Here is a 576,716-nt window from a genome sequence, read left to right on the forward strand (position 1 = left end):
TCCGCCTACCACAACGAAGATCCCGGGTTCACGCCCCGGGCAAAGCAACATCAAAATTTTAGAAACAAGTTTTCTCAATTAGGGGAAAATTGATCTAAGCGGGTTCGCGCCTTGGGAATGTATGGCAAGCACTTCATGTGTATTTCTGCCATGAAGAGCTTCTCAGTGAAAACACATCTGCCTCGCACTGGCCGTTCGGAGTCGGCATAAAACAAGAAGGCCCTCAATTCGTAGGAAAAACAAAAAATCACGCAATTTGGAAAAGAGGCTCGGCCTAAAATCCCTTCGGTCGCTATCGCGCTTTACATATATTTATTTTAATCCTGTTGAACTTTGATATTAAACTTTTATAATAACAACTGTACAAATTTTTATGAGGTACAAAAATATAAAAGTGGGGCGCACATTGCCGGACATAGGTGATGATTATTGGGAAAGTCCATCTATTGCACTTCACTTCAAAGGGACATTTTTCTTCCCTTTTGGTTCATTAATATAAAGGAAGTATTAAAAAATGTTGTATGTTCTTTTTATTTTCTTCTTTTGTTGCATTGTATGTTTCTAGGTCAATGAGTAGTTACTTAAAAATCGATCGCAAATTCCACAATTAATATCACTAAATATCTCGATCCCTCTTTTGGCCTAAATATTACAAACTAATAAAGGCCGAAGTTTCGGTCAAAGTTTCAGTTCTCTGGCTACAGGAAGTTAGCGGTCGCAAGACTCCACATGTTGCAAATGGCCTTTTTACAATCCCTAAATATCTCTATCCATTTCCGATCTTTAAAACCCTTTTATCCACAATATTATAACACTGTAAATCTTGAAGCTATGTTCGAAATTTCCGGTCAATAGGTTATCGGAAAGTTCCTTATTAGTTTGAAGATGTTTTGATTTTTCCTGATCCCTGGACCACAAAGCGAACAATTTTCACTGTCCCATCTAGAAAACTCTTATATCTTAAATATTGCACATAATGGAGCCCAAATCTTCATTCGACGCTTCAGATCTCTGAGTTATCGGGAAGTTTCTTAAAACTCGAAAACAAAATTCTCGGACGTATGTGTGGAAGTTTTAACCACAATCCCTGGACCACCTAGCAAATTTTTTTCCCTAACGTTAAATTGTCACTGAGTTCCAAGCTTCAAGCCTCTCCGAGAAGTTTACTCAAAACCGGTTGCTAGAGCCTCCAATTTTGTATAGAAGTAGGTGGAGAAACGTCAAACGAAACTAACATAAAGGAGGTAAAATATCTTTTACCTTGTTTAATCCTGCACCGAATGTGTGGCTCGAATAAATGATAAGTTTTTTTCTAAATTCCTGTTGTTGTTGGTAAAGGTATGCATCCTATTTAGCTAGCTCATCCAATTTTTCATTCAAAAGTCGTTAAAGGTATTACATTGAAATTTGGCAGAGACACTATCCTTGCCAAATTATATAGACTGAGTGTCGATAACCACGCCTACTTTTCCTAAAGGTCTAACCTTAACAAAGTTTGGAATAAATCTATGGGTTTTAACTGCATTTGACTGATATTCTATCCCAGTAGTGGTATGGTTGAGCTAAGAATAAAACTTAAACAAATTTTGAAATGAAATCAAATTTTTTAACTCTTTCCCGTAATACTTTGAATGCCATAAGTCTCCTAATCCGAACGAAATTTGGCGTACAAATTTTTTTCATAGCTACAATTGTTGGCTCTGCAAATGAACGAAATCGCCTCAAAGCCACCCCTCCCTTTTTGCATAGTAAGGGGGAAACCGCCCTTGACGGACAATAACACTTTTTAGTACAATGGAGCTTGGTGTTTTTATATTTATTGTTCTGTTATATCTTTACTTTAAAATATACAGTTTTTGTAGTGAAATCCCCATATCTGAAGGAAAACTGCATTTTTACCCGTTCAAGCTCATTAGCGGTACAGTATGTATCCTTTTTGCTTCTTTTGAACGAAAATGAGTTCAGAATAGAACCAGAATAGAAAGTCATTTCGCAGCCTTATAACATTATTAACCACACAAAGCAAACAAAAACAGCGTTTCACCCGAACATAGACTTTCTTACTTGTTCAATATAAACTTTTGAAAATTTTAATCGTATTCGTCCTTTTTCATATTGGAATCGTTATGAATTTTGCGATAGTTTTTGAAAACTCTTTAAAATTAATAGTTAATTGAAAGGGAAAAAAATCAGTGAAATAAATTAAACCACAGACCCATAGCTTGAATTTCCTTTGTATCTCATCTGAACATTTTTGTTAAGATACAATACTCTTTCTATTAATTTTGGAATTCAAATTCACAAAAATTTGATAAAAAAAATATTTAGTTTTTCCTTTACATATCTTAAAATATAAAAAGCATGTGTCATAACATTTTTGACCGCGATGGACTCCTAAACCACTGAACCGATTTTGAATTTGTTTTGCACCCCGTGTGTAGTTTGATCTAACTTGAGAGATAGAATAGGGATATATCTCAGTTTATAGTCGCAATATTCAGCCTACAATAAAGAATTAATCATTCCCATGAATTTTTTATTTCCCATGAACAAAAAATTCGTATCGTTAATTTCATGTGAATCAATCCTTATATTCGAATTACGAATATGCTATTGTGAACATCACTCATGTTTTGTTTACAAATTTTTGCAGAAAAAATTGCTGTTGTGTAGTCAAACATTTTTATTTTTGCGTTAAATATTAAAATTGTAATGATTAGTGCTTACTTGCGCCTTTGTTTAATTGAAGACAAAACTAATACCAGTCAGCAATTGGCTGAACGAGTGTCCAGGAGGATATTACGCGACAAGTGTAATCCCCTTGAGTTACCCAATGCAAGGTAAACATGCAAATAATTATACTCGTAAACCAAATAAATAATCGCGTTTTAACTATTTATACATAGCTTTCACCAATTGTATAGAATAAATAAACCGGCGTTCAAATATTTGTTGGATGTATTGCACAGTGGTCTGCCCGTGGCACGTAAACGTTTTGCAATAGACACAGTCGTAAAGCTTTCAGCTGCTCTAAAATTTTTTGAAAAAAATAAAGTACATAAAATTAATTTTTTTTACAAAAACGTTCTAAACATTCTAATTAATGCCTAAGCTTTTCTTTGCAGCTAGTATTTTCAAATTTTGAACCTCGATTTGGCTGTTTATAAGTATGAGTTTACGGTCAACTTCAATTTTTCTGAGCCGTTCAATTTCCGTATTGTGGCGTTTTGTTTCCTTTAGTAAACTGTTTTGAATATTTTGAAAGTTTTCGAGGCCTTGGTTTAATTCCGTTAAGTGGCCTTCTATTTCAGTATAGTGATGACTCTGGATTTCCAAGCCCTTTCTGGCGTTGTCATTCATTTCTTTTTGAACATCTAGTTCAATGTTTAATAGCTCCGAAGGGTTAATTTTTTTGCGAGTTTGCTGGCTGGTTTTTTGTGCAGGCAAAGCACTTTCCTATGCGTGTCACCGGCAGTTTTGGTGCTATTTTCGTCCAAGCTATTGTCCATGCAACTAAGTTCCATTTCAGAGTCCTCACTAGAGCTGTTGTCTTCATCACTACTGTTATTTTCACGTTGCTTACCAGTTGATTTCGTTGCATTCAAACCAAAAGGCTTGCCATCTTCGACACCTTCTGCAGCTGCTACTGACGCAGTTATATCCAAAATTGACTATTCTAATACAGAAAAAACATGTTGCTTGCAAGGTCCTCCACCGGTCTTTTTCCTATTTTTGGTATCTTCGACAGCCTTGTTTCGTACGTATCGTTTTTGATCAATCCAAACCTGTAAGCAATGGCTATATAAATTATGGCACATTCCATAGCCACATTGCATTGATAGTCACCTTTTTCCATTCGGAGATTGATTTTGATGGTGGGCCCATGCTATTGAGGGAATTGTTCAATTTCTTCCAAAAAGCCAGCACTTTATCTTTATTTTTTTTTTTTTTTTGGAAGCCCTTTCCTATTTCAGGAAAGTCAACTGAGTTTTGTTTATAGACATAATGTGATATAAAATAATTCTTAACTAAGTTTAATAATCAATAAACAATCCTTACATTTTATCGAGTGTTGTTCCCCACTTTCAGTTTTGCGAACAAATTCTTTACATTCCCTTGGAAAAAAATTTGTTGACGGTTAGGGTAGTTTTTCGAAAATGGGAAATTTTTCACATGTGAACTTCACAATGAGAACAGAACAAATGTGGGAATTTTTCCATTGGGAATTGCATTCACGCAAAGTTTACAATAAGGCTGATTATTTTATTGCAAATTTGTTTGTTTGTTTATACGTAATAATAAAATATTACGTATACACAGTGGCACTCATATTTTCAGGTGGTGCGGATATACTTCCGTGTAATTGCTTGGTGTTTAATTAAACAACCTGGTTATCAATAAAAAATATTATAGCGAATGATATTAAGTATAGCACATCACCAGGCCCACCGACAGGGTGGGGGTTTCTGAGGGGGCCCCCGATTTAGAGGTACTATGGCATTTTTTTTAATTCAGGAGAGTCTTTAGTGTTGTAGAGGGTAATTTTCATACCCCTGGGTGACTAGGGTTTCGAGATATAGGCCAAATCGTGGGCCAGAGAATGCCTAGACAGTGTTTATACAATATGGATATCAAATGAAAGCTGTTGGTGAGTGCTTTAGTACAGAGTAATATATTATTCAGAGACGAACTCGGACTGGGATTGGGACTAGGACTGGGACTGAGACTCGGAGTGGGACTGGGACTGGGACTGGAATAAAACACATACCACCCTCTGGGACAGGCAATAAGGGATGCAGAAGAAAGAGAAGAAATTGAGAGAAGAGAAAAGAGAGAAAGAGATTGAGAAAGAGATAGAATGAGATGAAGATAGAGATAGATGAAGCGAAAAAGACGGAGGGAGGAGTGAATAAACGGATTAGGAAAAAGTGAAGAGGGGGGAGGGCAGAGTCAGACGGACAAGCTTGTTAAAGTGTATGCAGATAGGCCAAAATTACGGCCGGGTGTTCTAGTGTATAATAAAAAAAGTGCACAAAAATGAAAAGTAATATTTTTCAAAACCGGTTTTCAATAATTAAATTTGAAATTTTTGTCAATATCCGATTTTTTTTATTATACTCAGCGTGCTTTGCACAGGGAGTATATTAACTTTGATTGGATAACGGTTGGTTGTACAGGTATAAAGGAATCGAGATAAATATATACTACCATATATCAAAATCATCAGTATCGAAAAAAAATTGATTGAGCATTGTCCGTCCGTCCGTCTGTTCGTTAACACGATAACTTGAGTAAATTTTGAGGTATCTTGATGAAATTTGATACGTAGTTTCCTGGCCACTCATCTCAGGTCGCTATTTAAAATGAACGATTTCGGACTATAACCACGCCCACTTTTTCGATATCGAAAATTTCGGAAAACCGAAAAAGTGCGATAATTCATTACCAAAGACGGATAAAGCGATTAAACTTGGTAGGTGAGTTGAACTTATGATGCAGAATAGAAAATTAGTAAAATGTTGGACAATGGGCGTGGCACCGCCCACTTTTAAAAGAAGGTAATTTAAAACTTTTGCAAGCTGTAATTTGGCAGTCGTTGAAGATATCATGATGAAATTGGGCAGGAACGTTACTCCTATTACTATACATGTGCTAAATAAAAATTAGCAAAATCGGATAAAGAACACGCCCACTTTAAAAAAAAATGTTTATGTAAAATTTTAACAAAAAATTTAATATCTTTATAGTATACTATCAGATCAGGCAGACGCTGTTCTGCCCTAAATTTGGTCTATCTGCATACATTTTAATAAGTTTTTTCCGTCTAAATCTGCCGTCGGCCCTCTACACTTTTTCCTAATCTTTGTACTCACTCCTCCCTCCATATTTTTCGCTTCATACATATATCTCCATCTTCGTCTCATTCTATCTCTTTCTCAGTCTCCTTCTCTCTTTTCTAAAGTTTTTCTCATTCTTCTTCATATTTTATGGCCAGTCCAGTCTCAGAGGGTGGTATGTATTTTGTTCCAGTCCCATTCCGAGTCTCAGTCCCAGTCCCACTCCGAGTCTCAGTCTCAGTCCCAGTCATAGTCCTAATCCCAGTCCCAGTCCGTCTCTGGTCAATTCCCGGAAAAAGCATCGTAAATACTAATATAGGCAAATTTATATACCAAATTTCAGGCAAATCGAATACGACGTATGTAAATAGATATGCGGGTATTATTAATTCCTGTCTTTATTTCGGCTTCGCAAACATTTTATCAGTTTTTCCAGGTAGATGCGAATAAATCGAATATCACAATAAAAATTACTTTAGAGCTCTCAGCAACAGATTTCATTTGATATCTATAATACACACATATTCTAGGTGTATCCGGGTCCACGTTTTGGCCTATATCTCGAGACCCTGTTCGTCGATCCTGAATTTTCTTTGCAATATACCTCGCGGATCCTGAGACCTTTACAACGAATGCAAAGCCATGGAAATCGGTTGGTGCGTTCTGGAGTTATAGCGTCAGGAAGGAAACCCCGACTTATTTTTATATTATATTTTAAATTTTTTCTAAAAAAAAAATCATAACTCAAGACTGGCTAAACCGATTTGGGATTTCAAAATCAACTAACCATCACCTCTCCTTCCTGTATCTTTCCTAAAAATTTCATGGCAATCTTTTTATCCGTTCTCGAGTTATGGAATGACAATCAAAATATACACTTCTTTTTATATATATAGGTAAGTAAATTATGTCAACATTCAACTCAACTAATAATATGGTGCAACAAATTACAAAAACAAAAGAAAATTTCAAAATGGGCGTGGCTCCGCCCTTTTTCGGTTAATTTTTCTAGATACTTTTAATGCCATAAATCGAACAAAACTTTACCAATCCTTGTGAAATTTGGTAGGGTCATAGATTCTATGACGATAACTGTTTTCTGTGAAAATGGGCGAAGACGGTTGCAGCCACGCCCAGTTTTTATACACACTTGACCGTCTGTCCTTCCGCTCGGCCCTTAACACGATAACGTGCGAAAAATACGATATATCTTTACTTAACTTTGTTCAGGTACTTATCTGAACTCCCTTTATCTTTGTATAAAAAATAGCCGAAATCCGAATATGACCACCCCCGCTTTTGCGATATCGAAAATTTCGAAAAATGGAAAAAAATGCCTTAATTCTATACCAAATATGACATGGTAATTGGATTGGTTTTTTGACCTTGTAAATTGAATTGAATTTTGTACGCATATTCGGTGAAATTTTCTGTTAAAACATTTTATTCTTGTATCTTATTGTATCTTATTTTATATTATTGTATTGCTTTGATTACATTCCGAAGAAGCATGACTGGTGAGCCAATTTTGAAAGTTGATATATGCGCAGGCATTCCTTTTGGTTCTAAGGAGTATAGAAATTCATTTGGATAATTCACAATTTTATCTTCATCTGTAACTGTGTCGATCGATTTATATTTCGTCACTTCACCAGGAAATTGATTTTGAAAGCGATCATTGATTTTGTTAACATGGTCATTTTTGGGAGATAAGATAGTTCTTTCGCATAGCCAAAAAACAAAAACATTTAAATTTAAAATTCTTAATTCTGAAATATGAAAAACTTTCGTCTTGATCGAAGGAACCTCGAGCCAAAATTTGGTGATGATCGAAGTATAGCAAACACGTTTTCATAGGGAACACACACACAGAATTTGATTTTTATAGAAGATGTAGATAGACTGAAACTAAACAATTTTTTTAACAGCGGCAGATTACTAAACGTCTAAAAGGCATAACAGCTAAACTGAACAATGCAGTCAAACTTTAGATGTTAAAATAACTTAAGTGTGTACGGCAGCCATAGTTTTTCCCCATTCCATATTTTCCTGGAGGTTTTATGACTACGTCACATAGCTCCTTACCAATTTTAATTATCCTACCATTACGACATCCAGATATATGCAGTATAATATATTCCATTTGTGTGGGAGGCGCCACGTCCTATTTTTCCCAATTCCATATTTTCTTGGTGGTGTTAAGGATTGACCTCAAATAACTCCTTACTGAATTTCAATGTTCTGGCATGTATACCTTCAAAGTTATGCATTACTAAAGATTCAATTTGTATGGGAGGTGCCACGCCCCTTTTATATATCGAAATTATTTTTAGCTTAAAACCTGCCCGTTGATCGAAGGAACCCATAACCAAAATTTGGTGATGATTGATGTGTGGGAAATACGTTTCCATAGCGAACACACATTCACAGAATTTGATTTATTTCGCCCATTTACAAAGAGTTAACGTCATAAAATCTATGCCCATACCAAATTTCACAAGGATTGGTAAATTTTTGTTCGACTTATAGCATTAAAAGTATCCTAGACAAATTAAATTAAAAAGGGCGGAGCCACGCCCATTTTGAAATTTTCTTTTTTTTTTTGTATTTTGTAGCACCATATCATTACTGGAGTTGAATGTTGACATAATTTACTTATATACTGTAAAGATATTCACTTTTCTTTTAAAATTTCACTTTAAACAAATATTTTTGTTTAAAGTGGGCGTGGTCGTTCTCCGATTTTGCTAATTTTTATTAAGCATACATATAGTAATAAGAGTAACGTTGCTGCCAAATTTCATCATGATATCTTCAACGACTGCCAAAATTACAGCTTGCAAAACTTCTAATTATACCTTCTTTTAAAAGTGGGCGGTGCCACGCCCGTTGTCCAAAATTTTACTAGGTTTCTATTCTGCGTCATAAGTTCAACTCACCTACCAAGTTTCATCGCTTAATCCATATTTGGTAATGAATTATCGCACTTTTTCGATTTTTCGAAATTTTCGATATCGAAAAAGTGGGCGTGGTTATAGTCCGATATCGTTCATTTTAAATAGCGATCTGGGATGAGTGCCCAGGAACCTGCGTACCAAATTTCATCAAGATACCTCAAAATTTACTCAAGTTATCGTGTTAGCGGGCAGACGGGCGGACAGACGGACGGATGGACGGACATGATGGAAGTCTATATCTATCTCGATTCCTTTATACCTGTACAACCAACCGTTATCCAATCAAAGTTAATATACTCTGTGAGCTCTGCTCAACTGAGTGTAATAAAATAGAAAGGCAATACAAAAACAGCTTATCCAACCAATCTTATGAATATCAATGTAATTGGTCAATGGTGCCATACCATAACGCCCTAGCCATAACCATAAACATACCATAAACAACCAATTGATTTTTGGTTGTTCGCCTTATTCATAACCTAAAAATATTTGAGTTGGTGAATTTGTTAAGTTTTTATACTCAGTTGAGCAGAGCTCACAGAGTATATTAAGTGTGATTGGATAACGGTTGGTTGTACATATATAAAGGAATCGAGATAGATATATACTTCCATATATCAAAATAATCAGGATCGAAAAAAAATTTGATTGAGCCATGTCCGTCCGTCCGTCCGTCCGTCCGTTAACACGATAACTTGAGTAAATTTTGAGGTATCTTGATGAAATTTGGTATGTAGGTTTCTGATCGCTCATCTCAGATCGCTATTTAAAATGAACGATATCGGACTATAACCACGCCCACTTTTTCGATATCGAAAATTTCGAAAAACCGAAAAAGTGCGATAATTCATTACAACAGACAGATAAAGCGACGCAACTTGGTAGATGAATTGAACTTATGACGTAGAATAGAAAATTAGGAAAATTTTGGACAATGGGCGTGGCACCGCCCACTTTTAAAAGAAGGTAATTTAAAACTTTTGCAAGCTGTAATTTGGCAGTCGTTGAATATATCATGATGAAATTTGGCAGGAACGTTACTCCTATTACTATATGTACGCTTAATAAAAATTTGCAAAATCGGAGAAGGACCAAGCCCACTTTTAAAAAAAAATTTTTTTTAAAGTAAAATTTTAACAAAAAATTTAATATCTTTACAGTATATAAGTAAATTATGTCAACATTCAACTCAAGTAATGATGTGGTGCAACAAAATACAAAAATAAAAGAAAATTTCAAAATGGGCGTGCCTCCGCCCTTTTTCATTTTATTTGTCTAGGATACTTTTAACGCCATAAGTCGAACAAAAACTAACCAATCCTTTTGAAATTTGGTAGGGGCATAGATTTTATGACGTTCACTGTTTTCTGTGAAAATGGGCGGAATCGGTTGATGCCACGCCCAGTTTTTATACACAGTCGTCCGTCTGTCCTTCCGCATGGCCGTTAATACGATAACTTGAGCAAAAATCGACATATCTTTAATGAACTTAGTTCACGTGCTTACTTGAACTCACTTTATCTTGGTATGAAAAATGAACGAAATCCGACTATGACCACGCCCACTTTTTCGATATCGAAAATTATGAAAAATGAAAAAAATGCCATAATTCTATACCAAATACGAAAAAATGGATGAAACATGGTAAGGTAATTGGATTGTTTTATTGACGCGAAATATAACTTTAGAAAAAACTTTATAAAATGGTTGTGACACCTACCATATTAAGTAGAAGAATATGAAAAAGTTCTGCAGGGCGAAATAAAAAACCCTTAAAATCTTGGCAGGTATTACATATATAAATAAATTAGCGGTATCCAACAGATGATGTTCTGGGTCACCCTGGTCCACATTTTGGTCGATATCTGGAAAACGCCTTCACATATACAAATACCACCACTCCCTTCTAAAACTCTCATTAATGCCTTTAATTTGATACCCATATTGTACAAACAAATTCTAGGGTCACCCCTGCTCCACCTTTATGGCGATATCTCGAAAAGGCGTCCACCTATAGAACTAAGCCCCACGCCCTTTTAAAATACTCATTAACACCTTTCATTTGATACCCATATCGTACAAACAAAGTCTAGAGTCACCCCTGCTCCACCTTTATTGCGATACCTCGAAAAGGCGTCCACCTATAGAACTAGGGCCCACTCCCTTTTAAAATACTCATTAACTCCTTTTTTTTGATACCCAAATTGCACAAACGAATTCTAGAGACACCCCTGGCCCACCTTTATGGCGATATCTCGAAACGGCGTCCACCTATGGAACTAAGGATTACTCCCTTTTAAAAAACTCATTAACACCTTTCTTTTGATACCCATATTGTACAAACAAATTCTAGGGTCACCCCTGCTCCACCTTTATGGCGATATCTCGAAACGGCTTCCACCTATGGAACTAAGGATTACTCCCTTTTAAAATACTCATTAACACCTTTCTTTTGATACCCATATTGTACAAACAAATTCTAGGGTCACCCCTGGTCCACCTTTATGGCGATATCTCGAAAATGAGACTACCTATACAACAACCACCACTCCCTTTTAAAACCCTCATTAATACCTTTAATTTGATACCCATATCGTACAAACACATTCTAGAGTCACCCCTGGTCCACTTTTATGGCGATATTTCGAAACGGCATCCACCTATAGAACTAAGGCCCACTCCCTTTTAAAATACTCATTAACACCATTCGTTTGATGCCCATATTGTACAAACAAATTCTAGGGTCACCCCTGGTCCACCTTTATGGCGATATCCCGAAACGGCGTCCACCTATGGAACTAAGGATTACTCCCTTTTAAAATACTCATTAACACCTTTCATTTGATACCCATATCGTACAAACAAAGTCTAGAGTCACCCCTGCTCCACCTTTATTGCGATACCTCGAAAAGGCGTCCACCTATAGAACTAGGGCCCACTCCCTTTTAAAATACTCATTAACTCCTTTTTTTTGATACCCAAATTGCACAAACGAATTCTAGAGACACCCCTGGCCCACCTTTATGGCGATATCTCGAAACGGCGTCCACCTATGGAACTAAGGATTACTCCCTTTTAAAAAACTCATTAACACCTTTCTTTTGATACCCATATTGTACAAACAAATTCTAGGGTCACCCCTGCTCCACCTTTATGGCGATATCTCGAAACGGCTTCCACCTATGGAACTAAGGATTACTCCCTTTTAAAATACTCATTAACACCTTTCTTTTGATACCCATATTGTACAAACAAATTCTAGGGTCACCCCTGGTCCACCTTTATGGCGATATCTCGAAAATGAGACTACCTATACAACAACCACCACTCCCTTTTAAAACCCTCATTAATACCTTTAATTTGATACCCATATCGTACAAACACATTCTAGAGTCACCCCTGGTCCACTTTTATGGCGATATTTCGAAACGGCATCCACCTATAGAACTAAGGCCCACTCCCTTTTAAAATACTCATTAACACCATTCGTTTGATGCCCATATTGTACAAACGCATTCTAGAGTCACCCCTGGTCCACCTTTATGGCGATATCTCGAAAACGCGACCACCTATACAACAACCACCACTCCCTTTTAAAATCCTCATTAACACCTTTCTCTTGATACTCATATCGTACTAATTCTAGAGTCACCCCTGGTCCATCTTTATGGCGATATCTCGAAAAGGCGTCCATCTATAGAACTAAGGCCCACTCCCTTTTAAAACACTTATTAACACCTTTCGTTTGATACCCATATTATACAAGCGCATTCTAGAGTCAACTCTGGTCCACTTTTATAGCGATATTCCGAAAAGGCGTCCACCTATAGAACTAAGGCCCACTCCCTTTTAAAATACTCATTAACACCTTTCATTCTAGAGTCAACCCTGATCCACCTTTATGGCTATATCCCTAAATGGCGTCCACCTATAGAATTATGGCCCACTCCCTCATAAAATACTCTTTAATGCCTTTCATTTGATACGCATGTCATACAAACACATTCCAGGGTTTCCCTCGGTTCATTTTCCTACATGGTTATTTCCCTTATGTTATCACCATAGCTCTCAACTGAGTATGTAATGTTCGGTTACACTCGAACTTAACCTTCCTTACTTGTTGTAATACTTTTTGACTAAGAGACTTATTATTTGTGAAAATATCTATGTTTGAAATTGTTTGCGTTTTCGTCATTTTTTTGAAAATTTCACGATTTTTAGGTTAAGGCACCTATAACTGACGCCAATTGATATGGATAAGTAAAAATATGGTTATGACTAAAGCATTATGACTATGTCAACTTTTCCAAGGTCTTTAATCACATGGACATTGTTTTATAATTTTAAGTACGTTCAAACACAATTAGAGTTTAGGAAAAGAAAAAAAAATATTTATATAACTTAATTACGGAATAACAGTCACGCGTAAACAACAGAGAGTGTATGTGGGTGTGGAAAGTTTTGAAATGCTACAGAACAAAGACTGTTGGGTCCGCTGGTGCATATATACGTTGATGGCTACTAGGGTGATTGACTCGGTTAATAAAACGGTTTGAAAATAAATTCCGAATATCAAATAACCAAATTTTTTGTCTTCGGTTAACCAATTTTTTGTAGTGATAGTATGCTCCGCCTACCACACCGGGATTTAAGCCCCGGACAAAGTAACATCGAAAATTTATTGAAAAGTTTTTCTAAGCGGAGTCGCCCCTCGGCAATGATTTGGCAAACACTCCGAGTGTATTTCTGCCATGAAAAGCTTCTCGGTGAAAATTCATCTGACTTGTAGATGCCGCTCGGAGTCGACATAATACATGTAGGTCCCGTCCCGCCAATTTTTAAGAAGAACTAAAAAAGGACCATGCTTTTGGAAGTTGACCGAACTACCAAAGAGGATATATTAAAGTTAGAGCCACCAGTATGCTACGAGCGGCGTGAAACTCGATGGCAAACAAAAAATTCATTCCAAATGTTTTCTATGAGAGATTTTTTTCATTGCCCTCTATTAATTCATACAATGCAGTAACCTCTCGCTCTTGTGATTTTTGTAAAGAGAATTAATTAGTTAATTATATACAATCGTTAAAATCAACACCCAAAAAAAAAAAAAAAGCAGCTACTACCTCATAGTGAGGTGCAGTACATGAACTGCTAAAAAAGGACGACGGCGAATTTTCACATAGTAGTGAAGAGTCCCTTGAGGCACTACTTAACCCACACTTCCGATCAGGAAATGATATGATGCGAGAAAGTTATGCAACGACATATACAATCCTAATACGGATGGAGGAGTACCAGGTTTTGAGACAAATACCAAAATTAAATGGACAGTAAAAACTTTGGCTAAGTTTAAATCGCCGGTTCCAGATGGGATATTTCCTGCTATACTGCAGATGTTTTGAGGGTTGCATAAAACTGAACCGCGTCCCGCAGACATCTTGCCGGGATGCTAGGGCTTAGTCGCTGACCACGGGACTATGCCACCCAGTAGGATGCAGGTTCATATGGATCTCCATGACTGCGGTGGTCTAATCCTAGGGTGAGCGATGACCAAGATCTGCTCCCTCCCAATCCAGGGTGTTATGCGGCACCGTGCCCATTGGATGGTTTGCAGCCGGGAGGTTAATCTGGCTGTATTTGTACGGAGCCTCTCTGACACCGGGCCGCCTCAGAGAGTAGAAATAGTCTTACCGCGGTAAGGGGCTCTGCCGCGGCGGACGACACTTTTCCCCTTTTCAACAAGGTGACCGTAAGCTGGCCTCGTCTAGCAAGGGGTCGTACGAACAAGATGAACAAAAAAACAAACAAAAAGAAAAAGATACTTCGTCCTTCTCCACAGGGAGAAGGACAACAGCATTGGCATCCATACGCCCTAGTGAACGAGGGAGGGCTACCAATGATAAAGGGAAGAGCGAATTGGTGGGGGTCGGCACTAGTATGTCCGCGAAGGGAGTTGCGCTGGCAACGGCGAACCCTGACGCACCTGCTGTTGCCGGACACCGACCAAGCGCCGGAACGGCAACCATTTTTCCCACGGCTGTGGCAGGGGTCTCTGGACCTGGCCACTCCGAGCCAAGGGAAAACCGGGCCGCAACAGCTAATTTAACCGGGGGAGCGACTGCGTTGGAAACGACGGGTCGGCTCCCCATGGACGACAAGAGGGCAACCTCAGTTAACACAGTCTTAGGTGATCGGACGGAGGCAAGCACCAGTATGGCGGCGAAGGTAGTTGCGCTGGCAACGTCGCACACTGACGCGCCTGCTGATGCTGGGCGCCCGTCTGACGCCGGTATGGCGACTGTTCTCCCCACGGCTGTTGCAGGGGTCCCACGATCTGGTCACACTGAGCCAAAGGAGAAAGGAGCCATAAGGAAGACATCATCCGGGGGTACGACCGCGAGGGCAACTACGGGTCGGACCCCTTCTCAAGAAGAGTCCCACAAGGGATCGTTCCACAGGAACAAGGGAAAGGCTGCAAAAGTGCTGTCAAGGTATGAGGGCATTCCGCTGGAAACACTGTCAGAGAACGCCAGGAATTCGGTGGAAAGGGCGCGAGCTCTCTGCCAACAAGCGCAACCCCATATAAGCGTCAAAGGTCTGATGAAAAGGCACCAGAATCACCCCGCAGTAGCCAAACCCAGCTTTGCCGAGGTAGCCAAGGGCCGGATCCTTATAGGAATCCTGGACCGAGGGAATGACCGTGGTGCAATCCCTAAAGACCAGTGGCCGTACGTCCGGAATGAAATCGGTAACGCCGTTCTCGACGTGCTGATGGAGTCTCCGGATAGTCCGCCTCGAGGTTATGATGCAGGATGGTACCAGGGCCAAATCAAGGTACTCGCTTGCGAGGACGCAAGTTCTATTGCGCTGAACAAGGCAGCAGCCGCAAAGCTCGGACAAGTCTATCCCGGGGCGATTATCGAGGTCGTCGATTGGAAGGACATTCCGGCTCGGCCAAGGGCCAGGGCATGGGTTCCAGCATTTCCAGCAGAACCTGAGAGAATTCTCAGAATGCTGCAACTGATGAACCCGGCTCTCCCAACGCAGGACTGGAGTGTCATCCAAGTCGAGGACGCTGTAGGACCTAGGAGACAGGCCGTGTTAGCCCTGAATAATGAAGCTCTCGAGCCTCTTAGACGGAGCAAAGGAAGAGTGTTTTACGGCCTCGGCGAGGTCGTAAATCACGTATACCGTGGGGACGCACAGCGCGCATCCCTTTCGAGTGCATCTTTGGACACGTACATTGAGGCACCCGAAGTGGAAGCGGAAATCTCCGACGCTGAAAGCCTGGTTTCCGCCACGTAAAATTGCAATTGGGCAATTTGTCGATGGAGGATGCTCTGCTGGATAGCGACGGAGAGGATCCCAACATCACGGTGATGGAGGCAGGGGAGTCTGAGCAAGCTCATGCTGAGGTTGCTCCAGATAAACCTGCACAAAAGTAAGGCAGCCTCGGCTGCTCTCATCAGTCGCCTTTCTAAAGGCGACGTCGAAGTGGCCCTTATCCAAGAACCCTGGGTGAACAACTCAAGGATTTGCGGATTGGGGGCCATTGGGTTCAAGCTCATCCTGCAGATGAAGGTAAAGTGAGAACATGCATTTTAGTAAAGTCTGAGCTAAATATCTTTCTATTACCTAATTATAGCAATGGTGACGTTACAGCGGCCAGCTTGGCAAGCGGAGGCACCCAATTAACGCTAGCCTCCGTTTATATGCCGTACGACGCAGAGGAACCTCCTCCGCAAAAGACGGTAAAGGATCTGGTGGCCGACTCAAGCAAAGGCCATCTGCTAATCGGGACAGACGCAAACGCCCACCACGTGCAGTGGGGTAGTTCCGACATAAACACTCGTGGTGAGTCACATTTTGAGTACTTTTTAACAACTAACCTTGTAGTTTGCAATGTAGGTAATGAACCAACTTTTATTACTAAAAACCGTAGAGAGGTTATTGACCTCACTATTTGTAGCGAAAGCGTTTATGGGTGGGTTAAAAAATGGCGTGCTCTTGAGGAACATTCCTTTTCAGACCACCGGTATATTGAAGTAATGTTAGAGTTCTTCGTCGATCAGCCCATTGCGAGACGTAACCCACGTAATACAAACTGGGAACTACATAATGAGCTGCTAGCAAGAGAACTACCAGAACTGCCCCACAAAGCCCATCATCAACGATAGAGCTAGAGGTTCTGGTAGAAACCTTCACATCGGCATTCTCAAATGCCTTAGAACAGGCTTGTCCATTGCCAAAACAACGCGGTAAGCGTAAACCTCACTGGTGGTCCCATGATCTGGACCTACTTCGTAAATCCTGTAGAGAACAGTTTAACAAAGCCAAATTCTTTGATAACGGGTCACAATGGCTAGAATACAAGGACAAACTAAGGACCTACAAAAAAGTCCTGAGACAAGCGAAGAGAACTTCATGGAGAAATTTCTGCACTGGAGTCGAAAGTGTCGTTGACACATCCAGGCTACGGTGCGTGCTTTCTAAGACGCAAACAGCTATTAGCTTTCTGCGGAGACCGAATGGTACCTGGACCAGCACCGAAGGGGAAACTCTAGAGCTGCTCCTGGACACACATTTCCCGGGAAATATGACCAATGCACCGGAAGTACCTGCAGCAAACCAAGCTGTGAATGTACCCATCACTGAGGAGAGGGTGAGGTGGGCAGTCAAAAGTTTTAAACCTTTTAAGGCTGCTGGACCAGACGGGATTGTACCCTCTCAACTTATCTACTCTTTGGAGTTATCAGCCAACTGGCTGCGGCACATATATACTGCTTGTTTGGCTATGAACTATATTCCGTGTGCATGGTGGAGCGCCACGGTCATATTCCTTCCTAAGGCAGCAAAGCCTCTCACTACGAGCCGAAGGACTACAGACATATCAGTCTTTCATCCTTCGTACTCAAGACCCTAGAGAGAATAGTTAGCGATTTTCTCACTACAAGCATTGAAAGGAATCTCATTTCGGGCTATCAACACGCGTACACCAAAGGTAAATCTGCGGAGACTGCGCTACACAGCCTAGTCTCTACTATAGAAACATCCTTGTTCGAAAAGGATTATTGTCTTGTGGCCTTCCTAGACATTGAAGGAGCATTCAACAACATAAGTCCAGACGCCGTTAACAATGCTTTAACTGATCTGGACGTAAATAGACCCCTAGTGGGACTGATTGATCAACTGCTCAGGGGAAGGAAAGTGCTTTCCTCACTGGGGAAGGTTGATATAACACGATTTGTCGCAAGGGGCACACCCCAGGGTGGTGTCCTTTCCCCTTTACTATGGAACCTAATGGTAAACTCGTTCTTAGGAGATACTAGTTGGGGGAGCGGGAAGGTCGTGGCATATGCTGATGACCTAGCGATTGTCTACAGAGGCAAGCTCCCTCAAACTTTATGCGACTTGATGCAGGTAGCATTGCGAGAGGTTTCCTTGTGGGCTTCCCGATGTGGACTCAGCGTCAACTCCGATAAAGTAGAGCTTGTCTTATATACCAAACGATACAAAATACCATCGTTGAACCTACCAGAACTAAATAGGGTACGCCTAAGCCTGGCAGATAAAGCCAAATTTCTAGGCGTAGTTCTAGACAAAAAGCTGAACTGGAAGGACAACGTTATTCAGCTACAAAAGAAAGCGTACATTGCATTATATACGTGTAAAAGAGCCATTGGCAAAATATGGGGACTCACCCCTAACATATGCAGATGGATTTATACCGCAATTATCAGACCCATACTGCTGTATGGGGTAGTCGTATGGTGGCCAGCCTTGAGCAAGGCGTCAAACCTAAACTTGTTGGGTAAAGTCCACAGATCCAGCATGATAAGCATAAGCGGAGCTCTAAGAACAACGCCTAGCGAAGCTCTTCAGGTCATTCTTGATATCTTTCCATTGGATCTGGCTGGTCATAGAGCAGCGGCAACGTCAGCCCTGCGTCTAAGGGAGTTGTCGTGTTGGAACAACAAGGACGCCCAAGTATACTAAACAAATACAGTTTTCTCCCTCCTAGCACGGATCGCTGTGAGACCACAACAGTTGCGGAAACCAATTTTAAGATAACATACCCAGCAGGGATGACTGGACGGAGTCGGATAAGTGCCTTGCTATGAGCAACAGCATTTCCATATACACGGACGGCTCCAAGCTAAACGGTAGAGTTGGAAGTGGAGTATACTCAAGGGACCTTGACCTCCAGCTCTCATTCAAACTACCCGACCACTGCAGTGTATTCCAGGCAGAAGTTGAAGCCATAATGGAAGCCGCAGCTAGGATAGGGACATACAATGTCGGCAAAGAAATTTTTATTTTCAGCGACAGCCAAGCTGCCATAAAATCTCTGGGCTCCCACTCGTTCAATTCTGAACTAGCACTAAACTGTCGCCGATCTCTTCAAGAGATCGCTCAACAGAACCTCACATGGGTCTCTGGACATAGGGATATCGAGAGAAACTGCATTGCAGATGAACTCGCTAGGCAGGGTACAACCAAGCAGGTTCTTCCTGGACAAGAACGCTTAGGTATGCCCCTGTCCACATGCAAGCTAATGCTAAAAGAGCACATCTACCGTCAAGCCGACGAAAGGTGTCTACAAACACTGGGGTGTCGAACATCGAAAGAAACCTGGCCTAAATGGGATCCTAAAAGGCCCCGTCACGTGTACAACTTAAGAAGGGATACAATTTCCACACTTCTGGGGGCACTAACGGGTCATTGCCTCATAGGTAGGCATACAGAAAGGCTAGGAGCGCCTTATCGTCGTTGCTGTAGGAGTTGTAAAGAGGATGATGAGGAGGAAACGGTGGTTCACCTCATTTGCAACTGCCCAGCACTAAGCGGAGCACGGCAGCGCTTTCTGGGAGCTCCATTTCTTGATAATATGAGTCAGGTTGTGGAGCATGACGTCAAGGACCTGTTAGCTTTCATCAGGTCCTCAAAATGGTTCGAATAGGAAAGGTAACGGTGTTTTTCGTGGTATCACAACGGGCCTAGTGCTACTGGCCTAAGTGTGCCCTCGGGCAGCCACCCTAACCTAACCTAATATTGGAGAACGGCTCGAGTAGTTCTCATACTTCGGTAAAAGCGGGAAAAGCCAGTCATCTGCACCCGAAAAACTACATGCCTATTAGTTTGAAATCTTTTCTGCTCAAAACCCTAAAGAGATTGATAGCTGTGTATAAGCCCTGAAGCACCAGGAATATGCCCTAGGTGTTTTCTGTACATTGCCGGTGCTTTCAATAATGTCTCGAATGGAGCAATCATATACAGTCTCAACTCGATTGAAGTTCATCCAGCATTAACAAAGTGGATCGATCGGGACCGTGTTATGCTGTATAATGGTCATATCGCAATGGGGTCTATGCGAGGCAACAAAACATGTAAGCAAAGGAATGCTGTAGGGGAGGGTGCTATCACCAATGTTGTGGAGGATGGTTATAAAGTAATTACTTTTGCGGTTCAAACTTACGGCATATGCATGTGACGTTCAGTCACCATAAGCGGAAGATGCCTCACAACAATCAGCTCTCGGATGGATCAGGCACTTCGGAATATACACGCCTGGGCACCAGAAATCCGGTTAACCGCCAACGCAGTAAAAACCGATCTTGTATTACTTACTTGGAAATATGATGGCCTTAATTGGTCTATGCCTAAGCTTTGAGGGGCAACCCTACAAGAAAAATATAGCACAAATTATCTAGAAGTTATACTAGATAGTAAGTTGTCGGTGGAAATTCAATGTGGAAGAGAGGGCAAAGGAAGCCTCCGAGGTACTGCGTGTATGCAAGAGGATGCCTGTCACCTAAAGTCACACAAAAAAGTACGTATACCAAAAAAACCATTGGCCTAATGGTCAAAACATCGCGTTTGCCACTGTAAAAAGACCTCGGGGAATGCAAAGAAGCATTGAAAAAACTTCGCTCAGGTCGGACCATATATCTATACTGGGTTACCGGTCATAAATGGATAGAAGGTAACGAAAAGGCCGATGAGTTGGCAAAGGAGGGTGCAACACTCGCTGAAACAATGATAGGCGTCCCAATCCGTTTAGGAGAAATCAAAAGGAAACAGGAGTTGAATTTGAGCCATGAGGAAAGAGGACTGCAGGCTTTCGATGGACATACTAAGTGGACACTGCCTTCGTCAGTAACAGCAGGTGCGCGAGCGGCAGTAAGAAACGGTTGAGCACGTTCTGTGTTCATGTCCGCTCGCGCTCGCCAGTCCAATGCTCCAGTTATTATGGGCGGTAGAGTTGCCAGGTCTTGAGGCAGCAATTAAGCTAGGTCTTAGAAAACTTCTAGCTTTCGCCAAGAAGACGGAGTTATTCTATAACATAAGTCCTGAAACCTGATTGGGGTGCTTGCGTTTGGTGTGATTGTCCATTATGTTGTTTGTTTTATGTAGAACAACATCACAAAGTGAGGTTTTGACACCAAAATTTCTATGTGTGTAATTTCTTTCACATAAAAAAATGTTTCTGTAAAAAAATCGTTAAGGGGAAAGGTGGGTCAAAAGATGACTATTGCCCGAAAACCTTGGTAAACTTCCTGAAATGAATGGATCCTAAATGGTCTCGAACTTAGGAGTTCGACCTTCGAGTTGTTTGTGAAAATCTTCGTTTTAGAGTCAGAAGTCACATTATCACAACTAGGGTTATGACACCTCATAAGCAGTGACATAATCTCTAATATATCTGCATTGAAACATATTTGTCCACGTTTTCGATTATATGATTGTTTATTCTTTAACAAGACAATGGGCCAAATGATTAAAAAATAAATATTTGTTTTTTATAGCTTTAACCTAAAGTTTTAAGTTTTTTTTCATACAAAATTCTGGAAAGTTGAAGAAAAAACGTTTCCTTTTTTATATTAATTCACACGACACAATGAAAACTTAATTAATTTCTCGTTAGCAATTCTTTTGTGTTCTATTCAGTTCAATAAATAAAGGAAATACTAATTAAAACCCCATGATCGCTAGATAATATTTACTTTTTAATTAAAAAAATATTCCATACAGAGAAGGATTAGCGTGTGACATAAGACTATGCTCACCTGGTTGCTATGGGCTCCAGTAAAATTTTAGGTAATCAATGGCCAATGATCACACAAATCACTTTTTTGCAAATATTTCGCTTTATCAAACTTTCAAACGTTCGTCGTGCAATATCAAGTTGTACGTCTCGAAGGAGTCTTCGCAGATCAATGAAAATTTGCACAAAAGCTTTGTGGTCACCAATTAAGGACACATTTGAAATTTAAAGAAAATTGGACCTAGGAAACACTAACCTCAAACTGGAAACTAAGAGTATCGATTTTATATGAAAAATTGTCTCCTATTCCAACCAAATTTTCTATATGACCATATGATATGATTTGATATGATAGCACTTCTAACACACCTTGGAGACTTCGAAATTAAAGTTAAATCCATTTAAAGCAAATAATATGTTTTTTATTCACTTCGATCATTGTTTTGCAATCTTAAATAAACTGTCTTAACGAATAGACAAACAAATTTCAATATGTTTATATCTTTTCCAAGTAAATTCTTTTGTGCGCAATAAATTTGGAACTATAATTTTTGGTATAAAAGGACTGTTGCTGACAAGTCTTTTACAGTTATAAATTTAACTTTGTATAAGTTTGATTAACATTATCTCTACATAGAAAAATGAAAGCTTTTACTACTTTACTAGCTGCCCTCGTGGCTTTGGTGTTGATTGTGAACGAAGTTTCATCTAACAGTATTGGCGAAGCTGGCCTTGCAAATACTCCTTCTGGGCAACAACAAGATGGTCCCCCTGCTGCTCCTGGTGTGGCTGATCGTGTAGTTACTGATAGAGGTCCTAAAGCTAAACCTGGAGCTAAAGCTGCTAAAGGTAAAGGTGCCGGCGGAGCAGGTGCTAAAGGTAAAGCTTCTGATGTATGTAGTATGCCTAAATCAAAGAAAGGTAGTCCTCCTGGTAGTCCAAAAAAACCAGCCAAAAAGTAATGTCGCAGAGCCAAAAGATTTTGGGAGCTTCACCATACGTTATAAGTACTTCGTTCGAAAAAAATAACGAAATTATGAAATATTAAAATATGTAATGAGTTGTAGAATAAAAATACACTTGCAAAAACAAAAAAAAGGTTAATACTTTCATTTCTTTGAGGTGTTTTCATGAAAATATTAAGTTTTAGCTTAAGCGTAAGGTTCTTAACACAACTTTTATGTTTAGGGAAAGAGTCCCGAAGTGAAATAAGGATTCTATTTCGAAATCAGGACCCGTATTACGTGTTACGATCCGCTCTTAAAAGGTGGATCGGATTAATGGTATATTTGAACTAGCGACAAATAGTACTCGTTAGATCTATTCTTTGTTATTATTTTTAAAAAAACGTTTAACAGTTGCATAGTTATTGCTTGAGTGAAAATGGTTTTCAGTTACTGATCATAACACGTAATACGGGCCCAGTTTAAAATAATTTCCAAAAAAATTTTAAATTATTTCCCAATAATGCTAAAATGGTTCTCGAAATAACTTCGGATTGGTCTTAAAATTCCCTCACTAGGGTAGGTACCTTGTCGTTGGTTGCGCGCGGCTATGAGGCAGAGCGGTTTAGACTGGCATGTACGCCGTTTCACCTCATAGGAGGGCGGCGGGTTGTCGGTGACCAATATGTGCCAACCCCCTAATCCAGTGTTTTATGCGGACCGTACCTGTTGGACGATTTGCAGCCAGGGGATAATTTCGAATATATTCGAATGAAGCTCTCTCGATACCGGGTCACCTCGGGAAGTATTGACGGTCTTACCACAGTACGGGGCGCTGTTGTGGCGGACGGTTCTTTCCCTGCAAGTCAGAGGGAGGACACCAAAAGTGGCGAAGTGACAACTACGGAAGAAGGATATAAGCCAAAGGGAGATAACGCTAATACTCCGGCTTTGTTGGAGGAACTAAAGGGAGGAAACGCTTAGACTCCGGCTTACCCAAAGGGAGATAACACTAAGACTCCGGCTTTTTCCGAGAAGATGGGCGATGTGGCGACGCAGTCACTGTCTGTGGCGCCAATTGATCGTAGCAGTCCTTTCGGACAGATGACTACTGAAAGGTGGAGATATGTAGAAAGGGAACTTAATGCTTAAGATGATGCGGGAACAACCAAGTAAGCCCCTTCAAACCTTTGATTCGGGAGGGCGCTATAATGGTGTGAAGATCATAGCGTGCGACAATATCGCAAGCTTCGGTGGCTGGAGGAAGTGGTTTCAAACCTCCAAAGGCAAGGCACGGTACCAAAAGTTAAGATATGGTTACCATGCCTGAAGAAGTCGGAGGATACATTGCGACTTCTGCAGAATCAGAATCCGAACATGCCGACATAAGACTGGAAGGTACTACTGTATCTCGGCCTACGGAGGAAGGTCAGTTCTGCCTCTTCCTAATAAACAAGCAGTCGGAGGATATATTGTACACGCAGCTTGGCAAAATGTCCTGGGGTACAGGAAAAATCGACATGCGTCTCAGGGAAAGAAGTCCCGAGGACATCGGTGTTAGAAGAGGACCAACAGCCAAATTGTGCTGCGAGTCGCAGAGAGGAACACCCGGCACAGCCTTTAAAACCCGAGAGAAGAAGTCCCGAGCATACCAATAGCAATTTTCAAGAAGTGGGAGAGGCTGAAGGGGGCCTCGAAAACTCTAAACCAAAAGGGAAAGGGGAGAACGAAGACGTCACGACGGAGGGGAAAAAATAGCCCAATAGTGCTGCGTGTCTTACAGAAAAACCTCCAGAACAGTAAAATGGCGTCGAGTGAACTCCTAACTCTTGCGGAGGCTTCAGTTGACGTGGCGCTGATCCCGGAGCCGTGGCTCTCACCGGGAGGAAGGGTTTCTTCACTCAGCGAGCGCGGATTTGGCGTTTACTACGCGCAAATGGAAGGACGGGTGCGAGCTATAGTCATTGTAAGGAAACAGCTGCATTCATATGTGCTGTCTAATTACACTACTAAGGACATCGCAGATGTGACCGTTGAGCAAAAGAATAAGCAGGCATTTATCGTGGCATCCTGCGGAAGTTCCACCGATGGAGTGCAAGAGGCTAGTACAAGACGAAGGGCGCAAAGGGCGGTTGGTCATAGACTCGGATGCAAATTCGCACCACAATGCCTGGGGAGGAGCAGATACGAAGGAGAGATGCGAATCTCTATTTTGTTATATCTGGCAACAGATAGCCAACAGGGGAAATGTCCCTACATATATTGGTCCAACATCCAGCAATGTTCTTGATATTACATTGAGCTCCGAATCTGATATATCAAGACACGATTGGATGGTTCTTGATAGACCATCCTTCTCCGACGGTGCGTATATCAGCTTCAGCATCCCCATAAAGAGGGTAGAGAAAGGAGGAACCTTTAGCAGGTCAACGAACTGGACGAAATTCCAGAAACAGTTAGAAACAAAACTGGGATAACCCAAAGAGGTTGTCAATGTGGAGTAACTAGAGGAGTCTAATGAATTCCTAACAAGCGCACTTATGACTGCGTATAACAGAACTTGCCCTTCAAGAAGATTCAGAGGAAAAGCAAAGCTGCCATGGTGGAGCAATGAGCTGAGTCTTCTAAGAAGACAGGTAAAAGAAATGTTTAAACTAGCAAAGACCGCGGAAACAAAGCTCGGAACGAGTACAGGGATCTACTGAAGATCTACAAGCGTGAACTTTCCAGGGCGAAGGGAATCTCATGGAAAAGTTTCTGTGCGGACATAGAGTGCTCCAGCGAAACAGCACGGTTGAAAAAAGTCCTAGCAAGGGGACCCATTGTCCAGGGACTAATAGATAAAGAGAACGGGGAATCGTTACGTAATAGTGAGGAGTCCCTTGAGGTGCTTTTCGATACTCATTTCCCATCGGAAGATGATTTAGAAGAGCCAGCAGACAGCACTCACACTTCGATCACGGGGCGGGTAGTGCTGGGCTTGGTGACCGATACCAAGATCGAATGTGCAGTGAAAACGTTTTCCAAGATTAAATCGCCGGGCCCAGATGGAATATTCCCGGCCATGCTACAACTTTCAAGTAGAGCGGTCGTGGAATGGCTTAAAATAATATTCGACGGGTGCATAAGACTGAGTCATGTACAGCAGTCGTGGAGAACTTCTCGTGTAGCTTTCCTACCAAAGGCGGGGAAGATCGGTCACGTGTATCCCAAAGACTATAGACCCATTAGCTTAACGTAATTTCTGCTCAAAACCTTTGAGAGGCTGATAGATGTGTACATAAAGTCCAACGTGTATGAAAAGCTGCTCTCCACAACAGAGCATGCGTACACCAAAGGCAAGTCCGTGACACTGCATTGCATATGGTGGTAATAAGCATAGACAAATCCCTCGAATATAAGGAGTATGCTCTAGGAGTCTTCTTGGACATTGTCGTAGCTTTCAATAATGTTGCAAGATGGGCGATTATGGATGGTGTTAATTACATTAAAGTACATCCACCCTTAAACAGATGGATAGGATGCATGCTAAATTGCAGGAAGATTACATCACAGTGGGGATTTACGAGGCACGAAATAAATGGACGGGGGCACGCCGCAGGGAGGGGTGCTATCACCTCTGCCTTGGACGCTGGTCATCAACCAACTGCTCAGGCGATTTGGTGAGGGACCCGTAAATCTTACGCTTACATTGCAATTGTCATAAGTGCCTTCCTACGATTAGCTCTTTGATGGATCGGGCGCTTCGGGATATTCATACCAGGGCATCTAATATGGGGTTGAAAGTCAACTAGAAGAATACGGATATGGCCTTGTTTACAAAAAAGGTACAATGTCCCAAATTGGACCAGGCCTAAGCTAGGAGGGCTGACCCTACAGTAGAAACCTTGCACAAAATATCTTAGAATCATCCTAGACAGTAAGCTGTTATGGAAGCTCAACGTGAATGAGAGGCTGAAGAAGGCTTCAACAGCACTTTATGCATGTAAAAGAATGATGAGTTGTACGTGGGGTTTATCGCCTCTCTTTCTCATTGGGTTTTTACAGCGATTGTAAGCCCTATTCTATACTATGGAGTTCTTGTTTGGTGAAAAGCCACACAAAAAACAACATACCTCAAAAAATTAGAGGAGGTATGCAGACTATCAATGCTTAGCATTACGGGAGCCCTGAAAACAACCCCGACAGCTGCACTGATGCCATTCTGCACATTCCACTTGTAGACCTGGTAGCAAAGAACATAGCGTTAACAACTGCAATCAGGGGCGATGCTTCGGGGCAGCTTGAGCGCCGACCATATGGCCATAGTAGTATAGCGTCATCAATCACAAGACGAACAGATTACTTGATTCCCTATCTGCGCTTCGAGGGCGATCTTAAGGCCACAATAGAGGTGGACGGTTGGCGCAAGGGTGCTCAAATGGCGGACGAGGCGATACATGGGTATACAAATGGTTCCAAAGTAGTGGAAGGAGTAGGGTCTGCGGTATACTCTGCTGATCTGGAAATAAGCAGATCCTACAGGCTACCGGATTACTGTAGCGTTTTCCAAGCGGAAATAGTAGCTGTACCCAAAGCAGTAGAAACCCTGGAAGAAAATAGCCCAATCTGCAATCGTGGTGACTTTTATATTGACAGTCAAGCAGGAATTAAGGAAATAATCTCGCATAGCACAGCATCTACAAGTGTGTTCGAATGTAAGCAGTCTCTGAAAAGAATCGGGACAAGGAGAAGCATACATCTATATTGGGTCCCGGGGCATATGGGAATAGACGGGAATGAAAAAGCGGATGAACTAGCTAAAAAGGGCGCATCCCTTGAAGCTTGCTCCGTAGACGTCCCAGTTATACCTGGGCGAGATTAAGCGAAGGCGAGAGGTGATCGACCAAGCGGGAAGTACGTGGGTTCAAGCGCGGGGCTGTAAAGTGTCGAAGATTATTTGTAGGTCTTACAACCTTAGACTAACAATGTTGCTTCCATCATTAAAAAGAGATGACTGTAGACTCGTGACGGGTATTCTGACTGGACACTGCCTTCTGGCGTCACATGCCTTTAAATTAGGCTTGGTCAGTGATAGAAGATGTAAGAAGTGCGGGTTAGAGGAGGAAACGATCGAGCACATTTTGTGCTCGTGAACTGTGCTTGCATGGCTAAGTATAAAAGATTAAAATGTAATAAAAAGAGTAGTGACCTTAATGAGTGAATTCCGAATGTATGAATCTTTATTCAAATATTTCAGCTTATGTATATTAAATTATTCTAAACATATTCTTACATAAATATTTACATTTAAGCATAGATACTTGCATGCAAATCTACCTTAAGCATACATACTTACATACCTACATACAACTCGACACAAAATATGTACCTACACATCTGTGTTGAGCTGCGACTTCTATGGGAAATGCAAACCTTGCAAATTTCCTGGAATTCAAATTTGTTTGGTTGTGTGTTGTACACACCTGTTTTAATGGCTATGTCAGCATTAATTATCAAATGCATATTTATGTGTTGTTGAACATTTAGACTATTTTTGTAGCAGGGTAGCATATTAGTCTGATTTAATTATTTGGGATTAAATTGTTGGCTGTTTACACTACATCTCCCTTTTTTTTTAGAATGCTTATGCATTTGGAGAATGCATGAGCATTCTATTTTTATAAATTAATTCTACTTTTGTATTTTATGTTTGTAGGTTGAACATTTTCTTATTCTACTAATTTAAGTCTATTTTTGTGTATTTTTATTTTCTTATTATTTATGATATTGCTATTCTCTATGTTACTGAGAAATGTTTGCTTATCCTCATTTCCTATTCTAGATGGGATTAAAGTGTCATTATTTTTATTATTAGTATTTCCTTCTTTATAGGGTCTTAGAGTATAATTATTATATTCATCGATTTCTTCTTCCTTATAGGGAATTAATGTAAAATTGTTGTTTTCATCGATATTTACTACTCTGAAGGATTTAAATGAAAAAATATTTTTCCTATTGATATCTTCTATTCCATTTCTACTAAACAAAGCTTTTCCATTGTTATTAAAATTAAATCGTGTAAAATAAGATGATGGTTACAGTTATCATTTGTTGAAAATTGACATTGATCTAAAAGCGGGATCTTTGAGCGTATGATATACAGTATATTGGGTAGATTCAGTTGCTGCTAGAGCAAGAAGTAGTTATATAGTGATAAGTGCTTAAATCAATGGGTACAGTGGATGCAAAAATGTTTCATATCTTTTCTTATACCATTTTTCATATTTTCCAACAATATTTTTATTAGATCTTATATGTCATGCGATTTTCTGGGTGGCCTTCCCAGATGGGATCGGCATGATATTTATGAAGAATTTCTTTAATTTTTGTCGACATTTGTCACATGCATAACTTCTGGTATTAATGCAAATATTAGATATTTGAGAACTTGGTACCTATTTTTTTTATTCTTAAATATGCTTACTCGAGTGTTCATTATTCTTGACCAATTTGTCTCCTAAGGGACAACTGTCTTTTTCTCTTACAAGTCCTAAATTGCCGGCATTTTTAAGCCTGGTTGAATATTGTCCTAAGTCAATAACTTCCTCAACAATCTGGTTGCTTGTATTACGCTACAATTTTTCTATCCTTTTGGATGAAAACGAGCGTGACATCTCTAATTGCAAATTTTATTTATTAAGCGCTTTATTTATAATAAGGTTCTCTTTGTGACTTTTTATTTTATTCATTCTGGCTGGTTTTGAAGTTTCCGATCTTGTGGTAACTTTAGGTATTTTGCATATTTCCACTTACGTAAGGTGTTATGGAATCGCATCTACGATGGAAGCAGTAAGGAAGGCGGTCGGCATGATGTGGTGGTGCACAGTGGCTAGCCATTGTCGGCTGGGGCGGGTCCTTGCCAACCTTACTGTTCCTGCGCCATAAACAGAAAAAAGTTCCTATCATGCCTATCAAAACTAAGAGCTGTCAAATTCAAAAAAAAACCGACAGAAGCGCAGAGACCGACTCAAAACGCTTATAAATTCAAACTAAAACAACATCCGGCCGAACCGGATGTCACGGACAGACAGTTAACATTCAAATTTAAAAATTCAAAAAAACTACACGCAAAAAAAATTATCGAACCGGACACGACCGGTTACTAACTGCTGAAAATTAAAATAAAAAGCTGAAAATTAAAATGAAAGCAAAAAGAGGTCGAATATATCTTGGGGGCGCCGCGGGTGTTGTTGCGACGCCCGGTGCATATCCCACCCTCAAAATCCATGGCCACCGTCGCACCTAAAATTCCGGTGGCCCCTTACCTGAATGCCTAAGTGCCCTCTAAAAGAATGTAGATGCCAGCATTCCCATTTTAATTACTCTTTATTTATTTATACATCTTTAAATTCAAGGCATTACCTAATATAATATACTGTTTCGAACATAAGTATGTCAGTTCAATAAGGCCACGGAGCTCGTTTTATTTTCTATCCTTATGTTGAAGTATTTAATTTGGTTACAATAAATTCCATTTCATTTCGCTAATACGTAAGAGAATGCAAAGAAAATTGCTCCAGTAGAGTTAGACTGCAGTGTCCTAAATGCGACAACGTTCGCCCGTGTGCTTCAAATTTGTAAGTACACACTATTTATATATATATATATATATATATATATATATATATATATACATAAGGACAATTCCGAATGTAGCAAAACTAGAAGTAAGGGTTACTGAAGCGCAAGTGGAAGGAAAATAAAAGGAACCCTACCCCTTGGAATGCGAAACTTCTTAACTAAATATTTAGGTACAACTAACAAATTTTAGTGGTCTAACCTAATCTTAGAATATTATCTGGAACTTCTATGATTGCATTTAAATTGCATACCATTGTTCTATGTTCTGAATGTAATACATACTTTATCTTTTTGCAAGTACAATTGCATTAAATTCATTTTTATTTGTCTTATTTCGAGTCTATAGAAATTTGATTGCCACACCAATAGATATGGTCGGGCAAAACTCTCGTAACAATTTAATAAGCTTATATAGCTTTAGTCTTAGTTGGTACATACCAACTTGTGCCGTGTGATCATATAGAGATCATGCAGTTTATGAATTTTTAGGTAACGTTTCAGTCGCAACAGTATAGTGGAGCAGTAAAAAAATATTTCAAAAAAAATTATAAAACGAGTTTATTGGTTCATGATCACAAAGACATAAATCCTCTATCCCTTGTTGCGACTAGATTCTAATTTCTCGCGGAAAGGAATATGTCGCTAATGTGTAATGCATTACCCCCATTCACATGGCTTTCGCATGTATATATGTATATATAAACAAGTAAGGAAGGTTAAGTTCGGGTGTAACCGAACATTACATACTCAGTTGAGAGCTATGGTGACAACATAAGGGAAAATAACCATGTAGGAAAATGAACCGAGGGAAACCCTGGAATGTGTTTGTATGACATGTGTATCAAATGAAAGGCATTAAAGGGTATTTCATGAGGGAGTGGGCCATAGTTCTATAGGTGGACGCCATTTAGGGATATAGCCATAAAGGTGGATCAGGGTTGACTCTAGAATGAAAGGTGTTAATGAGTATTTTAAAAGGGAGTGGGCCTTAGTTCTATAGGTGGACGCCTTTTCGGAATATCGCTATAAAAGTGGACCAGGGTTGACTCTAGAATTAGTTTGTACGATACGAGTATCAAGTGAAAGGTGTTAATGAGTATTTTAGGAGGGTGTGGGCCTTAGTTCTATATGTGGACGCCTTTTCGATATATCGCCATAAAGGTGGACCAGAGGTGACTCTAGAATTTGTTTGTACAATGTGGGTATCAAATGAAAGGTGTTAATGAGTATTTTAAAAGAGCGTGGTCCTTAGTTCTATAGGTGGACGCCCTTTCGAGATATCGCCATAAAGGTGGACCAGGGGTGACTCTAGAATTTGTTTGTACGATATGGGTATCAAGTGAAAGGTGTTAATGAGTATTTTAAAAGGGCGTGGGCCTTAGTTCTATAGGTGGACGCCTTTTCGAGATATCGCCATAAAGGTGGACCAGGGGCGACTCTAGAATGCGTTTGTACAATATGGGTATCAAACGAAAGGTGTTAATACGTGTTTTAAAAGGGAGTAGGCCTTCGTTCTATGGGTGGACGCCTTTTCGGGATATCGCCATAAACGTGGACCAGGGGTGACTCTAGAATTTTTTTGTACGATATGGGTATCAAATGAAAGGTGTTAATGAGTATTTTAAAAGGGAGTGGGCATTAGTTCCATATGTGGACGCCTTTTCGAGATATCGCCATAAACGTGGACCAGGGGTGACTCTAGAATGTGTTTGTACGATATGGGTATCAAATTAAAGGTATTAATGAGGGTTTTAAAAGGGAGTGGCCCTTTGTTGTATATGTGAAGGCGTTTTCGAGATATCGACCAAAATGTGGACCGGGGTGATCCAGACCGTCATCGGTCGGGTACCGCTAATTTATTTATATATGTAATACCACGAACAGTATTCCTTCCAAGATTCCAAGGGCTTTTGATTTCGCCCTGCAAAACTTTTTCATTTTCTTCTACTTAATATGGTAGGTGTCACACTCATTTTGCCAAGTTGTTTTTTCTAAAGTTATATTTTGCGTCAATAGACCAATACAATTACCATGTTTCATCCCTTTTTTCGTAGTTGGTATATAATTATGGCATTTTTTTTTTCATTATTCATAATTTTCGATATCGAAGAAGTGAGCGTGGTCATAGTCGGATTTCGGCCATTTTTTACACCAATACAAAGTGAGTTCAGATAAGTACGTGAACTGAGTTTAGTAAAGATATATCGATTTTTGCTCAAGTTTTCGTGTTAACGGCCGGAAGGACAGACGGTCGACTGTGTATAAAAACTGGGCGTGGCTTTAATCGATTTCGCCCTTTTTCACAGAAAACAGTTATCGTCCTAGAATCTAAGCCTCTACCGAATTTCACAAGGATTGGTAAATTTTTGTTCGCCTTATGGCATTAAAATTATCCTAGACAAATTAAATGAAAAAGGGCGGAGCCACGCCCATTTTGAAATTTTCTTTTATTTTTGTTTTTTGTTGCACCATATCATTACAGGAGTTGAATGTTGACATAATTTACTTATATAAGGTAAAGATATTAACTTTTCTTTTAGGATTTGAATTTTAAAAAAAATTATTTTTAAAAAGTGGGCGTGGTCGTTCTCCGATTTTGCTAATTTTTATTAATCAGACATATAGTAATAAGAGTAACGTTCCTGCCAAATTTCATCATTATATCTTCAACGACTGCCAAATTACAGCTTGCAAAACTTCTAAATTACCTTCTTTTAAAAGTGGGCGGTGTCACGCCCATTGTCCAAAATTTTACTAGTTTTCTATTCTGCGTCATAAGTTCAACTCACCTACCAAGTTTCATCACTTAATGCGTATTTGGTAATGAATTATCGCACTTTTTCGATTTTTCGAAATTTTCGATATCGAAAAAGTGGGCGTGGGTTATTGTCCGATATCGTTCATTTTAAATAGCGATCTGAGATGAGTGCCCAGGAACCTACGTACCAAATTTCATCAAGATACCTCAAAATTTACTCAAGTTATCGTGTTAACAGACAGACGGACGGACATGGCTCAATCGAATTTTTTTTCGATACTGATGGTTTTGATATATGGAAGTCTATATCTATCTCGATTCCTTTATACCTGTACAACCAACCGTTATCCAATCAAAGTTAATATACTCTGTGAGCTCTGCTCAACTGAGTATAAAAATAAAGACTTAAAGTGCGAAAAAATTAAGTGATGTGAATAAACAGTTCCATATAAAAACGCAATAAGTGCACTTGGACCTTTTGCCGGGTTTTAATGTTATGATTGTGGAAATATGAAGATTCTAATATTCGGATATTTAATGTTGGGATTCCCATTGAGATCTATGTACGTAATTAATTTGTATTAAATTTGTAAACATTCATATTCATGAAATGGAGATGAATATATATGACCATATCTACCATAAAATATCGTCTGTGAACGATATAATACTAAGATATAGCAAACCAGAATAAATTAGAAAAAAAAGAAAAGAAACAAAAACATTGAAATTATTAACGCAGACATATTTACTAAAATAAAATTGATTTCATAATTTTAAACGACATAAACAAATTAGGATTATGGGACCTAAGCATCCGACTATAAAAAAAAAATATACTGCTTATAACGTAATATACTGCTTATGCAATATTTCGATCTAAAATCGAAAACGTTTTTGGGTCGTTTTTTTCGTTTAATATACAACGTGAATTTTTCCGATTCAATCAAGTTGCATTTAAATAATAATAAACTAAGTTGAAATAGAAGATAATATAATAAAATAAAATAAGAAATATCAAAATAAATTAGCGTAAAAGACAATATACAAATTTTTATGTAATATCTTTGTAGCAAATTTATGTATTTTTTGTTCACTATAAGACGTGCTATATCTAAAATGAGCATAAAATTTGGAAATGCAAAAGACATTTGGGTCAAATTTGCAATTAATTGTTATAAATAAATAAATTTATTGAGTTTGAACAAAAGTTGACTCATTATTTCTAATTTCATTTTTTTTAAAGCACCTAAAATGAAAAACAAACTGTTAAATAAAGACCTATGCTTTTACGTGTAAGTAAAATTTGTCCAAAAAAATAGACCGGTTAAGTTATTACTTCTCTTTAAAGTTGTTTTGTGCGCTAACAATTATTTTAGAACAATTTTTAAAGGTTTTGGTACAAACCAATATAGGTTATTGGCAACAATGGGAAACAATATTTTATTTCAACAGAAAATGAGCGAAGCAGTAGTTCTCTCACCGTTTGGCGTGTACAAATATATACATATGTAGAGATGAAACATTTGAGCAACGGAACAATTGAGAATTTGGAGCTATGTACTCATGGGGGTTTGTGAACATAATGCGTCCTAATGCAATTTTGATAGTTGCACAGATTTTCGAATTTACAAAAAACTTTTTCTATTAATTATAAACAAATAGAGTAATATTTCTTAACAAAAATAGGCCTATGTACTGCGGCTGATCAATACGAATCGATTCATATAACTTTTATATGATTTTACGTATGCTAAGTATGCGAAACAGCCTGTCAATTGATTGTATGGAAATTTTTTTAGCGTATTAATATATAGATAATCTGGAAAAAGCTAGGGAAAACAGTAGGAAGGTACATGCCACCCCATCTACCTCTGGACAGCAAGGTGACGGCAATGACGGGCGGGAAACCTCCGTATGCGGTGCAACACCGGGGAGGACAAGTCAAGCTGACCTCCTCGAGTATGCAGGAGTTGTGCTGCGCAGCATGCAGGCTGCTGCGGCAAAACAGCAAAATGTGTCGATGGACATAAAGAACGGCATGGCACAACTTGAAAAGACACTGATTCGCATGCGCTCTTTATTAGAGGGTAAAAGCGCAGAGTACAGCGAATCGAAAGCGGCTCATGGGAACAAAAGAGCACGAACGAGCTGTGGCTCGCAACCGGGGGCTTCGGAGGCCAAGAAAAAGTGCAATGAGGGTTCTGCGAAGACAATCTCGGGCGAGGCCTGGATGACCGTAAGGAACCGGAAAGCCAAACCACGCCCTGAGAAAGAACAAGGGACACCACCTGGGCAAGCTAAGAAGGCAAAAAGAAAAGGCAAGCCCAGAAACAGACGGGCCGCAACTTTCGTAGTTAGACCAGCGCAGGGAAAGAACTACGCCGAAGTCGTAGGAGCTATCCGGGGCGAGCTTCGGCCTGAAGATACAGGGACCGTCATACGCTCCGTCCGAAAAACCAAATCCGGGAGTGTACTTATCGAATCTGCACGTTGCGGCGATAAATCAGCGTTCATCCAAGCGATAGGAAGCGCTGTTGGAGAAGCGGGCGAAACCAAGCAGCTTTCACGGCGAATGCGGATAGAGGTGCTGGGCATGGACTGTTTGGCAACCGCCGAAGAAGTTGCCGAGTCTGTTAGGAAAGCTGCTGGCGGGGAAATGAGGGGACAGGTCCGTGTGTCTATTTTCTCGGCAAACCAGCGTGAACCAAAGATGTCAGCTATTGAAGTGGACGAAGTTGTTGGCGTCCTTTTACTAGCCAAGGGCAAGATCTTTATCGGCTGGCTGCAATGCAGGCTTAGACAGACGTGCAGCGATGCTTCAGGTGTCTAGGCTACCACCAAAAAGCAGACTGCAAAGGCCCTGATAGAAGCAGTGCTTGCTGGAAGTACGGACAGAGTGGCCACCAGGCCTCGGCCTGCACGGAAACTCCAAAGTGCTTTTTATGCCAGTCAAAGAAGGTCGACCACCTTCCCGGGTCTGGAGCATGCAGCACCTTCAGGGAGGCACTCGCTGCCGCAAAGGCCAAACAGGCGTGCAAGTGACCAGGTTCATCCAAGGCAACCTGAACCGAAGCAGGTTAGCCGATAGTCTGCTGGACCAACTGGTTCTTGAAAACAGAGCCAGCTATGCCATCATCAGCGAACCTTATAGAGTCAGGAGAGACTGCCACGTAGGCTTAACAGTTGCTGCTGCGATCTGGATCCTAAAAAGCTGGCACCCACGTACGAAGCCGTGTTGTCGAAAATGGCTACGTACGCGTAACAGTGGCGCACACCACACTAGTGAGCTGTCCCCAAACGATCCAATTCAAGGGTTTAAAGATAAGCTAGAACTACTCGAAGACGATTTGCGTGATGAAACCGGTAACGTGGTCGTCGCTGGAGATTTCAATGCTAGGCCTGTTGAGTGGGGAATGCCCCAGACTAACTCCAGAGGAAGGCTAGTGCTAGAAATGGCTGCCCGACTTGGATTGGTCATTCTGAATACCGGCACGACCCCGACATATCGGCGACCTGGCTTTGCACACTCTATCCCTGATATTACATTAGTATCGGAAAACCTGCTGTCAAAGGCGGCTGGATGGAGGGTGATGGAGGATAACTACATCACCTTCCATCTTAATGACTCAGGGCTAGGTCGGACAGGGAGAACGCCCCGTATGAAAACAGAATGGGACGCCTCTAAGGTTGACGGTGCAAAGTTCTCCGCTGTTGTACAAGCGAGCGCACGACAGATAGTCGGCAGTGCCGATGCGGCGAACGCTACGGTAGAAGCCACCATGCGTTGCCTGAACCACGCATGCAAGACCTCAATGCCACGAAAAGGGCTTAGGAGAGGTAAAAAACAAGTGCACTGGTGGAGTAGCGAAATCGCCGAACTACGCAGGGTATGCCACAGAAAGCGAAGGCTGGCAACCCGCGCACGCAGCAGGCATGCGGAAGCATACAAAAGAGCAAAAAAGGTTTTCTGTGCCGCCATAAAGCAAAGCAAACTTGATAGCTGGAAAAAGCTTTGCAAAGAAGTTGATCGTGATCCTTGGGACAAGGGTATAAAATAGTAATGGGGAAATTCCGCCCACCGAACCAAACGATGGATGAGGGAAAGATGCGAAGTATAGTAGATGCTCTGTTCCTCACTCGCACAAGCAGAGAGGGTGACCACGTCACCCACCAAGGCCACGACGTGCAGCCGTTCAGTGAATGTGAGCTAAAAGCGGCCCTACACAGAACGAAGACCGGTAAAGCACCAGGACCGGATGGGATACCAGCTGAAGCAATAAGACTGGCTGCTAAGAGCAGTCCTGAGTTGCTCTTGCACATGTATAACAAATGCCTGGAAGCCAGGATCTTTCCTACAAGGTTGAAGACAGCGCACCTCGTGCTAATCCCGAAAGGCAAGGGAGACCCGAACTCCCCGTCGTCTTTTCGACCATTATGCATGCTCGACACGGCCGGGAAAATGATGGAAAGCCTCCTTAAACAACGGCTGATAGCAGCCATTGACGATGGAGGTGGTCTGTCCCATCGGCAGCATGGGTTCCGGAAAGGTCACTCCACAATAGATGCCATAGCCGAGGTTAAAAATGCGGTAAGGAAAGCCGAAACCGCGTGCCACCAAGCTAGGCCGGTTGTCTTACTGGTCACGCTGGACGTGAAAAATGCCTTCAATTCCGTCAGGTGGGACGACATGCCCGATGCGCTGAAACACTTTCCAAGGTACCTCCTTATCTACTAGCCATATTAAGGGACTACATAAAAGATCGCTGGCTCACGTACGAAACAAATCAAGGTCAGAGAAAGGTGAGGATAACAAGCGGGGATCGGTGTTAGGTCCCGATCTCTAAATGCTTCGTATGACAGCCTCCTTCGTTTGCGCATGCCAGAAAGTGCTTTTCTTGTCGCTTTCGCAGACGACGTGGCTGCCGTAATTACAGCACGGAACTGCGAGCTGGCGCAGCTTAAATTAAACCAAGTAAGGCGCAGTGTATATAGATGGATGAGTGACCATGGACTTCAGCTCGCGACAGCGAAAACTGAGATCGTAATCCTTACGAAGAGATGAATTCCCACCATTATGAATATGATGGTTGGAGAACAACAAGTACAAACACGCAGCTCCACGAAATACCTTGGGGTGAGGCTAGATAGCAAACTAACCTTCTCGGAATACTTTCAAGGAGCCTTTGCGAAAACCGCACGGACCACAGGATACTTAAGTCGATTAATGGCAAACACAGGCGGGCCAAGGCCATGTATAAGAAAACTGCTTGCTTCCGCTTCGGATTCTATACTCTTGTACGGTGCAGAAATTTGGGCGGATGCAATGAAATTCCAAAAGTATCGAGCAACTATTACTTCTGTCCAACGCAGAGGAGCGCTACGAATTGCCTCAGCTTACCGCACGATATCCGCAGACGCAGTTCTTGTTATTGCGGGAACCATACCGATACATCTTCTCGCTGAGGAGAGGAAATGAATTAACCACCTCCGAGGAGAAGTACGTAGAGATGTTGCTGCCGCGCAGGCGCGAAAAGATTATATCCGACGCTGGCAACAGCAATGGAGCTGCAGTACTGCAGGCAAGTGGACCAGGGAACTGAGCTGGAGCCATGGTTACAACGGCCACATGGAGAGGTTGACTTCTACCTGACACAGTTTTTAAGTGCCCAAGGCTACTTCCGGGAGTACCTCCACAGGATGGGCAAGGTTGAAAATCCGAATTGCTTATACTGTTGGCTCATAGACGACGTACGCCACACCTTTTTTGAATGCGATCACTTCGCACAGCAACGAAGAAGAGTGGAAGTAACACTAGGCGACCTATCCCCGGGCAGTGTCATCCATAAAATGACCTGCGGAAATGACAGATGGGACATGGTCAGCAGATATGCAAGGAATATTCTCAGATGGTTGCTTAGCCCAATAACGTGAGAGTAGCCAAAAAGCTCACGTAGCGCGCTTCCGTACCCGAAGTTATGCTAAACGCGGTCCCAGGTGCGGAAAATGCGCGGGCCGTGGGAGGTTAGGTTTTAGTGGGTAGCCCATGAAGAAAAAGAAAGGGAGCCCTACACTCGGAGAGGCTCGCTGCTACAGAGAGTAGCACCGAGGCTTAACAACTCGGTTAGTGCATAAAGCATTTCCTCCTTCCACGTAACAAAAAAAAAAAAAAATAATAATAATAATAATGATAATAGTTGCACGATTTTTTTAGTAATGAACAGGGCAACCCAAGGTATACAAAAGCATATTTTTTATGTTGTTGTTGTATTAACGATAAAGACACGCGAAAGTTTTGTCGGATATAGATCCGGTACGTTCCGGTAACAAATCACCATTAAGGTACTTGCCTGACCATCTCGGAAAGGATAACCATGACCACATTAAACCTTCTAGGCCATTCCACCCTAGTTCCTTGAGGAACTTGTGGTCGCCAGAGCCTCCCCGGCTAAATGTGTATATGAAACAATCAGGTTTACGATTGGGTTGCGGAAAGTCTGAAGCTATACAGCTTTGTATTGCGCTTATCAACCCCTCGAATTTCGCATATTTTTTATGTGACTCGTAATCAATGAAGTGTGTTTATAATTCACATAAAAATATGAAGTTTGGGTTAGACTTTATGTAGAAAATATTTGACTATTTTAGCATAAACGCACATTTCTGCATATTTTGCAAAAAAAAACTTGTATTTGTTGTTTATTTGTAGCAGTCAAAGCAAAAATATGAATTTTTGTAATGCAACAATATGACCTTTGTGCATAAGGATAAAGATATGGGTAAAAAGCAATAGAAGATATAGAAAAGTCTGAAATTGGATGAAAATATTTACATTCAATTTTAATTTGAGTCGACGGAAACTTGTATCCTCTTTGCCAAACTGGCATATATAGGGCTCAGTCGCGGATTTTTTGCCTTTATATTTATTACCGAAAAACTTTGACTCTGATCGTGTTATGCGTTCATTTAATCCTTTAAAATTTATTCTATAAAGCCAAGAAAATAACATCGACCAAGTTGTTGCAGCCAGGGTTGATGGCACGTTTTATGGTGATTCTATCACCCTTGCTAGAACTAAGATGTCGGGTGCTATCATTCTTATAGTGTAATTATCTTGAAGACTTCAAGAGTTTGAATGGGACAAGATTATTGTTCATCTCCATTCAAGAAAGATATGAAGTCTTCAGCACAGCTGAAGGCAGGCCCATCCATACTTCTTTTGTATGGACTCACATGATTTTTTATATGTAAGTATGCATGTAATTATGATTATGAAAATAATGGAGATATAACTTCATGAGCGACAAGCGATATTATGAGGTGCAAGTATTATAAATTATCTCGAATTAGAAACACTTTTTTTTATATATTTTTTATATATTTTTAATTTGTTAATTATGTCTTTTTTTTGCTTTTGCATGTCAATTGAAGTCTCGCGTTTTTACGCATGCGCTAACCATTCATTGCACATGGCTTGATAAATTGTATCGTTGGTGTGAAATCGCCCGCAGGTAATGAAATCATTAAAGGCAAAGTTGTTTACTGTGAACGACGTTCGATTGGACAAGTTCAACATCAAAAGTGGGCGCTACTGCACTTAAGTATGTATGTAAGTAAAAGTGGGCTAATATATTGACAAGAGACAAATAGGAAATGCACGGGTAATTGAAAAGGTGAAGCCAAGGTTGTATATATCCAGCTATTTAAATTATTGTTACAATTTTTAGGGACCTCTCATTACTCTGCATTCAGATATTTAGTGCAGCAAAATGTTATTTATTTATAACACTATTATGGTATGCAATCGTGTTAACTTTTATATTGACAGTCAAGCAGCAATTAAGGCAATAATCTCGCATAGCACAGCATCTAAATGCGTGTTTGAGTGTAAGCAATCCCTGGAGAGAATCGGGACAGGGAGATGTATACATCTATATTGGGTCCCAGGGCATATGGGAATAGATGGGAATGAAAAAGCGGATGAACTAGTTAAAAAGGGCGCATCCCTTGACGCTTGCTTCATAGACGTCCCAATTAGACTGGGCGAGATTAAGCGAAGGCGGGAGGTGCACATGATCGACCAAGCAGGAAAGACGTGGGTTCAAGCGCGGGACTGTAAAGTGTCGAAGATTATTTGCAGGTCTTACAACCTTAGACTAACAAAGTTGCTTCTATCATTAAAAAGCGAGGACTGTAGACTCATGACGGGTATTCTGACTGGACACTGCCTTCTGGCGTCACATGCCTTTAAATTAGGCTTGCTCAGTGATACCAGATGTAGGAAGTGCGGGCTGGAGGAGGAAACGATCGAGCGCATTCTGTGCTCATGCTCTAAGCTTTCCAAGCTAAGACTCCAGCTATTAGGAGTGATACAGCTGTCAAATCTAAAAGCAGCAAGTGGCTTAAGTCCTAGGCAGCTTCAAGTATTTGCCAAGAGGACGGGGTTATTTTATAACTTAGGTCCTGGTTTTTGATAGGGGTTTTCAGTTTGGTCGTTAGAACAAACTCATGGTAACACTACGGGCTTATCCAGTCTATGTGAGGTCCTCATGGACCGGCCAGTTCAACCTAAGCTAACCTAGTGTAGTAGCGCTTTATACTTAATTGACTCGCATACTTCACTTATGGCTTGCTAAAATCAAACTGATTGGCTATTTGTCAGCTTGCGCTGCTTTTTGCTCTAAATTACCTGGTTTGCGTATTTACCCTAGGGTCTAGAATTTTCACAAACAGCCCTCTCGAATAGTTTGTTATATATTCCTCGATTCTATATCACATACTTAGATGGTTAGCTGTACACATGTAGATGCGTGAGTAATGTCATCTAAGCACTTAGCTGTTTTGATTACATGATGTTTGACTATTTATCTTTCTCATTCTCTCTTAGCTGCTGACTACATATTTGTAATATACTCTTTTCTCTTAGCTTTGCTGTTTACATATATGTGTGGCTGCTTGCTTTGCTGTAATCAATTACTTACTAGCATCATAGGGACGTATCAAGCTGCTAATATTCCACACAATTTGTATTTAAAGGTAAGAATGTTCTTAGCTACAAGGTGAGTCCTGTTTATGATCCCAAATAGACAACAAGAGAAAATGTATGTGAGAGTACACTTAAAATCAGAAAAAATAAGGGAGGACAATAATGAGCAAGAAAAGAAAAGGAAGGAAAAAGTGGAAAAATAACGAGAATAAAAAGAACATATAGAAAAAAAGAGGAATAATAATGCTGATGATGACAAAGTGAAAGTAGTATGGGGGAAGCATAAGCTTAGTTAAGAGAATCTAATGATTTTGGAACTGAAGTGTTTAATGATTCCAATTCGAAACATCCGGAAAGTGGGTTGGCAAATCCTCCGAACGTAGTTCTGCCATGAATAGCTCCTCGGCGAAAATTCATGTTATTTCAAATGCAGTTCGGAGTCAGCGTAAAACATCTAGGTACAGTACCGCCAATTTGTAGAAAATGTTAAAAAGAAGCATGACCCGAGTTAAAAGGGACACTGCACCCAAACCTCTTCGGAGGTATAACGCGCTTGTTCTTATTATACCTTTCATGAAAATGAAATGGTATATTAATTTCGTCACGAAACCGAAAATTGTAAGTCCTTAAAGGAAAATAGATAGACCCACCATTAAGTATACCGAAATAATCAGGTTGAAGAGCTGAGTTGTTTTAGCCATGTCCGTCTGTCCGTCTGTCCGTCTGTCCGTCTGTCCGTCTGTCCGTCTGTCTGTTTGTATGCAAACTAGTCCCTCAATTTTTGAGATATCTTGATAAAATTTGGTGAGCAGGTGTATTTGGGTGTCCGATTAGACATTTGTCGGAACCGACCGGATCGGACCACTATAGCATATATCCTCCATACAACCGATTTTTCAGAAAAAGAGGATTTTTGTAATATCTTACCCAATTTAACAGATTGAAGCTTCAAACTTCACCATATACTTTCGTATATTGAACATATTGTTGCCTGAAAAAATTTATGAGATCGGTCGTATATATAGTATATATCCCCCACAACCGATTGTTCAGATAAGGAACTTTTCGTAATTACTGCCCTATTTTAAGAGCTAGAGGCTTCAAATTTCAGCGAATGCTTACTTATATAGCATATATTGTTGTCTGAAAAAATCATAAAGATCGGTGGTATATATGGTATATATATGGTGGTATATATAGTATATATATATAGTATATATATATATATTTTCGCAAATTTTAGCCCCATTTTAACAGCTAGAAGCTTCAAATTTCACCGAATATTTACTTATATAGCATATATTGTTGTCTGAAAAAATCATAGAGATCGGTTGTATATATAGTATATATCTCATATAACCGATTTTTCAGATAAGAAACTTTTCGCAATTAAAAAAAAAAAAAAAAAAACTTTTCACAATTTCTACATCATTTTAACAGCTATAAGCTTCAAATTTCACTGATTGCTTACGTATATAGCATATATTGTTGTCTGAAAAAATCATAGAGATCGGTTCTATATATAGTATATATCTCATACAACCGATTGTTCAGATAAGAAACTTTTCGCAATTTCTACCCCATTTTAACAGCTAGAAGCTTCAAATTTCACCAACTGCTTACGTGTATAGCATATATTGATGTCTGAAAAAATCATTGAGATCGGTGATATACATAGTATATATCTCATACAACCGATTGTTCAGATAAGAAACTTTGCGCAATTTCTGCCCCGTTTTAACAGTTAGAAGCTTCAAATTTCACAAAATGCTTTCGTATATAGCATATATTGTTGTCTGAAAAAATCATAGAGATCGGTGGTATATATATTATATACTTCATATAAACTGTCATATTGACCCCTTTTTTACGGCTAGAAGCTTCAAGATTCATCAAATTTCATCAAATAATTACGTTTACGTCATATATTTTTGAAATACGTGATTCGTAGCCATAGTTTTTACATGCAGACCACAAAAAACGTGATGCTTTGCATCCTCACACAGATTACCTACCTATTTTTATACCTTTCATGAAAATGAAATGGTATATTAATTTCGTCACGAAACCGAAAATTGTAAGTCCTTAAAGGAAAATAGATAGACCCACCATTAAGTATACCGAAATAATCAGGTTGAAGAGCTGAGCTGTTTTAGCCATGTCCGTCTGTCCGTCTGTCCGTCTGTCCGTCTGTCTGTTTGTATGCAAACTAGTCCCTCAATTTTTGAGATATCTTGATAAAATTGGTGAGCAGGTGTATTTGATTGTCCGATTAGACATTTGTCGGAACCGACCGGATCGGACCACTATAGCATATATCCTCCATACAACCGATTTTTCAGAAAAAGAGGATTTTTGTAATATCTTACCCCATTTAACAGATTGAAGCTTCAAACTTCACCATATACTTTCGTATATTGAACATATTGTTGCCTGAAAAAATTTATGAGGTCGGTCGTATATATAGTATATATCCCCCACAACCGATTGTTCAGATAAGGAACTTTTCGTAATTACTGCCCTATTTTAAGAGCTAGAGGCTTCAAATTTCAGCGAATGCTTACTTATATAGCATATATTGTTGTCTGAAAAAATCATAAAGATCGGTGGTATATATAGTATATATATGGTGGTATATATAGTATATATATATAGTATATATATATATATTTTCGCAAATTTTAGCCCCATTTTAACAGCTAGAAGCTTCAAATTTCACCGAATATTTACTTATATAGCATATATTGTTGTCTGAAAAAATCATAGAGATCGGTTGTATATATAGTATATATCTCATACAACCGATTTTTCAGATAAGAAACTTTTCGCAATTAAAAAAAAAAAAAAAAACTTTTCACAATTTCTACCCCATTTTAACAGCTATAAGCTTCAAATTTCACTGATTGCTTACGTATATAGCATATATTGTTGTCTGAAAAAATTATAGAGATCGGTTCTATATATAGTATATATCTCATACAACCGATTGTTCAGATAAGAAACTTTTCGCAATTTCTACCCCATTTTAACAGCTAGAAGCTTCAAATTTCACCAACTGCTTACGTGTATAGCATATATTGATGTCTGAAAAAATCATTGAGATCGGTGATATACATAGTATATATCTCATACAACCGATTGTTCAGATAAGAAACTTTGCGCAATTTCTGCCCCGTTTTAACAGTTAGAAGCTTCAAATTTCACAAAATGCTTTCGTATATAGCATATATTGTTGTCTGAAAAAATCATAGAGATCGGTGGTATATATATTATATACTTCATATAAACTGTCATATTGACCCCTTTTTTACGGCTAGAAGCTTCAAGATTCATCAAATTTCATCAAATAATTACGTTTACGTCATATATTTTTGAAATACGTGATTCGTAGCCATAGTTTTTACATGCAGACCACAAAAAACGTGAAGCTTTGCATCCTCACACAGATTACCTACCTATTTTTATACCTTTCATGAAAATGAAATGGTATATTAATTTCGTCACGAAACCGAAAATTGTAAGTCCTTAAAGGAAAATAGATAGACCCACCATTAAGTATACCGAAATAATCAGGTTGAAGAGCTGAGTTGTTTTAGCCATGTCCGTCTGTCCGTCTGTCCGTCTGTCTGTTTGTATGCAAACTAGTCCCTCAATTTTTGAGATATCTTGATAAAATTTGGTGAGCAGGTGTATTTGGGTGTCCGATTAGACATTTGTCGGAACCGACCGGATCGGACCACTATAGCATAAATCCTCCATACAACCGATTTTTCAGAAAAAGAGGATTTTTGTAATATCTTACCCAATTTAACAGATTGAAGCTTCAAACTTCACCATATACTTTCGTATATTGAACATATTGTTGCCTGAAAAAATTTATGAGATCGGTCGTATATATAGTATATATCCCCCACAACCGATTGTTCAGATAAGGAACTTTTCGTAATTACTGCCCTATTTTAAGAGCTAGAGGCTTAAAATTTCAGCGAATGCTTACTTATATAGCATATATTGTTGTCTGAAAAAATCATAAAGATCGGTGGTATATATAGTATATATATGGTGGTATATATAGTATATATATGGTGGTATATATAGTATATATATATAGTATATATATATATATTTTCGCAAATTTTAGCCCCATTTTAACAGCTAGAAGCTTCAAATTTCACCGAATATTTACTTATATAGCATATATTGTTGTCTGAAAAAATCATAGAGATCGGTTGTATATATAGTATATATCTCATACAACCGATTTTTCAGATAAGAAACTTTTCGCAATTAAAAAAAAAAAAAAAAAAAAACTTTTCACAATTTCTACCCCATTTTAACAGCTATAAGCTTCAAATTTCACTGATTGCTTACGTATATAGCATATATTGTTGTCTGAAAAAATCATAGAGATCGGTTCTATATATAGTATATATCTCATACAACCGATTGTTCAGATAAGAAACTTTTCGCAATTTCTACCCCATTTTAACAGCTAGAAGCTTCAAATTTCACCAACTGCTTACGTGTATAGCATATATTGATGTCTGAAAAAATCATTGAGATCGGTGATATACATAGTATATATCTCATACAACCGATTGTTCAGATAAGAAACTTTGCGCAATTTCTGCCCCGTTTTAACAGTTAGAAGCTTCAAATTTCACAAAATGCTTTCGTATATAGCATATATTGTTGTCTGAAAAAATCATAGAGATCGGTGGTATATATATTATATACTTCATATAAACTGTCATATTGACCCCTTTTTTACGGCTAGAAGCTTCAAGATTCATCAAATTTCATCAAATAATTACGTTTACGTCATATATTTTTGAAATACGTGATTCGTAGCCATAGTTTTTACATGCAGACCACAAAAAACGTGAAGCTTTGCATCCTCACACAGATTACCTACCTATTTTTATACCTTTCATGAAAATGAAATGGTATATTAATTTCGTCACGAAACCGAAAATTGTAAGTCCTTAAAGGAAAATAGATAGACCCACCATTAAGTATACCGAAATAATCAGGTTGAAGAGCTGAGTTGTTTTAGCCATGTCCGTCTGTCCGTCTGTCCGTCTGTCCGTCTGTCTGTTTGTATGCAAACTAGTCCCTCAATTTTTGAGATATCTTGATAAAATTTGGTGAGCAGGTGTATTTGGGTGTCCGATTAGACATTTGTCGGAACCGACCGGATCGGACCACTATAGCATATATCCTCCATACAACCGATTTTTCAGAAAAAGAGGATTTTTGTAATATCTTACCCAATTTAACAGATTGAAGCTTCAAACTTCACCATATACTTTCGTATATTGAACATATTGTTGCCTGAAAAAATTTATGAAATCGGTCGTATATATAGTATATATCCCCCACAACCGATTGTTCAGATAAGGAACTTTTCGTAATTACTGCCCTATATTAAGAGCTAGAGGCTTCAAATTTCAGCGAATGCTTACTTATATAGCATATATTGTTGTCTGAGAAAATCATAAAGATCGGTGGTATATATAGTATATATATGGTGGTATATATAGTATATATATATAGTATATATATATATATTTTCGCAAATTTTAGCCCCATTTTAACAGCTAGAAGCTTCAAATTTCACCGAATATTTACTTATATAGCATATATTGTTGTCTGAAAAAATCATAGAGATCGGTTGTATATATAGTATATATCTCATACAACCGATTTTTCAGATAAGAAACTTTTCGCAATTAAAAAAAAAAAAAAAAAAAAAACTTTTCACAATTTCTACCCCATTTTAACAGCTATAAGCTTCAAATTTCACTGATTGCTTACGTATATAGCATATATTGTTGTCTGAAAAAATCATAGAGATCGGTTCTATATATAGTATATATCTCATACAACCGATTGTTCAGATAAGAAACTTTTCGCAATTTCTACCCCATTTTAACAGCTAGAAGCTTCAAATTTCACCAACTGCTTACGTGTATAGCATATATTGATGTCTGAAAAAATCATTGAGATCGGTGATATACATAGTATATATCTCATACAACCGATTGTTCAGATAAGAAACTTTGCGCAATTTCTGCCCCGTTTTAACAGTTAGAAGCTTCAAATTTCACAAAATGCTTTCGTATATAGCATATATTGTTGTCTGAAAAAATCATAGAGATCGGTGGTATATATATTATATACTTCATATAAACTCTCATATTGACCCCTCTTTTACGGCTAGAAGCTTCAAGATTCATCAAGTTTCATAAAATAATTACGTTTACGTCATATATTTTTGAAATACGTGATTCGTAGCCATAGTTTTTACATGCAGACCACAAAAAACGTGAAGCTTTGCATCCTCACACAGATTACCTACCTATTTTTTATTTTATATTTATCTTAAAAATCGTTTAGATATGTTCAAATTTCACCAAATGCTTACGTGTATAGCATATATTGTTGTCTGAGAAAATCATAGATACCGGTGGTATATATAGTATATATCCCATACAACCGATTGTTCAGATAAGAAACTTTGCGCAATTTCTTCCCCATTTTAACAGTTATAAGCTTCAAATTTCACCGATTGCTTACGTATATAGTATGTATTGTTGTGTCAAAAAATCATAGAGATCGGTGATATATATAATATATATATGATGGTATATATAGTATATATATATAGTGTATATATATTTTTTTTACGATTTCGGCCCCATTTTAACAGCTAGAAGCTTCAAATTTCACAAAATGCTTACGTATATAGCATATATTGTTGTCTGAAAAAATCATAGAGATCGGTCGTATATATATTATATACTTCATATAAACTGTCATTTTCACCCCTTTTTTACGGCTAGAATCTTCAAAATTCATCAAATTTCATCAAATAGTTACGTTTTCGTCATATATTTTTGAAATACGTGATTCGTAGTCATAGTTTTTACACGCAGACCACAAAAAACCTGAAACTTTGCATCCTCACACAAAGTACCTACCCGTTTTTTATTTTATATTTATCTTAAAAATCGTTAAGGTATGTAGATCTGTTCACTATATATTTCTTATCTTATACATCCGATTATTCGGAGATTACGAACGGGATAAGATTATTGTTCAGCCCCATTCATGAAAGGTATGAAGTCTTCGGCACAGCCGAAGACAGTCCCGTTCTTACTTGTTTTATTATTAATTTTTTTCAACCACAAACGCACTTTCCGCACTTTAAGGGTGTGTTGCGAATGTTGGGAGTATTCTGCTCGATTCAAGTCTCGCACTAGCCGGTAATAGCACTTTCTGCTACTACCACGACTGCCAAGGGAATAATGTTTTCAACCCAGCGAAATTTCGCTTCTGTGGATTTTTGTTGGAGTAGAAAAGTAATTGGCCCTTCGAGGAGTGGAAAAAAAACTATCCATTATGGAGAGTATTGTTCCTTTGTTATTGAAGCTTCCCTGCATCGAATTGCAATAGTACCGAACTAGCGCACTATTTTGGTTTAAGATTTGCAATAGTTCTAATGCTGTCACTTTGCACTACTTAAAACTGACACAATAAACACTGTGATGTTCTACAAAATGGCAATTACTCCCAATGCAGGCTTCTGAGCGCGTTCCGAACCAGTTCAGTCGCAGGTGGTTTTGAAATAGTCGCTGCTCTTGATTTATTAATGTAAAAACATATAGCTCAGAATCAAGCGCTTTTAGTTCATGTGCGGCAGCCAACTGTCTCGCCTTGCATCCGATTAGCACAAGTTCGGAATTATTCATGAAACCAGTAGCGCAAAACTGCTTTGTGTGACTGTCTTCACTTCCTCTGCTGGGTAATGACCCGACTGACGCAGTTGATCTGGCGTTGCTGAAGCAATAACTTCCACTCCTTTGATAGGATATCTTAAGAGGCAGCCTATTCAGCGAAGTAGCTTTCTAAAAGTATAAAAAACAATTTTGATTTTGAATACCTTTCAGTTTGTCATTATTAAGTGAGGTATTTAACTCTCCTAACTTTTACAGAAATTTATTTTATTCATTTATTTACAATTGTTTTTGTTTTTATCGGCCTATTGATAAATAATTCAACGTTTGTTTCGAGCTCAAGGCCAGAACTATACTTTTTTTCTAATGATAATTACTGTTATTTTTTAATTTTTCTATAATTGAAAAATTGTATTTTGTTTTTGGAATAGTAAGTAGAAAATGTTTCAGACAACGTGCCATATGAATAAATATACATAGTTGGTAAGAAGGAATAGAAGAAGCAATTTATCAGTAAAAAAAAACCAGCGCTGTATAGCTAAATGGTTAGCGCAGCGTGCCTACTGATGATGAAGGCTTAGCACCCTTCGAAATGGATCTATCTACGCAGCTATGGCAGGTTGTCTGAAAAATTTTCTACTTACTATTCCAAAAATAAAATACAATTTTTCAATTATAGAAAAATTAAAAAATAACAATAATTACACAGTGCCACAGTGATTTTGCACTTCTCAAGTGACTTAGTGTACGTTGTAGGCCTTGATGAGTACATCATGATAATTTGTTTCAAAATTGTCAAACAAATTTTCAAGTTATTGTCTAAAAACTGTTTTTCGCCTACTGCGCGCACTCTAAAAATCATAACATCGTCATGTTTAAACCGATTTTCGATCCCTTTACGGTTTTGGAATGAAAAAGAAGATTCAAGCTTTAAGCTGATATATATTTGTTTATACTTTATACAAAAAAAAATTGGGACATTTTCCATTTTTCCCCCTTTTTAACAATTTGACGTCTTTTTTATGTAACATATAAAATAAAATTTTTTTTACATTCATTCTCAAAAAACTATTTATCCAGAGAAAGAAAAGTCATGGTTTATCAAAATCGGTTGATAAATGTTCAAGTTACGACGCTTATTGTAAACAAGATAATAAAAAAAAAACAAAAACGTATTAAAGGTCTGTACTCTGTTAGTTGCTGTGAATCACATGTATACTTACTTACTTAAATGGCGCTTAACCATCTAAACATGTATAAATGGAAAATATGTTTCATACCTTCCTAGATTTATGCGTGACTTAGTTTTGGAAACACGGCTTTCAAGTGCAAAAAAGGCCCGCTGTTTTTGTCAAGTCGTTTGGCAAACTGCTTCATGTTGCCCAAATTGAGGTGTAGCGGTGGCAAAATAACTTTATCGTTCTGAACGAGTGGAATGTTAACGACGTTTTTTTTTCTTCCTATTTAGAGTGTTTTCCTACACGGCCACTCACTGATTTTGAAATTATCTTTTCCTCGACTGTCCCATTCGCACAGATAACAAAGATATTTTGTGTATCCTCCTTGCATTCCGAAAAGAATTGTCAGAACTTTCAAATCAGAAACAATTGGCCATTGATGCTTATCATAAGCTATAATCCGGTGGCAAAATCCTGAGCCAGATAAATAATTTTGTATGTAAATGCAACAACAACGATTTGAGCCAGATAAATCCAGATAGAAGTCTGGTTCAATTTGTGAGACAGATAATTTGTTAATTACTTCTTTTTAGGTTGGCAACGCGGCCTTTAATATACCTACTTTTTCAAAAATAGATGTCGCTGCTTAGCCTTTCGCCGTATGAGTTAAGCTGGAGACATTGGTGCTTTATCGGTAACCGTATCGGTAACCTTTTAACAGCTGATTCGACCAACCTTATGAGAATCAATGCAATCGATTATTGGTGCCGCTAAAGTCGTAACCGTATCGTAGCCAACCAATTGGGTTTTGGTTTACCGTCGTAACGATAAACAGCTGATTACGTTAGGGATACGGATACAGCGATACGACATACGGCACCAATGACTCCAGCTATAAGTGAAAAACAGCGGCGACAACTGCCTATCACATTTCACGTGTGCGAAAATTTCACGACATTTGCTTCTCAAATCTCTCAATGATCCAGAGCATTCCCGTGAGAATTGAGCGTGAGCCGGAGCTATAAAACTCACTGACAAGCCAACCTAATAAAACCGCACTGCGTTTTTTTAGCGCACGCAAACAACCAGCGTTTTGTGCCCTAACCCAAATAAGCCTGCGTTGCGACAATGTAAAGCATGTATGCAAATGTCAAATCTAAATGTCACGCAGAACAAAAATTGGAAATCGAGTTAGGTTTTAACGCAGCAAATTCAATTTGAGTTGCTCTCATCAAGTTGTATGTACGTCAGACATTTTTGACAGAAAATGGCTTGCGTGCGTTTATAATAGGTTGGCTTGTGAAAGACGGCAATAACCTATGAGTGTAAAATTTTCTTCATTGTCACATATGTACGTTTCTTTCATATTGGTAGCGTATGCTATTGGAGCTGATGGAAACTGGTTCTCGTTATGCACTATGACAGCTTTCAAACCTAATGAATTAACAGATCAAAAAAATTTACGTATGTAAACTGTTTTTCAGTTGTAAAGACATTCGATCGATAAAAAACTTACTCTTTCACGAACCGTCCAAAACTAAACCCCACCCTTGGTTGGTGTTCGTGATCAAGACAAACAAAGAGATCATCTATATTTGAACAATAAACAAGTTCATTGTTGACGTCGTCAGCTCCGAATATTTTTTCGAAGGACGAAGGTTGTCATCCCTCGGGAATGTAGCCTTAAAGTTCTTTTCGACAAAATATTCCACTCTTTCAGCCTAGAGCTAAAAATTTTTGTGTGCCTCCAAGACAATCCTAAATCACGCATAATGTCACGAAAATCTTCATTTGAGACTACATGACGTTCCGTTGTTAGAACCCCCCGTCAGAATTTTCTTCTTCAAATTCCAACGCATTTTTCGATTCAAGAGTTGCAACAAGAGTATTCGTTTTTTCTTCCTTTATTGGGCGAGATACGGTTACTATATCAGCATATTTTATGCGGTCACGGGTTTTATAGTGATGTCCAATGGTGTTTGTTTGGCAGAAATAGAAATCGAATTGTTTGTGATTTGAAAGTTCTGACAATTCTTTTCGGAATGCAAGGAGGATACAAAAAATATCCTTGTTATCTGTGCGAATTGGACAGTCGAGGAAAAGATAATTTCAAAATCAGCGAATGGCCGTGTAGGAAAACAATCGAAATAGGAAGAAAAAAAGACGTCCTTATCATTCCACTCGTTCAGAACGATAAAGTTATTTTGCCACCGTTACCCCTCAAGTTGGGCTACATGAAGCAGTTTGTCAAACGACTTGACAAAAACAGCGGGGCTTTTTTGCACTTGAAAGCCGTGTTTCCAAAACTAAGTGACCCATGAATCTAGGAAGTATGAAAATATTTTCCATTTATACATGTGATTCACAGCAACTAACAGAGTACAAACCTTTAATAGAATTTTTTTTTTAATTTTCTTGTTTACAATAAGCGTCGTTACTTGAACATTTATCAACCGATTTTGATAAACCATGACTTTTCTTTCTCTGGATAAATAGTTTTTTGAGAATGAATGTAAAAAATTATTTTTTTTATGATACGAGTATGGTACACAAAAAAGACGTCAAACTTTGAAAAACGGGGAAAAAATGGTAAATCTTAGATAACTTTTGGAAAATGTACCAATTTTTTTGTATAAAGTATAAACAAATATATGTCAGATTAAAGATTGGATCTAATTCTTCCCAAAACCGTAAAGCGATCGAAAATCGGTTACAACATGACGTCGTTATGATTGTTAGAGTGCGCGCAGTAGGCAAAAAACGGGTTTTAGACAATAACTTGAAAATTTGGGGGTGTTAGACAATTTTGAAACACATTATCATGGTGTACTCGTCAAGGCCTACAACGTACACTATGTCACTTGAAAACTGTTTTAAATTTCTTTTTTCTTGTAGCACAGTGTTATCATTATACAAAAATTATTGTTCTGGCCTTGAGCTCGAATCTAACCTTGAATCATTCATTTATTTATTTTGTTTGAAACTTGGCTTGCCTACATTGACTTGACTTCAACAAGCATTTGTGCTCTATTTTCTCTCTATCACTCTTCCACTCTAAAAGCCGAGCAACGCTGTTTTGTGCTTAGACCTTAAAAAAATTCCCAGAAGATTTTGGAAGTGTTACCGATAGGGGCAGAGCTTTGCGGAATTGAATCCTGCTGGCACTAGCTCGACTGTGTCGAGTATGACCAATCTTTGTGACCCCTTGAAACTTCAGGTTTGTTTATTTAAGTTGTTTTATCCGACAGATATGCTCAGCACGAGGGTATTATAAGCCACTTTAATCGCTGGAGGAAGAGCTAGAAGTTTAAGTGTCGCGCTTTGGCATTGGGACCTGGTCCTCAGGTTATTGTTGTTGCTGTTGTGACAATTGATATGCCATTGTGCTCGAACAGTTCATAGTTGGGTGAAGGTCGGCTGATGGTATACCAAAACCAAAAAAGCATAGGAAATACTCTTCTGGGGCGGACTTCTAATGCAGACTTGTGAGCAGCAATCTTGCTAAAAAACAAATATTTTTAAAGAGTGTGCGGATTATTGAAAACTCTTTACGAGCGTAGGCATCTTGTTGATGGTCAAAGTAGAGGTCGAACAAACTATATCTTCTAACTATGAGGATACGTGTTCCACGCTATAGAGAGCGGTAGAACGTCGGTGACCAAGAACCTTTCGTTGTTCAGGGTTGTTATGCGAAACAGCGTTATGATGCTCCGCACAAAAGTCTAGAAGAAGAGTTAAAGCATCTGTTGGATCAAGAGCAGCAAAAAATATAGCTCGTCATTAACGATGTCAAATCTCTAACTATCTGACAAAAATGTATTACTTTTCTATCACAAATCGATAACTTTTGGATAACATATCCATAACTTTTCGATAAATGTTCCATAACTTTTCGATAGCGTATCGATAACTTATTAATAACAAATCAATACATTTTCTATAAGAAAACGATAACTTGTTGATAAAATATCGATACACTTTAGAAGAATACTCGATAAATCGATAATTTTCGAAAAGAAGCTGATAACTCAACGATAAAAATATTGATAACTAAATTTGGTCTATCTGCATACATTTTAATATGCTTTTTCCGTCTAACTCTGCCCTCCTCCCTCTTCACATTTTCATAATCCTTTTATTCACTCCACCCTCCGTCTTTTTCGCTTCATCTGTCTCTATTTTCGTCTCACTCTATCTCTTTCTCAGTCTCCTTCTCCTTCCCTCTTTTCTCTTCTCTCAAGTTCTTCTCATTCTTTTTCATCCATTATCGCCAGTCCCAGAGGGTGGTATGTATTTTGTTCCAGTCCCATTCCGAGTCCCAGCCCCACTCCGAGTCTCAGTCCCAGTCCTAGTCCTAATCCCAGTCCCAGTCCGTCGCTAGCCTACTTACCGGAAAAAAGGATCGTAAATACTAATATAGGCAAATTTATATAACAAATTTCAGGCAAATCGAATAGGACGTATGAGGTATGCGGGTATTATTAATTCATGTCTTTATTTCGGCTTCGCATGCATATTTATCAGTTTTGTCAGGTTGATGCAACTAAATTGAATATCACAATGAAAATTTCTTTAAAGCTCTCAGCAACAGCTTTCATTTGATATCCATATTCTATAAACATATTCTATGGGTCCCCGGGTCCACGTTTTAGCCTATATATCGAGACCCTACTCACCCAGCGGTATAAAAATTACTCTGTACTAAAGCTCTGATCAACAGCTTCTATTTGATACCCATAATGTAAAAACACATCGTAGCGCTACCCTGATCCACGGTTTTGCCTATATCTCGAGACCCTATTCAGAAATAGGTATGAAAATTACCCTGTACTAAAGCACTCATCAACAGCTTTAATTTGTTATCCATATTCTATAAACATATTCTATGGGTCCCGGGTCCACGTTTTCGCCCATATCTCGAGACCCAGGGGTGCGAAAAATACCCCGTATCAAAGTACTCATAAACAGCTTCCATTTGATTACCCAGGCCCACGTTTTGATCTCAAGAGCCTAGCCAGAACGGGTAAAAGTATGTCCGTATCCTGTTTCTAAGCTACCTCCCCAACAACTTTCAGCCAAATTAGTACATCCGTTCTTGAGTTATAAATAGTGTAACTAACACCACTTTCTTTTATATATATACATCACATTAGAAACTTCAAAAATAACAGTATTTCTCCACCATTTAATGAATGTTATTATACACATAAACCTTCGTCTTCAATCACTCTATCTATTAAAAAAAAAAACCGCATCAAAATCCATTTCGTAGTTTTAAAGGTTTAATCATTCAAAGGGACATAGGGACATTGTGAGATGCAGTACAGGGACTGACAAAAAAGGACTACGGGGAAATTTCACATTGTAGTGGAGAGTCCCTTGAGGTCCTACTTAACACACACTTCTCATCAGGAGATGATGCGAACAACTTATGTAACCACGTCTCCAATCCTAATACTGAGCGAGTGGTACCAGGTTTGGAGACAAATACCAAAATCCAATGGACAATAAAAACATTTGCCAAGTTTAAATCGCCAGGTGGGATATTCCTGCTATACTGCAGATGGTTTGAGGGTTGAATAAAACTGAACCATGTCCCGCAATATTGGAGAACAGCTCATGTAGTTCTCATGCCGAAAGCGGGAAAAGCCAGTCATCTGCACCCGAAATACTACATGCCTATTAGTTTGACACTTTTCTGCTCAAAGCCCTAGAGAGATCAATAGTTGTATGTATAATATCAAATTTGAATGACGAATTATTCTCTTCAGTACAATATGCTGATATTAAAAGCAAGTCAGTCGATATTGCATTGCATAGGATGGTCATGAATATGGAGAAAGCACTGAAGCACCAGGAATATTCCCTAGGTGTTTTCTGTACATGGGCGGAGCTTTCAATAATGTCTCGAAATGAGCAATCATATACAGTCTCAACTCGATTGAAGTTCATCGACCTTTAATGAAGTGGATCGATCGGGACCATATTAAGCTGCAGAATGATCACATCGCAATGGGGTCTATGCGAGGCAACAAAGTATGTAAGCAAAGGAACGCTGTAGTGTGGGGTACTATCAGCAATGCTGCGGAGGCTGGTTATAAACTAATTGTTTATGCGGTTCGACAGAGGACCAGTCAAACTTGCGGCATATACATATGACGTTCAGCCACCATAAGCGGCAGATGCCCCACGACAATGAGCTCTCGGATGGATCAGGCACTTCGGGATGTACATGCCTGAGCATCAGAAGTCGGGTTAACCGCCAACGCAGTAAAAACCGATCTAGTATTACTTACTTAGAAATATGGTGTCCTTAATTGGTCTAAGCCTAAGCTTGGAGGGGTAACCCTACAAGCAAAATATAGCCAAAGTATCTAGGAGTTATCGGTGGAAGCTCCATGTGGAAGAGAGAGCAAAGAAATCCTCCGAGCCACTGTATGGATGCAAGAGGATGCCTATCACCAAACTCTCTCATTGGTTATTTACGGCAATTGTCTCACCCATACTTTACTATGCGCTTTGTGTTTGGTGGACAGCCACACAAAAAAGTACATATACCAAAAAAAACCTTAGCCCTAAAAACTACCACGACAGCAGCATTGCATGTCATTAGCGTAATGGCCAAACCATCGCGTTTGCCACTGTAAAAAGGCCTCGGGGAGTGCAGGCCATACCAGTATAGCGCCATCTAATATGGGGCAAACGGAATATATTATATGATCCCGTGCCACAGCTTCGATAGAGATCATGGGGCCACAATTGGTTCGAAGAGTTGGTGCCAGGGTGCATAATTGGCAGAACAGACTATACAGTTGTATACGGAAGGATCCAAATTAATGGAAGGGGTCGCGTCTGCTGTTTACTGTGTCGATTCGGAAATACATCCTTCAGGATGTCAGATTACTTCTGCGTATTTCAGGCGGAAATTATATCCGCGAAGAAAGAAGCAGAAATTCTGGAGGAAACGTGCTTAAGCTGCAGTCACTCCAATATATATATTGATAGCCAGGCGGCGATTAAGGTAATAATATCACACAGAACTTCGTCAAGAACAGTTCTGGAATGCAAAGAAGCATTGCAAAAACTTTGCTCAGGTCGGACCATACATTTGAACTGGGTTCCCGGACATAAATAGATAGAAGGTAAAGAAAAGGCCGATGAGCCGGCAAAGAAGGTTGCAACACTCACTGAAACAACGATAGATGTCCCAATCCGTTCAGGAGAAATCAAAAGGAGACAGGAGTTGCTTATGATCCATGAAGCACAAAACGCTTGGGCAAAAGCGCGTGGCTATAAAACTTTTAAGACCATGCGCAAAGTCTGCGATATTAGACCCACAAAGTAGCATATGACATACTAAGTGGACACTGCCTTCGGCAGTAACAGCAGGTGTGCGCTCGGCAGTAAGAAACGGTTGAGCATGTGCTGTGTTCAAGTCCGCTCGCGCTCGCCAGGTCAAGGCTGCAGTTATTACGGGCGGTAGAGTTGCCAGGTCTCGAGGTAGCAATTAAGCTAGGTCTTAGAAAACTTCTAGTATTTACCACATACAGTCTATGTGAGGGCTTTATGGATCGGCCAGTTCAACCAACCTAAATTCTTCCAGAGCGCTTAATTTCAGCAGTTGGTATAATTTTCTCCAGCATCAAATTAAATAAATCGCACGATAGGGGGTGAACCTGTCTGAAACCTCGTTTTGATTCGAGCGGCTCGGAGAGGTCCCTCCCAATACTGACTGAACTCATGGTGTTGCTCAACGTCATTTTTGCAGCCGCATAAGTTTCTCGTGGAAACAAAATTCAGACATAGCGGCATATAGGCAGTTCCTTTTCGTACTATCGACCAAGAGATGATGGCAATTTTTTTTCACGGGTTTTTTGCAAGATTTGGCGCATTGGGAAAATCTGGTCGGAGGTACACTTACCAGGACTGAGGCCACACTGATAAGGTCCAATCGGCCGGCTCACGGTGAGCTTCAATCTTTCGCACGAAACACTCGATAGGGCCTTATAAGCGATATAAATAAGGCTGACGATTAATTCCACCATAATCGATTGCGTGGTCGAAGTCATCATTCCTGTGCAGTACATCGCTATCTCCATTTAGGAGAACAGAGAATTGTTCCATCCATAATCTAAGTACTCTCTGGACTTCGATATTCGTGCTCACAGGACTTTGCCACGGACTTAAAACCTTCCGCCTGTCACCGAACAAAGCCCTGTACGCAGCGTGTCTTCATTTGGTTGCAACGCGGCATTATACGTTGTACCAAATATTTTCTGTAGTAGCCGGTTATCAATTTTTTGTCGGCGGCAGTACGAAGTGTGTAGTGCGAACGGACATTCCAGATGCATGCCCTCAAATCACAGACCTTTTAACTTTTGCCATAGTCCTCATCAGTTAAAGGTTGTCATCTTATCTAAGGCTTTGTTGAGTTCTTCATTGAAATGTGGTTTGGCGAGGCGGGTACCAAGCCCAGCGCACAACCCGCTCAGCGGAGATGAAAATATTATTTGCACTTTTATATAGCGAGCCGCTTGGTCCAAGACAGACGCCCGCTTGCAGCCACACCTTGTGCTGGACAGACGCTGTTGATGAAACTCCCCCAGCTAGCCCTTATGTCAGAGTGGCCAAGCCAGGATGTCTTCTTCCCACATTAGCTTAACACTAAACGGCTGTTCAGTGGCTACCAAGAGGAATAATAAATAAATTAATTTTTGGTGCAGTTTCAAATTTAGCACCAAAATAGTGCAATGTTAAAGTGTTTGGTGTGATTGTCCATTATTTTGATTTTTTTACGTAGAACAAAACCACAAAGTGCGGTTTTGACACCAAAATTTATATGTGTAATTTCTTCCACATAAAAAAATATTTCTGCTAAAAAATCGTTAAGGCAGAAAGGTGGGTCAAAAGTGACTGTTGCCCGAAAAACTTTGTAAACTTCTTGAAATGAATGGATCCTAGAGGATCTCGAACTTCAGTGTTCCACCTTCGAGTTGTTTATGTAAATCTTCGTTTTAAGCTCAGAAGTCACATCATCCCAATTGGGATTAAGACACCTAATAAGCAGTGACATAATCTCAAGTAAAAAGTTGGAGCTATGCCGTTTGGGATTATGTCATTTATATAACCGCATTGAAAGGTGTTTGTCCACGTTTTAGATTATATGATTGTTTATTCTTTAACAAGACAATGGGCCAAATGATTAAACCATTTGTTTATAGCTTTAACATAAATTTTTAAGTTGTTTCCAGACAAAATGCTGGAAACTTGAAGAAAAAACGTTTCCTTATTTATATTTATTTATTTATATATTTATTTATTTATTTTTATTTTTTTTTTTTTTTATTTCTTCTGTCTTCTTTTCAGTTCAATAAATAATGGAAATACTAATTAAAACCCCATGATCGCTAGATAATATTTACTTTTTATACTCAGTTGAGCAGAGCTCACAGAGTATATTAATTTTGTTCGCATAACGGCACCCCGTAACGGCATAAACTAATCGAGATAGATATAGACTTCTATATATCAAAAGAATCTGGGCGAAAAAAGAAATCGATTTAGCCATGTCCGTCAGTCCGTCTGTCTGTCCGTGAGCACGATAACTTGAGTAAATTTTGAGGTATCTTGATGAAATTTGGTTTGTAAGTTCCCGGGCACTCATCTCAGATCGCTATTTAAAATCGGACTATAAACACGCCCACTTTTTCGATATCGAAAATTTCGAAAAACCGAAAAAGTGCAATAATTCATTACCAAATACGGAAAAAGCGATGAAACTTGATATGTGGGTTGACCTTATGACGCAGAATAAAGAATTTGTAAAATTATGGACAATGGGCGTTGCATCGCCAACTTTTAAAAGAAGGTAATTTAAAAGTTTTACAAGCTGTAATTTGGCAGTCGTTGAAGATATCATGATGAAATTTGGTAGGCACGTTACTCCCATTACTATATATGTGCTAAATAAAAACTAGCGAATTCGGATGACGAACAAACACGCCCACTTTTAAAAAAAATTTTTTTAAGTCAAATTTTAACAAAAAAATTTTATATCTTTACAGTATAAAAGTAAAATGTTGACGTATTCCACTCCAGTAAAGATATGGTATAAAAAAATACAAAAATAAAAGAAAATTTCAAAATGGGCGTGGCTCCGCACTTTTTAATTTAATTTGTCTAGAATACTTTTAATGCCATAAGTCGAACTGGTTTCCTTTGATGTTGTCTCGCTTTTTACTAATATTACGACACTGCTAGCCTCAAAAATAATCACCAAAAAGTGGGATAAAATTGAGAAAGCAACAAACATACCAAAGCGAAAATTCAAAGAAATAATAGATTTTTGTCTAAAAGACAATCATTATTTCATGTACAACGATAAACCTTATACTCAAACGTTTGGAATGCCCATGGGTAACCCGCTCTCTCCTACGATAGCCGACATAGTAAAGAACGATGTATTAAATGACACTACATCGGAGCTGAAACAAAAGTTCAACATTGGCATACAACTGCTGGTTAAATACGTGGATGACATCTTTGCCGTCATAAAAAGAAAAGATTTAGACACCATATTAAACACGCTAAACAAATACCATAACGAACTAAAATTCACTTTTGAAATCGAGCGGGACGGTAACATTCCTTTCCTAGATACACGTATCCACACAATGGACAGAAAATTAGTACTAGATTGCTAAACCTACATCTTCGGGACGCCTTATCAACTTTTTATCAACCCAACCCTTCAAATACAAGGTGAATACCGCGTCGAATATCGTAAATAAAGCTGCAGACATTGGTGCGTTATCGGTAACCGTATCGGTAATCTTATAACAGCTGATTCGACCAACCTTATGGGAATCAATGCAATCGATTATTGGTGCCACTAACGTCGTAACCGTATCGTAGCCAACCAATTGGTTTTGGTTTTCCGTCGTAACGATAAACAGCTGATTACGTTAGGGATACGACTACAGCGATACGACAAACGGCACCAATGACTCCGCTTTAAAGTACTTAGTATCAGCCACAAGCAGTTTTAAAACACTTATTTAAATAAAATCCGGAATATTTTAAAAAACAATAACTACCCGCACACCCTAGTACAAAATATAATCCAACAAAAGGTAGCACATATAGAGAATAGAACTACCAGAATCCCAACAACAAACACTAAAAACCAGCCAAAAAAGTTTTTCAGCGTAACTTATATACCGAAACTAACAGGGAACTTCGGCTCTGAAATAACACACAAAAACAACACATGCTTGGCTTATAAATCGAATCGCACTCTACAAAGCGTGTTCACAAAAACAAAATGCCCTATCCCACATTTACAACAAAACAATATCGTTTACCAAATAGCATGCAAAGGGAATGATAAAGAACAAGTAAGGAAGGCTAAGTTCGGGTGTAACCGAACATTACATACTCAGCTGAGAGCTTTGGAGACAAAATAAGGGAAAATCACCATTTAGCAAAATGAACCTAGGGTAACCCTGGAATGTGTTTGTACGATATGGGTATCAAATTAAAACTATTAATGAGGATTTTAAAAGGGAGTAGCCCTTAGTTGTATATGTGAAGGCGTTTTCGAGATACCGAACAAAATGTGGACCAGGGTGACCCAGAACATCTTCTGTCGGGTACCGCTAATTTATTTATATATGTCATACCTCGAACAGTATTCCTGCCAAGATTCCAAGGGCTTTTGATTTCGCCCTGCAGGACTTTTTCATTTTCTTCTACTTAATATGGTATGTGTCACACCCATTTTACAAAGTTTTTTTCTAAAGTTATATTTTGCGTCAATAAACCAATCCAATTACCATGTTTCATCTCTTTTTTCATATTTGGTACAGAATTATGGCATTTTTTTCATTTTTCGTAATTTTCGATATCGCAAAAGTGGGCGTGGTCATAGTCGGATTTCGGCCATATTTTATACCAAGATAAAGTGACTTCAGATAAGTACGTGAACTGAGTTTAGTAAAGATATATCGATTTTTGCTCAAGTTATCGTGTTAACGGCCGAGCGGAAGGACATACGGTCGACTGTGTATGAAAACTGGGCGTGGCTTCAAACGATTGTGCCCTTTTTCACAGAAAACAGTTATCGTCATAGAATCTATGTCCCTACCAAATTTCACAAGGATTGGTAAATGTTTGTTCGACTTATGGCATTAAAAGTATTCTAGACGAATTAAATGAAAAAGGGCGGAGTTACCCCCATTTTGAAATTTTCTTTTATCTTTGTATTTTGTTTTACCATATCATTACTGGAGTCGAATGTTGACATAATTTACTTTTATACTGTAAAGATATTAAATTTTTTTGTTAAAATTTTACTTAAAAAAAAAAAAAATTTTTTTAAAGTGGGCGTGTTTGATCCTCATCCGATTTCGCAAATTTTTATTTAGCACACATACAGTAATAGGAGTAACGTTTCTGCCAAATTTCATCATGATATCCTCAACGACTGCCAAATTACAGCTTGCAAAACTTTTAAATTACCTTCTTTTAAAAGTTGGCGTTGCCACGCCCATTGTCCAAAATTTTTCCAATTTTCTATTTTGCGACATAAGGTCAATGCACCTACCTAGTTTCATCGCTTTATCCGTCTTTGGTAATGAATTATCGCACTTTTTCGGTTTTTCGAAATTCTCGATATCGAAAAAGTTGGCGTGGTTATAGTCCGATTTCGTTCATTTTAAATAGCGATCTGAAATGAGCGCCCAGGAACCTTCATACCTAATTTCATCAAGATACCTCAAAATTTACTTAAGTTATCGTGTTTACAGACGGACGGACAGACGGACATGGCTAAATGAATTTCTTTTCCACCCAGATTATTTTGATATATAGAAGTCTATATCTATCTCGATTAGTTTATGCCGTTACGGATTACCGTTATGCGAACAAAGTTAATATACTCTGTGAGCTCCGCTCAGCTGAGTATAAAAATGTAACAAAATATATATAGGTACAACTAAACGTACCCTAGGCAGTGCACGGACTTTTAAAAAGAGAATGTTGGTAGACAGAAAATTAAAATAGTGATAGAAGTTGGTAGATTTTTTTTTTTTTCCAAGAAAAAAAAGCTACAGTTTATATTTGTACAAAAGAATTCATGTGCTTTATGTCAGGGAAATAACACTTTTAAAAAAACATGTAAATAAAGCAAAAAAATAAATTTAAATTTGTTTATACATAGCTTATGCATATATGATACTTGCTTGCTGTATTTCGAGCTTGAAATACTGTCGAAAATTTACCGAAACGTCTAATTACAACAACATTTTTTCAATGTACCAAGAATACTGCCAAAAAATAACCGACTTTGGTGTTTACTTAAACCTTTTTTATTTTCGTTTAAAATTATTCACAAAAAACTGATGAAAATAAAAAAATAAATAAATGTAAGGCGCGATAACCTCCGAAGAGATCTAAGGCCGAGCTTCTCTTCCAATTTGCGTCGTGCCCCTCTTGATTTTCCCTACAAATTGGCCGGACGGGACCTACATGTTTTATGCCGACTCCGAACGGCATCTGCAAAGCAGATGAGTTTTCACTGAGAGCTTTTCATGGTAGAAATACACTCGGAGTGCTTACCAAACACTGCCGAGGGGCGACCCCGCTTAGAAAAATTTTCTTCTAATTGAAAAATCTTATTTCTAAAATTTTGATGTTGCTCTGCCCGGGAGTTGAACCCAGGGCATACGGTGTGATAGGCGGAGCACGCTACCATCACACCACGGTGGCCGCCACTGATGAAAATAGCGCAGGGAAATATTTGCGTGCTCATTTACCACATTTATTTCATAAAAAAATTTATTTCTTGTTTGAATTCGCACAAAAACTTTTCAAAATAAATACCGAAATAAATGTAATCTTCGTTTGAAATAGCAATGGCAAAATTATTATATACCTAATGATCGCAGTATTTGGTTTCAATGCGAATGTGTATATTGAAATGTTGGTAGATTTTTGTGCTTTGGTGGTAGAAGTGGTAGAAACTGAAAATGGGCTAAAAAGTGTGATGATCTACCAATAAAGTGGTAAAGTCCGTTCACTGGCCCTAGGTTTTCGGCTCAAAGAGAATGAGTCGGACATTAATAAAAAACAATACAGCCCTCTCTCAGCACACTACCGAAAGCGGGCATTCAGCTGATCTGTGCAATGCGAAAATATTGGATAAAGAAACGAGGGATAAAGTGCGATTCACAACAGAAAGCCTACGTATAATGCAAATGAGAAACAGGACTATCAACAGAAAAGAAGACACAGCTGTCATCTCCGCTGCATACCTATTATGCTTATAATCCATTATTTACCTATTCTCTTTTTTGTACATATATGCCTAGGTACTAACAAACGAATGTAGACGAATCCAAGTTTTTTACGATGCATTGCACAATGTATACAATTTGTAGTAAAAATCTTATTATTTTAACGCCTTGATGTAGCTAGTGCTACACATGTTTAAATATGTAAGTAATGATAATTGTATCCAACAAATTTTCATTGTTGTACCTCATTAGCGCGCTTTTATTAGCTCGGCCAGTATGTAACGGAATCTTTGAGCTTAATTTTCACCGGTTTCTAGAAGTCTGATTAATTTTAAACTTTGCATACGTATCAAGGACCGATGACAATGCATTAATGTGATGGTGTGGTGACATAAGGTCAACGGCCATAAGGTCAATTGGCCTTATTATCACTTTGAATGGCCATAAGTTTGATTGCAACTTTGCACGTGTATCAAGGCTCGATGACAATGCCATTTATTTGAGTTTAACTCTTGTACATATATTTAGAAATTAATATCTTGAGGTTGTAAAAGTGCATTTGAATATCCTCTATATTTAAAAGGAATTAGCAAATTATTAAATAAATAGAATAGTGAACCATTTATAACGTTTTAGAGAAAACATCAAAAAGCTATTTATTTGGTAGAACGAGTGTAGCGAAGAGAGAACCAAGTTTGTTCACTTGACTTGATCGCTAAACGCTAAGAACGTATCCCCAATTCTTGGCGGTGTAAGATTTGGTACTTTGTACCTCCTCGTGAACAGGACAAGCTCGGTTTTATCAGGGTTGACTTCAAAACTTGTGGCGGGTTGTACTCCTGGAGCAGCTACAGGATGTCAGCTAGGTCCGTTGGCGTCACTGGAACCCAGGCTCTAGCCCGGATATACCACCCCTATCAGCGTGACGGCGGCCCTATAGAGGTTTACCGACCTGGCGTCGTCACAGGCAATTAGCTTGACATTGCCCTGGAACCACCCTGAATCGGTGTAAGATGGTGGTGGACCAGGGTTGTCTTTCTTAATCTTAACGGCCACCGTAGCGAGCGCGGCCTCGATCCACTTCCAATGTTGTTTCGGGATCCTGTCATCTTCGCTGATCTCGTCCATAATACCAATGAATTCCAGCGTCCAGCCTCCCTGCGTCTTGGCCCTTTTCGGTGCCGTGGGGTTGGATTCATCCATGGACCACTAGCGTTTCGAGATTTCATCACTCTCGATTAAAACTTTTAAAATTCTCGAACCAAAAATTAAAAATAAATAAAAGTTTAAAAAACACGCTTTTATAGCTAACCGAACTAAAAAATAGAAAATAATTTTAAATTAAAAAGAGTTTATATAACAGTAGTAGAAGGCCAAACAATCGTTTATAGTTAATCACCTCAAAATAAAATTATAATAAAATTTAAGTTATTAACAGAATAATTTAATTCACAGTAAAAGGCGTGGGGTGCTCCATATTGAAAGTTACAATCATTCTGTTGGCAACTATCTGAGAGGAAAGATATGAAATGTAGTCAAATGCACCCCACACTTTTTATTGTGAATTAAATTATTCTGTTAATAACTTAAATTTTATTATAATTTTATTTTGAGGTGATTAACTATAAACGATTGTTTGACATTCTACTTTTTAATTGAAAATTATTTTCTATTTTTTAGTTCGGTTTGGTATAAAAGCGTGTTTTTTAAACTATTATTTATTTTAAATTTTATTTTCATGTTTTCATTGTTGTTGTTTGTGTTAAAAATTACCAAATAAAATATGTAAATTCAGTTTCGCTCCTGAAGAAGCTAAGGTGCTTAGCGAAACGTTGAGCCGATATAGTGGAGTTTTTATTTACTTTGCACTAAAGCAAATTTGTGGTCAGAAAAAGCCTATTTATTTACAAAAATTTACCAATCCATGTGAAATTCGGTGAGTTCATTGCTTCTATGATGATAACTGTTTTCTGTGAAAATGGGCGAAATCGGTTTGAAGCCACGCCCAGTTTTTATACACAGTCGACCGTCTGTCCTTCCACTCGGCCGTTAACACGATAACTTGAATAAAAATCGATATATCTTTACAAAACTTAGTTCACGTACTTATCTGAACTCACTTTATCTTGGTATTAAAAATGGCCGAAATCCGACTATGTCACGCCCACTTTTTCGATATCGAAAATTTCGAAAAATAAAAAAAATACCATAATTATATACCAAATACGAAAAGAGGGATGAAACATGGTGAATTGGATTGTTTTTTTGACGTAAGGTATCATAACTTTAGAAAAAACTTTGTAAAATGGGTATGACACCTACCATATTAAGTAGAAGAAAATGAAAAAGTTCTGCAGGGCGAAATCAAAAGCCCTTGGAATCATGGCAGGAATACTGTTCGTGGTATTACATATATAAATAAATTAGCGGTACCCGACAGATGATGTTCCCGGTCACCCTGGTCCACATTTTGGTAGATATCTCGAAAACGCCTTCACATATACGACTATCCCTTTTAAAACCTCGTTAATACCTTGAATTTGATGCCCATATCGTACAAACGAATTCTAGAGTCACCCCTGGTCCACCTTTATGGCGATATCTCGAAAAGGCGTCCACCTATAGGACTAAGGCCCACACCCTTTTAAAATACTCATTATCACCTTTCGTTTGATACCCATTTCATACAAACACATTCCAGGGTTACCCTAGGTTCATTTTACTACATGGCGATTTTCCCTTATTTTGTCTCCAAAGCTCTTAGCTGAGTATATAATGTTCGGCTACACCCGAACTTAGCCTTCCTTACTTGTTAATCATAAAAAAACATTCCATACAGAGAAGGACTAGCGTGTGACATAAGGCTATGATCACCTGATTGCTATGGGCTCCAGTAAAATTTTAGGTAATCAATGGCCAATGGTCACACAAATCACTTTTTCGCAAATATTTCGCTTTATCGGACTTTAAAACGTTCGTCGTGCAATATCAAGTTGTACGTCTCGAAGGAGTCTTCACAGATCAATGAAAATTTGCACAAAAGCTTTGTGGTCACCAATTAAGGACATGTTTAAAATTTAAACAAAATTGGACATAGGAAACACTAACCTCACCTATAACTGGAAACTAAGAGTACGGATTTTATTTGAAAAATTTTATCCCATTCCGACCAAATTTTATATATGACCAAACTTGATAGCACCTCTAACACACCTTGGAGTCTTCGAAATTAAAGTTAAATCCATTTAAAGCACATACTATGTTTTATATTCACTTCGCTCATTGCTTTGCAATCTTAAATAAACAGTCTTAACGAATAGACAAACAAATTTCAATATGTTTATATTTTTTCCAAGTAAATTCTTTTGTGCGCATGAAATTTGGAATTATAATTTTTGGTATAAAAGGGCTGTTGGTGACAAGTATTTTATAGTTATAAATTTAACTTTGTATAAGTCTGATTAACTTTATCTCTACATAGAAATGAAAGCTTTTACTACTTTACTAGCTGCCCTACTGGCTCTGGCGTTGATTGTGAACGAAGTTGACAAGTGATAGCCAAGCTGACCTTGCAGCAAATGAGCCTTCTCAACGTGGACAACAACAAGATGGTCCTCCTGCTGCTCCTGTTGTCGCTGACCGTGTAATTACTGATAGAGCTGGTGGAGGTAAAGGTAAAGCTAAAGGTACAGGTGGATCAGCAGGTAAAGGTAAAGCTAAAGGTGCAAGTGGATCAGGTGGTGCCGGTGGAGCAGGTGCTAATATATGCACTATTGAAAATCCAAACATAGGAAGAAAGTGATGGAGTCAGTAGACGTATAGTCAATAATGTCGCAGAGCCAAACGATTTTGGGAGTTTAAACATCCGTTATAAGTACTTCTTACAAAAAAAAAATAATGAAATTATGAAGTATTAAAATGTGTAATTAGTTGTAGAATAAAAATGCTCTTGTAAAAAAAAAAGTTTATTACTTTCATTCCTTCAGGTGTTTTCATGAAAATATAAAATTTTAGCTTAAACGTAAGGTTCTTAACAGAAATCTTAAGTTTAGGTAAAGAGTCCCGAAGTGATCCCTTAATAGTCCCAAAATAACGATTCCATTCCGAAATCAGTTTAAAATAATTTCAAAAAAATGTAAAAAATTGTCTCTCAATAATGCTAAAATGTTTCTGGAAATAACTTCAGATTGGTCTTAAAATTCTCTCACTAGGGTAGGCACCTTGTCGTTGGTTGCGCACGGCTATGAGGCAGAACGATTTAGACTGGCATGTACGCCGTTTCACCTCATAGGAGGGCGGCGGGATGTCGGTGACCAAGAAGACCCAACCCCTCAATCCAGGGTCTCATACGGACCGTGCCTATTAGACAATTTGCAGCCAGGGGATAAATTCGGCTGTATTCGAACGGAGCCTTCTCGATACCGGGCCACCTCGAGAAGTATTGATGGCCTTACCACAGTAAGGGGCGCTGCTGTAGCGGCCGGTTCTTTCCCTGCAAGTCAGAGGGAGGACATCAAAAGTGGCGAAGTGCCAACTACGGGAGAAGGATATAAGCCAAAGGAAGATAACGCTAAGACTACGGCTTTGTCGGAGGTGCTAAAGGGAGGAAACCTTAAGACTCCGGCTTTCTCGGAGGTGCCAAAGGGAGATAACACTAAGACTCCGGATTTTCCCGAGAAGTTGAGCGAGGTGGCGAAGCAGTAACTGACTGTGGCGCTGGTTGATCGTAGCAGTCGTTTCGGACAGATGACTGCTGAAAGGTGGAGATATGTAGAAAGGGAACTTATTAGCTTAATGCTTAAGATGATGCGGGAACAACCAAGTAAGCCCCTTCAAAACTTTGATTCCGGAAGACGCTATAATGGTGTGAAGATGATAGCGTGCGACAACATCGCGAGCTTGCGGTGGATAGAGGAAGTGGTTTTAAACCTCCAAAGGCAAGGCACGGTACCAAAAGTTAAGGTATGGGTACCATGCGTGATGAAGTCGGAGGATACATTGCGACTTCTGCATAATCAGAATCCGAACATGCCGACACAGGACTGGAAGTGACTTACTGTATCTCGGCCTACGGAGGAAGGTCAGTTCTGCCTCTTCCAAATAAACAAGAAGGCGTAGGATATATTGTAAACGCAGCTTGGCAAAATGCCCTGGGGTACAGGAAAAATCTACATGCGTCTCAGGGATAGAAGTCCCGACGACAAGGGTGTTAGAAGAGGACCAACAGCCAAGTTGTGCTTCGAGTCGCAGAGAGGAACACCCGGCACAGCATTTACGACCCGAGAGAAAAAGTCCCGAGGATACCAATCGCAATTTGCAAGAAGTGGGAGAGGCTGAAGGGGGCCTCGAAAACTCTAAACCAAAAGGGAAAGGGAAGGACGAATTCGTCACGACGGAGGGGGGAAAATAGCCTGATGGTCCTGCGCGCCTTAGGGAAAAACCTCCAGCACAGTAAAATGGCGTCGAGCGAACTCCTCCTAACCCTAGTGGAGGCTTCAGTTGACGTAGCGCGGATCCAGGAGCTGTAGCTCTATATACATAGACCCTGCTGCGGAAGTTCCACCTATGGAGTGCAAAAGGCTAGTACAGGACGAAGGGCGCAAAGCGCGCTTAGTCATAGGCGCGGATGCAAATGCGCACCACGATGAGTGGGGAGGAGCATATACGAACGAGAGATGCGAATCTCTACTTTGTTACATCCTGCAAACCAATTTGCAGATAGCCAACAGGGGAAGTGTCCCTACATACATTGGTTCAACATACAGCAATTCTCTTGATATTACATTGAGCTTTGAATCTGATATATCAAGATCCGACTGGATGGTTCTGGATAACCATCCCTCTCCGACCCTGCGTTTATCAGCTTCAGCATCCCCATAAAGGGGATAGAGAAGGAAGGAACCTTTAGAAACCCTAGGTCAACGAACTGAACGAAATTCCAGAAACAGTTAGAAACAAAACTGGGACAGCCCAAAGAGCTTGCGTTTATAGAGGAACTGGAGGAATCTAATGAATTCCTAACAAGGGCGCTTATGACTGCATATAACAGAACTTGCCCTCTAAGAAAATTCAGAGGAAAAGCAAAGCCGCCATGTTGGAGCAATGAGCTGAGTCTTCTAAGAAGATAGGTAAAAGAAATGTTTAAGCTCGCAAAGACCGCGGAAATCGCGTGTCGGGACGAGTACAGGGATCTACTGAGGGCGTGAAATTTACAGCGCAAAGGGAACCTCATGGAAAAGTTTATGTGCGGTCATAGAGTTCTCAAGCGAAACAGAAAAGTTGAAAAAAGCTCTAGCAAGGGGAATCATATTCCAGTGACTAAAAAAGAAAGAGAACGGGGAATGGTCACGTAATAGTGAAGATCTCGAGGTGCTTTTCGATACACATCTCCCATCGGAATATGATGTAGAAGAGCTAGCAGACAGCACTCAAACTTCGATCACGGAGTGGGTAGTGCCGGGCTTTGTGACCGATACCAAGATCGAATGGGAGGGGAAGACGTTTTTTAAGTTTAAATAACCCGGCCCAGAAGGTATATTCCCGGCCATGCCACAAGTTTCAAGTAGAGCGGTCGTGAAATGGCTAAAAATAATATTCGATGGGTCCATAAGACTGAATCATGTACCGCACTCTTGGAGAACTGTTCGTGTAGCTTTCCTACCAAAGGCGGGGAAGATCGGTCACGTTTATCGCAAAGACCATAGACCCTTAACTTAACATCATTCGTGCTCAAAACCTTTGAGGGGCTGATAAATATGTAAATAAAATCCAACGTGGATGAAAAGCTGCTCTCCACAACACAGCATGCGTACACGAAAGGCAAGTCGGTAGACACCGCATTGCATAGGGTGTTAATAAGCTTAGAGAAAGCCCTGGAATATAAGGAATACGATCTATGAGTCTTCCTAGACATTGCCGGGACTTTCAACAATGTTTCTAAATGGGCGATTATGGATGGTCTGAATCACATTAAAGTACATCCACCTATACCCAGATGAATCGGCTGCATGTTATATTGCAGGAAGATTACATCACATTAGGGATCGTACGAGGCCACGACTTCAAGGGACAGGGGCACAGGGGCAGGGTGGTATCACCTCTGCTGTGGACGCTGGTCATCAAGCAACTGCTGAGGCGATTCGATGAGGGACCCGTAAAACTTACGACTTACGCAGATGACGTGCAATTGTGATAAGTGGAAAGTGCTTTCCAACGAATAGCTCTTTGATGGATCAGGCGCTTCGGGATATGGAGGAGAGGGTAAAGCAAGCCTGAACGGCACTTTATGCATGTAAAGCAATGCTGGGGTGTACGTGGAGCTTATCGCCCTCTGTTTCTCATTGGGTTTTCACAGCGATTGTAAGCCCTATTCTATACTATGGAGGTCTTGTTTGGTGGAAAGCCACACAAAAAACAACCTACCTCAAAAAATTAGAGGGGGTATGCAGACTGTCAATCCTTAGCATTACGGGAGCCCTGAAAACAACCCCGACAGCTAAACTGTATGCCATTCTGCACATTCCACCTGTAGACCTGCTAGCAAAGAACATAGCGTGAACAACTGCAACCAGGCTCGGTGCTTCGGGGCAGCTTGAGCCCCGACAATACGGACATAGTAGTATAACGTCATCAATCGCAAAACGAACAGACTACCTGATTCCCTATCTGCGCTTCGAGGGAGATCTTATGGCCACAATAGAGGTGGACGGTTGCCGCAAGCGTGCTCAAATGGTGGACGAGGCGATACATGTGTACACAGATGGTTCCAAAGTAGTGGAAGGAGTAGCGTCTGTGATATACTGTGCTGATCCGGAATTGAACAGATTCTGCAAGCTGCGAGATTACTGTAGCGTTTTCCAAGCGGAAATAGTAGCCGTAAACAAAGGAAGAGAATAACTTAAGCTGCTACCGTGTTAACTTTTATATTGAAAGGCAAGCAGCAATTAAGGAAATAATCTCGCAGAGCACTGCATCTAAATGCGTGTTAGAGTGTAAGCATGCATATATGGGAATAGGTGGGAATGAAAAAGCGGACGACCTAGCTGAAAAGGGCGCATCCCTCGAAGCTTTTTCCGTAGACTTCCCAATTACACTGGGGGAGATTAAGCGAAGGCGAAAGGTGCACATGATCGACCAAGCGGAAAAATGCGTGGGTTCAAGCGCGTGTAAGTGTCGAAGTTTATGTGTAGGTTTTACAACCTTAGACTAACAAAGTTGCTTCTATCATTAAAATGAGAGAACTTTATACTCATGACGGGCATTCTGACTGGACACTGCCTTCTGGGGTCACATGCCTTTAAATTAGCCTTGGTCAATGATAGCAGATGTAGGAAGTGCAGGTTGGAGGCGGAAACGATCGAGTGCGTTTTCTGCTCATGCCCTGCGCTTGTCTGGCTAAGACTCCAGTTATTATGAGTGATACAGCTGTCAGATCTAGAAGCAGCAAGTGGCTTAAGTCCTAAAAAGCTTCTAGTATTAGCTAAGAAGACGGAGTTTTTTATATCATAGATCCTGGTTTTGATAGGGTTTTTCAGTTTGGTCGTTAAAATAAACTTCTGGTAACACTACGGACCCATTCAGTCTATGTGAGGTCCTCATGTACCGGTCAGTGCAACTTAACCTAACCTAAGTGTGAATTTGTATCTGCGCCTATTTAGATCAGCGGTGTTCAACCCATATACATTTGTAATACTTTTGTTTTTGTTTTGTCCTGAAACAAAAACAAAAGTATTACAAATGTATATGGGTTGAACACCGCTGATCTAAATGTATTTAAACAAAACAAGTAAGGAAGGCTAAGATCGGGTGTAACCGAATATTACATACTCAGCTGAGAGCTTTGGAGACAAAATAAGTGAAAATAACTATGTAGGAAATGTACCTAGTGTAACCCTGGAGTGTTTTTGTAAAAAATGGGTATCAAATGGAAGGTATTAGAAACTATTTTAGAAGGGAGTGGGCCATCGTTCTATAGGTGGACGGCTTTTCGATATATCGTCATAATGGTGGACCAGGGTGACCCAGAACATCATCTGTCGGGTACCGCTAATTTATTTATATATGTAATACCACGAACAGTATTCCTTCCAAGATTCCAAAGGCTTTCGATTTCGCCCTGCAGAACTTTTTCATTATCTTCTACTTAATATGGTAGGTGTCACACCCATTTTATAAAGTTTTTTTCCAAAGTTATATTTTGCATCAAAAAACCAATACAATATCCATTTTTCATCCCTTTTTCGTATTTGGTATAGAATTATGTTTTTTTTTTCATTTTTCGATATCGAAAAAGTGGGCGTGGTCATAGTCGGATTTCGCCCATTTTTAATACCAAGATAGAGTGACTTCAGATAAGTACGTGAACTAAGTTTAGTAAAGATATATCGGTTTTTGCTCAAGTTATCGTGTTAAGGGCCGAGCGGAAGGACGACTGAGTATAAAAACTGGGCGTGGCTTCAACCGATTTCGCCCATTTTCGCAGAAAACAGCTATCGTCATAGAATCTATGCCTATACCAAATTTCACAGGGATTGGTAAATTTTTGTTCGACTTATGGCCTTAAAAGTATTCTAGACGAATTAAATGAAAAAGGCGGAGCCACTCCCATTTTGAAATTTTCTTTTATTTTTGTATTTTTTTGCACCATATCGTTACTGGAGTTGAATGTTGACTTAATTTACTTACATACTGTAAAGATATTAAATTTTTTGTTAAAATTTTAATTAAAATTTTTTTTTTTTAAAAGTGGGCGTGGTTTTTCTCCGATTTTGCTAATGTTTCTTAAGCGTACATAATTTTTAATTTGACTTAAAACATTTTTTTTTAAGTGGGCGTGTTCGTGATCCGATTTTGCTAATTTTTTTTTAGAACACATACATTAATAAGAGTAACGTTCCTGCCAAATTTCATCTCGATATCTTCAACGACTGCCAAATTACAGCTTGCAAAACTTTTAAATTACTTTCTTTCAAAAGTGGGCGGTGCCACGCCCATTGTCCAAAATTTTACTAATTTTCTATTCTGCGTCATAAGGTCAACCCATCTACCAAGTCTCATCATCCGTCTTTGGTAATTAATTATCGCACTTTTTCGGTTTTTCGAAATTTTCGATATCGAAAAAGTGGGCGTGGTTATAGTCCGATTTCGTTCATTTTGAATAGCGATCTGAGATCAGTGCCCAGGAACTTACGTACCAAATTTCATTAAGATACCTCGAAATTTACTCAAGTTATTAGGTTTACGGACGGACGGATGGACGGACATGGCTAAATGAATTTCTTTTTTCGCCCAGATCATTTTAATATATAGAAATACATATATTTGCCGAGTTTTTATAATTTATTACTTCATATGGATAGCGTATTTTTATAACTTTCATGAAAATGAAATGGTATATTAATTTCGTCACGAAACCCAAAATTGTAAGTCCTTAAGGCAAAATAGATAGACCCGCCATTAAGTATACCGAAATAATGAGGATGAAGAGCTGAGTTGATTTAGCCATGTCCGTCTTTACGTCTGTCTGTTTGTATGCAAACTAGTCCCTCAATTTTTGAGATATCTTGATAAAATTTGATGAGCGGGTGTATTTGGGTGTCCGATTAGACATTTATCGGAACCGGCCGGATCGGACCACTATAGTATATATCCTCCATACAACCGATTTTTCAGAAAAAGAGAATTTTTGTCATATCTTCCTCAATTTAACAAATTGAAGCTTCAAACTTCACCATATAATTTCGTATGTTGCACGTATTGTTGTCTGAAAAAATTGATGAGATCGGTCGTATATATAGTATATATAACCGACTGTTCAGATAAGAAACTTTTCGTAATTACTGCCCTATTTTAAGAGCTAGAGGCTTCAAAATTTCAACGAATGCTTACGTATATAGCTGATATTGTTGTCTGAAAAAATCATAAAGATCGGTGGTATATATAGTATATATATGGAGGTATATATAATATATATATATATATTTTCGCAATTTCAGCCCCATTTTAACAGCTAGAAGCTTCAAATTTCACCGAATGCTAACGTGTATAGCATATATTGTTGTCAGAAAAACCGTAGAGATCGGTGATATATATGATATATATATGATAGTATATATAGTATATATATATTTTTTTTTGCAATTTCAGCCCTATTCTAACAGCTAGAAGCTTCAACTTTCACCAAATTCTTGCGAATGTAGCATATATTGTTGTCTGAAAAAATCATAGAGATCGGTGGTATATATATTATATACCCCATATAAACTGTCATTTTTGCCTCTTTTTTACGGCTACAAGCTTCAAAATTCAACAGATTTCATCAAATAGTTACGTTTACGTTATATATTGTTGAAATACGTGATTCGTAGTCATAGTTTTTACATGCAGACCACAAAAAACCTGAAATTTGCATCCTCACACAAAGTACCTACCTATTTTTTATTTTATATTTATCTTAAAAATCGTTTAGGTATGTACATCTGTTCACTATATATTTCTTATCTTATACATCCGATTATTTGGAGATTACGAACGGGATAAGATTATTGTTCAGCCCCATTCATGAAAGGTATGAAGTCTTCGGCACAGCCGAAGACAGTTCCGTCCTTACTTGTTTTTTTTTTTTGTCCCACCCGTGAAAGTTATAAAACTTATTATAATTTGCATGCATACTAAGGTATTGTGCGCTTTTTACATAAAAGTACTGATTCAGTATAAAGTTTCTCAACCTATCTATTAGAAACTGATATCTTTAGCTGGTTTCGTCCCAATGCACCCACAAAGATGAAATAAGTACTACGTACAAATATCCTACCCATCACAATGGAACGTCGCTTCATCCATATTTGTAATGCGATTCTGTTTGGCTTAGTGACGAACTCGCCGATGGTATTCTCATAAAGGGCCGCAAGTATTCAAACATTAATTTAAATTCTTGTAAAACAAAAAAATCCGTGTTGTGTTTAGTACTTAAAACTAATATTTCAAGGCCTAACATAAAATAAAACATACTTAAAGACAAGATACTTACTATTGTTAAGTAAGTTCATAATTTTATTTTTTTTTGCATTTCCACGCTTCTTTACTGAAGTGAGCGCTCAAGCGCATCACAACTTCACCTGAGATAATACGCTGAAGTATAGATAGGTATATAGTTTGTAATTAACTTAAATTTATAGCTAACAAGTAATGGTGTTTAAGTTCGGGTGTAACCGAACATTATATACTCATCGTGAGCTTCAATTGTACATTTCATTTCAGATAAATGACTTTTCTACATAACACGTGGCAACGCCCGTTTAAAAAAAATGTCTCCCCATTTCCTCTTACAATAAAACTTGATAAGTGAAATATCATTGATTCCAAACTATTTTTTGCTAAGTTATAGCTTATTATTTTCGTGTACGACCCTTTTAAAAATCTTTTATATAAAAGTGGGCGTGGTCTTTAACCGATCTCTTCCATTTTTTCTAGAAATATTTTCTGCTATAAGGAAAATATATGTACACAATTTCATTAAGATATGTTAATTTTCCTTCGAGTTATGGCTCTCGAAACATAGAAAATTAAATAAATAAATAAATGTAAGGTGCGATAACCTCCGAAGAGATCTAACGCCGAGCTTATCTTCCAATTTGCGTCGTGGTCCTCTTGATTTTCCCTAAAAATTGGCCGGACGGGACCTACATCTTTTATGCCGACTCCGAACGGCATCTGCAAGGCAGATGAGTTTTCACTGAGAGCTTTTTCATGGCAGAAATACACCCGGAGCGCTTGCCAAACACTGCCGAGGGGCGACCCCGCTTAGAAAAATTTTCTTCTAATTGAAAAACCTTATTTCTAAAATTTTGATGTTGCTTTGCCCGGTGTGCGAACCCAGAGCATAGGTTTAACGATTTTTGATTTATGATTAATAATATTTGTAAAATTGATTTTATCACAAGTGGCGGTGCCACGCCCATTTTTTTAAATTTTTTCAAATTTTTATCTCAATATCAGTCCACACGTCAAATTCAACATTCTAAGTGTATTATTTACTATATAATCAGGTTTTTTGTGTTTTCCAAAATGTTATATATATATAAAGTGGGCGTGGTTATGATCCGATTTCGCTTATTTTCAATACCAATCTATTCTGGGTACAGATAAGCCCGCGCACCAAATTTGGTGAAGATACCTCAACATTTACTCAAGTTATCGCGTTAACGGCAATCAAATTTTTTTTCTACACTGATGATTTTGCTATATGGAAGGCTATATCTATCTCGATTCCTTTATACCTGTACAACCAACCGTTACCCAATCAAAGTTAATATACTCTGTGTGCAAAGCACTCTGAGTATAATAATATAATATATTTTAGAATAAAACATAACATCAATACAACGAAAAAATTAACCAAAGACAATGCTCAGGGCCGAGGAAGTCATCCACTCAGTGTTGCCAGGAAAAAAATTTCTTTTGAGGCAGAATCTAGGAAAAAAAGAGCTAAATATCTTCAAGAAAATACAAAACCCGCTGCAAAAAGAGCTAAAAGTGTATGTATATTTTTCTTTCACATTTATTTCATATTAAAGTTATAAAAAAGGTAAAATAAAATAAACAAAAACAAAAAAAAATAAGGTACAAAAGAGGTACATAAATAATGCTAGGGGAACTCATTAAAGCATATAAATTTATAAGGTGTAAAATTATATCCATTTACACACGCTGTTATATGAACGCACCTAGTGATATTATTGATAAACCTAATTGTCGATCAACTGTATTATTGCCAAAAAAATGTTTGTTTTGTTATACAAATTAAAAAATGCCAAGATTAAGTGAAAAATCAAAACTAAAACATATTTACTAAGAAATTCTTGTAGATAAATGACTTGCTGATGTCACAGATTTCTGATGAAAAGGACGGAGATTATGTTTGCAAGGTTGCATTCCTTTGAGTTTACCGCGTTTACACCATGAAATGTGCGCGTAAATTAATACAAATTGTGTAAATGATTTTTCATACAAAATTTGACAGTTGGTTTACGCATTAGATAAATTTATATGTTTACACACTTTATACGGCATTTATAAGGTCAAATTAGTCCTCCTACTGTTTTTATACTCAGCTGAGCAGAGCTCACAGAGTATATTAACTTTGTTCGCATAACGCTAATCCGTAAAGGCCTAAACTAATCGAGATAGATATAGACTTCTATATATCAAAATGATCTGGGCGAAAAAAGAAATCCATTTAGCTATGTCCGTCTGTCCGTCCGTCCGTTCGTGCGTCCGTCCGTAAACACGATAACTTGAGTAAATTTTGAGGTATCTTGATGAAATTTGGTTGTAAGTTCCTGGACGCTCATCTCAGATCGCTATTTAAAATGAACGAAGTCGGACTAAAACCACGCCCACTTTTTCGATATCTAAAATTTTGAAAAACCGAAAAAGTGCGATAATTCATTACCAAAGACGGATAAAGCGATGAAACTTGGTAGGTGCGTTGACCTTATGACGCAAAATAGAAAATTATTAAAATTGTGGACAACGGGTTGAGTACTGAGTTGCAACATCATACATAACGAAGCAAATAAAACAAAACGTCACCACATATAAAATACATTACAAATTTTACAATACGTATTGCCGAAATAGATTTGGAGCCAAAAAGGGGCAAACATTTTAAAAAGAGTCAAAAAAAGAGCTAGGAGCTAAAATGAAATTTTTGGAGCTAAACACAAAAAAAAGGGCTAGATCTGGCTCCAAAAGCACCAAAATGGCAACACTGCACCCACTTGTTAACCGTTCTTTTTTTGTCGTGTTATGCTTCTTACTGTAACATGAACTTATTAACAATAAATTTCATTTAGTTGCACGATTTTTTAGTAATAAACAGGACTACCCAAGGTATACAAAAACATATTTTTTATGTTGTTGTTGTATTAACAGTAAAGACACGCGAAAGTTTGGTCGGATCTAGATCCGGTACGTTCCGGTAACAAAGCACCATTAATGTACTTGCCTGACCATCTCAGAAAGGATAACCATGACCAAATTATACCTTCTAGGCCATTCCACCTCCACCCCCTAGTTCCTTGAGGAACTTGTGGTCGCCAGAGCCTCCCCGGCTAAATGTATATATGAAACAATCAGGTTGACAATTGGGTTGCGGAAGCTCTGCAGCTCTAAAGCTTATGAACCCCTCAAATTTCGCATATTTTTTATGTGACTCGTAATCAATGAAGCGTGTTTATATCTCAGAAAAAAAATATGAAGTTTGGGCTAGAACTTATGTAGCAAATATTTACATATTTTAGCATAAATGCACATTTCTCCATATTTTGCAAAAAAAAAAAAACTTGTATTTGATGTTTAATTCTAGCAGTCAAGGCAAAAATACGAATTTTAATAATGCAACAATCACCCTTATCGCGAGTTTTATTTTCACCCGAAAATATTCACAGTTTTTGTTCACCCTGTCGCAGAGGGTGGCGGAAAAATTGTTCATGTTCGAAAAAGATTTCACCTTAACGGCAACTCTTTTTTCGGGCGAAATGAACAGCGGGGGAACCCAAATTTGTTCACTTATATTTTACAGGCGAACGAGAGGAAAACAAAATGTAAGTGATTTTTTGTTTTGAAAATTGATACTCTTATAATTATATGCACTTTTATTATTAGAAATAAATCAATAAATAATGCACAATCGGAAGCTGAGTAAAAAAAACTAAAATTCCTGTATTGCTGTAAATTCTATTTTTTATGACAACGTATCAGTCGGCCAAGTTATCCATTGTGGACAAAGCAACGGTTCCAAAAGGTTGATCACCTCACTGAAACAAGATCGGCTAAGACCCACTTCATGGTCCTTTCCGACGCCTTTTCCCTATGCGAAAAAACGAAGACATGTACTCAATTTTACAATTGGTGGAACTCCAAATTTGTGCTTCAATGGGGTGGCAAGGAGTTGGTAAGAATAACTATCAAATATTAGAATGCCGACTTGTTTAGCCTGTAATATTGGCGAAAGCTAATTGAATAAAATTAACTTGTTATTCAAAAGTGCTGAAAATAGTAATTTATAGCTTACAGTGAATCATTTAGCTCCAAAGGGTTAGAACAGTCCCTTAGTTGCCACCGAATCGCTATCACATTTATATTCTCCTCGGCCTCAATCAATACCAACCTAAGTGCAATACTAAACATTATTTTATTAATTTTTTATTTATATTTTTGTTGTATTTTAAAGAAATATATGCTCGGTTACAAAATGTACACAAGTGTAAGTAAATTATTTGTTCACTGCCAATTCGCAATAGAGCATCAGCTGTTTCGAAGTGAACTTTTGTTCGCCCGAAATTGCCGATAGGCGGAAAAAGTTCACCCGAACAAAAGAAGTGAAAGCGAACACTTTTCCGAGTGAACTTCGCGATAAGGGTGAATATGACCTTTGTGCATAAGGGTAAAGATATGGGTAAAAAGCAATAGAAGATATAGAAAAGTTTGAAATTGGATGAAAATATTTACATTCAATTTTAATTTCAAGTCAACGTAAACCTGTATCCTCTTTGCCAAACTGGCATATATAGAGCTCCGCCGCAGATTTTTTGCCTTTACATTTATTGCCGATAGAATGAGGTGCAAACATTATAAGTTGTATCGAATTGGAAACACCTTTTTTAATATATATTTTTAATTCTTTTTTTGCCTTTGTATGTCAATTGAGGTCTCGCGTTTTTACGCATGCGCTAACCATTCGTTCATTGCACATGGCTTGATAAATTATATCGTTCGTGTGAAATCGGCCGCAGGTAATGAAATCATAAAAGCCAAAGTTTTTTACTGTGAACGACGCTCGATTGGACAAGTTCAGCATCAAAAGTGGGAGCTACTGCAGTTAAGTATGTAAGGAAGTAAAAAGGGGTTAATATTAGACAAGAGACAAATAGGAAATGCAGGGTAATTTAGAAAGGTGAAGCCAAAGTTATATATGTATATGCTGCTACTTAAAATATTTGGATGAGTTTTAGGGACCTCCGATTACTCTACATTCAGATGTTTAGTGTAGCAAAATGTTCTTTATTTATAACAATGCTATTGTAGTAGTACTTAATTGACTCGCATACTACACTTATGGCGAGTTAAAATAAAACTGATTGACTATTTTTTTGCTTGCGCTGCTTTTTGCTCTAAGTTTCCTGGTTTGCCTATTTATCCTAGTGTCTAGAATTTTCACAAAAAGCCCTCTCGAATAGTTGCTTATATATTCCTCGTTTCTATATCACATACATAGATGCTTATTTAGCTGTACACATGTATGTGCTTGAGTAATGTCATCTACGCTCTTAGCTGTTGAGTACATGATGTTTGACTATTTATCTTTCTTAATCGCTCTTAGCTGCTGACTACATATTTGTAATATACTCTCTTCTCTTAGCTTTGCTGTTTACATATATGTGTGGCTGCTTGCTCTGATGTTTACATGTATGTATGGCTGCTTGCTTTGCTGTTAGCAATTATTTACTAGCATCATAGGGACGTATCGAACTGCTAATATTCTCCACAATATGTATTAAAAGGTAAGTATGTACTTAGATACAAGATGAGTGATGTTTATGATCCCAAATAGACAACAAGAGAAAGGTATGTGAGAGTACATTTAAAATCAGAAAAAGGAAGGGAGGACAATAAATAGCAAGACAAGAAATGGAAGGAAAAAGTGGCAAAATAACGCGAAAAAAGTAGATATAGAAAAAAGGAAAATAATAATGCTGATGATGACAAAATGAAAATAGCACGGGCGAAGCACAAGCTTACCCTGCAAAAATCGCGAGTACTCCATGCATGCATGCACAATTCATACAAAAAATATGCTCCAATTAACATTCCGATGTCCTAGGACTGGACCATATACTCCAGCTCTGCATTACATCAGAGTAATCCATGGAGTAGCCAGAGTCCAATAAACATCGTGTAGTGATTACAATCGTTAAAAACGAGCAATGATCGGCTTACAATATGTTCGTGTAGAAATATGAGTTGGTCCATTGCTGCATTACAGTGTAGGATAATGGTAAGCATTCCAGTGGACCACATGATCCAAAGATTTTTGCAGGGTAGTTAAGAGAATCTAATGATTTTGGAACTGTAATGTTTAATGATTCCATTTATAAACTTCCAGAGAGTGGGTTGGCAAACCCTCCGAACGTATTTATGCCATGAATAGCTCGTAAGCGAAAATTCATTTGATTTCAGATGTAGTTCGGAGTCAGCGTCAAACATCTAGGTTCCGTACCGCCAATTTGCAGAAAAAGTTAAAAAGAAGCATCACCGGAGTTAAAAGAGACACTGCACCCAAACCTCTTCGGAGTTACATCGCGCCTTGTGTTTATTTTATTACAAATTTTTTTCACTTATATTGTTGGCGTTTTAGTAACCACACACGCACTTTCCGCACTTTAAGGGTGTGTTGCGGATGTGAGGAGTATTTTGCTCGATTCAAGTCTCGCACTAGCCGCTACTAGCACTTTCTGCTACTACCACGACTGCCAAGAGAATAATGTTTTCGACCCAGCGAAATTTCGGGGCTTTGGATTTGTTGGATTTTTGTTGGGGGTAGAAAGTAATTGGCTCTTCCAGGGGTGGAAAAAAAATCGATCCATTATGGAGAGTAATTTTCTTGTTATTTGTGCCTTTATTGAAGCTTTCCTGCAGCGAATCGCACTAGTATCGGCATGGTCGTGGAGAGGGGGGCAGCCAGGGTAATTGCTCTGGGCCCGGAAGATTTTTGGGGGCCCGGCAAGGCAAAGCAGTATTGACAGTACTCTAATTAGGATTCCATAGACCCTTACATATTTTGTTGCTACAAAAAATTGTTTTAAAATTGAAAATCACTTAACTAAAATCACAAGCATCCGATCAAATACTATGGGGCATAGTCATATCTGTCAAAAATGTTTCAACTAACATAAAATCACATTTTATTTCGAGTTCCCAACGACTTAAGTGGTCACCATTTCCTTCAAATCATACTCCATACTACTCTAAAAAATGGAGAAAAAGTAAAGCGTGATTGGCTCGTTTGGAGTGCAACAAAAGAAGCGCTTTTTTGTTTTCCGTGCCGGCTTTTCAACAAAATTTTCAAAAATACCCGATCAGCTTTGACAAAATCTTCAGGTTATTCTAAAGAAAAAGGTTGGAAGAGGTTACACGACAAAATTCCTTAACATCAAGATAGTCAAAATCATAAAACCTGCTTGTCGCCAATATGAAATGAGAATTCGAAATGCAAGTTCAGTTGATTTTCTCCTAGCGGAAACCCTTAAAAATGAAGCAGCTCGCTGGAGAGAGATACTTTGCAGAATTCTTGATGTTGTTTTATTTCTTGGAGAAAAAGGATTGGCATTTAGAGGGGATAAGTCATTGATCGGAAATCCAAAAAATGGAAACTTTCTTGGTATTTTGTGATCAGCAATTATGACCCCCTATTTTATGAACATTTGGAGAAGGTGAGGGAATCTCAAACGAAAAAAATCGTCTCCAAGCACATTATTTGTCTGATACAAAATGAGTTCATAGAAATCTGTGCAAGTCAAGTAATTAGAAACATAGAAGACGAGAGAAAGTCCGTCAAGTATTACACAGTAATAGTGGATGCAACCCCTGATTCGGCGCATATTGAGCAGACTGTTTTTATATTTCAGAGATGGGAAATTCTCCAGGAAAAAACTAATTGCTCCTTGCACAGCATGTCACAAACACGATGGGCTGCTCGTGTGGATAGCGTGAAACCTTTCGCAACTCACATTCCCCAAATATTGAAAGCTATTGATGAAATCAAGCTTTTGAATCTGAGTTCAGAAACATTACCGAATTTGAAAGGTATTGAAGCATATATGGGGAAATTTTAGTGTATCCTCTTAGCCTCTATTTGGCTCAAAGTGTTGCCGGTAATCAACCATCCAAATCTGGTACTGCAAGCTAGAAATGCCACACTGGACGTGGAAACAGAAAATATACGTAACCTGATTGATGAGTTGAAGAAGTTCAGGGATCAATGGTCGATCATTCTTCAAGAATGTAAGGTTCTAGCAGGCAGTATAGGAGTTGTGAATACCTTCGCAGAGACAAGAAGGAAGAGTGTGATTCCGAAACTCAATTCAAACAGCAAGTTTTTTACGTTCTTTTGGACTGCTTGATTGGTAACATGACAAGATGTTTCGAAGCCGTAAATGACATTGCGTTTAAATTTAGTTTTTTGTGGAAGTATCAGGATCTGACGGAAGAGGAGCTCAGAGAATAGGCAGCGGCATTCTGCACGATTTATGGTATCGATATTTCTACGGATCTAAAGATGAAATCATTCATCTCAAAGCCATCCACTTAGCAAATTTGGGATGTGATTCGCTGCCACCATTTCAACTTCTCAACAAATTTTATGACTTGAGGATGGAAGTATTATTTCCGAACACCTGCATAGCATTAAGAATTTCCATATTCGCAGACCAAAAAGCACGGAAGGTTTTGCTTGGCTGATTCAAGCTCTTAAAATGTACTTATTTAGAAAAAGTTAATGTAAGCAAAACAAACAATGAAATCTAACTTTTCATTTATGTAAGTGCCCCCACTAAGTCTTATTTTATATGAAATGAAGCTGACAATGTGAATTGAAAAATTTATGTATGTTATTTTTTTTACTGGATTGAGTTTATTTTTTAGGGGGACCCGTAAACGCGAACTGTCCCGGGGGTCCGGCTCGGCTCTCTGCGGCCTGAGTATCGGACTAGCGCACTATTTTGCTTTAAGATTTGCACTAGTTCTAATACTGTCACTTTGCACTGCTTTCACCTGACACGATAAACACTGTGATCTTCTACAAAATGGCAATTACTCACCATGTAGACCTTTTGAGCGCATCCCGAACTTGTTTCGTCGTAGGTGGTTTTGAAATAGTCGCTGCCCTTCATTCATTAATGTATATATATAGCTCAGAATCAAGGGTTTTGGTACATGTGTGGCTGCCAACTGTCTCGTCTTGCATCCTATTAACACCAGTTTGGAAGTATTCATCAAATCAGTAGCGCAAAACTGTAGCTTTGTGTGACTCTCTTCACTTCTCTGCTGGGTAATGACGCGACTGGCGCAGTTGATCTCGCATTGCTGAAGCAATAACATCCATTCATTTGGTAGGGCATCTTAAGAAGCAATAACTTCCATTCATTTGGTAGGGCATCTTTAAGGAGATTTCTAAAAATATAAAAAAACTGTCCTGTTACCACTGAACCCATTTGCTGAGGTCATTCACTGACCCAATGAATTTATTGCGATTGATTGCAGTACCCAATATCCCACGAGGGGATGTCAACATACACTGAAAAAAAGCTTCTGTCAATCCTGCATTATACGGCTATTCCGAAGATGAATAATTTTGAAAACCAGATGGCATGGTACGCTGCGTACTCAACAAGAGGTATTCAGGTTTTAGTGGTCGTTTGTCTTTTGGTCGCTTTACCTGGGGTGGACGTTAAATTAGCGCAGAGTTTTTATCCCTTAGATAGTGAAAATTTAATACTGCCTGTTTTTTTTGGTCCCAAAGAGTTCGGCAGAGCGTTGCAGTATCCGCTTTAGCTCAATGGCGATGGGCAACAAGTCCAAAAAATTTACAACAGAGCCAACGCAGTGTATCTATAATGAAAGTGTTTTCTTTCTAAAGCTTATTACATTTTCCCAGAGATTTTCTCTCAAAAGAATCCAAACCACGGCGTTTTTGTTCAAACCTTTACATATAAAGGTGGAGCTTTGCGGAATTTACCCGACTGTATCGGATATGACGGTTTTGATCATTCCACAAGGCTCTTTGTAGTGTAGTTGCATTGAGACCAAACTTTTTGACCCCTTGAAACCTCGGATTAGTCTATTATAGATGTTTTGTATGAAACACGCGCTCACCACGAGGGTATTCTAAATCACTTTAAGAGCTGTGGATATAGCTACAAGTTTTGGTATCCCGTGTTAGCATTGGTACCTGGCCCTCAGATTGTTGCTGTTGCTGTTGTGACAACCAGCCGATTGGTATCGAAACGCCATTGGACTCGAACAGTAATGTGCTTCATAGTTAGGGGAAGGCCGGCTGATCGTATACCAAACCCAAAAAAGCATAGGAAATACTCTTCTGGGGCGGAGTTCAAATGCAGACTCGTGAGCAGCAATCTTGCTAACCAACTTATAATGACACCGTAAATAGATTAATGCTGAAATGACAGAAATTGGCGATTAAAAGATGAACCCTTTTGGCTAAAGGACCTGGCTGTATATTAACCCTGTTTGGGTTATAATTGGTTCGGTTTCGGTCTCATAATAAACAAATTTTGTAGACTTCAGCAGTCTATTATTCTAGGTCATCTTGAAATATACCTTTTTGTCTCTGTTAACTGTATGTATTGTTTAGTAGTTACAAAACCCTATACATCAAATTTCTCTCACGCATGCGCAGTAAACAAGTTTCAATTTTTCCCACGCAACCATACCCAATTAACTGAGCTTTGTTTCTATTATTAATAAAGCGCATAAAAACTGTAGAAACAGCTAAGCTGCATCGAAAGCAAACATTCGAAATTCTTGAAAATCAGCGGGTAATAAAACCATGTCGAACAACACTCAATGCCATCCAATATTTTTTATTTTTGGTTTGATATTTGAGTTAGCAAGCGTACATGGGTATGCGTAGATAAGATCAACGCATGCACCGTATAAGAATATTCAAGTTTTTTTTTCTATACGAAATAACAGTAAAATCCATTGAACGTAGTGTAAAAACATGAAGTACTTTTTTTATCAAATTGAAACTCACGCAATTTTCCATACCAGTTTTCTGTCAGTCAAACACACCTTGACGTATTGACTTCCCGCTTGTACTTCGCGTATGCGTTTGTGGTCAATGTTCTTGTGTCAAACTATTTATTTAAATTCAAAACTGGTGGCACAAGTTGTTCAACACATTGGACAAAAACTTAATTACTACTTCACTCAAAGACTAATAGAGGTTTATGCCGATCACTTTATCGGCGGCGGCGTAGACTCTATTATAAACGGCGCGCCAGCATACGCCGGTGTTCTCACTTTAAAAAGCTAAATTTTTCTATTTACAAAAATAATATTTATGAAAGGTTTTGTTTGTATGTAAGGAAATCAACGTTTTGGCCATTTCGGAAAGATCCGCGCTTTTTACCTCAAAATCTCGCAGATTGTTCAAAAATTTTCAGGAGTAGCTCCTTGCGGAGGGATTGTCTTTCGTTCACTTACTCCAGATAGGCTTCGAACCTAACCCCGGTCTTTGGAAACAAATAGAGATACGTAAATTGGTCACACTTTTGTCTGTATATCACGTGCAAAGCGTAGTTTCACCTGGGGTTAACTCCTAATAATCGTCGCGAACACAATTTCTTTAATCATTTGTGGCTTCTTGGCGGTCACGCACAAAGGCGACTTACGGTTGCTACTCATGACTCCCGTGGCACAGGGCGCCTCCAGTTTTTTCGGCTGTTTTTAAGAGCTACAATTCCCGGTATGCGAACAGTAGCAATCCCGCCCACCAGCCGCTACCACGCCTCCTGACCCTCACACCATATGTAAGCACAGAAGCTATAGGACTGCGATTTCGAACTCATACCTTCGTCGACGTCACTTTCCTAGAAGCTCTAGTTGAAGCTCGGAAGACTTTATAACGGATGGAGAAACACCTTGAAATGTTAGGGAGTAAGTATTCGGCCAATGATGCCGCCCTCGAAATTATAAGCAGACTAAGTGGATGTCATTGCGTGAAAATCTTATAATCATCGGCGCATCTACATAATTAAAATTTTACAAAGATCCTGGATACAATTGTTAAAACGTAGACCAAAGTTTGCAGACGTTTGTGTTCACAACATTGATTTCAATAGTCTTCGTTCAATCAACCCGATATTTTAGAATGGATGACGGCGTAGCTTCAGTTTTCAGACTAGGTCGACTGTCCACTACGTTAGGGTAGTAGCACACACGGTCATTAGTTCGACTGTCTTGGGAAAGCTTTTGCTTCACCACTTTGAGTGTTCCTGCGAAGGACAAGCCTCATCTGGTAAATGTATGTGCCTACGTATTCACGTTTGTAAAATCAGCCGTAACACGTAGGTTATATTGAAACTTGGTTGGTAGGCTATAAACAATGTTATTCACTCCAAGGGACTAGTTTTGCATAAGGGCCGTCAACTTTGGGAAATGTCAAACCGGGAGACTTAGGTGTTGAAGGATGAAGTGTGAAAATCAAAATAAACATTTCAGACGCTATTGTATAGTTTCGCAAATAAACAACAGTTGTTGAAATGTAAGCCCAAGTGATCTTTCAAACCCTTCTTATATGTACATACTAGCCTTTACCCGCGGCCCCGTCCGCAAGGAGAAAATAAAATATATGTGCTATTCACGTTAGCCTGCTTATCAAGTTGTCTGTTTAAAAATTGTTTCTGTCAATGTATTTTATTTTTTAATACAGTAAAAAAAAGAACTAATAGTACAATAGTACAATACACTTTTTTCGAATTAAAAAAAATACATTTTGTTTCTAAGTTAAATTAATTGATATGACAGGGGTGAAAGAATTACTACTCATAGAACAAAGGAGTGAAACTACAATTAGCTAAAACCAAAAAGAAGTTTTTAAATGAAAGCAGTGTTGCTTTTTCGGGTATTTAGTTGGTTAAAATATTACAAAAATTTTAATTATAGTTGTAATAGTTCGTTACAGGATTCATTTAAAAATAGAACGAAAAAGCTGTGATATATTAAAGATAAAACATACCGAATTTTAATTACGAATAATTTGCCGTAAATCCACGGCCATGTGTGCTGAATTACCGGTTTCGAAGAGACCTAAAATGATCCCGGAAGTGTCCCTAAATGACACCAAATAGTCACGAAATGATGCCGACGGGATCCTGGACAAATCTCGAAAACTATCCAGAAATGATGCCGGAAGGGTCCCAAAATAATCCCGAAGTAGTCACGAAAAGTCCCGAAATGACCCTGACGGGATCCCGGACGGATCCCGAAAACCATCCAGATTTGATTCCTGAACGGTCCGCAAATGATCCCGATATAGTCCGAAAAAGTTCCGAAAAAACTCTGACGGGATCCCGGACAAATCCCGAAAATCGCCCAGAAATTATCCCGGAGGAGTCCCAAAATGATTCCGAAATAGTAGTCACGAAAAAGGCCCGAAATGACCCTGACGGGATCCCGAAAACCATCCAGAAATGACTCTGGAGGGATCCGGAAATGATCCCGGAAAAGTCCACAAACCATCCAGAATTGATCTCTGAAGGTTCCGCAAATGATCCCGAAATAGTCCCGAAAGTCACGAAAAACTCAGACCCATCCCGAAAATCTTGAAGAAATTATCCTGGAAGGGTACCAAAATTACCCCGAAATAACTCCGACGGGATCCCGGACAGATCCCGAAAATCATCCAGAACTGAGCTCTGAAACGTCCGCAAATAATCCAGAAATAGTCCGGAAAAAGTCCCGAAAAAACTCCGTCGGGATCCCGGACAGATCCCGAAAATCACCCAGAAATTATGCCGGAGGGGTCCCAAACTGATTCCGAAATAGTCCCGAAAAAGTCCCGAAATTACCTTGAGGGGATCCCAGACCGATACCGAAAACCATCCAGAATTGATCTCTAAAGGGTCCGCAATTTATCCCAGATAAAGTCGCGAAAAAACTACGAAGGGATCCCGAACAGATCCCGAAAATCATAGGGAAATTATCCCGGAAGGGTCCCAAAATGATCCCGAAATAGTCCCGAAAAGGCGCGAAATAACCCTGACGGGATCCCGGACGGATCCCGAAAACCACCCAGAAATGATCTTTAAGGGCAACTGACCCCGAAATAGTCGTGAAAAAGTCCCGAAATTACCCCGATGGGATCCCGAAAACCATCCAGAAATTATCCCTGAAGGATCCCCAAATGATCCAAGAACAGTCTCGAAATTCCCTAACATTTTCCCGAAAAAGTAAAAAAATAAACCCGACGGGATTTCGGAAGGATCCCGAAAACGATCCAGAAATGATGCCGGAAGGGACACCAAATGATCCCGAAAATTCCCGAAATTCCCCCGATGGGATCCCGGACGGATCCCGGACCATCCAGAAATGATGCCGGTTGGTACCCCAAAATGATCCCGAAATAGGCCAGAAATGACCCCGTCGGGATCCCGGACGGATCCCCAAAAGTATACAGAAATGATGCTGGAAGGTGAAATGATCCCCTTAAAGAAAGATGAAAAATGAAATGATCCCCTTATATTTCCGAAATGATCCTGACGGGATTCCCGACGGATCCCGGAAACTATCCAGAAATTATGCCGGAAAGGTTCCCAAGTTATCCCCAAATAGTCCCGAAATTACCCTGACGGTATCCCGGACGGATACCGAAAACCATCTAGAAAAGTGGCCGGAAGATACCCCAAATGATCCCGCAAAAGTCCCAAAATGACCCCGACAGGATCCCGGACGAATCCCGAAAACCATCCAGAAATGATGCCGGAATGGACCCCAAATGGTCCCGAAATGACACCGACGGGATCCCGGACGGATACCGAAAACCATCCAGAAATGATGCCGATAAGGTCCCCAAATGATCCTGTATTAGTCGAGAAAAAATTCCGAAATGACTCCGACGGGATCCCGAACGGATCCCGAAAACCATCTAGAATTGATACCGGAAGGTACCCCAAATGATGCCGAAATAGTCCCGAAATGACATCGACGGGATCCCGGACGGATCCCGAAAACCATCCAGAAATGATGCCGGAGGAGACCCCAAATGATCCCGCTAAAGACCCAAAATGACCCCGACAGGGTCCCGGACGGATCTCGTAAACCATCCAGAAATGATGCCGGAAGAGACCCCCAAATGATCCCGCAAAAGTCCCAAAATGACCCCGACAGGATCCCGGACGGATCCCGTAAACCATCCAGAAATGATGTCGGAAGAGACCCCAAATGATCCCGCAAAAGTCCCAAAATGACCCCGACAGGATCCCGGACGGATCCCGAAAACCATCCAGAAATGATGCCGGGAGAGACCCCAAATGATCCCGCATAAGTCCCAAAATGACCCCGACAGGATCCCGGACGGATCCCGTAAACCATCCAGAAATAATGCCGGAGGAGATCCCAAATGATCCCGCTAAAGTCCCAAAATGACCCCGACAGGGTCCCGGACGGATCCCGTAAACCATCCAGAAATGATGCCGGAAGAGACCCCAAATGATCCCGCAAAAGTCCCAAAATGACCCCGACAGGATCCCGGACGGATCCCGTAAACCATCCAGAAATGATGCCGGAAGAGACTCCAAATGATCCCGCAAAAGTCCCAAAATGACCGCGACAGGATCCCGGACGGATCCCGTAAACCATCCAGAAATGATGCCGGAAGAGACCCCAAATGATCCCGCAAAAGTCCCAAAATGACCCCGACAGGATCCCGGACGGATCCCGTAAACCATCCAGAAATGATGCCGGAGGAGACCCCAAATGAGCCCGCAATAGTCTCAAAATGACCCCGACAGGATCCCGGACGGATCCCGAAAACCATCCAGAAATGATGCTGGGAGAGACCCCAAATGATCCCGCAAAAGTCCCAAAATGACCCCGACAGGATCCCGGACGGATCCCGTAAACCATCCAGAAATGATGCCGGAAGAGACCCCAAATGATCCCGCAAAAGTCCCAAAATGACGCCGACGGGATCCCGGACGGTTCCCGTAAACCATCCAGAAATGATGCCGGAGGAGACCCCAAATGATCCCGCAAAAGTCTCAAAATTACCCCGACAGGATCCCGGACGGATCCCGAAAACCATCCAGAAATGATGCTGGAAGAGACCCCAAATGATCCCGCAAAAGTCCCAAAATGACCCCGACAGGATCCCGGACGGATCCCGTAAACCATCCAGAAATGATGCCGGAAGAGACCCCAAATGATCCCGCAAAAGTCCCAAAATGACCCCGACAGGATCCCGGACGGATCCCGTAAACCATCCAGAAATGATGCCGGAGGAGACCCCAAATGATCCCGCAAAAGTCTCTAAATGACCCCGACAGGATCCCGGACGGATCCCGAAAACCATCCAGAAATGATGCTGGAAGAGACCCCAAATGATCCCGCAAAAGTCCCAAAATGACCCCGACAGGATCCCGGACGGATCCCGTAAACCATCCAGAAATAATGCCGGAAGAGACCCCAAATGATCCCGCAAAAGTCCCAAAATGACGCCGACGGGATCCCGGACGGATCCCGTAAACCATCCAGAAATGATGCCGGAAGAGACCCCAAATGATCCCGCAAAAGTCCCAAAATGACGCCGACGGGATCCCGGACGGATCCCTAAAACCATCCAGGAATGATTACGGAAAGGACCCAAACTGACCCCGAAAAAGTCCCGTAATGATCCCGGAAACCATCAAGAATTTATCTCTCGAAGGTACGCAAATAATCCCGAAAATACCCCGACGGGATCCCGGACGGATCCCGAAAACCATCCAGAAATGATGCCGGAAGGGTTCCCAAATGATCGCGAAATAGTCCCGAAATGATTCCGGAATAGTCCCGAAAATGTCCCAAAATAACCCCGACGGGATCCCGGACGGATCCCGAAAACTATACAGAAATGATCCCGGAAGGGTCCCAAAATGATCCCGAAATAGTCCCGAAAAAGTCCCGAAATTACCCCAGCGTAATCCCGGACCGATCCCGAAAACCATCCAGAAATGATCCCGGAGGGTCTCGATATGACCCTTACGGGATTACAAATAAGGTGAAGCTAATTATAAAACCATGTTAATAAGGCAGCAGGCGCATTGGAGTGAATAAAAAGTTACATAAAAACATACAGGTAAAGCTAATAAAAGCGTGCTAATAAAAACAATTGATGGAGGGCGGATGGCGGGAGTAGAGGAGAGGACCACTGATCGTTCCTCCAAAATTGTCTAGATCTCGTTCTGTATGTACCAGATACCAAAAACTATTGATTTAGGAGAAAATTTATATTGATTTATAACAATTTATAGATTTCACACCAGAGGGGGAAATAAAGGGGGGAGGGGGGGGCGGAGGGTGTCACTGCTTACTTTGTAAGCCCTCGACTTATTTGACCCCTTGAGTCTGTGATATTGGTGAAGGCCAGTATACATAAAGTTATAATGTGTAAAAATTATTAAACAATAATTTCTCGAAGGGGTCGTGGGACCCCCACCCCTCTTTCCATGTTCGAAAAAAATTTCGCTAGTAGACTACTGTCTGTGTCCCAAATTTCATCAAAATCCGTGTAGCCATTCTGGCGTAATTCAGTCGCAAAGACGAAAAAATATAATAATTAAATTATAACTGTTCCTAGGGGGCGGGGACCACGCCCCTTTTCAAAAATATATAGTTAGTAGATCCTTCTAGACTATTGGCTATATGTGCGCAAAATTTCATCCAAATCGGTCCAGCCGTTCTTGCGTGATTGAGTCACAAAGACAAACGTCTGGACAAACATCCAAACATCCAAACATCCAAACATCCAAACATCCAAACATCCAAACATCTTCACATCCAAACTTTGCCATTTATAATATATATTAGATCATTTGAAAGAAGCGTTAATGCCCCTAGAACCTATTAAACGATTTTGCATCACTGATTTCGCTTATTCTGTCAGCCAATCGCAATATAAATTTTTTTTTAAGATCGGCACATTTTTTGGGTTTTTTTAACAACTTGAGGACAATTTGAAAACATTTTCGCCTTGGGTCATCTTAGTTATTTGAATTCATTGTTCATTATTAAAATTTTGAAAAAAAAAAATATGCAAAGTGAGAATATAAATTTATTATATAACTTTTGGTTTAGTGGTTTGTTTAAATTACTTGGTGAATTGGGAAACGCAAAGTCCGTGTTAAGCTGACCTCGAAAGCACCTGTTTTTTTTTTAATAACTTTTGAACAGTTAGAAAGAGTTAAATTTCGCAACTAGTTTCTTATAACTGGCAGTGATGCGCATCCGTTGATACCACTTTCGACCATATTCGACCAATTTTCGAAGTGAGCAATAAATGGCCTAAACAGTCTTAAACGAGTAGAAAATATAGTAACGCGCCGGACGCCGCCGCTGTGCGCCGCCGCGCCGATATTTTTGACATTCGGCGGCGGCGTTTGATAAACGACCAAAATCGGCGGCGGCGGCGGCGTTTATGGGCGGCGTATATCTATAATGACTAAATAAGTTGACACCTATGATCATAAAAGTACTTACATATGTGTTAGAGATGACATATCCAAATCGAATGAATCGATTTTAAACTGTTTTTAATCGAAATAGAAACAATCAATTTGGGAAGCACTTGCAATGAAATAAATCGATCTCCTAGAATTGACGAATGTACTTGATTTTTCGGTAATGCTTTTTGTAAAGGTTTGTTGACAGCCTCGCTATTGGTTGAGTTCCAAAAGGGGATCCAGGGCGTTACTTACAGCAACAAACACTATAATAGCAATAGCAATTTTTATCAAACTTCGTCAACAAATTTTTTTTTTACCCAACTGAACTTGTACACAGGGTAGTATTGTGTGGACAACAGTTGGTTGTACAGGTATAAAGGAATCGAAATAGATATAGACTTCCATATATCAAAATCATCAGTATAGAAAAAATATCTTTACCAAAATTCGGTATATGCGCTTATCTGGAGCCAGAATAGATTGGTATTAAAAGTGGGCAAATTCGGACTATAACCACGCCCACTTTTCTGATATCGAAAATTTAGAAAAAAGGAAAAAATTAGATAATTCAAAAACGAATGCCGCTAGACTTGGTAGATGGATTGGTTTACGATGCAACACATAAATTCCACACACATTTAGAAGAAGAAAATTTGGAAGTTTAGCAAGCTGTAAATCAAAAGCCGTTAAACATATCGTTAGGTTAATGTGTAAATGTGCTAAGTCACTTTTTACGAATTTTACAGGAGACGAAAAAATTGAATAATTTTTGAAATAACCTTTTTTTTCAAAACTGTGAATGTAGAAGCTTTGAAAATGATAAACAAAAATCATGTATACTAACCCAGCAGCTATTTTATGACTTAGCACAAGTTCCTCACTCAAAAAAAATTTTCTCCTGACTTAGCACTTTTTACTCAATATGTTTCCCAATCACTCTTCCCCTTTAATGATTGAAATATAACACTAAAACTATATATTTCACAAAAAATACTATTTATTTGTCAAACTATTTCTAACCATTGGCGGCCACCGTGGTGTGATGGTAGCGTGCTCCGCCGACCACACCGAATGCCCTGGGTTCACACACCGGGCAAAGCAACAACAAAATTTTAGAAATAAGGTTTTTCAATTAGAAGAAAATTTTTCTAAACGGGCTCGCCCCTCGGCAGTGTTTGGCAAGCACTCCGAGTATATTTCTGCCATGAAAAGCTCTCAGTGAAAACTCATCTGCCTCGCAGATGCCGTTCCGAGTCGGCATAAAACAAGTAGGTCCCGTCCCGCCAATTTGTAGGAAAAATTAAAAAAAAAGGAGCACGATGTAAATTGGAAGAGAAGCTCGGCCTAAAATCTCTTCGGAGGTTATCGCGCCTTACATTTATTTATTTATTTTATTTCTAACGGTTTTGATCTGGACTCTTGCCGGATGGTGTGCAGACAATAACTTATTTTTAAATTCAAACAAATGCTGTGTTGTGTCTTATTCCATAAAGACAACTGCCACATACTTTATCTACAAACTAAATGCTAAATCTATTAATCGTTGTCAAGAGAGTAAAGACTTGGGTGTACGTTTTGACTCCAAACTTTCTTTTTCTAGCCGCAATGATTTCGTTGTTTCAAAATTTGTTGCAATGGTTGGGTTCAATAGACGTAACACCAGTGACTTTAAGGACCCTATGACGTTGACGGTACTTTATATATCCTTGGTTAGAAGTGGTGTTGAATATTGCTCAATAATACAGAATCCTTTCTATGAATCTAACTCCTATAAAATTGAGAAAGTTCCAAAAATTTTTACAAAATTGCTTTACGAATGCTTCACTGCCCAGACGGCCTCCCAACATATACCAGCAGTCACAAATTGCTTGGTCTTCAGGCTTTACATGACAGAAGAACTTTTATCTCACTCATGCTTGCCTATAATGTAATAAACTTTAGCACGAATTTCTCTGATTTATCTACTTTGTTCATTCCATATATTCCACTGCGTGATCTTCGGCATAATAGATTATTTATCGAAATAACTCATAAAACGAATTATGCTATGAATGAACCTATAACTAGTACTATACATCTAGTAAACCGATTCAGTAGTGTTCTTAATTTTAATAACAGCTTATATAAGTTTAAGTTTGAATTGTTTTCTATTTTTAACTAGTCTGTAAGAAAGCATGTAGTTATCGACATGTAAGAATTGAAGTAGATTATAGTCAGCGCAAAGCATTTATCATATACCAAAGGCATGTCTCAATTGGGTAAATCCAATTTCAAGGGGTTGTGTTCGCAATCCTCTCAAGGGTTTTACAGCACAATATATAGCTTCTCCAACCCAATTGTCAACTCACCTAACCGTGGCGAATCCTGTTTCGTTCACAGCCGAGGCTCTGACGACCCCAAGTTTCCCATGGAACTAGGGGGTGGAGAGGGCGGAATGGCCTAGAAGGTTAAATGTGATCATATAAATCGTTCCCGAGATGGTCGAGCTAGTAGTAGCTTAATAGTGCTTTGTTACCGGAACGTACCGGATCTATATCCGGCAAAGGGCCATCAATATCGGCAATATTCCCAAAAGCTTTCGGGGAGAGTCTTTATCGTTAATACAACAACAACAACAACAACAAAGCATGTACTTTTCGACTGAAAGAATTAAATAGATAAATAAAATGCGCGCACAAGGAAAAGACTAGTAATTCAGATTGATATTATTGACTAGTTGACTTAGCACATTTTTTTTAACAGCTGAAGACTTAGCACATTTACACATCATTGCCCACAGCACGTAAAAATGAAAAATTTAAATTTTTTTTTTTTTTGTGATCGATGTATTTTGAATTCAGTTTTAAAACTGCGTTGAAATACTATTTTTGAAAAAAGTGACTTAGCACATTTTCACATTAAGCTAACGATATTACATTGAAATTTAGCAAAGACACTATCCTTGCCAAATTATATAGACTGAGTGAAGATAATCAAAATCGGCTAAAGACCACACCCACTTTTCGTAAAGTTCTAACTTTAACAAAGTTTGCAATAACTCTATCGTATTTAACTACATTTGACTGATATTCTACCTCAGTAGTGGTATGGTTGAGCTAAGAACAGAGCTTAAACAAATTTTGAAAATGGGCGTGACCACACTCTGTAACCTTTTTGCTTCTTTTGAACGAAAATTAGTTTGGAATAGAACCATATATGTATTATTGCGCAGCTTTATAACATTATTAACCACACAAAGCGTTTCAAGTGCACAGCTGGATATGTAATGTTCGGTTTCACCCGAACTTAGACTTTCTTATCTGTTTTTATTTTTTTATTTCGATAATTTAGGAAAACATTTCTATGAATGTTTTAACTGAAACTATGGAAAGTAATCTCAAAAACGTATTCGAAAAAATTTCGAATTGAGTTTTCAGCGAGAAGAATCACTGTCGAGGGGCGACCCCGCTTTGAAAAAACTTTCTTTTACGACTACTTCGTGTTAATTTCAAAATAACTGCAGGAGTGAACATTTCAGAATCTTTTTGGTGTAGTTTCGAAACTATTTCGTAACAGTTGTTTATTTCGTAACACTAACCATTTCGGTAGTATTTCGAGTTCAAGATTTCGATTTTGTTATAACTTTTAGGTCATCTCGAGATTGTTTTAGACTTATTTTTGATTGTTTTCGGAATCGTTTTTGTACTATTTTGCGGCCATTTCGGAGCTACTTTAGAACAGTTATAAATAACTTCAAGCTTATTTGGGGGTTTTTATAGGCTTATTTCGGTATTATCTTCGGGATAATTTCTGACCTATCTCTGGTCGATTCCTGATGATTTTTGAATCATTTCAGTAGATACATCCCATATTGGGAAATGTAGAAAGCCAATTACTTATCCAAAATTTTATATTTTGTAGAAAACAAGACCGAAATTCATGTCTAAGAATACATCTTCTGCTCATTTTTGTTCCATTTATCCTTTTTATATACAAGCATAAATAAAGATGTCCATTGGGCTTTCGAAAATACTGATTTCGGCATTATAGGTACAGCTCTTATATAACATAGCAAGGGAACTGAACAAACATCACGAGATTCAAAGAGTTGATAAGCGCATTTCATAACTTCCGCAATGCTATACGAATAGCATGCGCTTATGGACGGTGTCCGACGACGCGATCTATGTTTTATCCCGGAAAATCCTATCAGATATCATCTCAAGTGAAATGGCCGATCTGTATGGCATTGGAATCGGTCGACCATCTGAAGACGCCAAGAAAAGCTCAAGATCACGAACAATGTTAGGTGGAAAGAGCGGTGTGAAGAATTGAGAAAAGGGCGCTGTACCTTCATGTTAGTTCGGAATATAGCGGAATGATACGAGTGGAAACACGGCGAATTAAACTAACACCTCACACTGTTATGGTCTAGAAGGTTCAGTGTGGTTCATTAAGTTTTTCCAGAGATGGTTGGGATGATCATGCACGAATGGTGCTTGTTACCGGAACGTACCGGATCTATAGCCGACAAAGGACAATCAACATCGATAACACTCCCGAAAACCTTCGGGAAGTTTCCTTATCGCTGCAACAACAACAACAATAAGCATTCTGAACTCATCCAAAGAGTATTCATTCGTATTGGATAGTTTTTAACACGCTTATATTATCTTCACTTGTTTGTTTGCATCTCTCTTGGCTAGGCGTGCAAAGGGACCCATCTAGCGGCAATTATTGAAGAAGGCAGTGGTAAAATAATTCGCTACAAAACGAGTTGTACTTACTAGCGGAGACGCGAACCTCTGTGCTACGGTGTGTTGTTTAGATTTTTATACTCAGCTGAGCAGAACTCACAGAGAGTATTAACTTTGTTCGCATAACGGTACCCCGCAACGGCATATACTAATCGAGATAGATATAGACTTCTATATATCAAAATGATCTCGGCGAAAAAAGAAATTCATTTAGCCATGTCTGTCCGTCCATCCGTCCGTAAACACGATAACTTGAGTAAATTTTGAGGTATCTTAATGAAATTTGGTATGTAACTTCCTGGGCATACATCTCAGATCGCTATTTAAATTGAACGAAATCGGACTATATTCACGCCCACTTTTTCGATATCGAAAATTCCGAAAAACCTAAAAAGCGCCCAATTTTAAAAGAACGTAATTTAAAAGTTTTGCAAGCTGTAATTTGGCAGTCGTTGAAGATATCCTGACGAAATTTGGCAGGCACGTTGCTCCTATTACTATATATGTGCTAAATAAAAATTTGCATAATCGGATGACGAACACGCCCACTTTAAAAAAAAAATTTAAGTCAAATTTTAACAAAAGATTCAATATCTTTACAGTATATAAGTAAATAACGCCAACACTCAACTCCAGTAATGATATGGCGCAACAAAATGCAAAAATAAAGGAAATTTTGAAAATGGGCGTGGCTCCCCCTTTTTCAATTAATTTGTCTAGAATACTTTTAATGCCATAAGTTGAACAAAAATTTGCCAATCCTTGTGAAATTTGGTAAGGACATAGCATCTATGCCGGTAACTGTTTTCTGCGAAAATGGGCGAAATCGGTTGAAGCCACGCTCAGTTTTTATACACAGTCGACCGTCTGTCCTTCCGCTCGGCCGTTAACACGATAACTTGAGCAAAAATCGATATATCTTTACAAAACTTAGTTTACGTACTTATCTGAACTCACTTTATCTTGGTAATAAAAATGGGCGCAATCCGACTATGATCACGCCCACTTCTTCGATATCGAAAATTTCGAAAAATGAAAAAAATGCCATAATTCTATACCAAATACGAAAAAAGGGATGAAAAATGGTGATTGGATTGGTTTTTTGACACAAAATATAACTTTAGAAAAAACTTTGTAAAATGGGTGTGACACCTACCATATTAAGTAGAAGAAAATGAAAAAGTTCTGCAGGGTGAAATCAAAATCCCTTGTAATCATGGCAGGAATACTGTTCGTGGTATTACATATATAAGTAAATTAGAGGTACCCGACATATGATGTTCTGGGTCACCCTGGTCCACATTTTGGTCGATATCTCGAAAACGCCTTCACGTATACAACTAAGGGCTACTCCCTTTTAAAGCCCTCATTAATACTTTTAATTTGATGCCCATATCGTACAAACACATTCCAGGGTTAACCTAAGTACATTTTCCTACATGGGTATTTTTCCTTATTTTGTCTCCAAAGCTCTCAGCTGAGTATGTAATGTTCGGTTACTTATTTAGACTATATTTATGTCATATCTAAGAAGTCTTCACAGATGTAATATAAAATAAAAGTAACACCAGAGAATTTTGGGAGTATATGTTCTCTGGTAATACCAAACAAGAAACGAAATACTAATTGTTGACTAAATATTTCTTCGGGCTTGCGAGCTTGCGAGCTGAGTTGTTGTCCGTGCACAATTTGTACACAAGTATTTAACAGTAATTTTGTACAAAAAAAAAATTTAAACAGATTTCTTGGATCGCTTCAAAATTAAGAGGTCGGCAAAAAATCGTAAGATATATCGATAAATTTACGAATGCTATCGATTTAATAACTGCTTCTATAAAACTTATGTATGCAAGTAAGTTCATATGTATGAGCGCTTTTAAACAACTCATAATGTTAGGTGTTGTATGGATTTATGTAATTAAAATAATGTTCCTCCTTCCGTGCACATTTGATCCACACTTAAGCTGCAAGTGGCAGCCCCTCTCCAGTGGCAATCAAACTTGTCAAATGATCGTGGCCGTGGCCGTTACTGCTAATGATGATAAATTAAATTTATATTTCTTGTTGCAAAAAATTTAAAAAAAACGTTAAATATTACAAGAATAAAAAAACCACCTCCAAATACTAAAAATCAAAATCTTATATGCAAACTAGTCATTATAATGAAGATATACGAGTTCTAGAATGAGTTGCTTGAAACCGGAAATGTGTTGTACTTCTTGTTGATTGCATGTTTGGTTGTTCAATCATAACCGTTGACGACTTTTTTAGTTTTTGTACAAATATGAAACGCTGCTGCATTTAACCAGTTTTGCACAGCTTCGAATCAATTCAAAGTGCGACTGCGTCAGCTTGTCAAAATAATCAAGACTGTAATTAAATGATCACAGCTTATTTGATAAGAAGACATAGTCGAAATACGTCGAGTGTAGGAATTTCGAAAATTTGACAAGTGTCAAAAAAATGTCGTTAATAAGTCTATAGAAGTGGTTTTGGTGGAAGCCACGGTGTTGTGATGGTAGCGTGCTCCGTCTGCGACACCGAATACCCTGGGTTCACGCCCCGGGCAAAGCAACATCAAAATTTTAGAAATAAGGTTTTTCAATTAGAAGAAAATTTGTCTAAGCTGGGTCGCCCCTCGGCAGTGTTTGGTAAGCACTCCGAGTGTATTTCTGCTATGAAAAGTTGTCAGTAAAAACTCATATGCCTTGCAGATACCGTTCGGAATCAGCATAAAACAAGAAGGTCCCGTCCCCCCCACTTGTAGGAAAAATTAAAAAAGGAGCACCAAGCAAATTTGAAGAGAAGCTCGGCCTAAAATCTCTTCTGAGGTTATCGCGCCTTACATTTATTTATAATTATAACAAACGTGATATCAAAACTGCTTCTAATAAATTACGAAATGTGCAGACTTCTAATGAGTTTACTATATTATTATCAAACGAGAAGTTCTAAAAGCTGTCAGTTCTTTCAACTTATGGCGAAATAATTTGTCATATGTCAGCAGTGGCTGCATTTGACGATTTAAGTATGTACACCTTTGGCAGACTCTTATTTACTGAGGTATATAGTCCGCGAAAATTATAAAGATTTCGATCGCTTCGATGATTGTAAATTTGTGTGCCTTGGAATAAAAAATAAATAAATATTGCTATTGCACCGACCTAGGTGAAACTGTTTCTGCTTAATTAAAACCTATCCTTTTGTTTACATATTTGACCAGGAACTTTCATATTGGTAGCTCTAAACAAAGCTGTTAACAAAAACAACTTAGAAGACAGCTCAGCCAGTGCCGCTGGAAGGAAACAAACTTGAACATAAAATAATTTAAAAAAAAATTTTAGTTAAACGGGTTTATTGAAATCAATTAAGTAATAATAATACTAAAGCATAGAAAATAATTAGATAGGTCCTAGGTACTAGTCATCACATTCCTCATTAATCTAGGGCGTTCATCAGACAATTAAATAAAAGCGTTGGACGCGTCAAATTTCTATTGATAGTCATATATAAGACCAGCTGAACCTTAATAAGGTTATGCGACGCCTCAAATTTTTAGAAATTTCACGCGCCCAACGCTTTCATTTATTTTTCGGATCAGCGCCTCAGATTGTTGAGGAGTGTGATGACTAGTACCTACGACCTATCTAATTATTTTCTATCTTTAAGTATTATTATTACTTCATGTAGGTATTGTTTTCAATAAAATCTTTTAACTTAAAATTTTTTTTAAATTATTTTATTTTATTTTTTATTGAAACTAAAAACTATTCTTGTATCCACTTGCAACACTAACCCACTCTCGGTCTATTTAAAGACCGATTTATAGCCTTAAAATTGATTTATTACCGCTAGTAAATATCTAATCTCAATTATATTAGGTATTTAATTTTTATTACATCTAATCTTTTTAATCTAAATGAAGGTAACTTAATGCCTCTATCACCAGCTTCATCTATACATTTTTGTAGGTGTGACAATATCATCGTTTGAATTATATTTTATTCACGCTTATGCATTGCACTCAAAATTGATATGTATGTTGACATATAACAACAAATTAATGTCACCTATCAGCGCTTTTATGGGAGTTAACCATACGAGCCATTCTTTATTTGTGGGTGCGCATGCGCATTCTTGCTTATGGATTTGATCTGGCTACTTATGCGCATTCACAAATGTACGATTATGTTTGTTAATTTGTTTGTATGTAGGCGGAATTCCTGCATTTTGATTGCATATTAACTAGCGTGAAAACTAATAAATAAAATTATAGTTTTGATGAAATTATTTTTATGTGGCACATGAACCAGATCATTGATTATTATTACCCACCTTTGCATTGTTAAAAATAATTACCAGCAATAATTTGTGTTATTATTATTATTGTCTGCTGATATTGTCATATTGCACAGAGCAGCTACAAGTACTAGGTTATATAGTAAATTTATATATATTGTACTTTCAAAATTTTTTATAATTCTATTCATAAAAAAATAGGGTGTTACGATAAGTAAGAATGTGTTCGATTTCACTTTTATTGATGATCGGATGATAATCAAGCAAAAAACGTTGCTAACCCATGAAGAATGTTATGCGGAATTATTAGTAATGCAAGTGGATCGTCACCTCAGTACGTCACTAGTTGAGGGCATTTAAGTGGTTGTTTAGCGCAATTAAATGCTTTGTAGAATACCATTTTCTCCAACCCAATTGCCAACTCCACCTACGGGAGGCCCAGACAAGGATCTGGTGACGAAAAATTCATTACGGATGGAGAGAAAGAGATGAAAGTTCCAACAAATTTTATACCGAATCGATCCAAAAATAGTCATGATAATACTGTGGCGAATATTAGCAGTTGTATACATAACTATGCTGCTATTAACTAAATGCACAACAAGAATAAAGCAAGCAACCACACTTGTGTGCGTGAACATATTAAAATAAGCCATTTACACACATACATAGAAGGCGACGAAGAGTATTTCACAAACATAACCAGCAGCTTAAAGCAAAGAAATTATCTCACATACTCATATGTAGTCATCAGTTAAGAGCAGATGTTTTTACTCACACATACACATGCATATAGCTAAATAACCAAGCGGGAGATACAACTGTTCTAGAAGTCATGTGCGCGAAACGTCTAGACTAAGGAGAACTGGGTGAACGGGGTAACTGAGAGTATAAAAGCAGCGCAAACTGAGGAATCAGTAATCAGTTTGATTTTAAACATGCTAGTAGTTAAGTATAGTTGTGAAGTACTACTCCCAAAGTAGTATAAATAAAGACAGTTTTGCAGTACTGAATATTGGAGTTATTTATTCACAGTTCAGCGATTCGAACGTTAGCCGAAGGTGCATAGTAATCAGAAAGCCCCAAAATTCGTTACAATACCTTAAGGTACTCGTTACCGAGCTTTTCAGATCTAAGTATTTATATCCCCAAAGGGTTACCAAAATCAACAAAAATCTCTAGAATCTTCCAGGGATATTTTTACTGCTACTTCAGCATCAACTTAAACTGAACACGATATTGAAACTCATCACTAAATTCGGCTCAGCAAGTTAATAGTCTTAGAATAATGTCGTGGTGTAAGTTTGAAATATGCCTGTCGTAAAAAGCGACTAGAATCTAAAGTTCCCAAAAGTAACGGGGCTTAAAAACTAGTTTCCGCGGTAGTCGGACTAGTAATAGAAGGTACTATTACTTCAGCGTACCGAGTTCACATCCGGCAAAGTACTATCTACATCAGCAACACTGCGCCATACTTTTGAGAAACGTTTCTGCTGTTACAACAATAACAACAGTATTGACGTAAAGAGCACCTGTGACTATGGCTTCAGAAACTTCAATGTGCGTGAGGTAAAATAATAGAACATATTTCAAGTCATCCAATAAATTTTGGATTAGCACGTCAATCATATAAAGTTGCATTTGATTGATACGATATAACCAATAGAGGGTCTTCTGCGTCATTCTCCGTAGCGATCCACTTCACCCTGTCAGTCGCCCTTTTCCTCTCGATTCACCCACCACTCAAAGATTTTCCTTATCCCCTTTTCCCTCTTTTTTCCTTTGTCTTCACCTCCAATTCTATCGCCCACACTATCTCACTCACCCCTTTCGACGCCCCTGCCTCCCCATTCTTCCGCCCTATCACTTGCAGTGAATTGAAGCGGCAATCGCAAATATGCTGACTTTAAACAATTTTCTGAACGTAAGGAGGAGAGCGAGCAGAGTTGGTGGTACGAGGTGGGACAGCTTTTATGATGGGTACCCTGGTGGCCCATTTTACTTCATTAGGCGAAAAGAGGAAACGTAGAAGGTGTAGGCGAATGTGGATGCGAGCGACAAGATGCATTTTCAGCGCACATGGTGCCAGATAAAGTACTAGCGACACCAGAAACTTAATCTGAAGATCAGAAGACGTATACAACTTCTCCAAAGCGTTTCAAGAATGGGCTGATATACTACAAACATTATTTTTTTCCCCACCCTCCCAATAAACATTTTTGTTCACTCTTAATTCGAGATGCATTTGAAAGCTAAGTTCAGTCTCAAAATCTCAGTCTCAAATTTATCTCAAATAACCGTTGATAGCATTATCGAAACGAAGGGCACAAAATGCATACGGGATTCCTCTACATCTCAAATTAAGAAATTTTACTTGATCGAATCCGTCTCAAACATTATGGGAACGAAATAGAATCGAGAAAGAGGGGGCTATATATGAGTGTTGGTGATATTGTCCTCAAAAATGTACCCATTTGGAAATACATGTTTGAGAAAATTTTGTAAAAACGGTGAATCTCAAATATAAACAACACTGAAAGCCCTATTTGGAATGTCATGCTGAACATACAGCCAGTAGATATTGCGGGAAAGGTGGTCGCTGCCCGGTGGTTGGCCAGGCTACGTGAAATGGGCTATGGGCTTTCTGAATTCAGACACTCTAGCCTTCTCACCAGATTCGACTTTATCCCTGACAGGATGGACTATTTTATACCGATAACTGCTCCCTATACAACCTTCATCCCAATCATTCCCCCTAGAGAGGAGTGGGGAAGAGGACTCATCGGGGGCAAGGGACCGGCTAAATTGTTCGCGGATGGATCGAAGTTGGACGGAAAGGTTGGTGGGGGGTATTTTGGCCAGAGCTAAATATAAGCCGCAAGTTTAAGCTGATCATTGCAGGGTATTCCAGGCGGAAGTTGCTGCGATTAAATAAATAAAATGCTATACAGTGCTACTACGGTTAGGGAATTTAATATCTATCGAGGGTAGTCTGAGAGTACCTGACCTCGCTTACGATTGCATCAAACTATTTAATAATTAAAATTATCTGGGTCCCGGGCTATAATGATATCCCGGGCCACTGTCAAGCGGATCTCTTAGTCCGCATCTGCACACCTGTACCGGGTGAAGATGGTTGTAGGGATTTCGGGATTCTGCTGGCCCCCTGTGGTTTGTTCCTCCATAGCTGGGTCTCGAGTCAGCTCAGCAAACGTTGGGCGGACACCACCTTTTGCAGGGTAGCCAGATCTTACTGGCCGGAAGGGGATGGCAGGAGATTTGCCAAAATATTTGTGTTCACTAAGTCTCATCTATCAATGGTCATTGGGGTTTTGACAGGGCACTGCCCCATGCGGTACATCTCAATATACTGGAAACCCCATCCTGCTGTAGGTGTATGGAGGGTGGAATCATGAAATCACGTTATGCTTGATTGCCCAACTTTTGCCAAAACTAGGTGAAAGTACTTCGGTCGCAACTCACTTGGATCTCCCGAGGATTTATCCAAGGTTGAGATCGGTATCATTCGGAACTTTATCGTTGCTACGCAACGATTCTCTAAATAGCTATAGCACCGTTACCGTTATTTTAGTGTACGTGGTATCATAACGGACCTTCATGTTGTCCAAGTGAGCTTCCCCAATCAGGGCAGTTACCTCCCAACCTAACCTAACCTATTTTGAATTAAAATTTTCTTCAACTTTTGAGAACTTACGTTACGTTGTTCATTTTCGATCTTTCCGTATTATTAGACACTCAATTTGACTAAAATGGAAAGCTTGCGCCTTTAACCCGACGACAACCATAAGATCATTTAACCTTACTCTAATACGAATTTAACTTCTAACTGAATTTTTATTTTATTCGAGTTCATAATCGTTTTTTTTTTTTGCAATTCGCAACCGTTACCTTTGTTCAACAAAAATTGTATAGCCTCTATGTTATCGCCTGAGGCGCTAGAACACGCTGTGCGCACGCTCTACACACTTCTAGACGGAACAAAGCATCAATTTAACGGGTCACAGCTGCTCGCAAGTTAAACCGCCAATTGTGTGTGTTTGGTCATGGTCATTATTTGACTGCCTGCCTGGCGGTGATTTAATTTTCGGTTTTATTAAATTTTAAAAGCATTTTTTTTTTTTTTCAGAACACTGAATATAAAAAGTTTATAACAATTTGTCGTTTTGCTTGTATCATGCGCTCATGTGTTTGGCATAACATTACTATTTACATACAAATACATGAGTTTCACATTCTATATGTTTCACCAAAGTTTGTCAACTCTTGTTGCTTGTCATTTTAGGCAGCTGTCCGATATCGATACATTTAGAATCCATTCACTTGCCGGTACCATGCATTGTTCAATTTTGATTTTGTTTTGCAAATTTTTATTTGATTCGTTTGATTTTATACAGTAAAATATTTAAGTAAGTAGTTCATGTGTGTAATCAATTTTTTATTGTTTAACATAGCCTTGTTAAATATTTTTTTGCTTACCGCAATAAAATCAGTTTTTATGTACAATTAATTAGTGGACATATATTATTTGAACACCTACAGATTGTCGCATGGTCAAATCATGTCTATTTTGTATGTATGTGTGTGTATACATGTGTGTATGCTAATAATGCCCACCACAGCGACGAGGCGTACAAGATTGTGCTAAGAAGATATCAAATTAATTAAGCTTTTATGATCTAGATTTTGCACAGATGCATATATATTCTTGGCGCGTTATGGTCAATATATCAATATATATACTAGGGTGTACAAAGAAATACATTTTTTTTCTATTCTATTTCTCAAGGTCTTCTCTTCGTCGCATGTGCTATTTTTATACTTTTCGCGAAAATGAAATGGTATATTAACTTCGTCACGAATCTCAAAATTGTAAGTCCGTAAAGGAGAAAATATAGACACACCAATAAGTATACCGAAATGATCAGAATGAATAGCTGAGTTGATTTAGCCATGTCCGCCTGTCTGTTTGTATGCAAACTAGTACCTCAATATTTGAGATATCTTGATAAAATTTGCTGAGCGGGTATATTTAGGTGTCTAATTAGACATTTTTCGCAACCGGCCGGATCGGACCATTATAGGATCTATCTCCCATACAACCGATTTTTTCAGAAATAAGGATTTTTGTCATATCTTCCTCAATTTAAAAGATTTAAGCTTCAAGCGTCACCATATGCTTTCGTATATTGTACATATTGTTGTCTGAAAACAAATGGATGATATCGGTCGTATATATAGCATATATTTCCCCCACAACCGATTGTTCTGATAAGAAGCTTTTCGTAATTACTGCCCCATTTTAACATCTAGAGGCTTCAAATTTCACCAAATGCTTAAGTATAGAGCATTCATTGTTGTCTGAAAAACTTGTATAGATCGGTCGCATATATGGTATGTATCCCATACAACCGATTGTTCATATAAGAAACCTTTCGTAGTTTCTGCCCCATTTTAACCGCTAGAAGCTTAAAATTTCACCTAATAATCACGTATATAGCATATTGTAACGAATTTTAGGAAATTTCGTTTATTTGCAATCTTCTGCTACCGTTCGTATCGCTGAACTGTCGAATAAATACATAACTCCAAAATTCTGTATTGCAAAATTATCTTTATTAGACTACTTTGTGAGTATTACAATTATACTTCACAATTATTCTTTGTTTCGCAACTAACAGCGTGTTTAAATCTAAATATTCCTGATTACTCAGCTTGTGCGGCTTTTATACTCTCCGTTGGTACGTTCGCATTTTTGTCCTAAGGTCTAGACGTTTCACCTTCTAGAGCTTTTGTATCTCCTGCTTGGTTACCTATATCTATCTATATACATGTATATTTGTAGTTTATGTTTATCTTATAGCCATATGCGGGCGTATGTGTGAGTAACTACTTCGGCTGATGATTACATGTGTTTGGGAGTATCTCTTCGTTGCCTTGTATTTATATGTGTAAATGATGATTGATTTGTTCATGTACACAAGAGTGGCAGCTTGCTTTATTGTTGTTGTATCTTTATTTACTAACAACATAGAGGTGCTTTGCACAGAGAGTATATTAACTTTGACTGGATAACGGTTGGTTCGAGATAGATATAGATTTCCATATATCAAAATCATCAGTATCGAAAAAAAATTTTATTGAGCCATGTCCTTCCGTCCTTCCGTTAGCACGATAACCTGAGTAAATTTTGAGATATCTTCACCAAATTTGGCATACTAGCTTATCTGGACCCAGAATAGATTGGTGTTGAAAATAAGCGAAATCGGATGATAACCACGCCCACTTTTTATATATATAAAATTTTGAAAAAACACAAAAAACCTTATAATTTAGTAAATAATACAACTAGAATGTTGAAATTTGACATGTGGACTGATAAAAATTAAAAAAAAAAAAATTTAAATGGGCGTGGCACCGTCCACTTGTGATAAAATTAATTGTACAAATATTATTAATCATAAATCAAAAATCATCAAACCTATCGTAACAAATTTCTGAGGTTGCCTTTACTATTTGAAGAAAAAATAACGAAATCGGTTAAGGACCATGGATATACCTATAAACATAAGCTTATACTACGAATATGACACTTTTGTGAACAACCAAATTCTTTCCTAAGAAATGAGTGCCACGCCTATATTGCAAAATGTTCAGCTTCAAGATCGAATGAAGTTAGCGTGTCAAGTTATCTAAGAAGAAACTATTTTCCTTTTGATACTACACTCAGAAAAAAACACTTACCTACTGAAAATGAGGAAAACATTTGCTAAAAAAATTTTCTTTAAATTTCAATTCAATTAACTAAAATTTAAAATGTTTGTATAATACCAATTTCACACAGAAGGTTAATGAAATAGTTAATTAAGTTTTCTACATTAAAACCCTTATTGAACTCAATTTTCCGTACAAAATTCAAGTTCCTTACTGCTGCGACCCACAGCAAAATCAAACATTTACATCATATGGAGTTTCGAGAAAACTGACAAAGTTTACACATTACCGTTACCAAATGAAAATTAGTTTCTTTTTTATATGGAGTGAGTTTTTCTGGATAATCATAAAACGAAGGGCTTACTTGTAACTTAAATAAATATGTCCATTTAGTCATTATAAGTTTTGTCGTTTTGATATTGTGGCGAATGTTGGCATCACTATGCTGTGAGTAAATAATCACAACAACAAAAACAGCAAGCAGCCACACTTATTTACATGTGCACATTAAAGCAAGCAGCCAGACTTATGTACAAAGCAACGAAGAATATTCTACACACATAACCAGCAGCTCGAAAGGAAGCGATATCTCACATACACACATGTAGTCATCAGCTAAAAGCAGAAGTGATTACTCACACATTCACACGCATGTAGCTAAATGACGTAGTATGCGATATGACTGTTCCATGTGAAAAGTCTAGACCTTAGGAGGAATATGCGAACGAGGGAACAGAGAGTAAAAAAGCAGCGCAAGCTGAGGAATAATTAATCAGTTTGATTTAAACCGCTATTAGTTGTGTAGTAGAATTGTGAAGTACCACTCCCAAAGTAGTAGAAATATAGACCATTTTTCAATACTGAAAATTGGAGTTATTTATTCGATAGTTCAGCGATTCGAACGTTAGAAGTAGGTGCATAATTATCACGACCCGCGAAATTCGTTACAATATGGATCTCTGTACAAAGAGGAAAAAATTAAATTGTTGCAAAAACTATATAACTTTCAGATCAGCGACCTTGGTAGTTTATATCTATACCTTAAGTAGAAACTAGTAAGAAATTAACCTATGTGATAGTTTGAAGTCATTGTAATGAAGACCATTTTTAAATTCGCCAATCAAATTTCGGTAGATAGTTGCAAAGGGAAGAGGGATATGCATTAAAAGGTAAATTTTTTGAAAATATGTAAATGTTGTGTTTTGTTGTGGACCTCCGCAATTATCTCATTATTGCCTTATTGAATGCTAATGTAGTCAAAAATCTACTACTTTTTGCTTGATGGATCATATTTTATTGTCAATGCAACAAATGACAATTAAAAATAAATTATTTTTAATAATTTACGAAACATACAAAAATGACAAAAAAATTAAAATTTTATTTTCGCTGCATTTGCAACAAAAGTTAATATGGCTTTTTCAAAAATTGGCACATAATCGGTTAGGTGTGAAACATCTGAGAGTTGTTGTTTTTGTTGTTGTAGCAGTGCTTCGCCCCACCTAATAGCTGCGACCGATCACAAATTGTCATCAATATCCTCTAACGGGAGTCCAAGGAAACTTGCTGTTTCAACAGGGGTGGACGATAATGACAGGGGTGTTAGAGGCGTTGGTTCCACATTACAATTAAAGAGATGGTTGGTGTCATGTTGGGACACATTGCAAGCGGGGCATACATTTTTTATGTCGGGGTTGATTCTGGATATGTAAGAGTTTAACCTGTTACAGTATCCAGAACGAAGTTGAGCCAGAGTGACTCGCGTTTCCCTGGGGAGTATGCGTTCCTCTTCCGCAAGTTTTGGGTACTGTTCTTTGAGTACTGGATTCACCGGGCAATTCCTGGCATAAAGGTCCGACGCCTGTTCGTGGAGTTCACCAAGGACCTGCTTGTGTTTTTTTGCTTCATACGGCAGTGTTCTCAGGTGCCGTATTTCCTCAAAATGCTTACGGAGATGACTCCTTAAGTCCCTAGGCGGTGTTGGCTTATCAATCAGATGTCTGTTGGGATGCCCAGGTTTCTGAGTATTCAATAGGAGAGTAGTTGCAAATGGATTTTATTTTGTTTGCCTTAATGGTTATGGATAGCAGCCGTATATTAAATATTTTTTGCAAAAGCGGTATATTTTTTTGGGGCTGCTGACAGATGTTCGCTTAATGGAGCAAGTGGCCCTGTGTCGATATTGTACGTCGCACTCTTGTGAGAATATAATTTGGGGTGATAAGTACCTTTACGCAGTATATGAATTCAAGTTTTCTTTTATTTTTTTAATAATTTTATTTTCTATAAAACAAGAAGTATTACATAATAACATTTTTGATGGATATTATGTCTATTGCTTATAATCTAACCCCCATATGCATAAAAAATAAAAAAGGGTTTATAAAGATTTTTAAAATAACTTTTCCCTACAAATTTCGAATTATAAGACTTTTATAAACCAATTTTATTTTTTATGAATAAGGGAGTAAATCTGTAAAAGTATATCAATGGAGTTATCGAAAAAAAAATTATATTATATTTTTAATTTAATATAAAAACATATCTTCCAATCAGATGAATATTAAAACTAAAATAATGGATCTATAAATAAGAATAAAAAATAAAAAAAACAGTATTAGCTACATAATAGTTACACAAAGCCTCGTAAATTTCGAATATAATAAAAATTTAAAGGAATTTTATCTTAAAAAAATCTCTTTTTATAGTGCGTTATTGAAAGAGAACAGGAAACCCTGGTGCAGGGCAGAACAAAAACAACATTATTATGAGAAAATAAAATACTATTTAATACATATTTCTAAGGCAGTGTACGATGTTCCTTTTCAATATCGATTTATGGAAAAATGCAGTAAATTTAATAACTCAAAGATGTAAGCAAATTTACGATATTTGTGTTTTTAAGTACGCAATATATAAAGATATTTTCTTAACATTGCGAATCGCGCATAAGAAATATATAATTTCATCTGTCATGTTAATGAGATGGAAGTATGTGTTAGAAAACAAATTGATTGACAAGTTGCACTTGGGTTACCTATCTAAAGCACTGTTCGCCTTTTTAAATCTTTTTGGTGTGTCAACATTTTAGCTCAATTTTTTATCGAATTCATAATAATTTGCTATCGATAACAAAGGTTATAAATGCGTTCCTGATTTTTTATTGAAAAGGTATCCATATACGATCGAAAATGTATTGCTTATTTATCGAAAAGTTATCGATATGGTACTAGATAGTTACCGATAAATTATCGATTGAGTTATCGGTATTTAATTAACATATTTATTTATATATGTTTAAAGTTGTCGATTTGTCAACTGAGTGTTACCAATTCGCTAGCGAAAAGTTAATGATTTGTTATAGAATACCGATTGAACTTCACCAAAAATTGTAACCCGACTATAAGTTAAAAAAAACCGATAAAAAATCGACCAAAAAACCAATAAGTAGCCAACCAGATGCGGCGATAACGAGCCGATCATGCGACGAATTATCGTTATCGATAATAAAATAAAAGTTGTTGGTATCGGTTGTTGAGAAGCTGACCAAGATCTTGCTCAAAAAGCCCGAAACTATTTGTTTCTGTAAGTAAAATTAGCGATATTTTTATGCACCTTCATAGTACACGCTTACACTTTTCTTTCCCACACATTTCGTTTGTCAGAAAATAAGTAACGTCTGGCGGCTCTGAACTATATATTTGTAACAAAAAAATTTTTGAAATTTTCACCCAGTTTTATAAAGGAAATTTAAATTGAAAAGTATTGCCCTTGAACTATATGCAAATGGTATCTTAGTTGTTGTTGTTGTAGCATTGCTTCGCCCGATCATTGCATAGCATTGGTGCGACCGATCACAAATTGTCATCAATGTCCTCTAACGGGAGTCCAAGGAAACTAGCTGTTTCAACAGGGGTGGACCATAGTGAGAGGGGTGTTAGAGACTTTGGCTCCACATTACAATTGATGAGATGGTTTGTGTCATGTGGAGACACATTGCATGTCGGGATTGATTCTGGATAGGTAAGAGTTTAACTCGTTACAGTATCCAAATCAAAGTTGAGCTAAAGTGACGCGCTTCTCTAGGGAGAGGGTTCTGGGTATTTTTCTTTAAGTGCTGGATTCGCCAGGCAATTCCAGGCATAGAGGTCCGACGCCTGTTTGTGGATATCACTGAGGACCTGCTTGTGCTTTTTTGACTTTTATGGCTGTGTTCTCAGGTGCCGTCTTATTGATGGTATAGTGACAAAACAAAGTTTGAAAATTAGATGCAACCTTTCTAAACAAATATTAAAAAGTATCGACATACATAGATATATATATATATATATGTATATCATGCGTATTACAATTAGTTTTAAATTAATATTCGGGGTAGCTTTTTTTTCAATTTTCTTTAATGTATCCTGCTAAGAAATTAAATACAATTTTTTCATGCTTTTAACAAAAAAATGAAGTTGTGTTTATGATAGTGAAAAAAATTTATTGGTTTAATGCATTTGTAAAATTTGGCACTGTCAAATAGAATTGAACTGATGATGTTTAAATAAACTAAACCTTATTCCTAATTAACTTAAAAGTAATACAATTAAGACAATTAAGATCGAATTGTTGGAGGAAGAAAAAATGGATAAATGATGTATATTGGAACGAATTTACGTCGTGACTTGCCAAATTTGATTTCAAGACAAACCGTTCTTCGATAACGAAAATCGAACACTGATGATGGCACAGCGCCGTAACCGATTTGTCTCGAAACCAAATTTGACAAGGGATCACGTAAATTCGTTCCAATATACATCATTCATCCACCCTGTCGGAAAATCAACAAAACAAAATGAGTGAAAAAATGGATACATTTATGAAATTATATTGTAGATATGTACATATGTATATCTTTTATAGCAATTTTATTAACAAAACAAAAATGATGGGAAAGATTTTTATAATGTGAAAAATAAGTCAGATTTATATATTTTTTTAACCTTACATATACATAATATGAAGAAAATAATTACATTAACTTTGAATAGACCTAAAATTAAATTTTCTTTCATATGAAATTTTTATGATATTCGTAAGCCAACTTTAGTTCCTACACCGGTCTGAGCATCATACAAGCCCATGCTTAAAAAAGTGCGGCAAGCCACTGTCATCATACAAATTAGTTATCTTAAAAGGTTTTATTAGCTTCCAAGAGGAGATATGACAAAACTACCTTAAACATTTTATTTTTTTTTTCACGCTTTTTGTTACGTTTACGATGTATAAATGCACAGGGAAGGCAAATTTTGATTCATATGTATTAGACTGGTTCGATTTATGAACAGATATCGCGCCATCGATTTTTTGATAGGATTTGGGCTCAGAAAAAAAAGTTCCACTACGCATACCCAAAAAAATAATTTTCGAGCCTGCGAAATTTCATTTTTTTGACTTTTTTTCGACTTTGATTTTTAAGGGTTTTTTCATGACCTACTAAACAAATTTTCATTTGATTGTAAAATTTTCATGTCCGACCCACAAATTTCTGCTAAAAAGGATGGAGATAACAGTTTTTTGAAAAAAAAAAAAAAAAAATAAAATAAAATAAAAAAAAAAAAAAAAATTATATACTGTTATCGACAACGTTTTTAGCGGACATTTTTGGGTCGGGCAGGGTATACATATGAACATTTTTTAGTAGGTCATGAAAAAAACCTTAAAAATCAAAAAAAAAAAATTAAATTTCGCAGGGTTGAAAATTATTTTTTTGGGTGTGCGTAGTGGAACTTTTTTTCCTGAGCCCAAATCCTATAGAAAAATCGATGGCGCGATATCGGTTAACTTTCGTCCATACAAATCGACCCACCCTAATATGTATAATTTCCTTTCCATAACACTGTCCGCCAAGAAAATTTAAAAAAAGTAAATTTTGTCACGAAAACTTACGTTCATTAAAAATCTTCATATTCCCTCTGAAAGTGCAATCATTTGCCTCACAAACGCTTTATAATTTTTCCCAATATTTACTTGATATAAACGTTTTTTTACCATACGCCCTTGAACGCTGCGCATAAAATCAATATGCACAAGTATTTCAGACAGTTTTTCTAATAATGGGGTTAAAGTTGTTTAGCAGATGGACTAGTCGGAAAAAGGAAGTATCTTTTAATAAAATTCTATTTCGAGCATGCATGGTTTGCTGAACTCGTCTACATGCAGTTATTAAGTAATTAGTGTGCCTAAAATTAGACTTCAAATTTTGAAAAAAAAAAAAATGTTTGTATGTTTACTGGTGTGTTCAATTTTACTTAAGATTTTTTAAGAATTAATGAGCTTAACACCGATAAATGATAATACTTATTCAATTATTATTTTGGTTTTATTGGGAAAAACTGAAAAGAAGGAAACATTTACTGGCATATCGCGATGGTACCATTTCGAAAACCGCCACGTCATCATCGTCAGGTAATTTCGTAATGTTTATTTATTTCAGCAGGTTTTACCGGGAATCAGCAGTTTGTCCGCGGTTCGATGTTAAATGTTTCCTTCTTTTCAGTTCTTCCCAAAAAAACCAAAATAATAATTGAATAACAATTATCATTTATTGGTGTTAAGCTCATTAATTCTTAAAAAATCTTATGAAAAAAAGAAATAAATAAAATTGTAGCTCTTTAAGACCTAAATATCTTGAAAAAAAATGAATCAGCTTAAAAAACCCAACACTTAATTCAGATTTAGCGTATCAATAGACGTTAGAAAAATATTGGATCATCTTTGGGTCTAAAAAACTTCTCAGCCTGTGTAATTTGTTTGTAATGGTGCCCATACCAGCATACATGTTTTTAAGCATAAGCGAAAAGATTTTGCATTTACGAGCAGTGAAATTTTGAAAATGATAACAATTAAAAATTTAATTTTTTAATAATAGCTTTAAGATTTAAAATAACTCCAGCATATGTCTGCTAAAATTCTAAACAATTTTCGAGTAAACTAACCGTACTTGAACTTCCCCATTTACTATTTTCTAGATTTTATTTTCGCTATTTTTCCTTTCTATACACCGAAAAAATAATTATCTAATTTCTCGCATTGTAAATATTTTTCTCAAGTAAGCTAATGAAATTTTTCAAAAACTAAGAATTTTTGTCCTAAAAACTAGGAAACTTTATACATTACTTAAAAAAAAAATAAAGTTCTATAAAAAAAATATTTATGGTTGTGCAGAATATTTCTTTGTGTGTAGTTGCCACTTCTCTCCACATTTTTACTTAGCTTAAAAATATTTTTCATACACTACTACAAACAATTTGCTTAACCATTTCTTACAACTAAAAATAGCTTAACTCAAAGCCAACAATGGCTCATAATCCATATCTTTCGCACTCGTCTTCTTCTTATATTTCTTTTGTAATTTTGTTTTGGCCAATTTTGATTTGGATTTGCTCGCTCGCAGCTTCTTTGCCTCCTTCTCTTCCTGCTCCTTCTCACGATCAAGCAATTCCAACTGTTCAAAGATGTTCTTCGGACGGGGATGTGTACTCGAATTTGTGGAATTTTTCGCTGCATATACAACAACAAATTGTGAGAAAGCCGAATCTGCGGGCGTATTTATATCAGCAAAATCACGGAAATCAGCAAATTGCTCTTCCGGATAAGTATACTTTGCTACGAATTCTTCATTCGATGGACGCCCATGGCCATTTGCATCACCATAATATTGATTGAAATCACTATTTTCATCAGTGTGATAAGGCATTTCCTCTTCGGGATAGAAAGTGCCACCACGTAGTACACCAAAATCACCAGAACCTAAAATTGCAGGATCAAAGCTACGTTGTGTTGGTCCCAATGGTACTTGATCAGGATGTGGTGCTGCATATTTGGGTATGGCAGGACCATCGGGTATAGGGAAGTAGGGGCGCGAATGTCCTAATGGTGGCGCCTCGCGGAAGAATGGTGGATAATAATTTTGTGCCGCCTGTGTATGTGAGTCAATGGGTGTGGGATGCGGTATGGATGGCTGATGTACATCGGAACGTGCTATGACATGTTGTTCATTAGGTGTTATTGGACGAAAGTGGTATGTGGGTGGCACATGGAATTGTTGTTCTTGTGAGCGTAGCACGGTGACTGGTGTAAAATCATTTGGTTCCATTAACATGTCAGCATCCTCTTCGGGGAACTCGACTGCGGATGATAGAGAAAAGAAAAAGTTAATTGATTAGTAAATAATTTAAACAATTTTCATTTATATGAATACTAAAACACAACATCATTATCATTTTATAGACATAATTTCATATATATATAAAAAATCTTTAAATGCAAAAATGAATTAGGTAATTTATAAGGTTGCATATTCGTTGTATAAGCTACATTCAAATCAAATTGTATATTTGAAGCTATGTGAACAACTTAAAACTTAAGACTTAAATTAATATACGACACTCCCTTAATTTGACATCTTTATCCAAACATAGTATGTATAACCTATTTAGGTGAGTGAGAGAGATATAAAGATAGACCAGCAAAGCTAGGATGACAAAAAGTGACAGAAAATTGGAGAGGAGATAATACTTGCGGAGAAAAAGAGAGATATAGAGGGATATAGAAAAGAGTGGAGTGAACAATACAATTTTTTTTGAAATTCTTCTAAAAATATGCAGGTAAACTTAAGTTCGGTTAGGACGACGTCTGTGAGGGTTGCTCCTAAGTTTATAAAATATTCAGATCCAGTCAATCTGCAAAACTTTCCATGTTACCTTTTGTTCGAAACCGTGATGAGCGAAAAACGTTGATATTTTACTTTTATCCAAAAATATTGGGAAACCATTTCTAATATCTTCCAAGCGAAGAAGAGCAGCTAGACCGATACAGGACAGTAAAGTCAAAGAGACTTATAAGCTTGCTGCCTCCACAGAAAAGCAATAGGATAAAGTTTTCTGATAAGATGGCCATACAACATTTCAAAATGGATTTATGCGAAGCGGACCACTCCGCGCGAACACAACTGAGTAATCTTCAAATACCTAATAGTTCAACGAAGTTGCTGGCGACCTACCCTGATGACTGCAAGTTTTTAAGGTCCGCATGGCTTTATTTGGATAGAAATGAAACGAGCTTCCTTCTTAAACTAAGCATGCCTGTAGTAAGAATACTTCGGGCATCATCAAAGGTCACTATTACAAAGTACTTTTTGTTGAAACTGTTAGGTTCAAGGGGAAGGGAAGCGGAGTTGTTGTTGTAGCGATAAGAAACCTCCCCAAAACCTTTGGAGAGTGTGTTATCGATGTTGATGGTCCTTTGAAGGATCCAGATCCGGCACGTTCCGGTAACACGCACCATAAAGGTACTAGCCTGACCATTTCGGGAACGATTTATTATGACCACATGAAAGTTTCTAGGCTGGGTTGGAGAAGCTATAAATTGCGCTGGCGACCCCTTGAAAAGGTTACGCTACACAACCCCTCGATTCAGTTTGATATTTTAATCGGCTCTTACGACAGGCATACCTTACTTACTTATTTAATTTTCGTTTAACCGTTCCAACGGTTAAGGCCGCCCAAGAAATCCTTTTCCATCTGGTCCTTCAAGCGGAGTGGGGACCGCCCTCTTCCTCTGCTTCAATATGCGGGTCCGACAGCATTTATTGGCAAGAGTTATTCTTCGCAGGATAGCATAGCTGATGTTGTTGTTTGTGTTAATGATGGTTGCCAAATAAATGGATTTTTTAACAATTTTGAAATTATGGTTGCCGAAACTGGCGTGGCAGCCAATATGCAAATGTGCTGACTTTTTTCCTTGATGACAGCAGTTACTTCGTTTTGCTCTCATTCGCGATCAAACTAATTTTCACCCCAAGTTTGGAATAAGCAGAACTTTCAGCGCGGTTGCTCAGACCGATGATATCAAAGCCCGCTTTTATAGAATATTGTTCCAGCGCGTTTAAGTTCTGCAGCTAATAGAATACAGTACCGCTCTTACATTAAGCTACTGCGTAGTGACTACACAAACGCTTACACTCTGTACTCCCCCATAGTGCATACCACTTCCAAAGACAACGCTTACGCCTTCACTTTGCTTACGTTTACATGCTGAATGCCCTCGTACCGTAGCAAAGATGTTTCAACATCAAAAAGAACTGAGAAATGCTGGGCTATAGTTTTGCCCAACATCAATTATGCCCTGTTGCAAAATTTTTGTTGTGCAGTGTTATCGAATAATGTCGTAGGTGATTGAAAAGGCATGTCTGATCCTAACACTAGAAAAAGTGCTTCCTGATAAAGCTAGCTAATTTACAAGGCAAGTACGTGAGAAAGTGTAGAGCACAATTTATTGTTTAAGCAAAATTTCAGACATAAATAGATTGAATTGACTCTTGTGTGTGGTAGCAATTGTTGCGGTAGCGTTGACAGTTTACGTGAACTTCAAGCATTAAAGTTCACTGCAGCTCAAGCACTCGATAGTTAGGATGCGCCGAGGAAAAACCAGTTAAAAAGTCATTGCTTGTTTTTATACCCTTCATGAACATGAAATGGTATATTAACTTTGGTCCGATGTTTGTAACGTTGAGAAATATAGAAGATAGACTCACCATTAAGTATACCGAATTGATCAGGGCGACCAACTGAGTTGATATAGCCATGTCCGTCTGTCCGTCCGTCTGTCTGTTTGAACGCAAACTAGTCCCTCAAATTTTGAGATATCTCAATGAAATTTGGCACATGGATGTATTTTTGTATTATATTAGACATTTTTCGGATCCGCTAGGATCGGACCACTATAACATATATCTCCCATACAACCGATCGTTCAGATAAGACGATTTTGGTCATTCCTGCCGCAATTTAGGAAGTATAAACGTGAAACTCGGTGATATATATTGTTACGAATATTAGCAACACTAAGGGTTATTGCCATCTCTAAGCGATGCAAAGAGTGACTTGTATGCACATCCATAAATCAATTATTATGTATCTACATAAACGAATCAATCATTATGTCTACACATATGCACGTACACGCAGCGGAGAAGAGATGCACAAACACATGCAGATATCTTATCTGAGATGCTCCCGAAAGTATGCAATTGTAATTGTGGAAGTGTCGCTCACAAATACGCGCGCATATGAGAAGCTATACACGTGCATCTGTAGTTATAATATCATATACATATTTTAATATATTATAGAAGATTTTCTGAAAAAATCACTTTGATCGGATCTATATATAGTATATATCCCATACAACCGATCGTTCAGATAGAAAGATTTTTGGCCATTTGTCCCTTAATTTCCAATATAAAAACGTTGAACTTGGTAATATTTATTCTAATATATCATAGAAGATTTCCTGAAAAAAATTACTTTGATCGGAGCTATATGTATATAGTATATACCTATCCCATACAACCGATCGTTCAGATAGAAAGGTTTTTGGCCATTTCTCCCTTAGTTTCCAATATAAAAACGTGAAATTTGGTGATATATATTCTAATATATCATAGAAGATTTCCTGTAAAAATCATTTCGATCGGAGATATATATAATATATATCCCACATAACCGATCGTTCAGATAAGCGGGTTTTTTGCCATTTTTTATTTTATATTTATCTTAAAAATCGTTTAGGTATGTACATCTGTTCACTATATATTTCTTATCTTATACATCGGATTATTTGGAGATTACGAACGGGATAAGATTATTGTTCAGCCCCATTCATGAAAGGTATGAAGTCTTCGGCACAGCCGAAGACAGTCCCGTCCTTACTTGTTTTTTTTTTTTATTTTAGTTACACGAGTACTTATGTAAGTTGTAAGTGCACATATGTAATTATATACTGCCAGACGTTTTAAAGCCCGGTTTTTCAGTACAACTTAAACTCAGTTTGTCAGTTAAACTACGCTTAAACTTATTCTGCAGTTTTTCAGTCTACTTTAACTGACGTTTAAGCTGAGCTTAAGCGGCCGATATGGCAGGGTTAAACTCTAGTTAACCTATCAGTTATTTGCGTTCGTTCGAAATGGCGTCGAATTGCTCAACTCGAGAATCATAGCGTACTCAGCAAAAGACAGACTTAAAAGCGAGAAATTATATTATTTAAGGTGAAACAATTTAATTCCCAACTTGTGGTTCCCTAATTTATAACAATTTACTACAATATTTTCACGAAAATAAAATAAAATATCATCGTCCACTAACCAGAAGCATGAATGTGAAATTTTTCCTATTTTGTATTATAGGCCTCGTTATATTACCATTTAGATTCTCTAGGTTCTACTTAAATCTAGAGCTTCCTACGCACATGAAACCCCCAATAATTTGCAATGCCATTTTCACGAATGTACAATTCAATCACACAAAGTTGAGCCAGAAAAATGGATGTAGCACATTCATGTTTCTGGCTGGCAACAAGGTAATGAATTTCCTGTTTTGTATGACACATTCGTTGATATGGCTCAATTTTTGAAAAAAAAGTAAGCACAGCACAAATTCGTATGTTCGAATGTTCCGGTATACGTGCCTGAAGGTTGGGCACAAATTATAAGAGGAACTCGTAACTCCCCAAAACTTTTCGAGGTTCACATACAATTGTATGTCGATGAAGAATTTTAATAGCTGATTATCCGAGAAAAGATCGTTGTTTAATTGAAGGTAAACCGGCTTATTCGAAGCCGTCGCCTCTTGCCTCAAAACAAAAAGACAAAATGTATACCAAGAATATCGTTGTCATTATAAAAATCCAGAGGGCAACGCTTTACCCGAACCCAACATTTCAGAAGATTCTGATTCTGATGAAAATAAGAACTAGTTCTAAGTTTGCAATAATTGAAATTGAATTGAAAGGCCCATAGTCATGGTCAAAATAAAATAGGTTTTATATTTAGTTGCTGATTTTTTGACAGATAGCTCATAGAAAATTATGTCAAAAAGATGTAAATCAATTTAAAACCTATTTTATTTTGACTATGACTATGCGCCAATGTGTTTATTTTAATTTTATTTTTTTCATTTGCATACCTAATTTCGATAAGTCACAGCCGCGGATGTTTTCCCAAGTTGGTTGGTTGGTTGCTGTGCTGCCCGGCTATGTAGCCGGGCCCAAGTGGCGCTCTAGGTGCCATTTTGATGCACTTTATCCTGGAACCAATTATATTTTTAGGCTGATGTAGCATGCATATTGTTTTACTCAAACCACTTGGATAAAACAATATACCTACTGATGTCCTTGATGCGGCAGTTTGACACAGCCCTTAAGTCCGGCAACACATTATTGCCTAGAGTTCGGGACCGAAATTTCGCGAGGGCTGGGCACTCGCAGAGGAAGAGAGTAACCGTTTCCTCGGCACCCTCCCAAGTACTGTGATGCTCCGAATCCAAATCCGCCAACAGAATTGGCCTAGCAGGACTTGGCTTGGCTATAACATTATTTAAAAATCAATCTGCAGTGATTTTTTTACATGTTTTGAGGTTAAGGCCATACCATGACCACCTGGGCCAATTCTTATAGTGTATTTGGATTCAGCTGATCTAAATGTATAGAAAACATGATTGGCATTACCTGATCCGACTACTTTTAATTTTTTTGTATAGCTGTGTTAACAAAACATTAGATCAGTTTTTAAACTTTTTGTTGTGCCAGAAAAATGAATGTGCTAAATCTCGGAAAATAGAAGGGATGCGAACAGGGCATTTATCTGTTGAAATAGCACAGTGTGAATATAATATATGTGACCCGGTCTATGAAAAGGTGGCTTATGTCTCAAAAAACAAATTGCGAGAAACAGATGTTAAAGATAAACAATGTATTTCTTCAGTTTCTTAGTAGCAGTTATTTTTTTTTTTTTTTTGAGTCATAAGCCACCTTTTCATAGACTGGGTCACATATAGATACCTTTTTACATTAGAAACTAATTCTCCTAATTTTGAGGGAGCAATAAACTTTGAAACTCGATTTCTCAACATTTTCATTTTGGCACATTCATGCTTCTGGCAAGCGGGCAACGATATATATGGTCAATATTTTAGTCTTTAATGTTACAGAAATACGTATATTTCTGTTCATATTTCCGAAGTATTGAACAAAAGCTGAATATTTTTTACTTATTCTGATGACTAACCCCAAGGGCTATATTTTATACCTATACATTTTTCTTCAATTCTTTGTTGTTTTCAAGATACAGCCAGTTTTAAGCGGTCTTTAATGTTACCGTATTTGGAAGTGCGTTACGTAGTAACGTCACACTTACAGAAAATTCAGCTCAACCTGCCAACTAAAAAACTTAAACAAAGCATTTTCTTCAAGACCAAGGTTGAAAGAAACGGCAACTATTTTAACTTTTGAAAAAAAAAATGTCCGGCAAGTCTACGATTCAAAGTATACAGGTCTTTAACGCTACACAGAAAAGGTCTTTAACGTTACCATTCGATTTCCTTGGAGAATATAGTGAATAAAAAGATATAAAACAAAGTAAAATAATAGTAAGCTTGAAAATTAAATATTTATGTAAATTCAATTCAAGGTACATATCGCACACCTCGGTCTAAAAGGTGCTATGTAAAAAACCTTAAATATTGAAGTTATGCATACCACTGGGTTACACGACTTAATACCTATCGACCTGTATAGTCGATCCAGTAATACCTCCACTATCCACGGAAAAAAGGCTACATGAAAAATAAAAATTACTTTGACATATATACATACATAGCGAAAACAGTCGGATTTTCGAGCATCGTGATTTTTTGAACTGATCGCTGTTTAGATCTAGTTGAGCCATGTTTTATGTTACCGAAAAAAATCATGAAACAAACTAATTATATCCTTCACTAGACGTATCAAAGGTAACTATTTTTCCATCGACTACTTGAATTTGATGCGATGAAGCGATGTTTCGGACATTTTTCGCATTTGCAAATACATGTAAAGTATCAAGAGCATCGTTAGTTTCATCAATTTCACTTTGTGTCATTTCTTCGATTATTATTTGTGATTTGGTACTATTAAAAGCTCTCACAAAGTCAACTGCACAGTTTACTAATTCATCTCGAGCCCTAATATGTTTTCGCACAATCATTTTTGCAGTTGCACCAATGCCATCCACACATCCTTTACCGTGCGAGGTAGCAAAATAATTCCAGTATATTTTTAGACCGAATTTCTCCTCCAATTTTGGAATCATTAAATTTATTTTTAAATTGGGAAGACGGTCCATCACTCCAAATTTTCAACACCTTTAACGACTGTGGTAATCCTGTCAGCAGTTTGAACATGTATGGAACGATTGTTTCCTTAGTGTGGACGAGACTGTCAGATACGAATACCTTCGACTTAAATGATTCGTTGTAATGAAATGCAGTAGTAAATAACGATAATTGACGCTGATTCCAATGAGCGGACTGGACTTCTCCTTGAGCTTGACATACAAAATTTTCAGCGAAATCTACCTGCAACATACCTTCATCACCAAACTCATAGCTTGATGCCCTGGTTCGATCAAACATATTGAATGCGTCTGATTGTGCAGTTTTATGAAGCTGTGTTGTAAGAATTGTTGGGATATCGTCGTAATATGGGCAATCAGATCTGATAACTGGCCAGCCTCTTCACATTTTTCAACACGTTTTCTGTCTGAATCTTTTTTCCAAATTACCCAACTAGCTTCGGTATCAAGCGCGATATTCCCAACTTCCCGATGCAGATTCTCGTTTGTTACACCCGTGCATTTGTCGCATTGTTCAAACCAACAGTTTTTGGTAGCATCGTTGCACAAAAATCTCTGCACAAAACCGTCACTATAAAGTGGAATATTTGGAACTATCTTATGCAACGCAACAACGACTTCGATGAAATTCGAGTGATATGAACACACGCACATGTCGTGTGGTAAATCGTGTATCAATTTAATATTTTTTGGGCGATGTCCACAAAAAAAAGTCAGGCTGCACCATTCTAAATGTAGAAAAAATTAACATATTAAATTAAGCATATGGGATGCGGGAGAGAGTCACGTAGAAACAAATTGAGAGACTCACTTTTTTTCATTTTTTTGCTGTTCAACAAATATCGCATATGCTTCTTTCATAGTGAGTTCCATATGTTTTGTTGGAAGTATTATCATCTTTCCAGTTTTTGGACATGGGTAGTGTTTGACATCCTTTGCTTTAGGTGATGTACGTGAAATATCATCACGATTGAAATATGCATGAATGTCATCTACTAATTCATAATTTTGAACGTATTCTCTTTTATTTCGAGGCAGTTGTATGACATTTATTAAATCTCTACGAGTTTTTTCATCAAAATCATGAATCACTTTTACCAATACAACTTTTTGTTTTCTTGGTGAAATAGGAACAGCTTTCGTTACCTTTAAAGCAGCCTTACCGAGAGTGCTTAAATTTTTATAGCTGTTGTTTATAGCTTCAGTTGGATTATTCTCTTGTTTTCCAGTTTTCTTTTTTCTGTCTCTTCATTTTTTAACTCGTTCACGTGTTGCTTTACGACGCTCTGCAATGACACGATTACGGCGTGTGGTTGACAACAACATTTCTGTAGCTTTCGATCCCTCTCTTCGTTTTTTCATTAATGCAGCCATTTTTTTCTTGCATTCGCCATACTTGTTAATTTTTTTCAAATTAGCAATGTAATTCTTATTGATTTGTGCCCGGCTTTGCGGTTTCTAAAACGAATTTTAAATGTTGGAGAAATCGGTCTTTAATGTTACATAAATTAAATTCCGAAAGGCGGTCAAACGATAAGGATTTTAATATAAATCACTATGTCTCTCTAAACTAGACTAAAGCCTATAGGAAAAAATACATTTTTGGCTGTTTTCCCGTTTTTAAATTTTTCACAATAAAACATTTTCGGTAATTTGGTCTTTAACGTTACACAGTTATAGAAGTAAAATTTAAAAACGATCAAACTCACAAAAAACGCGTCGAATCACATTGAGTTCTATTATACTTAATTTTTTAAGGCCTTTTCAATATAAAATACGAGCTCAGAGCATCGAACAATTAGTAAGACATTAATATATTTACCTTCTTGTTTGGATCGACGTTTTTTTCCATATTGATAGCTCGCGAGACACAACTGAAATGAACGTGTCTCGTGAAACCCGCATACATCGGATGTCTATAAGCTTTTGTTTTTAGATACTACACAGTGTATGTAATGCAAATATATTGGAAATGGGGCGTGATTCAAAGAAACATTTTTTATCCCGCGTTCCATGTTCCCGCGTTTTTGACCATATAATTTATTTTTTATTATTTACGATTCATTACTGCTATCAACCAAGTGTTTGTTTCTCACAATAAATGGCTGTTGGCCTAGGTGGTATCACTTTGGAGGTTTTTTCTTCACCTCAACTCGATATCCAATATAGGATATCAACGGGAAAAACGTGTTGAATATTCATTTGAGAATTGTAGATTTCTCAAAATCTCTCAAAGGTTGGATAATAGTTTGGTAATGAAAATAACGTTGGAGATCAACCCGAGAACATATAGTTTTACGAAATTTCTCAAAGGTTGGATAGTGATTGGAGAATGAAGTTGGATATCAACTCGAGAACTATCTGGTTTAAGAATAATTAAATAATAATGTTGGATATCTCCTCCTAGAGAATTTGTTTTCCATGTTTGTTGGGTAAACAAAATCCAGCTGTTGCCGTATCTACAAATTATCTAGATAATAAAAAACCAATTTTACCGCACAAAAAAGCCCACACACATGGCCTTAAACTGTGACTGAAGAACTGCTCAGTAGTTTAACTGGAGTTTAAATTTTATTAGAGTTTAAGCAAACTTAGTTTAAGCTTAGCTACTTACAGTTTTAGCTTAGCTACAACTACTGAAAACCGGGCCTAAAGCAAAAAAATTATGCTTCGGCAATGAGCCAATATGTTAAATGAAGCACCAAACATTACCACATAGAGTGCAACATTAAATTAAAAAAGAAGAAGAAGAAGCAAAAACTTTCACCAATCAAAAAGCAATGTATTAAGGAAAGCGTAGCTTATGTTGATAGCTTATTAAAAGCGAAGCTCAATGCAAATGTTGTTGCATCATATATTTAATTTATAACAATGATTTCATAAAAGACCAAAATAAAATCATTATGAAATCTTGCCTGATTGCCACTTGAAAGGCTAATAAATTTGCGAGACAAAAACTGTCAATAACATCTGCTTTTTGTAATCATTACTTCATTGTTGTTATTGTAATTGTAATATATATGCAATGAACCGCAATAAAGTTCAGTAACAGCCAGGAATTCGAATAAAAACAAATAAATCTGAACAAGTTAAGTGCAGACTGGGGACAACTGACATACCAAATGACCGAACTTAGTGAGCAGTGAAAGCGTCGTTTGCAAGCTTAGAGATTGCGCTTGCAACAACCATCAACCCACAAATCTTTTGGTTGTACGATGTCTTTGTCGGAGCTAAAAATTAGTCATCTGAATTCATTGCGAATTGCGTTTGGCGCACACAAAACTGGATTTCTTATTTAACAAGTTATGGCGAAAAATGTTTATTTGCTTTCTTTATTTTCATTTACTTGCATCATATGAACTATGGCGATAGTTTTGGGAGCAGAGATGTTGGTTGACTTTTAATGTAAGCGCACCAGTGCTTGTGCACACAGTAGTTCGTGCTTCTTGTATAAGCTTGAGTTTACTTTTTATTTAATCTTTTTTTTTTTTGCTGTCGGCACAGTACAAGATCGTGGTCAAGTGGCATGTTTAATTTGGATCGAAGTACATGCACGCCCCACGTAAGCATTGCCCATGCACCTGTTTTAAAGTACTGCTAATGATAATATATGTAGATATGTACATTAGGATGGGCTAAACAAAAGTATGTATTTTTATACTCAGTTGAGCAGAGCTCACAGAGTATATTAAGTTTGATTGGATAACGGTTGGTTGTGCATATATAAAGGAATCGAGATAGATATAGACTTCCATATATCAAAATAATCAGGATCGAAAAAAAATTTGATTGAGCCATGTCCGTCCGTACGTCCGTCCGTCCGTCCGTTAACACGATAACTTGAGTAAATTTTGAGGTATCTTGATGAAATTTGGTATGTAGGTTCCTGAGCACCCATCTCAGATCGCTATTTAAAATGAACGATATCGGACTATAACCACGCCCACTTTTTGGATATCGAAAATTTCGAAAAACCGAAAAATTGCGATAATTCATTACAAAAGAGAGATAAAGCGACGAAACTTGGTAGATGAGTTGAACTTATGACGCAGAATAGAAAATTAGTAAAATTTTGGACAATGGGCGTGGCACCGCCCACTTTTAAAAGAAGGTAATTTAAAACTTTTGCAAGTTGTAATTTGGCAGTCGTTGAAGATATCATGATGAAATTTGGCAGGAGCGTTACCCCTATTACTATTTGTACGCTTAATAAAAATTAGCAAAATCGGAGAAGGACCACGCCCACTTTAAAAAAAAATGTTTTTTTAAAGTAAAATTTTAACAAAAAATTTAATATCTTTACAGTATATAAGTAAATTATGTCAACATTCAACTCCAGTAATGACAAAATACAAAAATAAAAGAAAATTTCAAAATGGGCGTGGCTCCGCCCTTTTTCATTTAATTTGTCTCGGATACTTTTAACGCCATAAGTCGAACACAAATTAACCAATCCTTTTGAAATTTGGTAGGGGCATAGATTTTATGACGTTAACTCTTTTCTGTGAAAATGGGCGAAATCGGTTGATGCCACGCCCAGTTTTTATACACAGTCGTCTGTCTGTCCTTCCGCATGGCCGTTAACAAGATAACTTGAGCAAAAATCGACATATCTTTAATGAACTTAGTTCACGTGCTTACTTGAACTCACTTTATCTTGGTATGAAAAATGAACGAAATCCGACTATGACCACGCCCACTTTTTCGATATCGAAAATTACGAAAAATGAAAAAAAAAATGCCATAATTCTATACCAAATACGAAAAAAGGGATGAAACATGGTAAGGTAATTGGGTTGTTTTATTGAAGCGAAATATAACTTTAGAAAAAACTTTACAAAATGGTTGTGACACCTACCATATTTAAGTAGAAGAAAATGAAAAAGTTCTGCAGGGCGAAATAAAAAACCCTTAAAATCTTGGCAGGTATTACATATATAAATAAATTAGCGGTATCCAACAGATGATGTTCTGGGTCACCCTGGTCCACATTTTGGTCGATATCTGGAAAACGCCTTCACACATACAACTACCACCACTCCCTTTTAAAACTCTCATTAATACCTTTAATTTGATACCCATATCGTACAAACTCATTCTAGAGTCACCCCTGGTCCACCTTTATGGCGATATCTCGAAAAGGCGACCACCTATACAACAACCACCACTCCCTTTTAAAATCCTCATTAATACCTTTAATTTGATATCCATATCGTACAAACGCATTCTAGAGTCAAACCTGATCCACCTTTATGGCTATATCCCTAAATGGCGTCCACCTATAGAACTATGGCCCACTCCCTCATAAAATACTCTTTAATGCCTTTCGTTTGATACACATGTCATACAAACACATTCCAGGGTTTTCCTCGATTCATTTTCCTACATGGTTATTTTCCCTTATGTTGTCACCATAGCTCTCAACTGAGTATGTAATGTTCGGTTACACCCGAACTTAACCTTCCTTAATTGTTACTTTTGGTATAGTGAAAATATTGTTCAGGATATCCAAAAAAGCATGCTTTAGGGCCCACTCGTCTTGGCTTAAGTTTTCCATACCTGCTAAGACTGCGATTCTCTTCTAACTAGCATTCATCCATATATATTTCGCTGATCCACTGCCAATGTCAAGTTCCTCCCTTCATTACATTTGATACTATCGGCTTGAACACAATTTCGTTATGACAGTGGGCAACCCTTGGCGTGATGTCCCATCTTATGCTGATGCCTCCATTACAGCAGCAAAAGTCTACCGAGGTTGTCTAGCAAAATTTCTAATACTAAGATTTCAACACAGCTTCTAGGCCAGTGTAGTTCCTAGATATTTAACAACACCAGAAAGGGTTCGCGATACTACACCAATCGAGAGATATTATATCTCCTACTTAAAAGTCGTAGTTGTTCTCCTAGGTTGACAGCCATTCAACGCAGCTGTGCTCACCTATTTAACGTATCCCTGAATAACAGCGCATTATTCTCATCTGATCTCATTATCATCTCGATTATGGTCCCTATCTACTCCGCTGAGGCAATTCTGTTGCACAGAAGTATGTTTATAACCTGAACTAGAAAATGTGGGAGCTTTTACCCGGCTTGAAAATGAAACAGACTTTGATCATGTTCCATTAATTTAGCATGTTTAAGTTAATTCTTGTAACCGGCAGTTAACCTCCAAAGAACTTTTGAGTTTTGCAGGAGTATCGCCTTCCGACTCCATAGGCTTGTATGGCTTGAAAAAATTAATAAAAAAACTCAAGTTGGTTTTCTCGCTGAAACTCTTGCCCAACTATATATTGAGACTGAACAAAGTACAACCGGCAGCCTGTGTAGGAGTAACAGCAGCCTTTAGGTCATGTCCAACGGACATGTTAAATATTATCCTTAACCAGTTGTTACTGCAAATCCGCAGACTACTAATTACTACTATCTCTGCCATCAGACTGCTGGAGCTAGAAGCAGTATTGTCACAGGGGTATTCTTAGAAGGTTAGCCTTTGAAAATTGGACAATATCTCAATCTTGTCAATAAGGATACTCTGGAGAAAAGATTGGCCAGCTGACATGGTATGTATGGAGGGTGTCACCTGAATATATCCTTACGAGTCAAAAATGGACTGTGGTGTTGGTACCGGTGTCTTCTTGAAGCACCTTGAATTTTCACTCTCAACTGGTCTTCCTAGCTCATTTAGGTTCTTCCAAGCAGAGTTACTAGGAAAAAATAAGACCTGCTGCTTCCTGTTGGAAAGCCCTATAAAGGATCGATAGGTATGCATATTCTCAGACAGCCAAGAAGCACTCATGGCGCTTGACTCACCACTTACACCCTCTAAGGCCGTCGATAACTACAAAAAGGCGCTGCGAAATGTAACGAATTCAGCGACCATTTGTCTCTCATCGGTACCGGATCACAGGAATATAGATGGCAACGAAAAAGCGGATGATCTGGTAAGGGCAGTTGGCTCGTTAGACTTCACTGAGGCAGTCGCGGTACATCGATCGCTTATATCCATAAAAGAAAAAACTGCTTACCGCTTAAAATTGGTTATATACGGACTCATTTAGGATCACCAAAAGATTTTGGCCGGACTGTACCCATAAAAAAACTGAGGATTTAAAAAATTGTGTACGAAAGATATATTTAGGATCACAGGATATTGGTCTTTTGACCCACACGCAGAAATAATGAGAATAATATTCAGGAGCTGCATCCAAGGAGGTTATAAGGAAGCGCACCTTGATTTATCAGAACTCCTATTAAGTAATTTAAAGGCACCTGACGACCGAAGGTTATACTTTCTTACTCGAAGAACTTTGTTTGTTAGCCGCTTTATCCCGTTAGGCGGCGGAGCGAACAGACGAAGAATGATTTGATCAGAACTCATCGTGAGATTGAATATTTATAGGAAACCCAATAACTTTTTTTAATAACCATCATCTTATCCACATGGCATGTCTACTTAGCCTAACATTGACTGCGTGTAAAAAATTAAGTTTTGGTTTACAAAAAATGCTGAACTGTGCGATTGTACGACGGATTGATGTTTGCCTTTTATGGCATGAAGCGACTGCAATTGCTTTTAAGCGTTACCATAAGTGACTTAATTGTAACAATTTTAGCGGATGTTTCATTTTGGACATGGTTGTTGTTATTTTACTGTTACGCACTTAAAAAGTTGTCGGAAGATGGGTTTCAATGATAATTATTTTCATTATTACAGATTTTATTAGACAACAGCGTAACATCTGCTACAGTAAAAAATTTGGAGGTGATAATCAGCCAGCTGACATTTAACATAGAGATACATACCGTTATTTTTGAAGAGTTCTTATAAGATATATTTGTGGGGATCTTATTTATGCTTCTTGCGGTTGATTTTATTTAAAAAATACGCTTTCATTTACACACAGCTAATTTGATGACAATGAACATTAAAAAAAAAGTTATTACAAGTCCGATCAGTCTTGCAAATGTATATTAAACATCGTGAGTGCTAGCTCTTGCTGATGATGACTCAGGTGAATAAAGCCCAAAAGTTCTACCAGAAAGTTAAGCAAATGATAAAAAGTTTCAAGACCGGAAAGAATCCTGCTATAATGCCAACTTAATAACTAATGAAAAAAACGTGTTTAGTTAAATTTAGATTGAACTGGCTGGTCCACATGGTCCATATGGTCCATGGATTTCATATAGATCAATCAACCCATTGTGTGTTCAGAAATTTACTCAACTAACAAACTGAAAAACTATATCAGAAACCATGACCTACGTTATAAAATAACTTCGTAATCTTGGCAAATACCAGAAGCTTTCGAGGCCCTATGCTGTTTGTGGCTTCTATAACTGATAGCTTTGCTACTAGTAATAGCTGGAATCTTAGCGTGCTGGATCGTTTGCTCCTACAACCCGCACTTCCTACATCTCCTATCACTGACTAGACCTAATATAAAAGCATGTGATACCAGAAGGCAGTGTCTAGTCAGAATACCCATCATGAGCCTAGGAGTAGCATTTTTAGTCAACGGTTGCATGAATGCGCATGATCTTCGATATTTGTACCCCACGCTTGGCTCTATGCCTTTCCATCGTTCTGGCCACTTAGCTATTGTTTGTGACCTTGCTCTTTTCTTGGCATCTTCAGATGCCAGTAAATCCACTGGGATTTTTCGTGTTGAAACCAGGATCGCGTCCGATAAGCATTTGCTATTCTTAAAACTGCAAGTCGGTACGCTACTAATATATCTTTTTGATGGGTCCGTTTAGATCCATACCACACTGGTGCTGCGTATAGTATTATTGAGCTGGTTACTGTGGGCAATAGCTGACGTGTAACTTCGCTCGGACGACCACTGTTAGGTATTATTCGCATAAGTGATCCATTAACCACTTCCGTCTTTTGGCTAGCCAACTCCACTCCCGTATTGTTCAGCCATTCCTTTATTCTTCCAACGGCGTCATTACATAATGCTTGCAGCAGGTCCAGTTTCTTGGGCACAACTACCACTGCAATTTCATGAGCATATCCCACAATTTGCCTGTTTTCTGGTAGACCAATCTTTAGCACCACGTCATAAATTACATTCCAACGCGTTGGACGGAGAACAGATCCCTGTGGAACACTTCCAGTAATTGTGTACTCTTTTTTTGCTCCTTGATCCGTGTCAAAAAGAAGTACTCTGTCTTTAAGATAGCTACCTATTATTCTGCGTAAGTAAGCTGATGTGCCGAAGCTTCGCAACGCTGCCATTACAACAGGCCTACCGATGCGCAGGTTGAGAGTAATCGTGCTTAAGTTGTGCGAAAAAAAATTCTAACGATGTCGAAGTAAGATGGAAGTATGCGATAGAAAAGATATCTAGCAGTAGCTATATGAAATAGGTGGAGGAAGACTTGATCACCCTTTGTGTTTCTGATAAACTTCTGTCATCGTTAGAAAAAAAAAATGACTTTCGGGCTTTGCTAAGTGACACCCAAAATCAAAATTTTCAAATCGTCGGGAAGCAATACGACGCTTAGAAAAATGTACGGTGGGAATTCTTTCCTCTGATAGGAAAACTAAAACCTCGAAGACAAAGCATTCCTCAGGTCAAGTTAGAAAGAACCAGGGTAGTTGCACACACCGACAACTAAGTCATTCTTATCACAGGTTACTTATGATTTCTGGCTGAACAAAGCCACTATCCAACGTGTCTGGCAATGAGAGCAGTCAGTTCTAGTATCATTACGAAGACAATATTTGCGCATAAACTATTATAAAATGGCGACAACATGGTCACTTTTTTGTTAATATTTCGCACGGAGTCTGCTAAAATCACTATGACACAAGCTCCAAAGTCTACCACCATTCCTATCTCAGTGGGAAGTTTGTGCTGACGAAATTGAAGATTTTATAAAATGACGAAATTCTGGCAGTCGCGGGCTCTTAGACAAATAGTAAAGGGAATCTTTTAACTCAGAATTGATAAAATGCACATTCATGCTTCTGAAAAGAGGGCGATCATACTATTCAAAAACACACATATGTACATACATAAGTATCCTAAGTTTTTAAAGGTTTATATTCTAAACAAGCTCCAGAGTTAAAACTTTTTAGCAGTAGTTAGTACCAAGTTTGTTACTATTTTAGGGTCAAATAAACACAAAAATCTAAAAAAAACAAGTAAGGAAGGCTAAGTTCGGGTGTAACCGAACATTACATACTCAGTTGAGAGCTGTGGAGACAAAGTAAGGGAAAATCACCATGTTGAAAAAGAACCTAGGGTAACCCTGGAATGTGTTTTTATGACATGTGTATCAAATGGAATGTATTAAAGAGTATTTTAAGAGGAAGTGGGCCATAGTTCTATAGATGGACGCCATTTAAGGATATCGCCATAAAAGTGGACCAGGCCTGACTCTAGAATTTGTTTGTACGATATGGGTATCAAATTAAAGGTATTAATGAGGGTTTTAAAACGGAGTGGCCCTTAGTTTTATATGTGAAGGCGTTTTCGAGATATCGACCAAAATGTTGGACCAGGGTGATCCAGAACATCATCTGTCGGGTACTGCTAATTTATTTATATATGTAATACCACGAACAGTATTCCTTCCAAGATTCCAAGGGCTTTTGATTGCGCCCTGCAAAACTTTTTTATTTTCTTCTACTTAATATGGTAGGTGTCACGCCCATTTTACAAAGTTTTTTTCTAAAGTTATATTTTGCGTCAATAGACCAATCCAATTACAATGTTTCATCCCTTTTTTCGTATTTAGTATATAATTATGGCATTTTTTTCATTTTTCGTAATTTGCGATATCGAAAAAGTGGGCGTGGTCATAGTCGGATTTCGGCCATTTTTTACACCAATACAAAGTGAGTTCAGATAAGTACGTGAACTGAGTTTAGTAAAGATATATCGATTTTTGCTCAAGTTATCGTGTTAACGGCCGAGCGGAAGGACAGACGGTCGACTGTATATAAAAACTGGGCGTGGCTTCCACCGATTTCGCCCTTTTTCACAGAAAACAATTATCGTCCTAGAATCTAAGCCTCTACCAAATTTCACAAGGATTGGTAAATTTTTGTTCGACTTATGGCATTAAAAGTATTCTAGACAAATTAAATGAAAAAGGGCGGAGCCACACCCATTTTGAAATTTTCTTTTATTTTTGTATTTTGTTGCGACATATCATTACTGGAGTTGAATGTTGACATAATTTACTTATATACTGTAAAGATATTAGCTTTTCTTTAAAATTTTAATTAAAAAAAAAAAAATTTTAAAAAGTGGGCGTGGTCGTTCCCCGATTTTGCTAATTTTTATTAGGCAGACATCTAGTAATAAGAGTAACGTTCGTGCCAAACTTCATCATGATATCTTCAACGACTGCCAAATTACAGCTTGCAAAACTTCTAAATTACCTTCTTTTAAAAGTGGGCGGTGCCACGCCCATTGTCCAAAATTTTACTAGTTTTCTATTCTGCGTCACCAGTTCAACTCACCTACCAAGTTTCATCGCTTAATCCGTATTTGGTAATGAATTATCGCACTTTTTCGATTTTTCGAAATTTTCGATATCGAAAAAGTGGGCGTGGTTATTGTCCGATATCGTTCATTTTAAATAGCGATCTGAGATGAGTTCCTAGGAACCTACATACCAAATTTCATCAAGATAACTCAAAACTTACTCAAGTTATCGTGTTAACGGGCAGACGGAAGGACGGACATGGCTCAATCGAATTTTTTTTCGATACTGATGATTTTGATATATGGAAGTCTATATCTATCTCGATTCCTTTATACCTGTACAACCAACCGTTATCCAATCAAACTTAATATACTCTGTGAGCTCTGCTCAACTGAGTATAAACATAGATGCTTAACACTTTTTATACTCAGTTGAGCAGAGCTCACAGAGTATATTAAGTTTGATTGGATAACGGTTGGTTGTACATATATAAAGGAATCGAGATAGATATTGACTTCCATATATCAAAATAATCAGGATCGAAAAAAAATTTGATTGAGCCATGTCCGTCCGTCCGTCCGTCCGTTAACACGATAACTTGAGTAAATTTTGAGGTATCTTGATGAAATTTGGTATGTAGGTTCCTGAGCACCCATCTCAGATCGCTATTTAAAATGAACGATATCGGACTATAACCACGCCCACTTTTTCGATATCGAAAATTTCGAAAAACCGAAAAAGTGCGATAATTTATTACAAAAGACAGATAAAGCGACGAAACTTGGTAGATGGGTTGACGTTATGGCGCAGAATAGAAAATTAGTAAGATTTTGGACAATGGGCGTGGCACCGCCCACTATTACAAGAAGGTAATTTAAAAGTTTTGCAAGCTGTAATTTGGCAGTCGTTGAAGATATCATGATGAAATTTGGCAGGAACGTTACTACTATTACTCTATATGTGCTAAATAAAAATTAGCAAAATTGGATAAAGAACACGCCCGTTTTTTAAAAAAAATTTTTTTTAAATTCAAATTTTAACAAAAAATTTAATATCTTTACTGTATATAAGTAAATTAAGTCAAAATTCAACTCCAGTAATAATATGATGCAACAAAATACAAAAATAAAAGAAAATTTCAAAATGGGCGTGGCTCCGCCCATTTTCATTTAGTTTGTCTAGAATACTTTTATTGCCATAAGTCGAACAAAAATTGACCAATCCTTCTCAAATTTGGTAGGAGCATAGATTCTATGACGGTAACTGTTCTCTGTGAAAATGGGCGAAATCGGTGAAAGCCACGCCCAGTTTTTATACACAGTCCACCGTCTGTCCTTCCACTCGGCCGTTAACACAATAACTTGAGCAAAATCCGATATATCTTTACTAAACTTAGCCCACGTACTTACCTGAACTCACATTTTCTTGGTATAAAAAATGGGCGAAATCTGACCATAACCACGCCCACTTTATCGATATCGAAAATTACGAAAAATGAAAAAAATGCCATAATTCTATACCAAATACGAAAAAAGGGATGAAACATGGTAACTGGATTGGTTTATTGACGCAAAATATAACTTTGGAAAAAACTTTGTAAAATGGGTGTGACACCTACCATATTAAGTAGAAGAAAATGAAAAAGTTCTACAAGGCGAAATCAACAGACCTTGCAATCTTGGCAGGAATACTGTTAGTGGTATTGCATATATAAATAAATTAGCAGTACCCGACAGATGATTTTCTGGATCACCTGGTCCACATTTTGGTCGATATCGCGAGAACGCCTTCACATATACATCTAAGGGCCACTCGCTTTTAACACCCTCATTAATACCTTTAATTTGATATCCATATCGTACAAAAACAAACCAGAGTCACCCCTGTCCCACCCTAATGGCGATATCTCGAAAAGGCGTCCACCTATAGACCTAATGCCCACTCCCCCTTAAAATGCTCAGTAACACCTTTCGTTTGATACCCATATCGTAGAAACATTCTAGAGTCACCCCTGGCCCACCCTAATGGCGATATCTCGAAAAGGCGTCCACCTATAGACCTAATGCCCACTCCCTCTTAAAATGCTCAGTAACACCTTTCGTTTGATACCCATATCGTACAAACATTCTAGAGTCACACCTGGCCCACCCTAATGGCGATATTTCGAAAAGGCGTCCACCTATAGAACTAAGGATTACTCCCTTTTAAAATACTCATTACCACCTTTCATTTGATACCCATATCGTACAAACACATTCTAGAGTCACCCTGGCCCACCCTAATGGCGATATCTCGAAAAGGCGTCCACCTATAGACCTAATGTCCACTCCCTCTTAAAATGCTCAGTAACACCTTTCGTTTGATACCCATATCGTACAAACATTCTAGAGTCACCCCTGGCCCACCCTTATGGAGATATCTTGAAAAGGCGTCCGTCCACCTATAGACCTAATGCCCACTCCCTCTTAAAATGCTCAGTAACACCTTTCGTTTGATACCCATATCGTACAAACATTCTAGAGTCACACCTGGCCCACCCTAATGGCGATATTTCGAAAAGGCGTCCACCTATAGAACTAAGGATTACTCCCTTTTAAAATACTCATTACCACCTTTCATTTGATACCCATATCGTACAAACACATTCTAGAGTCACCCTGGCCCACCCTAATGGCGATATCTCGAAAAGGCGTCCACCTATAGACCTAATGTCCACTCCCTCTTAAAATGCTCAGTAACACCTTTCGTTTGATACCCATATCGTACAAACATTCTAGAGTCACCCCTGGCCCACCCTAATGGCGATATCTCGAAAAGGCGTCCACCTATAGACCTAATGTCCACTCCCTCTTAAAATGCTCAGTAACACCTTTCGTTTGATACCCATATCGTACAAACATTCTAGAGTCACCCCTGTCCCTCCCTAATGGCGATATCTCGAAAAGGCGTCCACCTATAGACCTAATGCCCACTCCCTCTTAAAATGCTCAGTAACTAAGGATTACTCCCTTTTAAAATACTCATTACCACCTTTCATTTGATACCCATATCGTACAAACACATTCTAGAGTCACCCTGGCCCACCCTAATGGCGGTATCTCGAAAAGGCGTCCACCTATAGACCTAATGCCCACTCCCTCTTAAAATGCTCAGTAACACCTTTCGTTTGATACCCATACCGTACAAACATTCTAGAGTCACCCTTGGTCCACCTTTATGGCGATATCTCGAAAAGGCGTCCACCTATAGAACTAAGGATTACTCCCTTTTAAAATACTCATTACCACCTTTCATTTGATACCCATATCGTACAAACACATTCTAGAGTCACCCTGGCCCACCCTAATGGCGATATCTCGAAAAGGCGTCCACATATAGACTTAATGCCCACTCCCTCTTAAAATGCTCAGTAACACCTTTCGTTTGATACCCATATCGTACAAACATTCTAGAGTCACCCTTGGTCCACCTTTATGGCGATATCTCGAAAAGGCGTCCACCTATAGAACTAAGGATTACTCCCTTTTAAAATACTCCTTACCACCTTTCATTTGATACCCATATCGTACAAACACATTCTAGAGTCACCCCTGGCCCACCCTAATGGCGATATCTCGAAAAGGCGTCCACCTATAGACCTAATGCCCACTCCCTCTTAAAATGCTCAGTAACACCTTTCGTTTGATACCCATATCGTACAAACATTCTAGAGTCACCCCTGGCCCACCCTAATGGCGATATCTCGAAAGGGCGTCCACCTATAGACCTAATGCCCACTCCCTCTTAAAATGCTCAGTAACACCTTTCGTTTGATACCCATACCGTACAAACATTCTAGAGTCACCCCTGGCCCACCCTAATGGCGATATCTCGAAAAGGCGTCCACCTATAGACCTAATGCCCACTCCCTCTTAAAATGCTCAGTAACACCTTTCATTTGATTCCCATATCGTACAAACACATTCTAGAGACACCCCTGGTCCACCTTTATGGCGATATCTCGAAACGGCGTCCACCTATGGAACTAAGGATCACTCCTTTTCAAAATACTCATTAACAGCTTTCATTTGATACCCATATCGTACAAACATATTCTAGAGTCACCCCTGGTCCACCTTTATGGCGATTTCTCGAAAAGGTGTTCACCTATAGAACTAAATCCCATTCCCTTTTAAAATACTCATTACCACCTTTCATTTGATACCCATATCGTACAAACACATTATAGAATCACCCCTGGTCCACCTTAATGGGGACATCTCGAAAAGGCGTCCACCGATAGACCTAAGGCCCACTCCCTCTTAAAATGCTCAGTAACACCTTTCATTTGATACCCATATCGTACAAACAAATTCTAGAGTCAGCCCTGGTCCACCTTTATGGCGATATCCCTAAATGGCGTTCATCCATAGAACTATGGCCTACTCTCTCTTAAAATACTCTTTAATACCTTTCATTTGATACACATGTTATACAACCACATTCCAGGGTTACCCCAGATTGATTTTCCTTATTTTGTCTCCATAGCTCTCAACTGAGTATGTTATGTTCGGTTACACCCGAACTTAGTCTTCCTTACTTGTTAAGGTTAAATGTCGTTTTAAACGAAGCTCTAACAATAACTTGGCATTGTATTCATGCAAAAAAAAAAAACTTCCATTTAAGTTGCTGCTTAAATGTTTGTATCGCATCGTGACGCCTTAACTATTTGCGTTCTTTGTTTATGGGCTGTTAAGTAAGTTATTTTTTTATTTGGTTAGTTATATGTACGTGTTAAACGATTTTTTGTTTAAACAATTGTCAAAGTGGATTCGGCGCGTGGATTTTGTTAGTATATACACTGACGAGCAAAACTTGAACATTAATCCAGCAAATAAACTTCGTTTTTATATATTCACCTGGTTTGTTTAACTTGTTTCATGCAATCGTGTTTAAGTGTTAATATTACTTACGTTATTTAAATATTGCCGAAATACGCCTTAAAACTTATATAATGCAAATATGAAACTCCGAATAATTTGATGCTGCTAGATTGTTCAAGTTATGCACAAAACAAAAGGTGTCAAAATGATTTGTAAGCCTTGTTTTTTTAATGAATACACAAATGTATTCGCGGGTAAAAAAAAAAACGTTTACCATGACTTAGATAATATTTAGGGACCCATCTAGCGGCAATTATTGAAGACTGGCGACAGCGGTTAATAACTCGCTACAACGGATTGTACTGAATATGCGGAGCCACGCACCTCTGTTGGGTTTAGTGCATAAACTCTAGCTTATGCCGTCTTCCAGTGAGTTTTACAGCTCCGCCTCATGCTCAATTCTCACGGAAATGCTCTGGATCATTGAGAGACTTGAGAAGCAGATGTCGTGAAATTTTCGCACACGCGAAATGTCATAGGCAGATGTCGCCGCTGTTTTTCATTTAACTCATAGGGCGAAAGGCTAAGCAGCGACATCTATTTTTGAAAAAGTAGGTTTATTAAAGGCAGCGTTGCCAAACTAAAAAGAAGCAATTAACAAATTATCTGGCTCACAAGTTGAACCAGACTTCTATCTGGATTTATCTGGCTCAAATCGTTGTTGTTGCATTTATATGCAAAATTATTTATCTGGCTCAGGATTTTGCCACCGGATGACGGCATTAATCGGTTGCGTTGAATAGTGGACAAATAAAATAGAGATAAAAAAGAGATACACATATTAGTTGCAACTGAGTATAATGCATACTGGAATTTAACAGTATTAATTTTCTGCGCAATAATATCATAAGTTCAGATAAAGTTACACACTTAGCAGTCCATATAATGTTTAAGTGCATATGTATATACATGTAAAAAACCATAGCTATTGTTTTAATAGCTTGTTCACAGTCCTTTGCAATTTTTTTCATTTTGGAGGGTTAGCTCAATTCGCTATGTGGCGTTTCAGAAAACTCCAAAAGTTTTACATCGGGTTCATATCCGTGCACTGTGGAGGTCTCTCCAGTGTATAAAACTTTTGAAATATCAACCGATTTCATACCAATTTTGAGGTTTGCTTCGGATAGTTGTCGTGTTGAAAATAAGTTTGTCCTCACTACAGTGAAACATGGCCACTTCAACTGACAAGCACGTTTACACAATATTGAGGAACGACTCCTTTAAAACGCTGTCTCCAATTTTGACAGTAGGATCTACCTCGAAAGGTGTGATACAACTACAAATTATCATAAAACAACATTCAAATTTGATAGTTTGTTTGTTTTCGTGAGGGTTAATTGCACCTGTTAGATTGAACCAATAACAAGACCGCCCATCAGACTGGAAACGGGTTATGTTGGTCTCATCTAATATCAATAACTTTAAAAGTAGTAATATTCGCTCACAGTAATCAAAAAGTTGTAATTATATGTTAAATATTCATTGTGTGAATAAACTTCTTGTATGGCTTTGGCATTTTTCTTTGCTGTAGCAGGCTTCGATCTCCTCTCTGTTGCATTTTCTCCTACTTATTTTAATTATCGACACGCGCCCTTGCGTCCTACTTAGATTTTAAATATTTTTCTAACTAATTATTTTTACGGTTTTACCGACTTTCTGTACTAGAGGGAAGTGGAACATCAAAAAACTTAGAAACGGCATTTATAAATTAACTAATAAACAGCATCAAATATACAAGGGATATAAACACTCTAATGTAATAACGTTAAACAGCGGCCACCGTGGTGTGATGGTAGCGTGCTCCGTCTACCACACCGTATGCCCTGGGTTCACACCCGGGCAAAGCAACAACAAAATTTTAGAAATAAGGTTTTTCAATTAGAAGAAAATTTTTCTAAGCGGGCTCGCCCCTCGGCAGTGTTTGGCAAACGCTCCGGGTGTATTTCTGCCATGAAAAGCTCTCAGTGAAAACTCATCTGCCATGCAGATGCCGTTCGGAGTCGGCATGAAACAAGTAGGTCCCGTCGGGCCAATTTGTAGGGAAAATCAAGAGGAGCACGACGCAAATTGGTAGAGAAGCTCGGCCTTAGATCTCTTCGGAGGTTATCGCGCCTTACATTTATTTATCTTATTTAATAACGTTAATGCTCATATAAAATTTGTTAAGGGTTTACGAGTTCATGCTTAGTCACTGCAGGGAGTAAGCCCTTGAATAATGAGTTTTTTGGAAGCAAATGAGATTTTGGTTTTCTGGTTTTTATCATTGTTTTGAATTTTATGGTAACAGTACTTCCTCTATTCAATTGGTATGACCTTGGAATTACCATAGAAATATTGAGAAAGAAGCTGGCTTTAGAGAGAAGTTGAATATATTCTCTTCCTCTTGTTGTAGCGATCAAGTAGCTCTCCGAAGGTTTTTAGTAACTTAATCAATGTTGATAGTCCTTTGCCGGATATTTATCTGGTACGTTCCGGAAAATACCACCATTAAAGTACTAGCAAGACCATGGCGAGAACAGATAAACTCAACTGACTTACTCAAGCTTCCCATTTCATTTATATAAATATTTGCGATGACATCAACAAAAGTGTACAATGAGCAAGCGATCAATATGTAGGCCCTTCCCGCACATACTCACAAGTATTCACGTAAGTCCTCTGCATTTAATCACTGTGCGACGTGCCCATCACACCTTAAGTTTCACTAACTATTTTGTCTGTATCTTTAATGCAATCTTCATTTTAAATTGACTGATAGTTGGGATGGGTTGAAAATGTTAAATAATGTAGTGTGAAGTGCGATTAAAATGGCTAAAAGGCCATTTTAATGTTCGTATTTGTTATGCCACAATATATGTACATCAGCGGGCTAAGTTCCCTTTTCGCACGTTTCATAAATGAATAAAGTTGTGTTTGTCTAAAGCAAAGAGATGATGAGTATGATAAAAAACATGTCACTTTGCAAATACACATCGACTCAACGGTAAGGAATGTAGGGCGTTCACTAAAATGTTATCCTCGCATTGTATCTGGGCATTATATCCCAAACCTTATTCTTGGGTTATGAAAATGATTCAGGTGTTTGATGACTTCAGCACCAAGAATCGAATGCCACGTTTTTTCATGGGTTTTTGTTGCAAGATGTGAGGCGAGCTACAAAAAGACTGTAGTAAAGCCCGTGTTGAATTCATGTTCAAACCGATCCTTCACCGAGTCTTGAATATGAACGCACCCTAATGTAAGTGATTTACCCATTATCCTACAAATGTATAGGGGAAAAATGTTTAAGATAAATCCAGTCTGAAAAAGGATAGAGACGCTTCATATGCTAAATGATTGTTTTCTGACGAGTAATTGAGGACGTGGGGCAGAGAGGGAAAAGAAGGAAGGCAAGGCAAAGGAGCAGAATATGGAAGGTTAGAAACGATAAAAATGAAAAAGCTGAAAGAAACAAAACTTAAGTAAAAGACGAAGAGAAAACCATTAACAGGTGTAGAAACCGAAAGATGGTGAAAGTTAAGTCAGATGGGGTATCAGCTATCTAAATAAAGAACAGCTAACTTGCACATTTGCTGGTCGATTATATTACCACATACTCTAACAGTGAAACTGCCTTCCAGTTATACTGCGAATCCCTGCGCGGCAACGACAAAGCTAAAAATAAAGCGCCCATCGATATTGAAAATTTTCTCCAAATACGTCCCGATCGCGATATTTACCCCTCGTCCTCGCAAAAGTTAGATACCTGAGCATAAAGAGACTGAATGATTTAATTTTGTCATCCCCCATACAAATAACACATCCGGCGCTAACCAGTATATAAGGACCCTCATTGAGCATTGTCCTGTTTAAACCGCAATAAATGGATAGATGAGCTTTTGTAAACCACAATAGGTCTGCCAAGCGTTTTGAAGTAAGACCTCTACAATCGGCAAGAGTTCAAGAGGTGTTGCTAGCTCAGCGTTCGCCCCTGCATGCGCGGGCCATGAGATCAGCCTGGCAATTGCCAGGCATATCCATATGCCATGTTAACTAGATCATTTTTATCATCCCTACTACAGCATCCTATGTAGCGGCGACCTCTGCTCGGAAGATGCTGCAGTTGTCGGGAAGTTTAAATTTCAGGCTAACACCGAGCAGAATACTCCATTTTCTATTGAGATTGAAATTCAAATTGAGATCTAGGTTAAAATTGAGGTTAAAATCGAGATAAAGACTGAGATTGCAGTTGGGCTTGAGGTTAAGATCAAAATTGGGATTAAGATTGAGATTCATTTTGAACTAAGATTGTGGTTAATAGAAATTTATATTGAGATAAAAATTAATACCAAGATTAAAATTGGGATTGAGATTATGGTTGAGCCTGAGATTTAAACTAAAATTAAGTTTATATTTAAGATTTATTTTGAGGTTGAAATTGGATATCGAGATTTAAATCAAGATTGCGATTGAGATTGAGATTTAGATTGAGATTGAGATTAAGATTAAGATTGGCATTGAAAGGAGATTGCGAATGAAATTGAATTTATAGATTAATATATTTGAGATTGAAGACAAGGTTTGTATTGAAATTGAATTGAAATTTAAGATTGAAACTAGATTAAGAGTGAATTTGAGAGAGAAATAGAGATTGAAATTATGATTGGGATTGAAATTGGTATTAAATTTAAGATTGTGAATAAAACTAGGATTGAGATTGAAATTTAATTCAAATTTAAGGTTTAAATTGATATTACGATTGAAGTTGAGAGTCGGTAGCGGTAGAAATTGAAATTGGGATTAAGGTTGAGATTTAGATTAGGATTGCTATTGAGACTAAGATTGAGACTAAGACTGAAATTAAGAAACAGAAAGGAATTTAAATTAAAACTAGAATTAAGATAAAGATTGAGACTGAGTAATAGATAAGGATTAAGGTTGAAATTGGAATAAAGATTAAGATTGAGTTTGGGGCTAAAATAAATATTGAAACTAAGATCGAATATAAGATTGAAGCTAGGATTGAGATTAAGATTAAGATTGGTATTGAAAGTGCGATGAGGAGGAAGATAAAAAGTAGTACGGAAAAAAATACTCACAAATACAGAAAACACAGTAACAACTCTCATTATATAATAATTAAAAAATTGTTTAAAATACAAATCAAATTTAAAAAAACTGCTTTACTTCCAATTAACGATAACAAAAAATCGAGCTAAAGTAAACTTTGGCTATCGGGAACCATACAAAATATCACCCGATTTTTGTTCGAAAATTGGGTTTCTATCGTAACGGGTAATTTAAATATTCTTTACAAAGTTGCATTTTAGTGGCATCATAAAAGCAAGGCAATTCTGCGAACAGCTTTAATTCGTTGTACTTAGTTAACAATTCCTCATACTCCTTGGCTTAATGGATTAGAAAAAACTGTCTAGTGGCAGACGGGACACTAGTTCAATAGGCGCTGGCACCGGAAAGTATTGCCCATATCCGTAACAACCTCCTAAACCTTCGAAAAGTGTTACAACCACAATAACAACAATAGAACGACAGTCCAAAATAGTACGAATGGATTTAGTGTATTGCAATTTGTAAAAACACTCCTTGCGTGCGCAATAACATGCCGGAAAACGGCTCACGTATCCTCTTTGTGTGCAGTGCTACGCGTAAATCGGTTCAAAAAGTCGCCACTCAACGCAATTCACAAGCTGTCAGTACAATGTAACCAAAGTTAAAAAAAATGTTTTCACGCCTTTTCTACAGATCAAAATATTTTTTGTTTTAATTTTAGCATATGCAAACAACAATAACAAACTTGATGTGGTTACATTAATTTATCAACATTGAAATCGATCGTGAAAATGTATATTGAGGAAAAAGAGCGTGAAACGATTTTAAATGGTTGACAGACAAGCTGATAACTCGATGTGTGTTTACAATAACAAAAGGTATGAAAGTAAGCTTGTAATGGAAAATAAGTACAAAAGTAAAATAGGGAAGTAAAAGATTGTGGATCAATGACTCGCATTTGCATTGCTGGCGTATCATTTGCAATAGGCGCAGTTGGAAAATTTGTATATTCGACAGAATTTTTGCTTTGCTGCATTTATGTTCATATGTTTATGTCCAAACAAAATATGTATGTAAAAATGTATATGAACATTAATGAATGTCATAAATTGGCATGTAAACTATAAAATTAGTGTTAGATAGCGAATGATAAATCGTTGATAACAATATTAAATTTGAAGAAATGGGGTGCTTTTAAGTGCAGTAAAAAAATTGTTGAAACATAAAAGGCTTTGTTTATATATTTAAAATCACAAATGAAATCAAAAGAAAATAGCTTATTCTTTACGGATCTAAAAAATGTATTTTGCCGCTGCCGTCTGGCTTTTACATAGTCCTGGGCGAAGCAATATCAAACATTTTGAAAAAAGATTTTTCAATTAAAAAAGACGTTCTTATAAGACAACAAATTGTATTATTATTTCAAATTAAACACGTTGCCCGAATCTGAAATTTTATCGAAAACCATGATTCAATTACTAGAGGATGGACGGGTTGCTTTTACGAAGTAAGGAAAACGGAGAATAATTCAATCCACTTCAGCGAGAATTGTTGTAGAAAGTACCTTTAGTACAGTGGTCGGCAAAAATTTTAATGCAGATGTATTAGTGAGAGCTAGAGCATGAGCATCCCAGCAGGAAATTTAAGTTAAAGTGGCAACGTGCACTTACTGTCAGTTTTATCAAACTTTTTGGAAAACTTGATTTTTGATTCAGAAATAGTTATATTAAAACCTTCCCTAAATTCATCAAAGGGTAATTGATATATGTTTTATGTAAATGCACATGAAACTTGAATTGTCAAAGCAGCTTGAGCTTACGATTTCTTCTCGAATACAAACGAGAGTTTTAAGACCCGAGAAATAGAGAACTCGGCTTCTAGCTAGACTTTCATACCTCGAAATGCTCTTAAATCTCGCGAGCTTCTTTGAAAGTATTTATACACTCTGTTTTTAAACGGTTTTATTTAGCTTGACTTGGCAGGCCGGCAGTCCGGCCGTTGAGAATGATTTTTGTAAGTAAAATTCAAGCAACTTCCCGATAAGCTACAAGCCTGAAATTTGGAATATAATTCAGAGCCCGATGACAATGCAATAATAAGAAAAAAACTCCGATAGGTAGCGCATGGATCAAAATATTTAAAAAATCGTATTTGTTCTCCGATTTGGCTCATATTTGGAACACATATTACATACATGAATAGAAAGCGACATATACAAAAAATTGCCGCCAGGTGACGCAAGGATCAAGATATTAAAAATATCGTATTTGTGGTCCAATTTGGCTCAATTTTGGAACACATATTATATACAGCCCGGTAGAAGTGACATCAAAATACTCTGGAGTTCGAGGGACAAGCATACGTTGCGCCGAGTCTAGTAACGTCTTTGGAAGGATTATGTATTGAAGACTTAGGTTGTAACAAATTGTCAGGAAAGTCCTTGTAATAATGAGTCACTAAATGAACTAAATAAGATGAGAAATAATAGGCAATTAAATAAAGACCAAAAACTTGAAAATAAAATAATAAAAAGTTTTTTTTAAGTTAAACGGTTTTATTGAAAACAATAGATACATTAAGTAATAATAATACTAAAAGCTGGAAAATAATAAAGTAGATCCTAGGTGCTAGTCATCACACTTCTCATTCATCTAGGGCATTGATCAGAAATTTAAATAAAAGCGTTGGACGGGTCAAATTTTTATTGATAGTAATAAGTAAGACTAACTGAACCTTAATCAGCTTATGCTACACCTTACATTTTTAGAAATTTCACGCGCCCAACGCTTTTATTTAATTTTCTGTAAATGCTGTTTTCAATAAAACCGTTTAACTTAAAAGTTTTTTGTATGTTGAACTTTAGCTGGCTCGAGGTCAATAAAACTACGGTGAATAAAACCACAGGTTTTTTGACTAATTTATTCTAATATATTTCGGTTATTCCGCGATAACCGTTCTCAAGGATATTTCTTTGCACGTCTTTATAACTTGACCTCGAGTCATCTAAAGTTCAACATATTTACATATAAAAAGTCGCTAAAAATATTCAGTTTTAAAAGTTTTTTTTATTTATTTTATTTTTTACTTGATACTTCACTCAAAATATAGCTTTGCTCATAATATTCTGAATTTCTATCGAGAAAACGATAACGCGGCTTCTCGCAAGATTCTGGAATCTCGAAATACTCGCGAGTTTCTCACCATTCAGTTAAGCCTCTGTACAGACAAAACTCTATGCATTTCGAAGTTTTTAACTTGTATTGTACTTGTGCTGCAGAAGAAATTGTAAACACTATACAAAACAGCGAATACATCGATTATAATCAGTGTCGAGAAGCTCGCGAGCCTTACGAGTATTTCGAGAATCTTGGAGAAGAACCGTAAGCTCAAAGAAAAACATAAAAATTCATTCATGTAAATTTTTTTACTATTTGTAATTTTTTTAAATGTTTTAAGTTAATTTAAACACTCTATAGCAATGTTTTGCAGAGCAGCAGTTCAGTTTTTTTTTTGGGCTCAGAAAAAAGCGTGTCCAAAATGAAACTCCCCCCCCCCCCTTTTGTTAAAATAATAAAAAATAAATTATATTAACCATGAGTTAATAACGGGCCTTCCCATCGTAATAGTTGCGCCTCCCCTCATTAAATATTTCTCACAGGGAATCTCAACATTTGCGTGACAGCCGTACGGAGTGTTTCTTCGCTGCTGTCTCGCTAACGATCTAGAATAAAGCTGTAGTCATTGGTGCCGTTTGTCGTATCGCTGTAGTCGTATCCCTAACGTAATCAGCTGTTTATCGTTACGACGGTAAATCAAAAACCAATTGGTTGGCTACGATACGGTTACGACCTTAGCAGCACCAATAATCGATTGCACTTAAAGCACCAATGTCTGCAGCTTAAGAATATGTGCGAAGCAAGTCTGGCTCTATTGAGCTATGGAGCGCCGACCATTGCTTCAGTAGTATATTAGTAGTGATAATAAATTTGTAAATGCCAACAGGTGTTGGGGCAAATAATTCATTTTCTACTAAATATTTCGTGAATTGACAAAGAGTTTAGTTGGTTTGGTCATTCTTTCAGAATTTGTTTGAAGAATGCCGTACGTTAGAATTTTACTAAAAAATACACTATCTCAAAACTTGTTTCAAAAACTCACTATCTGAGTATAAGTCTAATGAATTTTGAGATAAGCAGGAGTTAATGAAAAGCATTCTGAGATAGGTGTTTTTCCATCTAATTCTAATAAAGGGTGTTGTTGTGACAAATCCTGAAACGGGAAATTTTTGGAAAATATTTTGAGATACGACGATTTTGAACAGGCAGCCGACATGGCTTATTGCCTTAGAATTTCATATTCCGGCCTTCACTTTGACAGAAGAGTTAAGCTTTTGTGTGGTCCTGCTACGCGGGGAGTATTTACCTTTTTATTCTGAAATTTTGGAAATCTTTTTTGTGTTTAAGTATTCATGGAAGTGTTCCGGATAAACCGTTAATTTAAAATATTCGGAAAACATTCGTTTCATACTACCTCACGAGAGCCGAATATATCAAATAAGTATATAGATAATATTCCAAATATAAACCGATTCCCCAAATTATTCATAAATGGAGACGAATGTTTGGAACATACGGAATGAATAAGTTAACAAGTTAATTATGCCTGACATCGGTTATTTCGTCATTGAGCCATAGAGGTATATTGGAAAATAAACTCGATCTATATATTCTCGGATGTAAATCGCGCCAAGTATACATTTGTTTTTAATTTTTCATTTCCAGCTTATGCTTTAACTTGCACTATTAATTTACGTTCAAAAACTTTAGGCCAAATTTTTTTCACATAAATAATTCTTAACTTGTCAAGTTGATTGGAATGTGCCCAGTAGCTTATCAAACGATGCAATTACATGTAACAAAAACAAAGTTATAAAAAAATACCATAACACTGCTGTGCATAACCTCCCTCATACAAAAGACTTAAGACACAAACTCATTACATACAACACCCAGCACAATGCTGACACATTGCTGTAACTAACAACCAATGAGCGTCAAATTCAATCAAAATCAGCCATAAAAAAACAGTTTTCAATCTATACTTATGAATGAACAAAGGATTTTCAATCGAAAAAATTGCAAATTTTTTCTAACTTCAATTTTAAACCCAAAATTTGCCCTCAGCTATAAATTTATGTGCATACCAGCAGAGCATACGAATATCTTAAGTCAAATTACTGCCAAGGCATAGCTAAACAATACTTATATGAAAATAATATGGGGGCAGTGAACGCTCCCAGTTGCTTGTTGTAACAAAAAAAAAAAGAGAGATCCAAATACAATACCTTTGACGGCAGCTGAGAGACGCTATTGCAAAACCACAAAATAAAATTGTTATAGATGACTTTTTTGTTTAAGATTTACTTTTATTATAAAAATAGTTGTATTATATGTACACATATAACACCAGTACGTGAATAAATGAGTCAACGACAAAAAGTTATTTTTAATAAAGTCTAAATATTTTTTGGCGCGCACAAAAAATATTCTTAATAATTGCTGAAAATTGCTTTGTATACTTTTGAAGAGTTTTTATACACAGTTGTGCATAGCATAAAAGATATTATAACTTTGATCACCTGATGGTGTGTTGTAATCGCATAAACGGATAAAAATTTATATAGACTGCCTGAAATCTGAATCATGATTTGCTTTTCTTCACAAGTAAATTGGTATTGAAAATGCTCAAAATCAGCGAAATGAAAGTTAATGCTTCGGTATAATTTTACGCAGAATATTTCGAAAAAGATAAAAAAGGTATGAAGAAAAAACAATCGCGTATATTGTCATAACCAGAGTCGTCTCCATAATCATAACCGTGATCGATCGATAGTAGTGACTGTTATCATAGCAATGGTGGCATAGCATCTACCAAGACTAAAAAACTTTTGCCGTGAAGATTTTTACTGCAGAAATATCTTCGATTGTCCGACCAATAAAGAAGGGTAATGGATCTTAGATTCGGATAAAGCACGTCGACTTACACCTAGCTATATGAATTTGACCTCTGTTCAGTGAAAAATTTAAAGGTTTGCCGTCGCGAGAAAAGTCGAGCAATCTTAGTAATGAACTGCATGTGAGCGTTTTTAAGGAGGAAATACTCGACCCAGAAGCTTCAACCCTCCCCAACCCTGCCCAGCTTTTCAAGCACGAGGGCGCTTGTGCCATCGACCATTTTTCACAAAACATAGCTAAGAGCGCAACTATAGCCATAAATGTATGCATATCCATAGCTGTAAATAAATCTGTAACTGAAATCGTAGCTCAAAACCTGCACGTGGCTATGACTACCAATATAGCCGTTAACGTAGATGTAAGCCTAAATAAAATTGTGACTTTAACTTTCAGCAAAAACGTCGTCGATAACTTCAACCTAACGAAAATGCCAAACAATATAAAGACCGTATCTATAATAGTAACTATATCTGTAACAGTAACCAAAACTGTGACCCTAACCATCACCATACAACCATGGAATAAGGGTCTAAAGTAGAGGTATAGTCCCATTGGTGGCTCTCTGGGACTACTATGAAAACTTGTTTTCTAGAGAGGAGGTCGATGTAGGATAATTCGGTCGACGAAAATTTTCAGGAATGGCCAGAATACTGTTTTGGGCCTCTAGGACCAGACTGCATTCAGTCTAAACGCAAGTTGTATTGATACAGATTTATTGGTTGGAATTTGAAAATAACATCAAAAGCCTGTGTGGCTATTCAGGGATTTACTCCTGATCTAAGCAAAGCAGCTGATCGATGCAGCCTTGTTATCCTGCAGGCTGTGCTGACACCCACCAAACCGTGATGCCGTAATGCAAGATGGATAAGGACCGCGGTCTATGGTCACATCAATTTGTGGGGCTTAAGATCCTGCTCCACATGTTTTTTTTTCTAGTTTAGTTTGTTGTAGAAGATAACGTGTATATATTTAAAGTCCGATGAAAGTTTGTGTTTCATTCCATTTAGTTTTTGAACGACCAAATTTCTACCTTCGGGCTTCCCAATTCAACACCTACCGAACTGTGTACCCTAATGACCAATACATCCACTAATCAGCGAGAAAAGGACAGGTGCGAAGAGAGTCAGTTTTTCGCGTTTTCTAAACATTGCAATCTTTGAGTTGATCGCTGTTTTGATTGATATATAGAGTATACACGTTTTATTAGACCCCAATCAATTACATGCAAACATATCCGAGAACAGCAAATATCGAACACAACAACGTTGGCTTACATTCGGCAACATGAACGTGTTCAATGATCCAACTTGCTTAAACGAACATAATCGACATTGATTTAAAATCAACCAACTTATTGCATGCGTGAATATAATCAATTCAGGCGTTTACTCGTTTGCCTCAACAGCGATTACATTCATCGGAATGAAAAGGCAAATATGAAACTCCGTGCGTCTGAATATTTGCATAATTCTTCTGCCGTACGTCACGGCGACAAGCCACATATAAACATACATATAAACATTGCTAACGATTCTGTTTGTTTGCCGAACTAAACGATATTAATTCTCGTGCTTTGACTTTATTCTCCGCTTGCCTTCGTTTGATCAATACAATCGTACGCAAAACTTGTTCGGTCATTCGATCGCAATCATGCTAACGGAGTCTAGTAAAGGCAGATGCTGATTTTATTCAATTATGAGTTTATTCAATTGTGAGATTATTCAATTATGAGTTTATTCGCGTGATTGAATATGAATGCAAGTTTTAGTGTTTGATTAAATTAAGAAAATTGTGATTTTTGCAGTTCTCTGATCCGTAACAACTAAAAAGGCAGGTTCCCGTTCGTATACGTAAAATTTTTCTTCTTGAAAAAGCAATATTCGTTAGGAAATTGTATAGATAATAAACTTTTCAAATAAAGAACGAACACAAGTGGAGATACAGTTTTATTAAAAAGGTCGTTGTTGTTGACTGTTTGCATTCATAATTCAAGTAGAAAATAAAACTATATAAAAAACTGGAAGAAAGCCTTTCTCACTCATTCAAGGCTAGACTTACCAAGGCTTATTTGAATTCTTATAAGAATTTATTACAATTTTGAAAATAAATACCTACCAATTTAGATACATAATTTTCCAAAATTAGTCAAATAACCGTGTATTAAGACGAATACCATGAAAGATCACAATTAAGTATATAACACTCGCTATGGTCTGAGTTTTGTTCCCGCTCCTTTTTTATTTCCATTTTTATAATCAGCTGAGCAGAACTCACAGAGTATATGAACTTTATTCGCATAACGGTATTCCGTAACAGCATAAACTATTCTAGATATATATAAACTTTATATATATCAGAATGATTTGGGAGAAAAAAGAAATTGATTTAGCAATGTCCGTCCGTCCGTCCATCTGTACGTCCATCCGTAAATACGACAATCTGAGTAAATTTCGAGGTATCTTGATGAAATTTGGTATGTAGGTTCCTGGGCACTCATCGCAGAGTGAACGAAATCGCAATATAACCACGCCCACTTTTTCGATATCGAAAATTTCGAAAAGACCAAAAAGTGCGATAATTCATTAACAAAGACGGAAAAAGGGATAAATTTGGTAGGTGGGTTGATTTTATGACGTAGAATAGAAAACTAGTAAAATTTTGGACAATGGGCGTGGCACCGCCCGCTTTCGAAAGAAGGTAATTTGAAAGTTTTGCAAGCCGTAATTCGGCAGTCGTTGAAGATATCATGATGAAATTTGGCAAGACCCTTACTCCTGTACCTATATGTGTGCTAAATAAAAATTAGAAAAATCAGATGACGAACACGCCAACTTAAAAAAAAAAAAACGTTTAAGTCAAATTATAACAAAAAATATAATATCTTTACAGTATATAAGTAAATTATGTCAACATTCAACTCCAGTAATGATATGGTGCAACAAAATACAAAAATAAAAGAAAATTTCAAAATGGGCGTGATTCCGCCCTTTTCCATTTAATTTTCTAGAATACTTCTAATGCCATAAGTCGAACAAGAATTAACCAATCCTTGTGAAATTTGGCAGGGGCATATACTCTATGACGATAACTGCTTTCTGTGAAAATAGGAAAAATCGGTCGAAGCCACGCCCAATTTTTATACTCAGTCGACCGCCTGTCCTTCCACTCGGCCATTAACACGATAACTTGAGCAAAAATAGATATATCTTTACTAAGCTTAGTTCACGTACTTATCTGAACTCCCTTTATCTTGGTGTAAAAAAATGGCCGACATCCGACTATAACCACGCCCACTTTTTCGATATCGAAAATTACGAAAAATGAAAAAAATGCCATAATTCTATACCAAATACGAAAAAAGGGATGAAACATGGTAATTTGACTGGTTTATTGATGCAAAATTTAACTTTAGAAAAAACTTTGTAAAATGGGTGTGACACCTACCATATTAAATAGAAGAAAATGAAAAAGTTTTACAGGGCGAAATCAAAAGGTCTTGTAATCTTGGCAGGAATACTGTTCGTGGTATTTCATATATAAATAAATTAGCGGTACCCGACAGAAGATGTTCTGGGTCACCCTGGTTCACATTTTGGTCGATATCTCGAAAACGCCTTCACATATACAACTAAGGGCCACTCCATTTTAAAACCCTCATTAATACCTTTAATTTGATACCCATATCGTACAAGCACATTCTAGAGTCACCCCTGGTCTACCTTTATGGCGATATCCCGAAATGGCGTCCACCTATAGAACTATAGCCCACTCCCTTTAAAAATACTCCTTAATACCTTCCATTTGGTACCCATGTCATACGAACACATTCCAGGGTTACCCTAGGTTCATTTTCCTAAATGGTGATTTTCTCTTATTTTGTCTCAAAAGCTCTCAGCTGAGTATGTAATGTTCAGTTACACCCGAACTTAGCCTTCCTTACTTGTTTTCCTTTAAATTTGTTTTTACTGACTGAGTTGCAAATTTGCAGCCACCCAACCAACCACGCTGCCACCAATACATAAATCACTGCAACACCGCAACGGAAGGAGGGCGGCTGCTACAAAATTTCGGTATCGAAAAGCCAGTGAACTTTCAAGTAAATTTTTGGTATTGTTGTGGTGTGGCAACAAATTTCAGACAAATCGTTTTCAGTACGAAGTGAGGCAACACAACATTGAAACTCACATGTAATTTTGTTGGGCGTTTAACGACATATTGTTTTTTTTGTTTTTGTTTTTTTACATCACTAACCTTAAAGTAGCAGAGTACTGGTGGTCCTTAGTAACTTTAGGTCTTGGATCCGGTGTTATAGAAATCTAAAAACTTCAAAGAAATCTGATTCTTGGTTTGTTATATGCATAACACAAAGTGTGTACATTACTTTTTGGAGAGCTGTAGAGATGCGTTTTGTAATCATCGTTTTAACTATCTTGATTCCTTTATACCTGTACAACCAACCTTTATCCAATCAAAGTTATAATACCCTCGATAAAATAAGAAAAAAAATTTGTTAAACTGTTTTATTGAAAACAATACTTACATAAAGTAATAATAATACTAAAAATAATGAGGTAGTTCCCAGGTACTAGTCATCACACTCCTCATCAATCTCGGGCGTTGATCAGACAATTAAATAAAAGTGTTGGACGGGTCAAATTTCTATTAATAGTAATAAGTAAGAGCAACTGAATCTTAATCAGGTTAAGCTACGCCTCACATTTATAGAAATTTCATGCGCCCAATGCCTTTATTTATTTGTCTGATTAACGCCCTATATTGATGTGGAGTATTATGACTAGTACCTGGAACCTACCTAATTATTTTCTAGCTTTTAATATTATGATTAATTAACGTTGTTTTCAATAAAACCGTTTACTTAAACACTTTTTTTTAAATTATTTTATATTGAGAAAGAAAAACAACACAACGTTGTATACGAAATTAGATGTAAGGGCAATGATCGCGAAATATGTAAACAACGCTACATAGGTACAACGAAGCGAGCTTTGGGAGTACGTATTAAAGAACATATGGCTGATGCACAAAACGAAAAAAGAACAAGCGCTAGCACATCACCTCACAAACAAAAAACATGTAGCGGATTTCGCAAATACAAAAATATTAGACATTGGGAACAGAGGAAATGTGAGAATGACATTAGAAAGCCTTCGCATACAACAACAATTAAACACGGTAATGAATTTTAAAGAGGATATGGACAAAATAAACAACGCTTACACAGCGGCCATGCAGTACAAAGATAGATGCAGAACTAGCAAGTAATTGGTAATATATATGGTGGTACTGTGTGTAAATAAATAAAAAAATGTACTCAAAAATTAAATAAGTTTAATTTAATAATGTAAGTGTCCAAATTAATGATATTTAATTGTAATTATGTTTGTTGTTAATGAATTGTTTTTAAAATAAAATCATTAGACTCCCTGAGGAAGACGTGAGAGCGTCGAAACGCGTAGGAGGGAAAAGGAAAATTTAATTTTTGCCTTCTATTTTGCCTTCGGCCATAAAGCTCCATAAAAGCAAGCATAAGGAATATATTTGGCCCAACAAGAAAACATAAAATTTTTTTTATTTTCAGGTTTTTAGTCTTTATTTAATTGCCTATTATTTCTCATTATATTTACCTCATTTAGTGACCAATTATTACAAGAACTCTTTCCTGGCAATTTGTTACAATATAAATCCTCAATACATAATCTTTCCAAAGACTTTACTCGACTCGGCGACACATATGCTTGTCCCTCCTCGAACCACAAAGTATTTTGATGTCACTTTTAGCCGACTGTATGTAATATGTGTTCCAAATATGAGCCAAATCGGACCACAAATACGATTTTTTTAAATATTTCGATACATGCGCCACCTATCGGAGTTTTTTCCTATTTTTTTTAGTTTTTTTCCTATTATTGCATTGTCATCGGGTTCTGAACTATGTTCCAAGTTTCAAGTTTCTAGCTTATCGGGAAGTTACTTAAATTTCAATTATAAAATTCTGTTCGCCTGGCCGTTCAAGTCAAGCTAAATAAAACCGTTTAAAAACTCATAAGACCAGAACAAATGTATTAACTGCATTTATATTAGTACCGGTTATTGTGTCAGTGTACACTCGTTGCTTGCAGATAATTTGGTGGCTAAGAATTCACAAATGGCTCACGAACAATGACCACGAAAGAGTAATGTTATGAAAAATACATAAATATGCATTAGTTTTTAGTAATCTTAAATTGTCGGAATGAATATGAATAACAATATGAATATGAGTAGCGCTTGTGATCACTCAGTGTCGCTTTGTCATTTATGTCGCTTCTGAAAATGTGTTGAAATCGCTTAAGACGCCACTTAAATAAAGATATACATAAATTATTGCACTGTAACGTACATATGTATTTTATGATTCTGTCCCTTTTTATTAATTTTTATTGTTATTATTTATAGGTTTTGTTTATTGTTTCGTGATTTGGTTTTATTACTGCCCTCGTTTGTATTTTTTGGTTTTCTTGCCAACAAACTTTGGCTACCGAGTTTTATTGGCTAAAGTTTTTTTTTTTTAGCCAAATACAAATACAAACCTTATATGTCTACGTCATAAAAACATATTCGCGCTTTTATTTGCTAATATTTTTATTGCTTAATTTTTGTAATTTCGTTTTTTTTTTTTTGCTGAACTTGTCTGCACTTTTTTATCTGCTTGCAACAATTGGCTTTCGTTCTGGTGTGGCACGTGCTAGTGGTGTTGTGTGTTGTATGTTGTTGTTGGGAGTGTAAATTTGTGTCAATTTTTAATAGTTTTGTTGGCACGCTACTCATATTGAGCAACGCGTTACAGTTATACTTTTATTTTTTTGTGTTTGCTTTTTTTAATATTTTGCTACGATTGCTTTAAACTCGACTTAAATACGTGACTTTTTATTGTGTTCTGTAGAATCTGCTCCTGAAATTTAGTTTCGGAATGAATTTCACGCTGTTGTTCGGTGGCGTGTCAAAATGCAGTCGGAAGTATAAAAAACACACATATTTACATTAAATTGCAAACAATTGCTGCAGTAAGTTGGGAATACAGGGTGCTTAGTAACCAATTTCAAAAATTTTAAAAGAATGAATTCAAGGGTTTATACAAATTGATTTCTATCGACATCAAGGTTGATAAAAAGTAGAGCTTACACTTTTTCGAGTTTCTCTAGAGTTTCAGCTTTTTGCAATCCCCATTTCACGAGCCTCGCAATTCTCGCTTGTGTTCGAAAAAAATAGTTTTTTCCGATAAAAAGTGTAGGATCATTTCAAATATTTCAAAGGTTATTGATCTAATTCTACAATCAAGTGTTATTTATCCATTCAAAAGTTTTTTCATCATTGTTTTTGGAATCACGACGATAACAATTCGGGATTGTTTTCGGGATCATTGTGAAACAATTTTTGAACCATTTCAGAATATTTCTCAGCATCAAATGGGGATAATTTGTAAAAAACTTTCGGTGGCCTTTTGGCATGCTCTGGTTTGCTTGGGTGGAGTGAATGCTAATCTGGTAAGGGGAAGATAGCTTGGACAGCGCGAAACTCTGTTGTTATACCATCACTGCATAACAGTTACACAGTTTCGCATAACATTGATACCGACCCGGGATAGATCTTCCGGAGATTCAAGTGAGGCAAGACCGATTCCGCATAGTTCTGGAAAGAAATAGAAAGTGAGGCATTTAGTGTGAAGTACATATTTGATGATCCCACCACATCATAATCCATCTAACTGCAGCAGAAAGGGGATTTCAGTATATTCAGATCTACTATATGGAAATTCATGTGTGCGTGATTGGTCAAAATCACAATCACCATTCATAGACAGTCCTTTGTAAACCCAATAATTTCAGCACACTAAGCGCAATTCAATTCTGTCAAAAAGGATTTTTCTACCATGCAAGATGTGGGATCACTGAAGTATTTTCTAAGCTAACTATTGCGGCTAGTTTTGTTTGGAAAACTCTAAAGTGATCAGTCAACTTAAACTTCCAGCTAATATCCAGCACCTGCCAGAATACTGCGCAGCAACCTTCCCGTGCACTTAGTTAGGCCTCGTCCTCAAATCAAGTTACTATTCCCGATCCTCTCTCGTGAGAATGGCTAAAGTTAAGACAGCGCTGAAGAAAGTTGTCGGTAAACAGTAGTCTCTCCTTTTTGGGGTAGATTTGAAGTTGGTTAGACTACTCGCCGTGCCCATTTAGATCAACCAGTTCAGCACCTCATAGCAGAGAACCGGTTTGACTACCATCTTAATGGCTGTCCTCAGCTTTTGCTGATAGCTTCGCTGCAATCGTGTTAATCAAACGAAGCCTTCTGTGCTCTATTCTCTGTATTAAGCCTACAAGAATGTTTCCTTTAAAAAACTCGCTTAATATTTGACCCTATTAGAAAGTTCCAGCGGAAGTGCCCCAGTCGAGAGAGCTCTAAGGAACGGTGATATTATGTTTTCCTCCTAAAAAGAACAGGCATTCCACTTCTCAGCTCACCCAGTCACTGTGTTAAGGTAGCGCTGTACAGATATCTTCACCTTGCAAGTTATCTGAGTAGAAAACCATCCAACAGACATTAGTTTCTATTTTCATCCTTATGTCTTCGGTACGGAAGAAGCAACCGGTTCCGAAAAACTATCAGGTACTAGAAAAGTAACGATTTCTGGTTCCGATAAGGTATCTGGTACCATAAATTAACCGGCTCCGATAATGCATAAATAAGTAAACGACTTAAATAAAATATCCGGTATTAATCATTGATCTGCTTTCTATAAAGTATCCGGTACTTAAAAAGTAAGCTGTTCATATAACGTACCAGGGATTGAGAAAGTAAACGTTTTCATAAAAATTTAAACCGTTGACGGATCCAGTACTATAAAAGTAGCCAGTGCCGAAAAACTGTGAAACAACTGATTTTTTCTAATTCAAATTTCTGATAAAGCTTCGAAAAAGTAACCGGTTCCAAAAAAGAGAGTAAGCTACTTGTGTAAATTGTCAGGGTTTTTGTCTGGATCTTTTGGGCATTATTCTCAATCTTTCTCGCAGTCATTTCAGATTCGTGATAGTATTTATAGATAATCCCAAGATCGTGCTCACTTAAAAAAAAACCATTACTTTTCATAGTCGATTCTCCAAAGGCAAATTCGATAGAAATAGTTTCGGGCCTACATGTCCTAGTCAGCGAAGCTACTGGACTTAAATAAACTGAACTACGCTGATACACCTTCAAAATAATCCCATGGCATAAAGGGAAGAATCAAAAATATCCCTTAAAATCCTTCTCTCGGAAACTCGGATGGCATGCCATCACCTTTCGACAAGCTCTATTATTCCGAGACATATACCAGAATTGGTATGGTGATAGACTTACACTTAGACTCTTCCGAAGTAGCTGACCAGAATGATTCTCTCTTGAATTTCTTGGCTGTAAGCGATGGTTAACAAATAGAAGTAGTTATTCGCAGTGTCGACTTTTTATTAGCAAGTGTGTGCTTCGTCCTGTAGGTAGGTCTTACAACGTTAGACTAACAAAGTTGCTTCTATCATTAAAAAGAGAGGACTGTAGACTCATGACGGGTATTCTGACTGGACACTGCCTTCTGGCGTCACATGCCTTTAAATTAGGCTTGCTCAGCGATAGCATATGTAGGAAGTGCGGGTTGGAGGAGGAAACGATCGAACACATTCTATGCTCATGCCTTGCACTTGCCAGGCAAAGACTCCAGCTATTAGGAGTGACACAGCTGTCAGATCTAGAAGGAGCAAGTGGCTTAAGTCCTAGGAAGCTTCTAGTATTTGCCAAGAGGACGCAGTTATTTTATAATATAGGTCCTGGTTTTTGGTATGGGTTTCTCAGTTTGGTTGTTAAAACAAACTTCTGATAACACTACGGCTCAATCAGTCTATGTGAGGTCCTCATGGACCAGCCAGTTCAACCTTACCTAACCTAACCTTGTGCTGCGTCCTTCCCTCATTCACCACAGATTGCAGGAAATTGGTAAGACTGCTTTTCTCACATAACAAATATCGTAGTTTGATTTCTGGATTTATCAGGAAAGTAATTAACACCGATTGAAACTGACATAAATCCCAGACAATTTGCACAAAATCCAAATACCAGAAGTAGAGACATCTGATCCATAAATTAAAATAAATTCCATGCACGTCGTATTTGTTAAAGAAATTATGAACTTTAATTGATTTAAATGCTGAAAAATACTTTTGATTTCCATACAAAAGTTGTTAGTAAGAAGTCGCAAAAAAAAAAAAAATATATGTATGTATAAAAACTTATAATAATAACCGTGGCAGCACACCCACCATAAAAAGGCGCACAACAAAAATTCCACCAACAAATATCATACTTATAAATTAAAGCTAGCAGCAGATGACTGCAGCTGCTCGAATCCATAATCACATAGCCTTAGGAATATTAAATTCAACTCGAAGAAGCAAACTATTTTATTCAACACAAGAACTGCATGCCACACCTACCGCAGCGGCTGCTTTGCCACAGAAACAACAAATGCAAGAATATTTTATACAAAATCTGCTGCAAGCAAAATAAAAACTAAATTTAAATTGCCTGCTTTTGACTGTGAGAATTGAAATTGTTTTTTGGTTGTTAATAAACAGTGAATGTTAGCTGAGGTTTTTGTGTTCCAATTTGTCTGTGCTTTTTTTTCATATTTTGCGCTTCAGTTTTTTTTTTTTTGTTGCTCTTGCCATATTTAAGCATTAGATGCTTTGCTTTTCACGATCATGCAACAATGCTTCTGCTTATTCGCATACGCGCCGTCACTTTTTTACTTTGACATTGACTTTTTGGCCTGCAGCACCAAAAAAGGATGCACACACAGCGAGAGAAATCGTTGTGGATTATGATCAAGAATTAGTTCTAAATGTTGGCATTTATATTGGCAAAGAAGCATATGAGTACGTATATGACTACAGTGTTGTGCGCTTCAAATGCAACAAGAATAATGGGGTTTCCTTGGAGAACAAATTTTGAGAACAAAATTTATTTTTATTTTACGGAGAAATTTTTAAGTTAACAAGAAAAGACAGGCTTTTTCAATTTTTAAGACTTTTCATAAAATGTTTTGTTTTTGTAAGAAACTTGTAATTGAGAGTTAAATTTGTTCAAATCGAATTGAATAAACTATACCGATATAGTCAAACTTGAAAATCGTTTTCACCAACTTCAAAAGGAATACAATACAACGAATAAAAGGATGTGTGGAGGTCACTAAAGGGTTAAAATTTTCTACAAAAACACACGCCAAGATACTTCACTAGGGATTCTCTGGAACAAAATTTTTGTTAATTATAATTTGTTTTGTTGTAATTTAAAAGTAACATCGATCGTCATTTAAACACATCGCTTATCAAAATTCTTATAAACCTGCCGTCTAGGAATGCTCCTGGAAATTACATTAAGATCACTTTAAACTTTTTTAAAGAAAACATATGTTTCGTTATGTATTCCATTATTCTGCACACTAGTGTATATTTTTTTTTTTAGTGTATATTTGGCCGTGCTTCCTCAAAAATTGCCATTTATTTACAAGCATTTTGAGAATCTTTTGTTCTCGGCTATGTTATGCCATAGTCATCCGATAGTTAAAGGTCACATAAATCTTAAAAATGTTGGCTTGTCGTGTCTTGTTGGTTGCCGCATATAAGAACTGTCTGAGTTCTGTGGCATGCCACGCGCGGCATATAAAATATAAATTGTTAATCAGTAAGCAAGAATATAGCAAGAAAAAATAAAAAAGTGAAAAATCTGATGAAAAACATGCTATCGATACTTGGGGCTTTGTAATTTATTATTGGCTTTTGGCTCATTTCATATGTGTATTTTTAGTATATTTTTTTACAAGTTTTACATTTTTTTGTATTTGTTTGCCATTTTTTTGTCAAACCTTTCTATATATTTTTTAATATTTTTATAGCTGTTCTTGTCCGACAACATGTGGCGACTTCGTGTGTGTGACTAGAATGTTTATTAGTGATGACATTGTGTATGTTGCATATTGTTTGTAATATTTAACGAGCATAAGCGTTAACTTTAGTGCGCCTGACATTGATGACAACATATTCTATGAAATCTTGTTTGCCCGCCAATATTTTAGTGTCCAATCAAGCAATAGAATTGGCATTACTCAAGGAGAAACTAAGAATGCTGCATAAGTATTAACATATTTATATACATACGTAGTTATGTAAATATATGTGAACTTACATATCTATGTATGTACATGAGACACTAGAACTTTTGTCATTAAAGAATCGTAATGGCATATTGGCTGGCATATGCAGATACATGAATATAGTCGCTAATAGTTAAAATGGGACACAGATAATTTTTTTTTTAATTGTCAATAATACTCATTTTTGTGAATAGCCAAAATTGGAGTAATTTAAACAATTAATCAAATTCGAAATACTTAAATTTTAAAACTTTTTTTTTTTTTTTGCAAATGAATTTTTTTTTATTTTCAAAAACTGTAGCTTAATTAATTAAAACAATTTTTTTTTAATTTATAATTATATATTTTTATGTTTAATGGTGCGTTCAATTTTACTTAAGATTTTTAAGAATTAATGAGCTTAACACCGATAAATGATAATTGTTATTCAATTATTATCTTTGGTTTTATTGGGAAAAACTGAAAAGAAGGATACTTTTACTGGCATATTGCGATGGTACCATTTCGAAAACCGCCACGTCATCATCGTCAGGCAAATTCGTAATATTTATTTATTTCAACAGGTTTCACCGGGAATCGAACCGCGGTCAAACTGCCCAATGGTTAGGTAGTTGTGGCTTCAGCAGTTTGACCGCGGTTCGATTACCGATGAAACCTGTTGAAATAAATAAGCATTACGAATTTGCCTGACGATGATGACGTGGCGGTTTTCGAATAGTACCAATACAATTTTACAATTATTATTATTTATTTATTTTTTTTTTTTTTCAATTTGAAAACTTTTTATATTTTTTAAAATCTTCAATTTAATTCAAAAGGAGAGAAAAAAATTTCCTCAAACAGATTTAAATGGTTTTAGGGAATTCAAAATGTTACACATATAGCCTTTACTAATACCCAAAAATTTCGGAAAACTTAGTATTTTAATTAGTGATTTTGTAAATAATAGTAATTTCGTAGACCTTTTATGCACATTTTTTTATAGTTTTCCAAAAATTTTGACTTAAAGTTTTTTCAAGAATTTCCAAACTTCGAATTTTATACTAATTATTTCAATCCTAAATATTTCGGAAAATTAAAATAAAATTTTTTTTTTTAATTTAAAGTTTTGGCCATTTTTTCCGTTTATGAAAATTTAAATATGTTTTTTAAATTTCAATTTGTATCTTTTCTTTTTAAATATTTTACTATAAAAAAACTGCTTTAAAAATAGTTTTTTAAATAAGCTTTAATTTTTTTTAATCATTTTATGGAATTATTAATACTTTTCTAATATCAAAATCTGTATTTAAATAAAAAAATTTCAGAAAATTTAATGTTTTCACCATTTTTTTTTTTTTTTAATATTTTTAATATTTTCTAAAGTGTTGTCTAAAATTGGTTACATGAAAGATTTTCATAAAAACTACAAGTTTCTTTTCGATTTCAAAATAGGCAAATTTGTATTTCCTCAAAATATTTTAGTAAACTTAAATTTTTTTATAAAAAAATGTTGTATAGTTATGTTTTACTTTAAAATTTTTATAATGTCTCAAAGTTTTGTTTGAAATTCTGTATAAAAAAAAAATGTTTTCATCAAATTTTAAAATTTCATAGAATTTTCAAATTTTTACCAATATGTTTGTAAATCTATACTTCAATTAAAAAAATGTGAGAAAATTTTGATTAAAAAATTTTTTACCTCACATTGACATATTTTTCGTAATTTTCAAAAATTGTGTTAAAAATTCTTTATAAAAAAGTTTTCAAACAAATAAAAAAATTTTTTTTGGGTTTTACTTACATTAAAATTTTTTTCCAATACACAAATTTTACTGTCATACAAAATTTCTAAGGTTTTTATATTTTTTGTTTTTAATTGTAAAATTTTTTATAATTTTTTGTCTTAAAATTTTCTATAACTTTAAAAACTTTTTTTGAAATTCTTTATAAAAAACTTTTATAAATCTTTAAATTTTTAACAACCTGCATTTCCTTATAAAAAAAAACAAAGGACAAAATTTCAATTTCAACGTCGGAAAATAAGTATTTGTTCAAAATTTTATTTGAAATCTGCGATGTTTTATTAAGCTTTGTTTTTAATTTATTGTGAGCACACTAAATTTTTTTTTTTGGGTTTTTTGTTTTTATTCAGTTTTCAAAATTTGCTTTTATATACTTTATAAAAAAGTTTTTCTGGCAAAGTTTTAATTTTCTTATACATTTTATTAAACTTTAAACATTTACCAACGCGAAAGCAGTATAAAAATATGTAAGTCTGAAAACTAAAATTTGTTTAGATTTTTCTATTTTTTTAATTTAAAATTTTATTTATATGTAAAAATGTGAACACTTAACTGCAGATACAATTTTTTTGACATACGTTTTTTTTACTCTTATTTAATTTTAATTTTATTTGACTATCCCATTTTACCTCTGAGGAACTGTAGCACTTTGAATGCAAACTTGTTGTTATACATTGTTGCTGCAACTTGACCTCTTTCTTTCATACCTTGACTTTGTGCGTTGCTTTTTTAATGATCAAGCTGTATGTGTGGTTGTATTGACCATCATCAATAAAGAAGTGAAAATCGAGAAAAATAAATAAGTCATAATACAGACACCATAAAAATATTAGCACATTAAAGCTCGTCTAATTGCATGCAACACCATAAAAATATGTATGTGCACAACCATAAGTGCATATACATATGTACGTACAAAATACTGAACGCGTAAATTAATTCAAATTTAGATATACATAAAATTGCATATGCAGCCTTTATTACGTACATACATTCATTCTTCTTATGGCTTCATTGGCATTTAGTGTACGCGCATGCGCTGCTAACACGAATCGTTCAGTCTATCAAATCAAAAAATTTGGATTTTCCGTAGAACATAGAAACTTTTATGAATACTTAAAAATGTATAAAAAAAAAAGAAATAAGAATGTTGCCATTGGCAATGCAGATCACATTTGCGCGCCATCACATTCACGAACTAATTTTCGCATTTAGTTATTGCCAAGCTCACTTTTGCTTTTAAATTAAAATTGTTTTATCTATGCCTTAATCGATCGATCGTTGGATCATTTATTATGATTAGAGTTTGTAGCCATGAATTAAGTTTGATATTTCTATTGGCAGTATGTTGCAGGCACAAACGTGTGTGGATACCTAAATACTAAATATTTGAATGCAGAGGTGTTTATAAAGATTATACGATTGCACTAATTCAATTAGCTTTTATATATACATATGTACCTACAGAGAGAAAATTAATTCTGTTTTATGCTCTTAAACTTTCTTTTGGCATCTTGCCGCGATTAAGGCGGTAATAACCACAATCATGTCAAATTTTGCTCCAAAGTTGCGTACAACCCACAACACTACTGGTGGTGTGACATAGAAAAATTGTCATCAATTTAATTTTGCTATCGTTTTTTATACTCAGTTGAGCAGAGCTCACAGAGTATATTAGCTTTGATTGGATAACGGTTGGTTGTACAGGTATAAAGGAATCGAGATAGATATAGACTTCCATATATCAAAATCATCAGGATCGAAAAAAAATTTGATTGAGCCATGTCCGTCCGTCCGTCCGTTAACACGATAACTTGAATAAATGTAGAGGTATCTTGATGAAATTTGGTATGTAGGTTCCTGGGCACTTATCTCAGATCGCTATTTAAAATGAACAATGTCGGACTATAACCACGCCTACTTTTTCGATATCGAAAATTTCGAAAATCCGAAAAAGTGCGATAATTCGTTACCAAAGAGGGATAAAGCGATGAAACTTGGTAGGCGAGTTGAACTTATGACGCGGAATAGAAAATTAGTAAAATTTTGGACAATGGGCGTGGCACCGCCCACTTTTAAAAGAAGGTAATTTAAAAGTTTTACAAGCTGCAATTTGGCAGTCGTTGAAGATATCATAATGAAATTTGGCAGGAACGTTACTACTATTACTGTATGTATGCTTAATAAAAACTAGCAAAATCTGAGAACGACCACGCCCACTTTTAAAAAAAAATTTTTTTAAGTAAAATTTTAAAAGAAAAGTTAATATCTTTACAGTATATAAGTAAATTATGTCAACATTCAATTCCAGTAATGATATGGTGCAACAAAATACAAAAATAAAAGAAAATTTCAAAACGGGCGTGGCTCCGCCCTTTTTCATTTCATTTGTTTAGGATACTTTTAATACCATAAGTCGAACAAAAATTTACCAATCCTTGTGAAATTTGGTAAGGGCTTAGATTCTAGGACGATAACTGTTTTCTGTGAAAAAGGGCGAAATCGGATGAAGCCAGGCCCAGCTTTTATACACAGTCGACCGTCTGTCCTTCCGCTCGGCCCTTAGCACGATAACTTGAGCAAAAATTGATATATTTTTACTAAATTAGTTCGCGTACTTATCTGAACTCACTTTGTATTGGTATAAAAAATGGCCGACTATGACCACGCCCACTTTTCGATATCGAACATTACGAAAAATGAAAAAAAAATGCCATAATTCTATACCAAATACGAAAAAAGGGATGAAACATGGTATTTAGATTAGTTTATTGACGTAAAATATAACTTTAGAAAAAAACTTTGTAAAATGGGTGTGAGACCTACCATATTAAGTAGAAGAAAATGAAAAATTTCTGCAGGGCGAAATAAAAAACCCTTGAAATCTTGGCAGGAATACTGTTCGTGGTATTACATATATAAATTAATTAGCGGTATCCAACAGATGATGTTCTGGGTCACCCTGGTCCACATTTTGGTCGATATCTGGAAAACGCCTTCACATATAAAACTAAGGGCTATTCCCTTTTAAAACCATCATTAATACTTTTAATTTGATACCCATATCGTACAAACACATTCTAGAGTCACCCCTGGTCCTTTATGGCGATATCTCGAAACGGCGTCCACGTATGGAACTGAGGATCACTCCCTTTTAAAATACTCTTTAATGCCTTTCATTTGATACACATGTCATAAAAACACATTCCAGGGTTACCCTCGGTTCATTTTCCTACATGGTTATTTTTCCTTATGTTGTCACCATAGCTCTCAAATGAGTATGTAATGTTCGGTTACACCCAAACTTAACCTTCCTTACTTGTTTTTTTTTATAGACGAGTCATATTCATACATATGCTATCGAAACCAAAAAAAGATTACAGATGAATTTAAATTTTTATTAACGAGTTATCAGTTTTTTTCGTAAAATTATAAATTATGAATTATTTAGCAAACAATTCGAGTGTATTTCTGCCATGAAAAGCTTTCGGAGTCGGCATAAAACAAGTAGGTCCCATCCCGCCAATTTGTAGGAAAAATTAGTAGGAACAGATGCAAATTCTTAGGTAATCGCGCCTTACATTTATTTTATAGATTTATTATTGAGGGTTTATCGATATGTTATTATCGGAAATTTTTCGATAAAAAATCGATATTTTTTCGACAAGCAGTCGATATGTTTTTCGATAGTAAACCGGTAACTGTTCGAGAGCAAATTGGTCTTATTTCGATGACTAACCGATCATTTTCGTTATAATCGAAATTGTTTAAAAAGACAGAGCACATTCCTAACAAATACGTAAACTGTTTCTAACGCTCCGATTCTAGTGTGGTAACAACATTCTTCACCACGGTAACGAAATCATGTGGCAACTTTTAAAACCTTTTGGTATTCTACCCGCGAAAGTAGCCGGATAATTTTTTACCCACAAAATTAGGTGGTTACATCGAAATAACCACACAACAGCTGTTGTTTAGAAAAAGGCAAAACTGAAAAATAAAGAATTGTAAGCGCAAATAAGTAAAGATAATAGTAAAAAAGTGTTGCCCCTTGCTATACATATTTGTTTACATTATGTACTTTCACAGAATAAATTACAATATACCTATGTAGAAACTTGTCATGCATAATATGCATATACACATCCTCCCGTTTATTCGTTAACCACGTATCTACAAGTGAGACATTTGCGGTAAAGCGAACACGGTTGCCACACCATCTTTTCATTTGGGACCAAAATTCATCGAAATAAAGGACCAAATTTTGTTTTATTTTATTAGTATAAAATACAAAATTTTAGGATGTTTCCATATAAAATTTTACTAAAAATAGTGAAGAATTTCCTTTAATTCAAGCTGAACAAACAAATATATGTGCACGCAACCAAAAATGGTACTATATTTTGACATAGGATAAGTCTATGTCTTTCACAAACCAAACGTTGTGAACCAAGTTTTGGTCACAAAGCTCTTGGTTCTAGCATTATGTTGTTGATTGCAATGAAATAAAATGTATAGTGCAGTTAGGTTTTAGCATATATGTGTTTGAGAATGTACCTAGCCTTTTGCAGCAATATAGGAGTATTACATATATGGGTTTTAGTAAGAAACGGTTCAAAATTTGCGTTCTGGTGTTGCCGAACTATGCATGTGGAAAACTCAGTAAATCATAAATGAAACTATGGAATTTTGTTAGTGCTATTTTTATAGGTGCTTACTTTTTCCCTTAGCGTTTAAACTACATATCAGAGCCTAGATTCAGTAAGTGTGAGTTTTGATCCCAGGTCTCAGGGGTTCTGCTAGCACCTACGCGAATAATTTTATACAAAACATTTTTTCCGAAATCAAATCGCTTTTGCATTTGCTTCCTTCTATCTTTGAGCTAAAATATTTCTTCTGCCAAGATACTTAGTTTTCAATTACCTTGCGTGGCTTAACACCACAATAGTCCTGGAATTCCTTGAACTCATTGAGCTGGGTGAGAAAGATTTAAATATCAAGTAGTAATGCATAGAATTTCTTTGTATAAGGTTTGAAAGTGTTAGGTTTACGGCAGAGTGCTAGCAATTTTTATTTTCATATATTTACATAGTGCTTGATAACAAATCGAAATATCTAGCCGTTATTAATATTATTATGAAACAAGAGTTTTTTTGATTAGTTGGTTATTTTATCAACAATTAACGGCAATGTGTTTGCCAACACTTTTCTTTTTAATGCCTGGCATAAATTATAGGTGAAATGTTATTGTTCTGGTACATTGTATTGACTGAGCAATTTTTTATGGTGAGAGTTCCATTGAAGTAAATTCAAAATTATATGGGAGCTAACGAAAGTGTGGCGAATTTTTGGGCATTATTGTGAATTTTTACCTGAGTGAAAAGAATAAAAAAGTTAAGAAAAGGGACCAGCGGACCAAATGGGGTTGGAAGGGACCATTCTTGGTCCAAATGGACCAAAGTGGCAACCGTGAAAGCGAAGAAAACTACCTTTCAAATTTCTCCACAGACATTGGTGAGTTTTTCGGTAATGACAGCGTAACCACTTGGGCCAGAATCGCGGATAAAACAACTGGTAGCGATATTCGATTACATAATGTTCTGGGTACTATTTTACCGGTAACGCTCAGAATCGGGGCGTAAATAGTTACTAAAATAAACACAAATTGATCAGTCACGGAATAATCTCAGCATTACTCCAAAAAAAATTGAAAAGATCCCAAAATTATACCCTGACAGTTAAAAAATTATCAAAAATTAGTCCTGGAAATAGTCCCTACACGACACCAAAAAATACGATTTGGATATAGTATTGTAGCGAATTTTAAAAATTCTTCATTATTCTGCACCTTCTATTCATTATTCAAATCGCTAAACTGTCGAATAAATAACTCTAATATTAAGTATAAAAATGCGTTATTTATTTACAACACTACTATAGTAGTAGTACCTCCCAGTAAAATTATTCGAGTACTTCACGTAAAGCATGTTAATGTCAAACTCATTGACCATTCCTCAACTTGCGTAGCTTTTATACTCTCAGTTCACTCGTTCGCCTATTTCTCCTATAGTCTAGACTTTTCCCGAATAGCCTTCTCAAATAGTTTATTCTTTATTTCTCGTTTCTCTATGTCATATTCACTGTTCTTCTAGGTATATGCGGGTACATATGTGCCTCTCACTGTTGTCTTCTATTCAAATGTGTGTTTATTACAGCGCTGCTTATTGCTGTGTACATGTATATGTGTCTGTTTTCTCTTTCAGTGGCATAGCGACATAGCATCGAAATAGCTTATATTCGACACAGTATGGTTTTTCTCATTTAAGTTTTGAAGAATAAAAATTATTTGCAGACCCTTATAATAATAGAGTAGACGAGAGATTTACTCTTTCCGAAACAAAGGTGCACAGCTCGCAAAATAACAGATGTAGGGCCTCATTTTGTATTCCGAACGATAGCTCAGACGAACGATTGGTCTCCAAGAGATTTCGGCTAACAATGGTATTCTATATAATTTTCGTTGGGCCTTTACGTTTCCTGCTTTTCGTCAAACATAAAGGCGAAATCAATTGTCAATTGATATGTTTCCATCGTTTAGCATAGTACAAATTCACTAGCGATTCGTCTCTGATGCGAAACGAACGTTCGTTTCGTAATGGAGAATGAAGCGCTTAATAAAACCTTAATCAATAAATCACACAAAACTATCTCACTGATAGTACGAACAAATTTTAGCATACTAATTAATCACTGTGAAAGATCGAAAAAATTCAAAAATAAATACATTTTCGGGTTATTGTTGCTGAGTTCAATATGCGCCTTTAAGTAACTCTCCCGATATCTTTGGACGCGTATTAGTAGTCGAACGCTATTCTAGACTTTTACCAAAAACAATCTCATGAAATTGACTGTTCGGGTATTTTCAATTTACGTCATGACTCGATGTTTTATAAAGCAGACACATTTTCCAGATACTCTTAAATTGTGCCCTCCAAACATTACTGGTATTCGTTAAAGTGGGTGATTCTTCCGATATAAAGATAGACGCTATCTGAGCTAACTACCTCTATTGTTGTTGTTGTAGCGATAAGGACACTCCCCGAATGCCTTGGGGAGTGTTATCGATGTTGATGATCCTTTTCCGGATGCAGATCCGGGACGTTCCGGTAACAAGCACCAGCCCGACCATCTCGGAAACGATTTGGTATGACCACATGAAACCTTCAAGGCCATACCGCCCTCCCACCCCCTGGTTCCATGAGGAACTTGGGGTTACCAAAGCATCGGTTGTTAAAATAACATGATTCGCCACGGGTAGGTGAGGATGACAACTGTGTTGGATAAGCTATATTTGGCGCCGGCAACACTTTGAAAGGGTTGCGCTACACAACCCCTTGAATCAATTTGGTATTTTAGTCGCCTCTTACGACAGGCATACTTGCCGCGGGTATATTCTAAGCCCCCTAACACGCTGAGGATAATTACCTGTCAAATTTTCAATCAGATTTTAGTTCATAGCTAAGCTCCGTCCTAACTGCTTTTCTAATGAACCAAATTTTATGATCATGATAAAATTTTATCCGTGTAGTTCTAATTATGACTTTAATATGATTAAACAACAATACTTCTTATCACAATACTTTTTATCATTTATTGCCGTTCATGTTAGAGAGTCATCATCACGTCACGATTATGCAAAATCTAGAGTGCGTGTAGATCTAGTTTATATATTGTCACGGATATTACCACCCCTAAGTTATCCCATCACTAAGGCGATGCTAAGGCCATGCCAAGCAGTATTTACGTTAATAATCAAATCAAGTATACACATATATAAGGCAGCCCAGAGAGATGTCACACACAGATGCATTTACTTATACGGCTATGTGCGCGCGAGAGACTGTAAACTACAAACTTTCACATCAATAATTCAATCTTTATGTTAAACGAATAAATAATTGCGTCTACACATATGTACGTATACGAGCAGCGGAGCGGCAATGCACAAACACATGCATATATCTTATCTCAGTGGTCACAAGAGAGGGCAATAATTTGTGCACGTAGTTGTGGCTGGCGATTTTGTAGCCGAAACAACTAGTAACTTCTGGAAATCGAAGAGCCTAGAAGTATGCAGCGTAAACTATAAAAGCGGTGCAGGCGAGTAAGAAGTAATTCAGTTTGATTTGAATTGTCAAGCAGTTACGAGTAAGACGATATCTAGCGAGCAATAGCACTATTATTTTGAAAGTCAGTTTCCTTTAAGATATCAGTTTGGTTATTAAGCTATTCGTTGCACAGTTTGAGTGTTATTGTGAAGTATTTTAATAAAGGCCATTTTTCCGTTATTCAATATTGGAGTTATTTATTCAACAGTTTAGTGATTCGAACTTAGCAGAGGATTGCAAATAAGAGGATTTGCAAGTAAATTCGTTACAATTGGTGTCAGAAGAGGAATTGTTGAATAAATTCCGGAGGACAACAAGGACATGGCAAAGTTCAGTGAATTGAAGATCCAGCAACTAAAGAAGGAGTTGGAGAGCCGTGGATTGAATACAAGCGGCGTTAAACTTGAACTTCAGGCACGGCTACGAGAGGCAATGGAAGCAGAAGGAATTGATGTGGAAGAGTATGTCTTTCACCTTGATGGGGAGGAGACAACAAAAATTGAAGAGAAAAACGAAACATCGCAGACGGTTACCAGCACATATTTGAACATGATTTTGGCTGCAATATCTGCTCAAACATCGACAGTGGCTTCTCAACTGGAATCGCAAAAGACAGATATAACATCTCAACTAGCATCTCAACTAGAAGAACAGAAAACGTATATGTCATCACAGATGGAATCCCAAGAGACACGAATAACATCGAAGATTGAAGCACAAGAAACGCGAATGTCAGAAATGTCGACACAGATTACATCCAAGATGGAAACGCAATTGGAAGAACAGAAGACATATATGGCATCCCAACTGGAATCGCAGGAGACACGCATAACATCAAAGATGGAAGAACAAGAGGAGCGCTTATCATTGCAGGTGGCACAAATGTCTTCACAGTTAGAAGCACAGGAAGCAAGGGTAACATCAAAGCTGGAAGCGCAGGATGCAAAAATCGCTCAATTTCAGGCAGAAGTCGATGATTTGAAGGGTCGTATGGAGCAGTTACAATTAAATCGTCCAGCAGTTTCAGCGAGTAATTCAAAGGTAAAAACACCATCCTTTGACGGTTCTGTTCCTTTCCAGGTCTTTAAGCTACAGTTTGAGAAGACCGCAGCAGTGAACAACTGGAATGCGGAAGATAAAGTTGCTGCACTGTTCGTGGCATTGAAGGGGCCAGCAGCGGAAATTCTACAGACGATTCCCGAAGGAGAGCGGAACAATTATGAAGCATTGATGGCTGCTGTAGAACGACGTTATGGAAGCGAACATAGAAAACAGATATTCCAAATTGAGTTGCAAAACCGCTACCAAAAAGCAAATGAGACATTGCAAGAGTTTGCTTCAGATGTTGAAAGGTTGGCTCATCTCGCAAATGCGGACGCACCCGTGGAATACACCGAGAGGGTAAAAATCCAGAGTTTTATAAATGGCATACGAGACGTGGAAACGAAGCGAGCCACATACGCGAACCCAAAGCCAACATTCGCAGAAACGGTGTCACAAGCTCTGATTCAGGAAACGGCGTCGCTTCTGTGTAAGCCAGTTTTCAAAGCACGCCGTGTGGAAGTAGAAAGGCCAGAGTGGGTAGACGCAATATTGGAGGCACTGAAAGGATCGCAAAAGCGAAGTGAAAAAGTTATCAAATGCTTCAAATGCGGGAAGTCCGGTCACATAGCACGTCATTGCGATGTTGGTCTTAATAGTTCCAACAATGTGGGTGGCCATAAACGCAAAGCTGGAGGAGATGAGCAAGAGCGAGTAAGAGGTAGAGAGCTAGATCCAGCTGTTGAATGTCCTGTGATATCTGTGTCGCAAATCGGAAGGAAATCAAGCAGTCTTACCGTCAGAGGGAATGTGGATGGTAAAGAGCGTGTACTGACTGTAGATACGGGGGCATCTCATTCCTTGATTCGATCTGATTTGGTCTACAGGAGAGTAAAGTCATTACCTGGAGCAAGGTTGCGTACGGTAACAGGCGAATATAATCAAGTCCAAGGCGAAGTGGTATGTGAGGTATTAATTGGAAAAGTCATGGTTCTACACAAATTCGTTGTGGCGGAGATCGTTGATGAAGTCATATTGGGAGTGGACTTCTTGGTTGACCATGACGTCAGGATCGATATGCGGAGGAAAATTATGCGCTATAAGAACCAGGACATACCACTTAACTTTAGTTTGGGAAAAGGGTTCAGCAGTAATCGGGTACTGGTGGAAAAGACTCGACAAAGACCACGAAAGTCAAAGGCAAAGGTTGATAGATCGAATGGGCCAAATAAATCAAAATCAAAAGTACCTACGAGAGAAACACTGGCATTGACAAAACCTAAAAGACGCAGGAAAACGAAGCAACGAATTTTCGAGAAAGAATGCGAGGGTAGTTTCAAGCCGGAGCGCACTACTCTTGTGAAATGTGGGAACGATACCGATTATGCAAAGCAAATCCGTCCAGCGCAAGCTCTACGAAGTGGTTCATTGACCAAACAACAGAGTGTGAAGGAACGGCCCAGGGTAATGAGTAGTAAGATGAAACACTGGCATGACAAGAACTTTAATTCGGAAGGTTTCTTGGCGGGAGATTTGGTACTGTTAAACAACCCACAACGTAAAAAAGGTTTGTCCCCGAAATTGCAGTGTAATTGGGAAGGCCCATACAAAGTTGTAAAACGGATCAACGATGTAGTGTACCGCATACAAACCATCGGTAAACCACGAACCAAAATGAAAGTGGTCCATTTGGAAAGGCTGGCAACGTTTAGATCGAGAGATTTGTCTGATCGGGACGATCAGACTTAGGTGGAGGGCAGTGTCACGGATATTACCACCCCTAAGTTATCCCATCACTAAGGCGATGCTAAGGCCATGCCAAGCAGTATTTACGTTAATAATCAAATCAAGTATACACATATATAAGGCAGCCCAGAGAGATGTCACACACAGATGCATTTACTTATACGGCTATGTGCGCGCGAGAGACTGTAAACTACAAACATTCACATCAATAATTCAATCTTTATGTGTTTACATAAACGAATAAATAATTGCGTCTACACATATGTACGTATACCAGCAGCGGAGCGGCAATGCACAAACACATGCATATATCTTATCTCAGTGGTCACAAGAGAGGGCAATAATTTGTGCACGTAGTTGTGGCTGGCGATTTTGTAGCCGAAACAACTAGTAACTTCTGGAAATCGAAGAGCCTAGAAGTATGCAGCGTAAACTATAAAAGCGGTGCAGGCGAGTAAGAAGTAATTCAGTTTGATTTGAATTGTCAAGCAGTTACGAGTAAGACGATATCTAGCGAGCAATAGCACTATTATTTTGAAAGTCAGTTTCCTTTAAGATATCAGTTTGGTTATTAAGCTATTCGTTGCACAGTTTGAGTGTTATTGTGAAGTATTTTAATAAAGGCCATTTTTCCGTTATTCAATATTGGAGTTATTTATTCAACAGTTTAGTGATTCGAACTTAGCAGAGGATTGCAAATAAGAGGATTTGCAAGTAAATTCGTTACAATATTATTTGAGACGGTTGTGTATACAGCAGCGAACGTAAAAACAGCAGTGTCGAATTAAATAAATAAATAAATGTAAGGTGCGATAACCTCCGAAAAGATTTTAGACCAACAAACTGGCGGGACGGGACGTACTTGTTTTATGCCGATTCCGAACGGCATTTGCAAGGCAGATGAGTTTACACTGAAAACTTTTGGTGACAGAAATACACTCGGAGTGATTGTCAAACACTGCCGAGGAGAAACCCCGTTCAGAAAAATTTTATTCTAATTGAATAAATTTGTTTCTAAAATTTTGATGTTGTTTTTCCGTGGCGTGAACTCAGGATCTTCGGTGTGGTAGGTGGAGCACGCTATCATCACACCACCGCCAAAATGTCAAATTAAATCAGCTAAATTCCTCTATTTCGATGGACCAGTCAATTCAAACTAACCTAGTCTCTATTTCGATGGAAACTATGCAAAGAAATCTCAAAAACATTTTCGAAAAAATTCGAAAGTTCAATAAAGTATTGCGAAAGTTTCGAATTTTTTATTTGAAGCTCTCTGAATTTTTTAGAGAATGCAATTTTGTAGATTTCATGGATCTAAAAATTCTCATTGATTTTAAAACATTTTTTTTCCAAAATGAATTTTAAATTTCCTCTATACAAAAGTGTGCACATATTTTTATATGATAGAAAATCTCAAACATCCTGTAAGAAAAAAAAAAATTGTCAAACATCTATGCCTATTTTTAGATACTTATAACTTGTACTTTGTTAAACTAAAATTGATTGGGCTATAAAACTGCATACTCAAATCAGAGAACTCCAAATAAAAATTTCGAATATTTTGAAAACCTTTTTTTTAAATTTATATTTAAGAATTTAAGAATTCATGAGCTTAACACCGGCTTATAATAATTGAATTTCAATTATTATGTTTTCTAAGAGAAACTGAAAAGAAAGAAACATTTACTGGCATATTGCGATGGAACCATTTCGAAAACCGCCAACGTAATCATCATCAGGCAATTTTGTAATGTTATCAAAGGTTTCACCGGGATTCGAACCGTGAATCACATGGTGAAACTGCAGTTGCCTTTAACCACTAGGCTATCCTGCTGGTATTTGTTTTCATGCTTAATTCAGTTTTTCTCATTTCTACACTAACAACACAATTGAGAAATTTTGTCTCTATATTAATTTGTGTGCCATGTAGATTTTTTTTTGTAAAGTTCTTCTTCGTTGCGAATGAGAAGCTTTTTTGATAAGTTTGCACAGTTCCAGTTACAAAATTTATAAAAGTTTTTGCTTAAAATATGAAACACAAAAAACAAGGATTTAACTGACGAAGTTCGATAAAAGTTGTCACTGCTATTTTTCTGTTCGCTGCTGTATCTATTTACGTACATGTGTGGAAATATTTTCATTATTAAAAAACATCAATACAAAAAGAAAAACATATAGTTTAGATTAATTCCGCGATAACTTACGTAATTTATTATTTCATTAAAGTTTAATAGGTGGCCTTTGAATATGATTTCACGTTTAGCTTACAAATACTTAAGCATTTAGCTTACTAATACTAAGTACATACGGAACATGAACATATTCGCAGGCTTTTAAGCATTTTATCACGCCATGCAAGTAACGCACTCGTACTGTACTGTAAAGCCGTACTAAATGCTCATACATACATACAACGCTTATGCAAACTCTCATTTCCAAATACATCGCTAATACTCACTGTTAGCTGAACACGAAACATATTTTGCTTAAAACAATAGAATGTTATAAACTTTAGTGCTATCCACACTTGGACTCCCTATTGAATAATTCATGAGTTTAGTAATTCTGCCAGCCGTGCTACTTCTGTTCTATATACTAATAGCGTATAGGTATTATACATATGAATATTTTACAAATATATATTGCACAAAGCATTGCAAATTTTTTTATTTTTGTATTATTATTATTATTTTTTTTTTTTTTTTTTTTTGATGTATTGCTCATTAGTCACGTCAAAATTAAAAAAAAAATTTAAATAAACTTTACCTGTTAAGTGCATAAATTTGTTGTTGTGAATTTATTAGCATGCATAGACAACAAAATATACAAACATATTAAAAAAATTATACAAACATATATAAATATTTGTATTCAAGAAGTTCTCAAATTCCCTAGAGATCTAGTTTCAGTAGGATTTGCCTTTGGCGGTTGAGCTGCTGTTTAGTTACTCATAAGAATTGTTGTTGGTTTGCTTTTTGCTCGATATGATTCGCTGTTTGTGATTTTAATGATTGTTACATATTGTTGAATAAAATGTTGATTGCTGTCGACATTATTTGTTGTTTACATTCATATATTTATTAATTCATAGCCTAAAGAATTATATCAATGAAATCTTAATTGGTACATATGTGAAGTTGTTTTAGGGTGCGCCTTATTTATAAAATTTTCCTATAATGCAAGATGCTCCATTGTACGCGCACATTCTCTGCAAAAAATTGCTTTAAGTTGATAACAGAACACGCTGGTCCCGCGCCAGCGGGTTAGGGGGCTTAGAATATAGCCGCGGTAGGTATGACTGTCGTAAGAGGCTACTGAAATACCAAATTGATTGAAGGGGTTTTGTAGCGCAACCCTTTCAAGAGATTCCCAGTGCAATATATAGCTTCCCCAACCCAATTTTCAACCTCACCTACCCGTGGCGAATCCTGTTTCATTAACAGCCGAGTCTCTGACAACCCGAACTCCTGATGGATCTAGGGGTGGGATGGCGATATGGCCTAGAAGATTTCATGTGGTCATACCAAATCGTTCCCGAGATGGTCGGGCTAGTACCTTTATGGTGCTTTTCACCGGAACGTACCGATCTGCATCCGGCAAAGGACCATCAATAACACTCCCAAAGGCTTTCGGGGAGTGTCCTTATCGCTGCAACAACAACAACTTCAACTTTAACCCTGGCGAGCATGCACCTCCGATTTTCTACCAAAAACTTTTCCGAAAACTAATAAATTCGAACAGTGTGCACTTTTCCCCCCAAAGTGCATCCCCTCAACACTCGAAACACCAAGAAATTTCAAATGAAAGTTTTCATGCATTCATTGGTATGTACTATTTCTACTTCTATACTCTTTCTACGAAATTTATTACGCTGAGCACTAGTCTCTGGACAAAAATTGGCCATGATACCCACATTATCGATAAAATGGGATCGAAAGCTGCAAAATTGGTATAATTAGAACATACCCCTGAGCTATAACATAGTTTCTAGCTTTCTTAAAAAACAAGGTTCAGACAATGTTTTCTTATACAAAGGTTATTGTATGCTGTTTTTTAATATTTTATCTGACCGGTGAGTCGTCGATACCACGCCGATAACAAATCGGTAGCACTCCGATAAGTAACCGAAAACAATTCGATACCAAGTATAAAACTTTTTGATAGCAAATATACACTTTTCGACATCAAAGCGATAACACGTTGATAACATATTGGCAGCTTCCCAATAGTTTATCAATAACTTTTCGATAACAAATCGAAAATTTTTAATAACTTCGACAAATACCGATGCACCGATGTACCGATAACTTTTCGATAACAAATTGGTAACGTATCATTAATGTTTTGATAACTTTTTGATAAATATTCTGTACATTTTCGGTAACAAATCGATAGTTTTTCAATAAAAATTCGATAACACGCGAAAACAAATCTATAGCATTTCGATAGTAGATTAACAACTTTTTGATAATATACCGATAACTTTTCTATAATTTACTAATAACTTTTCTATAAAAGACCGATAACTCGTCGATAAATTATCATTAACTCGTCAATAAACTTTGTTATTGATAACAAATTTATGACACTTCGATAACACACCGATAACTCGTCTATATATTGCCCCTAACACACCTAAAACAGACCGCTTCACAGATCTTTATGCTGATAGCCCATCACTCGAAATCGAATTTCAACTATAATCATTCATCATTTATTGGTGCTTAGCCACCTAGAGGAGATAATTCCCTTCCTCTGTTTCGAAACTGCCTTTCTTGGCTGGACCGTCTCCGTTATTTTATTCGCTGCACTATCTGCCATATGTGTAAAGCTCAGATCGGCATTAGGGGCAGGGCGATAAATTTTCCGCAGAACTTTTCTCTCGAATACTCTAAGAGCCATCTCATCTTTTCTCGCCGACGTCCAAAATTCCGAGCCATACATCAGAATAAGTAGGATGAGCGCGATTTTTGTTTACAACAATTTCTAAGCTGACATTTTTTTCGCTGTTAATGCTGGTTTCCAAGATAAACGAATGCGCTGACTCTTTCCTTGATAACAGCAAGTACTTCATTTTGACTTCATTTACCGCAAGTACCATTTTTTGCCTTTTGTTTTTATTTTTTAACGATTTGACAATATGGGCACGCGCCCTTTAAAAAAAAATCCAATGTACGCTTTTATAATAGATTGTGACATCACGGCATAGTTCTGCTCCTAGAATTAGCTTATCGAGCTTTAGGTAAGAGATAAAGCTGGGAAGGGAGTCACCCTGTGTTAAGCCTCCTTTGGTTTCGAATGGATTGGAGAGGTTCTTCCCAATCCATGAACATTGGCACCATTTTCCATGATCACTTGGATTTGGTTTAGAGACAAACCGGTTTCGGCATTGTACCATCTTCAGTGTCTTTTTTATTTTCCGATCAGTTGAAGCTGGTGATGTTGCTCTACGTTATTTGGCAAACTTCATTATTTTTGCAGGGAACTTTCAGTCAGACATATCAGCATTCAGCAACTTATTTTACAGGATCGCCTTTTCTCTTTCTGGCAAAACACACCGCACCCGTTTAATTCTTGGTTGCGTCGGTAAGCCAATAACAACATTCATAACAAAAGGTACGCGCCTTAGTAAGAGAAGCACAAAGCAGTCTGTACCTCATTTGATTTTCATATTGTAATGAGCTAAACTCTTACCGGTAATATCGGGCAAAGAATAATCCACACGCAATGCGCTTCCAAATACGCTTCAGAAGTGTTTCTGAGGCATAAATAATAGTAGCAACTAGAATGAGACTTCTAACAAACTCTTCATATCTAGACAAATCTCTACGTACCTCACTATTTTTAAGCATAATATGATTATGTAAAATTTATTTGCTCCTCTGTCAATATGACTCACTGGATGACAACGCTATGCTAATATCTATATACTTGCGCAAATGTGTACGATCGAGCTGATCACATGATTGCGACATTGACACAATGACATTCAGAGGACCCAACTGCCGTTTTGCATTATGGAACGCATGCGCAGTGGCAAGGCTTTTGTTTTGCTTTTTCTATATTCGCTATTTGACGAGATGTAAGTTAATAATTTTTATGTATTTCGTGAGCAATTTTTTCATTTGAAATAAACCAGTAAGTCGTGCATATGAGAAATTAAAAAAAAATGCAATGAAAACATTTGTTTAAAAATAAAATAAAAAATTAGTTTGCATATAAATACCACAGAAATATTACTTAATCACATTGAATAATTGTTTTGCAAAAATCATAATTTGACGATTTTAGTATGCTTTAAAAAACGGTTGACCTTTAAAAAAAACTACAATTAAATAAAAAGAACATAAGGTGGGAGCAAACATATTTATATACAAACAAATATGTGTGTAAGTAAACACCCACAACAGCGTGTAATTTTGTTGTCCTTTTTCTTTTTTATACCGCTTAAGTTGCTGTATTGTTGTAAGCAACAAAAATGTTGTGGTCCCAGACCATGGCATAGAAAATTATATTTTCAATATTAACCCGTTGAGTAACAGTAAGAATAAAAAAGTGTAAACATAAAATAATAAAACATAAATATTGCCACAGATCGTATTGCCAGTGACGAACACGCAAAAAGCATTAATTGCACATACAAAACTTTCAATATTGCTAAAAATATTAAAAAGCAAGCACCTAAGTTCGGATGTAAACGAATATTATATACTCAGCGTGAGCTTCAATTGTACACTTCGTTTCAGACCAATTACTTTTCTACATAACACGTGGCACCGCCCGTTTAAAAGAAAAATGCCGCCCCATGTCCTCTTACAATAAAACTATATAAGTGAAATATCATTGATTCAAAACTATTTTTTGCTAAGTTATAGCTTATTATTCTAGTCTACGATCCTTTTAAAAATCTTTTATATAAAAGCGTTTATTTTTTCTAGAAATATTTCCTGCTATAAGGAAAATTTGTGTACCCAATTTTTTTACGATCCGTTAATTTTTCTTCGAGTATTGGCTCCCGAAACATAGGAAATTACTTAGTAATAAAAGGGGTGGTGCCACGCCCATTTTTTAAGATTTGAAGTAAATACCATTGATATAAAGTTCTTTTTATGCAAAGATATAACTAATTTTATTCGCCCACGACCATTTTAAAAATCTTGTATATCTGAGCAAATCCACTCGCATATAACTGCATACAAATTGCTTTCACTGCTGCAGTCAGGTTTTAGATCTAAGCACAGCTGCGCCACAGCTGTTATAAAAATTCTGGATGACATACGTCTATCCTATGATAAAAAATAATTAACATTGTTGCGTATGCTCGACTTTTCAAAGGCATTTGAATCAGTTAACCATAGTTTGCTATGTATGAAGCTGAAAGCCTACTTCGGATTTAGTGACTCCGCGGTAAAATTAATGATGAGCTACTTGGGGGGAGAGCGCAGCGTGTTAAGGTTGGATCGGAATTATCTGACATTAGGCCATTGCTCGCTGGTGTACCCCAAGGTTCTATATTGGGACCGCTATTATTTTGTCTATTTATAAATGACATCTTCAGCTCCTGCCTACGCAGATGATATCCAGATCTATATGTCAGCGATGCTGGAGCAAGCCTCTGAACCTTGTGCCAAGTTTAACAGTGACCTGTCATCCTTATCCCATTGGGCATCTATGAATCTCCTTGCCCTTAACAATTCTAAATCGTATGTACTTCCCATTTCAAAAAAGCATATTAACTTTCAGGATCTACCAAATCTTTACATTAATGTTAATTGTCTGAAATATGTTTCTAAAGCGACGAATCTGGCCTTCGTCATAAATTCTAGTCTGTCCTGTGTTGATCACGTTAATTCTGTCATCAGTAAAGTTTACTATACCCTACTAAACTTAAGAGTATCGGCGGTCTTTACCCCGCTAGAAATAAGGAGAATACAATTAATATTTCCAATTATTTGTTATGCGAAATGTGTATACAGCAAACTAGATTCCAAGTCTGCACACAAAATTGATGTAGCCTTCAATCATGTAACGCGATATGTTTTTGGCTTAGCACGATTTGACCATCTGAATGGAGGACTCGTTTGTTGGGTTGTGAGGTCTCTGATTACCTTAGAGCGAGGAACTGCATTTTCCTTTATCGTATTTTGGCAGATAAAGTGCCCAGTTACTCATATAACAAGTTGACTCTCTCGCAGTCTGCTCGCATATGTGACATAATTTTACCAAACTACAATTATTTGAACTCTGCAAGGCTATTGTTTGTCAATGCTATCCGCATATGGAACTCCGTCCCGAACTCAATTCGCAATAGCTTAAGTAAAGGCAACTTTAAGAATATTATATATTCGTTATTTCGTCAATGAATGTCTTGATTCGAAACTGAGTTTACTTACATATCTTCTAGTCAATTATTATTATTATTATTTTAAGTATTCTGGTACCCAACTAGCAATTCTGTTTCCGAAAATAGCTTACTGTAGGCTTTCTGTATGTTTGCATATAACCGATTTTAATACTAAGTTCGTTTTTACTCCCTAATTGTTTTTCGTAAGCGTTCGTAAGCGTTGGGAGCGAATATTTGCTAATGTTAAATTTTTTTTTTCTTTTTGAATTGTAATGAGCATATTCTGTTATGAATCTGTTTTGGTTTCCAACATATATTATTTTATATACCTTAAATAGGTTAGGTTAATGTGTTAAATTTAAAGCTTGAATGTTTTGTTATTATCCTGTTATTTAATGTCTGTTGTACTATAAAAGATCATACATGATCTTATTGTGCTAATATATATTCCTTTTAATAAATGAAATGACATGAAATGAAAAGTGGGCATGGTCCTTAAACGATTTCGTTAATTTTTCTTCAAAGCATTCCTTATAGTAAAGGCAACCTCTCTGCCGAATTTTGTTATGATAGGTTTAACGATTTTTGATTTATGATTAACAATATTTGTAAAATTGATTTTATCACATTTGGGTGGTGCCGCGCCCATTTAAAAAAAAAAATTAGGTATTTTATTTACTACATAATCAGGTTTTTTGTGTTTTCCAAAATGTTGTATATATAAAAAGTGGGCGTGCTTATCTTCCGATTTCGCTCATTTTCCTTAGCAATATATTCTGGGTCTGTATAAGCTCGTGTACCAAATTTGGTGAAGATATCTCAATATTTACTCAAGTTATCGTGTTAACGGGCACACGGACGGACGGACATGGCTCAATCAAAATTTATTTTTTTCGATACTGATGATTTTGCTATATGAAAGGTTATATCTATCTCGATTCCTTTATACCTGTACAACCAACCGTTATCCAATCAAAGTTATTATACTCTGTGTGCAAAGCAGAGGTTTACACCTCTCACTTTATCGGCGGCGGCGGCGTGGACGGCGCACCGTAGTACGCCGACATTCTTACTTTAAAAAGCATAATTTTTCTATTTAAAAAAGGGTTTGTTTGTATGCGTTTAAAGAAACCTACGTTTTGGCCATTTCGGAAAGGTCCGGTGTTTTTGCCCCAAAGTCTCACGGATCGTTCCAAATATTTCAGGAGTAACTCCTTGCGGAGAGACTGTTCTTCGGTCATTTACTCCAGGGAGCTTTCGAACCTAACCCCGGTCTAAGGGACTGGTACTGCTACGTAGCGTTTTCCAAGCGGAAATAGTAGCCGTAACCAAATCAGTAGAAACCCTGGAAGAAATAGCCCAAGCTGCAATCGTGCTAACTTTTATATTGACAGTCAATCAGCAATGAAGGTAATAATCTCGCATACCACAGCATCTAAATGCGTATTAGTGTGTAAAAAGTCCCTGGAGAGAATTGGGATAGGGAGAAACATACATCTATATTGGGTCCCAGGGCATATGGGAATAGATGGGAATGAAAAAGCGGATGAACTAGCTAAAAAGGGCGCATCCCTTGAAGCTAACTCCGTAGACGTCCCAATTAGACTGGGCGAAATTAAGCAAAGGCGAGAGGTGCACATGACATTCGGCGGCGGCCTGCGAAAAACGACGAAAATCGGCGGCGGCGTATATCTCTAGTGGAAAGCACGCTGAGTATAAAAATTGGCAGAGGTGCAGCCTACAAGCTAATGAAATGCCAAATTCGCGTCAGATATTTCTCATGGTGAAGCTAAAGACTGTGTGATGTATGTATGCATGTGAGTTATGTAAGAAAACAAAAACATCCGTATGACTAGCTTTAAGGCAATTGCTCGTCATTCATTGCCAAGTATGTATGTATGCATGTTGTGTTTGGTTTGCTTTGCATTTGCTGCTGCTGCTGCTGCACCTCAAATATTTTAACAAAGCAATGTGCATGCGCAGGTGATCACATCATTCAAACGCCATCACTTTGCAGTAGCACTTTCAGTCATTACACTCATATGAAGCTACATCCTAAACTAAAATTTTTTGCAATTTAAAAAATTACATGCTAAACTATATTTTTACTCATAATAAATATTGCGTAGAATAAACTACGTCACTATTGACGTAAGTTACATTGATGCATGAACTTAGAATGAAACATAGAATGGAGCTTTTTCTTCTTAGATCAAAATTATAACTTATTTCTTTGTGAGATGGAGCTTCAAGGCCGAGAAATAAGAAGTCAAAATTGTTCTGTTTCTCTCCAGCGTTTTTTTTTTCTTCCGCGTTTCGCTTATTTTACGGCATCTTCAGAGAGTCAAATCATTTCATTGAAAACCTAAGAATGGTTTGAAATTTAGCCAGAAAGATGCGGTATAAAGTGTTTGCACGTTACAGGCACTTTTTCGTCTAGAATTAGCATGAAGTGGATCAAATGACACCCAAAGGGCCCAAATGGTTTGGCTGATGGCTTGATGTAAACCTGGACCAGAGGGTTCTCACAAATTACAAATGTTCGTGTCAGGTTAGCGTTTTAGATAGTATAGATATAGGAATAAGAATCTTCGAAGAGCATTCTACGCGTTACGAGTGGTTAACAAGTGTTCATTCGCTTTTACTGACCGCGATATATATGTAGATTCACACTGCTCCAGCCAAGTAATACCTAGTATGATGTTTTCAACATGGTTCACAGCTACTTTATTTAAGGAGACCTTTTCCCCCAAAATACCATGAACTTTCCCTTTTTCATCTGTCATCAGACAATAACATGGTTTCCGTCTATCTTAATAAATGAGGCTTTTTTCACCCCAAGGGCCCGTTAAATCTTTCCATTCTCAACTGTCGTCTGACCTTTATGACCCTGACATTTGGTGCTGGATTTAACTCGACGCCTTTTACCACTCTCTTACTGCAACCTTTATCTATAGCGTTTCTAGACGCCGATCGCAAAGAGAATTCAACAATTAGATTTTGAGAAGATAACATGTAGCCACACCAATACTGATTGCCCGCAGGTTTCCTCTTTGTTTAAAACCCTCCCCGCGAATGCTAGTACAGCTTAGATACAGTCCGTAGCTTTCGAGCAGGATGGATCCAGAGAGGTATTTTGGGGAGAACTATGTGTAGTTAAAATTTTTAGATATTCATGGTCACAAAAAATAACCTTGACAGCCTTACGCTATAGTGAATATCCTGAGTCTTACATAGATAAAATGTCTCACACTTTGAATAATCTAAACCTAGTAGTTTGCTGACATTCTAGAATGGTAGTGTAGAATTCTTACATACAGGAAATACGGACAAGAATTCATTTAGAAAAATTTTTTGAAGTTATACATTTTTTTTTTGAAATATGAAACACAGTGCAATAACGCCCGAGCAAAAGGTAAGGTTGGGTTGAACTGGCTGGTCCGTGAGGACCTCACATACAATGACTGAATGAGTCTATAGTGTTTTTGTTTTTGTCTAAGGTTGTAAATCTTGCACATGATCTTCGACACTTTGCACCCCCACGCTTGATTACACGCCTTGCCTGCTTGGTCCATTATGTGCAGCTCCCGCCTGCCCAGCTTATAGGATTTGTTTATTTCCATCAGCGCAGTATAACGCACACCCTACTCCTTCCAATACATTGGAACCATCGGTATACACGTAAATGGCCTCGTTTGCTATATTGTGGCTGCAAGAGACCCATCGAAGCGCAACTAGGAAACTATGTAGTCTGTCCATCCAATATTTGATGAGGCTATACTACTATGGCCACATGTTCTGCGATCAATCTTCGGCGAGGTATTGGATATATTTGCAGTTGTTAATGCTATGTTCTTCTACAGGTGGAATGTGCACAATGGCATACAGTGCAGCCGTCGCGGTTGTTTCCAGGGCTCCCGTAATGCGACGCATTGATAGCGTAGATATTTCCTCAAATTTTGTGTGATAGCTTCGCTTTAGTGAGGGTGTGCACAAAATCAATACGCCATAGTATAAGATAAGCTTTACAATCGCTGTCAATTTCCATTGAGAGAGAGGTGCCAATATATCCTACGTTCGTTGGTTTTATTTTGTTTTATCTTATATTAATTTATTTTATTTTTCATTTTATTGCGTTTTATTTTATTTTAATTTAATTATCTTAACTTAATTTTATTTTTATGATTTTAATAATCGGGGATTGCCCATATTGCTTTTTTAAATGTATGAAAACATTTATTTGAAGCAATTTTTTAATTTTTATAATTTATTTAATAATTTGGGAAAAATTTAAACAACGTGACATCAGGACGGACAAGGCGACAGCTGTTTCGATTATACCTCGTAAATCTCTTCAAAGCCTTTTCTCCCGGGAGTGCGAGTCGAACTCGCACTCCTACGATAGTTGAAATGGTTATAAACGCATTCAGCTACGTCATGCCTGTTGTAAAGCTTTTCCCAATTGCCTTATTTTTGCATATTTTAATCTTTTACACATTGCATACTTCGTATGCAATTATGTGTTATGTGTTAAAGCTTTACAGCTGTCGCCTTGTCCGTCCTGATGTCACGTTGTTTAAATTTTTCCCAAATTATTAAATTAATTTTATTTTTTTATTTTATTTTATTTGTTTATACCCAGCTGTACTTGTACACAGGGTATTATAACTTTGATTAGATAACGGTTGGTTGTACAGGTATAAAAGAATCGAGATAGATATACAGCCCAATTCTAAATATTCCCTCGGAATTTTGTTCTCGCGGATTTTTTTATTCCCGCGCAGAAATTCCTCCAATTCTCCTAGGGAGAACAATAATTGGGGAATGGGAATTTCGAATTATCGAAGTCAACTGTTTTGTCAATTGAAATTTCGATGCGCATTTCTTATTATGTTTAACAAATTTAAAAGTTTAATTATTCTTGCAAATTTGTTTGAAATTACAAAATAAAGTATAAACAATGCACAGTATTGCATTTCATGTGGTATTCACTGAAACGAGCAATTAATTGGTGCCACAGCAACATCACCAGAGGAGCATAAGAAGAAGAAGACGGCGGGATAACACAAATCCACCGGAGTTGCCTGCTTCCATTCAGCAAAGAAATTTTCTGCCGGACAAGTCGAGTTGTAATCGTCTTTCGTCATATGCCAAAATCTATTTAACCCTTCTTAAAAATTCTTACGCAATTTCTGGATGGCTGCATCAAATACCAAGAGCTCTTTCGTTGCTTATGATATACTTTTAGACTTAAAATAAAGAATATTGTGGTAGAATGTATGTACATATTTTAGCACAAATTTGTACAAATAAGTGTTCTTTTTTAAAAGAACCAATTTCCTTTAACTATTTTGATCCATTCCTTTTAATTTAACAAGTGATAAAACTCCTAAGAAATGGCAGAGAAATCTCCCTCTCACTCAAATTCATAATACCTACTTTTCTCCCATAACCGGTTTCCGCTTTTTCGAACATTGTTCAGAATAAGAGGAAAGGGAGAAGTGAAAAAACTCACAAGGAATTTTTATTTAGAATGCGAGGAATGGGAGAAGGGAAAAAATTCGCACGGAATTTTTGTTTAGAATTGGGTTGATAGACTTCCATATATCAAAATCATTAGTATCGAAAAAAATTTGATTGAGCCATGTCCACACGCCGTTAACACAATAACTTGTGTAAATATTGAGCTATCTTCACCAAATTTGGTATACGAGCTTATCTGGACCCAGAATAGTTTGATATTGAAAACGAGCGAAATCGGATGATAACCACGCCTACTTTTTATACATATAACATTTTGTAAAACACAAAAAACCTGATTGTTTAGTAAATAATACACCTAGAATGTTGAAATTTGACGCGTGGACTGATACTGGGACTGTTGATAAAAATTTGAAAAACATTTGTAAAATGTACGTGGCACCACCCACTTGTGATAAAATAAATTTTACAAATATTATTAATCATAAATCAAAAATCGTTGAACCTATCGTAACAAAATTCGGCAGAGAGGTTGCCTTTACTATAAGGAATGCTTTGAAGAAAAATTAACGAAATCGGAAAAGGACCACCCCCACTTTTATATAAAAGATTTTTAAAAGGGTCGTGGACGAATAAAATAAGCTTTATCTTTGCAAAAAAGGGCTTTATATCAATGGTATTTCATTTCCCAAGTGGATTTATAACAATAAATAGGAAAATTTCAAATTAAAATAATGGGCGTGGCACCGCCCCTTTTATGACTAGGCAATTATTTTTATTATTAGGCAGCCTTGTAACACTATTAAGCACACAAAACAAACACCAACAGCATTTCAAGTGTACAGCTGGGTATGTAATGTTCGGTTTCACCCGAACATAGACTTCCTTACTTATTATCTTATTTAATTTAATTTTATTTTATTATTTATTATTATTTTGTTTCATTTGATTTTATTATATTATATTGTATTTCATTTTATGTTATTTTATTTTATTCAATTTAGCTTTATTATATTTTATGTTATTTTATTTTATAAAATTTTATAAAATTTTCGACAATATGCGTGGCACCGCCCACTTTTAAAAGAAGGTAATTTAAAAGTTTTGCAAGATGTAATTTGGCAGTCGTTGAAGGTATCATGATGAAATTTGGTAGGCACGTTACTCCTATTCGGATGACGAACACGCCCACTTAAAAAAAAATTTTTTTTTAAGTCAAATTTTAACAAAAAAATTTAATGTCTTTACAGTATAAAAGTAAATTATGTCAACATTCGACCCCAGTAATGATATGGTGCAACAAAATACAATGATAAAAGAAAATTTCAAAATGGGCGTAACTCCGCCCTTTTTAATTGAATTCGTCTAGAATACTTTTAATATCATAAGTCGAACAAATATTTGGCAGGGAAATAGATTCTATGACGATTCCTGTTTTCTGTGAAAATAGACGAAATCGGTTGGAGCCAGGCCCAGTTTTTATACACAGTCGACCGTATGTCCTTCCGCTCGGCCGTTAACATGATAACTCGCGCAAAAAACGATATATCTTAACTAAACTGAGTTCACGTACTTATCTGAAGTCACTTTATCTTGGTAATAAATATGGCCGAAATACGACTATGACCACGCCCACTTTTCCGATATCGAAAATTACGAAAAATGAAAAAAATGCCATAATTCTGTACGAAATATGAAAAAAGAGATGAAACATGGTAATTGGATTGGTTTTTTGACGCAAATATAACTTTAGAAAAAACTTTGTAAAATGAGTGTGGCACCTACCATATTAAGTAGAAGAAAATGAAAAAGTTCCACAGGGCGAAATCAAAAGCCCTTGGAATCTTGGCAGGAATACTGTTCGTTGTATGACATATATAAATAAATTAGCGGTACCCGACAGAAGATGTTCTGGGTCACCCTGGTCTACATTTTGGTGGATATCTCGAAAACGCCTTCACATATACAACTAAGGGCTACTCCCCTTTAAAACCCTCATTAATACTTTTAATTTGATACCCATATCGTACAAACACATTCTAGAGTCACACGTGGTCCACCCTTATTGCGATATCTCGAAAAGGCGTCCACCTATAGAACTAAGGCCCACTACGTTTTAAATAATCATTAACACCTTTCATTTCATACCCATGTCATACAAACACATTCCAGGGTTACCCTAGGTTCATTTTGCTAAATGGTGATTTTCCCTTATTTTGTCTCCAAAGCTCTCAGCTGAGTATGTAATGTTCGGTTACACCCGAACTTAGCTTTCCTTACTTGTTTTATTTTATTTTATTTTATTATATTTCATTTTATTTTACTTTATTTTATTTTATTAAATTTATTTTATTTTATATTCAGGCCTGTTCTGAATTTCGACTCGGAATGAAAAGTAAAGCGACATTGATTTCGACTCGGTTTCTATTTGGTGTTCTCAATTCCGATTGTAAAAAATCGATTCGAAGTCGATTTCGAATCGTTTTCATTCCGATTCGGTAACCAGTTTAATCAGCTGTTTTTGTTTATGTGTTTTGGTTTAAGTATCATAAAATTTTATTTTAATTAAAAAATGCCTGCAGATATGGTTTTTGATGCGCAGACGCAAGAATACGTGCTATTGTGCATGCGAATCGTAAGAATGCGCTGGATCGGAATTCAGAACAGGTCGACTTCATTTCGATCAGCATCGATTTGTTTGCCTAATAGATTTCTTGATAGAAGTTTTTAAAGAAAAATTTATTATTATCGGCAGTGTTTGGCAATCGCTCCGGGTGTATTTCTGCCATGAAAAGCTCTCAGTGAAAACTCATCTGCCTTGCAGATGCCGTTCGGAGTCGGCATAAAACATGTAGGTCCCGTCCGGCCAATTTGTAGGGAAAATCAAGAGGAGCACGACGCAAATTGGAAGAGAAGCTCGGCCTTAGATCTCTTCGGAGGTTATCGCGCCTTACATTTATTTTTTTTTTTTTTAACTCAAATTTAAACAAAAAATACACACAACTCTTCCAAATAAAATGAAGAATTTAAAGAAAATTATTTGAAAGACAAATATCGCAACATTTGTGTATAATCTGCCAATTAATTTTCATTCCGACTGCTCAGAGGCAATACTTTTCAAACCGATAATTTTTGGTCGGAATCGAAATTGAGAACACCAATCCATTTCGATTCCGAAAAAATTGATCGGAATCGGAATCCAGAACAGGCTTGATTATCTTTTGCTTGAACCCAAAATTCTTCGACTACAGTCTTATATGCCAAACACTTTCACAGTTTTCATTAAATTGCAAGCGACTGCATTCAATATTAATACAAAAACAATAAAAAAAAATAAACAATAAATGCACTTCAAAGTAAAGTTTAAACGAGCAACTAGTTTATCTTGAAATTATTTATATTTGTGCATTGAACTGACATTGACCAGAAGACCGTCAAACGCTATGCACAAACATATGTACCCTGATATACACGCCATAGTGCAACTACCGATGATTTGTATAATGCATTCAACAAGCTCAACCCCAAATACTCACATGCATCTTAGTACGTATGCAAGTGATTATCTACATAAATATTTTTGCAATCGCCACAAAGCTTATGTCAATTAATTGCTTTTTTCTCAGTATTTATTTGATGAGGTATTGCTTTATTTTGTTTGTCTCAATGGCAAATCTAGCGCAATTATATTTGAAACGAGCTTAGTTTTTAGTGTTTGTAGGTAAATATTCATGGATGCTTTCTTCTTCTGTTCACATACTCTTGACACTTAACCATGTAGATATGTATAAAATTCATATGATTTATGATTATGATCATTTAAATGTGCCCTAATTAAATTCGTACCAATTAAAGCACATACAAAGTTAAATGGATTATTTACAGCTCTAGTAAGTATTTATGTTTTATTGAACACTTTCATAAATATAAGAACAATCATGTAATTTAGATTAAAATGTATGTCCCGGAACTTTGTATTCATTATTATTGTGGCGTATGTTATCGCACATCACTATATAACTCTTACTCCCACCACCAGTAAACAAAAGCGTTTACAACAACAACGATAACGGGTAATAAAAGTGTACACCTATGTTTACAATGAACAAAAATAAAGAAGATATGCCGATACATCACAAAAGTGTTCGAGAATGTAATACGCGAGTTATAACTCTGGATATATCCAGACAGGGAGACAAGTGAGCTAGCTATATTCCCAGGGCCGGCTTCATGTCAGGTGTTGACCTAACGCAGTATTATCCATTTTATTTTACCTCAATTACAAGTGAACAAAATTGAGAATTCTGGCAAAATCGATAAAAATTACCAAACCTAAGCAGAGATTTGAATTTGTAACTCAATTTAAGGCATTTTCCACAAGGCTTATTCAATACGTTCTGATGACAGACATCAAACTGAGTGATCCGATGAAACCCCACAACCCACGATATTTGTTTGATTCTAAGTTTTTAAAGTTGATAGCCACTAATTTATTTGCTTATTTCCTAATATGCAGCTTTCGAAGCAAAAACTAAACAAATATGACAAAGTATTAACATAATATAATTTACAGAACCTCTGGTACTTAGATACGATTTTTATAAATATTAGGTTCAGATGAACTGTTACCTAAAGTAAAATTTATTGTTCTAGTCCTTTTAGCATAGTACTGATTGTGAAGACTGTTTATGTATTAAGGTTATGCTTATACCCTAGATCACTGGCTTATTCAGAGCTAACAAAACATGGAGGTTTATGTTTTGAATAGGTGTCGCTTCCATTGGATGGTAGCATAGAATACATTGGCACTCAATTTAGCTCCGTTTTTGGTCTGCTTATTACCTACAAACTGTCCATGCATGGGAACTCATCCTGGTGGGTGGGGCGACGGACGGTCAACGGTCAAAATGTCAGTTGACGCTATGTACACGTCAAATTGTCTTATGATCATATGGCTATCACTTCATGTTACCATAAGGTCAACTGACTTTATGGCCCTTTTTAATTGGAATTTATGCCTATTTAGGGAATTTCGGTTTGACCTTATGACAATTTCGTGAATTAGGGCAGCACAAAAGCAAAAATATTTCTGCATGATTGGTGCTGTTAAGTTTTTCTTCCTATCTCAGATAACTAAGACCTCGCTGGTCAAGCTTTTAGTTCGATTTTGTTCTTTAATGAAACCAGAAATAGTCAAAGTAGGGCCGAAGGCGAAAATTTTGAATCGAAATTTGCCAATTTTTTTATACCCCCTATACTTATACACAGGGTATTATAACTTTGATTGGATAACGGTTGGTTGTACAAGTATAAAGGAATCGAGATAGATATAGACTTCCATATATCAAAAACATCAGTATCGAAAAAAAATTTGATTGAGCCATGTCCGTCCGTCCGTCCGTCTGTCCGTCTGAGATATCTTCACCAAATTTGATACACGAGTTTATCTAGACCCAGAATAGATTGGAATAGAAAATGAGCGAAATCTGATGATAACCACGCCCACTTTTTATATATATAACATTTTGGAAAACACAAAAAACCAGATTTTTTAGTAAATAATATACCTAGAATGTTGAAATTTTACGTGTGGACTGATATTGAGACTCCTGATAAAAATTTGAAACATTTTTTAAAACTGACGTGGCCCCGCCCACTTGTGATAAAATCAATTTTACAAATATTATTAATCATAAATCAAAAACGGTTAAAGCCATGGTATAAAAAAGAAGGTAGTTCCACTCAAAATTTGTTGACGTATTTGGGGATTTTTGAAGTTTTATAATCTTTGTTGTTTTGCTAGAAGTGTTGCCATACCGTTACTGTTTAAGGCGAAATTGTGGTTTTTTGGGATGGAAAATTTCTTCAGAATGAAAACGGATTTGGTCATCTGAGACAATAATAATATGTTTTAGCACGATTTATGTGCATACATATTGATTGAGAATACAGTAAAACATGCAATTTTATTGAAAAATAGTGGATAATGACTCATATCTTAATGGGAGCTGGACCCCTAGACAGAAAAAAATACACGAAAAATCCTGCTGTTCTAGCATGGTCCTATTATCATGCCTCTGGATATTTCTCGAGGTATGTTGAGAAAAAGTGTACCTCCAAAGTCTGCAGTGAGTGGTTGGTGTTTAATTTGTTACGTTTGTGGGACGAAACTGTCATTGTCCCCGCAAAAGTCAAGTGGCTAACGTCACACTAAATGGAACTACCTCCATTTTTTGTATCATGAGTAGAATCATGGTATAAAAAAGATGGTAGTTCCACTCAAAAATTGTTTACCTATTTGGAGATTTTGAAGGTTCATAATGTTTGTTGTTTTGCTAGAAGCGTTGCCATACCGTTGCTGTTACTTGCCCCAAGGTGACCCCTGCTACAAAGGGCATAAGTAAGCTTACATCTAGTGGCTAACCTGCAAAACAACAGGGAAAAGTTCTCTAAAAATGGCTTAACAATTCCTTCCTCCAGCGCTAAACTTGAATTATGCGATAAATAAAAAAGTAAAAAATGTGGACTTGTAGCGAATTTATCACCATTTAATGTCATAAAAATTGCATTTAAGTATGCTGAACTCTTTAGAAAACGCGGTGTTGGTTTATAAAGACATCCTTTGGTCAAGCAATTGACAAACGTAAATGTTTTGTCAAAATATTCTGAGCAAATGTACGGACCCTACGGCTGTATACTTCGATCCATGTTTCTTCCACCACAGCAGTTTTCGGGAGATTGAAAAAACTTATTAAATACCTTCTTTTATAGGCTGATATTTCGTATTAAAATATTTTCAAAGCGCGCTGCTCATTTTTTCTTTTCTATTTAAAGGAACTATGAAAGAAATTGAGTTGTATCCGTTAATATGAAATCCATCAAAATTAGAAAAATTCATAACATTTTTTAGTGTGGTAGCTTGTTTTGATGAAATTGTCGTTGTTCCGCAAAAGTCAGGTGGCTAACGTCACATTAAATGGAACTACCTCCATTTTATGAATCATGGTTAAACCTATCGTAACAAAATTCGGCAGAGAGCTTGCCTTTACTATAAGGAATTCCTTGAAGAAAAATTTACGAAATCGGTTAAGACTATGCCCACTTTTATATAAAAGAGGTTTAAAAGGGTCGTGGACGAATAAAATAAGCTATATCTTATCGAAAAAGAGCTTTGTATCAATAGACTTTTACTTTCTAAATTGAATTATAACATTAGATTGGAAAACACAAAAATTTTTGAAAATGGGTGTGGCACCGCCCCTTTTTTGTCTAAGCTATTTTCAATGTTTCGGGAGCCATAACTCGAAGAAAAATTTACATATCATAACAAAATTGGGTACACATGTTTTCCTTATAGCAGGAAATATTTTTAGTAAAACTGGATAAGATTGGTTAAGGACAACGCCCAATTTTATATAAATTACTTTAAAAAGGTTCGTAGGCAAAAATAATAAGTTAAATCTTAGCGAAAATAGTTTTGTAACAATCGTATTTTTATTGGTCTGTTATATCTATATTTTAACCCTTTCGCTACTGCTGGGACACTGGTGTTCCATGGCACATTCATTTGACCCTGAAACCTGCAATTTTCATTGCAAACTCAAACAAAAATTCCCAATCAGTAGCTGTGAGCAATGATTGCAGTTTACCGTTATCCGAGTTTCATACAGTTTCAATCGTGTTTTGTTTTGATCAGTTGTTTGTGAGCATCGGCTAATTTGTCAAATATACGCGTAATTTTGATAAAATAATACGTTTAGATCTAAGTGCCTTTGATGATTCTATAGAAAAATATTATTCTTATACTGGTAAGTGGAAATAAATACGTTTATAATTGTTTTGTGAAAAATATTCAGTGAAAATGAGTTTTGAGACGTATTTGTCCCAATAGGATTTTATATAAGGACATATACATATGTCCATGCAGTATGTTACACATAATGTATAATACAGTTATATTTTTCCTTTTCTACGTCGTATACTGCAAACATGTCGAAATTAAATTGCGAAGAAATAAGGCACTTCTTCAAGAAGACGACGATGAGGCCAGTTAATCAGGAACCGATTTCAGTGACGGTAGTGATGATATTTATAGTCCTTCGTCAGATAAAACCACTCACAGCGACGATTCTCCAAGTAATGCTGAGGATAGCCGTTTGAGTGACGAGGGGTCTATGTCTATTGATGGCATACCCGTTGCACCCGGAAACTCTAGATGTGAGGAGCCCGCAGCCACGTTTCTTTGGAGCACAACGGATGAGTCGTTAATCCAAGAAAATCTGTTACTACCATCGCGAATGCAAAATCTCAGAAAATATTGCGCGTCACTCAACACCCTATCAAATTCTTCGCAAATTTATTTCCAATAAGCATGTCTTTGTACATCGCCCAAAGCACTAACAGAGGCTCAGGAAAATACCTCTATCGGGTCAAAACAAAAAAAATTCCACAAATAGACTCCGAATATAATACTTGGATGCATGTTTGTTATGTCATATAAACATGACCCATTAATAAAACACTACTACAACGTAAAGACGTACCGCGCTATAATGGGTGGTGTGGACTTGGGTAGTCTGGGTTTTATGATATTAAGAGAAAATCAAGCAAATGGTGGAAAAAAGTATTTTATCGTTGAATGATAATGGCTGCTGTTAACACTTGGGTTATACATTCAGAGCTTATTATGAAAAAACGTCCATTTTTACCAGTGCTTGTCGAAATTGCTGAATCGCTAATTGAACAAGCAAAGGAGTCTACAATATATAAACGATCCCTTCGACCTGGTAGATCTTCGAATAGGTGCAAATCAATGAGAAATGTAGGTGATCATTTACCCATAGAGAAGTCTAAAAGACGTCGATGCGTCACATGCGCCAATCAAAAAGTAGAAAAAAGAACAAACATTATTTGCCGTGCCTTTAATTTACCATTCTGTATGCAATGTTTTGCTTCATCACATTCATAAAATAAATAAAATTACAATACATATGTTATTACCTAACAAGTTTTTCTTCTTTTTGTGTGTGATTTATACCCTGTTGGGACAAATATGTCCCGTTCTGAAGTACTGTTGGAACACATATGTCCCACCCAAAAATACCGTTATCCACGTAAGATACAAGCTTCATTTAATTTGTACGTATATAAAGTACCAATGGGTATCCAAAAAGTCAACAATAAAGTTTGTATGCTAATAGTTTTCAGACTATACGGGACTTCTATGAGAATTTATCGATGTTTTATAACACCAAGAGATATCTCTCCATCATAGCGCTGTATGCTTACATTTTTCTGCATTCGGTAAAATTAATAATTCGGCATCTTTAAATGCATATCTGTGGACTTTCATTGCCAATGGTTGCAAACTAATTTACTACTGGTCATATTTTCCTCATTGGCAATTGTTTTGATTGTAATTTGGTCTGCTATATACCTACTAAGCAAAAGTATTTCATAGATGTTTGAGTATATAAAGAGAGATAGCTGGTCAAGCACAACAACAACGACAACGCGACCTGTGACATTGGAATAGCGTTTTGAGTAATTGCAACAATTGGTCAAAGACAATGGCCGAAGCCTTGAGCGTCAAAGTAGCAACATCCAAAGTTATGGAAAATTATGAAGAAGTGTACAGAAGCAGCCCCAACTTTGTCATCTTAATTATGCGATGCATGTATGTATATTTATAGAAGCTATGCAGATATGTAGACTGATATATGGTATACTCATGTGTTACAATTTTGTAACTAATGTAGCTTATAAGCGGCGCTTTTGTATTTAAAATTAGCACAGGCGAATCATTAATCTTTAGAGATTTAGCCTCCAAGAGTTTTGCACCACAGGCAAGCGCACACTCATACTCATATAGTATAAGCATGCAACAATCTATGAAACTAACGAATTGGCAACATTGTTGTTGGACTGCCTTAAACGACGATGTGCTTGCTGATTGTCATCGTTGTCGTCAGCCAACTGTTATGATAAATTTAATTTTTTTACTTGCTCGAGTTAACTAATTGGAGCACACTAAACGAGCGACAAGTAGAAGTCAATGTGGATTTTAATCGTAGCTTATTCCACGGTGATGGCTGTGAATTTCAACTTAATGCGTTCCGCAGATATGAAAGATGCAATTTCAACTGTGACGGGCGTGACAACACTTTGTGACGGTAAGAATTTCTAATCAAATAATTATCTTCACAACAATATGTGCATACATCAGCAGTCATGCTAGCTACCATCCATTGTACTCTATGGGACTCGAATTTTAATGTGTTCGTCCCTTAACACATACACGGATAGTGTGTATAGTCCTTTATCCCCCTCATCCGGATGTGCTGATATCAAGCTACCTCACAGATAGTTCAGTGGCCATATGCTTAACACACCTTTCCTCGTACCTCATTCTAAACAAGCCTCGGGTAACGCGAAGAGTGTGCATAGTCTTCTGCCACCTCATAGGTTATACGCTACCCGTCTGCTCAATGCTAGTATATATTGAGCGCCATCTGTGATTGCTGACATTACGAATTAATGTCTTCAACGGCTTCTTGAAGATTATCAGCGTCAGCTTACCGTAATATTTATATAATATATGAATATATCCTCTTAGGCTGAACGAAGAAGTGGTGGAACTGGTTGCGAATCCCGCCCTGGCCAAGTGATCAGCTTCTCTATTCTAGAGTTCGGTACCATAACTAGGCCTAAACTTTCATATCCAACGTAATGCCCACGACTCAAGTGATGCTTAGAAAAATTTTTCCGCCATACCCAATTATGTTGGATCTGGATATCAGTCCTGAAAGCAGATCTTATCAAAAAATTACCTTTGCTTTATCTGAAACCACTACTGTGGAATTAACCTGTTAAATAAATGGATTTTCCAACAATAGCTTTGTGTAAAATTTGTAATCAACTGGCTTGATTGGCTCAGCGCTCATTTGCTGTATACATTGTCATGGGCACTTGGCCGGTTGCTTTAAGTGCCAGCAATATGGTCGACTTTTAATGAATGCACTCGGCACCCCGGGGCATTTGCACCTTGTAATTCCAACTAAAGTCACGGTATTTACGGACACATTTGATATCTTCCGGGTCAAGTTGCAATTTATTGTTCATAAATATTGTTGCAATCATAAATTGAAAGATTACAGTATTTTGTAAGCACTGCAATGGTTTTTTAATCAAAATCTGCATAGAATTAGATACACCATTTTCATATATTTTTTATAAATCCAGTGCTCACGGTCACGCTTCTAAGTTCTCTTACAGGTGAACCAGGAGGCCTCTTCCAAAGCGCTATCTTCTCAATGATGCATCTCGACAGCCTCATTAGCGTTCTTATGCCCCTATTTTTACAAATTATTCTGCCTTTTCTTAACCCACATAGTTCCTATGATAAGGAAACCATTGGACCGTGATGCCGTCTATTTTGGATCCGTCGATGTAAAGCAAAATAAGCATCTTTCTGCTCACACTGTATGTAATGATCTGGATGTACACGACTAGTGCGAGAGCTGAGTACGGCCTCAGTGCTCCTGGTACGTTAAACAGCTTGCTAAACTCTTTGGAAAATGGGCGTGCATCCACTTACGTTAAGAAGAAGAAAATTTTAAACTTTTGCAAGCCGTAAATCTGAAGTCGTTGAAGATATTATATTGAAATCTGGTACGGATGTAGTTGTTGCTAATGTATATACAACTTGAGAGAAATTTCAAAATTGTATGCAGACCAGGCTCACTATAAAAAGAATCGATATCAAAATTTCGAATAACAGAGAAAAAACAGTGCCAAAGACCGTTAATCGTAAATTGAATACGTTGGTAGACCTTATGACGAAAAATATAAATCCGGTAAAATTTTGGAAAATGAGTGTAGCACCAGTTACCGTGCAATTAAGTATACACTTTTGAAATTAACAAAATCGGTTGGTGACCACGCCCACTTTTAAACAAGTTTTTCAAAGTCGAATGGTAATAAAAAATTCGATATTTTTGCGTTGTATAACTAAATTATATTGATATTTCACCACAGTCGTGATATGGTGAAGCAAAGTAAGACAGTTAACCAAATTTTGAAGATGGGCGCGGCCCCTTCTTTTGGTAATCGCTCAGTATTACAATATTAATACAACAAAAATCGTGCAATTCTAATTAAATTAGTATAAGGGTTGCTTGTTTAAAAAACAGTTTCATGAAAAATGGAAAAAATCAGCTTTTTATACCCAGCCGTCTAGTAACAGGATAACTCGAGCAAATACTGAGATATCTGCACCTAATTTTATGACACGAGTTTACTTACACTGAAAATATGTATATTGGTATTGAAAACGGTCGAAATAAGATTATAGCCGCGCCCACTTTTTCGTTATCGAAAGTTACGAAAAATGGAAACCCTGCAAAATGCAAATACTTGTAAAGTGATGGCACTTGGTGAGTGGGCTAACTTTTTAACGCAATATAAAAAGCAAATAAAACTTTGCAAAATGGGCGTGGCACCGCCCGAAATAAGTAAAAGAAAATGTAAAAGTTTTGAAAGATGTAAATCAAAAGCCGAAAGCAAAAGTTGATATCATTATGAAGTAAGGTCCTTGGTATTGTAACGAATTCTGGGGATTTCTGATATTTATGCAACTTCTGCTAACGTTCGAATCGCTAAACTGTTGAATAAATCACTCCAATATCCAGTATTGCAAACTGGTCTTTATTTAGAATACTTTGAAGAATACTTCACAATTATACTTCACAACCAATAGCGTGTTTAAATCAAAACTGATTCGTTATTACTCAGCTTGTGCTGCTTTTATACACTCGGTTTCCTCGTTCACCCATTTCTCTTAAGGTCTATAAATTTCGCGAACAGTTGTAGCTCATGCTTGGTTACCAGCTACATACGTGTATTTTTGTAGTTTATAGCCATATACGTGTGTATGTGTGAGAAACTACTTCGGCTGATGACTAATATGAGTGTGTGTGAGATATCTCTTCACTTCGAGCTGCTGGTCATGTGTGCATGTACATAAGTTCGGCTGCTTACTGTATTTCTTGTTGTTGATTATTTACTAACAGCTTAGTGATATCAACATTCGCCACAGTATTATAGGTGTATACCTATTACATATGTAAAAGCAGCATACTCCTACTAAGAATGTCAGAAGACGCTTTTGACGATACCCTTTCACGTAAATTTCTGCGTTTGTGGTTCCCATCGGAAAAAAAGTCGTGGTTTTATGCCCACATTCAGGAATAGCTTGCCAAATCAGACCTTTCCGCCAAATTTTCTATCAAGATGATTTTTTCCGAATATAAATAATCTCTCCAGACTTCCAGCAGTAAAATTGGGTACCTGGCAACCTTCTGAGATCCATTTTCAAAGACGTATCGTATTGTATTTACCCATCTGGTATAATAGAGCTTACGTGTAAGGGTAATGTTTTTTAACCTCTGTTCTTCACTACGTTTTGGAACTTTTTTCTTTTTGTGGTTTTGAATACCATTTTTCTGCTTGATTCGTATTACTTGCAAAAGTGAGGTTTTTGGCTTTTTGGCAACGTCGCTTGTTGGCTTGGATCGGTTTTTCCTATTTAGGTATAAAACATTGTTCTTCAACTGGGCGTCAAATGATCCCCTTGGGCGGCCACTTCTTGGCTTGTTCGTCATTAAGCCTTCATTGAAGTGCAAATCCGCTCTTGAGGAAGAGTCATAGGGTAATCTTGTGAGTTTTGTTACTAACATTGGCATTATAACAAAGTTCAACCGTACACCATTTTTTACGTAGCTCTTCCTTCTTGCTCGTAGTTGAAGGTTTTCTTTATACTTCAGATCATTACATAACCAGCATTAGAAAACTGTATACTAAAAACGTGAAGGAATTTGATGAAGATACCTTAGATCTTTTGAAAGTGAACGAATTAATTTTAGATCCCGAAGTTCATCAAGTGTAATAAACATATATGTACAATAACAATATTAAACATTACAATTAATTAATTAATCTGTTTTCAATTTCAATCACCATTTTGTTATGATTTGTATTTTAATGTATTATTTGATATTTGGTTTTTGTAGGCATTAAAATAATAGTATTCATTGTTAAAATATACATATTGCATATTTTTGATAATTTTGAATTTCTTTAATTTTCTAAGGTATGGTTTTAAATTAAATCATAATAAATTACATTCCATTTGAAGCCGTATACCCTATTCTACACTGAAAGACTGGTAAAATCAACCGAAATACGGGTAAATTCAACCGAAATTTCTGTCAATATTTATCCATCATAACAAGATGTTGAATCAACTGCGCGCACATCGTTGATTCGTAATTGACCGTTTTAGTAGTCAAATGAACAAAAACCGTTCTTGCGATAGCTTTGTATGAAAGTACCTATGTTGCCATATAAATAAATAAATGTAAGGCGCGATAACCTCCGAAGAGATTTTAGGCCGAACTTCTCGTCCAAATTGCGTCGTGCTCCTTTTTAATTTTTCTTACAAATTGGCGGGACGCGACCTACTCCTTTTATGCCGACTCCAAACGGCATCTGCCAGGGATACGAGTTTTCACTGAAATACACTCGGAGTGCTTGCCGGACACTGCAGAGGGGCGACCCCGTTTAGAAAAAATTTCTTTTAATTGAAAAACTTTATTTCTAAAATTTTGATGTTGCTTTGCCCGGGGTTCGAACCCAAAGCATACGGTGTGGTAGGCGGGGCACGCTACCATCACACCACGGTGTCCATACTATTAAGAAATAAAAAAGTTATTGATTTTTAATCAGAAACAGGCCTTTATTTTCCATAGTGCGGCGGACAGATGGACGGACGGACATGTCTTAATCAAATTTTTTTTCGATGCTGATGATATTATTATATGATAGTCTATATATATCTCGATTCCTATATACCTGTATACCAACCGTTATCCAATCAAATTTATAATACACTGTGTAAAAGTACAGCTGGGTATAAAAAATGTTATGTAAGAAATAAATAATTCAAAGCCTATTATGTCATTTGAAAAAACGTATAGGTAGTTCTAAATTTGCAGAACTTTTTGTAACAGTCCTTAATTAACGTATTCTTCTCAAACACACGGCGTATGCGTAATTCATTCACTGATTTTGTCTAATGCATTCGTAAACAATATAACTTTTCTCATGCAATTAATATAACTCAAATATGCTCCTCGCAATCGGTAAAAATATTTACAAGAACAAAGTGAAGAAATATTAAAAACAAAGACCTTGAGAAGCTAAGGTTACTTAAACATATATAAAGTTTGAAAAAAAGAACTAAAAAAAATTCAATAATCAGCGTAAATAAATAATACAAATTACCATTAAAACACAAAAAGATTGCACTTAAAGCACTGAAACTACATAACTCCCGCGCACAACTTCAGCATAATTATGCGCAAGAATAATGATGGGAGCGTCAAGAATAATTACTTGAAATTTAAGTATACACTTGTGCACATACATATTTGTGTATATTCTTCTGTGGTGATGTAAGAATGAGCTCATAGTCTAACAGTTAGAAGTAGTAGCGGTGAAGCATATCAATTGCCTTGATTATGTGACGGTGTAAACGTAGTGGGTACTTGGCTAACATTGATATACAAATGCAGTGGAAGAGTTGCTAAGGACTACAGAAAAACGTAAATATTACGCCAAGTGAATAAAAATACATTTGTTCAGTTTGGCCTATTGGATTGGTGCCGAATAACAAAGAAAAGCGCATTACCTGTACAATCGTCCGCCATTTACCACTGAAAGCGTTTTAGACGATGGTAAACACAAGTCTGGAGTTCGAAAAGTGTTCGAAAAACGTGCTCAAATATTCAAAAAACTATCTTGAAACATTTCAGAAATTATCCCCAAAAAAATTACGAAATTATTCTGTACGCGATGTCACATCAGTCTTGAAGAGATCTTGGAAGCAATACCGAAGAAATTTCCCCGGTGTAGTCGGAAGTTGAACCCGAAACAGGACTTGAAATTATCTAAAAAGAATCTTCCAAAATAATAAAGAAATTATACCGAAATTGTCCTGAAATGCTTGAAACAATCTAGTCACCAAAAATTTCCTAAACGGCTCCCAAATAAGCCTAAAACGTCTCCTAGTTATCCATAAAGATGCCGAAATATTGCTGTACCCCACCATGTATAAAGCTTATACATTTTTCTCAAAGTTGATGTCAATTTCTAGATTCACCAAACCATTACCCATCACAGGTCTGCCAGGTCCCAAATATTTTTACTGTGCCCTTTATTTTTAATTTTTTTAATAATCGCAGAATTAATTTTTAGTATTCACTTACATTGTTTATGTCTAAAACTCATACTAATTTACATAAAATTTACACAAAAATGTATTATCAATAACCCGTTTAAAATAATTAAGAAAATTGCTATGCAATATTTAAATAGATAGATAGGTAGATTCAGCAACAGTTTTTATATGAAAACTGCAAATTTTTAAAAGCGGACCCTACTTGAAGTGATTACAAGAAAATCTAAGCGTTAAATCAGATTTTTACGCTTTAGTAAGATTTACGTTAAGGTAAAATCTATACAAAAAAAAAAAAAAAAACAAAATATTTTTAACAACTTTTTTTCCCAAACAACCTATATCCAAAACGATTATTAAAGTTGGTACTTGTTAAAATAAAAAACAGTATTAGTAGCATCAGAAACTATTTTTCTGTAAGAACTGCATATCTCAAAATGAATTATTCAAATATGTACCTGCTTCAAGAAATTACAAAAACTTTAAAGCGTTCAATTGCATTACTATGCTTTAGTAAAATTCAGATAAACTAATGGGAATTGGGTACCTTGTAGGATTTACATGAAAAGATGAGTACACTGAAAGAAAAAGACTGTTAAAAGCAACCGAAATAAGGGTCAATTCAACCGAACATTCTATCAATTTTTATCCGTCGCAACAAGATGTTGAATCAACTGCGCACAAACCGTTGATTCGTAATTGACCGTTTTAGTAGTCAAATGAACAAAAAAAGTTGTTGCGACAGCTTTGTACGAAAGTACCTATGTTGCGGCATTTGCAAGGCAGATGAGTTTTCAGTGAGATCTTTTTATGGCAGAAATACACTCGGAGTGCTTGCCGAACAGTGCTGAGGGGCGACCCCGCTTAGGAAAATTTTCTTCTCATTAAAAATCTTATTTCTAAAATTTTTATGTTGCTTTGTCTGGGGTGTGAACCCAGGGTCTTCGGTGTGGTGGGCGGAGCACGCTACCATCAAACCACGGCGGCCGTCATATATATATGGAAATATGTGCATACATATAGTACACAGCATACACAAGTACAAAGTATAGAGCGCAGTGAGCGTAAAATTCTCTTTGATATTTTGCCATGTAGTGACTGTTGATCGCTGTTGAAATGACCAGTGAGATCAGTTGTGTTAACAAAAAAATCAGTTAGATTGATTGGGAATCTCTCAGTTTTACAGAATTTTGTTAACGGAAGAGCGCAAGTTCCTCTTCTGTTGAAATGACTACCCTAATTTGTTTACTTGAAAAAGAACTCGGTCGAATTAACAATAATTCGATCAATTTCGCCGAATCTCCGTTAAGTCAAGAACAACAGAATCGATTTGTTGATTTTACTAGCACCATTGTTTTCAGTGTAGATTAAGGAACTCATTTTTATAAAAACAATTTAATTTTTATTTTTTTCTCAAAAAAAATATTAAAATGGGATCCTGCTTAAAAATTAATTGGACAAATTTTGAAGCGTTCAATTATATTATTATGCCACAGGAAAATTCACATTAATGCATGTAAAATTCATAAAAAATTATGTAGAATTACCAACTTTTTGTGTGAAAACTACTTACTTTGTGAATTATTATTAAAATGTGTACCTGTCACAAATAGTTATACAAAACATCGGATGTATATTTCCAAAAAAAAAAGTAGATTTAGCAATTATTTTTGAGTAAAAACTATATATTTCAAAAGTTATTTTTAAAATAGGTGCCTGCTTGAATTAATTGCAAAATTTTTTAACCCGTTCAGTTAGATTACTTTGCTTTAGTAGACTTCACATTCATTTATGTAGAATTTTTACACAAATTATGTTGTTTTAACAAGTGTTTTCTGTGAAACCTATCTATTTCAAAAATTATTATTTAAATGGGTACCTGCTCATAATTACGATAAAATTTAGGTAAAAGATTTATATAAAAATATATGTAGACTCAGCAACTTTTTGTTAGTGAAAATAACATACTTCAAAAATAGTATTAAAATTACTCAATGCTTTATGTTGTTACACAAATTTTAGGTGTTCCATTAAATTATTATGTTTTAGTTAAACTCACATTAATTAATGTAAAATTCATACAAAGTTATGTAGTTTAAACAACTTTTTCTCTATAAAAACAACAGCAATTGTTAAAAACTACGAATTCCAAAAATTATTATTAAAGTGGGTACTTTTTAAAAATAGTGACAAAAAATTGTGGATGTAAGATTTGCAAAAAAAATATATAAATAAATTCAGCAACTCTCTTTCTGTTAAAACTGCATATTTCAAAAACATTGTTTAGAACGGACTTACATTGTATGGGTAAAATAAACATTCCTTGGTTTACACAAAAGATACGTAGACTCCGATTTTTTGTTTTGTTTTTTGTGAAAACTACACAATTTTTTTTTTTATTTTTTGTAGGTTTATACGAAAAGATAAGTAGACTTAGCAATTTTTTGCTGTGAAACTTTCGTCTTTCAAAATATGTATTAAAATGGGCGCTTTAAATATTTGCATATACATTGTTTTCAAGTTTACACAGAAATATATGTGAATCATAATACTTTTTCCTGTAAAAATTACAGACATTTGTCATTTTATGCTTTTGAATAAAAATGAACTTAAAAGAAAAGCTCGTAATAAAGCAGCAGTACTTTTCGCCCAACCCCAAAATTATTAGTACTTTAATATAATTTAGTCATGATAGTTCGTGTTGTTCATGACTTTAGCCATTCAAAAATCAATGTTTTCGGGTCAAATGCGTGGCATCGGCTTTGGTGACATTAGATGACTTCTATATTATAATTATTATTTATTTTTATTGTAGTTTTAACTTACTGCCAACTTAAAGCACAACAATAAATAAGTAAATACTAAGTGTTTGTCGTTGTAATAAAAAAAAGTGATTTAACTTGCAATTATTCATATGTACGACTCCGTTCTTATAAGTTTCTTTTCCAACAAATAATACTGTGTACATGTGTTGTTGTTATCTAAACATTAATATATTATGTTTATTTGCCGGCACAAACAAAGGACATTACTGCCTACAGTAACAAATGCATTCAAATATACTTAAGCATAAAAATGTTTTGCATATGAAAATATTTACACATTCGTGTAATCCTCACGCAGCATTTAGTGACCCGAAAACGTGCTCACTTCTGGCTAATGACGGTTTTTGCACAAATATACATAATTATGAACAAATAATAGGTTTAAGCATGCAAAAATATTTTATGCTTTTTATATTTTCCGTTGGAGAAGTATTAGAACATGTGAAAAACTGTGAATAAAACTCTTATATTAAAAGATAACTTAAGCGCTTTAATTTTCTGTCAGCAACCATCAGTTAATGTAAAATAATTGTTTGTATGTACTTGATGTTAAGTTAAATTTGGTTAAATTTATGTGCATAGTAATTTTTAAAAAGACGATAATTAGCTTTTTGTTGTTGATGTTGTTCAGTAACAACTAAGACATAAAAATCATTAATCTATTGATATGATGAAATTCCTGATTATTATGCACCTTCTACTAACGTTCGAATTGCTCAACTGTCGAATAAATAACTCCAATATTCAGTATTGCAAAATCGTTTTTGTTTAGACTACTTTGGGAGTAATACTTCACAACTACAATTATGCTTCACTAATGGCGTGCTTAAATCAAACTTATTACTGATTCCTCAGCTTGCGCTGCTTTTATACTCTCGGTTACATCCTTCGCCTATTTTTCGTAAAGTCAAGACGTTTCACGAACATGCCCTCTAGTACAGTTGTATCTCATGCTTGGTTATTTAGCTATATACATGTATATCTGTAGTTTATGTTTTTCTTCTAGCTATATGAGTGTGTATGTGTGAGTAACAACTTATTCTCTTAGCTGCCGGCTACATATATTTATGTGAAATAACCTCTTCGCTTCAATAAGTGTGGCTGCTTGCTTTAATGTGTACATGTACATAAGCAGCTGCTTCCTCTTTTTTGTTGTTGTGATTATTTACTAACAGCATAGTGATGTTAGAAATGCTAATATTCGCCACAATATCGTTCTTGGGTTCAAATAATAACATTCGGTAGATTGAAGCTTCAAAATTAATTTACTTATTTTATTTAATAATTTGGGAAAATTTTAAACAACGTGACATCAAAACGAACAAGGTGACAGCTGTTTCGATTAAATTTTTCCCAAATTATTAAATAAATTAAAAATTAAAAATTGCTTCAAATAAATGTTTTCATACATTTAAAAGCAATAAAGATAATCCCCGCTTAAAACTCATATTAGTATACTTATATTACTAAAAAAATAACCCAGCGTACTCTGTCCTGCCCCGAGACATATGTAGATAAATAATTGCGACGTTGTCCTGCCCTATAATATTTTCCCCTGCGATGTACATATCTACTCTCCCAGTTAACAGAGGCATTTTTTAGGTTCTGCAAAAAATTGGTGTTATTTTGCCTCTCCCTCCTGTCCCGTGTTTGATCCTTGTCTTTCCTTCTTATCTATTCGCTTTGACTTTCTCGACTTTCCTTCCTCATACTTTCTTTTCTCAACATTCCTCTATTTTTCTTCATCACCCTCTCTTCTCTTGTTGCCTCTCTTTACTATTTTCACCACACAATTTATCCATTCTTATCTCAATTTTCTACTTTCCTACTGCCAACTTATTTCCTCTTCCTTACCCTCACACATATGTTAACCCATTTCTAGATGTGGGGGAGGTGGTTAAGAAGACGAGGGAGATAGAAGTTATATGAAAGGCTTTGGGTAGAAAAAAAAAAGAAAGGATGAGGGATAGGAGTTGGAATTGGAGCGGGGCGGAGAGAGAAAGGGAAGAGGAAGTTAAAAGGAGAGGGTTGTGGTACTCTATCTCTAATCCTCCGTTTTCTATCTCCCTCGTCTTCTTAGCCACTCCCCCTTGTTAAAACCCTCAATAACTCATCCAATTTTTTACGCGTATTGTGAAAACACAATAGAACCTTGGACCATATTTTGGTCTATATCTAAGAAATGGGTTAACCAATGGAACTGAAATCCACAAACAAACTATCTACGATCGCGATTTATAAATTAGGCTAAGTTTATGTTCGAGCGTAATAGCACCGCGCGACGCAACGAGAAACGCTCCATCGCTTGTTACATTTTCGCTAGCGTTATCGCTGGGTGAAATCGAAAGCGATGGAATGCTCAACAACATAACTCAACATCTTTTTATTCACGTTGGGGCAGTGCAGAGAAAGCAACATGCGTACATTAACTCGTAAAATTTTATTATTAGAAAATAACTATTTGCTACGAAAAAAATATTTAAAAAGTATAATAAGAAAAAAATATCAAGTGCTTCCTATCGCGATTGTGGTAAACTGCATGACGCAACTTCCACAAACACTGCTTGTCACGTACCTTTTCAATAAAAACATCCATCTTGTTTTGCTAATTTCGCTCAAACTTAATCAAAATATTTTGGTTGCCAATTTTCGTCGCTTTTGTCGCTTGTCGTCGCTCAATTCGCTTCACGCTAAATCGCTTTGTCATAAACATCTCCATATGCACTAATATAATTGATCGCTAACAGCGATTCTCGCGCATCGCGCGATGCGATTACGCTTGATCATAAACTTAGCTTTAAGCAACTGATTCTGCACAAGTTTTTGTACTCAGCGTGCTTTGCACACGGAATATATTAACTTTGATTGGATAACGGTTGGTTGTACAGGTATAAATGAATCGAGATAGATATAGAATTCCAGATATCAAAATCATTTGATTGAGCCATGTCCGTCCGTCCGTCCGTTAACACGATTACTTGAGTAAATATTGAGATATCTTCACCAAATTTGGTACACGAGCTTACCTGGACCCAGAATAGTTTGGTATTGAAAATGAGCGGAATCGGATGATAACCACGCCCACTTTTATATATATAAAATTTTGGAAAACACAAAACACCTGATTATTTAGTAAGTAACGCACCTAGAGTGTTGAAATTTGACATGTGGACTGATATTGAGACTCTTGATAAAGATTTGAAAAAAAAATTTTTAAATGGGCGTGGAACTGCCCACTTGTGATAAAATCAATTTTACAAATATTATTAATTATAAATCAAAAATCATTAAACCTATCGTAACACAATTCGGCAGAGGGGTTGCCTTTACTTTAAGGAATGCTTTGTAGAAAAAATAACGAAATCGGGTAAGGACCACGCCCACTTTTATATAAAACGTTTTTAAAAGGGTCGTGGACGAATAGAATAAGCTATTTTTTCCCAAAAAAGCTTTATATCAAAGGTATTTTATTTCCTAAGTGGATTTATAACAATAAACAGGAAAAACTTCAAATTTTAAAAAGTGAGCGTGGCACCACCCCTTTTATGACTAAACAATTTTCTATGTTTTGGGAGCCACAGCTCAGCAGAAAATATTTCTAGTAAAAGTGGACCGCGGCAACTTAGATATAAAACAAGTTTAAAAGGGTCGTAGACTAGAATAATAAGCTTTAACTTAGAAAAAAATAGTTTTGTATCAATGATATTTCACTTATCAAGTTTTACTGTAAGAGGAAATGGGGAGACATTTTTCTTTTAAACGGGCGGTGCCACGTGTTATGTAGAAAAGTAATTTATCTGAAATGGAATGTACAATTGAAGCTCACGATGAGTATATAATGTTCGGTTACTCCCGAATTTAGACACCTTTACTTGTTTTTCTTATTATGGAATTGTCATCGGGTTCTGAACTATATTGCAAGTTTCAAGCTTGTAGCTTATCGGGAAGTTACTTAAATTTCAATTGCAAAAAAAGTGCTGTCCAAACTGTCAAGTCAACCTAAATAAAACCGTTTAATTAAAAAACGCCAAAAACCTGTTGCTATTACAAATTCCCGCTGTTCATATTCGAACTGAGAGTGCCATTAAATAGCATACGGGCCCCGTATACGTTCCGTATGAGCAACATTTAATGCATACTCAATTGCAGTTTGAGTAAATGGTCTTATCTGAACAAGTTAAGACATAAGTGTATTGACTTTTGTTGAGAAATTTGATTTTGAGATAGCTTTTATCAACCCATTTTTGGTATAGCTACTTCAAGCTGATTGAGGACAGGTAACAAAAGCTAGCCGAGCGAGCGGAATGACAATGCTTTGAAGGATGAAATCTCGAATGTTAGCATAAATTCAAGCAACTGCTTAGCACGTTATCGAAACTAGCACTAACATTAGCTGAGCGCACGGCTCAATTTATCAGCACAGATCAGAATTTCAATATCAAGTTCAACAATGCTGACGGAGACGCCTTCTTAGACTACACACAGTGCTCTTTCGCTGCTCCTGATACACAAATAGATGTTCCACACAATAACGAAATTCTCCCATTCTTTTCTTACAACTTTAACTTTTTTGGCAGGTAGGCTACCGCAAATGCTTTCGTACTTGTTTGCCTAGGATGCAAACCAAATATGGACTCTATGTCGAAGTTTACCAGATTAGTTGATAAACTTTGATATTGTATTCGCAGAGACTACAAATTATGGATCAAAAGGTAAAACTAAAGGAACTAATAGAACAACCCAAGCTGGGTAGCGTACAATAAAATCAAAATAATTCTGACTCTGCGGGGAATAATGCCACATCAAAAGACGAATGCTGCGCGATTGCAAGAATATAAAGCAAGTTTTCAATTAGTTGGACTACTATTAATTAAAGCTTACGATTTCTCGAACTTGTTCGGTAAGATATTTCTCAGATCATTGGCTGTTTTATATATAGCGCTTACGGTTTCTTCTGGAGCACAAGCCAAAATATCTAAAACACCCCAAGTAAAAAACACCGAAATAAATAGATTTAATTGAAAGTTTCGAGTTTTACGAGTATTTCGAGAATAGAGTAAATAGCGTTTTCATTTCTGGCTAAAGTGTTACGCTTTTTGTACGCCGCGCAAGGGTTGTTGTTCTATTCTAAAAAACAGGCCACGAATTAACGGGGTATTTCGTTCTTTTGTGAAAATTGTTGCCTGCTCGCAACGCAAAAGCGTTACACTTTAACCCTTTATAAAATGGCGGTGTGGCAGTGCAACTCTGTGAAACTCTCAATTCGCTCTTAAGTTCCGCATATACTCTGTTAATATGAGTGAATTTGATGAGTTGAAATGTTCTTTGTATGCACTATAAATCTTGAAAATTTTCTGGGCTTTACCATTTACATAGGCAACAATTTATTTCTGAAAAGAAAACGCTATAAGTTTATGTCAAGAAGCTCGCGAGATTTACGAATATTTTGAGACAGAAGAATCTCGCGGGAATTAGACTTCTCGATTTCTCGGGTCTCGAAAATCTCGCTGGTGTTCAAGAAGAAATCGTAAGCTCTACTTTTTATTACAAAATATTCCTAACAATATTTTTTCAAGTCATAAATTACTATTCTGAAGTACTTAACACTATTTTCAATTATTCTAGTATTTGCGTACATTTTGGTTTGTATCTTCTCTTCTACTCATTAGTGCTTTAGCTCATCACTCTTGCGGATAGTTAGTTCACTATGCCTGTCATACTGACATTGAAGTGGACTAGCCCATAAAGTGCTTTGTTGTTGTTTTAATGGAAATGTATTAACTTTTGGCATATTAAACAAGCGCGTGACTAAAGCTTAATGGCAATTGCAAGATATGCCACAACTCATGATTAACTGATTGCTTACTAACATCTTTCTAGCTAGGTCGGGCTTACAGCATATTCTATGCTATTATAATGTTTTTATTCTTATGTTGTATTTTGCTGTTAATTGCGGGATTGAACATAGCTGGCAAGCAATTTTTATACTCAGCTGAGCAGAGCTCACAGATTATATTGACTTTGTTCGCATAACGGTAATCCGTAACGGCATAAACTAATCGAGATAGATATAGAATTCTATATATCAAAATGATCTGGGTGAAAAAAGAAATTCATTTAGCCATGTCCGTCCGTCCGTCCGTAAACATGATAACTTGAGTAAATTTTAAGGTATCTTGATGAAATTTGGTACATAGGTTCCTGGGCGCTCATCTCACCTTGCCATTTAAAATGAACGAAATCGGAGTAATACCACGCTCACTTTTTCGATATCGAAAATTTCGAAAAACCGAAAAAGTGCGATAATTCATTACCAGTTACGTTAACCTTATGACGCAAAATAGAAAATTAGTAAATTTTTGGACAACGGGCGTGGCACCCCCCAATTTTAAAAGAAGGTAATTTAAAAGTTTTGCTAGCTGTAATTTCGCAGTCGTTGAAGATATTATGATGAAACTTGACAGGCACGTTACTCCTATTACTATATGTATGCTTAATAAAAATTAGAAAAATCGGATGACGAACACGCCCACTTTTAAAAAAATGTTTTTTAAGTCAAATTTTAACAAAAAATTTAAAATCTTTACAGTATATAAGTAAATTATGTCAACATTCAACTCCAGTAATGATATGGTGCAACAAAATACAGTGGACCCTCGGTTAATGAACGCCCCTCATAACGAACATTTCGCATAACGAATACATTTTTTTGGGAAAAAAGTTTCGCTTTACGAACGAAGTCTCGCATAACAACCTAAACAGGGGAAACCCCGAATTCACATTATTGGGCTGTCTGCGTTTAGCTTTTGCTTCATAGTTCAGAATTTTGTTTTATTTTAGTGCAGAATTGTTCGTAAAATTAACAAGACGTGTTGAAACATACAAATTTTTTATTTTTAATTTTGCTTTTATAAAAATTGCAAAATAACTAACATAAAATGCCCTCAAAAAAAAATTCGGAAAAGGAGAAAAATACAAGGACCAAAATAACTATTGAAATGAAACTCAAGATCATTCAAAAACATAAAGGAGGTTTGGGTGTGGCTGATTTAGGACGTGCGTTCAACTTGTCGAAATCAACGATTTCTACTATCCTCAAGAATCAGGACAAGCTTGAGGTGCTAAACGCTTCAAAGGGAGTATCAAGAGTTTCTTCGCAACGACCACAAATTCTCGATGATGTTGAAAGATTGCTTTTGATATGGATTAACGAAAAGCAAATGCAAGCTGACACAATTTCGCAGAATATAATTTGTGAGAAGGCTAAAACGATATTCACTACTCTGATTGAAAAGTCGCCAGGAACATCAACAGCAAGAAGGGAAGACTTCAAAGCAAGTAAGGGGTGGTTCGAGAATTTCAAAAAACGTACTGGTATTCATAGCGTTATAAGGCATGGTGAAGCAGCAAGCTCAGACGCTAAGGCTGCCGAGAGTTATGTAGGCGAATTCAAGAAGCTTGTGGATACTGAGGGTTACTTGCCCCAGCAGGTGTTTAATTGCGACGAAACGGGTCTTTTTTAGAAAAAGATGCCCAAGCGAACTTACATAACAGTAGAGGAGAAAGCAATGCCCGGCCATAAGCCAATGAAAGACCGCCTTACTCTGCTTTTTTGTTCCAATGCAAGTGGCGACTTGAAAATAAAACCGCTACTTGTCTATCATTCAGAGAATCCACGTGCCTTCAAAAAGCATAATGTTGACAAGAGTAAGCTAAATGTCATGTGGAAGTCGAACAGTAAAGCTTGGGTGACACGTGTTCTTTTTACTGAGTGGATCAATAATGTTTTTGGCCCCTCTGTGCTGAAATATTTGATTGAGATGGATTTGCCTCTTCGTGTCCTGCTTATTATGGATAACGCTCCTTCACATCCACCAAGTTTACAAGATGAACTCATTGAAGAGTTTAAATTCATCAAAATTCACTTTTTGCCACCTAATACAACCCCATTGCTTCAGCCCATGGATCAGCAAGTGATTTCTAACTTCAAGAAGCTTTACACAAAAGAACTTTTCCAGCATTGCTTTGACGTGACTGAAAAAACAAATCTTACTCTAAAAGAGTTTTGGAAAGATCACTTCCACATTGTTGCCTGTCTCAAAATTATTGATAAGGCATGGAAAGGCGTTACCAAGAGAACACTCGAATCTTCCTGGAAAAATCTTTGGCCCGACCGCTTTGCCGAATGCACATTTGAAGGACTCGACGCAGTATCTACGGATTCAATAACCAACGAAATAATATTTTTGGCTGACCGTATTGGGCTAGAGGTGGATGGAAATGACATCGCTGAACTTGTGGCAGAGCACAGTGAAGATCTGACTACCGACGAGCTTATAGAATTGCAATGTGATTTACAACAAGATGTTAAGAAGCAAACTTTATCAGACGAGGAGATAACCGAAGAACAGCAACCGTCTAGTGCAATCAGAGAAATGCTCAAAGCATGGGAGTTTGTGGCATCATACGTTAAAAAGCATCACCCCAGTCAGACAGCGGCAGTACGTGCAACAGAATTATTCAACGATAATGCTGTGCCCATTTTGAACAAATTTTGAAGGGACGTCAGAAACAAACGACTCTAGACAGTTTTTTGCTTAATGTAGATTAATAATTCTAGGTACTAGGTTTCTTTCAATAAAAATTCAAATTGAAACATATAAGACTGTATTTTTTTTCGACCTGGAACGCATTATTTTAGTTTACATTGATTCTTATAGGAATAATGGTTTTGCTTAACGAACGTTTTGCATAACGAGCAAGATGCTAGAACCAATTGTGTACGTTAACCGAGGGTCCACTGTACATAAATAAAAGAAAATTTCAAAATGGTTGTGGCTCCGCCCTTTTTCATTTAATTGGTCTAGAATACTTTTAAGGCCCTAAATCGAACAAAAATTTACCAGTCCTTGTGAAATTTGGTAGGTGCATAGATTCTATGACGGTAACTGTTTTCTGTGAAAATGGGCGAAATCGGTTGCAGCCACGCCCAGTTTTTATACACAGTTGACCGTCTGTCCTTCCGCTCGGCGGTTAACACGATAACTTGAGCAAAAATCGATATATCTTAATTAAACTTAGTTCACGTACTTATCTGAACTCACTTTATCTTGGTATAAAATATTGCCGAAATCCGACTATGACCACGCCCACTTTTCTGATATCGAAAATTACGAAAAATGAAAAAATGTCATAATTCTGTACCAAATATGAAAAAAGAGATGAAATTTGGTAATTGGGTGAAATCAAAAGCCCTTGGAATCTTGGCAGGAATACTGTTCGTGGTATGACATATATAAATAAATTAGCGGTACCCGACAGAAGATGTTCTGGGTCACCCTGGTCCACATTTTGGCCGATATCTCGAAAACGCCTTCATATATACAACTGAGGGCTACTCCCTTTTAAAACCCTCATTAATACCTTTAATTTGATACCAATATCGTACAACACACATTCTAGAGTCACCCCTGGTCCACCTTTATGACGATATCTCTAAAAGGTGTCCACCTATAGAACTAAGCCCACGCCCTTTTAAAATACTCATTAACACCTTTCATTTGAAACGCTTGTCGTACAAACACATTCCAGAGTTACCCTAGGTCCATATTGCTAAATGGTGATTTTCCCTTATTTTGTCTCCAAAGCTCTAAGCTGAGTATGTAATGTTCGGTTACACCCGAACTTAGCCTTCCTTACTTTTTTCTTTAATTATTGTAATATCATTAATAATAATACAAGTTTTTCTTTTTGTTATAAAAAAGAAGCGTATAATTTTATTGTTTGTTTACATTTGTTAGAAGAAAAAAGTAAATTTTTAATTGCTAAGGTCGTCATTAAGGTTTGGCAATGACAATCGCTACTAAAAAGTCAGCAGGCAAACAAGACAATTAAATGCATATGCAGTGAATATATTCGTGCAGAAATATTCGTTAGCATAAATATAAGAACATATGTACATTAGGGCACACTTTTTTTGTGAAAATATATTGACATACACATTTATAGCTAACTAGTAGGGCCCTGGGTCAAAAATTCCATATATTTGATAAGGGATATGAATATTGAAGCTTTTATAGAAATGCATTAACATCGGGCATACCAATTTCGCTTTACTTGAGGTAAATTTCACTCTTCTCTGTAATACGTTATTTATGTTGTGTAACTCCAATCCAACTCACTCTTCCCAGACGTGACTGTCTTTAGAGATGTATCGTTTTGGGTATTTTGGCTATTTATAGAAAATATTCAACCTTAGCACTGATGATAGGACTTTTGAGAAATTGTAAATAAAAATAAAGTAATTAAAAAAAATCTTTAGTTAAACGGTTTTGTTGAAAACAATATTTACATGAAATAATAATAATACTAAAAGCTAGAAAATAATTAGTTAGGTTCCAAGTACTAGTCACCACACTCCTCATCAATATAGGGCGTTAATGAGACAAATAAATAAAAGCGTAGGGCGCATGAAATTTCTATAAATGTGAGGCGTAGCATAACCTGATTAAGGTTCAGTTGGTCTTATATATGACTATCAATAGAAATTTGACGCGTCCAACGCTTTTATTTAATTGTCTGATCAACGCCCTAGATTGATGAGGAGTGTAATGACTAGTACCTGGAACCTAACTAATTATTTTCTAGCTTTTAGTATTATTATTATTTCATGTAAATATTGTTTTCAATAAAACCGTTTAACTAAAAATTTTTTTTTAACTATTTTTTTCAAGTTTTTTAGTCTTTATTTAATTGCCTATTATTTCTCATTCTATTTAGCTCATTTAGTGACTCTTTATTACAAGGTCTCTTTCCTGACAATTTGTTACAATCTAGGTCTTCAATACATAATCCTTCCAAAGACTTTACTCGACTCTGCGCCACGTATGCTTGTGCCCTCTCCAACTCCAAGATATTTGATGTCATTTCTATCGGACTGTATGTAATATTTGTTCCAAATATGATCCAAATCGGACATCATAGGTCGGTTTCTATTCATATATGTATTATGTGTTCCAAATATGGACCGAATCGGACCACAAATACGACTTTTTTGAATATCTCGATCTTTGCGCCATCTAGCGGCGATTTTTTTGCATAGGTCGCTTTCTATTCTCGTATGTATTATGTGTTCCAAATATGAGCCAAATCGGACCACAATTACGATTTTTGTGAATATCTCGATCCTTGCGCCACCTAGCCGCAATTTATTTTATTATATCAGTTAACCGGGGATTGCCCGTATCGCTTTAAATGTATGAAAACATTTATTTCAAGCATTTTTTTATTTTATAATTTATTTAATAATTTGGGAAAAATTTAAACAACGTGACATCAGGACGGACAAGGCGACAGCTGTTTCGATTATACCTTGTAAATCTCTTCAAAGCCTTTTCTCTCGGGAGCGGCAGTCGAACCCGCACTCCTACGATAGTTGAAATGGTTATAAACGCATTCAGCTACGTCATGCCTTAGTTGTTGTAAAGTTTTTCCCAAGTTTCTCTGAAAACCGCCTTACAAACAGGCATAACTTCAACACATAACTACATACGAATTATGTAATGTGTGGAAGATAATATATGCGAAGAAGGCAATTGGGAAAAACTTTGCAACAACTAAGGCATGACGTAGCTTAATGCGTTTATAACCATTTCAACTATCGTAGGAGTGCGGGTTCGACTCCCACTCCCGGGAGAAAAGGCTTGGAAGAGATTTACGAGGTATAATCGAAACAGCTGTCGCCTTGTCCGTCCTGATGTCACGTTGTTTAAATTTTTCCCAAATTATGATAGGTTTAACGATTTTTGATTTATGATTAACAATATTTGTAAAATTATCAAAAGTGGGCGATGCCACGTCCATTTTAAACATTTTTTTCAAATTTTTATCAACAGTGTCAATATCAGTCTACGCGTCAAATTTCAACATTCTAGGTATATTATTTACTAAATAATTAAATTTTTTGTGTTTTCCAAAATGTTATATGTATAAAAAGTAGGCGTGGTTATCATCCGATTTCACTCGTTTTCAATATCAATCTATTCTGGGTCGAGATAAGCTCGTGTACCAAATTTGGTGAAGACATCGCAATATTTACTCAAGTTATCGTGTTAACGGACGGACGGACCTACGGACGGACCTACGGACGGACGGACACGGCTTAATCAAATTTTTTTTCGGTCCTGATGATTTTGGTATATGAAAGCCTATATCTGCAACGAACCGTTATCCAATCAAAGTTAATATACTCTGTGTGCAAAGCATGCTGAGTATAATAAATGCAAGGCGCGATAAGCGATTAGGCCGAGCTCACCTCCCAATTTGCATAGTGTTCCTTTTAATTTTTCCTACAAATTGGCGGATCGGGACCTACTTAATTTATGCCGACTCCGAACTTCATCTGCAAGCCACTCCGAGTGCTTTCCGAACACTGCCGAGGGGCGACCTCGCTTAGAAACATTTTCTTCTAACGGAAAAAAACTAGTTTCTAAAATTTTGATTTTGCTTTACCCGGTGAGCAAACACTGAATCTTCGGAGTGGTAGGCGGAGTACGCTACCATCACACCACGGCGGCTGAAATTGGCGAATAACTTAATAAAATAGGCTGAACCATGCAAATGGGCTAACTGAAATATCTTACATATTAATATACATAAATGCATATACGGTGGTATAATATTTTGTGTGGACACATTCCTTTTGGAAGGCTTTCCATATTAGCAATATCCAGCAAATACCAGTTAAGTGCTTTCAGATCTACACACAAGGAAGTTTGAATTTGCATGGAACTTGACACACTCATCTTTCCAATGCACAAACATTTTCGTTGAAATTTTTACGTCAACAAATGTTGGAAGTTATACCATTCAGGAGATATATCGTCGATGCCTTTGCAAAACCATCTATCGAAAAATTGTAAACACATATGTTGATATACATTAGACTGGGTCGATTTATTAACCGATATCGCGCCATCGATTTTTCGATAGGATTTGGGCTCAGGAAAAAAAGTTCTACTACGCATACCCAAAAAAATAATTTTCGAGCCTGCGAAATTTAATTTTTTTTACTTTTTTTGGGTCTGCGTAGTGGAACTTTTTTTCCTGAGCCCGAATCCTATCGAAAAATCGATGACGCGATATCGACTTTCATCCATACAAATCGACCCTACCCAATATACATGTCTCAGATGCCATGCCAGATGCTAAACACAAAAACTGCGCCAGATGTAGTAACTCGAAAATTCTATTTCCTAAAAATTGTTGCAAATTTCATCCAAATCGGCCAAGATGTATGTTCAAAAAAGGAGTTGAAAGAATTACGTGTGGCATATTTATATATATACTATAAGACCTGGCAGACGTTGTTCTGTCCTAAATTTGGCCCATCTGCATACATTTTAATAAGCTTTTCCCATCCGAATCTGCCCTCCCACCGCTCTTCACTTTTTCCTAATCCTTTTGTTCACTCCTCCCTCCGTCTTTTTTGCTTCATCTATCTCCATCTTCGTCTCATTCTATCTCTTTCTCAATCTGCTTCTCTCTTTTCTCTTCTCTCCATTTCTTCTCATTCTTCTGCATCCCTTATTGCCTGTCCCAGAGTATATATTCTATTCCAGTCCCAGTCCCAGTCCCACTCCGAGTCTCAGTCCCAGTCCTAGTCCCAATCCCAGTCCCAGTCCGTCTCTGGATAATATATTACTCTGTACTAAAGCACTCATCAATAGCTTTCATTTGATATCCATATCTATAATATTAAAAAGAAATGCAGATTTTCGTTGCTTTTGAAATTCGGCTTAAAAATTGCACATGGAACAACTAAAGCCTCTCCTGAATTTAAAAAAACGTCATAGTACCTCTAAATCGCGGGCCCCTTCAGAAACCCCGGGCCCAGAGCTAATCCCCCCCCCCCCCCCACCTTCTCGGCGGGCCTGGTGATGTGCTATACTTGATATCATTCGCTATAATATTTTTTATTGATAAGCACGTTGTTTAATTAAACACCAACCAATTACACGGAAGTATATCCACACCACCTGAAAATGTGAGTGCCGGTGCGTATACGTAACATTGTATTATTACGTATAAACAAATAAAAAAATTTGCAATAAAATAATATTGCGACTATAAATTGAGATATAACCTATCCTATATTTCAACTTAGGTCGAACTACACACGGGGTGCAAAACAAGTTCAATATCGGTTCAGTAGTTTAGGAGTCCATCGGGAACAAACATAGTGACACGTGATTTTTATATATTAAGATATATAATATTATTTTACTTGCGTTAGAGAACATCTCTAAAATCATTGAATCAATACCTTTTCTCTTGGCAAGCCACACAATTTATTAAACAAATAAGCCACCAGTATTTCAGAATATTTGATCAACGCTTTGCCATCAGTACAATCGTTTATCAGGCTTCAATTTAGAATAATTAAAGCAATATAGCCAATAAAATTCTCAAGTTCGTCGTTTAAGTCTTTCTTATTATTTGAAGTATCGCAGATATTTATTTATGTACGTACTTATGTGTTGGTATGAGCGACAAGGACATATTAATCATTTATGTCTGTACTTACAATCCATGCATACATATTAGCCACATTACTTCTACTTTTAATTGTAATTAATATGCATATGCAACGCCACACGCTATGTGTGTGGAATTTTTAATTTATTGCTTCAAAATCGATCAAAGCATTCGATTTTTGTTGCATGCGCTTTAGATAAGCGAATAAAGTTTTGTTGTGTTTTAAGTATGCAAATTATGTATTCTGTGCAGTGATTTGTGATGGCAATAAACTTTTGTTGTTTCACACACACCATACATTACATAATTGATATTCTATGCAGGCTAAGCATATGAAGTATGAAATAATTATTCTTACTTAAGTTTTAGAAAACCTTTATGCCTGCTTAAGATATCTCTTGTATGTGTGGGTGAATTCATGGCCTAAGCATTCTTGGATCTTTTGAATTTGGTATTCAAGAGATGTTTCATAATATTAAAATTATGTATTAAGTATGATATTCATACCAAATGTGCATACCGCGTACCAAGATACTGAGATATGGTTTTGGCTCATTTTTTTCTATATTTGAATTCGATAGGTTATGGTTGCTGAGTACAGTTCAGGTTTAATTATCAGTTAAATGACCTGCGTTTAATTAATTTTATAGTTCTTCGAGTCTATTGCCTTTACTTACTTACTTACTTACTTAATTGGCGCTTAAGCGTCTAAACGGTTATGGCCATCCAACAAGGCATGCCAGTCGCTCCTTCGCTCCGCCAACCGTCGCCAATTGGTCACACCAAGGGAGTGGGGGCCGCCCTCTACCTCTGCTTCCATAGGCGGGTTCCGATAGAAACACTTTCTTTCAAACATCAAATTAAGGCAAGGGAAATAAAGAATAAGGAAGAGAAACTAAAAGTAAGAAAGGGAAGGAGAATGGCAGGGTAATGAAAGCAGAGTAAAGTAAAAGAGAAAACAGGAAAAATTATAAACCAAAACTGATGCCGGAACAGAAACCGAAACCGGACAACGGTATCAATGTGATGACGGTTTTTTATCGAAAACTTATCGACGCTTTATAGAAAAGCTATCGATAAATAATTAAAAAAGTTATCGATTCGCTATCAAAAAGATATAGATAAGTTAGCATAATGTTATCGTTATGTTATCGAAATGTTATCGATTATTTATAACTATGTATATTTATCGACGTGTTATCGATGACTCATCAGTTTGTTACGAAACAGATACAGATAAAATTTCAATATAATGACAAAATCTATAACTCTTCTATAACAAGCCGAAAATAAACTAATAAAAAGCCGATGAGTGGCGATAACAAGCTATGCGAGCTCTAGTTAACTAAAAACATTCGTTTTCGGGGCGTACTCAATACACTTCGAAATTTACGAACTCATGGTGCTCAAGACTGTTTTTATGTGCTGCGTAATTTTTGATTTATGCATAATTGTAGCTTAATAATAATTGGCTTATATCCAGAGATTTCGATATGCCACAAATTCCCTATTATTATTTCAAAAAGCATCAACCTTGATCCCACCTAAAGGAAAATTTAATATATACTTTCTACTGAGTATTGTGATGAGATATTCGAGATATCTGATCAGTTGGTAATTTGGAATATACTATATACTATGATTATGAGGAAAACGATGATGGTCTAAAAATCGTGTCATATATATTTTCGTGAGCCAACCTGGAAATTTTAAACCTGTGTCTTTATAAAAATCGACATAAATACGAACAGACCATCTTAGTCAATTGACTCGTTGTCCAGATTTTCGGTACAACTAAGCTGTAAGTTCGATTTCTTAATAATTTTCCTTAAAAGATTTAGCCTTGGTGCCGAAGAAGATATTGTTCCTTGTAGAATAGCTAACATTTCATACGAACAGCTTGAAATGCCATAATATCCTCGTCGAAAATTTTTTTTTTTTTAGTTTTTCCAGAATGCATCATAAAACTGCAGCTTGTTGCAGGTAACACTTCGCTAAAAATTTGCTCAGCATTTTAACTTTTCTCGAGTAAAACAAAGTCTTCAGAAGCACTATTTGTAGATCAAAGTTTAAAGGAGCAATATGATCGGAAATTCATCAAAGTTTTGTGCAGCCCCTTGTATCATCCATTCTGAATGGTAAATTAAAAAGAACACAGACACACTGCACTGTTAATTACTGTACTCAGGGAAAGTGATTGGTACAAGGTCCGCTTTCCGACAGATATCAATCTACTGCATCAATCTACTTAATTGGTTTGTTGATTCAGCAAGTTTCCTTTGGCACAAACGAGCCCTTATGATAACAAAGCTTCTGAATTTAATAATGATATACATATATTGTAAGAAATCTTACGAATGTTAAAATGACTCCGTGGTAGCTCCGCACTATATTCATCCCGTTTAATGTATATGTATATTTGAGAAGCATCCCCGGCCCAACATTCTTGTGTTCACAACAAAAGTTTTCCCAAAAAATTCACTCTGCTTTCATAGTACGCTTGACGGTATCACAGTTGATGCTTTATCATTTCCTTTGCGCTTTCAGTTGCAAATGAGGTATTTTCGTCGAACTTTTTTGATTCCGCATGATTCAAAATTGTCTAGTGCCCGGTAAGTACCGAAACTAGACCGAATATATCCATGCTGTTTATCTTAAGAATGGCAAAAGGTCGGGTTTCATAGTACTTATGATTTTCACATGCTCATAGAGACTCTACCGAACTGCAAGCTCTTAAACATATTATAAGCCTCGCTAAACCAGTGTTGTAAGATGCGACCCTATATGAGTATCAGGTTTGCAAGGATCGTTTTTCCTCGTTGCACATAGCCGATCTACACCATGCTAACTTATCAATCACCTCGCCACCTTCTATGTTACGATACCTTGGTGCACAAATCAGAAAAAACGGTATGCTTAATCGCCATATTTAGGGCCCAGATCATATATTGAACAACCGGGTATGACGTTATAGTCGCCGATGCCTCATGGATAGCGAGAATCTCTAATTGAAATACACTCGCTTAGTCTGGAATACCTATACATATTAGGGTGACTGGGAGTGTTGAAAATAAACCACCTTTTACTCTGCAGCAATGATATTATCATGTGTATGAAAACTGTCTGGTCGAATTTCTATATGAGAGCCGCAGCTTTAAATAATTTATTGTATGTACGATGATTGTATATCTTGTGTCGAAAACGGTCGGTGGCATAATATTGTTTTCACACAGAAACTTAATGACCTCATTTCACCTTCTAATGAAATCGTAAATTTTTTGCTTTCACACAGAAGTAACTGCTCGATTAGTATGAATGATGAAATGTCAAGCGAATAAAATGACAATGCTATATGACAAACAATCATGGCGGAACGATACATGGTGGCAGCATGGTGACATACCTACAAACATAAAAAAATTCCATGTACTTGTAAATTCGATGGACAAATGTCAAAATCGTACTGCGCCGGTAGTTGATGTATCAAATCAAATAAAAAAGGTTATAATCAGCTGTTCGATGCGGCCACCTTGTATCGTTCCGCCATGCAGACAATGACATTTCCTTTGACAAATGACATTTTTAAGCAATGAACACACCAAAAACTAAGAAGCGGAACGCTGCCAACAGAGTTGCAATGTGCTTTTGACTTCATTAGGCATTCGATTAGCTACTAATGAAATAATTATAGATTCGAATTTTGTAGGGAAGATTGAGCTCAATAAGCATCTTAATGTAAAAAACTGCCTTTATTATTCAATAAGCCGTATGTGTGAAAACAGTATAAGAAAAAGGAAGCTTTATATTGAGAGTAAATAAAAGCGAAATTTGGAAACGTATCCGTAAAAGTTGTGTAAAAAAAGGGCTTTTAAAACGGGACTTATCGTTTTCTTCATTCATACAACGACACATCGACATACAAAATCATTTGCGGACCTCTATCGCATTCTGTAAGGGCTGGAGTTGTATCGTATACCCTTGGACCATTTTGAATCAGTGGCGGGATGGCTTCAGAAAGACTTATTTTAAGGAACATTTTGAAATTCTTTCGAAACCATTTCGGGAGAGTTATAGGCTTACTTTGGGATTGTTTTTGGTAAAACTTTGGGGCAACTTCTGAATTATTTCGAAACTATTTTGAAACTAGTTTAGGACTGTAAATATTTTTTTCTCATAATATAGAAATAATTTACATTGAGCGGAATACGATCTTACCTCTATGTATGCTCTTATCGTAAGCCATAATTCCGAAGCCAAATGGCACTTCGATATGCTGTTTCTTTGATAAAAACATAGTTAACAATATAGTATACATCGACTGCCTTCTAGGTTTAGTTAGTTTGAACTGTTCAATAAAGACCTCGTATAGACTGAATGTGTGCATAAGGTTACCAGAATTTGTTTGATGACCAAATCAAAGAACCCAAATCAGGGAACAGGTCTTATGTTATAGAATAAATCAGTTCTCGTGGCAAATACTAGACATTTTCTAAGACCTAGCTTAATTGCTGCCTCGAGATCTAGCAATTTTGCCGACCTAATAACTGGAGCCTTAACCTGGCGAGCGCAGGACACGAACACAGAATGTGCTCACCCGTTTCTTCCTGCAGCTCGCACATCCTACGCCTGCTGTTACTAACTACACCTAACTTATATGCATGTGACGCCAGATGGTAGTATACAGCTAGTATGCCCATCGTAAGCCTTAAGTCTTCTCCCTTCAGACATATATGAGCCACTTTGAGAGTCTGCTATTGTAGACTTTGATCTTGGAAATTTTGCAGCTCCGCGCTTTTGTCTACGCCTTTCTTGCTTGATGGATCATGTGCAGCTACTGTCTTCTTTAAATTTCTCCCAAGCGCATCAGGATGTCTATTGTCGTTTCAGTGAGTGTTGCACCCTCCTTGCAGTGTGCAGTGAGTTCTTTTGCAGACAAACAAAGATTATTTTATTATATGCCCTATGCTTATTCTCTCATTATTAGCTTAAGTGCCAGAAGTACTCCTAGGTATTAAAATCAATTCCTTCTTCTTAAACTTGGTATCTTCGTTCTAACGGTGAAAATGACGAGCACTTTCTTTGCGGGGATAACAGTAAGTCATAGCTATTGTGTATTACTATGTTCGTGACAAATTATAAATAAATTTTAAGACCAGGTTTGTTATTTTTGTAAATTAGGTAAAGTTTAAAGCTCCAAAGCCCTTAAATTTTTTTGTTGTTTAGTCTTAACTTCAAAAAACTCAGAAATTTCTTCTTTTCTTGTAGCTCGATTCCTTCTAAAATATTGTTTTAGTTCTAAGCTGGGTGCTGTACGCCTTAAATTTCAGATTATCAGCTAGTGGACGATTCAGTGAAGATGAATGAATTGATGTTAGGTGTTGCTTATTTATGTTTAGTAATTTTTACATGTTTTAATAAAGTTATTTAACATTGAATCCTCCTTGAGGAAGATGGAAAATACCCATCGAAACGCGTAGGAGAAAAAGAAAAACTTGTGTTTTGTCTTGAAATTATCAGCCGAAAGCTCCAATAACCACAAAGTTTAATAAAAATTGGTCCAAATTAATATATAAAATAATATCGTTTTTCCAATGTCGGGGCCTTTCTTTAGGCAGTATATATATTCTGCAAAAAATATGATAGAACATGATAAAAAATACTTTACCTTATTTAAAATAATTATTTATTGCAATGCTACCACCGGTAATAATAAATCATTCCTCTATTTGACAAATATGATTAGCTACGCTACTTAAAACATACTTCCATACATATTTACAGTCTTCTGTGGCCATTATCATCGCATAAAATTAGCTTAATTCGTTGTTGAGTTGGTGAAATAAATAGTGCTATTAGCGGGTATTCAGTTTGCATATGAAATGCGTACGCACACGTATACAAACACGCATGCAAATTACTGGCAAAAATGTTTATAAAACAAGTAAGGAAGGCTAAGTTCGGGTGTAACCGAACATTACATACTCATCTGAGAGCTTTGCAGACAAAATAAGGGAAAATCACCATTTAGCAAAATGAACCTAGGGTAACCCTGGAATGTGTTTGTATGACATTGGTTTCGAATGGAAGATCTTAAAGAGTATTTTAAAAGGGAGTGCGCCATAGTTCTATAGGTGGACGCCATTTCGGGATATCGCCATAAAGGTGGACCAGGGGTGACTATAGAATGTGTGTTGAACGAAATGTTGATAGCCATAAAAAATTAATTAAAGCTATTAATGAGGATTTTAAAAGCGAGTGGCCCTTAGATGTATATGTGAAGGCGTTTTCGAGATATTGACCAAAATATGGACCACGTTGACCCAGAAAATCATCTGTCGGGTACCGCTAATTTATTGATATATGTCATACCACGAACAGTATTCCTGCCAAGATTCCAAGGGCTTTTGATTTCGTCCTGCAGAACTTTTTCATTTTCTTCTACTTAATATGGTAGGTGTCACACCCATTTTACAAAGTTTTTTCTAAAGTTATATTTTGCGTCAATAAACCAATCCAATTACCATGTTTCATCTCTTTTTTCATATTTGGTATAGAATTATGGCATTTTTTTTCATTTTTCGTAATTTTCGATATCGGAAAAGTGGGCGAGGTCATAGTCGGATTTCGGCCATATTTTATACCAAGATAAAGTGACTTCAGATAAGTATGTGAACTAAGTTTAGTTAAGATATATCGTTTTTTGGGCAAGTTAACGTGTTAAAGGCTGACCGGAAGGACAGACGGCCGACTGTGTATAAAACCTGGGCGTGGCTTCAACCGATTTCGCCCATTTTCACAGAAAACAGTTATCGTAATAGAATCTATGCACCTACCAAATTTCAAAAAGATTGGTAAATTTTTGTTCGACTTATGGCCTTAAAAGTATTCTAGACGAATTAAATGAAAAAGGGCGGAGCCACGCCCATTTTGAAATTTTCTTTTATTTTTGTATTTTGCTGCACCATATCATTACTGGAGTTGAGTGTTGACATAATTTACTTATATACTGTAAAGATATAACATTTTTTGTTAAAATTTTACTTTAAAAAATTTTTTTTAAGTGGGCGTGTTTGTCATCCGATTTTGCTAATTTCTATTTAGCACACATATAGTAACAGGAGTAACGTGCCTGCCAAATTGCATCATGATATCTACAACGACTGCGAAATTACAGCTTGCAAAACTTTTAAATTACCTTCTTTTAAAAGTTATGTTAAGTTAGGTGGTAGCTGCCCTGATAAGGATAGCTCACTTCGACAATACGAAGGTCCGTTGTGATACCACATACACCAAAAATATCGGTGACTTAGATCTAACTACTTAGAGAATCGTTGAGTAGCAACGATAAAGCCCCGATCTCAACGTTGGATAAATCCTCGGGAGATCCAAGTGAGTCGCGACCGAAATACTTTTGCCTAGTTCTGGCAAAAGCTGGGCAATCAAGCATAAAGTGATTTGGTGATAACACCTCATCATCCTCCATACAGCTGCAGCAGGATGGAGTTTCCAGTATATTGAGGTGTACCGCATGGATACCCATGGGACAGTGCCCTGTCAATGATATTGTATTGATAGGTGAGCCTTAGTGAACCCAATGATTTCAGCAGACCTCCTGCCATCCACTTTCGGCCAGAATGATTTTGCTGCCCTGCAAGACGTGGTGTCCGCCCAACACTTGCTGAGCTGACTCGAGGCCCAGCTATGGAGGAGCAATCCACAGGTGGCCAGCGGGATCCCAAAATCCCTACAGCCATCTTTATCCGGTGCAGTTGTACCGATGCTGGCTAAGAGATCCGTTTGACAGTTACCCCGGATATCACTATGGCCCGGGACCCAGATAATCTTAATTGTAAAATAATTCGATGCAATCGCAAGCGAGGTCAGGCAGTCCCAGATCACCCTCGATCGCACTTTAGGAGAGCTCAATGCCTTGATAGTCGTTTGGCTATCAGAGTAGATGATAAATTCCCTAACCGTAGTAGCACTGGATAGCATTCCATCCACCGCATCCTTAATCGTAGCAACTTCAACTTGGAATACACCCAGCCTTTTGCAAAATTTTGCCAGTGGTCAGCCAACTTAAACATGCGGCTTACGCTTAGCTCTTGACAAAAGACCCCCACCAACCTTTCAATCCAGCTTTGACCCATCCGTGAACAAGTTAACCGGTCCCATGCCCCAGAGAATTCCTCTTCCCCACTCCTCTCTCGGTGGAATGACTTCGGTGAAGGTTATGTAGGAGCAGTTATCGGTATACAATAGTCCGTCCTCTCCGGGATAAATTCGAAACTGGTAAGAAGGCTAGAGTGTCCGCGGTCAGAAAGCTCATATCCCATATCACGAAGGCTGACCAACGACCTTGCCGCGGCCGCCTTTCCCGCAATATCTACTGGGTATATGTTCAGCATGACGTTCAGTGCCAAAGTACGTGTTCTTTTAAAAGTGGGCGGTGCCACGCCCATTGTCCAAAATTTAACTAATTTTCTATTTTGCGTCATAAGGTCAACGCACCTACCAAGTTTCATCGCTTTATCCGTCTTTGGTAATGAATTATCGTACTTTTTCGGTTTTTCGAAATTTTCGATATCGAAAAAGTGGGCGTGGTTGTAGTCCGATTTCGGTCATTTTAAATAGCGATCTGAGATGAGCGCCCAGGAACCGACGTACCACATTTCATAAAGATACCTCAAAATTTACTTAAGTTATCGTGTTTACGGACGGACGGACATAGTTAAATTAATTTCTTTTTTCCCCCAGATCATTTTGATATATAGAAGTCTATATCTATCTCGATTAGTTTATGCCGTTACCGTTATACGAACAAAGTTAATATACTCTGTGAGCTCTGCTCAGCTGAGTATAAAAAGTATGTACAAAAAGAAGTTCAGAAATATGAAATATTTATGAAAATATCTTAAATGCTAGCAAATGCTTTTTGTCTCGCAGACTTTGGGTGTCGAATGACAAATTAGCATTTAAATTTACTTCGCAAACACTTAGGTAAATTAATTTTAATGCAAATAAATAAAAAAATGTCACCACTTGAAATTGTAGCATAGCGCCAGTAACCAAATATTAACAACGACCGCAAAATTACCAACAACAATAAAGACAATAGTAAATGCGACGCTGCAACTGGCCTACACAACACATACACACATAGCCAAATAAAGCGTTAACTTTGAATTGGATTGGGTGTTGTGCTTTGTTTCATACATACATGTACATATATTAGAGCGGGTCAAATTGTATGGATGGATTTGGACTTTGGTAACATAAAGGCTGATCGTAATGGCATAAACGAATCAAGATAAACATAGACTTCCAAATATCAAAATGCTCAGGATGAAAAAAGAATTGATTTAGTCTTTCTGTGCACACGATAACTTCAGTAAAAATTTGAGATACCTTATTAGTATATGGGTTAGGGTGGGTCGATTTGTATGGACGAAAGTTAACCGATATCGCGCCATCTATTTTTCGATAAGATTTGGGCTCAGGAAAAAAAGTTCCAACGCATACCCAAAAAAATAATTTTCGAGCCTGCGAAATTTCATTTTTTTTTACTTTTTTTCGACTTTGATTTTTAAGGTTTTTTTCATGACCTACTAAAAAAATGTTCATATATATATATATATTTTTTTTTTAAATAACTGTTATCGCCAACGTTTAGCGGACATTTTTGGGTCGGACAGGGTATACATGAAAATTTTACAATCAAATAAAAAATTTTTTAGTAGGTCATGTAAATAACCTTAAAAATGAAGTCGAAAAAAGTCAAAGAAATGAAATTTCGCAGGCTCGAAAATTATTTTTTTAGGTATGCGTAGTGGACCTTTTTTTCCTGAGCCTAAATCCTATCGAAAAATCGATGGCGCGATATCGGTTAATAAATCGACCCAGTCTAATATGGGTTCCTTGGCACTCATCTCCCATCACTATTTAAAATGAGCGAGATCAGGTGATAACCACGCCTACTTATTACATATGTATATAACATTGTTGGAAACACAACAAACCTGATGATTTAGTGAATCATAATATATAATGAAATTCCATGTGTGGTCTGAATTTTTTTGAAAATAGGCGTGGCACCGCTCACTGGTGATAAAATTTTATTGTTAATCATTAATCAAAAACCGCTAAACCTATCATAACAAAATTCGACAGGAGATGTTGCTTTTACTTTAAGGAATGCTTCTAGTAAAAATTTACGAAATCGGTTAAGGACCATGCCCACTTTTATATACACGATTTTTAAACGGGTCGATGAACTAATTAAGCTTTATCTTTGCAAAGAAAGAGCCTTTTATCAATGGTATTTCTTTCCCAAGTGGAATTATAACAAGAAAAAGATAAATAAAATTTTTGAAAATGGGCGTAGCAACGCCCATTTCATGACTGATCGATTTTCTATATTTCGGGAGCCACAACTGGAATAAAAGTTAATGAATCTCGTAAAAAGATTGGGTACACATATTTTGCTTGTAGCAGGAAATATTTCTAGAAAAAAAAGACGAGATCGGTTTAGGACTACGTACCTACTTACTTAATTGGCGCTTCACCATTTAAACGGTTATGGCCATCCAACAAGGCGCGCCAGTCGCTCCTCTATGCCAAGCGGAGCCAATTGGTCACACCAAGGGAGTTTAAATCGTTTTCCACCTGGTCCTTCCAGCGAAGTGGGGGCCGCCCTCTTCCTCTGCTTCCATAGGCGGGTTCCGATAGAAACACTTTCCCGGCCGCAGTGTCATCTTTCATTCGCATAACATGGCATAGCTAGCGCAGCCGCTGCGTTTTAATTCGCTGGACTACGTTGATGTCTGCGTATAGCTCGTACATCTCACCGTTAAATCTTCTTCGGTACTCGCCATCACCAACGCATCGAGGTCCATAAATCTTTGGAAGAAGTTTTCTCTCGAACACTCGCAGAGCCGTTTCATCTACTGTTGCCATGGTCCATGCTTCTGCACCATACAGGAGGACGGGAACGATAAGTGACTTGTAGAGTATGAGTTTCGTTTGTCGAGAGAGGACTTTACTTTTTAATTGCCTACCTAGTCCAAAGTAGCATTTATTGCCAAGAGTGATTCTTCGCTGAATTTCAGAGCTGATGTTGTTTTTAGGGTTGATGCTGGTTCCCAAATAAACGAAGTCTTTTACTATTTCGAAATTATGGCTGCCAACAGTAGCGTGGTTGCCAAGGCGCATATGCACTGACTCTTTGCTCGATAACAGCAGGTACTTTGTTTTTCCGCACTCACCATCAAAGGAGCCACGCCCACATTTATATAAAAGACTTTTAAAAGAATTGCAGACGAATATAATAAGCTATACCTTTTCGAAAAAGAGCTTAATATCAATGGTGTTTTGCTTTTTAACTGGAAGTATAACAAGAAGTTAGAAAATATAAAAATTTTTGAAAATGGGCGTGGCACAGCCTCCTTTTTGACTAAGCAATTTTCTATGTTTCGGGAGCTATAACTCGAAGAAAACTTAACATATCGTAATAAAATTAGGAATACATACATTTCTAGTAAAAATGGACGGGACCGGTTAAAGAGCACGCCCACTTTTATATAAAAGATATTTAAAAGGGTTGCAGAGTAGAATAATAAGATATATATTAGCGAAAAATTGTTTTGTCTAAATGATATTTCACTTAACAAGCTTTATTGTAGAGGAAATTGGGAGACATTTTTTTTTTTAATAGGATGTGTCACGCCCCTATTTCGATCAAGCATTACACAAATTTCTGGAACCTCAAAAAAAAAATTAAGTCCCTTGTAACAAAATTATAAGAAATAATTTATCTGAAATGAACTGTCAATTCAAACTGACGCTGAGTATATAATGTTCGGTTACACCCGAATTAGACACACTCCCTTGTTTAGTTTTAGTTTTCTGTCGCCTTGTTTGCACTGCTAACAAATTGCCGCCAAAGGAAGATTTATAAAACAATAAAACCATTAACAGCGACACAGAATCAGCTTAATGGATAACTCAATTTTGTAATGCCACCTTTTATGCTCCCCCACATTCATCTCGCACGCGAAACTTGTTAATTTTAATTTTACTCTAATTTAGTTTTAAGTATGAATAATTATAGCAATTATGTTTACAAAAATTCTTACGTGGTTTTATTATCGGTACGCACTCAAGTTGAAAATAAGTTTTTGTTGCTGTTATTGAAAAGTGTCGAAGAGTTCACAACACATTTTGCTCTAGATACAGCAAAGTTATATTTTGCGATCAACCGGGGGTAGGCACTTTAACTTACTAATGTATTACTGCACATTTCGCCGATTGATAAGATGAATAAAAGCAACAGACCTAAAAATTCTGCCAGAAATGAGGGGGTCATTTACCCCGGGCCCGGGCTTTGGAGGGGCCCGGGAATCTCAAAATGCTATTCAAGCTTTTTGCTTACAGAAAATAAATAAATTATAAGTTGAGGCAGTTAAGCCTTTTGCAAATCGTAGCCAACGATTGAAACAGGCACTAAACGAGTTACTTGGGCTAATTTTGACAGCGGAAACATATGGTGATGTTAATGGCGTTATTCAATACATCAGCAAGTTTGAATTTGGCTCAAGATTATTGCAGTTATTAATGAAAGAAACATTATTCTGCAAGCCAGGGATACTACGATCGATATCGAAGTTATAAACTTAGAAAGTTTGATCTCTGATTTAAATCTGATCAGAAATCAATGGGAAAATATTTTATGCGAATGCAAAACAGACGCCACTTGATTGGGAATCTCACCAAAGTTTCCTGACGTTCGAAAAAGGAATAGTAAAATACATTTTTATGAATGTGAAGAGAACGAGACAATCAACGACGACCAAGAGACTGATTGCAAAAACAACACCTTTTTGGTGATAGTGGATTCGGTTATTGCAGATATTACCGAACGATTTGCTATCATGAAAAATTTGTAGAACACTTTTTCTTTTTTGTGGCAATTTGGATACATGGATGAGGTTTCAATACGAGAAAATGCCGTTAAATTTGTCATCAAATACAATTCAGACGTTTCCGAGAGTTTAGGAGATGAAATGATCCACTTGAAGCACATTTACTCAGCAAATTTTAACGAAAATATGTCACCATTTGAATTGTTGAATGCTATCTGTGCTCTAAATCTAGCTACAATTTTTCCTAACATTTGTGTTCCTCTATTTATTGCACGATACTTGTTACGGTAGCTAGTGCTGAACGCTCCTTCAGTGTTCTTGGAAGGATAAAGAACTTCCATTGATCGTGTTCAACTCAAGCACGCCTTACAGGACTTGGCATGCTCTGTATTGAAGCACCAACAACGAGACAGCATATAAATATGTAAAACACGGTAATTTTGATTTTGAGAATTTGTTCATTTTAGTTTAGGGGCCTGTATTTTTTTTTACCCCCGGGACCGGATTTTCTCTCGGCGGCCCTGTTTGTAATAGCTGAGTTATCGGTTTGTTATAGACGGGTTGTTAGAGCGCTCTCCATTCCTTAACGACGAGTTATAGGTTTGTAGTCTACAATATGTAGAAGTCATCAATTTGCTTGCCTATCGGTGACAAAGTTTATTGAAAAGATAATAACTTTTTATCGACAAGTTATCTGTTTAAGTGACTTAAACTATGAACATTTTTCTTTCATTTCTTTCATTAACATCTTTAAAGACATAGTTTAAAATTTTTGTCCCAAAGGGGGTATTTATAGCAAAATAAAGTGGCTCGAAACGCAGCCAATACCTTAGAGTTGAAGTGCTAGCCCACAATAAACACATACAAGCTGCAACAGCGGGGCTTTCACAGCGAAATAAGGAAGCTTTTACCTCAGAGCACAAGTGCTCGCCCCAAATTTGATACATAAATATTTGTTACAGGTGCTTAGCATCCTCTGTTGTTCTACAAGAACAAATAAATAAATAAAAAAAAATAAAATAAAAAATATATTTTGATATAAAAACAAAAAAAAAACATAGATATTTAAGAATTCATGAGCTTAACACCTGCTTATAATAATTCAATTTCAATTATTATGTTTTCTAAGAGAAACTGAAAAGAAAAACATTTACTGCCATATTGCGATGGAACCATTTCGAAAACCGCCAACGCAATCATCATCAGGCAATTTTTTAATGTTATCAAATATGCCAGTAAATGTTTCGTTCTTTTCAGTTTCTCTTAGAAAACATAATAATCGAAATTCAATTATTATAAGCCGGTATTAAGCTCATTAATTCTTAAATATAAGTATAAACTTAACACACCATTAAACAAACATACATAAATAGATATTTGATGTTGATAGCACCGTCGCACAGAGGTTCGTGTCTCCTCTATTAAGCACAACTCCTTTTGTAGCGAGTTATTTAACCACTGGAGCGATTCTTCAATAATTGCCGCTAGATGGGTTTAATTCTCCTTTGCGCGTCTAGTCTAGAGTGTTACAAACAAGCATACATACAAGTAAAGCTAACATAAGCGTCTTAATAACGTAAAGTCCATTAAAATAACAAGTAATATAACTATAAAAAAATTATTCGCCCTCCGAATAACCAAAGCTTATATATTATCAATATTTTTATCGAAGAGTTATCGGCTTCTTTTCGAAAAGTTATCGGTTTTTGGAATATTCATAAAAAATATATTGATTTGTTGTCAAAAGGTTATCGATATGTTATCCATAAGTTATCGAATTGTGATAGAAAAGTAATATATTTATTATCGGAAAGTTAGCGGTTTGAAATCGTTGACGACGAGCCATACTTTGTGCCGCTCTTGATCCAACAGATGTTTTAACTCTTCTCGTAGTACTTTGTGAATTATGTTGCCAGATGGCGTGATAAAGACCTGCTCTTTCCTAAATTAGATGGCTTCCATTTATAGGCCTCTCCTCAGTACAGCTGAATCAGCTTTATAAATATAAATCCTTGAGGAGAGCTCGATTTATATTTAGAGAGTCCCCACTTTCGGGAGTTGCATGTTTATCTGTAAAACACGCACCATCATAACGCTGTTTCACATGAAAACCCTGTACGACGAAGTCTATCAGTTCTTGGTCACCGACGTTGTTTTTGTTGTTGTTGTAGCGATAAGGACACTCCCCGAAGTTCATTGGGAGTGTTATCGATGTTGATATTCCTTCGCGGATGCAGATCCGGTACGTTCCGGTACCAAGCCCGACCATCTCGGGAACGATTTGTTATGACCACATGCGAGCTTCTAGGCCATATCCCCCTCCCACCACCTAGAACCATGAGGAGTTTGGGGTCACCAGAGCCTCTATTTTGACCATCACCAAGGTTCCTCCGCTCGAGCGCTCGTAAAGAGTTTTCAATAATCCGCACACTCTTTACAAATATATTTATATTTTTGTTATACTCAGCTGAGCAGAGCTCACAGAGTATATTAACTTTGTTCGCATAACGGTAATCCGTAACGGCATAAATTAATCGAGATCGATATAGACTTCTATATATCAAAATGATCTGGGCTAAAAAAGAAATTCATTTAGCCATGTCCGTCCATCCGTACGTAAACACGATAACTTGAGTAAATTTTGAGGTATCTTGATGAAATTTGGTATGTAGGTTCCTGGGCACTCATCTCAGATCGCTGTTTAAAATGAACGAAATCGGACTACAACCACGCCCACTTTTTCGATATCGAAAATTTCTAAAAACCGAAAAAGTGCGATAATTCATACCAAAAACGGAAACTTGGTAGGTGCCTTGACCTTATGACGCAAAATACAAAATTAGTAAAATTTTGAACAATGGGCGTGGCACCGCCCACTATTGAAAAAAGGTAATTTAAAAGTTTTGCAAGCTGTAATTTCGCAGTCGTTGAAGATGTCATGATGAAATTTGGCAGGCACGTCCCTCCTATTACTATATGTGTGCTAAATAAAAATTAGCGAAATCGGATGACGAACACGCCCACTTTTAAAAAAAAAATTTTTAAGTCAAATTTTAACAAAAATTTAAAATCTTTAAAGTATATAAGTAAATTATGCCAACATTCAACTCCAGTAATGATATGGTGCAACCAAATACAAAAATAAAACAAAATTTAAAAATGGGCGTGGCTCCGCCCTTTTTCATTTAATTCGTCTAGAATACTTTTAAGGCCATAAGTCGAACAAAAATTTACCAATCCTTGTGAAATTTGGTACGGGCATAGACTCTATGACGATAACTGTTTTCTGTAAAAATGGGCGAAATCGGCTGAAGCCACGACCAGTTTTTATACACAGTCGACCGTCTGTCCATCCGCTCGGCCGTTAACACGATAACTTGCGCAAAAATCGATATATCTTTACTAAACTTAGTTCATGTACTTACCTGAACTCACTTTATCTTGGTATAAAAAATGGCTGAAGTCCGACTATGACCACGCCCACTTTTTCGATATCTAATATTACGAAAAATGAAAAAAATGCCATAATTCTGTACCAGATATGAAAAAAGAGATGAAGCATGGTAATTGGATTGGTTTATTGAGGCAAAATATAACTTTAGAAAAAACTTTGTAAAATGGGTCACTCCCTTTTAAAACCCCCATTAATAACTTTAATTTGATACCCATATCGTAAAAACACATTCTAAAGTCACCCCTGGTCCACCTTTATGGCGATATCTTGAAAAGGCATCCACCTATAGAACTAAGGCCCACTCCCATTTAAAATACTCTCTTTTACCTTCCATTTGATACACATGTCACACAAACACATTCCAGGTTTACCCTAGGTTCATTTTCCTACATTGTGATTTTCCCTTATTTTGTCTCCAAAGCTCTCAGCTGAGTATGTAATGTTCGGTTACACCCGAACTTAGCCTTCCTTACTTGTTTTACTTTAAATTTGAAAAGGTCAAGTAAAATACTTGTATGTAAGTATGTATTTCCTATGAGAAAATCAACAAAACTCACTACAAAGAAGTGCTAAGTATGACTAGCGGTACGTAATTGTTTTTGTTTTTGCCTCCAAATTCTTAAGGTCATTTTTTCTCTGCCACAACCTTGACAGCAATTTTTTAAATTGAATAGAAGCCCAAAAGCACATTCGTGATATTTTTTCAAAATAAAAAAAGGTGCGTCGTAACGTGCCGCACCATCAAGTGTTGCGCTTTATTTGTTATTTTTAAAAAAAATAAATTTGTTTCATCTTATTTCATTGTTGCTTCGTATACTCATTCTACAAATCATTCAATTTTTTTGTTTGATTAGTACTAAAATTGACAAGTATCATTGGTTGCAAGTAAAATTTGCAATGCCGCATCAATAAATCATCAAAAATTCAACAAGATTCGACAAATTTAGTTGCTGACAGATGAGATGTTGCAGGCGTTGATTTATTAAGGCTAACCTTTAGTAATTGTGCAGTAAAGCAAATATTTATTTGCCTTTTTATGGTCAGAAATTTTACGGCGTCATTTATGTAGAAAAAAGTTTGATTACCAAAGAATTATTTTCAAATTAGTTGTGGTATAGATGATAATGTTAAGGTCATATAAATTGTGGATATCTAAATGTTTCTATTGCATTGTTGATATAAAGAAGGAGAGGCATGCACGAAAGAAAAAGAGAGAGCTATAAGCATAGAACCTGGGAAAGGAAGAAACCACTGAAGTCGACGAAAATGTATAGAGGAAGAAGTTATGGGAAGGGATGTGAGATAATAGAAAGAAGTGATGTTAAATAATAGAGAGAAAGAAGATGGAAGAGCTAGAAGAGAGGGGAAGGGGTTCCTGTATATAATACTTTCTTCCGGCTAGAGATCTATATATTTGAAAAAATGTTATTTATGGTACGTTTCTATTTAGGTAGATGGAGAATAAGAGCGTGAAGGAGAAGGATAGGGCGAGAGACAGCGATAGACCGCGGACAAGAAAGAGGCTGGGAATAGGAGTAAGGAGTGAGGCAGATGGATGTGATTATTCAGTAGGTAGGATAGAGTAGGGTGTTCCAAGTAGCTAATAAAACCCGTTTGAGCCAACGAATATTACATAGGTAATTTATTACCTCCAGCCCGAGTTGCTTATGAAATCAACAATTTTGGAGCTATTTCCGATAATCTACCCAGATGTTCCAGAACGGTACGCCCGAAGGATCTTAGACGTACGTGTTCCTCAGAAAGTGCTGAACAGTCTTTTTGGTAGTTATTTCCGAACAACTTCTGCAGTGGTTATTATGTGGAATACTCATCTTTTCCGCATGCGTGCCTAATGTACAATCACTAGTGAAGACTGCCGTAAGTTTATGGGTGTCCACTATAGATCAACTCAGTAGACTCTTTGTCCTTCCGTTACTGTATTCTGACTATGTAGCTCTTGAAGTTACACAGCTCACAGTGCTTTTGCTGAGCTTTTTACAAGTAAACATTTTGAGTTTCCCTTTTAGTTGCCATAGGGGTATGCCGCCGGGGCCAGGTGGCAGCAACACACACACTGCGCTGAGCTTTCAAAGGAGTGGTGAGAATTTAGTTCTTACTAAAAGCTTAACAGCACACATTAGAGCCATATGGCAGTGCTGGTCGCACCACCTCCTCATACAGCCATAACGATATCCTCGACCTGAGACCCAGTTAGAGTAATGAAAAGAGGTAATGTGGCAAAATGGATAGAGGTAGTAAGAGAGGATGTAAAAAAGGATATGAACGGAAATTGGAGAAGTGAGACAGGAGAGAAAGACAAGAGACTTTCAGAAATTGTTTTGAATTAAGCAAAATGAAGGATGAAGTATGTAGGCCTGAGGTGAAGAATGAGAAGTCAAGAATGGCAAGCATAAGCGGGAGAGTGAGAGGTACAAAAATTGAGCTAATGTATGGCAAGAAGAGAGAGGTGGGGGAAAATGTACAGAGGAAGAGGTAAATGAGAGAAATACGGGAAGAAAGGAAATAACATAAATATAATTTTAAAACAAGTAAGGAAGCCTAAATTCGGGAGTAACCGAACATTACATACTCAGCTGAGAGCTTTGGAGACAAAATAAGGGAAAATCACAATGTAGGAAAATGAACCTAAGGTAACCCTGGAATGTGTTTGTATAACATGTGTATCAAATGGAAGGTATTAAAGAGTATTTCAAAAGGGAGTGGGCCTTAGTTCTATAGGTAGACGCCTTTTCGAGATATCGCCATAAAGGTGGACCAGGGGTGACTCTAGAATTTGTTTGTACGATATGGGTATCAAATGAAAGGTATTAATGAGGGTTTTAAAAAGGAGTGGCCCTTAGTTGCATATGTGAAGGCGTTTTCGAGATATCGACCAAAATGTGGAACAGGGTGACCCAGAACATTATCTGTCTGGTACCGCTAATTTATTTATATATGTAATACCACGAACAGTATTCCTGCCAAGATTCCAAGGGCTTTTGATTTCGCCCTGCAGAACTTTTTCTTTTTCTTCTACTTAATATGGTAGGTGTCACAACCATTTTGCAAAGTTTTTTTCTAAAGTTATATTTTGCGTCAATAAACCAATCCAATTACCATGTTTCATCCTTTTCTTCGTATTTGGTATAGAATTATGGCATTTTTTTCATTTTTCGTAATTGTTGATATCGAAAAAGTGGGCGTGGTCCGACTATGACCATCATCGGCCATTTTTTATACCAATACAAAGTGAGTTAAGATAAGTACGTGAACTGAGTTTAGTAAAGATATATTGATTTTGGCTCAAGTTATCGTGTTAGCGGCCGAGCGGAAGGACAGAGGGTCGACTGTGTATAACAAATAAAACTGGGCGTGGCTTCTACCGATTTCGCCCTTTTTCACTGAAAAGAGTTATCGTCCTAGAACCTAAGCCCCTACCAAATTTTACAAGGATTGATAAATTTTTGTTCGACTTATGGCATTAAAAGTATCCTAGACAAATTAAATGAAAAAGGGCGGAGCCACGGCCATTTTGAAATTTTCTTTTATTTTTGTATTTTGTTGCACCATATCCATTACTGGAGTTGAATGTTGACATAATTTACTTATATACTGTAAAGATATTAAATTTTTTATTAAAATGTGACTTTAAAAAAAAAATTTTTACAGTGGGCGTGGTCGTTCTCCGATTTTGCTAATTTTTATTAAGCATTCATATAGTAATAGGAGTAACGTGCCTGCCAAATTTCATCATGATATCTTCAACCAATGCCAAATTACAGCTAGCAAAAAAAAAATTTTCTTCTTTTAAAAGTGGGCGGTGCTACGCCCGTTGTCCAAAATTGGTTTAAGTTTCTATTCTACGTCATAAGCTCAACTCACCTACCAAGTTTCATCGCTTTATCCGTCTTTGGTAATGATTTATCGCACTTTTTCGGTTTTTCGAAATTTTCGATATCGAAAAAGTGGGCGTGGTTATAGTCCGATATCGTTCATTTTAAATAGCGATCTGAGATAAGAGCCCAGGAACCCACGTACCAAATTTCATTTAGATACTTAAAAATTTACTCAAGTTATAGTGTTAACGGACGGACGGACATGGCTCAATAAAATTTTTTTTCGATACTGATGATTTTGATATATGTAAGTATATATCTATCTCGATTCCTCTATACCCGTGCAACCAACTGTTATTCAATCAAAGTTAATATACTCTGTGAGCTCTGCTCAACTGAGTATCCGCTATTAAGCACAACTCGTTTTGTAGCGAGTTATTTAAGCACTGCCTTTTCAATAATTGCCGCTAGATGGGTCTCTTTGCACGCCTATCCTAGAGAGTTACAAATAAAGAAGTGAAGCTAATATAAGCGTGTTAAAAAGAAGCAAGGAAGAATGAGCTATAATACTTATTGAAATTGCCAAAATATATATCTGTTAATGTATATATTAGAGTGGGCGAAAATATGATTTGGGACATCAAAAAAGATACGTCTGTAAAAATTGCATCCTTTCTTGAAATCTTGTATTTTGCCTCATGACGACTTTACTTTTTCCAACACGAATCATCTGGTATCTTGAAATGGTCGAGCAATAATCGTACGAGGAATCACATATAATTTGAGATTTAACTTTAAACTCGAAACTTTTAAACTAAATGACTTAGCCAAGAAACTTTTTAAACTTTTTTTGTAGAGGTAATTTTTTTATTAGAGCACGTGTAGCTCGTGGGTTAAAGCTCTGGTACACTTTTTATAAAAACTTGACAATTTCCCATCCAATTTGACAATTCTCCATACGACAATTCCCCAAACGACAGGCTTGCACTGAGGCGAAACAAAATATTAAAATCAATAGCTGAAATTTTAACCAGCTATCTTTTTGGATATCCCATCTATCAAATTCCGAAAGGAAAATAATTGTTTTTTAGGCTTACCCTAATGTAGATGTATTATTGTTCATTCCTCATTATAGCTTAGTATAAATATATACATAGATATGAAAAAAGTATATTTAATCTGAAAACAAAGGGGTAATCAATAAAGAACACACGGTGCCCCGCAAATATAAATTGCGTACCTACACATATTTATTTCAATCAAAAAAATCACCGAAGGCAAAAGGCAACCGCACAATTTGATAGTTTGATAGAAATTGAATTTCTCTCTCGAAACAATGAAGAAGTGTGCTTGCGTATACCAACATACACACATACATATATAGTAGAGATATACGTCGCCGATAAACACCGCCGCCGATTAGGGTCGTTTTTCGCATGCCGCCGCCGAAAGTCCAAAATATCGGCGCGACGGCGGCGGCGGCGGCGTCCGGCGCGTTACTATATTTTCTACTCGTTTAAGACTGTTTATGCCATTTATTGTTCATCTCGAAAATTGGTCGGATATGGTCGAAAGTGGTATCAACGGATGCGCATCACTGCCACTTATAAGAAACTAATTGCGAAATTTAACTCGTTCTAAATGTTCAAAAGTTATTTAAAAAAACAGGCATTTTCGATGTCAGCTTAACACGGACTTTCCATCACCCAATTCACCAAGTTATTAAAACAAAACACTAAAAGAAAATTTATATAATAAATTTATATGCTCACTTTGCATATTTTTTTTCAAAAAATTAATAATGAACAATGAAATCAAATAAAATGACCCAAGGTGTTTCAAATTGTTTTCAAATTGTCCCCAAGTTGTAAAAAAAACCAAAATACCCAAAAAAGGTACCGATTTTTTTAAAAAATATTATATTGCGATTGGCTGAAAGAATAATCGAAATCAGTGATGCAAAATCCTTTAGTAGGTTATAGGGGCATATACAGTCCATTGAAATGATTCTTACCTCATACTTAATTTGAGGATATATGTATGTCTGAGAAGGGTTTGAAAAATCGCTTGGGCTTACATTCAAACATCTGTTGTTTATTTGCGAATTTATACAATAGCGTCTGAAATGTTAATTTTGATTTTCACACTTCATCCTTCAACACCCAAATCTCCCGGTTTGACATTTCCTAAAGATGGCGGCCCTATCCAAAACTAGTCCCTTGGAGTGAATTACATTGATTATAGCTTATCAACCAAGTTTAAATATCACCTACACGTTACGGCTCCTTTTACAAATGTGAATACGTAGGCACATATATTTACCAGGTGAGGCTTTGTCCTTCGCAAGGACACTCAAATTGGTGAAGCAAAAGCTTTCCCAAGACAGTCGAACTAATGACCGTGTGTGCTACTACCCTAACGTAGTGGACATTCGAACAAGTTTGAAAACAGAAGCTACGCGGTCATCCACAATGAGCTCTTATATCATAAGGCCGGAAAACAGCAGTGAACATCTTTCAACTTAAAATCGGTCGACTTTTATTCTAAAATATCTTCTTGATTTAAGGAAGACTATTGAAATCAATGTTGTGAACACAAACGTCTGCAAACTTCGGCCTACATTTTAAAAATTTTATCCAGGGTCCTAGTAAGATTTTAATCATACGGATGCGCCGAGGATTAAGCGATTTTTACCCATCATGCAATGACTTCCACTTAGATTGCTTTTGCTTTCGAAGGCGGCATCCTTGGCCGAATAGTCACTCCCTAACGTTTCATGGCGTTTCTCTGGTGTAGCTCGGCAGCATAGCGCGACAAAAGCATCCGTTGGAAAGTCTTCGGGGCTACACCTAGAGCTTCTAGGAAAGTGAAGTCGACGAAGGTATGAGTTCGAAGTGGCAGTCCTATAGCTTCTGTACTGGCATATGGTGTCAGTGTCAGGAGGCGCGGTAGCGACTGGTTGTAGGGATTGCTATTGTTCGCACATCTGGAATTGTAGATCTTAAAAACAGCCGAAAAGACTGGAGGCGCCCTGTGCTACGAGAGTCATGAGTATTAATAGACCATTAATAACAACCGTAAGTCGCTTTTGTGCAAGGAGCCACAAATAATTTAAAGATATTGCGTTCGCGACGATTATTAGGAGTTAACCCTGTGAAACTACACTTTCCACGAGATATGCAGACAAAACTGTGGCTATTTTATGTATCTCTATTTCTTTTCAGCAAACGAACAAGTACCAATTTCAAAGACCGGCGTTAGGTTCGAAGCCTCTCTGGAGTAAGTGAAAGAGGGGCAATCCCTCCGCAAGGAGCTACTCCTGAACATTTTTGAACGGTCTGCTAGATCTTGAGGCAAAAGCCCCGGATCTTTCCGAAATGGCCAACACGTTGATTTTCTTAAATACATACAAACAAAACCTTTCCTAAATATTATTTTTTAAATAGAAAAATCAAGCTTTTTAAAGCAAGAACACCGGCGTACGCCGGCCCGCCTCTGGTATATAATAGAGCCTACGCCGCCGCCGCCGATAAATCGATCGGCGTAAACTTCTAATATATATGTAAAAAAACAAACACCTATAAGTAGTTTATTCGAATATCGGGAAAATGAAATCAGTTATCCCAAATTTTAACAAAGCATCTTCTCTTTTTCTCCAATTATGTTATTTCCCTTTTCATTGTTTCGAAGATTGTACATAAGTATTACAAAAATATATGTGGTTGCCATCAACGAGAAATTAATGTATTTAAAACAACCGATGGGGCCAAATAATGGTTTACATGTCCTCACCACACTATTTAATTACATATTGTTAGCGCCAATTTAAATATTATTTTATATGTACGTTTGCATGTGTAACTCAAGGTGTTGCATGTCACCCAACGCTTGTTTGTATGTATACACCAATGTGTGTATTAGAGGTTTACGCCGATCACTTTATCGGCGGCGGCGGCGTAGGCTCCTCACCGGCATACGCGGGTGTTCTTACTTTAAAAAGCTTGATTTTTCTATTTAAAAAAAGTATTTAGGTAAGGTTTTATTTGTATGTATTTAAGGAAATCAAAGTTTTTAAAAACTCCCAGATCGTTCAAAAATTCTCAGGAGTAGCTCATTACGGAGGGATTGTCCCTCGATCACTTACTCCAGAGAGGCTTCGAACCTAACCCCTGCCTTTGGAATTGGTACTGCTGCGTCTGCTGAAAAGAAATAGAGATACATAAAATGGTCACACTTTTGTCTGTATATCTCGTGCAAAGCGTATTTTCACCTGGGGTTAACTCCTAATAATCGTCGCTAACACAATTTCTTTAAATAATTTGTGGCTCCTTGGGGGTCACGCACAAAGGCGACTTACGGTTGCTATTCATGGTCTATTAATACTAATGGCTCTCGTGGTACAGGGCGCATCCAGTTTTTTCGAGCTACAATTCCCGATGATTAAGAGCTACAATTCCCGATGTGCGAACAGTAGCAATCCCGACCCCCGGTCGCTACGACGCATTCTGACCCTCACAATATGCCAGCACAGAAGCTATAGGACTGCGATTTCGAACTCATATGTACCTTCGTCGACGTCACATTCCTAGAAGCTCTAGGTGTAGTTCCGAAGACTCTCTAACGGATGTTTTTGTCGCGCTGTGCTGCCGAGCTACACCAGAGAAACACCTTGAAAACTTAGGGAGTAACTATTCGGCCAAGTGTGCCGCCCTCAAAATTATAAGCAGTCTAAGTGGATGTCATTGTGTAACTAATGGGTGAAAATCTTATAATCCTCGGCGCATCTACATAATTAAAATTTTACAAGGACCCTGGATACAATTGTTAAAACGTAGACCAAAGTTTGCAGACGTTTGTGTTCACAACATTGATTTCAATAGCCTTCGTTCAATCAACCCGATATTTTAGAATGGGTGACCGCGTAGCTTCATTTTTCAGACTAGTTCAACTGTCCACTACGTTAGGGTAGTAGCACACACGGTCATTATTTCGACTGTCTTGGGAAAGCTTTTGCTACGCCACTTTGAGTGTTCTTGCGAAGGACAAAGCCTCATCTGGTAAATATATGTGCCTACGTATTCACATTTGTAAAAGCAGCCGTAACACGTAGGTTATATTGAAACTTGGTTGGTAGGCTATAAACAATGTTATTCACTCCATGGAAATGTCAAACCGGAAGACTTAGGTTTTGAAGGATGAAGTGTGATAATCAAAATAAACATTTCAGACGCTATTGTATAGTTTCGCAAATAAACAACAGGTGTTTAAATGTAAGCCCAAGTGATCTTGCAAACCCTTCTCATACGTAGATATATCCTCAACTTAAGTATGAGCTAAAAATCATTTCAAATGAGTGTTTATGCCCCTAGAATCTACTAAAGGATTTTGCATCACTGATTTCGCTGATTCCTTCAGCCAATCGCAATGTAATTTTTTTTTTTAAATCGGCACCTTCCTTGGTAATTTGCTTTTTTAACAACTTGAGGACACTTTGAAAACATGTTCGCCTTGGGTCATTTTATTTGCATTGTTCATTATCAATTTTTTGAAAAAAATAAGCAAAGTGAGCATATAAATTTATTATAAAACTTTTCTTTTAGTGTTTTGTTTTAATAACTTGGTGAATTGGTGATGCAAAGTCCGTGTTAAGCTGACATCGAAAGCGCCTGTTTTTTTTAATAACTTATAAACAGTTAGAAAGAGCGAAATTTAACGCAATTAGTTTTTTATAAATGGCAATGATGCGCATCCGTTGATACCACTTTCGCCATATCCGACCAATTTTCGACATAAACAATAAATGGCCTAAACAGCCTTAAATGAGTAGAGAATATAGTACCGCACCGGACGCCGCCGCCGCGCCGATATTTTTGACATTCGGCGGCGGCGTGCGAAAAACGACTAAAATCGGCGGCGTCATCGGCGTTTATCGGCGGCGTATATCTCTAGTGTGTATATGTATAATAGTTAGGGAATGCTTGACTCATTTAATTTAACTTTATCTCATGTAGTGTATTAAGTTTTGTGATTATAGATGTGTATGTATGTATTTAAATAGTTTGCATGTTCGCACGATATTAAATAACATAAACAACAATTACCACTTGTGTTACGCTTGTTTGGTGTTAATAAAGCAATCTCTAATTCCTCTAAGGCAACTGAATAATTGAGTCATAGCTAAAATACTGATGTGCATATATGTATGTATGTATGTATGTAAGTTGTGTTGGTATTAACTCATTTGTCAATAAATATATTTATTCTGCTTGAAATGTGTATTTGCATTTAATATTTACTTCATTCGTCACACTAAATTTTTAATGAATTAATTACCCACAATCAAAATATTTTGTAATAAAATGTTTAATGCTTAAGCTATCTACTTTTCAAATTGAGGTAAATGAAAATTAATTGAGCATTGCAATATCTAATTTTTTTATTGTTAATACACATAAACATATATTGTCGATATATTTAAGGCAAGCCAATGTTGGTAATGATATAGAGTGATGTTTTATTGCTTTCGTTCAGTGCTATGAATATTACATTGTGTATATATGGGGTATTCTATCCCGACCCCTTGGCTGAAAGTTATTCTTCTTTTTCTAGCTTACGAAAGACGTTTTTCAGAATTTTTTCAAATTTTTTCATCCAACTCAAAAAAAGTTATGAATTTTTAAAAAAAAAAACCGTTTGCGTTTTCAAAATGCTATAACTTTTTCAAAAATTTACCGTTTGGGATTTTTTTTTTAAATAACTTTTTAAATGTACTTTTCGGAAAAAATACAAAAAAATTTTTAAAGTATTTTTTTTGTAATTTTTCAGTTTTTCGAGATTTTTCGAATTTCGCTTTTTTTTTTTTCTCATAAAAAACTTCAATCAATTCTGCAATCATCCCCACTAATCCCGGAGTGGGCCGATTTTTTTTTTTTATTTAATTGAAAAACAAAACTTTAAAAATTTGTTCGTATTTTTTCCGAAAAGTACATTTAAAAACTTATTTAAAAAAAAAAAAGATCCCAAACGGTCAATTTTTGAAAAAGTTATAGCATTTTGAAAACAAAAACGGTGTTTTTTTAAAAATTCATAACTTTTTTTGAGTTGGATGAAAAAATTTGAAAAAATTCTGAAAAACGTCTTTCGTAAGCTAGAAAAAGAAGAAAAACTTTCAGCCAATTCTAAAGTGGTCGGGTTCAAAATTGGTCGAAATGGGATGGAATACCCCATATGTACATGGCATATGTGATAACAAACTTCTGCCATGGCAAGGGATAACAACCTAAGTCTCCTTATAAAAGAAGCAGATTGCAAACTTTTATTCCTAAACAATTTGCAATCACCTTAGGCACATTAAGGTTATTAAAGCTGGTGGTGCTTAGTTGATGCAACGTTTTTGCTATATGAAAATAATATAAAATATATTAAAAAGTATTTTTTTATACCTTTCATGAAAATGAAATGGTATATTAACTTAGCCACGAATCTCAAAATTGTAAGTTCTTAAAGGAAAATAGATAGACCCACCAATAAGTATACCGAAATTATCAGGATGAAGAGCTGAGTTGATTTAGCAATATCCGTCTGTCTGTCTGTCTGTTTTTATGCAAACTAGTCCTTCAATGTTTTAGATATCTTGATAAGATTTGGTGAGCGGGCATATTTAGGTGTCCGATTAGACATTTGTCGGAACCGGTCGAATCGCACCACTATAGCATATATCCCCCATGCAATCGATTTTTCAGAAAAAGAGGATTTTTGTCATATCTTCCTCAATTTATCAGATTGAAGCTTCAAACGTCACCTTTGCACATATTGTTGTCTGAAAAAATTGATGAGATCGGTGGTATATATAGTATATATTTCCCAAAACCTATTTTTCAGATAAGAAGATTTTCGTAATTACTTCCACATTTTAACAGCTATAGGCTTCAAATTTTCTCGAATGCTTACGTTTATGTCACATATTGTTGAGATAAGTGATTCATGGTCATAGCTGTTTCATGCAGACCACAAAGTACCTACCTATTTTTATACTCAGCTGAGCAGAGCTCACAGAGTATATTAACTTTGTTCGCATAACGGTAATCCGTAACGGCATAAACTAATCGAGATAGATGTAGACTTCTATATATCAAAATGATATGGGTGAAAAAAGAAATTCATTTAGCCATGTCCGTCCGTCTGTAAATACGATAACTTGAGTAAATTTTGAGGTATCTTGATGATATTTGGTATGTAGATTCCTGGGCGCTCATCTCAGATTGCTGTTTAAAATGAACGAAATCGGACTACAACCACGCCCACTTTTTCGATATCGAAAATCTCGAAAAACCGAAAAAGTGCGATAATTCATTACCAAAGACGGATAAAGCGATGAAACTTGGTAGGTGCGTTGACCTTATGACGCAAAATAGAAAATTAGAAAAATTTTGGGCACCCTGGTCCACATTTTGGTCGATATCTCGAAAACGCCTTCACATATACAGCTAAGGGCTAATCCCTTTTAAAACACTCATTAATACTTTTAATTTGTTACCCATATCGTACAAACACATTCTAGAGTCACCCCTGGTCCACCCTTATTGCTATATATCGAAAAGACGTCCACCTATAGAACTAAGGCCCACTACATTTTAAATAATCATTAACACCTTTCATTTGATACACATGTCATAGAAACACATTCCAGGGTTACCCTAGGTTCATTTTGCTAAATGGTGATTTTCCTTTATTTTGTCTCCAAAGCTCTCAGCTGAGTATGTAATGTTCCGTTACACTCAAACTTAGCCTTCCTTAAGGCTCCATTACTGATACTTAGCATAGACTTGACTTGGCTTGCGAACTGTCACTTACAGTTCTGTTAAATGAACATTGCATGTTACTGATTACTCAAAAGTTAACTTGACTTAGAAATCTGTTGAATTTTGATTTTCTATGTAAGTTCTAAGTGACGTTTACATTTTGAGATGCCATTTGTTTGTTTCCATTTCATTTTGACATTTTGTCATTCAAATTGACATTTATTTAAAAATAAATTTCAACGCTGATTATGATGCCAGATTTTATGCGCCAAGTGGAGTATAATCGTGGCTAAGTTGCCAAGTTTACGCCAAGTCAAGTCAAGTCTATGCTAAGTATCAGTAATGGGGGCTTTACTTGTTTTTATGTTATATTTATCTTAACCCTTCGATCAGCGGTGAATAAATTCAACACATCTTAGCGTTGTCGTCTGGCCAGACGAAATTTTACACTTTGAACTTTATCCACAAATATTTAAATTTTTATTTAAATTTTGAAGAAAACTCGTCGCACATTGTGATAACTTTGAATTTTTATTGAAAGATTTTGAAATGAATTCGATCTATGAGGTTTTATAGACTTAAAAATATGTTCGCCTAGCCAGACGACAACGCTAAAAAGTGACATAATCAAATTTGGTACAAAAAAAAAGATAAAATAAAATCCACAAATATTTGAATTTTTACTAAAGTTTTGAAGAAACTCGTCGCACACTGTGACTACCCAGAAATAAGTTTGCATTTTTATTGATAAATTTTGAAATGAATACGAACAACGAGGCTATGTTCGTCTAGCCAGACGACAACGCTAAAATGTGACATAATCAACTTTGGTACAAAAAAACAGATAAAATAAAAAGAAAAAAATATCGATTTGAGAATTATTATAAAGACCGCCTCTAAACTTAAAAAGTCACTAAAGCTTTACATGATGGGGTGGGTAGCAGTAAAGGTATTCACGAAAATAAAGACTTCTCGTCCGGCCAGACGCCAGAATCTATCGGAGGGTTAAAAATGGCTTAGGTATGTATATTAGGGTGCGTCGATTTGTATGGACGAAAGCTAATCGATATCGCGCCACCGATTTTTCGATAGGATTTGGGCTCAGGAACAAAAATTTCCACTACGCGTACCCAAAAAAAAATGTTCGAGCCAGCGAAATTTAGTTTTTTTGACTTTTTTCGACTTTGATTTTTAAGGTTTTTTTCATGACCTACTAAAAAATGGAAATTTTTTTTCTGAACCCAAATCCTAACTATCGATGGCGCGATATCGGTTAATAAATCGACCCAGTCTAATGTACATACATCTGTTCACTATATATTTCATATCTTATACATCCGATTATTTGGATATTACGATTGGGATAAGAATATTCTTCAGCCCCATTCATTAAAAGTATGAAGTTTTCAGCACAACCGAAGACAGTCCCGTCCTTACTTGTTTTTGTTTAATTTAAGATTTAAATAATATTTCCTTTACCATATGCAGTGCTTTTTAAATTTTATATTGTACGGTTTTACCACATTTCTATTTCCAATTAGTGATGCAATTACCTGGAAAGAAGGAAAAACGTATAAATTAACAAATAAGGACGGGACTGTCTTCGGCTATGCCGAAGACTTCATACCTTTCATGAATGGGGCTGAACAATAATCTTATCCCGTTCGTAATCTCCGAATAATCGGATGTATAAGATAAGAAATATATAGTGAACAGATCTACATACCTTAACGATTTTTAAGATAAATATAAAATAAAAAACAGGTAGGTACTTTGTGTGAGGATGCAAAGTTTCAGGTTTTTTGTGGTCTGCGTGTAAAAACTATGACTACGAATCACGTATTTCAACAATATATGACGTAAACGCAACTATTTGATGAAATGTTATGAATTTTGAAGCTTCTAGCCGTAAAAAAGGGGCAAAAAAATACAGTTTATATGGGGTATATAATATATATACCACCGATCTCTATGATTTTTTCAGACAAAAATATATGCTATATACGTAAGCAATCGGTGAAATTTGAAGCCTCTAGCTCTTAAAATAGGGCAGTAATTACGAAAAGTTTCTTATCTGAACAATCGGTTGTGGGGGATATATACTATATATACGACCGATCTCATCAATTTTTTCAGGCAACAATATGTGCAATATACGAAAGTATATGGTGAAGTTTGAAGCTTCAATCTGTTAAATTGAGTAAGATATTACAAAAATCCCCTTTTTCTGAAAATTCGGTTGTATGAAGGATATATGCTATAGTGGTCCGATCCGGTCGGTTCCGACAAATGTCTAATCGGACACCCAAATACATCCGCTCACCAAATTTTATCAAGATATCTCAAAAATTGAGGGACTAGTTTGCATACAAACAGACAGACGGACATTGCTAAATAAACTCAGCTCTTTAACCTGATTATTTCGGTATACTTAATGGTGGGTCTATCTATTTTCCTTTAAGGACTTACAATTTTGGGTTTCGTGACGAAATTAATATACCATTTTATTTTCATGAAAGGTATAAAAATGTATTATTAAAGCTTAAAATAAATCTGTATCTGTTCACATACTAATTTCATAATGAAAATACTAATCTATTCTTTAAGCAATAAAAAAGTTTTAGTGCTATATTTTTTGGTGGGTGTCCCTCATAGAAATGAATAAATACAAGGCTCGATATAACTTCGAAGAAATTTGGGCCTTGGGCCGAGCTTCTCTTTCAATTTGCGTCGTACTGCTTAAATGTTTCCTACAAATTGGCGGGACCGGAGCTTCATGTTCTACGCCAACTCCGAACAACGTCTGCAGGGCAGGTGTTTTTTCACTGAGAAGCTTTGCATAACTTTTTTCTAATTGAAAACACTTGATTCTAAATTTCGGAAGCTACGTTTCCCGGAAATTGAACCCAGGATCTTCGATGTGGTAGGCGGAGCACGATACCATCGCACTCTTTACCTTTCTGGAAGTTTAAAAAAATTGTCCCAGCTGGTGCCCCATAGTACCAACAAAATTATATCCAGATGAAATTTCTTAATAATATAAAATTAACGAAAGGTAGAAATTTAGGCAGTTTTTGTTCTTAAATGACCTTTATGTTGGGTCGGTATTATCGTGAAAGTCAGTGCAGAAAACTTGAGTAAGGTCTTAAGCCAGAAAAGTATACATTGTATTTGAAAAATACACATATATATATTAATACAAATATTGCTGTCCATCGAAAGCTCTCAAGTCAACATGGTTCGAATGAGAGACCTGTGCTAACCACTCAGCTATCGGAGCATTTCATGATTGGTATAGGGCAAATCATATGCCTTTTTTCAGTTTTTGACATCAGCTAAATAAAGACTAAGTAAAGTTGCGGTGGATGAAATGTCATCCAGTGCTACTACGGTTAGGAAATTCAAAATCTACTCAGATAGCCAAGTGTCTATCAAAGCCTTGAATTCAACTATAGTGCGATCGAGGGTGGTCTGGGAGTGCCTGACCTCGCTTGCGATATACTGGAAACCCTATCCTGATGCAGCTGTATGGAGGATGATGAGGTGAATCATCGATTCAATTTATGCTTGAATGCCTAACTTTTGCCAGAACTAGGCGAAAATATTTTGCTTCCCACTCACTTGGATCTCCGGAGAAGAGTTTACAAAAACAAAGCAAATTTAAGTTGAAATTTCTTCCTTGTTAGGACTCTGTTGGTTGTATATATATTTGTATAATATTTGGTTGCATTTATATGAAATAATAATAAAATAAGGCGGCCGCCGTGGTGTGATGTTAGCGTGCTCCGCCATCCACGCCGAAGCTCCTGGGTTCACGCCCGGGGCAGTGTTTGACAAGCACTCCGAGCGTATTTCTGCCATGAAAAGCTCTCAGTGAAAACTCATCTGCCTTGCAGATGCCGATCGGGTTCAGCATAAAACAAGTAGGTCCCGTCCCGCCAATTTGTAGGAAAAATCTTGAGGAGCACGACGCAAATTGGAAGAGAAACTCGGTCTAAAGTCTCTCCGGAAGTTATCGCGCCTTACATGTTTTCATTTAAATCAATGCACAAAGAAAAAAAATAATAATTAAAAACAAAGAAAATTAAATAAGAATAAAAAATATAAGTAAAATAAAATGAAACCAGAAATTAGTTTAATTTAATTAATTTAAATTTATTTAAACTTATTTTAATTAAATCGATTTTTAATCGAAGAATTATCCGTTTGTCATCGAAAGCATATGCTTTCTTATCCTTCCAATAAATTTAAATTAATTTAATTTAACTAATTTCCGTGGTTTCATTTTATTTAATTTATTTCATTTTATTTTATTTTACTTATATTTTTTCTTTTCATTTAATTTTAAATGTTTTTTATTTCGGTTAATTAAATTTTATTAATTTTAATTATTATATGTTTTTGAAAACTTGTGGATTTTTTATCGGCGTGTTATCGATAGTGATCGATTTTGTTGTAAAAAATTTAAATTATATAAAATTGATTTGTTATCGATTACTTATCGGAGTGTTGCCCATTTGTTATCAGCATTTTATCGATTTCTCATCGGTTTGTTTTGAAACTTCAGTATAAAATCAATGACACACCTTTAACACTTCGATAGCAAGCCGATAAGATCTAATCAGAAGACAACGGCAAGTTGATAACAACATAGGAAGTTCCAAATCTTGTCGGTATCGTTTGTGCCCGATAACAAGCCGACGAAGCACTTACCAAAAAGCCCGAAACTATTTGTTTCTGGTAAAGACCTCTGTTGTGATTTAACTTCAACCCCTGGGAGAGCTCTTGTTAGCTTAAAAAAATAAGCTTACAGACGTACATTTGCAATAGAAAGGTTCAAACCCGTAGATTTCATAAGCCAAAAATTGTTTTTCGATTTGAAAAAAGTAAAACAGAAACATCAAAAATCATTTGCAAACTTTATTAGTTTACTTCCACTTTTTAAAATTTCGTTACTAAAAAAAGCTTGAATTAATCGTTAAACGAAACCAATTGAAACTACATGGTTTCGAAAATGTTTTCAACAAATCTTTCCATAAATGAGAATTTCAGAAGTTTTTAAAAGATTTGCATTTAAAATTGTCAAAATCTGAAATTTTCTTCAAATTTTTGGTTATTTCAAGTTTTTTAAAGCGGTTATTAAATTAGTTTACATAGAAATAAAGATATAACTGAAGTAATGTCATAATTAGAGATGGGAAAGGGGAAAATACCCAAATGGTAAATACCCGGTAAATTGGTTATATGTATATGGTAAAAATGGTATTTACCCAAAAGAAGGGTAAAAATAATGTTTTAGAAAATATGGGAAACAAACACATAAATTCAATTCAAAAATATACCCGATTTTGCGCTATCGTTTGAATTAGTTTTAATCTGTGGTCCAGCGTTTTTCAAAAATCTTTGCCCAATAATACATGTGTTGCAAAAATTTTAGTTTACCCAGCAAACATTTTGAGTCAAAAAAGAGTCAGAAAAATTTATAAATCGAAGCGTTTACAGTCGTAATGAGCTCAATATGAGGCAATGGTCTTCCTATATAACTTGACCCTAAATAAGACCCCGATAAAAATCCTAAAAGGCGTTTAAACAGCTCGTATTTACCCTGTACTGGAACTCTTTCCGGCATCATTATTATTATATTATGACACCTATTAAGCCTGTCAGCATATAGGCTTCGAATTACCAAGGCAAAGCGTGCCAGTTTTGCGGTAACATTACAAAATGTTCAAAATACTAACATTTTTAAGATTTTAGATGACTGCGGAGAAGCGGAAAAATGTCGATGCCAATACAAAAAGGGAATAGCAAGGGTAACAAGAGTGAACAAATGTAATTCATGTTTTATTGAAATTAAAAATTATCGTAACAAAAAATCAATATTTGTTCCAAACTTGCTTTGACAAATATATATATTTGATAAATAATAATTTTCTGATTCCTACATTTATTTTTTTATTGTGAACTCATTACGGATTCTTAAATTATGAGCGCCATGAGCATACCCACAACTCTGGAATCCAATATGGGTCCAAAATATGTGAAAAATATCAGCCTCAAAAATATTATCACCTAAGAGTCTGTTATGACTCAAATTTGATTACACTATGAACAGACGAAAACTATTACCATTAGTAATCTAGGCAGTTCCGGAATAAAAATTCAGAAATTTTTCTGCGATAATTTATTCTAAATAAAAATGTATTTCAATTTAAACTCATTTCATTTCTATCTCATCCTCATGGGAGTTTTATTACAGCAATTTTCTCCCCTGTATTTTCTGCTTCGGATATGTGTTAAAAATTCTTCATAGTAGCCCTGAAAAAGTGTCAAAATTAGCCGTATATGAGGCCAATAAGGCTCATAAATTATATCGGAAAGAGGCCTGTATAAGACCCATATTAGAAGCAAAGTATTACATGAGCCTGCTAGGAGTAATATCGTTTAAATCAGGCTCCTAATTAGTTTATAATGAGTGCAAAAGATCTAAAAATTTGACTTCTTTCGGACTAATTGTTGACCCTCTAAATTTGCTGGGTTATTTGTTTAAAATCAAAATAAAAATTGTTTAATTTTAAATGACGAGTAAATTTAGTTGCTGAATTGTAATTCAAAGCAGCCTCGACTCAAATGATTTTTAAATATATCAAATAAAAAACAAGTAAGGAAGTCTAAATTCGGGTGTAGCCGAACATTACATACTCAGCTGAAAGCTTTGGAGACAAAATAAGGGAAAATCACCATGTAGGAAAATGAACCTAGGGTAACCTTGGAATGTGTTTGTTGCACATGGGTATCAAATGAAAGGTATTAAATAGTATTTTAAAAGGGAGTGGGCCATAGTTCTATATGTGGACGCCATTTCGGGATATCGCCATAACGGTGAACCAGGGGTGACTCTAGAATATGTTTGTACGATATGGGTATCAAATTAAAAGGTATTAATAAGGGTTTTAAAAGGGAGTGGCCCTTAGTTGTATATGTGAAGGCGTTTTCGAGATATCGACCAAAATGTGAACCAGGGTGATCCAGAACATCATCTGTCGGGTACCTCTAATTTATTTATATATGTAATACCACGAACAGTATTCAAGATTCCAAGGGCTTTTGATTTCACCCTGCAGAACTTTTTCATTTTATTCTACTTAATATGGTAGGTGTCACACCCATTTTACAAAGTTTTTTTCTAAAGTTATATTTTGCGTCAATAAACCAATCCAATTACCATGTTTCATCCCTTTTTTCGTATTTGGTATAAAATTATGGCAATTTTTTCATTTTACGTAATATTCGATATAGAAAAAGTGGGCGTGGTAACAGTCGGATTTCGGCCATTTTTTATACCAAGATAAGGTGAGTTCAGATAAGTACGTGAACTAAGTTTAGTAAAGATATATCGATTTTTGCTCAAGTTATCGTGTTAAGGGCGGAGTGGAAGGACAAACGGTCGACTGTGTATAAAAACTGGGCGTGGCTTCAACCGATTTACCCCATTTTCTCAGAAAACAGTTGCCATCATAGAATCTATGCCCCTACCAAATTTCACAAGGATTGGTAAATTTTTGTTCGACTTATGGCATTAAAAGTATCCTAGACAAATTAAATGAAAAAGGGCGGAGTCACGCCTATTTTGGAATTTGCTTTTATTTTTGTATTTTGTTGCCCCACATCATTACTGGAGTTAAATGTTGACATAATTTACTAATATACTGTAAAGATATTCAATTTTTTGTTAAAATCTGACTTCTAAATTTTTTTTTAAGCGGGCGTGTTCGTCATCCGAATAGGAGTAACGTTGCTGCCAAATTTCGTTATGATATCTTCAACGACTGCCAAATTACAGCTTGCAAAACTTTTAAATTACCTTCTTTTAAAAGTGGGCGGTGCCACGCCCATTGTCTAAAATTTTACTAGTTTTATATTCTGCGTCATAAGGTCAACCCATCTACCAAGTTTCATCGCTTTATCCGTCTTTGGTAATGAATTATCGCGCTTTTTTGGTTTTTTGAAATTTTCGATATCGAAAAAGTGGGCGTGGTTATAGTCCGATTTCGTTCATTTTAAATAGCGATCTGAGATGAGTGCCAAGAAACCTACATACTAAATTTCATCAAGATACCTCAAAAGTTACTCAAGTTATCGTGTTAAAGGACAGACGGACGGACGGACGGACATGGCTCATGGAAGTCCATATCTATCTCGATTCCTTTATACCTGTACAACCAACCGTTATCCAATCAAAGTTAATATACTTTGTGTGCAAAGCACGCTGAGTATAATAACTGCAATTAAACGTCACATCAATGAGTCATGTGCAATTCTATTTACATACATGCGACGTATATGGAATTTTCGCAATTAATTTATGTTTATAATAATTTAACTTAAATTAATGCGTTTGTTTAATTTAGTTTTTCTTTTCAACGATTTGCAACATTTTAATGAGTTTATAATTAATTTTTAAACGCAGTGGCAGTTTTGCGCTCAATCAAAAACCAACTCAAATACAATGACAACAACAACAAAAGCAAAACGTGTGAATTCAGCATAGCTCCACTTGTCAAAATGATAAAATACTTGAGTGCGCATTGAATGAGTGACTGAAAAGTGCTTGAAATAATTATGCACTAACTGCTGAAATGTGTTTAGCTTAAGAGTCTCAAAGCTATAAGATAAAATAAAAAAACAAGAAGGACGGGACTGTCTTCGGCTGTGCCGAAGACTGCATACCTCTCATGAATGGGGCTGAACAATAATCTTATCCCGTTCGTAATCTCCAAATAATCAGGTGTACAAGATAAGAAATATATAGTGAACAGATGTACATACCTAAACGATTTTTAATATAAATATAAAGTAAAAAATGGCAAAAAAACCCTTATCTGAACGGTCGGTTGTATGGGATATATATTATATATAGCTCCGATCGAAATGTTCTATGATATATTAGAATAAATATCACCAAGTTTAACGTTTTTATATTGGAAATTAAGGGAGAAATTGCCAAAAATCTTTCTATCTGAACGATCGGTTGTATGGGATATATATTATATATAGCTCCGATCGAAATGATTTTTTCATGAAATCTTCTATAATATATTAGAATAAATATCACCAAGTTTAACGTTTTTATATTGGAAATTAAGGGAGAAATGGCTAAAAATCTTTCTATCTCAACGATCGGTTGTATGGGATATATATTATATATAGCTCCGATCGAAATGATTTTTTCATGAAATCTTCTATGATATATTAGAATAAATATCACAAAGTTTAACGTTTTTATATTGGAAATTAAAGGAGAAATGGCTAAAAATCTTTCTATCTCAACGATCGGTTGTATTGGATATATATTATATATAGCTCCGATCGAAATAATTTTTTCATGAAATCTTCTATGATATATTAGAATAAATATCACCAAGTTTAACGTTTTTATATTGGAAATCAAGGGAGAAATTGCCAAAAATCTTTCTATCTGAACGATCGGTTGTATGGGATATATACTATATATAGCTCCGATCAAAGTGATTTTGTCAGAAACTCTTCCATGATATATTAAAATATATATGACCGAGTTTCACGTTTATACTTTCTAAATTAAGGGAGAAATGGCTAAAAATCTTTCTATCTGAAAGATCGGTTGTATGGGATATAACTATATATAGCTCCGATCAAAGTTATTTTTTCAGGATATCTTCTATGATATATTAGAATATATATCACCGAGTTTCACGTTTATACTTTCTAAATTGCGACAGGAATGACCAAAATCGTCTTATCTGAACGATCGGTTGTATGGGAGATATATGTTATAGTGGTCCGATCCTACCGGATCCGACAAATGTGTAATATAATACAAAAATACATCCTTGTGCCAAATTTCATTGAGATATCTCAAAATTTGAGAGACTAGTTTGCGTTCAAACAGACAGACGGCCGGACCGACGGGCAGACGGACATGGCTATATCAACTCAGTTCGTCGCCCTGATCAATTCGGTATACTTAATGGTGAGTCTATCTTCTATATATCATGTTCATGAAAGGTATAATAAAAACCAATACATGTGTGCTTAGCTGCAGCAAAGTTCTTTCCACCGCAAAATTTGGCATCATAATTAAGAACAAATAAATGCAAGATTGGTAGCAAAGTTGACTCGCCTGCGACAGTAACTCATTTGCGCAAATGTACTGGAAATATTATTTTTACAATTAATTCTATATATACATGTATGTAGATATTTAAATTTGTATTGTATTTGCTAATAAATAAATTTGTTATATTTTTTATTATAAATTTCTTGTATGTATGTATGCCTTGAAAGGTGTGTCCATTATGATTATGCGCATTCGCACCAACTGTGCACCGAAGCATGCCATTTAATGGCGAACTTTTCATACTTTTATTGTTGTTGTTCTTGTGCAATCAAAACGCACATTACTGTTGCACATTGTTTGACTGTTGTTCAATTAATTACGGAACAAATTGTTTGCGAATATAAATATGCAAATAATGAGAAAAATCCTTGTATTTGCACAAACAATTTGCATATGGAATAAAATTAAGAATAATGACCAAAGTCAAATTAAAATTGTATTGCAATTATACCCGTGGTTGCGTTATTTTAAACCTCGAAAACATTTTGCTTTGTTTTGCAATTTTTGGTTTGGTGACTGAACTGCGCAGTGCGTGTGATGCGCATGCTAATTGCACAAATTCATGCAGCTATATTTGGTATTAGTAATTGCTATTTTGTTTTTTTCTGTTAGAGTTTTTTTATGTAGGTATTGTCGATATAACCTTGACCTTGACTAAAATGTGTTTGGGTGCACCGCCCGTGATTGCGAGTCATACGTCATAATGGTAATGATGAGGAGACTTTCTTACTTTTCAATTGCTTACTTTATCTAGACTAGAAGTTTTTTTGGTAAAAGTACATCTCAGATGGATTTCTTGTAATATATTACTAAGGATAAGTACCAAAAAGATTGATTTACTTCCTTTTGTTGATTTTCCGTAGGGTGGATAGTTAATGAGTTTTCAAAAATGGCCCTGAAGATGACACAAATCTAACCAAATTTGAAAAGGATGTCGCGCAATCGCTCCAATGTACATCATGAATATTTTTTATTTATCTTAAGCGTATAAACCATAAAGTCAGGATCGATTTGAACCTAATTTTGAGTCCAAGCTTGGTTTTTGTTTTTGCGCTAGGTTAAGATCCAGTTCGAGCTCGCCTACTACACCGAAAATTGAATTAAAACAAGTAAGGAAGGCTAATTTCGGGTGTAACGAACATTACATACTCAGCTGAGAGCTTTGGAGATAAACTAAGGGAAAATAACCATGTAGGAAAATGAACCTAGGGTAACCCTGCAATGTGTTTGTACGATATGGGTATCAAATGGAAAGTATTAAAAAGTATTTTAGAAGGGAGTGATCCCTAGTTCTATAGGTGGACGCCTTTAAACGATATCGCCATAAAGGTGGACCAGGGGTGACTCTTTAATGGGTTTGTACGATATGGGTATCAAATTAAAGGTATTAATGAGGGTTTTAAAAGGGAGTGTCCCTAAGTTGTATATGTGAAGGCGTTTTCGAGATATTGACAAAAATGTGGACAAGGGTGACCCAGAACACCTTCTATCGGGTACCGCTAATTTATTTATATATGTAATGCCACGAACAGTATTCCTGCCATGATTCCAAGGACTTTTGATTTCGCCCTGCAATGGGCGTGGTAATAGTCGGATTTCGCCCATTTTTATTACCTTCAGCCATTTTCACAGAAAACAATTTTCGCCATAGAAGCTATGCCCTTACAAAATTTCACAAGGATTGGCACATTTTTGTTCGACTTATGGCATTAAAAATATTCTAGACAAATTAAATGAAAAAGGGCGGAGCCACGCCCATTTTTAAATTTTCTTTTATTTTTGTATTTTGTTGCACCATATCATTAGTGGAGTTGAATGTTGACATAATTTACGTATATACTATAATGATATTAAATTTTTTGTCAAAGTTTGACTTTTAAAACTTTTTTTTAAAGTGGGCGTGTTCGTCGAACGATTTCGCAAATTTTTATTTAGGAGTAACGTTTCTGCCAAATTTCATCATGATATCCTCAACGACTGCCAAATTACAGCTTGCAAAACTTTTAAATTACCTTCTTTCAAAAGTGGGCGGTGCCACGCCCATTGTACAAAATTTTACGAATTTTCTATTCTGCATCATACGTTCAACCCACCTACCAAGTTTCATCGCTTTATCCGTCTTTGGTAATGAATAATCGCACTTTTTCGGTTTTTCGGTTTTTCGAAATTTTCGATATCGAAAAAGTGGGCGTGGTTATAGTCCGATTTCTTTAATTTTAAATAGAGATCTCAGATGAGTGCCTAGGAACGTACATCCCAACTTTCATTTAGACACCTCAAAATTTACTCAAGTTATCGTGTTTAGGGAAAGACGGACGGACGGACGGAGATGGATAAATGAATTTCTTTTTTCGCCCAGATCAATTTAATATATCGAAGTATATATCCATCTCGATTAGTTTATGACATTACGCGGTACCGTTATGCCAACAAAGTTAATATACTCTGTGGGCTCTGCTCAGCTGAGTATAAAAAGAATGTCTAATCGAGGTGGGCCCTCGTGAGGGGCCATTATATTTACCCCATAAAAAGTTTCTTAGCGAAACCTCATCTGCTTGTAGATGCCGTTCGGGGTGGGCATAAAACATGTAGGTGCTAAAACAATCTACTCGGATGTATATCTCACCCTGTATTTATTTCTAATATTAATAGCCATTTCCAGTTGTTGTTATATAATTAATTGCTATAAACACATTTCGAGCATATTTCACTTGTTTATGACCACGTCGACAATTGAGATCCGCGATTGGAGAAGATGTGTATTGCGCTTAATGAATATTTGAACTTTCTAGTTCTAGTGACGATTTCGGTTACTATCCTGTGTTGGTGCCAGTATAGCTTCCAGTTTCAGCTGTTTCTTTAGTTTCAAATTTCTGTCACAATTTCAGCTCTCAATTCATATTCACTTTTTCGTTATTACTTTTGGCTCCCCTTTAAACTTTGTTTCATTTTCGCCTCTAATTCCCATTCCCTTTCTATTTTCGTATCCGGTTTATTCTCCGTTTGCTGGATCAGTATTGTATCTGTGATTTACTTCCTGTTCTGGTTCCTATTTATTTGTATCCGCTTTTCAATTTCGGTTTAGGTTTCACTTCCAGTTTCTGTTCCCGTCTGTGTGTTTGTTTAGGATTCGTTTCATTTTCAGTTATTCGCTGGGCTTAATGTAAGATTTGTATCCGGTTTCGTTTGTGTTTTCGATCGCGGCCTTAGTGTTATTCAAGAGGTTGATAAGCGCAATACTAAGTTTTATAGCTTACGAGCCTCCGCAACCCAATTGTCAACCTCATCTAGGCGAGGAGAATCCTGTTACAAATATAAATGTGTCATACACATACTTAGCCGGCGAGGCTCTAATGACCCCAAGTTCCTCAAGAAACTAGGGGTTGGGGGCGGTATAGCTTAGAAGGTTTAATGTGGTCATATTAATCGTTCTCGAAATGGTCGGGCTAGTACCTTGATGGTGCTTTGTTACCGGAAAGTATGAGATCTATATCCGACAAAGGACCATCAGCATCGATAACGCTCCTTGAAACATTCGGGGAAAGTCTTAAATATACAACAACAACATACTGGCCTAAGTCATGCGCTTTAGCTTTCATTTCATTTTCTGTTCCGCTTTGATTTTCGATTGTCCATTGTCTCTGATTTTACTCTGCTTCTAGCTAGTTTCCCTTCGCGCTCCCAGTTCCCTCTCCAGTTCTAGTTTTGTATTCTCTTTCATTCCTACTTTCACCTTCAGTCTCGTAACACCTGTTCCGATTAGTTTTTTAACTCTGCTTTTTGGTGTAAGTTCCGGTTTTATTTCTATTTTCGGTTCGGGTTTTGGTGCTCTTTTCATATCAGTTATCGTTGCTGTTTAGCTCAGTTTGTTTAGTACTTTTCATTCCGATCTCGTTTCTAGCTTCGGTTTGGAGTTCGCCTCTGGTTTCTCATTTCTTCTAGCTCCCAGTTTTATTAATAGTCCTTGGTTTGAATTCATTTTTGGTGTTAGTTCCACTTTTCATTTTTCCAAGCCAGTTCTTTTTAAAGTTTCTTCTTGGATTATGGTCACAGTTAAAGTTACAATCTTGAATTCGATTTCTGTTACGGTTTTTTGTTCGATTCTCTTCCATTTTCTATGCTGGCTACTGTTCCAATTTCGGTTACGGTTTCAGTTTTCCGATTTAGCTTTCACATCCTAGCCCAGTTTAGGTTTCCTTTCCTTTCTGAGACACATTCTGGTTTTACTTGTAGTTCTGGGTTTGGATTCAGTTTTATTGTTGCTACTTTTTACCATTCTGATTCCCCTTCCCGCTTCTTTTCGTACGACCGAACGGTTACTGTTCTAGTTCTTAACACGACTTGAGTTCCGGTGCCAGATTCGATTCTCTTCCGTGTTCGGTTTCAGTTACCGTAAAAGCTTCAAATGTGGTTTAAGTTTCGGTTATAATTTCAGTTTCGGTTTCGTTCCCAGTTTTGAACCTGACTCCTACTCTTACTCCTGTTTCGGTTCCTTTCCCATTTTTAATCACAATTGCAGCTTCTTTTTCGGTTACGATTATAGTTCCGGTCCCAATTTGCGCTAGAGGTTCACTTTTGGCAATCTTTCGACTCCCATGTTAGCTTTGTTTAAATTTGGTGGTCCGTTGTTATTGGATTTCTACTTTTTTAATTTTTATGATGGTTTCAGTTTCATTTCGCAATACCACCTAAAGCGTTTTGCGTTGAGGCTTCAGAAATAAAACTAAAAAGCACCTTTTTTGAGCCGCAGGTATGACATGCGAATCTTTAATATATACAAAAGAAAGTTCTGAGGCTAGCTTTTAGAGGTTCTGTTAGTCCTTGCAGTAAAACTTTCAGTCCTAAAAAGTAATTACGATAGCTTTCTTAAAAGAGCTGTCCATAAGGATGCACTTTTCAATCCCGACATTCATAATGCCGACCATTTCTAGGAATTTCTACAAGGCACAGTCCATACGGACCAAAATTCATACAACCAAATTGCGTCCAGATAATACCGAGACAATAAGATAACTCTAAAATACACAATCTCGAAGGTTCAGAATTGAATTGGTCGTGTCCTGATAATTATTGCTCGAGAGTTGATGGTGCTTGGTTTATGAATCTCGGAATTTTGTTAGTCGTGAATATGTCACACACAGTCAAATTCTGTAGAGTATTTGTCAGGATTTTGTGGCCGCATTTTATCTAGTCGGGATTATGTGTATGTTGGTATAATATTTTACACAGAAACAAATTCGAGGAAGTTTTAATTTAAATTTGACTCTCGGAAACATTTCGAAAAGTTTTAAATATAGTCAGAGAAATAATTTTCTGTATTAACCGCAAACTGATATCTACTGCTTGTATCGTCAAGGTATAATTGTTTGGAAAGACTGCATTTAGGAAGCTCTTAATAAACGATCATCTTAAATCATCATTATCATTAAAACAAGCACTGATATTCCCATCAAACTGTACAGAAAAACTTAATAGCTTCAGCTGGATGTTCAAAACATACGATGAAAGTTATAGGTAAGAAAACTGAGAGAAAAATTAATGACATGTCTATAATGACACCATCCATCTTAACTATTAGCTTAGACCATTCTACAAATTCGAATCCATGCCGCCACATTAATCTTCATATATGACGAAAATTAATTGTTTTTTTTTTTTTAACTTTCACATGGTTTGGATAATCAGCTAATCGGTCTGCTATTGAATAGCCAAACGATCGAAACTCAAAACAAAGGCAACCAAAATAAACAAAAATCTATGAAATGAGTGTAAATTGTGAGTGATTGCGCGTGAATAATTGATCGCTTTGCTTTTTAACCTTTGTGTGCATACTGAGCAGAGCTCACAGAGTATATTAATTTTGTTCGCATAACGGTAATCCATAACGGCATAAACTAATCGAGATAGACATAGACTTCTATATATTGTGATGAATATTAGCACCACTAAGGTATACTATCATCTCTAAGCCGATACTAAGCAGTCATTGGTATCTACATACACAAATCAATCATTATGTCTACACATATGTACATACAGCAGCGGAGGGATACAAAAGCATGCAATCACCAGCAAAGCAGTTCTCACACATACACATGCATATATCTGAGATGCTCACAAAAGTATGCAATCATCGGTGAAGGTGTCACTCACATATACACGCGCATATGAGAAGCTATAAACCTGCATCTGTAGTTTATAGCTGGTGAGTTTATAGCGGGTAAACAAGTAGTAAATTCTAGAAGAAGAAACACCTAGAAGTATGCGAATGAGGAAACTGAAGAGTATAAAAGCAGCACCAGCTGAGGCATGAGCAATCAGTTTGATTTAATCACGCTATTGGTTGTGAAGTGTTATAGTCAAGTACTTTCAAGTAGTCTAATAAAGACCATTTTTGCATTACTGAATATCGAAGTTATTTATTCAACAGTTTAGTGATTTGAACGTTAGGAGAAGATTTGGAATAAGCGAAGGTTCCCTAAATTCGTTACAATATCAAAATGATCTGGGCGAAAAAAGAAATTCATTTAGCCATGGCCGTCTGCCCGTAAACACGGTAACTTGAGTAAGTTTTGAGATATCTTAATGAAATTTTGTATGTAGCTTTCTGGGCGTTCATCTCATATCGCTATTTAAAATTAACGAAATCGGACTATAACCACGCCCACTTTTTCGATATCGAAAATTTCGAAAAACCGAAAAAGTGCGATAATTCATTGCCAAAGACGGCTAAAACGATAAAACTGGGTAGGTGGGTTGACAATATGACGCAAAATAGAAAACTAGTAAAATTGTGGACAACGGGCGTGGCACCGCCCACCTTTAAAAGAAGGTAATTTAAAACTTTTGCAAGCTGTAATTTGGCAGTCGTTGAAGATATCATGATGAAATTTCGCGGGAACGTTACACCTATAACTATATGTGCGCTGTCTAAGCTTTGGTGATTAGCCAGGCGAATAGTTTTTTGTTATTATTTGTTATGTTATTATATTTGTTATGTTTTTTAAACATGCGCTAAATAAAAATTAACAAATTTGGATAGTGAACACACCCACTTTAAAAAAATTTTTTAAAAGTCAAATTTTAACAAAAATTTAATATCTTTACAGTATATAAGTAAATTATGCAATATTCAACTCCAGTAATGATATAGTGCGATAAATACAAAAATAAAAGAAAATTTCAAAATGGGCGTGGCTCCGCCCTTCTACATTTAATTTGTCTAGAATATTTTTAGTGCCATAAGTCGAACAAAATTTACCAATCCTTGTGAAATTCGGTAGGGGCATAGATTCTATGACAATAACTGTTTTCTGTGAAAATGGGCGCAATCGGTTGAAGCCACGCCCAGTTTTTATACACAGTCGACCGTCTGTCCTTCCGCTCGGCCGTTACTAAACTTAGTGCACGTACACCCGAACTTAGGCTTCCTTACTTGTTTTGTTTGTTTTGTGTTATATTGGAATGACAAAATGAATCAAAAAATATTGCAAACTTTTAAAATGATTCAGTAAGTGCCAAAGATTTGGTTGAATGCCGCGTAATTTATGCTTACAGATATTTACATTTGTTTTAACATTAAAACAGGCACACGGTATGCTCCTTTGATTATGTTACTAATGCTATGTTCATACTATTCTGACTGGACACGGCCTTCTGGCTTCACATGCCGTTAAATTAGGCTTGGCCAGTGATAGCAGATGCAGGAATCGCGGGTTGGACTGGGTAACGATCGAACACGTTTTGTGCTCGTGCTCTTTGCTTGCCAGGCTTAGAAACCAGCTATTAGGGGTGATACAGCAGTCAGATCTGGAAGTAGCAAGTCGCATAGGTCCTAGAAAGCTTTTAGCATTTGTCAAGAGAACGGAGTTATTTTATACCATGGGTCCTGGTTTTTGATTGAGGTTTTCATTTTGGTTGTTAAACAAACTTCTATGGCCACTAGGGACTCATTCAGTCTATGTGAGGTCCTCATCGACCGGCCAGTTCAACCTAACCTATTTTCACTATTATTGCTGTGACTGAGTCTAACAAAATTAAAGCATTACATTTATTACTCCAGTACACAGATTTAATCTTTATGTAATTTAAACGTAGCATTTTATTCTTAATATACAAACACTAGTAACATTGCCTTATTTCTTATTTAATACGTAAATTATGTTAAAATTGATATGAATGCCAAAATTAATGTAGTGCGAACATAATATAAGACTCGAATAGCAAAGTCACGCCACATGCGGTATATTTCAAAAGTTATAAAATACCACAGAAAATGTAAGTAAGCGTAAAAAATTACACAAATGCGGTTAACAATCAAATATGATAAATGGGCTACCTTACGCCCCTTTCACTCAAAAATTAAATATTTGTTTATATGTTTTTTTTTTTTTTCATTACTTGTATAACAGAGTTGATTTTATGTAACGAATAGAAGCAAAGGAATCGATTGGCAAATATCATACACACTCACACATTTATATGCAAGTGGGCGTTCATGTAACCAATCCTTTGAAAAGCAGAGTATTATCTGGTATTTTCTGGGAGTAAGGATACCTTGATTCTTCTTTGCTTCTTTAAAAATACGATGGGCTGATCTCCGAGCAGAGCAATTAGAAAGCAATGGTAGAGAGATAAGGTGGTAGCAGAGTCTACAACAATGTGTTGGAGCTTATTTTCCACTTTATTTTTAGTTGTGGCTGAAAATGAGCTAATATAAGGCCTTGTCTCTATGGGCTACACAAGCGTTATTTAAGCTCATTTGAACTCCATTTCCAGTCTCACTTACATATCTACTTCCACCCCTAGTCCCACTCTTACTCTCTTACTTCCAGTTGCAATACCATTTTCGCTCACTCCATCCCTTTCATCTTAATTTCCTCATACAGGGAACGTCTATACCAAATATTGAATACATAATTCACCTGACCAACCAGTTTCAATATTTTCGTTTTAATAAAATATTATGAAACAACCGCAGGTACAATTTGAAAAATCGTGTTAGTTTTTTTTTATATTAACATTCCTCCCTACGATTCTCCTTATAACCTCCCAGTAAAAAAGAGGCATTTTTCATCTTGAAGTTTCTGCAAACAAAAGTGTTTATATCTTCTGCCTCTCCTTCCTCCTCTCCGTATTTGATCTCTGGCGGGGAGGGTCTTTCACTTTTCCGATTTTTCTTTTTTACTTCCTACCCCCATTCCTCTCTCTGGCCACTTCCCCGAATAAAAGTTATTCAAATATTAAACTTGTTAATATACATATATAAAGATAACAGGTTCCATGTCCCATAGCATATTTGATTCATGTCAGCAATTTTGTACCGTGTTCGATACGTACGTGTCTTATACATGAGCAACCCTAGATATACCTTATACTATGGAAATTACTTAAAATTAGCGAGCTATTTCTGTTGTTCGTATGGCACGTGGCTGTAGACTGTGTAAAATGTAAACTTAACAAAAACTTAAAAAACAATTAGGTGATTTTCAAATACTTCCTAAAAATTCGCCAAAATTTTTTTTTTTTTTTTTGTATATTTTTAACTGAGCAGAGCTCACATAGTATATTAGTTTTGTTCGCATAACGGTACCCCGTAACGGTATAAACTAATCGAGATAGATATAGACTTCTATATATCAAAATGATCTGGGCGAAAAAAGAAATTCATTTAGCCATGTCCGTCCGTCCGTCCATAAACACGATACCTTGAGTAAATTTTGAAGTAACTTAATGAAATTTGGTATGTAAGTTTCTGGGCACTCACCTCAGGCCGCTATTTAAAATAAACCAAATCGGACTATAACCACGCCCACTTTTTTGATATCTAAAATTTTGAAAAAACAAAAAAACTGCGATAATTCATTACCATAGTCGGATAAAGCGATTAAACTTAGTAGCTGGGTTGACCTTATAACGCAGAATAGAAAATTAGTAAAATCTTGGACAATGGGCGTGGCACCGCCCACTTCTAAAAGAAGGTAATTTAAAAGTTTTGCAAGCTGTAATTTGGCAGTCGTTGAAGATATCATGATGAAATTTTGCACGAACTTTACTCGTATTAATATATGTGTTCTAAATAAAAATTAGCATAATCGGATGACGAACACACCCACTTTTTAAAAAAAATTGTTTTAGTCAAATTTTAACAAAAAATTTAATATATTTACAGGATATAAGTAAATTATGTCAACATTCAACTCCAGTAATGATATAGTGCAACAAAATACAAAAATAGAAGAAAATTTCAAAATGGGCGTGGCTCCGCCCTTTTTCATTTAATTTGCCTAGAATACTTTTAATGCCATAAGTCGGACAAAAATTTACCAATCCTTTTGAAATTTGGTAAGGGTATAGCTTCTATTACGTTAACTGTTTTCTGTGAAAATGGGCGAAATCGGTTAAAGCCACGCCCAGTTTTATACACAGTCGACCGTCTGTCCTTCCGCGTGACCGTTAGCACGATAACTTGAGCAAAAAGCGATATATCTTTCCTAAGCTTAGTTCACGTACTTATCCGAACTCACTTTATCTGGGTATAAAAAAATTGCCGAAATCCGACTATAACCACGTCCACTTTTTCGATATCGAAAATTTCGAAAACTAAAAAAATGCCATAATTCTATACCAAATTCGAAAAAAGGGATGAAACATGGTAATTGGATTGGTTTTTTGACACAAAATATAACTTTAGAAAAACCTTTGTAAAATGGGTCTGACACCTACCATATTAAGTAGAAGAAAATGAAAAAGTTTTGCAGGGCGAAATCAAAAGCCCTTGGAATCATGGCAGGAATACTGTTCGTGGTACGACATATATAAATAAATTATCGGTACCCGACAGAAGATGTTCTGGGTCACCCTGGTCCACATTTTGGTCGATATCTCGAAAACGCCTTCACATATACAACTAAGGGCCACTCCCTTTTAAAGTTCACATTAAAACCTTTAATTTGATACCCATTACGTACAAACACATTGTAGAGTCCCCCTGGTCCACCTTTATGGCGATATCTCGAAAAGGCGTCCACTTATAGACCTAAGGACCACTCCCTTTTAAAGTACTCATTAACACCTCTCATTTGATACCCATGTCATACAGACACATTCCAGGGTTACCGTAGTTCATTTTCCTACATGGTGATTTTTAGTATTACCATTTGTATGTATCCATGAAAAAGACAATTTTGTCTCTCAGCTGAGTATGCAATGTTCGGTTACACCGTTCGTTACTTGTTACTATTATCTTTAAAAACCTTATACCTTCAATATTTGTTCCAACACAATAACGAACCTTGAAAAAAGTCGTTGAGCGTGGAGCACTTCACGGATATTGTTATATCTCCGTTTTGAGGAATCTTTTAACTACCTCATTACCATAAAACCCTTACAAGGGAGTAAGGAAAAATAAGAGGCTATTTGCTGAATACACGGTCCCATACCTGAATTTGACCTTCCCGCCGATAAGTCTTATGGGGTACATCAAACCACTTCGATAGACTAAAATAGCATATCACCTCGAACAAGGGAACGAGACTGAATGGCCTTAAACAAACCGTTACAAAGTTTTTCTGTTTTCTAGTCATCTTTTAATCTTTTCTCCATCCCAACGTCTCGGACAATGAGAGTGAGTAAATACAACAGAGCTTTTATATCCTCAAAATTGCCCCGGAAAAATTTCTTGCTGAAACTGGTAAACTGAAGCCCAAAAACGCCCTTGAATTTTACTTTATGATTGCAGGATGATTGCAAAAGCTTTTGAAAAATACCATGCTACTTTTAACTTTCTGAACTAAAATTGTATTATTCTGAACTTTAATTAGATACTTTGAACTTGCATTTTAAATTTCTGAAATTGAGCCGTAATTTTCTGAGTTTGGATTTTGATTTGGAGTTTCCAAACTGAAATTGGAAACTCCGAGTTTGAAAATCGATTTTCTGAATTTGAGTTGTAACTTTCTGAATTTAAGAGAGAGAGATTCCGAACTTAAGTTTAAATTTTCTGAACTTGAATTGTAATTTTATGAACTTAAATTGAGAAAAGGAAATTCTTGTAACTATCTGAATTTGAATTGCAATTTTCTGAACATGATTTGGAATTTCTGAACTTGGCATGTATTTTTTGTTTTAATTTGATTTGAATCTCTAAATTTTACTTGCAAATTGCTGAACTTGAGCTGTATCCTTCTGAATTTAAATTGAAATTTCCAAACTTCAGTTGCAATTTTTTAACTCAAATTCTGAACTTGAATTGTAATTTTCTAGATATGGATCGTATCTTTCTGAACTAATATTGGAAAAGATGTAGAAGGTATCGGAAATTATTATGATTGCAAGTCCATATAATCTGACGAAGTTACCTCTAACAGATCGATCTCGTTGTCGCCGATAATGACAAAACTACTATTAGGCACGCCTTCGGCAAGGTCTGGCACGCCGGTCTCTTGCTTAAGCTCAAAAAATTGCTATCAAGTCATTATTGACAGTAACACCATAGACCGAAGCCGCCACGTCGTAACCTACCCGCAAAAAAAACATTCCCACAAACTCTGCTTACTGTTGCTAGATCAGGAACCCTTTATATAGACTAGAGCTCGAACCTTTCTTATTGAAATGTTTAATCGCTGTTTCAGCTAAAACTCATGTTGTTGTCATTATAATTGCAAAGCACTCTTCGAAGATTGTTGTGAATAATGGGCAATCCTTTACCAGATATGAATCCGGTGCCCTTAAACCTTCATGAATGCCTTACCCCGAGAATATTCTGAAAATATCCTGAATGCCTCAGCCCGATGGAGCTGATTAAATTAATCCATTATCCCCATGATTACAGTCAATAAATTTTAAACCAATTCACACAAACTATGCTTATCAAATGTTACACAAACTTCAGTCAACTATCCTAAACGTCCATATACTCGTACAGAAATAAGAACTTGTATAGAAAAGCATATGTACGTAAGTTTCAGGTTTGAAAAGAACAATCACTTGCGTGCGTATTTGTTTGTTTTTGTTTGGTCAGTCATTGTTAAATATTTTGTCCGATTGAATGAGCACCGAAACTTGATTGACAATTAAAATATTTTTTCGTAATTTTTAACTAAGCTAACGCCATCAAACACCGAATACTTTAAATCAATCAGCTAAGTGTTTGTTGGTTTTAATTTTTACACTTTTTATTGTGTGATTAATTATTATGGTTTTTTATTGCAATACAAATAACAAATTTATTTGACACTTTGAAGTCAGTTATGTGCTTGTATATTTCAGGGTGCTATTCAAAAAAAAATTACTTTTGAAGGAATTTTGTTTAATGGGCTTGATGATTAGATGATGCTGACTATCTATGTATATAAAAATGAATGTTTGTGTGTATGTCATTGATGAAGTCAAAAACTACTGGTCCGATTATTATTAAAATTTGTATATATGTATATGTATTTTTCCACGGGGAAAGTTTGTATAATGAGTACTTTGATACCGGGTGACCAGGTTCTTGAGATATAGGCCAAAACGTGGACCCGGGTACCCCTATAATGTGTTTATACAATATGGATATCAAATGAAAGCTGTTGATGAGTGCTTTAGTACATAGTAGTTTTCATACCTATTGGTGACTAGGGTCTCGAGATATAGGGAAAAACATGGACACGGATACCGCTAGAATGTGTGTATTTTGGATATCAAATGAAAGCTGTTGCTGAGAGTTTTTAAGTAATTTTCATTGTGATATTCAATTTAGTCGCATCAACCTGGCAAAACTGATAAATGTGCATGCGAAGCCGAAATAAAGACGTGAATTAATAATACCCACATACCTATTTACATACGTCCTATTCTATTTGCCTGAAATTTGTTATATAATTTTGCCTATATTAGTATTTACGATGCTTTTTTCCGGGAAGTAGACCAGAGACGGACTGGGACTGGGATTAGGACTGGGACTGAGACTGAGACTCGGAGTAGGACTGGGACTGAGACTCGGAATGGGACGGAACAAAATTCATACCACCCTCTGGGACTGGCAATAAGATATGAAGAAGAATGAGAAAAACTTGAGAGAACAGGAAAGAGAGAAGGAGACTGAGAAAGAGATAGAATGAGACGAAGATGGAGACAGCTGAAGCGAAAAATACGGAGGGAGGAGTGAATACAAAGATTAGGAAAAAGTGTGGAGGGGCGAGGGCAGAGTTAGACGGAAAAAGCTTATTAAAATGTATGCAGATATACCAAATTTAGGGCAGAACAATGTCTGCTGGGTTTGCTAGTATACAATAAAATCTGGAAAATCCTTTGCACCAACTCCTTTTCCTCGATTTTGAAGGTTTCCGCTGGTAAGCCTTTTTCAACTTCTTTATTATTGCCCAGTAGTGATATTGTCATTGTTATTTCATAATAGTCAGATATGGTGTCGTATATTCCGTGGTAAGGGATTGTTTTATCGTATTCACCATCTTTGTCGCTATCTTGCAATGACGAGAAGTGTCACCGTCATTAACAAGGTACGCGTTGTACGTCGATTACCAGGTTGTTGTTGCTGTAACGATAAAGGTTTTGTGAAGTGTTATCGATTTTGATGAACATCTGATGGATATAGATCACGTATGTTTCAGTAACAAGCTCTATAAAGGTATAGGCTCGATCATCTCGGGATGATTTAATTTGACCCCATTGAACCTACTAGGCAATCCTTCCCCAACACTAACATGAGAGTTGTGGATCGCCAGAGCCTCGAGTACTAAAGAAACAGGACTCTCCACGGGTAGTTGAGGTTGGTAAATGTTTTGGAGCAACTGTAATTGGCGGTGACAGGCCCTTGAGAGGGTTGCGGTACACAAACTCTTGAATTATTTCAGTATTATAGACGCCCCTTACGACAGGCATACTACCTTGGGTATATTCTAAGCGCCTTAGCCCGCTGAGAGTTCGATGATCAGGTCGTCATTGCTGTTGCTAATGGCATTTGCCACGGTATTAAAAGCTTCTGTCGTCCATCGATTTTTCTGGTTATTTTTTAGAATGCTATTCCTCGTCAAGGACAAAACTATTAGACATAAACTTTAAGCCCGGTTGAAGACGATAAAGGAAAGTCGTACAGGGGTTAACGTTAATATTCCTCTTAATTCGTTATTACTTTAGTAAGCGTTATTAAATATAAGTTTTGATCCCAATAGCAAATGGTCAAGGCGTGTTGAAAACGGGATTGCCCTCAATATATTACAATATTTATAAGAACTTCCTTATTGAAGCGGTGGAGTATAGAGTTCGGTCTTATAGGTTCATTTCAGCGGGAGGCCAGCAGGATTAGAATTCTAAAGACTATATCGTGGGGAGAATATAATTTTTAATTTAAAAATACAAAGATATCTGAAGAAATCGTTGGCGAGATGAAAATAACTATAATGGATTCCAGTATGTTTAATTCTTTTCAGTTTTTTCTGTCATAATGTAAAGCAAAATAATTTAGCAAAAAATATGTTGATGAAAGGCGTCTAAAACTCATTAAAATTTACGAATGTTTAAAAGTTTCATTATGAAAGTTCCGACACGGCTCGGAATCCGTCGAACTTAAAAAAAAGCCGAATATCGGGTCCGGATTCGGCCAAAAAATCGTGGCAATACAATTTCGTTTCTTAAGTCTTTTGAATATTTCTTGAGCGAGCTGTTTATTTCACAAATTGAATTCTTGAGAAAAAAAAGTATTAAAAAATTGCAAATAAATCAAGTAGTGCTTTGTAACCATTTTCCAAAAATTGAAAACAAAAACAAAAAAAACAGAAGTAAAAGTCCCATCAAAATCTAAAATTGTATCTTCACATTAAAAGTACATAAAATGATCTAGCCAAAAAAAAATTTAATTAAGCAACCTTAATTGCGGAATTAAGTTTTGCAATGTTTTATTTTTCTATTTTAATGCAAGAATATATTTACCTAAAGCAAAAATATTAAAGCAAAACGAATGTCTCTGTACATCCAGTAAACTTTTTTTCATACACTTTGGTATTTCTTTTATACACCAACAAACCTTAAATATTCTCAGGCAGTAAAAACAACGGCAAAGCAATTTAAATAGTTAATACCGTTAGATTCCTTAGATGTTTTTTTCAACAACAATCTACTTAACATTTTATTTACAATAAATTTTTATTGCAAAATAATTCTCGAAATATTGCATAATTCTGCTTAACGGATTCCAAGCTGCGTCTGCGAATTGCTTTTGTAATCGTTTGTTATAGTATATAGCGCATCTTAAATGTTTTATTCATGACAAAAGAAAAGGAAAACAATTTTGAAATGTTTACAACTTTGTACAGCTTATGTGCACCATTGTTGAGTTGCTGCCAAGACGAAATCTTCATGCTGCCTGCATCCATAAATATATTAATGTTAATGCTAAGACGTACAAATACTCTTTTGAATACTTAATTTAAATACTAATTCATATTTATGCTCACCTTTATTAAATATGCTGAAATTAGTCGATTCATGGCGGTTTGTGGTATTACATAGCATCTTTTTATACTCAGTTGAGCAGAGCTCACAGAGTATATTAAGTTTGATTGGATAACGGTTGGTTGTACATATATAAAGGAATCGAGATAGATATAGACTTCCATATATCAAAATAATCAGGATCGAAAAAAAATTTGATTGAGCCATGTCCGTCCGTCCGTCCGTCCGTTAACACGATAACTTGAGTAAATTTTTAGGTATCTTGATGAAATTTGGAATGTAGGTTCCTGAGCACTCACCTCAGATCGCTATTTAAAATGAACGATATCGGACTATAACCACGCCCACTTTTTCGATATCGAAAATTTCGAAAAACAGAAAAAGTGCGATAATTCATTACAGAAGACAGCTAAAGCGACGAAACTTGGTAGATGAGTTGAACTTATGACGCAGAATAGAAAATTAGTAAAATTTTGGACAATGGGCGTGGCACCGCACACTTTTAAAAGAATGTAATTTAAAACTTTTGCAAGCTGTAATTTGGCAGTCGTTGAAGATATCATGATGAAATTTGGCAGGAACGTTACTTCAATTACTATATGTACGCTTAATTAAAATTAGCAAAATCGGAGAAGGACCACGCCCACTTTTAAAAAAAAATTTTTTTTTAAGTAAAATTTTAACAAAAAATTTAATATCTTTACAGTATATAAGTAAATTATGTCAATATTCAACCCCAATAATGATATGGTGCCACAAAATACAAAAATAAAAGAAAATTTCAAAATGGGCGTGGCTCCGCCCTTTTTCATTTAATTTGTCTAGGATACTTTTAACGCCATAAGTCGAACAAAAATTGACCAATCCTTTTGAAATTTGGTAGGGGCATAGATTTTATGACGTTAACTATTTTCTGTGAAAATGGGCGAAATCGGTTGATACCACGCCCAGTTTTTATACACAGTCGTCCGTCTGTCCTTCCGCATGGCCGTTAACACGATAACTTGGGCAAAATTCGATATATCTTTACTAGACTTAGTTCACGTGCTTACTTGAACCCACTTTATCTTGGTATGAAAAATGAACGAAATCCGACTATGACCACGATATCGAAAATTTTTCGATATCGAAAATTACGAAAAATTAAAAAAATGCCATAATTCTATACCAAATACGAAAAAAGGGATGAAACATGGTAAGGTAATTGGATTGTTTTATTGACGCGAAATATAACTTTAGAAAAAACTTTATAAAATGGTTGTGACACCTACCATATTAAGTAGAAGAAAATGAAAAAGTTCTGCAGGGCGAAATAAAAAACCCTTAAAATCTTGACAGGTATTACATATATAAATAAATTAGCGGTATCCAACAGATGATGTTCTGGGTCACCCTGGTCCACATTTTGGTCGATATCTGGAAAACGCCTTCACACCACTCCCTTTTAAAACTCTCATTAACACCTTTCATTTGATACCCATATTGTACAAACAAATTCTAGGGTAACCCCTGGTCCACCTTTATGGCGATATCTCGAAAATGCGACCACCTATACAACAACCACCACTCCCTTTTAAAACCCTCATTAATACCTTTAATTTGATACCCATATTGTACAAACAAATTCTAGGGTCGCCCCTGGTCCACCTTTGTGGCGATATCTCGAAACGGCGTTCACCTATGGAACTAAGGATTATTCCCTTTTAAAATACTCATTAACACCTTTCATTTGATACCCATATCGTACAAACGCATTCTAGAGTCAACCCTGATCCACCTTTATGGCTATATTCCTAAATGGCGTCCACCTATAGAACTATGGCCCACTCCCTCATAAAATACTCTTTAATACCTTTAATTTGATACCCATATCGTACAAACACATTCTGGAGTCACCCCTGGTCCACCTTTATGGCGATATCTCGAAAAGACATCCACCTATAGAACTATAGCCCGCTCCCTTTTAAAATACTCTTTAATACCTTCCATTTGATACCCATGTCATACAAACACATTCCACGGTTTCCCTCGGTTCATTTTCCTACATGGTTATTTTCTCTTATGTTGCCACCATAGCTCTTAACTGAGTATTTAATGTTCGGTTACACCCGAACTTAACCTTCCTTACTTGTTTTTTCTTAGCTTACTATAAATTTTCTTGCATAATAGCCGAGGAATGAGGAAATCAATCAGCAATTGTATAATGGTTGATATTTTACGCTTTGCGGTTAGAAATTTATTATTTCATTGTTGCTTGTTGTTGCCTACATACAGACGCACTGTTGATTATTATAGCATTACTACGATTTACAGCTCTATTCCTACTCTTCCGTGACTGACAATTGTTATTGGTTACTCATTTGTTATGATTTTGTCATCAAAAAACCTTATAATATGCATAGCTAGCAATAAAAAGTCAAAAAGTTTCAAATATACTGTAGCGAACGCTCAACTGGCGAATAAATAACTCTAATATTCTGTTTAAAATCAAACTGATTGATCATCACTTAGACTGCGCTGCTTTTATATGCTCAGTTGGTCTCGTTCACCTATTTCTTCCAGGGTCTAGACTTTTCGCGACCAGCCGTCACGAATAATTGCTAACATATGTCCGTTTCTGTATCTCATAGCTAATTATTTATTTCTTTTTCTGTATTCTATGTATACGCGTGTGTATGTGTGAGTAACAATTTCTGGGCTTTTAACTGCTGTATACATATACGTATCTGTAATAATGTCTGTGCGCTTATGCGCTCATATTCACTTCTATTCATGTGTGTGTATATGGCTGAGTAGTAGGCGCTGTTTATTGCTGTGTACCTGTTTTTTCTTTCATCTGCCTACCTTGTTCTTCTTGTATCGAAGTATCTAAACTACTAATATCCTATAATATTGTTACAACGGTAAATGAGAGAACGTATGAGACACAGTGCGGTACATCCGATCTTACTTTGTTCTGTTTTACGCACCTTAAACGAATCCTAGGACTTTGAATATTTGGTTTTTTAAAGGTCCGCACGTTCGCCCTTGTGACTCAATCACACCATAATGACCAGACAGATTAAAATGAAGTATGGCCTAACCTAAGAACTATCCCACGCACCTGGAAACAGTTACATTTATAATCTTTTTTTACTCAATAACGATGGAATAGCCAGATGGGTTAGAATGGGATTTGATACACAGATATCTGACAATCTGGAATAATTTACTACCTAGTTTTTTAAAAAAGGTCAGACTCTCCACGCCCTCAGCATTCAATAACTTTTTATTATTTTTAATCGTTAGAGCTCTAAATAAATTGATATTAGTCATCAATCTTGAGTATAATATATATGCTCACGGTGAGTACCTGCCTCTTATGGCTCAACCATACGGAGTCAAACACATGGATCTAATTGCATGATCAACGGGCCAACCAAACAGCGCCACCTTAACAGCTACCTTTTCTTTCATCTTCCGCAGAAAAATTATTGAAAGGGCTGATGAATGGAAAACTTACATGCCAACTTCGAAAGCTGAAGAAGTCCGCATTACTACGAAGATAATGCTTTCTTTTAAAATTCAGCTATCTTGTCAACTTCCCCAACCGTGAACTACCTCGCATGCGAGATGAAAATCACTTGCGATATTAAACCACAGCCCCGCGATTCATTGGTGTCCTCAAGGCAGGAGTAAAGACATGTATACAAGAATTAAAGATACAGTTCACAATCGGCTTGACCTACCTCCCGCGGTACAGTTTTTATAACGACCGTGATAGGTTCGCGCAAGGGATACACATGTCCACATTGATCGCTTTCGCTTCTTTTTCTATTCAGCTTGTACGACCGATATACCTACCGCCGACATATTTTACTACCCCTTAACGGCAGGGGAAGATCTTGAGTGTATGGAAGTCATATAAGTCGCGGTCTAAACAGTTTTTTAAATCGCCATAAATCGGACACTATTTGACTTGGACCAACAATGCTTGATATGGTATGACCGAGGCCCAATTTATTAAAAAATCTACACTATCTTGACTTAGATAACGGTATAGATAATTTTACACAGACTATAGCTATTGCCGCTTCTTGCGCTACTTCACCTGGGAACAGCTTTTTTAAAGCGTTAAAACTTGCAGGCAATTTGACCAAGACCCATAATATTTGATATATTTGTGGCATAGATCGAGGTGTGATTCTGGAAAAGTGGGGAGGAACACCCACGTTCCACTGAGACATAATTGGATCCTGTAATCGCGTTTCCTTTTCTGAAAAAATTTTACCCACATGTTGCTCTCTTAAATTCTAACTAAAAATAGATCATCTAGCGCTCTGAAAAATAGCTATATCTGTAGATTGCCGAACCCCGTTTCTTATTCATTGGTAAATATTTTGTGAAGGGAACATACAAGCAAATGACTGAGCCGAAAAAAGGCGATATTATTTTCAGGCAAGAAAACCATATTGAGCCTATTTCGGGGACCAGGTTTGTGATGACTCTGTAACCAATTCAAGAACATTGGGCAAATCTTTTGGGATAAAAAAATAACAGAATATGTGATTTATATTCGAGAAGATTTATGGCGAGGTTTTCTTCCAATATTTGTCCTCCTACTTATTATTAGCATTTCATACATATTTACGGCAGGGACTGATGTGTTTTATGCAATTTCGACCGGCATATGCAAGCAAATAAATTTTCGCTGAGTAGCTTTTCATGGCAGAAATTACGAAACTTTGCCAAATATCTTCCGAGGAGTGACCCCGCATAAAAATTTCTTCCTTTCCTTTTTTTAAAGATTTTTAAGTGGCCTTTCGCTGCCCTAGAACGCAAGATCTTTGGCGTGGTAGGCGAGCGTGTTGCGGCCACATCATCACCGCTGACTTGGGGATAACTTCGTTTCAGTTTGGGAACTGTTTTCGCATTAATTTCAGAACTGGGAATCTTAGGGATCTTATGGGTACCACTTTGAGTTCGGTTCTCCATATAGTTTCCGGATCGTTCTAAGCTACTTCATAAAAACTTTTCTATTGTTTCGATGCTATTTCAGAATTATTTTCGTGATCATTTTCTGATAGCTAGGGTGGAATTTGAATATTGTTTTCGGGATACATTCGGTAATATTTCGGGATATTTTCGAAAAAAAAATTGGAAAATTTCGGGATTGTGAGCAGGATTATTTCGGCCTGCTTTCGCATACCTTGGGGTTTATTTTTGGACTACTTGAGGATCGATTCGGGACTATTTAGAATAATTTCGATTGCACTGATGAAACATATCGGGTTTGTTTTTGGCATGAGGTAAGAACCATTTCGAGACACCTTTATAGATCATAATTTAGATATTTCCTTAGAATTTCGGATTTGTTTCAGGATTGATTTAAGATTCATATCGGTACTCTTTCCGGACTATCTCCGGATCGTATACAGACTATCTCGAAATATTTGGGTTTTGCTTTCTAGACCGATACGCTACTATTGAGGAATCACTTCGATATATCTTTCATTCAAAATTTCAAAACATTTCTGAATCAATGCGGGAGCTGTAAAGGACTGTTTTGGGAATATCACCATCGAATCGTATTGGACCTCAGATTATTTTGTGGAAATTTCGAGGTCATTATGGAACAATCTCGGTATCGGTACTTCTTTCGCACCACATAGAAACTATATAAAATATTTTAAGATTAAAAAATGTAAGGCGCGATAACCTCCGAAGAGATTTTAGGCCGAGCTTCTCTTCCAATTTGCGTCGTGCTCCTCTTGATTTTCTTTACAAATTGGCCGGACGGGACCTACATGTTTTATATCGACTCCGAACGGCATCTGCAAGGCAAACGAGTTTTCACTGAGAGCATTTCATGGCAGAAATACACTCGGAGCGATTGCCAAACACTGCCGAGGGGCGACCCGCTTAGAAAAATTTTCTTCTAATTGAAAAACTTTATTTCTAAAATTTTTTTGATGTTGCTTTGTCCGGGTGTAAACCCAGGGCATACGGCGTGGTAGGCGGAGCACGCTACCATCACACCACGGTGGCCGCCAGATTAAGATTATTTTTGATATTGATTCGTGACCATTTCTGGATAATTTCGGTACAATCCTGTTTCCAGGTTTCTTCGGTACTATCTTCGGATAATTCCTGGACTATTATGGTGAAATTTCCCGATCATTTACGGGTCATTTTGCAATTAGTTGATGACTATTTCGGGACTTTCATCGAATCATAAGACATCCTTCGGATTATTTCGCGGAAATTTTTGTTCTATATAGGGATCGTTTCAGGACAATTTCGATATCGTTTCGGAACTATTTCCGTAAAATTTTCCGACTATTTTGCAACTACTTTACGGATCAATTTTGTAATATTCCGGAATGATTTAAGAACAATTTTCTGATAGTTTTGAAAGTTTTTGAGTATATTTTAAGGGCTTTATCGAGATCATTTTGGGACAATCTATAGTTTTGAGATTTCGAAGAACAAAATTGAAGACGGACAGGGCACAACGCCGAAACTGATTTCTCGCCAAACCAAAATTGACAAGTGATGACGGAAACTATTCCATTTTGCGACTACTTCCAAATCGTTACCGGACTACATCAAGCATTAAAGGATGTATCTAACAAAGAAGTGATGAATTAAGGGATTACACTTTTAAATTAAGTTTCTTACATGTGCGCTTAGTTACTAGTTCACAAGCACGAATATTTGCATCACTATGCTTTTAGTAAAAAAACACAACAAGAGAAACAGCAAGCAGCCACAATTATGTACAAGGCAACGAAAAATATTCCATACACCTAACCAGCAGCTTGAAGCAGAGAGATTATTTCACATACATATATGTAGCCGGCAGCCAAGATCAGAAGTTGTTACTCACACATACACACGCATATGGCTAGAAGAAAAGCATAAACTACAGACATACATGTATATAGCTAAACAACCAAGCATGAGATAGTTCTAGAAGGCATTATCGTCTAGAAGGCAAACGTTTAGATCTTAGAAGAAATCGTCGAACGAGGTAACCGAGAGTATAAAAGCAGCACAAGCTGAGGAATCAGTAATCAGTTTGATTTATACATGCTATGAAGTATAACTGTGAAGTACTACTCCTAAGGTAGTCTAATAAATACCATTTTGCAATACGGAATGTTGGAGTTATTTATTCCACAATTCAGCGATTCGAACGTTAGCGGAAGGTGTATAATAATCAGGAGCTCCCCAAAATTCGTTACAATATGTTGCCAATCAGTCGTAACATTACACATCTATTGTGATTAAAAAGTGAATTATGATCATAGAACAGGCCAAACAATTCAGCCCTATATCAAAATTATTTCACATCTACGGATGCCAACAGAATAAGCTAACTTAATTAAGAGATTCATATCGAAAACAGTAAGTTGCTTTATGAAAAAATTTCGAAACCAAAAAGTCTAAAAATAATTCATAAAAAATTTTGTTAAATCCAATTAAAAATCCAGAAAATTCACATAATTTACAAATAACAATCAACTAAGCGCATAATGAGGCCCTAATGAAGTCAATTAGAAAAATGTGAAAATATTTAAGTTAACTACATGTAGGTATGTAGGTCTACACAGTATGTTAGCCGCAACGTACTACGTTAGTTTTATCTATGCCAACATTTGCATGAGTGCACATAATCAAAATTCATGCACATGGACATGTTCTTATGCTCATGACGGTTAAGTGCTTTAGCTCATGTTTCGTGTATGTTAGCCGCAACGTACTACGTTAGTTTTATCTATGCCAACATTTGCATGAGTGCACATAATCAAAATTCATGCACATGGACATGTTCTTATGCTCATGACGGTTAAGTGCTTTAGCTCATGATTATAGACTCATAAGTAATAACTGAGTAGTCTTAAGCAAAAGCACGCAAGCTAAGTACATTGTAATGATAATGCCGAAATATTTGTCGACTTCTGAGCTTTAGAGCTAGCGGCGTATGGGCAACTAACTTCAACTAAGCATAACGACAATGCGACAGCGCTATCTTCCATCAGCGTGGCGTAAAATAACGAAATCATTTGTCAATTTTTGGGCTGCTGCTTCTACAGCCAAGATGCGGGGAAATTGTGTCAAAGTTGATTGTTGTGCTCAACCATTTTGTGTTAGCAGCGACATTATTATATTTAATATTTTTATTCACATACATATACATATTTACTCTTTTCTTTTTTTGCTGTGGCAAGTTGGTAGTCACGGCATCCCACTGTGTATGATTTGACGCGCAACTGCCACTGCTTGCTATTATTTATAATTTATTGTTGTTGTGATGGAGCTACACCTTGCGTGCTCATTGAATATGTTTTATAAGTAAATGTAATGAATACACGAATAAGTACGTACAAGTATGCGAGTAATTAAGCTTCAATCTACACCCACGCCCTCTTGCCCCTTTGGCTTTTGCCATTGTGTGAAAGTTGCGCAGGCGTAGATGATTACAAAATTCCGTTGTGTGTACGGTTTGTTTCGTTATTTCGAATTTTTGCACAGATTTTTTATTAGACAAAGGCTTTGTCACAGTTTTTTTCTTTTCTTAATTTTATTTGCCATTTTTTTAAAAATGCCACTGAAATTGTTTGTACGATGTACAAGGAATATGCACCTTTTATTGCCGTCCATAGACCTCAATCAATCTCACAGCAACTTTATAGCTATAACAAAACTGAATAGACCGAGAAAATTCAGTTTAGGCACATCGCTCCTACTTTTGCTACGTGCAAGCACTTCAGTCAATCACAATCACCTCTCCTTAGGTCCATTAATCGAGATATTGACAGGACACTGTGTGATGATAGTACAAGGCGAAAGTTTGGGAATTACATTAAATGACTTCCGCAAAAAGCTCCAAGGATGAGAGGAGATATTAAGTGTTTAAAATTTCCTCTTGATATACCCAGCCAGAACACACATAAAATGTCTGTAAAAACACCTCATCAGCTGTTCAGTGGTGCTCCGCTCAGCTTGAGTCTTTCTGCGCTACATAAGACAAACATATTGATTCACTTTTCATATAAAAAAAAGGTTGAATGGAAGTAGCTCATTGAATGGTATCACAATAGGCCATATGGTTTTAGCGTGATCCACGGCCTTTCTGGGGCCTCCAAGCATTTTCCGCATGCTCATGCTTTTTTCGGCAAAGACTTCAATGGCTCAGCGAATGGTAAGAATATCTTCATCTAATGAATTATTTAAGAATGTTTTTTGTTTCAAAAATACTCACTGATAGAGGAATTTCTTTGAGACATGGGGGTTGTATGGCTACTTTTGGAACACTTTCACGTCATTTTACTTAGTTGGATATCAGTCTCATCCTCACTTTCTGCGATTTAATATAATATAAATATAATTTCAAAGTAATCCAAGCCATTTGCATAATGTTTCACTTTGCGGATATCCCTAGCTCTTTTATTCCTCTTACTCTCATTATTCCTCTTATCTCCCTTCTTCATTGCCTTTCATTTCCTATCTCCCTATTTTGTTTCTCCTCGCGCGCTTGTGGTCTATCTCTCCCTTCTCCTTCTTACTTTTCGTGTTTTTCAATGTTTTTAAGGTGTTTTATCGATGCTATTGACCCTTTGTCAGATATTTGTCGGCCAAATTCCGAAAAATTGCGCGGATAAAGTACCCTCCTTTCGTTAGAAGCTTGGGATCGTCAGAGCTTCGCCTGCTTAATATATAGTTTACCCATAGCTTGTTGGGGTTGAAAATTAAGTTGGAGAAGCTAAAAACTCTGCTGGGAACATTTTAAAATGGTTACATTACACATCCCTTTGATTTCCCTTCCGCTATCCTCCTTTACTTCTGTTCTATATTGTTCTCCCTTTTTAACTGTCTTCTTAGTTTTCCAATTATCTTTTGTTTTTCCTGGTTTCTTAGTTTGGTTCCTCTCTCTCTCTTCTTTTCCAGCTTTCTAACCCGCCCCTTTTCCCGATCCTCTTCGGCTTCGCCTCCCTTATTTTTGCCTCACTCACTTACTGATCGTTTTTTTTTTCTACTCCATCAGACTTATCCTTTTCAGTATCCCTGTTCTTCTGCCTTTTCCTCTCAGTTTTCTTTTCACTACCCTGTTTCTTCTAAAACCCACTCTCTTCTTGCCTCTCAACTCCCTCCCTCCACCATCACTTTTTCGCTCACCCCTCCTTTCCACTCGTCTTTCTTCCTCTCTATTTTTTCCCCTCTTTCCATCCTCACTCGTTTTACCTTTTCACAATCTCCTTTCCATAAAGTTCTCCTCCTATTTTTATTTCCCAACTTTCTCTTTCCCTCTGCTTTTTCCCTTCTTTTTACGGCTTTTATTCTAGGATTCTACTCCAAGTAATGGATATATTCAAGGTGTGCTATGCGTACCATGCCAAAAGTCCTGGGTTCAAAGCCCGGGGAAAGCGACTTCAAAGTCTGTTCATAAGGATAAGAGAAACCGCCAGTAACTGTATGTGTTTACAATAAATCGCAACAACTCGAGTTTCAAAGACACCTATAGAAATGTTGTAAGCACGGAGGACTCAAAATTATCATGATTATGGTTCTTTCCAGGTTGCAAAACTCCTACAATAAATAAACGATTTTTGGCATTCATAGCCATAAAAACACATTTCAATTGTTTTAAGCAGCACGGTTGAGAAAAGTCCTAGCAAGGAGAAATATAGTCCAGGGACTAATAAAGAAAGAGAACGGGGAATAGTCACGTAATAGTGAGGAATCCCTTGAGGTGCTTCTCGATACACATTTCCCATCGGGAGATGGTTTAGAAGAGCCAGTAGAAAGCACACACACTTCGATCACGGAGCGGGTAGTGCCGGGTCTTGTGACCGATACCAAGATCGAATGGGCAGTGAAGACGTTTCCTAAGTTTAAATCGCCGGGCCCAGATGGTATATTCCCGGCCATGCTACAAGTTTCAAGTAGGGCGGTCGTGGAATGGCTTAAATTAATATTCGATAGGTGGATAAGACTGAATCATGTACCGCACTCTTGGAGAACTGCTCGTGTAGCTTTCCTACCAAAGGCGGGGAAGATCGGTCACGTGTATCTCAAAGATTATAGACCCATTATCTTAACATTATTTCCGCTCAAAACATTTGAGAGGTTGATATATGTGTACATAAAGTCTAACTTGGATGAAAAGCTGCTCTCCACAATACAACATGCGTACACCAAAGGCAAATCGGTAGATACCACATTGCATAGGGTGGTAATAAGCGTAGAGAAGGCCCTGTAATATAAGTTATATTCTATAGGAGTATTCTTAGACATTGCCGGGGCTTTCAATAATGTTTCTAAATGGGCGATTACATTAAAGTTCATCCAGCGTTAACCAGATGGATCAGCCCCATGTTAAATTGCAGGAAGATAACATCACAATGGGGATTGTATGAGGCCACGAAATCAGTCGACAGGGGAACGCCGCAGGGAGGGGTGCTATCACCTCTGCGGTCATCAACCAACTGCTCAGGCGATTTGATGAGGGACCCGTAAAATTTACGGCCTACGCGGATGACGTTGCAATTGTCATAAGTGGAAAGTGCGTTCCAACGATTAGCTCTTTGATAGATCGGGTGCTTAGGGATATTCATACCTGGTAATCAAATGTCGGGTTGAAATTCAATGCAGATAAGATGGATATGGTCTTGTTTACAAAGAGGTACAAGGTCCCAAATTGGATCAGGCCTAAGTTAGGAGGGGTGACCCTACAGGAGAAACCTTACACAAAGTATCTAGAAATCATCCTTGACAGTAAGCTGTCATGGAAACTCAACGTGGAGGAGAGGGTCAAGAGGGCCTCAACGGCACTTTATGCATGTAAAAGAATTCTGGGGTGTACGTGGGGCTTATCGCCCTCTCTTTTTCATTGGGTTTTTGCAGCGATTGTAAGCGCTATCCTATACTATGGAGTTATTGTTTAGTGGAAAGCCACACAAAAAGCAACATACCTCAAAAAATTAGAGGGGGTATGCAGACTATCAGCCCTGAAAACAACCCCGGCAGCTGCACTGTATGCCATTCTGCACATTCCACCTGTAGACCTGGTAGCAAAGGACATAGCGCTAACAACTGCAACCAGGCTCGGTGCCTCGGGGCAGCTTCACCGCCGACCATACGGCCATAGTCGTATAGCGTCATCAATCAAAAGACGAACAGACTACCTGATTCCCTGTCTGCGCTTCGAGGGCACTTTGGCGCAAGGTGGACGGTTGGCGCAAGGGTGCTCAAATGGCGGGCGAGGCGATACATGTGTACACAGATGGTTCCAAAATAATGGAAGGAGTAGGGTCTGCGGTATACTGTGCTGATCCGGAAATAAACAGATCCTACAGGCTGTCGGATTACTGTAACGTTTTCCAAGCAGAAATAGTAGCCGTAACCAAAGCAGTAGAAACCCTGGAAGAAATAGCCCAAGCTGCAATCGTGTTAACTTTTATATTGACAGTCAAGCAGCAATGAAGGCAATAATTTCACATACCACAGCTTCTAAATGCGTGTTAGAGTGTAAGCAGTCCCTGGAGAGAATCGGGACAGGGAGAAGCATACATATTGGGTCCCAGGGCATATGGGAATAGATGGGAATCAAAAGGCGGATGAACTAGCTAAAAAGGGCGCATCCCTTGGAGCTTGCTCCGTAGACGTCCCAATTAGATTGGGTAAAATTAACCGAAGGCCAGATGTGGACATGATCGACCAAGCAGGAAAGGCGTGGGTTCAAGCGCGGGGCTGTAAAGTGTCGAAGATTATATGCAGGTCTTACAACCTTAGACTAACAAAGTTGCTTCTATCATTAAAAAGAGAGGACTGTAGACTCATGACGGGTATTCTGACTGCACACTGCCTTCTAGCGTCACATGCCTTTAAATTAGGCTTGGTCAGTGATAGCAGATGTAGGAAGTGCGGGCTGGAGGAGGAAACGATCGAGCACGTTCTGAGCTCATGCCCTGCGCTTGCCAGGCTAAGACTCCAGCTATTATGAGTGATACAGCTATCAGAACTAGAAGCAGCAAGTGGCTTAAGTCCTAGGAAGCTTCTGGTATTTGCCAAGAGGACGGAGTTATTTTATAACATAGGTCTTGGTTTTTGATAGGGTTTTTCAGTTTGGTCGCTAAAACAAACTTCTGGTAACACTACGGATTTATTCAGTATATGTGAGGTCCTCATGGACCGGCCAGTTCAACCTAACCTAACCTAAGCAGCACATTGGCATTTAAAATATTAATAACAAAGTTTTTGTTTAGTTTGATGTATATTATTTCGGTTAAAGTTTATCACTTGGTATGCACGACCTATATGCAAAAATAAACATAATTTAGCAAAGCATGAAAAAATTAAAGCGAAGTAAAAAACTCCAAAATAAACTCTTAGTATAAAGTAATTAACCTATTGAACTTATGCTTAAATATTTTTGCAGCTCGGTTGTTATTGAATTTTAATTGGGCGCAATTGTTTTTTTTTTTTTGGCTATCCCAACGCAGAGTCAATAGCTTTGATAGGTTAATAACTAACTGCGCTGCGATGACGGCCGAAATTACGTCGGCATCGAATTGGGTACCAACCGAGCTAAATGGTTGTCTAGTATTCTTACATTTTTTTGTTACGAATACGCTGTCTGGAATGTTTATAGTGGGTCAAAATGTTTAGCTTATAATTAAAATTGCCCTTTTTGCAGCGCAAGTTCGTTGCTTAAGTCTTTCGTATTTTTATACTCAGCATGCTTTGTACACAGGGTAAATTAACTTTGATTGGATAACGGTTGGTTTTACAGGTATACAGGAAACGAGATATATATAGACTTCCATATATCAAAATCATCAATATCGTAAACAAAATTTATAAAGCCATATCCGTTCTTCCGTCCGTTAACACGACAACTTTAGCAAATATTGAGATATCTTCACCAAATTTGGTGACAGTGAAATTTCAAATATTTGAAAATGGGCGTGGCATAGCTCCTTTTTTGACCAAGCAATTTTCTATGTTTCCGAAGCCATAACTCGAAGAAAAATTAACGTATCGTAATAAGATTGGTTGCACATATTTTCCTTATAGCAGGAAATATTTCTAGTAAAAATGGACGGGATCGGTTAAAGACCACGCCCACTTTTATATAAAAAGGATGTTTGAAAGGGCTTTTTTCAAGGGTTTTTGTATCAATGATATTTCATTCACCAAGTTTTATTGTAAAAGAGGAAATTGGGAGACGTTTTTTTTCCTAATGACGTTGCGACGCCCCTATGCCGATCGGGCATTACACAACATTTCTAGAGCCTCAAAAAAAAATAGCTTGTATCAAAATTCGAAAATTTAAATTAAAAATTAACTGTTTAATTGAAACTCTCGCTGAGTATATAATGTTCGCTTACACCCGAACTTAGATACCCTTATTTGTTTATCTTGTATTGAAATGCGCTGATTGCAAGTGCTTGGCAGTTGCTGCAACAAATTTAGTTGCTTGGAGAATAGTTGTTTTTTTTTTCCGGTAATGAAAAAGCTCAAAAAGCTATGAAAAAGAAACTAAACAAATAAATTCCCAAAAATAAAACATTAAAAAAAATAAACAAATTAATTAAAACAAGTAAGGACGGGACTGTTTTCCGCTGTGGTGAAGACTTCATACCTTTCATGAATGGGGCTGAACAATAAACTTATCCGATTCGTAATATCCAAGTAAGATAAATATAAAATAGAAAATAGGTAGGTACTTTGTGTGAAGATGCAAAGTTTCACGTTTTTTGTGGTCTGCATGAAATAGCTATGACCATGAATCACAATATATGACGTAAACGTAAGTAATTCATGAAACTTGAAGCTTCTAGCCATTAAAAATCGGCAAAAAGGACATTTTATATGGGGTATATAACTAATATATATATATACCACCGATCTCTATGATTTTGTCAGACAATAATATATGCTATATACGTAAGCATTTGCCGAAATTTGAAGCTTTTAGCTGTTAAAAAGGGGGCAGAAATTACGAAAGTTTTTTTTCTGAAAAATCGGTTGTATGGGACATATATGCTATAATGTTCCGATCCGGCCGGTTCCGACAAATGTCTGGTCAGACACCTAAATATACCCGTTCACCAAATTTTATCAACATATCTCAAAAATTGAGGGACTAGTTTGCATACAAACAGACAGACGGACAAACCGACATGGCTAAATGAACTCAATTCTTCATCGTGATCATTTCGGTATAGCTTTTGCGCGTGCGTCCATCTATTTTCCTTTACGGACTTACAATTTTGAGATTCATGGCAAAGTTAATATACCATTTCATTTTAATGAAAGGTATAAATTGACTATTGAAAATGAATTGTAACAAAAGTTTTGGAATTAGGCTGCAACATACCACACATATGTACTTATGTACATATGTACGGCTATTGTATATGGCAAGTGAATCTTCACTTTTTCACATTTTTCATTTTGCTTAATTAAAAAAAAAAATATTTGCTATGTTAAATTTTCTTAAAGCAGTCCAAGCGTGTGAGCGCCGAAAGTGCCTATAGGCAATTGTTTTCTCTTTATTTATTTCGTATGTAATTGCATGCTATTTTTAAACAACCAAATACTTAACAAATGGCAGAAGATGTATTTGAAGCAAGTGGAAAAACACCTCTTTTGTTTAATAAACTCCTCCTCCTCGTGCAGGCAGTGAAAGTTAAAAAAAATCAGTTAATGTGAAATTAATTTTACATTCATTGTATGAGAGGAGCCGTATAGATAATGATTAGAAACATGCAGAAGGCAAGACAATGAAGTTTTCGTAACACATTGGCACACTTACGTAAATATCAGCATACAAAACATCGGCATATTTGCGGTATAAGCAAAAAAGGAAGATGTATTATGTAAGTGTGAAATAGTAAAAAAAAAATGACCAACAATACCACCAAGCCAAGCAAGTAAGGCTAAGTTCGGCTGTAACGGAACATTACATACTCAGCTGAGAGCTTTGGAGACAAAATAAGGAAAAGTCACCATTTAGCAAAATGAACCTACAGTAACCCTGAAATGTGTTTTTATGACATGGGTTTCTAATGGAAGGTATCAAAGAGTATTTTAAAAGGGAGTAGACCAGTTCTATAGGTGGACGCCATTTCAGGATATCGCCATAAAGGTGTACAAGGGGTGACTAGAATGTCTTTGTACGATATGGGTATCACATTAAAGGCACTAATGAGGGTTTTTAAAGGGAGTGGCCCTTAGTTGTATATGTGAAGGCGTTTTCGAGATATCGACGAAAATGTGGACCAGGGTGGCCCAGAACATCATCTGTCGGGTACCGCTAATTTATTTATATATGTAATACCACGAACAGAATTCCTGCCAAGATTCCAAGGGCTTTTGATTTCGCCGTGCAGAACTTTTTCATTTCCTTCTACTCAATATGGTAGGTGTCACAACCATTTTATAAAGTTTTTTCTAAAGTTATATTTTGCGTAAAAAAAAAACAATCCAATCACCATGTTTCATCACATTTTTCATATTTGGTATAGAATTATGGCCTTTTTTTTCATTTTCTCGTAATTTTCGATATCGAAAAAGTGGGCGTGGTCAAAGTCTGATTTTGGCCATTTTTATACCAAGATAAAGTGAGCTCAGATAATTACGTGGACTAAGTCTAGTAAAGATATATCGATTTTTGCCCAAGTTATCGTGTTAATGGCCGAGCGGAAGAACAGACGGTCGACTGTGTATAAAAACTGGGCGTGGCTTCAAACGATTTCGTCCATTTTCACAGAAAACAGTTACCGTTATAGAATCTATGGCCCTACCAAATTTCACAAGTATTGGTAAATTTTTGTTCGACTTATGGCATTAAAATTATCCTAGACAAATTAAATTAAAAAGGGTGGAGTTACGCCCATTTTGAAATTGTCTTTTTTTTTTGTATTTTGTTGCACCATATCATTACTGGAGTTGATATTGACATAATTTACTTATGTACTGTAAAGATATTAAATTTTTTGTTAAAATTTGACTTAAAAAAAAATTTTTTTTTTTTAAGTGGGCGTGTTCGTCGTCCGATTTCGCTAGTTTTTATTTAGCATATATACAGTAATAGGGGTAACATGCCTGCCAAATTTCATCATGATACCTTCAACGACTGCCAAACTACAGCTTGCAAAACTTTTAAATTACCTTCTTTTAAAAGTGGGTGGTGCCACGCCTATTGTCCAAAACTTTACTAGTTTTCTATTTTGCGTCATAAGGTCAACGCACCTACCAAGTTTCATCGCTTTATCCGTCTTGGGTAATGAATTATCTCACTTTTTCGGTTTTTCGAAATTTTCGATATCGAAAAAGTGGGCGTGGTTGTAGTCCGACTTCGTTCGTTTTAAATAGCGCTCTGAGATGAGCGCCCAGAAATCCACATATCAAATTTCATCAAGATACATCGAAATTTACTCAAGTTATCGTGTTTACGGGCGGACGGACGGACGGACATGGCTAAATGAATTTCTTTTTTCGCCCAGATCATTTTGATATATAGAAGTATATATCTATCTCGATGAGTTATCACACAATTAAACAAAAGAAATAATCAAATATGAATACCTTTGATGATCAAAAACTGAATATAGTTTTTCAATCACATCTTGGAATCACATTTGAATCAAATGTGTTTATTTTAGGTGATCAAAAATTTATAATCATTTTTAATTCAGCTTTCTGAATCTTTTCTGACTATATTTGTTCACTGAATAATGAATTTTATACTTATTGAAATTTTACTTTTCATTAAAACTTTTATTTTTTTCACATACACACATTTTTTCAATCATGAAGTTTAGAAAAAATATGCATATAAAAATTTTATTATTAAGATATTCTTCAAGAAAATATAATGCAAATGCTGCTCGTCAACGAAGACTTCCCCAACCATTTCTCCACCTTCAGCTTCCCAGAAAATATATAATAGTTGGACAATACAAAGGTTGTGAGCTATTTGAATTCCAGGTAACTGAAACTCTCTTAACATATGTATGTACCTGGATATATCTTCAACATCCCGTACCGTATCGTATTTTAAGATATTGACGATCATAGCTGATGTTGGATGTTGTAGTCGCAGGTGTATATCGGTCAAGTTTGTTTGCGAGTGATCTGTGGTTCAAATAGCTCACTTCCGCATACTTTCTTTCCCTGATGAAATAAGATTATTATGTTGTATCTTATTTTGAATGAGATATGAAAAATAAATGCATCATAATCGCATTCAAAAATGATTCAAAAATCTCAATCAAAACGAAAGTATGAATAAAAAGCATTTCGAAATAGGAATCATAAATGATTATTCAAGAATAATCACATTTAAGGTACATTTTTCTCCCGACGATACATTAATTTTCGAACAGAAAATGCGTTTAAATTTGAACGTTTTTAATCATCTTTGGGTATGATATTTAAATATTTTTCGATTAAAATGTTCAAGAAATGCTGGCTGGGTATTAACTTATAGTATTAGTTAGGTTTTGTAAACAAAATTTTTTTATTGTTGTGTAATAAGAAAGCGATGGTACTGCGGTAAAGCTAAAATAAAAATTAATCAAGCCATACATTTAATTCAATTGAAAAGAGTTTGAAATATCAAAAAAAATATTATTGATTAAATTTGAGGCCTGGCCGCAGTGGCGAAGAAATAATTGAAACGCTTGTGGCTAAAATTTTGATGGAGGCTGTGGATGCGCTTAAAGAACTCACCAAAGTGTAAAGTTTTTACTCTTTGTAACTAAGAACACGAGCTTTGTTTTTGGTCTTATTTGATTGGACACACACCCAGCGGATGGAATAAGAACTGGCGGTGAGATTTAATGAAATTAGTTGGGTGGATTACTTAGCTCGCACACGGAAATTGTCGGATGTCGGTGGCTAGCTTTAGGTGCAGGCCGATACTACACCTTTTTCAACTGTTTCTGCGAAAAAGAGAAAATGTATTTGACAAAAAAGCAAATGTATGTCAGAAAAGGCTAAAGGTATATAAGAAATGGGCAAATGTATTTGGAAACAAGTAAGGAAGGCTAAGTTCGGGTGTAACCGAACATTACAAACTCAGCTGCCAAATACAGCTTGCACAACTTTTTCATTACCTACTTCTGAAAGTGGGCGGTGCCACGCCCATTGTCCAAAATTTTACAAATTTTCTATTCTGCGTCATAAGTTCAACCCATCTACTAAGTTTCAACGCCTTTCCCGTCTTTGGTAATGAATTTTCGCACTTTTTCGGTTTTTCGAAATTTTCGATATTGAAAAAGTGGGCGTGGTTATAGTCCGATTTCGCTGATTTTAAATAGCGATCTGAGTTGGGTACCCAGGAACTCACATACCAAATATCATTAGCATACCTCAAACCTTACTCAAGTTATCGTGTTTACGGACAAACGGACGGACGGACGGACATGGCTAATTGAATTTCTTTTTTTGCCCAGATCATTTTGATATATAAAAGTCTATATCTACCTCCATTAGTTTATGTCTTTACGGGGTACCGTTATGCGACTAAAATTAATATACTCTGTGAGCTCTGCTCAGCTGAGTATAAAAATTCAAAAGAATTTGAAAACTAAGCAAATGTATTTAAGAAATATGCAAATGTATTGAGGAAACATCAAATGTACTTCAAAAAAAATATAATATAATATAATAATATATATAATAAATAAATATAATCGATAAATATCTTGATTTGTTCTGAAATACATTTGCCCTTTTCTTAAATATATATGAACTTTTCTGAAATTCATTTACATTTTTCTTATTATATTTGCCCGTTTCTAAAAAAATATTCACCTATTTCCACCTGGCGACCGCCATGGTGTGATGGTAGCGTGCTCCGCCTAAACACCGAAGATCATGGGTTCACGCCCAGGAGAGAACAAAATCAAAAATTTATAGAAGGAAGTTTTTTCAATTAGAAGAAAACTTTTCTAAGCGGGTTCGCCCCTTGTCGGTGTTTGGCAAGCACTCCGAGCGTATTTCTGCCATGAAAAGCTCTCATTGAAAACTCATCCGCCTTGCAGATGCCGTTTGGAGTCGGCATAAAACAAGTAGGTCCCGTCCCGCCAATTTGTAGGAAAAATCAAGAGGAGCACGACGCAATTTGGAAGAGAAGCTCAGCCTAAAATCTCTTCGGAGGTTATCGCGCCTTACATGTTTTTTATTTCTCAAACAACTTTGCCTTCTTCTCAAATACAGCTGGAAAAGATGTAGTAGATATAATGGATTAGATTAACTCATATCTGATCCACCAGATAATGCTGGTATCGCTGGAGCTTTTTCTTTCGATGTTTGGAACAGCTCCTACAAGCCACTCAAAAGTCGCCATTCTACCGAATGCTACCAACGTAATCCCATTGTACCACCCCGCTAACTAGAAGAGCCGTTTTCTCGGTGTGCTCCGCAACATCTTGACAATGAAGCTTAGAAGCAGCCTCTGCTGTCCGTATACATTCAACTTTTGGTCGACTTCTTGCCACAAGAACTTCTCCATCAATTCGAACCACATTCAGTTACTGCCTCTTTTATCCTATAGGGAGAGCCGACGCTTTGATGTAATTTCCTTTTGGCGTATCACCCTCTTCACTCGATCTCTCCGCAGCTGCCATGTCTGAACTATTTTATCCCAATTTCTGACTTTGAGTTTTTGAGGTGTTTGTTTCCTCGAAATTGGGGTTTCTCTGTCTTTCAATTTTACATAATCATCGTGCAGCTAACGGCTATAGACCTCAAAGAGTGCGAAAAGACAAGGTACATAGTTCCCATAAATCGGTGGTAACAGACTAAGTATGAGAGTGAAAACGTTCATTTCGTGCCGGGAAATTTTTTTCGTATTTCTTCCGACAAACTTCATTGCACAGACCTGTGTGTGCATTTTGCGTGCACCAAAGTGTTGTTCCTATTCAATATTAGGATCTTGAAGAATACTTTCATCCAGGGCCCTAAAGTTGTTCAATTTTCACTCATTTATTGGTACCATCCATTTAACTACTCTTGTTGATATTGTGGATTTTGCTGTTTTGAATTTAGCGGCGTAGCCTACACAATCATGGGTATCTAATAACTTATAGAGTGTAATATAAATATGTAAGAGTTTATTTCTCTTTTTTTATTTCGAGAGGTCTAACAAATGTACAATGGTCTATATTATATAGCAATCTGCTACACAAACTGATTGAGACGTCAGCTGTCAGTTTAAAATGAGCATTGCGTGGCTCTATATCGGCCTCTAGCGAATGTTGATTAATAAAAGAAGTTAGATGGCACGCAATTTGAGTAAAACCATTAAAAAATCAAAAAGCGATTGATTGAAAAATTGTGTTTTAAAATTCCCCAAATAAAAAAACGATAAATTCAAATTAGAGTCTAACAAAACAACTCTCCTCTAAGCCCACACAAATAAAGCTCTACGCCTTATCGCATTTCAGTAATTGCCAAACTTTCCTCCTCAAATATTAAATGCTTTTGAAAAGTAGCAAAATTAGGGATAACGCCTTTTCATTGTTTTAAATTTTGAATGTCACTTAATAACTTTCTCCGTCAATATCTTGATGCATAAAAATTTACGTCTAGCGGTAAATTACAGCAATAACTTTATGTTACCAGCAAATCAATCTTGCCTAATAAATAAGCAATAAAATTCTAATGAATATTGCCGCCACTAATTAGCAAAATTGTGTGAAATGTACTTTTTTTATTAAGAAAATGTGTAGGTAGATAATTTGTGATAAAACAAAAACATAAACTTGCTAACAAGCAACACATACGGCTAACTAAAACTTAAATCGATAAATATGTTTGCATTGTTTATATTATGTATTCAAATCTTAATTAATTTTGATTGAATAATATGTATTTAAATAACATTTGAAAGAAATAAATATTAGTTGAATTTTTTTATTGTTTACATTTTTGTTGAATTGTTATCTCTTAATTATACTCAGCTGAGCAGAGCTTACAGGGTATATAAATTTGGTACCCCGTAACGGCATAAACTAATCGAGATAGATATAGACTTCTATATATAAAAATGATCTGGGCGAAAAAAGAAATTCATTTAGCCATGTCACTTCGTCCGTCCGTCCGTCCGTCTGTCCGTAAACACGATAACTTGAGTCAATTTTGAGGTATCTTTATGAAATTTGGTTGTAAGCTCCTGGGCATTCATCTCAGATCGCTATTTAAAATGAACGATATCGGACTATAACCACGCACACTTTTTCGATATCGAAAATTTCGAAAAACCGAAAAAGTGCGATAATTCATTACCAAAGACGGTTTCATCGCTTTAGAAACTTGGTAGGGGGGTTTAACTTATGACGCAGAACAGAAAATTAGTAAAACTTTGAACAATGGGCGTGGCACCGCCCACTTTTAAAAGAAGGTAATTTAAAAGTTTTGCAAGCTGTAATTTGGCAGTCGTTGAAGATATCGTGATGAAATTTGGCAGGAACGTTACTCCTATTACTATATGTGATCTAATAAAAACTAGCAAAATCGGATGACGAACACGCCCACTTTTAAAAAAAAAACTGTTTAAGTCAAATTTTAACAAAAAATTCAATATCTTTATCTAATGATATGGTGTAACAAAATACAAAAACAAAAGAAAATTTCAAAATGGGGTTGGCTCCGCACTTTTTCATTTAATTTGTCTAGAATACTTTTAATACCATAAGTCGAACAAAAATTTACCAATCCTTGTGAAATTTGGAACGGGCATGGCATAGCTTCTACGACGATATCTGTTTTCTGTGAAAATAGGAGAAATCGGTTGAAGCCATGCCCAATTTTTATACACATTTTGTCCTTCCGCTTGGCCGTTAACAGGATAGATTGAGCAAAAATTGATACATCTTTACTAAACTTAGTTCACGTACCTATCTGAACTTACTTTTTCTTGGTAGAAAAAATGGGTGAGATCCGACTTGAACACCCTTCTTTTTCGATATGAAAAATTACGAAAAATTAAAAAAATGACACAATTCTATACCAAATACGAAAAAAGGGAGGAAACATGGTAATTGGATTGTTTTATTGACGCAGAATATAACTTTAGAAAAAAACTTTGTAAAGTGGGTGTGACACCACCATATTACGTAGAAGAAAATGAAAAAGATTTGCAGGACGAAATTAAAAGCTCTTGAAATCATAGCAGGAATACAGTATGACATATATAAATAAATCAGCGGTAACCGACAGATGATGTTCTGGGTCACCCTATTTCGCATTTTGGTCGATATCTCGACAACGCCTTCACATATACAACTAACGGCCACTTCCTGTAAAAACTCTCGTTAATACCTTTAATTTGATACCCATATCGTACAAACACATTACAGAGTCACCCTTGGTCTACCTTTATGGATATTTCTCGAAAAGGCGTCCACCTAAAGAAATATGGCCCACTCCCTTTTAAAATACCCTTTAATACCTTCCATTTGATATCCATATCATACAAACACATTCCAGGGTTACCTTAGGTTCATTTTCCTATATGGTGATTTCCCCTTATTTTTCCTCCAAAGCTCTCAGCTGAGTATACGATGTTCGGTTACACCCGAACTTACGCTTCCTTACTTGTTTTATATTTTGTGGTTGTTTCGGTGATATAATTAAGTGATGAAATCGTTTATACCTGTGTGTATATAGTTATTTACATATTAAATTTGTGAATATATTTAGTTTAAATAAATTTTATAATTTGGTAACAATTTCGTAACATTTTAATTGATTTTGTACGATATTTATCGCTAGCTCTATAATTGGTTCATGGTCAAGATTTCTGAAAAATATGTATGCAGTTGTTAGCGAAAGAAGTAGGGAAGGCTATGTTCGGGTGTAACCGAACAATACATATTCAGCTGCCAAATTATAGCTTACAAAACTTATAAATTACCTTCTTTAAAAGTGAGCGGTGCCACGCGCGTTGGCCAAAATTTTACTAATTTTCTATTCTGCGTCATAAGATCAACACACCTACCAAGTTTCATCGCTTTCTCCGTCTTTGGTAATGAATTATCGCACTTTTTCGGTTTTTCGAAATTTTGATATCGAAAAAGTGGGCGTGGTTATAGTCCGAATTCGTTCATTTCAAATAGCGATCTGAGACGAATGCCCAGCAACTTACATATCAAATTTCATTAAAATACCTCAAATGAATTTCTTTTTTCGCCCAAATCATTTTGATATATAGAGGACTTATATCTATCTCGATTAGTTTTTACCGTTACGGGGTACCGTTATGCGAACAAATTTAATATCCTCTGTAAGCTCTGCTTTGCTGAGTATAAAAACAAAGTTAAGCAAACCATTTTACATTTAAGCAAATTGATTTCAAAATATATATTTAATAATATTGTAACGAATTTACTGCAAATCCTCTTATTTGCAACCTTCTGCTAAGTTCGAATCACTAAACTGTTGAATAAATAACTCCAATATTGAATAATGGAAAAATTGCATTTATTAAAGTACTTCACAATAAATAATACTGCTATTGCTCGCCAGATAGCGTCTTAATCAAAACTGCTTGCAGCGCCTCTACTGTTCATGCCTTTTGTACTCTTTGATTTCCTCGTTGCATCTTCTAAACGCTTCTGTTCTGGAATCTACTAGTTGGTTATCTGCTATAATTATAACTACAGATGTACGTGTATAGCTCTCATATGCGCGTGTGTTTGTGAGCGACACTTCCTCAATTATAATTGCATATCTCAGATAAGATATCTGCATGTGTTTGTGCATTGCTTCTCTACTGCGTGTACATATGTGTATCCATAATGATTGAATTATTGATGTGACTTGAATCATTGCTTAGCTTCGGCTTAGAGATGATAGAATCCCTTAGTGCTGCTAATATTCGTTACAATATTATATTACTAGCATAAATTTTAAAAAGTTGTTACCTCTTCCCCCTTCTCTCTCCCCATTTTCCTTATCCTTCTATTCACTTCTCCGTCTTGTTCCTCACTCCTTTTCCGCTCCATTTATCCCTCTCTCTCTATCTTCGTCTAATTCTATCTCCTTCTCAGTCTCTTTCTCCTTTCCTCTTATCTCCTGTCTCTAGTCATGGTCGCAGTCCAAGTCCCAGTCCCAACACCAGCCCCAGTCGGTCACTGGTTGTAAATACTAATCTAGGCAAAGGGACCAAATCTCAGGCAAATCGAACCATGCATAGAATTTGTTCGAGTAGATCGGTCCCTGGTCCACTACCGCGTAAATAAATATCATTGATATTAATTTAGGCAAAGGGCTGCATACATACCAAATTTCAGGCAAATCGAACGGTGAATAAATTGTTTTCGAATAGGAAGGTCCATAGTCCGCTTCCAGAAAAGAAACTTCGCAGGAATGCTCTCTCAGTTGCTGTGAAGCTATGATGAGTAAAATAAAAATTTATGTAAGAAGGATTTTAGGTCCAGCTTCGCTTCCAATTTGCGTCGTGTTCCTTTTAATTTTTCTTACAAATTGAAAGGGCGGGACCTACTTGTTTTATGCCGACACCCAGCGGCATCTGCAGGACAGATGAGTTTTCACTAAGAGCTTTACATGGCAGAAGTACATTCGCAGTGCTTGCCAAACATTGCCGAGGGGCGACCCCACTTGGAAAAATTTTCTTCTAATTGAAAAAAAAATGTGTTTCTAAAATTTTGATGTTGCTTTGACCGGGCGTGAACCTAGGATCTACGCTGTGGTAGGCAGAGCACGGCAGCATCACACAAAGTATTTTTATCGGAACCCGCCTATGGAAGCAGAGTTAGAGAGCGGCCCCCAAACAGCTGTAGGGACCAGGTGGAAAAAGATTTAAATTCCTTTGGTGTTATCGGTTGCCGCCAGTTAGGCTAACGAAGAAGCCACTGTCGCATCTTGTTGGACGACCATGACTGTTTGAACAGTTTAGCGCCAATTAACTAGTATGTATCTGTCTTATATACTAGATTTATCATTGATCTACTCGCATTAATTATATTACTTCATCATACCCATATGTAGTTCACTGCCCTTTTGATAAAAGTTAAAAAAAGCGTATTCATTTTTACAAATACTTTCAGCATTTTGCTTACATAAGTAAATGTTTACAGATTACATAATTTCCAATATGCTAATTCAAAGACAACTAAATAAAAAATTTCATAATACAAAAACTTAAAATATTAACGACTTCAATAGTTAATTAAATCAGGCATTTAAATTAAATAAACTACATTTATCAAAGTCTCTAATTCCGGTTTTGCATTCAACTCACCTTTTTTAATAGCTTTTGGTGTTGCCTTAACCGTTGTTTTGGCGTCATCGGCAGCTTTTGCGGAAGCAGTAACGTCAACAATTTGTTGATGCAGTAAAAGTAAACAAATGCCAACAATTAATTGTTGCTTTGGAAATGCCATTTTTCAGTATTTGATGAAAGAGTAATCACACGGAGAGTCACAAGCGAAAGCAAATTAAAAACTAAAATAACGAAGATTAAAACGAAATTTACATAAAACGAGTTTTTTTTCTGTTTTAATTTATTAATGTTTTGTTTCAAAGAATTTCGTATGAAAAGTAACGGTAATTATGCTAAAAGAAAATAAATGTAATGAACGAAAATAAATATAAGAAAAAACAAAAAAAAGATTTTATTGACAAAGCAGGCAACAAAGAACAGAGAAATGCGTAATTATATGCAAATAAAAACAATCAAACCGTAACACCAAGTGAAAATTATAAAAATTTCACTTTTTCAAGAGAGAAACAAGTAAAAAACAAACAAAATTGCATGATGTGGCGATGCTGAATTTTATTATTTTTTTTTTTTTCACTAAACAAGTTTTTCACAGTTTGGTGGTAGCTGCCTACTTGGTGTAATTATTATTATAAACTTTTATTATTTTTTTAGTTATTTTTTTATTTGGTTTTTTGTACACATTCGTTATTTGTTTGTGTTTGTGGTCCAGTATGCTGTGATATGGCATGTGTGGGGTCAGTGTTGCGGCCAACGCACTTCAGTTCCGTAGATTAGCCGTGTAACATGAAATAGACGAGAATAATCAAAATCCCGGTAAGCGGTGGCTACTGTTCGTTGAAAGATAATTACAAGCAGAAAAAGTTGGTTATATTGCTGTTTTGGCTTGTAGATTAGTTTTGCACGAAACAATTTTTCTTTTTTGCGTCCACTTTATTTTATTTATTTTTTGTTAATTTACTTCTTGTTTATTTTGCATAAGTTTGTTTTTTCTTCAATTTTACTCCTCAATACACTTCAGGCTTGATTTGCAAAATTATTAACGCGTTTCGTAAATCCGTCAGTCAGCAAAATAGATGCCAATGAAAAAAAAATGCTTATAAGTTTCATTACAAAAAAAAACAAGAAAAACTAGCCTTAGCTGCATAAAACTAAAAACCCATGCAAAAATTATGAAAACCGACACTTTTCGCGGCTTTGCTAACTATTAGAGCATAAACTTATTGAATTCAATGCGTTCGCGTGCAAAACTGGTATGCAATATTTAATAAAAAAAATAATAAAATTATAAAAATAAAAATTAAAATATAACAGTGAAAAAATATGAACATAACAAACATATAAAAAAAGCGTTTTCAAAAACTATATACATACATACAAATAAAATGTAACAGAATAACAATAAAGAGCAAACAAAACTTATTTTGAAAAAAAAAAACAACGATGAAGATAATTTGGTGGATTGTTTAATATACCTCTTATTTTGGTTAAATATATATGAAACTTTTTAGTTATAACACTTTGAAAATAAAATACACAGCAATATATAAGAAAAATTTAAATAAGACATAAAAAAATAAAAAAAATGTAACAGCTATTTACCTCAATTCATTCTAGGCACATTTCAGTACAGAAATAAATGCATAATAAAGCATATCAAGATGTATGAAGTAAAAAAAAGTTGAAAATGTTTCCCCCTGGGTTTGAACACTTTCATTATAAAAAGTTCAAAAACTATAAAAAAAAATATTTTTCGGCACCCTGTAAAAGCAGCGAAATGGGCTTTTCTCTATGTTTTTAATATCTTATTTGCGATTTCCTTTTTGCACTGTGCTAATTACTAAAAAGATAATAATTTTTTACTCTGATAACAACATACGAATGATATCTGAATTATTTTTATATTTCTGTTGGAACGAATAAAGGATGCCAAAATTCCAGAGGAGAGGGCACATTTTCAACTTTTTCAGCGACATGCCCTAACGCATATTTCTTTTCGTATTTTTATACTCAGTTGAGCAGAGCTCACAGAGTATATTAAGTTTGATTGGATAACGGTTGGTTGTACATATATAAAGGAATCGAGATAGATATAGACTTCCATATATCAAAATAATCAGGATCGAAAAAAAATTTGATTGAGCCATGTCCGTCCGTCCGTCCGTCCGTCCGTCCGTCCGTTAACACGATAACTTGAGTAAATTTTGAGGTATCTTGATGAAATTTGGTATGTAGGTTCCTGAGCACTCATCTCAGATCGCTATTTAAAATGAACGATATCGGACTATAACCACGCCCACTTTTTCGATATCGAAAATTTCGAAAAACCGAAAAAGTGCGATAACTCATTACAAAAGACAGATAAAGCGACGAAACTTGGTAGATGGGTTGACGTTATGACGCAGAATAGAAAATTAGTAAGATTTTGGACAATGGGCGTGGCACCGCCCACTTTTACAAGAAGGTAATTTAAAAGTTTTGCAAGCTGTAATTTGGCAGTCGTTGAAGATATCATGATGAAATTTGGCAGGAACGTTACTACTATTACTCTATATGTGCTAAATAAAAATTAGCAAAATTGGATGAAGAACACGCCCACTTTTTAAAAAAAAAATTTTTTTAATTCAAATTTTAACAAAAAATTTAATACCTTTTCGAGATATCGTCATTAGGTTGGGCCAGGGTTGACTCTAGAATGTGTTTGTACGATATGGATATCAAATTAAAGGTATTAATGAGGGTTTTAAAAGCGAGTGGCCCTTAGATGTATATGTGAAGGCGTTCTCGCGATATCGACCAAATGTGGATCAGGTGATCCAGAAAATCATCTGTCGGGTACTGCTAATTTATTTATATATTCAATAACACTAACAGTATTCCTGCCAAGATTCCAAGGGCTGTTGATTTCGCCTTGTAGAACTTTTTCATTTTCTTCTACTTAATATGGTAGGTGTCACACCCATTTTACAAAGTTTTTTCCAAAGTTATATTTTACGTCAATAAACCAATCCAGGCGGCCACCGTGGTGTGATGGTAGCGTGCTCCGCCTACCACACCGTATGCCCTGGGTTCACACCCCGGGCAAAGCAACATCAAAATTTTAGAAATAAGGTTTTTCAATTAGAAGAAAATTTTTCTAACGGGGTCGCCCCTCGGCAGTGTTTGGCAAGCGCTCCGGGTGTATTTCTGCCATGAAAAGCTCTCAGTGAAAACTCATCTGCCTTGCAGATGCCGTTCGGAGTCGGCATAAAACATGTAGGTCCCGTCCGGCCAATTTGTAGGGAAAAGCAAGAGGAGCACGACGCAAATTGGAAGAGAAGCTCGGCCTTAGATCTCTTCGGAGGTTATCGCGCCTTACATTTATTTATTAAACCAATCCAGTTACCATGTTTCATCCCTTTTTTCGTATTTGGTATAGAATTATGGCATTTTTTTAATTTTTCGTAATTTTCGATATCGATAAAGTGGGCGTGCTTATGGTCGGATTTCGGCCATTTTTTATACCAAGATAAAGTGAGCTCAGATAAGTACGTGGGCTAAGTTTAGTAAAGATATATCGGTTTTTGCTCAAGTTATTGTGTTAACGGCCGAGCGGAAGGACAGACGGTGGACTGTGTATAAAAACTGGGCGTGGCTTCCACCGATTTCTTCCATTTTCACAGAGAACAGCTAACGTCATAGAATCTATGCTCCTACCAAATTTCTAAAGGATTGGTAAATTTTTGTTCGACTTATGGCATTAAAAGTATTCTAGACACACTAAATGAAAATGGGCGGAGCCACGCCCCTTTTGAAATTTTCTTTTATTTTTGTATTTTGTTGCATCATATCATTACTGGAGTTGAATTTTGACTTAATTTACTTATATACAGTAAAGATATTAAATTTTTTGTTAAAATTTGAATTTAAAAAAATTTTTTTTAAAAAGTGGGCGTGTTCTTCATCCAATTTTGCTAATTTTTATATAGCACATATATAGTAATAATAGTAACGTTCCTGCCAAATTTCATCATGATATCTTCAACGACTGCCAAATTACAGCTTGCAAAACTTTTAAATTACCTTCTTGTAAAAGTGGGCGGCGCCACGCCCATTGTCCAAAATCTTACTAATTTTCTATTCTGCGTCAAAACGTCAACCCATCTACCAAGTTTCATCGCTTTAACCGCCTTTGGCAATGAATTATCGCATTTTTTCGGTTTTTCGAAATTTTCGATATCGAAAAAGTGGGCGTGGTTATAGTCCGATATCGTTCATTTTAAATAGCGATCTGAGATGAGTGCTCAGGAACCTACATACCAAATTTCATCAAGATACCTCAAAATTTACTCAAGTTATCGTGTTAACGGATGGACGGACGGACGGACGGACGGACGGACATGGCTCAATCAAATTTTTTTTGGATCCTGATTATTTTGATATATGGAAGTCTATATCTATCTCGATTCCTTTATATATGTACAACCAACCGTTATCCAATCAAACTTAATATACTCTGTGAGCTCTGCTCAACTGAGTATAAAAAAATTGAAATTATTTGGTATTAAATTACTCTTATTACTTGAAATATTTTGGTATATATATTTAAACTACAAATACAACTGTACTGTACAATGTTTTTTAAAAACTATTCTTAGTGAAATAATAAAAAAAAATATTTAAAAAAATCTAATTTTAAAATTTTTTTTATTTGAAATTTTTTTCATATTGTTCTTAAAAAAAATTATATAGTAAAAAATTTGATTAAAAGAATATCAAAATAATTTTTCAAATATTTTGGTACATATTGATATTTGTAAAAAATTAGGAAATTATTAAATACATTTTTTCTTTGGAAATTTATTTTAAAACTTTAAAATATGCAAATCTGCCAAAATTGATGTATTTTTAAATATAAAAAAAAATTAGATAACTTTATTCACAATTTCAAAATAATAAATAAATAGTTTAAAATGATAAACTATTAAATTTCAATAAATAAAAAAATTTTTTGAAATGCTTTTTTGTATTAAGCTTAAGGGTATTACTCCGCTTAACAACAACAACATTAAAGTTTGAATTCAAACCCGTTTAAAGAATATTTACCTATAATTTTTTTGTTTGTGTCTTTTTTTAGATTTTTTAAAAATAACTAAAAAGTTAAAACTTGTAACTAAGTCGCAGTTCGGTCCAAAGATTTTCTTTTTCGGCCCAAATGAAGAGTGAAGGAAAATAAAAAACAAAAACTTTATTGAAATATGGTAGCAAATTCAAGCAAATCAAAAAAATATTTTATTATATAAATATTTATTTCAGACTTGCGTAAAAAAAAAATATTATAGAAAGTGAAAAGGGCAAAAAGTACCCCCAGCGGGTTAGGGGGTTAGAATATACACGTGGTAGGTATGCCTGTCGTAAGAGGCGACTAAAATACCAGATTCGAGGGGTTGTGTAGCACAACCTTTTCAGGTTGCCTGCGCAATATATAGCTTTTCCAAACCCAATTGTCAACCTAACCTTCGAGCGGCGAATCCCGTTTCACTAACAGACGAGGCTCTGGCGACACCAAGCTCCTCATGGAAGGGAGGGAGGTATGGCCATAAGGTTTAATGTGGCCATATAAATCGTTCCCGAGATGGTCGGGAGTTACCGGAGCATACCGGATATGTATCCGGCAAAGGACCATCACATCGATAACACTCCCCAAAGCCTTCGGGGAGCAACCTTATCGTTACAACAACAACAAGGGCACAAAGTTGCCTAAAGGAAGGAAGAAAATGAACTTAAATTTAGCAAACAAAGCAATGAAGTTATAAAACATTAAAAACAAAAATATAATTAATAAAAAAAAAATATTAATATTAATATAAAATAATAAAGTCATTGAAGGTGAAAAGGACAAAAAACCACATGCAAGAAAGGAAAAAAAAGAGAATAAAATATAAAAAAACAGCTATAATTCTAAAAGACTGAAAATTAACAAAAAATACAAAAATAAAAGATTATATACTATGAAAAGGGAAACTAAATTAATTTTAAATAAAAAGCAAAAACTACAAAAAAAATAACAATAATAAATGGAACAATATTTAAAAAAAAAATTAAAAAGCAGAGACTAAAATTTAAAAACGGACAAAAAAACTGGTATCGTCGAAAAAGAAATAAAAAAGGAAGTAAAACGGCAAAATAAATAAAAAATGTGTACTGCCTTAAAGAATATAAATATTGGAAATTAGCAAAGTAAAGATTTATTCAAAATTATATGTATTTTAGATTAATATCTGTTTACTTTATTTAATAATCTTCATTTTTTAGTAAATAAACCCTTAAAAAAGTAATATTTATTAAGTAGATAGATTGCTGAAGAAATAAAATCATTGCAAAAGCGCATAAATCTGCAAAAATCCTCTTAAGCCCATTTCAAGTGATTTTTATATTTTACATGCCATTGTAATTCAATGATCTATTACATATTTTTACAATTATTTTCTCGCTTAATAGCTATAATTATATTGCTTTTTTTTATAAGCACACTTAATTAATTTTATGTGCTTTTTATTGCAACATTTCATTTTTTTGCATTAATTCAAATTTTATGGCACGCGGAAATCGATAATTTGTCTGGCCACAAGTTTACATTACACTGAAGGAAAAAACACTATTTTCAAAATTTTGCAGAAAGAGTGCACCGTCACATTTTTGGGACCAAATTAAGTTCGCCGCCCATACATTCCATGTTTTATCTTCGGTCAATATTCATAAATTTTTCTTTCTACAAAAATCAACGATCGACACACAGCAAATAGCGATCTAAGATCACCACATAGCAACACTAATAACAATTTAATTGTCGTGCAAACAGCACTTTTTTGTTTTTTGAAATTGTGTGCATATTTTTGCATTTCCTTTTGTTGTGCGCACTTGTTCGCTATGTCTCCACAATTTGTTTTTTTTTTTTTTTTGTAGCCATTTTGCCACATTAGTGGCAAACAAAAAACACTTTCGATTTCAAACATTAACTGCATAATGACAACAACACTTTTACGAGCAATAATCCATAGTATCTGTTGTCAAAAAAAAACCTAAATATACAACCAACAATGGAGTGATGAATTTAATATTGATTGTAGCGATGAAACTTGTTGATGTGATAAACGTCACAGCTGCACAAATTTTACTAATATATTTGCTTTTACGTTTAAAACAGATGTAGTTACATTGATGCGACAATGCTTAAAACAAAAACTATTATCACGATTTTTTTGAATTTGTGGCACGTTTTTCAAGTTAAGCGCTTGAAATTTTGTTAAAACGTGAGCGAAAACATTATTGTTATTTTATTTTTATATGTCGCACTTAATCTATGATCATAATCAAATGATTGTATGCACTTCCCCAGTAGTTTTGTCTTGAAAAAAGTATTTTTTTATTTGCTTTTTTCACTTTTTCTTTTCTTTTTTTCACTCTTACATCAAACTTTCATAAACTTTTCTTTTTCTTCAACACCGTATTTAACTTACAAAACGATAAAACGCATGCGCCCTTCACGAAAGCGCAACACCGTCTGTTTGTTGCTTCACAGAAGTTGCTATGTTTTAAGTCGCTTGCTATTTTAATTTGGCACTCTCCAAGTCTCTATCTCACTATTCACTCGTGTTTGTTAGAAACAACTCTGAATCAATAATGAACACTCTCATGAGCGGATGAACTTTTTAGTGGCGATCATTGCCTCCAGTTTTTATGAATGAAAACAAAATTTTGCGTATTTTTTGTTTACTTCTCTATCATCTGTTTACTGCATTTTATTTTGTTTTGCTTCTGTTTACTATACCGTTGTTATACACCTGGCATGCTTTGATCAGCTGTTTTTGAACCGGTCATTTTATTAAACAACCATGCGATCGCTGTTATTTATCTACCTACGAGAAAATTTGTGCATGTGTGTATGTAGATATATTCGTTTGGGTGTTTTTGTTAAGCCGATAATGATAAAAAGCACATGTTGGTCATTCGTAGGCTGTTTGCCACAAACGGTAGTTTTTGACTGTTACTGTTTCCTTCAGTCACTCATCGAAGTTTATAAACTTTGCTTTTGGGAGTGTTTCAAAAAGAACAAAAGTAGATATGGATGTTTGATTTTATTTCCAGTGGTTATGTTTAAGAAAGTCCTGTCTGAATTGCTGGCTCGATGAAGCGCCGTCTTTCCAGTTATCAGACTCTGCCGTTTTTGAGGATAAACGTGATCGTTAACTGTGACTTCTCAGTCGCAATGATTTCTATCCGGAGCTGTGTTTGCACAGTGATACGAACATCATATAGTTGAAATCATAATTTCCAAACACGATTGCCAATAATGGCAATCACGACGATTTCCTCGAAGCTGTCGCTGTATTTATTGTGATCTATCATATGCTGGAACAAAATCATATAATGATTTGTGGCTATCTCTAACTGCACACATCGTGAAATAACTAATGAAAAATGTTTGACGAAAAGGTGGGGTTTCGCCCTATGGAATTAGAATTCTTTGGAAGACTGCTGGGATAGTAACTTAAGCTATGCGATCCTTTGGAAGATTTATACCACCAAATTTTCAAACCCTTCATCCTCATTACGTCAGTCCTATTAGATCAGGGCTCGGTTTCTGAAATAATTCATCTTCTTTTCTCCTAAAGGCAGACAGAATTACAATCGCTTTCAATTATTATTAAACGGAGGGTGACAGATATATTTCAAGAGCCTTCAAACGGTACAAATATCCCACATTCGCTTCTGCGCCATTAAGACACGATACACGCCGACCTAAATTATTGACCATCTTATTTTCCTATGAAATCTTCATAGATCACACTCTACACTGACTTACCAGACACGATCTTACTGATACTAAACTGGTAGCTCGAAAGCCGTTTGCATATACACTGAATTCTGAGGTCTCTACTAATACACTTAATTCTCTTAATGCACGCATACTAAATAGCAATATTACTCCGTGATCCGCGTAAACTAGTTACCATCTAACCCCATTTCTCGGGAGTTAACGCAGTATGCTCTCTGCAGCACAAGGCTCTAAAGAAGGTTGACAATAAACAACGCGAGGAGTCTGCGTCCTCAAATATCATGTGATCTCGCTTTCTGCTAACTCTATCCACTTTAGAATGGGCTATTCAATACCAGAATATTCTATTATTTACAATCGAACTTTATTGTAGGATCGCCTTTAGTCCAAAAATGCAGCTGAGGTAAAGTGAACAGTTGAGGCCTGCTCACAACCTTGAACCATACAACATTTTGCGGAAGTCTTTGGGATTATCATGATCCCATTTGTTAATCGAAAAAATCTCACCATTATCAAAGTCACATCTTTGGCTTTTTAATGCTGCGTGGTTTGAGGGGATATGAATATTCGTGATACGAAGTTATGCAGTATCCGACAAGGTGATAATACATTGTGTTAAATGGCATATTAACTAATCGTGTCCATTAATTATCAAACATTTCTGCTAAATACCACATTTATTCGATGGAACTACAAAAGATGTAAGTCAATTAGTAAAAACTTTTTGTAGGTACTTAAAATTACAGTCAATTGTTTTTTTTTTTTTTTTTTGTTGACATACGACATATTAATAGTTCAAGCTGAATTACAATAAACAAAATATTTGCGTTGAATTATTAATCACAAACTGTCAACGTGTTAAGAAATGAAGAAGGTCATTAATTAAACAAGCATTACTATATAAATTAACACTCCTTTATACATATGTAAACTAAAATTTGACTAATGACATGCAATGGTTGAACTATTGAAAGCTTAAACCTAAAATTCGTTATAACGGTGTCGGATTATGTAAATGCGTCTAAATTTTAATTTAACACCAAAAAATTCCCTTATTAATTAAAAATAAGCGTATACAAGCTAAAAAAAATTACAAAGTGAAAATAAAGCAAAAAAAAAAACACCAGTTAAGACCAGAAATTTCACGAGTTCAGGTACGACCTCATTTGAAGATTATTATTAATGGAATTTTGATAGTGAATTGGCAACGATCCAACTTCTTGCACAGAGGCAAAAACCATATAAGTAGTAGACGGATAAATATGTATATATTCACTTATACATGTATCAGCGCTTAAGTGTGTTTTTATATTATTTAAAAATAATTTTTAACAAGTACTTTAAATATCAACTATCACATCAACATCACATCACATCATATTGCATTAGTCACATGATATCCAGACAATTACATTGTAGTCGGTCATGCGCATAACATTCAATCAGTTTTATCAACATTTGTATTGGCACATTTATATGCACTGGATTAGTGGGGAATTCACAGCAATAGTAGTTAAAGCTATTAGTCCATTGTTAATTTGCCACAGCCACACCTGATTTTTTTGTTGTGCCAATTCTGTAGCTAAATACATACTTACTTACATGTCTTATTAAAATATATATCATGACATCTCAATAAAATAACTTTTTGCTACTAAATAAATTTGTATTGAATGGCGAATTGTAATTTTGGCACAATGATAAGATTAATGGCATATATCAGGCATGCTTAACCAACGAAACGATATCATTTCGTTACGATAATTAACGTTAATAAACGAAACAAAGTCATTTCGTTTCGTTTATTAACGTTAAGAACGTCAAATTAACGAAATGATTTTGTTTCGTTTTCTGCCATAGCAAAACGAAATCAAATCGTTTATGTTGATTATTAATTTCAAACTATGCTGGTAAAGCTGATAAAAATGAAAGCATTAGCAAGTTGATTGCAACTTTTTTCATGAATTTTGACAGTACGAACATTTCTCAGAGTATTTTTGACATTACCACCAACGAATTACACAAACAAATTACATGGAGTTTGTGTGTATGTCCGCTCGCTGTTACCAGCTTACGGCTTCACCATGGCTATAGCATTGCCAGCACAATTCAAACATAATCACATTTTTGTTAACGTTTTTAACGTTAACGAAAGCTTTCGTTTCGGTTAAAAGCGAGATACAATTTATCTTGATAATTCAACGGAAACGGTGGAAATTTTTTGATAAACCATTAGCTTAACGTTAAGGTGCATCCCTGGCATATATTTTCAATTAAGTACTGCACTGATTTTTTAATTGAGATCTGATGGCCTGGTATGGCTTCAGTGCCGTTTAATAATATTTTGATTTTTAAATATTTCCCCGTAAGTTTTCATATGTGTAAGTAGCCTATTATTGAAAATTGTACTAATTTAAAGTATATTTAAGAACTTGTCATACATTTTACTCTTATTGATCGTCCTGTGATTTTACGATAATCAACATCATTAATTGTCGCTTAATCGACTAAACAAATTAGATCGTTGCCTAGCATAGGATGCCCGTCATTCATTCTTATTGGCAACAAAGGCCAATTAAAAATATCAAGAAAACCTCAGTAGCCCTCCAGCTACAGTAGGCGAGTAGTAGAAGCATATCTTTTATACTATATGGTTCCAGCGAATGGGAGGAAAAACTGGTCGGACCATGCCGATTGGTTAAAGTATTTCGCTTACTATTTAACATCTGTCAGCCGGGAGCTTGTTTCCATACTACTTCCATTTGTTTTTGGTTCTCTTCACATCTCTTCTTTCCTCAACTTTTCTCTTAGCCATTCACACTCACTCTCACCATACTTTTCTCTTTGTTTCTTTAGTATCTGTCCTACTTGCTTTTTTCCTCTCATCTCCATCTCCACCAGCTCCATCGGAGCTCCAATTTCACACAAACCATATACCAATAAACATACGAAGTACGTAAAGGAATTACCGAGGAAATTTTTATTCAGACAGTAGGCTCAATGCTTTCAATGCTTAATGCTCGAGCAAAAAAACCTACAGGTATAGCAGCAATGTTCTATTTACTTGAAGCTATAGTTATGAAAAATTCTATGAAAATCTGTCTAGGCGCTCGGCCTCCTTCCCACAAATTTTTTTGTAGCTTAAATCTTGCTCTAAAGTACGCTCCCTGTTCCTTTTCTTCTTTCTCTCTTTTTCCGTCCCTTTTCGCCACCTTTTTTCCCGTCTGCTTTACCTTACCACCACCCACTCTCCCCCTTCTACTTACCAAAATTCCTACCGTTTTGATTACTCGTCTACTTTTTCATCCTATTCTTTATCCCTTTTTTCCCACTCTCTTTCATTCAAATATTCAGATCGAACATGTGCCAGAGGAACGGTCATCTACCTGGGAAGTCTGCCTTCTTCTACTGCGATTTTCGGGTATTGGACTCTGATAAATGGATTTGCCAGACATTTTTCAGCACAAGAATTTGTTGACTCTTTGCTGATGAGGTTAAGGGCCTGTTTGTGTTTTTTTTTTTTTTTTGTTCAAATAGCTGAATTCTTGTGCACCCGATTTCTTCGTATTTCTTGCGGAGATGTTTCATCTTATTCCTAGGAGGCGGGGCCTCATCGATCTCGTTTCTGAGTATTTAACAGAAACTGTGTCATTAGCATTTGTTACTGTCTTTTGTGGGAAGTATTTCCACCTCTCTACATAGATGAGGTTCGGGCGTCATAAGAAAACATACCTTTGCTGTTCTGAGCGCGGCGAATGATAAGAAGAAAAGAACTTATTATCTTCCGTTTCTTTTCGTCCGTCTCCTCCTTTCCATTTCTTTCTTCTTCTTTGTCATTTTTCTCTTCCATTTTCTAACCCTTTCCCTTTCTTTTTTGGCGCATCATTTTATTTTGAGGGAATTTTTCGCTGCCTCTTTCCCATTCTAAACTTCTCTTTTCCTCTTCTCTTCCAACCGATCTCCTTCATATCGACGGCTGAGTGAAATATCACCTATCTCGGCTGCCAGTACGAAAACGCCCCATCAAAGAACGTTTTTTAAAAACGTCTTATTTCAGAATTTCCTTCAAAAAATGCTATCTCTCAGAAATCGGTTGAAGAGTGCCCTATCAAAGAACTTTTTCATAAACGCCTCAGCTGATGAGAAAATACATTGAATTTAAGCTCGGATGGAGATAGAGTTCTATTCTATTAAGCAATCGAGGTACAGCATTTTTGACTTCTACTTGAAATATTTGCGAACGTCATATATGTAATACTCCTATATAGCTACAAAAGGCTAGGTACATTCCCAAACATCAGAGTACCGATATATTACTGTTTAAACGTTTTTGTTTTTGTATTCAATAATCGAATGTACCTAAATTTTACTATTTTCTTGTCACACTTATGCTGCTACAATCACAAAAACTTTATAGGCTGTCTTGTTTTGATTTCGAATTCAAAACACATTTCGAGCATTTTCTATTAGCAATATAGGAGTATTACATATATGGCGAACGTATATAAGTTTGAATTTTTCAGAAAGGGGCGTGGCAGTTTCAAGAACTGCATGCAAGTTATATTTCTGAACTCTTTTTGCGCCGGTGGATACAAATAATATACTTCAAACAGTTGGTCTATATTGTTTATTGCAACAACTAAACACCGTTAACTTACCATATGGTTTTTATTATTATTATAGAAAAAAATAATAGTTTGCCAATGGCAAAAACTTAGTGACCTACATAAGCAATAATAACAAAAAAATCCTTCGAAAACTTCAAAGGTGAATGGAAATTTACACTCAAATGAAAGCAAAGCGAATTAGGCATAAACAAAACGCTGACCACGGGTGCTAATGGGCATAAACAGAGATGTATATGTGTATGTAAATATGTTTCTTTAATTGGTCTGTTCCACAACTACACGGGAAATAATCTGTGTTGGCTGTCTATACACAATTGGGAAATACAATCGTTTTTTGGTAGTAATCAAAATTTTATTCGTACTATGTGCTCGATTTTAAAATGGTTGTTTATATCTATATGACACTACTATATTTTGTCTTGGAATACAAGCTCGAGAAACTGACGAAACTTTATCGGAACTTCAAAACACAAAAACAATTTCAACCATGACAAAGCGAGACCACTATTCTCCCAAAATTAGTGAGTTTGACATGTTTTTGTTTATGTTTTAAATTTTAGTTCTACATTAACATTTTTAACAATAAAAGCAATGTAAATAACACGGGAAAATTATTTCGGTCTCTGATGGTTCACTTTTTTCACAAGAAAGTTGATTTTAGTTGCGTTTTTATGCACAAAATTTTGAAACTAAAAACAAAAATATTGCGCAGAAAATTAGTACTGCTAAATTTCAGTATGCATTATACTCAGTTGCAACTAAAATGTGTATCTCCAATTTATCTCTACACAAGTCCACCATTAATCGCAAACGATTTTGCTATAGGTTACACCTGCTTACACACTATATGACCAACAGAGTTGCGTATCTCCGCTTTTCTGTACATCGGGGTTTGTAACGAGTTATTTGCCACTGACGCGAGTCTTCAATAATTGTCGCTAGACGGGTCTCCCAAACGTTATCTTAGTGATGATAGCCATTTTATTTTAACCGCAATTATAGATCTACATATATACATGTAAAAAAAAAAAAACACGGCTACTATTTAAAATTTTTTGAAAGTTTCGTTTCGTTATGGAACGCTTTTTGTACTAAACTGTAAGCATTTCAATGTTTATCGAACACTCCTATTTAGACACACATTCGCTTAAAATAGGCAATGTCATATTGCCTAATTGCGGCATTGTTTTTTGTTGTAGTATAAAGGTGGCAAGCAAATTGATCACATTATTAACATACACAACAAGCATCAAGGGATAAAATCAAAAACAAAAAAAAAAACTAATGAACAATTTAAACTTGAAATGATAAGAAGACTGGTTGGTCAATTAGGAATTAAGCATTTGTTCAAATTTTAAATGTCAGTAGTTAAAAGGCTGAAGAAATTTATTTCCATTAATGGCAACTATTGCATACTTACAAAATCATCTATATTTACATATACACTGCTGATCATCAGAAAATATCTTTTTTAGACAAATTTATTTAAACAGCTGTTAAGATTTAAAAAAGTACAATACTTCATTGTGTTAAGACATCCACAGAGTTGTCAGTGTACTTATCTGGGGAAGGCATGCCATGTTGTGGAATCATATGCAGGGCCGCATTAACCATCAACGGGGCCATAGGTAACCATCAATTTGGGGCACTTTTTTCACGTCCGTTCCCTTCTTTTTTCGATTAAAAAATGCAAACTTATATCTTTCAAAAAATTTTATTGTCAAACTGTAATAATATCAATAAAATTACTATCTACATTTTAAACATTATGCTTTATACATTTGTTTTCGGCAAATTCATAAATTATATCATCAATATCGATTTTGTTTAATAAGTCTGACTCAATGCAAGGTATACTTAACATCTCGAGTCGCTCTTGTCGCGTTGTAACACTTTCAGCAGCTTTAATTCTTTTTAATTGCGAGAAGGATCGTTCGGCAGAACAATTTGTGATCATTAATTTTAAAAAAATTCGAAGACCTATTTCTGTGTTAGAAAATACATCGGCTAATTGATCTTCCATTAGAATCTTATACTAATGACTATGAGTTTTTTGTGCATCAGTGTATCTGGAGTTCACGTAACTTTGGAATTGTTTCATTTCAAGGAAAAATTCTTCAAAATCTCTAGAATAAAAAGTAACTAAGTTATTTATAGCTTCGTGGAGGTCTCCATCACTTAGAGAAAAGTTGATGAGAAATCCAAATCTCTCTGAAACTTCCATATACACTTTCACACGTCATTTGATTTCACTGTGAAGATTGTCGATACTTTCGAGGAAACCCTTTGTCCTAAAATCATCGCGAGGCCTTTGCGTTATTAGGTTGTTTTTCTATGACGAGTACGTTTTACGATTTCTGTATAACGTACACCAGGTAATAATAGTTTTGTTTTTTCCTCGAAATCGTTGAACTTTTCACGGAATGAAACTAAACTCTCTTCTAACCATCCGTACATAAAAGCACACGGTTTCAAATCTGCTTTTTCACTTTACAATGGTTTTACTCACGGAAGGCGTAGCAGTCAAAATGCAAATCTCTCTGAAACTTCCATATACACTTTCACACGTCGTTTGATTTTACTGTGAAGATTGTCGATACTTTCGAGGAAACCTTTTGTCCTAAAATCATCGCGAGGCCTTTGCGTTATTAGGTTGTTTTTCTATGACGAGTACGTTTTACGATTTCTGTATAACGTACACCAGGTAATAATAGTTTTGTTTTTTCCTCGAAATCGTTGAACTTTTCACGGAATGAAACTAAACTCTCTTCTAACGATCCGTACATAAAAGCACACGGTTTCAAATCTGCTTTTTCACTTTACAATGGTTTTACTCACGGAAGGCGTAGCAGTCAAAATGCAAATCTCTCTGAAACTTCCATATACACTTTCACACGTCGTTTGATTTCACTGTGAAGATTGTCGATACTTTCGAGGAAACCTTTTGTCCTAAAATCATCGCGAGGCCTTTGCGTTATTAGGTTGTTTTTCTATGACGAGTACGTTTTACGATTTCTGTATAACGTACACCAGGTAATAATAGTTTTGTTTTTTCCTCGAAATCGTTGAACTTTTCACGGAATGAAACTAAACTCTCTTCTAACGATCCGTACATAAAAGCACACGGTTTCAAATCTGCTTTTTCACTTTACAATGGTTTTACTCACGGAAGGCGTAGCAGTCAAAATGCAAATCTCTCTGAAACTTCCATATACACTTTCACACGTCGTTTGATTTCACTGTGAAGATTGTCGATACTTTCGAGGAAACCCTTTGTCCTAAAATCATCGCGAGGCCTTTGTGTTATTAGGTTGTTTTTCTATGACGAGTACGTTTTACGATTTCTGTATAACGTACACCAGGTAATAATAGTTTTGTTTTTTCCTCGAAATCGTTGAACTTTTCACGGAATGAAACTAAACTCTCTTCTAACGATCCGTACATAAAAGCACACGGTTTCAAATCTGCTTTTTCACTTTACAATGGTTTTACTCACGGAAGGCGTAGCATTCAAAATGCAAATCTCTCTGAAACTTCCATATACACTTTCACACGTCGTTTGATTTCACTGTGAAGATTGTCGATACTTTCGAGGAAACCTTTTGTCCTAAAATCATCGCAAGGCCTTTGCGTTATTAGGTTGTTTTTCTATGACGAGTACGTTTTACGATTTCTGTATAACGTACACCAGGTAATAATAGTTTTGTTTTTTCCTCGAAATCGTTGAACTTTTCACGGAATGAAACTAAACTCTCTTCTAACGATCCGTACATAAAAGCACACGGTTTCAAATCTGCTTTTTCACTTTACAATGGCTTTACTCACGGAAGGCGTAGCAGTCAAAATGGAGTTCCATAAAATCAACATGAAACCAAATTCGAATTTTTGCATTTTATTCGCAACACACGTCGCCTCATAACGAGTATCAGTACTTTGTGATTCATCATCAGCTATGATTCCTAGAGCCTCCAATGTGATATCAAATGAATCGTAAACTTAATTCGTCACGTTCGAATGTGCTTCCCAGAATTTTAGAAGTATTTTTAATTTTTCGGGGGCCTCCTAAAATCGGAGGCCCAGGCAACCACCGATTCTGCCTACTTGTTAATCCGGCCCTGATCATATGACATAGATGAGGAATAAATGCGGGTTCTTTCATGATAATAGGTCTAATACCTTGATGCACTGTGACCTTTAGTAATATCAATTGTACTTGTAGAATTTTTTTTTTTTACTACCTCTATAGGCTTTTTGCAACACATAACGAACGGATAAGAAGTCACTCCAACTATGTAGAATCAGCATTATAGAATCATTCACGGAGAAGAAGCACCGGGGTTTCATCGTCCAAAAGACTACAGTATGCTGAGCGCTACTCAAAGTTTTAATATCCGATGCATAGTAACATCCTTGTCAACTGTCACGTGCTCCTCTTTACTCAAACGTTAAGTACCCGAAACGGAGGTTGTGGGTTGTAAGCTGTTACACTGGTCACCTTAAGGTCTGCTCTTGAAAATGTCGGCTTAGAAAATACTGTCAAAATACTACAAACTGTGAGTTAGCGAGATCATTATCGCCAAAAGCAGACTTCGTTTAAACAAACTTACTCCGCATCTAACTAACTCTCCCGCTGCCACTCCCAATTCCATCATCAGAGCATCTACCTATCCATACTTACTTTTACAATATATACCTTTCTAACAACTAAACCGTTTTGGAACGATTTACCACAATTACAAAAAAGAGGTTTTCACCAAATTGTGAATAATAATGTGGGAATAAAAAATATATATCAGGAAGATTTTCCGTCATTCCTTGTTAGTGTCACTGAAGATGGCACAATGCCGAATCCGGTTTGTCACCAAACCAAATTCGACAAGAGATAACGGAAAATCATTCCAGTATACATCAATCATCCACCCTGTCGAAAAATCAACAAAACAAAGAGAATCATTTTCTATTGATATTTTAAAACGTTGAACCTATTCAGTTGAACAGCAGTGTATATGCAATAATTTAATAGCTTTTCAAATAACAACTAAGACGTTTTTTTAAGTTACAGAGTTGTTTTTTTTTTTGTATTAAAAAAGTAATTAAAATTTATATATGTGGGTCACATGAGATTCGGGTTTATTTGAATATATTTTTTTTAGTTTGTAAGAGTTACATTAATGACCAATCAAATTGGAAAAAAGCTAATTTTATTGAATGGAAATTCGTGGGTTAATCTTAAATCAATGCTTTGCATTCTTATATAGGCAATTTGGTAGCTGTGCTGATATTTATCGACTTCATTAAGTTAATTTATAGTACCAGATCTACCCAATTTGGCGATTTCTAGCCCCAATAGGGTCAAAAATCTTGAAAGTTAATGTTTGCACGTCTAGCAACATGTTCGTTAGAAACTACACAGTCCTTGCGTTCCAAAGAACAGTGATCCAGATACGGATAGATATTTTACATGCAAATGCAACAACAAATTGATCCATATGGAACGCAACATGTATTATTTCCCTTACGACAAGAATGGCCAATAGCAAACATACCGTTAAAGGTGCTTTAAATATACTTATTCACCGACAGCTCTAAACATAAGCGGGGCAATGTGGCAATCAGCCTTATCGCGAGTTTTTTTTTCACCCGAAAATATTCACAGTTTTTGTTCACCCTATTGAAGAGGAAACAATTTTTCGTGTTCGAAAAAGGTTTGGCCTTATTGGCTCTTTGTTCGGGCGAAATGAACTGCGGGGAAACTCAAATTTATTCACTTATATTTTACAGGCGAACGAGAGGAAAACCAAATGTAAGTACTTTTTTTGTTTTGAAATTTTATATTCTTATAATTATATGCACTTTTATTATTAGGAATAAATAAATAAATAGGGCACAATCGGAAATGCTGCTTGACAAGATGATCGGGAAAAAGTGCCGGACTTCTGGAAGCAGCTTACGTTATGTTCAAATAGCCTTGGTACACCTGTTAAGAGTGAAGCTGAGTGGAAAAAAGTAAAATTCCTTTATTGCTAAGTATGTAAATTCTTTTTTTTAGACAAGGTATATATTTCTAGGAATGACCCACGAAAGAAGGCGTCCAAAAATGCAATTTATGCGAAGGGGAAAGGAGGCGGACCCAACATCCTACAACTCCTGGTATTCCGAACTTTGTGCTTTGTGTGCAGTTTGACGTTGCTCTTCTAAAGTTGGCCAAGTTATGCATTGTGTCCATTGTAGACAAAGCAACGGTTCCAAAATGTTCAGCACTCCTGAAAGTAGCTCACTGAAACAAGATTGGCTAAGACCTACCTCATGGTCCTTTCCAACGCCTTTTTGATGTCCTCCCTTAGTGAAAAAATGAAGACATGCGCTCAACTTTACAATTGGCGGAACTCCAAAGTTTTTCTTCAATGGTGGCAAGGAGTTGGTAAGAATATCTAGCAAAGAATGCTGGCTTGTTTAGCCCGTAATATTGCCGAAAACTAATTGAAAAAAAGTTAACTTTTTATTCAAACGTCTGAAAATAGTAATTTTTAAATTATAGTGAATCACTTAGCTCCAAAGGATTAGAACTGTCCCTTAATTGCCTTCGAATCGCTTTCACATTTATATTCGCCTCCCGCTCAACCAATACCGACCTAAGTGCAATACTAAACATTTTTTTTATACATTTTTATCCCTATTTTTGCTGTATTTTCAGGAAATATATGCTTGTTTACAAAGTCTACACAATTGCAAGTAAACTATTTGTTCGCTGCTAATTCACAATAGAGCAACAGCAGTTTCAATGAGCTTTTGTTCGCCCGAAATTGCCGATAGACGAAAAAAGTTCATCCGAACAAAAAAAGTGAAGGCGAACACTTTTCCGCGCGAACTTCGCGATAAGGGTGTATGTGTTTCGTATTAAGCGGAAAGGTTAGCAATTTATTGACTAAAATTAGGAAAAGTGTTTATATTTTCTCGCACAGTCGGACCGCCTTGGGCAGCGGATTCTGTAATTACTTGCGCAATTGCATATGCACGGAGGAGGAGGATTGTGTGCAATATCTTAAGAGATATACAAGGTGAGGTAACCCGAAATAACGATTGGTCAAACAAATCATTTCCAGCATTCGGTGCTAGTGTGGGAGCATTCCGGATTCATACTAAAAAAGTGCTTTTCATATCCGTAATACTGCCATACGTAGCCGCGAAATATTTTGTAGCTATGTCGTCAGCAACATGAGGAACGCGAATTCAGAGCAACACTCTAGCGTAGTTGGAGTGATGTCCTTCAGCAGCTTCCTTTTGCTTTCTGTTGTTTCATTCCGGCGTTTGTCTTTAACTTGCTATCAATGATATCTGTTAAAATATCTTCTCAGTCGCATGTCGTATTCGCGTCCAATATATTATTCCAGAGTCTTATATCTAAATAGTTGAGTCCCTTTTTTTCTGCTCCCAGCTGTAGTACGTGCGAGTCTAAAATCTAATTTCGCAAAATGAGTGTCGTTTGAAAGCTGTTAAGTCGGCTGTCGACAAAGTGTTCATAATATGACAAATCTTGGCGAAGATACGTATACCCAGCACCTTTTTTCCGATTTCAAAGCAGTTTCCTATGGGACGGAAAGGTGTAGTCCATATGCCGCTGCTGTTAATTTGGTAACCCTCTAAACGTTGCTATACTAAATGACGCTAGGCACCGATATCAGGCAATCAAACTCCTCACCTGCTACCCTAGAATTAAGTACAATATATATTTACTAAAACCCATACCTTCCTCCATTAAATATATCAGTCCTGTCCATCGGTTTGATTAAGATTTTTTACAACAGTTAGGCCCGGTTTTTCAGTACAAGTTCACCTCAGCTTGACAGTTAAACTACGCTTAAACTTATTCTGCAGTTTATCAGTCTACTTCAACGGAAGTTTAAGCTAGCTTAAGCGGCCGATCTGCTAGGGTTAAACTCTAGTTAACCTATCAGTTATTTGCGTTCGTACGAAATGGCGTCCAAAATACCCAACAAGCATTTCGTCTTGAGTACCATTAGAGCTCATGTTGATAACTACGCATACTTCTAAAATCTCAAAAGTTGTTTCGAAACAGTGGCTCAACTCAAGAATCATAGCGTACTCAGCAAAAGAGGGGACTTTTATAAAGCAAAATATTCTATTACTTAAGTTGAAAAAAATAATTAACAACTTGCGGTTCTCTAACTGGACTCAAATATATGATTAAATGATGTTGATGTAGCACGCTACCATCACACCACGGCGGCCGCCTATATAATTTATTCTTGATTAATTTACTTACTTACTTTATTATTTTTTATTAATTTATTCTTGATTAATACGTGTGACATCTTATGCATAGACATCAAAATTCCAAAGTGATTGGATCACCTGATTTGTATTTGACTATCGCTGTCTCATTCTGTATCTCTTTCTATCACACGCTGAAGGTAGCCGGCCTATGCGCCCCCCATGGTTCAACTATATACAGGTTGGCACATCTGTAAAGCAACAAAATATGTCTGTTCAAATTGTCAAAATCTGTGTATTGGTGTTGGTGCGAATGGTATGGAATGAAAGATAAAACTTAGCAGTTTTTGAATGTGTAAGTAAAATGTTGCCAATGTGTTGGCTGTTTTGAGTTTGCCATCTCCTTTTGACAATCCCTTCGACCATGCAATGACATAAATAAAATCAGCTGATGAGATGAGCCAACCTGTACATAATTGAACCATGGCGCCCCCATAACAAGTCAGGCAGTTGACAGATAAGATATCACACTTAGTTTGATTCACAATGGATTGCGCATTGTGCATGTAAACAAAAGATCAGCTGTTTTTTATGGGCAATTCATACGTCATTTTCCTTTAGCTCTTGTTTTTTCTCTCTTTATTTCATTCGCTCAAGCAGTCAACTGTGACGTAGATGCGCAGAATGAAGCTATTTTGAACTCGTGAATACGCAATCTGGGTAGGTGATTTGTGACTGCTATCAACCAGTTGTTTACTTCTCACAATAAACATCTGTTGGTGTTGGTACCATCTTGGAGATTTTTTTCAACTCCACCTCAACTCGATATATAATATAAGATAACAACAGGAAAATAGGTTGAATATGCATTTGAGAACTGTACATTTCTCAAAATCTCCCGAAATTAGGATAATAATTGGAAAATATTGTTACGAATATTAGCAAAACCAAAAATTTTTGAATATAAAGATATTGCATGCGCGAACTTCGGTGGAAAGCAGCGGAGCGTAACAAAATTCTAGTAGGTCACTTTCACCACACCAAAAACTTTAACACAATTTTTAACATAATTTAAGCACTGAAATACACTGATTGGAGTTTTAGAGAGTAAAAGTTAAAATTCTGAACACATTACCTGAATAAAAAGTGCACAAATAATTGTTAAATAATAAATACAGACAGTGGTAGTTTAACAAATTCTGCTATGGTAAGTGGTGAATGTGACCTACTAGAATTTTGTGAAGCTTGCCTCACACGATTTTTCGTCTATGCAATGTCTCTATATTATATCGTTTCTTGCAAAACTAAGGGGTGCTGCCATCTCTAAGCCGATGCTAAGCAGCGCCTTGCATGCACATCCATAGATCAATCATTATGTATCTACATAAACGAATCAATCATTATGTCTACACATATGTAGGTACACGCAGCTGAGAGCAACGCACAAGCACATACATATATTATCTGAAATGCTCCTAAAGGTATGCAATTGTGATTGTGGAAGTGTCGCTCACACATACAAGCGTATGGGGTATAAGAGAAGCTATAAAAATTATACATCTGTTGTTGTAGCTGAGAAATTTATAACTAACTAAGTAAATTCTGGAAGCGCCTAGAAGATGCCACGAGGAAGTCACAGAGTATAAAAGCATCAGCGGTAGAGGCGCTAGAAGCAGTTTCAGTTAAGCACGCTATCTGTCAGTTATAGATCAGTTTCATTTAAGCTATCAGTCAGTTTGGTTAATAAGCAAGCTAGTTGCAAAGTATAAGTGTTATTGTGAAGTACTTTAATAAAGGCCATTTTTCCATTATTCAATATTGGAGTTATTTATTCAACAGTTCAGTGATTCGAATGTTAGCAGAAGATTGCAAATAAGGAGAATTGCACTAAATTCGTTACAATATTAATGACGTTGGAGACCAACTGGAAAACTTTTAATTTTACAAAATTTCTCAAAATTGGATAGTGACTGGAGAATGAAGTTGGATATCAACTCGAGAACTATCTGGTTTAAGAATAATTAAATAATGATGTTGGATATCACTTCCAGAACTAGACATATCATGTTTGTTGGGTAAAGAAAATCCAGCTGTTGCCGTATCTACAAATTATCTAGATAATAAAAGAAAACCAATATTGCCGCACAAAACAGCATACCCCAAAGGCGGCCTTAAACTGTGACTGAAAAACTGCTCAGTAGTTTAACTGGAGTTTAAATTTGACTAGAGTTTAAGCAAGTTTAGTTTAAGCTTAGCTTAACTAACCACTGATAAACCGGGCCTTAATAATCCAAGTACGAGTATTAGGTGGCAGCTTGTAGCCGCAAATATTTAACTGCCACTAAATATAAGTGCGAGTATGTCGTTACATTGTCAGTGCATGCAGTGTGCACTTGGCTCTAATAAGCATTTCTCTACAAAACTTGCCCATCCTACCCTTCCTTTCGTTTTCCCCTATCACAACAGTGCGACAAAAAATCATCACAATTCCTGCTCGTTTTTGCTTCATTTCTTGATAGGTGTAAGTAGCCAGTAGTGCTAGTTGCTCATACGGTATAACACAGCAGAGCGTTGCGCCTTTCGTTAAAATCAATGGCGACGACACTGTGGTTGCTTTTCGTGTGCTGTTTTCACATATTAGAACGCCATCACAAAGTAAAGAGAGAACAAAGGAGCCAAACTTTATATTAGAAGATATTATTATGGTCCGCTTGTGAGATTCACATTCTGAACGTTCTACTGACTGGTGGTAGGAGGTTAGTTGATAGGAAAAAGGTTGGGATTCACCCTCACTCATGTCTGCCTGGGGTGGTTAAAACAAATTTTCGTTAATTTCCCGCGGGTGGCATCGCCAAAGATAAATGGTGTGGGAAAATTCCCAATAACGGCAACCACCATGGCGTAACTATACAAGGTGATAGCTGACTTGTAGTTTTTATACGATTTGACACATCAACTTTCAGCGCAGTACGATTTTGACATTAGTCCATCGGTTCATAAAAACAAAGTATATGGAACTTTTAATGATGGCTGCAGGAATGTCACCGCGACTACCACCTTGTATGGTTCCACCATAGCAACCACAGTTAAATCATGCCGTTTAACGGCGCTTTTCCATGGCACAGTCGCAATGGGAGTGGAATTTGTCTTCCTAACGCCATGACGGCGTGGTGCGCCATTTGAAAAGATCAAAATGTAAAGTGCGTTGAAAAGTGTCGGTTGTATGCGCGGGGGAGCGTTAATTATTGATAAATTTAAAATTATTTACCATCGCGCATATAATCAGAATAAACTTATTGTGTGCGAAATTTATTCATTTAAAATCTATTAAATTTGGAAAGTAATACCAACGTTAAAAATGTAAGTTGTGTTCTTATGTGTATTTAAGACTTATTGTCCATTTGTATAGCCTCAGTTTTTGTAGAAACATAGTTATATATATCGTCGGAGTTTGATTCCCTATCAGCATACTAAAAGTGAATGTGGAGATTTCCACGAATGTTGCATTAGAAAATGAGTTCGATAACTTTCGAAATGCTTAATTAGAGGCCTCTGGGATAGGAATGCAGAAGAATGAGAAGAAACTGAGAGAAGAGAAAAGAGAGAAGGAGATTGAGAAAGAGATGAAGATGGAGATAGATGAAGCGAAAAAGACGAAGGGAGGAGTGAATAAAAGGATTAGGAAAAAGTAAAGAGGGGGTGGGCAGAGTCAGACGGAAAAAGCTTATTAAAATGTACGCAGATAGGCCAAATTTAGGGCAGGACAACGTCTGCCGGGTCTTCTAGTATGAAATATAAAAATCCAACTGGCGATTTTATAATTGTAAATATAGCAACTAACAAATTAGTACTTATTTGGCACTCAATGTCCAGCTCCAAACCAGAAATTGGTAACACTAGTTGCTGACTTCCCTTGATGATAACTTACTATTATCATGTAAAGTTAGAAGAGGCTCCTCTTCTTTTGGGTACAGTTTTGCGTTTATCTTTGGTCATATGCCCCATATATTTCAGCTATGGGTTAGTTATCTATTTTTCTAATTATCGATATTACAATTTTATTTATGAATCAATTTTAATTGCCATTTTTCAGTGCTGTTCATTTTTGAATAAATTTTAGCTGTCAAATTGTAAGTGTAAATTTTTTTTTAATCTTACACAAGTGCCTGAGTTTCATACGGGAGTGCTTTTCTTGGCACTGTCATAAGAAATTCAAGCATTTTCATACGATTCAAAATTATATGTGAATATATGTATACATTTTTTTTTTTAATTAAAGTGTGAATTTTTTTTTTATTAAAGTGTGAATTTGTATCTGTGCATATGATTCGGAGCAAAACAAAACAAAAGTGCTGCAAGTGTATAGGGGTTGAGCAGACCTGTTCTTAACGAAAACGGATTATAGCCTAATTGGCAAATAAAGCAATACATAATCCATGTTATATGTTATACGTTTTTATCGCTTATAAAACATTAACAGCATTATTTCTTATTTCATAGCTCCACCATCGCCAACCCGCGCGCTACCACCGCCTACAGCGCAACACCACGCGCCAATACCACCTTCAAACGTACACCCCAACCGCGCATGAATATCATCAGCCGCGCCGCGCCGTGCAATAACAGAACAGTGACATCAAAAGGCAGAGGCCCACCTTAACGGCCTTCTGCACCTCCAACAGCGACAACAAAAAGGCAGAGGCCCACCTAAACGACATCCTGCACCACCAACAGCGACAACAAAAAGGCAGAGGCGTACCTAAAGGCCTCCTGCACCACTAACAGCGACAACAAAAAGGCAGAGGCCACCTAAACGGCCTCCTGCACCACCAACAGCGACAACAAAAAGGCAGAACCCCCTAAACGACCTCATGCACCACCAACAGCGATAACAAAAAGGCAAAGGACCACCTAAACGAACTCCTGCACCAACAACAGCGACAACAAAAGGCAGAGGCCCACCTAAACGGCATCCTGCACCCCAACAGTGACCACAAAAATAACAACAACCAAGACGGTGAGTTCGTTCCGTAATACGAACAAAATTAGATTTTTTTTTATCCTTTTTGAATTAAAACGTATCATATAGTATTTTAAGCAAATGAGGTCATATAGACGAAACAAATTTTTGAATTTAAACTTATCATAGACTAAACCTTAGGATGACACTTTAAAAGTAAAAGTTTATCATTCGGTAAAATCCAAATAGTTAATAATAATTACAATTACGCCTAATTTTATGCTACATACATACGATCGTAAATTAGACATACAACTTGAGGCGTGTTTAATTGCTGTTCGCATTCAGCTTATGCGCTAATTTTTTTTTTACCTAAGGCTTAGGTTAAAATTTGTAAGGAAATTTCGCGGTTGCCAGCAAGCAAACAAAATTTACTTCAATAATAATTCTTCTGTGGTAGCATTTGTTTAATAAATTGCAATTTTATTATAGTTTTGTTCTAGCATATTTTATAAACATACATACATATTTATAGCTGCTAGTAGAATAAAACCACACATTACCATACGATAAACTTACGTTTGTACATCTGCCTAACGATACATCCATCTTTTAATCATAGTAATTATCGATTACAAAAACTAATCGAAATGTATGTGCATATGTATCAACAGCATAGTCTATGTACGTGCATACACCGTAAGAAACAAAACTGTATCGTCAATACTTTAAGCTTTTTTGTTACTTCACAAGTTCAAAAATACATTATAACAAGTAAGGAAGGTTAAGTTCGGGTGTAACCGAACATTACATACTCAGTTGAGAGCTATGGTGACAACATAAGGGAAAATAACATGTAGGAAAATGAACCGAGGGAAACCCTGGAATGTGTTTGTATGACATGTGTATCAAATGAAAGGCATTAAAGAGTAATTTATGAGGGAGTGGGCCATAGTTCTATAGGTGGACGCCATTTAGGGATATAGCCATAAAGGTGGATCAGGTTGACTCTAGAATGCGTTTGTACGATATGGGTATCAAATGAAAGGTGTTAATGAGTATTTTGAAAGGGAGTAACCCTTAGTTTCATAGGTGGACGCCGTTTCGAGATATCGCCATAAAGGTGGACCAGGGGTGACCCTAGAATTTGTTTGTACAATATGGGTATCAAAAGAAAGGTGTTAATGAGTATTTTAAAAGGGAGTGATGCTTAGTTCCACAGGTGGACGCCGTTTCGAGATATCGCCATAAAGGTGGACCAGGTGTGACCCTAGAATTTGTTTGTACGATATGGGTATCAAATTCAAGGTATTAATGAGGGTTTTAAAAGAGAGTGGTGGTAGTTGTATAAGTGGTCGCCTTTTTGAGATATAGCCATAAAGGTGGATCAGGTTGACTCTAGAATGCGTTTGTACGATATGGGTAACAAATGAAAGGTGTTAATGAGTATTTTAAAAGGGAGTTATCCTTAGTTCCATAGGTGGACGCAGTTTCGAGATATCGCCATAAAGGAGGACCAGGGGTGACCCTAGAATTTGTTTGTACAATATGGGTATCAAAAGGAAGGTGTTAATGAGTATTTTAAAAGGGAGTAATCCTTAGTTCCATAGGTGGACGCCGTTTCGAGATATCGCCACAAAGGTGGACCAGGGGTGACCCTAGAATTTGTTTGTACAATATGGGCATCAAACGAATGGTGCTAATGAGTATTTTAAAAGGGAGTGGGCCTTAGTTCTATAGGTGGACGCCGTTTCGAAATATCGCCATAAAGGTGGACCAGGGGTGACTCTAGAATGTGTTTGTACGATATGGGTATCAAATTAAAGGTATTAATGAGGGTTTTAAAAGGGAGTGGTGGTTGTTGTATAGGTGGTCGCCTTTTCGAGATATCGCCATAAAGGTGGACCAGGGGTGACTCTAGAATGCGTTTGTACGATATGGGTATCAAATGAAAGGTGTTAAAGGGTATGTTATGAGGGAGTGGGCCATAGTTCTATAGGTGGACGCCATTTAGGGATATAGCCATAAAGGTGGATCAAGGTTGACTCTAGAATGCGTTTGTACGATATGGGTATCAAATGAAAGATGTTAATGAGTATTTTAAAAAGGAGTAATCCTTAGTTCCATAGGTGGACGCCATTTCGAGATACCGCCATAAAGGTGGACCAGGGGTGACCCTAGAATTTGTTTGTACAATATGGGTATCAAAAGAAAGGTGTTAATGAGTATTTTAAAAGGGAATAATCCTTACTTCCATAGGTGGACGCCGTTTCGAGATATCGCCATAAAGGTGGACCAGGGATTACCCTAGAATTTGTTTGTACAATATGGGTATCAAAAGAAAGGTGTTAATGAGTATTTTAACAGGGAGTGGGCCTTAGTTCTATAGGTGGACGCCGTTTCGAAATATCGCCATAAAGGTGGACCAGGGTGACTCTAGAATGTGTTTGTACGATATGGGTATCAAATTAAAGGTATTAATGAGAGTTTTAAAAGGGAGTGGTGGTAGTTGTATATGTGAAGGCGTTTTCCAGATCGCGACCAAAATGTGGACCAGGGTGACACAGAACATCATCTGTTGGATACCGCTAATTTATTTATATATGTAATACCTGCCAAGATTTTAAGGGTTTTTTATTTCGCCCTGCGGAACTTTTTCATTTTCTTCTACTTAATATGGTAGGTGTCACAACCATTTTATAAAGTTTTTTCTAAAGTTATATTTCGTGTCAATAATCCAATCCAATTGTTTCCACCATGTTTCATCCCTTTTTTCGTATTTCGTATAGAATTATGGCATTTTTTTCATTTTTCGTAATTTTCGATATCGAAAAAGTGGGCGTGATCATTGTCGGATTTCGTTCATTTTTCATACCAAAATAAAGTGAGTTCAAGTAAGTACGTGAACTAAGTTCATTAAAGATATGTCGATTTTTGCTCAAGTTATCGTGTTAACGGCCATGCGGAAGGACAGACGAACGTCTGTTTATAAAAACTGGGCGTGGCATAAACCGATTTCGCCCTTTTTCACAGAAAACAATTAACATCATAAAATCTATGCCCCTACCAAATTACAAAAGGATTGGTTAATTTTTGTTCGACTTATGGCGTTAAATGTATCCTAGACAAATTAAATGAAAAAGGGCGGAGCCACGCCCATTTTGAAATTTTCTTTTATTTTTGTATTTTGTTGAACCATGTCATTACTGGAGTTGAATGTTGACATAATTTACTTATATACTGTAAAGATATTAAATTTTTTGTTAAAATTTTACTTTAAAAAAAAAAATTTTTTTTAAAAGTGGGCGTGGTCCTTCTCCGATTTTGCTAATTTTTATTAGGCGTACATATAGTAATAGGAGTAACGTCCCTGCCAAATTTAATCATGATATCTTCAACGACTGACAAATTACAGCTTGCAAAAATTATAAATTACCTTCTTTTAAAAGTGGGCGGTGCCTCGCCCATTGTCCAAAATTTTACTAATTTTCCATTCTGCGTCATAAATTCAACTCATCTACCAAGTTTCGTCGCTTTATCTGTCTTTTGTAATGAATTATCGCACTTTTTCAGTTTTTCGAAATTTTCGATATCGAAAAAGTGGGCGTGGTTATAGTCCGGTATTGTTCATTTTAAATAGCGATCTAAGATGAGTGCTCAGGAACCTACATACCAAATTTCATCAAGTTACCTCAAAATTTACTCAAGTTATCGTGTTAACGGCCATGCGGAAGGACAGACGGACGACTGTGTATAAAAACTGGGCGTGACATCAACCGATTTCGCCCGTTTTCACAGAAAACAGTTATCATCATAAAGTCTATGCCCCTACGAAATTTCAAAAGGATTGGTTAATTTTTGTTCGACTTATGGCGTTAAAAGTATCCTAGACAAATTAAATGAAAAAGGGCGGAGCCACGCCCATTTTGAAATTTTCTTTTATTTTTGTATTTTGTTGCACCATGTCATTACTGGAGATGAATGTTGACATAATTTACTTATATACTGTAAAGATATTAAATTTTTTGTTAAAATTTTACTTTAAAAAAAAATTTTTTTTAAAGTGGGCGTGGTCCTTCTTCGATTTTCCTAATTTTTATTAGGCGTACATATAGTAATAGGAGTAACGTCCCTGCCAAATTTCATCATGATATCTTCAACGACTGACAAATTACAGCTTGCAAAATTTTAAATTACCTTCTTTTAAAAGTGGGCGGTGCCTCGCCCATTGTCCAAAATTTTACTAATTTTCCATTCTGCGTCATAAATTCAACTCATCTACCAAGTTTCGTCGCTTTATCTGTCTTTGGTAATGAATTATCGCACTTTTTCGGTTTTACGAAATTTTCGATATCGAAAAAGTGGGCGTGGTTATAGTCCGGTATTGTTCATTTTAAATAGCGATCTAAGATGAGTGCTCAGGAACCTACATACCAAATTTCATCAAGTTACCTCAAAATTTACTCAAGTTATCGTGTTAACGGCCATGCGGAAGGACAGACGGACGACTGTGTATAAAAACTGGGCGTGACATCAACCGATTTCGCCCGTTTTCACAGAAAACAGTTATCATCATAAAGTCTATGCCCCTACGAAATTTCAAAAGGATTGGTTAATTTTTGTTCGACTTATGGCGTTAAATGTATCCTAGACAAATTAAATGAAAAAGGGCGGAGCCACGCCCATTTTGAAATTTTCTTTTATTTTTGTATTTTGTTGAACCATGTCATTACTGGAGTTGAATGTTGACATAATTTACTTATATACTGTAAAGATATTAAATTTTTTGTTAAAATTTTACTTTAAAAAAAAAAATTTTTTTTAAAAGTGGGCGTGGTCCTTCTCCGATTTTGCTAATTTTTATTAGGCGTACATATAGTAATAGGAGTAACGTCCCTGCCAAATTTAATCATGATATCTTCAACGACTGACAAATTACAGCTTGCAAAAATTATAAATTACCTTCTTTTAAAAGTGGGCGGTGCCTCGCCCATTGTCCAAAATTTTACTAATTTTCCATTCTGCGTCATAAATTCAACTCATCTACCAAGTTTCGTCGCTTTATCTGTCTTTTGTAATGAATTATCGCACTTTTTCAGTTTTTCGAAATTTTCGATATCGAAAAAGTGGGCGTGGTTATAGTCCGATATCGTTCATTTTAAATAGCTGAGATGAGTGCTCAGGAACCTACATACCAAATTTCATCACGATACCTCAAAATATACTCAAGTTATCGTGTTAACGGACGGACGGACGGACGGACGGACATGGCTCAATCAAATTTTTTTTCGATCCTGATTATTTTGATATATGGAAGTCTATATCTATCTCGATTCCTTTATATATGTACAACCAACCGTTATCCAATCAAACTTAATATACTCTGTGAGCTCTGCTCAGCTGAATATAAAAAGTGGGCCTGGTTATAGTCCGATATCGTTCATTTTAAATAGCGATCTGAGATGAGTGCCCAGGAACCTACATAACAAATTTCATCAAGATACCTCAAAAGATACTCAAGTTATCGTGTTAACGGACGGACGGACGGACATGGCTCAATCCATACTGATGATTTTGATATATAGAAGTCTATATCCATCTCAATTCCTTTATACCTGTACAACCAACCGTTATCCAATCAAAGTTAATATAATCTGTGCAGAGCTCAACTGAGTATAAAAAATTATATTAAAGAAAATAAATACATTAAATAAATAAACACAATTAATAAATAAGGAAATAAAATACGTAGCTACAACAAAAACAACAAACGAATAACCCAAAAAACCCCCCTCCCCACGAAATCAACTCTTATGTTGTATTAACGGAATGCTGATGCCTCCGTTTATTTAGAAGGCACATAGGGCTTCCAGGTAAGGGGCCACCGAGATCTAGGTGCGTCGGTGGCCATGGTTGAGGGTGAGTCAAGCACCGGGCGTCGCAACACCATCCGCGGCGCCCCCTATGTACATTCGGACTGTTTCTTCGTTTCTCCCTTTCCAGCTTTTTTTGGTAATTAATGTTTTTGTTTCAGCCAAAGTAGCCGGTCATTTCCGGTTCGTTAAACTTCTTTTGCGTTGCCCTTTTGATTTTTTTTTACTTTTTTTTTAATTTTGATTTGAATATTTAACGGTCTGTCCTTGGCATCCGGTTCGACCGGATGTCGTTTTCTTTTGAATTTGAAGCTTTTGAGTCGTCTCTGCGCTTCTGACGGTTTTTTAAAGGCATAATATGATTTTTTTTCTGTTTATGGCGCAGGACAGCAGGGTTGTCAAGAACCCCGCCCAGCCGACATGACTAACCACAGTGCACCACTAGATCATTCCGACTGCCTTCCTTGCTGCTCCATCGAAGATGCGTTACCATAAAAAACGCGAGTTCAGAGCCACACTGTAGCGTGGTTGGAGTGATGTCCTGCAGCAGCTTCCTTTTGCTTCCCCTTGCTTCCTGTTGGTTTTCAGACGTTTGTCTTCAACTTTCTTATCAATGCTATCTGTTAAGATGCCTTCTCAGTCGTTGGATTCGCGTCCAATATATTATTCCAGAGTCGTACCTATATCTACATAGTTGAGTCCCTTTTTTTCTGCTTCCAGCTGTAGTACATGCGAGTCTAAAATCTAATTTCGAAAAATCAGTGTCGTTTGAAAGCTGTTAAGTCGGCTGTCGACAAAGTGTTCATAATATGACAAATCTTGGCGAATATACGTATACCCAGCACCTTTTTACTCATTTCAAAGAAGTTTTCTATGGGACGGGAAGGTGCAGTCTATATGCCCCTCCATTTGGTAATCCTCTAAAAGGTGCTATGCTAAATGACGCTAGGCAACGCTATCAGCCAAATGCTTATCCGGGGCGATAAATATTTTCAATCTACCCCGTCGCGTTCCATTGAATGAGGCATACTGCATATCAATCAAACTCTTTACCTGCTACCCTAGAATGGAGTACAATATATATTTACTAAAACCCATACCTTGCTCCATTAAATATATCAGTCTTGTCCATCGGTGTGATTGAGATTTTTTACAACAGTTAATAATAAAATATTAGCCGGCAGCTTGTAGCCGCAAATATGTAACTGCCACTAAATATATGTGCGACTATGTCGTTACATTATCAGTGCATGCAGTGTGCACTTTGCTCTAATAAGTATTTCTCTACAAAACATGCCCATCCTACCCTTCGGTTCGTTTTCCCCTCTCACAACAGTGCGACAAAATGTCATCACAATTCGTGTTGCGTGCAAATACTTCCTGCTCGTTTTTGCTTCATTTCTTGATAGGAGTAAGTAGCCAGTACTGCTAGTTGCTCGTACGGTATAACATAGCAGAGCGTTGCGCCTTTGCGTTAAAATCAATGGTGACGACACTGTGGTTGCTTTTTGTGTGCTGTTTTTAGATATTAGAATGCCATCACAAAGCAAAGAGAGAACAAAGGAGCCAAACTTTGTTTTAGAACATATTTTGATTTAACTTTTTATTTTGAAGTGTAAACGTTCGTGTTCACGGTATGGAGGAATCCAGAATGTATGCGTAGGGTTAGTGTAATCGTAACCGTATTCTTTCCCTGTGGTATGCTATGTGGGCGAATATGGAATATATTTGGGTGTAGGCATAGTGTCTGGCTTGGTATGCTGTATGGGGAAATATAAAATGGCATCGTAAATGTACTATCTATAATTTAGCACAATGTGGACACAATGTAAGAATGATATCGCACACTTAGTCAAAACATCGATCAACTAAAAATAACGCAATCTTCAGAAAACGCGATAAACTGACTGCCTCTCCATTATGCGCCAAAGCAATTTTTATATTTTACAAAGTTTTGTCTAGGTGAGTAGTGGGGGTATTAGTAAATCGTGTATACAGTTCAGTTGGTATTGAATTACGGAGCTCGGAGTTACAACTTCTAAATTTAAGATTTTTGAGTTGGCTCCCTATCGAACCAGATTTGCGATATGAGCGAAATCAGGCAGCATATCAAGGCGAGGCAAGGCGAAGCAAGGAAAAGAAAGGGAAGGTTTTCACAGGCGAGGTATATACGAGTTTTCCGTTTGTTATCGAAGTGCTATAAATTTTCTATAAATAACAAAGGTTATCTCTGAATTATCAATTTTTAATCGTCGATATGTTATCAGATATTTATGAATTATAATCGGAAAAATATAAGATTGTTTTCATAAATGTATCGATTTTTTATCGAATAATTCTCGATGTGCTATCGATTTTCAACCGGAGTGCTACCGATTTATTATCGGCGGGTTATCGGAAAGTTAACGATTTACCACCGAAAATTTATCGCTCACTTTACCAAAAAGGTTAAGATTTGTAATCGGGGTGTTATCAGTTTTTTATCGCGTTTTATCGATTTCTTATCAACTTGTTATAGAAATTTTCTTCATATGTTATCAAAAGTAATCGATTTATTATCGAAAAGTTATCAATTTCCTATCGGGGTGTTCCCAATTTGTTACCGGCATGTTATCCATTTATTAACGACGATCTATCGGTTTCTAAAGTAACAGATACCGATAAATCTTCAATACAAAATCAATGAAATATATGTAACCCGTCGACAATAAACCGACATTAAACCATTAACCGGTACCTCGACGAATATATTTGACTATCGATAATAAGTCAATAATAAAACAATAACTAGTCAGTACCTCTGTTGCGATTATCTTCAACCCCAGGGTGAGCTTTAGTTAAATTAAGTTTTCTAGAAGTACACCTATGTATATGCATACACAACGAACTCCTCGAGCTTTTGGTACTCACGCCATTTTTGTATTGATAAAGTTACTGTTAGTTACATAGAAGGTAACGAAAAGGTCAATGCGTTGGCAAAGGAGGGTGCAGTACTCGCTGAATCGCCATTAGACGTCACAATCCATTTGGGAGAGATCAAAAGGAGACAGGAAAGGCATGGACAGATGCGCGAGTATCCAAAATTTCTATAATCGTGTGCAAATCCTACGATATTAGACTCACAAAATGACTCGTATGTCTAAAGAAGAAAGACTAAAAGCTTACAATGGGTATACTAACTGGACACTGCCTGCTTTTAGTACATACTTATAACTCAGGGCTCATCAGTAAGAGCAGAGTAGGATGTACGAGCTGCAGGAAGAAACAGCGGATGATATTCTGTGTTCATGACCTGCTCTCGCCAGGTCAAGGCTCCAGCTTTTAGGGGTGGCAGAGTTGCCAGATGACGAGACAGGAATTAAGCTTTATCTTAGAAAACGTGTAGTATTTGCCAAAGGGACGGACTTATTCTATAACATAAGTCCTGTCACCTGATTGGGGTGCTTCCGTTTGGTCGTCAAACATAGTTTGGTAACTCTATGGACACATTCAGTCTATGTGACTTCTTAATTGACTGGCCGTTTTAACCTAACCTACTGTTAGATACTAAGTATAAAGTATTAGCAATAAAATTCGGTATCAACGTACAAAAACTTGTGCCATTACCCAACACTATTTATTACTCGCGTTCACTCTGCTGTCCGTCTGCCTGCCACCTGCCTGATTGCCCATTAGTGCGTTTTTATACTCAGCTGAGCAGAGCTCACAGAGTATATTAACTTTGTTCGAATAACGGTAATCCGTAACGCCATAAACTAATCGAGATAGGTATAGACTTCTATATATCAAAATGATCTGGGCGAAAAAAGAAATTTATTTAGCCATGTCTGTCCGTCTGTCCGTCCGTCCGTCTGTCCGTCCGTCCGTAAACACGATAACTTGAGTAAATTTTGAGGTATCTTGATGAAATTTGGTATGTAGGTTCCTAGGCACTCATATCAGATCGCTATTTAAAATGAACGAAATCGCACCATAACCACGCCCACTTTTTCGATATCGAAAAACCCAAAAGGTGCGATAATTCACTACCAAAGGCGGATAAAGCGATGAAACTTGGTAGGTGGGTTGACCTTATGACGTAGAATAGAAAATTAGTAAAATTGTTGGACAATGGGCGTGGCACCGCCCGCTTTTGAAAGAAGGTAATTCGAAAGTTTTGCAAGCCGTAATTTGGCAGTCGTTGAAGATATCATGATGAAATTTGACAAGAGCGTTACTCCTATTCCTATATGTGTGCTAAATAAAAATTAGCAAAATCTGATGACGACCACGCCCACTTTAAAAAAAATTTAATTCAAATTATAATAAAAAATTGAATATCTTTACAGTAAATTATGTCAACATTCAACTCCAGTAATGATACGGTGCAACAAAATACAAAAATAAAATAAAATTTCAAAATGGGCGTGGCTCCGCCCTTTTTCATTTAATTTGTCTAGAGTACTTTTAATGCCATAAGTCGAACAAAAATTAACCAATCCTTGTGTAATTTGGTAGGGGCATAGATTCTATGATACGCTAATTGTTTTGTGTGAAAATGGGCGAAATCGGTTAAAGCCACGCCCAGTTTTATACACAGTCGACCGTATGTCCTTCCGCTCGGCCGTTAACACGATAACTTGAGCAAAAATCGATATATCTTTACTAAACTTAGTTGACGTACTTATCTGAACTCACTTTATCTTGGTATAAAAATTGGCCGAAATCCGACTATGACCACGCCCACTTTTTCGATATCGAAAATTACGAAAAATGAAACAAAAATGCCATAATTCTATACCAAATATGAAAAAAGGGATGAAACATTGTATTTGGATTGGTTTTGTGATGCAAAATATAACTTTAGAAAAAACTTTGTAAAATGGGTGTGACACCTTCCATATTAAGTAGAATAAAATGAAAAAGTTCTGCAAGGCGAAATCAAAGGCGCTTGGAATCTTGGAAGGATAACTGTTCGTGGTATTGCATATATAAATAAATTAGCGGTACCCGACAGATGATGTTCTGGGTCACCCTGGTCCACATTTTGGTCGATATCCCGAAATGGCGTCCACCTATAGAACTATGGCCGACTCCCTTTTAAAATACTCTTTAATAGCTTCCATTTGATACCCATGTCATACAAGCACATTCCAGGGTTACCCTAGGTTAATTTTCCTACCTGGTGATTTTCTCTTATTTTGTCTCCAAAGCTCTCAGCTGAGTATGTAATGTTCGGTTATACCCGAACTTAGCCTTCCTTACTTGTTTGTAGTACACTTTGCACTTAATTTATTGAACTCAACTGCGTTTGACTGTTTCACGTTGTTAATTTTTATTGAATTCCACTTCTTCTTTTTTGCTGAGAAACAAACATTGTCGAGTTGAGGTGTAATGCTTTTATCGCATTTCCGGCAATTTCTTTTAACGCCCAAAAAAAAACGAGCCGGTTAAATCCATAAAATGTTTAATAATTTATACTCATATTTTGTTTCCGTACTACGTTTCCATTGAGTTGTTCTCTTTTTCTACAAACAATTTTCCGCATGATGGAGTTGCTTTGCGTGCAGCGGTTTCAATATACAAACAAAGGTTTGCGTCAATAAGTGAGCCAGTTGGGTAGCTCATTCAAGCGTAGTCAATTTGTCGCAAATTGTAAATTTATAAATCTTTTACAATTTCAATTTTCTTTTAACACAGATCTGTTTTGTGTTTCAATGTTTTTTTTTTGTCTGTAGCACACGCACTTGCGTATCCGTGTTTCGCCGACAATATCGCCGATTTCCTCAATAGCTTTGGGTTTGTCGGCAGTCCAGATTAGGGAAGTTGCAAATGTTTGCATTCGCACATTAAATTGGAATTTCCATGCATGTATATTGGAACAATTTTCTTTCATTCATTGTCAAATTTTGTTTAAAGTTGTGCCATCTCAGTTTTTCCCTTTTTCCATGTCAATAGAGAGCAAGAAAGATAAAGAGCATGCCTTTGTCCGAGGAGTACGGGTGTTCCTCCATAGCAGAGCGATCGTGGAATGGCTTAGAATAACATTTAACGGGTGCATAAGACTGAATAACCCTTGGATAGCTGCTGATGCAATTTTTCTACCAAAGGCGGGGAACATCAGTCATATATATCCCAAAAGCTACAGGCTCATCAGCTAAAAGGCTGATAGATGTTTGTATAAAGTCCAACATGGATCCAGTTCAACTGTTCGCAATGTGTACAATAAAGGCAAGTCCGTAGACATTGCTTTCCATAGGGTATAAACATAGAGAAAGCCTTGGAATATAAGTAGTAAGCCATAGAAGTATTCTAAGACATTGCCGGAACTTTTGACAACGTCTCTAAACAGACTATCATGGATGGTCTTAATTACATTGAAGTACATGCAGCGCCCATGTGCTTCAGGATATGTTATTTGGGCATCTTATATCGGGCTAAGCGTTTATGTGAGGAAAACGTATATGATCTCGTTTATTAGGAGATATAGGTCTACGAATTGAACTAGGCCTAAGCTAGTAGAGAGTGAAGAACACCTCAACGGCACTTCAAGAATGTAAAGGAAAGCTGGGGTGCATGTGGGGTGCATGTGGGGTGCGTCGCCCTCTCCCTCATAACATATTTACAACGGTTGCAAGGCCTATCCCATACTATGGAGTCCCTGTTTGGTGGATGGCCACACAAAAAAGTACCATACACAAAAAATTAGAGGGGAGTATGTAGGCTATCAATGTTTTGCATAAAGGGAACCCTAAAAACAGCCCCGACGCCTGCAAGGCATGCTATTCTGCACATTCCTGTAGACCTAATGGACCTGGAATATAGCATCGAGGCTTAGTGCCTCAGGGAAGCTTGAGTGCCGACCATATGACCATAGTAGTATAGCGTCATTAATTACAGAACGAGCAGACTACCTGACTCCGTATCTGCGCTTCGAAAGGGCTCTTAGAGCAACAATAGAGGTAGATGGTTGGCGCAAGGGAGCCCAAATGGCGGAAGAGGCGATACACGTGCACACCAATGGTTCCAAAGTAGCGAAAAGAGTAGGGTCTACGGTATGTTGCGCTGATATGGAAATAAACAGATCCTACATGCTGTCAGATGACTGTAGCACTTTCAAGCGAAAGTAGTAGCCGTAACCAAAGTAGTAGATGGAAATTAAAAGGCTGATGAACTAGCTAAAAAGGGGGCGCATCCCTCGAAGCTTGATTGAGAGAATGCGAGAGGTGCATATGATCGACCAAGCGGGAAAGGCGTGGACCCAAGCGCGGGGCTGCAAAGTGTCGAAGATGATGTGTAGCTCTCACTACGTTACATTAGCAAAGTTACTCCTATCATTAAGAAGAGAGGACTGTAGACTCATGGCGGGTATTCTGACTAGGCACTGCCTTCTGACGTCAAATTTGTTTAACTTTAAATTAGCTGTCAGATCTGAAGCAGCAAGTTGCAGAGGTCCTAGAAATCATCTAGTGCTTGTCAAAACGACAGAGTTATTTTACAATATAGGTTCTAGTTTCTGGTAGAGCTTTTCAGCTTGGTCGTTGAGCAAACTTTTGGTGGCACTTTGGACTCATTCAGTTTATGCAAGCATTCGTTCGTGCGACCATATTTAGCAATAGAGCTTAAACAGAAAGCTCTATATGTCACAATTCTCTCTACCTACTCTGCGCCTGCGTGTTAGAGTCTAGTGGAACGTGTATTCAACAGCCAGGGATTGGTGGACCGTCTCTGTCACCTTCTTTACCATCAATCACTAAGTAGAACTGCTCCTTTCCTAACTTAAGCGCGTTGTGTACTTGTATTACCAGGTCACCATCATTGTTCGAGATAAATTACTTTTCAAATATACTTGGGACTCTCATACGAACACACATTCGCCTACTTTTGAAATATCACATTCGCAAGATTCCTACCACAGACTTTGGACTTGTATGCTCATTATTTATGAATGTCATTTACGACTTCCCGCTGCGACGACTTCAATGTTAATAAAAATTTATTTGAGTCTTTCATATCTATGTTGTTTTGTTGTTGTACCTAACTTGCACTTGTTGTGGCACTAATTTATGTAAATATTTGAAAACAATTGTAACGGTTTGTTTTAGCAAGTAGAATACCACACGCGCTCAAATATTTCGGGAGAATTGAATAATTAATCATACGCATGTGCCGTGTGAATAAGTTGAAATTACTATTGCACAAATATCTTGTGTGTCTTCCTGCTTGCACTTGTTATTATATCCTCATTTGGCATCTGGGTCACTTAAATAGGAGCGTGATGCAAGCACAGTTCCAATGAGTTGGTAGGCAGCTAAATTGTTTGGAACCAGAGTAACTGAGAATGATTCATTAAATATCAGTTTTGCAAAAAGAGCCTAAAATTTCAAAATTGAAATAGGCAGCCCAATTCTAAATATTCCCTCGGAATTTTGTTCTCGCGGAAAAATTCTTCCAATTCTTTTCTCCTAGGGAGAACAATAATTGAGGAATAGGAATTTTGAATTTTCGAAGTCAGCTGTTTTGTCAAATGAAATTTCGTTACGCCGTTTTTATTTTGTTTAAAAAATTTAAAATCTTAATTATTGTTGCGAATTCCTTTGAAATTAAGAAATAAAATATAAACAATGTACAGTATTGCATTTCATATGGTATTCACTGAAATGAGTAATGAATTGGTGCCACAGCAACATCAACAGAGGAGTATAAGAAGAATAAGACTGCGGGATAATACAAATGCGCTGGAGTTGCCTGCTTCCATTCAGCAAAGCAATTTTCTGGCGGCCAAGTCGACTTGAAATCTATTTAAGCCTTCTTAAAAAATCCATGCGCAATTTCTGGATCGCTGCATCATATATACCAAGAGCTCGTTCGTTGCTTATGATATACTTTTCGACTTAAAATAAAAAAATATTGTGGTAAAATGTATGTATATATTTTAGGACAAATTTGTACAAATAAGTATTCTTTCTTAAAAGAACCAATTTACTTTAACTATTTTGAAGCATTCCCTTTAATGTAACAAGTGAAAAAACTCTTAAGAAATGCCAGAGAAATCTCCCTCTCACTCACATTCATAATACCTACTTTTCTCCCATAACCGGTTTCCGATTTTTCGAACATTGTTCAAAATAAGAGGAAAGGGAGAAATGAAAAAACTCACAAGGAATTTTTATTTAGAATTGGGCTGAGGATCTTGTTAATGGTACGAAGATTAGTTACTTTGAAGTTCAAAAATTGAAAGGAAAAATTGCATTTGTCAGGTCCTCGCATGATTTCAATCTTATATTCTACTAGAAGACCCGGCAGACGTTGTTCTGCCCTAAATTTGGCCTATCTGCATACATTTTAATAAGCTTTTTCCGTCTGACTCTGCCCTCCCCCCCCCCCCCCTCTTCACTTTTTCCTAATCCTTTTATTCACTCCTCCCTCCGTCTTTTTCGCTTCATCTATCTCCATCTTCGTATCCTTCTATCTCTTTCTCAATCTCCTTGTCATTCTCTCTTTCCTCTTCTCTTAATTTCTTCTCATTCCTCTGCATCCCTTATTGCCTGTTCCAGAGGGTGGTATGTATTTTATTCCAGTCCCAGTCCCAGTCCCACTCCGAGTCTCAGTCCCAGTCCTAGTCCTAATCCCAGTCCCAGTCCGTCTCTGGATAATATATTACTCTGTACTAAAGAACTCATCAACAGCTTTCATTTGAGTATCCATATTGTATATCTCGAGACCCTAGTCACCCAGGGGTATGAAAATTACCCTCTACACAACTAAAGACTCTCCTGAATTAAAAAAAAATGTCATAGTACCTCTAAATCGCGGGCCCCCTCAGAAACCCCCACTCTCGGCGGGCCTGGTGATGTGCTATATTTGATATCATTCGCTATAATATTTTTTATTGATATTACACGGAAGTATATCCGCACCACCTGAAAATATGAGTGCCACTGCGTATACGTAACATTTCATTATTACGTATAAACAAATAAAAAAATTTGCAATAAAATATAATTGCGACTATAAACTGAGATATAACCTATCCTATCTCTCAAGTTAAATCAAACTACACACGGGGTGCAAAACAAGTTCAAAATCGGTTCAGTAGTTTAGGAGTCCATCACGCCCGAAAATGTTGTGACACGTGTTTTAGCTAGTAGCTGCAATATTTCACTTGGCAGTCATATTATTTCTTTAATAAAAAGTTGGAAACATCTTCGGCTTCGGAATTTTAATTAGATGTAATATGTATGTTGCCAGCTCCCTGACTATTTTGAGCACAGTTTCGATGTTACCGAGCCTTCATAGTGCCCGACTATGTGGCTGAGCGCTTAAGGGGCCCGCATCGAGGCTTTTCCGGCGCGAGAAGATGTCAGTGATCAAGAACTGCTAACTCCCTTAACCCAGGGTGTTATGTGCACCGTTCCTCTCGATTTTAGCAGCCCGAGAGTATATTCGGGTGAATTTCAAGGGAACTTTTCCGATTTCGGGCCGCTTAAGAAAGTAACGGTAGCTTTTCCACAACGAGATGCGCTGATGTGATAATAACTCAAAAACTTTCAACGATGATAATTTAAAAAAGAGTGAGACGGAGAAAGAATAACAAACCGGATAAGAAGAAAGTACTATACGCAATGATTCGGACCTGGAAAGCAAGGAAGCATGGAGTGAATAGGCCCTAGAAGGTAGCGGTCATCGAAGGCAGATAAGATATTTCAGTTTTTGTGACACGTAGAGGCTATTGCTTACAGCAGCAAACCAAAATACTTTGGCGCGTATTATCTGTCCTGCCACAAAAGTGAATACGGTTACATTAGACTTTCAAAAGCCTATTAGCGCAAACAGCTCTGGACCATAGCATAATTGCCGGATTTCGATATTGTTGTCTTAAGTGGATGGAAATATGTATGTCCATTCATCAGTTATAGAATTTAAGTTTCCAAATCAGACGCCCAGTTGCAGTTGCACCTCTTTGTGATCAGACGGTACTCACTATGGCGAAGATTTGAGCTGAGTACGTCGTGGAAAGTCCCTTGTAGCTCTCTTTCATTTTACTTGCATTTACTAAATGCTTCACAGCGCTTGGTTACCGTATATCATATGATTTTCTTCCGTTACTCAGAAAGCTTAGTGGAAGACTCAGAATGCTTGAGCATTTGATTTTTTTATTCTCAAATCCTGAAATTGTTTTTTAATTGTGCACTATGATCATAGCGGTATCTTCAAAAGACTTCTCGGTGTAACACCGTCATCGGATTATCACACGCCATCACCAAGTTTTGACTGGTGCCATAAGGCGAAGCTGCCTCCAAGCGGGGGGTGCAATTTCACTTTACACCGACCGAGCTTAAAAGGTCGGTGGCGTTGTGGCTGTGTTCTCTGAGTAACTTAAAATGTAGATGTCTGTTCCTCTTCGCTAGTATCTTCCAAGTCGAAGCTATGGGTGTAGCGAGGGCCTGTACACTTCAGTAGAAAAACTCGGTAAGGGGCGCCCCCTCACTTCATCTAAAGCCTTCAGAAGCTACCCGAGGTCGCTCCAGTCCGCAGCTTACTTCGCAAACACAACGCTTATATGAGCTTCTAGTATAGTATTAGGAACATTGAGGGCAATGAGGAGGCAGACAACCTTGAAAAGGCAGGGGTATAGCTGACAGCTGCGGCGGCGGTTGAGTTACATCATCGACTCACATCGGTTATGCTTTAGTTTAGCTCACAACTGCCAAACCTCATCCACAAATATTTGGAGAGGTGTCGAAAGACGCGTTTTGGACCCAGGGCGACGAATCCGAAAATGGAAATTTAAAATTTTATATCTGTCAAAAGTCATTTCCAAAAAACCGAATAATTGTTTCGGAGCGCTCCTACCTCCCCCATTTCCATAGTCATTTTGCACAGAATACCTTTCTGCATGGACTTATAAAAAATTACCCTGGGTGCGTCCAACACCGGTTTGGAGATTAAAACTAGACCGCGCAAAACACTTTTATTCGCAGTTTTTTTTGTGGTTACCACAAAATCATCAAAATAACAACAACTACATGTAAATTTTCATTTTCTTTTGACAACTCTCCAAAAAGTTGGGGATGAGTTTTAGCAGTTGTGAGCTAAGGTAACATACATAGCAGATTCCAGGAGATAGCGGTATCCAGCTGGCACTCCTTGGACGCATGCAATATAGCCAATTAAACTTGTCCAGCTCACGATAGTAGTAGAGCAAAGGATCTGCCAAATAGGTCAAGAATATAAAACTTCAGGATCAGTGCCTCAATCACCGGACTCTGGCCGTTTAGTTTGCATGCTGAGAGAATGGGAATTTTTTTCAAAAGCATTCGCAAGAGATGCGGTGAAGAGGGCAGTAAAGAGACAGTCACGCACTACTTGTTCGAATGGTTAGCTCTAGCACGGTGTTACACCATGGGCAGTTACATTCTGTGGAAGAAAGTGGTTGAAGGCTTTGTAAAAGATGGCAGAAAGTTCATTGACCAAAGCAAATGACTTAAATGGCGCACCGAATAACCCTACTAAAAACAGCAGTAATTTGTTCCAGGAAAAAGTGCAACAAGCTGGCCAACGTGCGCTACTTGGTCTCAGGTCTCTCGTTAGTATTCGGGCAACACAGCAACCCGCCAACGGGAATCGAACTTAAACTAACAAAGCTTATCTTATCACAATCACTAAAGAGAGTTGACTGTGGGCTCATGATGGGCATTCTGACTGCAAACTTTTGGTAACACTTTGGACGCATTTAGCCTGTTTAACCTAATTTAACAGGAACCGATCCGGTCTACTGTCACGCGTTTTGAGTCAGATACCAATTTCAACTGAAAATGAGCCATAAATTGATTTCTTTATTAACAAGGAAGAATTAAACAGTTAAGTTGAATTCATCAGATTTAAATGTAAAACGATTAAAATTATAATATAATAAGTAAGGACGTCTAAATTCGGATGTAAGCGAACATTATATAGCCAGCTGTGCACTTGAAACGCTGTTGTTGTTTGCTTTGTTTGGTTAATAGTGTTACAAGGCTGCGTTAAAGGACCTTTAATAAAAGTGGGCGTGGTCTTTAACCGATTTTGATTATCTTCACTCAGTCTATATAATTTGGCAAGGACAGTGTCTCTGCCAAATTTCATAACGCCTTTTGATTTACGGCTTGTTAAACTTCCAAATTTTCTTCTTCTAAATGTGGGTGATGCCACGCCCATATTCCAAAAATTTTTGCATGTTATGTTTTGCGTCATAAAACCAATCCACCTACCAAATTTCATTAGCTTAGCGGTATTCGTTTTTGAATTATCTCATATTTTCCATTTCGATATCGAAAAAGTGGGCGTGGTTTCGTCCGATTTCGCTCATTTTCAATACCAGATAAGCCCGTATACAGTGAAGATATCTCAATATTTGCTCAAGTTGTCATGTTAACGGGCGAACAGACGGACGGACGGACGGACGGACATGGCTTAATCAATTTTTTTTTTCGATACTGATGATTTTGATATATGGAAGTATATATATATATATCGATTATACCTGTACAACAAGCCGTTATCCAATCAAATTTATAACACCCTGTGTACAAGTACAGCTGGGTATAAAAATGCGCACAAATTTAATGATTTATGTATTTCATATTAATGAATAATAAGTAGACCAACTTGATCAGTTATACTTATGTACATATAATAAACTTGTAAAAATATAGAAACGAGTAAATGTTTAGCTGCCTATTAAAACACTTGTACTACATATCGCGACTATCATGTCTCATCCAAAGTGACGCCACATAAATTTCAAATTGTTTAAGGAAGCTTACACAAATTTTTATCACATACCATTTTCTTGTTGTTATGTTTACAACATATGTATGCACGTATGTATTTACATCAGGGTGGGTCGATTTGTATGGATGAAAGTTAACCGATTACGCTCCATCGATTTTTCGATAGGATTAGGGCTCAGAAAAAAAAGTTCCACTACGCATACCCAAAAAAATAATTTTCGAGCCTGCGAAATTTCATTTTTTGACTTTTTTTCGACTTTCTTTTTTAAAGTTTTTTTCATGTCCTACTAAAAAATTTTCATTTGATTGTAAAATTTTCATGTATACCCTGTCCGACCCAAAAATGTCCGCTAAAAACAAAAAGAAAACTGTTATCGCCAATGGTTTTAGCGGACATTTTTGGTTCGGACAGGGTATACATGAAAATTTTACAATCAAATGAAATTTTTTTTAGTAGGTCATGAAAAAAACCTTAAAAATAAAAGTCGAAAAAAGTAAAAAAAAAAATAAATTTCGCATGCTCGAAAATTATTTTTTTGGGTATGCGTATTGGAACTTTTTTTTCTGAGCCCAAATCCTATCAAAAAATCGATGGCGCGATATCGGTTAAAAAATCGACCCACCCTAATGTACATACTTTCATACTTAACTGTTTTATTTTCTTTGAAAGTATTTCTACACCTCATCATGAAGTTGTTTTTGTTGTCGTTAGTTGATTATAACCGCAGGCTCAGGATTAAAGATCAAACTGACTGACGTTAAGCGATACAATTAAGTGCGGCACTTTTTGCAGTTATTCATTGGGCTCTGTGTGTCGGCTGATTGGCAAAGTAACGCCCGATTCAAAAGATTAAGAGTCTTCTATCCAATTGACGTTGTTTTCAACTCATCTATATAGGTTCATATATGACTGTGCAAAAAGTAATGAGGGCGCGTCTACGGTAGGGTACTTAAGGTGACAAAAGCCCCATACCACATTCTCTGTAGTTCTTCCTTTCCTCAACTATCTAGGGAGCTCTATGACTTCAAGAAGGTACTATGATTTATTTTCTTCAGCGTGAAAGAAAACAAGGCGACGAAATACAACGAAAGAATGGATACCGACGCACATAGAGGTATTTATTTGAGCAATCTGGGCGGCCAAAATTGTTTTTTGGCTTTAAATAGTTTAATTATGTTACTCATGGTGATTTGAGCTATATTTAACTATTTATTTTGTTTTCTTATATATACAGTGGTCCAAAAAAGTCTACGGACAGCAAAGTTTCCAAAAAAAAATCATTGTTTTTTGCTTTAAATTTTTAAATTATGTTATTCATGGTGATTTCAGTTATATTTAAATTTTTATTTTATTTTATTATATATACAGTGGTCCAAAAAAGTCAACGGACATTCTAGTAAAATAATTCATTCTAGTATAATAATGTACAACTTACAAGCTGATCGCACGTTTAGCTGATTTTTGGCATTTATTTTTATATGCCTGGCATCGAGAATTCTAACACAATTTATTAAGTAGGTTTAAACCCCCTCCCCCCTTGCCTCAGGATCATTTGATTTTTTAGTTCGTTACAATTCAAATATTTGATGTTTTTATGTATATATATGTTAATAAATTTCTTTATAATTCTGCTACGTATTTACTTTGTTGGTGATATTATATTTTTAATATGCAAGTATATGTATGTACGAAGTAAACACTTATATTTTAATCATATTCTGTTTCATAATAATTCTGCAATTTCTTAAATATACAAATGTAACATACTATAATTTCATAAAGAAGTTTCCTTGTAAATTTGCCTAATGATCATCTACATACATATCAGGGAACAGCAAAAATCGAACACAACTACGTTCGATTACATTCGGCAATATGATCGTGTTCAATGATCCAACTTGCATAATCGACATTGATTTAAAACCAACTTATTGCATGCGTGAATATAATCAATTCAGGCGTTTGCATTTTGACTCAACAGCGATTACATTCATCGGAATGAAAAGGCAAATATGAAAACTCCATGCGTCTGAATATTTGTATGATTCTTCTGCCCTTACGTCACGGCGACAAGCTATATGTAAACATACATATAAACATTGCTTACGATTCTGTTTGTTTACCGAACTAAACGATATTAATTCTCGTGCTTGGATTTTATTCTCCACTTGCCTTCGTTTGATCAATACAATCATGCTAACGGAGTCTAGTAAAGACAGATGCTGAGTTTATTCAATTATGAGTTTGTTCGCAAGACTGAATGTGAATGCAAGTTTTAGTTTTGGATTAAATCAAGAAAATTGTGATTTTTGCAGTTCTCTGATACATATGTATGTATATGCTTGCGAGTGTTTTCGCTTTAATTTTGTCACTGCGCTGCAAAAATCGCGAGTACTCCATGCATGCTTGTATGGAGTACTCGCTATGGACCAACCGAGTGCTCCAAAATTAACCACAATTCATACAAAAAATATGGTCCAATTAACATTGCGATGTCCTAGGACTGGACCATATACTCCAGCTCCGCATTACATCAGAGAAATCCATGGAGTACCCACAGTCCAATAAACATCGTGTAGTGATTACAATCGTTAAAAACGAGCAATGATCGGCTTACAATATGTTCGTGTAGAAACATGAGTTGGTCCATTGCTGCATTACAGTGGAGTACAATGGTAAGTAATCCAGTGGACCACATGATCCAACGATTTTTGCAGGGTGTGTCATTTGAATGCAGCAGCATGCAAATATGTATTGCTGGTTTCAATATAATTTTTCCAACGATTCTTTCGAATTATGCTCTATGGTTTTCAGAAATTTATTAAATAAGTTAATCTAAATAGCTTTAAAGTAATTTTGTGAAATAAGAGACGATCAGTATAAATTTTGATCTTTCGAGTTGTGGTTATCTAATTAAAAAAACTAAAAGTTTAATTTAAGCTTAAAGTTCAACTTGACTTAAAATGAGTTTATTAAAATGGTTACAATCGCCACCGGAAAAACGTGCGCGGCAGGACTCAAGTGAGTAGGCACATCGTTTTCCATTCATTATTTAGAATGCAATAATTATTATGATTGATGTAATTACGTTTTATTTATTTTAACGTGTTTATGAATCGCACTGCCTTTTATTTTTGTTTTTAAATTCCGACCTAACCTATTTCATTGTTACAGATACGGATTTGGATGCAGCTTCGAAATGCGAATCCGATCCTTCTGTTTCAAATGTTTCCAAATTACCTTCTCCCGGCGACCCTGGTGATGTTGTTAACTTATTGAAAAATTTAAATGATTCCAATAGATTGGAATTATTCAATCGAATTAGTACACCGACGCCAAGCTTTCCTTTTCCTATGAGTGGAAAAAGGAAATTGAAGTTTCAATGTTCGTGGTTGAGCAGATGCAATTGGCTTGCATACTCAACTGACCAAAATGGTGCTATTTGTAAGTATTGCGCGTTTTTTAGCGTATGAACTGGCGGTTCTGGCTCCCAACCTCTCGGTAAGTTGCCACTTTTAATTATTCGTAGACTGTAACATTTTATTTGCAAAGTTATGCAAAACAACAGAGATACGTTATTTAGAATCACTTTAGATTTGAAGCCCGATTTCAAATAAATAAAATATTACGATTACAAATGCTTAGCGAGAATGACCAGGAATTAAGGAATCATTTAGAAACTTGTCCGAAAAATGCATCTTATCTCAGCCCAACAATTCAAAACGAAGTAATCGATGCTTGCCAATAAATAATATTGCACAGAATAGTTGGAGAATTGAATGAAAGTAAAGGATTTTCCGTACTAGCTGATGAAAGCGCAAACATATCAGGTTCAAAGAATTATTTGTTAAAAACATTTTATCGTGAAAATATACTAGCTTGGGTGTTTTCAGGTGTCGAACAATTATCATTATGTGTACGTTATGTCACAAATTCTAGCCCTCCACAAATTAAAGAAGAATTCTTGGCATTCGTTCTCGTATCTGAAACAACTGGGAACAGTTTGGCATCATCTATTTTGACAAACCTCAAAAAAATGGGCATAAACTGTAACTTTATATTCGGTCACGGATACGATGGTGCAAAGTCAATGAGTGGGCATTTGCAAGGAGCACAAGCCTGTATCGCAGGCGAATTTCCCTTAGCCATCTACGTTCACTGTGCTGCGCACTCCTTAAATTTAGCAATCGCAGATTCGTGTAATATCAGCTACATACGTAACGTCACATTAAAGATGATCTATAACTTTTTCAATACGCCGAAATGGCAAATTCTTTTGCAAGAATGTATTGAAAAATATCCTTGCCGCATTATGCGAAAAAAATTGAAAAATGTATGCCCTACAAGATGGGCTAGTAGGGGGAATCCGTTGCAACTTATCAACAACTACAAGGCGCAGTTTAGAGGTACTTGAAATTGCATCTGCGTGGAAAGATAGCGTGACTTCTTCAACGGCATATCAGTTATTGAAAGCTATAAAATCTGTAGAATTTCAAACTTCAATTGTTGTCAGCACCGCGATTTTGTCCATTACTCTGCCGTTGAATCAGCAGCTTCAAGAAAAGAAAATCGAAATGAAAAAAGCCATACGACTTTGCGGTTTAGTACACGAAGAGCTCAAAGATATGCGTAGATCAGCTGGCGAGAAGTTCAAGAATATGTACCAGACAGTTGAAGTAGTAGTGCGCTTCTAATGAAATCCCTATTATTTTGCCTAGAAAAAGTGCTCAAACAAACGTGGATGATCACTACCGTATACAAATTTTTATCCCATTTCTAGACTCAGCAATTCAGAATTTTGAATTACGATTTTTGAACCACAAAGAACTTTTGATGTCTTTTGACGCATTGCTTTCAAATGTGTCAACGACGTTCAAGCAAAAAATTTAATTTGTCGATATGCAAAAGTTTCGCATTGTCGTGGTAATGAAAATATTGACATGTCTGATATAAAACTTTGGCAACGCCTTCTGAAATCTCTTTATGCCCAAATATCAGAAAAAAGCTGGAATGCTCACGATTTGTTGGAGGTAAGTTGGTACATTAACAACACAGTCCGGGGCTACACGGAAAAAACACTAATGTGTTTTTTACATTTAAAAAAATGTAACATTCCGTTTATTTTTTCATGTAAACTTCAAATTATTTTGAATGTGAAATTTACATTGAAAAAAAAATGCAAAGTTTACATTATTTTTCTTGTAAATCTAGCATCTATTTTATGTAAATTTTAAATTTAAATAATGTTGAATTTACAACATTTTTTGAAGTACACATTTCCTATTTGAAATATAATGCAAATTTGACATTATTTTCCATGTGGAAAATGTCAAAAACACATTTCAAAAATGTAAAATTCAAATTGATAAATGGAAAAATAATGTGTTGAATTCTACTTATTCCTGAAGGAGGTACTTCGGTATTTTTTTTATCAATTTATCTATTATTAATATTACAGGAATGCGATTCTGTGGCTTTTCCTAATGTTCACATGTTGTTGAAAATCTTGTGTACGCTTCCAGTAACAACGGCAACGAACGAGAGATCTTTTTCAACTCTTAGGCTCATTAAAAACTATTTGAGAAACACGGTGAAAATCGATTGAATGGCTGTGCATCACTAAGCATCCACCGTGATCAAATTGTTTCCGTTGATGAAGTTTTAGATGAAATGGCAAAGAAAAGCCGACGCATGCGCTTGAGTTTTTAATGTAGCCTTTTTCATATCATATTCAAACTACACGTAATTTAATGTTAAATCTAAAGACAACATTTTTTTTTTATTTATTTAACTGAAAAAAAAAAAAAAAATTGGAGACAAAATAAGGGAAAATCACCATTTAGCAAAATGAACCAGGGTAACCCTAGAATGTGTTTGTATGACATGTGTATCAAATGAAAGGTGTTAATGATTATTTAAGACGTAGTGGGCCTTAGTTCTACAGGTGGACGCCTTTTCAAGATATCGCCATAAAGGTGGACCAGGGGTGACTCTAGAATGTGTTTGTACGATATGGGTATCAAATTAAAAGTATTAATAAGGGTTTTAAAAGGGAGCAGCCCTTAGTGGTATATGTGAAGGCGTTTTCGAGATATCGAAAAAAATGTGGACCAGGGTTACCCAGAACATCTTCTATCGGGTACCAGCGGTCCAGCAAGCTGACTGTCGTATAAAGAAAAACCTCTTGTGGCCTTCGCCGAAGCATAACTAGACTACTATGAATTTTGTAGTGCCGACATGGTGTGGTGTGAAATAGCCACTGTACTTAGTATGTAATAACATCCATGTTCTAACAGCTCAGGTTGCGTGCTGAAATCTTCGCAGAGTCTCTAGGTAGTGCACATTAATTCACTACCACTAAGCAATTTAGGGGCCGTGAAATGCTTAATGCACTCGCCCAATTTTATTTATGCATACGTCTTGTCGTATTTCAGGGTGTTTAATGCAAATATGGTCGGTTATTTGTGAGTGTACTAGTAGGCTTATCACGTCCGATGCAGGCATGGCTCCTTCGTTCATTTAATACATATATTAGTCAGGATACGATGGGATAAGGTAGTAAGAGAGAACCAGTGCGGTTTATTGGTCTAGCTCAAACTGTTTTTTCCCATATCAATGAGAGCAGATAGTGTCTAGCATCCCGTGATATTTGGGAGTATATTTAGCGATAGTTATATATTAGTCCTAACAGAACTACTACAAAGCCTTTTTAACCCTAAGTTTTTGTTTTGATTTTAATAGTGTTTGAGCTCAGAAACCTCTACAGTGGCACAAATATACGGAGAACTTAGGGGGCGATTAGCTAAACTTGGTAGATAAGGTGAGGGACTGATCTTATTCAAACTTTTTATATCTAGACAACAGTGAATTTTTTCAAAACTAAGTTTACCCCCTTACTGTAAATTTTTCCGCATACGCAAGTGTAAACTAGTGGTTATTAATGGACTGCATGAGCATGTGATCTTTTGACGGTATTTGTTTTTGAGATAATAATAGCACCCGACAGCAATTGAAGGAGATAATACCAATGACTTAAATCGGATCGCCTCAGCTAATTGCTTTTCATTTGAATTTTCACAACTTTTGTTTATCTTACTTTTTAAACCCGATATTATCAAGCTTTCCATTTTTGCAGAAAAATTTTAATTATCTTCTATGAATGCTTGCAATGTTATTAATAGTCATGTCTCGAACGCTTTTGATTAAATAATGGAATAAATACCTACTTAGTTAATAGTGGAATTAAAATTTATTTATTAATTAGTTGTGCAAAGCCCTCTCTAGAAGCTTTCTATGACTTAAGTCACTTGCTGCCTCTACATCTGACAGCTGTATCACTCCTAATAGCTGGAGTCTTAACCTGGCAAGCGCAGGGCAAGAGCACAGAACGTGCTCGATCGTTTCCTCCTCCAGCCCGCACTTCCTACATCTGCTATCACTGTCCAAGCCTAATTTAAAGGCATGTGACGCTAGAAGGCAGTGTGCAGTCAGCATACCCGTCATGAGTTTACAGTCGTCTCTTTATAATGATGGAAGCAACTTTGTTAGTCTAAGGTTGTAAGACCTACACATAACCTTCGACACTTTACAGCCCCGCGCTTGAACCCAGGCCTTTCCGCTTGGTCGATCATGTGCACCTCTCGCCTTCTCTTAATCTCGCCCAATATAATTGGGGCGTCTACGGAACAAGCTTCAAGGAATGCGCCCTTTTTAGCTAGTTCAGCTGCTTTTTCATTCCCATCTATTCCCATATGCCCTGGGACCCAATACAGATGTATGCTTCTCCCTGTCCCTATTCCTTTCAGAGAATGGCTACATCCTAACACACTTTTTGATGCTGAGCTATGCGAGATTATTACCTTAATTGCTGCTTGGCTGTCAATATAAAAGTTAACACGGTTGTAGTTTAAGCTATTCTCTTTCAGTGTTTCTACTGCTTTGGCTACGGCTAATATTTCCGCTTGGAAAACGCTACAGTAATCTGACAGCTTGTAGGATCTGTTTATTTCCAGATCAGCACAGTATACCGCAGACCAAACTCCTTCCACTACTTTGGAACCATCTGTGTACACATGTATCGCCTCGTCCGCCATTTGAGCACCCTTGCGCCAATCACCCACCTCTATTGCGGCCTTAGAATCTCCCTCGAATCGCAGTTAGGGAATCAGGTAGTCTGTACGTCCTGTAATTGATGACGGTGTACTACTATGGCCGTATGGTCCGCGCTCAAGCTGCCCCGAGGTACCGAGCCTGGTTGCAGTTTTTAACGCTATGTTTGCTACCAGGTCTACAGGTGGAATGTGCAGAATTGCATACAGTGCAGCCGTCAGGATTGTTTTTAGGGCTCCCGTAGTGCTAAGTATTGATAGTCTGCATACCCCCTCTAATCTTTTGAGGTAGGTTGCTTTTTGTGTGGCTTTCCACCAAACAAGAACTCCATAGTATAGAAGAGGGTTTACAATCGCTGTAAAAACCCAATGGAAAAACCCATATCCGTCCCTCCGCATTGGCTGGCAACTCCACATTAGATGCCGAGGTATGAATATTCCGATGCGCCCGATCCACAAAAGAGCTAGTCGTTGGAAGGCACTTTCCACTTATGAACGTCATCTGCGTAAACCGTAAATTTTACGGGTCCCTCATCGCATCGGTTGAGGACCAGCGTCCAGCGAACAGAGGTGATAGCACCCCTCCCTGCTGCGTGCCGTGTCCCCTATTTCGTGGCTTCGTACAATTCCTATTGTGATGTAATCTTCCTGCAATTTAACATGCAGCAGATATATCTCGTTAAGGCAGAATGTACTTTAATGTAATTAAGACCTTTTAGAAACATTTAGAAACATTGTTGAACGCCCCGGCAATATCTAAGAAGACTTCTAGAGCATATTCCCTATATTCCAGGGTTTTCTCTATGCTTACTAGAAGACCCGGCAGACGTTGTCCTGCCCTAAATTTGGCCTATCTGCAAACATTTTAATAAGCTTTTTCCGTCTGACTCTGCCCTCCCCCCTCTCACTTTTCCTAATCCCTTTATTCACTCCTCTCTCCGTCTTTTTCGCTTCATCTCTATCTTCATCTCATTTTATCTCTTTCTCAATCTCCTTCTCTCTTTTCTCTTCTCTCAATTCCTTCTCATTCTTCTGCATCCCTTATTGCCTGTCCCAGAGGGTGGTATGTATTTTTTTCCAGTCTCAGTCCCAGTCCCACTCCGAGTCTCAGTCCCAGTCCTAGTCCTAATCCCAGTCTCAGTCCGTTTCTGGATAATATATTACTCTGTACTAAAGCACTCATCAACAGCTTTCATTTTATATCCAAATTGTATAAACACTGTCTGTGTATTTTTGCCTATATCTCGAGACCCTGTACGTCGCTCGCAGCCAAACATATGTAGTAACCACCGCGTGAGGTTTGCGCAACTTGTGTAAAAGTTTGAACAAAATCGACCTACATCTCTTCAAACACCAGCGACCAAATAACACACATTTTAGCCTTTCTTTTTATACTCAGCTGAGCAGAGCTCACAGAGTATATTAGCTTTGTTCGCATAACGGTAATCCGTAACGGCATAAACTAATCGAGATAGATATAGACTTCTATATACCAAAATGATGTGGGCGTAAAAAGAAATTCATTTAGCCATATCCATCCGTCCGTCCGTCTGTCCGTCCGTCCATAAACACGATAAATTGAGTAAATTTTGAGGTATCTTGATGAAATTTGGTATGTAGGTTCCTGGGCGCTCATCTCACATCGCTATTTAAAATGAACGAAATCGGACTGTAACCACGCCCACTTTTTCGATATCAAAAATTTCGAAAAACCGAAAAAGTGCGATAATTCATTACCAAAGACGGATAAAGCGATGAAGCTTGGTAGGTGCGTTGACCTTATGACGAAAACTAGACAATTAATAAAATTTTGGACAATGGGCGTGGCACCGCCCACTTTTAAAAGAAGGTAATTTAAAAGTTTTGCAAGCTGTAATTTGGCAGTCGTTGAATATATCATGATGAAATTTGGTAGGAAAATTAGCAAAATCGGATCACGAACACGCCCATTTTTTAAAAAAAAATTTACTAAGAGTCAAATTTTAACAAAAAATTTAATATCTTTACAGTATATAAGTAAATTATGATGCAACAAAATATAAAAATAAAAGAAAATTTCAAAATGGGCGTGGCTCTGCCCTTTTTCATTTAATTTGTCTAGAATACTTTTAATGCCACAAGTCGAACAAAAATGTACCAATCCTTGTGAAATTTGGTAGGGGCATAGATTCTATGACGATAACTGTTTTCTGTGAAAATGGGCGAAATCGGTTGAAGCCACGCCCAGGTTTTATACACAGTCGACCGTCTGTCCTTCCGCTCGGCCCTTAACATAACTTGAGCAAAAATCGATATATCTTTACTAAACTTAGTTCGCGTACTTATCTGAACTCACCTTATCTTGTTATAAAAAATGGCCGAAATCTGACTATGACCCCGCCCACTTTTTCGATATCGAAAATTAAGAAAAATTTTAAAAATCCCATAATTCTAGACGAAATATGAAAAAAAAGGAATGAAACATGGTAATTGGATTGGTTTATTGACGCAAAACAAAACTTTGTAAAATGGGTGTCACACCTACCATATTAAGTAGAAGAAAATGAAAAAGTTCCACAGGGCGAAATCAAAAGCCCTTGGAATCTTGGCCGGAACAGTATCGTGGTATTACATATATAAATAAAGTAGCGGTATCCGACAGATGATGTTCTGGGTCACCCTGGTCCACATTTTTGTCGATATCTCGAAAACGCCTTCACATATACAACTAGGGTCCACTCCCTTTTAAAACCCTCATTAGTACCTTTAATTTGATACCCATATCGTACAAACAAATTCTAGAGTCACCCCTGGTCCACCTTTATGGCGATATCTTGAAAAGGCGTGTACTTATAGAACTAAGGCCCACGCCTTTTAAAATACTCATTAACACCTCTCATTTGTTACCCATATCGTAAAAACAAATTATAGAGTCAGCTCTGCTCCACCTTTATGGCGATATCTCGAAAAGGCGTCCACCTTTAGAACTAAGGTCCACTCCCTTCTAAAATACTCATTAGCAACTATTATTTGATTCCCATATCGTACAAACACATTCTAGAGTCACCCCTGGTCCACCTTTATGGCGATATCTTGGAAAGGCGTCCACCTATAGAACTAAGGCCCACTCCCTTTTAAAATACTCATTAACGCCTTTCATTTGATACCCATATCGTACAAACAAATTCTAGAGTCACCTCTGGTCCACCTTTATGGCGATATCTCGAAAAAGCGTCCACCAATAGAACAAAGGCGCACTCCCTTTTAAAGTACTTATTAACACCTTTCATTTGATACCCATATCGTACAAACGCATTCTAGAGTCAACCCTGGTCCGCCTTTATGGCGATATGTCTAAAAGGCGTCCACCTATAGAACTAAGGATCCCTCCGCTTTAAAATACTTTTTAAAACCTTCCATTTGATACCCATGTCATAAAAATACATTCCTGGGTTACTCTAGGTTCATTTTCTTACATAGTGATTTTCCCTTATTTTGTCTCCAAAGCTCTCAGCTGATTATATAATGTTCGGTTACGCCCGAACCTAGTCTTCCTTACTTGTTATTTTTCACACTTCACTATAATATTAAAACGAAATGCAGATTTTCGTTGCTTTTGAAATTCGGCTTAAAAATTGCACATGGAACAACTAAAGACTCTCCTGAATTTAAAAAAATGTCATAGTACCTCTAAATCACGGGCCTCTCAGAAACCCCCCACCCTCTCGGCGGGCCAGATGATGTGCTATACTTGAAATCGTTCGCTATAATATTTTTTATTGATAAGCACGTTGTTTAATTAAACACCAACCAATTACACGGAAGTATATCCGCACTCCTGAAAATGTGAGTGCCGGTGCGTATACGTAACATTTTATTATTACGTATAAACAAAATAATAATTTGCAATAAAATAATATTGCGGCTATAAACTGAGATATACCCTATCCTGTATTTCAAGTTAGATCAAACTACACAGGGCGTGCAAAACAAATTCAAAATCAGTTCAGTAGTTTAGGACTCCATTGGCCCCAAACATAGTGACACGTGATTTTTATATATTAAGATTTCAACCCTATGCAATGCGGTGTCTACCGACTTGCCTTTGGTGTACGCATGTTGAGTTGTGGAGAGCAGATTTTCATCCACGTTGGATTTTATGTACACATCTATTAGCTTATCAAAGGTTTTGAGCAGAAATGATGTTAAGCTAATGGGTCTATAGTTTTTGGGATAAACGTGACCCATCTTCCCCGCTTTTGGTAGGAAATCTACACGAGCAATTCTCTAAGAGTGCGGTACATAATTCAGTCTTATGCACCCATCGAATATTATTTTAATTTATTCCACGACCGCTGTACTGGAAACTTGTGGCATGGCGGGGAATAAACCTTCTGGGCCCGGCTATTTAAACTTAGAAAACGTCTTCACCTCCCATTCGATCTTGGTATCGGTAACCAAGCCCAGCATTACCCGCTCCGTGATCGAAGTGTGAGTGCTCTCTGCTGGCTCTTCTAAATCATCTCCCGATGGGAAATGTGTATCGAAAAGCACCCCAAGGGACTCCTCACTATTATGTGACCACTGCCCGTTCCCTTTCTTTATTAGTCCCTGGACTATGTTTCCCCTTGCTAGGACTTTTCTCAACCGTGCTGTTTCGCTGGAGCACTCTATGTCCCTACAGAAACTTGTCCATGAGATTCTCTTCGCCCTGGAAATTTCACCCTTGTAGATCCTCAATAGATCCCTGTACTCGTCCCGACACGCTCCGCTTTCCGCGGTTTTTGCTAGCTTAAATATTTATTTTACCTATCTTCTTAGAAGACTCAGCTCGTTGTTCCACCATGGCGGCTTTGCTTTTCCTCTGAATTTTCTTAGAGGGCAAGCTTTGTTATACGCAGACATAAGCTTCCTTGTTAGGAATTCATTAGACACCTCTAGCTCTTACACATTGGCAACCTCTTTGGGTTGTCCCAGTTTCGTTTCTACCTGTTTTTGGAATTTAGGCCAGCCCGTTGACCAGGGGTTTCTAAAGGTTCCTCCCTTCTCAACCCTCTTCAGGGGATGCTGAAATTTATATACGCATGGTCGGAAAAGAATGTTCTATCAAGAACCATCCAATCATACCTTGATATATCACGTTCGGAGCTCAGTATAATATCAAAAACAATGCGACTCACAGCACCATATAGCTGTTGGTCCTCTTCTAACACCTTCGTGGTGACGCCGGCTACCTCCACCTGTCTTTATTCCCTTGGACTTTTGAGGTCCTTTTCGACTTCGCCCACTTCCACCGTGTTAGAATTTTTATCCTCGGGACTTCTTTTCCTGAGTCGCGTATAAATTTTGCCTGTACCAAAGGACATTATTCAAAGCTGCGTCTACAATACATAATCCGCCTGCTTGTTTATTTGGAAGATGTAGAACTGGCCTTCCTCCGTAGGCCGAGATACAATAAGTACCTTTCAATCCTGTGTCGAAATGTTCGGATTCTGATTCTGCAAAAGTCACAGTGTATCCTCCGACTTCATTACGCATCGTATCCATACCTTAACTTTTGGTACCGTGGGGATTTGCGCTTTATCCACCACCTCAAACCGCGCGTTCGTGCCTTGCCTTTAGAGGTTTGGAACTACTTCCTCCAGCTACCGCAAGGTCGCGATGTTGTCGCACGCTTTCATCTTCACACCATTATACCATCCCCCCGAATCAAAGGTTGGAAGGGGCTTACTTGGTTGTTCTCGCATCATCTTAAGCATTAAACTAATAAGCTCCCATTATACAGATCTCCACCTTTCAGTAGTCATCTGTCCGAAAGGACTGCTACGATCAACCAGCGCCACAGTCAGCGACTGCTTCGCCACATCGCTCATCTTCTCGGGAAAAGCTAACTTTTGATGTCCTCACTCTGACTTGCAGGTAAAGAACCGTCCGCCACATTAGCGCACCTTACTGTGGTAAGGCCATGCATACTTCCCAAGGCGGCCCGGTATCGAGAAGGCTCCGTTCGAATACAGCCGAATTTATCCCCCTGCTGCTAATCGTCCGATAGGCAAGGTCCGCATAACACCCTGGATTAGGAGGTTGGCACTTCTTGGTTACCGACATCCCGCCGCCCTCCTATGAGGTGAAACGGCATACATGCCAGTCTAAAACGCTCTGCCTCATAGTCGGGCGCAACCAACGACAAGGTACCTACCCTAGTGAGGGAATTTTAAGACCAATCCGAAATTATTTCGAGAACCATTTTAGCATTATTGGGAGATAATTTTAAAATTTTTTTTGAAATTATTTTAAACTGGGCCCGTATTACATGTTACGATCAGTAACTGAAAACCATTTTCACTCAAGCAATAACTATGCAACTGTCAAACATTTTTTAAAAATTATAATAAAGAATAGATCTAACGAGTTCTATTTGTCGCTAGTTCAAATATGCCATTAATCCGATCCACCTTTTAAGAGCGGATCGTAACACGTAATACGGGTCCTGATTTCGAAATAGAATCCTAATTTCACTTCGGGACTCTTTCCCTAAACATAAAAGTTGTGTTAAGAACCTTACGCTTAAGCTAAAATTTTATATTTTCATGAAAACACCTCAAAGAAATGAAAGTATTAAACTTTTTTTTTTTTTGCAAGTGTATTTTTATTCTACAATTCATCATTACATATTTTAATATTTCATAATTTCGTTATTTTTTTTTCGTACGAAGTACTTATAACGTATGGTGAAGCTCCCAAAATCTTTTGGCTCTGCGACATTACTTTTTGGCTGGTTTTTTTGGACTACCAGGAGCATTACCTTTCTTTGATTTAGGCATACTACATACATCAGAAGCTTTACCTTTTGCACCTGCTCCGCCGGCACCTTTAACTTTTGCAGCTTTAGCTCCAGGTTTAGCTTTAGGACCTCTATCAGTAACTACACGGTCAGCCACACCAGGAGCAGCAGGAGGACCATCTTGTTGTTGCCCAAGTTGAGAAGGATCTTTTGCAAGGTCAGCTTGGCCAATGCTGTTAGATGAAACTTCGTTCACAATCAACACCAAAGCCAAGAGGGCAGCTAGTAAAGTAGTAAAAGCTTTCATTTTTCTATGTAGTGATAAAGTTAATCAAACTTATACAAAGTTAAATTTATAACTGTAAAAGACTTGTCACCAACAGCCCTTTTATACCAAAAATTATAAATGCAAATTTCATGCGCACAAAAGAATTTACTTGGAAAAGATATAAACGTATTGAAATTTGTTTGTCTATTCGTTAAGACGGTTTATTTAAGATTGCAAAACAATGATCGAAGTGAATAAAAAGCATATTATTTGCTTTAAATGGATTTAACTTTAATTTCGAAGACTCCAAGGTGTGTTAGAGGTGCTATCAAGTTTGGTCATATATAAAATTTGGTTGAAATTGGATAAAATGTTTCATATAAAAATCGATAGGCTCTTAGTTTCCAGTTATAATTGAGGTGAGCGTCCAATTTTCTTCAAATTTCAAATGTGTTCTTAATTGGTGACCACAAAGCTATTGTGCAAATTTTCATTGATCTGCGAAGACTCCTTCGAGACCTACAACTTGATATTGCACGACGGGCGCTTGAAAGTCTGATAAAGTGAAATATTTGCGAAAAAGTGATTTGTGTGACCATTGGCCATTGATTACCTAAAATCTTACTGGAGTCCATAGCAACCAGGGATAGTCTTATGTCACACGCTAATCCTTCTCTGCATGGAATATTTTTTTAATTAAAAAGTAAATATTATCTAGCGATCATGGGATTTTAATTAGTATTTCCTTTATTTATTGAACTGAAGAGAACACAAAAGAATTGCTAACGAGAAATTAATTAAGCTTTCCATTGTATCGTGTGAATAAATATAAATAAGGAAACGTTTTGTACGAAAACAACTTAAAAACTTAGGTTAAAGCTATAAAAAACAAATATTTATTTTTTAATCGTTAGGCCCCTTGTCTTGTTAAAGAATAGACAATCTTATAATCCAAAACGTGGACAAACATCTTTCAATGCGTTTATATACATGACATAATCCCAAATGGCATAACCCCAAGTTTTTTACTTGAGATTATGTCACTGCTTGTGAGGTGTCATAATCCCAATTGGAATAATGTGACTTCTGAGTTTAAAACGAATATTTACATAAACAACTCGAAGGCCGAACACGTAAGTTGGAGATCCTCTAGGATGCATTAATTTTAGGAAGTTTACCAAGGTTTTTGGGTCAACAGTCACCTTTTGACCCATCAGGTTGATTTCTGCCTTAAGGATTTTCTTTAGCAGAAACATTTTTTTATGTGGAAGAAATTACACATATATAAATTTTGGTGTCAAAACCCCAATTTGTGGTGTTGTTCTACATAAAACAAACAACATAATGGACAATCACACCAAACACTTTAACATTGCACTATTTTGGTGCTAAATTTGAAACTACACCAAAAACAAGTAAGGACGGGACTGTCTTCGGCTGTGCCGAAGAATTCATACCTTTCATGAATGGGGCTGAACAATAATCTTATCCCGTTTGTAATCTCCAAATAATCGGATGTATAAGATAAGAAATATATAGTGAAAAGATCTACATACCTAAACGATTTTAAAGATAAATATAAAATAAAAAAGGCAAAAAACCCCTTATCTGAACGATCGGTATGGGATATGTATTATATATAGCTCCGATCGAAATGATTTTTACAGGAAATCTTCTATGATACATTAGAATAAATATCACCAAGTTTAACGTTTTTATATTGGAAATTAAGGCAAAAATTGCCAAAAATCTTTCTATCTGAACGATCGGTTGTATGGGATATATACTATATATAGCTCCGATCAAAGTGATTTTTGCAGCATATCTTCTAAGATGTATTAGAATATACATCACCGAGTTTCACGTTTATACTTTCTAAATTGCGGCAGGAATAACCAAAATCGTCTTATCTAACCGATCGGTTGTATGGGAGATATATGTTATAGTGGTCCGATCCTACCGGATCCGACAAATGTCTAATATAATTCAAAAATACATCCTTGTGCCAAATTTCATTGAGATATCTCAAAATTTGAGGAACTAGTTTGCGTTCAAACAGACAGACGGACGGACAGATGGACATGGCTATATCAACTCAGTTCGTCGCCCTGATCAATTCGGTATACTTAATGGTGTGTCTATCTTCTATATTTCTCAACGTTACAAACCTCGGACAAAAGTTAATATACCATTTCATGTTCATGAAAGGTATAATAAGTTTATTTATTATCCCTCTGGGTAGCCATTGAACAGCGGTGAGCTAATGTGGGAAGAAAACATCCTGGCTTGGCCACTCCGACATAAGGGCTAGCCGAGGGATTTTCATCAGCAGCGTCTGTCCAGCAAAAGGTGTGGCTGCAATCGGGCGTCTGTTTTGGACCAAGCTGCCCGCTATACAAAAGTGCGAATAATATTTTTATCTCCGCTGAGCAGGTGGTGCGTTGGGTTTGGGGCGCTCCACTTCAAACCACATTTCAATGAAAAACTCAACAAAGCGTCGGATACGAAGACAACCTTTAACTAATGACTAATATGGCAAAAATTAAAAGGTGTATGATTTGAGGGCATGCACCTGGAATGTCCGTTCCCTGAATGGGATTATGTCAGATGCTCGGCTGGTTGATGTCCTCGTTTTAACAAAATCCAACATCCCCACCATTCAATAAATTCGTTCGACCAAGCAACAAAGGAAGAGGATTAAACATTGTGACATCTACTGGAGTGGCCATAAAAATAAGCGCAGTTTCAGCGCCGGAGTCGTGGTGGGAGAGGTACTTTTTGGCCAAGTACTGACGTTCACGCCTGTGGACGTAGGTAGGTGTGACCGATCACAAATTGTCATCAATATCCTCTAGCGGGAGTCCAAGGAAACTTGCTGTTTCAACAGGGCTGGACCATAATGAGAGGGGTGTTAGAGGCGTTGGTTCCACATTACAATTGAAGAGATGGTTGGTGTCATGTGGGGCACATTGCAAGCAGTGCATACATTTTGTATGTCGGGGTTGATTCTGGATAGGTAAGAGTTTAACCTGTTACAGTATCCAGATCGGAGTTGAGCTAGAATGACTCGCGTTTCCCTAGGGAGTATGCGTTCCTCTTCTGCAAGTTTAGGGTATTGTTCTTTGAGTTCAGGATTCACCGAGCAATTCCTTACATAGACGTCCGACGCCTATTTGTGGAGTGCCGTATTTCCTCATAATGCTTACGGAGATGATTCCTTAAGCACCTAGGCGGTGTTGGCTCAACAAGCAAATGTCTGTTTGGATGCCCAGGTTTCTGGGTATTCAACAGGAACTGTTTGGTTAGCATCTCATTTCTCTCCCTGATGGGGCGTATTCTCGCGTCATTATGTAGATGGTGTTCTGGGGACATAAGAAGACAGCCCGTGGCGATTCTGAGAACAGTATTTCGGCAGGCCTGTAGCTTCTTCCCGTGGGTAATTTTTAGGCTTGGCGACCATATGGGTGACGCGTAGCACGTAAACTGCTGGCCGATTGCTTTGTAAGTGGTAATGATCGTCCCTTTATCTTTACCCCAAGTTATACCGGCAAGAGATTTGAGGATTTTATTACCGCTCTGGATTTTCGGTACAATCGTCGCTGCATGCTCACCAAAATGTAGATCCTGATCGAACCTCACACCCAAGATTTTGGGGTGTAAGACAGTCGGTAGCGTAGTGCCATTGACGTGGATGTTCAAAATGGTCGACATTTGGGACGTCCAAGTTGTAAATAAGGTCGCCGATGATTTTGTAGGTGATAATGTCAGGTTTCGGGAGGTGAAAAAACTGGAGATATCAGGAAGGTAGCCGTTTATTTTGTTGCAAATCTCATCGATATGTGGGCTTGGGCCTGTGGCCATTATTGTGCAGTCAACGACGTAGGAAACGATAGTAACCCCTTCTGGTGACGAAGGTAGCTTTGATATGCAGAAGTTAAACAAAACTGGGGATAGGACGCCACCCCGTGGCCCCCTGTTTGTTTAGTTCTTCTTGGTTTTGATGTTTCGTTTCTAAATTGCACCGATGCCTGCCGTCCACCCAGATAATTTTCGGTCCACCTTTTAAGACATGGGGGAAGGGTAGATCTTTCCAGGTCCTGCAGTAACGTGCCATGGTTGACCGTATCAATGGCTTTTCATAGGTCTAGCGCGACGAGTACTGTTCTATGGTGGGGGTTTTGATTTAAATCGCAAACCATTTTTCGGGGATGACAAAGGTGGACAGCGACAAGTTGAAGACATGTGCTAAATATTTGAAACCCTCTTTTCCTAAGCTTTTAAGCATCGGCATGGCTATGCAGCCTGCGCCCAGTGCTTTAGATGATTTAGCTTGACCAATGGCATCCTCAACCTCTTTGGCGGTGATGTTAATTGGGGACGGGCTGAATTCATGTTCATGTGCGTGTTGTTGGTCCTCCGTCTAACTTTGCCAACCGTAGAATGCATTATATATTGTCGGCAAAAAGCGCTGGCGCATTTTTTCGCATCCGACAGCACTTTGTCTCCAAAGGCGATGGAAATTTTGTTGTTGTGCTTGGACGGATACCATAGGGACTTTACGATGGACCAAAGCTTACCCACACCGGCAGAGAGGTTACAACGACTTAGATGCTCCTCCCATTTCGCCCGCTTGTGTTCATCCACAAGCAATCTGATGCGTTGGCTTATATCCCTTATTTGGGGGTCGCCGGGATCGGCCTGTCTTATAAGGTCACGTTTTCTCGCTAAATTTGCGGCGGGAAAATGAGGCCGAATTTCCGGAATTCTTCCGGCGGGAATAAAGCGAGCCGAGGCGGATTCAATGACCTTGCGGGAAGCACGCTCCCCTTGGCGAGCATCAGTCGGGATAGGGTGGGCAGCAAAGCGGCTGTCTGTAAGGGATTTATATTCATCCCACTTTATTTTTTAAAGTTTATGAAAGCGCGTTTTCGGTGATGCTGAAGTCGGCGATACGCTCGACCGAAATAAGTATTGACAGATGGTCGGATGCCAATGTTACCATCGGCTGCCAGTTGACGCAATTTACGAGTCCTGCGGTCACGAGTGATATATCTGGCGAACTGTAACAGTTTCCTACCATACGAGTGGGGACGTCTTCGTTTATTGTGCAGAACGTCGTTTCTTCTATTTGATCCGCCAACATCTAACCCTTGCTGTTCGTCTGCAAGTTGGAATGCCATAGGTCTTGATGGGCATTGAAATCGGCTAAGATAATGCAATTATCGCCAGTGAGTGAGGCGCTAATATTAGGGCGGTATCCACCGTGGCAGCAGGTGACAGGAGGGATATTGATGATTTCTAGGTTTACATCTCCTGACCGGACAGATAAGCCATTCTGGGACATTGTCCCTGCGGCCGATGTCTGGATCAATTATATGATATTGCACTGAGTGGTGTATGATAACAGGTCTGCAGAGCAGATCTTGCTGTGAGTTTAGTCTCTTCAATAGCAGCAACGAAGATGTTGAGCCGCTTCATGAAATCGACTATCTCCGCAGAATTCTGAAGTGCAGAAGGGGAGACGTCGTCACTCTAGGAGTTGCTCTGTGGCCCTGGGACTAGACTCCCTGGGTAAGCATTGGCGTACCCGGTATATTTGGGTTTGCGGCCTGGCAACACGGCGCATTGAAGCCCGTCGGGGGATTCCGTTGCGGAGACCAGAACTTCTAGGAAAGTGGTACCGTCCAAGGCAGGAGCTGCATTGGGCGGATGTCGCAAACATATATATTCTGTGGTGGCAAACGGTGTAAAAGGTGGTAGGGACTAAGAGTATGTTTCCCTGACCAACAGGATTGCTGCCGGAAAAGAGTGGGGAAGAAAAATGGGGCGGCGTCTGATGATCGGCATTACTACCCACTCTACTACGGAGATTGTAGTTATGAGTGGGAGGGGCCGTCTGAGCTAGTGGAGCCGTAGGGCGGGGGCTAAGGCGCAGAATACGGGACGCCCTTGGGCGTGAACAGCAAGGAGCCACAAAAGATTTGTTACGAGAACGCCTGGTTTTGGGATCTAGCCCAGAACAACCTGTCCAATGCAACCATCCCTTACACGGGACACACTGACAAGAGTATGACAGTCCTAAAAATATTCTCTTTCGGGAAACGCAGCAAAACCATTTCTCCGGACGGGGGTCAGAAGACGGACCCGAATTGGGTTCGATACCTTCCCGGAGCAGGAGAGTATGGCGCAGTCCCGCTGCGAGGAGCTGTTGGAGGATGATAATTTGTAGGACGGGCGCAACAAATTAAATGGGGTTACACTGAAATGACAGTCCTTGGTCGGGAAAAATCCCGAGTCGGTCCGGTACATAGAACCGACTGCCTTGGGAAGCGGCATGCCTCTAGTCTTTTAGATGTGCCCACGATCCGAGGATATATTATCGACTTGGAGCATTATCTCGTCGCAGCCAAAATATGCGCCCGCCTCTGCGTGGCTAAAACCAGGGAACAAAAAACACAAGGTAACCTAGACGTCGAAAGGCTGCAATCGCAACAGACGGCCAATGATTTCGCAAATCGACTTTCACACCTGCTCGTTGAGAGCACAAGTGAACCTGACGGGATGCAAGATTAGTGGAGGGATATCTCTTACGCACTTCGTACTGCCGCCTAGAAAAAACTGATAAAAACTGATGATAAAGCGAAATTTTGCGAAAAAGTGATTTGTGTGACCATTGGCCATTGATTACCAAAAGTTTTAGTGGAGTCCATAGCAACCAGGTGAGCATAGCCTTATGTCACACGCTAATCCTTCTCTGTATGGAATATTTTTTTAATTAAAAAGTAAATATTGTCTAGCGATCATGGAGCTTTAATTAGTATTTCTTTTATTTTTTGAACTGAAAAGAACACAAAAGAATTGCTAACGAGAAATTAATTAAGCTTTCCATCGTGTGGTGTGAATAAATATAAATAAGGAAAGGTTTTTTCTTCAAGTTTTAAGAATTTTGTATGAAAACAAGTTAAAAATTTATACTAAAGCCATAAAACAAATATTTATTTTTTAATCATTAGGCCCCTTGTCTTGTTAAAGAATAGACAATCTTATAATCCAAAACGTGGACAAACATGTTTCAATGCGGTTATATACATGACATAATCCCAAACGGCAAAGCCTCAAGTTTTTTACTTGAGATTATGTCACTGCTTATGAGGTGTCATAATCCCAATTATGATAATGTGACTTCTGAGTTTAAAACGAAGATTTACATAAACAACTCGAAGGCGGAACACCTAAGTTCGAGATCCTCTAGGATCCATTAATTTCAAGAAGTTAGCACGGTTTTTCGGTCAACAGTCACCTTTTGACCCATCGTATTGATTTCTGCGTAACGATATTTTTTAACAGAAACATTTTTTTATGTGGAAGAAATTACACATATATAAATTTTGGTGTCAAAACCCCAATTTGTGGTGTTGTTCTACATAAAAAATCAAAATAATGGACAATCACACGAAACACTTTAACATTGCACTATGTTGGTGCCAAATTTGAAACTACACCAAAAATAAATTTATTTAAGTATTATTCGTCTGGGTAGCCACTGAACAGCCGCTTAGTGGTGAGCTAATGTGAGAAGAAGATATCCTGGCTTGGCCACTCTGAAATAAAGGCTAGCCGGGGGATTTTCATCAGCAGCGCCTGTCCAGCACAAGGTGTGGCTGCAAGCGGACCAAGCGGCTCACTATATAAAAGTTCAAATAATATTTTCATCTCCGCTGAGCGGGTTCTGCGTTGCACTTAGGGCCCGCCAATTCAAACCACACTTTAATGAAAAACTCAACAAAGCCTCGGATATGAAGAGAACCTTTTAACCAAAAGTTAAAAGGTCTACGGTTTGAGGACATGCACCTGGAATATCCGTTCGCATTACGCACTTCGTACGGCCGCCGAGGAAAAATTGATTACCGGCTACCACGGAAATCACTTAGTATAATGAAGAATGCCGCGTTGCAACCGAAAGAAAAGGCGCTGTGTACAGGGCTTTGTTAAAAGCGAGCGCAACAAGAAGAGTGTGTGAACGCTACCGCGAGTTGAAGTGGACAGCGAGACGCCCTTTCAGGAAAAAAAAGCAGAGGCAGAAAGGCGTGAGTGCGAGGAGCTCAAGCTGCTAGCCACCAGAAATAACATCCGCAAATTTTACCAAAAAATTCGGCTACATACGGAAGGTTTTAAGTCCGTGGCAAAGTCCTATAAGCTCAAATATCGATGTCCAGAGAGTACTTAGATTGTGGAAGGAACAATTCTCTGTTCTCCTAAATGGAGACAGCGATGTACTGCGCAGGAATGATGAACTCGACCACGCAATTGATGATGGTGGAATTTAATGGTCAGCCTTTTTTTCAAGTGTTTCGTGCGAATGATTAAAGCGCACCGTGAATAGGCCGATTGGACCTTATCAGTGCGGCCTCAGACCTGGTAAATCTACCTTCCACCAATGCGCCAAATCTTGAAAAAGAAACCGTGAAAAAAAATTGGCAGACATCACCTCTTCGTTGATAGCACGAAAAGGAGCTGCCTATAGGCCACTATGTCTGAATTTGGTTTCCATGCGAAACTTATACGGCTGTGCAAAATGACGTTAAGCAACACCATCAGCTCAGTAAGAATCGGAAAGGACCTCTCCGAGCCGATCGAAATTAAACGAGGTTTAAGACAGGTTGACCCCCTATTGTACGATTTCTTTAATTTGATGCTGGAGAAAATTATAGCAGCTGCAGAACTTAAGCCTTCTGGAACAATATTTCATAAAAGCGTGGAATTATTGGCATATGCTGATGACATTGATATCATCGGCCTGAACACCCGCGCCGTAAGTTCTGCTTACTACATACTGGAAAAAGAAGCGGAAATGATGGGTTTGATGGTGAATGAGGACAAAACGAAGTACCTGCTGTCATCGAGGAAAGAGTCAGTGCATTTGCGCCTTAGCCACTGTTGGCATGCATAATTTAGAAATAGCAGAGAATTTAGGTTGAACCGACCAATAAAGACCTCACATAGACTGTATGTGTCCATAGTGTTAACAAAATTTGTTTGACGACCAAACGGAAGCACCACAATCAGGTGTCAGGACTTATGTTATAGAATAACTTCGTCTTCTTGGCTGCCTCGGGGCCTGGCAGCTCTACCGCCCGTAATAACTGGAGCCTTGACCTGGCGAGCTCGAGCGGACATGAAAACAGAACGTGCTCAACCGTTTCTTACTGCCGCTCGCACACCTGCTGTTACAGACGAAGGCAGTGTCCACTTCGTATGTCCATCGAAAGCCTGCAGTCCTCTCTCCTCAGACATATATGCCACTTTGTGTGTCTAATATCATAGACTTTGCACATGGTCTTAAAAATTTTACAGTCACGCGCTCTTGTTCACGCCTTTTCTGCTTCATGCATCATAACACTCCTAAACGGGGAGTGTTGCACCCTCCTTTGCCAACTAATCGGTATTTTTTTTACCTTCTATCCATTTATGACCGGGAACCCAGTACTTATGTATGGTCCGGCCTGAGCGAAGTTTTTTCAATGCTCCTTTGCATTCCAGAACATTTTTTGATGAAGTACTGTGTGAGATTATTACCATAATCGCCGCCTGACTATTAATATATATATTGGAGTGGCTGCAGCTAAAGCACGTTTCCTCCAGAATTTATGTTTCTTTCTTCACGGGTAATATTTCCGCCTGAAAGATGGAGCACTAATCTGGTCCCTTCCATTAATTTGGAACCATCCGTATACACCTGTATAGTATGTTCTGCCAATTATGCACCCTGGCACTAAACCTTCGACTCAATTGTGGCCCCATGATCTTCGAGGCTCTGGCACGAGATCATGTATTCCGTTTGCCCCATATTAGATGGCGCTATACTGCTATGGTCTTTAGGCCTGCACTTCCCGAGGTCTTTTTTGCAGTGGCAAACGCGATGTTTTGGCCGTTAGGCCAATGGCATGCAATGTTGCAGTCGTGGTAGTTTTTAGGGCTCAAGTTTTTTTGGTATATGTATATGTTTGTGTGAGTTTAGGGGATAGGCATCCTCTTTCATACATGCAGTGCCTCGGAGGCTTTATTTGCTCTCTCTCCCACATGGAATTTCCACTGACAACTTACTATCTAGTATAACTCCTAGATACTTTGTGTTTTATTTTTCTTATAGGGTTACCCCTCAAAGCATAGGCATAGATCAATTAAGGACATCATATTTCCAAGTAAGTAATACTAGAACGGTTTTTACCGCGTTGGCGGTTAACCCGACTTCTGATGCCCAGGCATGTACATACCGAAGTGTCTGATCCATTAGAGAGCTGATTGTTGTTAGGCATATGCCGTAAGTTTGACTGGTCCTCTGTCGAACCGTATAAGCAATTAGTTTATAATAACCAGCTTCCACAGCATTGGTGATAGTACCCCACCCTACAGCGTTCCTTTGCTTACATATTTTGTTGGCTCGCATAGACCCCATTCCGATGTGATCATTCTGCAGCTTAACATAGTCCCGATCGATCCACTTTGTTAAAGCTGAATGAACTTCAATCGAGTTGAGACTGTATATGAGTCATTATTATTGAGACTGTATTCGAGTCATTATTGAAAGCTCGGGCAGTGCACAGAAAATACCTAGGGCTTATTCCTGGTGCTTCAGAGCTTATGCAAAGCTATTAATCTAAGGTTTTGAGCAGAAAAAATGTCAAACTAATAGGCATGTAGTCTTTCGGGTGCGGATGACTGGTTTTTACCTCTTTCCAGACTCTTCATTACTATGTGAAAATTAGCCGTCGTCCTTTTTTAGCAGTCCCTGTACTGCATCTCATTTTGAGGTAGTAGCTGCTTTTTTTTTTTGGGTAATAAATGCATAAAATGGCTTCGTGGCGTATTTGTGTTGATTGTAACGATCTCTTTTTAAAAATCACAATAGCGAGAGGTTAATACATCGTATGAATAAATATGAGGCAATGAAAAAAATTCCTCTAAGAAAACATTTGTCATGAATTTTTTGTTTTCCATCGAGTCTCACGCCACTCGTAGCAAACTGGTGGCTTTTATTTTACTCTATCCTTTTGGTATTTCGGTCAACTTTCAAAAGAATGGTCCCTTTTTAATTTTTCTTAAAAATTGGCGGGACGGGACCTACATGTATTATACCGACTCCGAACGGCATCTACAAGTCAGATGAATTTTCACTGAGAAGTTTTTCATGGCAGAAATACACTCGGAGTGTTTGCCAAATCATTGACTAGGGCGATTCCGCTTGGAAAGGCTTTTTTCTAAATTTTCGATGTTACTTTGCCCGGGGCTTTAACCCCGGTGTGGTAGGCGGAACACAGTACTACTACACCATGGCGGCACCAAAAAATCGGTTAACCGAAGACCGGTTTGATTAGCCGAGTCAATCACCCTAGTACCCATCAATGTATATATGGACCACCGGACCCAACAGTCTTTGTTTTTTAGTATTTCAAAACTTTCCACACCCACATACACTCTCTGTTGTGTACGCGTGAATGTTATTCGGTAATTAAGTTATATAAATATTTGTTTTCTTTTCCTAAACTCTAATTGTGTTTGAACGTACTTAAAATTATAAAACAATCTCCATGTGCTGAAAGACCTTGGAAAAGTTGACATAGTCACACACCTTTCGTCATAACCATATTTTTACTTATCCATATCAATTGGGATGAGTTATTGGTGCCTTAACCTAAAAATCGTGACATTTTCATAAAAATTAAGAAAACGCAAAAAATGTTAAAAATAGATATTTTCACAAACAATAAGTCTCTTAGTCAAAGCGTATTACAAAAACTTAATAAATTCACCAACTCAAATATTTTTAGGTTATGAATATGGCGAAAAACCAAAAACCAATTGGTTGGCTATGGTATGGTTATGGTTATGGCTAGGGCGTTATGGTATGGTAACATTGACCAATTACTTTGATTTCCATAAGATTGGTTGGATCAGCTGTTTTTGTGTTGTCTTTGTATTTTATTTTTTTTTTATATATTTTATATGCCGCACTATGGGGTAGATTTAAAAAAATTTTGTCAAACTCAAATTTCTCAGCAGAGATAAAGGTAAGAGTAATCAAACAAAAAAATAAAAAAAATAAAATATTGCTAAAAATGTCAACTTTAATTATTGAAAAATGGTTTTGAAAAAAATAGTTTTTCATTTCTGGGCACTTTTTTATTATAAAATAAAAACTAAATATTTCTTTTAAAAATCAAACCTTTTACATTTTTTGTGAAGCTGAACTCCAAAATACTTTCTATGTATAACTGTATGTACTGTTTTTTAACAAAAATGTTCCCTCGAGATACTAAAGAAGTTTAAGCTATTGGTCTGCGCGGTATAATTTATTTCACCGAATTTTTATTCCCTTTCAATTATCTATTAATTTCATAAGAGTATTCAAAAACTTTCGCAAAGTTCTAAAGGATTCAAATATGAAAAAGGACGAATACGATTAAAATTTTCAAAAATGAATATTGAACAATTAAGAAAGTCTATGTTCGGGTGAAACGCTGTTTTTGTTTGCTTCGTGTGGTTAATTGTGTTGTAAGGCTGCGCAATGACTTTCCATTGTGGTTCTCTTCTGAACCATGCGCGGTTCCAGGGGGAGGACTTTATTTTGTATTGACTGTAATGAAATATATATTACTAATCTACATAGTATTTTCTTATCAGAAAACGGAATTTTACTAATTTTTAATTTTTCTTGCTTTTTTACGTTATCATATATATTTAAAAAATTACCCCCCTCCCCTAGAACGTAAACAAGCACGAAAAACTAAAAATTAGTAAAAATCCGTTTTGTGCTCGTGCTCTCCACTTGCCAGGTTAAGACTCCAGCTATTAGGAGTGATACAGCTGTCAGATCTAGAAGCAGCAAGTAGCATAGGCCCTATAAAGCTTCTAGTATTTGCCAAGATGACGGAGTTATTTTATAACTAGGTCCTGGTTTTAGATAGGGGTTTTCAATTTGGTCGTTAAATAAATTTCTACACTACTCACTCGTTCAGTCTACATGAGCTCCTCATGGACCGTTCAGTTCAACATAACCTAACCTAACGGATTTTGGTTTATGGCTTGTCGAACTTCCAACTACCATTTCATTACCTTAGCAGTATTCGTTTTGAATTATCTCATTTCTCTAAATTTTCGACATCGAAAATTGGGGCGTGGTTATCGTCCGATTTCCCTCATTCTCAATACCAATCAATTCTGGGTACATATAAGCCCGGATTTGGTGAAGATATCTCAATATTTGCTCAAGTTATCGTGTTATCTGACGGACAGGCGAACGGACATAGCTTAGTATTTTTTGTTTTCTTTACTGATGATTTTGACATATCTATTTCGATTCCTTTATACGTGTACAACTAACCGTTATCCAGTCAAAGTTATAATACCCTGTGCACAAGTACAGCTGGGTAGAGAAACATGTTTAAAATTTACCCGCGGCAGGTATGCCTGTCGTAAGAGTCGACTAAAATACCAAGTTGATTCAAGGGGCTATGTAGCGCAACCCTTTCAAGGGGTTTCCAGCGCAATTTATTGCTTCTCCAACCCAATTGTTAACCTCACCTACCTATGGCGACCCCCATTTGCTCATGGATCTAGCGGGTGGGAGGGCGGTATGGCCGTTCCCGAGATGGTCGGGCTAATATCCTAATGGTGCTTGTTACCGGAACGTACCGGACCTGCATCCGGCAAAGAACAAACAACATCGAGAACACTCCCCAAAACTTTCGGGGAGTCTCCTTATCGCTACAACAACAACAACAGGAATTTAGAAAAAAACAACTAATCATTTATTCGCGCCACACATTCTGTCGAGGACTGAGCAAGGTAAATGATATTTTACTTCCTTTATATTAGATGTTTCTCCACCAAATTCCATACAACTTGGAGACTCTAGCAACCGCTTTTTGAGTAAACTTCCCGAAGAGCCTTGAAGTTTGGAACACACAACGGAGCTCAGTGACAATTTAACGTTAGGAGAAAAAAATTTACTAGGTGGTCCAGGGATCGTGGAAATTTTAAAACACGTTCGAGAATTTTGCTCTCGAATTTTAAGGAACTTCCCGATAACTCATAGATCTGAAGCGTTGAATGAAGACTTGGGCTCCATTAGGTTGCAGTATTTAAGATGTAAGAGTTTTCTAGATGGAACAGTGATCGATGTGTTTAGAGATATTTAGAAACTTCACTTACAAAATGTGGAATCTTGTGACCACCATTCCTGTAGAGCAAGATTCGTGAAACTAAAACATTACTTCAGATCTCGATGACAATGCAAGATGAGGGAAAAATTGTTCGCTTTGTGGTCTAGGGATCAGGAAAAATCAAAAAATCTTCGGAGCTTGGAAACTTTTAAGGAACTTTCCGATAACCTAGTGACCCAAAATTTCGAACATAGCTTCAAGATATACAGTGTTATAATATTTTGGATAAAAGAGTTTTCAAGATCGAACATGGATAGAGATATTTAGAGATTGTAAAAATTCCATTCGCAACATGTGGAATCTTACGACCGCTAACTTCCTGTAGCCAGAGAACTGAAACTTTGAACGAAACTTCGGGCTTTATTAGTTTGTAATATTTAGATCAAAAGAGGGATCGAATTTGTCGAATTTGCGATCGATTTTTAAGTAACTACTCATTGACCTAGAAACATGAAACCTTACACATAGTCTGGGTCACATTGACAATGCAACAAAAGAAGAAAATAAAAAGAATATACAACATTTTTAATACTTCCTTTATATAAAGAAACCAAAAGGGAGGCAAAATGTTTTGAAATTTTAATATAACCATTGTAGAAACTTGCATGAGGAAGAAATATATAAAGGTGAAGTGCAATAGATGGACTTTCCATATAATCTTCACCTATTTCCGGCAATTTGCGCACCACTTTTATATTTTTGTACCTCATAAAAATTTGTACAGTTATTATAAAATTTTAATATCAATATTCAACTGGATTAAAATAAGGAAACGTAAGGCGTGATAGCCTCGAAAGGGATTTTAGGCCGAGCCTCTCTTCCAATTTGCGTCGTTTTTTGTTTTTCATACGAATTGGGGCCTACTTGATTTATGCCGGCTCGGAATGGCCAGTGCGAGGCAGATGTGTTTTCACTGAGAAGCTCTTCATGGCAGAAATACACGTGGAGTGCTTGCCAAACATTCTCGAGAGGCGACCCCGCTTAGAACAATTTTCCTCTAATTAAGAAAACTTGTTTCTAAAATGTTGATATTGGTGTGGTAGGCAGAGCACGCTAGCATCACACCACGGGGGCCGCGTTCAACAAGATTACATCGTTCGTTTCCTATATCTTTTGCATGCTTTCAACTGGCGAATTAAACATGGCGATGTCCTAGGCGATGAAATTGTTCCCACTGTATTACCTTTTCCCTGCTTCCGAACTGGAATAAAATTTCCACTTCAGAAGAAGTTCGACAGTTCCGAACTAACGTAAAATTTACAGATCTGTTTTTGTTTTGTTGGTAAAATTTCTTTGGTGCCGAACAATAATGAAATTCTACGTAATACTTCTAATACGATTTTATCCTATTTTTCGATAGTTCCAAACCACTGCATATCAGCAAAATATTTTAGCTGGCACCTTTCTGTAATTCTGGCCTTCGTAAATTCTTTAAAAGAATATTCCCAGTTGGGTCGAACAGCGGCCCGGTCGTTGATCAGGCTTCGTGATATGGGCTATGGGTTTTCTGAGTTCGGGCACTCTAGCCTTCTTTCCAGGTTCGACTTTATCCCTGACAGGACGGACTATTGTCCGCCGATAACTGCTGCCTATACAAACTTCACCGCAGTCATTCCCCCGAGAGAGGAGTGGGGAAGAGGACTCAAGGGACCGGTTAACTTGTTCACGGATAGCTCGAAGTTGGACGGAAAGGTTGGTGGAGGGGTATTTTGTCTTAATTTGACTGATCACTGCAGCCTCTTCCAAGCGGAAGTTGATGCGATTAAGGATGCGGTGGATGAAATGCTGTCCAGTGCTACTACGGTTAGGGAATTTAACATATAGCCAAGCGGCTATCTATGCCTTGATTTCAACTACAGTGCGATCGAGGGTGGTCTGGGAATGCCTGACCTCGCTTTCTATAGCATCGAACTATTTGATAATTAAGATTATCTGGGTCCTGGGCCATAGGGATATCCCTGGCAACTGTCACGCGGATCTCTTAGCCCACAGTAGCTATAGATACGTCACCGTTATTTCATGGTATGTGGTATCACAACGGAACTTCATGTTGTCCAAGGGAGCTTCCCCTATCTGGACAGCTACCACCTAACCTAAACTATATATTAGTTCAGTTGTGTTGGCTTTTGTTTATTCGTTCCTTGGCTCCAGAGTGTCTTACAATATAGTGTTTTAATATTTGGACAGTTTGTAACATGATGCCGATTTAAAATTAATGATGAGCCGCATTGGAGTGTCCGGCTCGTGGATTTTTGGTAGCGCAATCAGTGGAGTGTCTTTCGAAGCTCGGGTGCGGGACCAATGGCGCTATATTTCTGTGGCCAAATTGCCTGCAGCCAAGCTGCACCAAGGCCTTAAACATTGCTGCAGTCGCTGGCGCCATAGTTTTGGCCATTAGGTCTGCAGATCGGATGTGCAGAGTGGTATGCAGTGCTGCTGTCGTGGTAATTTTCAGAGCTCCTGTTATGCTAATTATTGATAATCAACATATCTGCCTGCTAGCAAGGGACGACAGTAAATTTGTATGTTATCAAAGATGAAGGTATAAAAAGTTTTTCGAAAACCTATTGCTTTATCAGGGTTTCCCGGGCTCTTCGTGCATTACAAAGTTGCAGGATATTACGGTCTGCAAACGTTTTGTCTGAACTCTGCTTTCAGCAGGTCAACAAATTATTCGTTACTGCGTGGGGATCCCCCGCTGTATTTGGATTGGTCGGACCAGCTCATTATCTTCTTTTGTCAGTGCACTAAGCACAGGTCGATCCGTAAATGGTTATAAATTTGAGCCTAAACTTTAAACAATTCATCAGTTTGAGTAGTTTTTAAAACTTGTTTACCTTAATTTAAAAAAATTGGAAAAAATTCTAAAATAGAAACTTGTGTATATTACTGAGATTTACTAACAAAACCCAAGAGCTTAAATTTATTGCTGAAAATCTAAAGACCATCGCGTTATTATATACATAAATGTATACAAGTATATACAAAAAGATGCTCAGACATGTACATCCCGAAGCGCTTTTCCCATCTGCCGCTTATGATGACTGATACGTTATCTACATACGCCATGAGTTTGAATGGTCCTCTGCCTAGCAGCCTTAGCAATTTGTTGATGACCAGCGTCCACAGCATTGGTGACAATACTCTACCCTGCGGGGTTCCTCTGTTTACAAATTCTGTGGCCTCGAATAGGTCCCATTGCGACGTGATCATTCTGCAGCTAAACATGACGCCAAACAAATTTTTGAACAGCATATGTACTGTAGAAAAGTTGAGACTGTCGATGACCACTTTTCGGAATAATTAATTACTTGCATTTGCTTTAAATAGATATAACTTTAATTTCGCAGACTACAAGATGTGTTAGATGTGATATCAAGTTTGGTCTTATATAAAATGTGGTTGAAATGGGATACAATTTTTCATATAAAATCGATAGATTCTTAGTTTCCAGTTATAATTGAGGTGTGCGTTTCCTAGGTCCAAGTTTCTTTAAATTTCAAATGTGTTCTTAATTGGTGACCACAAAGCTTTTGTGGAAATATCCATTGACCTGCGAAAACTCTTTCGAGACCTACAACTTGATATTGCCCGACGAACGTTTGAAAGTCTGATAAAGCGAAATATTTGGGAAAAAGTGATTTGTGTGACCATTGGCCGTTAATGACCTAAAATTTTACTGGAGTCCATAGCAACCAGATGAGAATAGTCTTATGTCACACATTAATCCTTCTGTGTATGAAATATTTTTTTAATTAAAAAGTAAATATTATCTAGCGATCATGGGATTTTAATTAGTATTTCCTTTATTTATTGAACTGAAAAGAACACAAAAGAATTGCTAACGAGAAATTAATTAAGCTTTCCATGTGTCGTGTGAATAAATATAAATAAGGAAAGTTTTTTTCTTCAAGTTTAAAGAATTTTGTATGAAAACAAGTTAAAAATGTATACTAAAGCTATAAAACAAATATTTATTTTTTAATCATTAGGCCCCTTGTCTTGTTAAAGAATAAACAATCTTATAGTCTAAAACGTGGACAAACATGTTTCAATGCGGTTATATACATGACATAATCCCAAACGGTATAGCCTCAAGTTTTTTACTTGAGATTATGTCACTGCTTATGAGGTGTCATAATCCCAATTGGAATAATGTGACTTCTGAGTTTAAAACGAAGATTTACATAAACAACTCGAAGGCCGAACACCTAAGTTCGAGATCCTCTAGGATCCATTAATTTCAAGAAGTTAGCACGGTTTTTCGGTCAACAGTCACCTTTTGACCCACCTTTCTGCCTTAACGATTTTCTTTATCAGAAACATTTTTTTATGTGGAAGAAATTACACAAATACAAATTTGGTGTCAAAACCGCCTTTATAGTGTTGTTCTCAAGCTGTTAGCCACCAGGAATAACATCCGCAAATTTTACCAAAAAATTCGGCTACAAATGGAAGGTTTTAAGTCCGTGGCAAAGTTTAAATATCGATGTTCAGAGAGTACTTAGATTATGGAAGGAACAATTCTCTGTTCTCCTAAATGGAGACAGCGATGTACTGCACAGGAATAATGAACTGTACCCCGCAATTGATGATGGTGGAATTAATGGTCAGCCTTTTTTATATCGCATATAAGGTCCTGTCAAGTGTTTCGTGCGAAAGATTAAAGCGCACCGTGAATAGGCCGATTGGACCTTATCAGTGCGCCCTCAGACCTGGTAAATCTACCTTCCACCAATGCGCCAAATCTTGAAAAAGAAACCGTGAAAAAAAATTGGCAGACATCACCTCTTCGTTGATAGCACGAAAAGGAGCTGCCTATAGGCCACTATGTCTCAATTTGGTTTCCATGCGAAACTTATACGGCTGTGCAAAATGGCGTTAAGCAACACCATCAGCTTAATAAGAATTGGAAAGGACCTCTCCGAGCCGATCAAATTAAACGAGGTTTAAGACAGGTTGACCCCCTATCGTGCGATTTCTTTAATTTGATGCTGTAGAAAATTATAGCAGCTGCAGAACTTAAGCGCTCTGGAACAATATTTCATAAAAGCGTACAATTATTGGCATATGCTGCTGACATTGATATCATCGGCCTGAACACCCGCGGCGTAAGTTCTGCTTACTTCGAACTGGAAAAAAAACGGAAATGATGGGTTTGATGGTGAATGAGGACAAAACGAAGTATCTGCTGTCATCGAGCAAAGAGTCAGCGCATTTGCGCCTTAGCCACTGTTGGCAGCCATAATTTCGAAATAGCAGAGAATTTAGGTTGAACCGACCAATAAAGACCTCAAATAGACTGTATGTGTCCATAGTGTTATCAGAATTTGTTTGGCGACCAACCGGAAGCACCCCAATCAAGTGTCAGGACTTATGTTATAGAAAAACTCCATCTTCTTGGTAAATACTAGAAGTTTTCTAAGATCTAGCTTAATTGCTGCCTCGAGATCTGGCAACTCTACCGCCCGCGGAGGCTTGACCTGGCGAGAGTGAGCGGACATGAACTCAGAACATGCTCAACCGTCTCTTACTGTCGCATGCACACCTTCTGACGAAGGCAGTGTCCACTTAGTATGTCCATCGAAACCTGCAGTCCTCCTCCTCAGAGATATATGCCACTTTGTGGTCTATTATCGTAGACTTTGCACATGATCTTAAAAATTTTGCAGCCATGCACTTTTGTCCACGTCTTTTCTGCTTCATGGATAATATGCAACTCCTGTCTCCTTTTGATTTCTCCTAAACGGATTGAATGGCACGTCTATAGTTGTTTCAGCGAGTGCTCCATCCTCCTTTGCCAACTCATCGGCCTTTTCGTCACCTTCTATCCATTTATGACCGGGAACCCAGTATAAATGTATGGTCCGACAAGAGCGAAGTTTTTTCAATGATTCTTTGCATTCCAGAACACTTCTTGATGAACTACTGTGTGAGATTATTACCTTAATCGCCGGCTGACCATCAATATATATATTGGAGTGACTGCAGCTTAAGCACGTTTCCTCCTGAATTTATGCTTCTCTCTTCACGGCTATAATTTTCGCCTTAAAGATGGAGCACTAATCTGATATCCTGTAGGATGTACTTATTTCTGGATCGACACAGTAAACAGCAGACCCGACCCCTTCCATTAATTTGAAACCATCCGTATACATCTGTATAGTATGTTATGCCATTTATGCACCCTGGCACCAACCCTTCGACTCAATTGTGGCCCCATGATCTCTTTCAAAACTTTGGTACGGGATCATATAATGCATTTGCCCCATATTAGATGGCACATACTGCTATGCTCTTTAGGCCTGCACTCCCCGAGGTCTTTTTGCAGTGGCAAACGCGATGTTTTGGCCACTAGGCCAATTGAAAGCAATGTTGCTGTCGTGGTAGTTTTTAGGGCTCAAGATATATGTACTTTTTTGTGTGGCTGTCCACCAAACAAAAACCGTATAGTAAAGTATGGGTTAGACAATTGCCGCAAATAGCCAATGAGAGAGTTTGGGTGATAGGCATGCTCTTGCATACATACAGTGCCTCGGAGGCTTTCTTTGCTCTCTCTTCCAATGGGGTTTCCACCGACAACTTACTATCTAGTATAACTCCTAGATACTTTGTGCTATATTTTTCTTGTGGGGTTACTCATCCAAGCTTAGGCTTTTATACCTATTAAGGACATCATATTTCCAAGTAAGTAATACTTGATCGGGTTTTACCGCGATGGCGGTTAAACCGACTTCTGATGCCAAGGCATGTACATTCCGAAGTGCCTGATCCATCCGAGCGCTGATTGTTGTGAGGCAGCTGCCGCTTATGGTGACTGTACGTCATATACATATGCCGTAAGTTTGATTGCAATTAGTTTATAACCAGCCTCCACAGCATTGGTGATAGCACCCCACCCTACAGCTTACATATTTTGTTGCCTGTCATAGGCCCCATTGCGATGTGATCATTCTGCAGCTTAACATGGTCCCGATCGATCCACTTTGTTAAAGCTGGATGAACTTCAATCGAGTTGAGACTGTATATGATTGCTCCTTTCGAGACATTATTGAAAGCCTCGTAATGTACAGAAAACTATGGCATATTCCTGGTGCTTCAGGGCTTTCTCGCTATTCATGACCATCCTGTGCAATGCAATATCGACTGACTTGCCTTTAGTGTAAGTATGGCGTGCTGAAGAGAATTTTATATACACAGCTATTAATCTCTCAAGGGTTTTGAGCAGAAAATATGTCAAACTAATAGACATTTAGTATTTCGGGTGCAGAAGACTGGCTTTTCCCGCTTTCGGTATGAGAACTACTCGAGAACTCGGGACGTGGTTCAGTTTTATTGAACCCTCAAAGATTATACTTATCGGTTCCACCGGCCATCTGCAGAATAGCAGGGTATATCTCATCTGGAACCGGCGATTTAAACTTGGTACCTCCTGGTACCTTTCGCTCAGTATTAGGATTGGAGATGTTGTTACATAACTGTTTGGCATCTTCTCCTGATGGGAAGTGTGGGTTAAGTAGTGCCTTCTTCACTACAATGTGAAATTTACCCGTCGTCCTATATCTATCCTATTTGATATTTCAGTCAACTTTAAAAAGCAAGCTCCTTTTTTAATTTTTTTTACAAATTGGTGGGACGGGACCTACTTGTTTTATGTCAATTCCGAGCGGCATCTGCGTGGCAGATGAATTTTCACTGAGAAGCTTTTCATGGCAGAAATACACTCGGAGTGTTTGCCAAATCATTGCCGAGGGCGATTCCGCTTGGAAAGACTTTTTTCTAAATTTTCGATGTTACTTTTCCCGGGGCTTTAACCCCGGTGTGGTAGGCGGAACACAGTACCACTACACTATGGCGGCACCAAAAAATCGGTTAACAGAAGACAGAAACTTGGTTATTCGATATTCGGAATTTATTTTCAACCGGTTTGATTAACCGAGTCAATCACCCTAGTAGCCATCAATGTATATATGCACCAGCGGACCCAACAGTCTTTGTTTTGTAGTTTTCAAAACTTTCCACACCCACATACACTCTCTGTTGTTTACGCGTGAATGTTATTCGGTAATTAAGTTATATAAATATTTTTTTTCTTTTCCTAAACTCTAATTGTGTTTGAACGTACTTAAAATTATAAAAGAATCTCCATGTGCTGAAAGACCTTGGAAAAGTTGACATAGTCATAATGCATTTAGTCATAACCATATTTTTACTTATCCATATCAATTGGCATCAGTTATAGGTGCCTTAACCTAAAAATCGTGAAATTTTCATAAAAATGAAGAAAACACAAACAATTTCAAGCATAGATATTTTCACAAATAATAAGTCTCATGATTCAATCAGAAGAGGTTTGCTCGACAGACGAATTTTTTGACAATTGCAGCCATTTTGCTCCCAAATAGAATTGACATCCGTTAACTGTGTTGTTTCTTTGCAATTTTTCGAAAAATATTAGTGGTAGAAAAAGGAAGCAATCAGTTTACAAATTCCCGATAAGTACTGAACTGCATAATTCCTTAGAACATTTATTTTAATTTTATGATGAATTTATTAACTATGCCATGATCTATTAGTGTGGCTGAACATAGTTAATTTTTTGAAAATTACGGACATCAAGGAATCGTGCACTTTCGTACCTATGAACAGACGAAACCTAAACCACTTCAAAATTCATCGTTCAACGTCAAAAACTCGACTAGTAAATCGATTTACGTAAAAATGTAATTAGTAAATATCGGAGATGCCATAATGAAATGTACTGTTGTTGTTGTTGTTGTAGCAATGCTCGCCCCACCTAAGAGCCGCGACCGATCACAAATTGTCATCAATATCTCCTAACGGGAGTCCAAGGAAACTTGCCGTTTCAACAGGGGTGAACCATAAGGAAAGGGGTGTTAGAGGCGTAGGTTCCACATTACAATTAAAGAGATGGTTGGTATGTCGGGGTTGATTCTGGATAGGTAAAAGTTTAACCTGTTACAGTATCCAGAACGAAGTTGAGCAAGAGTGACACGCGTTTCCCTGGGGAGTATGCGTTCCTCTTCCGCGAGTTTTGGATAATTTTCTTTAAGTACTGGATTCACCGGGCAATTCCCGGCATAAAGGTCCGACGCCTGTTTATGGAGTTCACCAAGGACCTGCTTGTGTTTTTTCACTTCATACGGCTGGGTTCTCAGGTGCCGTAATTCCTCAAAATGCTTACGGACAGACCATGTCGGCTGCCTTTTCAATATAGTCCTATCTCAAAATATTTTTCAAAAACTTCCCATTTCATGATTTGTCACAAAAATGCCCTATATTAGAATTAGATTGAAGAACGCCTCAGAATGCTTTTCATTAACTCCCTCTTATGTCATAATGCATTGAACTTATGCTCATATAGGGGGTTTTTGAAACAAATTGTGATAGTGTATTTTTGAATAAAATTCTAAACCAACATAGCTCTTTATAAATTCATGAAATATTTAGTAGAAAATGAATTATTTCCTCCAAAACCTGTTGGCATTTACAAATTTATTATCACTACTAATATACTACTAAATGTACTTTTCTACTACAATTTTCGCTAAAGGGGATTGAATTATTCCCCGTTTTCCTTACTTCGTAAAAGCAACCCGTCCAGATTTTCAATTTGGGAGTGTCAAATCACTGCCGTCATTGAAGAACAAACCTCTAGTAATTGAATCATGAATAAGTCTCTTAGTCAAAACGTATTACAAAAACTTAATAAATTCACCAACTCAAATATTTTTAGGTTATGAATACGGCAAAAAACCAAAAACCAATTGGTTGGCTACGGCATGTTTATGGTTATGGCTAAGGCGTTATGGTATGGTATGGCACCAATGACCAATTACATTGATTTCCATAAGATTGGTTGGATCAGCTGTTTTTGTATTGTCTTTGTATTTTGTTTTTTCATTAACGCCCATATGCCGCACTATGGGGTAGATAAAATAAAAAAAAATTTAAACTCAAATTTCTCAGCAAAGATAAAAGCAAGAGTAATCAAACAAAAAATAAAATAAATCGAATATTGTAAAAAATTTTAAATTTAATTATTGAAAAACGGTTTTGAAAAATATAAAATTTCATTTTTGTACACTATTTTTATTATAAAATAAAAACTAAATATTTCTTTTTCTTAAAAATCAAACCTTTTACATTTTTTGTGAAGCTGAACTCCAAAATACTTTCTATGTATAACTGTATGTACTGTTTTTTAACAAAAATGTTCCCATGTGATACTAAAGAAGTTTAAGTTATTAGTCTGCGCGGTATAATTTATTTCACCCAATTTATATTCCATTTCAATTATCTATTAATTTCAAAGAGTATTCAAAAACTTTCGCAAAGTCCATACAGATTCCAATATGAAAAAGGGCGACAACGATTAAAATTTTCAAAAATTAATATTGAACAAGTCAGAAAGTCTATTATTTCCGGCGAAACCTTTAAATTTGGCTTGGTCAGTGATAGCAGATGAGGAAGTGCGGGTTGGAGGATGAAACGATCGGCCACGTTTTGTGCTCGTGCCCTGCGCTTGCCAAGCTAAGACTCCAGCTATTAGGAGTGATACAGCTGTCAGATCCAGAAGCAGCAAGTGGCATAGGCCCTAGAAAGATTTTAGTATTTCCCAAGAGGACGGAGTTATTTTATAACAAAGGTCCTGGTTTAGGTAGGCGTTTTCAGTTTGATCGTTAAATAAACTTCTACACTACGGACTCATTCAATCTACGTGAAGTCCTCATGGACCGTCCAGTTCAACCTAACCTAACGGCTTTTGATTTACGGCTTGTTGAACTTCCAAATTTTCTTATTCTAAAATGTGGTGGTGCCACGCCCATACTTCAAAATTGTTTGGAATTTATGTTTTGCGTCATAAAACCATTCCACCTACCATTTCATTAATTCATCATTTTTCATCGGGTTTATTATCCCTGTGCGGTACATCGCTGCCTTCATTTAAGAAAGCGAGAAGTGCTCCCTCTATAATCTAAGTACTCTCTGGACATCGGTTGCAAGGTCGCCATTTTCGTTCCTTCAGTAGTTTGGCCGGACTTAAAACCTTCAGTTTGTCTCCGAATTGTTCGGTAAAATCTCACGACTTTCTGCCTCTGCTTTTTTCTTGTTGAAAAGGCGTCCCACTTCCTTTCTCAACTTGCGGTAGTGTTCACACACGCTTTTCTTTTTGCGCTCGCTTTTAATGTAGTACTGTAGGCAGCGTCCTTTCTTTCCAGTTGTTTTTCCGTGGTCGCCGGTAACCACTTTTTTCCTCCGCGGCGGTACGTAGACCTTTAGAGATATGCTCTCACTGCTCCTGCATTCCGTCGGGTTGACTTGTGCTTTCAGCGAACAGGTGTGTGGGCGAGTTGCGAAATCATTGGCAGTCTATTGTGACTGCAGCTTTTCGACGTCTATCTTTCCATGTGTTTTTTGTTCCTTGGTTTTAGCCACGCAGAGACGGGTGCATATTTTCGCTGCGATGAGATAATTATCCGAGTCGATGTTACGTCCTCGGATGGTGTGCACATCTAAAATACTGGAGGCGAGCCGTCCGTCTATCACAACGTGGCCGATAAGATTTCGTGTATTTTGTGATCGAGGGACAGCCATGTAGCTAAATATATATTTCTATGCATGAACCTCGTGCTGGATATGAACATGTTTCTAGAACCGGCAATGTTAATCAGCCTCAGCCCGTTAGCAGAAGTTTCATTGTGTAGGCTGAACTTTCCGACTTTGCGGCCAAAAACAACTTCTTTGCCCACCTCGGCGTTAAAGTCCCTAAGCACGACATATATATCATAGAGGGGGCAGCGCTCTAAAGGTTGAAAGAAGACGTATCTCACCTCATCGTGTTTATCACCTGTCGGTGCATGAGCGCAGATGAATAATATATTGAGAAATAGTGCTTTTATTCGGATAGCGGCGAGATGTTCGTCCACAGGCGTGAACGCCAGTACTTAGCGACAATGTCTGTCTCCCAGCACCGACACCAAAACTGCTGTTATATGTATGGTCACTCCATAGATGACACAATTTTTATTCTTCTTCCTTCCTTGCTTCATCCAACGCATTTCTTAGATGGCGGTGATTACGGATTTTGTTTTGACGAGGACATACAACAGCCGGGCATCTGCATCAATCCCATTTAGGGAACGGACATTCCAGGTGCATGCCTTTAAATCATAGTCTTTTAAACGTTTGCCATGGACGTCATCAGTTAAGGGTTTTTTCTTATCCGAGGATTTGTTGAGTTTTTCATTGGAGTGTGGTTTGACGTGGCGTGAAAAAAGCCCAGCGCACAACCCGCTTAGCAGGAATGAAAACACTATTTGCACGCGTATATTGCGAGCCGCTTTATCCTAGACAGACGCCGCTTGCAGCCGGAGCTTGTAGATAGATGTTGCCGATGAAAACCCCCAATCTAGCCCTTAAACCGAGTATGCCAGAGCGGCCTAACCAGGTTGTCACCTTCTCAGCTTAGCTTACCATTAAACGGATGTTTAGTTGTTATACAGAGCTGCTTGAACCGCATGGAAAATAATCGCTCTGGCCATTCACAGTGAATGGCGGTCAAAAGCTTTCCCCACTTGAGTGGACTTCTACACATAGCCCCACCTTCCATAAAATTACAGCAACCATATGCCAACCTCAACTACAAATATCTGCGGACATAGTTAAAATTTTTCTTTTTCGCCTTGTCGTTTGGCACATCTCCCGATATTTTTGGAAGCGTTTTGGTCTGCTATAGACTTTTACCAAATCTAACATAAAATCAGAAAAATGAAAATAAATTGTTTGCCTGCTTTTTCTAATACAACAACACGGTTAATGGATGCCAATTCGATTTGGGAGTAAGATGGCTGAAATTGTCAAAAATTTTGTCAGACGAGCAAGTCACTTGTGATTGAAGCATGTTTTAGGTATTGAACTTGAATTCGTCTATGCTAGGCGAGTAGCAATTGTTGTCTATATATATAAAAGAAAGTCGTGTTAGTTACACTACGCATAACTCAAGAACGGATGAACCGATTTGACTGAAAATTGGTGGAGAGGTAGCTTAGAACCAGGGAACGGATATAGGATACTTTTCATCCCGTTCTGGCTAGGGTCTTGAGATCAAAACGTGGACCTGGGTAATCCTGTGATGTGTTTGTACAATATGGGTATGAAATGGAAGCTGTTTATGAGTACTTTGACACTGGGTATTTTTCGTACCCCTGGGTGACTAGGGTTTCGAGATATAGGCCAAAACGTGGACGCGGGCACCCCTAGAATGTGTTTATACAGTATGGATATCAAATGAAAGCTGTTGATGAGTGCTTTAGTACAGGGTAGTTTTCATACCTATTGGTGACCAGGGTCTTAAGATATAGGCCAAAATGTGGACCCGGATACCCCTACAATGTGTGTGTAATATGGATATCAAATGAAAGCTGTTGATAAGTGCTTTAGTAGAGAGTAATTTTCATATCCCTTGGTGACTAGGGCTCGAGATATAGGCCAAAACGTGGACCCGGATACCCCTACAATATGTGTGTAATATAAATATCAAATGAAAGCTGAAGTAGACTGAGAAAGAGATAGAGTGAGACGAAATAGAGATAGATGAATCGAAAAAGCCGGAGGGAGGAGTGAATAAAAGGATTAAGAAAAATATAGGTGTGGGGAGGCAGAGTTAGACGGAAAACGCTTATCGAGATATATGCAGATAGACCAAATTTAGGGTAGAACAACGTCTACCGGTTCTGCTAGTTTTCATATACCTTACAAGCTTGAAACATTTCTGAAAAATTTTAAAAGTTTCCATAAAAAACTTTTTTCATAGCTTTCTATATTTGTATAATAGCAATGCTTTTCGCTTCCATTCTGTCGTCGACTTTAGGAAACCAGGAAGTGAAATCTTTTTATTTCAATAGAAAATTAAGAAAGCAAACATAAAAGAGGTTGTGAATACAGTCTTAAAATAAAATGTTTTTGTTTATGTGACCACGTAAGTGTTCGATTATTGGAATGTCTTACAAAACACCTTTTCAATCATTAGAAAAAGGTCAATTACAAAACATCAGTTTTTATACCCAGCTATACTTGTACACAGGGTATTATAACTTTGATTGGATAATGGTTGGTTGCACATGAATAAAGGAATCGAGATAGATATAGACGTCTATATATCAAAATCATCAAAATCGAAAAAAAATCGATTAAGCCATGTCCGTCCGTCCGTCCCTTTTGTCCATCCGTTAACACGATAACTTAAGAAAATATTGAGATATCTTCACCAAATTCGGTATACGGGCTTATCTGGACCAAAAAACTGGACCATAACTAACTATTGAAAATGAGCGATATCGGAAAATTTCAAAAAATGAAATATGTAATTTTAAAACGAATACTGCTAAGCTAATGAAATTGGGTAAGTTGTTTTGTTTTATGACGCAAAACATAAAGTGCAAAAAAATTTGCAATATGGGCGTGGCACCACCCTCATTAAGAACAAGAAATTTTGTAAGTCCAGCAAGCTTTAATCAAACGCCGTTAATGATATTACATTGAAATTCGGCAGAAACACTATTCCTGCCAAATTATATAGACTTAGTGAAGATAACAAAAATCGGTTATTGGGCGTGCCCACTCTTCCTAAAGGTCTAACCTTAACAAAGTTTGCAATAACTCTATCGTATTTAACTACATTTGACTGATATTCTACCTCAGTAGTGGTACGTAAACAAATTTTGAAAATGGCCGTAACCCGCCTCTTTTTTTGTTACTATTTCCAAAATAATTTTAATGCCTTAAGCTGAACAAATATCTCCAAATCCAAACGAAATTTGGCATAAACATTTTTTGCATAAATACAATTTGTACTCTGAATATGAGCGAAATCGCCTGAAAGCCACTCCTACTTTTTTGCATAGTTAAGTTAAAAAAAAAAAATTAACGGGTCATAACGCCTTTTGGTTCATGGAACCTGTGTTTTTATGTTTATTGTTCGTTTATATCTTTATTTTAAAATAAATAGTTTTTGTAAGGAAATCCCCACATCTGAACTGAAACTGAAAACTACATTTTCCCACGTCAAGTTCATTTGTTGCAGCCTCTATATCGTGTTTGCTTCTTTTGGAGGAAAATGAGTTCAAAATAGGACCATATGTATGTATATGTATTAGCCTTATTAACCATACATTTCACCCGAACTTAGATTTTCTTACTTGTTTCGTTTCACTTTTGGAAGCGTAATTTTAAAAATAATTAGGAACAGGAAAAAGTATAAAGGCCCTTGTTATGAGCATCTTTCTATCTTCGATCTTCGTTGGCTACCGAACGTCGAAAATCGAATTTCCAATTCGTATTATGACAGCTCATTGCTGCCAAAATTTTCGTTGTGTATCTAATTTTGAATCGAATAAAAGTTTGCTTTCGACGCTGTATTGAATTAGAAGAAAATTGTGTGAAATGTAAGATTTTTTTGTTTATCTTCTAACTTTTTCTACCTAATAGCAATTTCAAACTATTTGTCCAAATATTAAAACACTATATTGTAAGACACTTTGGAGCCAAGGAACGAATATGCAAAAGCTAACACAACTGAACTATTAGTTTAGGTTAGGAGGTAGCTTTCCTGATAGTGGAAGCTCCCTTGGACAACATGAAGGTCCGTTGTGATACCACATACAATAAAATAACGGTGACGTATCTATAGCTACTTAGAAAATCGTTGCGTAGCAAAGATAAAGTTCCGAATGATACCGATCTCAATCTCGTATAAATCCTGCGGAGATCCAAGTGAGTCGCGATCGAAGTACTTTCGCCTAGTTCTGGCAAAAGCTAGGCATCAAGTATAAAGTGATTCGATGATTCCACATCGTCATCCTCCATACAGCTACGGCAGGATGGGGTTTTCAGTATATTGAGACAAAACCCCAATGACCATTGATAGGGGAGTATTTGTGAACCCAATTATTTCGGCAGACTTCCTGCCATCCACTTCCGGCCAGAAAGATCTTGCCATCCTGCAAGAGGTGGTACCCACCCAACTTTGCTGAGATGATTCGAGGCCTATCTATGGAGGAGAAAGCCACAGGTGGCCAGCGGAATCCCGAAATCCGGTTCAATTGTACCGATGCGGGCTAAGAGATCCTCTTGAAAGTTGCCAGGGATATCGCTATGGCCCAGCACCCAGATAATCTTAATTATCAAATAGTTCGATGCAATAACAAGCGAGGTCAGGCACCCCCACACCACCCTCGATCGCACTGTAGTTGAAATCAAAGCCTTGATAGCCGCTTGGCTATCAGAGAAGATCTTAAATTCCCTACTACTACTACGGTAGCACTGGACAGCATTTCTTCCACTGCATCCTTTATAGCAGCAACGTCCGTTTGAAAGAGGCTGCAGTGATCAGCCAACCAAAAACAAAATACCCCTCCACCAACCTTTCCCTCCAACTTCGAGCCATCCGTGAACATATTAACTGGTCCCCTGCCCCAGATGATTCCTCTACCCCATTTCTCTCTCGGGGGAATGACTGGGCTGAAGGTTGTATAGGGATCAGTCAACGGCATACAATAGTACGTCCTGTCAGGGATAAAGTCGAACCTGGTAAGAAGGCTAGAGTATCCGAAGTCAGAAAGCCCATATTACGAAGCCTGATCGACGACCGGGCCGCTGTTCGACCGAACTAGGAATATTATTTCAAAGAACGTACGAAGGCCAGCACTACAGAAAGCTATCAGCTAAAATATTTTGCTGAAATCTCCAATGCCAATATTTATGGAGTGGTTTGGAACTATCGAAAAAATGGATAAAATCGTATTAGAAGTATAACGTGGAATTTCAGTCTTGTTCGGCACCAACGAAATTTGACCAACAAAAAAAAAAAGATCTGTAAGCTTTACGTTAGTTCGGAACTATCGAAAAAGTGCGAACTAACCAACTTCTTCTAAAGTGGAAATTTTATTCCAGTTCGGAAGCAGGGACAAGGTAATAAATACAGTGGGAACAATTACATCGCCTAGGACATCGCCATGTTCAATTCGCCAGTTGAAAGCATTTAAAATGTGAAAGAGATAGGGAACGAACTAGTAGTGTTTCCGAAGCAGCAATCAGAAATATAAATTATAGCAAACAGTATCGAAAAATTAAAAAAAAAATTATTATGTACAAGAAATACATAAAAAAAAAATGATAAAAAACTTTTAACTACTTCCTTTTATATAAATGGACCAGAAAAAAACGAAAAATGTCTCATTAAACAAAGATCTAATCTTGTTAACGCGGCCCCCGTGGTGTGATGCTAGCGTGCTTCGCCTACCATACCGCAGATCCCGGGTTCACACCCCGGGCAAAGCAACATCACAAGTTTTCTCAATTAGAGGAAAATTGTTCGGGATCTGCCGCTTATGGTGACTGAACTTCATATACATATGCCGTACGTTTGATTGCTCGTCTGTCGAACCGCGTAAGCAATTAGTTTATAACCAGCCTCCACAGCATTGGTGATAGCACCCCACCCTACAGCGTTCCTTTGCTTACGTATTTCGTTGCCTCGCATAGACCCCATTGCGATATGATCATTCTGCAGCTTAAAATGGTCCCAATCGATCCACTTTTTTAAAGCTGAATGAACTTCAATCGAGTTGAGACTGTATATGATTGCTCCTTTCGAATCATTATTGAAAGCTCCGGCAGTGCACAGAAAATACCTAGGGCATATTCCTGGTGCTTCAGGGCTTATGTAAAGCTATTAATCTAAGAGTTTGAGCAGAAAAGATGTCAAACTAATATGCATGTAGTTTTTCGGGTGCAGATGACTGGTTTTTCCCGCTTTCGGGACTCTTCACTACTATGTGAAAATTAGCAGTCGTCCTTTTATATCAGTCCCTGTACTGCATCTCATTTTGAGGTAGTAGCTGCTTGTTTTTTTTTTTTTTTGGGTAATAAATGCATAAAATGTCTTCGTGGCGTATTTGTGTTGATTGTAACGATCTCTTTTAAAAAATCACAATAGCTAGAAGTTAATACATCGTATGAATAAATAGGAGGCAATGAAAAATTCCTCTTAGAAAACATTTGTCATGTCTTTGGTATTTCGGTCAACTTTCAAAAGAATGGTCCCTTTTTAATTTTTCTTAAAAATTGGCGGGACGGGACCTACATGTATTATATCGACTCCGAACGGCATCTACAAGTCAGATGAATTTTCACTGAGAAGTTTTTCATGGCAGAAATACACTCTGAGTGTTTGCCAAATCATTGCCGAGGGCGATTCCGCTTGGAAAGACTTTTTTCTAAATTTTCGATGTTACCTTGCCCGGGGCTTTAACCCCGGTGTGGTAGGCGGAACACAGTACCACTACACTATGGCGGCACCAAAAAATCGGTTAACAGAAGACAGAAACTTGGTTATTCGATATTCGGAATTTATTTTCAACCGGTTTGATTAACCGAGTCAATCACCCTAGTAGCCATCAATGTATATATGCACCAGCGGACCCAACAGTCTTTGTTTTGTAGTTTTCAAAACTTTCCACACCCATATACACTCTCTGTTGTTTACGCGTGAATGTTATTCGGTAATTAAGTTATATAAATATTTTTTTTCTTTTCCTAAACTCTAATTGTGTTTGAACGTACTTAAAATTATAAAAGAATCTCCATGTGCTGAAAGACCTTGGAAAAGTTGACATAGTCATAATGCTTTAGTCATAACCATATTTTTACTTATCCATATCAATTGGCATGAGTTATTGGTGCCTTAACCTAAAAATCGTGAAATTTTCATAAAAATGAAGAAAACGCAAACAATTTCAAACATATTCCACAAATAATAAGTCTCTTAGTCAAAACGTATTACAAAAACTTAATAAATTCACCAACTCAAATATTTTTAGGTTATGAATATGGCAAAAAACCAAAAACCAATTGGTTGGCTATGGTATGGTTATGGTTATGGCTAGGGCGTTATGGTATGGCACCATTGACCAATTACTTTGATTTCCATAAGATTGGTTGGATCAACTGTTTTTGTGTTGTCTTTGTATTTTGTTTTTTAATTAACGCCCATATGCCGCACTATGGGGTAGATTTAAAAAAAATTTTGTCAAACTCAAATTTCTCAGCAAAGATAAAGGCGAGAGTAATCAAAGAAAAAAATAAACAAAAAATAGGATACTGACAAAAATTTCAAATTCAAACTCAAAAAAAAACCGGTTTTGAAAAAAATAATTTTTCAATTTTGTACACTTTTTTTATTATAAAGGAAAAACTAAATTTTTTTTTTCTTAAAAATCAGACCTTTTATAATTTTTCTGAAGTTGAACTCCAAAATATATAGAAAGGGTATTGTTTTTTAACAGTAAAATATTTTAGCTGGTAGCTTTCTGTAATGCTGGCCCTCGTACGTTCTTTGAAATAATATTCCTAGTTCGGTCGAACAGCGGCCCTGTCGTTGGTCAGGCTTCGTGATATGGGCTATGGGCTTTCCGACTTCGAATACTCTAGCCTTCTTACCAGGTTCGACTTTATCCCTGACACGGCGTACTATTGTATGCCGTTAACTGGTCCCTATACAACCTTCAGGCCAGTCATTCCCCCGAGAGAGAAATGGGGTAGAGGAATTATCTGGGGCTGGGGACCGATTAACTTGTTCACGGATGGCTCGAAGTTGGACGGAAAGGTTGGTGGAGGGGTATTTTGTTTTAAGTTGGCTGATCACTGCAGCCTCTTCCAAGCGGAAGTTGCTGCGATTAAGAATGCGATGGATGAAATGCTGCCCAGTTCTATCGTAGTAATAGTAGGGAATTTAAGATCTACTCTGATAGCCAAGTGGCTATCAAGGCCTTGATTTCAACTACAGTGCGATCGAGGGTGGTCTGAGATTGCCTGATCTCTTAGCCCGCATCGGTACAATTGAACCGGATTTCGGGATTCCGCTGGCCGCCTGTGGTTTGCTACTCCATAGATAGGTCGTTGGGCGGGTACCACCTCTTGCCGCATGGCAAGATCGTTCTGGCCGGAAGTGGATGGCAGGAGGTCTGCCGAAATAATTGGATTCACAAATGCTCCCCTATCAGTAGTCATTGGGGTTTTGTCTCAATATGCTGGAAACCCGATCATGCTGTAGCTGTATAGAGGATGACGATGTGGAATCAAACTTTATGCTTGATTGGCCAGCTTTTATTTATTTATTTAATAGTCTACAAATTGAGCAATTTAAACAGACTAAATAGCAAATAGCAGTACATTTAAAAATAGTATGTCTTATAAAAACGAATGTGCAGTGTGTAAATCATTAAGTAAACTATCTTAAGAGTTATAGTTACATATTTGATATTAAGGGGTGACATGTTTAAATATGTGCACGATAATTTCAATAAAAACTTAACTTTACAAATGGTATAAGTTTTGTATGCGTATGCCCAGAAAGGGGCAGGCGAAGGTGCTCAGAAGGGAGCTGACGCGAACGCCCAGAAAGAGCTGATATATTATATATATATAAAATGGAGTAACAGTAAGTTATAGTTAGTTATTTGAAATATGTATACATATATACTAATTTAACTCAAATAAAATACACCTCTTTATTTTGAAAAGCGTGTCCGTTACTTAGCTCCAGAGTGTCTTCCAATATGGTTTTTAAATATTTGGACAGTTTGTGATATGGTGCCGATTTAGAATTAATGATGAGCCGCATTGTAGTGCCCGGCTTGTGGGTTCTTGGTAGCGCAATCAGTGGAGGGGCCGATGGGTTCATTTGGCCTAATTTATATGCCATGTTAGAATCTACTATATTCGTTGCATTTTTCAAAGTAACATTGATTTCTTTGTGGTATTCATCCGTGGGATTCTCTCTTATTCTACGACATTTCGTTAGCACAGTGGGATCTCCTCTGTCCGCTACCGCCAGAACTCGCTCTGTCCCCAGCCCCCTCCGTTAACTTGGAACCATCGGCAAACACGTCTATAGAATGTTCTTCCATTCCGCACCCTTGTGCAAACCCTTTATTTTGGCCCCAAAATGTCTTTCGAAGCTCAGGCGCTATATTTCTGTGGTCATATTGCCTGCAGCCAAACTGCCCCGAAGCCTTAAACATTGCTGCAGTCCCTAGCGCCATAGTTTTGGCCATTAGGTCTGTAGATCGGATGTGCAGAGTGGCATGCAGTGCTGCTGTCGTGGTAGTTTTCAGGGCTCCTGTTATGCTAATTATTGAGAATCAACATATCTGCCTGCTAGCAAGGGACGACAGTAAATTTGTATGTTATCAAAGATGAAGGTATAAAAAGTTTTTCGAAAACATATTGCTTTATCAGAGTTTCCCGCACTCTTCGTGCATTGCAAAGTTGTAGGGTATTACGTTCTGCAAAAGTTTTGTCTGAACTCTGCTTTCAGCAGGTCAAAAAATTGTTCGTCATTGCGTGGGGACCCCCCGCTATATTTGGATTGATCGGACCCGCACATTCTCTTCTTTTCTCAGTGCACTAAACACAGGTCGATCCGTAAATGGTTATAAATTTATTTAAGTAACTACTCATTGACCTAGAAACATGAAACCTTAGATATAGTTTAGGTCACTTTGACAATGCAACAAAAGAAGAAAATAAAAAGAATATACAACATTTTTTATTGCTTCCTTTATGTAAATGAACCAAAAGGGAAGAAAATGTTTTTAAATTTTAATATAACCATTGTAGAAATTTGCATGACTAACAAATATATAAAGGTGAAGTTCAATTTTAGGCCGAGATTCACTTCCAATTCGCGTCGTTTTTTGTTTTTCCTACAAATTGGGGGCCTACTTGTTTTATGCCGACTCCGAACGGCCAGTACGAGGCAGATGTGTTTTCACTGAGAAGCTCTTCAGCAAACGTTAGGCGGGTACCACCTCTTGCAGGATGGCAAGATCGTTCTGGCAGGAGGTCTGCCGAAATAATTGGGTTCACAAAGGCTCTCCTATCAATAGTCATTGGGGTTTTGTCTCAATATACTGGAAGCCCCATCCTGCTGTAGCTGTATGGAGGATGACGATGTGGAATCATCGAATCACTTTATGTTTGATTGGCCAGCTTTTGCCAGAACTATGCGAAAGTACTTCGGTCGCGACTCACTTGAATCTCCGTAGGATTTATCCAAGATTGAGATCGGTATCATTCGCAACTTTATATTTGCTACGCAACGATTCTCTAAGTAGCTAGAGATACGTCACCGTTTTTTTGTTGTATGTAGTATCACAACGGACCTTAAAGTTGTAGGATATTACGTTCTGCAAACGTTTTGTCTGAACTCTGCTTTCAACAGGTCAACAAATTGTTCGTCATTGCGTGGGGACCCCCCGCTATATTTGGATTGATCGGACCCGCACATTCTCTTCTTTTGTCAGTGCGCTAAGCACAGGTCGATCCGTAAATGGTTATAAATTTGAGCCTAAACTTTAAACAATTCATCAGTTTGAATAGTTTTTAAATCTTGTTTACCTTAATTTAAAAAAACTGGAAAAATCCAAAAATAGAAACTTGTGTATATTACTGTGATTTTCTAACAAAACCCAAGAGCTTAAATTTATTGCTGAAAATCTAAAGGCCATCGTGTTATGATATACTCGTACATAGATGTGATAGCTCAAAAGATAGAGCAAGCTACTGCAAGCCGGAAAATGCCGGTTCGAAACCAGTCCACCGCCCACTTGATTTTTCTTTGTATCATAACTGCAACTGTATACCGATATATCCAAAATTTCAAGCCAAATTTGTTTTGATCCCATATATATACAAAAAGATGGTCAGACATGTACATCCCGAAGCTCTTGGCCCATCAAAGAGCTGATTGTTGGCAAACATCTGCCGCTTATGATAACTGATACGTCATCTACATACGCCATGAGTTTGAATGGTCCTCTGCCGAGCAGCCTTAGCAATTTGTTGTTGACCAGCGTCCACAGCATGGGTGATAATACCCTACCCTGTGGGGTTCTTCTGGTTACAAATTCGATGGCCTCGAAATGGCCCCATTGCGACGTTATCATTCTGCAACTAAGCATGGCGCCGATCCAATTTTTTAACCCGCCAATGGTGACGCAAATTTGACTTTGATTAGTGGTGACGCCGGTCTCATGCACCGGGGTTTTCAACTGAAGATTTTTCGAAACATGTTACTAATAGTTCATGTTTTTTTTTTATTTGGACACATTGACAATAAAACGAAGATATTTAATCAATTTAAGCTCTTTTATTTCAATATTAAAATTCACAAATGTTTTTAACTAGAGCATTAAAAATAACAATGTTTTAGCAATCCATTTTTTAATATTAAGAAAAAAATAAAAAAATCATTAAACTAAAAAAATCAAAAACTAAATGTCTTCCGGTAAACATCTGCTGCAATACGGCACTACGTGTTCAAGACACAAATATTGTTGGCATTTTTGGCAAGAGTACTTGGTTTTTCTGTTTTTTTTTTCAGCCACACTCATAGCACCGACCAATCTTGAAGGACCCGATGTCCCAGGTACATCATCTATATGCAAAATCTCCGACGGCCTTAGTCTCATTGATCGTGGCAAGTTTACGTGCGTTTGCCGATCTCTTATGTGAGGTTCAATTAGTTTCATAGCCAAGTTTTCAATAAAGTTACGACGTAGTAATTTTGTGTCTTGATTGTTGGCTATATGTATCACCAGGCTGTTTATGGTACTAACATTGAGCATAGCGTAGAAGACAACCATAGGCCATCGCCTTGTTGCTCGAGCACAATTGTAATTCGCACATAAACGATCCACGACATCGACGCCGCCCTTGGTGTCATTGTAGCGCAAAATTATATCGGGCTTTTGAGTTTCGGCATCGACTTTAGCATCATTGTGCATTGTACTAATAAGAAGAACATTTTTTCCTTTCTTTGGAACATGTGACACCAAAACCATGTTGTCACGAAAACCAAACATATTGGATTGTACATTTCGATTGCGCAATATATTGAAGTCTGTAGGAATTTCCTTCTTGTTCTTCCTGATTGTTCCGACGGTTGTTAAACCTTTTTGTAGCAATGCTTCAGCTAAGGGTATACTGGTGTACCAATTATCAGTTGTGACGTTGCGACCTGTGTTGAAAATTGGTTCACATAATCTTTGAACAGCGAAGCCAGAATTGTCGAAATTGTATAGGCCTGCTTGTAGTTGTTTTCCGGGATAAATTTCCATGTTGTATGCGTAGAACATTTTGGCGTCACAAAGGGCTTGAATTTTGATGCCATATGGATTTGGTTTGTTTGGAATGTATTGCCTAAATGAGCACCTTCCCCGAAATGCTTCCAACTTCTCATATATAGTCACAAAAGCAGATAGAGTGTAATTAGCCTTACAATTGTGAACGAATTTCCAATTTCTTTCTATTTGACCTCGTGGTACCATAATTAAACCTCAAAACTCGCAGTAAAAATGTAAATCTCTGGGCGGACATTGAAAGCCGAAATATTTCAATTGAACCACCATCTGTTCGAAACAACTCTTCAACGTTCAGATTGTTAGATTTTTTAACACCAGTTAAAAGGAGCAATCCTATGAGGCAATATATTTCCTTGAAATCAGTCTCTTTGGCATATGTTTCTCTGCAAAATTTATCTTTCACGGTAGCAATATATTGGTTGCTATACTTGACAGTTGGGCGGCCACCGTGGTGTGATGGTAGCGTGCTCCGCCTATCACGCCGTGTGCCCTGGGTTCAACTCCCGGGCAAAGCAACATCAAAATTTTAGAAATAAGATTTTTCAATTAGAAGAAAATTTTTCTAAGCGGGGTCGCCCCTCGGCAGTGTCTGGCAAGCGCTCCGGGTGTATTTCTGCCATGAAAAGCTCTCAGTGAAAACTCATCTGCCTTGCAGATGCCGTTCGGGGTCGGCATAAAACATGTAGGTCCCGTCCGGCCAATTTGTAGGGAAAAATCAAGAGGAGCACGACGCAAATTGGAAGAGAAGCTCGGCCTTAGATCTCTTCGGAGGTTATCCCGCCTTACATTTATTTTTTTTTATACTTGACAGTTATGTGAATAATAGTCACAAAAAAAGTGTCTCCAAATTTCAAGAGGGTCTCTTTTATTGCCTATAACCCGCTTTGGTCCTGGTAATTGTGAAACTATGTTGGCATTTTTAGTACGAACAGATTGGCGCGCAGGTTCCTTATTCCATTTCGTACTTCCGTCTTTTCCAATATAAAATAACGAGTTATTGTCACCTAAAAGCTCAAGGTCACTCAGTTGCTCTTCGCTGTCTGAATTTTGTATTTTCTCTAGTTCATAATCATTCTCGGATCCACTATCTGAAGAGTGCAATGCGGCAGCTACTCGAAACCGCAGCAAAATAGAATAATGGAGAAGAAAGTTATACGATTTTTTTACACAACCGGTCTAACAGACCAGTAGGTCACCATTGGCGGTGGATGTACTGTAGAAAAGTTGAGACTATCGATGACCACTTTTCGGAATAATTAATCACTTACTGTCGCCAATGGGTCACACCAAGGAAGTTAAAATCGTTTTCCACCCGGTCATTCCAGTCACCCTATTCCTCTGCTTCCATACGCGGGTTCTGATAAAAATACTTCTTTAGCCGGAGCTTAATCTTTCATACGCATAGCATGGCATAGCCATCGTAGCCGATGCGTTTTAATTCGCTGGACTATGTATATATCTACGTAATGCTCGTACAGCTCATCATTAAATCTTCTTCGGTACTTGCCGCAGCCACCGCGTAGAGGTCCGTAAATCTTTCGAAGAACTTTTCTCCCCAGATCTGCTCCTGCACCATATAGAACGACGGTTACGTTTGCCGAGAGAGGACTCTGCTTTGCAACTTCGTGCCTATACAAAGTAGCATTTATTGGTAAGATTGACTCTTCGCTGGATTTCAGAGCTGAAGTTGTTGTTTATGTTTACTATTTCCAGAGAATTTTTCAACATAAATTTTCTGGTTTATCTTTCTAATGATAAACTAGAAAATATATACAATGACTGCTTCCGTCATGACATCAAAATCATGATTACTACTTTAGCGCTGGGGGCAAGGAAGAAGTATTTGGTCGTCCTCCATCATCTAACATCTAATTAAAGAACTCGAAACCAAATTCATTACGTTGACGATTGAATATCGCCTTGTGGCAGACAGAATAAACACACGCCTATTTCAAAGAAATTAAAATTATAAGGTTGAACTCGCTGCTTCAAAATTCAGAGAGAAAACAAAAAATTTCTGAAAGAGCCGGTTCTTATAATTTCAATTTCTTTGCTGTACGACAGGTCCACTATTAAAAAATAGAGATTCGCTAAAAATTAAAAGTGTTAATTAATGTTAAATTAGTTAATGTTAACGTTAGTTAATGTTAAAAATGTGTTAATACAAAGAGAGTAGATTAATAAGAGGGAGCATTGTAGAGTCGTTCATTCGCCACAAAGTGGGACGGCTGCGACAGGAATTCAGCATACGATTTGCCCCTGCTTGGTTTTCACCAGATGGATTAAAAAAGTCATAAGCCTGATCATTCGCGCAAGTTTAGTGATGTAAATTGCATGGCGCCAGCGCCAATCCGGTGCCAGCTCAATGGTAGCTCATTGACGCAATGACTCCAAACGAATTTTTGACGCTACTCAGTAGTGAGTGTGTAGTACATTTCACTTGCGCTATTGAGTGCAACCATTTTTGTGTGTCAGGCACGAGTTTGGTGTTATTGGCACTATGGGGAATGATGACACTAAGCTGATGCCCTAGCGGGTTAGGGGGTCAGAATATACCCGCGGTAGCGCAACCCTTCAGGTTGCCAGCGCAATATATAGCTTCTCCAAACCCAATTGTCAACCTCACCTATCCGCGGCGAATCCTGTTTCACTAAGAGCCGAGGCTCTTCCGACCCTAAGCTCCTCATGGAACTTGGGGTTGGGGGGAGGGGATGGCCTGAAGGTTTAATGTGGCCACACAAATCGTTCCCGAGATGGTCGGGCTAGCACCTTAATGGTGCTGTGGTAGCGGAGCGTACCGGATCTGTATCCGGCAAAGGACCATCACACCGATAACACTTCCCAAAGCCTTCGGGGAGCAACCTTATCGCTACAACAACATGACGGCAGCGCTGGTAGTTCAGCTTTGCAATCAGAGAAGGCATTGATGGTCCATGTAAATTGTTATGGCATTGGTTATTGGTTGTGACATTTTTGAGTTTTATATTTTAGATTTAATGCACAATTAATATGGGTGTGTTTGAGCTGCTAAAGTGCTGCTTAGTTGATGGAATGTCGCTAACATAGTGTACCTATACAAGTGTGTTCACTAAGCGATAAACGTCAAAACTACAAACAGCCTCGCTCACCTGATGGAAATCTCAGGTCTAGAGTCGCATTTTTGGTCTCAACGACAACATTTTTGACTACCAATCGTATCGACTTTTTCAATTTTTCAATCATTCGGCGCATTCGGTAATGGTATCCATTTTGAATTCGCTGTCATTCCGAATCCAGCGAGTGCCTGTCAGAATGCTTGACAGATAAGTCAACACACTTGTACTTGTACACTATGGTCGCTAATTTCCTAGCGATGATCAATAGATTGTCAACATTTGGTTCAACGAACGCGCGAAATTGCCACATCTGCTCAAATTTTGCTGAAGAACGTTATCCGTTGTCATAAAAAGTAACACTGCTGCAGCTCGAACACACCCTATATCGATGGAATGTCGCTAATTTCTTAGCGATGATCAATAGATTGTCAACATTTGATTCAACGAACGCGCGAAATTGCCACAACTGCTCAAATTTTGCTGAAGAACGTTATCCGCTGTCATAAAAAGTAACACTGCTGCAGCTCGAACACACCCTATATCGAGAAAGTAAGAAACAAATATACAAATTAGCTTATTTTACAAACCTTTTGGCTGAGATTTTTAATTGCTGATTTAACTTAAGCTGTTCTGCCAATATTTTTCAGGCAGTTTACAAAGGCAAAATAAATTACATAGTTATACAGCCTTAAAAAGCCATGTTGAGGCGGACAGCATAGCAAAAGGTATGGTGAATTCCTGTTACAGCCGTCCTACAATTTCCACAAAGTTTTAGAACTCTACAATGCATCATCTTATATTTAAAGTCTTTGCCGGAAATGAAAAAGTTCCCGGTTCGAAAACAATGCAAAGTACCAAAGAAGTAACCGGTTAAACAAAGGTACCCGGTTTAACAAAAGATCCCGATTTAGCAAAATACACGGCTCTAAAAAATTACCCGGTTCTTAAAAGTACCTGAAAGCACCCGGTTCGAAAAACGTTCCAGGTACTAAAAAAGTACCCGCATTTACAAAACTACGAGCTTTAGCACAAATAAAACTACCAGGTTCCGAAAAAGTACCTGGTTTGAAAAAGTTCGTTTTTAGCAAAAGTACCCAGATCTTAAATAGTATCGGATTAGAGGGCTTAGAATATACCCGCGGCAGGTATGCCTGTCGTAAGAGGCGACTAAAATACCAAATTTATTCAAGGGGTTGTGTAGTTGATTTAAACACGCTATTGGTTGGTCTCCAACCCAATTGTCAACCTCACCTACCCGTGGGGAGTCCTCTTTCTTTGACAGCCGAGGGTCTGGCGACCCCAAGTTCCTTATGGATCTAGGGGGTGCGAGGGCGGTATGGCCTAGCAGGTTTCATTTGGTCATACCGAATCGTTCCCGAGATGGTCGGGCTAGTACCTTAATGTTGCTTGTTAGCGGAACGAACCGGATCTGCATCCGGAAAAGCACTATCAACATCGATAACACTTCCCAAGGCCTTCGGGGAGTGTCCTTATCACTACAACAATAACAACACTCCCCGAAGGTTTTGGGGAGCGTTATCCATGTTGATGGTCCTTTGCCGGATATAGATCCGGTATGTTCAGGTAATAAAGCACCATTAAGGTACTAGCCCGACCATCTCGGGAACGATTAACGTTACCACATTAAACCTTGTAGGCCTAGCCGGCCTCCCACGCCCTAGTTGCTTGGGGAACTTGGGGTCGCCAGAGCCTCGCCGGCTAAATATGTGTATGATACATTCATATTTGTGAGGTTGACAATTGGGTTGCGGATGCTCTGAAGCTATAAAGCTATGTATTGCGCTTATCATCCCCTTGAATCCCGCTATGTTGTAATCAGATTTTATTTTATTATTTAAAATTTAAGACTTTAGAAAGAATAAGAAACTCTTGTGAATTGCCTAGTGGCTTTCTTAAAAACATGATTCGAATCGATTTTTGGCACTTCACAAGAATGTCGTACCATGATCGTATTCATTTAAATTTTTAGTTGTGTGTTTGAGTTGTTTCCACGGCTTCCAATACAAAATTTGATAAAGCATAGCACATATGACGAATAGTAGACATTGCGAATTGTTTTCTTATAGCTAAACGTACTTGATAATAGTCTATTTTATGTAATAAATTTTATTAACGGTGAACTATTAACAATTAATTTTACAACTATCACATAATTAGAGCCTATGTATGAACTACAATATTGGCATATGTATAACGTTTTTAAAAAATTTTAACTGAACTAAAATTTATACTGAACTACGAAAAAAGGAGGAAAAAATGCATAATTCTGTAAACTTTAATCTCTTTAAAAGAAATACTGCCCATTTTCCATTTTGGATTATGCGTTCAATTCAACGCAGCGACCGCCTTAAGAGCTGCATCATCTAAATCAGTCGCTGTTTGTATGGCTAATCCGGAATCTTTTAATATTTTACGTGCTGCATCAACATTTGTACCCTCCAAGCGCACAATAAGTGGTACCTGAAGATTGAGAGTATTCGATGCAGCTACAACACCATTTGCAATCGTAGCACAATTTACAATACCGCCAAATACATTAACAAGTATAGCTTTAACTTTCGGATCAGATGTGACAATTTGGAAAGCTTTCAGCACTTGATTTTCCTTAACGCCACCGCCAACGTCCAAGAAGTTGGCCGGTACACCACCATTCAATTTAATTATATCCATTGTGGCCATAGCGAGACCAGCACCATTCACCAAACAACCTATATTTCCATCCATTGCTACATAATTGAGATTATTTTTAGCGGCTTCAATTTCACGTGGATCTGTATCCTCTTCGGCAGTGTGCATTGCAAAAATCTCTTTTTGACGATATTCAGCATTATCGTCAAAATTTAGTTTAGCATCAACAGAGATCACCTCACCGTTGTCAGTTTCAGCTAATGGATTGATTTCTATTTGTGTCGCATCAACAGCTTTGAAAAGTTCAAAGAGCTTTTGTATTTCACCTGCAGCACGTTGCATGCTCGCTGGTTCTTTGAACTCTAGAAATCGTGCTACTTCGATGAGTTTTTGCTGGGGTATTGGTTTGTCAAGATCTAAAGGTACAGTCTTAATTTTCTCTGGAGTTTTTTCGGCGACCACTTCAATATCCATGCCACCAGCCGGTGAGGCAATGAGAACTGGACCATTATGCTCACGATCCAAAACAATTGACAAATATGTTTCACGTGTTATATTTACACTACGTGCCACCATCACTTTCTTAACTAATATACCAGATTTTGGAGTTTGTTTGGTAATTAGATGATGACCGATCATTTTATTTGTTAGCGCAAGGACTTCATCTTTTCTGAAAAAATTGATATATTGAGTACCAATGTGTTATAAATTTTTGTAGTGCTTCTTAAGTAGCGTAACAAGATATACCTAAAACACCTTAATTAATTAATTTCTGTAGACTTATAATACTAACTGTTTCGTAAGATGTACACCTCCTTTAAAGCCGGTATCGAAAACGCCTTTACCACGACCGCCTGCTAATATCTGTGCCTTCACCACATACTCAGGACATTCTAGAACAAAAAATAATATTCATAAGAATGCAAACAATTTTAGATAAACTTTAAAGCAATAAATCGAGAAATAAAGGCCGAACCAAATTTGTTGATAAGCTGCGCATCGGTAGGTGAATTTTCAAGGATTTTGAACTCCTGAATAGCGACACCATACTTTTGAAGCAGTTCTTTGCTGTTACATTCTAGCAAATTCAAATGGCGCAGTTGTTGTAAATGTGCAGTCTATAAAAGAGTTCAATGTAATTGTAAGTCGAAAATTAAAAAACAAAAAGTAAACTTAATTACCTTAACATCACGGCAGACGCGTGTGGGGGTAGTAGAGCAGCCGGCAGTAGCACGTAACAAAGGAAACATTTTCAGTTGTTTTTATTTTTAAATGCAAACGTTACTATGAAATTAAATGTTTAAACAATATCGTAGAAAAAGTAATATGAATTTTAAACTACTTTTTCGTAATCCCCATTGGTAATTATCTCTTTGTATAAACAGATTTCTTATCAATGAAATAGAGCTGGATTTCGATTCGATTTTTAATCGATTTAATCTATCTTTTTTCGAAGAATGAATAATCGATTTTTTTCAAGGATTGTTCGATTTTTTTAGCCTTCAAAGTTTTGATCATCTTACAGATCCCTGAAAAATCGTTGGAGCATGGGTCCACTGGAATACTTACCATTATACTCCACTGTAATGCAGCAATAGACCAACTCATGTTTCTACACGAACATATTCCCCCCCTTTGCGAGTGTCGATTGCAGTAGATAGTCGACCGCTGAGCGATAATCGATTATCTTTATAATGTATACAAATTATGTTATATACATCGAAAAGTTGAAAAATAGCAAAATCGGCCTTGTATAAAATAACTGTTTATAATGGTCCAAAGATTTGGCGATTAATTTGTATAGTAATAATATTAAATGCAAAAAATGGAATCGACAAATTGTGAGTAAGGGGATTGTAAGCCGATAATTGTGATTAATTTTGGAGCACTCGGTTGGTCCATAGCGAGTACTCCATACATGCATGCATGGAGTACTCGCGATTTTTGCAAGGTTATTTATTTATTTATTTATTTATCAGTCTACAAATTAAACAATTATACAGACCAAATATACCGACACTTAAATCTCAGATGTAATACACGATATAAACAATATAATTAGTCATCAATTTTAAAGTAATATTTAAACAGTATTGAATTAAACGCTTGACAATTTCAATTAAAAACTTAGAAGTAAGCAAAAGATAAAATGTTGTAAATGTGTTAAAATTCTCATGAATGAGCTAGTAAATAATAATTTATAAAATTGACAATAAAGCAAACTAATAGTAGATAAAATAGATACAGCATAGAATTTATACAGAGTAAATTTGATTGCATACATATAAAAATAATGATCACAAGGCAATTTTGCAAACAAGTTTCAAGTAACTGGTAATTCAAATTTGAAACAGAGGGTTGAACAGTATATCACGGTTTAGCTTTCTTTGCTTCATTTCGAATTACAAATTTAATGTAGTTAAAATGTATTTTTTTTAATACCAAGAAACGAGTCGCAGACATAAACAGTGAAGTGGTTCGTGCATTTCATAATTCGACCTGCATGTAGCTACAAAAATTGATTGAAAATGTCTAGATGGCCTAATAGGAACGTTAAACTTAATTTCACCAAGCAAAAATGGACTATTTATTGACCCTATTATTAATTTAACAATAAATAAGGCACCAAGCATCTCCCTGCGGCTCTGCAATGTGGGCAGCTGTATTAGTTTTAACCGGCTGCAATAGCGGGAAGATTTTTAGAAGGATCCCATGGTAAGTGTTTTAAAGCGAAAAGCAAAAGTTGTTTCTGGACCGATTCCAGCTTGTCAGAATGAACCTGATAACGCGGATTCCAAATTATTGAAGCATATTCCAAAGTAGGTCTGACCAATGATATAAAAAGAGTTTTTGTAGCATATGGGTCATTAAATTCTTTAGACCAACGTTTAACGAAAGCCAAAGTACCTTTAGCGCTAATCACGCAAGATTCAATATGAAGTTTAAAATCGAGTTTTGGGTCCATTGTAACGCCTAAATCAATAAAATTAGTGACTTGCTTGATTACATAGTCGCCAATAACATAATCATGGCATGGGAAGGACTTCCTTGTAAAACACATGTACTTACATTCAGGTAGGTTTAGTTACATGGCGTTTACATTACACCAGTCACCAAGACTATTCAGATCAGCCTGAAGACATGCCCTATCCAAGGCTGAGGGGATAGGCATTACAAGTTTGACATCATCAGCGTACATCAACGACTTGCAGCTCTTCAAAACACTAGGAAGGTCATTAATGAACAACAGGAACAAAACCGGACTAAGATGGTTGCCTTGAGGAACACCAGAAGTTACGTTTATGAACCGAGACCAACAATTATTAAATATAATTGTTTGTTTTCTTTCCTTCACATAAGAAGAAACCCAAGATAGAAGCAAATGAGGAAATCCTAACCGATCAAGTTTGAATAAAAGTATAGAATGAGAAACTTTATCAAATGCCTTACTAAAATCAGTATAAATAACATCAACTTCACAATTAATCTTAAAACTGTTGGATACAAAGGTTGTATACTCGAGCAAGTTGGGCACCGTTGATTTACCCTTGCAAAAGCCATGTTGTGAAAAGTCAAATAATGAAGATACTCTAAAAGCAATCTGTTTTGTGATAATTAATTCAAATAGCTTAGGAATAGTGTTGAGTTTGGCTATTCCTCTTTAATTTATAACACACGTTCTGCTTCCATTTTTATGCAGTGGTATAATGAATGATTCTTTCCACTTCTTGGGGAATACCCCTTGCTTCAGGGACGCATTAAACAAACAGGCTAGAGGTCGATATAAGTATCGAGATTTCAGTACTACCGACGGAATTTGATCCGGACCACTAGAGTAAGAAATTTTTAGATTTTCCAGATGAGTTAAAACATCATCAGTACATATATATGGGACTGCCTGGGAATACAGAGGAGACAGTCTGAAAGGATAATTCGATGGCGGGTAATCATAGGTGTTTGAATAATTAGATTCGAAGAAATCCGCAAACATGTTAGCAATTTCGAAGCTATCGTTGGAAATCTGATCATTTAGCTTCATTGTAGAATGAAACCCTTTTGTCTTCCTTTTTGAATTAACAAAGCTGTAAAACGACTTAGGATTTACACAAATTTGGCTTTTAATCCTACTGATATAGTTCCTATAACAAATTCTGTTCAATGTGTTATATTTGTGACGTAAAATTGAGTAGGCGGCATAGTCAGTCATTGATCCAGAAAGTTTGTAACGTTTGAATGAACGCGCCTTCTGATTTTTCAGGCGTTTTAATTCTTTAGTGCTCCAAGCCGATGATGATATAGCAGTGGTTTCGGACGTAGGTATGCATTTTTTAAATATTCCGTATAATACAATATGGGATATACTCACATCAATATCCCCATCGTACTCAGGCCAATTTATTCTCGATACTTCGAGTATTACTTTAAACCAATCGGCTTTTCTAAACAGAAACCGGTGAGGAGTCTTTCGCAGTACGTTGGAGGAACGCTCAGATAAATTATGAGATTCCATAAACATCGCGAGAAATCGTCTGAGAAAATTAAATCCAAGCATTTACCGAATTTATTCTGAATGTTGTTAATTTGAAAAAGTCCAACATCTAGGTTGAATTTAATATTCATTAATCAAAATGGGCAGAAAATATATTTATTGTAATTTTTTATAAAATTTACCTTCACTGGCTCATATTCATAGTCAAAATAGAAAAGTTTCGTCTTTATTTAGAACCATAAACCATGACCAACAAGGGAACCCCAGCGGGTTGGGGGATCAGAATATACCCGCGGTAGGTATGCCTGTCGTAAGAGGCGACTAAAATACCAGATTCAAGGGGCTGTGTAGCGCAACCTTTCAGGTTGCCAGCGCAATATATAGCTTCTCCAAACCCAATTGTCAACCTCACCTATCCGCGGCGAATCCTGTTTCACTAACAGACGAGGCTCTGGCGACCCCAAGCTCCTCATGGCACTTGGGGGTAGGGAGGGAGGGAATGGCCTGAAGGTTTAATGTGGCCACATAAATCGTTCCCGAGATGGTCGGGCTAGCACCTTAATGGTGCTATGGTACCGGAGCGTACCGGATTTGTATCCGGCAAAGGACCATCACATCGATAACACTCCCCAAAGCCTTCGGGGAGCAACCTTGTCGCTACAACAACAACAACAACAACCAACAAGGGAGATCAAGTCTTCTTATTGAAGGTTTCCCCCGTCGTCTGCTTCCAAATACGGGGGTCGATAGGTATACTATCTGTACCAGAGCGTCTTCATGCATTCCCACAATATGACGTAGCGGTTGGCATCACGGTGAGAACCATAAATCGTCGCCAGGACTTTTCCCTCGTACACTGGGCGGCCGATTGGCTTTCGACACGGCCCATGATTCCGATCCATACATTAGAAGAGATACGATGAGAGATTTATAAAGCGTTATTGACAAGACTTTTTGTCTGTTTGATTTCTAAGATAGCAATGCAGAGAAGGCAGAATTTACTTAGTAAATTTCTGCGTACAAAATGGAATATCCCAAACAAAAATTTTTCATGCTTCTTTGTATCCGAGGTTGATTTCTCTACTACTGTTATAAATTAAGCAGCAATCAACGGTTTTCGACTGGATTTAATCGATTGAATCGATTTTTATTGAGAATCGAATCGAAAAAATCGTTTTTCCAAAAAATCGAATCGAATCATCCGGTGGCAAAGATCCTGAGCCAGATAAATAATTTTGCATGTAAATGCAACAACAACGATTTGAGCCAGATAAATCCAGACAGAAGTCTGGTTCTATTTGTGAGCCAGAAAATTTTTTAATTACTTGTCTTTAGTTTGGCAACGCTGCCGTTAATAAACCTACTTTTTCAAAAATAGATGTCGCTACTTAGCCTTTCGCCGTATGAGTTAAATGAAAAACACGGCGACATCTGCCCATCACATTTCTCGTGTGCAAAAATATCACTACCTCTGCTATCAAGTCTCTCAATGATCCAGAGAATTCCCGTGAGAATTGACCGTTATCCGGAGCTGTAAAACTCACTGGATGACGGCTAATGAAATGCACGAAAGATATATCAAGGCGAAATCAGAGATAACCAAATTCGCTTTGCCTGGAAGTGATTGGCGCTTTCAGCAAACAAAACTGTTGATCAATCACACCGTTATGTATTTTTGAGCGCTTGCACGAAACAAGTTACAATGAACTGAACGGTTGGAGCTTTAAGGCGAATTACTGAGCTGAAATATTTTTCGCAAGGCGAATTCAGTACCAGGTGTTGTTATCCCAATAGCTGGTTGCTTCTTCTTGATTATTTTCGATACAACGCCTTGTAATACAACATGTTAGTTAATCGGAATCAATGAAAATTTTATTTTGAGTTGATATTCTTCTGCACGGTGAAATGGTTGAATTCGGTTTGCCACCACCTGGTATGAATTCGCCTTGATTTTTCGCTTCCTTTGCTCAACGCAAGGCGAATCCATACCATGTGGTGGTAAAGCGAATTCAACCAATTCGTCGTGCAGAAGAATGTCAGCTCAAAAGAAAATTTTCATGGATTTCGATCAAAGGCGAATCCATACCAGGTGGTGGCAAAGCGAATTAAACCAATTCGCCGCGCAGAAGAATGTCAGCTCAAAAGAAAATTTTCATGGATTTCGATCAAGGCGAATCCATACCAGGTGGTGGCAAAGCGAATTCAACCAATCCGCCGTGCAGAAGAATGTCAGCTCAAAAGAAAATTTCCATGCATTTCGATCAAGGCGAATCCATACCAGGTGGTGGCAAAACGAATTCAACCAATTCGCCGTGTAGAAGAATGTCAAGTCAAAAGAAAATTTTCATCGCATTCGGATAACTGACATATTGTTGTACAAGGCTTTGTATAGAAAATTATTAAGAAGAAGCAATCAGCTGTTGGGATAACACCACCTCTACTGAATTCGCCTTGCTTGACTTTCTTCTGGACGGCGAATTGATTGAATTCGCTTTGTTACCACCTGGTATGGATTCGCCTTGGTATCAACAAAAGTTGTGTTTTGAAAGCGCCCAATGACTCCGACCTTCTTATGTCGCGTTTCAATGAAGCGTGATCCAGAGACGGATAGAAATTTAACATGCAAATGCAACAATGTGATCCATACTAAAACATTGGATCGCTGTTCATTGGAACACGTCGTTAGCGTTAGAGTTGGCAAAATAACGATATACGTATCGGTGCTACACTTGACATTCTTTGACATTTATTTGACCATAACCCCAAAAAGCTTTTGTCTCCTGTAAAGAAATCTCTGAATTATTTTTGTTTAAGGATTTATAAAAAAAATAGTACTCGAAAACCGTAAACATGACCAACAGTGGTGCAGTTGTAGCAGTAAAAAGTGCTGAGGAGTACAATACACTGATTAAGTAAGTTGCTTTTGTTTACCTGCTGTCATAGAAATACAATGGAAGCCTTGTTTTTTTCGTAGTGCGGAGAAGACTACTGTTGTACTTTTCACAGCTGACTGGGCCGAGCAGTGCAAACATGTACAGGACGCGCTTGAAGAGCTAGCCAAGATTTTGAGCAATAAATTACAATTTGCCAGTATAGTGGCTGAAAATTTTCCGGAGATTTCTATGAAGCACCAGGTACATCGTAAATTTATATTTCCACATATAATTGCAATTGCATCATTTTCAGATTGAAGCTGTACCCACAATTATCTTCTTTACCAAAGGCACAGCAATAGAACGCGTAGATGGTGTTAATGTAGCCGAAATCACTGCCAAATGTAAAAAGCTTGGTGGCTCAGTTGCCGGTGAATCTCTGGAAGAACGTTTAAAGGCCCTCACTCACAAAGCTGCTTTGATGGTATTCATGAAGGGAGATCGTAATGCGCCACGTTGTGGGTTTTCACGTAAATTGATCGAGATTCTTAATGAAACAGGGTATGCATGAAATTTTAATGCGCAGAGAGCAAAGAACAAGGGCCTACGCTTACTATTGGTTCGTAAATAAATTTCACTGTTTATCTTACCCGATTGCGATGACTTCCCTTGTTCTATAATGCTTTCTGACATACGTTTTTATATTTTGATTATTTTAAAGCTAAATTTACCCTAGTCTGCCCTACGAGACATTCGATATATTGAACGATGAAGAAGTTCGTCAAGGTTTGAAAACTTATTCCGATTGGCCTACATATCCTCAAATCTATGTAAAAGGAGAACTCATTGGTGGCCTGGATATAATTGTGGAGCTTAAATCAAGTAATGAGCTAGAGGCTGCGCTGAGGGGTTAACTTACGTACTAAGTAGTTGTTTGCGTGACGCATACTGACTTAGAACTGTAAATTATAATTTATTACGCATATAAAATTGGCAACTGGTTTTTGTAACGAAAAGCACAAAGAAAAAAATTCGTTTAAAATGCTAATTGCAACCTGTTTAAGCAACTTAAACTATGAACATTTTTCATTCCTTTGTTTCATTAGCCATTGAGTGTGCTTGTAATTCTCAACTGGTTTGTGAAATATTCTATAGACATAGTTTCAATTTTTTATCCCAAAGCGGGGTTTTTCAAAGCAAAACAAGGTGGCTCAACCCGCAGCCAATACCTTGGAGCCCCCAATGACTACATACAAGGTGTAACAGGCACATAGCGACCTCCCTCTAAAAAATAATAACATAACATACAGTCCATAAAAATAACAAAATACTCTAACTATAAAAAAAAAAAAACGATTCACCCGCCGAATCACCAAAGCTTAGAGACTACCATAAATTAAGGTACACCGCTTCTAGACAAGCTTCCAAGTACAAAATGAGTATCCATACCGATAAAGTATTTATTCTTTAAAAGCGTGCATATACATTTAATTTAATGGCTATAAAATTCAAATATGCAAATGTAGTAGTGTATAATGTCGTCCCAGTGGAAGGTATCTCTCTGCCCGTTCGAAAGAGAAGTGTTTTAGAACTCCCCAAGAGATGTAACGATGCGAGTTCATCCATTTGAATCTGACACTATGACAACACTCGAAGACTTCGGGATAAGAATATAACCACCCCATAGTGAAGTACCATTTGATTTCTGATGCCAGTTCAAAAACACCCTGTATCGAAAGTTTTTTTTACTTATTCTGAAATAGGGCATTCTACAACCCAATTCTGAGAAAGGCCACTTTTCAAAAGTTTGCAGATAGGGAGTTTTTGAAGCGCCAGCCGTGATAGGATACTGAAGTCAACATTCTATATAATGCTTTTAAAACAGCAGCCTAGGCCTTCACTCAGGAGTAGACTTGTGTACAAATACATAACAAATGCGGGTTAAACATTAGACTTAATATTAATTTGTTACTTGAAATTTGTATTGCGTAATCATACAATTCAAAAATGTCTGCTATATAAAAAGTACCCGAAACTCAACTTTGCCAAGATTACAGCTATTGGCCGAATTTAGTTCCATGTCGTGCCGTAATCAACAACTGGCCTGTGAAAGAAATGTGCAATCCTCTAATTATTCCAGTACAAATTATTGGAGTACAATGAAGGTTGTGTAGCTATTGGCAGTAGTATGATCCAACCAATTAAACCAGCGAAATAGCAAATTATGAAAATTATACGACGCACTAAATGCTGTTGCCATAAATCTTGAACATCAGGTAAGCCCATATGATTACAAAATGCATGCACCAGAAATGGTGCGATAAAATGCCCAGTACGCGCAAATAAAAAGGAGGAGTAAAAACCAAAAATTGTAGTGTAAGTTAGTTGGAAGCCTAAAAATCGGAAAGAGTAAAAATTTAAGACTTACTAATAATAAAAATTGCAAAGCACGCAGGTTTAGAACCTACAAGAAATTACTATAGCAGTCTTAAGCTCCATGCCCAAGCTGAGCCGTTCGCCAATATGATGTATATGTGCAGTGCCAAAGAAAAGCGGCGTTATAAAAACTGATGTTAAGGGTGAAAAACTTTGTAGTATCAATGGCATCATGCAAGCACGGAAAACAAATTCTTCACTGAGTGGCGCCATAACGTGATTGCGTATCCAAAGTATATTTTGAAACGAATCTAACCAAAATGCTGGATCTGAAGAAAAAAATTATGTGATGAGATTATTTATTTATTTAAATATTAATTCTAAAATTGCAACTCCCACTTACCGACATATGTTTTTAAGCTCTCATTTTGCATTTGTACACATAACGGTCCAAGAAACAATAACATTGTCAATAAATACGGTATTAAAATAGCTGTAAAAAGCCGCTGCCAACGTAAACCCAAGAGTTCGGCAAACGATGCACGTTCTAATAATGCAGGTGATGAAAATTTATATACAAATAAAGGCGCTATTAGCATTACAATAAAAACGCTAAAGAAACGCCGCTTAACCGTTGCCGGGTGATCACGATTGTGTTGAGAACTCCAAATATATAAACTTGCAACATAAATTATAGAGAGTATGAGGCAGCAACTCACTGAGGTCACGATTGGAATGTGCGGCAGTTGTTGGGGTGGGGAGCCAATAGCGTTTTGGCTATAAATATCTTCACTGCTATTATTCATGGTAAACCGTTATATCAAATTGCTGGTTGTGCTCGAGTTCCTGAGGAGTTGGTTTATATCAGAATTTCAATTCATCAGAAAAAGTAAAACCAAATCTACTGTCCACAGCAAGTCCAAAGGATCTCAGAAAAAATTAACAGCTGGCGAAATGTCACTTAGGAACTGATAACAGGAAATTGGCTATCAAAACAAAAAGGCTAACAAAAGCAAACATTAGGGTGTTTGACGGCTGGAATCAGTGCACGGACTTTACCACTTTATTGGTAGATCTACCAACTTTTTAGCCCATTTTCATTTTCTACCACCAAAGCCCAAAAATCTACCAACATTTGCCTTTGTAAGGAAATTAAGAAACGATTCAATTTCGAAGACGAAAAATTACACCTTTTGGAATATTTTGATGCAAAAAATATTCAATCTAGTCAAATGACAACGATTGTTCCCTTACTTAAAGCTTTTCCATTTCACAAGACTTCCATGGAAATTCTTAACAACGAATGGCGATCATCGATGTTATATGATAAGGAAAAAATAGAAAAGATATTTTCCGACGATATTCTTAAAGAATGAATAAAATTGGGAACTGAAAAGTCTTCTAGAAGAAAATTTGTTTGAAAATTTGAGTGAATAAATGTGCTCCTTAGCAATATTACCTCAAAGTTATGCAGCCGCAGAAAGGTCGTTCTCTATATTGAACGACATAAAAACCGCCAAGCGTAATGGATTAAAAATTTCAAGCGTTTCCAATCAAATATCAATAAGTAAAAGAGTATTGTGTCGGACGGACTTTATTTCAACCTCCAATTGAATTAATAAGATTTTTTTTGTATTTAATAACTAGATTTTTCTTTTGTTTTTTTCTGACAAATTTTTTTTTTTTTTTTTTTGTCGAAAATTTGGTTTTTATTTTGAAAAATTTGTACACAAATTCAATACAAGTACATTTTTTTTATCAAAGAAAGTAGTACTCATCTACTCGCAAATATTTTCCTGTGCTATTTTCGTCCGTTATTAATGAATAATTTCGAACGAATATGAAAAAGTTTTAAGTAAACGATAACATGCCAGTATGGCAGAAAAATACTGGTACATTGGAAAATATTTGTTGTAATGAGACGTATCGGTAAATTTTCCTCACTATTTCAAGCTCAAAATACAGAAAGAAGCAACTATCATATAGGCATAAGCTATATATATACAAAATTACATACATTTTTTGTTTTGTTTATATGTTTTTTTAAAGTATGAATTGTTTTGTACAAATATAAAGTGTAGCTATTTTCTTGGAAAAAAATCTAACAACTTCTAACACTATTTTAATTTTTCGTCTACCAACATTCTCTTTTTAAAAGTCCGTGCACTGGCTGGAATGTTCCTAATCAGTGTTGCTGTTCTATCATAAAAAGTATAACGCAAAGAAAACAAGTAAAGGTGTCCAAGTTCGGGTGTAACCGAACATTATATACTCAGGGTGAGCTTGTTGTATAACTGGCTGCTGGGGTAAGGCGGAGGTGGCATTTGGCATGCTGGCAAGCCCCTGCTAGCTCGTCGGGCGGGGTGAGTTTTTGCTCACTCGCCTTACCTACAGTTATACAAACAAGAGAGAGGTTCATGCCTGAAATCTGTGAAAAGGAAAGTAAAGCTGGAAGAAAAGGTCTGTCCGTGTCAGGTGGAGTCATCCCTCCCCTTCTGCGTAAAACCTTGACGCAGCCTTGGGCGTTGCACTGACTCCGGAACTTTAGCAACGCCCCCCTTAGCCTGACATGTGTCCGTCCGTTAATGTCCCATGTCCCTAGCCTGTCTAGTCTGTCACCGTCGCCTCACATTCACGTCCCCTTTTTTTGTTGCACTCGTGCAACACCCACACCAATTGAGTGTCTTAGCCTGACATTTTTAGGGTAAGCTCAGCCCATGAACTAATAAATATGATAATTTTGGATTCCTTTGTAAAACGTTATAAAAAAAAACCCTTTATTAAATATATATCCTAAAATTAATGATCAAAAAAACTTCAAAAAAATTCAAAAAAACTTCACTTATGTAGAATTTTCCTTAAGACTAATTAGTTGGAACTAACTCTATCTAAGATACGTATATTCGTAAGTAAAAATAATAAAGATGGGGATAAAAGTGGCTAAAAGGGAGATAATAGGGAAAAGGAAGTTTACTTTTGGGTTTATTTAATGGAAAGATTGTGTATGAAAAAAACTTAACAAAAACCCACGGAAGATCCAAACGTAAAAAAACTTTAAATTGAAAACTATTGAATAAAAATGAAAAGGATTTTACGTAAAAAGGAAAATTGGACAGTGCACCAAAAACTTAACTGGAAAATTACTGAACAAAAATGTGAAGCTTTATCGCACAAAAATTAAAATTGAAAATTAATAAATGCTAATGATGCTGTCGTTATCGGACCGCCACTGTATCCCAATAACTCCTTAGCCTCTGCTGGCTTCCAGCAGGTTTGTTTACTATTTGATATATACGTATGTTCGTATTTAAATTATTTATGTAGGTAGTTGAAAACTTATAACTCTAGCACTTACCGATCAGTCCCGCGACGGAGGCGCCTGCGTCGAAGAGAGAGAGCGTGGCTGCAAAGAATGAACACATACGTATACCTACAAACCTATACTGGAAATTGTTCCAGCCTACAATGGGAGGTATGAGGGCCAATAACTTCGTATGGAATGTTATTCGGATCCGTGGTCGCGGTCCGAATCAAAGGCTCGTTATCAAGTTGGCTATTTTTCCGCAATAATAAAAAAACTAAAATGAACTAATAAAATTATTGCTGTGAAGTACAAAATCTTTCCCGAAAAACTGTGTGTGAACTCAAAATTTCTAACAGCTTTACGTGAGCAGGGATAAACAAAACGGAAAAACAATAATTGAAAGGAAAATTAACAAAGAAAAATGCGCTAATTGGAAAAGAAAAAAAGCAAAACGTGCAAAAAAAGCAGACAACGCGAAAAAGTAAAAAAATGTTAGGAAGGTGAAAAGAAAATGGCAATCTTTGAATGCAAAAAGGACAAATTAAAAAAGTGGCAAATTCAGTGAGCAGCTGAAAGCTTAAAAATTAGGTATTTAATATAAAGAAGTAGGACACGCGGAGAAGATAAATGTACAAAGATAGAAAAGAAGCTAAGGAAATAATAGGTAGATAGGTGACAAGGGAAATGTTGAAAAGGTAGAAAAGAAATGGATAGGGGGATAAGAAAACGAAGCGTAAGAGTAGAAATGTTAACAATCATAAAAATTTAAGAAAAATATAAATTTGTAAAAAAGTACAAAAAAACTCCCAACGACGTCGGTTAAGAGCTCGAATTGAGCTAAATTAACCTTAACAAAGCCAAATTTAAAATTCAAATTAAACAAACTTAATATAACTAAATAGTGATTAAAATTAACTAATAGAAAAAAATCTCTAATCACTCAAAAAATTCAAAATGAAATATATATAAAAAAGCAAATACAAATTCCGGCAGCGTCGCGCGAATGACTGCTCCCTTTTGTCTCTCTCCTCCAATTAGGTGCGTCTGCAGCTATACTCCAATTAGTGGTAGTGTCTGCAGCTCCAATTTAATGATGGCGGTGCCAGGACAGGAGCGCTCAGATGCCCCTTTACTCCCTTGACGTCTAGCCTGGCACCGTCTGTATGCTTCCCCTTCCTCTATATGAAATACTACCCCGCTTTTGTGTGTTTCGGACTGTATTTGTGGCTGGAGTGGCAAGTTCCTTTAGCTTAAATACTACCCCGCTTTATTTTTGCGTTTGTGGCTGGTGATGGTGGACAGCTTATATTTTTGCACAGCAATCTAGATGTGTAGAGGGGAAGAATATTAGGGACTGGGGTCATGGCGGCAGAGGAAGACACATTAGGGTGCATGTGACCTTATTTTATTTAGTGACTTTTATCTACTTATTTCATTTTACCTATTTATGTCATTTTATTCATTCATTTGGTTTTATTAATTTTACTTAATTTTATCCAATAGATTTTTATTAAATATCTGGCTTTATTTATTTATGTATGTAATTTTAGTTATTTTAATTAGTTTTATATGTAATTTTATTTTATAATTTTATTTAATTTATTTTAATTTTATTTTATTTTTAACTTTCATTATTTTATCTAATTTTTTTACTTAATTTTATCTTTGTATATAATTTCATTTATTTCACTAAATTTTATTGATTGTAGGTATGTAATTTTATTCAACTTAATTTTCACTTTTAACATTTTTTTTTTGTTTTTTTTTTTTTTTAATTTATTTTCACGATTAGTCCACATGCACCATGGACTGGGCGAAAGGGGTTTCACTGGACTCACCTGGGGCTGTTGTCAAGCAGGGTATGGGATCCCGGTTCTTCCTTGGGATTCCGCTAAATTACCCGTTAGCACGGTTTTATGAAAAAAAAATTGCGAACTTTTTTTTTTTCGCAAAAAAAAATATATATAATTAAAACTTGCTTCCGCACTCACTTAAGTCAACTTTTCTTTTGAGACATTCTCTTCAATCGTTTGGCGGTCGTACCTCATAAATCAAAAGCCTTTCCTTCTCACCACTTTCACTCAAGAACGAAAGACACCAATACATATAATCCTATTTTGGCGGGACATAAACTTTCATGAACTAACTTCACGCATACTAACAGATACATGTTCGAACATCTATCCAAGTGTTTGCTTTCTACCAGTTACTAACACATGTAAACGTAGCTATGCTGGTATATGCACACAGATACATACGTAAATGTTTGAACATCCTTACCATCGCATTAACCCACAGGCTGCCGCTACAAGCTTCAATTGTACATTTCATTTCAGATAAATTACTTTTCTACATAACACGTGGCACCGCCCGTTTAAAAGAAAATTTTCTCCCCATTTCGTCTTACAGTAATACTTGATGAGTAAAATATCATTGATTCAAAACTATTTATAGCTTATTATTCTAGTCTACGACGCTTTTAAACTTGTTTTCTATCCAAGTTACCGTGGTCTTTAACCGATCCCGTCCATTTTTACTAGAAATATTTTCTGCTATAAGAAAAATATGTATACACAATTTCATTACGATATGTTAATTTTTCTTCGAGTTATGGCTCCCGAAACATAGAAAATTGCTTAGTCATAAAAGTTGCGGTGCCACACCCATTTTCAAATATTTTAGTGTTTTCCAATTTAATGTTGTAATTCAATTTACAAAATAAAATTCTATTGATACAAAGCTTTTTTCCGCTAAGATATAGCTTATTATTTTCGTCTACGACCCTTTTAAAAATCTTTTATATAAAAGTGGACGTAGTCTATAACCGATCTCGTCCATTTTTTCTAGAAATATTTCTTGCTATAGCAAAAATTTGTGTACCCAATTTTATTACGATCCATTAATTTTTCTTCGATTTATGGCCCCCGAAACATAGAAAATTGCTTAGTCATAAAAGGGACCGCCCCTTTTTTTTTAATTTGAAGTTTTTCCTATTTATTGTTATAAATACACTTGGGAAATGAAAGCTCTTTTTTGCAAAGATATAGCTTATTTTATTCAAACATGACTTTTAAAAATCTTTTATATAAAAGTGGGCGTGGTCCTTAACCGATTTCGTAACTTTTTCTTCAAGGCATTCCTTATAGTAAAGGAAACCTCTGCTGAATTTTGTAACGCCAGGTTTAACCATTCTTGATTTATGATTAATAATATTTGTAAAATTGATTTTATCACAAGTGGGCGTTGCGAAGCCCATTTAAAAAATTTTTTTTTAAATTTTTATCAAGTCTCAATATCAGTCCACATGTCAAATTTCAACATTCTAGGTGTATTATTTTCTAAATAATCAGGTTTTTTGTGTTTTCCAAAATGTTATATATAGAAAAAGTGGGCGTGGTTATCATCCGATTTCCCTCATTTTCAATACCAATCTATTCTGGGTCCACATAAGCTCGTGTACCAAATTTGGTGAAGATATCTCAATATTTACTCAAGTTATCGTGTTAACGGACAGAGGGACGGACGGACTTAATATACTCTTTGTGCAAAGCAGCTAAGCGTCAAACTTTAAATACACCGCTGAAATTTCTGCGCATAAAATTTGTACTATTAAATTTCAATACGCATTCTGGGTCCACATAAGCTCGTGTACCAAATTTGGTGAAGATATCTCAATATTTACTCAAGTTATCGTGTTAACGGACAGACGGACGGACGGACTTAATATACTCTTTGTGCAAAGCAGCTAAGCGTCAAACTTTAAATACACCTCTGAAATTGCTGCGCATAAAATTTGTACTACTAAATTTCAATACGCATTATACTCAGATGTAACTGAAATATGTGTCTTTGTTTCACCCTCTACACTAATGCTATGTATTTTATGTGTGTCCACAATTCATCGCAACTGATTAAGCTACATATATGTTATACATTATGGCCACCAGAGGTTTGTGGTTTAGGTACAGCCTGTTCTGTAGCTAGTTATTTAACCACTGCCGCTAGATGGGTCACCTAAGCATTATCTAAGCGAGGATAAGCGCTAGCCAGTTTAGACAGAAATTAGATAGAACCGAACGTGTGAAGAAGTCCAATTTCGCTTCTGAAAGATGTCATCATACCTTCGTCTATCGTTTGAAATATTGAGCCTCAAGCACTGGTTTCTCTTGTAAAGTAAATGTTTTCTAGAACAATTTTTTGGGAAGGAGGATTAAATACTGCTACGAGGGCGGGGGTCCAAAAAATTCTACGTTTACAAATGTTGTGCGAATAACGTCATCTGCTCTTAAGACTAGTCGATACAACAAAAAGAGAATCATAAATATATACATAATATAAGAGCAACGAAGCTTCAAAGCTCCAATATGGGTATTGGTGCAATGTTTCAAAGTTTTTGTCATTAAAATGTTCACAGCCACACTTATGACAACACCTTTGATGTAAAAATTATAACAGCAGTAAATTCTAGACCTCCTGATTGTATTAGCACATTTTAATACCTTCCCTGCATTCTAGTACACATCGCACAATTACTCATCCTTACCACTCGAACAATATCATTGACTCAAGTTTTTTGGTAAAGTTAGAGTAATAATTTAAAGTTTCATAAATTATGTACACAGTGTTAAGAACTTTATGAACACAATAGGCTCATGTATCATCTATTGGTTGCCCAGCAAAACTAACTTAAGCAGATTACTTCAGCAAGCGTGTAAAAGAACCGTGTGATTATTGGTTAGGACCATAGTTTCGCCCTATAAGCTAAGATGGGATAATCAATCGATATGGCCCAAAAAAAAGTTGAACATTTTTAAAAAGGTGTTCTACTCAAAATTATTTCGGAAGCCATTAAGGTTCTGCTAAATAGAATAGTATGGTATACCGATGACTCGAAGTCGCCAGGGGGTTTGGATCTGGAGTCGCTGGACCCAGAGCCAAGATATCAACACCCTGGGAGCATACCCGAGCATTTTTCAAGTGGAGGTATTTGCCATAAGCCAGTGCGCTGACCTGAACCTTCAGCGCCAATACTCCAATGAAACAATTGCCATACTCAGTGACAGTGAGGCCACCCTCAAGGCGATCTCAGCATTTGAAACAAAATTAGCACTGGTCCTTGACTGCGTTGAAAAGCTAAATCAACTAAGAGCACACGACAAACTACTGCTGGCCTGGGTTCCTGGCAGCCTGGCCAGAGAGGCAGCAATGACACGACCTATTTGTCTCAAGCCATTCCTGCCGGCCCGCAGAAAATTAGGGGGCATCTATTAGTAGAAGAAAGAAAAAGATGGAAGAACACTGGCGCAATATGCCAGGCCTGAGACAATCTATGTTACTGTTAGGGGGTTACAGCACAACTTGATATAGGGCATTAATAGGCCTCTCGAAAGATAACCTGAGAATCCTAACGGCTATTCTTACAGGACACTGTAGACTGAACAGTTACATGCAAAAGCTGGGTATAATATCGAACACCACATGCCGATTTTGTGATCGATCAGCGGAGACGGCGGACCATATCCTCCTGGAGTGTGACGCAATCTCAAGACGTAGGGCTGAGTTAATGGGCTCACCATAGCCGGAACATTCTCACATCAAATCCCTCAAGCCAGGTGAACTCCTAGGGTTCATCAGAGACGTAGGCTTGGATGAGGTGCTGTGTAGTAGCTGAGGGTACAATAGACCAATGGTCGCAGTGCGATTCTCAATTAATTATCTATCTATTTATCTAAGGTAAAGAATTTCCATAAACATTACTTGATAGTAAGTTCCAATTACCCTGTAAACTTACACTTAAACCCCTGAAGGTTCTGTAACCAATGTTTAGTAACGCCACTACGCCCCTTTCTAACTCGATTAATTTGTTATACTCAGCGTGCTTTGCACACAGAATATATTAACTTTGATTGGGTAACGGTTGGTTGTACAGGTATAAAGGAATCGGGATAGATATAGACTTCCATATATCAAAATCATCAGTATCGAAAAAAAAATTTATTGAGCCATATCCGTCCGTCCGTCTGTCCGTTAAACGATAACTTGAGTAAATATTGAGATATCTTCACCAAATTTGGTCCACGAGCTTATCAGGACCCAGAATAGATTGGTATTGAAAATGAGCGAAATTGGATGATAACCACGTCCACTTTTTATATATATAACATTTTGGAAAACACAAAAAACCTGATAATTTAGTAAATAATTCACCTAGAATGTTGAAATTTGACGTGTGGACTGATATTGAGACTCTGGATAAAAATTTGAAACAATTTTTTTCAGTGGGAGTGGCACCGCCCACTTGTGATAAAATCAATTTTACAAATATTATTAATCATAAATCAAAAATCGTTAAACCTATCGTAACAAAATTCGGCAGAGAGCTGGCCTTTACTATAAGGACTGCTTTGAAGAAAAATTAACGAAATCGGTTGAGGAACACGCCCACTTTATATAAAAGATTTTTAGAAGGGTCGTGGACGAATAAAATAAGCTTTGTCTTTGCAAAAAAAAACTATATCAATGGTATTTCATTTTCCAAGTGTATTTATAACAATAAATAGGAAAAACATCAAATTTTAAAAAATTAGAGTGGCACCGCCCTTTTATGACTAAGCAATTTTCTATGTTTCGGGAGCCATAACTCGAAGAAAAATTAGCGGATCGTAACAAAATTGGGTTCACATATTTTCCCTATAGTAGGAAGTATTTCTAGAAAAAATGGAAGAGATCGGTTACAGACCACGCCCACTTTTATATAAAAGATTTTTAAAAGTGTCGTAGACGAAAATAATAAGCTATATCTTAGCGAAAAAGAGCTTTGTATCAATAGAATTTTACTTTCTAGATTGAATTATAACATTAAATTGGAAAACACTAAAATTTTTGAAAACGGGTGTGGACAGTCCCTTTTATGGTTAAGCAATTTTCTGTTTCGGGAGCCATAACTCGAAGAAAAATTAACATATCGTAATGAAATTATGCACATAAATTTTCCTTATAGCAGAAAATATTTCTAGTAAAAATGGACGGGATCGGTTAAAGACCACGGCAACTTAGATAGGAAGCAAGTTTAAAAGGGTCGTAGACTATAATAAGCTATAACTTAGCAAAAAATTGTTTTGAATCAATGATATTTCACTTATCAGGTTTTATTGTAAGAGGAAATGGGGACATTTTTCTTTTAGACGGCCGGTGCCACGTGTTATGTAGAAAAGTAATTTATCTGGAATGAAATGTACGACTGAAGCTCACGCTGAGTATATAATGTTCGATTACACCCGAGCTTAGACACCTTTACTTGTTTAATTAGAATTTTTTTCTAAGCGAACAGAGAAAAATGTTAGAAAAATAAACGCCAACTTCCCAATTTTCCTTGAGTACCCACTACTAAATTTAAATTCATACCAGCTAGTACAACTCTGCATTCGCGATCATACAATGACAGGTGCTGTCATTTCACAAAGTAGATGAGGTACATACGAATTTTTATATTCATGCAAATAAAAACATATTTTTATGAATTAAATTAAATATTAATCGGAAAATAACATTTTCAGCACTTTGCCATGTCGAAGCCAACGATATTGATCATAGAACCGTTCTTTGGTGGGAGTCACAAGCAGCTGATAGATACAATTATTGAATGTGAGTTCATAGGGCACTTTCCCTCGGCTGTGCCGATTGCATTTTCTATAAATTGTTAAATTTATTTATTATTTATTTTAACTGTGGCCTACAGGTTTAAACGTTTACGACTATGAAATATTCAGTCTTCCAGCAAAGAAATGGCATTGGCGTGCGCGTACCGGTGCTCTCTATTTCTCACAAATCATACCAGCGGAACATGAATACAAAGTAATCTTCACCAGTTCTGTATTGAATTTAGCGGAGCTTTTGGGTGTACGTCCAGATTTAGTAGGCTGTAAAAAAATTGTTTACTTCCATGAAAATCAGTTAGTTTATCCAGTGCGTGAGGTGAAAGAGCGCGATTGTCAATATGGCTTGAACCAAATATTAACTTGGTATGTTATTTGATTGCTTTATTTGGTTGAATATGCTATTAACATCAATTTACTTGCAGCCTTGCAGCCGACAATATTATATTTAATTCGAATTTTAATCGAACTTCTTTCTTGGATAGCATTATGCCGTTTCTTAGCATACAACCAGATTTTAAACTGAAGCATATACGTGAGAAGATTGAAAAAAAATGTGAAGTGTTATATTATCCTATAAAATTTCATGCCTTCCCCAATAAACGACTGATGATCGGTGGTGCTGAACCATCGCTAACTTCGCTAATGAGTGATAAGGACTGTTTGCATTTAGTTTGGCCACATCGCTGGGAGCATGACAAAAATCCTAAATTGTTGGTAGAGGTATTATTGGAGCTAAATAAACGGCAAGTTGACTTTAAAGTAACAATATGTGGTGAGAACTATCAGGCGGCACCGGAGTCCTTTGATGGCTTACAGGATAAATTAGGTGCAAAGTTGGTAAATTTTGGTTTTTTACCGCGTGATAAATATATAAAAACTTTGCTATCTGGCGATGTTGTAATTTCAACAGCAGGACACGAATTTTACGGCGTGGCTATGTAAGTTGATGGACGCTTTAGCATGTGGTTTTTGTATGTAGAGAACTTAATAATGCTTCAATTTTAGGCTAGAAGCAACATATTGTGGGTGCATGCCAATAGCGCCTAATAAACTTGTATATCCTGAAATATATCCCAAAGAGAATCTCTATAACACCTCCAATCAGCTTATCAAAATGCTATACAATTGGTGTCGCAATCCAGAGCTATTTAGACGGCAAAGAGATACATTTTTCGAATATTTTACATTCGATCGCTATTCAGCTCAACATTTAGTGCCTAAATTCCTAGAGAAATTACGTATTTAATGAGCGTATGTATATCGGTACTACAATGGCTGCCATTACATTTGCCAGCTAACAAAGGCTTGGTGCAATACTTGCCGAAGCATACACTAGTAATTTAAGTAAAGTAAAGAGTATATTTGATAAAAAGAGAGTAAAAAAACTTAAATATTGTAATGAATATAACAGGTACATATTATGTATATCGAGGCTAGCCAAACTAACTTTGTTGTTGTTTACCTTAAAAAATTTCTATTTTTTTTTTTTGTTTTTGTTTTTTTTTTTTTTTTTTTTGTTAAATTGCATAATAACTTGAGATGAGGAACTAATACACTCTGAAACAGCTTGTTTGTAACTACAAAAAAAAATCTCTTATAAACAAGTAAAGCCTGTAAAACACCTTTAAAATGAATATGAAAAGTTACTTTGAAACTTATTGAATTTTTAAGCCTTAAACTAGTTTTGGTGTAAATTTAGTAAGTTCTTTGTTTACATAGAACTAATTAAGTTTCTAAAGAAAGCTCATTTAGGAAAAGGAAAGTTCCGATTATAGCACAATTTTTGGCTAGGCAATGTATATCAAAAAAAAAAGGATATATCTCACTAAATGTAAAAGCGTATCTCACTAAACGTACGCTAGCGAAACAATGTATACATATTTCTTAGTTAAAAGATGAACAAATTTTATGCCTATCGAGTCGTGAACGGATATGTACTATGTATGTATATAGGCCATAGTTATTACTGTATGTTACTTTTACAGTTTAACTGCGTTATTTAAAACACACATATCTACTTATTGTTCGTCGTTATATTTATAAACCTGCAATGTATATAAATTTATCCTCCTTGGAGCTTCTACTTAAACACAGTGAAACCTTGATGTACCGCGGCTCTATAACAATAAATTTTCTGTTGCGAAAAAGCAGCCCGGAGCGACAGTCCGTTGACGGCTACGAATCCGAGTAGTTAAGGTATTTGGCCGGTATGGATGAGACTTGGGTTAGGGGCTTGGAATATACCCGCGACAAGTATGCGTGTCGTAAGAGCCGATTAAAATACCAAATTGATTCAAGGGGCTGTGTAGCGCAACCCTTTCAAGGTGTCACCAGCGCAATATATAGCTTCTCCAACCCAATTGTCAACCTCACCTACCCGTGGCGAATCCTGTTTCTTTAACAGCCAAGGTTCTGGGGCCCCAAGCTCCTTATGTATCTAGGGGGTGGGTGGGCGGTATGCCCTAGAAGGTTTAATGCGGTCATACCAAATCCTTCCCGAGATGGTCGGGCTAGCACCTTAGTTTTTTTATTTTTATTTTTATTTATTAGTCTACAAATTTAATAATTAATCTGACTAAATATAATTACGGATTACAGAATAAATTACAAAAGCATACATAGTGTGCAAAATTATATTATAAAATATGTATATATATTAAATCGGTTGTCGGGATGGACTGTAATGCCGAGCAACGGAGTTGGTTATTAGTGCTGTCGGAATGGACGTGGTTTCGAGCAGCCGACATTTAACACACAATAAGTAGGGCTGCGATGTGGAAGGTTGGAAAGGGCGTGATTCCAAGCCACCCACCCATATTTTTTCGTATTTATTTATTTATTAATTAATCTACAGATTGACATATCTTGTGCTTATCAATCTAAATACAAAAGAATTTGCAAAAAACAAAAAAAAAAAAAATAACAGATTTAGTTTAACATGTTAATTTTGAAACAGTGTGCTCAAGGCAGTGAGTATATATTTTTTATACTGTAAAGTGTGTCATAGGTATCAATATTATTGCAGTGATTATTGAAATCTTGGCACAGACAACGAAAAATTCATGCATTTGAAAATTCGATCTACATGTAATTAAATATAAAGGTTGGAAATACCGAGAGGGCCTAAAAGGGATATCAAACATAACCTCGCCAAGCAGAAATGGACTGTTTATCATCCCTCTTAATAGTTTTACCATGAATAACACACCAAGCATCTCCCTACGGCTCTGTAGTGAAGGCAGCTGTAAAAGGTTTAACCGGCTGCAGTAGGGCGGTAGATTCCTTGATGGATCCCAGGGCAAATGATTTAAAGCAAAAAGCAAACATTTTTTTGGACCGATTCCAGTTTTTCACTGTGAATCTGATAACGCGGGTTCCAGATAATGGAAGCATATTCCAATATAGAGGTCTTAGTAACAATAAAAAAAAGAGTTTTAGTGACATATAGCTTATTGAATTCCTTTGACCACCTTTTTACGAAAGTCAAAGCCCCTCTAGCCCTATTCACAAACGATTCGATAGGTAAGTCCAGTTTAGGGTCCATTATAACGCCAAGATCAGTAAAATTTGTGACTTGCTTAATGTTATAATCGCCTATCAAGTACTGATGGGATTTAAAAGATTTACTCGTAAAACACATAAACTTGTGTAGGGTTATATTTATATTCAACTTTAAATGTACCTACTTTAAATAAATTGAATTTATTTAAAGTAGGTACATTTAAAGTTGAATATAAATATAACCCTACAACTTGCACTTCGGTAAGTTTTAATGGCATGACGGTCACATCACTAGTTACCGGAACTTACCGGATCTGCATGCGGCAAAGGACGATCAACATCGATAAAATCCCCCAAGGCATTCGGGAAGTGTCCTTATCGCTACAACAACAGCAACATACTCAGAACTTCTTTCTCTATTCTTCTAATAAAGTTACCAATTTTTAAATCATTTTTTTTTTTTAACTTTTTTGCGGATTTAGCGAGAAATACGGTTCTATTCTCGATATGACCCTGCATTTATTTTTAAAATCTGTTAAATTTTATAACCAGGGACAAAATGATTATAAATAATATCTGAAGTTATTCCAAGGGACCCCAAGTAGTTTTCAAATAACTTCATTTTGTTTAACAATAATTCCTCACCGAGCCTCTAAAGTTTCGGGCCACCTTAGTGAACTCTTATGGTACCCAAAAATTACCGCTGTATTTTGAAAGTAATTTTAAATAATATCGGACCACGCCCGATACTTAAGATTTACCCGAAAAATTTTTGATACAAAGACTATTCGCGATGGGAATTGGGGGCCAAAGCAAATAGTGCTTAATTTAGTGCTCATCTAAGGTATGATTAAAAATATTTGAAATTTGTGCACTTGCCTAGACCATTGGTATTTTGATTTGTATACTTTGACAAATACATGAGGGTCGATTAAAAAATTATCGAAGAGGCTATCAAAAAGTTGTTAAATTGGCGGAATAGCTCAAATCGAACGCTGCTATTTATTTTTATCAAGATTTCTCTGCACTCATAATCTAAGCTATTACAAATTTAATCAATTATTAAGTAAAACTAAATATATATGTATGTTGAATGTATAAATAATTACCGCATATTGTTGTTTCTTGATTTTCTTCTCCACATATTGCACTGCATTAAGCTAGAAATGGTTCTCTTTAAATTTCGGTGGTGCAGAATATACAACCTTTTCATGCGCACGATACTCCTCATCATCATCGTGTACCTCACGCCAACATTGAGCACAAAAAAGTTCACCTTCACAGCCTTTACAACGGCAGACAGCATCTTCATTGCAAATATTACAAAATGGTAGCTCCTCAAGTTCATCGGCACGTAAATTACCTGGAGGACCAGGTATATCAGAGGTCAATTCAGTTTCTAAATCTGAGGGTGGCGCTGGCAGGCGTGATTCAGCCAAATACTAAGAAAGAGTAACCAAGGAACATAGTAGGAAAATAATTGATTATAGGTGGTATATTTGTATTTGTTTGCACTACCTTTTCCATAATGGCCTTCAGCACAGTTTCATCATCTTCATTATCGCTTGGTGTATTAGTATCTGGTGAGTTATCTCTAAGGTTTGCTGCTGCCATTAAGTTGCTGCTACCACTTGCATCATCAATTGGTTGCTCTCTCAGCGCTTTCAAACGTCGTTCAATATCCGTGATCGAGTCAATACGCTCGTTTTCTACTTGTCTATCAATTTGGCCTTCATCTAAGAATTGCGCTAAAAGATCTTGCACTTTCTGTTGGTCCGTGCGCTGATCTAAAGACAGTAATATATCCTTTTTGGAGTAATCTTTTTGTGGCATGCCATTCAAATTTGTTAGACGTGTGCGTATTTCATCATCAATGCCACGATTTTCATTTGTTTTAAGATCTTTTAGACGTTTTGTTATCACACTATCTAGATTGCCTTCAATTTCATCATTATCAGTATTGGAATTTGCGTTTGATGCTGCAGCAGCTGTGGTACTAGTACTGTTAATTGGCGCTAAAACTTTACCCAAATCTGGTGGTGGATCGTCTCTGCAATTGGGGAATAATTTGAAATTTAAATAAATTTGTACATGTTTGCCTATTTTGATTTGTATTACTCAAGCAATGCCGCTGCTGCTGCCACCAATGGATTATCTGCTGGCGTATTTCTTCTTCCCTTTGGTTTCGTTACCAACGTTCCCGGCAATGCTTCGACATCAATCACCTTCTCAGTAGCTTGCTGCTTGGAAAGTTTGTCATAGCATATTACACATACGTTTAATACTTTCCCTGCGTGCTTTGGCACTGGCATTGGACGTTTGAGGCACTTAATGCAGTAGGAATAGCCACAATTAGGACAGCCATGCTGAAATTCGAAAAAGTGCAAAGAAACAAAAGGTATTGACCAATTAAAAGCCCTCTTTACATATAATTACCTCCTTTGTGAAGAGTCCATACTTTTTGCTGCACCCAAAGCAGGACATTTTGGCCAATTAAACATACAAAATAATTATTTAAATTTCTTGGTTTTTTTTTTTTTTTTTGGTGCAAAAATTAATCTTAATTTGTTAATAATTACTGTGACTGTGACAAATTATTATTCATTGTTTCGAAATCAGCTGTTCAGTCGCAGCTGATGAGCTACCAGCCGTAAAAGTTTTTATACAGACTGCAACGCTATAAGAGCCAATTAATGGTGACTTATAACCATAAAACCATTCCCAGATAAAATAGCGAATTAATGGTGACTTATAACCATAAAGCCATAACCAAATAAATCAGCTGATCGAACCTACCTTATGGAAATCAATGTAATTGATTAATGGTGCCATACCATAACGCTAATGCCATAACCATTACCATAGCCAGCCAATTGGTTTTTGGTTTCTCGCCATATCCATAACCTAAAAATATTTGAGTTGGTGAATTTAATAACTTTTTGCAGGTTTTATTCATGGTTTTGTATACGTTATGACTAAGAGACTTGTTTTTTGTGGAATATGTTTGTAATTTTATGCGTTTTCTTCATTTTTATACTCAGTTGAGCAGAGCTCACAGAGTATATTAAATTTGATTGCATAACGGTTGGTTGTACAGGTATAAAGGAATCGAGATAGATATAGACTTCCATATATCAAAATCATCAGGATCGAAAAAAAATTTGATCGAGCCATGTCCGTCCGTCCGTCCGTTAACACGATAACTTGAGTAAATTTTGAGGTATCTTGATGAAATTTGGTATGTAGGTTCCTGAGCACTCATCTCAGATCTAAGATTTAAAATGAACGATATCGGACTAAAACCACGCCCACTTTTTCGATATCGAAAATTTCGAAAAACCGAAAAAGTGCAATAATTCATTAACAAAGACAGATAAAGCGATGAAATTTGGTAGGTGAGTTGAACTTATGACGAAGAATAGAAAATTAGTAAAATTTCGACAATGGGCGTGGCACCGCCCACTTTTAAAAGAAGGTAATTTAAAAGTTTTGCAAGCTGTAATTTGGCAGTCGTTGAAGATATCATGATGAAATTTCGCAGGAACGTTACTCCTATTACTATATGTACGCTTAATAAAAATTAGAAAAATCGGAGAAGTACCACGCCCACTTTAAAAAAAAAATTTTTTTAAAGTAAAATTTTAACAAAAAATTTAATATCTTTACAGTATATAAGTAAATTATGTTTTGCAGAATTGGAAACCAGTCTTCTGGGATAATTGTGACGTGTTATGGCAGCAAGAAGCAGAGCCTGAATATCACCAAGTGTGCATTCACAATTGCATATGTTCATTTTTATGTATATATGTATCCCTTGTTGTACAGGAAGTAGAATTCATCTTCTTGAAAAAATCATCACTATGTAGCACGGCCAAGAATACCACAATAAAAGTAAAATTGTCAAATATTAAAAAGTATTTCATTTACTTGGCACCCGATATTATTACATGGTGTCAGAAGTAAAGACAAGCAGAGTTGCTGATCAAAAAAAATTAAAAGCAATTAGGATTGAAAGAATAAAAGTGGATTTTCCACAAAGAATTTGCCAAACGTCAATTAACAGCGTGCGCCTCACAAATTGTATTAAAACAAAGCGTAAGTTATCAGCATGCACCTCACGTTTGCGTGTCTATCTTATATACTCACAAATTGTAACATTGTATTAAAATAAATTTAAAATTGAGTATTTGAAAATAAATTCACCACTTCCGCCTATAGTTGCGTTTAGTCATTGATTTTGATAACCATATAATATGTCTGATGACGGTCATAATCGCAACAGAGTGGCCTAAATGGAGGCAACAATTTACTGTGTGGATGATTGCTAATGGGAAGATGGAAAGACCAGCGAAGGAGAAAATTGCACTGTTCATATGGCTATTAGGTGAGCAAGGAGTGGCGATCTACAATATTCTCTACCCAAATGATGGGTCAGAACTGTCGATGCTGGGCGTCAACATACCAGCACCAACGGAAGCTAACCAAGATGCAGTAAGGCAACGACAGTTAGATGAGGCAATTAAAGCTTTTGAAGAATATTGTGTGGCACGGAAAAATGTTGCAATGGAGGCATATCAATTTAATATAATAACGCAAAAGGAGAAGCAATCATTCTCTGAGTTTGAAACCGAGTTGCGGAAGCAAATACAATATTGTGAGTACAACTGCAGTTGTGGAATAAAGTATGGTGACAGGATGTTGCGCGATCGCATCGTTTTGGGAGTCCATGACAAAAAATTGCAATTAAACTTATTAGGTGGTCGTGATGAAAGCGGCAAACCAACACATGCAAATGCTAGAAGCAAAACAAATTGTGGCGACTACAGCAACTGAGGATGAAGTGAAGGTTATTAATCAACTAAAACGCTTCTGCTTTAATAGTGGACACCTATGGGATGTTCAACATAAGTTGGTGTGCAAAGCAAAGGAGTTGACGTGTCGAAATTGTGCAAAAAAGGGCCATCTTGCGAGCATGTGCAGACAAAGAGGGAAGAGTATACAACAGAGAGGTGTCAACAACAATCAAGGCATAATACTCTGTCCGATTCAAAAATGTCCGCTAAAAACGTTGTCGACAACAAATTTTTTTTTTTTTCAAAAAACTGTTATCGTTTTAATAGCTTATGAAAAAAACCTCAAAAATCAAAGTCGAAAAAAAGTAAAAAAAAAAATGAAATTTCGCATGCTCGAAAATTATTTTTGTGGGTATGCGTAGTGCAACTTTTTTCCTGAGCCCAAATCCTATCGAAAAATCGATGGCGCGATATCGGTTAACTTTCGTCCATACAAATCAACCCACCCTAGTGTGCATAGTAGATGTGAGTACAGAGACGCGTGTTTGGGTATTTATGCGTTCACCATGTTGTGAAACACCAAACCAATCCCTTTCTGGCTGTAGTCGATTTTTTTTTGAACAATACCAGGTTTACACAAACTCCGTGAGAGAAATTTGCATTACAGTAGAGTCTTGTTATAACTACTTGACTACCTGAGCCCACTACTGAGTCTTCTGCGTAAAAACCATACTCCATCTCAATAATCATACTTCCGCTTGGAAACTCGAGGGGGGCGGGGGGAAGAAAGACATATTTAGAGCTAGCCCGTTAGAGGGAAGTTGTTCCAATGCCATCATCCAAGTTAACACGCGCCAGTTGCCCTTATTGCAACATTCCCACGTATGGCCAGTACACGTGCGCTGAGTCAGCAAATTATATTTCTCACAACAAACGGCCGCGCATGGCAACCTAACACCTCAATTTAAGGCCATAGTTAGTGAGGGCAACTAATACTTATGCTACGGAATTACTCCAGACGCACAGTCAGCAAAATTATATTGCACATAATTGTGAAATACACACATACGGCACCTGTGGGAAGAAACCGACTTCAAAATTCTCACTGCAAACAAGTTATGCAAGAGGCGCGTCGCTGCCGGATATTGGGCTATATAGGGGAGCAGTTGCGGCAGTCGAGTTCGGGACGGAATAGCGTTTAGTAATAATTAGCTTTACGTTAAATTCTAATTTATACTTACTTAATTCGCGATTAACCGACTAAACCGTTATGGCCGTCCAACAAGGCGCGCCAGTCGCTCCTACGCTCCGCCAACCGGCGCCAATTGGTCACACCAAGGGAGTTGAAATCGTTTTCCACCTGGTCCTTCCAACGGAATGGCCCCCATCATCTTTCATTCGCATAACATGGTCAAGCCAGCGCAGCCGCTGTGTTTTAATTCGCTGGACTATGTTGATGTCTGCGTATAGCTCGTACAGCTTATCATTAAATCTTCTTCGGTACTCGCCATCGCCAACGCGTAGAGGTCCATAAATCTTTCGAAGAACTTTTCTCTCGAACACTCCCAAAGCCGCTTCATCTGCTGTTGTCATGGTCCATGCTTCTGCCCATATAGCAGGGCGGGTACGATAAGTGACTTTTATAGTATGATTTTCGTTCGCCGAGAGAGGACTTTACTTTTCAATTGCCTACCTAGTCCAAAGTAGCATTTATTGGCAAGATTGATTCTTCGCTGAATTTGAGTGCTGATGTTGTTGCTAGTGTTGATGCTATATATTCAATATACTTAACCATTATTATTTAAATTTGTGTTGTGTAGTGTTGTTCATTCGGCAAGTTGGCCCAACAAATACATTTTTTTTACAATCAAGGACTATTGTCCTTTAACTGGCGCCCGAGCAGGCACCCAGGAAGTGAAAGGAACTGTGCAAAAAAATTCTAAAAAGAAAAAACTGGCTAAAGAATTTGTTTGATAAAAGAGGAACTTTGCAAAAAATTCTAAAAAGAAAAAACTGTCTAAAGAATTTGTTTAAAAGAAGATTTTCTGTCAAGATCATCAGCATTACCTACTGCCGTCATTACCTACTAGTGGAAGTTCAAAAAGTGCCTGGACGCACTGCAACGTAATTGTGGTCACAAGTGAAAGTTTCTAAGAGAGCCTGGAAGCACTGCAACGTAATTCTGATATAATACGGATGATGTATCTCATCACGTGAGTATAAAAAAACACGATGGTAAAGTAAAATAAAAACATTCCACAAAAAATGGAAGATATAAGAACCACAGTGACAAATTTGACTTGGGCCGTCACCGCCCTTCTTGAAAAAATAAATTTGCTAGAAAGGCGGGTGGCTAGCGTCGATTGAGCTAGCTCTTCATCTACAGAGGCCACTACTCTAGTGGTTGAAGAAGTGGTGGCTCGGCCAATCACTTCTGAGGCTGAGATCAAAAATCATTGTAGGCTCCCTGATTGTCTCAAGGAGCTACAAGTGTTTGACCGTAACCCTTTCCAGTACATTTCATGGGTTCACTCTGTAGAAGTGATCCTTTCAGACTTTGCGGTAATGAAGGGAAAGCCCCTTTACCGAGCGATTCTTCAACATATTAGGCAGAAGGTACGGGGAGCAGCTGATTCTGCACTTATTTCCTACAACATATTCGATAGTAATTGGGGAAAAATAATGTCTCTCCCTGCACTACGCAGATAAGAGGGATGTTGGTACACTCGAAAACCAACTGCACCAGCTACAGCAAAAGGGAATGAGAATTGATGAGTTCTACGCCAAGGTGAATCATCAATTCTCCCTTATTATTAATAAAATAAAAACTGAATCCTACACGGAAGACGCTGTTAAAGTTCTGGTAGAAACCGACCGAAATCGTGCCCTGGACGTTTTTATACGTGGGCTTAACGGCGAAATGTCGCTAATGCTCCTTACACGACGTCCTAAAACGTTGCCAGAGGCATATTCGGCCTGTTTGGAAATCCAAAATGTGGATTTCCGCAATTTTTCCGTTCATACGAAAAATTTCAATAACCGTGTGGCTGTCCCTGTTAACAATTTGCCAAGTACCTCCTCATTCAGGAATAGGGGCAAGCCTCCCCAGTTACCCCCTAACCTACTTGGCGCAACCAGGAAAAGCATCCATATGTAAGGAGAGATCGTCCGTCAGGTCGATTTGGAAATGCCAGCGCCCCACTACATTCGCCTGTGGAGAAAATGGACGTAGACCCCTCAGTGCAGACACGCAACGTTAACTATATGAATCGCCCAAATCCGTTTAAAAGAAGCGCAAGTTCGGAAAATCTACCACGGAAGCAACAAAGGGTGTTCCATACTAGACCCGAGGAGAGTGAAGAGAGAGATGTGGACCCGAAGGAAGATAACTCGGAGGATTTTCTGTCCTCCGGTCATCTAGGTATGGTACATAGAATATACCTTGCCTGATGGTCGTGTGCTAGATTTCTTTGTGGATACCGGCGCAAATAAGAATTTCATCAAAAATGCTACTACAACGAAAACAACTCCTGTAAAAAAATTATTCAATGTGCCTTCGGTGGGGGGTAGCGTGCCAATAAAGGATAAAGTAAAACTAAAATTATTTGAAAGTGTGGGTAACTCCAACGAATTGGATTTCTTCGTTTTACCGACTCTTAGTGAATTCTGCGAAATCATTGGGGACGATACCCTGAGGATATTAGGCGCGATAATTGATAGGTAGAATAACCTCCTTAGTAGAGATAATTACAAAATCCCCATGAAAAGCAGAAAATCTCGCGATGTAAAATTTACATTAGGAAAGGACCTACCTCTTGATATTCATGGAAAGGTCAATCACTATTGAAAACATACTCTGGTCTTTTCGAACCACTTAATGATTATGAGCTTGCAAACACAAATGTCCGTGCAGAAATAAAAACATCAACCGCCGAACCGGTATATAGTAAATCCTACCCATACCCAACATGTATGAGAGATGAAGTTGAAAAGCAGATAAATGAGCTCGAAGACGAAGGTGTTATCCGGCCGTCAAAAAGCCCATACAACTCTCCAATTTGGGTAGTCCCTAAAAAGCCTAAGGCGAATGGGGACAAACAATATCGTACTGTTATAGACTATAAACGGTTGAACGCTGTAACTATCGCCGATACTTACCCAATTCCCGGGCCTTAATGTAAGTAATAACAAAGTTATTTGGGATCTCTCACAGCAGAGACCAAGAGCATGTGTAATGCTTAAGTCAAACATTAACTATTTTTGCATTACAGAATTTTTAAGCCGGGATCTGGTGGCGGTGCAGATCGAGGCAAAGGTGAATGGAGACAACACCAGCATTATGCTGGCCGCAGCCTACTTCCCGGGGGACGACAGCACAGTCCCTCCAGTTAACGTGCAGAAGCTAGTGGAACACTGCAGAAGAGCGAAACTTCCGTTGGTCATAGGAAGCGATGCTAACTCCCACAACACGGAGTGGGGCAGCAATGATACCAACCAAAGGGGTGAGTGTTTACTAGAATATATAGTCAGCAACGATTTGAATATATATAACGTCGGGAGCAAACCGACGTTTGTCACGAGAGTCAGGGCAGAGGTCCTAGATATAACACTTGGCAACAACCTGACTGAGAATATGATCTCGAAATGGAGAGTCTCAGAAGAACCCTCCCTATCGGATCATAGGATCATAAGGTTTGAGCTGGGTGCTGTATCGGGGCAATACAGCCCTAAAAGAAATCCCAGGAAAACAGACTGGGGCAGCTATAAAAGTATCATAGAGGCTAACGCGGATAGTCTCAGAAATAAGAGCAGAAGCACTAACTGTACTGAGTTAGAGGGCAGGGTAGATAGGGCAAATCAGATAATGATAGATGCCTACAACTCCAGTTGCCGAGTCTCCTTAGTTAAGGGTAAGAAGGCAACCCCCTGGTGGTCGCATGACCTGACACTACTAAGGAAGAAAGTCAGGAAACTCTTTAACGGGGCAGAAGAACCGGCAACTGGGAGGAATACACTCAGAATCTAACAAAGTACAATAAAGAGATAAGGAAAGCTAAGATGGAAAGTTTCAGAAATTTCTGCGAGGGAATTTCTAGCACACCTGCAGCGGCAAGGCTCCACAATGCCCTAGCCAAAGAGCAGAGGGAGGTTAACTTAGCGATTAGGCTTCCAGACGGTACCTATACCGGAACGGTGGAGGAGCGAGCGAGGGCCCTGCTACACACGCATTTTCCGGGTGCCTCTCCGCAAGTACCGGAACCTGTGTTCCCCAGAGTGAAACCAACCCCATCAGACTGGCAACTGGCCAACTCCCTCTTCAGTGAGGCCAGAGTCAGATGGGCAGTGGAATCCTTTGAGAAATACAAATCTCCGGGGGTGGATGGCATCTACCCGGTGCTAATGCAGCAAGGGACACAGATCATCCCACATCTGGCCAGGATCATGAGAGATAGTCTGGCACTGGGATACATACCCATGATGTGGAGAAGAGCAAAAGTGGTTTTCATACCAAAAGTAGGAAAAAAGGACTATTCGCAGGCAAAGTCCTTCAGACCAATAAGTCTAACTTCCTTTGTCTTGAAGGCAATGGAAAGATATTGGACCAAGAAATCAGGTCGAACGCCCTCAAGAGCATAGCCAGCATGCGTACAGAGCGGGTAGGTCCACGGACATAGCTCTGTACCAATTAACATCTGAAATACAGAGGGCATTCGAAACAGAGGAAACAGTGATTTGCGCTTTCCTTGACATTGAGGGTGCCTTTGACAACACATCTCATGAAAGCGTAAATATAGCACTGCAGAGAAGAGGAATTCAGATGCCTATCCAGAGATGGATTGACAATCTACTCCGCACAAGAATCGCTGAAGTCCATGTAGGCAACAGCGCAGTTAAGGTTAATACCACGAGGGGGTGCCCTCAAGGAGGTGTTCTATCACCCCTTCTGTGGAGCCTAGTAGTGGACGAACTTCTGCAAAAGCTATCTGACAGTAGCATAAGATGCCAGGGATACGCTGACGACATCGTCATAATTGCAAGGGGTAAGTTCGAGAGTACGCTCTGTGACATAATACAGAGAGCACTGAATATTACGAAGGGATGGTGTGCCAGTGTGGGGCTGAACATCAACCCATCTAAAACGACCACCATCCCTTTCACCAGAAGAAGGGCCCTACCGGCCCTGAGAGCAATTACAATAAATGGCGTGGCACTAGAACAGGGAACCGCGGTGAAATACTTGGGGGTCACTTTTGACACCAAGCTCCTATGGAAACAGCACTTCGACTCCATGAGAGCTAAGGCCACGAGGTCCATCATGATATGCAAACGTCTAGCAGGCAAATCATGGGGCTGTAGCCCGCATGTGCTAAGATGGATGTATACCATGATAGTAAAACCTATGATAACATACGGTTCGATAGCCTGGGCATCGAAAACAACTCGGGCGACGACGAGGCAAGCGCTGTCAAAACTTCAGCGACTGGCATGTGTATGCATCACGGGAGCTATGCGCACATGCCCTACAGCAGCGCTGGAGGCTATCCTTGATCTGACCCCGCTGCATATATCAATAGAGCAGTCAGCCAAAAGAACCCTCCTGAATATTGCTAAGGAGGGCTCGGGCATAGGTAAAGTTATATCGTCCCGGAACATGGAGGAATTGAGAGAGAAGATCCCAATCTCTCAACTCCCGAGGGATGATATCCTCAGGCAGATAGTCTATGAGAGAAGGTACAAAGTAGAATTGGGAGACAAGGGTACGTGGGAGGAAAGCAGAATTGTGTACATTCACCAGCTAAATAAAATAGTATGGTACACAGATGGCTCGAAGACGCCAGAGGGGATTGGATCTGGAGTCATTGGACCCAGAGCCAAGATATCAACGCCTCTGGGAGCACACCCGAGCATTTTTCAAGCGGAAGTGTTCGCTATAAGCCAGTGTGCTGACCCGAACCTTCAGCGCGAATACTCCAACGAAACAATTGCCATACTCAGTGACAGTCAGGCCGCCCTCAAGGCGATCTCGGCGTCTGAAATAAAATCAGCACTAGTACTTGAGTGCGTTGAAAAGCTAAATCGACTAAGAGCACACAACAAACTGTTGTTGGCCTGGGTTCCTGGCCACCGGGGAGTGGAGGGCAATGAACGACCTATTGGTCCTGAGCCGTTCCTGCCAGTAGGCCCGCAGGAAATCAGAGGGCATCTACTATTAGAAGAAAGGGATAAGAGGGAAGAACACTGGCGCAATATGCCAGGCTTGAGGCAATCTAAGTTACTGCTGGGGGGCTACAACACAACTCGATATAGAGCATTAATGGGTCTGTCGAAAGATAACCTGAGGATCCTAACAGCTATTCTTACAGGGCACTGCAGACTGAACAGCCACATGCAGAAGCTGGGCATCCTATCGAACAACACATGCCGATTTTGTGATCGATCAGCGGAGACGGCGGAACATATACTCCTGGAATGTGACGCAATCTCAAGACGTAGGGCTAAGTTTTTGGGCTCACCATGGCCAGAGCACTCTCACATCAAATCCCTCAAGCCAGGTGAACTGCTAGGATTCATCAGAGAAGTCGGCTTGGATGAGGTGCTGTGAAGCAGTTGAGGGCACAATAGACCAATGGTCGCAGTGCGATCCTCAATTAATTATCTATCTATCTATCTACCCAATTCCCGAAATAAACACGACTCTGTGTAGCCCTGGCCAAGCCAACTTCTATACGACAATTGATTTGTCTTCCGGGTTTCACCAAATTCCCATGAAGGATTCGGACATCCCAAAGACAGCCTTCTCCACAATGAATGGCAAATATGAATTTCTTCGGTTGCCATTCGGGTTCAAAAATGCGCCTGCCACTTTCCAAAGGATGATAGACGATGTCCTCAAGAGGTACATCGGAAAAATTTGTTACGTCTATATTGACTATATCATAGTATTTGGCAAGGATGCAGAGGAACACCTTGTTAATTTTTGTGCACTACATCGTACACTGAAAATAAAATTTCGTAAAAGCGGTACGAAAGACTTTCGTAGTCTTATCTTTCGTACAATGTACGAAAATTTCGTACATATCACGAAAGAGTTTAAACAATGAAGAAAGATTTTACGAACCTTTCGTAAATATTACGAAAGGGCTTTCGTAAGACATTTCTTTCGTACATATTACGAAATATTTCGTGTATTTTACAAAATACATCCGTAGATTTCTCCCTACGAAAAATTTCGTACATTGTACGAAAGCTTTCGTAGTTTTTACAAATGGGTTTGAAGTCTAACGAAATCTATAATTCCGCTTTCGCACAATGTACATTGTAATAAACAAACATGTATGTGAAAACTATGACTTAGCCGGCGGTTGAACAGGCAGTGACGGCATAACGCTGTGCATCTGCGAATTATAATCCTGAAATCTCCGGTTCGATGCCCGGTCAAGGTGGAAAAGAAATTTTCTAATTGCTAATTCGTAAATACTAACAAACTCTTTCGTAAATACTACGAAATTATTCGTAAATAGTACGAATGCAAATTTTATTATCAGTATACGAAACTCTTTTGTAAATACTACGAAATTTTTCGTAAATATACTAAAGACCCGATGTCTCATTCTTTTGTAATATGTACGAAAGCACTTTCGTACATTCTACGAAATCTTTCGTTCCTCAAAATTACGAAAGATTTCGTACAATGTACGAAATTTTTCGTTCTATTTACGAAATTTTATTTTCAGTGTAGGCTAAATTAATTTAGATAAATACTTTAATCGGATTCAATATTTGTAGTTTCCGTGAGCTGATTATATTAATTTTCTACAGTGTATTTACGAAGATCATCGAATGTGTAAGTTAACACAGAGGTATGTATGCTTGTATCGAGTTCAATTAATAAGCAAACATACGTATATGAACATTCATTCAAACAAGCGAGCGCAGCGATGGCTGACCGCATCGGTAATCAATCATCATACAATGCTGCTGTGATTCACAAACACTTTGCTTAAATACTTTTTCTTCGTGCCGACGCACATTGGCGCCTCTGCCGTTAAAGGATGGCAAAAATCAAAAAAAAACATGAAAACGTTCGCTAAATCTAATACATGATTCTAATAGAGAATTTTCCGGGGATCAAGAATATGCAACTGTTTTTCACAGAAAATATAGTTTACCAGGTAGAGCCGCTCAAATTTGACCAATTTTCAACATTGGGAAAAATTTGAAATTTTTCTTCTTTTTCGTTGTATTTAAAATGGTTTTGTGAGTAAATAAGGCGGCCAGTTGTCGTTTTCTTGTATAGCAATTAAAGATAATTTAATTTAGGTTTGAAACAAAAAAAAAATTGTTTTTTTTTTTGGCTAAAAGTTGGCGGATATACCTCTTTTTCGAAATGCCTATTTTTAGGCCCTTTTTAAAACTTCGATGGAAAAAAAAAAATGATAAAATATGTATGTGCTCCGTCAAATTAACAGTAGTTATTTGTGAAATATTCAGTTATGGCGGCCACCGTGGTGTGCTGGTAGCGTGCTCCTCCTACCACACCGGATGCCCTGGGTTCAAACCCTGGGCAAAGCAACATCAAAAATTTTAGAAATAAGGTTTTTCAATTAGAAGAAAATTTTTCTAGGCGGGGTCGCCCCTCGGCAGTGTTTGGCAAGCGCTCCGGGTGTATTTCTGCCATGAAAAGCTCTCAATGAAAACTAATCTGCCTTGCAGATGCCGTTCGGAGTCGGCATAAAATCATGTAGGTCCCGTCCGGCCAATTTGTAGGGAAATTCAAGAGGAGCACGACGCAAATTGGAAGAGAAGCTCGGCCTTAGATCTCTTCGGAGGTTATCGCGCCTTACATTTATTTTTTTTTTATTTTCAAATTCATAAAGTCTACCTGCGTCCAGCTGCAACTTCACTTTTTACATCAAATAAAGTTAAACAACCTTGGGCATAAATACGCGCCTGAGCAGGTATATATAATTCAGTACGGCAGTAAGGTCGTTTTTGTTGTTGTAACTTGTTAACAACATACATTTTTTTAGTTACGAATTGCATACCTGAAATTCATTTTAATAATTTGAGCAGGTATATAAAGCTATCCATCATACAATGCACATTATCATTCGTCTTTTGGAGATTAAGGAACTAAGTATTCTGTTTACTTAAATTAAGTGAATAGTATTTTTAAATATGGTTCACAGTTTAATATTTAGTCAGATACACTCGAAGCCAATTTTAATATGTATCTAGAAAACTCGAAACTATTTGCGGTGTTTAAATCTACAAAGTCAAGACGGGACTTCGTTGAGGCTCTTATGAGAGAATTAGCGAGTGAAACAAGCATTAAAGAAAAGTAAGGCCCGCAAAAAAAATGGATTACAATACATTATGATAGAAAGAAAATGGAAGGACGTCTATCGTAACAATTCAAAATTTCTAAGTAAGCATGAAAAGTGACGAAGTGGACGAAGAAACGCTTAGCACGTCAACCAATCCAACTAGAGGGAGACCAACGAAACCCATAGAAGAGTGTTCTACCAAAAAAGGAAAAGGAAGCTGTTTGATACCACAAAAGCTATGGCCACGACTCATCATTCAGAAGCACTGGCTATTAAATATAAAAAAGACGAAGAAAACGTGAATTCTTATATAACAGAAGCAGTTGCGGTAGCAAGTCCTAGGAAATACACTCCCGAAGAAGCTTTGGCGGTGTTTATAGATCTCGGTTTAACGAAGAAAAAATATATTATATTGCGTAAGTCCTTATTGCAACGTAATGCCGATATTTTACCTAAGTCCAAAAATAACCGAAGTATCAGCTGAAATTGAGCTACAAAATCTAATGGAACATACGTCTACACGACTCCTTCAAAGTTTTACTGAAGAAAAGTTGAAATCACTGCCAAAGGAGCTAGCATTGATAACTAAGTGGGGCTGTGATGGATCATCAGGAAAAAGCCATATAAACAAAGAAAAAATGTAGACGATGAAACAATTACAGATAGTAATATGTGTATGGCTTCTATTATTCCATTACGACTAAGAGATGAAGCTTCAGAATATTGGAAAAATCCACGTCCGTCATCAACTATATTGTGCCGCCCGATATTATTTAAATATGAGAAGGAGGCTTCGGAACTCATAAAAGCTACAGTGAGTGATATAAAAAATCAAATTGCCAAATTATAACCAACAATAATTGAAATTGAAGAGGGGAATATCATTACAATAAAGCATGATTTTCTTCTAACAATGGTCGATGGAAAAGTTTTGAACTTAATAACAAATACGACATCTACAATGTAATGTCCAATTTGTAAGAAGAGCCAATAGGACTTTGAAAATCTTAATGATTCAATAACTGACGAACTAAATTACGAGTATGGAATATCTCCTTTGCATGCTAGGATAGGATGTATGGAATTTGTTTTGAAGCTCGCTTATACACTACCACAACAAGGAGAAATTTTCGACGACAATACAACATGTAAGGAGAAACAAAACAGGACAAAAAAATAATTCAGGATGCATTCTATAAAGAGATTGGCCTAGAGTTGACTGTCCAAAATATGGATACGGAAATACAAATGATGGTAACTCCTCAAGAAGATTTTTTGAAAACGATGAAATGACTGCTCGCATAACAGGAGTTGATAGAGATATTTTGAAAAGATTGGGAGTAATTTTAAATATTTTAAACTGCCATGAACCAGTTAATGGGCCCAAATTTGGAGAATATGCATCTAAAACTACAGAGTTGCTGCATCAAAAGTATCCTGAGAAGAAACTTACACCAACGGTACATAAAATTTTAGCACATGGAAAAATTTAATAGAGTACCAGTGCTTACCATTAGGAGAATTGTTTGAAGAAGCTCAAGAATCTAAACACAAGTACCACAAAAGATATAGATGTATGAAAACCAGCAAAGTATCACGAGTTAGACAAAACGAAGACCTTTTCAACATGTTAGCTATCTCTTCTGTTGCAGTCATATCATCTATGAGGTACGTAAGAACAAAAAAAGATCTTACAGATGTGTATAGCTCAGAAATGATTGCTTTGTTAGATATATGTTCCAGTGACGATGACTATGTTAAGATAAAATAAGTTTCTCACTTCTTATCACAACAATGAAAAAGAGATTTACTAATCAATTTTGTTACTTTATTGAAAAATAAGATATCTATGTACAAGTTAATTTTTTATTTCAAATAAAAGAATTAATTAATTTAGTAATTTATAAATATATACTTTTCGTTATTGCATTTCTCTAAAGTTTATCAAATTTATTTTAAAGCTTAGGCATTTCGCCTTCAAACGACTATTACATTTTTATAGAAATCAATACGACTATCGAGTTAGGTACAAATTGGTAAAGCGGTTACTAAGATCAAACTTTTTAGCATAATAGGGCAGTGCCACTCCCCTTTTCCAAAATTCGTTGGCTGTTTAATCTTTAGCTCAAATAAAATTTCATTGAACCACTTTAAATAACTTTAAGTTATTAATAAAATACATATTTGGCTTTTAAATAAAAAAAAAACATGTAAAATTTTACGATGAATTTTGAAGCACCTTGTTATTGTGGCACCAAAAACGGACATTTGAGTTTTATAAGAGTATTGCCATTTAAAAGAAACAATACGTCTATCGACTTTGGTAGTTATTGATTACGTGACTACTTAGATACAATTTTTTGCCACGCTATCTTATCAAAATCATTAGTTTATCTTATTTAATGCTTAAATACGTCATTATGAGACAAATCTCATTTTATTTTTTAATAAAAAGATTTTGTTTTTGCATTTTTCTAAAAATTTTCGAATTTTTTTGAAACACCCTGTATCTGTGACATTCTGAGTTTTCACACAATAAAACTTCAAATAATTAGCTTTCATTTGCATTAAATTTGTAAAATATCTTCTTTGGTTCAAAAGTTATGATTTTTGCAAAGAAAAAACTCTAGAAAAACCACTATGCGCCGTTGAGAAATATTATGCGGCCACTGTTTGATTTCCTGTCAATTTTGTCATCAGCCCATGTGGCATCTGCATACACAAATAATTACAATTTCCATATTGCAAGTTGCTCAATCTCAATTTTAATTGATATGTTGACTTCAAATACTTAACAACACGTTTGAGTTGATTCCAATCATCCTTTGCTGGCTGAGATACCTTCTGTGCTAAAACAAAGAGGATAAATATAATAAGAGCCGTCACTCGTTATTTTTTAGGCATTTACTCGATGTAAACTATGAGGTAGTCGCTACTTTTTTTTTGGGCGAGATGTTTATAAATGTCTTCTATACATTTTCATGGGGTATTTGTGTTTATTTTTCCGACTGTATTTAATTAATTATTTAATTCTCTTTCCAAAAAACACGTTTGCATAAAGTGACAACACCGCATGGATAAATGGAAGGCAATTAAAAAATGTCCCGCATAAAACAAAAGTAACGGGTGACGGCTCTTATTATATTTATCCTCTTTGGCTAAAATACTAACGCTGGCCGAAATTTGTGAACTGATAAATATAACAGTCTACCAATTAGCCACCGATATTTCATGTTGTTTTCCAATGTATCTGTAGAATCTGTCTTTCCGTAATTAACTTCCATTGGTGTTCTTTTGTAATAGTTTTTAAAACTGAGTCTTTTGGGACATCATTTGCCTTTACATGTCGCTCATATTCCGCGATTACTGCTTGTTTTGCGACATCGACCGTAACCTGACTTTCATCACGTGCACCAAGACCAGATACCAATGTATCGTAGCTTTGAGTTAAGCCGGAGTCATTGGTGCCGTATGCCGTATCGCTGTAGTCGTATCCCTAACGTAATCAGCTGTTTATCGTTACGACGGTAAACCAAAACCCAATTGGTTGGCTACGATACGGTTACGACCTTAGCGGCACCAATAATCGATTGCATTGATTCTCATAAGTTTGGTCGAATCAGCTGTTAAAAGGTTACCGATACGGTTACCGATAAAGCACCAATGTCTTCAGCTTTAAGCTGCTGAGCAAAAATATTTTGCTCCAAAATGTCGATAACTGCTGCTCACCTAAATCATAGAGCTGGAAAAGTATCGATATTCGGCTTACTCCATATTTTTGATATTTAATAGGGAGGGTATCGATATATCGCGATATATATCGATTTTTTTGGAAAGCTCTTACTCAATTTAAAAGCAATATCAGGTATATATCAGATATTTATCATAGTGTACCTATACCAAGTGTGTCAACTAAGCGATAAACGTCAAAACTACAAACAGCCTCGCTCACCTGATGCAAATCTCAGGTCTTGAGTTGCATTTTTGGTACGTAAGAGTACTTCAAGCTGAGTTGCATTTAATAGTTAAATAAAACTTTGTAGTATTTACAGATGTAATAGTTGCATATATTTCCGCGGAAATAAGAATATTAGATTTGTAGCCTGCAACAATGCTGAAACATACGGAAAGCAAAATTTATTTAAATTAGAGTCAAAATATAAAGCGCCAAACGTGTAACATGGAAAAATTTCACTTCTAAGGCTGTTTACACAAATGCATAAGGGCAAAATTATATAAAACGCTTTGGTCACTTCAAAAGCATATATGACACTACTTTATTTTTGCTTGGATTTCAAGCTAAAAAAACTAACGAAACTTTATCGGAACTTCAAAACACAAAAAAAATTTCTATCATGAAAAAGCGAGGCCACTATTCCCCCATAATTAGCGAGTTTGTCATGTTTTTGTTTATGTTTTACATTTTATTTTTACATTAACATTTTTAACAATAAAACAATGCAAATAACACGCGCAAATTATTTTTTTCTCTAATGGTTCACTTTTTTCACAAGAAACTTGATTCTAATTGTGTTTTTATGCACCAAATTTTCAAACTAAAAAAAAAACTTTCATTTGTCTGAAAAAAATAAAGAAAGAACGGCCGAATGTTAAAAAAAACCTATCGAAAAACAAACTGGCTCGTTTGTTTTTAATGAAAGGTTGTATTTTATAAGCTTTTATTTAGTTTCACTTTTGTTGTCTGTAATGGAATCTTGCAAGTTAAATTTGATACACTTTCCGGTGTCCGATTGAGCTGAAATTTTGCACACATGTATAACTCCGATGACAATGCAATATTACTTTGTTAGAATTCGATAAATTAATCGATAACACAGTTATCGGTAAAGATTTGTATTTACTTTAGCATAACAGCCTAAGTCCCATACAAACCCGCCGGTACCTATCCGTGGATTGTGATATTTGGACGTGGTGAATTACGCGTGTCACGCGTGGTGAATCTCAACGCTTGCGAAAAGCGGAGACACAACCCTCTGCGGTATTTCTGTGTATAACCAACATTGCTGAATTTTTAAGGCTGTTTAACTCTGTAATCTTTTCTGTAATTTATTTTGCTTTTGGAAAAATTACCTATTTGAAAAAAGCTGGCTGAAAAATATTGGCATAACAGCTTAAGTTAAATCAAGAATGGAAAATCTTGGAAAATTTGAGCAGATGTGGCAATTTCGCGCGTCCTTTGAACGAAATATTGACAATCTGCTGATCATCGCTAGGAAATTAGCGACATTCCATCAACTAAGCAGCACTTTAGCAATACTACTGTTATTATTTCGCCGCTCAAAACCACACATATTAATTGTGCATTAAATCTAAAATATACAAATACACCATAATAATTTACACGGCCAAAGCCATAATAATTTACACGGGTCATCAATTCTTTCTCTGATTCAAAATCTGAACCACCAGCGCTACCGTCAACAGCTCAGTGTCATCATTGCCAGTAGCGCCAATAACACCAAACTCGTGCCTGACACACAAAAGTCGTTTCACTCAATAGCGCAAGTAAAATGTACTACGCACTCAATACTAAGTAGCGTCAAAAATTCGCTTGGAGTCATTTCGTCAATGAGCTACCATTGAGCTGGCACCGCATTGGCGCTGGCGCCATGCAATTTACATCACTAAAATTGCGCGAATGCCCAGGCTCATGACTTTGTTAATCCAGATGGTGAAAACGAACACTCAAAGCAATGCAACCTTGCAAACAACAGCCGTCATTTTCAAAGTGTAAAAATTCTGTGATACAACGAACGCTAACGCGGTTAGGCTCTTATCGGTAAGTGTTGCATACTTTTCTGCGCACTTGATTTTGTTTTACAGATTTTTGGCGATGGAATTTTAGCTAAGCGAAAGTTGGAATATTAGCCGTGTTTTTTATACACGCGTATAGGTTTACGTTTGCGCGTGAAAAAAAAACGCCTATCCTACATAATGCTTAGGAGACCCATCTAGCGGCAGTGGTTAAACAACTAGCTACAGCTACAGCGTGTACCGAAAAGCGGAGACACGACCCTCTGTTGTATGCCTGTGTATAACATATAGCTAAATCAGTTGCGATGAATTGTGGACACACATAGAATACATAGAACAAAAACACATATTTCAGTTACATCTACGTATAATGCGTATTTGAATTTATTAGTACACATTTTATGCGCTGCAACTTCAGAGGTGTATTTAAAGTTTGGCGCTTAGCAGTCCATATAAATTATAAGCGTATAGACGTTTACGTGTAAAAAAAAATACGGCTATTATTTTAAAACAGATTTAACACACAGAGCAGAGATCTGGAATGAGTAGTTGTAAACTGAACGCCACATAGGCCAAGTCACAATAAAATATGATTTTAAGTTAGTTAACACTGTTTGACACAATTTTATATGTGCTCTCTGTCAAAAGTCGAGTTAGGTATTTAGCACGTATTCGAATCGAAGAACTTGACTGTTCAAAGTTGACTTCGAAGAAGCCCTGTAATGTTGATGCATTAAAAGAAATGGATAGAATGAGAAACGTTACAAATAACTAAGTAAAGTTTACGTACCTAATCTAAACAATATTTTACCCTACTAAAAATTAAAAAAAAAAAATTCATATTTAAATTAAATTTAAGAAAAAGGCTTTTCTAAGAACAAGCTTCTATTACTTGTTAATAAAACGAACTAAAAAGTAAAAAATAAAATTAAAGAAAAAAAAACTTTTTTAAAAATAAGCTTTTATTATTTTGGTTAATAAAATAACTAAAAAGTAAACAATAAATTGACTCTAAAGAAATATAACACTTTATAAGTTCATTGTAAGCTTAAACGATAATTAGGCTTTTTCGTCTGCGACAAAAAAATTCTATATTGTACATAATTATATATTTTTAACATTAAAACTTTACACCTAAATTATTAAATCTTACAGTTTATATCACAGTCCTAATTGTTCTAATAAAAAACGTGTTAAATTTTGATGGTATAATTAAGAACATTTAGGATCTCCTTTTCTTGCTATCGCAATGTAACACGCTTTTATTAGAACAATTGGGACTGTGATATAAACTGTAAGATTTAATAATTTAGGTGTAAAGTTTTAATGTTAAAAATATATAATTATGTACAATATAGAATTTTTTTGTAGCAGACGAAAAAGCCTAATTATCGTTTAAGCTTACAATGAACTTATAAAGTGTTATATTTCTTTAGAGTCAATTTATTGTTTACTTTTTAGTTATTTTATTAACCAAAATAATAAAAGCTTATTTTTAAAAAAGTTTTTTTTTTTTTTCTTTAATTTTATTTTTTTTCTTGTATTTCGTTAGTTTTTTGAAATATAGTTTAGCGTAGGCACGGAACCAAAGCATTTATGTAAATTTTTCGATACTTCGCCCGACAGATGAATTAATGAATGCAACACAACCAAAGCGTCTGTTTAAATCCGCCTTAATTTTTGTAGCTGTGAAAGCCTCCTGCAAATATAATGGTGCTGTAATTGCAAACAAATCAAACTCCTATATGACGCTACTTTATTTTCTATGTATTTTTCTTGTATTTTCTTTTATATTTTTTGTCGAGGGAGCCAATAAGGTTTCAATACTGGTGAAAGTATGTGAACTATATTTGAAAAAACTAACGAAATACAAGAAAAATTCAACGTGGTTCATTAAAAACAAAAGAAGCCAGTTTGTATTTCGATAGGGTTTTTTGACATTAGGCAGTCTTTTCTTTATTTTTTCTGACAAATGAAAATTTTGTTTTTAGTTTCAAAATTTTGTGCATAAAAACACAATTAAATTCAAAGTGTAAATTGTGTGTGCAAATGAGTTTTCAATAAGTGTACATTTTTCAGTTTTCATAGTGAACTTGGGTACAGAAATTCAAATTAAAAAGTTTTTCACAATAATTTGAAAAGCTCTACGTTTTCTCTGCTTTTTACAATTAAAGGAGTAACCCTCCGTAATAAATTAAACTTTTAATGAAAATCAATAACTCTGACCTGAACACTTTTCGCCATGATATAAAATTAAAATGCTGTGGAACAGGAGCAACACTTTTGTGACTACATAAACCCTGTTTCAATCTTTTACGTCTCTGCACAGAACCCTAATTGACCTTTTTCAACCGAAACAACAATGGCAACCCAGATTTTCCCGTTATGCCCATTTAAGCGAGTGCCTGTCAGAAAGAAGTCAACACACTTGTACTTGTACACTATGATATTTATGTAAATACAATATGTACATTTATATATCTGTAATATTTTCTTCATAACTTCGAAACGATCATAAAACACATTCTGCAAAGTTGTCCGCGATGGTAGCTAAAGCGCCAAATACACGACACGAACATTTCCGCGAACATTCCCGTTATGTCATGTTTCTGCGACCTTTTCTGTCGTGTATGATGGTGTTTGCCCCAGGGATGCACCTTAACGTTAAGCTAATCGTTTATCAAAAAATTTCCACCGTTTCCGTTGAAACACTTCGAAATATTATCGATAAAGAATTTATCAAGATAAATTGTATCTCGTTTTTAACCGAAACGAAAAGCTTTCGTTAACGTTAAAAACGTTAACGAAAACATGATACTTTATGTTTGAATTGTGCTGGCAATGCTATAGCCATGGTGAAGCCGTAAGGTGGCAAAAACGAGCGCACATACACACACAAACTCTATGTAATTTGTTTGTGTAATTCGTTGGTGGTAATGTCAAAAATACTCTGAGAAATGTTCGTACTGTCAAAATTCATGAGAAAAGTTGCAATCAGCTTGGATAATGCTTTCACCTTTAATGACTCCGCCATCAATCAGCTTTGCCAGCATAGTTTGAAATTAATAATCAACATAAACGATTTGATTTCGTTTTGATATGGCAGAAAACGAAACGAAATCATTTCGTTAATTTGACGATCTTAACGTTAATAAACGAAACGAAATGACTTCATTTCGTTTATTAACGTTGTTTATCGTAACGAAATGATATCGTTTCTTTGGTTAAGCATGCCTGGTTTGCCCATGGCGGAACGATACAAGGTGGCAGCATGGGACAGCTGATCATACCCTTTTTTTATTTGGTTTGATACATCAACTTTCGGCGTAGTACGATTTTACATTTGTCCATCGAATTTACAAAAACAAAATACATGGCATTTTTATTTATGTTTGTAGGTATGTCACCATGCTGCCACCTTGTATCGTTCCGTCATGGTGTTTGCCAGTTCGCGCAAATGTTCACCAAAAATCAAAATATTTTAATTTTTGGCGAACATTTGCGCGAACTGTTCGTGTGTGTATGGCGAAATAGCTCATAATCGTAGTAATTTCTGAACGGAACAGACATGCGCGGAAAAGTAAAATGGACAATAAAAAATTTCTGAGTGAATTTATTAAAATGTATAAATCTTTGCCATCATTGTGGCAAGTAAAAAGCAAAGATTATTGTAATAGAATTAAAAAGAATAATGGTTATGCGACTTTAATCTGCCACAGCGAGCAATATTGCTGCAGCACAATTGTTGTCAGTATTCATCGCTGTCTGAAAGAGAACTAATGTTCGGCCAAAAGTTCGTATGGTGTATGGCCAAAGCTGTGAACAAGATTGCAGAATGTTCGCGGAAATGTTCGTGTCGTGTATTTAGCGCTTTACAGCGAAACGAGGGTATATACAAAGTTACAACACCCTTTGTCATACACAATGGCAGGCATGCTTAACGAACGAAACGATATCATTTCGTTACGATAATCAACGCTAATAAACGAAACGTTAATTTGTCGTTCTTAACGTTAATAAACGAAACGAAATGACTTCGTTTCGTTTATTAACGTTGATTATCGTAACGAAATGATATCGTTTCGTTCGTTAAGCATGCCTGCACAATGGGAAAAGGCCGAACCTCTGTGGTGAAAACACCCTAGTAGGGTGCTGTCGAAAGCTTTTTTACGTTATGATGGATCTTCACATGTTTTTTTCATATAAAAATCAATCTTATTTGGCGAGCTATGTGAATCTAAATTTGCATTTGTATGCGATTGTTTTAGATGGTGAAACAAATTGGACGTATTACCACTAGTTTTATAAAATTGTTTGCAATAGTGGCATATTGCAAAAGTATTACTGATTTTGTCAAAATGGATCCAAAGGCTTGACTTTGTACTTCGTAGCTTTTTGGCAACACAATTTTCGTCTTTCAACTCAATGATGTCTTCTGTTGCGTATGTATATATCTACATATGTATACGAATACATGTACCTACACATATATCTATATATATAAAATTCAAATTATGTATGTAGGTATAGATCGAGTTGCGTCCTAAACGGATCGATCCCATGCAAAATAAATATTTGGTACTACATAACTCTGAAGGTATTCATGCTAGAACATTGAAATTCAGTAAGGAGTTATATGCGGTCAATCCCTAACACCCCCAAGAAAATGTGGGGTGGGGGAGAAGGGGGCGTGGCACCTCCCATATAAATGAAATTTTTCATTCTGCATATCTCTGGATGTAGTAATGGTAGGATAATGAAAATTGGTAAGGAACTATACGAGGTTAAGTCCTAACACCTCCAGTAAAATGTGGAATTGGGGGAAAGGGGACGTGGCGCCTTCCCTACAAATGGGATTTTCAGAACTATGGCTGCCGTACAAACTTAGGTTATTATAACAGCTAAAGTTTGACTACAGAGTTGTTTGGCTGTTATCCCTTTTGGATGTTTAGTAATCTTCCGCCGTTAAAATTTTTTGTTAACTTCAGTCTGTCCGCATCTTCTATCTATATATATATATAAAGTTAAAATTATGAATGTTTGTATGTAGGCATAAATCGGGTTGCGTCCTAAACGGATCGGCCAGTCACAACTAAATTTGGATCACCCACTAGAAACCCTCCAAAAATTGGCATAGGCTAAACATAACTTCAATATAAAACAAGTAAGGACGGGACTGTCTTCGGCTGTGCCGAATACTTCATACCTTTCATGAATGGGGCTGAACAATAATGTTATCCCGTTCGAAATCTCCAAATAATAGGATGTATAAGATAGGAAATATACAGTGAACAGATGTACATACCTAAACGATTTTTAAGATAAATATAAAACAAACCAGTAAGGAAGGCTAAGTTCGGGTGTAACCGAACATTACATACTCAGTTGAGAGCTATGGTGACAACATAAGGGAAAATAACCATGTAGGAAAATGAATGAACCGAGGGTAATCCTGGAATGTGTTTGTATGACATGTGTACCAAATGAATTTAAAGAGTATTTTATGAGGGAGTGGGCCATAGTTCTATAGGTGGACGCCATTTAGGGATATCGCCATAAAGGTGGATCAGGGTTGACTCTAGAATTTGTTTGTACGATATGGGTATCAAATGTAAGGTGTTAATGAGTATTTTAAAAGGGAGTGATCCTTAGTTCCATAGGTGGACGCCGTTTCGAGATATCGCCATAAAGGTGGACCAGGGGTGACCCTAGAATGCGTTTGTACAATATGAGTATCAAACGAAAGGTGTTAATGAGTATTTCAAAAGGGCGTGGGGTTTAGTTCTATAGGTGGACGCCTTTTCGAGATATCGCCATAAAGGCGGACCAGGGGTGACTCTAGAATGTGTTTGTACGATATGGGTATCAAATTAAAGGTACTAATGAGGGTTTTAAAAGGGAGTGGCGGTAGTTGTATAGGTGGTCGCCTTTTCGAGATATCGGCATAAAGGTGGACCAGGGGTGACTCTAGAATGCGTTTGAACAATATGGGTATCAAAGGAAAGGTGTTAATGAGTATTTTAAAAGGGCGTGGGGGTTAGTCTATAGGTGGACGCTTTTTCGAGATATCGCCATAAAGGTGGACCAGGGGTGATTCTAGAAAGTGTTTCTACGATATGGGTATCAAATTAAAGGTATTATAGAGGGTTTTAAAAGGGTGTGGTGGTAGTTGTATAGGTGGTCGTCTTTTCGAGATATCGGCATAAAGGTGGACCACGGGTGACTCGAGAATGCGTATGTACAATATGGGTATCAAACGAAAGGTGTTAATGAGTATTTTAAAAGGGCGTGGGGCCTAGTTCTATAGGTGGACGCCTTTTCGAGATATCGCTATAAAGGTGGACCAGGGCTGACTCTAGAATGTGTTTGTACAATATGGGTATCAAACGAAAGGTGTTAATGAGTATTTTAAAAGGGCGTGGGGCTTAGTTCTATAGGTGGACGCCTTTTCGAGATATCCCCATAAAGGTGGACCAGGGGCGACTCTAGAATGTGTTTGTACGATATGGGTATGAAGTTAAAGGTATTAATGAGGGTTTTAAAAGGGATTGGTGGTAGTTGTATAGGTGGTCGCCTTTTCGAGATATCGGCATAAAGGTGGACCAGGGGTGACTCTAGAAAGTGTTTGTACGATATGGGTATCAAATTAAAGGTATTATAGAGGGTTTTAAAAGGGTGTGGTGGTAGTTGTATAGGTGGTCGTCTTTTCGAGATATCGGCATAAAGGTGGACCACGGGTTACTCGAGAATGCGTATGTACAATATGGGTATCAAACGAAAGGTGTTAATGAGTATTTTACAAGGGCGTGGGGCCTAGTTCTATAGGTGGACGCGAGATATCGCCATAAAGGTGGACCAGGGCTGACTCTAGAATGTGTTTGTACAATATGGGTATCAAACGAAAGGTGTTAATGAGTATTTTAAAAGGGCGTGGGGCTTAGTTCTATAGGTGGACGCCTTTTCGAGATATCCCCATAAAGGTGGACCAGGGGTGACTCTAGAATGTGTTTGTACGATATTGGTATCAAATTAAAGGTATTAATGAGAGCTTTAAAAGGGAGTGGTGGTAGTTGTATATGTGAAGGCGTTTTCCAGATATTGCCCAAAATGTGGACCAGGGTGACCCAGAACATCATCTGTTGGATACCGAAAAGTTATTTATATATACAATACCACGAACAGTATTCCTGCCAAGATATCAAGGGTTTTTTATTTCTCCCTGCAGAACTTTTCATTCTACTTTATATGGTAGGTGTCACACCCATTTTATAAAGTTTTTTTCTAAAGTTATATTTTGCGTCAATAAACCAATCCAAATACCATGTTTCATCCCTTTTTTCGTATTTTGTATAGAATTATGGCATTTTTTTCGTTTTTGGTAATTTTCGATATCGAAAAAGTGGGCGTGGTCATAGTCCGATTTCGGCAATTTTTTATACCAATACAAAGTGAGTTCAGATAAGTACGTGAACTGAGTTTAGTAAAGATATATCGATTTTTGCTCAAGTCATCGTGTTAACGGCCGAGCGGAAGGACATACGGTCGACTGTGTATAAAAAATGGTCGTGGCTTCTACCGATGTCACCGTTTTTCACAGGAATAAGTTATCGTCCCAGAAACTAAGCCCCTACCAAATTTCACAAGGATTGGTAAATTTTTGTTCGACTTATGGCATTAAAAGTATCCTAAACAAATTAAATGAAAAAGGGCGGAGCCACGCCCGTTTTGAAATTTTCTTTTATTTTTGCATTTTGTTGCACCATATCAATACTGGAGTTGAATGTTGACATAATTTAATTATATATTGTAAAGATATTACATTTTTTGTTAAAATTTGACTTTAAACAAATTTTCTTTTTTAAAATGGGCGTGGTCGTTCTCCGATTTTGATAATTTTTATTAAGCATACATATAGTAATAGGAGTAACGCTCCTATAGTAATAGGAGTAATGCTCCTGATATCTTCAACGACTGGCAAATTACAGCTTGCAAAACTTTTATATTACCTTCTCTTAAAAGTGGGCGGTGCCACGCCCATTGTCCAAAATTTTACTGATTTTCTATTCTGCGTCATAAATTCAACTCACCTACCAAGTTTCATCGCTTTATCCGTCTTTGGTAATGAATTATCGCACTTTTTCGGTTTTTCGAAATTTTCGATATCGAAAAAGTGGGCGTGGTTATAGTCCGATATTGTTCATTTTAAATAGCGATCTGAGATGAGTGCTCAGGAACCTACATACCAAATTTCATCAAGATACCGCAAAATTTACTGAAGTTATCGTGTTAACGGACGGACGGACGGACGGGCGGACATGGCTCAATCAAATTTTTTTGCCATCCTGATGTTTTTGATATATGGAAGGCTATATCTATCTCGATTCCTTTATACCTGTACAACCAACCGTTATCCAATCAAAGTTAATATACTCTGTGAGCTATGCTCAACTAAGTATAAAAAGCAAACTTCAATGACATTTCTATACAAATTGTGAGTGCAGTAATGCATTCTTGTTGAATAGCATAAAGACGTAATGTGTTTGAACGTTAGAGTTGGTAAAGTACTTCTGCTTATATTCAACAGTATATACATCGGCATTATTTATGTGATAGTTGTAAAATGAATTGTTAATAGTTGACCGTTAAAAAAATTTATTACATAAAATCGGTTACTTTTTAGGTACGTTTAGCTATATAATATAGAAAACAATTGGGCAATTCACAATGTCTACTATTCGTCGTATGTGCTATGTTTTAATAATTATTATAATAATAAACCCATCGGATTAATACCTTCCAAAGCTCGGCCAACCGGCACGAGGGGCGCATCCGCGCGGAGGTTTGTTTAACGTCGAGCTACAGAACAAAAATCATCATCTGAGTATTATACATAACAGTTGGAAATTATACATATACTGTATTGTTAAATAAGTCAACACTTTTAGTATGTAAATATAAATATTTTTATTTTTTTTTTAATTTTAAATTTTTTATTTTGTTACAAGTTAAGATGGGGTAGGACAGCCTTCCTTATAGTAAAAAGTGAATCCGTTAAATCAAATGAATTCCAATGAGAGTTAAAATCATTACACAAACAGCGAAAAGGTTCATTTAATTCGAAATTAGTTCTGCACTGCCTCAAAAGAAGAGGTTTGTAATGTCTTGACGCTCGTGATGGGACACTGAAGTTTACGTCGTTCAAAAAAAAGGGGCTAGAAATCAGTCCTTTCAGTAGTTTAGCCATATATAATACGCCTAGCAGTTATCTACGACTTGCTAGAGTTGGAAGATTGGTAAGATTTAACCGATTTGTATAAGGTGGAAGATTATGCACAGAGTCCCAATGAAAAGTCTTTAAAGAGAAAAGTAAAAATTGCTTCTGTATTGACTCTAGTCTATCTGCATGAACTTGATATCGCGGATTCCAGACTATTGATCCGTATTCTAGTATCGGTCTAACTAATGTGGTAAAAAGTGCTTCAGTTGCATAAGGGTCACTAAATTCTTTAGACCATCGTTTCGCGAGTGATAGAACACCTCAAGCCTTATTGACAGTAGTCATAATATGAAGGTTGAAACTAAGTTTAGCATCCATCGTGTCTCCCAAGTCAACAAAATAATTTACTGATAAAAGACAAAAATTATTAATTACGTAAGAGGCTGCTGGCAAAGATCTTCGAGAGAGGCACATGAATTTACATTTATAGAGGTTCAGCGGCATTGAATTCGCGTTGCAAAAAGCAACTGTACAGTTTAAATCCGCTTCAAGCAAGCGACGTTCTTCAATAGATGCATAGGACCTAAAAAGTTTTACATCATCAGCACACATTAAAATTTTGGAATATTTTATTTTGGTACAGATATCATTAATAAATAACAAGAACAGAATTGGACCGAGATGACTGCCCTTTGGAATGCCAGAGAAAACATTAATGACATTTGAAAGAGTATTTTGAAATATTACTTGTTGCGTTCTACCGCAGAGATACGAAGAGATCCACTTGGTGAGACCAGGTTGGAAGCCAAGCCGATCCAGCTTGTGGATAAGCAAGGAGTGGGAAACTTTATCAAATGCTTTACTGAAATCAGTGTAAATAACGTCGGTGTGAAGATTTTCTCTAAATCCATTAGAAACATGGGTTGTGAATTCAAGTAGGTTGGTAATGGTAGATTTGCCTTTACAGAATCCGTGTTGGGAATCTGCAATCAACGTAGAAATAGAAAATGTTAGCTGATTGGTAACAATCGCTTCAAATACCTTTGAGATGGCAGACAATTTCAATTCCTTGATAATTTTCTACACATGACCTACTGCCGTTTTTGTGAAGGAGTATGAGAAAATATTCCTTCCAAGCTGCAGGAAAAACACCATGTTTTAGAGACATGTGGAATAAATCAATTAGGGGCTGATTAATGTGTTCAGCGCATTAAAAAAAAAACATATCGGAATGAGATCAGGACCGTATTTGTAAGACTCCTTCAAATACGTTAAATATGTAAATCCCTCCTCTGGAGTTATTGCCGGATTATTAATTGCGTTAAATGAGTTAAGTTGAAGCGGGTATTCATTAGACAAAGAAATCATTTCAGCGAAATAGTTAGACTTGAAAAATTGTGCAAAGAAGTTAGCAATATCTTCATATTCGTTATCAAATATATATCTCCTTAGAACCAGATCCTTTTGCGAATCAAAACATTTTTCAGAGCGGGGTACTTTTTTCGGAATCTGGTACTTTTGCTAAACTGGTACTTGGGTTATACCGGGTACTTTTTGGTTCCGGCACTCTTGTTAAACCGGGTACTTTTTAAGAGCTGGGTACTTTTGCTAAACAGGAACTTTTGTTAAACCGGGTACTTTCTTCCAACCGGGTACTTTTGTTGCACACGCTACTTTTTTAGAAGCGAGTACTTTTGTTAAGCCGGGTACTTTTTTCAAACCAGGTACTTTTTCAAAACCTGGTAGTTTTTAGAACCGGGTCCTTTTGCTAAAGCTCGTAGTTTTATTAAAACGCTAACTTTAATTTTCAGAGTCGTGTATGTTGCTAAACCGGGAACTTTTCTTTAACCGGGTACCTTTGTTTAACCGGTTACTTTTTTGGTACTTTGCACTGTTTTCGAACCAGATATTTTGAAGGTTGAAATTATAAGAAGGTTGACCTCGCTGATTTAAAATTCTCTGAAGTTTATTGAGAGATAGTTTTCAAATCATTTTTGGATTATTCTAAACTCATGTCGGGACTATTTAGGGACCATTTCGGGACTGTTTCGATAAACTTATGTAAAGTAAACATCTCACACTTAAGCTAAAATTCTATATTGTTATGGAACAACAAAAAAAGTGAATTAAATAAACTCTTCTTTTTATTTTTGCAAGCGCATTTTTATTCTACAACTCATTACATATGTATGCATAATAATACTTCAAAGTTTCCTTTGTGCGAAGTACTTATAATGACATTTGAAGCTCCCAAAATCGTTTGGTTCTATGCGATATTATGGACTTTACGTTCACCTTCTGAATTTGCTTGGTTTATTCATTGATACTGGTTTACTCATTGATACTGGCTTTTTGATTGGTATTGAGCCTAGAGTAACTAGCGGCGCTGACATTGATGAAGATTGACCACGAGCGTGTTGATTATCTCGACGAGGAGGTGAATTTGGATACCTTTTAATTGGTGAAGTTTTACCATTAGCGCTTTTCTCATCTTGTTGTTGTACAACTTTTGAAGTGTCTCCACGATTCGGGCTGCTTCCATGCCTTTTACTTGGTGAAGTGTTACCACTGTCGCCTTTCCCACCTTGTTTTGAAGTGCCTTGCCCTCCCGGAGTTTTTGAAGACTCTGAACCTGGACGAGATTTAGTTGGCGAAGAAGCAGGTGAAGCACGGTCAGCTAAAAGAGCGGCAACAGGATCATCTTGTGGTTCAAGATGTTCCTTACGAAGTTGAGAAGGATCATTTTCAAGGCCAGTTTGACGAATACTGTTAGATGAGACCTCGTTCACCATCAACGCCAAAGCTACTAGGGCAGCTAGTAAAGTAGTAAGAGCTCTCATTTCTATTTAAAGACAAAGTTGATTGAACTTATAAGAAGCTGAATATATGACTGTAAATGGCTTGTCACCAACAGTTCTTTTATACGAAAAATTCTAACTCCACATTTCATGCGCACAAAAGATTTTACTTGGAATATATATAAACGTATTTAAATTTGTTTGTCTATTCGTTAAGACTGTTTATTTAAGATTGCAAAACAATGAGCGTAGTGAATAAACAACTTAGACTTTGCCTTGATTAGATTTAGCTATAATTTTGAAGGTGTTTTCGTACGATTTTGTGATAACTGAAGAAACAACATTTGCTTATTTTTTATTGACACGACACAATTTAAACCTTAATTAGTATTAAGTTAGCAATTGTTTTGTTTGATTTTCAGTTCAATAAATAAAGGCGGCCGCCGTGGTGTGATGGTAGCGTGCTCTGACATCCACACCGAAGATCCTGGGTTCACGCCCCGTGTATAGCAACATCAAAATTTTAGAAACAAGTTTTTTCGATTAGAAGGAAATTTTTCTAAGCAGGGTCGCCCCTCGAAAGTGTTTGGTAAGCACTCCGAGCGTATTTCTGCCATTAAAAGCTCTCAGTGAAACATCAACTGCCTTGCAGATGCCGTTCGGAGTCGGAATAAAACAAGTAGGGCCCGTCCCACCAATTTGTAGGAAAAATCAAGAGGAGCATGACGCAAATTGGAAAAGAAGCTCGGCCTCAAATTTCTTCGGAGGTTATCGCGGCTTAAATTTATTTATATAAAGTTTTAATAAACAAAATATTTGTTGCAGTGTAAGTACCATTAGTGTGTGCCATAAGTCTATGCTCAGCCGCTAGCTAGGGACGAATTGAATATTTAGGTAATCAATGATCAAATGTCACTAAAATCACCTTTTCTCAAAATGTCTCGCTTTATCAGACTATCCCACTTTACATTCTCCTAATGTAAAGTCTGAGCTCTGCTTTCAAGAGGTCAACAGAAATGTTGTTACTGCGTCAAAAGCCCCCAGAATGCTTGAATTTGATGAAATTGATATTGTTGGCCTGAACAAACGAGCTGTGAGTTCTGCCTTCTCGGCATAAGATAAAGATGCAAAAGAAAGTTGGACTTACAGTAAAAGGGGACAACACGAAGCACTTGCTTAATCCAAGATCGGGGCATTCGCGCCTCGTCAGCCACTTCACTGTTGACGGATGTAAATTCGAGAATGTGAAGGATTTCGTTTATTTAGGAATCAGCACTAACAGCAAGAGAATGCTAGCTTAGAAATCAAACGAAGAATAACTCTTGCCAACAAGTGATACTTTAGACTGAGTGGGCGATTGAAAAGTAAAGTCCTCTCTCGACGAACCAAAATTACGCTCTACAAGTCGCTCATCATACCTGTCCTTCTGAATAATGGACGGTGTTAAGGGAAGATGAGATGGCTCTTCAAATATTCCAGAGAAAAGTTCTCCGGAAGATTTATGGTCCTATCCGTGTTGCCGAAGGCGTGTATCAAAGGAGGTATAATGAGGAGCTGTATGAGCATTACACAGGTATGACGATAGTACAGCGAATTAAAACCCAAAGGCTTCGCTGGCTAGGTAATGTTATGCGAATTGACGAAAACGCTCCAGCCAATAAAGTATTTCAGTCGACACCGCAGTTTGGAAACAGACGAATATGGAGCTTTCAACTGAGTTGGGAGAGGCAGGAGGAGGAAGACTTGACCTCCCTTGGGGCTCCCAATAGGCGCCAGATATCGCGAAACAGGGAAAGCTGGCGTGACTTGTTACGAAAAAGCCAAAATAGCTCAGGGGGCTGAACGCCAATTTATGATAATGATGGTATTTGTGATGTTGACGGATTTCAAAGACTGCAAGGTGTCTTAGAGATGCCATCAAGTTTGGTCATTTAAAAAATTTGGTTTTTTCATATAAAATCGATAATCTTAGTTTCCAGTTTTATTTGTTGTTAGCGTTTCCTAGGTCCAATTTTATTTTAATTTCAAATATGTTCAAAGCTTTTGAGCAAATTTTCATTGATCCGCGATATAAGTACTTTGAACAGTGCGCAGTTAGGACAAATCTCGTGAAAGCAGGGTTCAGACAACATTTTTCGAGAATTTATTGACCTACAACTTTGTATTGCACGACGAACGTTTGAAAGTCCGATAAAGCGAAATATTTGCCAAAGTGATTTGTGTGACCATTGGCCGTTGATTCCCTAAAATTTCACTGGAGTCCATAGCAACCAGGTGAGCATAGCCGTATGTCACACGCTAATCCTAAAAAGTAAATATAATCTAACGTTAAGGGGATTTTAATTAATAATTGCTTTATTTATTGAACTGAAAAGCAAACAAAATAATTGTTGGCGAGAAGCTAATTAAGTTTTCCATTGTGTCGTTTGAATAAATATAAATAAAGAAACTTTTTTTCTCCAAGTTCTCAGAAATTTGTACGAAAACAACCTAAAAATTTATGTTAAAGCTATAAAAAACAAATCTGCTTTTATTTATTTTATTATTTTTTTGTTCCAATCATTAGGCCCATTCTCTTGTCAGAGAACATATACTCAATGAGAAGGCGTTTTATGGCGGTTTTTCAGTTACGATCCATTTGCATGTGAAACGTTTTGAGTTTCACCACGGCCTCCAAAATCATGGTGGAAGATTTCTCAGAATTCGAGGGACTTATTGAGAACTCTCTTATTATACTCAGTTGAGCAGAGCTCACAGAGTATATTAAGTTTGATTGGATAACGGTTGGTTGTACATATATAAAGGAATCGAGATAGATATAGACTTCCATATATCAAAATAATCAGGATCGAAAAAAAATTTGATTGAGCCATGTCCGTCCGTCCGTCCGTCCGTTAACACGATAACTTGAGTAAATTGTGAGGTATCTTGATGAAATTTGGTATGTAGGTTCCTGAGCACTCATCTCAGATCGCTATTTAAAATGAACGATATCGGAATATAACCACGCCCACTTTTCCAATATCGAAAATTTCGAAAAACGGAAAAATTGCGATAATTCATTACAAAGGAGAGATAAAGCGACGAAACTTGGAAGATGAGTTGACGTTATGACGCAGAATAGAAAATTAGTAAAAAATTGGACAATGGGCGTGGCACCGCCCACTTTTAAAAGAAGGCAATTTAAAATTTTTGCAAGCTGTAATTTGGCAGTCGTTGAAGATATCATGATGAAATTTGGCAGGAACGTTACTCCTATTACTATATGTACGCTTAATAAAAATTAGCAAAATCGGAGAAGGACCACGCCCACTTTAAAAAAAAAATTTTTTTTAAAGCAAAATTTTAACAAAAAATTTTATATATTTACAGTATATAAGTAAATTATGTCAACATTCAACTCCAGTAATGATATAGTGCAACAAAATACAAAAATAAAAGAAAATTTCAAAATGGGCGTGGAATATAACTTTAGAAAAAACTTTATAAAATGATTGTGACACCTACCATATTAAGTAGAAGAAAATGAAAAAGTTCTGCAGGGCGAAATAAAAAACCGTTAAAATCTTGGCAGGTGTTACATATATAAATAAATTAGCGGTATCCAACAGATGATGTTCTGGGTCACCCTGGTCCACATTTTGGTCGTTATCTGGAAAACACCTTCACATATACAACTACCACCACTCCCTTTTAAAACTCTCATTAATACCTTTAATTTGATACCCATATCGTACAAACTCATTCTAGAGTCACCCCTGGTCCACCTTTATGACGATATCTCGAAAGGCGTCCACCTATAGAACTAAGGCCCACTCCCTTTTAAAATACTCATTAACTCCTTTCGTTTGATACCCATATTGCACAAACGAATTCTAGAGTCACCCCTGGCCCACCTTTATGGCGATATCTCGAAACGGCGTCCACCTATGGAACTAAGGATTACTCCCTTTTAAAATACTCATTAACACCTTTCTTTTGATACCCATATTGTACAAACAAATTCTGGAGTCACCCCTGGTCCACCTTTATGGCGATATCTTGAAAAGGCGAACACCTATAGTACGAAGGCCCACTCCCTTTTAAAAATACTCATTAACACCTTTCATTTGATACCCATATCGTACTAACAAAGTCTAGAGTCACCCCTGGTCCACCTTTATTGCGATACCTCGAAAAGGCGTCCACCTATAGAACTAAGGCCCACTCCCTTTTAAAATACTCATTAACTCCTTTCGATTGAGACCCATATTGCACAAACGAATTCTAGAGTCACCCCTGGCCCACCTTTATGGCGATATCTCGAAACGGCGTCCACCTATGGAACTAAGGATTACTCCCTTTTAAAACACTCATTAACACCTTTCTTTTGATACCCATATTGTACAAACAAATTCTAGAGTCACCCCTGATCCACCTTTATGGCGATATTTCGAAACGGCGTCCACCTATAGGACTAAGGATTACTCCCTTTTAAAATACTTATTAACACCTTTCTTTTGATACCCATATCGTACTAACAAAGCCTAGAGTCACCCCTGGTCCACCTTTATGGCGATATTTCGAAACGGCGTCCACCTATAGGACTAAGGATTACTCCCTTTTAAAATACTTATTAACACCTTTCTTTTGATACCCATATTGAACAAACAAATTCTAGGGTCACCCCTGGTCCACCTTTGTGGCGATATCTCGAAACGGCGTCCACCTATGGAACTAAGGATTACTCCCTTTTAAAATACTCATTAACACCTTTCATTTTATACCCATATCGTACAAACGCATTCTAGAGTCTCCCCTGGTCCACCTTTATGGCGATATCTCGAAAAGGCTACCACCTATAGAACTAAAACGCACTCCCTTTTAAAATACTCATTAACACCTTTCATTTGATACCCATATCGTACAAACACATTCTAGAGTCAACCCTGGTCCACCTTTATGGCGATATTTCGAAACGGCATCCACCTATAGACCTATGGCCCACTCCCTTTTAAAATACTCATTAACACCATTCGTTTGATGCCCATATTGTACAAACAAATTCTAGGGTCACCCCTGTTCCACCTTTGTGGCGATATCTCGAAACGGCGTCCACCTATGGAACTAAGGATAACTCCCTTTTAAAATACTCATTAACACCTTTAATTTGATACCCATATCGTACTAACAAAGTCTAGAGTCGTCCCTGGTCCACCTTTATGGCGATATTTCGAAACGGCGTCCACCTATGGGACTAAGGATTACTCCCTTTTAAAGTTCTTATTAACACCTTTCTTTTGATACCCATATTGAACCAAAAAATTGTAGGGTCACCCCTGGTCCACCTTTATGGCGATATCTCGAAACGGCGTCCACCTATGGAACTAAGGATTACTCCCTTTTAAAATACTCATTAACACCTTTCATTTGATACCCATATCGTACAAACGCATTCTAGAGTCACCCCTGGTCCACCTTTATGGCGATATCTCGAAAAGGCGACCACCTATGCAACAACCACCACTCCCTTTTAAAATCCTCATTAATACCTTTAATTTGATACCCATATCGTACAAACACATTCTAGAGTCAACCCTGGTCCACCTTTATGGCGATATTTCGGAACGGCATCCACCTATAGAACTAACGCCCACTCCCTTTTAAAATACTCATTAACACCATTCGTTTGATGCCCATATTGTACAAACAAATTCTAGGGTCACCCCTGTTCCACCTTTGTGGCGATATCTCGAAACGGCGTGCACCTATGGAACTAAGGATCACTCCCTTTTAAAATACTCATTAACACCTTACATTTGATACCCATATCGTACAAACGCATTCTAGAGTCAACCCAGATCCACCTTTATGGCTATGTCCCTAAATAGCGTCCACCTATAGAACTATGGCCCACTCCCTCATAAAATACTCTTTAATGCCTTTCATTTGATACACATGTCATACAAACACATTCCAGGGTTTCCCTCGGTTCATTTTCCTACATGGTTATTTTCCCTTATGTTATCACCATAGCTCTCAACTGAGTATGTAATGTTCGGTTACACCCGAACTTAACCTTCCTTACTTGTTTATCATAATAATTTATGGTTAACTGCCCTGTGTATAATCCGCGAAGCTTAGTTCCTAAATTGGAAGAAAAGCACGGTCTTGTGTGTTGATTGGTGTCAAACCAAACGACTGCTTTATTAAAGAAGCTTCCTTAGCATTTACGCAAAATTATTCTAATTAGCTCTTATGAGCTACATACGTTACATATTTACATTAATACATACTTACATACTAAGTGTGGGAACTGCAGCCTATAAACACAAATCGAAAAATTGCTGGGAACTGCAACCTATGCAAAAACGGAATAGGTTGTGGGAAATGCATTCAAGCATAAACAAATCGTGTGCAAGCAAAGGTTTGTGGTGAGCATTCAGTCGGCTTTAAATGAATTAGAATAAGCTTCAAGTTACTTAACTATGTAGGTATAAAGGATCCTATTGTCTAAAATTATGACCTCTCTAAAAGGAGAGATTTTCATATACGAAACAAGCCAAACTGATATTTATATTTATTTCTTTAATGTGATATTTCTAACAACCAATAAAGATAAATGATTTAGATTTCCTTACTTTAACTATTTTTATTGAACGAAGCTTTTTCTTTGATATGTCATTTCTGGTTCTATTAAACTTAGAACATAATGTGACGAATATTAGCAACACTAAAGGATACTATCATCTCTAAGCCGATGCTAAGCAGTGACTTGTAAGCACATCAATAAACCAATCATTATGTCTACATATATGTACGTACACGCAGCGGAGAAGTAACGCACAACCACATGCATATATCTGAGATATTCCTGAAAGTATGCAATAATTGTGCAAGTATTACTCACATATACGCGCGCATGGGCTATGAGAGAAGCTATAAAAACCGTGTATCTGTAGTTATAGCTGAGGTATTTATAGATGATAACTAACTAGTAAATTCTGTAAATAGAAAAGTCTAGAAGTATGGAAGGAAGAATTCGAAGAGTATAAAAGGCAGCAACAGTAGAGGCACGAAAATCAGTTTTGATTTAAGGAAGCTATCAATCAGTTGCGAAGTATAAGTGTTTATTGTGAAGTACATTAATAAAGGCCATTTTGCTTTATTTTTTAACAATGGCGGCCACCGTGGTGTGATGGTAGCGTGCTCCGCCTACCATACCGTATGCCCTGGGTTCACACCCCAGGCAAAGCAACATCAAAATTTTAGAAATAAGGGTTTTCAATTAGAAGAAAATGTTTCTAAGCGGGGTCGCCCCTCGGCAGTGTTTGGCAAGTGCTCCGGGTGTATTTCTGCCATGAAATGCTCTCAACGAAAACTCATCTACCTCGCAGATGCCGTTCGGAGTCGGCATTAAACATGTAGGTCCCGTCCGGCCAATTTTTAGGGAAAATCAAGAGGAGCACGACGCAAGTTGGAAGAGAAGCTCGGCCTGCGATCTCTTCGGAGGTTATCGCGCCTTAAATTTATTATTTTAATTTTATTTTTAACAATGGAGTTATCTGTCTGCTTAGTAGTTTTTGAAACCACTTCAATTCTTTTATTTTTCAGTTCTTTCTGGTCTGCGGCATTGAATATATTTTCATACCATTTCGATGCTTCACTACTGCAAAATTTTATTAGAGAGTTATACCGTTTTTCCATAAATGAAGCTAATATCTTTGTTAAATATCACTATTATTTTCTAAGATTAATCTGGTATGTGTATGTAATCGTGCTCTTTTTATTTAGTTGATTTATGGAAAAATGGTGTAACTCGACTTATACCGTTATTCCACACATCCCCTCAATTGGTGTCAGAAGAGGAATCGTTGAGTAAATTCCGAAGGCTTCGAATACAACTTGGACATGCCAAAGTGGAGTGCATTGAAGATCCAGGAACTGAAGAATGAGTTGGAGAGCCGTGGATTGAATACGACCGGCATTAAACTCGAACTTCAGGCACGACTACGAGAGGCAATGGAAGCAGAAGGAATTAACGTGGAAGAGTATGTCTTTCATCTTGATGTCGACGAGACAACAACAAAAATTGAAGAGAAAAACGAAACATCGCAGACAGTTACGAGCACAGACTTGAACACGATTTTGGTTGCAATATCTGCACAAACATCGACAGTAACATCAAGGATGGAAGTACAGGAGGCACGCATTTCAGAAATGTCGTCACAAATGTCATCCCAACTGGAATCGCAGGAGACACGCATCACATCGAAGATTGAAGCACAAATAGATGAACAGAAAACATACATGGCGTCACAAATTGCAGAACAATTAAAAGAGCAAGAGGCACGCATAACATTACAACTCGAAGCACAGGAAGAGCGTATCTCAACGAAACTGGAGGCACAGGAAACAAAAGTCTCATCGCAGCTAGAGGCTTTTAGTGAACGATAAGATAAAATGGAGGCCGAGATGGATGCTTTGAAAGATCGTATACAGGAGATGCAACTACTTCGCCCAGCAGTTTCAGCGAGTAATCCAAAGGTAAAAACACCATCCTTTGACGGTTCTGTTTCTTTCCAGGTCTTTAAGCTACAATTTGAGAAGACCACAACAGTGAACAACTGGAATGCTGAAGATAAAGTTGCTGCACTGTTCATGGCGTTGAAAGGGCCTGCAGCTGAGATTTTACAAACCATTCCAGAGGGCGAACGAAACTGTTATGAAGCATTGATGGGCGCTCTAGAGACGATACGGAACTGAGAATAGGAGACAGATATACCAAATGGAGTTACTGAACCGCTTCTAGAGGCCTGGTGAAACAGTGCAAGAGTTTGCGTCGGATGTTGAAAGGCTGGCACATTTAGCGAATGCGGACGCGCCCGTGGAATACACTGAAAGGGTAAAGATTCAGAGCTTTATAAATGGCATACGGGACGTCGAAACAAAGCGAGCTACATATGCAAACCCAAAGCCAACATTCGCAGAAACGGTATCACATGCTCTGATTCAGGAAACAGTGTCGCTTCTGTGTAAGCCAGTTTTCAAAGCACGCCGTGTGGAAGTAGAAAGGCCAGAGTGGGTAGACGCTACTTTAGAAGCTTTAAAAGGAACGCAACAGAAGAATAATGATGCAATCAAATGTTTCAAGGCGGTAACCCTTTAATAATAACATTAATAAAGGCCATTTTGCTTTATTTTTTAACAAAGGCGGCCACCGTGGTGTGATGGTAGCGTGCTCCTCCTACCACACCGTATGCCCTGGGTTCACACCCCAGGCAAAGCAACGTCAACATGTTAGAAATAAGGTTTTTCAATTAGAAGACAATTTTTCTAAGCGGGGTCGCCCCTCGGCAGTGTTTGGCAAGTGCTCCGGGTGTATTTCTGCCATGAAATGCTTTCAGCGAAAACTCATCTGCCTCGCAGATGCCGTTCGGAGTCGGCATTAAACATGTAGGTCTCGTCCGGCCAATTTTTAGGGAAAATCAAGAGGAGCACGACGCAAGTTGGAAGAGAAGCTCGGCCTGCGATCTCTTCGGAGGTTATCGCGCCTTAAATTTATTATTTTAATTTTATTTTTAACAATGGAGTTATCTGTCTGCTTAGTAGTTTTTGAAACCACTTCAATTCTTTTATTTTTCAGTTCTTTCTGGTCTCCGGCATTGAATATATTTTCATACCATTTCGATGCTTCACTACTGCAAAATTTTATTAGAGAGTTATACCGTTTTTCCATAAATGAAGCTAATATCTTTGTTAAATATCACTATTATTTTCTAAGATTAATCTGGTATGTGTATGTAATCGTGCCCTTTTTATTTAGTTGATTTATGGAAAAATGGTGTAACTCGACGTATACCGTTATTCCACACATCCCCTCAATTGGTGTCAGAAGAGGAATAGTTGAGTAAATTCCGAAGACTTCGAATACAACTTGGTCATGCCAAAGTGGAGTGCATTGAAGATCCAGGAACTGAAGAAGAAGTTGGAGAGCCGCGGATTGAATACGACCGGCATTAAACTCGAACTTCAGGCACGACTACGAGAGGCAATGGAAGCAGAAGGAATTAACGTGGAAGAGTATGTCTTTCATCTTGATGTCGACGAGACAACAACAAAAATTGAAGAGAAAAACGAAACATCGCAGACAGTTACGAGCACAGACTTGAACACGATTTTGGTTGCAATATCTGCACAAACATCGACAGTAACATCCAGGATGGAAGTACAGGAGGCACGCATTTCAGAAATGTCGTCACAAATGTCATCCCAACTGGAATCGCAGCAGACACGCATCACATCGAAGATTGAAGCACAATTAGATGAACAGAAAACATACATGGCGTCACAAATTGCAGAACAATTAAAAGAGCAAGAGGCACGCATAACATTACAACTCGAAGCACAGGAAGAGCGTATCCCAACGAAACTGGAGGCACAGGAAACAAAAGTCCCATCGCAGCTAGAGGCTTTTAGTGAACGATAAGATAAAATGGAGGCCGAGATGGATGCTTTGAAAGATCGTATACAGGAGATGCAACTACTTCGCCCAGCAGTTTCAGCGAGTAATCCAAAGGTAAAAACACCATCCTTTGACGGTTCTGTTCCTTTCCAGGTCTTTAAGCTACAATTTGAGAAGACCGCAACAGTGAACAACTGGAATGCTGAAGATAAAGTTGCTGCACTGTTCATGGCGTTGAAAGGGCCTGCAGCTGAGATTTTACAAACCATTCCAGAGGGCGAGCGAAAATGTTATGAAGCATTGATGGGCGCTCTAGAGACGATACGGAACTGAGAACAGGAGAGAGATATACCAAATGGAGTTACTGAACCGCTTCTAGAGGTCTGGTGAAACATTGCAAGAGTTTGCGTCGGATGTTGAAAGGCTGGCACATTTAGCGAATGCGGACGCGCCCGTGGAATACACTGAAAGGGTAAAGATTCAGAGCTTTATAAATGGCATACGGGACGTCGAAACAAAGCGAGGTACATATGCAAACCCAAAGCCAACATTCGCAGAAACGGTATCACATGCTCTGATTCATGAAACAGCGTCGCTTCTGTGTAAGCCAGTTTTCAAAGCACGCCGTGTGGAAGTAGAAAGGCCAGAGTGGGTAGACGCAATTTTAGAAGCTTTAAAAGGAACGCAACAGAAGAATAATGATGCAATCAAATGTTTCAAGGCGGTAACCCAGGTCACATTGCTCGTCATTGCAGCACCGGTCCTGGAAGTTCCAACTTGGGTGGCCGTAAACGCAAAGCTGGAGGAGATGAGCAAGAGCGTGCCAGATGTAAAGACTGAGAACTAGCTCCAGGCGTTGAATGTCCTGTGATATCTATCTCGCAAATTGGAGGAAAATCGATCAGTCTTGCCGTCAAAGGGAATGTGGATGGCAAACAACGTGTACAGACTGTTGATACGGGCGCATCTCATTCCTTAATCCGATCTGACTTGGTCAACAGGAGAGTAAAACCGTTACCTCGAGCAAGGTTGCGTACGGTCACTGGCGAGTATAACCAAGTCCAGGGAGAAGTGATATGTGAAGTCTTAATTGGAAAGGTCACAGTTCTACACAAATTCGTTGTGGCGGAGATCGTTGATGAAGTCATATTGGGAGTGGACTTCTTGGTTGACCATGACATCAAGATCGATATGCAGAGAAGGGTGATGAGTTATGAGAACCAGGATGTGCCACTTAACTTCAGTTTGGAAAAAGGGCTCAGCAGTAATCGAGTACTGGTGGAGAAGAGTCGACAAAGACCACGAAAGTCAAAGGTGGAACGAATGGGCCAAACAAATCAAAATGGAAGGTACCTGCGAGAAAAAGACTTTCATTGACAAACCCTAAAGGACGCAATAAAACGACTGAAAAGATTTTTCAGAAAGAATGCAAAGGTGGTTTGAAGCCAGCGCACACTACTGTTGTGAAACGTCAAGACGATACTTATGATGCAAAGTCAATCCGTCAATATCAAGTTCTGCGAAGTAGTTCTTCATTGGCCAAAGAACAGAGTGTGAGGGAACGGCCCAGGGTATGAGTACTAAGATGAAACACAGGTACGACAAGAAAAATAATTCGGAAGGTTTCCGAATTTTGGTGCAGTTGGGAAGGCCCGTACAGAGTTGTGAAAAGGATCAGTGATGTCATCTACCGCATACAAACCATTGGGAAAGCACGAAGTACACTCAGAGAAAAACGCCGTTCTAAAATCCAGCACCACCGGACTCAATTCAAGCTTTTCATGTTCTTACTTTTTTGTTCTTGAAAAACGAACGACCTGTTCTTAAAACAATAACCTTGTTCTTGAACTGAGAACCATGTTCTTGAAAAGATAACGGCTGGTCATAAAATATGAACGAATGTTCTATTAATGAGAACGATGTTCTTAAATTAAGTTCAAGAAAAAAGAAACGGTACAATTCGTGTGCACTACAATGTTAAGTACAACATTTGCCACAACCTACCAAGCAGTTGTAGTGGTCCAGCGGCTATAATGTTGCGGTTGCGATCGTTTGGTTTGAGTTCGATCACCGTCAAACTCTAAAGTTTTTTAAAACATTTTTTTGTATTCTATTTTTTTAACTCTTATTTTTCGTTTAGTTCCATTCGCATATGTACAGGTAATTCTCAAACTTGTTATAAAATGTTTTAAATATATATTCAGATTGCATCATCAAATAATAAAAATTTCTCGATAAGAGAAATATATAAAAAATGCATATTATGCGTTTTTTCGAACCTTTTGGCTTTTAATAATAGTTTTTTTGTTATTAATATTTTTTTATTAATAACAAAAAAATTATTTATTGGGGTGACATATAAAAAATTACCTTTCTCCCACCAATGATCAAGCACAAACCGTTCTTGAATTGAGACTGAAAACTATTAAAACGACCACAAAACGTTCTCGAAGCGTGAGAACGAAAAATCTTAAATCAAGCCCAAGTAGTGCTTGAAATGAGCACAGAAGATTCACACATCGATACCAAACTGGTCATAAAATACGAACGGTGTGCTTGGAAAAACTGTTCTTAAAACAAGCCAATCGGTAACGAGTTAAGAAACAACGTACTTAACAGACTTTTGTCAACGAATGTTCTTAATTTTGAACTTGTTTCATTCGTTTTAGAACGATTTTTTCTGTGAGTGTAGAAGAGTGGTACATTTGGAGATGCTAGCGGCGTTTAGATCAGGAAATTTGTCTGATCGGGATGATCAGACTTAGTTGGAGGACAGTGTGACGAATATTAGCACCACTAAGAGATACTATCATCTCTAAGCCGATGATAAGCAGTGACTTGTATGCACATCAATAAATCAATCATTATGTCTACATATATGTACGTACACGCAGCGGAGAAGCAACGCACAACCACATGCATATATCTGAGATACTCCTGAAAGTATGCAATAATTGTGCAAGTATTACTCACATATACGCGCGCATGGCCTATGAGAGAAGCTATAAAAACCGTGCATCTGTAGTTATAGCTGAAGAATTTATAGATGATAACTAACTAGTAAATTCTGGAAATAGAAAAGTTTAGAAGTATGGAACGAAGAATTCGAAGAGTATAAAATGCAGCAACAGTAGAGGCACGAAAATCAGTTTTGATTTAATGAAGCTATCAATCAGTTGCGAAGTATAAGTGTGTATTGTGAATAGTGGATTCGAACGTTAGTAGAAGGTGACTTATTGACCGAAATTCTTTGGCTACTTCATGCCCCTTCTGCCGGCCTTAGGGATGAAAACCACCCTTGTTTTCGTCCACGAGACCGGAATGTGCTTGAGACGAATGCATGCCTCGAAGATCTCCTTTAGTTCCTTAACCAAAGATTTCTGATACCTCTGCAGCATAGTAGGTAGAATACCATCCACTCCCGGTGATTTATATGGAGAGAAGCTATCTATTTCCCAGGCAATTTTCTTCTCCGCTAAGAGGTTGTCTATGAGGCCCCCGATCCAAAGCCACTTGGAGGTGGTCCCTGACCACCTCTCTGTAAGTGGTTCTGTCCGATGCCGCCGCACTGGTAGAAGCGCCGTCAGTCTGCCTGGAGTACGTTCCTTTCTTGACGTCGCGCTCGTTCACCTCTTGTGACCGGTTGCCTTTCGCCGACTGTTTTGAGCTGTGTTGTTGTTTGCTTGTTTGGTTTGTGATTGGATCACGGAAAAAGGGTTAAAAATCGATCCAAAGTCTTTCACACAGGCGGACAGACGGACACTACGAGCTTTGTTCTTTATACATAAAAAAAAAAAATTCTGACGTGTACATGAAAATCGCCGATACACGTGTATTTTTATTTTTTCTCCCCTTTCTGAAAAAGTACTTTTAGTTCTACGACAGAATGTGTGTAACGCAGTGTTAGGAAAAGAAATCACTTCACGCAAAGAAATGCTTTGCACACAGAGTATATTAACTTTGATTGGATAATAATTGGTTGTACAGGTATAAAGGAATCGATATAGATATAGACTACCATATATCAAAACCATCAGTATCGAAAAAAAATTTGCATGAGCTATGTCCGTCCGTCCGTCCGTCCGTCCGTCCGTTAACACGATAACTTGAGTAAATATTGAGATATCTTCACCAAATTTGGTACACGAGTTTATCTGGACCTAGAATAGATTGGTATTGAAAATGCGCGAAATCGGATGATAACCACGCCCACTTTTTATATATATAACATTTTGGAAAACACAAAAAACCTGATTATTTAATAAATAATACACCTAGAATATATTAATTTGAGATGTGGACTGATATATAGACTCTTGATAAAAATTTTAACATTTTTTTAAAATGGGCGTGGCACCGCCCACTTGTGATAAAATCAATTTTACAAATATTATTAATCATAAATCAAAAATCGTTAACCCAATCGCAACAAAATTCGGCAGAGGTTGCCTTTACTATAAGGAAAGCTTTAAAGAAAAATTAACAAAATCGGTTAAGAACCACGCCCACTTTTATATAAAAGATTTTTAAAAGAGTCGTGGACGAATAAAATAAGCTATATCTGTGCAAAAAAGTGCTTTATATCAATGGTATTTCATTTCGCAAGTGGATTTATAACAGTAAATATGAAAAATTTCAAATTTTAAAAAATTGGCGTGGCACCGCCCCTTTTATGACCAAGCAGTTTTCTATGTTTCGGGAGCCATTACTCGAAGAAAAATCAACTGATCGTAATAAAATTGTGTACACATATTTTCCTTATAGCAGAAAATATTTCTAGTAAAAATGGACGGGATCGGTTAAAGACCACGGCAACTTAGATATAAAACAAGTTTAAAAGGGTCGTAGACTAGAATAATAAGCTATAAGTTAGCAAACAATAGTTTTGAATCAACGATATTTCACATATCAAATATTATTGTAAGAGGAAATGGGAAGAAATTTTTCTTTTAAACGGGCGGTGCCACGTGTTATGTAGAAAAGTAATTTATCTGAAATGAAATGTACAATTGTAGCTCACGCTGAGTATATAATGTTCTGTTACACCCGAACATAGACACCTTCACTTGTTTCAGTTGAAGTTGCCAACCTAACTAAGTGATGATTTAACAGATAAGTGAACAGCTGATCAATTTGTGGCGGAAACTCAAGCATTTGCAAAAGTGATTTTTTTATTAATAGCAAAATGGCTATCAATTAAATAATATTAAATTTATTTTATAACGACGAAAATTTTGGTGACAAAATTGACATGTCACTAAAACGGAAATAATTCGCATGATCACTCCAATCCCTTGAAACTACCAAGCACCAAGTAAGGAAACGTTTAAGTGACAAACGAGCAGCTTCTAATGCATTTATTTTGCAGATTTGTTAGTTATTTTCGGTTAAGTAAGGAAGAATATTGCTCCAGGGACAGCTGTACCCCTATGTTAAAACTACACTCCTTGCTGACGGCAGCTACCAAAAATGCTGTGGAAATGATTTTAGTGTTGGAGTGGACAACATCTACAGTTAATAAAGGGGTTTTAGATATTGAGGAGCATATTTGTGCGAAGTGGATTAAAACCCATATGACTCCAGAGCAAAGCATAGAAAACCGCATTTTACTCTAAAAATGGATTGCTAGGAGTAGTGAGTAGTATCGATGGGACTCACGTTCGCATAATTTCACCTATTTTGGCTACATCCGAAGTGCGCCTTGCCTCGTCCAACATCGAGATGTCGCTCCGGAAGGTCAAAAAGATGTTCAATGTAATCTTTGGTTGAAAACTAGTTTTTTCCTATAAATGTGTACAACATTTCTGTTTATAAAGATTGCTTAAATGAATATAAAAAAGATTTAATTACTCGCTTTCCATTTTTTTCCGGCAACGTTTTACAAGAAGGTGACTCATCTAATTTTTTTTCTAAAAGGTGGTATCAAAAGACACCTTTCGACATCCATTTTAAGAATCCGAAAGCGGAAATTAAACATTTTATTTCTATCGAAAGACATTTACAAAAACCCATAAAATGATCCCGAGAGGGTCCGAAATATGAGGCCCGAACCATAGTTTTTTTGCACAGAACACCTTTCTGCGTTGGCGGCCTTCGGCCGCGATTTGTAAAAATAACCCTGGTTGGGTCCAATACCTTTCTGCATTGCTGGGTACAAAAAATCTGGCAAAATGCAACAACCACGTAAAAATTAGAAACGAAATGATGACAGAAATGAAGTTTTTAATTTTTGCTTTCGGATTCTAAAAATGGAGGTCGAAATGTGTCTTTTGATACCAACTTTGAAAATTTTTGTTAAAAATTAGGTGGTGAACCGTCTTGTAAAACGTTACCTCTTTTCCAAACAACTGCAAAATTGTATGAGACAAGTAATCAGTTGTCAGATTTTGATGTCTTTGACAACTGCACCAACACAATGATGTAAACGGTAATGTCACTAAAAGTTGTAAGACTAGACACCTTCAACCGACTTTTTTTTTTGACAAGTTGAGTTGTAATCTGTAATACCAAATTAGCAAAATCTCAACTGAAACAGAGTTGAGTTGTAAACGGTAATAGGGGCATAAGATTGCAAGACAATGAGCGTAGTGAATAAACAACTTAGAATTTGCTTTAATTTTGAAGTTGTTTTCGTACGATTTTCTGATAACTTGAAGAAACAACATTTGCTTATTTTTTATTGACACGACACAACTTAAACCTTAATTATTATTTTGTCAGCAATTGTTTTGTTTGATTTTCAGTTCAATAAATAAAGGCAGCCTCCGTGGTGTGAAGGTAGCGTGCTACGTAAAGCGACCGCCCCGCGTAAAGCGACATCAAAATTTTTGAAACAAGTTTTTTCGATTATACGAAAATTTTTCTAAGCGGGGTTGCCCCTCGTAAGTGTTTGGCAAGCACTCCGAGCGCATTTCTGCCATGAAAAGCTCTCAGTGAAAAATCATCTGCTTTGCAGATGCCGTTCGGAGTCGGAATAAAACAAGTAGGGCCCGTCCCACCAATTTTTAGGAAAAATCAAGAGGAGCACGACGCAAATTGGAAGAGAAGCTCTGCCTCAAATCTCTTCGGAGGTTATCGCGCCTTATATTTATTTATATAAAGTTTTAATAAACAAAATATTTGTTGCAGAGTAAGTACCATTAATGTGTGCCACAGGTCTATGCTCAGCCGCTAGCTAGGGTCAAATTGAATATTTAGGTAATCAATGGTCAAATGTCACAAAAATCACTTTTTCTCAAAATGTCTCGCTTTATCATACTATCCCACTTTACATTCTCCTAATATAAGGTCTGAGCTCTGCTTTCAAGAGGTCAACAGAAATGTTGTTACTGCGTCAAAAGCCCCCGGAATGTTTGAATTTGATGATATTGATATTATTGACCTGAACAAACGCACTGTGAGTTCTGCTTTCTCGGCATTAGATAAATATCCAAAAGAAAGTTGGACTTTCTGTAAAAAGGGACAACAAGAAGCACATGCTTAATCGAAGATCGGCGCATGCGCACCTTGGAAGCCACTTCACTGTTGACGGATGTATATTCGAGACTGTGAACGATTTCATTTATATAGAAATCAGCACTAACAGCAAGAACAATATCAGCTTAAAAGTCCAAAGAAGAATAACTCTTGCCAACAAGTGCTACTTTGGACTGAGTGGGCAATTGAAAAGTAAGGTCATCTCTCGATGAACCAGAATCACGCTCTATAAGTCGCTCATCATACCTGTCCTTCTGTAGAGACGGCTCTTGAAATATTCCAGAGAAAATTTGTCCGGAAGATTTACGGTGCTGTCCGTGTGGCCGAAGGCGTGTATCAAAGGAGGTATAATGAGGAGCTGCATGGGCTTTACGCAGATATGACGATAGTACAGCGAATTAAAACCCAAAGGCTTCGCTGGCTAGGTAATATTATGCCAATTGACGAAGACGCTCTCGCCAATAAAGTATTTCAGTCGACACCGCAGTTGGGAGAGGCAGGTGGAGGAAGACTTGGAAGAGGAAGATGGAGGAAGACTTGACCTCCCTTGGTGCTCCCAATAGGCGCCAGATATTGCGAAACAGGGAAAGCTGGTGTGACTTGTTACGAAACAGCCAAAATTGCTCAGGGGGCTGAATGCCAATTTATGATAATGATGGTATATGGGATGCGGACGGATTTCAAAGACTGTGTGTTAGAGATGCCATCAAGTTTGGTCATATATAAAATTTCGTTAGAATGGGGTAAAATTTTTCATATAAAATCGATAATCTTAGTTTCCAGTTTTATTTGTTGTTAGCGTTTCCTAGGTCCAATTTTGTTTTAATTTCAGATGTATTCAAAGCTTTTCATTTATCCGCGAGGATATTTTCCACTTTCGGCCACTCACTATATAAGCACTTTGAACTGTGCGCAGTTACAACAAATTTCGTGAAAGCAGAGTTCAGACAAAACTTTTCGAGAATGTATTTACCTGCAAACCCCCTAATCCAGGGTGCTATGCGGACCGTGCCTATTGGACGGATTGCAGCTAGGGGATAAATTCGGCTGAATTTGAACGGAGCCTTCCCGATACCGGGCCACCTAGGGAAGTATTGATGGCCTTACCACCGTAAGGGGCGCTGCTGTGGCGGACGGTTCTTTCCCCGTATATAATACTGGACCGCTGAGCCCATCTTGTCGGGCAGGTGGTCATACAAACACGATGAATGACTCATTACATAATTTTAATAAGGGCGATGATAAGAGGAGGACTGAGTCACAAGCCAAGGACGACAAATACGCATTAAGCGATGCGTCGGACTCGGAGAGCGAGAGTAGTGCTGATTCAATGAACTCCGTGTTGGAGAAGCACACAAATGAAAACGGAGTAGAAGAGTGGAGAAGGGTACGGAGCAGAGGAAGTAAAAGAGCTCTCTCGTAGTACCGTGCAGCACTAAGAATTGTACAACGCTTGGAAGCAGTGGTCGACCCAACATATATGGAGATCGAGCGCTTGGAATGGGCCAATGAGGCGATAGAAGTAGGTCGAAGGCAGTTTAAAAGGTTTGCTGCGATAAACCCTCGGTCCTGCAACCGGTACGAGGAGGAAGAAGCGTCGAATGGCAGAATGAAGAGGCTACGTTCGGCGGAAGGCGACAAGCCTGCTTTCAAGAGGCAGAAAGGATCCAGTCCCAGAGCCGTGAGGCGGGGCAGTCGCATATACAAGACAGTAGGCCCAATTCTGTAAGACAGATGGGCCCCAATAGCGACGTAGCATCTACCTCGAAAGCTGCGAGTCAGAGGGAAGTTCCAACTACGGAAGTAGCAGATAAGCCAAAGAGAGATAACACTAAGACTCCGGCTTTCTCGGAGGTGATAAAGGGAGTTAACGCTAAGACTCCGGCTTTGGCGGTAGTGCCAAAGGGAGATAACACTAAGACTCCGGCTTTTCCTGAGAAGATGAGTGACGCGGCAAAGCAGTCACTGACTGTGGCGCTGGTTGATCGTAGCAGTCCTTTCGGACAGAAGACTACTGAAAGGTGGAGATCTGTAGAAAGGGAGCTTATTAGCTTAATGATTAATATGATGCGAGAACAACCAAGTAAGCCCCTTCCAACCTTGATTGGGGGGGATGGTATAATGGTGTGAAGATGGTAGCGTGCGACAACATCGCAAGCTTGCGGTGGCTGGAGGAAATGGTTCCAAACCTCCAAAGGCAAGGCACGAACGCGCGGTTTGAAGTGGTGGATAAAGCGCAAATCCCCACAGTACCAAAAGTTAAGGTATGGATACCTAGCGTGATGAAGTCGGAGGATAAACTGCGACTTCTGCAGAATCAGAATCCGAACATACCGACGCAGGATTGGAAGATACTTACCGTATCTCAGCCCACGGAGGAAAGCCAGTTCTTCATCTTCAAAATAAACAAGCAGGCGGAGGATATGTTGTACACGCAGCTTGGCAAATTGTCGTTTGGCACAGGCAAAATTTACAAGCGGCTCAGGAAAAGAAGTACCGAGGATAAAAATCCTATCACGCTAGAGGTGGGCGAAGTCGACAGGGACCCCTAAATCCTAAGAGAAAAAAGACAGGTGGAGGTAGCCGACATCACTACGAAGGTGTTAGAAGAGGACCAACCGCCAAATAGTGCTGTGACTAGCACAGAGGAACACCCGGCACAACAGTGACGAGAGATTGAAGGGGGCCTCGAATACTCTATACTAAAAGGGCAAGGGGAGGGCGACGACGTCACGACGAAGCTGCTGGCGGGGGACAAACAGCCCAATGGTGCTGCCATTCCTACCGATAAACCTCCAACACAGTAAAGTGGCGTCGAGCGAACTCCTTCTAACCCTTGAGGGGGGTTCGTTTGACTTGGTGCTGATCCAGGAGCTGTGGCTCTCATCGGGAGGAAAGGTTTCTGGCCTTAGCGTGCGCGGGTTTGTCGTTTACTGCGCGCAAACGGAAGGACGGGTGCGAGCTGTAGTAATCGTAAGGAAACAGCTGCATTCATATAAGTTGCCTAATTACACTACTGAGGACCTCGTAGTGGTGGCCGTTGAGGAAAAGACGTCCTGCTACATGGCCCATGCTGCGGAGGTTCCACCGATGGAGTGCAAAAGGCTAGTAGAGGAGGAAGGCGCCAAGGGCGGTTGGTCATAGGCGCAGATACAAATGCGCAACACAATGCGTAGGGAGGAGCAGATACCAACGAGCGAGAAAATCTCTATTTTGTTACATCCTGCAAACCAATTTGCAGATAGCCAACAGGGGAAATGGCCCTACATACATTGGTCCAACATCCAGCAATGTTCTGGATATTACAATGGTCACATAATAGTGAGGAATCCCTTTAGGTTCTTTTCGACACACATTTTCCATCGGGAGAAGGTTCAAAAGAGTCAGAAGACATCACTCACACTTCTATCACGGAGCGGGTAGTGCCGAGCTTGGTGACCGATACCAAGATCGAATGTGCAGTGAAGACATTTTCTAAGTTTAAACCGCCGGGCCCGAATGATATATTCCCGGCCATGCTACAATTTTCAAGTATGGCGGTCGTGGAATGGTTAAAATAATATTCGATGGGTGCATAAGGCTGAATGATGTACCGCACTCTTGGAGAACTGCTCGTGTAGCTTTCCTACCAAAGGCGGGGAAGATCGGTCACGTGTATCCCAAAGACTATAGACCCATCCGCTCAACATCATTTCTGCTCAGAACCCTTGAGAGGCTGATAGATGTGTACATAAAGTCAAACGTGGGTGAAAAGCTGCTCTCCACAACACAACATGCGTACACAAAAGTCAAGTCGGTAGACTCCGCATTGCATGGGGTGGTAATAAGCATAGAGAAATCCCTGGAATAAAAGGAATATGCTCTAGGGTTCTTCTTGGGCATTGCCGGGGCCTTCAGTAATGTTTCTAAATGGGTGATTATGGAGGATTTTAATTACATTAAAGTACATCTAGCCTTAACCAGATGGATCGGCTGCATGTTAAATTGCAGGAAGATTACATCACAATGGGGATTGTACGAGGCCACGAAATCCGTGGACAGGGCCACGCCGCAGGGGGGGGGGGGGGGCGTTCTATCACCTCTGCTGTGGACGCTGGTCATCACCCAACTGCTCAGGCGATTCGATGTGGGACCCGTAAAACTTACGGCTTACGCATATGACGTTGCAATTGTCATAAGTGGAAAGGGCCTTCCAACGATTAGTTCTTTGATGGATCGGGCGCTTCGGGATATTCATACCTGGGCATCTAATGTCGGGCTGAAAGTCAATGCGGAGAAGACGGATATGGTCTTGTTTACAAAGAGGTACAAGGTCCCAAATTGGACCAGGCCTAAGTTAGGAGGGGTGACCTTACAGGAGAAACCTTGCACAAAATATCTAGGAATCATCCTAGACAGTAAGCTGTCATGGAAGCTCAACGTGGAGGAGAGGGTCAAGAAGGCCTCAACGGCACTCTATGCTTGTAAAAGAATGCTGGGTTGTACGTGGGCCCTATCGCCCTCTCTTTCTCATTGGTTTTTTACAGCGATTGTAAGCCCTATTCTATACTATGGAGTTCTTGTTTGGTGGAAGGCCACACAAAAAACAACATACCGCAAAAAATTAGAGGGGGTATGCAGACTATCGATGCTTAGCACTACGGGAGCCCTTAAAACAACCCCGACGGCTGCACTTTATGCCATTCTGCACATTCCACCTGTAGACCTGGTAGCAAAGAACATAGCATTAAGAACTGCAACCAGGCTCGGTGCCTTGGGGCTTGCGCGCCGACCATATGGCCATAGTAGTATAGCGTCATCAATCACAAGACGAACAGACTACCTGATTCCCTATCTGCGCTTCGAGGGAGATCTTAAGGCCACAATAGAGGTGGACGGATGGCCCAAGGGTGCGCAAATGGCGGACGAGACGATACATGTGTACACAGATGGTTCCAAAGTAGTGGAAGGAGTAGGGTCTGCGGTATACTGTGCTGATCCGGAGATAAGCAGATCCTACAGGCTGCCGTATTACTGTAGCGATTTCCAAGCCAAAATATAGCCGTAGCCAAAGCAGTAGAAACCCTGGAAGAGAATAGATTAAGCTGCAACCGTGTTAACTTTTATATTGAAAGTCAAGCAGCAATTAAAGCATTAATCGCGCATAGCATAGCATCTAAATGCTGGTAAGTGTGTAAGCAGTCTCTGCAGAGAATCGGGACAGGGAGAAGCATACATCTGTATTGGGTCCCAGGACATATGGGAATAGATGGGAATGAAAAAGCGGATGAACTAGCTAAAAAGGGCGCATCCCTTGAAGCTTGCTCCGTAGACGTCCCAATTAAACTGGGAGAGATTAAGCGAAGGCGAAAGGTGCACATGATCGACCAAGCGGGAAAGGTGTGGGTTCGAGCGCGGGGCTGTAAAGTGTCGAAGATTATGTGTAGGTCTTACAACCTTGGACTAACAAAGTTGCTTCTATCATTAAAAAGAGAGGACTGTAGACTCATGATGGGTATTTTGACTGGACACTGTCTTCTGGTGTCACATGTATTTAAATTAGGCTTGGTCAGTGATAGCATATGAATGAAGTGCGGGTTGGAGGAGGAAACGATCGAGCACGTTCTGTGCTCGTGCCCTGCACTTGCCAGCTATTAGTAGTGATACAGCTGTCAAGCAGCAAGTGGCTTAAGTCCTAGGAAGCTTCTAGTATTTGCAAGAGGACGGAGTTATTTTATAACATGGGTCCTAGTTTTTGATAGGGGTTTTCAGTTTGGTCGTTAAAATAAAACTTCTGGTAACACTACAAAATCAATGAGTCTATGTGAGGTCCTCATGGACCGGCCAGTTCAACCTAACCTAACCTATTGACCTACAGCTTTGTATTGCACGATGAACGTTTGAAAGTCCGATAAAGCGAAATATTTGCGAAAGTGATTTGTGTGACTATTGGCCGTTGATTACCTAAAATTTTACTGGAGTCCATAGCAACCAGGTGAGCATAGCCGTATGTCACACGCTAATCCTAAAAAGTAAATATTATCTAGCGAGCATGGGGCTTTAATTAGTACTTCCTTTATTTATTGAACTGAAAAGCAAACAAAATAATTGTTAACGAGAAGTTAATTAAGTTTTCCAATGTTTCGTGTGAATAAATATAAATAAGGAAACATTTTTTCTTCAAGTTCTCAGAAATTTGTACGAAAACAACTTAAAAATTTATGTTAAAGCTATAAAAAACCAAACTGTTTATTTTTTTTTGTTTTCTAATCATTAGGCCCATTGTCTTCCCAGAGAACATATATTCAGTGAGAAGGCGATTTATGGCGGATTTACAATTACGATCCATTTGCATGTGAAACGTTTTGAGTTTCACCACGGCCACCAAAATCATGGTGAAGGATTTCCCAGAATTCGAGGGACTCTCTTATGAGAACTCTCTTATTTTTCAACTAAATTTTCTCTGTGTTCCTGCATTTTCTGTTAGCAAAAGTTGTTTAATTTCAAAACAAATTTCTTGCAAAAGTTCAAACAATATATGATTTCAGATGATTATTGCATATTAGTAATAATAAAAATTTAAATGAAATTAAAAATTTAATTTTTGCATTCAGAGACTCAAAAACACATGGTTTTTAGAGTTTTTTTACTACCTTTATATTAAGTCCCTTTCATGTTTGTCCCCTCATTTCCATACGAATTTTTGACCCACGGAAAAGTCTTTTTCGGTAACTTCCCGTTCAGCTAGACACTTCATACTTATAACATAGTTCAGGTCTGGGGGACATTAGATACAATGCAAGTGAAAAAAAATCCGCTGGGTGGCGCACGGATCGAGATATATAGAAAATTAATTTTAAAATGGAAATTTTACGATCGGCTTTTAACTAACTTCTCGGTGATCCAGAGACTTGAAACTTAGCACATAGTTTGCGATTCGATGTCACTAAAATTCGTGGAAAACAAAATGCCGTCAGGTGGCAGACGAATCGAGATAAAAGAAAATCCCTGAAAAAACGCAGGGAAACTTGCGATCGATTTTTAAGTAACTCCCGGTGAGCTAGAGACTTCAAACTTGGGCCGTGACTCAGAACCCGATGACAATTCTATATTTGATCAAAATTTTTTCGCTAGGTGGCACATGGATCGAGATATTAAGAAAATTAGTTTTGATTTGGGAATATTTCAATCCATTTTTAACTAACTTCCCGGTCACCTAGAGACTTGAAACTTGGCACACGGTTCGAAGCTTGGTGACAATAAATTCATAAAACAAAATTCTGCTAGGTGGCGCGCTAAGTGAGATAACTACAAATCCTTGAAAAAAGAGGGGAACCTTGCAATCGAATTTGGGGTAACTTCCCGGAGAGCTGGAGATGTGAAACTTGAGCCGTAAGTCAGAACCCGGTGACAATGCAATATTTTATCAAAAAAAAATTCTCTAGGTGGCGCATGGATAGAGATATTAGGAAAATTATTTTCAATTTGGGAATTTTTCAATCCATTTATAACTAACTTCCCGGTTACCTAGAGACTTGTAACTTAGCATATAGTTCGAGACCCGGTGACAATACAATTTATAGAAAACAAAGTTCCGCTAGGTGGCGTGCTAATTGAGATAACTACAAATCCCTGAAAAACGAGGGGAATCTTGCGATCGATTTTTGAGTAACTTGCCGGTGAGCTAGAGACTTGAAACTTGGGCCGTGGGCCAGAACCCGGTGACAATGCAACATTTGATGAAAAAAATTCGCTAGGTGGCACGCGGTTCGAGATAGTAAGAAAACAAATCTTAATTTGAGAATCTTTCAATCCATTTTTTACTAACTTTCCGGTTACCTAGAGACTTGAAACTTGGCACTTAGTTAGAGGCCTGGTGATAATACAACTTATAGAAAACAACGTTCTGTTAGGTGGCGCGCTAGTCAAAATAACTGCTAATCCTTTAAAAACAGGGGAATATTGAGATCGATTTTCGAGTGATTTCCCGATAAGCTAGAGACATGAAACTTGGGCCGTAAGTCAGAACCCGGAACAATGCATTATTTTATCAAAATATTCCGCTAGGTGGCGCATGGATCGAGATATTGAGAAAACTAATTTTATATTGGGAATCTTGCAATCGATTTTTAACTAACTTCCTGGATATCTAGGGACTTGAAACCTCAAATATAGATTAAAACTCGGTGACAGTGCAATGTTTGATCAAAAAATTTGAGCAACGTAACGCAAACGTCTAACTATTTAGAAGATTAGGCCATACCTTCATGGGTAGCCTCCTGAGTGTTGCAGGCGTTGTAGAATTCCACCTCCTTGAAGGCCCAACTCAATGCACGTCCTTGCATACTTTTAGGCGTACGCGACTTTTGCCACGATCATTTTAGACTTTCAGGCGTATGCGAATTTCACCACGATTTTCAGCTGTGCAAATTAAGGAGCTGGCAAACGAGGTGGAATTCTCTTGTTATGATGCGATGTGGAATTATGTTGTTTTCGTTTGTGTTGTCAGCGAAAATTCCACTAATTCTTTTAATTTTCTTGCTATTTTGAACAAATAAATAAAAATAAGAATTTTCACTTAGGAATTACTTAAATTGCTAACCAAAGTTGTAATTGCCTTTTGGGAGGCAGTACTAAGAAATTTAAAATACAAAGATTATAAAAAAATTTTAAGGACTACCTTTATATAAATGGACCAAAAAAGAGAAGGCAATTTTTCCTTTAATACAGACATAGTCTTTTTGAATTTTGACTAACAACACTTTGACAATAGCTCTTGTAAAAGAATTTTGGGATTTAAAATTATAAAGGTAGAGCGCGTGTTTAAATTTTAAATAATCAATTAGTTAATCCCAAGTACATGGTTGGCCTTTAATTGAAAGATTGCGCTCCTCCTTTATAGTTTTAAATCCCAAAATTCTTTTAAAAGAACTATTGTTAAAGTTTTTTAGTCAAAATTCAACAATACTATGTCTGTATTAAAAGAAAAATTGCCTTTTATTTTTTGGTCCATTTATATAAAGGTAGTCTTTAAATTTTTTTAGCATCTTTTTATTATCATAATCATTTATGCTTAACTGCCCTGTGAATAATCCGCGAAACTTAGTTTCCTAAATTGGAAGAAAAACACGGTCTTGTCTGTTGATTGGTGTCAAACCAAATGATTACTTTATTAAAGAGCATTTTGTCGGCCTTAAATGAAATGGAATAAGCTTCAAGTTACGAGACAGTAGACTGTCATAGCACGAGTAAGAATATATGTATGTACAAATGAATGAATATGTATATAAGAGTCAATGAATCTCAGGCCATTCCAAAATGAACCAAAATATATGTTTGCACAAATGAATGAAATAATAATCATTAGAGGGGGTCATATTTTTTTTCGTATTTATCTAATGCTCTGAATAATTACCAAATGGTAATTCATTGAAATGAAGGAAACATATAAACCAGTGTAGTGATTGATCTATTTAAATGATTTTAAAAAAGTCTTATAACATCATTTTCTATTCCAGTATTAGCTGGTTCTCCAACAAAGATTTTAAAAAATAATATCATAACAGTACTTTTATTTTGAAAAATACGTTAAAATGGTCAATTCCAAGTAATAAAATAATTTTTTACATAAATTACTTTAAAATTATAAAAATTGTGCTTTTTTGCTTATTACTTGAAAATATAGTTTTTTTTTTGAAAATTTTTTCTACTAAAACGAATTCGAAAAAAGAAAAACTGTCTCAGTGAAAGTTTTTGGAAATATTCTGAACTTATTTGAGCTGTAAAGAAAAAAAATTTTCCATATGAAATTTGTTAAAAATGATAATATAATAGTAAAAAGTTCATTTTAGGTTAATTTCTCATAATTTAAACCTGATATCTTTAAATTCAAAAACCCTATAGATATTAATACAAATTCTAAAATGTACGTAAAATACCTTTAAAGAAAGCCCAATATGATATTTTTCCTATTAGAAGCTATGAAGATTTTTTGGCCAAACCCTACATTCCTATGGCATAATATTTATTTTGCAAAAGTCGGGGACTAGAAATCGGACTTACAGCTATGGTGTCTTCAATAATTTTTCTTAGAATCATATGTAGATTACGTGTTTGCTATAATCCTGACGAAAAACAATCCATCCATACAATTTAACCCACTGTAATAATAATTTGTGCACCAATTATGCATGGCTATTCAAGTGACACAATTAACTTTTGAATCCGTACATGCTTACATTGTTATTTTGTTTATTCATTTGGCGTGTACCAGTATTTTGTAACTTGATTTCAAAGAAGGTCTTTTATTTGTTTAAGTATTCTTTATATTCTTTAAATGAAATAGAATAAGCTTCAAGTTACGAGACAGCAGACTGTCATAGCACGAGTCAGAATATAAGTATGTATGTACAAATGAATTAATATGTATGTAAGAGTCAATGAATCCCAGGCTATACCAAAATGAGCCAAAATATATGTTTGTACAAATGAATGAATGAAGGAATGAATGAATGTTACATCTGTTAAGAAAGCTTCTGTCAGAAATATGTATAGCGCAGGTGTTAAGTGTGCGCGCACCACTTTTATTCTTTCCTGGTTCGACTACTACGTCGACTCCATCCTATTATTTATTTTTTGAATTTTTTCTTAGGATCAACCCAGGTTGATCTTAAAAAAATTAACAAAAAGATTTTTTTTATAGACCACAGAGTCAGGCAGAAAATTTTAAAAAGAGCCCGGTTCACCAAGCCATCAGAAAAATATGTAGGGTTACTGGAGTATGTTAGAAAAATATAAATTGCATTTCGCATTCCTAAATTAAATACTCATTCCTAAATGAATATATCCCCTTGCTTCAAAGCAGTGGCCGTCAGCGAGTGAAATAATTATTCGCGTTCACTTCACACACATTACTATTCTCTTTCGTTTTGTGTTTGCTGAACAAGCAGAGTATCAACATCAGTGGAGGCTATTGTCTATTTGAGCGTTTGCAAACAGATATTTTGCAAACAAATGCTTATACGCATAATGTTTTAATGGATAAATAAGAGCAATATATTTTGTTTAAATTTTTTGTTAGACCCAAACAATAAAATAGTATTTGTATAACATATTTGCGTAATATTTTAGAGTGTTAGCAAACATGCGTGCATACGTCCTACCTCATAACTTTTTTTCAGCTACTAAACCACTACCAGCATAATGATTTTACTCTTACTAAAACACTCACTTTATAAGTACAGTTTCAATTTTGGTGACCACTGCTTCAAAGGAAAAATTACTATACAAAAAAATTCATATGTTTCGAAGTCATAAATTACCTTTAGTTATATATATTTCCCACGAATTGACCTCACCACTCACTAGAATTGTATCGGCTAGTTTTGGAACAGTTGTATAGACTACTTATATTATGGAGGGAACACTTCTCTGATCTCCTAAATGGAGACAGCGATTTACCGCTCAGGGAAGACGAACCCTATCCCGCAATCGATGATTATGTAATAAATGTTCCCCCGCCCGATTTTGACGAAGTCACAATAGCAATAACCAGATTGAAAAACAGCGAGGCCGCAGGCGCTGATGGATTACCTGCGGAGCTATAGAAATACGGCGGAGAAGAGTTGGTAAGTTGCATGCATCAGCTTCTTCGCAAAATATGGTCGGACGGGTGCATGCCCGCCGATTGAAATCTAAGTGTTATTTGGCCAGTCCACAAGAAAGGGGATACTGCAAACTGCGCCAACTATCGCGAAATCAGCCTTCTTAATATAGCATATAAGGTTCTGTCAAGTGAATTGTGCGAAAGGTTGAATCCCACCGTGAATCGGCTGATTGGACCTAGGTAGGTAGGTAGGTGAATTGGCTGCGACTCTGGTCGCCCAAGTAGCTAATTAAAGCGGTTTTGATGCCATGTAACTCGTCTAAAACCTACGGAATATTACGGTCAATGTACTACGACCAGCCAGAGTTGTTGATAAAATTAAGGATATTCGGAATTGCTATCACAGATAAACCTCTGAGGTCTTCAAGAAACGGGGTTCCAAGGAATCTTAGTCGGGCTCTAGTTAAAGCCGGGCATTTACACATAAAGTGTACCACTGTCTCCCTGGCATTTTCAGCTTCTGCAGTAGTCGTTATACGGAATGCCCACCATTTCCGCATGCGTACCTACTGCCCAATGAGGGTGCAGACTGCTATCAGTTTGCGTGTGTTGGCCCTGGATTTGTTCAGAAGACTTCTCGTCCTCTTTCCATCATAGTTTGGCCAAATGGATTTTGATATTGCACAGGCGGTGATGTTATTCCACTTTGTTTGTGCTTTCTTCAAGAAGAAGCTTTGGATATTCCCCTGGGCTACTGCTAACGGTATGTCTACTTCGATACTGGTTATTTCCTCGCTTATCTCCGATGAGCCCCTGCGTGTCAACTCGTCGACCTTCTCGTTACCCTCTATCCCCCTATGACCCGGGGCCAAGATAACGCATAGTTCTAGATTGGTGCTTAACTGGGACATGAGTCGCTTACGAGCCCACACAAATTTTGAGTTAATGTGTGGCGAGGAAAGCGCTTTTATAGCTGCTTGCCTATCTGACAGGATGCAAATTTTACCAGCTACATTCAAGCCCTCCAGTGATTTGCAGGCTTGCCAAATCGCGAGGATTTCTGCTTGAAACACGCTGCAGTGCGATGGGAGTCTGAATGATGCAGACTAATCTAGGGACTCAGATTAGACTTCGGCCCCCACTCCCGATTCCATCTTGGAGCAGTCAGTTCAGATTTGGATGTCGTCGACCCTTATGCCCGGGTTTCTCTTCCACTCCTTCCTGCTTTGAATGCCGGTTTTACAACCGTACTCAACCTTCAGTTTGCGAGGGTAGTAATCTGTCTCGCTAATACATGTACCATCCGGAAGTTTTTTAGGATACCACTATGTCCTTGCTGAGTATCCTTCCAACACCCAGACTCCCTAAGTCTCAGTGCGGTTTATGACGATGTACAAAGTATATGAAAGTCGATCTGAAGCAGATGCAAAATGGGGTCTAAAGCAGCTGTGGGGCAAGTGCGCCCGGCCCTATGGCACCAACACACGCAGTGCGCTGGACTTTTTGCAGGCTGGTAAGATTGTAGCTCTTACTTAGAACTTCCCGCCAGTATAGGGAACCATAGGCAAGCACCGGTGGCACCATCGCCTCGTACATCCAAAGTACCATGCTTGGCTTGAGCCCCCATTTCTTACCAAACATCGATTTGAAGGCATAGAAGGCAATGCAGGCCTTCCGTACCCGCTCTTCTATGCATACTTTCCAATTCAACTTGCAGTCAATTGTTAGTGCCAGATACTTGGTACTCGATGACAGGGTTAGTTGCTGGCCGTTTGAGAATGGTAGTCTGAAGGCAGGTGGCTTGTACTTCCTCGTGAAGTGAAGCAGGCCCGTTTTGTCGGGATTTAACCTAGGTCACATCCCTGTTTTCTTCTCCGCTAAAAGGTTGTCTATGAGGCTAGCGATCCAAAGCCACTTGGAGGTGGTCCCTGACCACCTCTCTGTAAGTGGTTCTGTCCGATGCCGCAGCACTGGTAGAAGCGCCGTGAGACTGCCTGGAGTACTTTCCTTTCTTGACGTCGCGCTCGTTCACCTCTTGTGACCGGTTGCGCTTCGCCGACTGTTTTTGAGATGTGTTGTTGTTTGCTTGTTTGGTTTGTGACTGGATCACGGAAAAAGGGTTAAAAGTCGATCCAAAGTCTTTCACACAGGCGGACAAACGGACACTACGAGCTTTATACTTTATTCATAAAAAAAATTCTGACGTGTACATGAAAATCGCCGATACACGTGTATTTTTATTTTTTTTCCCCTTTCTTAAAAAGTATTTTTAGTTCATACGACAGAATGTGTGTAACGAGGTATTAGGAAAAGAAATCATTTCCCGCAAAGAAATGCTTTGCACGCAGAGTATATTAACTTTGATGGGATAACGGTTGCTTGGTATAAAGGAATCGATATAGATATAGACTTCCATATATCAAAATCATCAGTATCGAAAAAAAATTTGATTGAGCCATGTCCGTCCGTCCGTCCGTCCGTCCGTTAACACGATAACTTGAGTAAATATTGAGATATCTTCTTTGGTACACGAGCTTATCTTGGCCCAGAATAGATTGGTATTGAAAATGAGCGAAATCGGATGATAACTACGCCCACTTTTTTTATATATATAACATTTTGGAAAACACAAAAAACCTGATTATTTAGTAAATAATACACCTAGAATGGTGAAATTTGAGATGTGGACTGATATTAAGACTCTTGATAAAAATTTGAAATTTTTTTAAATGGGCGTGGCACCGCCCACTTGTGATAAAATCAGATTTATTTTCATAAATCAAAAATCGTTAAACCTATCGTAACAAAATACGGCAGAGAGGTTGCCTTTACTATAAGGAAATCTTTGAAGAAAAATTAAAGAAATCGGTTAAGGACCACGCCCACTTTTATATAAAAGATTTTTAAAAGGGCCGTGGACGAATAAAATAAGCTAAATCTTTGCAAAAAATTGCTTTATATCAATGGTATTTCATTTCCCAAGTGGATTTATAACAGTAAATAGGAAAAACTTCAAATTTTAAAAAATGTGCGTGGCACCGCCCCTTTTATGACTAAGCAATTTTCTATGTTTCGGGAGCCATAACTCGAAGAAAAATTAACGGATCGTAATAAAATTGTGTACACATATTTTCCTTATAGCGGAAAATATTTCTAGTAAAAATGGACGGGATCGGTAAAGGACCACGGCAACTTAGATATAAAACAAGTTTAAAAGGGTCGTAGACTAGAATAATAAGCTATAAGTTAGCAAACAATAGTTTTGAATCAACGATATTTCACATATCAAATATTATTGTAAGAGGAAATGGGAAGAAATTTTTCTTTTAAACGGGCGGTGCCACGTGTTATGTAGAAAAGTAATTTATCTGAAATGAAATGTACAATTGTAGCTCACGCTGAGTATATAATGTTCTGTTACACCCGAACATAGACACCTTCACTTGTTTCAGTTGAAGTTGCCAACCTAACTAAGTGATGATTTAACAGATAAGTGAACAGCTGATCAATTTGTGGCGGAAACTCAAGCATTTGCAAAAGTGATTTTTTTATTAATAGCAAAATGGCTATCAATTAAATAATATTAAATTTATTTTATAACGACGAAAATTTTGGTGACAAAATTGACATGTCGCTAAAACGGAAATAATTCGAATGATCACTCCAATCCCTTGAAACTACCAAGCACCAAGTAAGGAAACGTTTAAGTGACAAACGAGCAGCTTCTAATGCATTTATTTTGCAGATTTGTTAGTTATTTTCGGTTAAGTAAGGAAGAATATTGCTCCAGGGACAGCTGTACCCCTATGTTAAAACTACACTCCTTGCTGACGGCAGCTATCAAAAATGCTGTGGAAATGATTTTAGTGTTGGAGTGGACAACATCTACAGTTAATAAAGGGGTGTTAGATATTGAGGAGCATATTTGTGCGAAGTGGATTAAACCCCATATGACTCCAGAGCAAAGCATAAAAATCCGCATTTTACTCTAAAATTGGATTCCTAGGAGTAGTGAGTAGTATCGATGGGACTCACGATCGCATAATTTCACCTATTTTGGCTACATCCGAAGTGCGCCTTGCCTCGTCCAACTTCGAGATGTCGCTCCAGAAGGTCAAAAATATGTTCAATGTAATCTTTTGTTGAAAACTTGTTTTTTCTATAAACGTGTACAGCAATTCTTTTTACCTAGTTCGTCCGCTTTTTCATTCCCACCTATTCCCATATGCCCTGGGACCCAATATAGATGTATGATTCTCCCTGTCCCGATTCTCTGCAGAGACTGCTTACACTCTAACACGCATTTAGATGCTGTGCTATGCGAGATTAATGCCTTAATTGCTGCTTGGCTGTCAATTTAAAAGTTAACACGGTTGCAGCTTAAGCTATTCTCTTCCAGGGTTTCTAATGCTTTGGTTACGGCTAATATTTCCGCTTGGAAAATGCTACAGTAATCCGGCAGCCTGTAGAATCTGCTTATTTCCCGATCAACGCAGTATACCGCAAACCCTACTCTTTCCACTATCTTGAAACCATCGGTGTACACTTGTATCGCCTCGTCCGCCATTTGCGCACCCTTGGGTCATCCGTCCACCTCTATTGTGGCCTTAAGATCTCCCTCGAAGCGCAGATAGGGAATCATGTAATCTGTTCGTCTTGTGATTGATGCCGCTATACTACTATGGCCATATCGTCGGCGCTCAAGCTGCCCCGAAGCACCGAACCTGGTTGCGGTCGTTAACGCTTTGTTCTTTGCTACCAGGTCTACAGGTGGAATGTGCATAATTGCATACCGTGCAGCCGTTGGGGTTGTTTTCAGGGCTCCCGTAATGCTAAGCATCGATAGTCTGCATACCACCTCTAATTTTTTGCGGTACGTGTTTTTTGTGTGGCTTTCCACCAAACAAGAACTCCATAGTATAGAATAGGGCTTACAATCGCTGTAAAAATGCAATGAGAAAGAGAGGGCGATAGGTCCCACGTATACCACAGCATTCTTTTACATGCATAGAGTGCCGTTGAGGCCTTCTTGACCCTCTCCTCCACGTTGAGCTTCCATGACAGCTTACTGTCTACGATGATTCCTAGATATTTTGTGCAAGGTTTCTCATGTAAGGACACCCCCCCCCCCCCCCCCCCCCCCCTCCCCTAACTTAGGCCTGGTCCAACTTGGTACCTTGTACCTCTTTGTAAACAAGACCATACCCGTCTTCTCCGCATTGACTTTCAACCCGACATTAGATGTCCAGGTATGAATATCCCGAAGCGTCCGATCCATCAAAGAACTAATCGTTGGAAGGCACTTTCCACTTATGACAATTGCAACGTCATCTGCGTAAGCCGTAAGTTTTACGGGTCCCACATCGAATCGCCTGAGCAGTTAGTTGATGACCAGCGTCCACAGCAGAGGTGATAGCACCCCTCCCTGCGGCGTGCCCCTCTCCACTGATTTCGTGGTCTCATACAATCCCCATTGTGAAGTAACCGTTCTGCAATTTAACATGCAGCCGATCCATTTGATTAAGGCAGGATGTACTTTAATGTAATTAAAACCCTCCATAATCGCGCATTTTGCAACATTATTGAAAGCCCCGGCAATGTCCAAGAAGACTCCTAGAGCATATTCCTTATATTCCAGGATTTCTCTATGCTTATTACCACCCTATGCAATGCGGTGTCTACCGACTTGTCTTTGGTGTACGCATGCTGTGTTGTGGAGAGCAGCTTTTCATCCACGTTGGACTTTATGTACACATCTATCAGCCTCTCAAAGGTTTTGAGTAGAAATGATGTTAAGCTAATTGGTCTATAGTCTTTGGGATACACGTGACCGATCTTCCCCGCCTTTGGTAGAAAAGCTGCAGAGCAGTTCTCCAAGAATGCGGTACATGATTTAGTCTTACGCACCAATTGAATATTATTTTAAGCCATTCCACGACCGCCCTACTTGAGACTTGTAGCATGGCCGCAAATATACCATCTGGGCCCGCCGATTTAAACTTAGAAAACGTCTTCACTGCCCACTCGATGTTGGTATCGGTTACCAAGCCCGGCACTCCTAGCTCCGTGATCGAAGTGTGAGTGATGTCTGCTGGCTCTTCTAAACCGTCTTCCGATGGGAAATGTGTATCGAGAAGCACCTTAAGGGATTCCTCACTATTACATGAGCATTCCCCGTTCTCTTTCTTTATTAGTCCTGGACTATGTTTCCCTTTGTTAAGACTTTTTTCAACCGTGTTGTTTTGCTGGAGCACTCTATGTCCGTACAGAAACTTTTCCATGGGTTTCTTTTCGCCCTGGTAATTTCACGCTTGTAGGTCCTCAGTAGATCCCTGTTCTAGTCCCGACACGCTTCGCTTTCCGCGGTCTTTGCGAGCTTAAACCTTTCTTTAACATGTCTTCTTAGAAGACTCAGCTCATTGCTCTCCCATGGCGGCTTTGCTTTTCCTCTGAATCTTCTTAGAGGGCAAGCTTTGTTATACGCAGTCATAAGCGTCCTTGTTAGGAATTAATTCGACTCCTCCAGTTCCTCTATATTAACAACTTCTTTGGGTTGTCTCAGTTTTGTTTCTACATGTTTCTGGAATTTAGTCCAGTTCATTGACCTAGGGTTTCTAAAGGTTCCTCCCTTCTCTACCCTCTTTAGAGGGATGCTGAATCTGATATACGCATGGTCGGAGAAGGATGGTCTATCAAGAACCATCCAATCATACCTTGATATATCACGCTCGGAGCTCAATGTAATATCCAGAACATTGCTGGATGTTGGACCAATGTATGTAGGGACATCTCCCTTGTTGGCTATCTGCAAATTGGTTTGCAGGATGTAAGAAAATAGAGATTCGCCTCTCTCGTTCGTATCTGCTCCTCCCCACGCATTGTGGTGCGCATTTGCATCTGCGCCTATGACCAACCGCCCTTTGCGCCCTTCCTCCTGTACTAGCCTTTTGCACTCCATCGGTGGAACCGGGCAGCATGGGCCATGTAGCAGGACGCCAGGATAAACGCGTGCTTATTCTTTTGCTCAACGGCTACCGCTACGAGATCCTCAGTGGTTTAATTAGGCTGCATATATGAATGCAGCTGTTTCCGTACTACAGCTCGCACCCGTCCTTCTGTTTGCGCGTAGTAAACGCCAAACCCGCGCGCGCTAAGTCCAGAAACCTTTCCTCCCGAAGATAGCCACGGCTCCTGGATCAGCGCCACGTCAAACGAACCCTCCTCAAGGGTTAGGAGGAGTTCGCTCTACGCCACCTTTCTGTGTTGGAGGTTTACCTGTAGGACTCGCAGCACCATTGGGCTGCTTGCTCCCTCCAGCACCTTCGTCTTGACGTCGTCGTCCTCCCCTTGCCCTTTTGGTTTAGAGTATTCGCGTGTTAGGGTTTTTATCATCGGGACTTCTTTTCCAGGGCCGCATGTAAATTTTGCCAGTGCCAAAGGACATTTTGCCAAGCTGCGTGTACAAAATATCCTCCGCGTGCTTGTTTATTTGGAAGATGTAGAACTAACCATCCTCGGTAGTCCGAGATACAGTAAGTACCTTCCTATTCTTTAGTGGTTTGGAACCACTTCCTCCAGCCACCGCAATCTCGCGATGTTGTCGCACGCTATCTTCTTCACACCATTATGCCATCCCCCCCCCCCCAATCAAGGGATGGAAAGGGCTTACTTGGTTGTTCCCGCATCATCTTAAGCATTAAGCTAATAAACTCCCTTTCCACAGATCTCCACCTTTCAGTAATCATTTGTCCGAAAGGACTGCTACGATCAACCAGCTTCAGTCAGTGACTGCTTTGCCACATCACTCATATTCTCGGGAAAAGCAGGAGTCTTAGGGTTATCTCCCTTTAGCGCCTCCGAGAAAGCCGGAGTCTTAGCGTTATCTCCCTTTGGCTTATCTCCTACTTCCGTAGTTTGAACTTCCCTCTGACTCGCAGCTTTCGAGGTAGTTGCTACCTCGCTATTGGAACCCATCTGCCTTACAGCTTTGGGCCTACTTGTCTTGTCTATGCGACTGCCCTGTCTCGCGACTCTAGGACTGGGTCCTTTCTGCATCTGGAAAGCAGGCTTGTGGCCTTCCGCCGAATGTTGCCTCTTCATTCTGCCATTCGACGCTTCTTCCTCCTCGTACCGGTTGCAGAACCGTGTGTTTCTCGCAGCACACCTTTTGAACTGCCTTCGACCAACTTCTACCGCTTCATGGGCCCATTCCAAGCGCTCGATCTCCACTTCTGTTGGGTCGACCACTGCTCCCAAGCGTTGTACAATTCTTAGTGCTGCACGGTACTGCGAGAGAGCTGTTTTACTTCCTCTGCTTCGTACCCTTCTCCACTCTTCTACTCCGAAACGGCGTAGGTGTCAGTCCTAAAGAGCTCCGCTTCATAGTCGGGCGCTATGGAGATCGCCTAAGCCACCAAACCAGCGACAAGGTGCTTACCCTAGTGAGGGAGATTGGTGGTTAACTGGGACATGAGTCGCTTACAAGCCCACACAAATTTTGAGTTAACGTGTGGCGAAGAAAGCGCTTTTATAGCTGCTTGGCTATCCGACAGGATGCAAACTTTACCAGCTACATTCAAGCCCTCCAGTGATTTGCAGGCTTGCCAAATCGCGAGGTTTTCTGCTTGAAACACGCTACAGTGCGATGGGAGTCTGAATGATGCAGACAACTCTAGGGACTCAGAGTATACTTCGGCCTCCACTCCCGATTCCATCTTGGAGCAGTCAGTGCAAATTTAGATGTCGTCGACCCTTATGCCCGGGTTTCTCTTCCACTCGTTCCATCTTGGAATGGCGGTATTACAACCACACTCAACCTTCAGTTTGCGAGGGTAGTAATCTGTCTCGGTAATACATGTGCCATCCGGAAGTTTCTTTAGTATACTACTATGCCCTTGCTGATTATGCTTCCAACACCCAGACTCCTTCAGTCTCAGTGCGGTTTATGACGATGTACAAATTATATGAAATTCGATCTGAAGCAGATGCAAAATGGGGTCTAAAGCATCTGTGGGGCAAGTGCGTCCGGCCCTTATGGAACCCACACACGCAGTGCGCTGGACTTTTTGCAGGCTGGTGAGATTGTAGCTCTTACTTAGAACTTCCCGCCAGACTATGGAACCATAGGTAAGCACCGGTCGCACCATCGCCTCGTACATCCAAAGTACCATGCTTGGCTTGAGCCCCCATTTCTTACCAAACATTGATTTGAAAGCATAGAAGGCGATGCAGGCCTTCCGTACCCGCTCTTCTATGCATACTCTGGTAGAAGCGCCGTCAGTCTGCCTGGAGTACTTTCCTTTCTTGTGGTCGCGCTCGTTCACCTCTTGTGACCGGTTGCGCTTCGCCGACTGTTTTTGAGATGTGTTGTTGTTTGCTTGTTTGGTTTGTGATTGGATCACGGAAAAAGTGTTAAACATCGATCCAAAGTATTTCACACAGGCGGACAGACGGACACTACGAGCTTTATACTTTATACATGAAAATCGCCGATACACGTGTATTTTTATTTTTGCTCCCCTTTCTGAACAAGTATTTTTAGTTCATACGACAGAATGTGTGTAACGCAGTGTTAGGAAAAGAAATCATTTCACGCAAAGAAATGCTTTGCACGCAGAGTATATTAAGTTTGATTGGATAACGGTTGGTTGGTATAAAGATATCGAGATAGATATAGACTTCCATATATCAAAATCATCAGTATCGAAAAAAAATTTGATTAAGCCATGTCCGTCCGTCCGTCTGCCGTTAACACGATAACTTGAGTAAATTTTGAGATATCTTGACGAAATTTGGTATGTAGATTCCTGGGCGCTCATCTCAGATCGCTATTTAAAATGAACGATATCGGACTATAACCACGTCCACTTTTTCGATATCGAAAATTTCGAAAAATCGAAAAATTGCGATAATTTATTACCAAAGAGGGATAAAGCGATGAAACTTGATATGTGGGTTGAACTTATGACGTAGAATAGAAAATAAGTAACATGTTGGACAATGGGCGTGGCACCGCCCACTTTTAAAAGAAGGTAATTTAAAAGTTTTGCAAGCTGTAATTTGGCAGTCGTTGAAGATATCATGATGAAATTTGGCAGGAACTTTACTCCTATTACTATATGTATGATTGACAAAAATTAGCAAAATCGGAGTACGACCACGCCCACTTTAAAAAAAAAATTTTTTAAGTGAAATTTTTACAAAAAATTTAATATCTTTACAGTATATAAGTAAATTATGTCAACATTCAACTGCAGTAATGATATGGTGCAACAAAATACAAAAATAAAAGAAAATTTCAAAATGGGCGTAGCTCCGCCCTTTTTCATTTGATTTGTCTAGGATATTTTTAATGCCATAAGTCGAAAAAAAATTTACCAATCCTTGTGAAATTTGGTAACGGCTTAGCTTCTAGGACGGTAACTGTTTTCTGTGAAAAAGGGGGAAATCGGTTGAAGCCACGCCCAGTTTTTATACACAGTCGGCCGTCTGTCCTTCCGCTCGGCCATTAACAAGATAACTTGAGCAAAAATCGATATATCTTTACTAAACTCAGCTCACATAATTATCTGAACGCACTTTCTATTGGTATAAAAAATGGCCGAAATCTGACTATGACCACGCCCACTTTTTCGATATAGAAAATTACGAAAAATGAAAAAAGTGCCATAATTCTATACCAAATACGAAAAAAGCGTTGAAACATGGTAAGGTAATTGGATTGTTTTATTGACGCGAATTATGACTTTAGAAAAAACTTTATAAAATGGTTGTGACACCTACCACATTAAGTAGAAAAAAATGAAAAAGTTCTGCAGGGCGAAATAAAAAACCCTTAAAATCTTGGCAGGTATTACATATATAAATAAATTAGCGGTATCCAACAGATGATGTTCTGGGTCACCCTGGTCCACATTTTGGTCGCCTTCACATATACAACTACCACCACTCCCTTTTAAAACTCTCATTAATACCTTTAATTTGATACTCATATCGTACAAACACATTGTAGAGTCACCCCTGGTCCACCATTATTGCGATACCTCGAAAAGGCGTTCACCTATAGAACTAAGGCCCCCTCCCCTTTAAAATACTCATTAACACCTTTCTTTTGATACCCATATTGCACAAACGAATTGTAGAGTCACCCCTGGTCCACCTTTATGGCGGTATCTCGAAACGGCGTCCACCTATAGAACTAAGGCCCACTCCCTTTTAAAATATTCATTAACACCTTTCATTTGATACCCATATCGTACAAACAAATTCTAGAGTCACCCATGGTCCACCGTTATGGCGATATCTCGAAAAGCCGTCCACCCATAGAACTAAGGCCCTCTCCCTTTTAAAACACTCATTAAAACCTTTCGTTTGATACCCTTATTGTACAAACGCATTCTGGAGTCACCCTGGTCCACCTTTATAACGATATCCCGAAAAGGCGTCCACCTATAGAACTAAGGCCCACTCGCTTTTAAAATACTCATTAACACCTTTCATTTGATACCCATATCGTACAAACAAATTCTAGAGTCACCCATGGTCCACCTTTATGGCGATATCTCGAAAAGCCGTCCACCTATAGAACTAAGGCCCACTCCCTTTTAAAATATTCATCAACACCATTCATTTGATACCCATATCGTACAAACAAATTCTGGAGTCACCCTGGTCCACCTTTATAACGATATCCCGAAAAGGCGTCCACCTATAGAACTAAGGCCCACTCCCTTTTAAAATACTCATTACCACCTTTCATTTGATACCCATATCGTACAAACAAATTCCAGAGTCACCCCTGGTCCACATTTTTGGCGATATCTCGAAAAGGCGTCCACCTATAGAACTAAGCCCCTCTCCCTTTTAAAATACTCATTAACACCTTTCATTTGATACCCATATCGTACAAACAAATTCTAGAGTCACCCCTGGTCCACCTTTATGGCGATATCTCTAAAAGGCGTCCACCTATAGAACTAAGGCCCACTCCCTTTTAAAATACTCATTAGCAACTTTCATTTGATACCCATATCGTACAAACAAATTCTAGAGTCACCCCTGGTCCACCTTTATATCGATATCTCGAAAAGGCGTCCACCCATAGAACTAAGGCCCACTCCCTTTTAAAATACTCATTAACACCTTTCGTTTGATACCCATATCGTACAAATTAATTCTAGAGTCACCCCTGGTCCACCTTTATGGCAATATCTCGAAAAGGCGTCCACCTAGAACTAAGGCCCACTCCCTTTTAAAATACTCATTAACACCTTTCATTTGATACCCATATCGTACATATTAATTCTAGATTCACCCCTGGTCCACCTTTATGTCAATATCTCGAAAAGGCTTCCACCCATATACCTGAGGCCACTCCCTTTTAAAATACTCATTAACACCTTTTATTTGGTACCCATATCGTACAAACTAATTCTAGAGTCACCCCTTGTCCACCTTTATAACGATATCCCGAAAATGCGTCCACCTATAGAACTAAGGCCCACTCCCTTTTAAAATACTCATTAACACCTTTTATTTGGTACCCATATCGTACAAACAAATTCTAGAGTCACCCCTGGTCCACCTTTATCTCGAAAAGGCGTCAACCCATAGAACTAAGGCCCACTCCCTTTTAAAACACTCATTAACACCTTTCGTTTGATACCCTTATTGTACAAACGCATTCTGGAGTCACCCCTGGTCCACCTTTATAACGATATCCCCAAAAGGTGTCCACCTATAGAACTAAGGCCCACTCCCTTTTAAAATACTCATTAATACCTTTCATTTGATACCCATATCGTACAAACAAATTCTAGAGTCACCCATGGTCCACCTTTATGGCGATATCTCGAAAAGCCGTCCACCTATAGAACTAAGGCCCACTCCCTTTTAAAATATTCATTAGCACCTTTCATTTGATACCCATATCGTACAAACAAATTCTAGAGTCACCCATGGTCCACCTTTATGGCGATATCTCGAAAAGCCGTCCACCCATAGAACTAAGGCCCACTCCCTTTTAAAACACTCATTAACACCTTTCGTTTGATACCCTTATTGTACAAACACATTCTGGAGTCACCCTGGTCCACCTTTATAACGATATCCCGAAAAGGCATCCACCTATAGAACTAAGGCCCACTCCCTTTTAAAATACTCATTACCACCTTTCATTTGATACCCATATCGTACAAACAAATTCCAGAGTCACCCCTGGTCCACCTTTATGGCGATATCTCGAAAAGGCGTCCACCTATAGAACTAAGCCCCACTCCCTTTTAAAATACTCATTAACACCTTTCATTTGATACCCATATCGTACAAACAAATTCTAGAGTCACCCCTGGTCCACCTTTATGGCAATATCTCGGAAAGGCGTCAACCCATAGAACTAAGGCCCACTCCCTTTTAAAACACTCATTAACACCTTTCGTTTTATACCCTTATTGTATAAACGCATTCTGGAGTCACCCCTGGTCCACCTTTATGGCAATATCTCGGAAAGGCGTCAACCCATAGAACTAAGGCCCACTCCCTTTTAAAACACTCATTAACACCTTTCGTTTGATACCCTTATTGTACAAACTAATTCTAGAGTCACCCCTTGTCCACCTTTATAACGATATCCCGAAAAGGCGTCCACCTATAGAACTAAGGCCCACTCCCTTTTAAAATACTCATTAACACCTTTCATTTGATACCCATATCGTACAAACAAATTCTAGAGTCACCCCTGGTCCACCTTTATGGCAATATCTCGGAAAGGCGTCAACCCATAGAACTAAGGCCCACTCCCTTTTAAAACACTCATTAACACCTTTCGTTTTATACCCTTATTGTACAAACGCATTCTGGAGTCACCCATGGTCCACCTTTATGGCGATATCTCGGAAAGGCATCAACCCATAGAACTAAGGCCCACTCCCTTTTAAAACACTCATTAACACCTTTCGTTTTATACCCTTATTGTACAAACGCATTCTGGAGTCACCCCTGGTCCACCTTTATGGCAATATCTCGGAAAGGCGTCAACCCATAGAACTAAGGCCCACTCCCTTTTAAAACACTCATTAACACCTTTCGTTTGATACCCATATCGTACAAACTAATTCTAGAGTCACCCCTTGTCCACCTTTATAACGATATCCCGAAAAGGCGTCCACCTATAGAACTAAGGCCCACTCCCTTTTAAAATACTCATTAACACCTTTCATTTGATACCCATATCGTACAAACAAATTCTAGAGTCACCCCTGGTCCACCTTTATGGCAATATCTCGGAAAGGCGTCAACCCATAGAACTAAGGCCCACTCCCTTTTAAAACACTCATTAACACCTTTCGTTTTATACCCTTATTGTACAAACGCATTCTGGAGTCACCCATGGTCCACCTTTATGGCGATATCTCGAAAAGCCGTCCACCCATAGGACTAAGGCCCACTCCCTTTTAAAACACTCATTAACACCTTTCGTTTGATACCCTTATTGTACAAACAAATTCCAGAGTCACCCCTGGTCCACCTTTATGGCGATATCTCGAAAAGGCGTCCACCTATAGAACTAAGACCCACTCCCTTTTAAAATACTCATTAACACCTTTCATTTGATACCCATATCGTACAAACAAATTCTAGAGTCAGCCCTGGTCCACCTTTATGGCGATATCTCGAAAAGGTGTCCATCTATAGAACTATGGGCCACTCCCTCATAAAATACTCTTTAATACCTTTCATTTGATACACATGTCGTACAAACATATTCCAGGGTTACCCTAGGTTCATTTTCCTACATGGTGATTTTCCCTTATTTTGTCTCCATAGCTCTCAACTGAGTATGTAATGTTCGGTTACACCCGAACTTAGCCTTCCTTACTTGTTTTATATATATAACATTTTAGAAAACACAAAAAACCTGATTATTTAGTAAATAATACACCTAGAATGTATTAATTTGAGATGTGGACTGATATTAAGACCCTTGATAAAAATTTGAATTTTTTTTTAAATGGGCGTGGCACCGCCCACTTGTGATAAAATCAGATTTATTTTCATAAATCAAAAATCGTTGAACCTATCGTAACAAAATTCAGCAGAGAGGTTGCCTTTACTATAAGGAAAGCTTTGAAGAAAAATTTACGAAATCGGTTAAGGACCACGCCCACTTTTATAAAAAAGATTTTTAAAAGGGTCTATATCTTTGCAAAAAATTGCTTTATATCAACGGTATTTCATTTCCCAAGTGGATTTATAACAGTAAATAGGAAAAACTTCAAATTTTAAAAAATGTGCGTGGCACCGCCCCTTTTACGACCAAGCAATTTTCTATGTTTCGGGAGCCATAACTCGAAGAAAAATTTACACATCTTAACAAAATGGGGTACACATATTTTCCTTATAGCGGAAAATATTTCTAGTAAAAAGGACGGGATCGGTAAAGGACCACGGCAACTTAGATATAAAACAAGTTTAAAAGGGTCGTAGACTAGAATAATAAGCTATAAGTTAGCAAACAATAGTTTTGAATCAACGATATTTCACATATCAAATATTATTGTAAGAGGAAATGGGAAGAAATTTTTCTTTTAAACGGGCGGTGCCACGTGTTATGTAGAAAAGTAATTTATCTGAAATGAAATGTACAATTGAAGCTCACGCTGAGTATATAATGTTCTGTTACACCCGAACATAGACACCTTCACTTGTTGCAGTTGAAGTTGCCAACCTAAATAAGTGATGATTTGACAGATAAGTGAACAGCTGATCAATTTGTGGCGGAAACTCAAGCATTTGCAAAAGTGATTTTTTTATTAATAGCAAAATGGCTATCAATTAAATAATATTAAATTTATTTTATAACGACGAAAATTTTGGTGACAAAATTGACATGTCGCTAAAACGGAAATAATTCGCATGATCACTCCAATCCCTTGAAACTACCAAGCACCAAGTAAGGAAACGTTTAAGTGACAAACGAGCAGCTTCTAATGCATTTATTTTGCAGATTTGTTAGTTATTTTCGGTTAAGTAAGGAAGAATATTGCTCCAGGGACAGCTGTACCCCTATGTTAAAACTACACTCCTTGCTGACGGCAGCTATCAAAAATGCTGTGGAAATGATTTTAGTGTTGGAGTGGACAACATCTACAGTTAATAAAGGGGTTTTAGATATTGAGGAGCATATTTGTGAGAAGTGGATTAAAACCCATATGACTCCAGAGCAAAGCATAAAAAACCGCATTTTACTCTAAAACTGGATTCCTAGGAGTAGTGAGTAGTATCGATGGGACTCACGATCGCATAATTTCACCTATTTTGGCTACATCCGAAGTGCGCCTTGTAGGATTCTTATTATTTTCATTTAACTTTGTGTTTAAGTTACTTTGAATTTTGTAATTTTGAAATGTTTTACCAATTTTTAATATTCAATATTGGTTTTGTGATTATCAAAAATATTCATTACAAAAAGAAATTGTGTTGAATATAAACTTAATAAAAGATAAATATCTATCAAAATAAAAATTACATTTTATAAAATAATATATATTAAATAGAAATTTATTAATTTAGTCGGATCTGTATATTCAGTACGAGAAAGTCGCGTATACGCCTAGTGGTTACACGGGAAGTCTAAATAATTGGATCTGTACATTCAGTACGAGAAAGTTGCGTATACGCCTAGTTGTACACGGAAAGTCTAAACAACATATTTTCATATAACCACAATTGGCGATCCCGCCTTTTGTCGAGTTCAGTTGCAGATACATAGAAGTACTAATATTACAGACGGATGTTCAATTCGATTTGCCACACCAGAGCTGAAAAGATAACATAGAAGTACTAATATTACAAACGGACATTCAATTCAATTAAAATCTAGAGCACATTTTGCCACACCAGAGCTGAAAAGATAGTGACACCATAACTGATAAGGTTCTAACAAGTAGAAATACAAATAGTTCTTGTATAACAAAAACGGAAACGTTAGCCTAACGCAGTGAACTTCCTTTGGAACTACTTTGCCGTTTTTGTGTTCCATTTAAGTGTAAAACAAAAAAGCAATAAAAACATCAGAACATTACCAATAATGCCCTTTACACAATTGCAACGTCATTATCGAATCTTGGATTGTATGTAGTTGACAAGCGTTAAATCAAAATAACGCAAATACATATAACACAGAAAAAGAAACACAAACATTGAACGTTGTTTACGTAAAAGATTGGTGGTAGTGAAACGTTGGTAGTCATATTTAATATTGTTTTATAATATCATTTATGTATTAATGTTATTCTTTTTCTAATTTAATATCACTTTTGCGTAATTCAATTACTCAGATATAAATTTACATACTATTAATTTTTCTTTTGGTCAATAATAAAGATTTATTTATTTTTATCTGGTAAAAATTTTTAAATTGTAAACGCTCTTTTCCAAAAATCTTAAATATTATTTTTAATTATCACCAATAACATCTATTTCTGAGAATTTATTTCAATTAATATAATTTATTATGTATCATACACCAACACACCACAGACATTCATCTACATCAACACATCAAATTAACGATTCGCTTATCAATTTAGAAGATGGTTCTTCACAAAATGATCTAATAAATCCGTATGCGAATCAAAACAATAATGAAATTTTTTCTACTTCAGTAAAACTTCCTCAATTTTGGACAAATTGTCCTGAAGCATGGTTAATACATGCTGAAATGCAGTTTAATACCAAAAAAATTACTCAAGAAACAACTAAATATGAGTATATTATTACTGCATTACCTCAGGAAGTCATAATGACCATTTTAGATTTTATTCAAAATCCACCAGAAACAAATAAATATTCTGCATTAAAACAAATTTTGATTGAAAGGCATTCCATAAGTGAGAATGCGAAATTAGATAAAGTGTTGTCCGATTCTGAAATGGGTGATCGCAAACCTTCGGAATTTTACCGATCTTTAGTTCTACTTTCTGGTTCTAATTTTAGCCAAGAAGTTTTAAAGAAACTTTGGATGCGAAAATTACCCAAAAACTTGAATGTAATTTTAACAAGTTCAAATTCCAATGACATAAATGATCTAACCAAATTAGCTGATAACGTTTGGGAAGTTATCAGTAAAAATGAAGTTGCTTTGATAAACAATTCTCAAAATTCTAAAGGAGAAAATGCTATTATTACTAATTTGGTTAAGACAACATCTTTAATTTGTGAAAATTTTCAAAAATTATCTTTGGAATTAAGTGAAATTAGGAAAGAAATTAATCAGAATTATTCAAGATCACGTTCAACAAGTAGAAATAGTTATAGAAGTCCTGTTAGATATCGTTCAAAATCTCGTGATAATCCCAACTGGTTATGTAGATATCACTACAAATTCGGAAATAAAGCTAGGAGATGTGAAGAACCGTGTGCGTTTGTGAAAAATAGTACTCCAAAAAACTAAAATGTTCCGTTGTTGCAGCGACGAATAATGGAATTTCAGAAGTATCAACTCGTCGTTTATTTATATTTGACAAAGAAAATAAATTAAATTTTTTGATTGATAGTGGAGCAGAAATTTCAGTGCTTCCAGTTTCAAAATTCTCGTGTACAAAAAAATCTTCTGATATTATCCTAACAGCAGCTAATGGTTCAACGATTTTTACATATGGAAACAAACTTATAAATGTTAATTTAGGTTTAAGGAGAGAATTTCCTTTTGTGTTTTTGATCGCTGATATAGCAAAACCTATTATAGGTGCAGATTTTTTAGGCAAATATGGACTTCTTATTGATATTAAAAACAAACGTTTAATAGATCCATTAACAAATTTATAAGTTAACACAATTTCGTACTATTGTAACATCTCTCTTCCAAAATTTTTTTCAGTAGAAAATCAATACACAAAATTGTTGAAAGAATTTCCTTCTCTTATAGAAGAGCCAAATTATTCAAAACCAGTTAAACATACCACAGTTCATAGATTAGTTACAGGAGGTAATCTTCCTTTCTCAAAACCCAGACGTTTAGACCCAATCAAATTTAAGGTAGCTAAAACTGAATTTAATTTTCTTGTAAAAACTGGAATTTGTAGACCATCAAATTCCTCTGTAGCATCACCACTTCATTTAGTACCAAAAAAAGAGAGTAATGATTGGCGTCCCTGTGGTGATTTTAGAAGACTTAATACTGTTACTGTTCCTGACCGCTATCCTTTACCAAATATTCAAGATTTTAATATGAATCTAAGAAATAAAAAGATATTTTCAAAGTTGGATCTTGTTAGAGCGTATCACCAAATACCAATGGTAGAAGAAGATATTTATAAAACAGCGATTACTACTCCTTTTGGTATGTTCGAGTTCATTCGAATGCCTTTCGGCTTGAGGAACTCAGCACAAACTTTTCAAAGATTCATCAATGAAGTTGTAGGTGAATTAGATTTTGTTTTCACGTACATTGATGATCTTTTGGTTGCAAGTGAGAGTGAAGAGCAACATTTTAAAGATCTACGTATACTTTTTGAACGTTTGTCTGAATATGGTTTGAATGTTAAACCAAATAAATGTATTTTTGGTGTTACTAGAATTGATTTTCTAGGGCATAGTATTTCTGAGTTAGGAATACGTCCATCTGAAGATAGAATAAAAGCTATTCGAGATTTTGAACTACCAAAATCCATTAAACAAACACAAAAGTTTATTGGTATGGTTAATTATTACCATAGATATATTTCACAATTTGCAGAATTTACTGGAGTTATATATGATTTAATTAACAAATCAAGTAAAAAAAAGAGACACAATATTCTAGTTTGGGATGATAAATCTATTAAAGCGTTTGAATGCATTAAAGATAAATTTGCATCTAAGATCTTGTTAAATCATTTTAGCAAAGATACAAAATTGACTTTAACTGTAGATGCATCCAACACGGCTGCCGGTGGTGTTCTACAACAAAATTTTAACAATAAATCTGAGCCTCTCGCATTCTATTCGAAGAAACTTTCTCCAGCTGAAATGCAATATAGTGCTTTTGATAGAGAGCTATTAGCAATTTATCTTAATATTAAGCATTTTCGATACCTATTAGAAGGAAGAGAATTCACTGTGTTTACTGACCACAAGCCTTTAATTTTCGCTCTAAATTCAAAAACTGAACGTAGTCTACGACAAACCAGACATCATGAATTTATTGCACAATTTACAAGTGATATCCAGCATATTACTGTACAAGCAAATGTGGTAGCCGATACTTTATCGAGGGCATTTGAAATAGAAACAATTCAAAATTCAGAACTTAATTTTAAAATTTTAGAAAAGGAACAACAACAAGATGATGAACTAAACAACCTTGTATCTCAACAATCATTTCAAAATTTAAAATTAGTTAAAATTCCTGTTTTAAATTTCAATATATGGTGTGAATCATCTGGAGATTATCCTAGACCGTTCGTTCCAAAAAATTTACGATTACCCGGTGAACTTATTGTTCCAACATCTGAAAATCCATCGTCAAATGAAATTTTGGGTAAATTACGTGAAAAATTTAGAAATGTTCATTCGAGTTTAAATCATCATAACTCTAATGTTGGTTTTTATTTTCCGAAAGATTTACAAACATGTAAATTTGTGTTTGTTCGTTTAATTAATAAGCGTCCTTTACAACAACCGTATGAAGGTCCATACAAGGTACTTGAAAAAAACAAGAAGTATTTTAAAATAGAAATTGATAATGAAATCAAAACTATCCCGATTGACAGGTTAAAACCAGCGATTATTGAAACGTTATCTAACAACCCTAACACTCATCACAATAACATTAGAACAAAAAAGAAAATCACATTTAATTTATTTAATGTTAATTCTCTGGAAGGGGGAGTAATGTAGGATTCTTATTATTTTCATTTAACTTTGTGTTTAAGTTACTTTGAATTTTGTAATTTTGAATTGTTTTACAAATTTTTAATATTCCATATTGATTTTGTGATTATCAAAAATATTCATTACAAAAAGAAATTGTGTTGAATATAAACTTAATAAAAGATAAATATCTATCAAAATAAAAATTACATTTTATAAAATAATATATATTAAATAGAAATTTATTAATTTAGTCGGATCTGTATATTCAGTACGAGAAAGTCGCGTATACGCCTAGTGGTTACACGGGAAGTCTAAATAATTGGATCTGTACATTCAGTACGAGAAAGTTGCGTATACGCCTAGTTGTTACACGGAAAGTCTAAACAACATATTTTCATATAACCACACGCCTTGCCTCGTCCAACTTCGAGATGTCGCTCCAGAAGGTCAAAAATATGTTCAATGTAATCTTTTGTTGAAAACTTGTTTTTTCTATAAACGTGTATAACATTTCTGATTATAAATATTGTTTAAATGAATTAAAAAAGGTTTAACTACTCGCTTTCCATTTTTTGTTAATTTTTTTTAGGCAACACTTTACAAGAAGGTGCCTCATCTAATTTTTTTTCAAAAAGTATCAAAGGTGGTATCAAAAGACACGTTTCGACATCCGTTTTAAGAATCCGAAAGCGGAAATTAAAGATTTTATTTCTATCGAAAGATATTTAAAAAAACACATAAAATGGTCCCGAGAGGGTTAGAAATATGAGGCCCGATCTATAGTATTTTTGCACAGAACACCTTTCTGCGTTGGAGGCCTGCGGCCGCGATTTGGTAAAATAACCCTGGTTGGGTTCAATACCTTTCTGCATTGCTGTGTACAAAAAATCTGGCAAAATACAACAACCACATAAAAATTAGAAACGAAATGATGACAGAAAAGAAACTTCTAATTTTTGCTTTCGGATTCCAAAAACCGAGGTCGAAACGTGTCTTTTGATACCAACTATGAAAATATTTGTTAAAAATTAGGTGGTGAACCGTCTTTTAAAACGTTACCTTTTTTCCAAACAATTGCAAAATTGTATGAGACAAGTAATCAGTTGTCAGATTTTGATGGCTTTGACAACTACACCAACACAATGATGTAAAGTTGTAAGACCAGACAACTTCAAACGACATTTTTTTGACAGGTTGAGTTGCAATCTGTAATACCAAATTAGCAAAATCTCAACTGAAACAGACTTGAGTTGTAAACGGTAATAGGGGCATAAGATTGCAAGACAATTAGCGTAGTGAATAAACAACTTAGAATTTGCTTTAATTTTGAAGTTGTTTTCGTTCGATTTTCTGATAACTTGAAGAAACAACATTTGCTTATTTTTTATTGACACGACACAATGGAAACCTTAATAATATTGTTTTGTTTGATTTTCAGTTCAATAAATAAAGGCGGTCGCCGTGGTGTGATGGTAGCGTGCTACGCCATCCACATCGAATATTATGGGTTCACGCCCCGCGTAAAGCGACATAAAATTTTCGAAACAAGTTTTTTCGATTATACGAAAATTTGTCTAAGCTGGGTGCCCCTCGTAAGTGTTTGGCAAGCATTCCGAGCATATTTCTGCCATGAAAAGCTCTCAGTGAAAAATCAGATGCCGTTCGGAGTCGGAATAAAACAAGTAGGGCCCGTCCCACCAATTTTTAGGAAAAATCAAGAGGAGCACGACGCAAATTAGAAGAGAAGCTCTGCCTCAAATCTCTTCGGAGGTTATCGCGCCTTACATTTTTTTATATAAAGTTTTAATAAACAAAATATTTGTTGCAGAGTAAGTACCATTAGCGTGTGCCGTAGGTCTATGCTCAGCCGCTAGCTAGGGACGAACTGAATATTTAGGTAATCAATGGTCAAATGTCACAAAAATCACTTTTTCTCAAAATGTCTCGTTTTATGAGACTATCCCACTTTACATTCTCCTAATGTAAAGTCTGAGCTCTGCTTTCAAGAGGTCAACAGAAATATTGTTACTGCGTCAAAAGCCCACGGAATATTTGAATTTGATGATATTGATATTATTGACCTGAACAAACGCGCTGTGAGTTCTGCTTTCTCGGCATTGGATAAATATGCAAAAGAAAGTTGGACTTGTTGTAAAAAGGGACAACACGAAGCACATGCTTGGCGCATACGCACCTTGGCAGCCACTTCACAGTTTACGGATGTATATTCGAGACTGTGAAGGATTTCGTTTATTTAGGAATCAGCAAGAACAATGTCAGCTTAAAACTCCAAAGAAGAATAACTCTTGACAACAAGTGCTACTTTAGACTGAGTGGGAAATTGAAAAGTAAAGTCCTCCCGACGAACAAAACCATGCTCTACAAGTCGCTCTTCATACCTGTCCTGCTGAATAATGGACGGTGTTGAGGGAAGAGGATGGCTCTTGGAATATTCGAGAGAAAATTCTCCGGAATATTTATGGTCCTGTCCGTGTTGCCGTAGGCGTGTATCAAAGGAGGTATAATGAGGAGTTGTATGAGCTTTACCCAGGTATGACGATAGTACAGCGAAGTAAACCCCAAAGATTCGCTGGCTAGGTCATGTAATGCGAATTGACGAAGATGCTCCGGCCAATAAAGTATTCCAGTCAACACCGCAGTTTGGAAGCAGAGGAATTGGGAGTCTTCAACTGAGTTGGGAGAGGCAGGTGGAGGAAGACTTGACCTCCTCGGTGCGCCCAATTGGCGCCAGATATCCCGAAACAGGGAAAGCTGGCTTGACTTTTTACGAAACAGCCAAAATTCCTCAGAAGGCTGAACGCCAATTTATGATAATGGTGGTATATGTAATGTGGACCGATTTCAAAGACTGCAAGGTGTGTTCGAGATGCCATCAAGTTTGATCATATATAAAACTTGGTTAGAATTGGGTAAAATGTTTCATATAAAATCGATAATTTTAGTTTCCAGTTTTATTTCTTGTTAGCGTTTCCTAGCTCCAATTTTGTTTTAATTTGATATGTGTTCAAAGCTTTTGTGCAAATTTTCATTGATCCGCGAGGAAATTTTCCATTTTCGGCCACTTACTATATAAGTACTTTGAACTGTGCGCAGTCACGACAAATCTCGTGAAAACAGAGTTCAGACAAAACTTTTCGAGAATGTATTGACCTACAACTTTGTATTGCGTGGCGAACGTTTGAAAGTCTGATAAAGCGAAATATTTGGGAAAATGTGATTTGTATGACCATTGGCCGTTGATGACCTAAAATTTTACTGGAGTCCATAGCAAACAGGTGAGCATAGTCTTATGTCACACGCTAATCCTTCTCTGTATGGAATATTTTTTTAATTAAAAAGTAAATATTATCTAGCGAGCATGGGGCTTTAATTAGTATTTCCTTTATTTATTGAACTGAAAAGCAAACAAAATAACTGTTAGCGAGAAGTTAATTAAGTTTTCCATTATGTCGTGTGAATAAATATAAATAAGGAAACTTTTTTTCTTCAAGTTCTCAGAAATTTGTACGAAAACAACTTAAAAATTTATGTTAAAGCTATAAAAAACAAATCTGCTTTTATTTATTTTATTTTATTTTATTTTATTTTATTTGTTGTTCTAATCATTAGGCCCATTCTCTTGTCAGAGAACATATACTCAATGAGAAGGCGTTTTATGGCGGCTTTTCAGTTACGATCCATTTGCATGTGAAACGTTTTGAGTTTCACCACGACCATCAAAATCATGGTGAAAGATTTCTTAGAATTCGAGGGACTTATTGAGAACTCTCTTATTTTTTAACTAAAGTTTCCCTGTGTTTATGCATGTTCTGTTAGCAAAAGTTGTTTATTTTCAAAGCAAATTCTTTGCAAAAATTCAAACCATTTATGATTTCATATGATAATTGCATATTTATAATAATAAAAATTTAAATGAAATCAAAATTTAATTTTTGCATTCAGGGACTTAAAAGCGCATGGTTTTTAGAGTTTTTTTTTATCATAATCATAACTGCCCTGTGTATAATCCGCGAAACTTAGTTTTCTAAATTGGAAGTAAAACACCGTCTTGTCTGTTGATTGGTGTCAAACCAAATGATTACTTTATTAAAGAAGCTTCCTTAGTATTTATACAAATTTATTCTAATTAGTTCTTATGAGCTACATACATTACATATTTACATTAGTACATACTTACATACTAAGTGTGGGAACTGCAGCCTATAAACACAAATCGAAAAATTGCTGGGAACTTCAACCTAAGCAAAAACGGAATAGGTTGTGGGAAATGTATTTAAGCATGAAGAAATAGTGGAAATATATTGTGTGCAAGCAAAGGTTTGTGGTGAGCATTTAGTCGGCTTTATATGAAATAGAGTAAGCTTCAAGTTACGAGACAGTAGATGGTCATATCACGAGTCAGAATATCTGTATGTACAAATGAATGAATATGTATGTAAGAGTCAATGAATCTCAGGCCATACCAAAATGAGCTAAAATATATGTTTGTACAAATGAATGAATGAATCTATTCTAGTGACGCAATTAACTTTTGAATCCGTACATGCTTACATTGTTATTTTGTTTATCCATTTGGCGTGTGCCAGTATTTTGCAACTTAATTTCGAAGAAGGTTTTTTATTTGCTTAAATAAGTACTATTTATGTTCTTTTTGATTTTTTTACATTTGTTTACATTTGTTATAACTTTCATGAAAATGAAATGGTATATTAATTTCGTCACGAATCCCAAAATTGTAAGTCCTTAAAGGAAAATATATAGACCCACCATTAAGTATACCGAAATAATCAGGATGAAGAGCTGAGTTGATTTAGCCATGTCCGTCTGTCCGTCTGTCCGTATGTCTGTTTGTATGCAAACTAGTCCCTCAATTTTTGAGATATCTTGATAAAATTTGGTGAGCGGGTGTATTTGGGTGTCCGATTAGACATTTATCGGAACCGACCGGAACGCACCACTATAGCATATATCCTCCAGACAACCGTTTTTCAGAAGAAGAGGATTTTTGTCATATCTTACTCAATTTATCAGACTGAAGCTTCAAACTTCACCATATACTTTCGAATATTGCATATGTTGTTGTCTGAAAAAATAGATGAGATCGTTCGTATATATAGTATATATCCCCACAGCCGATTGTTCAGATAAAAAACTTTAAGAGCTAGAGGCTTCAAATTTCAACGAATGCTTACGTATATAGCATATATTGCTGTCTGAAAAAAACATAAAGATCGGTGGTATATATAGTATATATATGGCGGTATATATTGTATATATATATTTTTAACCCTAAAAAATAACGGTCTCCTGTACGTTTCCATTGTTGTTTTGTCTTGCATTTTCACGTATAAAGTATCTTGATGTGAACTTTGTTCAAAACACATCAGCTATTGGGAGAAACAATGACAGACTGAAATCGCCCTCCCTCCGCCCCCCCCCCCCCCCCCCCCCCCTCAAAAAGCAGCCTGGATCCGCCACTGTTAAAAGTTGTAAAACTATACAACTTCAACCGACATTTTTTTGACAGGTGGAGTTGTAATCTGTAATACCAAATTGCAAAATTTTAACTGAAACAGAGTTGAGTTTTAAACGGTAATAGGGGCATAAGATTGCAAGACAATGAGCGTAGTGAATAAACAACTTAGAATTGGCGTTAATTAGTTTTAGCTCTAATTTTGAAGTTGTTTTCGTACGATTTTCTGATAACTTGAAGAAACAACATTTGCTTATTTTTTATTAACACGACACAATGGAAACCTTAATTAATATTTTGTTAGCAATTGTTTTGTTTGACTTTCAGTTCAATAAATAAAGGCGGCCGCCGTGGTGTGATGGTAGCGTGCTCCGCCATCGACACCGAAGATCTTGGGTTCACGCCCCGCGTAAAGCAACTTCAAAATTTTAGAAACAAGTTTATTCGATTAGAAGAACCGTTTTCCAAGCGGATTCGCCCCTCGGAAGTGTTCGGCAATCACTCCGAGCATATTTCTGCAATGAAAAGCTGTCAGTGAAAAATCATCTCCCTTGCAGATGCCGTTCGGAGTCGGAATAACAGAAGTAGGGCCCGTCCCACCAATTTGTAGAAAAAAGCAAGAGGAGCACGACGCAAATTGGAAGAAAAGCTCGGCCTCAAACCTCGTCGGAGGTTACCGCGCCTTAGATTTTTTTATATAAAAAAAGCCCCCGGAATATTTGAATTTGATATTGATATTATTGGCCTGAACGAACGCGCTGTGAGTTCTGCTTTCTCGACATTGGATAAATATGCAAAAGAAAGTTGAACTTGCAGTAAAAAGGGACAACAAGAAGCACTTGCTTAATCCAAGATCGGCGCATGCGCGCTTTGGCCTGTTGACGGATGTAAATTCGAGGCTGTGAAGGATTTCGTTTATTTAGGAATCAGCACTAACAGCAAGAACAATGCCAAATGTCAAACGAAGAATAATTCTTGCCAACAAGTGCTACTTTAGACTGAGTGGGCAATTGACAAGTAAAGTCCTCTCTCGACGAACAAAAATCACTCTCTACAAGTCGCTCCTCATACCTGTCCCGCTGAATAATGGACGGTGTTGAGGGAAGATCAGATGGCTCTTGAAATATTCGAGCGAAAATTCTCCGGAATATTTATGGTCCTGTCCGTGTTGCCGAAGGCGTGTATCAAAGGAGGTGTAATGAGGAGTTGTATGAGCTTTACGCAGGTATGACGATAGTACAGCGAATTAAAACCCAATGGCTTCGCTGGTTAGGTAATGTTATGCGAATTGACGAAGACGCTCCGGACAATAAAGTATTTCAGTCGACACCGCGTTTGGAAGCAGACGAATAGGGAGATTTCAACTGAGTTGGATTTCAACAGGTGGAGGAAGACTTGACCTCTCTTGGTGCTCACAATTGGCGCCAGATATCGCGAAAAAGGGAAAGCTGGCGTGACTTGTTACGAAACGGCCAAAATAGCTCAGGGGGCTTAACACCAATATATGATAATGATGGCATTTGGGACGTGGACGGATTTCAAAGACTGCAAGGTATGTTAGGGATGCCATTAGTAATTTATAAAATTTGGTTAGAATGTGGTAAAATTTTTCATATAAAATCGATAATCTTACCCACTCAGCATTTAGGTGATTCAGTTTTGAATTTCCCTATATATCAATACAATTTGATTACTCTTTCTGACTAAATAATGAGTTATCATACAATTGAACAAAAGAAATAATCAAATATGAATACTTTTGATGATCAAAAACTAAAAAGCATTTTTAGATCACTTTTTGGAATTATTTTTGAAGTCCTTTAATGACTAAATTTTAATGTTTCATAAAAACCAACAAAAAGTATAATCAAATATGCTTACCTTTGATGATCAAAAACTGAATATAATTTCTCAATCACATTTTGGAATCATATTTGAATCAAATGTGTTTACTTTAGGTGATCAAAAATTTATAATCATTTTTCATTCAGCTTTCTGAATCTTTTATGAATATGTATATTTGTTGGCTGAATAATGAATTTTATACTTGTTGAAATTTTACTTTTCATTAAAACTTTTATTTTTTTCACATACACATATATTTTCAATCATGAAGCTAAGAAAAAATATATAAAAATTTTATTATTTATGCAAAAGACATTCTTCAAGACAAAAATAATGTAATGCTGCTCGTGAACGAAGATTTCCCTAACCATTTCCCCCCTTCAGCTTCCCAGAAAATACATAATGATTGGACAATCCATAGGTTGTGAGCTATTTGAACCCCAGGTAAGTGAAACTATCTTGACATACCTGGATACGGCTTTAACATCCCGTATCGTATCCGTATTTTAAGATGCAGACGATAATGCTGATGTTGGATGTTGTAGTCGCAGGTGTAATCGATCAAGTTTGTTTGCGAGGTTCGAATAGCTCACTTTCGCATGCTTTCTTCCCCTGATGAAATAAGATTATTATATCGTATCCTATTTTGAATGAGATAAGAAGAATAAATGTATTATAATGGCATTCAAAAATGATTCAAAAATCTCAACCAAAACGATTGAAATATATTCACGAATATGATCAGAAAACGATTGTGAAAATCAGTCAAATATTACTCTAAAACTATTAAAGCTCAATTTTACAATGATATCAAATATGAATAAAAAGCGTTTCGAAATAGGAATCATAAATGATTATTCAAGAATAATCACATCTATGGTACATTTTTCTCCCAACGATACGTTAATTTTCGAACAGAAAATGCTTTTAAATTTGAACGTTTTTAATCATCTTGGGGTATGATATTTAAATATTTTTTGATAAAAATTTTCAAAAAATGCTGGCTGGATAGTTTCCAGTTTTATTTGTTGTTAGTGTTTCCTAGCTCCAATTTTGTTTTAATTTGAAATGTGTTCAGAGCTTTTGTGCAAATTTTCATTGATCTGCGAGACAATTTTCCATTTTCGGCCACTCACTATATAAGTACTTTGAACTGTTCGCAGTCACGACAAATCTCGTGTAAACAGAGTTCAGACAAAACTTTTCGAGAATGTATTGACCTACAACTTTGTATTGTGCGGGGAAAGCCTGAAAAAGCGAAATATTTAGGAAAAAGTGATTTGTGTGGCCACTGGCCATTGATTACCTAAAATTTTATTGAAGTCCATATCAACCAGGTGAGCATAGGCGTATGTCACACGCTAATCCTAAAAAGTAAATATAATCTAGCGAGCATGGGGTTTAATTAGTAATTGCTTTATTTAAAATAAACAAATAAATGTAAGGCGCGATAACGTCCGAAGAGATCTAAGGCCGAGCTTCTCTTCCAATTTGCGTCGTGCTCCTCTTGATTTTCCCTACAAATTGGCCGGACGGGACCTACATGTTTTATGCCGACTCCGAACGGCATCTGCAAGGCAGATGAGTTTTCACTGAGAGCTTTTCATGGCAGAAATACACCCGGAGCGCTTGCCAAACACTGCCGAGGGGCGACCCCGTTTAGAAAAATTTTCTTCTAATTGAAAAACCTTATTTCTAAAATTTTGTTGTTGCTTTGCCCGGGAGTTGAACCCAGGGCATACGGTGTGATAGGCGGAGCATGCTACCATCACACCACGGTGGCCACTTTATTTATTGAACTGAAAAGCAAACAAAATAATTTTTAACAAGAAGTTAATTCAGTATTGCAGTGTGGCGTGTGAATAAATATAAATAAGGAAACGTTTTTTCTTCAAGTTTTCAGAAATTTGTACGAAAACAACTTAAAAACTTGTGTTAAAGCTATAAAAAAACAAATCTGTTTTTTTGTTTTCTAATCATTAGGCCCATTGTCTTGCCAGAGAACATAGAGACAATCAATGAGAATGCGTTTTATTTGCAATCACGATCCATTTGCATGTGAAACGTTTTGAGTTTCACCACAGCCATCAAAATCATGGTGAAGTATTTCCCAGAATTCTAGGGACTTATTGAGAACTCTCTTATTTTTCAACTAAATTTTTCCTATGTTTTTGCATGTTCTGTTAGCAAAAGTTGTTTAATTTCAAAGCAAATTCTTTTCAAAAATTCATATAATTTATGATTATGATTATTGCATATTAATAATATTAAAAACTTAAGTAAAAATTCAATAGATTTTTTTTAATTATTTTAATTTTTGCATTCAGAGACTCAAAAACACATGGTTTTTAAAGTTTTTTTATCAGAATCATTTATGGTTAACTGCCCTGTTAAGCAAGCTTTTGTCAGAAGTATATATGGCGCAGGTGTTAAGTGTGCGCGCACCACTTTTATTATTTCCTGGTTCGACTACTACGTACTCCATCCTATTATTTATTTTTTGGATTTTTTCTTAGGATCAACCCAGGTAGATCATAAAAAAATTAACAAAAAGTTTTTTTTTTATAGACCACAGAGGCAGGCAGAAAATTTAAAAAAGAGCCCGATTCACCAAGCCATCAGAAAAATATTTAGGGTTACCGGAGTATGTTAGAAAAATATAAATTACATTCCGCATTCCTAAATTAAATACTCATTCCTAAATGAATATCTCCCTTTGCTTCAAAACAGTGGTCGTCAGCTAGTGAAATAATTATTCGCGTTCACTTCACACACATTACTATTCTCTTTCGTTTAGTGTTTGCTTAACAAGCAGAGTATCAACATCAGAGGAGGTTATTGTCTATTTGAGTGTTTGCAGACAGATATTTTGCTAACAAACGCCCATGCGCATAATGTTTGAATGGGAGCGTGTCATTATTCTGTATTACAAAATTCTGGGTGACAAAATTCTGTAAATTGCAAAAAAATAATGCTTGAACAAAATTCTGCTTTTTTAAAATTCTGCTTTTTAAAATTCTGCTTTCTAAAATTCTGCATGTTTAATGCGAAAAATTCTGCTTTATTCAAGTTTTGTGGTTTTCGTCATACGCAGAAGGGTGTACTACGCAAATGGACATCACCGTGGCGGTATAACCGTACCACACACCCGGACTTGGCATGGCGTAGCCCAGGGTTATTTTTTATAAGCGCGGCCGAAGGCCGCCTATGCAGAAAGGTGTTCTACGCAGAATTACTGTGCATGGCGCAGCCGGTGTTGGATCGGCTTTTTCCAGAATATTGACTTCCATAATATTGATTTCCGGTGTTTCGACTTCCGGAATTATGAATGCATGACCTCTTTAACATTGTTAACATTATATTTTAATACAGAATTTTGCAATACAGAATTTTGTAATACAGAATTTTGAAAGCAGAATTTTAAAAAGCAGAATTTTGTTTTTAGAATTTTGTACATACAGAATTTCGACACCAACCCTGTTTTAACGGTTAAATATGAGCAATATATTTTGTTTAAATTTTTTGTTAGACCCAAGCAATAAAATGGTATTTGTATTGCATATTTGCGTATTATTTTTTGAGTGTTAGCAAACATGCGTGCATACGTCCTACCCCATTGCTTTTTTATCAACTACTAAACCACAACATAATTTTACTCTTAGTAAAACAGCCACAGTTTAAATTTTGGTGATCACTGATTCAAAGGAAAAATTACTATACAAACACATTCATCATGTCATCCAGCTCTTGCGATTTTTATGGAATCTCACAATCTCTCTGAGCTTACCTCCAACATAGTGCGAAAGACCCCTCGCCGATTTCTGTTTAGAAAAGCTAACTGATCTAAATTAATACTCGAAGTGTCGAAAATAAATTGGCCTGAGTACGATGGGGATATTGATGAGTGTATATCTCATTTTAATAATGTATTATACGAAGTATTCCAAAAATGCATACCTATGTCCGAAAAAACTGCAATAGCATCGTCGGCTTGGAGCACTAAAGAACTGAAGCGCCTGAAAAGTCAAAAGACGCGTTCATTCAAACGATACAAATAATCTGGATCAATGACTGCCTCTGCTGCCTACTCAATTTTACGTTACAAGTATAACACGTTAAATAGAAATTGTTACAAGAACTATATCAGTAGGATTAAGAGCCAAATTTTTTACAATCCTACGTTGTTTTACAGCTTCGTTAATTCGAAAAAGAAGATAAAAGGGTTTCCTTCTACAATGAAGCTGAATGATCTCATTTCCAACCATAGCTTCGGAATTGCTAATATGTTCGCGGATTTCTTCGAATCTAAATATTCAAATACCTCTGATTACCCGCCATTGAATTATCCTTTCAAATTGTCTCCCCTGAATTCACAGGCAGTCCCATTTATATGTACTGATGATGGAAAATCTAAAAATTTCTTACTCTGGTGGTGGACGGATCAAATTCCGTCAGTTGTGCTGAAATCTTGTGCTCGATACTTATATCGCCCTCTAGCCTGTTTGTTCAATGCCTCTCTGAAGCAAGGGATATTTCCCAAGAAATGGAAAGAATCATTCATAATATCACTGCATAAAAATGGAAGTAGAACATGTGTTATGAATTATAGAGGAATAGCTAAGCTCAACACTATTCCTAAGCTGCTTGAATAGCTTATCACAAAACAACTTGCTTTTAGAGTATCTTCATTAGTTGACATTTCACAACATGGCTTTTGCAAGGGTAAGTCTACGGTGTCCAACTTGCTTGAGTTTACAACCTTTGTATCCAACAGTTTAAAGGCTAATTGTGAAGTTGGTTGTTTTTTATATTGATTTTAGTAAGGCCTTCGATGAATCGGCATGATTTCCTCCATTGTTCCTCTCTTGGGGTTCTTCTTACTTAAAGGGAAGGAAAGAAACAGTTATCTAATATCTAATCTAATATCTAATCTAATATATATTATAAATGGGAAAGTTTGGATGTTAAGATGTTTGGATGTTTGGATATTTGGATGTTTGGATGTTTGGATGTTTGTCCAGACGTTTGTCTTTGTGACTCAATAACGCAAGAACGGCTGGACCGATTTGGATGAAATTTTGCACACATATAGCCTATAGTCTAGAATGATCTACTAGCTATATATTTTTGAAAAGGGGCGTGGTCCCCGCCCCCTAGGAACAGTTATAATTTAATTATTATATTTTTTCGTCTTTGCGACTGAATCACGCCAGAATGGCTACACGGATTTTGATAAAATATGGGACACAGACAGTAGTCTTTTCGGGACTTTTTCGGGACTATTTCGGGATCATTTTGGGACCCTTCCGGGATCATTTCTGTATAGTTTTCGGGATCCGTCCGGGATCCCGTCGGGGTTATTTTGGGACATTTCCGGGACTATTCCGGAATCATTTCGGGACTATTTCGCGATCATTTGGGGACCCTTCCGGCATCATTTCTGGATGGTTTTCGGGATCCGTCCGGGATCCCGTCGGGGTACTTTCGGGATCATTTGCGTACCTTCAAGAGATAAATTCTTGATGGTTTCCGGGATCATTACGGGACTTTTTCGGGGTCAGTTTGGGTACTTTCCGTATTCATTCCTGGATGGTTTTAGGGATCCGTCCGGGATCCCGTCGGGACCATTTCGGGGCTATTTCGGGATCATTAGGGGTATCTTCCGGCATCATTTCTGCATGGTTTTCGAGATCCGTCCGCGATCCCGTCAGGGTCATTTCGGGACTATTTCGGGATAATTTGGGGTACCTGCCTGCATCATTTCTGGATGGTTTTCGGTATCCGTCCGGGATCCCGTCGGTGTCATTTCGGGACCATTTGGGGTCCATTCCGGCATCATTTCTGGATGGTTTTCGGGATCCGTCCGGGATCCTGTTGGGGTCATTTTGGGACTTTTGCGGGATCGTTTGGGGTCTCTTCCGGCATCATTTCTGGATGGTTTACGGGATCCGTCCGGGATCCCGTCGGGGTTATTTCGCGCCTTTTCGGGACTATTTCGGGATCATTTTGGGACCTTTCCGGGATAATTTCTCTATGATTTTCGGGATCTGTTCGGGATCCCTTCGTAGTTTTTTCGCGACTTTATCTGGGATAAATTGCGGACCCTTTAGAGATCAATTCTGGATGGTTTTCGGTATCGGTCTGGGATCCCCTCAAGGTCATTTCGGGACTTTTTCGGGACTATTTCGGAATCATTTTGGGACCCCTCCGGCATAATTTCTGGGTGATTTTCGGGATCTGTCCGGGATCCCGACGGAGTTTTTTCGGGACTTTTTCCGGACTATTTCTGGATTATTTGCGGACGTTTCAGAGCTCAGTTCTGGATGATTTTCGGGATCTGTCCGGGATCCCGTCGGAGTTATTTCGGAGTAATTTTGGGACCCTTCCAAGATAATTTCTTCATGATTTTCGGGATGGGTCTGAGTTTTTCGTGACTTTCGGGACTATTTCGGGATCATTTGCGGAACCTTCAGAAATCAATTCTGGATGGTTTGTGGACTTTTCCGGGATCATTTGGGGATCCCTCCAGAGTCATTTCTGGATGGTTTTCGGGATCCCGTCAGGGTCATTTCGGGCCTTTTCGTGACTACTATTTCGGAATCATTTTGGGACTCCTCCGGGATAATTTCTGGGCGATTTTCGGGATTTGTCCGGGATCCCGTCAGAGTTTTTTCGGGACTTTTTCGGACTATATCGGGATCATTTGCGGACCGTTCAGGAATCAAATCTGGATGGTTTTCGGGATCCGTCCGGGATCCCGTCAGCGTCATTTCGGGACTTTTCGTGACTACTTCGGGATTATTTTGGGACCCTGCCGGCATCATTTCTGGATAGTTTTCGAGATTTGTCCAGGATCCCGTCGGCATCATTTCGTGACTATTTGGTGTCATTTAGGGACACTTCCGGGATCATTTTAGGTCTCTTCGAAACCGGTAATTCAGCACACATGGCCGTGGATTTACTGCAAATTATTCGTAATTAATATTCGGTTTGTTTTATCTTTAATATCTAACACAGCTTTTTCGTTCTATTTTTAAATGAATCCTGTAACGAACTATTACAACTATAATTAAAATGTTTGTAATATTTTAACCAACTAAATACCCGAAAAAGCAACACTGCTTTCATTTAAAAACTTCTTTTTGGTTTTAGCTAATTGCAGTTTCACTCCTTTGTTCTATGAGTAGTAATTCTTTCACCCCTGTCATATCAATTAATTTAACTTAGAAACAAAATGTATTTTTTTTAATTCGAAAAAATTGTATTGTACTATTCATGTAAGCGTGCCCATCAGCTCAGTTAGTTCTTTTTTTTACTGTATTAAAAAATAAAATACATTGACAGAAAAAATTTTTAAACAGACAACTTGATAAGCAGGCTAACGTGAATAGCACATATATTTTATTTTCTCCTTGCGGACGGGGCCGCGGGTAAAGGCTAGTATATTATAAATGGCAAAGTTTGGAAGTTTGGATGTTTGGATGTTTGTCCAGACGTTTGTCTTTGTGACTCAATCACGCAAGAACGGCTGGACGGATTTGTATGAAATTTGGCATGCATATAGCCAATAGTCTAGAAGGATCTACTAGCTATATATTTTTCAAAAGGGTCGTGGTCTCCGCCCCATAGAAACAGTTATAATTTAATTATTATATTTTTTTGTCTTTGCGACTGAATCAAGCCAGAACGGCTTCACGGATTTTGATGAAATTTGGGACAGAGATAATAGGCTACTGGCGAAATTTTTTTCGAACATGGAAAGGGGGAAGGGGGTCCCACGACCCCTTCGAATAATTACTTTTTAACAATTTTTACACATTATAACTTTACGTATACTGACCTTCACCAATATTACAAACTCAATGGGTGAAATAAGTCGAGGGCTTACAAAGTGAGCAGTGATACACCCCCCCCCCCTCCTTTCCACTCTCGTACAAAATCTATATATTGTTATAACTCAATGTAAATTTTGTCCTAAAATCAATCATTTTTGGTATCTGGCTCATACAGATCGAGATCTAAACAGTTTTGGAAAAACGATCAGTGGTACTCTCCTCCTCCCGCCATCCGCCCTCCTTCAATTGTTTTTATTAGCACGCTTTTATTAGCTTTACCTGTATGTTTCTTTGTAACTCTTCATTCGCTCCAACGCGCCTGTTGCCTTTTTAACATGGTTTTATAATTATCTTCACCCTATTTGTAATCCCGTTTGGGTCATATCGAGACCCTTCCGGGATCATTTCTGGATGGTTTTCGGGATCCGTCCGCGATCCCGCCGGGGTCATTTCTGGACTTTTTCGGGACTATTCCGGGATTATTTTGGGACCCTTCCAGGATCATTTGTGTATAGTTTTCGGGATCCGTCCGGGATTCCGTCGGGATTATTTTGGGACATTTTCGGGACTATTCCGGGATCATTTCGGGACTATTTCGCGATCATTTGGGGACCCTTCCGGCATCATTTCTGGGATCCCGTCGGGGTCATTTCGGAACTTTTTCTCGACTAAGACGGGATCATTTGGGGACCCTTTCGGCATCATTTCTGTATGGTTTTCGGGATCCGTTCGGGATCCCTTGAGGGTAATTTTGGGACTTTTTCTCGACTAATACGGGTTCATTTGCGGTACCTTCCGGCATCATTGCTAGATGGTTTTCGGTATCCATCCGGGATCCCGTCAAGGTCATTTCGGGACTATTTCGGTATCATTTGGGGTACCTTCCGGCTTCATTTTTAGATGGTTTTCTGGATCCGTCCGGGATCCCGTCGGTTTAATTTCGGGACTTTTTCTCGACTAATACGGGATCATTTGGGGTAGCTTCCGGCATCTTTGCTAGATGGTTTTCGGTATCCATCCGGGATCCCGTCAAGGTCATTTCGGGACTATTTCGGTATCATTTGGGGTACCTTCCGGTTTCATTTCTAGACGGTTTTCTGGATCCGTCCGGGATCCCGTCGGTTTAATTTCGGGACTTTTTCTCGACTAATACGGGATCATTTGGGGTAGCTTCCGGCATCATTGCTAGATGGTTTTCGGTATCCATCCGGGATCCCGTCAAGGTCATTTCGGGACTATTTCGGTATCATTTGGGGTACCTTCCGGCTTCATTTTTAGATGGTTTTCTGGATCCGTCCGGGATCCCGTCGTGGTAATTTCGGGACTTTTTCTCGACTAATACAGGATCATTTAGGGTAGCTTCCGTCATCATTGCTATATGGTTTTCGGGATCCGTCCGGGATCCCGTCTTGGTCATTTCGGGACTTTTTCTCGACTTATACGGGATAATTTGGGGACCCTTTCGGCATCATATCTGGATGCTTTTCGGGATCCGTCCGGGAATCCGTCGGGGTCATTTCGGGACTTTTTCTCGACTAATACGGGATCATTTGGGGTAGCTTCCGGCATCATTGCTAGATGGTTTTCGCGATCCGTCCTGGATCCCGTCAGGGTCATTTCGGGACTATTTCGGTATCATTTGGGGTACCTTCCGGCATCATTTCTAGATGGTTTTCGGGATCCGTCCGGGATCCCGTCGGGGTCATTTCGGGACTTTTTATCGACTGGTATCGGATCATTTCTGGATGGTTTTCGGGATCCGTCCGGGATCCCTCCCGGGTCATTTCGGAACTTTTTCCGGACTATTTCGGGATCATTTGGGGTATTTTGCGGCATCATTTCTGTATGGTATTCGGGATTATTTAGGGTCCCTTCCGGCATAATTTCTGGATGGTTTACGGTCATTTCGGGACTATAAGGGGATCATTTGAGGACATTCCGGCATCATTTCTGGATAGTTTTTGGGATCCGTGCGGGATCCCGTCGGGGTAATTTCTGGACTTTTCAGAGATTGTTCGGGATTATTTTGGGCCCTTCCAAGATCATTTCTGGATGGATTTCGAGATCTGTCCGGGATCCCGTCAGGGTCATTTAGGAGTCCGTTCGAGATCCCGTCAGGGTCATTTCGGGACTATTAGGGGATCATTTGAGGACCTTTCCGGCATCATTTCTGGATAGTTTTCGGAAACCGTCTGGGATCCCGTCGGCGTCGTTTCAGGACTTTTTCGGGACTAATACGGGATCATTTTGGGACCCTTCCGGAATCATTTCTGTATGGTTTTCGCGATCCGTCGTGGATCCCCTAAGGACCCTTCCGGGATATTTTCTAGTTGGTTTTTGAGAACCGTCCGGGAGCCCGTCAGGGTCATTTCGGAATTTTTTTGGGACTATTTCGGGATCATTTTGGTACCCTTCAGGCATGATTTCTTTGTCGTTCTCTGGATACGTCTAGAATCGTGCCGTTGTCATTTTGGGTTTTTGGGACTATTCCGGGAACTTTTGGAGACCCTTCCGTGGCATTTCTAGATGGTTTTCGGGATCTGTCCGCGATAGCTTCGGGGTCATTTCGTGGATTTTTCTGGATAATTTCGGGATCATTTGGGGATCCCATCAGGTTATCAGCTGATTTAGTTCTTTTTTTGCTCAATTACAAAAATAAAATGTATTAGACAGAAACATCATTTTAAACAGATAACTTGATAAGCAGGCTAACGTGAATATCCCATATATTTAATTTTCTCCTTGCGGACGGGGCCGCGGGTAAAGGCTAGTCTAATATCTAATATCTAATATATATTATAAATGGGAAAGTTTGGATGTTAAGATGTTTGGATGTTTGGCTGTTTGTCCAGACGTTTGTCTTTGTGACTCAATCACGCAAGAACGGCTAAACGGATTTGGATGAAATTTGGTACACATATAGCCAATAGTCTAGAAGGATCTACTAGCTATATATTTTTGAAAAGGGGCGTGGTCCCCACCCCCTAGGAACAGCTATAATTTAATTATTATATTTTTTCGTCTTTGCGACTGAATGACGCCAGAATGGCTAAACGGATTTTGATGAAATTTGGGACACAGACAGTAGTCTACTAGAGAAATTTTTTTCGAACATGGAAAGAGGGGTGGGGGTCCCTCGACCTCTTCGAGCAATTACTTTTTAATAATTTTTACACATTATAACTTTAGGTATACTGGCCTTCACCAATATCACAGACTCAAGGGGTTAAATAAGTCGAGGGCTTACAAAGTAAGCAGTGACACCCTCCGCCCCCTCCCCCCTTTATTTGTAAAATCTATAAATTGTTATAACTCAATATACATTTTCTCCTAAATCAATAGTTTTTGGTATCTGGCACATACAGATCGAGATCTAGACAATTTTGGAGGAACGATCAGTGGTCCTCTCCTTTTACTCCCGCCATCCGCCCTCCTTCAATTGTTTTTATTAGCACGCTTTTATTAGCTTTACCTGTATGTTTCTATGTAACTTTTCATTCGCTCCTGCGCCTGCTGCCTTATTAACATGGTTTTATAATTAGCTTCATCTCATATGGAGACCCTTCCGGGATCATTTCTGGATGGTTTTCGGGATCGGTCCGGGATCCCGCCGGGGTAGTTTCGGGACTTTTTCGGGACTATTTCGGGATCATTTTGGAACCCTTCCGGGATCATTTCTGTATAGTTTTCGGGATCCGTTCGGGATCCCGTCGGGGTTATTTTGGGACATTTTCGGGACTATTCCGGAATCATTTCGGGATTATTTCGCGATCATTTGGGGACCCTTCCGGCATCATTTCTGGATGGTTTTCGGGATCCGTCCGGAATCCCGTCGGGGTACTTTCGGGATCATTTGCGTACCTTCGAGAGATAAATTCTTGATGGTTGCCGGGATCATTACGGGACTTTTTCGGGGTTATTTTGGGTCCTTTTAGGCATGATTTCTGGATGGTCTTCGGGATTCGTCCGGCATCCCGTCGGGGTCATTTCGGGACTTTTTCGCGACTAATACGGGATCATTTGGGGACCCTTTCGGCATCATTTCTGGATGGTTTTCGGGATCCGTCCGGGATATCGTCGGGGTAATTTGGGGACTTTTTCGGGATCATTTGGGGGCTCTTCCGGCATCATTTCTGGATGGTTTTCGGGATCCGTCCGGGATCTCGTCGGGGTCATTTGGGGACTTTTTCGGGATCATTTGGGGGCTCTTCCGGCATCACTTCTGTATGGTTTTTGGGATTCGTCCGGCATCCCGTCGGGGTCATTTCGGGACTTTTACTCGACTAATACGTATCGTATTGCGGAACTTTTTCTGGATCATTTGGGGTCCCTTCCGGCATCATTTCTGGATGGTTTTTGGGATTCATCCGGCATCCCGTCGGGGTCATTTCGGGACTTTTTCTCGACTAATACGGGATCATTTGCGGGCCCTTTCGGCATCATTTCTAGATAGTTTTCGGGATGCTTTCGGGGTCCCGTCAGGGTCATTTCGGGACTTTTTCGGGATCATTTAACGATGGCTTTCAGGATTCGTCCGGGAACCCGTCAGGGTAATTTCTGGACTTTTCCGAGACTATTTCGGGATCATTTTGGGACCTTCCCAAGATCATTTCTGTATGGATTTCGGGATCAGTCCTTGATGCCGTCAGGATCATTTTGGGACTATTAGGTGATCATTTGAGGACCTTTCCGGCATCACTTCTGGATGGTTTTCGGTATCCGTTCAGGATCCCGTCGGATTCATTGCGGGACTTTTTCGGGATCATTTGGGGTCCCTCCAAAGATCATTTCTGGATAGATTTCGGGATCTGTCCGGGATCCCGTCAGGGTCATTTAGGGATGCGTTCGAGATCCCGTCAGGGTCCTTTCGGGACTTCTTCGGGACTATATCGGGATCATTTCTGGATGGTTTACGGAACCGCCCAGGATCCCTTAAGGGTCATTTCGGGACTATTAGGTGATCATTTGAGGACCTTTCCGGCATCACTTCTGTATGATTTTCGGTATCCGTTCGGGATCCCGTCGGAATCATTGCGGGACTTTTTCGGAATCATTTGGGATCCCTTCCGGCATCATTTCTGGATGGTTTTCGGGATTTGTCCGGGATCACGTCGGGGTTATTTCGGGACCTTTTCGGGGCTAATACGAGATCATTTGGGGATCCTCTATGGGTCGTTTCGTGACTTTTTCTGTTTTATTTCGGGATCATTTGGGGACCCTTCCGGCATAATTTCTTGATGGCATGCCGGATCCATCAGGGTCATTTCGGAACCATTTTGGGATCATTTGGGGACCCTTCCGAGATCATTTCTGGATCTGTGCGGGATCCCATCTGAGTCAATTCCGCACTATTTCGGGATCATTTTGGGATCCTTCCGGAATCATTTCTGTATGGTTTTCGCGATCCGTCGTGGATCCCCTCGGAGCCATTTCGGAACTTTTTCTGGAGTATGTCGGGGTCATTTGGGGACTTTTTCGGGATCATTTGTGGGCTCTTCCGGCATCATTTCTGGATGGTTTTCGGGATCCCGTCGGGGTCATTTCGGTACTTTTTCGCGACTAATACGGGATCATTTGAGAACACTTTCGGCATGATTTCTGTATGGTTTTCGGGATCCGGCCGGGATCCCATCAGGGTAATTTCGGGACTATTAGGGGATCATTTGGGGACCTTTCCGGCATCATTTCTGGATAATTTTCGGGATCCGTCCGGGATGCCGACGAGGTCATTTCGGGACTATTTCGAGATCATTTGGGATACCTACCGGCATCATTTCTGGATGGTTTTTGGGATTCGTCCGGGATCCCGTCGGGGTCATTTCGGGACTTTTTGGGGACCCTTTCGGCATCATTTCTGGATGGATTTCGGTATCCGTCCGGGATCCCGTCAGGGTAATTTCGGGACAATTAGGGGATCATTTGAAGACCTTTCCGGCATCATTTCTGCATAGTTTCCGGGATCCGTCGGGGGTCTCGACGGGATAATTTCGGGACTATTTCGGGATCATTTCTGCATAGTTTCCGGGGTTCGTCCGAGATACCGTCGGGGTCATTTCGGGACTTTTTCTGGACTAATATGGGATCATTTTGAGACTATTTCGGGATCATTTTTTGGTACCTACCGGCATCATTTCTGGGTGGTTTTGGGGATACCGTCGGAGTAATTTCAGGACTTCTTCGAGATCATCTGGGGTCCCTTCCGGCATTATTTCTGGATGGTTTTAGGGATCCCTCCGGGATCCCGTTGGGTTAACTTCGGGACTATTTCGGGATCATTTGGTGCACCTTCCGGCATCATTTATACATGGTTTTCGGGATCCGTCCGTTATCCCGTCGGAGTAATTTCGGGACTTTTTCTCGAATAATACGGGATAATTTAGGAACCATTTCGGCATCTGGGAGCCGTCGGGGTCATTTTAGGACCATTAGGGGATAATTTGGGGCCCTTTTCGGCATCATTTCTGGATAGTTTTAGGGATCCGCTCGGGATCCCGACGGTGTCATTTCGGGATCAATTGGGGTACCTACCGGCATCATTTCTGGTTGGTTTTCGGGATCCGTTCGGGATCCCGTCGGGTCAGTTCGGGACTATTTCGGGATCATTTGGGTACCTACCGGCATCATTTCTGGATGGTATTCGGTATTCGTCCGGGATCCCGTCGGGGTCATTTCAAGACTTTTTCGGGATCATTTGGGGTACCTAGATGTATGGTTTTCGGGATTCGTTCGGGATCCCGTCTGGATCATTTCAGGACTTTTTCGGGATCATTTGGGGTATCTGCCGGCAACATTTCTAGATGGTTTTCGGGATTCGTCCGGGATACCGTCTGGATCATTTGAGGACTTTTTCGGGATCATTTAGGGTATCTTCCGGCAACATTTCTAGATGGTTTTCGGGATTAGTCCGGGATCCCGTCGGGTCAGTTCTGGACTATTTCGGGATCATTTGGGTACCTACCGGCATCATTTCTGGATGGTTTTCGGTATTCGCCCGGGATCCCGTCGGGGTCATTTCAAGACTTTTTCGGGATCATTTGGGGTACCTAGATGTATGGTTTTCGGGATTCGTCCGGGATCCCGTCTGGATCATTTCAGGACTTTTTCGGGATCATTTGGGGTATCTTCCGGCAACATTTCTAGATGATTTTCGGGATCTGTCCGGGATCCCGTCGGAGTTATTTCGGGGTAATTTTGGGACCCTTCCCGGATAATTTCTTCACGATTTTCGGGATCTGTCTGAGTTTTTTCGTGACTTTTTCCGGGCTATTTCCGGATCATTTGCTAACCCTTCAGAGGTCAATTTTGGATGGTTTTCGGGATCCCGTCAGGGTCATTTTTGGATTTTTTCCGGACTATTTCGGAATCATTTTGGGACCCCTCCGGGATAATTTCTGGGTGATTTCGGCATCTGTCCGGGATCCCGTCGGAGTTTTTTTGTGACTTTTTCCGGACTCTTTCGGGATCATTTGCGGAACCTTCAGAGATCAATTCTGGATGGTTTGGGGACTTTTCCGGGATCATTTGGGGATCCCTCCAGTAATTTTTGGATGGTTTTCGGGATATCGTCAGGGTCGTTTCGGGCCTTTTTCGGGACTATTTCGGAATCATTTTGGGACCCCTCCGGGATAATTTCTGGGTGATTTTCGGGATTTGTTCGGGATCCCGTTGGAGTTTTTTCGGGACTTTTTCCGGACTATTTCGGGATCATTTGCGGACCGTTCGGTAATCAATTCTGGATGGTTTTCTCGATCCGTCCGGGATCCCGTCAGGATCATTTCGGGACTTTTCGTGACTACTTCGGGATTATTTTGGGACCCTTCCGGCATCATTTCTGGATAGTTTTCGGAATTTGTCCGGGATCCCGTCGGCATCATTTCGTGACTATTTTGGTGTCATTCAGGGACTCTTCCGGGATCATTTTAGGTCTCTTCGAAACCGGTAATTCAGCACACATGGCCGTGGATTTACTGCAAATTATTCGTAATTAAAATTCGGTATGTTTTATCTTTAATATCTAATACAGCTTTTTCTTTCTATTTTTAAATTAATCCTGTAACGAACTGTTACAACTATAATTACAATTTTTGTAATATTTTAACCAACTAAACACACGAAAAAGCAACACTACATTCATTTAAAAAATTCTTTTTGGTTTTAGCTAATTGTAGTATCACTCCTTTGTTCTATGAGTAGTAATTCTTTCACCCCTGTCATATCAATTAATTTAACTTAAAAACAAAATATATTTTTTTAATTCGAAAAAAAGTATTGTACTATTCATGTAAGCGTGCCTATCAGCTCATTTAACTCTTTTTTTTAATGTATTAAAAAATAAAATACATTGACAGAAGCAATTTTTAAACAGACAACTTGATAAGCAGGCTAGCGTGAATAGCACATATATTTTATTTTCTCCTTGCGGACGGGGCCGCGGGTAAAGGCTAGTATATTATAAATGGCAAAGTTTGGATGTTTGGATGTTTGTCCAGACGTTTGTCTTTGTGACTCAATCACGCAAGAACGGCTGGACGGATTTGTATGAAATTTGGCATGCATATAGCCAATAGTCTAGAAGGATCTACTAGCTACATATTTTTCAAAAGGGCGTGGTCTCCGCACCCTAGAAACAGTTATAATTTAATTATTATATTTTTTTGTCTTTGCGACTGAATCACGCCAGAACGGCTTCACGGATTTTGATGAAATTTGGGACAGAGATAATAGGCTACTGGCGAAATTTTTTTCGACTATGGAAAGGGGGAAGGGGGTCCCACGACCCCTTCGAATAATTACTTTTTAACAATTTTTACACATTATAACTTTACGTATACTGACCTTCACCAATATTACAAACTCAATGGGTGAAATAAGTCGAGGGCTTACAAAGTGAGCAGTGATACACCCCCCCCCTCCTTTCCCCTCTCGAACAAAATCTATAAATTGTTATAACTCAATGTAAATTTTGTCCTAAAATCAATCATTTTTGGTATCTGGCTCATACAGATCGAGATCTAAACAATTTTGGAAAAACGATCAGTGGTACTCTCCTCCTGCCGCCATCCGCCCTCCTTCAATTGTTTTTATTAGCACGCTTTTATTAGCTTTACCTGTATGTTTCTTTGTAACTCTTCATTCGCACCAACGCGCCTGTTGCCTTATTAACATGGTTTTATAATTATCTTCACCCTATTTGTAATCCCGTTTGGGTCATATCGAGACCCTTCCGGGATCATTTCTGGATGGTTTTCGGGATCCGTCCGCGATCCCGCCGGGGTCATTTCTGGACTTTTTCGGGACTATTCCGGGATTATTTTGGGACCCTTCCGGGATCATTTGTGTATAGTTTTCGGGATCCGTCCGGGATTCCGTCGGGATTATTTTGGGACATTTTCGGGACTATTCCGGGATCATTTCGGGACTATTTCGCGATCATTTGGGGGCCCTTCCGGCATTATTTCTAGACGGTTTTCAGGATCCGTCCGGGATCCCGTCGGGGTCATTTCGGAACTTTTTCTCGACTAGTACGGGGTCATTTGGGGTAGCTTTTGGCATCATTGCTAGATGGTTTTCGGGATCCGTCCGGGATCCCGTCAGGGTCATTTAGGTACTATTTCGGGATCATTTGGGGTACCTACCGGCTTCATTTCTAGATGGTTTTCGGGATCCGTCCGGGATCCCGTCAGGGCCATTTCGGGACTATTTCGGGATCATTTGGGGTACCTTCCGGCATCATTTCTAGATGGTTTTCGGGATCCGTCCGGGATCCCGTCAGGGTCATTTCGGTACTATTTCGGGATCATTTGGGGTACCTACCGGCTTCATTTCTAGATGGTTTTCGGGATCCGTCCGGGATCCCGTCAGGGCCATTTCGGGACTATTTCGGTATCATTTGGGGTACCTTCCGGCATCATTTCTAGATGGTTTTCGGGATCCGTCCGGGATCCCGTCGGGGTCATTTCGGGACTTTTTCTCGACTTATACGGGATCATTTGGGGACCCTTTCGGCATCATATCTGGATGCTTTTCGGGATCCGTCCGGGAACCCGTCGGGGTCATTTCGGAACTTTTTCTCGACTAATACGGGATCATTTGGGGATGCTTTCGGCATCATTTCTGGGTGGTTTTCGGGATCCGTCCGGGATCCCGTCGTGGTCATTTCGGGACTATTTCGGGATCATTTGGGGTACCTTCCGGCATCATTTCTAGATGGTTTTCGGGATCCGTCCGGGATCACGTCGTGGTAATTTCGGGACTTTTTCTCGACTAATACAGGATCATTTAGGGTAGCTTCCGTCATCATTGCTAGATGGTTTTCGGGATCCGTCCGGGAACCCGTCGGGGTCATTTCGGAACTTTTTCTCGACTAACACGGGATCATTTGGGGACGCTTTCGGCATCATTTCTGGATGGTTTTCGGGATCCGTCCGGGATCCCGTCTTGGTCATTTCGGGACTTTTTCTCGACTAATACGGGATCACTTGGGGACGCTTTTGGCATCATTTCTGGATGGTTTTCGGGATCCGTCCGGGATCCCGTCTAGGTCATTTCGGGACTTTTTCTCGACTTATACGGGATCATTTGGGGACCCTTTCGGCATCATATCTGGATGCTTTTCGGGATCCGTGCGGGAACCCGTCGAGGTAATTTCGGCACTTTTTCTCGACTAATACGGGATCATTTGGGGACGCTTTCGGCATCATTTCTGGATGGTTTTCGGGATCCGTCCGGGATCCCGTCGGGGTCATTTCGGGACTATTTTGGGATCATTTGGGGTATCTTCCGGCATCATTTCTAGATGGTTTTCGGGATCCGTTCGGGATCCCGTCAGGCTCATTTCGGTACTATTTCGGGATCATTTGAGATACCTTCCGGCACCATTTCTAGATGGTTTACGGGAGCCGTTCGGGATCCCGTCAGTTTCATTACGGAACTATTTCGGGATCCTTTGGGGTACCTTCCGGCATCATTTCTATATGGTTTTGAGGATCCGTCCGGGATCTCGTCGGGGTCATTTCGGGAATTTTTCTCGACTAATACGGGATCATTTGGGGATGCTTTCGGCATCATTTCTGGATGGTTTTCGGGATCCGTCCGGGATCCCTTCCGGGTCATTTCGGAACTTTTTCAGGACTATTTCGGTATCATTTGGGGTATTTTCCGGCATCATTTCTGTATGGTATTCGGGATCATTTAGGGTCCCTTCCGGCATAATTTCTGGATGGTTTTCGGTCATTTAGGGACTATAAGGGGATCATTTGAGGACATTCCGGCATCATTTCTGGATAGTTTTTGGGATCCGTGCGGGATCCCGTCGGGGTAATTTCTGGACTTTTCAGAGATTGTTCGGGATTATTTTGGGCCCTTCCAAGATCATTTCTGGATGGATTTCGAGATCTGTCATTTAGGAGTCCGTTCGAGATCCCGTCAGGGTCATTTCGGGACTATTAGGGGATCATTTGAGGACCTTTCCGGCATCATTTCTGGATAGTTTTCGGAATCCGTCTGGGATCCCGTCGGGGTCATTTCAGGACTTTTTCGGGACTAATACGGGATCATTTTGGGACCCTTCCGGAATCATTTCTGTATGGTTTTCGCGATCCGTCGTGGATCCCCTAAGGACCCTTCCTGGATATTTTCTGGTTGGTTTTTGAGAACCGTCCGGGAGCCCGTAAGGGTCATTTTGGAATTTTTTCGGGATTATTTCGGGATCATTTTGATACCCTTAAGGCATGATTTCTTTGTGGTTCTCTGGATGATAAGTCTAGAATCGTGTCGTTGTCATTTTGGGTTTTTTGGGACTATTCCGGGAACTTTTGGAGACCCTTCCGTGGCATTTCTAGATGGTTTTCGGGATCTGTCCGCGATAGCGTCGGGGTCATTTCGTGGATTTTTCTGGATAATTTCGGGATCATTTGGGGATCCTATCAGGTTATCAGCTCATTTAGTTCTTTTTTTACTCAATTACAAAAATAAAATATATTAGACAGAAACATCTTTTTAAACAGATAACTTGATAAGCAGGCTAACGTGAATATCCCATATATTTAATTTTCTCCTTGCGGACGGGGCCGCTGGTAAAGGCTAGTATTCAATAATTGCTGGTCTCGGCTGATAAACGTATCTTCTGGGCTTCCACAAGGCAGCCACCTTGGTCTAGTTTTGTTCCTGTTGTTCACTAACGACCTTCCAAGTGTTTTGAAGCACTACAAGCCGTTGATGTACGCTGATGATGTCAAACTTATAATGCCTATCCGCTTACCCGTGGATAGAGCATCTCTTTAGGCTGATGTGAATAATCTAGTTGATGGGTGTAACGTAAACGCCTTGCCACTAAACCTACCGAAGTGTAAGTTCTTGTGTTTTACAAGGAAGTCCTTCCAATCCCATGATTATGCTATTGGCGATTATTTAATCAAGCAAGTCCCTAACTTTATTGATTTAGGCGTTACAATGGACCCAAAACTGGATTTTAAATTTCATATTGAATCTTGTCTGACAAGCTAGAATGGGCCGAGAAACAATTTTTGCTTTTTGCTTTAAAACACTTATCATGGGATCCTTCAAAAATCCTCCCCCTACTGCAACCGGTTAAAACTATTGCAGTTACCCACGTTACAGAGCCGCAGGGCGATGCTTGGCGTCTTATTTATTGTAAAACTAATAAGAGGGTCAATAAATAGTCCATTTTTGCTTGGTGAAATCAAGTTTAATGTTCCAATTAGGCCATCTAGACATTTTATTTCAATTTTTGTAGCTACTGCAGACCGAATTACGAAATGCACGAACCACTTCACTGTTTATGTCATGATTTTAATAAACACTGTAAAAATGACGCCTGTGACTCGTTTTTTAATACTAAAAAATATCTTTTAACCAAATTAAATTTGTAATTTGAAATGAAGCAAAGAACGCTAAACCGCGAAAATACTGTTCAACCCTCTATTTCAAATATAAAAGTACCAGTTATTGGAAACTTTACCATTATTTTTATATGTATGTGCTCAAATTTATTCTTCTAAAATTTTGTCTACTATTAACTTGCTCTATTGGTGTCAATTTCATAAATTCTCGTGTGCCCCTTCCGGGAAAACAGCTCCATCATTGGCACTCTGTGTGAGTTCTTTTTGAGATACTTACAAGCATTCATTTACTACGTTTTAACTTCTGCTTACTTATAGGTTTTGAATTTGAAATTGTCAAGCGTTTAATTAAATACTGTTTAAATATTATTTTAAAATATTGCATATTTGTATTTATATCGTACATTATATCTTTAAATTAAGTGTCTGTATATTTGGTCTGTATGATTGTTTCATTTGTAGACTGATAAATAAATTAAAAATATATATGTTTCGAAGTCGGAAATTACCGTTAGTTATATGTATGTCCCACGCATTCACCTCACCACTCACTAGACTGACAGTGATGCATATGAGTGCGCTGTTGGGCGAGCAAATTGTATCAGATAGCTTTGGCACAGTTGTATAGACTACTTATATTATCGAGAGACGAACCCTATCCCGCAATCGATGATTATGGAATAAATGTCCTCCCGCCCGATTTTGGCGAAGTCAGAATAGCAATAACCAGATTGAAAAACAACAAGGCCGCAGGCGCTGATGGACTACCTGCGGAGCTATTGAAATACGGCGGAGAAGAGTTGGTAAGGCGCATGCATCAGCTTCTTCGCAAAATATGGTCGGTCGAGTGCATGCCCGACGATTAGAATCTAAGTGTCCTTTGCCCAGTCCACAATAAAGGGGATACTGGAAACTGCGCAAACTATCGCAGAATCAGCCTTCTTAATATAGCATATAAGGTCATGTCAAGTGTATTGTGCGAAAGGTTGTATCCCACCGTTTTCGGGATCTCGTCAGGGTCGTTTCGGGCCTTTTTCGGGACTATTTCGGAATCATTTTGGGACCCCTCCGGGATAATTTCTGGGTGATTTTCGGGATTTGTTCGGGATCCCGTTGGAGTTTTTTCGGGACGTTTTCCGGACTATTTCGGGATCATTTGCGGACCGTTCGGTAATCAATTCTGGATGGTTTTCTCGATCCGTCCGGGATCCCGTCAGGATCATTTCGGGACTTTTCGTGACTACTTCGGGATTATTTTGGGACCCTTCCGGCATCATTTCTGGATAGTTTTCGGAATTTGTCCGGGATCCCGTCGGCATCATTTCGTGACTATTTTGGTGTCATTCAGGGACTCTTCCGGGATCATTTTAGGTCTCTTCGAAACCGGTAATTCAGCACACATGGCCGTGGATTTACTGCAAATTATTCGTAATTAAAATTCGGTATGTTTTATCTTTAATATCTAACACAGCTTTTTCTTTCTATTTTTAAATTAATCCTGTAACGAACTGTTACAACTATAATTACAATTTTTGTAATATTTTAACCAACTAAACACACGAAAAAGCAACACTACATTCATTTAAAAAATTCTGTTTGGTTTTAGCTAATTGTAGTATCACTCCTTTGTTCTATGAGTAGTAATTCTTTCACCCCTGTCATATCAATTAATTTAACTTAAAAACAAAATATATTTTTTTAATTCGAAAAAAAGTATTGTACTATTCATGCAAGCGTGCCTATCAGCTCATTTAACTCTTTTTTTTAATGTTTTAAAAAAATAAAATACATTGACAGAAACAATTTTTAAACAGACAACTTGATAAGCAGGCTAGCGTGAATAGCACATATATTTTATTTTCTCCTTGCGGACGGGGCCGCGGGTAAAGGCTAGTCTAATATATATTATAAATGGCAAAGTTTGGATGTGAAGATGTTTGGATGTTTGGATGTTTAGATGTTTGGATGTTTGGATGTTTGGATGTTTGGATGTTTGTCCAGACGTTTGTCTTTGTGACTCAATCACGCAAGAACGGCTGGACCGATTTGGATGAAATTTTGCACACATATAGCCAATAGTCTAGAAGGATCTACTAGCTATATATTTTTCAAAAAGGGGCGTGGTCTCCGCCCCCTAGGAACAGTTATAATTGAATTATTATATTTTTTCGTCTTTGCGACTGAATCACGCCAGAATGGCTACACGGATTTTGATGAAATTTGGGACACAGACAATAGTTTACTAGCGAAATTTTTTCCGAACATGGAAAGAGGGGTGCGGTCCCACGACCCCTTCGAGCAATTACTTTTTAATAATTTTTACACATTATAACTTTACGTATACTGGCCTTCACCAATATCACAGACTCAAGGGGTCAAATAAGTCGAGGGCTTACAAAGTAAGCAGTGACACCCTCCGCCCTCCCCCCTTTATCTCCCCCTCTGGTGTAAAATCTATAAGTTGTTATAACTCAATATAAATTTTCTCCTAAATCAATAGTTTTTGGTATCTGGTACATGCAGAACGAGATCTAGACAATTTTGGAGGAACGATCAGTGGTCCTCTCCTCTACTCCCGCCATCCGCCCTCCATCAATTGTTTTTATTAGCACGCTTTTATTAGCTTTACCTGTATGTTTCTATGTAACTTTTTATTCGCTCCAATGCGCCTGGGGGCCTACTCTGTATTGCGATGCGAAAGGCAGTGCGATGCGAAAATAAATTGCGATGCGAAAGGTAATTGGAACTCTGTAGCGCTATCGCATCGCTAATAATGTCGCTTTTTTATTTTCCGCTAATTTTTTGATGGAGTATGCATCACTGACCAAACGTCAAAGAAAGAGAACAAAAGAAACAAGGCGATTACAATTTCGGCAAACGATTAATTTTTGTTGAACAAATTAAAAAATGGATTCTGTAGCATTATGGCAGGATTTAAATGAAGAAAGGATTGATAGGAAGATTATAAGAGACAACTCCAACATTATGAGTCTCAGCGATCAAAGGTAATTTAAACGTTACAAAATTACTCATTCATATACTATTGCTTTATGTTTTATTCATTAGTTTTGTGCAGAATTTTCGGCTTAATAAGGAAGCCTTTTTGTATGTGCTAAATAGCATAAAAAGATAGCAACGGCAGTTCCTGAAATAATAAAAGTTCCTACAACGTTGAAGTTGTTTTCGCGTTGGGTGTTTTAAGTAACCCTTTGGCCAAATCTGGGTGTATTGCCATGAAGTCCACTAGGATTTCAAATTGTTGCTTTTGTGTTTGTTTTGTTTTTTGAGTTGTCCTATATATTTTTAAAAGAATGTACAATGAATATAAATATATCAATTTATGAAATCATCAATTAATACTTACATATTTGAACAATGCGAATGCCTATTACTTGTAGCAAGAAACATGCGAAAATGAATGCTGTTTGACATTCGCTTTCGCTATACAGAGTGCTGGCAATGCGAAAAGGGATAAAAATTGCGAATGGGCAAAATGTGAATGCGAAAGTCAAAATATGCATGCGAATGTCAAGATACAGAGTACCGATTTTGCGATTTCGCGTATTTTTTCTTTCGCATCGCAATACAGAGTAGGCCCCCTGCTGCCTTATTAACATGGTTTTATAATTAGCTTCACCTTATTTGTAATCCCGTAAGGGTCATATCGAGACCCTTCCGGGATCATTTTTGGATGGTTTTCGGGATCGGTCCGGGATTACGCCGGGGTAATTTCGGAACTTTTTCGGGACTATTTCGGGATCATTTTGGGACCCTTCCGGGATCATTTCTGTATAGTTTTCGGGATCCGTCCGGGATCCCGTCGGGGTTATTTTGGGACATTTTCGGGACTATTCCGGAATCATTTCGGGACTATCTTGAGATCATTTGTAGACCCTTCCGGCATCATTTCTGGATGGTTTTCGGGATCCGTCCGGGATCCCGTCGGAGTACTTTCGGGATCATTTACGTACCTTCGAGAGATAAATTCTTGATGGTTTCCGGGATCTTTACGAGACTTTTTCGGAGTTATTTTGTGTCCCTTTAGGCATCATTTCTGGATGGTCCTCGGGATTCGTCCGGCATCCCGTCGGGGTCATTTCGGGACTTTTTCGCGACTAATACGGGATCATTCGGCATCATTTCTGGATGGTTTTCGGGATCCGTCCGGGATCTCGTCGGGGTCATTTGGGGACTTTTTCGGGATCATTTGGGGGCTCTTCCGGCATCATTTCTGGATGGTTTTCGGGATCCGTTCGGGATCTCGTCGGGGTCATTTGGGGACTTTTTCGGGATCATTTGGGGGCTCTTCCGGCATCATTTCTGCATGGTTTTCGGGATCCGTCCGGGATCTCGTCGGGGTCATTTGGGGACTTTTTCGGGATCATTTTGGGGGCTCTTCCGGCATCATTTCTGGATGGTTTTCGCGATCCGTCCGGGATCTCGTTGGGGTCATTTGGGGACTTTGTCGGAATAATTTGGGGGCTCTTCCGGCATCATTTCTGGATGGCTTTCGGGATCCGTCCGGGATCCCGTCGGGGTCATTTCGGGACTTTTTCGCGACTAATACGGGATCATTTGGGAACCCTTTCGGCATCATTTCTGGATGGTTTTCGGGATCCGTCCGGGATCCCATCAGGGTAATTTCGGGACTATTAAGGGATCATTTGGGAACCTTTCCGGCATCATTTCTGGATAATTTTCGGGATCCGTCCGGGATGCCGACGAGGTCATTTCGGGACTATTTCGAGATCATTTGGGATACCTACCGGCATCATTTCTGGATGGTTTTTGGGATTCGTCCGGGCTCCCGTCGTGGTCATTTCGGGACTTTTTCTCGACTAATACGGGATCATTTGCGGACCCTTTCGGCATCATTTCTGGATAGTTGTCGGGATCCCGTCACGGTCATTTCGGGACTTTTTTTCGACTAATACGGGTTCATTTGGGGACCCTTTCGACATCATTTCTGGATAGTTTTCGGGATCCGTCCGGGATCTCGTCGGGGCCATTCGGGGACTTTTTCGGGATCATTTGGGGGCTCTTCCGGCATCATTTCTGGATGGGTTTCGGGATCCGTCCGGGATCTCGTCGGGGTCATTTGGGGACTTTTTCGGGATCATTTTGGGGCTCTTCCGGCATCATTTCTGGATGGTTTTCGGGATCCGTCGGGGTCATTTCGGGACTTGTTCGCGACTAATACGGGATCATTTGGGAACCCTTTCGGCATCATTTCTGGATGGTTTTCGGGATCCGTCCGGGATCTCGTCGGGGTCATTTCGGGACTTTTTCGCGACTAATCCGGGATCATTTGGGAACCCTTCGGCATCATTTCTGTATGGTTTTCGGGATCCGTCCGGGATCCCATCAGGGTAATTTCGGGACTATTAGGGGATCATTTGGGAACCTTTCCGGCATCATTTCTGAATAATTTTCGGGATCCGTCCGGGATGCCGACGAGGTCATTTCGGGACTATTTCGGGATCATTTGGAATACCTACCGGCATCATTTCTGGATGGTTTTTGGGATTCGTCCGGGATCCCGTCGTGGTCATTTCAGGACTTTTTCTCGACTAATACGGGATCATTTCCGGACCCTTTCGGCATCATTTCTGGATAGTTGTCGGGATCCCGTCACGGTCATTTCGGGACTATTAGGGGATCATTTGAGGACCTTTCCGGCATCATTTCTGGATTGTTTTCGGAATCCTTTCGGGATCCCGTCAGGGTAATTCTAGAACTTTTTCGGGGCTAATACGGGATCATTTGGGGATCCTCTAGTGGTCGTTTCGTGACTTTTTCTGTTTTATTTCGGGATCATTTGGGGACCCTTCCGGCATAATTTCTTGATGGTTTGCCGGATCCATCAGGGTCATTTCGGGACCATTTTGGGATCATTTGGGGGCCCTTCCGAGATCATTTCTGGATCCGTCCGGGATGCCGTAGGAGCTATTTCGGGATTTTTTGTTACTTTTCCGGGATAGTTTTTGGATCCTTCCGGAATCATTTCTGTATGGTTTTCGCGATCCGCCGTTGATTCCCTCGGAACCATTTGGGAACTTTTTCTGGAGTATGTCGGGGTCATTTGGGGACTTTTTCGGGATCATTTGGGGGCTCTTCCGGCATCATTTCTGTATGGTTTTCGGGATCCGTCCGGGATCCCGTCGGGGTCATTTCGGGACTTTTTTTCGGCTAAGACGGGATGATCATTTGGGGACCCTTTCGACATCATTTCTGGATAGTTTTCGAGATCCGTCCGGGATCCGGACGGGGTCATTTCGGGACTATTTCGGGATCATTTGGGGTACCTACCGATATCATTTCTGGATGGTTTTCGGTATCCGTCCGGGATCTCGTCGGGGTAATTTGGGGACCTTTTCGGGATCATTTGGGGCTCTTCCGGCATCATTTCTGGATGGTTTTCGGGATACGTCCGGGATGCCGTCGGGGTAATTTCGGGACTTTTTCGCGACTAATACGGGATCATTTGGGAACCCCTTCGGCATCATTTCTGGATGGTTTTCGGGATCCGTCCGGGATCCCATCAGGGTAATTTCGGGACTATTAGGAGATCATTTGTGGGCCTTTCCGGCATCATTTCTGGATAATTTTCGGTATCCGTCCGGGATGCCGACGAGGTCATCTCGGGATTATTTCGGGATTATTTAGGATACCTACCGGCATCATTTCTGGATGGTTTTTGGGATTCGTCCGGGGTCCCGTCGGGGTTATTTCGGGACTTTTTCTCGACTAATACGGGATCATTTGTGGACCCTTTCGGCATCATTTCTGGATAGTTGTCGGGATCCGTTCGGGATCCCGTCACGATCATTTCGGGACTATTAGGGGATCATTTGAGGACCTTTCCGGCATCATTTCTGGATAGTTTTCGGAATCCTTTCGGGATCCCGTCAGGGTCGTGGTCATTTCGGGACTTTTTCTCGACTAATACGGTATCATTTGCGGGCCCTTTCGGTATCATTTCTGGATAGTTGTCGGAATCCGTTCGGGATCCCGTCAGGGTCTTTTCGGAACTATTGGGAGATCATTTGAGGACCTTTCCGGCATCATTTCTGGTTAGTTTTCGGGATCCTTTCCGGGTCCCATCAGGGTCATTTCGGGACTTTTTCGGCATCATTTAAGATTAGTTTTCAGGATTCGTCCGGGATCCCGTCAGGGTAATTTCTGGACTTTTCCGAGACTATTTCGGGATAATGTTGGGACCCTCCCAAGTTCGTTTCTGGATGGATTTCGGGATCTGTCCGGGATGCCGTCAGGGTCATTTTGGGACTATTAGGTGATTATTTGAGGACCTTTCCGGCATCACTTCTGGATGGTTTTCGGTATCCGTTCAGGATCCCGTCGGAATAATTGCGGGGCTTTTTCGGGATCATTTGGTGTCCCTTCCGGCATCATTTCTGGATGGTTTTTGGGATTCGTCCGGCATCCCGTAGGGGTCATTTCGGGACTTTTTCTCGACTAATACGGGATCATTTGCGGGCCCTTTCGGCATCATTTCTAGATAGTTGTCGGGATCCGTTCGGGATCCCGTCAGGGTCTTTTCGGAACTATTAGGAGATCATTTGAGGACCTTTCCGGCATCATTTCTGGATAGTTTTCGGGATCCTTTCGTGGTCCAGTCAGGGTTACTTCGGGACTTTTTCCGGATCATTTAGAGATGGCTTTCAGGATTCGTCCGGGAACCCGTCAGGGTAATTTCTGGACTTTTCCGAGACTATTTCGGGATAATTTTGGGACCTTCCCAATATCATTTCTGGATGGATTTCGGGATTAGTCCGGGATGCCGTCAGGGTCATTTTGGTATTAGGTGATCATTTGAGGACCTTTCCGGCATCACTTCTGGATGGTTTTCGGTATCCGATCAGGATCCCGTCGGAATCATTGCGGGACTTTTTCGGGATCATTTGGGGCCCTCCCAAGATCATTTCTGGATGGATTTCGGGATCTGTCCGGGATCCCGTCAGGGTCATTTAGGGGTGCGTTCGAGATCCCGTCAGGGTTATTTCGGGACTTCTTCGTGACTATATCGGGATCATTTCTGGATGGTTTATGGGATCCGTCCATGACCCCTTAAGGTTCATTTCGGGACTATTAGGTGATCATTTGAGGACCTTTCCGGCATCACTTCTGGATGATTTTCGGTATCCGTTCGGGATCCCGTCGGAATCAATGCGGGACTTTTTCGGAATCATTTGGGATTCCTTCCGGCATCATTTCTGGATGGTTTTCGGGATTTGTCCAGGATCCCGCCGGGGTTATTTTGGGACCTTTTCGGGGCTAATACGGGATCATTTTGGGATCCTCTAGGGGTCGTTTCGTGACTTTCTGTTTTATTTCGGGATCATTTGGGGACCCTTCCGGCATAATTTCTTGATGGTTTGCCGGATCCATCAGGGTCATTTCGGGATCATTTGGGGACCCTTCCGAGATCATTTATGGATCGGTCCGGGATGCCGTAGGAGCCATTTCGGAACTTTTTCTGGAGTATGTCGGGATAATTTAGGGCCCCTTCCTGGATATTTTCTGGATGGTTTTTGAGATCCGCCCGGGAGCCCCTCAGGGTCATTTCGGAACCTTTTCGGGATCATTTTGGAACAACTTCAGGGATCATTTCTGTGTGGTTCTCTGGATACGTCTAGAATCGTGTCGTTGTCATTTCGGCTTTTTTTGGGACTATTCCGGGAACTTTTGGAGACCCTTTCGGGGCATTTCTGTATGGTTTTCGGGATCCGTCCGCGATAGCGTGGGGGTAATTTTGTAGCTTTTTCTGGATAATTTCGGGATCATTTGGGATCCTATCAGGTTATCAGCTCATTTAGTTCTTTTTTTTACTCAAAAACAAAAATAAAATGCATTAGACAGAAAACAAAATTTTAAACAGATAACTTGATAAGCAGGCTTACGTGAATAGCCCATATATTTAAATTTCTCCTTGCGGACGGGGCCGCGGGTAAAGGCTAGTATATTATAAATGGCAAAGTTTGGATGTTTGGATGTTTGTCCAGACGTTTGTCTTTGTGACTCAATCACGCAAGAACGGCTGGACGGATTTGTATGAAATTTGGCATGCATATAGCCAATAGTCTAGAAGGATCTACTAGCTACATATTTTTCAAAAGGGCGTGGTCTCCGCACCCTAGAAACAGTTATAATTTAATTATTATATTTTTTTGTCTTTGCGACTGAATCACGCCAGAACGGCTTCACGGATTTTGATGAAATTTGGGACAGAGATAATAGGCTACTGGCGAAATTTTTTTCGACTATGGAAAGGGGGAAGGGGGTCCCACGACCCCTTCGAATAATTACTTTTTAACAATTTTTACACATTATAACTTTACGTATACTGACCTTCACCAATATTACAAACTCAATGGGTGAAATAAGTCGAGGGCTTACAAAGTGAGCAGTGATACACCCCCCCCCTCCTTTCCCCTCTCGAACAAAATCTATAAATTGTTATAACTCAATGTAAATTTTGTCCTAAAATCAATCATTTTTGGTATCTGGCTCATACAGATCGAGATCTAAACAATTTTGGAAAAACGATCAGTGGTACTCTCCTCCTGCCGCCATCCGCCCTCCTTCAATTGTTTTTATTAGCACGCTTTTATTAGCTTTACCTGTATGTTTCTTTGTAACTCTTCATTCGCACCAACGCGCCTGTTGCCTTATTAACATGGTTTTATAATTATCTTCACCCTATTTGTAATCCCGTTTGGGTCATATCGAGACCCTTCCGGGATCATTTCTGGATGGTTTTCGGGATCCGTCCGCGATCCCGCCGGGGTCATTTCTGGACTTTTTCGGGACTATTCCGGGATTATTTTGGGACCCTTCCGGGATCATTTGTGTATAGTTTTCGGGATCCGTCCGGGATTCCGTCGGGATTATTTTGGGACATTTTCGGGACTATTCCGGGATCATTTCGGGACTATTTCGCGATCATTTGGGGGCCCTTCCGGCATTATTTCTAGACGGTTTTCAGGATCCGTCCGGGATCCCGTCGGGGTCATTTCGGAACTTTTTCTCGACTAAGACGGGATCATTTGGGGACCCTTTCGGCATCATTTCTGGATGGTTTTCGGGATCCGTGCGGGTCCCGTCGGGGTCATTTCGGGACTTTTTATCGACTGATACGGGATCATTTGAGGACCCTTTCGGCATCATTTCTGGATGGTTTTCGGGTTCCGTCCGGATCCCGTCAGGGTCATTTCGGGGCCCTTTCTCGACTAATACGGGATAATTTGGGGACCCTTTCGGCATCATTTCTCGATGGTTTTCGGGATCCGTCCGGGATCCCGTCGGGGTCATTTCGGGACTTTTTCTCGACTAATACGGGATCATTTGGGGACCTTTTCGGCTTCATTTCTGTATGGTTTTCGGGATCCGTCTGGGAACCCGTCGTGGTAATTTCGGGACTTTTTCTCGACTAATACAGGATCATTTAGGGTAGCTTCCGTCATCATTGCTATATGGTTTTCGGGATCCGTCCGGGATCCCGTCTTGGTCATTTCGGGACTTTTTCTCGACTTATACGGGATCATTTGGGGACCCTTTCGGCATCATATATGGATGCTTTTCGGGATCCGTCTGGGAACCCGTCGGGGTCATTTCGGGACTTTTTCTCGACTAGTACGGGGTCATTTGGGGTAGCTTTTGGCATCATTGCTAGATGGTTTTCGGGATCCGTCCGGGATCCCGTCGTGGTCATTTCGGTACTATTTCGGGATCATTTGGGGTACCTACCGGCTTCATTTCTAGATGGTTTTCGGGATCCGTCCGGGATCCCGTCAGGGCCATTTCGGGACTATTTCGGTATCATTTGGGGTACCTTCCGGCATCATTTCTAGATGGTTTTCGGGATCCGTCCGGGATCCCGTCGGGGTCATTTCGGGACTTTTTCTCGACTTATACGGGATCATTTGGGGACCCTTTCGGCATCATATCTGGATGCTTTTCGGGATCCGTCCGGGAACCCGTCGGGGTCATTTCGGAACTTTTTCTCGACTAATACGGGATCATTTGGGGATGCTTTCGGCATCATTTCTGGGTGGTTTTCGGGATCCGTCCGGGATCCCGTCGTGGTCATTTCGGGACTATTTCGGGATCATTTGGGGTACCTTCCGGCATCATTTCTAGATGGTTTTCGGGATCCGTCCGGGATCACGTCGTGGTAATTTCGGGACTTTTTCTCGCCTAATACAGGATCATTTAGGGTAGCTTCCGTCATCATTGCTAGATGGTTTTCGGGATCCGTCCGGGAACCCGTCGGGGTCATTTCGGAACTTTTTCTCGACTAACACGGGATCATTTGGGGACGCTTTCGGCATCATTTCTGGATGGTTTTCGGGATCCGTCCGGGATCCCGTCTTGGTCATTTCGGGACTTTTTCTCGACTAATACGGGATCACTTGGGGACGCTTTTGGCATCATTTCTGGATGGTTTTCGGGATTCGTCCGGGATCCCGTCTAGGTCATTTCGGGACTTTTTCTCGACTTATACGGGATCATTTGGGGACCCTTTCGGCATCATATCTGGATGCTTTTCGGGATCCGTGCGGGAACCCGTCGAGGTCATTTCGGCACTTTTTCTCGACTAATACGGGATCATTTGGGGACGCTTTCGGCATCATTTCTGGATGGTTTTCGGGATCCGTCCGGGATCCCGTCGGGGTCATTTCGGGACTATTTTGGGATCATTTGGGGTATCTTCCGGCATCATTTCTAGATGGTTTTCGGGATCCGTTCGGGATCCCGTCAGGCTCATTTCGGTACTATTTCGGGATCATTTGAGATACCTTCCGGCACCATTTCTAGATGGTTTACGGGAGCCGTTCGGGATCCCGTCAGTTTCATTACGGAACTATTTCGGGATCCTTTGGGGTACCTTCCGGCATCATTTCTATATGGTTTTGAGGATCCGTCCGGGATCTCGTCGGGGTCATTTCGGGAATTTTTCTCGACTAATACGGGATCATTTGGGGATGCTTTCGGCATCATTTCTGGATGGTTTTCGGGATCCGTCCGGGATCCCTTCCGGGTCATTTCGGAACTTTTTCAGGACTATTTCGGGATCATTTGGGGTATTTTCCGGCATTATTTCTGTATGGTATTCGGGATCATTTAGGGTCCCTTCCGGCATAATTTCTGGATGGTTTTCGGTCATCTGGGACTATAAGGGGATCATTTGAGGACATTCCGGCATCATTTCTGGATAGTTTTTGGGATCCGTGCGGGATCCCGTCGGGGTAATTTCTGGACTTTTCAGAGATTGTTCGGGATTATTTTGGGCCCTTCCAAGATCATTTCTGGATGGATTTCGAGATCTGTCATTTAGGAGTCCGTTCGAGATCCCATCAGGGTCATTTCGGGACTATTAGGGGATCATTTGAGGACCTTTCCGGCATCATTTCTGGATAGTTTTCGGAATCCGTCTGGGATCCCGTCGGGGTCATTTCAGGACTTTTTCGGGACTAATACGGGATCATTTTGGGACCCTTCCGGAATCATTTCTGTATGGTTTTCGCGATCCGTCGTGGATCCCCTAAGGACCCTTCCTGGATATTTTCTGGTTGGTTTTTGAGAACCGTCCGGGAGCCCGTAAAGGTCATTTTGGAATTTTTTCGGGATTATTTCGGGATCATTTTGGTACCCTTAAGGCATGATTTCTTTGTGGTTCTCTGGATGATAAGTCTAGAATCGTGTCGTTGTCATTTTGGGTTTTTTGGGACTATTCCGGGAACTTTTGGAGACCCTTCCGTGGCATTTCTAGATGGTTTTCGGGATCTGTCCGCGATAGCGTCGGGGTCATTTCGTGGATTTTTCTGGATAATTTCGGGATCATTTGGGGATCCTATCAGGTTATCAGCTCATTTAGTTCTTTTTTTACTCAATTACAAAAATAAAATATATTAGACAGAAACATCTTTTTAAACAGATAACTTGATAAGCAGGCTAACGTGAATATCCCATATATTTAATTTTCTCCTTGCGGACGGGGCCGCTGGTAAAGGCTAGTATTCAATAATTGCTGGTCTCGGCTGATAAACGTATCTTCTGGGCTTCCACAAGGCAGCCACCTTGGTCTAGTTTTGTTCCTGTTGTTCACTAACGACCTTCCAAGTGTTTTGAAGCACTACAAGCCGTTGATGTACGCTGATGATGTCAAACTTATAATGCCTATCCGCTTACCCGTGGATAGAGCATCTCTTTAGGCTGATGTGAATAATCTAGTTGATGGGTGTAACGTAAACGCCTTGCCACTAAACCTACCGAAGTGTAAGTTCTTGTGTTTTACAAGGAAGTCCTTCCAATCCCATGATTATGCTATTGGCGATTATTTAATCAAGCAAGTCCCTAACTTTATTGATTTAGGCGTTACAATGGACCCAAAACTGGATTTTAAATTTCATATTGAATCTTGTCTGACAAGCTAGAATGGGCCGAGAAACAATTTTTGCTTTTTGCTTTAAAACACTTATCATGGGATCCTTCAAAAATCCTCCCCCTACTGCAACCGGTTAAAACTATTGCAGTTACCCACGTTACAGAGCCGCAGGGCGATGCTTGGCGTCTTATTTATTGTAAAACTAATAAGAGGGTCAATAAATAGTCCATTTTTGCTTGGTGAAATCAAGTTTAATGTTCCAATTAGGCCATCTAGACATTTTATTTCAATTTTTGTAGCTACTGCAGACCGAATTACGAAATGCACGAACCACTTCACTGTTTATGTCATGATTTTAATAAACACTGTAAAAATGACGCCTGTGACTCGTTTTTTAATACTAAAAAATATCTTTTAACCACATTAAATTTGTAATTTGAAATGAAGCAAAGAACGCTAAACCGCGAAAATACTGTTCAACCCTCTATTTCAAATATAAAAGTACCAGTTATTGGAAACTTTACCATTATTTTTATATGTATGTGCTCAAATTTATTCTTCTAAAATTTTGTCTACTATTAACTTGCTCTATTGGTGTCAATTTCATAAATTCTCGTGTGCCCCTTCCGGGAAAACAGCTCCATCATTGGCACTCTGTGTGAGTTCTTTTTGAGATACTTACAAGCTTACTTCATTTACTACGTTTTAACTTCTGCTTACTTATAGGTTTTGAATTTGAAATTGTCAAGCGTTTAATTAAATACTGTTTAAATATTATTTTAAAATATTGCATATTTGTATTTATATCGTACATTATATCTTTAAATTAAGTGTCTGTATATTTGGTCTGTATGATTGTTTCATTTGTAGACTGATAAATAAATTAAAAATATATATGTTTCGAAGTCGGAAATTACCGTTAGTTATATGTATGTCCCACGCATTCACCTCACCACTCACTAGACTGACAGTGATGCATATGAGTGCGCTGTTGGGCGAGCAAATTGTATCAGATAGCTTTGGCACAGTTGTATAGACTACTTATATTATCGAGAGACGAACCCTATCCCGCAATCGATGATTATGGAATAAATGTCCTCCCGCCCGATTTTGGCGAAGTCAGAATAGCAATAACCAGATTGAAAAACAACAAGGCCGCAGGCGCTGATGGACTACCTGCGGAGCTATTGAAATACGGCGGAGAAGAGTTGGTAAGGCGCATGCATCAGCTTCTTCGCAAAATATGGTCGGTCGAGTGCATGCCCGACGATTAGAATCTAAGTGTCCTTTGCCCAGTCCACAATAAAGGGGATACTGGAAACTGCGCAAACTATCGCAGAATCAGCCTTCTTAATATAGCATATAAGGTCATGTCAAGTGTATTGTGCGAAAGGTTGTATCCCACCGTGAATCGGCTGATTGGACCTTATCAGTGCGGCTTCAGACCTGGTAAATCTACCATCGATCAGATTTTCACAATGCGCCAAATCTTGAAAAAAACCCGCGAAAAAAGAATCGACACAGATCACAGATATCATTAATAAATAGCAAGAACAGAATTCGTCCGAGATGACTGCCCTGTAGGACGCCAGAGGAAACAATAATGACATTTGAAAGAGTATTTTTAAAAATTACTTGCTGCGTTCTACCGCAGAGATACGAATACGAAGATATCCACTGGGTAAGACCAGGTTGGAAGCCAAGTCTATCCCGATTGTGGATAAGCAAGGAGTGGGAAACTTTATCAAATGCTTTACTGAAATCAGTGTAAATAACATCGGTGTGAAGATTTTCTCTAAATCCATTAGAAACATGGGTTGTGAATTCAAGTAGGTTGGTAATTGTAGATTTGCCTTTATAGAATCCGTGTTGGGAATCTGCAATCAAGGTAGAAATAGAAAATGTTATCTGATTGGTAACAATGGCTTCAAATACCTTTGAGATGCAATTCCTCGATAATTTTCTACACATGACCTACTGCCGTTTTTTTGAAGGGATATGAGAAAAGTTTCCTTCCACGCAGCAGGTAAGACACCATGTTTTAGGGACATTTTAAATAAATCAGTTAGGGGCTGATAAATGTGGTCAGCGCATTTTTAAAGAAAAAATATCGGAATTAGATCAGGACCGTATTTTTAAGATCCCTTCAAATACGTTAAATATGTAAATCCCTCCTCTGGAGATATTGCTGGAATATTATCTGCGTTAAATGAGTTAAGTTGAAACTGGTATTCATTAGACAAAGAAATAATTGAAAAAATTGTGCAAAGAAGTTAGCAATATATAGATTGTCACTATCAAATATACATCTTCTTAGAACCAGGTACTTTTTCGGCACCGGGTACTTTTGTTCAGAACGGAGCACTTTTTTCGGAATATTGTACTTTTGCTAAACTGGTACTTGGGTTAAATCGGGTAATTTTTTTGAACCGGGTACTTTTTGGTTCCGGCACTTTTATTAAACCGGGTACTTTTTAAGAGCTGGGTACTTTTGCTAAACAGGAACTTTTGTTAAACCGTGTACTTTCTTCCAACCGGGTACTTTTGTTGAACAGGCTACTTTCTTAGAAGCGAGTACTTTTGTTAAGCCGGGTACTTTTTCCAATCCAAGTACTTTTTCAGAACCTGGTAGTTTTTAGAACCTGGCACTTTTGCTAAAGCCCGTAGTTTTGTTAAACCGGTTACTTTTACTTTTAAGAACCGGGTACTTTTTCAGAGCCGTGTATTTTGCTAAACCGGGAACTTTTGTTAAACCGGTTTGTTTAACCGCTTACTTCTTTGGTACTTTGCACTGTTTTCGAACCGGATATTTTTTCATAACTGGGTACTTTTGCTGAATTTTGAAAGAAAATGAACCTCGCTGCTTCAAAATTCAGTGAGGAAACAAAAATTTTCTGAAAGAGTAACCTTACTGGAGTTCACCAGTACTCCACTCTTTGGCTCGTCTTTCGGACGGCGGCGAAAACGAATTTCAATCTGAGAACGTATAACAGACTGCACCGAAGCTATTTTCAGAACTATATCAGCATTATTAAGAGATAACTTTCAAATTGTTTTTGGACTATTTTAAACTCATTTCGGGACTATTTGGGGACCATTTCGGGACTGTTTCGATAAACTTATGTAAAGGTAAAAATAAACATCTTAGACTTAAGCTAAAATTGTACATTGTCATTGAAGCACAAAAAAAAGTGAGTGGAAATAAACTCTTCTTTTTATTTTTGCAAGCGCATTTTTATTCTACAACTCATTACATATGTATGCATAATAATACTTCAAAGTTTCCTTTGTACGAAGTACTTGTGATGAAGTTTGAAGCTCCCAAAATCTTTTGGTTCTATACGATAATATGGACGTCTGCTGACTGCATTACCTATTCCAAGGGCCTTTTCTTTGGGCTGATTGTGGGCGCACTACACTTGGTCAAGCTTGACCACTTCTAGCACCAGCGATTTTATTACCTCGATTGCGTTGAGGTGATTTTGAACATGAAGTTTTAGCATAAGCGCTTTTTCCACCTTGTTTTGAAGTGCGTTGACCTCCCCTGATTAAGGAAACAGGATATGGACGAGATTTATTTGAATACAAATATATTGTAGAAGCAGATGAACCACTTCCAACGCGGTCAGCTAAAAGAACAGCAACAGGACCACCTTGTGCTTGAAGATGTTCCCTACGAAGTTGAGAAGGATAATTTTCAAGGCCAGTTTGACGAATACTGTTAGTTAAAACCTCGTTCCCCATCAACACACCCAAGCTACTAGGGCAGCTAGTAAAGTAGTAAGAGCTTTCATTTCTATTTATAGACAAACTTGATCGAACTTATAAGAAGTTGAATATATTACTGTAAATGGCTTGTCACCAACAGTCCTTTTATACGAAAAATTATAACTCCACATTTCATGCGCACAAAAGATTTTACTTACTTACTTACGTAATTGGCGCTTACCCGTTTAAACGGTTATGGCCGTCCAACAAGGCGCGCCAGTCGCTCCTTCTCTATGCCAACCGGCGCAATTTGATCACACCAAAGGAGTTTAAATCGTTTTCCACCTGGTTCTTCCAACGGAGTGGGGACCGCCCTCTACCTCTGCTTCCATAGGCGAGTTCCGCTAGAAACACTTTCTTGGCCGGAGCGTCATCTTTCATTCGCATAACATGATCTAGCCAGCGCAGCCGCTGCGTTTTAATTCGCTGCACTATGTTGATGTCTGCGTATAGCTCGTACAGTTCATCGTTAAATCTTCTTGGGTACTCACTATCGCCAACGCCTAGAGGTCCATAAATCTTTTGAAGAACTTTTCTCTCGAACACTCCCGGAGCCGTCGCATCTGATGTTGTCATGGTCCATGCTTCTACACCATACAGCAGGAGGGGAACGATAAGTGACTTGTAGAGTATGATTTTCGTTTGCCGAGAGAGGACTTTACTTTTTAATTGCCTACCTAGTCCAAAGTAGCATTTATTGGCAAGAGTGATTTTTCGCTGGATTTCAGAGCTGATGTTTTTTATAGTGTTGATGCCGGTTCCCAAATAAAAGAAGTCTTTTACTATTTCGAAATTATGACTGCCAACAGTAGCGTGGTTGCCAAGGCGCTTAACGCGCTACTGTTTGCTCGATGACAGCAGGTATTTCGTTTTGTCCTCATTCACCATCAAACCCATCTTTACCGCTTCTTTTTCCAGTTTGGAGTAAGATTTTACTTGGAAAAGATATAAACGTATTTAAATTTGTTTGTCTATTCGTTAAGACTGTTTATTTAAGATTGCAAGACAATGAGCGTAGTGAATAAACAACTTAGAATTTGCTTTAATTAGCTTTAGCTCTAATTTTGGAATTGTTTTCCTACGATTTTCTGATAACTTGAAGAAACAACATTTGCTTACTTTTTATTGACACGACACAATTTAAACCTTAATTAACATTTTGTTAGCAATTGTTTTGTTTGATTTTAAGTTCAAAATATATAAAGCGGCCGCCGTGGTGTGATGGTAGCGTGCTCCGCCATCCACACCGAAGACCCTGGGTTCACGCCCCGCCTAAAGCAACATCAAAATTTTATAAACAAGTTTTTTTCGATTAGAAGAAAATTTTTCTAAGCGGGGTCGCCCCTCGGAAGTGTTTGGCAAGCACTCCGAGCGTATTTCTGCCTTCAAAAGCTCTCACTGAAAACTCATATACCTTGCAGATGCCGTCCGGAGTCTGAGTAAAACAAGTAGGGCCCGTCCCACCAATTTGTAGGAAAAATCAGGAGGAGCACGACACAAATTAGAAGAAAAGCTCGGCCTCAAATCTCTTCGGAGATTATCGCGCCTTACATTTATTTATATAAAGTTTTAATAAACAAAATATTTGTTGCAGAGTAAGTAACATTAGCGTGTGCCATAAGTCTATGCTCAGCCGCTAGCTAGGAACGAACTGAATATTTAGGTAATCAATGGTCAAATGTAAAATCACGTTTTCTCCAAATGTCTCGCTTTATCAGACTATCCCACTTTACATTCTCCTAATGTAAAGTCCGAGTTCTGCTTTTAAGAGGTCAACAGAAATTTTTTTTGATACGTCCGAGTCAAAAGGCTTTTTTAATGCAACTATTTATTAAACTAAAACAATAACTTAAAGGTACGAGTATGATGATATGATGTAAATATGTATGTACTCCATACGTATACATATAACGCATATTTAACTGAATTCATTATGTATGCTTAAGTATTTACATTTGTTATTTATGAGTAATTCCAGGTTAATGTAAATACATATATGTTAGGATTTATTTAAAGTGAGAATATTAATGGGCACTTGCAAATATATATCATTTCACTACCGTCTATTTTCGAAAATCTTCCGCCATAAATCGATCGACCGGGTTTCGGTTACGCTCACTTCTACGAAGTGGATCAGCTGTAGGTGCTTCACGGAGAGAGGTATTCTGTTCATCGGCAGCGGAACTGTGACGCTCAGCGGGAATACCCGCACACGACGAACGCCGTTGTACAGTGACATCTACAACAGGTTGGGCGGTAACATGATCTTCGCCCCTTTCTTTGAGTTGGTTTTGGTGTCGTTTGTGATATTCCATCGGGGAATATACGATGTATATCATTTTTCCGAGAACTCTGGCGATTTAACCCTTTATCCACTTAGGTCCGCACGCATAATTCCGCATGTAAACCAATTGCGAAAGTTTAAATTTAGCGTTTCCTTTTTTGCTACGTTCTCTGTGAGTACATGGCAGTGTTTGCGACAGCAGTGTGCGCATCTCGCGGCTATGCAACAGTTGAGCCGGTGTCTTACCTTCAGCATTAGGCATCGAACGATATGTCGAAAGATATTTTAACAACGCAGATGGAATCGACAAGCCATCCTGTAAATTCTTTACCATTGCCGCTCTAAAATTGCGTACAAATCGTTCAGCTAGTCCGTTGGATGCCGGGTGGAATGGTGCTGATGTTACATGTTTTATTCCATTTTTAGCACAATATTCTTTAAACAGGTCAGCTGTCAGTTGCGGCCCATTGTCACTAAGTAACGTTTCGGGAAGTCCTTCTGTATCTGATGTTGTTGTTGTTTTTAGTTGAGTAACAAATGGATATTGTGAATACGCATCTACGCACACTAGCCACATGTGATTAAACACAGGTCCGGCAAAGTCTATGTGCACACGTTCCCATGGACGTAAAGCCTCGGGCCAACTGCTGAATTCGCGAGCAGGATTACATGAGTTTGTTTTGCATATTTCACAGTCTTTGGCAAGACTGTCAATACTTTTATCTATACCCGGCCACCAACAGTGGCTGCGAGCAAGCTGCTTCATCTTGACTACGCCCCAGTGGCCGTCATGTAAGAGCTGCAAAATTCGTTTACGTAACGACGTTGGAATAACAACTCGATTTGCTTGGCTCTGTAAGTATACAATATCATTATTAACAATTAACGACAGTTTTTATTGAAAAAAGGCAAAATATGTGAATCGCTACTTGATAAGTGCTCTGGCCAACTATTACGTATGAAGCTTCGAACTTTCATAAAAGCATTATCTAGTTTGATATGTTCCAATATTAATCTTGGGTTTACGGGTGTTTCAAAATTATCTACATTCAAACAAGCTTCGCTTTTGTCGAACTCCGGACCAGTTGCAAATGGAAGCCGTGACAGGGCGTCGGCGTTTCCATGTTGCGATGTAGGTTTATACCTTATGTCATATTTGTATGCCATCAAGGTAATAGCCCAGCGTTGAAGGCGATGAGCTGTCATAGTAGGCAACTGCTTTTCTGGAATACATATACTCACGAGTGGTTTATGATCCGTGATCAGCGTAAATTTACGGCCGTACACGTACTGGTGAAAACGTTGTACCCCAAATACAATAGATAATGCCTCTTTCTCGATCTGGCTGTATTTGACCTGATGTTGGTCAAGAGTCTTTGATGCAAATGCTATTGGTCTCTCAGTGCCATCGGGGTAAGAATGGGAAATTGCGGCACCTATGCCGTATGACGACGCATCAGTAGCAAGAAGCAGTGGAAGGTTCTCCTGATAATGTACTAATTGAGTGGCTTTTACTATTGAATCTTTTAAAGATTTAAAGGCATGCTCTTGTGCGCTTTGCCATTTAAAAGGTAAATTTTTTCGCCGAAGTTGATTAAGAGGCGCTGCAATATCTGAAAAATTCGGTATGAAGTTATGGTAGTAGTTGAACTTACCTAAAAAAGCTTCAAGATCTTTTATATTTTGTGCACGTCGTAGCTTTTTTAGCGCTTCTACGCCTGCTTCATCCGGAGAAACCCCACTAGCACTTATTCGCCTTCCCAAATATTCGATTTCGTCTTGGAGAAAAACGTACTTCTCCCTCTTGCACTTGAGACCACTCGCCTCCAATCGTGTGAAGACTTCATGCAGTCTCTGGATATGTTCATCGACTGTGGGTGCGGTTACGATAATGTCGTCCAAGTAGTTGGCACAGCCTTCAATCCCTTGAAGAAGTTGCTCCAGAAATTTCCGAAATATAGCCGGTGCGCTAGCAATTCCGTATGGCCTCCGCTGATATTGATACAGTCCCAGAGGCGTATTCACTACTAGCAATCTCTTGGCTTTTTCGTCTAACTCTAATTGCAAGTAGGCGTCTTTCAAGTCTATTTTAGAAAATTGCTTACCATACCGTATTATATATAATAAGTTTTCGCGCGTTGGTAATGGATACCGTTCTACATCGATTTGTTTATTTATTGATACTTTAAAATCGCCGCATATACGAATGGAACCATCGGGCTTTGTAGCGAGTACTATAGGCGATGCCCATTCACTAAATTGAACTTGTTTCCAAATTCCCGCATCAACTAATCGATTAGCTTCACTTTTGAATTTGGTCATTAGTGAAAAGGGAATAGGTCGGCTTTTAAAAAATTTAGGCTGAGCCCCAGGGTTTAAATTGATACTAGCTTTAAAATTGGTAACAGTTCCCACTTCAGGTGCAAATACTTTGCCAAATTTATTTAGAATTGCGTCAACTTTAGGAGTTGCGTCGTCGACGGAGAGAACTTGTTGTATTTTGTAACCAAAGACCTGAAACAGATCTGCGCCAAACAGATTGTTACCCCCGTGCACTCTTGCGACAACAAGATTAATTTCTTTTTGCTTTGCGCCACATATAGCGCTTACTGTAATTTCGCCAAGGGTATTTATTTTTTTGTTACCAAAACTAAACAATGTGCGTTTATCTGGTAACCTTGCCGTGCGCGGACGTGTTTTTGATCGCTCTTCGAATTGTTATTCTTTTTACTTTGTAAACAAGTTTTGTCTTTTATAAATATTTATTCATATAATAGAAAACAGTTTATAAGTCTAATTTCGTATTAAATCTTTACACAGTGCAATATACATAGTGGCTTTTTGTGCAATTTAAACATTCAGTCTGTGTGTTCATATATCATAGATTTTCACGAAAATTTGTGATAACTGCATACCTTTTTGTTGGTAGCTGCTATTAGCAAGTCATTGTGTGCCCTTTTTGCTTTGTGTTGTGTTCGCTGCTAGCTATACGCTGTCTTGCGATTTGCATCCAGTGCTCCAAAATAACTCTTGCCCATAATTTTTGAACAGCTGTTCAATTTATCTTATACTTATAGTTTCTTTTGCCTATTTTTCTTTTGGGTTTGTTTAACTTTGCAATTATGTTGGATTGCTGTGTCAAGAAGTGCACCAATCAAAAGAAAATTTCCCGTGGTGATACTTATGTTTGTTGTTGGCTCTGTGATAATATGGCTCATGTTATCTGTGCCGGTTTCTCTCACATAGGTGGTCGGGTGGTTGACCTAATATCCAGCAAAATTGGACTGAACTGGACATGTCATGATTGTCGTTCCGTAGAAAATGACATGCGAGCTTTTATGAGGCAAACTCAGAAAGAGTTCAACAACATTTTTATTGGGTTTCGTGACCTTAACGAAAGATTCAAAACGATGGAGGCTCACTTTAAAAAATTGAAAGTGATATCTGAATCCCCAAAACGAAAGAAATGTATGCCCAACAATGACTCCAACTTGTCTTCGAGTCAGGGGCAAAGCTGTCCTCCTACGAATGTCCCTTCAACCGCGTTGACTAATACGAACAGGCTAACCAAAGACGTTATGAACAATGCAGCTCAGGAATCTCCACAAGAATCTACACAAGGTTGTGTCGAGACTTCCAGTGAGACGATCTATGGCAAATTAAACGATGCACGAACTAATAGTGGTACTTTTGCGGCTGTTTGTTCTACGTCACCAATGTTGATTTCGCTGGACTCCCCAATTCATCCTACACCTCCACCGGTATCTTTAGCTCCAACAATAACAGTTACCGATACTGGGGTTGTTGCTAGCGATACAAGTGTACCTGAAAAAAATAGTACGGGCTCGATAACCAACGCTATAACGGCCGCACCTTCCCAGCTCTCTGGTGCGCTATCCGCTACTCCTTCGCAGGTGACTGCCGTGCCACTTCGTAGGGCTGTATTTGTGTCCCGATTGCACGCCTCGCTTACCGAAAATGACATTGCTCATTACGTTTGCTCTAAACTTGGTGTTGCACCCACTAGTAACATCAATGTGTATAAATTTAACTTTAAATATGAGAGAGACATCTCCTCATTTAAAATATCCCTTTCAGATGAATATTTCGATAAGGTACTTGATTCCTCTTTTTGGCCCAAGCATACTGTGGTTCACTTGTTCACGAGAAAGGCGAGGGCCGAACCTCTTTTATTACAGCCAAAAAACGGTATAACGAACACAATAATAACAACACAAAGGTAATTGCTGATCTGTCCCGTCTTCTCATTAATTATCAAAATGTTCGTGGTTTACGATCAAAACTTGTTCCATTCTTCCTTAATTCTTTCAACTTTTCTGCACAAGTTGTAGCTTTTACGGAGACCTGATTAAAGCCTGATAATTACAATTCTGAGGTTTTTTCAAATAAATATGCTGTTTATCGGCGTGATCGCATCTCTAGAGCGGGAGGTGTCCTTATTGCTGTTGAATCTAACCTATCGTCTGAGTTGATTTCGCTGGACAATATCTCTCATATCGAATTCATAGCAGTTAGGCTTTCATTCGGTAGCTATAGCGTAATTGTTTGCTGTTCGTATATACCACCTCGTTCGGATATGGATGTTTATGCTAGTCATAGCTCGGCCATCTGTGATTTGCATTCGCAGTTGGGAGATAACGATCGACTTGTTGTTGTTGGTGACTTTAACTTGCCAACAGTTAGTTGGGTTAATATAAGTGATTCAAACTTTTTAACTCCCACTGCTCAACATGAGTTTCTCAATTGCTTGTTAGACTCATCTCTTTTACAGATTAACAATGTTCCAAATAGCGGAAATAAAATGCTGGATTTAGTATTTGTGGATGGCTCGGTGGGTACTGCCCTTACGCAAATACCACCTTTATCCCTTCCAGAAGACCCTCTTCACCCTACGCTAGAGATATCACTTGATATCAGCCTACCCCGTAGGATTCAAGTACAGTCTCGTCCCCGATCTAGATGCTTCTACAAAGCGAATTTCATTATGCTCAATGACCTGTTGGCTTCTCATGATTGGTCGGATCTCTATGCTTGCACTGATGTCGATTCGGCTATCTCTATATTTTACAGTACGCTTGATAGCTTCTTTGATACCTGCATTCCTACTCGCTATACCCTATGTTCGAATAAGCCTCCTTGGTTTTCAAGGCAACTTATCAGACTTAATAACATCAAATCTAGGCTTTATAAGAGGTTCAAGAAATCTGGAGCATCTGCAGACCTCTCTAAATATCTAATAGCTCGTTCTAAATTTCACCGTCTTAATCAGCTTTGTTATAAAAATTACTTGAGTTGTTGTAAAGCCCAATTTTTTAGAAATCCCAAAAAGTTTTACAGTTTCGTAAATTCAAAGCGGAAAACTTCTGGGTATCCTTCCTCATTAACCTTTGGAGGTAAAAAAGCTTGCACTGATGACGACGTTGCTGAACTATTTTCTGAGTTCTTTAAGTCCACGTATTCATCCAGTGGTTTTCATTCTGGTCAATATCCCTATCGCTTAGATAGCTCGAATTACATTAGGAATCCTGCTATTGATGGTAATATTGTTCTTCAGAGTCTTCAATCTTTGAAGCCCACCTTTTCTCCGGGACCGGACGGTGTTCCTAGTTGCGTGCTTAGGTACTGTGCCGAAAACATGTATGAGCTTATTTTAAAATTATTTGAGCTATCTCTGGGATCTGCGTCATTCCCGGCACTTTGGAAACAGTCTTTTATTATACCCCTGCATAAAAAAGGTAGTAGGTCAAAAGTTGAAAACTACAGGGGTATTGCTAAACTTTCAGTCATTCCTAAAGTCTTTGAACAGATTGTCACCAATCAACTGCAATATCAGTGTTCTAGTCTTTTATCTCCATGTCAACACGGTTTTATTCGTCAAAGGTCTACCACTACAAATTTGCTTGTATTCACCTCTATAGTTATGGAAGGATTTTTAGCGAACAAGCAAACGGATGTCATCTACACGGACTTCAGCAAAGCATTTGATACCGTCAACCACGAGTTGCTTATTCATAAGCTTGATTTACTGGGCTTTCCGTTTCACCTATTAATGTGGCTGAAAAGCTATCTTTCTAACCGGACCCAAAAAGTCCTGTTCAAGTGCAATCTGTCGGAATCGTTCGGAGTTTCCTCCGGCGTACCCCAGGGAAGTCATCTAGGCCCTTTGCTATTTGCCCTTTTCATTAATGACTTGCCACAGACAATATTATATTCCCATACTATAATGTATGCGGATGATGTAAAACTTTGCTACACTTACTGTCCTACCGATTTGAGTTCCTTGGATCTTCTTCAGGCCGACTTGGACTCGTTCCAATGTTGGTGCACAACAAATTTACTAGCTTTAAATTGCTCTAAATGTAAGCTTATGACATTTCACCGAGTGAAGCCAGCATTGAAATCTTATGTAATAGATGGTACGCCTTTGGAGCGTATATCTATTGCAAATGATCTAGGTGTCCTTTTTGATCCGAAATTGAATTTTAACATGCATATTTCATCTATAGCCAACAAAGCGTTGGGTTTACTTGGATTTGTTAAAAGATGGGCTAAAGAGTTCGATGATCCGTACCTCACTAAGGTTCTTTACACATCGCTGGTTCGTCCAATACTCGAGTATTGCTCATGCGTTTGGTCCCCTGTTTCTCAAAAGCATATAAAGCGTCTTGAGTCAGTTCAAAAGCAATTTTTGATATTTGCATTGCGCGGCCTTAATTGGGACTCAAGTCTCCACCTTCCTCCATACAGAAGTAGACTTCTTCTTATTAACTTACCCACTCTGGAAAATCGGAGAATATTACTGGGGGTATTGTTCATCCATAAGCTCATTATTGGAGAAATTGATTCCGCGGACCTCCTCAGCCGCTTGTTTTTTGCAGTTCCCCCTAGAGTATCCAGACACTACGTTCCTTTCTATTTACCACTTTGTCGACGAAACTTTGCTAAAAATAATCCTCTTCTTATCTGGTGCGCGCACTACAATGACTTGTATAGCTGCATCAGTCTTGAATGTACTTTTGCCACTATACGTAATGCAATACTTGCCTATCTAATTTAAGAGATACAAGCTAATTTAATTTGCCGGCATTTTATTCCTTCGATAAAAAACAGGAACTATCTCGCTTAAGGATGGAGGAACATTTATCAACATGTATCATTAAGAAGGAACAAGACAGTACTGTGTTGATTGGAATCTGGTGCATTCCAACAACGTAAAAAACATGCTTTTTCATGAGTCACTGACCGGAATCGTATGCATTCCGGCAGTATAATCTTATGGGTCAGGCATCGAGCTGATTGGAATCCGGTGCATTCCAACAACACAGGTCATGTTACTTTTTTATGCCTTGTGATGGCGTATCCTCATTACACTACTCTTAGCACTACCGGATTCCCATGACATGCTGATTGGAATCTTGTTGCATTCCAACAGGGAGATTGGAATCCACTGCATTCCGAAATCATGCTGAGCGGAATCTGATGCATTCCGCCAGTATAAGATTTCGGCATAAGATCTTATTTCTCCTCATATTTCTTATTATTATTATATTCTGAAATTAAATAGTAATGTTCATTAATATTTCTTTGTTTGTAATATAACATTGTTGAAAGCTCGATATATCTTAAATTTTATCTTTTGAGTTGTATATTTATATATCTTTTATATTATGCAGCCGACCATAGTTTGTCGTCGACTTTAAATAATAAATAAATAAATAAAATAAAATAAATATGGGCTAAGCGGTGGATTATTAA

At 37.7% G+C, this 576,716-nt stretch overlaps 6 protein-coding genes across 9 annotated transcripts; 2 read left to right on the plus strand and 4 right to left on the minus strand.

Annotated features, from left to right (window-relative positions):
- Positions 1 to 118,388: 118,388 nt before the first annotated feature.
- LOC137251092 (uncharacterized) lies at positions 118,389 to 439,374 on the minus strand. 2 transcript variants are annotated; one of them, XM_067785074.1, is made up of 3 exons: positions 315,555 to 315,893; positions 308,401 to 308,714; positions 118,389 to 119,584 (listed from the first exon to the last, which is right to left on the minus strand). In XM_067785074.1, the coding sequence occupies exons 2-3, from the start codon at positions 308,540 to 308,542 to the stop codon at positions 118,737 to 118,739; spliced, it is 990 nt and encodes a 329-aa protein (XP_067641175.1). In that variant the 5' UTR covers positions 308,543 to 308,714; positions 315,555 to 315,893; the 3' UTR covers positions 118,389 to 118,736. The 2 variants fall into 2 exon arrangements, with proteins under 2 accessions (XP_067641175.1, XP_067641176.1); XM_067785075.1 differs by lacking the exons at positions 308,401 to 308,714; positions 315,555 to 315,893 and adding an exon at positions 439,288 to 439,374.
- Positions 411,588 to 440,776, minus strand: LOC137251090 (abscission/NoCut checkpoint regulator). 3 transcript variants are annotated; one of them, XR_010953158.1, is made up of 5 exons: positions 440,615 to 440,776; positions 440,297 to 440,544; positions 439,697 to 440,228; positions 439,288 to 439,620; positions 411,588 to 411,864 (listed from the first exon to the last, which is right to left on the minus strand). XR_010953158.1 is itself a non-coding variant. In XM_067785073.1 (5 exons), exons 1-5 carry the CDS (start codon positions 440,660 to 440,662, stop codon positions 439,339 to 439,341), a joined length of 1,065 nt encoding a protein of 354 aa, XP_067641174.1. In that variant the 5' UTR covers positions 440,663 to 440,776; the 3' UTR covers positions 438,422 to 439,338. The 3 variants fall into 3 exon arrangements, 2 of the variants coding, with proteins under 2 accessions (XP_067641174.1, XP_067641173.1); XM_067785073.1 differs by lacking the exon at positions 411,588 to 411,864 and having other exon boundaries at positions 438,422 to 439,620; positions 440,297 to 440,418; positions 440,464 to 440,544; XM_067785072.1 differs by lacking the exon at positions 411,588 to 411,864 and having other exon boundaries at positions 438,422 to 439,620.
- On the minus strand, positions 413,436 to 415,382 carry ScsbetaG (Succinyl-coenzyme A synthetase beta subunit, GDP-forming). The gene is made up of 4 exons (XM_067780533.1): positions 415,159 to 415,382; positions 414,954 to 415,095; positions 414,771 to 414,870; positions 413,436 to 414,647 (listed from the first exon to the last, which is right to left on the minus strand). Exons 1-4 carry the CDS (start codon positions 415,225 to 415,227, stop codon positions 413,675 to 413,677), a joined length of 1,284 nt encoding a protein of 427 aa, XP_067636634.1. The 5' UTR covers positions 415,228 to 415,382; the 3' UTR covers positions 413,436 to 413,674.
- Grx3 (Glutaredoxin 3) lies at positions 421,207 to 422,412 on the plus strand. Its single transcript, XM_067785070.1, has 4 exons — positions 421,207 to 421,378; positions 421,441 to 421,600; positions 421,653 to 421,900; positions 422,076 to 422,412. The coding sequence occupies exons 1-4, from the start codon at positions 421,317 to 421,319 to the stop codon at positions 422,251 to 422,253; spliced, it is 648 nt and encodes a 215-aa protein (XP_067641171.1). The 5' UTR covers positions 421,207 to 421,316; the 3' UTR covers positions 422,254 to 422,412.
- On the minus strand, positions 422,786 to 424,723 carry Sras (Ras converting CAAX endopeptidase Sras). The gene is made up of 3 exons (XM_067785069.1): positions 424,119 to 424,723; positions 423,808 to 424,044; positions 422,786 to 423,732 (listed from the first exon to the last, which is right to left on the minus strand). Exons 1-3 carry the CDS (start codon positions 424,519 to 424,521, stop codon positions 423,467 to 423,469), a joined length of 906 nt encoding a protein of 301 aa, XP_067641170.1. The 5' UTR covers positions 424,522 to 424,723; the 3' UTR covers positions 422,786 to 423,466.
- LOC137251089 (tRNA-queuosine alpha-mannosyltransferase) lies at positions 434,447 to 437,600 on the plus strand. Its single transcript, XM_067785071.1, has 5 exons — positions 434,447 to 434,490; positions 434,576 to 434,663; positions 434,758 to 435,040; positions 435,100 to 435,615; positions 435,683 to 437,600. The coding sequence occupies exons 2-5, from the start codon at positions 434,585 to 434,587 to the stop codon at positions 435,921 to 435,923; spliced, it is 1,119 nt and encodes a 372-aa protein (XP_067641172.1). The 5' UTR covers positions 434,447 to 434,490; positions 434,576 to 434,584; the 3' UTR covers positions 435,924 to 437,600.
- Positions 440,777 to 576,716: the final 135,940 nt, after the last annotated feature.

Source organism: Eurosta solidaginis, chromosome 4 (genome assembly GCF_040869045.1).
Source record: "Eurosta solidaginis isolate ZX-2024a chromosome 4, ASM4086904v1, whole genome shotgun sequence".
NCBI classification, from domain to species: domain Eukaryota; kingdom Metazoa; phylum Arthropoda; class Insecta; order Diptera; family Tephritidae; genus Eurosta; species Eurosta solidaginis.

What these genes read in the sequence shown, in the direction of transcription:
- LOC137251092 (XM_067785074.1), bottom strand. Translation starts at nt 308,542, where the DNA reads ATGGCATTTCCAAAGCAACAATTAATTGTTGGCATTTGTTTACTTTTA. An exon ending in ACCAAAAGCTATTAAAAAAG is followed by an intron (nt 119,585 to 308,400) that starts GTGAGTTGAATG and finishes TATCATCCGCAG; the next exon opens with TCGAGTTCCCCGAAGAGGAT.
- ScsbetaG (XM_067780533.1), bottom strand. Translation starts at nt 415,227, where the DNA reads ATGTTTCCTTTGTTACGTGCTACTGCCGGCTGCTCTACTACCCCCACA. An exon ending in GCGTCTGCCGTGATGTTAAG is followed by an intron (nt 415,096 to 415,158) that starts GTAATTAAGTTT and finishes ACTCTTTTATAG; the next exon opens with ACTGCACATTTACAACAACT. An exon ending in GGTGTACATCTTACGAAACA is followed by an intron (nt 414,648 to 414,770) that starts GTTAGTATTATA and finishes CAATTTTTTCAG; the next exon opens with AAAAGATGAAGTCCTTGCGC.
- Grx3 (XM_067785070.1), top strand. Translation starts at nt 421,317, where the DNA reads ATGACCAACAGTGGTGCAGTTGTAGCAGTAAAAAGTGCTGAGGAGTAC. An exon ending in GAGTACAATACACTGATTAA is followed by an intron (nt 421,379 to 421,440) that starts GTAAGTTGCTTT and finishes TTTTTTTCGTAG; the next exon opens with TGCGGAGAAGACTACTGTTG. An exon ending in GAGATTCTTAATGAAACAGG is followed by an intron (nt 421,901 to 422,075) that starts GTATGCATGAAA and finishes AATTTACCCTAG; the next exon opens with TCTGCCCTACGAGACATTCG.
- Sras (XM_067785069.1), bottom strand. Translation starts at nt 424,521, where the DNA reads ATGAATAATAGCAGTGAAGATATTTATAGCCAAAACGCTATTGGCTCC. An exon ending in GAGCTTAAAAACATATGTCG is followed by an intron (nt 424,045 to 424,118) that starts GTAAGTGGGAGT and finishes TTTTTTCTTCAG; the next exon opens with ATCCAGCATTTTGGTTAGAT. An exon ending in GACTGCTATAGTAATTTCTT is followed by an intron (nt 423,733 to 423,807) that starts GTAGGTTCTAAA and finishes TCCGATTTTTAG; the next exon opens with GCTTCCAACTAACTTACACT.
- LOC137251089 (XM_067785071.1), top strand. Translation starts at nt 434,585, where the DNA reads ATGTCGAAGCCAACGATATTGATCATAGAACCGTTCTTTGGTGGGAGT. An exon ending in TTGAACCAAATATTAACTTG is followed by an intron (nt 435,041 to 435,099) that starts GTATGTTATTTG and finishes ATTTACTTGCAG; the next exon opens with CCTTGCAGCCGACAATATTA. An exon ending in GAATTTTACGGCGTGGCTAT is followed by an intron (nt 435,616 to 435,682) that starts GTAAGTTGATGG and finishes CTTCAATTTTAG; the next exon opens with GCTAGAAGCAACATATTGTG.
- LOC137251090 (XM_067785072.1), bottom strand. Translation starts at nt 440,662, where the DNA reads ATGTCCTGCTTTGGGTGCAGCAAAAAGTATGGACTCTTCACAAAGGAG. An exon ending in ATGGACTCTTCACAAAGGAG is followed by an intron (nt 440,545 to 440,614) that starts GTAATTATATGT and finishes TTCGAATTTCAG; the next exon opens with CATGGCTGTCCTAATTGTGG. An exon ending in GCAGCAGCGGCATTGCTTGA is followed by an intron (nt 440,229 to 440,296) that starts GTAATACAAATC and finishes CCCCAATTGCAG; the next exon opens with AGACGATCCACCACCAGATT.